At 35.5% G+C, this 576,716-nt stretch overlaps 1 protein-coding gene across 1 annotated transcript; it reads right to left on the bottom strand.

Annotated features, from left to right (window-relative positions):
- Positions 1–144,805: 144,805 nt before the first annotated feature.
- Positions 144,806–542,786, bottom strand: PCDH11X (protocadherin 11 X-linked; the record flags this gene model as incomplete). Its single annotated transcript, XM_079541943.1, has 6 exons — positions 144,806–145,197; positions 271,186–271,384; positions 390,359–390,430; positions 523,910–526,396; positions 528,898–528,945; positions 542,247–542,786. The coding sequence occupies 6 exons, from the start codon at positions 542,784–542,786 to the stop codon at positions 144,806–144,808; spliced, it is 3,738 nt and encodes a 1,245-aa protein (XP_079398069.1).
- Between the last annotated feature and the right edge of the window lie 33,930 nt (positions 542,787–576,716).

The raw sequence follows: 576,716 nt of genomic DNA, 5'->3' as shown, positions 1-576,716 counted from the left end.
CAGTATATGAAGTCAGGTTGTAAGAAAGAAAGGGAGAGACTTTTTAGCTGGGTCAGTTGTGATAGAACAAGTGGAATTGGTTTCAAACTAAAAGATTTAGATTGAATAAGGAAAAAGTCTTTTTACTCTAAGGGTAGTGAACCGCCCAAACATTTTGGCCAGAGAGGAGGTGCATGCCACAACCCTGCAGATATTTGAGGTACAAGCTGGACTGGGCTCTGAGCAACCTGATCTAGCTGCTGGTTTCCATGTTCCCATGCAGGGAGCTGGACTGCAGGACCTTAAAAATCCCTACTTAAATGATTCTATAATTCTGTGGTTCTATCCTACTCCTACACCACAGTTAAGTAACATAACATGATAGAGGGGCCATTAAGAGAAACATAACTCAATTTTTATCAACTATCAATACTAAGAGAAGGCACTGTGCTGGTGTCTTGCCTTCCTTTCTGGACCTCCTACATGAGGGGATGGAGAGCTTTTGTGCCCCAAGGAAAGCTTCCTTAAAGGTCTGCCAGTTCTGTACCGTACTGCTGAATTGTTGATCATAGTGTAATTTAAATTCTGGTGTTCTGGTGAGTGTGTTCCTTTTTTTTGTGAGTACAGTTTCCTAGTACCTGTATGAATTGATATCATTTAAAATTAACAACCAAGTGTAATTCTATAATGTCCAATCACTACACTCATTATTCACTGAAAATCACTTAAAAATTCTTAAGTATGAAGAACAACATCTTTTCTTGAACAGAAGCTTTACATGATGGAAAGCATATCTGTTCAAATTCTCACATGAGAAAAATAGTTCCAACAGCTAAAGGGTCTTCAAAATATTCTTGTGCTAGAATAAAACTCTGTTAGTTTTTTTATGTTTTGGGGTTGGGTTCCTTTGAGATGTTTTAAAATAAAGCCTCATTCCAGATCCATTAACTGCGTCTTTTGAGAAATATGATTGCCCTCCATCAGTCTTATTTGTATATTATTGAAACAATTGCACTTCTTACAGACTTTGATTTTCTTGTTTCCCTTTAACAGTATTGGTGTATTTTTTATGCATGGTCTCAAGGCACAGAGCTTGTCCTCTCCATTTTAGTTCCCTTTTAGGTGTTGTTCAGGAAGTTCTACCTTTAAGACAGGGTCTAATTATTGGATGATGATAACGTATTGGTTAATACAAGAACAATCTGTAAGATACAAGCACATCTTCAATCAGATGACAAACTGATTGAATCACATTTTTATGAATAGAGGTCAGTAAGGATAAAGTAAACACGTACAAATGCAGTTTGTTTCTGAACTTTTTGACTAATGAATTAAGTGGCCTACCACTGAGGGCAAAAAAAAATCAAAATGAAAAACAGCATTACAAATATAGTGGAAAACAGTTAAAAAGTTGCAACAAATACTTGAAATGCAAGATGACAGTTAAAATTTTTAATTTATAGACGCCCCATGTTTTTTTACTGCAGGAAAAATGTACAACAAAATTGCTGTATTTTATATTACCTTAACTACTGAATGCAACATTATTTTCCTTAATAGTTTTAAAATTTAGTTTGGAAATTGATATGCCTGTAGAATACAAAGCTGTTACTAGAGATGCCTTATTTTGTTGATATAAAGTATCTATCTCACATTTATCTAAGAACTGCATGTAGTGGAAAACATACAGTTATGATATTTGGATAATTAGAAAACTTTCTATAATTAAAACAGTAATTTTCTTTTTTTGTATTCTCAGCAGAGTTAAATCACTGTTAATTATAAAATGTATTTGTTTCACTTATGATAAGCTTATTTCAAGCTGAGAATCATTATCTTTTGAGAAAAGGAATTTTACCACTTCTTTAAAAATCATGATCATATTTTAAATAATTATTTCCATAGAACTGCTTAGACTTGATGGATTATCCGTGTTGGCAGGATAACCTTTAAGCCACTGATTCCCAAATTCACTGGATTATAACCCATTATCTACCATCAGTGGTTCTCAGACAATCATGGAGCCTTATCATCAAATTTTTAATTGAAAATGTTCCAACAGGGATAAGATTTGGAGGCCACTCATGGAATACTCAGTAAGGTATTGAAAACATAATTTGGTTACTACTTCTCTAAACTAAGAAGCTTACAAATAAGAAGCTATTTGGCTAACAATGGGTTTACTTGTAGCTTTGGGGCATTTCTGAAGTGATATGCTAAACTGACTCTCTAAAGCAATTAAATTCACTTCTGAAAAAATTAAGACTCACTTTCCAGCTGTCACGGCATAATCAGAACAAAATGCCTATCATGGGAAAACTAACCTCATACCCCTCCTGAGCTTTTCTTCAACTATGTGTTGGCATGTGGCAGGAAAGCAATTTATCGGCATTTATGAAGTTTTATTCAAATTTCTTTTTTTTTTTTTTTTTTTTTTTTTTTTTAATTATTTGAAATAACAATTTGGAAAAAAAAAATTGTGAAAGTGGATTCCAAACTCCACTGTAAAATGTGTACTTTATATATTTCACATATATATGTGAATTTGTCAAGTTACACTGTGACAGACAACATTTGATTGAGTTCTCTCTTCCAAATTTGCATCTTATTTTTTTTTTAATAAAGAGTGATCAGTCAAGGTGACACCATCTGGAAAGAGAGGAGACATTGCCTTTCCTGGGAAGCACTGAACATTGTCTGGGGGGATTATGCCAGACAGGAGACAGGGTCATAGCAGCAAGCTGGACATTCACAAAGGATCTGTGAACTAAGCAAAGCAGGGAACAGATTTTGAGGCCTTGACAACCTTCTAGGTAATCTTCCTTGATCAGCGGGGATTATTAAGGGATTATTATTTCCCACTATTCAAAAAGATTTAGAATAAACAGTAACCCTACAGGATGCAGGAACATACCTGTGCACTTTCTTGAAATGGCTTTTATATTTCTTCCTAAGTTTACTTAGCTACTTTGAATTTTCTCCATAAAAAGAAATATTTCAATTCATTTTCTGATGAAACCTAACTGTCTTTTAGACTTTCTATAAAGAATAATGTCAAGATGAGACCATTCTAGAGTTAAATTACCGTGAGTTATTTTCCTCTTAGGTAAACATCTATTGATAAAATTAATCAAAAAATAAGGGAAGCAAACTCAAAACAATTGGACCTTTTGTGATATAATATTTTATGAATTCTCTAATACTGAAAATTGTGCAGATCTGAAGTTTCACCCAGATTCGGCAAAGAGCACATTATTTCATTTTTTTTTCTAAGCATAGACATGAAGATAGGTGATTGACCTGACACTGCTTTGTTCTTTGGGATAATCTATTGAATTGGTGAAGTGAAAGATGCTCTGAGTTGTAATTCTTTACAACCCTTGATTTGCTTGTTCTAACCTATTTTGCCATTTTATGTTTCTAATTAAGTTTGGGTGTGAAGAATGAGGAGGTTGTGAAGATTACTATGCTTCTTTACATTTGAAAATTAATTTTTGCAAATTGAGAATTGTAAACACCTTTGAGAAGCAATGCTTCCTGTAATGGTAAACAATAAATTCCTACAGTGTTGTTAGGAAATAAATTTGTATCATGAAACTTTAATAAGTCATTCAATATGTTGTGTCCTTAGGCTATTAGTATACCAGGAATCATACCTATGTTCTGGAAAACTGCAATTTGAAAACCTTTTCATGAAATGTAATAATTTTAATCTTATTATGTTTGCTTCTAATAAGCCACAGCTATTTCAATCTTTTCTTCTTATAGGACAGCTCTTCAAAGTGGACAGCTTTTTGTATTATCTGTTTCCTGCCACTGGAAACATTGCATGTTTGTTTATGCAATACTGAAAAGAGAGTTCGATTTTATTAGATATCACACTTTTAAACATATATTGAATATATTTTCAGTATCCTTAAAGGTCGTTCGTTGGGTTAGTTATTATTGAATCAAAGATAAATGCTGGATAGTCTTCTGCCCACAAACCTTTAAGCTATATAGAAAGTATTTATTAGAAAAAAATCTGAAAAGAGAAGACTACATTCCTTTTGCAGAGTTCTGTTAGTGAACTTATTGTGTGTGTACGTGTAGTCACATACAATTATTTATTTGCTAATAGGAATTAATAGATTTAAGAAAGCTTGTGTGAAGTGTTAATTCTTTCAATACTTTGTATGTCAAATGTAAGGTACTAGTTTTTCAGAAGATTTTAGAATGCTCAGACTTAGAAATGACACACTCTTCTTATTTTTTGTACTGCAGTAATTAAGTCCTAGAAATTGCTCACTTGGAATTAAAAGAAAAATGTATATTTCATTTAAATACCCTCTGGTTAAGCTTTCAGAAATCTGTATTACTTGTCTTCCATTCCAGGAAGTATTTCACCTGTTTCAGCCTGTTTCTGAACATTCCTTTGGCTTTTTTGAGGTTAAAATTCTTTGCACAGAAGTTATACTTAAAACAGCTTTAGTATTTTTGTTTATTCCATGGACATTTTTCTTTTCAGAGTAATATAATTTGAAAAAATCCATAAAATATTCTTGGAAAAATAAACAAAAGTATGACAGGCAAAAAGATAGGTATTACTTGATTTTAGCTCTTGAAATAATTGTACGTTCTGAAATTCACTGATGAAGGCAGCAGTGCTCAGCAGTATTTCCCAGCTGTTTCACTAGATTGTGGATCTCCATGATTTTTTGGCATAAAAATTACAAATGCATGCATACTGAATATATGGTTTCTAAACTCAAAGATAAGAAGAAATCCATGGAGAAGGACATTTCTCATTTTTTAGATATGTTCAACTGTTACTTTTCTTAATAGATGTCTCCAGAGGCAAATTATTGACCACTGAGGAGCTCAGAGTCACTTTACAATGAAGTATAGAAAACAAATTACTTCAGCTAAAGGAGAATTTCCTTTCCAAGTAATTGATTAGAATGTTTTTGCAGATCTTCATGCAGAGTAAAAAGAATATTAACCAGTTAGAACTTTCCATTAACTCAACAGTGAATAATATTTTACTCAGTTTTTTTCTCTGTTTTTCACATTTTAAGTTTGACTTTATGGTTGACTTTCAGTTCCTGCTCAGTACTTTCCATTCTGTTGTTGCAGGATCCTGTCACTGACTTAAAACTTGCTCCCATTCCTTGTTCCTCCAAAACTTTGTTAATCCTACTGTAAGAGCAGCAGCAGCAGCAAAACTACATTTCTGTAATTATCATTGTCATGATTAAGACTTCCAGTCTGAAAACGTTTGCTGTAGGAGAGACTAAACCAACTATTCACCTGAAGAATGAATGAAAAAATTGAGATAAAGACTACACTTGCTCACTATTGTGTGACTGATAAGTAAATTAGCTTTGAATTGTAATAAATTAATGCAGTCAATATAATATAAATCAATATAATTGAGTAAAAGATATCTGAAATAATGTGAGAATTTTTAGAAGTAGTAGTCTAAATATCATTTCTTGCTGTTTTGGACTAATTATCTGCTGGTAATGGAATTTTTCCTTTTGTGTTCCTGTTTCTTCCTTCCATACTCAAAGACTATAAGGTCAGTATTTGAGGTTTTATCTGATGAGGTGAAAGTTATTCATGACTGTTCATTCTCCTGTTGCTTACTTGAGTTTTAAAAATACAAAATCAGCATACTGTGAGAAAAATCTTGACTTTCCCTATTAGTAGTACCATGTTCCATATCTAGTTTTTGAGATATAATGTACTCACCCTTAGCTTTAAATAGACCTATTCTTTTATCTACCTGTTGATGATACTCTGCTCTTGGTAAAATTTTAACGTATTTCTTAGGATCACCACTGATGGAGATCCTGTGATTGCTCCAGGTTTCTCCAGTCTTAGGCTTCACTGTTGTGTAAGACAGACTTCCCCTCCCCTGCCAGGCTCAACTGGAATTTTTCTCATTGCAATTTAAACCACAAATGTGAAAAACAGATAATTTTCTTCCTCTTTCCGAGGGCCTCTCAAGTTCTTAAAGAACTGAGTTTTTCTTTTCAGCTTAATAATACCTAACTCTCTATTTTCTAGTACATGATTCTCTTGACCTCCCATCTGCCTCACTGCTCTGCTTCATGCGTCCTTCAGAACACAGTGTCAGAAACTCCTATTTCAATAGAAATTCTATCCATGGTGGGTAAATAAGAATCTCTTTATCTGTCTTGCAAGTATTGTCTACTGTTTGTAGATCTCAGTGTGACATTTGCCTTCTGTAACATCATGACATTGACTCATACTTGGTCACAATCTAAAACAATGCCCACACCCACATTTTTTCTGAAGAACTTCTTTGTAATCTTTGGTTCTTTATTGTGTTTTCCAAACTGATTAGCCCTGCTTCAGTAGCTCCTTCACACACTGAAATTTGCCTTTGTAAATGTGTATGGAGGTGCATGTATAATTACAAAATTATATACTTAGAGTTGATGCATGTTAGTAGGTAGTAGTAGCTCTTGATTTAGACTGGTTCTGGTGATAAAAAAAGATATTTTGAGAAATACTGAGTTTCAGCATCTTGCCCCTTATCCAGATTGACAGTTAACACAACAAAACTTTTAGAGTAAAATGCTCTAATTTAGAGCATTATATTTAGTATACTCTGAAGCTGCATTTTCAGCCTGAATTAAGTAAGCAGGACAGAATCAGAGGCTCCTACATGAGAATCTGATTTTTGATTTTAAAGTGCACCCCCAAAGCAGTTGGATTATTTTGTTTTCATTTCTGTGCACCACATGGAAGGAAAAAAAGATGCAGATATTGATTCAGTTTGTATTTGATTGTACAGATTAAGTTCACAGAAAACAAACTTCTTCCACATGTGCAAGTTGGTAAGTATTGTAAGCAGGGAATATGCTTAAGATATAAACTGCAAAACAAGGATCCTTGTGTAAGGAAAATGGGTTTGAGTCATTAAAATGACTATGTGTTTGCATTTCAGCTTCTGACTTCCACACAGCAGCTCTGCCTGTCTTATACTAACAAGCTGAAATCTTGCACTGGGAGCAAATGCTTATATTGAGTCATATTAACTTATGCAGCTATTCACTATGTAAATTGAGGCAAGTTGCTATGGTAACCCACTGCCTAAAACAGCTATCCTTGCAATCTGAGCAGGCCTGTCTGATGTCGAACCCCATGGTGTTCAGGATCTGCTTTGATCCCAAGAAGCCAGTGTCAGATACGTGGTGAAGAAGATAACAGTACAGAACCGTCCTTGGCTGTGTCTAATCAGTGAGTGCTTCTCCTTTGAGCTCTCAAACCCACAATCTTCTCTTCTTCTCCATGAAAAAAACACCAACCACTCACTTATTTCTTAAGGATTGTTTTTTTCCTTACACTGAAATTAAGGCAAATTATAATTTGTGACTATTAACTGTGACCTTCAGTATTTTGTAATTTGAGAACTCATCATAGTTGTTGTTTTGTTTTTTTTTTTCTAGTGAAGAATTATTTAGTGATTACATTAATTTCTCCATTATTGTCCTTCAGTATTTGTTCAGAAGTCAACTTTCCATTCCTCTTTTTGTGGACTTGTTGTAGTCGTTCACTGCAATAACAGAAGTTGATTTTAATTAATTTGACTAGAAAATACATTATTAACATATTGAGGCAGAGTTAGCAGACTGCAGTAGAAGTCTAATATTACACAAAAGATTCTGGAATGCTTAAAAACACAGCAGTGCTGTTAAAGCACAAATGCTATATCATTCACAGTCTGCTCTTTAATAGGTGCAGTGTTTATAGAACAGCTTAAGAGCTACAATAGCACAAAATATAAAAGATGACAAACTAAAGCAAGGAACCAAACCACCTGATGAATTGATACACGGATTACCTTCATGATACTCATTTTTCTTTCCAGATTGTACGCTTACAGCCTTAGCTACAGAGACAGAGTTTTTGTGTTTTTCATTCAATTTGCAGTATAACCTGGGGGTTGTTTCATTTTCAACCAAACAGCAAAGATTTCTTGTTAACTCATTTACAGACAGACCTGTCTTCGTTTGCAGATTCCTCTCACTCATCATCTGCCTTTTCTGAAATGTGCACATCCCCTTAACGTCTCACTGGACAGCACCTCACAAAGCTTGAAGTGATTTCAACAATCCATTTAATCTTATTGGGAATACATGTTTAGGAAGTTCTTCCTCTGCTGAGGCTAGTTCTTTAAATTTATCAAGGTTCATTCTAAAATGAATATATTCTTTTCTTTTTGTGTTTACATCCTTCTTGTTCTCCCTTTATCCGGGGGAGACTGCTTCAGAATTTCACCCTTCTGGGAGTTATAGACCTGTTTCTTGTTTGTACTCTAAATTTATTATTTGCTTTAATGCTGATGTGACAACACTATCTTGAAGCTTTAACAGCATTTCTTTCTCCCAGCAGTTGCTGTTGCTAATATATTTGTAAATAACCACTGCTCAGTCAAGAAATAAACTTTATTGTGTATTTAAACTGATGCTTAAAGTAATTTTGCAACCCAGAATGCCAACCCTTTTTAGCTTGATTCCCCAGCAACAATTTTGTTTGAGTCCTGCAGCTGTGGGGAAACTAAGAACGTGCTCAGAGGACCCATTCCCTTAAGACAGCAAGAGCTGAATTTCATGTTAGAGATTCTGAGCACAGCATCACTGTTTCTTTTTCCATCTTTTCCTTTTTCTTATCCCACGTCTACTGTAAGCCTTTAGAAACAGTCCAAGAAACAGAGTCAAGACAGAACTAAAATGTATAATAGGAGAAACTTCACAAGAAGATTCATAGAAAAAATTGTGACACTTATAATTTGGGCAAGACAAGATGAAGAGATGTTTTTAGAGAAATCTCAAAATGCATCAAGATACTTACAATTTTTCTGCTGAATTGATGCAAAAAAAAATTTTGCAAATAATTTACTCAATTCATAATATGATGAACCTTAAAATTAATAGATCAAGGCAAAATAATTTTCCATCAATAAATGTCTTTAGTGTGATGAGGCCTTGATTGTACTTATTATACATGCTCCTAGTCTTAAGAGGCTCTCAGAAAAATATTTTTTACTATAAAACTCAGTACAATCTGTCGTAGTAAGTGACTGTTGTCTCAGTCTCCATTGCATTTATTGTTTATCTACTTTCTTGAAGGGATTGAAGTATTACAATTTGCAACATGAAGCTGAACATGGTTGAAGGTTGAACAAGTGGCAAATGCCTCTGGAAACATACAAAGAGTAACCTTTTTCACAACACTTGAAAGAAAGCAGCTATTACTGAAAAAAAAAGATACACTTTAGAACTTTCAGTTTTTATCGGGGGAAAAGGACTCCAATACAGGAAAATTCTCATATCTTGAACTGAAAATAGTGCTTGATCATTCTGGGATAAAATCTTAGCACTAGTTTTATTTCAGTGGATGTAACAGTTTATACATTAAGATGTGGCTTTTTCTTTACCATTAATATATATAATGTTTAAAGAGATACCATTGTTGCTGAACAAGAAATACAAGGTCTTATAGATTAAACTAAATCAAAGGAAATTTTGTCAAATATTTCAATCCCGTGAATTAAATTAGCCTGTTTTCCCTATATTTTCAATGAGATGTAATAATCATAGTCGTATGTCAAAATAAATTAAAATGATTTTGGGTCTGGATTCTAAGTGATAACTGTCTCTTACAGAAAAAAAAAGTGTATAAAATGTATGTACAAATTGTATGTAACAAACTTGACTCAAAACTTGCACAGTCCAGCTTAAAGGTGCTGATTGTACAGATATGGCAGTTTGCTTCTGTCAGTTTGCATCACCAACTGGAATTTGCAGTTAAGCCATTGAAGCGAGTATAGGGAGTGAAGGATGAAGGCATAAAAGTGTTCAGGGGAGAAAAAAGAAAAAGCGAAAAAGAAAAATTGGAGGTAAATGCTGAAAGGCATATTCTTTCCTTGTTGTCCATGCTTACGTATATTAATAGTAAGGTTTTAACTTCAATCTTCTAATTTTCTCTCATTAAAAAATAATAGACTTTATTCTGTATGCTAGACTTCATTTATTTTATGTGGAGGTGATTTAAATACAACTTCTAAAATCAGAAAATTCAATGCAATATGGATATCACAAAGCACAGTCAGCATCCACCATTGTGTGAAATCCTGACCCAGTGAAATCGATGGCAAAATTCCCATTGACTTCAAAGGGGTTGGATTTCATACCCAATCTCCTCTTTCTTTTTTCTTCAGTCTCTGTGCTAAATGGGATCACTTTTCCCAGATGGGCCTTTTAATGCTATGCAGAATGATCATTTCAACTCTCTCTTATGAAATGGTGAAACTCTTGTAAGGAAGATTCTTTTCTGTTTTAGTTTCTTTTTCAGATGTTACTGACTTCCTGCATAATAAGGCTAGAGTAATATTTCCCTCATCGATTGTCTCAGAGGTATTTTTTCTCTTTTTTTTTTCATTTGCAATTTAAGAAATCATGATTTCCAGAAGTTCACATTTCAGTTAAGTATATACCAAACAAATTTTAATAAGAATTACACTCTACAGTGAATGCTTATATCCACACATAGTAAAATTACACAAATAGCTAAACTGCAATGTACTGTAAATTCTCAGTTTATTCATAATCTCAGCTCTGCTAGGTTTTAATCAGATGCCATTCTTACTGTCTTCTATGAGACATAAACTGGAATTATTTCCTTATTTTAAAGCACCTAGTCACTGGCTTTATTTCTGACATTCCATTTAGAAGCTAAATTTCTCACTCTTGATACATTAAGGTCCTTTCCATGAAGAACACCACCATTTGTGTGCACACATTTCATTTTTCTTGAATCAACAGCCAGAAAGATCTATTTGCAGCATATCTAATGTTTTAGTTATAAATCTTACGTTAAAAATAGCTACTGAATTAACTTGAGATATTTATAAGGAAACATAGGTCCCAATGTACAGAGATTTTCTTTGTGTGGTAGCTGAATACTTACAGTTTCATGTCCTGTAAATCACGACAAAGTCCTGCACTAGTAAGATCTCCTTCCTTGATAAGTTCACCAATTTAATAGTTGGAACAAAGACAATGAACATACTGTTTCTGAATCATGGTAAGACTTCATGGCATCCTTCTGGATAAATTATCCAACTGCAACATAAATTTGTTCATCCTGTCTTCCTAATGCAATGAAAGCAGTCTGCTGTGTTTGGGTTTTTTTGCTGTGTTTTTTTTAACATCAAGCCCCTGAAAACATTGACTCAATTTGTACCCTTTGCAACTGTCCAATATGAAAAGTCTGGTTGCTAAATAATCTGGTGAATTCAGGAATGTAACAATACTGCACATAAAACAGTAATGTTTCAGACAAAAATAGATAAATAGTAAATTTCTTTAAAATTATGGTTTATTTATAAGCGTAAGATATAAACATGTTCCTGTAAGCATATCTAAATCTAGTTTATATAACTATTGGGTGCTCTTACTGTCTAAACATATAATCTGAAATTTCAACAGTTGTTTTTATGGTTTATGCTGTGTACACTCTGTCTCCTATTCCAGGTCATTAATCAACACATTTACCTTGATTGGCTCCTGCATGTGATACCTGAGGAATGACACCAGCTGGCCACCAGCTATACTTTGAACTTCCAATCACAGCCTTACTCTTGAGCCAATTTTCCATCCACCATATCAAGCATAAGCCCAATCTGTATCTTACCAATTTGGTTCTAATTATACTGTGAGAAGCAATGTTAGAGGCCTTGCAAAAATCAAATTATGTTAGCGTTACCTGCAGAATCTGTCATCTTTCCATAGCAAGAAATTAGGTTGTCAAGCATATTCTGACTTTGGAAAAGCTTCCAGAGGAATTTGTTCCACAACCTTACTAGGGAAAAAAGGGAAATCTCACAACTTCTAAAGAAAGCTTCATCTATATCCTCTTTTTAATCAGCTGGTTTGTAGCAGACGCCTATCACAGCATCACTTGTACTGTTCTCTTCTTCTCCACCACAAGATCTCCCCTGGCCTATCAGCTGCCCCAGGATGGAGTTGCATGCACTCCATCTGCTTCTCTGCACAGAGCATGACTTTTCCTCACCTTCGTAGCCACCCTTTCCTGAAGAGCCTCTTTTTTCTTTTTCCCAAGTTCAATCTGTGCAGGTAAGATATGATTTTGACTGTTGCACAAGCAAAAATGTGGTCTTTGCACTTCATCTTGAGTGTTGGAATAAGGAATAATACAGGAGACTTCATTTTATTGTGATTTTCTCACTCTGTATCTGTGCCGTCAGCAATCGGAGAGGACTACTTCTTAAGAAATAGTTTCACTTAGAACTGCATGCAAGTGGGAAATAAACACTATAAACCTGGGGCTCATGAAATTTTAGAAAAGCAGTCTTAATGTTTCCTGTGATAGATAAACAGAGTTTGAAGAATGCTCGAGTTTAATTAAAACTTATACCTCCTCTTTATATTTTATTTCTAACACCAGCTACTCTAAAATTGTTGTAGAAGCGGAATCACAGACCTTCTGATGTGAGCTTTTTTTTTTTTTTTTTTTCCTTTTAACAATTCTCTAGAATTAAAAAACAAAAAGGCATCTTCTGGTAAGATAACGGTAAAATGCTATCCCCTATGCTATTTCAGCAGAATTTCAAGATTTTTTGTTTTTGTTTTTGTTCTCAAAAGGTGCCTAATTTGGGGGACAAAAGCTGTATACTTATCACAGCCTGATTAGTAATTGTGATGCTATTGTAACAAGGTATTAAGTAATAAATGAAACAACAGATTTGTAGCATGACATTTTCAAGTTCGGTATGAAAATTGCATTATAGGGAATGGAAGGGATCTTTAAATATTTTGTCCAACTGCTTTTGTTTTGCAAGTAGTAGAAATAATTGCATACATACACTTGTTTCTGCTTGTTGAAACTTCTGAACCTGTACAAAGGGATGTTTTTGTAATCAGGTTAAGTTATGTATGACACAAAGACTGAATGTGAAGTCTAATAACTGTAGTCAGTAATAACATTAGTAAAAGTCTGAGATATTTGCTCAAATATATTTTTGCTTTCACTGAAAAAAAATTAATTGAAATCAACTTACTTAAGTACCTTTTAAAGATCTTTTGGGCCTGTTAGTGCAAAATTACTAGCAATTGTGATAGAAGTGTAAAGTCTGTAAACATAATCATAATAAATGTAATCACAGGTTGCTTTCTAAAATAGCTAAGTCTATTTGATGCTACTGTAATCACTGCTATCTCTCTTTAAAAGTATGTTACGTTTTCTTAGCTAGAAGAAGTCAAACTATAAAAGTTCTTAAGTACAAAAAAATATGTACAGATTTATTGTCTCTCAATTAACATCTCTAGAGAGTATTTGGCATGATGATTAAAGAAAATACTTCTGTACTTGATAAAATTTCAGTATTAGTAAAAGATTCTAAATTTAGATGTAAGTTTCTAGGAATTCAGACTAGCTATATTTCACTAGAATACTATTTATTTCTACTATGCATGTAGGAAAACATTTAAGAATTTGACCTTCCCCTGCCTAACGTGTAAGCATTTACAAATCCATTAAATTAAGGATGTACATTCCAAACTCTGTTGTCCTTTGAGACATTTAATTTCGCTAGCATTTACTTTAATTGGAAATAAAAGGAATTATATCAGTAAACTGGAAACACCAATTAACTTGTCAGGATGAGGAAAAATCTTATTTTCTGATTTCAGTGGGTGAGACTGCTACAGCTCCAAGGCATGGCACAGAGCAAGGGTAGTGTACAGAAAGTAACCTTATAAAACCCATCCTCGTTCAGTGATAGATATGAGTTTAGATTTTGAGAACTCTCATTCTTTTCTTTTTGTAAATTCACTGGTTAAATAAATGAGCTGGCCGTTATCATCTTACCAGTGTAGTGATTTTTTATTTTCTTGCATTGAAAATACCCATGGCATGCCTTAATGAAACATTTAGTCTTTGGGATTGTTGGTAGCTTTAAATTTATTGTTTAAAAAAAAAAAAAGAAAAAAAAGAAAAAAAAAAAAAGAGGTGGTAATTTCAGGTATTGCAATCTCAGATTGCTGTACTAAACTGAATTTAAAATATCTTTTGTTATTTTTTTTCTTCTTTTCCTCCAATTCAGTAAAACATAGGAACAAATAAAGAAATTACTTGTATAATCAAATTCAGATTTTCTTCAGATACTAGTGCACTGCTATTAGGTGTTTTTATCTGTGGTCTAAAGGATAGGATTGTATCATTTAAAATAACATTTGTTTACAATCTAGAAGGGAAACTGCAGTTGTCACTCTATCTGACAGAAACTCTTTGGTGCTTTGCAGAAAACTATTGTGTTATTATTAGAAGTTCATATAAATTTCTCAAATTCATATGAGCATTTCATTTTTCATTTTGAAGTCTATCATGGCCTGAAAATTATGCATAAAACCAACAATGGCTGAAAGGATTAGCAGAGTCAAGTGGAGAAAATGTCTTTTAATGTGCTATATGGATAGACTTGATAGTGTTCCCCAACATTTCCCTCTTGACCAAGTCTATAATCCTCTTCCAAAATTTGACTCAAGTGGAATGCAAGGAGCTTCAACTCTTCATCTGGTATCCTCAGGGAAATTTTTTTTTTTCCTGTTTCATTGTTTCCTTCAAAATAAAGATGAAATGGGGAAGAGGAGGAGGATAAAATATTTCAAAGGTCAAACAAATAAAGTCAAGTGAGTAGTCAATTCTTGTGAGAAGTATTTTGAAGTTAACAAGGAAGTTGGTTTGACAGCTGCAATGATTTCCCTGACATTTTGATAAGCTTTTCACTTACGCGTTAAGTGAATAAATTCTGGCTGACTTCATAACATTCAGAATGTTTGTAGTCTGAACATATTTTGAACAGTGCTATTAATGACTGTTTTTTCTGTTAGCCTTCCAGCAGCCAGCCAAATCATATTCTTTTTTTTTTTTCTTTTTTTTTTTTTTTTGAAGAGTTAAAATTGACATTTAAAATATTTGGATATAATATATTTGTAACAATTTGTATTAGATAATGTATAATCTGTGTTTTGTCACAGAATTTTTAACTTTCATGCCAAATGAAATAGACACATATTTCATTGCTAAATAGCATCAGTGAGATATGCTTCAGGCCATAGTGGTTTCTGAGTAGGACAGAAGCTAGAAAAAAAAAATTACTGTAGTTTTGAGATCATTTTGAAACACAATCTTGCTTAAGGCTTTTATTAAAGCAGATTACCCTACTGCCTATAGTGAACAAAGAAACCTATTCTTATACTACTTTGTACAATTTAATTTGTTAAATATTTACAGGACTTACAGTCTTACTCTGGAGTATTGATTTCTGCTGAATGAAATGACCTTACTACAAAGTATATTCTTTGTTAATGGAACCTTCTTGATATTATTTTCTAATTGAAATATGCATCTTGAGTTATCTATTGATCACATCTTAAAATATTATAAATTATCCTTGCATTCTATTCAAATTTCTCAACATTAATTACATAACATCCAAAATAAATTTTAATTAAACTTCTAAAATAAAATTTTATTCTATTTATTAATGCTTGCATTTGCACTTGGAGAAAGATGTTGTGTAGACAAACTGAAATCCAGTTGGACAACCTGAACTGCATCATGGTGGCCAAGATCCATAATATATGGACTGTATTTCCATTATTTTATTAAGTTCTTCAATTTTGAATCTGGGCTTTTTCCTTTGCTAGAAAAACTTGAAATTAAGAGATGACACAATTAATTTTATTCCAGCAAATCCAGCACACTGAAACATAAAATGCTGGAGGGAAGCATCCATTACATAGCCTGTTTTTCTGGTTACCTTTGATTTTTGTGATTTTTTTTTTTTTAATCTCAGTTCACCCGAGAAGAATCTAGGATTTCTAGAAAGATGCAGATTTTCTGCTGTTAGTTTACTCTGTTGGTTTTTTTTTCACTTTATTTTCCAATAGCTGGTTAATAAATGTCTCTGAAGTTTTGTTTTGGAAAAGAAGAATGTACTCTGAGTTTTATGGTGACAACCTGGTGAAGATAACACATTATTCTTACATAAATTAACCTTTAGGTATTTCTTAATATGCTTAGTCTCTTGTGGGGACTAAAAAAAAAAAAAAGAAGTTATTTTACTAAAACTGTTGATATTTATTCCCTTAAATTGAGCTTAATTACCACATAAATTTTTTGCCTAATGAAGAAACTATTTCTACTTATCTGTGTACATTACTCTCTCTAGCCAATTAATGTCCTGACTCTGGGGCTGTAGTTAAACAAGGGCATTCTGCAGGGTCATCCCCTCATATCACACCAAGGTTTTCTGCCTACGTATATTTTCACCAAGAACACACAGCAACATTGTTAAACAAAAGCTAATTATCAGAGGTGAACAGTGTGTTGACAATAGCAAACCATGTGCTGAAGTCATCGTTTAACAGAAGGAAAATAGGTGGACATCCACCTATTACAAAAATACCAACTAGTCATTATCATACACACTCAGAGTACCACACATTCTCAGATTTCAATGCAAGTATTTGAGTGAAAAGTTAGGAACTTATTTGTCAGTGGCTACTGTAAACCTCATACAGTAAACATTTCAGTTAATAAAAATCTGTGCATGATTAAATAATGCAGTTACAACTTAAGGAAAGGCAAATGGTTTTTCTTTTTTCCTCCTTTCCCTGTTTTTTTTTTTGTTTTTTTTCGGGGGGGGGGGGGGAGGGGCAGGAGGAGGCAAGGTGCCTGAATTCTTAATTCTCTTGTTTGTTCCTGCCTTGCTCTGTCTTAACAATATTTATTTCCTGAGTGGCTGTCAAATCCATATTTAAGTCAGTTCTTCTAAGTGGAATTCTTCAATTACATTTGAACTAAATTTAGTATAGTTATATGCCTCTACTTTTACAGGTAATTCATTCCTCTGATAAGTACCTGTTTAGGCTATGTATCATCTTAAAACATACAATCTACTGCAGAAACATCCAATTGATAAATCAGAAGCTTTCTCACTGGTCCTATGTGACTAAATCATTAAACCTCCTTGTAGAAAATGTACGTGGAAAAAAACTTTATAAGCATAGATGCAAGAAAAAAATAAGAATCAATAATTTTTTTTCATTGTTTTCTCTCTCTCTTTTGAACATTTAAACAGGTCAGGTTTTGGGGATTTTTAGCAGTGCTTCACAGCATAAAGCATTTAATTTTCAGCGCTATTCAGAAGGATGTCTTTGTGACCAAGAAGCACACAGTTTTCTTAGTTATATAGCATTATTGCTGAAGCTACTGAAAGTATCCAAGTTTGAAATGCTTCTTCAATATAAGTTGCATAAAGCAAGAATTTGGTTTACTCTATTGCAAGTTTTTAACCTTGAAAGAAACTGAATAATAACTATTGCAAATGAGGAAGACTTACCTTACTTTCCTATAAAAAGCGAAATCTTGTGTAAGCTAATTTTTAAAAAGTTACATTACTTGATACTGCAATTATAAATAGCTTCCTAAAAATGGCTTGAAGGATATTGTAGGTTTTAATCATTTGAGCACAGGAGGAACTCTACTGTAGTCACCTGGGGCACAAGGAGAAAAATCTCTAGTACAAGGTTCTCTGGTTTTGGTATTGTATACCTAATTGTCTATCTAAATTGCAGTAAGACCTCAAAAGCATAGGTTACACTTATTTTTCCAGTTAATAACATCTGAAGATAACATTTCACTTTCAGCGCTCCACAAAAACAAAACTCAGAGTGAAATATGTCTTTTAAAATGAATGCAGTTAAATGAGATTTTTGCAAAGGGGAAAGTAGTGTGTTTATGATAATGCATGCAAAACAAATCACTTGTGATATAATTGGTACATTCATGAGATGATTTCCATCAAACCATTTGTTACAGTTATTTTAGCCTCGTGTCCTAAGGAAACAATATTTGTGTGATTGTGCACTCTGTCTGGTTTCCCTTGCTCCCTTCAGTAAACGCTGAACATCTTGGCCAATTTCAACCTGATTTAACAATGGGACAGAAGTCCCAAAGATAATTAAGTTCCTAGAAATTTCATGAGAAGTAGTTATGCACGGATTGGCAGGAGAAGGAGGGAGCAGTGCCCTTAGTAGAGCAGACTCTACTAAGAATACTATCATACAAATTCTGATTTTACCCGCTCGATGCCACCAGCAGGCACGCTAGTATATAAAGATTATGGGGCCACAGAAAATATTAATGATGAAGAGAAAGGAAATAATTGTTTTATAGTGTTTTATATGAAGTCAGGGGCAAAAAAAATCTACCAAACAGGCTTTATAATTCTGTCAGGAAATTAAAATGAAATGCATCAAAATTAATGTTTAAGTTAATAATGTAGGTTTATATTCACGCTTGTTAAGAGCAATGAAATAAAGATTTCTCAGAACTCTGAATGTAGAATAAGCAATTACAAGTAAAGGAATGATTAAAAAAGAAATATTTTATTTCTAGTAAGCCTCATTGACAAGTAAAGAATTCTTTTTCTTATTCTCAGTTTAAAAGAAAAAAAAAAAAAGCACAACAAAGAAACCTAAAAAATAGTATAAAACATTGCCATTTTGGTCTATTAAATGTACCATTTGGTCATTCTGTAGAACATACAGTTCTTGACTTTCCATTTTTTCCCAGAAAGAGATGCATTAATAAATATTAATGTCTTTTCATTGGTTAAGCAAGAAAAAGATATGTGACATTTCATAGTCTATTTCAACAAAAGTATTGCAATTTTTTTTTAAAATAAAACGTCTCTGTGAAGTTTCTGATTAAGTGTATATATAGAAGATTTTAAAAAACAACAAGAAAACAAACATACAAAAAAAACCCATTCAATTCAACGTTACATGATCCTCTGTGAAGAGAAAAACTACCCAACTCTATAAATAGCAGTCCGTAAGTTTTTTGACAGTTTTATTTTTAATTTATTCTCTTTGACCTTATGGATTAATGCAGTCTTGCTTCATGTATCCCTTATCCCTTCCTTTCAATTTGTCTGTATTCAGTGCAGGAATTATAAGAGAAAGTTGTATTTGAAGTTAAAAACAAAGCAAAAGAAAAGAAAAAAAAATAGAAACACAAAAAAACATTTGCAAGCCTCTGGCTAACTATTAAAGAACCAGTTGGGATCAAGATTAAAGATAAAAGTGGCAAAAATTACATAAAACTATTCTAAACCTCTAGGCGTTGTGAAAGATAGAGCAGAAAATGTTTATATAGATAAGGGAGCTCTAATGAAAGAACAGAAATTTGATCACTACTGAATTTTATCATGACATTGTCTAGAATAAGAACTGAGGAATGATCAAGAAATATGACAGTCTTCAGCAGATAGGTAGTCTTACAGAGCTGTCTCTTTTATTAATCAGCAAACAATACAGTGGAAAGAGGGAAAAGGGAATTGTGTCATAGTAGCTCAACCAGATATGATAAATTGGATAGAAACTTGGGAGTTTCTTAGGAGTGATTAAACTAGGGCAAAAAGAAATTAAAAAAAAAAAAAACTATGGGAATACTTCAGTAGATAAAATCAGAAATACTTCAGTAATGCAGACTTATACAAATATTGAGTAGAAAAGCAATGTATTTTCTTTAAACATAATCACAAAATAATAAAAATTTAGTGTAGATCAATATCATTTGAATAAAACAATAACTAAAAAATGCCATAGCATTAGGATTTAATCTTTGGCAAAGCCATAAACTTCTAACTTCAGTGCTTGTATAAAACCTTTTAAATAGCAATTTCTTCATGTGATTAAATCTAGTTTTTCACCAGATAATTTCCACAAAAAGAAAACAGGTTTTCTTTGTGACCTATGTAAAATTTTGGAGTCTGGTATTTGGATTCAGGAATCTACAGGAAATTATCTATGTCTGGGGTACATGTGTTTCATGTTAGCAAGTCCTATAAACTATAAAAAAGGAGCTTGCTGCAAAGCATTTAATGAATGATCTGAGTAATTGAAACCATAGTAACTGAGTCCTTTAAAGTACATAGTTATAATTGTAGCTGAAGAAATGTCTAGGAGTGTACTATCTTAAAGTACTGTTGAAATGCAGAAATGCAGTGCATGAACTGTATAGTAACAAAACTTTTGACTAGAACACTTTATAACTTAAAGAAATAATGGAAAATATGTGGTTTCTTGTATTCAATATACAAAAAAAAAAAAACCCAAACCCCAACAAACTAGGAACATTTTTCATTTTTAAATCCTGTCTTACAAATGGAAACATTCTACTCTGGTGTTGTCATCTATTTATATGAACAAAATCATACCTATGTAGAATATTATTCTGGATTTTTAACAAGTTATTGATGAAAGTATTTTACGTTTTTGAAGAAAAACATTAAAATCTAACATATCTTCAAAGCAATTTCTAGAGTTCCATACAGCTTCTCAGGACCAACAGATTTACTTATTTACTACTTCAGGATGCTACTTCTGCTTTGTCTACGTGTTGGACAAACTATGTAAGGTATATATGTACTTCCTTAGTAGGGCAAAATGAGCTCTTCTATGTTCTGAACTACAAAAAAATATATTCTGAACTGTAGTCTTAGCTGTATCCACGGAAACCAGTTGCTTTATGGGAGAATATCTCATTCAATAAGCTTGTGTGCCATAAATGAAAGAAAACTGGATTGAACTAAATCATTATCCTCAAGAAAGCATAAAGGTTACCATAAGGGTCTTTGTTGTTAAAATATATTCAACCATAATAGTCCTTTGTGAGTTTATCTCATCACAGTGCCTTGTGGCTCATCTAGATTGAGCAGGTAAAGTAAGATAAATATATAGTTGGGCTAGAAATCACATTTGTGCAGCATTAAGGAAATGTTGTGTGAGACTTCACCAGCATAGCTGTAGTGGTACTGAGTGAAAGCTCTAAGCAATTCATAATTTAATAATATTAGAAGTTTTTTTTTGTTTCTTTGCGTGAGTGTTGGTTTCTATTTTTTATAGGTAATGGCTCAGCTAAAGAATTCACACATGCAGAGCCTTAGAGTATGACCCTCTTTTGAATACGAAGCAATTACAACATTGAGTAGTTGATATTGATAATAATTTAAAAACATAGGGCACAGAATAAGTAGGAAGATGTTTGAGGATAATTTGAGTACTTTGTGGAGCAGAGTACTCTTCTTTAATTAGCTAGTGATTCTGGCATAAATTGCAAACAGAGTCCAGTGTTTTGTCTGAGATGGAGTGAATTAGGAAATTAGGTGCTAGGGGATCAAGGTTCATTCTTGGTGTAGGTTTGTTTTTTTTTTTTCTTTTTTTGGTTGGTTGGTTGCTTGCTTGCTTACTTGCGGGACTTCAGGGTGTTTTTTTTTATTGAATTTGTTTGGTTTTATTTACTTTTTTTAAAATGGCACAAAAAAAAAAAAAAAAAAAAAAAAAGATCCATTATTATTCCTGCTGATGAAGAGATAATTGGTGTGCCTGCTTCAGATTAGTGGTGACTAGAAATAGCCAGAATTCAATTCTTATTTTTACACTGTTATAGTGGTTGTGGTTACATTTCAGTAACTTTCCTCCTCTGAATGTATCATTGAAATGTAGACACTCAATTTTGTAAAGCTTTACTGTGCACTACTGCTTTGGCTTTCTGCAGCAGTCTCTGCAGACTGCTCTCAAAGAAATTGATAACATTTTAAAGCATGGTGTTTTCGTGCATGAGTTCAGAAAGACCTAACTGTACTGTAAAATGGGATTTCGGAACTCCTTGGCCAAGTCTGTTAGTGAACGTTAGTAAAACTCTTAGGATTCATTTTCAGCGACTGAATAGAGAATAAACTTGATCAGAGAAACTTTTTAGTTTTCAAAACTTTGAAAAGCTGAGGTTGCACAACCTGTCTTGCACTGACCATCCAAGATCATTAGTCACTTCAGAAAACAGAAATCTTGCCTCCACTTGTTTATCTAAGTTGTTGCTACCATCTAGAATAAAGATTTTAAACATTTTAGTGTTTAGAGAATTAATTTTATTCTATTTTTTTTAATTTATGTAGGTTTCTCTGAAAATAATGGCTCCTCTTCCACAGAAACTACAACAGATACAAAGAATACAGTAACACTATTTGATAGGACAAATTTTCAGCTCTAGAACACTCTAGAACAGTTCTTATATCCACTGTTTGATCTCCATAAACGTTCAGCAAGTGCCAATTAATGTCAATGGATGTCATTTATTCTGCATAGAGGAATTGAGTCCCACAACTTTTCTTCATCGCACTTCCATGTCAGGTCAGTCTGTCCCTCTGCTGCCATCTGTCACACAGCAACAAAATACAATAGGGTATTGGTGGGAAGGTTCAACCTTTACTGCCATACTACCAGCATCCGCTTCTGATGTTGTGGGCCAACACAATAACATAGAAGGTATTGCTTTCAGAACAGCCGTTGTATAATTTAAAATGATTTTCAAACACGTTTTCAGAGAATACTCACATTTTATTAAATAAACATATATTTAAACAAGGAAATTATTTTGGCATAATTTTCCTTTGATACTTGGTCTATATTTCAGTTTTAATAGATCAATGCCTCTATTTCAGGCCGGTATTAATGTTCTCACTCTGATGTAGTTTAACTTCTTACGGTTTCTGATGTGGCCACATGTGATGTCTATAAAGGATTCCTTTTGAACATTTTTGTGTCCATTCATTTCAAAGAGAAACACCACTAGCATTTATTTCATCATTTAGAAATTAATATTGACTGAAATCAAGAAAGGTGATTTTAAAAAATACATCAAACATTTGACTTCTCCTTAAATAGTTTTACAGTTTTCACAGAACTCTTTAAGCACGTTATCACTTCAGTGGCTTTTGTCTTCTCTTTTATTATTAACTAAATACTTGTGATTAGTGCTTCTGATTTTTTTGCTGAAATAAAATAATGATTTGATCAGTGTATGAATTAAGTAACTAAAAAGAGCTATTTCTGTTTTAAATTGTAGAAAGCACTTAAATTTAAAATCTACTTTTCATGCAGTAATAAAACAATTTAGGCAGAATTCAAAGATATATGTGTCCTGCCTAATATCTGCAGTCAAATATGTGAATCTATTAGCTGCATTATTCAGTACATTTCAGTATTTGAGTGCTGTGTGACATCTTCACATTATCTGGGGAATTCTTACCACTTCAATTTTTCTTTTTTTCCCAACTAATTAAAATCCTATAAAAAATAAATACACAGAGAAACTGTGGAGTGTCTCTAGCAGCATTTAGACCAGTTTGAGAAGACTTGGATGGTAGAAAACTACAACTTTAAAGTATTTGTACACAGACTTGCAGGTGCTGTATACCTAAAACAGGGAACAAAATGAAACCAAAGCTTTTTGATTGCATTTCTTATGTTCCTAAAAGTATGGGAAGTACTGTCATGATATGTTCAGTTTCATCTCAAGTCATTTATAGCCCTGACATAAGACATAGATCATCAAATTTGTGTTATATAGTTCAATAGTAATTCAATATGTAGTCTGCATTTCATTATAGAAATGACCCATGAGGATGGTAAGTTTGCATAAAGCAACATCAAACACATCCAGGTTTTCTGTTGTTACTTAAATGCAGCTCTGAGTGTTTTGCAAATCTTATCTCAACACTTTTTCCAATTTAGGTATCTATTTAATGCCAAACAGGTATTTCATTGTAAGTGTGGAGCAGCAATGGTGTTGTTGCAGTGCTGCCCCACAGACACGATCATACAGCTCTTGTTTTGTGATCTCTACAACACTTTCTCTTTACATCTCTCCTTTCTTGGCACTGAGCTGGTGCATCAATGAGAGTGAGGACTGCAAAAGGAAAACATAATATTGTAAACGTGCAAGTTATGCTTTGTTACCTGAGTCCAGGAGCAATGTGTTCTCTCTTTGTAGGATGATATGTGACATGCTTACAGAAATAAAAAGGACTGTTTATTGATTGAGAAAAGCAAAAGCAGGAGCTCTGTTGCTAGTGCAACAGAACTGAGAGCTAAGCTGCAGATGGTACAGCTTGCTGATTCAGTCAGCACTGAATCTCCAGTGAAAGAGATGATGCTTTAAACATCAAAGTTAAGAATAACTGCAGTCATTGCACTCTGCTTGAATTGAACCTGATGTTCAATTCACATCTTCCTAACAATACATCTTGGACCAATAATTGTTACAGTTAGAACAGTGGTCTAGAAACACTTCTTGATTTTAAGAACCAAAATGAGAAATTTTTCCAAATATGAGTGTAGTAGTTGCTGTGATATGTTGTCATGGAAATTTCTTTTCCTACTGTGCACTCTTTGCACTCTTTTTAAAAGTCTGTGTGGTTTGTATTGGGAAACTGGGAAACGGAATCAATATCAAAGTTGAATGTACCATTCAGGTTCTATTCCTGGGACTGCTGAAGATTATGGTCAGTGGAGGACCAAAGAGGTAACCTGCAGAAAAGATTCTATCACCTCATACATCTGTGTATTTCATGTTATCATTGTGAATTTTTCCAGTGTTACCACAATAGGAAGGAAGGGAATTTTAAGAGACATTCTCTTCAGATGAAGGCACTACTTCAGTATGTTACATAGGTCAGTGCCTTTTGATAGTAGAGTGATGGACTAAACTTTGCAAGTTTTGCACTAATTGATTTTCATTTCTACTTCTCACCTGACCATACCAATTGGTTGTAATCATAAATTTCACTCTCAAAGTTAATAAACGTAGAATTTAGAAGGAAAAAAAAAAGGGGGGGGAAATCAAGCTTTAAGTATTTCTGAAATCAATGTTAATTGACAGTAGAAAGAAAATTGTTACCATTGTTTGTAATACATTCATTTAATGTATACTGATTTCAGTGTAATTTTTCTGTTGATGTATCTTAAATATATAGTTTTGTCCAAACCTTTTCATTTTAAATGATGGCAAAGACTTAATAAAAGCACTAACTCTCTAAATCTTGGAGAGAGAGATTCTGAGGCCTTCAAGTACAAAATAAGATACTTGATACAGTAGTTTGGGAAAGCAGAAGTTTTTATTACTTCATTTAGCTGTGTATCATAAAACAGTATATCTCACCATAAAACAGAAGATGTCAACCTAAAATACTGAGGAAGGACAACTTAACTGAGCAACTTTCAGTCATGTAGGATTTTGTGACTTTTTTTTCTGTCCTTGTTGCCTTTTGTCTTGTCCACAGGAAAATGATACCTCACGATTATTCGTAACAAAAAATACTGACACAATTAATACTCTTTACATTAAATCCAGTTTCTAAAAGGTAATACATTCTTCATGTGACTTAAATTACCTTACTCAAAGGCAGTTTGAGAAAGAGAAACATGACTTCCCTTATGCTGCCTTACTTCTGTATTCAGTAATGTTCATTTTTATTTCAAGTTTCCTTATAACTTTATGCATGAATGTGAAAGATACTATTAAAGTTCTGAATTCCCACTCCCAAAGAAGAATTATTGAAAGCGATGAAGGATGTATTCTTAAATTATATCCTGAAATACTGAAGGAGTTTAAGAGAGAAGTTAAATTTATTTTTTAATGTCATTTCAAAAAAAAGCACTCTGTTTATCATGAGTCATTTTCTGGTAAGCCCTAAAGTATGGATATTATACTTTAATATCATTTTCTGTAACATTAAATTTGCAATGGGGATAGGCAGTAGGTCTGATTCATCATTTCATTACAGTGTTCAGATTTCCTTGGCTTCAAAGAGTAAACTGGAGTAAGATAAAGGGCAATCTGTTTCTCTTCTCTTATAATTACTATGATTAACTTTTTTTTTTTTCTGGTGGATTTTTTTTGCTGTTGGTTGGTTGATTTTTTTTCGTAATTGCCCTCCAGATTTTGTTGTGTTCAAATTTGAGTGAAATCTTCAATATATCCTTTTGAAATACTGTGGGTTATATTTTTTGTTTTGTATGGTTTTCTTTCTTTTTTTTTTTTTTCCCATTAGAGACCATCCCAAAATAGTATGTATTTGGAGTAAGTGAAGTGCAATTGAAAAGCTTATGATATAACTTCATAAAATATTTTTAAGAAATATGATTTTATGATAAATTAGTCATGACTCATGGAACACTGGATACTTAGTTGAGAGAATGAAGGCTCGAAGAGGCTTAGATATAAAGAATAAAGACACTGTCAGGTGTCCAATGATTCTCTCAAAGTACTGGTTAAGTATCACTTACTCATCATTCATCTAATTTATTGAGAGGTCTGTGATTTAAAGTTAACTACAACTCAGCAGACTCTAATTCTCATTTTCAAGCACATTTTGGTTGATGGTTCTAGGATCACCTTCTTAGAAAGGAGTTGCCGGTACACAGTTCCAAGGTTAACAGTGAATACAAACACTGAACACACTCCTATCTCATTTGTAGTTCACTTCTTCAGAAATACCTAATGGTTAAAGAAGTATATATATTAAAGTTTTAAAGTAACTATTTTAATCAAACAGAAATGCTCACATCTAAAAAGACAAAACTCAGCATCCCAATAGTTATTTTCTATTTTATTCTTCTTGTTATCTTTTGACTTTGGATGGAAAATCCTTTAATATGTCCATACTTTCATTCTAGAAGCTTATTGAGATCAACAAGAATGCTGTGTAAGACTTTCAGAACCTCAGTTTTTGATGTTTGGTTTCCAGAACAGAATCCAAACCCAGTTCAGCTTTTGTCAATGCATGGAAATATTACAAAACTCAGAGTCACAATTTCTACAAAGATAACACAGAGCTGCTTAATCCCAAGGATGCCTTTTTAAATCTTTCTTTTGGGAACTTAAGTATGGTGGATTCAGTGTCCTCTCCACTCTGAAGTTCTTATTGTTAAATAAAGTTTGCTGAGTGGGCCATTCCTGTGCTTTCTCCTCTAGTAACGAAAGGAAAATTCAGACACTAACAAAAGGGAAGAAAAAGAAAAAGAAAAAAGAAAAAAAAAAAAAAAAGAAGAAAAAAAAAAGAAAAAGAAATCTTAATTAGGATTCTTCACTTCAAAATTTTTTCTTCCCTGGTGAGAGCAATTGTGTTCTGGTTCTGGCTGACTGACTTTAATAAACGTTTAGAGACTGCTGTCTTCCAGTCAGTCTATCCTGTAGTCACTGTATAAGCAGCATACAGAAACAACACAGGAGAGTCATCGTGCTGCAGATGCTTATTAAATCAATCTGCAGTTTATAAATTACATACAAGCTCCCCAGATTATCACAGCTCGATCCTCAGGAAACAGTATTAACCAGAGTTTCATGATATTTCATGATACTTCATTCCTTTCCAGTACTTTGTATCCAGAATACACTGAGTATTTTGTGAAGTATACACGAGGATTACTAGAAGTTCAACATTATTTTTAAAAGCATTTTTAAAAATTTTTAAAAGCATTTTTGTTCCCGTTATCAAAAAATAAAAATAAGCAGAAAGTACAGTAATACTGTACAATACAATACAATACAATAATAGCATCAGCCAAGAAGAGCGTTCTCAGAAAAAAAAAATCTCAAAAAACAACAAACCATAATGATAAGAACATGAAAATTACACTTCATCGCTTGACTTCAGCTTCATTCTTGGCATAGCAGAGTTGTGACTAGCTGAGTGATTCCCACATTTCTTATTCACTTGGTATCTTTGTTCTCTAAACAGTGACAGGTGAGAGAAGCATGCTGAGAGAAGGTACTGGCAATACCTATCATATTTACTTTGTGCAAAGTATTTGCACAAAAAGTATCACAATTCTGTGCATGCTATGTCAGATGCATTATACATAGAATCATAGAATCATGCAAATATAGAATTGCTTAGATTGTACAGGTCTTTGAAGATCTTCAAGTTCCAACCCACCAAAAATATAGATATTCTAAGGTACAAAATTTTTTATCTGTTTATTTATATATAAAATATATCCCTATATTAAATTATACATATATGTATTGTATTCTACGCATTTCCCTTGGCATAGTTTTGCTGAAAACTCACGGTTTTCATATCTAGAGAGAATGCCAAGACTAAAGATGATATTTACAATGGACAGGGAATTGTGAACATGGAAATATTTTCTGTATTGAAATTCAAGAACAGATCCAACATAAAACTATGGCCTTCAAAGTATTGTAGTCTAGTGTGTTTTACTATGGTTTGCTGGGTAGCTCATTTGGCTGATAGTGCCAGAATTGTTTTCTTTCATTATAACCTCCTACATATTTTTGTCATCTTGACTAATCAATGCTTTTTGAGTTCTAGAGCTATTTCTTTGTGTGAACTGTTTTCATTATAGATTGTTTTCCTCTATATTCATCTGGATAAAGAAATTAATATTTTCAGAGTAGAACCTTGAAGCTTTTGTGTGTGTATGAATTAATGAAGTAATAGTAGAGACAATTAGATGAATTTAATAAGAGGTATTTAAGATTCAAGATTTGCATTGATGTATTCTTGGCGTTGGCCAAAATTTTTAAACCAGCATTATCACTGCTACAAAAGGAGTCTTACTGTTGAGACACAGTGACTGACTTTCCTTACTTTGTGGGATTTGTTTTATTTGTGTCTTTCAGACTCCAAATCTGGAATCTTCCAGAGTTTATATTAAAAAAATGCTATACAATAATAGCTACCATTATTTCTGCATAGAGTTCACATTCTTTTTCTTACAGAAACTGCCATAGTTCTTTTTAAGCATCCGAAGGCAGAAACTACTTTTGTTTAGAAAGACAACTTAATGGAGTCATACCCTTCATGGACTCCATGCTTGTCTTCTGGGATTGATTTGCTATTTTGAAACAAAAATGGTTACTGTGGGCAATAGCTGCAAGGTACTATATACCACAACTTGCATTTTTATCAGGTGGTTGTCTTATGCATCCCACAGTCCAGTTTTTTCTCTATTTTCTCATAATAGAAGTTTAAGCAGTTAAAACATTTTATGGCAGCAGCTGAGCTCATAAACTGCCTGTTGAATAGGCTGGTAATAGCCCTCGTCTTAGAGAGGGAAATTAATGCACGAAGGTCAAATGATGTGAATAAGGATACAAAGAAAATTTAGAATAGATGGAATGTAAGGATTTCTTGATCTTATTTCTCTTCTTTGTTGAATAGATAAAGAATCTCTTTGTCTCAACTTCTTGATGCAGGAGAAGGCTGCATTATGGAACTATACTAGCTATTTTAATAGCTATATTCCAAAGCTATTAACTAACTGACAGCTCTATATTGGATACAAGTCTCTAGTTACCATTTGGACAGAATAATGTTGTCTGCCAGATAGGCATTCAACAAGTAAGGGAAGCATTCTTTGGATTCATGTGTGTAATTATTTAAGCACTTGAATAACAGTGGCATGTTGATTGGGATTCAAAAGATACATCCTAAGGTTTTAATGATGTGAATGTGTGACATTGTTAAAATCACCCCAGAGAACAAATACTCAAAAGGTTACCCTAAGTTTAGCCTTATTATAATATTCTGATGCTTTCTCATTACTCACAGCTGTAACTTTGTGTGAGGAACTATGTACTGAAATAAACAAAACTTAAGTACCTTAATTTTAACTTTAATTATTTATTATTTTAATGTATTTTTAGTATTACTGAACTCAACTCAATAATCCTACAGCAAAATATGCTTGCCTACTGTTCAGAAAGTGAACCAGGGAAATGGATGAGTCAATATCTTCTGCTTTACCAATAGAATTGCCCTTAACCAAAGTTTCTGAAAATTTTGGATGAGGCATCAGCAGAATATGTAACTATATGTTAAGCAGCACTTCAGTAGACCTACTTAAACCAGGCAGCAGGAATCCCTAGCTAGCCATGTTCCTTTATTTTATTCCCTCTGCCCATACATTTTTTGGTCTTTCAACTGTTGTTATCATTTGGTATCATAGATTCTTATAGTGAATAAAAATTAAACTTTTAAAGGAGATCTTTCCATCTGATCCTTTTCCTGTAAAGCATTTAGAAAAACTGTTTTAAAACCAGTATAGTTTGGAAGAGGTTGGAAGGAATATTTTTGTTCTTCTGTGTACGTAGGAGTATGTGTTTTGTCAAGTATAGATGAAATTTTAATAGGCGCTGCAGATTTTTAAAACAGATCCTAATGCTTCTAAAGGTTTCCACTCATGATCTAGAATGTATGGGTAAATTTATTGCAGATGTTAGGCAAGTTATTGCATTCTTTTCAACAGACACGTGCTAATTTTTCTTTATTATTTTTCCATGTAATCACAGCAGTAGTCAAAATTTGGAATCTGATTTGCTGTAACTGATTATATAAGATTTGTGAGGAGTTTAAAATGGGAGCATGTTGTCTGATATCAGTAAATGTTAGATGAAGTTCCACCTAAAAACTTTTAGGCAAAACTTCCACATATCATCAGGAGGTCAGCAAATACTAAAGCTCTTTATACAGACCTCATTGATTCAACAAGTGTTCTTTACTACCTGCTATTCTAGCTTATCCTGCTGTGCTGATGAATTACGAAACCACAGGAGTTATGGTTATCCTAATTTTCTTCTCCTAGAAATTTAATTTCCTGCCAATGACTATGTGCTGATACACCCACTGTTTTTCCAAAGCTGGGAATAACAGCCAACTGCACTTAATGTATTAATTAATGACCATAATTTTCCACATTCAGGAACTGCGTCTTATTCTTCATTACATTCACATGTATAATTTTTACTGAAAAATGTCAGTCCAACAAATTCAGCAAATTAAAACTGCCATTACTGCTGATATTCTTGTAGTCCTAGAACCTAATTTATCTGAACCTAATTCTACACCTATTTTTTTTTCTCAGAGCTACTGTGCTTAAAAGGAATACTGGAAAAGTAGCTTACAAATATTATTAAGACATTCAGACAAGAGGAAAAATCATATAAAGTTCTTACTCTTTTAATTAGAAGCTGTAACTGTAGGTACATTTCTATGATAAAAAGGAACTGAACACTGCTTGCATCTTTATTTTTGGATATTGTGGGAATTTTTAATAAAGATTGACCCAATTGGGTATTGGCCAAGAATCTGATGATTTAAATATCTCAAAATTTTTTTGAAAAAATGGAATAGGACTCTGATGCAGTCATCTAACAGTAATTTTGTGCTGCTAGTCTGGATAGATTCAGACAAAACTGCTGTAAGTATATTTCCTTTTTTGTTGTTGTTGTTAAAATTTCCATTCTTAAGAGAAAAGGTATTCCCATTCTGAATTCTTTCCCAATGAGAACTTTTAAGCAGTAGAGCGTGCTCTTTAACACAATACATGTTTATTCTGTAGAGATGAAGATTGAAATTTGTTCCTTATTTTATCAGAACACATTTTTTCATTCAATAGGAAATAGAATGTGGCTAAACCAGCTTGCAAAGTGTACTCATCGATATCTCTACTAGCAACATAATCTGAAAAGTAATTCACTTATTGGCACAGTTGACACTCCCTGTTTTATGCACCATTCTGTCAAGCATGATTGGAATCAAACAAGTCAAACAGTCAAATTTACTAATTCTAACAACCAATAGCCTCTGGTTATGCAGTTATCAGAACAGTGCCCTTACTGAGCCCACTGCAATGTGGATCAATGCAATTATCATCCACAGACATATGGCAAGGAGCTTTGAGTATTTTCACATGAACTAAATTGAATGGGACACAAATCATTGACTTATGTCAAGGAAACCAGAGACAGCACCTGAAATACAGCAAATTTCAGAAGGGGCTGACAGGCAGCAAGTGAGGAAAACAGAACTGTGTGTTGTTGATACTGTTCTGGACAAAAATCACTCAACCACAGTGCAGCTTAATATTTGTTCTGTCACCCAGAGCAAGTTAAGTAGCACAGTGCGATCTGCTTCCTGTATGTCTGTTTTGTTTATGTAAGTGTTTTCTTGCTCATTTTCATATTCTTTCCAGAGGGTAAATGCCCTTATTCTATTTAACAAGTAAGTTTGGTTAAATATAATCAGGAATGATATAACTGCTACTGGCAATTTATATGAAAAAATAACAAGATTTTCAATCGTCAGAATACTTTCCACACTCTTGCCAGCCTCAGCAATGTAGATAACACTTTAAGAAGATTGGAAATGCTTTTTTTTTTCTTTTTCAAATATTGACTATCATTTTAAGAAAATGAAGTAACAGTGACTTAAAATTTCCAGTGTTGAAATTAAATGATTTCAGCTCATTAAGCCACATCTGTGGATGACAAGCAAGTGTGGTTCAATTGATTTGGTTCAGCCTGTTTTTTATACAAAAGTTTAGTTGCCTCAGCTAACTTCAAGATCTTTTGGTGCCTAACTGGAAACTAATCTCCTTAAGCTTCCAGTGAAATTCATAGAGAGAGAAAGGTTTCTTCAGATGACAGTTCAGAGTGAGAATTTAACTTTGAATTGCATTCTTCCAGAGAATATCCTACTACTGCTTTTGATTCAATAGTGTGTGACTGGCTTCTTATCTTAATCACTTTAGCTAGGACATTTTCCTAGTGAGTGGTAGTTGTGCTTTTTATAAGTAGTACATTTTAATCTGATTTCATTTTCATCATAATTTTTGGAAATATTGATTAAATAGGCTAGGAATGTGCAAAAGTTAAATTCCCTCAAGAAAAAAATGGAACAAGGCTGAAGAGATATATATTTGTATGCTGCGCTAACTGTATTTGTCACCTTGTCTAAGCAAATCTTTGAAATAGTTTTGTGAGTTTCCTTGAGTGTTACAGATTTATTCAAGTGCACAGTTTCCAAATTTCATATACTTTATTTAATTTCTACAGGTTTCTTTTCAATAGCTAGCTTAATATTGAAAGCCATTTTCCCTTTTGAGAGTAGTGTACAAAGAGTACACAGAAACAAATTTCATCTTGACACAGGATTTAAATAAACTTAATTCAAGTTTTGAGCATTTAGAATCAGTTTAGTGGGAGAGGTAGAGAGAAAAACTCCTAGTAAAAATCAGTGGTTAATTTCTTAACTGCCGATTGCTTTCTACCAATCCAATTCTGCAGGAAAAAATGTGTAACAACAAAAAAAGCAGCTGCTAAAGATTCACTTCAGAGCTTTTTGAGTTTTCTGCCTTTTGCTTCCTTTGCAGTTGACAAAACCTCCTTACTGTTTCAATTATCCCAGGCCAGGGCACTCTCTTTCCATAGACCATTTCCTTCTAAATGCCTTTTGGCTTTTATTCAAGTCTCCATCCGTCACGGCCTCATTCTGAAAAACTTTAAAGAAAGCTCTGATGAAAACTCTGGAGAAACAAGACAGCTTTCAGGCCTGCATATGCTGGCTGGAAAAAGGACAAGTGGAGAAAGAGACTTTTGAGAGTATACAATGACTTTATATTCAGTAGGAAGCTACAAATACTCAGGAACCAAGCTCATTTGGTCTGTCCTTCAACTGACAACAAGAAGATGGCTCAAAATCACTTTTGTGCTTTCATTTTTGATATTTTTCAGAAGCCATTGTAGCCTCCAGTAATAAAACATCCTCAAAGACTGCAGCCTTTCAGTTCAACTTCTAACTAGCCAGAGCAATGTGTTCTCACCATGATCCTGTTAAGTATTCTGGGGAATCAAGTTGGTTTACTGTTTATCTGGCAGTTCTCATCTAGACTGATGAATTTTTTGCAGGGGCCATACTGATGTGTTTTCATTGGCCATATAAAATAAACTCTGCTCCAAAAGTACTGCTTCCTATTGTATTATATTGGCTTGCAGTATCAGAGGCAGATGTTGGTGGAGGTTGAACTTATCCACCAATATTCCATTACATTTTGTTGCCATGCAACAGATGGCAGCAGAGGGGCAGTCTGACCAAAATAAATTGGAGGCATTACTTTCTGAGCAACTTAGGTAAATGCTCCAGTGAAATGAAGATATTATTAGCAAAAACAAATGAGAAGTAAATACCTTCAGGACTTAATAATTTGTGAATTTCAGTTTTGCCTCTCATTCCTGTACCTGGACTTGTATTTGCCATTTTCAGTTGCATTTTTTTCCTAAATGTGTTTTAAGAAACCTGCAGCACAAAAAGAAAGAAAATGAATTTCAGAATACTTTTACACTATGGAAACTCCTGGCTAGAGATTCCATATGAGGACTCCCTTATTACATCTTTTCTACTCTCTTCCTCATCTGAAGAATAATGAATAAACACAGAGAAGAGAAACTGACTTTTAAATTGTATGGTTTATGTAAATAGTTTTTTACACTGAGTAAAGGAAGAGGAAGATTTGTGCAAACTCAATATCATCATGGACACTATATTGTCCCATAGTTTTGGGATGATCTTTTTGGATGAGCATGTCCAAAGATGTCTTCATGTCTGATACAAAGCTTTGAAGAGAAATAGAATTGAAACTATCCTATTTGCCTTAAAGAATTTCAAGCTTACTTTTTTTTTTCCAGTTTCATGAAAGTATTTGTCATTGCCACATGAACATATTTGCCTGATTAGTAAAATGACTGTAATTTTATGTAATTGAACCTTGGATTCATTGGAAAGATCAGTGCACCAGAAATCTCACAGTAATAACATAGAAAACAAAGGATAATTCTGCTCTGTCTTAAATGGCAAGAAGTTACAATGACTGTTAGTGTCTGCCTTCAATGCTATGTAAAGGTATTATAAGGACAGCAGGAAAAAAAAAAAAAGGTCCAGAAAGTGTTCAGATAAAACCAAGTCTTATCTTTTCAGTTGCACAGAGAAAAACAATTTAACAATTGTGAAGCTTCTCTTCCCTCAAGGATCTTGCAGCCTGCTCACTCAAATCCTGCCCTGAGATGCTGTTCTGTTCTCCATTTATTCTCTCTAGTACCACTTAAAAACAGGTGAACATGGACCAGGAAGCAACATGAGCTGAGAACACAAACCTTTTCTAGAAACTGCAGCTGAAAAAAAAGAGAGGGAAGGGAGTTGGGGAGCTCAAGTGCTGAAATGCTCTTGCAGCCTTTTATTCCACTCACATCAAGCTGTATTCTGCATGGATGGGAACAGAAAACAGATTAATGGACAGATGCTACCCTAGTGATTTTCTTTTTCCTAGTCTGGCTCACAACTGGGCAAACATCCTTTTTGTTTTATTTGATTATTTTATTTTATTTTATTTTATTTTATTTTATTTTATTTTATTTCCTTAGTATTTTCATCTTTAGTTTTATTTTGCTTTTGCAGAATGTTGTCTTGTTACTTAAATTGAACTCATTTTTTTTTCTATAAAAATAACTAATTCCAATCTGTTTAATCTCTTTTATTAATCAAATAATTTTGAAGATTTAAGTTAAAAACTGAAATCAAATATTATTTGCAGACATAAGCAAGTAGCTACAGCAAAACTAAGCAAATGCACATGTAATGTAAAGTAAGTCCTGCAGCTATGAATAACATGTTATAAAATTCCAGTATGGGATAAAATGAAAATCATAATATGGGGATAATAACGTATCAAGATTAATATTTTTCTAGGTAAGAAGTGATTGAATTGGAACTTTAAATAGGACTGGTTATTACAATACTGATTCTTAGATTGCTTGTCTATTTTGGTGGAAGATGTTCTTTGAAGCCTTCCTTTCTGTATTTGTTTGATCTGACAGACTTGCAGACCTGGTCAATACTCTCAAAGAGAGTCAGTATCATAATGTCTGTATTTCTCCAGCTACATTTTGATTGAAAGCTCTCATTATGCTCATTAACAAGGTATATTGCAGAATAACTTTAAAATTTTCTCCCTCAGAAAAGATAAATTCAAGCTGCTAGTGGGAAAAATAAAGTACTGGGTTGTTACTGAGTAATTAATTTTTACTGGAGACATATACTCCAGTTGGTGGAGTTACATACAGAATTTTCAGTGAAGTTTTCAAATAATACATTTGTGAGGTAGAAAATGATGAGAAGAGTAAGATACTAATGCAGAGCAAGCTATAATTGCCACTGATAACTGCTCAGTAGCAGCCATGCAAGTGGAGCATATTCCATGCATGAGCCCATCCTCCCTCAGGGCAAAAGTTAGAACTGCATTATCTCTTCCTCCCTTCATCCAGTGCATCTGGTCTTAAGAATGACCTGGAGCACTTAATTAAATGGCCACAATTGAATACTGAAATGCATAGTGGTATACATTTCAAAATGAAGACTACACACTGTACTTACAGAGTTGAAGCTCCTATGCAGAAATACAGTTAGTTAAAAAGATTTTAATGGTCACTGTGAGTAGTCATACTATTGAAATTCATTTCAGAGTTGATTCAAGAAATGCATACCAAAAATGAACAAGCTAAAGAAAGACAGAGCCTCACTAATTATAAGATTCTGCATTTTTTTACCTAACTGTTCTAAAAGTACCACAGTTCAAAAGGAATATCAAAGTAATCAAGCGGGAATAAAGAAAGTTCAGGAAAAACATCCAGAAATTGGAAAATCAAGCCCCTTGTCATAAAGAGTTGTCTTATGAAAGATGAAGTTGAAAGAAGGCTTTCTTTCTCTTCAGAAGTGCGTATATATGGTTGCATTCAGATCGTGTAATGCATAAAAGTTCTTTCTATTCAAAGACCAGTAACACATTAGAAAAATATATTGCTTAAATAGGCTTATGGTTTCGCAGTAGTCTGGCAGAAGATGCAGAAAAGCAACTTATCATTCAGAATTTTTGATGTAGTAGAACAGCTTTTTAATATGTGCAGTATTTAATTCAACTTATCAGAAGAAATCTTCAGCCTATTTGGACTGAGGGATCATGCTATATCTTTCAGGTGGTCTACTGCACATTTCTGGAGCATTTAATGATATTCTTTTTGCCGTAAATGCTCTCATAAAACTTAGCTTGACATAACTGTAACATTTATCAGTCAGTCTCATGCTTCAGAGCTTCGCTTAGTCATTGACCAATCAGAAATTAACACTGGTTTAGCCTTCTGCAAGTCTATTGCTTTACCATAAATTGCTGGATCTTTCTCCCTTCTGTAGCACTGTGTATTGGTTTTTTTTTTTGGTTGGTTGGTTTTTGTTTTCCAGATGAAGATAAGATGATAAGCTGTGGGTTCTGAAAGGTATTAGAATTACTGTTCAACTTGGATCAGAGTACAGCAAGTCTCTCTTCAGCCTTCTCTTTGGTAAGATATATGAATTCCATTCCTTAAATTCTGCAACACAAGGCTCATTTTGGTAATGACTCTTCTTCTTCATTATGTGGTAGGGCTCACCAGCTGGATCATCTGAGTATCTATATCTGATCATTAGGAAGGTTTTGGTTATCAATTGTGTAGTAGGATTTTTTTTTTTTTCTGTTCTCACTGTCAGCATGTTTTGGAGGGCTCTTCTTTTAGGATTCAGAATTTTTTTAGATGTTTGTTAGAAGGAAACCAAATGACAAAGAATGACACAGAATGTACAGTGGTTAACTTCCAAGTTCTAAAGGTCTTGCTGAGAACATTTAGCTAATAACTGTGTTTCAGTTAGGTGCACAGTCTACTTAACTCATATGGAAGTGATCTATAGTCAGTGAATGTACTCTTCAGAGAACAGTTCAGCCCACCTATTTTAGGAAGGAATTATTTATCTTCTAGTAATTGATGATGGAATAAATTGATATTGTAGAATTAGACTACACTCCTTACTTTCAGTTGACTAAAATTAGATGAACTGGATGCCAACAACTTGATAAAAAAGCCTAATAATATGTTTTTTCTAATTGAAATTTCATTAACTTAACATTTATCTACAAACAAGCGATATATAGCCTAAATATATTATTTAGACTACGTGGTTCACTTTTCAAGAATTGCAGTTACTACAATCATATCATTATATTACCAACTGCCACATAATTTTGACCATACAGACAACCATTACAGTAGCCATACGTTTTAAATATAAAAATAAAAATGGGTTTTGTGGGAAACATCATTAATAAACATCATAAATATTTCCTTTATTATATATTTTTTTTCTACAGATTGTATTTTTCTCTTGGTAAGAGTAATGTTTAAGATCAAAACACTGATGACAAATGTGGAAAGTAATTGTACAATGTCTATATTCAGTAAAAAAAAAAAAATTATAATAGACTGTAAGACTGCAATCAAAATACAATCACACGTGCAATCTTTTTTTCTGAAGTGCATGGTTTTGAATGATAAAATATGCTTTAATTCAAATCTTTTTATTTTCTTTATAAACTTCCCTTGCTTTAAAGAATACTAAAGAAATGGCATATATCACTTGTAATCTGCCTTTTGGGCAAAATTATTTTGTTCCAGTAATTGAAGCATTGACCCATCAGCATTCACTGCTATCAGTTGGAAGACCTGACCCTCAAATTTGGTTAGTGAAGGCATGTATGTTTACTTATTTGGGGATTTATCATAAGATATTTAGCTGTGGAAACAAACCCCCAGTAATAGGGAAGTCCTGTGCCTGAACTGTGATTCTTGTAGTACTGGCTGGCTGAGAAATCAGAGTAGAGTCCAAGTAATTTTGTTGTTCTGTTACAGATTTCATTTGGAATTATTAGGCATAAAATTCCAAGTAGCATTACAGGAACAATTATGGAAGTTTAATGTTCATGTACTGCTCTCAGTGTGGTCAGTCACTTATAGAAATAAACCACATTTCAGAAGGAAGAGATATCTAATATCCTGGCAATAAAGTTTGTCTTTTCCTACATTAAGCTGTATGGTTTTGGGGGTAGAAGGAGGAAAGTTTAACCATTTCCTATTTTTAACACAATTCCTAGTTAACTTATGCAGTTAGATTTCTCATTTTAAAATTGATTATTTTGTCATTTTTGTATGTTAAGGTACTAAAATATTTCAGTAAGCTAAGGACGTACATGAAAGTTGCTGTTGCTAAAGGAATTAATGTAGCTTTCACTTCCTTATAGTGATATACCATCTGTGAGCTGCCTAAACATGATGTAAGATATCTCTTGCCAGAGAAGTTAACAATCATCACAACATCAGACAAACTTCTGTCTGTTCCAAAACATTATGGTTTTGCTGCAGCTGCCTAATATTGTTTCCTTAGCTCCTTTTCTGAATTTCTGTACTAAGCATTTACTGCCAAATTGTCACTTGGGTATAACAAACAAGAGGTAAACTGTGACTGTACATTATCACTGTCTGTTAACTGCTTGTTTTCAGGAACCGTAGAGTTACAGGTTGAGTATTCACTTGAGCTTTCCCATCTTTTCAGCTCTCTCCCATCATCAGAGTTAAAATAGCTGTACTCCAACTCCAGGCTTGAACTTCCTGTTTAAAAAAAAAACAAAAAACAAAAAAAACGTGTAAAAGTAACTGCTAGGAAGGAAGAACTAACTTAGTGGATGTCAGAGGTCCCCTGACAGTGCTAAACTTTAATGGAGAATGAGCTGCCTGTATTTTTCCATGCTGAGAGGGCTACCTATTTTGTCTGCTCAGACTGACAGGTCTGAAAATGAATGATTTTTCCTCAGTCATGATGGATACCTTTTCTAGACATATTGTATCATAATGGACAAATAACTTCTCTTAAAGACTTGTCATATAATTTGAAGGGGAAAAAAAATTGTGCCCCAGAGACAGACATTTCTATCTATATCCTCTGGGAATAATGAAACCTTAGAACAGAGTCTAAGGCTAAGAGTTGGTTCAAAATACCATGATGTGATGTGCCCTTATCTTCTTTTACAGATAAGACGGGCAGACTTTCTTGCACAGAAAATCAAAGAGCAGGCTGTAAAATCACAGGAAATACTAATAAAAAACCCCCTACAATTGAAATTTCTCCTTCCCTTTGAAAAATATGTCTTCTACAAATTCTTTTTTTTTCCTCTGCTTTCTCCTTGACAACCAATACTTACCTAAGCTGTACTGACCATAGCTGAATCCCATCTGAATACTGAAAATCTAAACCTTCAAATTTAGTTTCCAATATTTGTGTCATTAGTAAGCCACCTTGAAAAGACAACCATTTGCTGAGTAAGAATAAGAACAGAGAATTGGAGATCACCGAATCCCTTACTCTACCAAGCATAACAGAGGGATACTGAGGACAAAGAGTGCTTTGCAAAGTGCTTTGTTGATCTACCCCCTTCCCTCAAGCCCTTATAAGGTCCTTGGGCTTGTCTTCTAAGCAGCTGATACAGATGTTGTGATCCTTAAAGTATTTGTGAAGACAAAGTGGTGCAAGGTCTAGGACTGCCCCTTTTCTTTCCCTGCCTCCTACGGCCCTTCTGAGTTCCATAGTGTGATGTGCACTTATACTGCAGGGACCCTACAGCCACAAGGCCATTCACTCATGCCTCACAAAGTATTATCTGTGTACTCTCTGATCCTGACATACAAGCTAGGAGACAACTCCAGCTCAACTGAAAAAGATGGTCTGTATTCCCGGGAGAATTTTCCAGGTTTAGGAGGAGTCTGCCCCATGCCACTGGGTGAGATCTGAGCAGCAGGGAAAAAGACGACATTTCCTATAAGACAAGGAGCTGAAAGGCCACAAAGAAGCTTTGGATGTTGCTCGAACTGTTCCTGAAGAAAATTCTGGCACAGAGGAAATGTGAGCAGTTGGCATAGGGTAGACCTGTGTATATTGGAATAATTAGTAATGTCATGATTGTATTTGGAAAATGTGTTCACCTTAGGCCAGAAAACATCATTATAACTCTGTAAAATAGCAGTACTTTTAATTTCCTTCAGCTACAACTGATTAGTTTTTATTATTATCACAAGAGGTTGGCTGGTTGCTATAGAAGTTTCTGTGTTGGTATCAAATCTGTTTTTCCCTTCAGGTCATGTCAATCAGCGTCAAAAAGAAAGAGGAGACTGACTGACTGATCAATGAATATGCATAGATCCAAACAGTAAAGGAGCTCCTGTTGGGCTCAGAGGTACTGTTCTTCTCATCTCTTACCAGAGTTGTTCCTGCATGCTGAAAGTCCCGCTGAGGTAGGATGGGACAGTTACCATTGGATGTGTTTAAAATGCTGCAGTCCTAAACACTTTGATGCTTTTCAAAGAGAATAGACAAACTTAGTAAATTGCTTAAAGAATGCTAAAAGCAGACTAAGAAAAGATATCAAAGAGAAATTAAAAGAAATACATATATATATACATGAAGATTGGCATTTGTCAAATACTATTCCATACATCAAATATTAACCGTAACAAAGGATGTAGCTTGTTTAAAATCTGCATATTAATACAAAGAGAATATTACACTATAAAGTGAGTAATCATTTGGATATATGATACTTGTGCATGACAATCCATCACTATCCTTATTTGCTTTACAAATTGCTACGTGGAACTGATTAACGGTGTTTTGTTCATTAACAAGAGAGTCTTAGTTATTTCTAACATTCTCAAGGTTTCGGATTTGCTTATGAATAGATCCTTGTATTTTCAGAATGCAGTAAGATTGCTGTTTGATGTTTTGCTCACTGGCAATAACAGTCACCCTCTGTGGGCTGTGGATAGAGAGGTGTCTGCAGCTAGGTGAAAGGTTAGCATTTCTATACAGACCGGCACAAAGTTTTGAACCATTATTCAGTTGGCAAATATATTGCAGTATCCTCAAGAAGAGTCAGTTAAAATCACAGAAAGACATTTTAAAATGTGAAAAGATCATACATCACGAGTTTTTGTTGTTTGTTTTGTTGTTGGTGGTGGTTTTTCTTTTAAATTTCATTTAGAAAGTTGCTAAAAATTAAATACTAGGCTTTCAGGTTAAAATATACAGCTAAAAACAAAGTTTCATTTGACTCAAAATAATACCTGATGTTTGTTCTAAGCAAAATAGAAAAAGATTGACCTAGAATTGATTTTTTAAAAAGTAGACTCTCAGCAAGATAAAAACTAATAACATTTTTTTTTCACAGATCCAGTGAAGTACTTCTTGATATTATGTATTAAAATACAAGCTGTATGTCAGATTGTATTACAAAATCCTCATTGCTATTTATGAGGAAAAATACTGTTTACAGACCCAAACCATTTAATGTGTCATTTCACTATATATGATTGTTATTTATTGGAAAAAATGTCTCTGATGAACAGATGTTAATAAAATACATTAGTTCCATTTTATTTTAAGTGTAGAGCAGCCTTCCAGGGTGAGCTAATAATTTGTGTAAGACATGAGTGATCATATCACAGATGCTATATTCTGTTTGATTTGACTCACAAGCTTTTACAGCTTTTCACAGGAAAAAGAAAAGGAAAAAAATTAAATATTATATTGCATGCTTCTCTCACTCACTAATTGGTCAACGTGTCTCTTCAATTCAATGAAATTATTGCCTAACAGGAAAAACTGATTGTGAATGGATTATACAGAACATATTCAAGCCATGGTTACCTATGATGTATAAATCCTTGAATGTATAAATATTCTTAGGGTATATTTTCTACTGGATTAGCTGAGATGCAGGAAAAATAATGCCAGAATTTTCAAATTTTGCTGTCTAGTTGCAGAAACTAAGACTGGGGATGGGTACCTGGAGCACTGCAAGTACATGGTAATAGTGGAACTCAAGTACTTCATTTAAAAGCTATTTGAAGGCCTATAAAACTTAGTACTGTGACTTCAGAAAAGCTCCTAAATTTCAGCTTTTATTGTTGCTTCTTAAATTACAGTGGAATTGCAGTCACAAATTAAATCGTTGACCACAGCCCTCATTAAAAGTCAATATTTATGTAAATTGGTGTATTTGAGGATCTGAGAAAATGAAGCATTTCTCTATATGCAGAAAAATAAATGACTATTTCTATGGCATAAACATCAATATTTTAACAGCACCACTGAGCAAAATACCTGAGGTATAACTTCAATGTCTTATTGTTTGCAAATCCATGAAAACAAATACAATTTTCATCTATTTTTCATTATAAAGCTGAAAAAGAGATTCTTATAAAAGTAAACATGAGTTTTGAGCTTAAATAAATATTTACACAATAAATTCTTCTGAGCTTTTAGTAGCTATAATATTTTAAAAATGCAAACCAATTCTGATGGAGGACAAAAAAACAACTGAATGTGGTTGCTTTGGTAACAAATTGTCCTTCTCTGTGTGTGTGTAGGCATGCATGAATATGAGACAGATATCTCTATATAGTTCATAGCCAGCTGCATATTTGTACATGTCCATTTACATGTGCATCATTTCCTCTCTCACATTCCTTCACATATCACCCGTGGATATATCCCCCATTTTTCCTTTAAACTTTATTAATCATCTTCATAAATGGAATACTTTCCTTGAGTGACATTTTTATGTTAAAATTATACTATATTTGATTTGAAAAGCAACCTAATTAAGGTCGGCTTCCTGTAAGCTATTTAAGTCTTACCTCCCAGTGGAATCACGAAACATTTAGAAAAATAATGAATTGCATCTTATATAATCTTTATTGCTACTTTTTAAAATGAATAGTATATTCAGTTTGGGTTGAAATAACATATCCCTAAGGTACAATTCGTTTCCACAAATTGGATTGGTCCCTCGCATACAAGATTATTAAGCATGAAGAGGAAAGTTATTGGGCTCTCTGTGCCCCCTAGGAATAGTATATTTTCCTTTGCATCTAAGCTTTAAATGTATCCTGGTTCAAGACAAAGCTAGTAAACAGTTAAAAGAATGATGCAATTTCTTGGGCTTACATATTAATTTTCTTTTTTAAAAAAATTCTCTTTTGTTTTGAATTAGCCAAAGTTCATAACTGATAATGTGTAGATAAAACTAAAATCCAAAGAGCAAAGATGCTAAGTGTGACTCAGTACTTTTTAGGTATTGGATATAGTTTTAGTCTTCTTTCTGGTTTTTCCCATCTTCTAGTTGATTAAAAAACTTTATTTGATTTGCTTTTTCAGAGAATGGTTTAGCTATTATTTCTAGAGAAAAAAAAAAAAAGACAATATCAGTAGTAGGATGTGAGGTAAAGCATGTTCAACATAGAGTTACCATTAAATAATTTGAAATTGATAGATCCTCTGGAAAATTATTGAATATGTTAAGTGATGAATAATGGAAAATTATTTGTAATTGACAGAACAAAATGATTTTTCTGAAAATCATTGCCTAAGTCACTCATTCAGTTCTCAGTGTGTTCCCTTTACAATTACATTAAATAATCGTTTGTCATTTTACATGAAGATAGAGGTATACCATTGTTCCAGTGTATTTTAATAGCATGAGAAAAACAAATATTACTGCTAAGAACAACTTCACCCCATGTTAAACTTTAAAAACAAAACTGTATTTAGTATTAACAGCAAAACTAATACATTCAAAAGCAGATCATGCAGTATATCCTGTCATCTCTGACAATTCTGTTGAAGAATGTTTATAGTTGATGTAGTGAAAAGACAATATAGTGGTTTTTAAGTGGGTGGTAACTATATCTAAAAGCCTTATTGAATTGAAACTATAGAAGTAAATAGTTTTGAAACTAACATGAATATGAAAGCAGTATTTCCTTAAATAAAAAAATTCTGGAAATTTTCTTCAGATCTTATTGTAAAATTTCTGTCTTTCTAGTTTTCCCAAGTTTTATCAGCTTGTATTTTGCTGCTACTTAAACTGAATTTGGGTAGCGAGCCGAGCATCTAATCATCTAGTTTTCTCAGTACTCCAAGTAGGTTGTCCCAGCCTTTTTTTTACCAACATAGAATTCTAAAATCCACTGTTCTCTAGCCTTACTTAAAACTAGCTTGAATGACACAAGTGGTAAGAGCTGGGATGATCTAGCATATCTTTGATCTTATTTTGTTGTTGCCTTCCAAGACAGGAAGAAGAAATTTTAAAAGATAAATGAGGTAAAGCTACTATTATAACTTCACTAGAAATTTTATTATCCTAACAGATAAGTTGTAATAGATGCTCATGTTAGTCTTGATTTTTTCTTTTCTTTTCTGAAACAAATTGCGTTCCTGCAAGGGAAAGTATAAACTTACTAAACTTTCTTCAAGGAAAAGATACGTTGAAAGATAGAGAGCTAAAAATGATTTGGGAGCCCAAGGTTCAACTGGTTGCTCTTTTATCTGCTCTGTAGACTTTGAATGAGTCAGCTGGAAGGATGTATTACTCTAACAAAGGTGAAAGTGTGAAGAGATCAAGCTCCCAAAGTTGCCAAGAGAAATGAACTCATCTAGCTAGTGTTTTGGAGAAGAAAACTTATAGCAGTAGTGTAGTTCTTCAACTGACAAACAGAAGAAGAGGAATGTTAAATAATAATAATATTTTGAGGAAAAATACCATCTCCTTGATAGATACAAGCATTATTACCTCCTGGTCTGACTTTATGTATTTCTGTATTTCATACATACTAATACATTTAAATAGGTACTTTGTGTCTATTTAATATATTGAACTCAGCCTGTATTATGTATGCACATATAAAATATACAGCAGGATGAATTGTACCTCTTCCTGTGTGTGAACAAAGATTTGCTTTGCAGAAAAGTTGACACTGTTTTATTTGATGAGGAACAGTAGATTTTGGTTTCAAAAAGGCACATTTGATTAAAAAAATAAAAACAACTCAATGCTCTCTGGAATCTTGTAGCATTCAACCCAGCCACAGCTGGCATTAATTTAAGGTATCTCAGCTTTGCTTCTGAGTTTAGAAGGGAAGCATGGAGGGTCTGTTACTTTGGAGGTTTCTTGGTCTTCAGGGTTCCCAGGAAACCTTCTAAGGTGCAATAGATCAGCAGTGTTTTAAGGCAAGTACTTCTGTATTCTGAAATATTATAATAGCGCTGCTGTGAACTCAATGTGCTTCTGACTCAGCGAGAAGTAGAAACTATCTCCATGACAGAATGTGGGACTTCCAGCTTGATGTTTTTTCATGTGCTGTAAGTAGGTATGTAGAAAGCTTATTCCTTTATAAGAGAGCTTCAGAACCCGGTGCTGAATCTAGAATTTAGAATCTCCTCTAAATTCTTCTTATTTCTCTAAGTCTGAGGTAGTTTTGCTTCAGTACTTCCATCCTAAAGCTACTGAAAGTTCTTCTGCTCTAGATGAGGCTAACTAGGTTATAGATCAAGAGTTCATTTTTCTAAAACGAGGATCCTGAATGCTTGCTGCTTGTTTTCTGGTATGCATGAGCTCATCTCACTCTTTCTGTTTGGCTTGCTTTTGATAAGAAAGCTGTTAGCATCATTTTGCTGGTCTATTTGAATTTTCATGATATGGACCTCGCTTCTAGGCAGAGTTCTTACAAATCATCTCTCTTGCAAATTTCTTGGTTTAGATTTGGGGCATTGAGTTAAGTAAGTAGTCTTATTCCTAAACATGTGGTGCTGGTACAACGTCACTTGCAATTTTATTTGAAGTTCAAGTGCTTGCTCTAATAATGTTTCATTGTTTTTTTCTGTGTTGATTCATCTGTGGTAGGTGCCTGTTTTTCACTGTTGTTGCAGAAATGCTAAGTCGTAGTCTGAAACAGTGATTGAGCGAGCACCTGGTGGGAAGGCAGGGCCAACCCAGTAGAGCTCAGCTGCATGCAGAACACCTGAGTAATTGGAAGGCGTGGAACCAGGGATCTCCCCCCCTTCCCAGACTTCATTTAAGGGTTAGAAGTGGAGGTGAGAGTATCTTGTGGGAGGTCGCTGCCTACTGAAGGTCTTCCTGAGGTAAGCAGTTTTTCCTTTTTTTGTTTCTGTGGCTGCAGCTTTTGGGACTGTTCTCACTTGCTGTAGCCTAGGGTTGTGCTACTTCGCTATTGTTGTTATACTTTCCATTGCTTTTTATAGCATTACAGTTGTCATTAGCTGTTAATTCAACTTCTGTACTGTTGTGTTGTTCCTGCATCTTGGTGCTGTAAAATTGCTGGCTATGTCAACCCAAATCTGGGGTAGTGGGATGTGCAAAGACAACATCTTTGGTATTGTTTGAGAAACATCTTAAAACCATAAATAAACAGAAGGGAAGAGAAATAAACAGATTTTTTTTTTTTTTTTTTTTTTTTTTTTTTTTTTTTTTTTAAGTGAAGCCTTAGAGAAAGTGGAGTGGGGAAACAAAGAATGTGAAGATGGGGGAAGAAAAATGATTTTTGGTCCCTGAATTCTAACTATCAAAATATGAAAAACAAAATGAAACCCCAGTACTGGCTCTGCATGCTAGCCCACTCTTATCTGGTTAGTGATAATGAGAAACAGTTTGGGTCTTCAGTCTGGTTTGGAGACTAGTAGTTATCACTTGCCACCATGCAAGCAATGCTGTTGGGATCATATGACTTTTATGAGATTTCAGCATACAACTGCATTAACTGGTATTATGATTATTCAAGTAGATACTGTGTGTACCTTTCTGAAGTTTCTCAGTTGGTTTGTGTAATGAGTTAATGTAACAGTATTGCTAGCTCAGTCCTTGTTTCCTTTGGACAGATGTTAATGGTTGTGCTTTTCAATATAAACCTAAAACCCAAGAGAGACTCTACATTTCATCTTAGTAGTGTATGAATTTTCTCATGGTTTATTTTACACTAAGGCTAGCAGAACTTATCTATTTAATGGCTTTTTATTATTTTTCACCCTTCGTGCAAATGGCAAATTAAGAATAGTGTGTGTGTGTATGTGTATGTATATATATATAATATATATATAAAATATATATTTTTTATATATAATATATATATTATATATATATTTTAATATGTATAATAACACTCTTCCAAATTTATCAGAATGCCTCTGAACCATCACAACAAGAATTTTGTGTACTCTGTCTTACCTTGGCCTTTAGAGAGGTTGAATCAATGCTCACAAAGGCTGAGCATAGAAATGTTCACCTGCTGTAATGAATAATGTAACCTGAATTTATGGAAATTACAGGGTCCTGGAAATTGAGGGCTGGTGTTTTCTTTAACCAGTTCCACAAATAATCAAGGAATCTGATTAATTTAAATCAGTACTCTAGAGAAGAAAACTCATTCATAAATTGGTTTTGGTTAATAATACCCTCTTATATTTGTCAGAACATTCTTTTGACTCGGTATTTGCAATGTGGGAGAGAAGTTTCAGGTTTTTTGCAACTCTCAAGCTTTTGAAATGATCTGGAGTGGGGGTAAAAAGAAAATGTGGAAGAAAGGTATTAGATAAAAGTATACCCAGGGTTCAGCTCTTGTTATATTCTGGGCTTGTGCCAATTGAACTGAAATAGCATGTTGCTTTCCTAAAAAGATGAGGTTTTGAAACATCTAAGAACTAGATGTTGCAAGAGGCATTAGTTCTTTATTTTCACCTTGTCCTTGGGTGAAGTTTTAAAAGTTGAATGTCATTAGTGCAGGTTTGGGATGTTGTTTTTTCTCCTCTACCAATAGATCTTAAGTGTGGATATGTTTATAAATGTGAGAAACCATTTCAAAGGAAGTCATACACATGTTAAGAAAAGAAACCCTTTCTTAAAGAAAAGATGATGCTACACAATTCACCATGTAATACTTGAAAAAGTCTGTTTGTTTTCTTTTAAAGTATGCATCATGAAATGCAGTGTTATGGGAATAAATGTACCTGAGAGCACTGTTTACTGTCATTTGAAGAAATCTGCTGCCTGTGGCTCACTGTGAAGTTTTGTCACTCTTCCTCACTATTTTTCTTTCTATTCCTGTCCCTAATGATTTCTGCAGGAAACCTGATAGATAAGTACAAAGACTTTTTTTCTGTTATTTTATCCACGTGTCTCACATACTCTCATTGTTTGAGCTTGACTTGCTCACCACTGCTGCTGTCATAAAATCTCAATCTCCCCTTATACTTCAGGTATGTCTCTAGCCTTAAGGATTCATTCTTTCCATTTAGACCAGGTTGATCACAGCAGTGAGCATTTCTTAATTAGTTCTTAGTAAAACCAAATATGTTGCAGTTCTGTATTTTACATTGGTTATATCAGTAACACAATATATTCAAAATCCAACCAAGTCATATGCTGCTTCTGCATATTATACTTTGCAAGAAAGATAATGCATGAACATATTTAGTAATGACAACTTGCTAAGACGAATAAATGGCTGGCTTTTGTTGCAGTCAGCGTGATGTCTGGGGTGATAGAAGAAAAGGAAAAACAACCTGTAATATGTCCAAAGCTCCACTGGCTTTATATTTTAAAAACAGTTGCTAATGGCATAATGATTTTCTTTTAATTAGTAAATATACTGAAGAGATTGTATAAAGTAATGAAGTATAGATTGGTTAAAGCATGTGATCACCTCCAGAAGTGACTCTGGGTGGCAAAATAACTATCACAGATTCTAAAGCACTAGAAAATGGTGAACTTGGGCTTCTTTTTTAGCTGAAAAGTCTTGTGCTATTGATGTGGTTATGTACTTATTAATCTTTTTGCTTATTTGTACATTTGATATTTAAAACTGAAAATGCTCCAATCATTTTGTGAAGTAGAGGCTTTAAGTCAGAAGTGCACAGTAGAGAAGTCTGTCAGCCAGGCAGTTTTTGTGTTGTTTGTTATCGAGTAGGTGGAACAAAGCAAAGCTAATGCAGGGACCAATACTAACGTAAACAAACTTGTCATAAGAACTAACAGTTGTGCTGTAAACTCCTGGAGCAATAAACAGCTTCATTTATCATTATTATTTAACAGCTTAAAAATTTTGCTGACTTAAGAAATTGTGAATTGATTATGTATTTAAAAGTTCGTGTGATTTCTACAGTTGTTACATAATTATCATTCTTATATACAATAATCATATAAATGAGTTCACCAAGACAAGTAGCAAACCAAACTTGAGTTTCTGTTTCATAAAATGGAACAATGAGTCTTGTAGCTGAGAAGTTGAAATCTGCATCTGCAAACTTTCACTGTCGGACTTCTAGTTTGAATATTTATTTATTTTAAAACCTATTTTGAAAGCTCAGCACTCTGTTTTGTTGACTAGAGACTGAAACACACCTGTGTTACTGAGCTGCAAGTAGCAGATTGAACAAGCACTGTGCCTGAGTAATGTGGACAGGGATGATTCCTTAGGCAAATGTAGCACCTAATTCCCCACTGCTCCACCTCCTATCTAGGGCTAGCTACTGCTGAATGAAACGTCTGAATGTCACTTTCCTGTTGTGGTTTCCAACAAATTGTGTTGTTATGAAAATGAAAAGGTTGTGTCATTACGGAGATCCAAGCTTTAAGATTCTTAATTTACCACAGAAAAATTTAAAGATTTAACTTCTTGCCTAAATCTTCCTTTCTCATATGTTCATTGCAGTACCGATTCAAGTAATTAGGTAGTATCTTACTGAATTTTTGTCACGAAGTAAGCATTTTCCTAGAACATGCCAGCAAGTTTCAGCACTAGAGATTTGATTTGTCTTCTGCAGGCTACAACAGGACAGAGGTGGTCAATGACTTTCTGACATCATTAGTCCTAAATTGTGATCAGTGCTTACAAAATTGGTCTGCTTTCTCCAGTTCTTTAGTTTTGGTCCAGAAAACCTGATACTTTGCAGCAGTTGGTGACCGTGTGACACAATAACCTCCAGAGAGGCCTGGTGTTGTCACAGCTGTGGGAAGACAATGACAGCTTAACAGAAAAGCTGTACTCCATTATAATTGATTGAAAGCTTCTAGAAAATAGAAGCTGTGCATATTTCATGCACAAAGTGTAACTTTGGCTGCTCTGAGTATTGTCAAATTTAGTGTACTCAGGAAAAATGCACTTTTCCTTATTGTTACCTTTCTTCCTGTCCAGGAGTAAAACTACTTTACTGAATGATCAACAGATTATAAAAACAGCATTTGATAAGAGCCCATAGTCTCATTTTGTCATCAAATAAACAGTTAAACATATGATTAAATAAACACAATGAGCAATTGCATTTATTTTCTTTTTAAAGTTCAGAGATGAAAGGGAAATTGTGGGATGCAAATAATTAAATGTTGCTTTTCTTTAATACCACATATGAGATTGAATAATTGAAGCTATCAGATCCTTAATTTCCTGTAGAATCTGACATCTTATGGCATGCTATTCCATTCCTCTGCAGTGTAACTTCCTGGCATGATATGGCCACACTTGAACAGTTTTCACCTCTCTTCTGTGTTTTAAGTTTTATAGAATGCCGATTTTTATGTATTTGAAGTAAATGTTCAAAACCCATGCACTAACTATAAAGGCTAGGGACTTGGATATCTCTTCAGAATACTACTGAGCTCAAAGCATTGCAGTCCCGTTATGTCTGAGGATGTCCAGCTGCTGCTTGATACAATTCAAAATGGAATGGAATCCATTTGGATAGGTTAAATTGCATAGGCTACAGGATCTGCACCACCACTGCCAAGAAAAGAAAGCCCATGTGTACTAGGGAAGTGAAGTAACTGTAGAATACAAAAATATCTGATTTTGTGATTTGCCCCTTTTTTTATTTTTTAAACAATTGTCATTTATCCTGACCATTCATTACTTTTAATTTTTATTCTCTACAGTATTTAGCATTTACTGTGCTGTAGTTGAGCTTAATTGCTTTTTTTTAAAAAAAAAATCAACTTCCTGGTTGTGTTATATAATCACATATATTCAGGTGATTCTATATCATGATTCTTATCCTGTATGTAGTCAAGTAGCATGTGTGTATATATAAACAGCTATTGCATAAGATCAGTCTTTCATAGACCTTGCTGGGTGGAGTACAAAGATGAGAGATACGTACAGTCATAAAGAAATTTGGCGCAGACCGCTGACTGATTTCTGCATGGTGTTCAAGAAGTAGCACTTGGATTGAACATAGTTCCAGGAACTCAGATGCAAATCTGTTTGTATCTTGTGCAGAGGGAATGCCCATTGTACATAGTAACTGATAGTCATGGGGGACTTGTATTATGCATTTGGAATGATGCAAGCAAACTCCTACCTTGTCTGGAGAAGTATAGCATTCATAGAGGAAAGTGGTGAAATTGATCTGTGGCAGATTTCTATCAAGGAGAAATAAGTGAAATCTTAATTTACTTCTTACAAAACTGTATATTGCCATTTATTAATAAAGATTGCAAGGTAGCAGGACAACTTCCAGTAGGCTGATGGCATTATACTTGCAATCCTGTTGTGCATTCCGACTTAAATTTTTTTTTGAAAGATGACTTTTAGATATTGCAGACATATACTTGCTTATCTGAAAATGCTATTATTTGTCTTATTGCAAGTCCTGCTTCAATCTACTATATTCATGTGATGAAATGACTGTGGTTTGATGAACAAACAGAAGAAGGGAACAGAACAGACATGAGACAAAGTACATGTGTTGTGAATGTCATTAAGAACAGGTTCTCTTGATTTTCTTAAGAAACAAAATAAAAACTGTAACAGCACTATTGTGAGGGTAAATTATGAAGATAATGCATCTTCATTCATCACAATCTAAAAGAGCTGCAGTGAAAGAAACAAAATCCAAATAACTTAAATGAAAATCAAAATGTTTTTGCAAATCATGAGACTGTGAAGGAAAAAATTACTACAGAGGTAATAAACCAGACTGTTATTGTTTGTGCTGTAAGAGCATTCTCTAATTTCTTGGGCTAACAAACAATCCTATTTAATTACAGAAGCATTCTTCTTGATTAGAGTTGGCTATTCCTTGCTTGTATCCTACTGTGTTTTGTGAATAGATGAGCTAAGTGTTCTTGATCATGTGACACTCTTGGCTGAAAGTTGCTACGTATTTGAATTAGCACCATTCCGAGCTATATAGCATCTCTTTGGCTGAGTCCAGGCTTTCACAATTTGAAAGGGGATAAAAAGGGGGTGGAGGAGGGGGTGATGTTAATGTTAAAGCAGACTTCCTTCTGACAAGGAGTTCCAAGTCTGCTTATGTCTGAACTTGGTTAAAGAGTAAGAAATTATCAATTGATCAATTATATTGCTTTGTGCAGGAATACAAGAGTTTTCTTGAAGCTAGGCACTTCCTAGGAGAACTGTTTAGATGCTTTCCCACTGAAAGTGTATTTTCTTTGGGAAAGTCAAAGGATTCATTTGTAACCGATCAATCCATCAGTTATGTTTGTATTTTGATTGTGAAAGATTGTTCAGGCTCAGAATATTCTCAGTGCCCTAGAAGGAATAACTGAAGAAATATGAGATTTCAGCCTTGTCATCTGGATGGGGTGGCAGTGTATTTTTGGGTCTCTCATTGCTCACAGTGAGATGCCAGCAGTGTCAAGAAGTATGTGCTTGACAGTAGGGTGTCACATTTAATCAAGAAAACAATAGCAGTTAGCAGACAACTGTAATTATTTCGTCCTAAATAATTTTTTCTTAAAATTCAAGAAAATTAATGTGTACTTAGAAAGTGTGGTGAGAAGAGTATTTTCAGTACATTAAAAGAAAAAGAATAGATGCCATATCACGAGATTTTTTTCCTTTTAGAAATATTCCTCTCAGATGAAAAATAGCTGAAGAAGCAATCTGCAAAGCAGGTGAACAATTCACCTGAAAATTCCAGTTTTAATTATAAGTGTGATATGAAGGGTGAAAGAGGAGTCATTTAATAATATTTCAGTTTTCTAGCTCTGCTGATTAGAATTATGTTTAATAGTGTTAATTTATTTTATATCTTCATTTCTTTCTAATTAAAAAAACTTTGTACTTAACGCTACTTCTAGAATTACATTTGTAAGATCTGCAGCAGCTTGGCTCTGCTTTACCACTGTATTTTAAATTCCTAGACTTTGACCAATTTTCAAAACTTCTTGTGCTGTTAGTAGAAATAAGTATATTGTGTATAAAAAAAAAAAAAAATCAACTGTAGGAAAGTCCTTCAAGGTTCTTGAAGGAGAAGTGTACAGACTCATGCTAATTCAGTTTTGTTTCTGTGCTCTGAAACTTGATGCACTAATCAACAGCATACATTTAGTTTGATTCCTGTAAGGTGCTTAGTGACTACACTAAACGCAATGGTAGAATTCCAGAGAACTTGGTGTCTGATTTTTTTTATTTTTTTTTTTATTCTCTCTCTCAAACATTTGAACTTGAATTTCACTGAAAAACATGTTAATGAGTCTTTCCTCTTTCAAGTGCCTGTTTTCTGGTGGTGATGTACTCAAATGTTCATCATACAGCTTACTGTGAATCAGAATCGTGTTGTCGCTTCTTTCTTCTTGAAACAACTGTCACAATTTTACCTGTCTGAGCCTAGATTGGGTTGGCAGCAGTGATACCACACAGAAGCTGAGAAATGTAAGCCAAGAGCCAGGCTAAATGGGCCTGTGAACTTCAGGTACTGCTGAGAACTGTCTGGAGCCTTACAGGTATCAGTGGCGATGTTATTATTGCCTTGTAACCTTAGTGAAATTAGCATCTGGATCTTGAATGGTCAGTGTCTGCTTTTAATAGAGCAAGGATTTACGCCCTTCAGATCTTTTCCTCAATGTTTTATGCTGCTCTTAAGATCAAAATGCTCACCAAGAGGTGTATTGTAAGAATGAAAAGCTGACTATGTATTACCTTCATGCTTTTATTTCTAGACTCTAACAGGAAAGAAAATAGTAGTTAAGGCCATGGGGATTTGAGTCAGGTGAAACGTTAGTGTCTAGAAAAAAGAAAATATTTTGTTCCCTCTGTCATTTGGGGAAAAAAAAATCTAAGGAAAACGCCTTCAGGCTAGAACATTACATTCTTTTCAGTCTCAAACAAGAAGAAAATGAAAAATGGTGAATATAAAAATAAGTGTGAATAAAAATACCGTGTCTACCAAGCTCTTGTTTAAATTAGTGACATGTACTCTCCAAGCAAACTGTAGCAAATGCACACAGCAAGAAAATCCAAAAATGATACAGATGCATTTACATATATGTGTAGCACAGGATTATAAGATGTCTAATACAAAGATGCTTACGATATATTTAAAAATTAAGAGATAAAATATTACGCTTATCCACCTTAGCCACAATCCTATACATTTCTGAGATCTTGTCTCACAAGCTTAATTGCCCTAGTGATGGGTGACTCTCACTAGGCGTTTTGCAGAGGACAAACCCAGGAAACAGCGCATCGGTTGTACAGGGTCTTAATTAGCAAAATACCTCAGCTCCTTGTTAGGGACTGATGTTTACTTCTTGCTGAATATAGTCGTTTTCATGTGTTATTTACAAAATTATCATAGTCTTTTGTCTAAAAGGGCATCATCTTAACCAGTGATTCCAGTGAATTTTTAAAAACTTTAATGAGCTTTTCATTGTTCTCCTTTATTTACCCAAATGTGTACTTCACTTGCTTCCAGGCTGCTTGAGAATTAACTATTGCTTTTGCAGAATTTATTTCTGACTATTTTAAAGTAATTTCCCTTGAACAAACACTAGGAATAAAGATTCTATCCTTGTCTATTTTTTTTCTCTGTCAGATGCTTTCATTTGACTAACCACCTCCTGAAGTTTTAATGCATTTTGACAGTTGTTCTAATTCCAATCTGTAAAAAACAAAACAAACAAACAAAAAAAAACATTATTTCTCTTTGATTGACAACTGAAACTCCGCGGTTCATTGCAGAGCTGCAGGTAATTAGTCAGTCATTACTGCATGCTTCAGAACTTAGTACTATTTTCCGAGCTACCTAGTCACAAGGGCATGATAATAATGTGTCACTTGCCAATGAGTGCAAAATGAAAGCTTTTTGTTTAGCATCATATAAGAAAAAATGAACCTTTACAATATGCTTTGTGTTTTAATTCTGGCTGATCTCTGAAACTGCTATCAAACCGAGCTTTGACCACAGTGGGGGAGCATTTGATTAACTACCAACAAGAAAGAATGCAATGAACAATGAGACATCAAAGATGACAGCTTTCTGACAGTGTTTATTGAGCAGTGATTAATGAGTGACATGAATGAGGAATGTATAACTTTCAGTACATTTAAGAAAGTTAATCAAGTATCATGAGATGAAGTTCAAAAGGGTCATTAATTGGTAAAAATAAAGATCGGCAACTTAATTATAATAAGACTAGAATAAAGATGACACATTCCAGAAAACTTTGATCCTGATTGTTCTAAAAGCAGATCAGGAGCTGCAGGTTGAGGGTAGTCAAGGACTGTGGGCAGGATCAGATCCTATTGGCATATCCCAGCTATCTGTATTGGCCAAAGCATCATGTTGTGACCATCACATGGTTAGAAGCTCCAAACAGTGGTAAAAGTAAAGCTTACCAGTATATGTGCTGCTTCCCTCCTGGCAGCCACTGCATGCTGGTGCTCAGCTCCTGGTGTGCATTCCTCACTAGCAATGGGCTCTGACATAAATGAAAATGTTCTCTGTGTGCAACTCCTTTTTCATGCATATTGAGTGAGTTCCATCCAGCACGCAGGAGTTATGGCCAGTGCTAGGCAGCCTCGCATGCACCTACTTGAATTCACAGTTCTGAATTAGGTTCGTAAGTTTATTTTTTCAAGGAGGGATCAAAGTTAGCAGTTCAAGAGATCAATGTTGAACTGTATAATTTACATAAGCAAAAGGAAGTGCTGGGCACCAAAGTCTTGGAACTGAACTGCATGCATCCATGTTGGGATGAGGCAGGAGCAGTAGTTTTCTCACGAACGGTAGCCACTCGAAACCTCTTGGTTCCCCTTCCAGTAGCACAAAAATGAGGGTGATCATCAGGATTGTAAGAATTCAGATTCAGTTCCCTCTTCTGCCTACAGGGACTGTTACATCTCCCAGAAGAGTTGTAATTAGTGTGCTATGGAGTATTCTGTGGAAGAATGCTCTTGTTCTCTCCTGATGCTATTGCGCTTGGCATTAAACAAATCTTTGCTGGAGAAAAAATGCAAGGGGAAAAGGGAGTGAAGTGGGAGAGGGCATGTGGATATGACTTAAGATAATGTCTGAGAAGTTCAGACTTCTCATTCCAATAAGTACACTATTTTATATCACAGTGCATATTCAGTGGAAGAGGGAATTTATACTTCCCCATTTGAGTGGCTCTCTATTAAATTTTTATTTGAAAATTTTCTTATTTTAAAAAATTTCTGGGAGATTTGCAGAACCTGTTACCGCATTTGCTCACAGCTCTTCTTTTCTGCACAAAGGGTCAGATACTGTCATTGGGAGGAAATATGTCAGTATCCCTGCACAGCTGGACTTAGCAATAAATCCTTTCAGCTGTGGATTGCTAGGTGTCTAGGAGGGAGAGATTTACATGTGTGATCTTGGTGCTTCTGAAGTGAAAGCTTAATATGTGATAAGGCAGATGTTTGGCTGAAGTATTTAGTTAAATTAGGGAGCTTTAAGACAGAGGCTTGCAAAGTGTTCCTGAGTCTTTGCTATATGAAAGCGCTATGTTGCTTTTGTTAACTGGGCTGTGACTACAACTGGGAAATAGCTGCTCCAGTTGACATCAATCCTATTTGTAACTGAGTGTCAATGGTTTATGGGCTGGTTCAGCCCAGTGCCGTGACTGGTGGGATGGAGGGATTACGCAAAATCTGCACTTCTGGAAAAAGGGAACGGGGGGACCCCAAAATAATTAAAAACAGCAGCAACCATCTGAGGAGAAACAAACTGATTTACTAAACATAGTATCGGAATGCAAGATGACACACTATAATACAGTATAATCAGAATTGAAGCTAATAAATGAAATATAATGAGAGAATGTCCGAAAGGTGGATAGGCCTCACCACAACGCTGAGGTGAGATGCACAGTCCAGTTCATCAGCGGGGAGACAGGAGGAGAACCAACAAAGAATAGCAGATGAAAAAGAGCCCAATCGGGTGACCTTACCAGGAGTTCTATCTCCTCTCTGTGCCTGCAAAGTCCCCTAGGGAATATAGTTCTTCTCTTCTGAACGGGTACCCAGGACTTGAGCATTAACAGTTAAACTCCCAGTGCCCCCACATGATGTTATGATGTAGAATACCAAAAATCACAAAACCACAGCACTGAGTGACCTGTATGATAATACCAATGTAGCTACTTAAAGCCACACAGTTGTACTGTTTGGGTTTTCTTTTTCTTCTGTACGAGATTTTTTTTTTTTTTTATCCCACTCAATACTGGCTAATTTTGTTTATATGAATCTACATAGTGAACATAGCAGGAAAATGTTATTGAGAAATAACTTCAGTGAAAATTATTTAACTATACCTGTTGTTTCTGCACGTGATAGCCTGTGTATGTATCATTTTCAGAAACTGCTTATTGCTGCAGTGATAAACAATTTAAAGAACTGCTGTATGTGGACTTGTAGTTCTTTAATAAGACAAAGTGATACCTGAAGCTGCTACTTTTTCTGAGACTTAATATGTAATTTATTAAAACAAAGCTGTCTTGTATCTTTCCTATACAATTAGCTTTGCATGTTTATCAAAACACTTTGGGGCTTGAGAAAGAAATGTCTTTTCTTGAAACTTCTAGCATGTTTCAGTGCTTGTAAGCTCAGGAAATGGCAGGTATAATTTTGTTATGTAAACTGAAGACTTTCAAAGACTGAGACTTCAATCTGAGAAGTCTTTGAGTGTTAGGGAAGACAAGGTCACAGTTGCCAGTGTTATGATCCTATTAGTACAGAGCAGTTAAGCTAATCTGAGCTTTGTTCGGACTAAGTTAACTCCTACGCTTTGGAATGGTGTTGAAAATTCAACAGGCAGCAGTTAAGAGTTGATGTGACCTTAGAACTTCTGCGTGGATTGAAAAGACTTCCTGGTAGTGGCTGATAAATGTGCTTTATTAAGAGCTCTGGGGTCAGATTGCACTTCTGTGTTTTTGAAGAAAATTTGTACAGCAGCTCTAATTGTACTGTTTGTGGCTGAGTATTTCAGAGTACAAAATATGCCCACTCCTATTGATCTGACTGGCTTAATTCTGTCTGGAAATCAAAATCTTGCTGGCCTCGTATATTTCTAGATGTAACTGCACCTAATAACGTTCTCTGTTGGGTGTATGTTCTTTACACCCTCATTATTCCAAAGGAGGATTATCTGGAGTGTTGAAGGAAATGATCTCTGCATATAACTTGTATTTTTTCTAGTCCTGTACCCAAAGGCACATTTAAAATACAAAATAAAAATTCAGTTTTTTGAGCGAACGTGACAAATAAAAGGAAAGTTCCAGTTTCTCTTTTGAAAAAAGAGAACATTTTGACAAATACTCTGGTGTCTTATGGTGGGTGATAATCACTATCTGTGATGGTGTTGTAGAAACCAGATGGGAATGCAAAGCTTTATATTTTGCTATTTTGCACAGTCCATATGTGTGATGCTAAGTGAAATTTGACAGTAGTTACATTATGAAGACAGACTCTTCAGCACTCATCTGGAGTGTAAGAATAGGAAAACTAAACTTAAACGTTCAATCTTGAGAGTAGGTATAACCCTTCCAGTCTTAATATTGCAACTTCCAGGGATTTGTGTTGTGCAGAGTTATCTTTAATTGAAGTTAGTACTTCTCAGTATGTGTGGAATTTACTACCATTGAGTTTTGCTAGCTGTGACTCTCCTTCATATAAAGACTTGCATACAGACACTAGTAAATAGCCTTTGGTGCTGTCTGTTTATCAGACCAAGATAGCCACCATTTTGTCTGTCTGAAAAGGTTACTCTTTTTATTTTTAGGTATCTCTTTCTCCAGGCGCTCACTAGTTCTAGATTCATTCTGCGTGGGCTGTTGAAGGAAACACTTGTCACAGCTGACAGATGCATAATCTCATGACTCAGTTATGACATTAGCATTGCAACATCCACTGCTTTGGTAACAACCATCTATAAGTTGAAATCTTTGGGAAGGTCAGTTTCTCATGCTTATGCTCGTTGAATCCTAAGCCTTGGCACTGTTTCACTGCTGCTTCCTGGCTGTGAGGTGAGCTAGACACTGCACCCCAGGCTCATCAGACTCTGGCTTAGCAGCTTGCTTCTTTGTAATACCATTGTCTCTTTTTTTTCCCCTCAGACTGCAGATCTTTCCATCAATGACTGTTCCTATCACTTGCATCATACCCTAGGCAACAACAGGGGGGGGAAATGGCAAAAAGATCTCATAAGTGAATTCAGAGAACAAATGGATGAACATAAATATTTTTGCTGAGCTTACCCCATCTAAAAAAATAATAAATAAATAAATTCAAATGACACCACTACTTAACACGTGAGTCACATTTGTAAAGATCAGTTATGCTGACATTTGTTATAATCAATAGATTATTAGAATGTAGTAGATATTAAATGCAGTATTAGTGACCCACTGAGCCATGTAATAGTTGTGTCAAGCCCTGGCCACGCTCCCTGCTCCCAGTGCTCATCTCTCTATTGTGCATGAATCCTAGCACTGGGCTCCTTGGCTGATGGGCTGCTCTGCTGGAGCAGCCCTTTAAATATGTTTAATCCTTGTCATGTCTCCGAGGTTCTTGTTGAGCAACAGTAAACTCACTTTCAGACTCCTTTGATTCCATAGCTGTGGCAAAGCAGATCTTTGCTTCAAATTTCTACTTGCATTATTCTCCATAAATCACAGGCAAGGTTGCTGTCTTGCTCCTGTTCGAGACAAACCCATCTATATGACCAGTCTGTTTCTTTGGTGAGCTAACTGGTAGAGGAGTGGGAAGTGTGGTGGTCTGTAACATTGGTGCCCTGCTTGTAGGGCATAGGGTCTTCCTTCAACATTTGGCTCATGGTTGTATGAGAGCGAAGGGTTTCTGGATCTGACAAAAGCAGCCCTTGCCTCATTTTATTGATTCATCTGATATCAGTTCAGGCGATTCCATAAGTCCTGTTCTGATGCTTCATCTAGTGCTTACATTCACATACATACTCAATTCATACTAGTATTAATACTTCTATTACAGGTCTTCTGAAGATCACTTAAGCAATGTGCTGAACTGGCCAAAATAAACTCATTAACATATTAGCACTGATAAATAATTACATTCCAGACTTGAGATGCAACCACTTTTATACATATTGCCCTCCAGAATGCACTAAGAAAGAACTGTGGTATGTGATTCTCCTTACCCAAACTATGTCCTGTAGCATCTATGCTTGTCCTGTCTTACTCATATAGCTGCCATTTCCTAATAAACATTAAGGTCTCAGCAATGTTATGGTAGTAAAAGGTAATGTAGGAGTTCAGCCTTCTGTGTTACTACTTCATTTACCTAAGACATTCTCAAGTTTGCTGCAGTATCTTTAAGGAAGTATGCTAATTTAATCACAAAAATCAATGTTAAATGGGTTTATAAGTCATGCACATTTTGCACAAGTATCTTCTTCCATGAATTTGAATTGTCATGTTAATTCAGCTTTCTCCTAAAGGGCTTTGAGTGATAATCTGATTTTCTCATCTAATTCCATATGTAACAGAAACAGATGATGAACTACTGGCCTGGAGCACAAAATCCTTCAAATGCATAATAGTATTTTATAAGCCTTAAAATATATTGAACTCAATGTTTTATTTTAAAAAATAAATTCCAAATAAATACCTGGAAAAAATGCTGCATAATGAAAAGAGATATGAAGTGATTCCCTTGAGAATAACTTAAAAAGATGACTTTTACCCTTCAACTCATGCTCTGTGCTGATTTCTCTTACTAGGTCTTCATGTGGGTTTTGGTGCCAACAGGTGTCGAGGCTTTAAAATCATAGAATCATGAAGTGGCTTCGGTTGGAAGGATCTCAGAGATCATGTAGTTCCAACCAGGGGTGGAGAACTTGAACTCCTGGCAGCCAGAGCCAGTGCCTCACCACCCTCTCAGTGGAAAAACTTCCCCTTGAAATCTAATACGAATTTTCCCTTCTTCAGTTTAAAACCATTCCCCCTCATCCTAGTTCTGTATCTGTGTGAGAAGTTGTTTTTTCTCCTATTTGTAATCTACTTTTTTTGGAAGGTCATAATGAAATCTACCCAGGGCCTTCTCTTCTCCAGACAATGAAAAATGTTTATAATGATAGGTGGCTGTGCAAATGTCTCCTTTTGTCTTAAGGATCACATTTCTGAGTCAACAGTGGAAGGACATGATTCTCAAAGTTTGTATGGGTCAGTTATTTTATTTTATTTTGACAACATTTAAATAAGAACATTGTTCATGTGCAAAAGTCTTCTTACAACTGACAAAGACTTGCTTAAAAAGACCCAGTGCATCTATTTTTAGATGCCTTCCTCTTAATTGTAACTGAGATACTGTTGCTTTTGAAAAAAATAAATCTAAGTCTACTGCCCTTGGATCTGTCTCCCTTCCTGCCTTCTCTTGGTAGTAAAGAGTTCTATAAATGATTGCTGAATCTGATAATTAGACAAGCCTTCCCCTTGCTGTCCTTCTTTTTCTGCTGTAATGCAGTTTGTCTGTTTACTGGCTTGAGGTCCCTTTCCCCCTGTGAGACTTATCTTTTTTAATGGCAGTCATTTTTAACATGCACAATTTTTCTGTAAGCATGACATTCACTATCTCTATAATAACAATCATTTGGCTTATGATTTAAACCATTACAGCAGTATACCATGCTGTGAGACTCAAATGCTGGCTTCACTTTTACATTGTTTACTTTCCTATCAGCATGTTGACAGTTCATAACTCTTGGCTACTTCCACACTGACTGTAATTTCTGTAAAGCTCTAGTGGAAATACAGAATGTCAGACAATTGTTTTTGAATTACTTGCCTAAGCATGATTTGGTAAGCTCCTGGTAAGATGCTAAACTAGCTAGTCATTCTAATATGGCATGAATTTGACAGTAAAAGCGTGCAATGGGTGTAATATAATTATTTAAAACTTAAGTGCAATAGACAAAGGTTAATTAATGCTTTATACCAAGAAAAATATGAGATGGATATATTAAGTACAAAACTGTTATCTTGTTGTTTATTTATTTTGCTTCCTACTCTGCTATATTCCTTCCCCCAGGACTACTGCTCTATTCAATGAATGCTTCTTGAACCCATGATCCTTTCTGAGATGAACAAAGTAGAATAGCCTCTTTTAATGCTGGTTTTGTTTTGATTAGTGGTAGCTGGTTGACTATGGAATTGAGTATAAACAGACCTTTGATTTTTGCTCCTTCACCCATATGCTGCTCTCCAGTTTTCCATCTAAATATGTATATCTGGCCTAGCCTAGAGTACGCTGCTAGGAAAACTCATTTCAGTGCAAATGGACTCTGGAACCTTAGCGCAAAGAGTGCTTGAATGTGAGTGTATGAGTGGAGTTTTGTCTTTTTTAAGAGGCTTATAATTTGGAGACATGGAACTGAGTTTTGCAGCTGTTTCTCAAGTCATCTCTCTGCCTAAGATCTAAGATTTTCAGCTATGTTTACATTCCTGTCCTATTTCAAAGAAAAGAGCTAAGGAATTTTTTTACCTGGAAGGGAATTATTTTTCGAAGATATCCAACCTGAGGTATACATAGGTTTAATTTCAGCAATGTTTTATGAAGAAGACAGTTTCTGGCCTGCATATTTTAATGTTAATAAGCCTTCATAATAAAATACATACAGTGTTTTGGTCTTGTATATGAAAGTGGGGTATTAGTATAGATGAAAATATATATTAAAGCTGAACATTTCTGTTGCACTTACACTTCACCATGCACTTTTTTTCATTTGTAAACTGGAATTTGTTTCTTTTGTGACAGATCTCTATGTAATTAAAAGGGAAAAAAAAGAATAAGGGAGCATTTTTTTATTATTATTATTTTTTTTTTTTTTAAATCTTAGAGGTGGTTGAACCTACCTGTCATGATCAGTGTGCAGATAGATAGAATTTGGTTTATGGAAAGATTAATTTATTTTATGAAGTCTTATTTTTGAAGTTTTGATACTAATGAGCTTTTGGTCTTATTCTTCCAAGTACTGCTAACTACATATGAGTATTTTTGCTGTACACAAATACAGTGCTATCTAGTCTTACAATTGCACCATAAGTTTGCCTTCTTTACATTTAAGCTTCGGGATTTGTTTGATTATGCCTTTTTAAGAAAATATTTTCTGCGTATAGGGGAAAAAAAAAAAGTGTGGGAAGTTAGAAATATTTGAAAAAATGCCTATTAATAAATATGTCAAACTTCAGGGTGGGAAAGGAAACCTACTGAAGATATCTATCCATGTGATTGCAGCTGTAATGTACTTCTGCTGAACTATGGTTCATAATGAATGGGCATGTACCTCTGACATGAGTTGTGCACCTTCAAGGTAGCATGCCCTTTTTAGATTGCTGGAAGTTAAAATAGTGGAAATTCTTTAGTTTCTCAGTTTTCTTGTTAGTGCTTTCTTGAAGCTGTACAACACAAATTGATAAAATCTTTTAAAGAATATTTTTATAACATTTTATAATTTAGATCATGCTAGTATTGAAATATTTCTAACTTTTCCTTCATGTTTATCTGGTATTCTAGCATCCAAATTTACATTCTTGTTGAAGTGAGTGTGCAGTACAAAAGTGGGAGAGAAACTACTCTTGAAGCATTTTTCTTGTATCTGGTGTTTGCCTTTGTTTCTCTTAAAATTCATGTACATGGAATAATTTTTGCCAGTGCAACTGTTATTAAGTTTGAAAGATGACCAACAGGGAGACAGTGCTCTTATCTGTGGAGCAAAGGTTTACAAAAGTCATTTTGCATATCAAGATTGTCAAATTCTGTCTCTGAAGTGAGAAGTGTACTTGATCACAAAAGGGGAAACAAAGAAAAAAAAAATAGGAAAAGAGAGAAGAGGCATTTGAATCAGGACCATGTCAATATAGTAGAATAGTCTCCTAAACCTCTTGACACCTGTGACAAGAACATCAATAATAGTCATTGTCAACAGTTCAGATTTTCCAGATTTATGTGTCTCAGAATGATTTTCATTTCTATTTTCCCTGGAAAAAGATCAGACCTTAAATTAAACTTGTACATAATGCTTGTTTTCCTTCTCAGAGGTCTTAGTACAAAACAAATTATTTTAATTACCCTTTATCTCTTCTTTTTTTTTGTTGTTGATTGTGAGGGATTTTTGGTTTTATGATTTTTTTGTGTTTTCCTCTGCATATTAATTTATATAATAAGTTTCAAGGAAAAGGGAATGTTCTACTTGTAAGCAAATACAAGTATAAAATAACTGGAATTATGCTTTCCCTTCCTTAGAGATTTGTCAAAGTATCCTTGCTGCTATTCCTTAGCTCACATTTTTTTCAAACCTTACTGGATTTTTTTCTCTACAAATTGAGAAATATTCTAATTTAATAAAAAAAAAAAGAGAAATTTTATATCATCGACACTGAAGACTCTAAAGAATTGAGACCAGATATTAGGTCCAAAGAAAATTCTCATTTTCATATTTTCTGTTTATAGATGTCTTGTATCTAAAGTTCTGTATTAATTTTTTTTTTTGTCATTTCACTTACAAAGTAAATTGCATGTTCTAAGATTCAGCTCTGCAAAGTCACTCTGAGTTACTACTCATCCAACAAAGGAGTTCCGATAACTAAGCAGTTTTATAATTCAAAAAGCCTTTTGGTTCCAATCCTGCAGACCTCTGCAAATATAACTGTGCAAGCAACATTGTAATTAATTACTTAATGCTCTGTAACTTTACTATAGTCGTGATGCAGTTACTTTGAGGAACAGCTTCTCTCAGTATCATGCTTATGTGCTCCAAAATAGGGAATATTTAGTCAAAAATTAATTACAGCACAGAGTAGAAATGGATCTATTACATAATCCCATGAGCTAGCTGACATTTTCTGCTTTCTACTAGATCTACCAGGAATCATCTTTTTTTTTTTTTTATCATAACACCTGTAAAGGCTCAGTTAACAATTCAACTGCTATTAAGACTTGTCGAAGTTATATACTTCTAGCCTGGTAAGAAAAAAGTCTCCTTTAACATCATCATAAATCTGAAACGAGCTTTCAGCAAATCTAGTCTGACCTATTTCTAATGTGAATAGCTGCAAAGTCCGTGTGATCTTCGTTATGGTTGGGAGATATCTGAGCTACTGCGATCACGTTTTTGTGTCCCAGACAAAACCTTCATGTGTAGAAAGACATCTCTACTCAATTATATCAATTACTTGTTAGTTACGTAATAAATAGAAATTACATGATTGAGGCTTTTTTTTTTTTTCCGACATTTTCTTTTAATGGCTATTGATCAACAAATCTCAATTGAAGTTTCATTAATGCAGTGGCTGCAGAGCTCAGACAATTTCTTTCCCTGGTCTTGTGTTGTAAGAGACTCTTCAGGTGGCGAATGTACTCATCATCCTTCTTTTGTCAGTGTTACAGGGACTTCATTACGATGTGCAAGCACTTAAAAGGACAATGCCTACTGAGTGAAAGACTTGCACAGTTTATAAAAGAAGACATCCTACAGTGTTATTATGAGTTGTCAATGCAATTGTACCTCAGGCCATTCCCACAACATATCTAATTCGCTTCTCCTCTAACCCCTTTCATGCTAGAAAATGGTGGAATTGTGCAGTTTTGTCTTTGAAAGTGACATAGAGCCTGGGACAATAGTTTTCTTGCAATATCATACAGCCTATTGAGCTAGACCTACAGAGATTTTTTTTGAAAGAGATAAAATTATGCTGATCATCATATGAGAGAGTTAAGAGATTATCTTCAATCTCAAAAACTAGACTTTGACGTACTTTTTTTTTTCCATTGAAAGATACTCTAAAATCATGCACAAAGTGAACATGAAGGCCACATGAAAGTGCATCATATTTTAAAAAATAGTTCAAATTCAAGGATTCTGTGTGAGCATTTCTAGCACTAGAATACTGGCTGACCCAAATGCACCACAGTGCTTGAATTCTATAAAGGAACTTGCATGCCTCTAGCATTCTAAGGGGCATAATGCTTTAAGTGTGTTTTTGTGTGTGCGAGGAAATTGGAAAGACAATTCTGTTCTCTAATTGGCTTGTAATTAATAGTAAGCTTATGCTTTTTTTCTTAGAGTGAACTGACACTGTTCTTTCTACACTATGCAGCCCTTTCTCATTCCCAGCATGGGCACACGACTTAAACTCATTATTTGGACCATGTGTTAGTGGGAAAGTAGTTACAAGGTGTCTTAGATGATAGAAGGGTACAGCAGAATCCTGCTAGGCAGAAGTGAAAGATGACAGATGCACATATACTGTGAATTTATGTGCAATTCTATTGATCTCCCATGTACACATTGCTAAGTGTAGATTTAGGGTCTGATACTCTTCTTGTTATTACAGTTGTGAGGACATGTAGTCTAGAAAGTCTGGAATTGATTTATTCGTTTTTCCTTCACCTTCTCCAGTTTAAATCTGTAGCTCCTTTGAGTTTCTGAAAATAAAATTACATTCTCCTCTAGGGTCCCTATTGTAAGCATAATATTCTGAGTGTTTTCACCATATTAATATGTAGCTTATAATTGTTAATATTGCCAGTGATTTACTGATGAGCCTCTTAACTTTAAGCAATGCTGTGACTCAATCCCTTTCCCTGTAGTATTAAGAACTAATTTGACAGTTGCTACAGGCAAAGCTGTGAGATGACTCAGATTGTCAAATGTCCTTTGTCCTCACAAATGCAAAATCCTCCAGCCAACTTTCAAATGCAATTCCATTTTATTCTAATTTATTGTTCATTTCTCTTCTTGACATAGCAACTCCCTAACTAGTCTGTACATCATTACTTAAATGCTGGCTCACAAAGGGTATTGTCAATCATTGGCACAGAGCATCAAGCAGAAAGAAATTCTGATCAAACACATTTTGAAAAGTCTGCCACAATAATGGAGAAAAGCTGAATCAAACTTGGGGGGGAAGGGAAGGGCTAAACAAGACTTATTTGTATCAAGCAGATGAGATTATTTTAAATAGGCCTAAGACTCTGAAAATCCTGTGGAATTAATTCATTTCTAGATACTTCTTAGAATGCTTTAAAAAAAAAAAAAAAAAAAAAAAAATGGTGATAATGCAAGTGATGGATAAACTACTAATACCAATGAATACAGCGGAAATGAGCCATCAGACCATTTAGACTTTCCTGGGGCTGCAAAGAACCTTGGAGTTGGCCTGAGAAATTCTAAAAAGAAAATTAGAACTGATTGCTCTTTGGTAAATCTTTCCCAGGTCATCTGTATAATGTACAGAATATTAAATAATGTCATGGTATTTAAAATGGTCATAATTTTTGTATGCATCTTCTTAGCCAAAATCTTGACTTTATTTTAAAATGCTCCCAATGAGAGAATTTTGGTGATTCTTTTATGAATGTTAGATTTTAATGTATTCTAAAGCACAATTCAAACATATAATGGAAAAAAAGTCTCCAACAATTCACACAAAGGAAGTGATCAATTTTACATTCAAAATGTTAAAGAAGAATTTTCATTTTGTGTACGTCAGTGGAAGGAATGAGGTTTTTTCCTTCTAATCTGAGAGGAATTTAACAGTGTATTGCCTTGAACTTTGCCTGATCTCTGCACTACAGCTGTGCACAAATCAATAACACACTTCACTCACAAGAGTTTCTGTCCTTGTCAGCTCAAAATTCTGATCACTGAGGGATGTCACGCTGAAGATGAGCTTTTCACATCTTCTCTTTGGATTTCTTTATCACTTCTGAAGGGGCAGATATTCCAACTGGAAAGAAAATAACAATGGTTGTATAATTCTCTGCCAATCCTACCTCACCCAATTCTGAAAAATAGAGAAATGTTTCTTTATGAACAAGAAAATGCTGCAGTCTCTGAGGAATTTCACAGATAACATGCATGTGAAGACAACCTGATGGGATGAGCAGCAAGAACAGCTGATTTTGGGTTTCCACTGTATTAAAAAGGATTCCTACTCTAGGAAAGGGGGGAAACTGATAATTTAATAACTGATCTGCATAAAGAAACAGTGTAGTATGGATAGTGTTAACTTTCAGTGGAACATCTCTAACTTCTAATTGCTTCCCTGTGAAATCACTTCTTAAGTAGCCTTAAAGAAATTCCCAATGGATTTTTTTATAACAAAAAAACCCACCACACCCTCCATTGTGTGAAACATAAATATTTCTATGATCCACCATTTGGCTTTATAAATAGATTTATTTGCTAAACTGAGAGCTTGAAATAATATCACTGAGCATGGGTAAACAAAATTATGTAAAATATGTGAATATTTTTGAGGTAAGGGTAGTTGTTGCTTAGTTTAATAATTCCTTGGACTACTGTAAGTCCAATGATATTAGCATTAAAACCTGAATTAGTGGCATAACTTACCTTGTGCTTGTGCTCTGTCTACAGAATATATTGAGTAGTTAGGCTTGTTGGTATGTTTAGATGCGATTTTGAAGTACCTTTTTTCCCCATGTGGAGAGACTGAATTGAGTCCTGACTGCAGTTCAGAGATCAGAAGCTAGACTGGTAATAATGATAAGCCTGAAAATAACATGTAATATATATTAACAGTGGGCAAAATTGAGCTGCATCAGCTGAAAAGGGACAAAATGCCAGTGATAAGTGATGTATCAGTCTGGTTTATGTTGGATAAGAAAATTGCTGGTAGGTTTATTCTATTGAAAAATTAAGTAACAATCTGTTTTTTTCTTTTAAAGTATGGATTGCTCTTGAGTAAACAAACCATAAAAGTGATTCAGTGTTTCAGAAGTAGATAACCATTGTTTTATTCTTTTTCCATTTTTGTCTTGGTGATTACATGAAGCACTACTGTGTCATAAACTAAGGTCTTTAAAAGTGAGCTTGAGAGAATAAGAAGAAAAGCCTTAACACGTTTTGTGGGATTGGAAGATTGATTCACTTTTAGTTAATCTTTACTTTATTGTATTGGCAAGGTCAATATTTAAGTCATTCTTTTTTTCATACAATTTTAATAACTGACTGCAGGAAAGATTTTTTTCATTATGCCTCTAGTGAAGAATAAACTGAGACATAGAAGTAAACCTTTCTGTAAAACGATAATCCTTAAGCAGCTATAGTTAGCTTCCAGGCTGGAGAAGTCCATACAAGGAACAATTAATGATTTATAATACCACAAAACACATATTTATTGCTGTATTTATCTTCTGCATTGGCTGATTTCTTTTGTTAGAATGTTTGTTTGTTTTTTCCAACGGGAATCAAAGAGCCATGAGAACCCTTTAAAAAGAAATGAAACTCTTTAAATTGTGATTAAAAACATTCCTGGACTAGATAAGGTTGCAGAATGGTCTCATAAACTGTACTAAGTTACCTAGAAAGCTTCAAAAATGCTGTCTGTGTAGGTAAAAAGCAGTAAGTCAAGCACTTATTGTAGTATACTACTGCTATTAAGTGCATATTTGTACTGGAAATCCTGCAAAAACTTAAATAGTGAAAAAATAACCAGTTTCATAGGCATTACCCACGTTGTCTTTCCTATCATTTGTCATTCTTCCCATTTCCTTTGAGGTTCTTCCTTCTTCAGTCAGAAGACTAAAAATAATCTCACTCAAGAGCCTGAGTGCTGCCCTTCATTACACAGAAACAAAGTCCCATAAAGAACTAAATCACACTTAAAAGAAAAGATTTGGCAAAACTGTTAATTCTGCTAAAGAACAAGACACTCAGCAAATAGACTGAAGCATCACTGCTAGCAAGCAGCTGTATGTACTGTTTGCAGAATAAGGGGATTTATTTAGCATGTGTTCTTTACTTCCTAGAAAAAGAGATAAGACAGCATTTCTGTTAACACCCACTCTTCCCTGTCTTGATTGTAGGTACTCTTTAAAAATAAAAAAAAAAAAAAAATTCCAGACTGATTGACTTTCATCAAGAACTCCCTCTCAGTGTCACAGAAATAGATTTCATTGGTTTTGACAGCTTGGTTTGATGCTAAGCTTGTATCAGAAAACTACCAATAGGAAAAAAGACTGCTGAGTTGAACATAATGGTCATATTTGGGGTTTCTGCTGTGCGTGTCTCTGTGGTGGATGTGATTTCCTCTATTTGGACCCCAAGAAGCTTGTACAGCAGCTCATTTAAAGTTCATGCCTCCAAAAGGAAAATAGTGGAAATATGAAAAGAGAAATGATCAACTGTACTTTTATTTTGAGCAGCTCTCCTACCGGCTGGGAGCTCTGCAGGGGAACAGGAGATGGGAAATCTGAGTTGCCCTTAAAACAGAATTTTTTTTTTTTTTTTTTTTTTTTTTTTTTTGAAACCTAGCGTACATGAAGCACTTTACTATTCTTGCTATCTGTAAATGGCATAAAGACAGCAGATGAAAAATATCACAAAGTGTCCAGCTCTTGTAAAATTTTTTCCTTCTTCAAGTTTCCCATGCTCATGATCTTGTTGTCCTTTCCTATCTGCTTAGCGTTATTTGAACCCCGGGAGTCCATGAATAACTTATCCTTCTTCTGAGAATCTTTTTGTTCCTGAAGCAGTTTGGATCAAGGATGTAATTGAAACAGTACTCTGACAAAGTAGTTTTGTACTGCCCGCTCTGGATGCCTGGTCCCAGACTGTGTGAGCAAATACCTATTTTTGTATAATTTTCCACTCCTTTTTTGTTGTTTAAAATAAATAAATAAATAAAAATCTATAGGAACAGACCATTTCCCATATTTTCCTCTTTGCAGTTGATCAGTAGTATCTCGTAGTGCAAACCTAGAGAAAGAAGTAATCTGTCTCCTTCATGTACGTGGATAGATTATTAATATAAGAATGGAGGAGAGCTGTAGTCTTACAATCTGTTTCTTTTTCCCTAAAGTCTATTTAATGGCAAGTTCAAAGCCATAGCCAACAAATCCTATATATGTATGTAGTCCTTCTGTGCGTGCCATTTGTTTGCTGGTGTTACTATGATGTCTCCTTAGTGTGTGATGCTGACAGGTAACCAACTCCTGGTGGTAGGGGAGCACTGGGAGCATTGAAGCCAGCTGATAAAATCCACTTCTGCCTTCCACTCCTCCCACCGCCATTAAAAATCCTGCTTGGAAAACAGAAGAACAAGAACAAAAACAAAAACTTCAGCAGCAGCATAAACTATGGCTTTTATGAAACTGTAGCAACATCTTAAAACTTCACAATTTATTCATGTCTGTGGGGTAATGCTTATACCAGAGTTTCCTTGCAATTTTTGCTGAAGAAGCAAAACCAAGTTGTACTTTTATCCTGAGCCATGAATTTTTCAGAGTTTAATTCAGGCTTGGAAGGGAACTTCTGTTAAATATAACAGTTCAGTAGGTGATGCGTGCAAACCTGTTCCATAACTCCTTTTTAAGTGTGAATATTTTTTCTCATTGTGTATGCAGATGTCAGTGGACTTCAATTAGTACAGAGACACACAAATGATTACAGAAGAATACTTTCAAAATGCTGCTATTTGATACAAATATCTTGAATTATAAACAGCAAAATTAAGCTTGGTGCTAATTTCTCATGTGTTCCTCCCACTTGGCAAAAATAGAAAATGGCTAGTCAGCTTTCCCTTTGTTTACATAGTTTTGAGTTTTTAATTAACGTAATCTGCTTATTGCAATGTAGCTGCTAATTGCAGCCAGTTGAAGGAGAGGGGTGCAAATTGCTGTGTTTATGTGGCAGAAAGAGGAGCCAAATAATTAGAGAAACAGTTTCCCATATAGAAAATGATAATATTTTCTTTCTTTACATGAAAACGTAAATAAATCTGTGACCAACTGTTCAGACAACATTTAAAAAGCACTGTAGCAAAGCAAAGAACACATTGAAATAGATTCATTTTTCCATCAATTTGCCCAACACATTCTTATTGTTAAAGACAGTGAAGCTTGGATTAAAAAGAATGTAACGCTCAGTTTCTGAGAATTTGGGAGAATGTCCACAAGGCCTCACATTACCACTCTAAAACACAGGTCCAAAGGTGTGGCAGTATTAACTCTGAACTCTCAGTATTTGAGACCATTGCTGGAGTTTCTCTGAGTCCTCTTACAAATGAGTATGAGTGCATGCAAGCACTCCAGGACTGTCTTAGTGTCTTCACTGTTTTTGACTAAAATGGTAACTGTTTAGGTGCTGAGTATTTCTATTTGTTTTCCCCCTAACTGGAACAACGTTAGCTAAGGAAAACCCCAAAACAATGATTCTGGCAAATATTCAGATAATAAGCCTGGCTCTAACCATGCTTTATTAATATATATATATATATATAATATATAATACATATATATAAATACAATTCTAGAGGGAAATATTAAGTTTGAATTTAAAAAAAAAAAAAAAAAAAAAAACATTAATTTTTACTTTTCTGTAAGCCTAGGCAAGAGAATCAAACCTAATTACAGAAATGAATTTCGTCCCAGACATATAATCCGCTGTGAAAAATTTTATTCTACTTCACACTTCTACTGCAGCCAAATATGGTAATGTTTATTAAGTAGTCTAATCTTGTAAAAATAGAATGGAACAAAAATGGATGCTGTTAAGATGACTGGGTTCTCTTCAAATACAGCAAGATTTACTTTATGCTAGAATGAACAATGATTAAGAAGCTTTCACTGTATTATTAGGAATCTCCAATTGCAAAAAGAGAAGCAGCTATGTATTTTGTAAAATGCAATCAAATTCATTTGCAGTAGCAAATTAAATGGATCCACGAGTAAAACTTCCAAATGTTTTATCTGTTGACCTTTACCATACGTTTTAAAGGTTTAGTATTGGTACAACTGTGTGACTTCAGAACCAACCATTCTAATACGTGCCTGATTCTGATTTCATTTACTTCTTAATGAATTACTTATGAACAATGGAAGCAACTCTTGACTTGGCAGTGCTGACAGCTAATTGGAATCATGTCTTAAGCAAAAAGATTTTTCTCACACCCACAATATTTGATAATACGAAGTTTTGAAATGAAAACTAGACTATGTTTATTTCAAATTATCTATTTCAAATTACTGCACCTGAGTCAAGGAGATGGGTGATATGACATTTATTATGAACTGATAAGATTAAATGCTTCCTTGTTTATTGGTAAGAAAGGTGTCTTGTCTTTGAGTATTCCAAAGAATGGCTACGAATTAAATATCAGTATTTTGTTTTCTGTTCCTTCAAAGTGCCTAACAACTCAACACTATTTTTAGAATGCAAATCGTATATTAATGTTCTGTCCTCAGACTTGAAAAAAGATTTCAGTGATCAAATAGGTATGGTGTTCCCAGCACTCAGCCTGAAGCTGGGATCAAAATCCATGTTAGGAATGTATTGAAGAATTTGGAGCCTGTACCTGAGACAGGTCAATAATAGCACATTTACCTGTATGTATGTATGTAACTGTGCGACCTGGTGTAAGGAACCTGCTTTGGCAGGGGGTTGGACTCGATGATCTCTGGAGGTCCCTTCCAACCCCTATAATTCTGTGATTCTGTGATTAAATATATGCCTGTGATATATTAAATGAGGAAGTGTCCCTAAAATAATTTCCTAACTTCTGATCTGACCTTTATGCAAACAGTGTTCAGACACTCAACAAAGCAATATATCAGGGGCGCACATTCGAGCACCAGTTGCATAAAACAGGCTCATCTGAGTTAGAGCTGGCAAAGAGAATGTCTACGTGTTTGGTGTGAGCTGACAAATTCATGAAAGAGAAATCAATCGAAGGTTATTAAATACTAAAACATCTCCTCTGGGTCTGATCTGCAAAGTATTGGTGGCTTTGAGAACAATTACTTTGTGTTTGACCTGTTCCTATTCTCTTCCCTAAGCACGTGCTATTGATTGCCCACAGTTGGACCATGGCGCTCAGGCTGCAGCCTGATGATCTTAAACCTTGCTGGTGTTTTTGTCTGTTACGTGAGAAGGTGTGAGGTCAGCACACATTAATAAATAGTTGAAACTGTTGTGCAGGGCTGATTAAGGAATACAGTTTTAATATGTAGTGTCAATTTTTGAATTTGCATTAAGAAATTGTTGCAAATACTCTCCTCTTTGAGTTTCTATTCCAGAACTTCTTTGGTATTTATTCTCTATTTCTTCTCTTTTTCTGAAAATGAAGTTTGGAACTGTCTCAAAGATAATATTTAGTTGGGTTAGATAATTATTTAGTTTATTTCATACCCTAATAAATTGTTCTTTAATTCAAACTCTGGGATGAAAGCAATCTCAGTTAAAATTATTGCAGGTATATCTTGTAAACAAACTAGCATCTGAAATGGTATGTATTTTTAACATTAACTGTTTACTTAATGGTTTTCCACAGTTTCTTCATACAATTTTAGCATGCAAGGCTACTATATAGGTTACTCAGCTATATTGAAATAAGCTCAAAAAAAAAAAAAACCCTTGACTCCCTCCTTGTTTTTGTTTTATTTTTTTTAAAATACAATTCCAGTCTCTTTTAAGTGAAAATGCTGCAATGAAATGTGTTATCCCTTTTATAGAAATGACAGAGATAGAATACTTACCAAGCAATTTAAGAGACACAACTGAACCTAATCACTCCTGAAATCAAGTGAAGTGAAGAGAAAATTCCTTTTTCCCTCTCCTTCTCTGGTAATGAATGTGAATACTTAGTTTTGGACTCTTTTCACCATTCTGCCTCAATAAATGAGAATAGGCAGGGAATAGATCTTCACACTGCTGTGCTGCCTGCAGCGCTGCCACTCCTTTATCCTCTTCTCCATTTTTCTAGTACATCACCAACTTTTTAAGTGGGTTTTGCAACAGTGGTTATCAATTGGTTCAGTTTTCAGAATAGCTCTTCTGTAACTATGCTGATGAAAGAGTAACCATGAGGAGAAAAAAAAGCTTGTGTTTTCTGTGAATCAATATTCTTGACAGACAGCACAGTCCCTTAAATTCTGCTGCTTTTCTTTTTTTTTTTTTTTTTTTTTCCTGCCTGCAGAAATGGGTTTAAACTTGTTTTTCCCATTCAGCTTTTTGCACAACAAATTGTTGGTACCATCACTGGTGGTGTCCTTCTGGCAGGGTAATTGGCAGCTTAACTATAGACTAGTCAGAGACAGGTAATTTAATCAGAATTGCTTACAGATTTATGGCAGCACAGTCAAATGCTGTATGCAACTGAAGATAAGGAGTATATAGAATATTTGCTGGAGAATTTTGACCAAGGTATGGGCTTAACTACTACTGTTAGTAGCTGTAGCCCTCCTGATTGGTACCCACAAGCAAACAGTGAAATCAAAGATGTGTAATATGATGGTGCAGTACCTGCTTTTAGCAGTTTGCTAATAGGAAGGAAGATAGACTGCGTTTGGTGAATTTAAATAGCAAATGAATCAGCAAATGGAACATTTTTCTTCTTCTTCTTCTTTTTTTTTTTTTTTTTTTGTTTGTTTGTTTGTTTGTTTTAAAACATTCCAAACCAGGGGAACAATTCAGATGCTGTAATAAGATATTCTCAAAAGCTCGTGGGATAAAGGGAATGGCTGCTTGAGAGAGTGGCATCTTTGCAATTCAGATGGCTTCTAATGGTGAATGGGAGAATCCAGAAACACTTACTTGTCTTTGTTTTCACTTCTAACATGTTTTCACAGGAAATAAGCTTTCTAAATAAATATGCCTGATGAAATGTTGAAATGTTCCATTTCATGTGCTATTGGGAACATTATCCCCCTACAGTAGAGTAGCTGAGAAATTGTGATACAACCATGGTGACATGGTTCTTCCCCTCTCCCCCCCCAGCGCCCCATGAAGATTTTTTGTGGAAAGACAAGTTAAAAGTAATAAGATAAAATGTTATTATAGGGCCATTGATCTTCTGTTACCCAAAAGCAGTGAATACAGGTGTCAGAGCTGATGAAGTACTAAGCTATCCCAGGCTATGCAAGGCTCAGTACAAAAGTGAGAACCCGATCTTATCAGATCTTTTCCAACCTTAAGGCGGAGAGGGAGAGAAGCTGTTCTTTAGAATAAATAGGACTATAAAAGCTTTCAGATTCCCAAAAAATAAGACTTGAATAACAACTGCAAGTGCAGACTCCATGAAAATATAAATTCATTTTTTAAAAATTGCTTTCAAGACATTACTTGCCAAGTAATTTAATGGCATCAGATTTTCTTACCTAGTTCAAGTGCTAATACAAAGATTTGGAAATGGAAGTGTTCACACCGGTGATCTATGGAGTTTCCAGCAATGCCACTGAAATGGTTGAGAGATAGCTTCCTATAGATGAAGTGTAACAGTATATGCAGTTTTTTTCTGTGCTGCTCTGTGATAGCAATGGGTTCTTTTCTCACGAAATGTGTTGATCTCTCTTTTTTTTTTTTTTTTTTTTAATTAATCTTTACTCTTTGCTTTCCTTTCTCACATGGGAGGGAAGTAGGAGAAGATCTTTCTGGGTGCCATGGGTCTTTTACTGCAGAGATGCATCATGTCAGTAAAATGCACACCTCTGGGCTATTTTTTTCCTTGTCATGTGATAAGTCTCTTTGAATTAGTGCTTGTCTGTGTTTTTTAAGGAGTTCTAAACGCTTTAGTCTGAAATGTATATACTACTCTTGTGCCACTTTCAACATTGATGTCCTTACCAGGCTTAGGAGCAATCTACTGCCCTAAAGAGTTTGGAAGTACTCTTTAAAATATAGTTTTATTTCTTTGTTTCTTTTACCTATGACTCATTTGGGAATTGACTGAATATTCTCAGAATATACCTTGTTTTCTATCATAGAAGGCTTGTTTGAAAACTTTTCTTTCTGCCAGCTGGTGGGATGACTGGTTACCATTCAGTATAATGTCAATGGAAAAGTGAAAACTATTGGCTTAAATAACTCTTCTCCAGAGCTGTGCTTAGGATTATTCTGTATGTATGTATGTATGTATACACTATTAATGTGCTCATGTGTACTTTCAGTTGAAGGAATTCTGCTTTAGGAAGAAGTGTTGCAATAGAACGTCATAGAGTAATAAAACACAATCTAATCTAATGCTGAAATTTTCCAGGCAACCTACTATAGTGCTAAGGCCTCTGTTCTGTTGCAGGGTATTTTCCACTGTCCCTTGGTGTGTAGCTTCTTGCAAATGAATGGGCCCAACTGCTAGGTTCGACCTGGAGTCCAGGGATGATGGACATGGTTGGAGTGCTCATCAAGTACCAAGCCATTTTTGTCCTCTGGCACTAGAGGTAACCAGGAGTTCTTTCCTTTGTTGGCCCAGAAGGGGGCTGACCTGGGAGCCTCAGAGAAAAGGCCATCTAGGGGATTTCCACCTGAAGTAAAACTGTAATGCAAATGTATGAGACCTTACCTGCTACTTTCTGGTTTTATGCTTCAGGACAACTCTTCTGAGCTTTTTTTTTTTTTTTTTTTTTTTTTCCTGCACCTTTCAGACCTCTGTTATTCTCTCATATCTAGTTTCTCTGATTTCATTCTGCACTTCAACTTGACTAAAAGACATTCTCATAGGTTTTATATTAACTCCAGAAATCTGAATTTTGCATTTATCCACCCATGTCCTTTTCAGATATTAGATTGTTTTAGTTTGTTTTGTTTTTCCCCAGTAAAAATCCATGCTTTCTGGTCAGTGAGATTAAACAAATTGACACAAAATAAAAGCTAATTAAATCATGTGATTATAAATTGTTTATCCTTAGAGGATAGCATATAAAAAATGAAAATGAATTATGTCAAGATGCAGTCTGAATTACAATAAAGTATTGTAGCTTTTGGCTGCCAGTGGCCAGGTACTGACAGAGTCAAGATGCACCTTCATATCCTGCTAGCTGCCTTTGAAGAGCAGTTATGGATTAAGTCTGACAGTACGAAAATAAATGGCAGAGTGCAGCTGAAGCTAAGCATTTATCAAGTCTGTTGTGCTCTATGCAAGGCAAGTCTGATACAATTTAATAAGATAACAGAAAGCTTAACACTTTCTTCAGGTTGTCAAAATATGGATTTATGCTGCGTGCCAATGTTACTACTGTTAACTTGATGAATTTTAAGCTATTTTCGATTCTGAGTTTAGCATCCAGAAGACTATCGTGCAATAGGAATGTTTTTCAGATGCAAAACTGAATACCTGGGATGCTTATGGCAGGAATATTCAAAGTTATGTGTTATTACCATTATAAAATCAAGGGAACTAGAGAAAACATTGGGATAATATGTCTTCTCTCTCATTATATGTTAAATGGCACTTTTCGTTCTCCAAATGTTTTGTTTCAAAATTTAGGAAACAAATCTATGAATGCAGGAATTGAGAGATTCGTAATAAACTATGAGAATATTTCTTTTTTGTTGCCCTTCTGAAATTGGAGATGCTGGACCATCTTTTCTCTGTTCATTAAATTTGACCTGGGCAAATGTGGCGTGTCTTTACCAACAAGGTTACTGTTTTGTCATTTGTTTAATATTCCCACTGATTACCAAAATTGTGACTGAGACAATATCCTTACCCTGTAGTGTTGTTGATTCTTTGTTGAAGAACCTTGTGAAATTTCACAGTGAAGTACATATGAGCCTAACTGCTGCTGGTAGCAGTAAGAGGAAATTTCAAAATTACAAGTGTTTTTTGTCCACCCGTTTAATAAATACTGGAAAAATATCAAGTCATGAGTTAAATTAACCTATTAAACCATGTAGAAGGAATCCCCATGGCCTCTCAATGACTATTAAGCATACTTTTCAAAAGATGTTTTGACCCAAATGGATTGATTTCTTGTGCTAGTCTATGTCCTAGCACATCTTTAACATACACTACAGAACTATCTGTTCTGCAGAGATGGCAAAGACTTTGATGAATGTACTCCAATCAGGACTATTTTTTCTTACTAGCTATCTATTGATTCTTATAATATCAACTTCCAAATGACTCGCATCATTTCTGAGAATTCCTCTCCAGTTTTGAAGGCCCTCTACACAAACAATTCTGTTTCTTCTAGCATTCCTTACGGCTCTTATTACCAGTCATACCAGCCTCAATTCAGGAAGGACATTGCCCTACTCAGGCTAATCAATGAAGGACATGGTCCAAAGCAGTTCTAGGCTCAGGCCTTTGTACTGAGAAGAGTGCAATGGAGTAAGTAGGTGATATATCCAATTTTCTGATACCATATAGAATAGGAGGATATGTTTACATAGAGAACTACTTTTTGTCAGAGAGGAAAGGAATGGCTTTGCCTTGATCTGTTTCAGAGATCAAAGAACAGATTAAAAGGTTTGAAAGCTCTGTTCAGCCATCATTCAGCTGTGTGCTGTGTAACAATGCTGCCATGCTTCCCCCTGCTTCACTGTCAAAGGAGTAGATAGCTTAACTTAGGCTTTTTTTCCTCTTGTGATGACACTGCTTCCCTCACCATTCACATGTTTTTGATAACTCCATGTGTAAAAGCTGACTTAATTTATGTTAGCAAGCGGCTGAGGTTATGAAATATGCTTGAGGATAGATGAAATGAGTGGCAAATAATAGCTGTAGAACTTCCATCTAAGGACTGCCTTCTTAGTGGGGTAAGGACTCTTTTTCTACACTGGGGTTAAAGCAAGAAAGAAAAGGAATAGAGAAGACTTTCAGTGTAGTAAAATTTATGGTTTTTACAGTACAGCTTTTCCTGTACTAGTTTCAGTCTCAGGCAGCAATGATCAGACTGCTGTTAGGAGAGCACCAGAGAAATAACTTGGAAGCTAACATTATACAGAATGGTAATTAGTTGAAGAGATACACAACAGTCATACCTTTAATCTCTTTAAGAATTGGAGCAGCTGAGAAGCTACTCTACATGCAGGCTTTGTACTGTCTTTTCCAATGTACATTTAGTTAATCTGCTCTTTGCTTGACTTATTGGCTTATTGGCCTGCTAAAATGCTAGCCCCTGATTAAAATTAATAGAAGATGAATTTTCAGTGCTATTTCATATAATAAATTGCCCATAATAAAATGTTTAAGTTCTCTTACCACCAACTATTGTGCTGATTGCTTCTTTGGAGTTTGATGTACGAGACATGAGGCTATATTGCTAAAATCTATTTTAATCAAAGGAAATGAAAATTATGCTATTTCTAAATGTAATATTTGATTAAGTTTCAGAAATATTCCTAATTATTGAGAAGCTAGGTCAGATCTTCTACTTTAGCAAAAGTACCAATATGTCTCGCTACTGTGAGAGCAAATGATTTCCTTTTCCTTGTTGCATTTATGCAGATTCTGGACATGTTTATCATTTCATAGTTTCTCTTTTTAATAATAGTGTTCTATATATTAATTTGCATTGCAATGATAGATACTGGAAACCAATGGGATTGATAATAATAAATAAAAAAAAATTCAACATTCTTTCTTTTTGCAGTCATTATACAGTGGGCTGGAAAAAAGCCTCTTCAGAATAGATGCTAATCTTGTTTTCATTTTTTACTGAAGATATTTCTTCAGAAGAATAAGGGTAGTGAAGCACTGGAACAGGTTGCCCAGAGAGGTGGCGGATGGAAATGTTCAAGGTCAGACTGGACGGGGCTCTGAGCAACCCGATCTAGCTGTAGGTGTCCCTGTTCATTGCAGGGGAGTTGCACTAGGTGACCTTTAAAGGTCCCTTCCAACTGAACGATTCTGTGACTCTAAATCTGCAAAATTTGTAAGGAGATGAAAGCTGACAAAAGGTTGAGGGCAATAAGTAGTGAATAATGATATTTCTATAGAAGAAAATTGCACTTTTTGGCATACCTTTGCTGAATGGTTATGGAGACCAAACAGTGACTGTCCATTGCAGTGGAATTGTACTAGTTGACCTTTAGTGGTACCTTCCAACTGAAATGAGCATGGTGAGTCAGTGGGTGGTATTTTTCAGCAGAGGTGGCAGTGAGTCATCTCAGCTGGTGCAGACTTATGCAAGCACAGTATGCAGGTTCTTGTTCTGTGCTGGTGAAAATGCACAGCTAAGAGTGGTGATTGCTGAAAAACAGTTCTTTTTATCATATTTTCCATGGAAATAAATAGGAGGCATTACTTTCTGAGTAATCTATGTACTTCATGTTGGTTTAAGGGATCCCTGAGTTCACTGGGATCGAGGGCTAAATGCTACTGTGAGAATGGAGGAAGTCTACAGTTATAAAGCATAATGAATTAATTACATCTTGTTTTGTTGCTCAGTTGTTATTTTAAAAGCAGAAGCTATTGTGTGAGAGTACTAGGCTCTCTTGTCTGAATTTATTTCTGCAAAGAAACCAGAAAAGGCAAAAGTATCTAATACGTTACTTGATCTAATAAAAAATGGATATGAACAAATTTATGGTAAAAACATGAGAAAAGCTCATGTTGGCAGGAAATGAGTAGGTTAAGAAACAGACTTGGGCCAAGTATGAGTTGGTGGAGCTTTGGTGATGTGCACTTATAACAAATGTTACGAAGCACGTTCACTCATTAAGCGTATGAAATAGAACTTCCACTGTGTTTTCAGGACACAGGTCAGAAACTTGTAATCACCTTGGAGAAGTGAGAAAAGGTTTTAAAAAAAAAAAAAAAAAAAAAAAACCAAAAAGTTAACGAAGGGTGCTGTAATGACAATCCAGTGTTACATCTAAGATGGCAAAGATTGAATACACTATGATGTGTAATTCAGTGTAATATTCAACATTACAAAAGTTGAATGATAAATTGGAACTGCACAGCATGAAATAGGGAACAGTAGCCAACACTGAATGTTAGGAAGGGATCAAATATTGTATGAGATAATTATCCGAACAAGTTTCAGGTGAATATAATACACTGTTCAACTTATTGGGAAGTCAGATAATTTAAAGAGCATGTACTGGAAAAGTGCAGTAACAATGGACTGGCAGTCAGATTTTAAAAAAAAGAACAATATTAGGCTGAACTAGCACCTCACCGTTTTACTGAGCAGTGGCCTATTGTAAGTCACAGATTACAGTGCAGAGAAGAAAAGAAATAGAGATAGTAGGGTTTACAAAAAGCAAATAGTCATTTTGTCTATTAAGTGAGAGTCTAACTCAGTGCAATGTAAGGATAAAATCAATATGCTGTGATTCATAAATGTAAAGGCAATAAAATGGAAATACAAGATGATTTGATGATCACTTCATTTGGAAGACAGTAAGCAGTCTGGTGGTTTTAGCAGCAAAGATGAGATGTATAAAATAACAAAATTCTCAGAACCCTGATCTTTTTGGGGGCCATAACAGAAATTCCTTCTGAAAGGAGAATATGTTAGACAGGTGTATCCTTTTCAGTCCTTGATTTCTCTTTAAATTTACTTATTTTCAGAAGAACTGGGCTATTTATCTTTCCTCCCTAGATTAATGAATCATGAAAAAGAGCGATTGTGATTTCTAGTTCTCACTTAACAGGAATGCCTTAAAACAGAATAGTGCAACTTTCCTTCTCATAATTAAAATCTTGAGGAGGATTTTCTGTGTGCACATTAATTTTTTTTTTTTTTTAATGCTGAAACACAAACCCAACATCAATACTGTGTATATTTCCAGGGATTTTACTTCAGACTGACTCTAATCTGTTCCTCTGGAATAAAATCTCATTAATAGCTGATGCTTCACTGCATGAAGCAAAGAACTGAGCAGGGAAAGATCATCAATCTAGCTAGCTACTTATCTGTATGTACACACACAAACACACGCACACACACACATTGGTTTAAATATATAATGATTAAAGCACATAAATTAATAATGATCTTGAAATAAAGTAAATCAAGAAACGTAGTAAAGACCTTGAGCTACTCAGAATTTTTGAATCCCATGTTTATTCTTTACCTTAAAAGGTTATGATCTTCTCTTTATTCCTTTCCTACAGGGCTGTCACATCTGAATGAGCAGGCTCTAAAGACAACATTCTAAATTACTACAGCAGTTTAAGTTGCAGTAGCATTTATATAGAATTATAAAACTGATGCACTGACTCTTTGGTCTTGCTTCTGATATTTTTAAATAATTATAGCAATTGCTTTCACTGTAGCATACAGTGGCCCTACTCACAGGTTAAGGAACCTGTTGTGCTAGTCACTACAATAATCACAAAGAAAAAGATGTCTGAAGTTGTGTACCAAATACAATTCAGCTGTTGGTATGTGCAGAATTCAAAGCTGATAAATAGCTTAATTCATGTAATGGGTCTATTTTGTATAGACACAATTTCACCTTTTCCAAGTTTACTGTGGGAGTAGTAACAGAGTATTTTTATTTGGAATTAATAGAAAAATAATGAAAGATGCATCTGTTTGTTTTCATTTTCTTGTATTTGTGTGTAGCTTTTTGTTTTCTTCTTTAGGAAGAGATTAAATCTTATGTTGCTCAGCCAAGTGGAAGCCATAGGGCTTGGGCCAGGAGCATATAAGCAAAAAAGTATCTGCATTTCCTTGAAAAAGGCTTTTTGAGAGAAGAAAGACGGGGGGGGAAGGCTGAAATGGCTTTGTATGTGTTTTTATAAAAAGACTTCTGCACTGTGACAAGCAGCGCAAGGCAAAGAACAAATCTGTTTGTCCCTTGCTCTAGTAAACCACTGAACAAGCTGAGATCAGAAGTTAATCAGTGATGGCACTTGATGTATCAGTACTTCATGTGAAATGACGACTTGAAGGAAAGGCCAAATCGGCACGTGACAGGAAGGTTATCTGTGATGTGACAGAAGAGAAATGCTCCTTGCAGAAGCATTTTGGATGGCTGTCAGTAAAGAAATCAGTACTCATAAGATCTGTTGAAGAAAGGTGTTGAGGATGTAAGATTAAAGCTGGACAAAACATATGGATGAAATACGGCCCAATGATCACAGAGATGGGGAAGTCCAAGTCCAACTGGTGTCAAAGTAAGGGACCTCATCAAAGAGTATCCAAGAATGATTCTCCCGAGCCCTACTAGCCCCTGGTCCTCTCTCTGAGAAAGGTAAGTTATAGATTCTTCTGGAAGAGAACTAATATAAAAACAGAAATGACAAGGATGGCAATACTGACCACAGAAATAACCCTTGGATATATTAAAAGGAAATTTGGGACAGGGGAGGTTGACCAATACAGTACAGTTAAGGTATTATTATCTCATTTGGTTTTACGTAAGTCAGACTAACGAATAGAAAGTTGAAAGATCTTTCTCCCATTTCCCTTTCTCATATCATCTCGGTAGAAGCTGTCATTCTAGTTCCTCAAATAATTTCCTGGAAAGAAAAATAACAGGAAACACTAGACTTAACAAAGATAATGTTTCTAAAAGCTAACAGAGAGGAGAAAAAAAAAAAAAAAAAAAAAAAAACCAAGAACAGCAAACCAGAGTTTTACACACACTCTGCAAAGACAGATACTTGCTTCTTGTCATTGTAGGTCATTCTTCAGTGCTTCATCTTGATATGAATAGATCCTTCAAATAGTTAACTTAGCCAAGGGAGGACTCAGATCAATCCTCCTCACTCCAGCCATGCCTCCTTCTAAATCAATAATGGTTGATGAATACCTCTGCCAAGCTCACAACACGGACACAATGGAAACCCTGCTTTTTCAGAAAGTGCCTTTGGAAGCCGTTTGGATAAGAGGTGCTTTACTGCTTCTCTGTAAAATCTCAGCAATGAAGCTGAATTCCTGATGATGCCATTCTGCAGAAGTAGCGCTGTACTGGTAACCTGCACCTTTCTGCTCTTTGAGGATTTTAGCTATTTGAATTTTGGATTCTTTTCCAAATGAATTCAAATGCACACTCTATACAGCTTTCATCTTTAAAAGAAGCTTTTTTTCTTTTCTTTTCTTTTTTTTTCAAGCTAGCTTCTGCTTTCAAAACACATCCAACTTTGTTTCTCAAAAAATCTCTCTCTGATAATTGGAGAAATGACTTGATTATACTTAAGTTGTATAAGCAATGCAAGCTATCTGAATTACAGTTGAGTTGGGGGGGAGGTTCATGTTGTGCAAAAATAAGGAAAAGGTAGAACTTTTTTTTCTAGCAGTTCACATACATAATTGAAATCTCTAAACTGCAGTAAAAGAACTAGACACAGCTTTTACTGAGCATCTTTCTACATGAGCATTATCCATAATTAACAATACTTTACAGGTTACTTATTTTAAAAAAAAAAAAAAAAAAGCAACCAATAATTAATGATAAATATCACTTTTTGAGGGCACGTGTAACTGAAGTTACAAACATACTACTCCAGCATATGCAGTCAGGCTTGGCAGTTGGTTATAAGTACAGATTTAGGGCTAGAAGGATGCATTCTCCTTGAAGCTGTTTGTGCAACCTACTTAGCAGAAGAAAGAGATTTCCTGGAGATTTCTTTTAATTAGCTGGAACAAGCCATTAGTAAAACAAGCAACTAAAACCATAAGTATATAAGCTATTAGTCTTCAAGCATAGTTTATACAAAAATAATAATTAAAAATATATCCTAAAATTCAATAAGGGAGCAGCCAGGTTCAGTAATAACCATTTCTGCATGGACAACAGTGTTTATAAGAGCCTAGGAAGGGAAAAGACAGCAGTCTGTCAGTGAAGATAATGAGCAGAGAGAACAAACTTGATCCATATTAATATGGTTTATGCCCCTTACTTCTTAAGCTCCTGAAAGGCTCCACTTATCCTTGTGGCAATTAGGAGTAATCATCAGTGCCAGTGATGCATTTGTACTAGGTTCTTAATATGAGGAAATGTCCTTTCCAAAAAACTTGAATCAGATGAACTTTAAAGTTTAAAACATGCTGGTGCACTTTGTCTGTTTACTGGAGTAGCCACTTCCCATGAAGTATGATTCAAATATGAACTGTGTGGTGCACTTCCAGGGGCTCACATGCAGGAATAGATCTGTTCCTTCTATTAACTGTAATGAGAATTGCATGATTCATTCTGCTCACACCAGGCTAAAATGTACCCCTGCGGTTCAGTACTATATATATTGACTTGAACGAAGCTTTGTGTAATAAGATTTAAATTGTAATGAGTCATTATGTCAACCTTTTTTGCTGGTATTTTACATAGTGAGTCTACTGCATAGTATGAGGTATGCTACAGGAGAAAATCCTAATAATTATGATAAGATAGCAGTGGGTAGATTAAATAATAACATTTGTTTTTTTAAAGTTTCAACAAAATTTGCCATAGTTATGGTTTTAAAAAGGTTGGGTATTTGTGTGTTTATCACAGATGTTATCACCAGTCCAGAATCCATCACGTTTAGATCTGTGTCCTCCTTTGCTTTTAGTGGAAAAGTTATTTTTGTTTATAGGGGCTCGAGGTGTTGTCCAAGTAGTTCTTCAAGAATGTTTCAACATGCATGCACACTCGCACAGTTTTCTAATAATCCTTTTATCTGCCTGAAGCTGAAATAACTTTCTGGTAAGGAAGTGTTATTGAGAGTTACTTATAAGTAACTAGATGCAGATATTGATTTCATTAAAAAATAAGTACAGTCCCAAAGAGCTTTTGATATATTTTTTTTAATTGGATAACATGTAGAGTATAAACATAAACTTCTTTGCTGAATGGGAGTTGGGGAAGTTATTTTTGTGTTTACTCAAGAGAGTGTTAAAAAACCTCTACCAAAGAACTTTAGCCTGACAGTGACGAAGGAATGGCTATTTTGTGCAAAATTAAGATCTTGCCTTCTTCTAGTGATTACCTATAAAGTTCCTAAAGAAATATGCCCCAGGATTCCATTTAGCACTCAGATTTTAATTGGCAAATCTTTCTGATCTGCTGAAAATGTGACTTCTAAGCTTAGACTATGCCTCCCTAGTGCTGGAAACAACCACTATGATCATGTAGTCCAACCATCAACCCATCACCTCCTTGGAAACTAAACCACGTCCCTCAGACTGTTTGCTTTTTGTCCCTTTAGCGTAAGCTTTTTGAAGAGTGAAGTTAATTCAATGAAACATATATACATGTAGTCAGATAGGTGAGTGTGTGCCTGCATTTGTCCACAGAGCACTGTTCTCTGACTGGTTTCTAAATAGTTCCTATTTAAATGGCCAGTGCAACTATTAACCTCCTTCTATCCTTCTGAACACTTTATGTCTCAGAATCTAGAATCATCAATCAAAACACTTAATACTACAGATGAGGGAAGTGGGAAGATTGACCAGTTGACTGAAGCTTAAAGTTTCTTACAACCTGTCACAGTGGCTTGTATTACTCTAACATTTGCACTCTTGCTTCTTTTATATAGGTTTTTACAAGATAACTACCAGAAGCAGTGAAGTGAAAGCCACAGAACTGGCAGACATCATTGGTGTCTAATAGCTGATGTCCTTCCTCCTTTTCTCCTGTTACATATTCTCTGTGAAATGGTGTCAGTGCACAAGAAGACAATCAAGCCTGCTTTTTATTTTCCCAACCCATCCTTACAGTGTACCTTGTCTCACCTCCCAGCAAACTGGTAAGTATTTTAGGATTGTTTTACTTGTTCTTCTTCACTGGCAGCTCTTCCTGCTCTCGTTAGTACATGAAAAGCTAATTATGTTGAGCAGGTTTGACTTGGCAAGCAACTCAAAAAGTATATGGGAATGTCACGGATTGACCAGATCAATCTATGTCCGTGACAGGGGCGACAGGCCTCTGCCCTCCCCCCCCCACCCCAGTCCCACAAAAATGGGAAGGAAGGAAGGGAGGAAAAGAGTAGCGGCAACAATCTATACTATACTATACTATACTAATCTACTATAATATTGGAATACAAGATAACACAATATATACAATTTAATTGAAATTGAGATTAATAAATCAGACAAGATGAGAGAGAGAGAGAGAGTTCCCGGGACCAAGTCAAACCTGAAAAGCTTGGAACAGCTAGGAAAGCACCCTCCAGCACCCACTGCAAGGCAGCAAGAGAGCGCCCCCCCCCACCCGGAAGGGCCAGATCCCATGACTGCTGTAATGTACAGGGATAGGTACCTGGGACTGGGGCAGTGACACTTTAATGCCCTGTACACTACATGATGTTTTGATGTGGAATACTGAAACCCAAAAACAAAAAACAAAAACAAAAAAAACATAGAACCATGACAGGGAATCTCAGAGAAGCCCAGCACCAGATGTCATTAATTCTAGTCATATTAGGTAAGTGTTTCAATGATGTGCTCTGCTTCTTAACAGAAGAGACACTACAGATTTCTTCCTAAGCCTTGTCATTGTGGTATCAAGGTACATGAAAAATATTCTCATAACTAATTAGAAATCGGTCAGAAATTTAGTGTGAAATTTAGACGAAGAGAGATTAATAGAGTAGAGAATCAAACTCAATCTAGTGGCTCAGTATCTAGCTTGTTATCTTAGTTTAATTTTTTTTATCTGTGTCTTAATTCAGGAGCAGGCAGAGAATGTTGCGTAACTTTAAAGTACTTTAAAGAAGAACAAAAAAACAAAAAGAGCCAAAATGTAGCACTGCAGATTCAACATTTTTTTTTTTTTCCTGATAGGATTATAAATTATTTAAGGTTTCCTCATCTTCAGAATGCCCAGTTGAACACACTGAAATATTCAGAGACTGGAATGTAAAAGATTACACTGATGATTCAGTAATTCTTGCCAACAACAGAAATAAAAATCTTGCCTTTTTCTTAATATTTTAAATACAGAGAATTCATTTTTCTCTTTCAATTTGTGACACTGTACCAACAAACTGTTCAAGATATATCAGTGTTAAATGAAAGGACATAAAAGCATATAGCTGAAATGTAAATGTATGTCAACAGTCCATTTGTATCTTACTTGAAAATGCTTCACCCCCTTTTTATTTTTTACTCTGTTCTTTGCAATTGGAAAAACAATATTGCTTATGTGTGTACTGGCAATTAAGTCTGGCATTCCTTTGGGTTGTTTGCTTTCTTTTTTCCCCTTATTACTAGTTCTTTTCTTGGTGCTCACAGGAGAACTTTGCAAAGCTGAACACACAAGGTTCCTTTTCAACACTATTATTGATTTTCTTTTGTCTTTTAACAGACAGCAACCTGTACCCAACATGAAAAAAAATAACAAGCAGATAGTACTCAAACAGCAAAATCAACATTCTTATTCTTCAGTTAATGACTAATGTGAGCAAGACAAGATCCAGCAACATTCCAACAGAACGGAAGAGAGTCCTTCATTCCCAAAGTATCAATGGTATGGTCAATAGTTAAATCCAATAAATGGTATTTTTTCTCCTTCTTGAACCTGAAAGTTAAGAAATGAGAGCTCTTTTTCTTACCTGAACAGGCTTTTCCATGTACATGAATTACTTAACTGACATTACCTTTCAAAAAGAGCTGCAAATATGTTAAGCCAGGAGGGTAAAGAAAATGAACCTATTCATTAATTAGCATTGTCATATAGTCCAAATATGCACAGTATGGATTTGAAGATGGATCTCCACCTTTTGTGTATAACTTGGCAGATGTACAAGTGACAGTGTATCAGCATTTTGTGTAAACCCTTGTGAAAGTTCTGTCCTTTGTGAGATATGGATTTAGGAGAGCCAACATGTAGATGGACAGGTGGTTAACAGAAAATAGCAGGCTGAAGAGAAGATACACACATGCTAAGAAATAGCGTTTAAATTCTTCTAAGGACTGATGGTCCAGCTGAACCTGCAAAAACCGACAGAACTCCAAATTGTACTGAACTTGTTCAAAGCAGCTGGTACATAGTAGCATCAACAATGGGCTGTATCACATGGATCATATCCAGGAAGGTGGAGGTTGCTGTATTCTGACAAAGACCCTGGTGTAATAGATGCACACCAAAGGGTCTCCCAGCCACTCTCCCCCTTGGCCTCCTATTGCTACTACTCCTACTCCATCCACGTAACTGCAGGTAACCCTATGAGAGCATGTGTGTGTCTGAACTGTAAGAGGATGTATGGTGCGAATTAATTATTATAAAGCTGTGCCTAATAATGAAAGCTTGATTCTATTAATAATATAAATGTATGTGAACTTAAGTAGTAAAAGATGTTTTAATAAAAGGTGTTAAATAATCTGTCTCCCCAGCTTGATCGCCCACCAGAAAAAGTGGTATTTATTATAATGAAATTTCCTTTCTACTTGGAAAAGACAAGAGATAAACCATTGAATGCAGTGTGCTAGGTAGCTGTAGAGAGAACCCTCCCCCCCTTCATCTAAATGTTGAGCAGTAGCTTTATTTCCTGAATATACCCATTCATTATCTTCTACCGGCAAGAAACACCTTACTAAAAAGAAATTGTAAGATCTTTATGAGCCTTCAGTTCATGTTAAGTTTAAAAGGGTCATATTCCTTTGTTTTGACAGTGGAAAGGATTCTGGTTTACTTTTAGATGTTTTTAAACGTTTACTGGAGCCAGAAGGCTGGATCATCAGTAGACATAATGTATTATCATTAACTTCATGAGGCAATTTCTCATGTACAATTTTGCTAGTGCAGACATTCTAGCTTTTAGTTTAATTGAATTTGTTGATAAATCTGTCAGGGCATGCTTTCTATACATGTTCTTTCTACAGGAAAAAAAATACATTTTTACAGAATAAAATTCAGTTCATGAATGAGATTGGAGAAAAAGCTCATTTACAGTTTACTCACATATTTAACTGGTTTCTAATAAGCAGTAGAAATTACTTACATGGGTCCTCTCTTCATTTATAATTTTCCCATTAACATCTGAAAAACAGGCAATGAGAAACAAACCCTATGCTGAGATCACACATTTTAGCAAATGTTTCCTTTAAATATTACCGAATTTGTCATCATTGAAAATGGAATGATTTTCATTTTATCAATGAGGGCAGTAAACAAATGCACTATTGCCTGCAGTGTCTTTGTATTATAATTTCAGTTTCTGCACTTGTCCCCAAGGCCAAGGAGCATGACTTTATTTTGCCAACGTGCTGTGTTTCATCAGGTTGTGTCTCAGTATATACATGTTACTTTAGATCTAAGTAGATGTGACAGAAGGTAACAGACTATACGGTGGTGCTGCAATGTCAGCCTGCACACCAGAAAGATTAGAAAATACAGTGCTGTAAGCACGTTGACTGGAAAGCAGAAAGCAAACATAGCCAAGATCTGTTTTTTTTTTTTTGACATGAAGTCAAATAATTGGAGCACACATGCTCCTTCATTGAAAAAAAAAAAAAAAAAAAACAACAAAAAAAAACCACCACCTTGTTACTGCCATGAGAATAACAGTTTGCTTTTCCTTTTGGTTTGGCAGCAAGTGATTATCACCTTCAATTGAACCGAAGGAGACAGCGAGGCAGACTCAAATACACTGTAGGTACAGGGAAAAGGAAGCAGTGACTATACACAACTGAATGTAACACATTTTATTCCTGTATGCTGTAATAATAATTTTTTTTTCCTTCTCTGAATTTGTGGTTTTGCTGTTGTTTTCCTGCTGAAGAGCACTGTTTGTTTGTATAGGAGAAGCCTACTGCCTTCAGCTGGCCTATTTTTAACAACCTTGCTTATTACACTACTACATTTTGAATCTCCTTGACCATGATGCGAGATGTTCTACTTAAAGCTTTTTTGATGTTATTGCATTGAGAGAATTCACTTCAGCAGCCCTAAAAGCCATTCCAGGAATAAGACTTGATCCTACACTCAATTATCTGTCCACATTCCATCAAACATCTAAAAAGAGGTTAAACAAGATGGAAGGACAACGAGGCCTAGACAGTAAATGTTCTTTGCGCATTGACTTTCTTCTTTCCCCTTAATGCAACAAAAACGCCAGCAAGCATCTTGGCAGTATCAAAACCAACCTCACTTTCATGACTGCCATACTGTTTTACAAACTCAATTGTCAATCATTTTAATTTCACTGTAATTTATATTAAAAAAAAAAAAAAAAAAAATTGAAGAGGAGGACTCATACCTTAAAAGAAGATGCAAGACCAGTGTGATCATGCAGAACAATACTGTCCTTATAAGTTATTAAAACCATTCAGTAGGAGAATGGAAATAAAATTAGGTCATCTGAATTCAAAGTCCTATTTTATTTTCATTGTCATTTGGCTTTTGAGAATCGACAGCCTTATCCAACCATTATAATCATTCTCATAATTACAGAATTTTTGTAAATAAACAACTTTGAAAGTTTTTACCTGGCCTGCTTTTCAGGCTTTTCAAGTAGAAATTTTCAGCAAAATGTCTGTTATTTCGCATCATTCAGTAATGCGAAGAAATACACATTAAGTCACCCTACCTTCTTGTGTTACCAAGTGACATTAAAATGAGCATGAAAGATGAGACGTGACTATGAATTTGGTGACTATGGCCCATCTGTGTACTTAGGACAACTTGTAACAAAACTTCAGCATACTCAAACAAAAATGGAAGATAATCTTTCGATAGCAGTTGTTCAGCTAGGTACGCAACCATGGATTTTTTAGCATGCTAATGGATATGACAGCACAAGAGTCAGGCAGAGAAAGTGTAAATGCCTAAGTGGAAATTCAGTGAACAACGCTAAGGATTAAAGTGCATCAGATCCTTACAGCAAATGACCCAGGCCCACTTTCAGTTACTGGAAAATGCCTCCAGTGCTTTTATGAAGTAGCTCTCTCTCTGAGGTTTCAAGGACAAAATAAAGAGGATTTATTTTTTTCTTCCTTTTTTTTTTAAAAAAAAAAAACAAAACAAAACCAAAACAATGCACTGCAGAATTACTTGATTTTTTAATTACTTCTCCCTGTATCTGAAACACCTTCTAGGAGAAGTCATACACAGTTCTACACTTCACAATGACTCTAGGATTTTTACTTTTAACATCCTGTCATCTGTATAATAGGAGCTTGTTTGTCTTCTCTCCGCTGCTATACAATGGCTTCATTTCATTTTTGAAAAAGTGTAAGAAAATACCCAGGCCTCAAGACAAAAAATGTTCAAAGCTGAGTTTTTGATCATTTAAACATCAATACTTCTGGCTGCACACAAACTATTCAGAATCCTCTCACAGAGTTGGCAGAAAGCAAAGAGACGTTTTTCGTAGTACTGCTAACAATTAAGCCTCTTGTCTCCTAAAGGCAAGCTCATACCTTTGGTTGCTTCCTGTCCCAAACAGATTTGGTCACTGTCAGCCTCAAACAGGAACCAATAATGACTTACATGCATTGATCTCAGTTACGTGGTTGCTAGAATTGTTATTTAAGTTCTTAATGTAAGAACGTAGGTTATAGCGGAGAAAATATAAGCTTCACAGGGGAGAAACAAATAGTAATGTTTTTCTTCTTTAGAAGTAAAGCTCACTTGGTCCAGCCCTTAAATTATAGCAAATAGTTTGTCCAAGACAAAGTTGCTAAGTGACTCAATTTACTGCCTAGCATGCAATACTCAAATCCAAGCCTGTGCAGGACCAATCCTAATCAACATTTTTCCAGGAACAGGTAGCTAATGGTCTAAATGGCAATGGATTGAATCTCCATCCTTACTGAATCAAAGGTTAAGAAATACCTTTGATATTGTACATATTGTACAATCTATTGTACAATAGATTGCAGGTACAATTTTCTCTCTATATAGAAATAATCTCTCCCCCTCTACAAGGAGAGGAGAGCAGATTTCCTCAAACCTCAAAAATCATGTTCAGGCCTTGGAACACAGCCAGGAGAAAGTCTGCACATTTTCATGGAGATTCAATCACTTAACTAATACAAAAGTCAAAGTGTACAGTTTGTTTCTTCTTTCTGGTCACTTTCATCTTTAGAAGACTGTCTATATTCCAACTTTTCAATAATCAGATGTTCTTACACGTTTGGATCTTTACACAGCAAATCAAACTTCTCTTAACTGAAATTTTTGGTGGAGGAAGTTAATTCAGATGAGGCAGGGACAGTCTGAGCTCACAATATTTAATAAATTCCATTCAGTAAGAATTAGGTGCAGGCTTTATCCAGCATTCCAACACTTAATGAAGAAAAGCATTAGCATCAGCAAGGGTGAAGAGAGATAGTCCTAAGAAGATGTGTATTGAGTTCATTCAACAAATACAGAAAAACACAACTATTCCACCTAATACTTCTTTCTCTCCCATAAGCTGTTCCTATTTCTCTACTTCTAAAACAAGGAGCTACAAACTGGAATAAGCTCTGCAATTTCATTATCTAATGTTGCATTTTTGTCCACTGCATGTCACCATACATCCAATCTTGCTTCCACCATTTATTTGGTGACACCATGTAGCAGAAGTCTAATGAGACATCTTCCAAACAATTTTACTCACTTATTCTCTCCTAATGTATCCAAACAGCCTAACTGGAACTCACAGAGGATGTTACAGACATTTTAGTATCATATGTATACTTGGAAGTAAAATTTATACCAATACTGGCAATAAAAAAAGTACCAAGAACTTTGGGTTTAATTTGTTGGCAGAAATAGAAATGAAAAACTGATTACTATCTTTAAAAGCTAATGTTAATTGGCTTATTAGTCGGAGAGTGAGGAAATATTTTTTGCAGCCATCATTTTAAGTGAGAGGACTAAGTTATGCAAAATAACATTGAGAATCAAATAATGAGAAAAATAAAACCCAAGGCCAGTAATGTTGTAGCAGCAGTAATTTAACAGCAAACATATGAACAACGGAACAGTATTCTTTTAATACTGTTTAGCTGCAAAGAATCACTGTTTATCCCTTGAATTAATTTTTTTTTCTTTCTCCAGTTATAACATTCAATAAAGTGTATGAGAAAGCAAACCATTGATTTACTGCTGTCAAGAAGTACTTAGTGTAGCAGTTTAAACAAAGCATGGCTGTCTCCATATATAATTCATGTTTATTATGAATGTAAAGGAGAAGAAAAATGTTACAAGACTACATGTAGGCTCAGCTATGTAAATTCCTGTTGTTTTCTGAATGTAATAAATACAGTGTTTACCTGTGGAAATAATCAAACAAATTTCCTGCACTGAATTGGTACTTTCCAGAAGTCAACGTTAAAAACATTTTCCAAACACTGGCTGCTTCATTCCCAACTAAAGCAAATCATTTGTTCTGTAAAAGCAGTCTGGATTTGCTGCTTTATTCTTAATGTGCTTGATACATATGCATCACAGATCTTCAAATAGATCTAAAAACATGTCCTGGGTTACTTTTTTTTATTTTCTTTTGAGGGATAATACTGATTTAAAGAATGCAGCATAGCTCAATCTTTTTCCCCCTTCTTGAAATCTTGTTCTTGTTTTATTGAGCTATTTGTAATTCAAGTAGCGTTTAGATATAAAAAAGGGCATTCACATGCTGTCACTCTCAAAAACCTAAATGTTGGGTTGAGTTATATTTTGGATTTAGGCTAGTAATATATCAGTGGTTATGTCAAGTAGTCTTTGAAATGCTGAACTTCTGGTTTGCTCGATTTCATTAGCTGATGTTTTCTCTTCTCCCAGCTTTGAGCACCACATTATAGCAATGAGCTTTCTCTCTCTTTTTGTAATGTCTTCAGTGGATACCCCTCTCCTTTTCTCTTATCCTAATAAAAAACAGAAAATCACTTGGGCTTTGTTCCTCAATTACATATTCACCATGTAAACTGTGACATGGGAAAAGTAAAAGTTCTAGGTGCCCATTTCTAATTAAAATACCATTCCAATTACTAACTTGAAATCAGAATCCTACTGTGTAGTGGTTTATTATGAAATGTATCTGAACAAAGCAACAAAGCCCTCCACGCCCTTTTTATTTTTCCTGTCTCTTCAGCAAAATAATAGGCCCAGAACACCAAACTAATCAGAAATAGCATATCAGAGTGAATGAGAGCATGTTTAAGTCCCCTGAAGGCATAATAATGATAGTGCTTGTTAAGGTCACTATTTTCATTTCAAACTACAGCAACAACTCTTTAAAAAAATAAATTCACAACCAAGAACTCAGTATTAGCACAGTGTCACAGCATATTTACAGATGTTATATCATGTCTGAGTACTGAAAATAACCCTGGAGTGAATAGCTTCAATTGCTTAAATACAGGAACTCATTTAGACCATACAGAACAATCAACCAGAAATCATAAATACTCTGGATAACAGAAGCCACCAATCATCATCCAATTACCTGTGTAGATAGGCTGTATGCTTTTAGAGAGAGAGTTGCTGTGTTAATTCTTGTCTGTTTCTTTGCCTGTAAGGTTTTCAAAAAATAATAAATCTGATCTTGAAATAAATAAGGTTTCAACTTTTCTTATACTTTATTATAATTCTTAGCAGATTAGACTTGGTAAGACTCTTAGCATTTTAAATCTTAAAATACAGTCTTCAAATAAGCTTGTCTTTGCTGACCTGTCACCTCTAAGTTATTTGCAGAGAACTTCGATTAAGTAGCATTAACTAAGTCTCTTCCTTAAATGATTTGGAAAAAATGTAACTTTAAATAGGTCATTAAAAAAAAACAAAAAAAAACAAAAAAACAAAAAAAAAAACTTTTTGCACTACTTTCCTCTCTCTTCCCTACAGTGTGCCTTAATAGGTAAAGCCCTGTCTGCATTTGCAAAGGGTTGCAGCCCTTACTGCCAACACAGACAAGGTGTTCAGTTAGACAGGTTCTGTCAGAGACCTCAAAGCTTTCAGTGTGGACCCTCAGCCTATTGGAAGTAACGTATTTTACACGGAAAGTATCTTTCTCACTCCCAACTCCTATAATCTCTGTAAATGTTTGAGTTCTGTACAGCATATTCAGAACTCTCTGCAATCCTATTTCATTAGTGACTGAAGTAGTCTTTTTCAGCTGTCGGTCATGCCAGAGATTTTACCTACCTTTGTTCTTACTTGCCTCTAGGAAAATGCCATTCTATCTAAACAGATTTGTGATTTTCTTTTTTTTTTTTTTGTCGGAACAAACTGAAGTTCTATTTTTGTGTTTTGTAGTTATGATTGAAGTTGTAGTTTAATTATAACACCAACAAAAGTTTTAAATGGCTTATGTTTCTCCAGGCTTATCAATGGTCTATGAAAGAAGCCCCACTGTGTGAAATTAAACTAATCTGCACAAGTGGCCTGGCCAGCCTATGAAGCACATCTCTTGAACCCTTTTTTATATCATGCTAGAGAAAAAGCTTAGGGCAGAGCACTATTTTAATTTCTCACTTTTTTTTTTGACAGAGGCATTTTTTTTTTCTAAACTGCAAGCAAAGTCTGGGCCTTGGTCTTGAGGAGGATTCTGATCATTTTTGTCAAGTCCCTTTCAATAGTCAATTGCCACTAACAGACTTCAACCTCTTCTACAAACAGCAAACAGTCACAGAAGTTTTTAAACCGGTATGTGAAACTAGGCTCTATCTCTGACAAATTGGCAACCTAGTATTGAAAAGCTTTTGTGATAATCAATGGCTCGCATAGTAAGATGTGGAGATTCTGGAACTAAGGGAAGATAGTAATCACGCAGTTTCATTAGAAAATGCATTTATTTTACCTTTGAGAACTGCACATACAGCTAAAAGTTGTGTTATTACGTGGTCGGGATACCACATTGCATACTCTTGGCTGTGCATTGGGAAGTAACCTACAGCAGAAGTGATATGACTGCACATATTTACTTTCCAATGAAAACACCCTTCTTGAAACATTTTCAGCTGACCTTTTCTGGTCCTGTTAACTAGAGAAGGAGTTGTTACCAACATTGGTTTAGATTGAATAATTGCTTAAACATGACATTTAGGATTCTCTCAGAGGTGAGATGAATAAGGCACCTTTTCCCAATCAGTGAGCAATAGCTTACATGTCTTCCCATTCTCCTTATCCTCAGCTGTTTCTAAACACAGCTTGTACATAAGTACCTCTGTAGAGAATGCAGCAAAATTTCAGCCTGTAGGAAGTTTGAGCTGTTAAGAAGATGAGCACAGCACTAATAAAATCTAAACACTTATAGTCAAATCTTGTTTCTGATGCTGCTAAATGGGAACTTACAGCTTAACATAATAGGCAATTTAGCATATAAATGTGCCCCATAAAAGCAGGATGTTGGCAGTGCAAAACTATAAATGTTAACCTTTGGGCAAGCTGTTACAAATGTGCTACAGGCTCTTGCAATTTTAATGAACTTGTTTGTACATACAACATTTTGTACTAAACACTAGGGATAACACACACCCAATGATGAACACCTTCAGAAATGCAGAGTTGTGGGAGTTCATCAAGAAGCACTGGCCTACAACATTAGTCACCTTCTTTTGAAGTGAAAAGCCCTGCCATTCTGAAGCTATATCTTAGTCATCTATTATCAGTCACTTATGTCAGAAGGCAACATTTCCCCTCAGAAGTGTGACTGAGAAACAACGCATAACTCTCCTAACAGCATTAGAGAAGATATATTTGTAGCTCCAAGGGTTTGTAGTCCAAACTTACATCCTAGTTAGGTACAGACATTAACGAATGCCGTTTTCGCAAGTCACTACTTCAGGTAAGTTTCTGGAAAGGCAGAAGACATTGTAAGTGTAGGAAATCAATACTAACTGCAAACTTATATCAAGCTAAAAGCAACTAATGGTTGTGTTGTGATCTAGAAGACACTTGTAACCTTTTGCTGAAGGTAATCTGGGTTTGATGAATCAGTGTCTAAGTATCTCCAAAATCAGATGACCCTGTAGAACAACCAGACCAGTTGCTCTCTTTTGGGAGAAGCATTTGCACACATTTTCCACAAGCTTTACTGCTCGTTAATACATTAAGTACAATTCACCATGATAGCAAATATGTTTTCAGATCAAGCCTCTCATGTCATTTGTCTTTGTAGGCCACTTGATTCTGAAGTATAATTATTTGTAACTATTGTTTCAAGCTAGATGTGAAAAAGATTGATAGGAATGAATACTGTTTCTTTTTCTAACCAAATTCACTGCCAAACTTTTTTGCTTTATGCCCGTGATTGCCTCAGCAAAATATCAAGTTTTCAGTTCAAGTTCACATTGCTTAATAACATGTCTATTGAAACTTGCACTTCTCATAATGCTTTTACCTTCTTGTTCCTTAATGCAAGTACTCACAGAACTGTACTTGCTCTGAGGTTCTTTTCTTTAGTCACCAACCTTATCTGCCAGCAAAGCATGGATCTAGATAATTCATACAGAGCAGCAAAGGTACTTAAGAATTTCTTCTCGCAGTTTTATGAATATATGTATGAATACACACACACACACACACACACACACACACACACACACACACACAGGTAACAATCTGGAAGGAAGGGAGTAAAGTCGTGGACAGTTTGCAATTATGTGGCACAGCCAGTGAGAAAAGCTCCTCCAGCACTATGCTTTAATATGCAGAACAGCATATCCAATTTGGATCCTAGAATATTTATAAGTAAACATTAAGCAGATTTTTTTTTTTTTTTAAACTTTTGCTTGCACTCTCAGAATTACAAATTTATATTTCTCTCAATGTACAGTTCTCCATGATCTCAGGACAATCTTTACACATCTCATTCCCAATCCAGATCTACTAGAAAAAGTGCTGAAGTTATTAAAAAGCTGAATTATTATTATTTTAATTTCACTATAAAGTCACAAGATCATTTCTCCTCATTCAAGCAAGCGAACAGTCATAAATCATCTTCCATACCCACCCATGTAATACTCAAAAAAGAACCTACAATTCAGAAAACCTAACTTTATATTGCTTTAAAAGTATTCACTGGCTGCTTTGTAACAGCTTTGCTTGTAGAGTTCCATTTCTTTGCAGCACCATTGGCCTCAAAGTGAGAAAGCTTGTTTCTCTTGGGAAAAGAACCCATCCACTAGATGGGTTCACTCCAATTTACTTGAGCCAAGACTAGGAGATCTACACTAGCATAAGAATCATAGAACCACTTAGGATGGAGGTGACCTTAAAGATCATCCAGTTCCAACTCCCTGCCATGGGCAGGGCTGCCAACCACTATCAGGCTTCCCAAGGCTCCATCCAACCTGGCCTTGAATGTCTCCGGAATAGGGCACCCAGAACTTTTCTGGGCAACCTGTTCCAGCTCCTCACCATTCTCTGAGTAAAAGATTTCTTCCTTCCCAACATCTAATCTAAGCATCCTCTATTTAGTTTAAAACCATTCCCCCTTGTCTGTTGCAGATACTTAATTTTTAAAATAAATTTAAGTGTTTTCTTCACTTATGGAGCAAGTTATGATTCAAATCCTCTAAGACAAAGGAAAAAAAGGAAGATAAACATTAGGATTACATCCTGCAATGTTGCTTTTTACTATTGGTCTCAATGACAGCACAGAAAGTTGACATACGTTAGATTTAAAAAATAAGCAAGAATGAACTGAAAATACAGCAGTTTCATTTCCTTATATAGTTATAATAGAAATTGCTGTCCTACTAGTTAGCTAAAAATTAGCTTTCTTAGCTGGCTTTCCAACTACATTTTTTCATAGCATGAAGAGTTACCCTGAAGGAAAATCCTTGGGGTTGCTCTTTCTTTTTCAGCTCATTGCCTATTATGATCCCTTGGGGAAGAAAAAAAAAAAAAAAAAAAAAAAAAAAAAAAGCTCAGTAGTACTGTGGCTCCACTTATGGCAAAAGACAGAATCAGGACAGGAGTACATTCTCATTGCTCCCATTAGTCTTGTGGAAGATGCTCAGTGTCAATAGAAGTTGAAGATACAAGACCCTCAGAACCAAGCATACAGACCCCTCAGACAAAACATCATAAGAAATACAGCTTGTAGCTTTACTGCCTCTGACCTTGCTAAGTATGATCAGTATGTCAAATAAAGGGGAAAAAAAAAAAATAATAATAACCCAAGCATTTGCCAGATACTTTTGTTGTTGTTGTTGTTTTTTTTTAAAACATCCCAGTAATAAAAGGAAAAACATTATTTTTCATTTACTGGTTTAGGAAACTCAGCACTTTCTTGCCATATTAAATCTGTAGAAATTGCACTATGATTGTGTGAAGATTTTAGGTGATCTGAAATACAAGTTCACTTTTTGACTCATCTTACTGCAATACCCAAGCTTCATCTATTTCCTTCCTGTGTACCACAGTTCACTTGTGTCTATCATGTTGTTTGCACCTATGTTTTCATACCAAATTTAAGGAAGTCTGTTCGGTAGACTACGCCCTGAATGGCATGCAGCCACTGAGTTGCTGATATGACTTCCTGCATCTGTGATACCATTCTGCCCATCAACTGTATTTCTGAGTTAGATTAAGTATTCACAACATCCAGAATATCACTTCAATCAAGATTCATCACCTTTCAAAGGAGAAACATCACCTGATTGAATTAGGTACATTAAGAACTGAATCTAATGCATACTGCATTAAATCATTCAATGAAATCAACTTTTGTTATAGAATATTGCATTTCTGGATTTATTACCTGGATTGCCTGCATCTTTAAGAAAGCTTATATGCAGTTTCCTTACTGGAATGTTATGTTTAAGAGACATTCATGCCGTTAAATTAAATCAATAAAACTGTGTGGCTTTTCATAAAAGAGTATGTTCTCCTGGATATCATAGAATCGTAGAAAGGCTTAAGTTGTCTTTACCTATCTTAACTTATCTCCAACTCCTTGCCTATGTGGCTGGTTGTTACCCATTAGACCAGGCTGCCCAGGATTACATCCAACCCAGCCTTGACCACCTCCAGGGATGGGGCATCCACAACTTCTCTGGGCAACTTGTACCAGCACATTGATATATTAAGGAACACTGGTTACAAAAGGTAAATTACTTTCCTCCATGCAACTGTTTTACTGCCAAATATATCTCAGCGACTCCTTTCCTAACATAACTAGATATTTTTTCCCCTGAAGAGCTAATAATCTGTTGGCAAGCTTTACTATCTACTGCTTGGTACCATTCAATCAAGTACATTCATTTTACTCATGCAAAAAACCTCTGTGAGACTGAGCTTATCAGAAAAAGAATTTCTGAATGTGTTTAGTTTCACTTTTATGGTCCCATTTCAGTACTAGCATCTGTGTCCAGATATCCCAGAGTAGTGATAAATAGAGCTAAGGGTTGTTTATTACAATATTTGCTATCTTGAATATGTTGCCATCTCATTACAACATGTTTCAGCTTCTGTATGGTCAGGTCTCTTATTTACACTCTATTGGATTTGTGTAGGGAACACTGATATTTAGAGTGGTAGGAAGGAGAGAGAAAGAACATAGTTTCTAATAATTTTTCATATTCTCATGCCAGTTTTAAAATCATAAACTGATATATCAGTATCCAAATTTTCTGATTTTGGCATTGTCAGATGAAAATTGGATAATGATTATTAGTCTGGGTGACCTGCATTTTTGGGAGCTGTCAGCCAACCAGTGCATAACACATAATGAAAACTATGGATTACTTTGCTTTAGATTCTCAAAACAAGTTTGTGAAAACTACAGCAGAATTGCTGTAAGATTTCATAACTTCCAGATAAAAAAGTCCAGCTTACCTTTCTCCCTGCTCTCTATAATAACATTCCACAATTTCTGATATAAAAGAACATAATAAATTTTACCTGTATAGCTCTATACAGTATCTAGCTTTCAGTATTCCGTAGAGAATCAGAACAAACTCTATATGCAATACTTGTTTTAGCTGCATTTTCAATGAACTCTGTAAGGAATCAGTGTTATTATCATATATAACAAGTAATGAAATTACCATTAATTTCAAGAATTCCTTAAATAGATAAAGAAATTATCCTAAAAATAAAGTAAGAGCAAATTTCAGACCTAATGTAAATCAGCTGTTTGAAGTCTGCCTGGCAGCTGACTAAAAGTGGCAAAGAGGTGGTTACCACGGCCTATACTTATGCCTTTCACCTTTGTTGGGTCCTGGATGGATGTGGACAGCACTCTGTGCAAGCGCATAGGGAACAACTGACTCCCTGGCTGTCCTCCCTGCCCACACAGAGGGATGTCAACAGACTGAAAAAATGAACTGACAGAAACCCAACTAAGCTCAACAGAAGCAAGAGCAAATGTCTGCACTCAGGACATTACAACCCCATGCAACTCTGGGGAGGAGTGGCAGAGAATGTATCAACTGACTAGGAAGTCCTTTTGCAGAAAAGGATATTGAGATCCTGATGGAAAGGCTGAAGATGAGACAGGAATATGTTCTTGTAGGGATAAAGACTAACGTTATGCAGTATTTGCAAAAGTATGGCCAATAGGTCAAAAGAAGCACTTCTTTCCTTTTTTTGCAGCATCTTTTGCATCACATCTAGGACACTTTGCCCAGTTCTGGGTACCCAGTACCTTGCCAAGCTTTTTAAAATGAAACATCTAATACTTTTTCAAATACCTATTGAATGTTTCACAGGGAAGATAGAGACAGCACTTTCTCAAAGATGCGCAGAAGGAAGATTGGTGGTGACAAACATAAGCTGTAGCAAAATAAAGTTATGATTAGATAATGTATGAAAAATGAATTCACATTGAATATGTTCAAACATTGGAACGAGGGTGCATTGAGGCTGTGAAATCTCCATTGTTGGAAATACTCAAAACTTGAGAGGAAAAGCTACTGAGCAACTTTGCCAGCTAAGTCATATTTTGAAAGTGGGAGTCAAGATGGTGGCCAAAGATCACTTCCAAGAGGAAATATTCTATATTTCCATGGTTCTAGAATATTGCAGCTAGAGATGATTTAGTTGCTTGTATTCCAGTGTTTATTTTTCCAGGGGGCTTCTGATTTTTCCTGATAAAAATGCCCTTAATACCTAGTTCCAATGCCAGAACAGTTCTTCAAAAGACAGAGGGAGACTGAAATTACTGCATATCACAGATTGCTAAGGAGGATACATCATGGAAAACATTGTGTTTTCCCACACTTCCAGGAGTCTATTCTGTTAAGATCCAAATAAATGTTGTCAGAACAATGAATAAACTGTTCTTCTAGAGTAGGAGAAGCACAGTCTTTCTTCAATATACTAACTCCCTCTCTAAGAAGCAAGAAAGAATTTGCTTTGGTTAAAAAGGCACTCTGTTATATGACTTTCTCTTTTGCAGTATCAGATCTCATGTTTCAGTGGGTGAACTGCCAGTGAGATATATATATTCAAGTCTAAAGTTACGTGTTGTAGCAGAGGGAAAAAAAAAAAAAAAAAAAAAAAAAAAAATCACAGGAAGCAATGACATTGATCTATGGAAGAACAAGTGGGAACTGAACATATCTTCTCAAATCTTTTTCTACTTTTTCTATACTTGGTGGCAATCACGTGCCTTTAACATATGGAATGAATTTTACCCACTGCATGTAAAGTTAACCTTGAATAGTATGTAGATTTTGTAAGTGCCTGATGTAATTATTTAATAAGCAACTTGTACTTTATGACAATTTGGAGATTTTGGTCACAGTATTTTGTCCTCAGTGTCCTATATTTAACATAGATCTCCCACTGAGATACCTCTTCCCTTGTTTTACATTCAAAACAATGGCTGAAATTCCTTTGTGGCCTCCAGAACATAACTTTTGGAACCTCAGGCCACCATCCAAGGCATTTTAGCAATTTTAAAGTGCATAATAAAGAGCTTCAACTTCCTATTGAAGTGACTTGATTTCAGTTTAAGGATTAAAGATTAAACATTGGCTATTTTAAGCATGACACTGAAGCCTGATGACTACAAAAGAAATGGGAGGTTCTGAAGCACCTACTGCTCTATGTAAAACACATGAAATTGTTTTGTGTAAAATACAGGCTGTAGAGCACAGACTGATATGCCTCTTTCAAGGCTCCCTACAGCTGCCCAGCCAAACTAATCTGTCTGTAAAAGGAGTCAAAAACTGAAAAATTGACATGGTACACATGGTATAAATACTAGTGAATTATTATGCACTATGTATATCAAGTGGTTTTCACTTGCAACATTTTATACTTAAACAAGTTTAAAATATTACCAAGCAGTATCTTCATTTATTTCATGCTGATTAGAAGGACAGTGTTTGTGATCTAATTAAGCACTGAAAAATGCAAGTGAAATCTTGCTGTTTTAGGAAAAAAAAAATATATATATATATATTATATATATATATTATATATATTATATATATATTATATATACATTATATATATATAATATATATTATATATATTATATATTATATATATATAATATATATTATATATATAATATATAAATATATATTATATATATAATATATATATAATAATATATATTTTATATATATATATATATATATATATATATATATATATAAAGCTAGGGAAATAAAGCCAACACAAATTGTAATGGTTGACCAGCCCCATCCTGAGTGAAGGTGAACTATGCTGAAAGAGATGCTATGGGGCTGTAAAAGCTAGGAGGGGAAAATCATCCCCAAATGATAGTACTAGTTTACTTTCTTATACTTGATCTGCTTCTTGAACTACTTATCCCTGCCTGAAAATGCCCAGGAGCAGAACAGAAAATGAAGACCTACATAAGTCATTGTCTGTTGTCACCATCTTTCAGTGAGTATTGAAAGATGCATCTACTGCGTCAATGCCACTAAAAGGATTTACTAAGTTAATGCAATAAATTGTAATTATCTTGATTTGAGTGAGTCTTTATCTGTTGCTTTTACATGACAAAAGTGCTGTAAGACTCATTATTTTAAATAAACTAATTTTCTACTCATGGTTGCTATAAGAGTTGTTCTTGAATCAACAGCATGAAAATGAACATTTTATTCACTTCTGCATGGTCAGAAGAGTTCATACTTGGAAGTTCATAGGATCACCGAAGTTGGAAAAGACCTCCAAAATCATCCAGTCCACACATAAACCTAATAACTCAGGCTTTGTCCTGAGCACTCGGGATGTCAGGACTGATGTTGGTCAGGCTCTCTTCAGGGCAGAACTAGAACTACCTGGAGATGAATTTTACTTGGATAGCTGCAACAGTAGTCCTTCTAAAGGCTCACTGGCCACACGTGATTTCTTTAGGCAATGTTTACATGGCACATCCTTTGGTTTTAAGTGCCTAATAGTAACAAGTAGTTTAGCTACTCTTCGCATTACAACAAAAGCATGCTACAAAACTTAAAAAACAAAACAAAACAAAACAAAAAAAGCGCATTAAAAAGTGAATAGAAAGATGAGGAAGAAAGGAGGAAAAAGAAACCCTCACAATCAGCATCATATTCCCTTGGAAAAAGAACTTATGTTCTAATTGAAATGCCATCCAGACTTCCCATAATTACTTATGGACTAATAGTAATTCTTTGATTAGACAGTTAAGATTTCAATAATACCAACAATAAATTACCCTCTTTTCATAGAAAGTATTTTCTTTTAGACCCTAACAAGATCTTGAGCACAGAAAGCACAGTAGTCTCTGTACTGTCCTTACCTTCTAGAGGAAACTATTTCAATAACATAAAACAAACAAAAAGTGTAGAAAAACAAACAAAAAGTGTTTTTCTACCTGCTTGCTCAGCTCCGAGGCTATTAGGAAATCACAACCTTTGCCTGAAAACACTAAATTTAACTGAACAAAAATCATAAGATGTCAGAGAAAAATGCAGATTGACATAAGCACTGCAATGTATGTTTGGATGTTTCTTCCTTGCAGCAATTCATATTCTGCAATCTGAACTAGTCCTCCTCTTTTTCTTAACCCTGTCCTCCAGTAATACCAAGAAATAAAAGCAAAGCATCGGAAATACATGTAAATGCAAGTAATGGAAAAAAAAAAATAATGAGAAAGTTCACTGGAGTAGCAATTTTCAGGTCAATCTTTCTATCACTCACCCTTCCTAATACTTTTCATGCTTAAGTGAAGAAACATTTATAAAAAGTTGGAAAATGGGTTTAGAATGACAAATACTATTTAAAAAAAAAAAAAAAAAAAAAAAAACTATAAAAACTGTAAAATCTTAAACTATTTTTTCCTATTCAAAATTTATTATTATTATTATTAATAATTTATTATGAGTAATTATAAGTAATGGTTATTTGAGGTACTATGTGACATACTGATTAAATCAGGTTTCTGTCAAAAAAAATACAAAATTATTTCAGCTGAATTATTTACTTCTTGTAAAACACTTCTTTCTCTACCATGTAATTTTCAGGATAGATGATAAAAGTTTGGTGCCAACATGTATGCATGCTGCATTATCCACTTTCACAAACAATGCCATGCAATAACTATTGCACACACGTCATGCGTAAGTATCACAGAACTCAAAGGAATTTGCAGATCCAGTGATCCATACAGAAGGAAAAAAAAAAAAAAAAAGAAAAAAGGTATTTCATTCCATCAATCAATAAGCTAAATAGATTTAATGAAACTACTTACAGAGGTTCTTTTTACCATAGGTCAAGCTACATCTGATCTTGATTTCCACTCCTTTAGCAGTCATATGGCATTATAGTTTAACTTGAAAAATTGCACAGAAAAACAGTCTTAAGGCCATAAAAGTTTAATTTAACATGTTAGACAGTAGCCAGATATCCCCATGTTATCAGAATTATTAATATGCTACGTGAAAACATGAACAAAAATCCCTCATTTATTCTGCCTGCACATCAGCAGGATTAACGTCAAAAGCTCTCCAACTTCCTGAATAAAATGTTTCTTGTTTTTGCTATGACAAAGGAGAAAGAAATCTCAGCCTGAACTTTTTCATCTGCAGATTATTTTCTTTTGTGATTTGTATTTTTTGACAGCTCCAGGTAGACCAGAGGTAATACCAGACACCAATCCATGTAAGCAGAAAGGCAGCAGAAAACTACAGATCAGTACAAAATCCTAATCTCTGTGTTCTATTCTCATCTCAGGTTTTCCTTCCTACAGTCTGTGAGTTAAAATGGTGATGCGATTCCATTAAAATAACGCTAGGACATGGGTTAAAGATTTCTCTGACACTGCTGTTACTCTACTGGCGTAGAGACCTGTGCAAATAATCACTCTCAACATGGTCTACAGGTACATGGATGCACATCATCAGGGACTTTGTGCCACAGAATCTCTACCCTGGAGAGGCAAACTAATTCTATTTGTTCTTTCCATAGCAAATAATGAGTTCTTCCTTGTCCTTCAGAAATATGCAAAGGCACTATTAATACAGCTCGCTCTCTGGAGTTTATTAAAAAGCTATTTTATTGAATTAGATCTGAAATCTCTACTTCTGCAGAACTGTCTGGTCCTAATCGTGGCTAAAATCATGAGCTAAAAGTGAGTATCTGGGAAAAAGAAATTGCCAATGCAATTTCAAATTATTCACCCTAGATCAATAATATCAGGTATTTTTGTATTAAGACTTCTTCCCTTTCCAAAGCCACACAATACAGGTAGGAAAAACAGAGGAAATCATAGAGTATTAAAGAAAATTCTTCATTCCTCCAGCCCTACAAACTGTATTCCACAAAAATATTTTCATGCAGGATTAATCCATATCTAGAATAAATCAAATAATTATTTGTGAAGAGTTTTTTCAGATCATTTTGCTCTTCTTCAGAAATTGAATGAAAATGGGAAATAGATATAATTTTAAGTAGTCTTAATGTTTATGTGCTAGGAATTCCCAAATTAATTCACTTTCTCTTGCAAACAATATAATTTTGCTTGTGAATTTAGTAAGTTCAGAAATTTTAATTAGTATCAAACAAGACAAGAGGAAAACTATTTTTTCCACTTTCCTTCTGGACTAAGATTGATCATTTGACTAAAGCACTGTGGAATCTTGTTTTTCTTCTTTTTTAAATTTGTAGTTATTCAGTGTTTCTGAAAATGCTTTACCTTTCCCATAGATGTGTAAATTCTGTTTCTTGAACCACAAGTACAACAGCGTATAATTTTAATTCTTTTTCTTCCTTCACATCTCTGAATAAGACTTTCTAAAGTCGTTCTGAAGTCGTTTCTGAAGTCACATGACCAAGTGTGAAACTTCATCTGAGTATGAAGTCTTTGTATCCTGATCTGAGTTTCCTAGTTAAATTTGTGGCTGCGTGAAGTCCTGGTTATACCCATCACACATTTAGAGATACATTCCTACAAAATAAAGTACCATGGAAGTACTGATGAGTTTGATAGCATACAAGATATGCTCTCCCATATGAAATTGATTTCTGAAACTAACTTGAATAGACAGTACTTTGAAGTACTGTTTTCATTTTATTATATCATTTCTGTTGTATAATGCTTTCTACCCCCAAATATATTGGCTTGTCAATTAAATAATAGTCTACTTAAATTAGAAATCTGAAACAAATCAGTTACATACATTAAATACAAGAGTCTCTATGAAAACTAATTGGATTGTATATGGAATTTATTGACTTGTAATTAGAATATATTGGTTTGTATGTAGCAAATTGTTTACACTGTGTATGCCGTCTGCTGTGATCAGTAATCATCACATTTAAAACAGATGGGACTTCTTTATAGAGCATAATGGGTTTTGTGTGCATTATAGTATACTGTAGCAGTTGACATACTCAAATACATGCATGAAGTTACAGAACTCAAATGTTTTGGGCTTTTTTTTTTCCAGTCTCCAGCCATAGAGACTATGCATTTCAAGAAATAGTCAAGCTATTAGAAATGTTTATTTATGATTCTATTTATTCTATTCTCATACTGTGTCCAAATGAAGGAACTGTATCCCACTAGCTGTTAATGAAATGAAGATTCTCATTAAACTATATGAATTTTACATGAGCATATTTTGCCTTTGACATGTATATTTAATCATACTAATATATCCAAGAAAATCTGATGATTGATAGCACCTGGAAAACTTGTAGCAGCATGCAACACAGTGGAGCATCAAGGTTAGATCCTTATAAACAGATGTCCACTTTTGCCTCAGTAAATCTATGTGCTACACCACGAAGAAATATCTTATGTTTGGGAAATAGCTTATGTTTGGGATTGCAAAAGACCGTTGTCTGTGGAGGTCCAGTTGCTACACATTGACAGTCTGCTTGAAGTCCTAAACAGAGACAGACTGACACTGCAGTAACAGACAGAAGAGACAGAAGCAGCTCCGGAGAGACATGCATAGGAGACATGGGAAATCTGAGCACTGCAGGACATAATCGACTTCAAACTATACTTAGATATGAACTATCGGGAAACACAAGAGAATTACAGATTGAATTGCATCATTTTGGTTGCCTATTATATAGTGTCATATTTTATCAGACTAGAGCAATGCAAATAGCTTTATAATACAAGCGGAGGAAAAAAAGCACTATTTTCACTGTTTGTCTGAGAATAAAGTAAATACCTTTTTGTATTGCTCTTTTTTTCGTATACTTTTACAGCCAGCACAAACAGTTTTGTGTCATTTCCTCTTTCAAAGCTGCTATTCATTTCGAATAAAGTGGCTCTCATTATTGACACAACAATTACAGAAGTATATTAATCATTACGTAACATAGACATTTAATTGAAAAGTTCATGATTATTGAGAAAATGACTCTTTTTATTCTACGCTATTTTGTATATGCCAATGTATATGAAGTTCAATTGACTCCTGAAAAGTTATTTATTTGAGTACAAGGTTTGTAGGTGGCTGATCTCAATTAAGTAGAGTGCCCTCAAACATAAGGTGAAGCACCTGTTGCCCTGTTAAAATAAAACAAATTGATTGTATTCCTATAATAAGAGACTGTATACACACACACACACACACACACACTCTGTAACAAGCTTTTAATGCGAAAGTGCCTATTCCTCAGCAGTGCTTGGGAATATGCGTTTTATGGCTTTCTCTGGTGTATATGGTCTTTTCGGTTTCCCCTTGGGCCTTCATTCTGCTGATCCACTATTCAACATCAAAAGCCTTGTAAAGCTCTCCATGCTTTTCTCCACAATGTACAAGCCTCTTCTCTCCCTGGTCTCTTACTGCCACGTTATCACAATCTTGTAAAATCATCAAAGTAATTCAGATATTGACACTCAGAGAAAGACTTTCTGAGAAAGCTATGTTCTACCAGATTTACCAGAAGCCTTTCTGAGTCAGATCCACAGTACATAGTGCGACTTGAAATTATGAAGTGCTTGCTTTTAATTACAGAAAACATGTACTATACAACATACCTATCAAAAGGTTCACTAACTTTTCATTATATTAGGTTGGCCAGGAGAATCTATAATATTTGGATCAATAGCAAGAAAGAAAGCTGCAAGATTTCACTTTGACAAAAAAGTTTCCCATCCGCAAGAACTATGCCATGACTAGCATATAAAGTCATGCCATAGCAGTCTAGGGGAAAAGGAAAAGGGTATTAAGATGCATTTGCATATGCAGATACCCAAGATCTATGATTGCTTAATTTAGATCATTTTTGTTTTCTTTTTTTCCCCCCCCACTGTTTTTCTGAACAGTGAATTTTACCCAAAGCCATTATGTTTTTAGAGTTTTTAAATGACCTGGGATAGTTTCCAAATTCATGTTAATCTCCAGGAATAGATAACATTAACAGCAGACACTTTCAGACAATACAAGTGATTTTTCATATCTTAGTGGTTTTCCACATTTCAAAAGGCTGCTGAGTTCAAGAACAAAATTGGAAAAGACCACAGACCAACAGAACTTCAAAAGCCAATTGTCCTTGTCAGACCTTAAGCAAAATGCAGCACAATGCATGATAATTAGATTTTAACTTGTTTACTAATGGCTATTTCTACATTTCTTTCCCTAGCTATATTTTCATGTAATCAATAAAAATAACTTCATTCATTTAGTCATTCACTTTAAGTTTAAAATGTAGCTGCTTTTTTTTACCACATAGTGTATGGAAGTACTTTAAAATAAGTTTCTGAATAGAGTTGTGGTTAGTAGAATTGAAAAACAGTCATATGCAACACCTTAGACTCATAGAAGACCACTGAAAATTAGCAAGCTGTTATCTTGCCTAAAATGCTTTTGAGAGTTAAGAACATTTTTAAAACCTTTCTCAGCATGACTTTGTCTCATGTTTCTCACAAGTTCGATTAAAATGGAATTATCCTCATGTTTCCAGAAGCAAAAAGGGACCACACATTTATGTAAATCCTCCAGCTTCAACCTAGCAGGATAGAGGCGATGACAAGTCTTCAAAGGACAATTTTTGTTTGTGTAGGTATCTTCACAAGTCCTGAAGCTTTGGAGAGTTCATTCAGAGAGTTTAGAAGCAAGCATACAGTTGATAACGCAGATACTTAGTATGTAATTAGGTAAATGGAGCTCAAGTGCTTCAGTTAAAGCAGTTCATTCACAGATCTACTTGTGAAAAACAAGGGCAATGAGAAACAAGCAGAGGATGTCCTAGAGCAGTAGGTCACTCTTCAGGCTATAGACATGACAGTTCTCAGGAAAACGAAATAGCTAAGCACACATTCTCCTAAGCAGAAACTTTAAGAGGGATTGAAATTAAAAAGAACAGAGATGGAAGGGATCAGCTGGTTCATCCTGCTGACAATTCAGTAATGTTCCTGTGAGGATTAGCATATTGTTCAGGATGGTGTTAAATATTCCCTGCTAGGAGCTTCCTCTTTGAGACCATTTAAACTAGAACAGATCTTACTATCAGGAAGTAGGCTTGTCTGTTACCTAAATATTCATATTTCTTAATTTTATCCTATTATGTCTGCTTAAGCCATGACACATTCTGCTCTGTCAAATAATGCCTATCCTATTTAACTCCTTCAGATACTGAATATTGCTACAGAGCCTACTAGGGCTGTGTCAAAAAACAGTCTTGTTAAGTGTTCTTCTCGCTCGTGCGTCATGACTGAATTGCCATTCCAACAGAATTGCCATCATATAATATACTCACATATTACAAATGAAATGGAGTATTTGATATTTATCAAATAAAAAGCAACATGGGAGAACAAACTCCAGAGCGAGTTATTTTATGTCAACTGTCTTAACATTTGCTTTAAAAGTTCTCATCAGTCTGCCACAATAAAGCATGAAATAGAAGACATACGTTCCTCTGAAAATATCCCCAAAGGTTCAGACTTGAAGATTCCTGCTGTGGCAGTCTGCCAGTAAGCTCAATTAGAATTTTTGACTGAATTAAGTAGTGCACAATCAGAGCATAGAAAGAAAAAAAAGCACCCTCAAAAAGAATAGCATTCCTGTAGGTGTAACAAAATCTTTTCTTCTCTGCTCAAAATAAGTCTTAAATTACAGTGATGTTATTTGACTTCAGGAGTGCACAGATGTGTTAAGTATTTCATTGGGAATACAGAGTGGTTAGTTGGACAAGCATAAAGCATACATAATTAATTTCAGCCTTGCAGAGCCTCTGCTCTTTAACATGATATTTGTTACTGTAGTAAAAGAAGCTTACTAGGCACCATGTTTAGTTGACAATGTTGAAGGGAATTGTTAAAAAGAAGAAAAATCTGTTCGCATTCCACTCTCAAATTTGCACCTAGTTTCAGACCGTATGTCTGCATTTAGTGTTTTAAAGCAGGCAAAAGAAGAATGGCAGGTTCCTGGAGAGAAATATGTCACTGGTGATAAACAGTCAGTAGAGCAGATAATGCATTGCAGGTCAAAAACTACACCCCTGACAATACTGCACATGCAGGTAATACACTAAATGTCACATTTGAAAGGGGTAATGCTTTTTCTACTGCTACATCCTCAACAAATTGTAGTACATAGCTGAGTTACAAATTGTAGTACCCAGCTGACATGGAAGCATGAAGGATTTTTAGGAGGCAGAAAATGCAATGAGAAACTGAGCAGGATAGACCATTGAAACAACAGCAAAACAAACAAAAACAAACAGCAAAATTAACAGCCCAACTCTCAGGAGTAATATGAACCACACAGTAAATCATCTTAGACTGTAGTCATAATCTATAGAAAAGTAATTGTTCTGTATAGCTCTGTATTAGAAGATTAAGCCCTGTACACATAAAGGCATCAGACATCAGGTTAAAAATTGCATCTTTTAGTCTGGATACATTCTAACCTTCACGAACAGAATTTCTAACTGCACGTTTCCTTCTAATAAATAAAGCTGAATTCATCTATTTTGCTTATAACTCTTAGAAACATATATATAGACGTATCTTTACAGCACTGACATTTAACTCGTTCATTCTTACCATACACAGATGAGCTAAAGATGTTGGGAGATGACAGTATTGGAAAGTCTGCCTAAAATCATGCTGGCATTGCTACTGGGATGCAGTACTGATGCTCCATCCCTGGAAGCTTTCAAGGCCAGGCTGGATGGGGCTTCAGGCAAGTGGAAGATGTCCCTGCCCATGGCAAGGGGCTGGATGTGAACTGTAAGGTCCCTTCCAACCCATGCCATTCTGTGATTCTGTGATTCCAGTCACATACTATTCTCCTGGCTCACGTGTCTTCTCAAACACCATCCTCTTTGAGTACTGAGGAAGATGTAGACTGTAGGCTTAATTTTTTTTAATATAAGACATACTGATAGCCTGAAGTCCCCAGTGAAGCTTCTAGTCTGGGCCAAGCTTTCACAATGCAGAGGTCAACACCTTGAGTATAAACAAGCAGGTATGCATGCAGAAGTAAGCACACAATACATGAAGAAAATGCAGCAGTCTCTAGCACAGAACATAGTGGGAAGGAAAAAAGCACTGATGGTTAAACAGACTCCCTAAAGTCCCAGGGCAGCATAAGAAAACAAATTCTAAAAGAGCTTTCTTTTGCTGTACACAGCATGCAGATCCCAGATAAGCTCCAAAAAAAGCTGTTATATTCAAACTACTTCCAAGTAGGAGTATCTTAAAATGCAGGAACATTTTAAATAGGGGCAAGTGGCCAGTCTGTTTTCTATAATGAGTCACTTCTTGATTGCCTGAAAATGCACCTTTCAGTTTGGGAATCAAAGAAAATTCTGGAATGTTTTTGTATCACACTGTCTTAGCCAGAAGGTGATTCTGCTGGTGACTTATTTGCCCAGTCTTGTGCTCAGGTTCAGAGATCAGCAAACCTGCACCTAATAGAACAGCATGGTAGATGGTCTCCTTTAGCACACTAGAGCTCAGTTAGCATTAATCTTTCCTGTACTGTAAGCAAACAAAAAAAGTAAATTTTGCCGCCCCTCACCCCCCCCCCCCCCCCAAAAAAAAAAATCATACAATTATCTGTGATCCATTTGATTGCTGACTGTAATAGGAATGATTCAGATGTTATGCACACTCTGCAATCCACTATTTTTGGTGGGTTTGGGGTTTTTTTTGTTATTGTTGTTGTTGTTGTTTTTTTTCCCCACACTGCTATTTGCAATATCTTTTAATGACATACAAGACAATTCCCAGGATTCATGCAAATGGTACCGGAAGCTACAAAAAATAAGTAATGATGGACAAACACAATGAAAGCTGGGAGCAAACCTGTAACTTTGGTTCTTCCTATGCTGTGCAACATCTCAAAAGCCCTGTAGCTTCTTGCAATCTGTAACACCATTTAAACTCTAGATTTCTAACTCATGGAATAAGGAGAAAGCATCTAGAAAGAGGGAAGCAACACAGATGATTAATGGAACTACTATGAAACAATATTACATCTACATGTGTAGTCAACCTACATTTACCCAAAAGACTGTAATGAGAAGGCAAATTTGATGAGGTGTATGATAGAGCTTAGTCAGCAGGTCATTAGTGTATGGCATTTATCTTTGCATTCCACTTCAATTACATAAAGAAATCTGCTGCAGCTTAATTCATCAGAAATCACTAAGAAAGTCTTCCAACTGGACAGAAGGACTCGATACAACATGCTGTCTGTACTAGCACTTTCAACCTTTCAATTTTCATGCATTTTCACTATTGGCAAAGAAATCCTCCTAGGCCTGCTCAGCTACACAGTTACAGAAAACTTGCAAAAGCCTGGCATTTCAAATTCAAATATAAAATACATGATATGACAATCCCAGATTAAAGTTGCAAACTGTATACATGACAGCTGTCTGTAACAATTGTCTTGTCAAGTATAGAAATGATGGTTAAATGTCGATGCTAAGACCAGCTATGGAAGCATGCCTTCTGACAGACAGTAAGTTTCATTAGTTCACCTTCTACATCTAATTTTGCCTTAATTTATATAAGATCAGCTGATGTCAAACTCTAGGTGAGAAAAGATCTGAAATCTCATTTTTCTCCCACTCTTAAGAACAATAAATATAATGTGCTATAAGAAATAATATAAAGGAGCCCAACTCTATACTGTTGTGCCATTTCTGCACATCCTGTCATCAGTTATCAAGCAGAGATACACTCATCACTCTGACAAAACTACTCCACACATTGTGAAATAATCCTTGTCAAAAATAGCAACATTTCAATTACAGTTATTAATTTATTTGGGAGGAAGAAAAAGAACCAAGACAGAGTAACAGTAATCACTGCTCTGACTAATCACTTCTAACTCTTCCTCTCTGATTTTGGATGAAATAAAATGACATGATGACATTGCCACCTACATATCTTTCTGAATGACCTAGCGCCTTACCATGCCCTATAGTTTATTTCCAGACAACAGAAAATTAGACAGATAAAGCATCCCTTGAATTGTTTGTAGCATGACGCTAAACCTGTGAAATATCTTTCCTCATTAACATACAGACTGTTTGCTTTGATAGCAACAGCTCATACTGCCACAGAGGAAAAGCTAAGAGGATGGGAAAGATTCAAAACAATCCTAAGTGAAATCTGAAGGATTTTAGCAGGGTTTTTCCTCACTGAAAGGTAAGGAAATTTTGCAAGAAGAGATTTGTCGTGTATCAGGAGAGGGAATGTAACAGCCAGTTTTTCCTCCTGTTTTTTTCCTGTTTATAACCACCGTAGGTAACTCCCCATGAATGCATCGATTTTTACTCTTTATTTTCGTCTGCACAACTCCCAGGATGCAAAAATCCCTTTGCTGAAACTCTGCACTCGGATCTTGTGCTGAAATTGCATCTGTTTGATTTTCCCTTGCACTGGCCAGCATTGATGTTTTTAGCTTTCTGACATACTTTTCAAGCACATTCCGTTTCCCTTTCTCAAAACTGGGATATAAATGTTGTATCACCTCAGCTGTGTGAATATGGCAGACCTTTCCTAGGTCCCTTACCAGCATTACTGAACTATCTCTCGGAGTCCTGGATTGTTGGGTAGTCCTACATCAAGGGTGATTCTCAACACACACAGGAGGGCTGATGTTGTTTTTTTTTGTTTGTTTGTTTTCAGACTACAGATTAAAATTCAAAAATAAACAGAATAAATTGTCTTCACTTAAATGTTACAATAAATCAAGACGATAAATTTCTCAGTTCATTTCTTCTCCCAGCTCCACTACCTGGAAACACTTCTCAACATTTTATATTGAGGTTGATGAGCTACAGGTTAATCACAGAATATTCCAAGTTGGAAAAGATGAGCGCGCGCGCGCGCACACACACACAGCAGTGCGTGTGTTCTTCTTAAACAGTTTTTTGTTCTGGTTGTGGATTCCACCACTTTTTACTAAATAGATGGAACAACATTCCTTTCATGAAAGCAAAATCTTTTTGTCATGAGCCTGTTAAGATGTATCATTTGTCCAAAATACAGGTGTGTAGTTTTGCCTGCGTTTGCCTGTTAGAGTTTATTTCTAAAGGGCAGCAGTGTGCTAACTGCAAAATCTCCTGAGCATTTTTTCCTAGTACAGAAGTACACCTAAAAAGAGCACATGTCTTTAGTACGATTGCTGCACATCAGATGTCATCTGACTTATTTCTTGCACCTACAACATGGCTTTACTTTCACTGCAATACACTTAGCACACAAACTAAAATGAGTAAAAAACTGAAGCCAAGGAGAGCCACTACTAGCAGGACTGCATAAAGATTTTATATTGTGTTCACAAAACATGAAAAACTAATGTGAAATCAGCTTCATCAGTTTGGTAAATAGGAGGATTTTAATGTGTGGTATTTTATACAGGTATAATTGCTCTATTTCTTGTGTCTATTGAGCTATTTGTGTTTCAGCTCAAAGTGGAGTGATCTGTAAAAGCAGTATAAAGATATGTTCAAAGAGAATTTTGCCATTGTCTATGTACTTACTGAATGATTTTTCTTCCAGCACACTGGTAATACTATTACACCCTCAAAATTACAGATGAAACAAGACAGTTATGTAATAGATAGGTGAATAGGAATGAACCAGAAAATACTTATTCCATCAGTCAGCCTCAGATAAAGAATTTCACTATCTTATACAAAACTTTCTCTGATGGCCGCCTTTTTCTCAGAGAGCTCAGAAGATATGTTTGGTTGGGCCATAGGGCTCTATATCCAGTTTGGCACTCATTGTTTTTTTCCACTTGGCCTTGCAGCACCATCATGTGGTCACTCTTAAGGAAATAAGATTATTTGGCCTAATACCACCTGCCTGCCATAAATACAGATTAAATTTGTAAGCAGTTTAGAATAAGGGCAAAGTCTGTTTAGAGGGAAAAATGCAAATAACAGGTGCTAAAAATGAGGAAAAATGCATGTTTCCTCAAGGTCATTTGGTTTCTTCTCTGTTTTAAGTTTAATAGTTAATATTATTTGAGCTTTTTCTCTTTTCTTTGTACATATCACTTGAAGAACAAGAGTCAGGTCTTTGGTTAGGCTTTCTGAACATAAAAACTTCGCTGATCTTCACTTCCTCACAATTTCACCTGTGCAAGTACAATAAAACTATGGTCTTGTCAATTTGGTGTTCAACTTCTAAATATAATCTAATATAATAACATACACATCTTAGGTCACAGATGTTACAATGAGAAATTTTAAATTATACTACCCGAAGTAGCAACGGTCTGTTTTAACTTCTAAGTATTTTCTTCCTCTTAAGTTACAAGATTTGATTGAGACATGGCCCAGAATGCATCTTCCCATGCTGTTTCCTTTCAACTTCTGAGGTTTTCTTACAGCAGTTTGGAAGATCGGTTATAAGAAGTCACACGTATAGGCTACCAGTTAAATCAAAAAAAGGGTGTCTGACATAGTAGGGTGACAGAAACCATCCATTCAATACACTGATTATACTTCCTCACACTTAAAAAAAAAAAAAAAAAAAAAAAAAAAAAAAAAAAAAAAACTCTCTCTCTACATCTTTCTTGTATAAAGCTGGAATATCTACTTCCCTGCACTCAAAAGAAAACTTCAGAAACATTCTGCAGAAATAAAATTCTATTTGTAATAGAGTGCATTTGTCCTCAACTGCAAAATTCATAGGTTAAAATTGATTGGTATCTGATAATACAGTAAGGTAAAAGCAAATAACGTTGCTATCACAGGGTGGTCAACAAATTGTATGAATAGAAGGTAATACAGCGTTGTCATATTTCGTGCTTCTCAAAGCCTGGCTACATCACACTTGGAATTCTTGGGATAGTTAAATGTTATAAGCACATAGTTTGTCATGCCACAGAATCTGAAGCTGGTTCCAGAATTGTTTTGGGTGTTTTACAGACCAAAAAGTTCAGTAAAGGTCTTAAACTAGACAGGATTATTGGTCCTATCACTGTGCTGTGAAATAACATTTTTTTCTGTAATGATTTAAATGCTTCTTGTCCTTTTGCTTAGTATTCACCAAACTATCCACTAATGACTACTTTATGTCCTAATCATGATCTTCATTTATGCCCACTAGGTATGTAACTGTTTACAAAGAGCATCCAGCTACTATAATTCTCTACCAGTTCTATTTTCTCCTCCTAAGAAATATTTATCCTGAGCATTATAACGTTGAACTGGGAGGATTTGCTGCACCTCCGGGATATACTCAGGATATTGACACCTCCTGTGTTCTCCCTTAAGAGATATTACCATATGCCTGGGATTACACAGTCTGACCTAGGAACGCATTATTTTGTGATAAATTCAGCAAACCACTCACTCTTCAATGTTATTGTATCAGAAAAATCTCTTACATTTTGACACAGAACAAAGCAATCTTATTTGATTAAGGAACATCCACATTAACATTCTCAGCTTGTCAAGAATTCTGTTTTAACAGGCAGTCTGTGAGCCTGTACAGTTCATCTAGAAGTGCCCTAGGTGTTAAGGATATGAATATTGCTTAGTATAAAGGAGATAGCAGGTCTCTACCTCTGTGAGTATTAGTACTTGTTCCTTATCTAAGAAGATAGACTGAAGAACTGAGTTGAGTAGAAGTCACAGCAGTGCAGGTGGTGTAAAAGACTATTGGAAAGAGGAAGGTCATGCTTTCAGTGTTCACAAGAGCACAAAAAACATCAGTGAATCACATCACAGTAAAGCAGACTCATGTCAGACAATATGAAAGGCACTGTAAAATTAGAAACAGGTAAATTCTGAAACAGACTGCCAATACAGACAGTTGTAATAGCTTACAAAAAAAAAAAAAAAAAAAAGCATGGTCCTTGTGACTGTTTTGAGCTCTTTCAGACAAACATCATTACATGATTGTTTTTTCTGAATATTCTGTTATTTAATGTCAAAATTTAATGTCAAAAACAGTGGAATGAAGAATAATTCATATTTGTCTCCAGTCTTCAGATAATATAATGCTATAACGTGATAAAAAGTACAGCGATAATTGCAGGGCAGCAAAATCTTTGGCTGCAGCAAATAAGAACAAATCCAAATGCAGCAGCTATGGACACAGGAAAAAAATGAAGAAATACTGCTTACCTTTAGAAGGGCTGCAGCAGATAGGAATTGCCAGCAAGATACCCTCGCCTCCATTGCCAACACTTGAGTGAGGTCTGGGAAGTGGTGGCTCCTGGCTCCACACGTTCCAGTCACTCAGGTGTACTGCATGCACCTGAGCTCCCTTGGATTGGCCCTGCCTTCCCACCAGGTGCTCAATCACTGGTTCAGGCTGTGACTTAGCATTTCTGCTACAGATACCCTTTTGATTTTTTCTTTCATATTTGTCTTCAGACAAAGAATTCCACCATTTTTAACAGATAAGCAAGGGACCTGACTTTGTTTACGTTTTACGCCTCTGAATTCCACAGATAGTCTTCAGCACAGTCACTGGAATAACACTGCTAAACACTTCAGTGATTTTGACAGCTTTCCAGCTATCACTTGCTGTTGCTTTCACAACCGAAGATCAGAGTTGTTATCCATAAAATATGAATGATGTACACAAATTGTAGCCTTCCATAAGCTCTCTGGTTTTCGTGGCTTTTTTAGACAACACATGGTGCAGAGTACCAATGAGGTACGGACTGCTACTTGTCTTCTTTGCTGCTTTACCATTATCCTTGGACTGCAGAAACAGCGGAGGGCTGAACAGCAGAGGGCCACTATCCCAGAGTGAACATGCAAGAAGCATAATGAGAAACCGTAACGACCAAATATGCAAATATTTTTCCTCAATCAGGTTCATTATCTATCCCTCTTTTGCAGAGTTGGACTGTGATAGTCACACTGATCTAGCCTGATAATTGATCATTTCTCCTCACAGTCAAGTGAAAATTAACCCCTCAGGAGTATTGCCGTATCTTGCCATAGTTCATTTAAATATCAGTTTTAAATATAGATCCCCCAGTTTTAAATGGAAGAAACTCTATCGTTTTAATAGGCATCATGGATTATAAAACAATCTCCAACTTAATACAAGACTTTTCAAAAGTAGATAACTGAGATACAAGACATGCCTAATACTAATATCTTCCCTAAAATTTTTAACTTCCTACTACTTTTCAGTTTGAATTCAGAATGTTTCTTGTTTTACTTCTAGTGGTATATAGAGCACCTCTCATTCCTATCCATATTAATAACATATTAATCCTTTCTTTGATTAATCAAAGCCATCAGGAGCTCTTCTGATTTGGAGAGCGTGGAGGGGGAACAAAATAATTTTTTTCATTTATTTAAAAATACTATGAAAATATAGAGTATATGTTTATCTAGAATAAAACGCTTTAATAGTGACTCCCCACAATACAATCTAGATGGACAGATGTAAGGAAATGGATTTGGTACACATTAAAATTTCTACAAGTAGTTATGCAGCTTCGTATGTATGTATGTAACTACAGAAAGGTAGTCACAAGTTTATGTGAAAGAAATGCAAACACAATTATTTGTACTGTTAAAAGAACATATTTTAAATTCACAGTACATACCACTGAACTAGTCCAAGATGACCCTGTGAAGGAAAGGTGTAACATGAGGCACTACCCTGATGGACAGAAATAGTCCTGGATTGACTGATGATCTCCTGTTAACTTCCTGAGAGAGGAAAGGTTTCTTATTTACTTTATGCTGCTGGAAATGCCTACTTAGATATCGTGTGTCATCGTGAACTGAGCTGGTGTGTCTAAGTGCTATTTCAAGGCACTGTTGCATAAGCTAGATATTACACTCAATCATGTTTTGACCACTGCTAACAAGAAAAATCAATAGAAATTCCAAAATATGATTAAAGCATGTCTGCCCAGGAGAATGTATTGATATACTCAAACCAATATAATTATACCATCCTTGAGGTTACCGTAGGTTTTTCACTTGTCTTTGAAATTTATGTTATTTCTTTTTCTTTTGTTTTCTTATTTTTGGCATTTTTGTTACAGTTGAACCACTTCCAAGGATACACTGAAGAACACTAAATCCTAAGATGTGTTCACATCCCAAGTTACATCACTACATCTGTATCACTAAATTTCCTTGCTTGAATACTCCTCATTTTATGTTTAAGCTTATTTAATGTCTTATAGCTTATTGTGCTGTTCATAAGCAAGTTGTATACTTGATAGCAGAGCTGTAGATTCATGTTACAGAAAATGACTACAATTGCTGTCACAGTGAAATATCAGAGTCAAGTCACTAAAGACACTACAGTGTTATGCACTGACGTGCAAGATTTTCTGCGGCACAATGTTCACGTATTCCAAAGCACTGGAATACACTTTGCACTTTACAGAACTGTACTCCTGAATCCTGTAGTAATCAATAAATTGAAACCCACTTCTTTGCTGAAGCTATCTTATTCTGGCTGCAGCTTGATCATACTGGATTCAATACAATATGTATAAATAAATAACTTTAAACTTACAATAGAACACATTTTTCAAAAGCAAATTGTTTAATCTTCCCAGGACTCCAGATGGCACCATCAATTAAAAGCAAACAAACATAATAAAAAACTGTAGGTAAGTTACTGTACATATCTGATAGTTAACTGCAGTTCTTATCATCTTCTTTAAAACTGTTGGAAGAGAATTCCTAACAGGAATAGTAAATAAAGCAAAAATAAAAGTGAAGAGGTCAAGAAGTTCTGATTGATTCTCTTGTTGAAGCTTTCAAAGATGGCTTTTATAACCAGTCACGTTTATATGAATTGCATTCAGCTGTCATTGACTTGTCATTGATTTCATACCAATTTTTTCTCTCATTAATTTTATTGCCTTAGATTTTCTTATTCATTATATGGAAAATATCTCTACAAATGAGAATTCCCAACCTCTTGTTAGAACTATTAAAGCTTGGAGACAATAAGAAATGTCTTCTAACTGTGGAAGACAATTACTCATCTCAATTCAGCAACCCATAGAAAGCCTGATGGGAGAGCCAGGAGCCATGGCACACTCAATAGTTCCATAAGAGGCAACTCCTTGTAACATTTGGTTTCCACCCTATTCCTAGCCAATCAGAGGGGTGTATCAGCACTATCTGCCTTGGCATTAAGGAAGAAATGAATAACATCTTGATTCTTGAGAAGGAAATTCAGGAGGAGTCAGGAGACAGTGAGAATATAATACCTCTAATTTAGAAAAGAAAAATCAAATTTAACACTTAAATGAAGTTGCTAAAGCTAGCCTGGAGGCCAAACCCTCCCACTGTTTTGATCAGTGATCATGTGAGATTAGCTGACAATGAAGCTATGCTGAAAATTAAGATAGGGTAACGGATATTCCATTTGATAATTCCCTGATTACAATAAAGAGACTGGCACAAATATGCATGTATGTACACAGAGTACAAAGATAAAGTGACACTAAAAGGAGTTCAAGAATATTGAATGATTCCTGCCAACGTGAGCCATTCATTGTTCTCCGAGACCTGGAAGATTATCTATTAGACTTCGCTTGTCAGCCTCTCATTGGAAGAGGCATTCACATTGTACCAAAATTAAAAAATAAACAATTAATTGGGGTTTTGCACAAATGAACTATGAAGACAATAAGGATTGACCCTACAAACAAACATTTTTTCTCAATAATTAACCATGACCTAACCTGATATTGCATTTAAGTACATCCACATGAAAGTCTAAACAAAATTTAATGTTAAAAACATTAAACTGAATGTACAACTTTTTTTTTTCATTGTAGAACTAAACAAGCTACAGTCCCAGACTCTACTATACATTTTAGGCAAGACCCATTTTAAACACATTTGTTCTTGAGATCTTTACCAAAATAACAGCGTAAAAAGTTTCAACAAAGCAGAACAGAATTTCAGCTCTTCAGGATGATTCTAAAATCCTTTTACTTATTTATTTATTTATTTATTCATTCATTTTTAGTGTATCACACCAGAACTAAAAACATTTAACTAGTAATTCTGTCTAGGTAAGAATGTTTCAGACTCAGATTTAATGTTAACCAAAGTAACTGGTTACTACATGTCTGAAGAGCTATCTTGCAGTTAGCCTGATATGTGGAATTTATTGTTAAAAAACCTTGGTAAATTCTAGTAAACCAAGTAAATAGCTGTGAAGTAAGCAGTTTATATTTCAAGTTCATTTAATCTCTAAAGAAAGCAGGCTGAATAAATATAAGGTTTTGTTTTTGATTTATACAAAGAAGAATCTCTTTATGTATAAACCCCTGAATTGGCATGTTTACTTTAATTGTAAGTTGTGACAGGAAAGCAAATCTTTGTGACTTTAATCAGAAGTATTAGGGCTTGAAGTCTGAACAACTGTTTACTATTCCACTATCTGATAAAACTTCAGAACCCCAGGGAAACTAATTGAAAGGAAAGACCTGAGACATACACAAGCTACTGCAAATCTAAAACTAGTCAGTCAAGATGGAAATGAGTTTCAGTTTACCAATAAATCTCTATCTGAACAGTGGTGTTACAATTAATGAACATTAACAAATAGAAGAACATGATAACCACTTCAAATCCCTTGATTTGTAAGGCTAAAACCACAATAGAAATAGAAGGAAAACAGGTTTCAGGATAATTTTAGGTTGCAGAATACTACATTTTAAAGAAAAAGAAAGTGTGCCTAACTCTAAGTACTAGTTAAATGAGTAACACCAGTCTGTTAAATTGAGCTTTGATGTATTCAACTTGATTTAAGTGGAATCTTCAAGGCGTTGGGGCATTTAAAGTGTTAGGAAATTAAGATTTATTAGATCCTTATTCAGCAAAATACTTAAGTATCTAATTTAATTCTTCCCTATTCAGCAAAGAACATATTCACTTATTGCCTGACATTATACGTATAAATATATGTATGTATATGTATATGTATATATGTATAATATGTAAATTTATATATATATATAAAAAAGAGGGAATTTTGAAAAAAATGATCCTTAAAGAGAATCAAATTAAATACTGAAGTGGAAGTAAACATATTTATTTTATTCAGACACATTTCAATTTTCTTAGAGTTCTTAAAAATGTTGCAGCACTCCTTACAGTGTATTAAGGAAACCCTTTAAAAATGAAGAATACAGAAGTGATGCTAAACTTTGGTATATTAAGCATGCAAACACTGTTAGCCAACCAAGTAAGAATTCAAAAGAAAAGAGAAAAAAAAAAGCATAAAAATCAATGTTGTTTTTTTTTTTCCACATACATCAACAACAGAAATCTTTCTGAAAAACGTCTGTAAGGTCAATATGAACACTCCAAGAGAAACATTCAGAGAAGATAACACTATTTCTGAGAAGCAGTATTCTTCATATATGGTCCCTGTGGCAGAGACAGAAGAGATACTTGTGCCAGAATCATTCTCCGTGGAGGGCTCAAAGGATCTGACTGAAACTGAAGTGACTACAAAGAGTTTCCTGAATGTTTTGACATTACGAATAGCATCAAGTCACAAGGACTAAGTGGTACTCATCCACAACTTCAAGAGCCAGATTATTCACAGCAGCAAATAATCTTTCATTTAAATCAGTTTGGCATCTGAATATTTGGGCTTGGGGGTGGAATATGGTACCAAATTTTAGAAAGATGACAGGAGAGACATAAGAAATAGTGTCTGAAAGTCTGACATCTGTAGAAATCATTAAAAAAAAAATAATGGACATCTGGATAAAAATAATGTACTTTTAGAGAGTCAACATTGCCTCCTATTAAAGGAAATTGCCCCTCATAAACCTAAAGGAAGTCTCCAACAATGTCACCTCTATGCAGTTAAAGTGATCCAGATGATAAAAGTCTTCAAGTACTTCAAAGAGGCTTTCAACAAAATTTTCCATCAAGTCTTTGAAGGAAACTAAGAAGCCATGGCATAAGAGGGAACGTCACAGATAAATGATTGGTTAAAAGATAGGAAACAAAATGTAGGAGTAAATGATCTGCCCTCATGAAGAAAAGAGGTCACTAATGGCAGTCTGCAGGAATCTGTATTGTGACTACTGAACATTCAAAAGAGAGAAAAGGGAATGAGCACCTATGTGACAGAAGTTCAACAGTATGAAGTCATTCAAGGCACTAAGGACAAAGAGTAACTACAAAGAACTGCAGAAGGACTTCAAGATGGAGCAGCTGGGCACTAAAGCTAGAAAAAACTCAAAGTGGAAAAATACAAAGTGATGCATGTTGGACTATTAGCACTGAGGACAAAGACATTCGTAGTTATTATACATAGTTCCATGAAAATGTTAGCACACCTGCAGTCCAAAAGACAAGGCAAATTTTAACCATTTGTATCAGGAAACAAAGAGAAAGCAGCCCAAGCAAACATGGTAATACACTACTCCCTGACATCTTGAATATTGTGTACAATTCTGGTCCTCTCAAGGAATAAAAATAGACCTTGAAAAGGTTCAGAGCAGAGCATTAAGCATTATTAAATTTATGAAAAGGCTTCCTCATGAGGAATGATCAAATAACTGAAGGCTTTTGAGCCTTCAAGAGAAGACTGAGAGAGGAAACAATACAAGTCTGTAACTGTGATTGGTGTTGAAGTGGCTTTGTATCAATTTGTTCATTGATTGTTTTAAAATTATTTATTTATTTATTTATTTTGTATGAGAACTAGATGGCATCAAGCAGACAACCAGGATTCAGGTTCCAACCTATATCATTCTAATATTAATGCAATATGTCATTAGGATATATAACTCCTTGCTAACGAATATTATTGAATATCATTGATGCCAGAAATGTATCTGGGTTCAGTAAGAGTCTGGATGAACCCACAGAAGAGAAATTCTATATTAATCAGGGATTACGCTTGGTATCCTGGAATCCTAAACAAAGCTCTAGACCTGACACCAATGCAAGAAAGTGTAATAACAAATGGAAAAGACATCCTGTGTTACCAGAGAAACTGATATCCCTTTTTTTCTCTAATAAGAACATCATAAAAATCATTATCCTTTGATAATAATTGTCTCTGTTTTCTGCTAAATACAGAAATATTCAGGGAACTACAACAGGATGAAGAAAAGAGAGTTTCTGTATATCTTGGGGCCTGATAGCAAAGATTAATGAAATAATAAATTTTAAAAAACCACATTCTAATGGCCACTTCTTTTTCCTTATGACAATCCCTTTGCAGAAAGGCTTGACAAAGAAATGTTACCAAATCAATAAAACTGCCCTATAAGCCTCTAACAACACCTGTACTGTGAGTGGGTAGTTGCTTCTGTGAGACTATTATTTACGCTATTTCAAGATCTTTTCTCAGGCAGCAACATATATTGCATGAAATTCATCTCAGGAAAAATATAAAATCCCAGAAGACTCATACTGATCTGAGGCTATGCTTTGTCTTTCCAAAGCTCCTCCACTGAGTCTGTCGCCTTTCTTGTGTGATTTTGAAATTTGATACTACACAGCTCAACTGATGTGCTGACGCTCATAGGAAGAAGATCTTAGTTTATTAAAAGCTCTAATTCTAAATCATGGTATGTATTTACCATGTGGGATGTTCCATCCAAAACAGCATAGGATACAATAGTATACAACACAAAGCGTGCTGTTCTTGATACTTCTTGCTTCCCCACAAGTTAAATAGTAGTGGGCACCAGAAAGATGTTTCTTTTTTTTTTCTTCAACACCTTGGTTTACTTTTCCAGAAATCCAAAGAGGCATAGCAATGTAAGTTAAGCATTGCAATTGTAATAGGAAGATACATCTTCTAGATCTTTTTCAAATAGTACAGACACGTGTATGAAGTTTATATTTTAAATAATGAATGCAAAAAAAGGGCAGTGAACCTGTGGCTATTATGAAAACATTTTAAGAATGAAATCTGAAAAAGAATCACAGAATCACAGAATCACAGAATTGTAGGGGTTGGAAGGGACCTCCAGAGATCATTGAGTCCAACCCCCCTGCCAAAGCAGGTTCCATACACCAGATAAGAAGCTATGGCTAACTACACAGAGTAAGATCTTAACTACTCACATAGCTGTATACATAGCATACTCCTAATTTCCTATTGTATTGGTTAGCTTACCTCCCTCTCTGTAGCTTAGGGATATGAACAAAATGGTTTGCTCTGTTGTCAAACAATTAAAAAATGCAGATTTTAACATGAGAAAAATATACATAAATAAATAAGAAAATGCCTGGCCTCACCAGGGCAGAGCAGAGGGCAAGGACCATCTCTCTATCTGCTGGCTATGCTTTTTTTTAATGCACCCCAGAATACCACTGGCTCACAAGGACACACTGCTGGCTAAAGGCCAATCTGTAGACCACCAGGAGCCCTAGATCCTTCTCCGCAGAGTTTCTCTTTAACAGGTTATCTCCTAACCTGTACTGATGCGTGTAGTTATCATATGGTGATAAATAAATCCTCATTCCTACCTGGAATATCCTGTATTTCAACTTTTTTCCATTTTTTTCTCAATCTCCTCCCTGTGTATTTCCAAGAAGAGTCTGCCCCTGCCCTTTCTGCATCTTCACACAAGGTAGCTGTAAACAGCAACAAGGTCATCCCTTAGCCTTCATTTCCTAATGCTGAAAAAATCAATTTCTCTAACTCTCCTAAAGACAAGAAAAGAGGCCACAGCAGCCAAAGATCAGCCCATAGCCAGTATTAAGTGTCAGCCCTTCAGGGTGATCTTCCTTTTCAGAACGACTTGAATCCTTAACAAGGCTCTGTAAGAGTAATGTGGAGCAGCCCTGATCATAAGGAACAAAAAGAAGTCCAAATCGTAAAAATAACCAGGACAAAGGTGGTCTTATTTTTTCAAAGTTTTCCATAGTAAACTTCAAGTCTGAAAGATGCATTTTCATCCCCACATACTTGGCCAAAACATGCAACTCTGCTCAAGACAGTTCAAGAGGCCTGGGAGGAGACCTTGAGCCTCTCTGCCTCCCCAGTGTGATCTCAGCCGTACTGGGAGCTGAGCTGCTCAGTGGTCACCAGCACTTCAGCAGCCCCTCTGGAAGGCACTTTCCAGCCCTCTGTCATGTGCCTGCAGAGCAGGCTGCTGCTCACTGCTAGAGAGGAGTCCACACCTTGCCACCAAACCAAGCAAGCGGCCAGCAGCAAATGACCAACCTGAAGACATCTCTCACTGAAGAACCACCCATTAGGAATCAGCTAACAATCAGTCACCATTGACAAACTCTACAGACTCCAGAAGTTTCTAGAAGCTTCCAGAAGCAATCAAAAGCAGCAGTGCAGAAAGTCAAGTAGATAAAACAATGGAGTGGCGTTGAATAAGAATTTTATGAGAGCTCATAGCTGGTAAACCCAAAGGTCTGATGAGCTCACTGGGCATACACCTTGGCATAGTATCAGGAAAGTGCTGAAGTAGCAATGCTTTCTCCTGACATTTGGAGATTCAGCTGTTCCTGAGCTGACATTGTTGGTCGGGAATGACATTTAATAACACAGAGAATTTCTCTTCTGGTAATTCACTGTGTCTCCTGAACTGATTAAGCTCTAAGCAGTGCCTGGAAATGCTAGATGTGGACCACATGAAGAGCCACCTCCTTTTGTGTGCCTTGAGTTCTTGCTGGTTTTGGTCTACTTCTTTGATGAGAAATTAATTCCTCTTTGCCTGTTAGAGACCCCTCATAATTTTCTTCTTACTCTACTCATGAGCTTATTGCAATTTAAACTAAATCTTGTTACTGACTGACAGGACCAAATAAACCTATGACTGCAGGATAAATGTGGGCCTTGAAGAGATCTAAGCTGCGCTGGATAAAGCTGTAATGCAGCTATGTCTGCTTCTGAAAAAAGGTTCAAATATTAGGTTTTCTGAGAGTCCTGAGACAATGTCTTCTCATCTGTGCAGGCATTCCAGTCACTCAAGGACCTGAATGGTGCTATGTTTGCTCCTGATAGATGAGCTCTATCATCAGATGTCACTAGTGTTTGAATCTGGAACACCTCATGCTATCCACTGTTGATATGACAGATGTTGAATAAGATGGTGAACAGTATTAGTTCACATGGGACTTGACATATGAGAGCTTTCAGTATTAAAAATAGCTGCCCATCTCAGACCTGTGAGATATGACAGGAAAGAAATGAGTGAAGACAAGATAAAGTCACCCTAATGATTCATGCCATGTTGCGCGGCTTGGTCAGTTATACTTTATGATTGACCGATAAGACAGGAGGCTGAAATATCTTTCCTACGCCCTATCAATGCTTTGTGATCTCTATATTATACTTTAAAAGAAATTGTTTTTTAGAAAGGATTTCTATTAGGTTTTGAATCCCTCCCAAAACCTTCACATAATCAGGATTCACCAAATTCATCCTAGAAGATGGTTCTCTGCCAGGCAGATATTCCTTCTTCCAGGCAGAGCTACTTCTGTATAGCTCCCATATTCAGCCTTTACTAGGGATTCAACAAGCATTTGCTGAATGCTGATCTCAAAATGACTGCATAAGAAGGTACCATTACACTTTGAAAGACTTACCATGCTTGTAATTTTTTTCTGCAGATGTATTTCTGCATAAAAATACGGAGGAAATAAATTGTTTATTTTATCTTCAGCATAATAGTCTGAAAAGAAAACGAGAATGTGTAGGGTACTAACAGCAAGGCAACCAACATACTTCCAAATACTGAAGTTAAGAAGAAAAAGAACTAATCTTCAATGTATATGTTAATTCTAAACAGCTTTTACTAAATAGTGCTTTCATTTTTCAACAACTATTGATACAGCAGGTATGCCTATAAAAATAATTAGGAAAAAATCATACATTTTATACTTCTATGAAAGAAGTCTTAATCATTTAGTATGTAACTCAAGGCCCAACAAAAGTTAATGAAAATCTTTTGGTGGATTTCAATGAGGTTTTGTTCTGATGTCTCAGCTCCTGTAAATTCCAGCCCCAAGCAAAAGTACATGGAGCAAGGACTTAAGATTTAATTGGAATGATCTGTATTTCTTTCAAGGATACATTAAGAAAAATCATCTGGGTAAAGAATGTGCCTAACATTTTTTCTATAGTATTCCACCAATTTAATCATCCATTGCCTGCCATATTTGAAACAAGAAAATATTTTCTCAAATAACTCTCTCAAACTGCAGCCGAAGTTTTATCACAGGTTTGAAATGGAAAGTAATGCTGCTGTTAAAATCTAGCCTTGTTACCACATAAATCTACTGACATTATTGAGGTTGTCCTTCCAATGCATTTCAGCATGTTTTGCTAGATTTATGATGAATACGCATCAGTGGAAAAACAGATTAGATTGAAAGCAAGGTATGACAAATACATTCTCTCTGGCTTTGCTTTGACTGGCTTACACTATAATGAAAATGTACTTTTGTGTATGTATATGGATAAACAGGTATCACTTACCTACCGTTAACTGAAAATATTTTAAATAAAATATACCAAAAAATGCATTTCAACATTATCAAAACCAGGTAGAAAAATGTATTAATACTTGCGTGGTTCTTTCTTACATTTCAGTTAAGCAATATAGAAAGACTTCAATTTTCCAGAGTAAGCGCTGAAGAAAATTTGCATATACTCCAGAAAGAACATGCCTTTCTTCAACATATTGCAGACTTCTTCAATGTTTTGAAATACAAGCAGATAAGACAACTTTATTCCAGAGATGCAGCACATAAAGCAAATGAGAGCACAGGCATATTTGGAGAAATTTTGTTCTTTCAGGACTAAACAAAAGGGGTGAATGTGTAAATCCCATAGCTCCAGCTTGTAGCTTTCCACTTGGGAAAACAGTATCTGAGATGAAAAAATTATCTTTCTTTTTGTCACAAAATACAAACCACATTTGGTTTGAACATATGGTCACTAAATTCAGTGGAAACAACCCATTGATTTCAATCAGAATTGGATCAGTTTTGAGTTCTCAAACTTACTAGTAGATGTGAGCATAAATGTGGCACCTCTGCATAGGATCGTGGATTTAGACATGTCTGCCAAATCTCAGGCTCCCAACTGGATATGCAGTCTTCAAAACACATTTAGAAGAATACAACTTCCGGGTTGATGTTTTCATTAAAAAGTAGCTACATGATCTATATTGTAGCATATGGAAATAAGTCATACTCGGATGTCTACAATATGCTTCTTCAACATTAGCTTTTAGGTTTGCATAATCAAAATTCTAATTTCATAAAGATGACATTAGCTTATCAGCCTCAGTTACGTGAAGTCAGTAACTATGAATATGCCTGGAGTACCATGCTCTTACTTCTCATACTTTGAAAGATAATATTCACGCCTTCTTGATCACTTCTTCCTCTTTCTCCTTTGAAAAGATTTCACTGTTGGCAAAATACTAGGAAACCGCGTACACGTTGAGAGTGCAAAATGAAATTGAGGAGGAATAATTGATTATCCTAAGAATTAAACATTAGATCACAGAAACAGCAAGGAACAAAATCAGAATCTCTTCTGTGTTGCATAACTCTGTTCTTATGAACAGAAATATTTATTTAGAAGGCTATTTCATTACGGTAAATGTATGAAAGTGCAGAAACCTAGCCATGGACCTTTTTGCCCTTCAAGAAGGGTAAAATATTTGCACTGATTAAAAACAAATATAACAGCCCCATTTCCTGTTGTGAAAATTGAGTAGTTAATATTACTAGGGATTCTTTTTGTTATATTGTGAATATTCTCTTCACTATATTCAATTTGAGTACAAGTTGCACTATTTGAGATTCTTTGAATAATTCAGATGCATTCATTTAATCTTGATTAGTGGATCAGGTTCTTCAAAAAGTGAGTATTTATTTTATTTGATGACATGTAGCATTAATAATGTATTACCTTTCTCACAAGCTGCTTTCTAAAGAAAGCAATAAAAATATGCAGGGAGACAAGATTTCTGAATAGATATTAAGGAATCACAAAGCCACTTAAGCTGTCATTTTGAAAATAGCCTATTATAACTGCTATTTCTCAGGGAGGAAAAATACAATCTTGATAATGCAGAAGGGTGAGTAACCTGTGTGGAACAGATGGTTGCAATGCCAGAAAAAAGCAGCATTGACTTCCATACTGTACAAGACAAAGTGGCAGTAGCATTCTATGTCTTCACCGTGATGACTTTGTGTTTGGAGAACAATTTTGTGTACTTTTATGAAATATCTCTGAATTCTGAAAAACTGTGTGAAAATTGAAGTGGACAAAGGCCAAAGAAAATCTCTGGGACCACAAGTAATATTAGTTAGGGCAAATGAAAAACAAATCACAGCTGAAATGTCTGAAGATTTTAAAGCTTGCATTCAAAGGAGAAAAATTGTTAAAAAAACATATGCTTGTGTAGAAACTCTTTTGAAGAGATGCCATATGTCTACAGACATATTAAAGTAGTGGGACATGATCAGTCCCAGTGAGCTGTGAGCATTGTTAATTGACCAGGTGTCCCTGACTGCCTGCCCAAGAAAATGAGAAATGCCCTACCTGGGGAGACCAGAAGTGTGTCTGGATCTGTTGTCACTTCAAGAGACCTACATGATAATTAAATCCAAAGGCAAACTTTGGAAAATTAGGAAAACTCCATTATATTTTCTAGGTTCATTTTTGTCATTGCAGGTAAATGACTGTAGAATACAATAAGAAGAAAAAACTGAGAGAACTTAGAAAAAGAGGTTAACAAAGTCATAGTACCAGGAGTATGTTCCAGGATTTTTAAAATGTTCGTGATACAAAGACTAAAGCTGAGGAGAAAATGTAGAGTAAATGATGTAGAAATACCAAATAAATAAAACAACCCACAATTCCTATTTACACTACTATGCATAATCATATGCAACTGAAATAGCCACTTACTGCTTGCCAACATCCATGCTGCTAATTACCTGTGCACATTTCTAATGTTTGAATGTCCTTCTGAGGTCACCTATTTTGAAGAATTCTACTAAAGATGCTTATTTGTCATAGTCTGAAATCCCCATTGTACCTGCCTCAAACTTTCTGGCTGTGTAAGTTTCTCATAAATTTCTACCAATGGCGTTATTAAAGTTGCTATTACTTTAAGTTGCTTCCAACTACAGCCACCCATGATCTTTTAGAATGTTTCAGGAAATTTCCTGACTTGAAGGCCTTTCTAGAAAGCAGAAAGTTGACAAACCTGGAAAAGACATCCCAATTTTAGCCTTTTAAGCATGTCAGGCAAACTAAGCCAGCTATTAAGTTACAGACATGTGGCAACTTAGTCTTGAAGACAGGGAGAGCATACAATGTTGGCAAAGTCTAGCGTAGAATGAATTAAAAATGGGGAATAAACTATCAAAACCAGTGGTGCACATTGGAGAAAACTTGTGAATGAGGTTGAAATATGCGTAGGACCTACTGAAAACCTGAAAGAATTTACTGGAAAATAGGTTTTATCACTTTTCCTTTTAGAAATGGCACTGCCAGGTTTGTGTGATTGTACAGTGTGGATGATCAAGTTGCAGGAGGTTTTCAAGTAAGAGACCCAGGGATGTCACCAAGGTCAGTCCAGTACGTCCTTCACACTGAAGTGCTAGTTCCCTGCATATAGCCTTCCTTCATGTGACCAGCCAACGCCGAGGACAAGCTGACATAATTGTTTTTTGGTTTGTTGCAGTTAGAGGTTATTCAGATATAAGCATTTAAATAGGTAAACACACACACACACCCCAACAAAACCAAGACACCTCTTCCCAGTTCATAAGAATTTTCTCATGAAGAGACAAATCTATCATTTTTTCTGTACTGTGGCAGTGCTCCTTGCAGCATCTTTTTGCTGTTGATGTTTCTCCTGCATAAAGGGAAACATTATTTAATGTTTTCATTTGGTTTCTCTACGGTACAGGTGCACATGCCTAAGCACAGTTGGCTCCCTGCTAGCTTTCCAAAAGACTTGTCACAGAAAAGAAAGTGACGTGCCAATGCAGCATTTAGCAAAAGAGTGAAGAAAGGGAAGTGAAAACCCAGCAATTGTTCTTACCTTCTTAAATAGATTCTGTTTTGCACTATAGGAGCACACTTCTCTGCATGGCTGGCTCTTGTGCTAGTTAAGCAAAACTTGTCACAGGAAACAAAAATATTTGCCAACTTGGCTTTAATGCAAAACCTATTCTTTGTTCTTTTGCATACATCAAATGTCAGCCTCTCTATACCCCTCTGACAGGAAGCTGGCATGAAAGACAAAACACAACCAGGTGCATCCTGGCAAGCAAAAACTATTCTGAAGAGCTTAGTAGCCCTGTTTGGTGGGAGAAGAGGGGGGCTAGATTTGTTTTGTTTGCCACCAATCAGTCATTCCAATTTTCATACTTAGAATATGGAGTACAACTTTTATGTAAAAATACTAGACCTTAGAAACATCTGAGCTTAGTAATATAAAAGACGTATCATCTTAATTTTCTAACTTGCTTCCTTCATCAACTGAGTACACAGGGATTCTGAAATTCCAGAGTTGAAGGAATAATCCTTGCAGGTACATTTTTCCCAAAATCCAGCTTAGAAATCTATTAAACAAAACACATCCCTACAATCGGGGTGATGTGTCTGTCTCAGTTATTATGCCTAATTATAAGTATTATGAAAAATACATTTTCCCTGTATCTAATAGGCAAATGCATATATTTGTATCTTTGTTTCTATTTAACCTATTGCCTAGATTTACTTTCGTTGCAATTACTGTCATGTACTCTCTTTACTAACATCAAGTGTTCTTCGTACAGGAAGCATTATTAACATTACTGAATTTTCATCACATTTCATGTATCATAGGAAACGTTATATGCAAATTCACCCAAATTTCACAGCATAAATCTCCAATATTAGCATTTTTCTTGGTCTTTTCTGCATATTTTAGTAGCATATTTTGAAAGAATTTCAGACAAGTACATCCAAAACAACAATAGGCTTAAATAACTGCCTTTTGTGAACTGAAATGACAGCTTTTATATAGGAAAATCTGATCTTTTCTGTAATATTCAGTAGCATTACATTAACAAAAATACATTTGTAATTCAATAGGATGAAATCTGATACAAAGCATTTAAAAATCCTAGTAGATCGATTGTGCGTAACCATTGCAAGAGAGCAAATTCAACTAACAAAAAGGCTTTCTTACCACATTTCACTGTGCAAATTTTTTTTATACGGGTATAACTGCGTGATACATTATTTGAAGCATGGAAGCAGCAAATATGACCCTGTATATTATTTTTCTGCCTTTAAAATACTTGTTTAGAATTTCAGAGATTTGTTTTCTTTGCCAGTTTCTGCAGCATAGTTTTTATGAGCCAGTCAGCTCAGACCGTCTAATCTTTTTAGATGCCAAGGTCTTGCATTGTTTCCTATGTTACCAGGCAAGCACAGTGCTAAATGTCTCTGCTGCAATTAAAAACAAACAACTTGTATCTGCCAAGACAAGCAGCTTTGACTTTGTGCACACCTACATAATATAATGAGTATTCTTGGAATATAAACAGTAATTAGTGAGATGCTCAGTGATGGCATCTGACCCATATACATAGAAGAACTTCAAAAGTAAGTAAAATTGAGAGTGTTTATCTGTGTGTCGATCAGTTACATACCTTTATTTTCACATTTAACATTCAAATTTCTATGGTCCATATTTCATTAGAGTAACTGGAAAGCCCTTGCTCTTGCACAGCAATGGGAAGAGACACTTCGTATTCACTAGAAATGAATCTGTAGGCCTACCTGGTGCAAAGGTCCAAATAGGCCTAAGCACATTCTAATTGCGTCAGGGTTTAAAGATGCCAATTCTGTTGAAGTTAACGGATATTTTTGTACAGACCAGTGGATCTTAGAATATTTGTTAGCTAGAAAAGTTGACCATATTATCTACTTGCCTCTTTCTTTATAGCATTTCCTGCTATTCAAAATATTCACCTTTTTTTCTACCACTTACAATCACTACTTTTTTTTTCAGTCTGATTTTAATTTTTCTGATTATCTTCCAGAGAACTATACAACAGTTTATTTAATTCCCCACATCTGTACAATGAAGTTTGTTCTACACAGCAGAGCAGCAGAAACTGTATTTATAGAACAGCTGAAACTCAAAAAAATGTAGGCAAGCTTTTGGGCACAGTCTTATCATCTCCCATAACTAAGCAACAACTTCAAGCTAAATACAGGTTAAGAACAATTTATCTTAGTAAAATAGCTGATTACATCAGTTTAAACTACATATGTAACAGCTGCAGTAGCAGAGAATAACTTCATTTTGGTGCCGTAGAAAATGTATTTTTGATTGCACATCCTACTCATCTGCTCTAAAGCACATCACCACTGTTGGCTTTAAGCTAAGGGGTTGAAGTCTAGTACAGTGCTTCCAGACATCTCATTATTTGTGTCTCTTTCATAGGTGTATTATAGACAATTGTAGACAATTCCTATGAGAGAATAAATGTTTAAGAAGAGGCTGTGTCAGTGTCATAAACAAAAGTTATCCAAAAAGCCTGCACCTTCAGATTTAAACTTCTGAAAAAATAATTACTTAGACCTAAATATGAAGACACATCTCAGATAAGCAATGCATTTATTATTAGAACTTCTGCTTTAAGCCTGAAATTAAGCACCATCAAAACACCTTTATATCACTGAAATAATAAAAATGGAAATATACCACGAGTCTCATTGCAATTATGATTTATTTTCATGCTGGATCGTGAATGCAAGGACAGAAGAAATAGATTACATCTTAGAGAAATACCTGTTATTTGCAAGTAGTGTTACATGCGCCTTCTGAAAGTCCAACTTTCACCACCACACAAAGGAGAAGAGCTGCTTTTTGTTCACTGCAGAAACTAGCTTCTTGCTCATTTTCTTCTTCGACTTGATACTTATCCATCCATTCTAAGGAGGAGCTAGCTGCTATTCAATCCAAATGCAGCTCAATTCTAAAGTCACACCTGAAAGAAACTTGAAGAAAAGGCAAAGAAAGTGCTAAATGATCACACAGTCAGCACATCTCCAATACTGCATGCTACTGGTAAACCCATGTTCTTCTTTAAATAAATCCGTTTGTACATTCTAACAAGCAATTACCTTGCTGGAAGACTTCCTAGAAGGAAGCCTGGGAGTCTGTCTTAAAGGCCCTTGAACATTGTATCAGCCCTTAGTGCTGCAGCACTTTGGTGAAATTGCTGCACCCTATAGAGTTACCCAACAGGTATCTGGGATTTCAGTTATTCTCAGCACGGCCAGAGAAGAGCACCATGTATTCTTATGTGCTCACAGGAAGGAATGCAAACAGATGATTCTCAGGGAACATTACTTCTGCAATCCTGCTGCAGTTTTGCAACACACCAATGCTAAAATTATGCAAATGTTCAGATACTGCTTATTTTTGTCTTGCTCTATTATTCTTAAAACTGGCTTATAATAGCTCTGTGAAATTTGAGTTTCATTGCTTCCTGAGTTTGCCCTTCCAAACCACTACTGCTTAAGAATTTATGATCCAAGCCAGGGATGCCTTCTCTCTAATATGGCGTGGATTTTTTTTTTTTCCAGTTTGTTTTCATTGGTTTTAATTTGTAGGCTGAGCATGTTCTTTTCTTGAAAGAGGTTCAGCAGACAGACAAGAAATCTGTGCTTCCAAAGTCATAATTGCATCAAAGAATAAGATACTACTGCTTGATGTCAAGAGAAGTTCTCTTTTTGAATATTAAATAATACAGAAAATGCATGAAACATTATTTCCTTAGTTTCTCATTTGACTGCTAGTGGACTGTCATTAGATGACAACTATAGTGAGAGGCTCATCCCTTTACCTCAACAACAACATACTAATCGTGCTCTCTCAATCAGAAATAGCTCATTTTCTCACGTTCTAACAATACAAAACCTATAAACATTTCAAACTCCAGCTTGTAATGATTTTCAGTAAGTAAGTGTACCGGAGGCATAGTAGAAGGTAGGAGGTTTGTACAAAAAGAAGCAACCGAGAGACATAAAATATATCTGATAGTAGAAAGCTAGACTGCTGTACACATTGAATTGTGAATATTTCTACTGCCTATCAAAAGTCTGCTGCTCACTTCTGTGAAGCAACTGCAAGGTAATCAACTTTTCCTTCTTCACAGTCTGGGGGTTTACAAATAAATGAGTTATGAGAAGCAGGGAATGAAGGAAGCAGAGATGGAGGAATATTAAAAAAGAAAATTAAATCTGTGTTTCAGAAACTCAAAGAAGACAGTGCAAAGGAGAAAACTGCTTTTGTGGATCTAGTTTATTAATAAACATTGTAATTAACAAGACAACATGCTGTACATAAACCTGAAATAGAATTACTGTAAATTTACTGGACTTTAAAAGCTGCTGGACAATGATATATGGTGTCCAACTGCACAATTTGTAAAGCATGGTTAGGGCTGCTTCAATACACAGACATATACTGCTCACTCTCAGATCCTGTAGTATGCCATAGAGCAGGGATATTTCCCAGAAATACAAACCCAGATATTTACAAGAAACTGTCAGTCTCTTTTCTTCACTAGGGATAACATGTTATACACAATTTCCTACATATACCAAATAAAATCTTTGCCTTCAACTTTGCTCTGTGTCTGCACAAACCGATCCCTCCCTTTTTACTTATCTAATTAAATAATGGTAGTAAACTGCAGTGTAATCATATAATAAATGATTATTTAATAAGGAGTAGCTTCAAAGCTGCAAAAGCAAAACTTGAGCTAGAATTGTTAAGAATAAAATCAAGTGTAAATGATCAAGCTTTCTCAAACTTCATAAGCTTGAATCAAACGACCTTGCACTAATCAACCATTAATGACTTAATTATTTAAGTCAACTATCTCACTCAACCATGCTAGAAGCGGGCATAACAATGATAATATGAGGCTGAAGTGGTTCCTCACTGGATTAGAGTTTGCCCAGAACACAGCAGAGCAATGTATCACTTCTCCCAGGGGGGAAAAAAAACCACCACAAAAACTGAAAACCCGCATATCTGCATACACGGGGTACATAAATACCTGATACCACCTGATACAAAGTGGCTAAAGCCTTCATCCCTATGCCAGACAAAAAAGAAGACCCGGCTGTATTCAGAACCACATAACTAACTTTTCCTCAAACCAAGCTATCACACTAACATTCTTAAGCCCTCAGGTCCTATTAGCATGGGCTCACTGCCATGATAATTAGCTAAATGACATGCATCTGACTGCCTCATAGCCCTGAGAGAGCAGGTGCTCTGTAGCCTCTGTTTGGTCAAGCAGACAGGGCCTAAATATTCTTCCTTTAGAATTAAGTTATACAGCACAGTTTAGCAAAACAAAGAACTGGCTTTTGTTTATTATTTTTTTTAAATTATTTTTACAATGAACAGTTTGACTTCAATTCATCTCCTTTTTTTACACTCGGCTATTTGACATCATCAAAAAATTGTCTTTCTTTCTGCTGCTACCACTTATTTTCTCAATGCAGTAGTTGGAAGTGTAACAAGCATGTACTGAGCTTGGGAAAAAAAAATCTAGGCTAGACTGTGTGACACATTACTTTGAAGGCAAAGGTTTTCCTTTATTGTTACACTGTATGAAACAAATCTAATCATGTAACTACCATTTTACTGCATATTGTATATAGGATCGTTTTCTTCACAAATTCACACAAGTAAGATAAAATAAGTTAAGTGACTAAAAAAATTACACAAAAATATACAGCCTATGCACTAGATAAATTACTTATATATATGGCAAGATGTATAATGAGTCTATAGTAACGTTATTCCTCTGGATACTGACACGACACTTGAACAGACCACAGAAAAAAAATGTTGCCTCCAATGCATAATTTTACATATTAGATATATAATATGCAAAAATGAAAGCAACATTTAACTCCTGATACAGTATGTATTTACAATTAAGTGTTATGTATCTTGATGACAGAATTTTACAATACCATAACACAATTTCCTGGATATGACATTTAACACTTCCTATTATCAGATTCATCTTTACAATTCATCTTGCTTAAGCAGTTGTTCTTGGGGTTTTTATTATTTTTTTGTTCATTTGTTTAGGTGTTTTTTTTCTTTTGTTTGTTTTCTTTTTAGAAATAATTTGCTAAACTTTTTTGTTTTCTTTTGTTCTTCTGCCTCTGAAAAAAATATAATTCTAGTGTCTTTATTTTTTCCTGTGAAAATAGCAAAACTGTAGGAATGGATTGCTTTGCCAATAAATTTCAATTACAATATTCTGTCAGAAAGGACTGTTGAGAGGAAAAAAATGAGTTTTCAAGTGCAGCTGCCAATTCTATATACACACAATATAGCAGACTTGTATAATAAAAACTGAAGTCCACTGCTTACAATAGGAAGTATTATATGCCAGCCTTATTCTAAATTTGCACAATTAATGTGTTTGGTAAGGCTGTGTAAACTACAGATAAGCTTTTTTGTATATTCTGAAAAGGACTGCTGAATTTTTCTAACTATGATGTCTCCAAAGCAAACAACAAATGGCTCTGTATATCTTAGGTGTAAATTAATTTGTCAAATTTTTAGTTGTCCTGGAACTGAAAATGAGCTGTATCAACCGTTGTGTGTCAGTAGCCAAAGGACTGTTTTTTTTTTTCTCCCAGGATTTACATGCAACCAGAAAGCAGTGTGCCACGTCTTTTCTAAACATTATTGAAAATTACATTAACAAAAAAACAAAAAAACAAAAAAACCCAGAAGTACATTGTCAGATAATCTGATGTTTATTAATTAAACCCTACCAGTAGATTAAAAGTGATGCTTTTTTTTTTCTTTTCTTTTTTTTTTTTTTAATTTTGCACATAAAATGTAAATGTGATTTGAATAGATTTACAGTGGGGACAACAATATATAAAGCTACTTATACCTGCTGGGCACAAAATAGAAGCTCTTTTAGCATTCATTGGAAACCCTCAACAACTTGAACTTCTGTAAATTTTACAAGCAGCTTTTTTACAGCATTTTTACACTCCTTTTTTAAATTTCATTTCATTTTTATGTTACACGTAGGCTACAGTATGAAGCTTACATAGAATTCTGTCCATGGGAAATATTCATAAACTTTCAAATTTCCCTCCACACAACTTCAATTGTCTCATCTAATGTAGTAATAAACTAAACAAAATTATGCAGTTTGTTAAGGAAAAAGATCTTGGTATGTACACACTGTAAATGATGATGGCTAAACAGCAACAGAATGCTAAAAGGAAAATGTGGTGTTTTTTCTTTTTTTCATTGAAGAAAGGAATCTCCATTTTAACCACGATAGAATTTACTAGTTTTATTTCTGCTACTATTATACCATCCAGTACACAAAACACTAAAAAAAAAATCCTCATCTTTACAGAGAATCATACTGAGACTTTGTCAAATAATATGATTGGAGTGTGTTTGTAATTATAGTTATCCAGCACTCATTACCTGGATTCCTCTTTCTTTGCTGAGAAATGTCTGTGATTCTCTAATAATAAACTAAGCTACAATGACAACTACTCCTTTATCTTCTAAGTTTGGGGTGAAGTAACTAATATTATCGCTAACCTTTTACTGAACACTTGCAATAGGTGATTGATTATAGCTGTAAAACAAACATATACATCACTATAATATTTTAAACACCAGTAGCTTAAAGCCACAATAAGACATCAGCCAAAAAACTACCCCAGTTTCCTACTGATTTCAGCAGTGCCCATGTAATTTTCAACTAACAGGAACAGTAGCCAAAGCAAGCTCTGCAAGATAAAAAAATAAAAAAAATTAGACTTATAGCCTGAAAAGCATATGCATTATACTGTTGCTTTTATTATTGCAGAAAGGAAAATCTTAAAAAATAAAAATAAAAAAAAATCTTGTAATATTTTTAGATCTATATTGCATCCTGTCCTGTTGTCTATTTCACACAGAAAAGCCTAGTAAGAGCTTTCTATTTCATCTACTGCATTCTTTCAAAGAATAAATACCTGTAGATTCAACCACTGAAAATTAAAATCAAAAGCAGCTGTCATGTCTTTGAGTACATTCTTCTCAATTACATGAAAAGTAAGTTTTGGTAGGAATGTACACCATTCCTTCCAAAGTATGTCTTTTTATATTGTGTAAGGTAACCAAAAAAGAAATTGACCACTTGATCTCTATTGGTAAGCAAATGGAAGGTGAAATCTATGAATACCTTATAAATTATAACAATGAAGACAGAAAAAAATTGGTAAGTTATGTTACTGCAATGTTTCCTAAGCTGTATTAAGAAATTGCTTTCAACAGGGAGGAAGACCTGCTAGCAGATATTTGTACCATATAGACCCATATTAGAAAATAAGCAGGTTTTTAAGGTTTTCTTTTGATTGGCTCTGGATTTTGAGTTTTCTTCCCTATTTTATATATTTTACTAAGAATTGGGGTGAATTTTCTTTAACTAAGTCCTAAGGATTTAGCTTTTCAAGTTAAATTTAGGATTCTATATACATAAATATTCACAAGCCTAACAAATTTGTATGTGCACTAAGAACAGTGTTAGGCTGTGATTATATACAGTAACACCTTAAAGCCTGAAATAGCCGATTTGTCAGATATGCATTTATAGCTGGTGCTCATGGATAAACGTAGTGCTACTCCCAGACACTGCTGCCTGGTGGGACATGGCAAAATTTGCCAGAGGGATGACTTTGACAGGATCTTCGCTGGTGCACTGTCTTTCACAGGTGTTGTAGAACTGGGGCCTGGGCCCACCTTGGCCTTTGTCAGTGTCATCCTTTGGAAGGGGCCTCCCAAGAGTGTGTCGTCCGTCAGACCTGGCTCCTCGGCCCCAGCTTTGCTGGAAGCCAAATGATGGCAAAGGTGTGTTGGATTGTTGATACTGTGTCAAAGAAGGTGGCATCCAGCAGTTGTCAGAATGGCCCAGGATGAGACACTCCTGCGTGCAGGTTTCAGAGGCCTCAGCCAGGGCTTTCTGGAGATTTACTTCAATAGCTGGGAAGACAGAACAAGATAAAAAAAATTACCAAAAGATTTAAACAATGATGTACGTAGAGAATGAAGGTTAAGAAAGCAATCCCAGTTCTAAAACAAAGGATGTATTTTGGAAAGAAAATACCTGCAGTAATACGACTTAAATGAACATACAGATGCTTTCAATTTGGAGGCTCACAGTGGTGACATTGGCAAGCATCAGAAAAAACATTAGCATTTTAAGAACAGATGATAACACCACTACAGCCCAAGTAACTAAAGCCCTTACACAGTCTACGTATAATGATGTTTTTACTTTCTAAAATCGTCCCTTTAGTAATAAAGCTAAAAGCTTTACAATAATCTAGCAATACAATACTTTTTTGCATTCATGAAAAAATAAGATTAAAATCAGATTTTAAAAATATGCTGTTAATGCTGGATATTTTTTTTTTTCTCTGTTTAAGGAAAAAAAACAAATTTAATTTGGATATAGTCAAAGGTGGTACATTGGTTTCAAAGATGCACTCAAGAACTTTAAGAATGAAAGACAGCATTACAGTTATTTTAAAGAGGATTGATTTCTTGATGCATTCAATACTGGAAACCTTGAAAAAATCAAAGGGTAATAGCAAGAAAAGCTGTAACCTCTGTAGTTTACAAGTAATCGAACCAGAGCTCTTGAGTAGATGCAAGGTTTGTGCTCTTGAAAAGGATTACAGAAATGATAATGTGTTCAAAGGCCAACTACTAACTGAGAAACACATAATTTTCAGTACATAAAAAATCTTGATCAATTTCATTTAAATGACTGTGGTTTTACCAGGTAGTATAGATTCAAATTAATGTAATCAAAATTCCAAAAATCATCCCTTGAAATGTTTTTCATATTATATATAATAATAATTTTATATTATCTTACTATGAACAGAGTTAAAATATGTCAGAAGAGAGGAAAAGTCTCCATTCAGATATTTCACTGTGTCTTTTCACAAAACTTCAACACTATTCTTTTTTATGATAAAAGCTATGTATGTATTTTTAATATCTAGCTTCAAGATGATAATCTTTAGAAATGGGTTCTGGCTCGCAACTAGCACAGAAATTATGCTGTTACAAATTACTTATTGCAATATGAGTTCTAAGTAGGAGCCTCTCATCTTTTGAGCTTTGTTTGTAAACAGATGCTTTATTTCTGCTTTAATTTAATGTTCTGTTTTTACTTTGAATGTTGAAATCTGTATAAACTACGAAGCATAAGTACATATTTCCAAATTACATCTAAATACAAATGGATTTAGTTTTTCCTTCAGACATTAAAATACATAATGCTGCTGTCCAACATACAGGATGCATCTTTTTTTAAAGTCTACCACTTATAAGTAGTCAGTTGGTTCTTGCTGTTTCATTAATGTTATATTCTTGATAATTTCTCCTGAAGGACACTGTACATTGCATCTGCCTGTTAGGGAAATTAGTGTTTATAAATGTTGTTTTGCCCTAGTATTAGCATTTCAACATGTCTACTGTCATTTTGTCTCCATATGTCTGAATGTAATCCTGACAAAGCGTTGGCACCTTCCTGCTGAAATACTAATCCAGTTTTGATGGGTAGTGGGATATATAAATATGAAAATAATTCAGTAGAGAAAACAGTTCACTCAAAAAAAGTTACTACTGCTAGATTAGTCTAATCTCTTTGTGTCCTACTATGCGCTATTAGAAAAATAAATCTGAGTATATACAAGCTCTTAAAGCTCTTTAATTATCCAGGTTTCCTTCTCTTCTGATCAAGACAATTCACTGAAATCAGATACATCCTTGACTAAGAGTTGAGTAACCCCTGACTTATGCAGAAACTGATATTTTTGCATTTATTAACAAAACATCTTTGATACTCAATCCCTCAGTGTTCCTTTTATTTCAAGATATCACCTAAAATTCTTTTAATTAATTAAGATGGAAAAATACAGTTATTTGTTTGGAAATAATAATTCTTATGTATTACTAGCTCCACATGGCAAGTAGATACAATACTCGTAGTATTATCTAATGCTCGAATAAAAAAATAAAATTAAACAATTAAAATCAGCATTTGGCAATAAAAACATAACATTTAAGCTTTAGACAAGGCAACTACAGAAATAAAAGATCACTTAAAAAACATTCTTAACACCATCTGGACAGATCAGTACGACAGTAACTTTGTGTCATGAGTTGTCAGACTGCATGCAGACTTGAAACATGCTAGTGTGCAAAGAACAACAATGTTCTCAGGATGCCAGTCTCATTTATTATCTTAATAAAGGATTTGCACATGAGTTTTAGTTTTAGCAAAAATATTACGCAAAGACGCTATCAAATCGTTAGTACAACTCTGGGCACAATCCTATGATATGAGTACAAATTATTTTGGCTTTGAGGTTTGAGTTTAATTATATAACAATCCTGCACTTACAGACTGTTGAGAAGATACATTTTTTTGTAGCAATCATAATCTGTCAGTGTAGGTATTTGCAAAACGTAATCTTGATTGTCAAAATAATTCTATTTTTCATCACTGCTTATAATTAGTATATGCAAAATATACAGTTCTCATTAATTTTGAAGAGTTACTTCCATTTTCTACTGAGCAGCTCTGCAGTGCTGCAAGAGAACAGGAAATAAAAAAAGTATTTAGGACATACAAGTACTTTTCTGTCTGACTCATTTTTTTTCCAACAGTAACAGTCAAGTTTTGTTTATAATGCACTGCACTTAAAAAAAAAAAATATCAACCTCTACTGTAACTTCAAAAGAAGAACATGTTTTATAAAATGAATAGAAGAGTTTTGTTTTGTTTTTAATTTAAAACATCTGCATATAGGCCATAGCATTGCTGCAGCCCTGAGGCAGCTTTTAGGAGATTGGGTATGCTGTAGGAAACCAAATTAACTAAGGGTGTGACCATGAATATATTGTGAGACAGGCAAGGTCCTCACTATTTACATTTAAAGGAATCTTAGAAAATCTCAGCAACTGATCTGTTGCAGTAAGAACTACTAGCAAGGACAATCAGGATGCAAAACAACTTCTATTTGCCGTGAATTAGAAATAAATAAACAAAACCATTATTTTTTAGCAAAATGAAGTAAAAATGACCATTGGAGCATAATTCTGTTTTTCAATGAACCAGCACAAAACATAGGATTTTTTTCTTCATGAATATTCACCAGACATTATTTTTTTTTGCTTGTTCTTCTAGGTCATGAAATGTAGCTTCTTTCAGTCCTTCTAATTCATTCTCCATTCTCCTAAGATATCATTCTTCTTCTTCATTAGCACTTGAAATCTTTCTCACTTGCTTCCCGGCCCTGGCAGTCTATTGCCATTTAACTATACTTTAGTTATAAAAATGTTACTTTTAACAATTCCTGCTTTTTATCAGCAGTAGAGTGTACTGCTAACGGTGCCAACTTACAATACAATGCTGCTGATTTCCAAAATTCTGTTACCAACTTAGAAAGAAAGGAGTCAATGTAACTAACACTGAGCCTGGCTCCCCCTCCTCCATTTGCTGCTCACTTAAAAGGAGGGAGTCAGGCTGGCTCCACAGGGCATCCCAGAGGACAATATGAAGAGGAATGCAAGCACTGCTGGGTGAGAGTCAGGTTCAGTGCTCAACAGGCCGTTTATCCAATGCTGTGTAAATTGACCACTGAATTTGCTGGATGCTACTCTTAAAGCTTCTTTTTGCTTTGCGTCTTTTTATGCAGGCAACTGTTTGTAATAGTTACTTTATGCAAGTCACTGCTAAATGTAGGTGAAAAGAAAAACTTTTGAGCCTTTCTCTCATTCAAAAATGGTAAAATTGGTAATTATTCTTTCAGTCCCATAAGTATTCTGGTAAGAAAAATCTATGGAGTCTGCCTCTAACAATCAAGTTAAAGAAGGTTTCTGCCATTCCTGAGTATTTTCAGAATAGAGAATTTCTGTACTGAAATTGTCTAGTAACATCTTCTCATGTAAGAGAATCATCAACTACGACATACAAGTAATATGAAAGAATTTTTAATTCATCCAACAGATCACACTCATACACAAGTGAATTTACCAGTGTTGTTTGAACTCCATATTATTTTAGGAATGAAGCTGTTATTTAAACTGTCTGCCTCAGAACCAAGAACGTTTTTTTAAAGAAAATGCATGTCAGTTCTTATGAAATGTTTAGATCAGAACTGTCAAATATATCTAAAAGCACAATAGTTAAAAGGCTTTCTTCATTGTTCTGCAGTCTTTATCATTTATAGGTCAAAACACTTTTCAGTAAGAACAATTATTTTCACTTAAAACATTGAGTTTCAACTCAAGTCAGGTAGCTACCCTTCAGTAAAAGCAGTTATAAAAAAATACTACTTCATAGTTTTATGTTTGTTTTTGGTTGTACCTTTCTATGATTACAAAGTCCATGTATGGTATAGATGAAAATACAAATGCTGAGTATTCTTCTTGCATATGAAATAAAGCTAAAGAATTCTATAATGCTTTTTGCACTATCAGTCTACAAAATACATAGAATAATGCTGCACGCTTTGAAGCTTCCAGCTCAATATTGGAAGTTTAAGACTATTCCTCATATAGAATTCTCAAAGGAAGACAAGCTGTTAATATGACTGTGTTACCAGCATTCTCATAATGCTGTGTACATTGCTGTATATAAGACACACTTTCTTTTCTACCCCCATACCCATATGTCCACACCAAACAGGAGGTGTACTACTAAGATAAGATCACAAAATTCATTACTTGCATTATGGAATCATGCAGGCTTAGGTTGGAAGGGACTTTTGAAGATACCTGATCAAAATTACTGCTCAAAGCAGGCTATCTTGATCAAGGTAGATGGTGTTTTTCCAGAAGTTTAGGCCAAACTTTAACAATTGCCTTATTGCCTTACACCTCCCCTGAAAGATTTCTTAACACATTTCAAAAGGGAGCTGCACATTCTTAAAGCTGACCAATCAACAGTGTGATTTTCTGGAGAATCCTTAAAATGCCCCTATCTTTATCCACATTAAATGTAATAATAATCAAAAGGAATTGGTAAATTTTCATTAGCAAAGTATTCATATTCCAGGTTTAGGAGCTTATAAATTATACTTAAAAATTTCAAAAACAATTTCAAAAAAAAAATTAAAAATGGAATATAGATAGAGTGCTGGAATTTAATGCTGAAGTCTTAATGAAAAGCCTGTATTGAATATGATACATTTTGGATGCAAACCATCCAGTGTTGCATTTAAAGCACTCTTGTTTCATAATAAAGCAAGCAACAATTAGCAAGCAATTAAGCAAATTGCCCATAATTATGCCATTGCTGAGCTATTTTTCATATTTTCACAACACAGCACATATATGAATACATGGCTTGCAGTGCCAATGCTATTCTGTCAGCATCCAGAAGTACCTCTCATTTACTGAAGCGTTTCATATTAAACAGCTCCCATTGCACTTTCAGTGCTCTCTGCTCAGCAGGAACTCACCAGAGTGATGAAGATGACAATCTTATACTGCTATTCTCAGCCAATGGCTCCTAAGGAATGGGTTGTGTTCCCTGCTGCACTCTCCCCCTTCCCTTCTACCCCTCCTTCTTTTGCCCATGTGTATGTACTAAAAGTGGTACTCAGTCTAAGCAAGAATTCAAGCATAATATAGGGAAATAATAGCCCAGAATCACCCTGGTGACCAAAAGCTGCCACTTGGGCAACATCATTTAGCAGTCTCTGCTATGTGAAGAGAACTAAAATGACATTAACAATAAGAAAGGAAGGGCAGAATAGTTTGTTAGTATAAACTGGGCTGTTTTAATAAGTTCAAGAGGAAGAAGCTTGAATGTAGAAACCCTAAATAACTGCTGCTATAATACATCTTTTTTAGCTTTTATAATAGAACCCCTTTAGGAGAAGCTTCCTATGAATATTTTATTTCCCATATATATCTTGGACTCAAAAACCTAAATAAATTACTGAAGTTTTAGCCTTTCAACCTTTTTATCCAAAGAACAAGTAGGACACACCACTGCCTTTACTCTTCAGCCTTCCATGCAGGGCTTGCCTCTCTCATATCCCATGTTAAATTACACTCTGTGGAAGGCTGATTCTCCAGACATTCTGAATATGCAATCAAGAGGCATGCTGGAAATAACATATCTCTGTGTGGCCATCTTGTGCTCAATAGAATTGCTAGAATATTCTTCCATTCCAGTCATCACAGTTACACATCCTAACATCCATGTTTTTAATTTGAATTTAATCCTAAAAGCTGTCCTGAGTGAAGCTTTTTATTATAAAATCCCACTGGTGTGAAATGTGGATATTTTGCATCTGGCTTCAACTAGTCTAACAAACATTATTAAAGATGGATAGGGAAAGCTGGTGAAGAAGAAGACAGAGAAGGGAGGATGAATCAGGGCAAAAAGAGAGAACATATGGTAATTCCTGTATAATTAACTACACTTGTGAAGTGAAGTGAATCTTTCCTTCACAAATAATAGCCTTAGAAGAAAAAAAAAACAAAAACGAAGCACATTACTCTTTCATTAAGCTTCTCATTGTTATTCTGACTGGAATTCCAATCTTGTATTAATCAAAACCAAGAAACTGTTTAAAAGCAACAATCTCATAAGAAGTTTGGTTTTCAGTAATTGCTGTTTTCCACAGAAAGATATTTCACTGAAAAAAATAAGCTTCTGAAAAAAAACTGAGCTCCTCAAACACCTGCAACCTCTTTTGCTCAATGCTAATGAACATGCATGTGAGAATATTGCAGAGTGCATGGTATTGACCTCTCTTCTTTCAGCAGCCCAACTGTATTATTGATCTTTAATGTATGGGCCTTGTTTACAGCAAAACAAATATTCTAATTTGCAAAAGACATATGTTTCTTATATTGAGTTATCAATGAGAATTTTAACCATAACTTGTAAAGTATAATGAACATCTAAAATGAATAGCCTAAAATCTAGTCTATTGATTAAAACAGTGAGTAATACAATGTTCTTTATTTAATATTTAATTAACTGCTTTACATTTGTGCTGAAGCTTTTTAATTATTAATACAGAGTTCATTATTTAACACAGAATATAAATTTAAATTTGAATCAATTAGATAAGGTGAAACTACACAGTGAAGAATGTTTTTTCCTGCAGCAATAACCTTCGACCTGGAGACAAAGAGTGAAATCTGTACCTCTTCCCCCACACATACATCTTCAGTGGTATATATCAAGCTTTTCTACTGATGTAAAATTTCTGCAGTAAACCCAATTTCCCGCAAAAATATGCTGGATGAAAAAGAGTTTCAGCAGTGATTTTACAGCTGGCCCCTGGAAGAGAAAACACTTCCAGTACCAGTTTTCTGAAAGACATTTGTAACAGCAAATTTTTCTTCCTCTTGATGTGTCAAACTTCATTTTAAGCCTCTACAGATAAAATTATTGTTTGCGGGAAGGAAAAGAAGAGTCTATTTAAAGTTGTAGATACCCAGCAATTATCATCTTGGAATAACTGTCTCCTAAGTATTGTTTTTATCTTAATGTGGTGGGCTGACCTCAGCCAACAACTAAGTGACACGCAGTGGCTCACTCACTCCAGCAATCCCAGCAGGATTGAGTGCAGTGAAAACCTTATATCATTCTCTGCTTCTCTCATCAAAGCCATTTTTCAGAGTGATCACAAAATGGAAGGCATAGTAATGCTAGTATATCCTCAAGTGTTTGTGGAGAGTCTGAAGCAATAGATACAATACTTATTTCACTAAGTACTCTTTAATATGATGATGTTTCTAAGGCCTTACTGCCCAAAAATATGTGTATTCATATATAAAACTAGTTTAATGCTTTCTTAAATATCCTTAAACATTACTTGAAATATGTGATGCAGAAGTTCTACGAGGATTAGTATACCTCTTATCAACTTCAAGAGATTAGATTGCAAATGTGTTGTAAAAATTAGTTAAAGTGGAAGTCACCCCTTAATGTTATACAAATTGTCTCTTGTTTCCTGATGCTTTTTTGACAATTAACCCCCTTTGGATATTTCCACTAAGAAGTTACATCTAACATTTAACTATCTATGCCAAATAATATTAGAAAAAAGTTCTAAAATAAAACAATTAAAAAGATAAAATCTGGAATAAAAATACCTGCATATTTATTTTCTCTTTATTAGAACCACAGACATGTTTGTTACCTTAGAAAAAGTAAGAACACGTTAAAACAGAAGAGGGGCTGATTGACAGAAAATTCATTTAACCAATACTGGGTAATAGTAGACACTCTGAAGTAGCATTTATGTCTCCTTTTTTGTGATCAAATACTTATCCAAATGCCTCATTAGGAATGCACATGAAGAGCCCTTACCAATTAAACAGATGTGTTTTGCTTAAGTTCATTTATTTATTTAATCAAGAGTCAGTTCAACATGATATGTTCTCTCATTTAATTCAATAAGAAGCTTTTCCATGTGGGTTTGCTGTGGGATTTGGTAGTGTATCAACATTATTTTGAGAGGCACTGAATGGAAAAAGAGAGAGTATTATACAAAGGAAATATGTGCATTGCTATATTTTCTCTTCAAAAAACAGGGGAAAAAAACCCCTATGTTAATGTCATACGAAGAGCTTGAGGTTTTGTTTGTACAGCACTCCTCAAAACGCAGTTTTTTAAGCTCGTAATTTGAAAATGAAATTTATTTAGCAGTCATTTCTGCTGATAATTCGTAACATCTGTTTTTTCTCTTCTTCCAGCCTTTCCAAAGAGATTTCTCCCTTTTTCATTCATACTTCCATTCTTGCATTCATTCACAAACACACACATACATATCTATTTAAGATTCAGAAAAGAAGACAATTATTGTTTACGATACCTGGACTTCAAGTATACAGGGAAGATTACACCATGCTCAGTTTTTTAAGGCCAGGGGGGTGGGGGACAAAGAGAAGTGTGAGAGAGACAAGCAAGGGTACAGAGAAATAGGTCAGTGCTTTTGTGTTGTTTTAAGTTTTTTTGTTTTTACAAATCACTAAATACTTAAAGCATGAAGATTCATAGAGAGAACTAAGAATCACTAAATCTACATAAACTCATTTACTATGGAAACAGCAGAAAATACATTCTTTAAGCTTAGGCTGTGAACACTGCAATCAAAAAAATCAATTACCTTTTGTGGTTCTCTGGCTAGAGAACAAAGATCTATCCTCGGAGACAGGAAAATAGATGAACTTCAAAGAGATAAGGGAATAGAATTTCTAGGTAGAATAGGGTCAGTAGCATTTATTCTTGATAAATGACCTCCATCAAAATATTAGTGTATACTCATACTACTCTAATAATGAATTCTAACACTCATGAATTAAGGAGATCAGGCCAGCAAGTCATCCTCAGCATAGTGTAGGATGATGAAGAGGACAAGAAGTTCCTCTTCAGGTATATTTGAGATAACTCACATGCAGCATCAAGGGATTGGTGTGGGATAAAATAACTACATTTCTGCTTCAGTTTTCAGTATTTACACTCTTAATTCACTTTAATAAGTTTCTTAATGCATTTACCAAACTGGGGCTCTGTTTTCAGAAAGTTCAAAGATCTATTATTTTTAATAGTATTGAATTTACAGTAAAAGTAATCTAGATAGAATTCTAAGCAGTTATACAAAGTAACTGAACAATTGTTTGCAATTGTTCATAGTTCAGACGTATTAACGAAATCTTTATTTTCAAAAGGAATTCATAAAAAAACAGATGCTAAGTAAATCAGTAAGTGGGTTTTTCTTGTGCCATCCTAAGAGACAGGTAATAAAAATGTGTTCTAAAAAATTTTGCTTTCATCAGGCATAAACAAACAGAAATTTGAAGTCAAAGACCAGTAGAGCAGCAAACAAAAGCCCTTACAACATTCTTCAAATATTCTCTGCTTTTATGCTGTGAGCCCAATTGCATTTCAAGAAAACAAAACATTTCCTTTATTAGAAAGCAAAACAAACCATAACAAGGTTTTGTTTTTATTTTGAATATTACTCAGACTGTGAATATTTCTAGATATTTTCACGATGTTCAAATGTAAATACCTATGTAACAGTGCTTATTTGAGTGTTATTAGATACTGCATTTGATTGATCAACAGTATTAAAACTATCTACTTGAGTTCAGTATGCAAGTAAAGCTGGCTGAAGCTTTTCTGGCAAAGCAGTTTTCCATCAAAGTTGTTTTTTCAAGTTCACCTGTTCTGTGACAACATTGATTCAAATGAAATTTTGGGGTACAAAGTATAGGAACTAATAGTTTCCATTTTTCCTCCTTATTTCCATGTGGATTTTTCAAATATGAGAATATCTGCTAGTCCAACATTATGCAGTAAGGACATTATTGAAAGGAAATGTTCTAATTTCACCAAAGCTTTTCCTCAGATTTTTCATTTCACAATGTCATGTTCAGCTTATGATTCTGAAAAACAGCATTACTTCCAGTTAACTGCACCTGCAACACGGCCTTAGCACAATCCACATTCATTTCCATTTTCTAAATTTCCTATGACTCCCTTACCATTACTACAGAAGGACAAGCTTTATGCTCCACCAAATTCTGTTTTGGAGGATTTTCAAGTTTTTATGAATAATTATTTTAGAAATATTTTAAAAATAACTACAGCAGAGTCAGTAAGTCACACCCTTTCATTCCCCTGTACTGACCAGTAGCTTGTCAGATCTCTTGTGCTTATTAAACTCCTTACTCACAATGTACAACCTTGTGCAAAGACAGACAAGAGATGTAAAACTCTGACATTTCATCTCTCCACAGGACAAAAGGATTCCCCTCCTGCAGCTTCTGTCCTCCCCTAGACGACACTCTCCTCCATATGGCTGAAGCCCAGGTGGGTTTGTTTCTTGGAAAACCCTCTGAATTGCAGGCTCCTTGATAGCTAGACAGCATTTTCTAACCAATTTTTCACAGCAGTTTTCTGTCACTACCACTTTGTCAATCTGCCACAGATTGCCCTCTGTGGAACCATGTAGCTACTCATCCCTTCGATAGAGACTCCCAAAAAATGTGAAAGGGCCATGTTTGATTAACAACTTTGTGATTGCTGTAAAAATGAAATTTGAAAGGTAATAATTACACTTGTAATTACTTAGGTCTAAATCTCTTATGTCTTCTGTTCTCCCTCTTTCTGGGCAGCTGGAGCAATGACTCATTAATAATAATAAAGTCATTTAACCCTGCAGGCACATTACAAGGAGAAAGATGTCATTTGTCACCTACACAAATAGAACAATCACTGAAGGATACAGAAAGAACACTATTTCATATTTATTGCAAATGATAAAAGGGACATTTTGCACTCATTCTTACCATGACATCCCAATCTGCTTTTAATTATCAGCAAACATAAGGGAACAGCATACAACATATGAGGGGCTACTAATAATGCATTGTCCTGCGGTGACATTTCCATAATCACTTTAAATCTATCCTATACATATGTACTAGTTAGAGCTTTCTGCTCATGAAATCATACCCCCTAGTAAGGAATGAATTATCCTTTGCAGATTTAGTCACAAAAGCAGCTCTCTCCAAGATCTGAGGGTTTGACAACTGACATATGTATTACTGTTACTTTAAGTGATAATGATTGGCATTCTATTTCACTTATGGTTGAATACAGCTTGACTTATATTTAAGTACATTTGTACATTTGAATTCTTTAAGCCAGTATCTTTAGTTATAGTTTCTACTGGTATTAATTCAGCCAAGGACCTTTGCAAGTTGCTCAGTTTTGCAGTTTTTCAGTATTGCTCTGAACTTCACTACAAGAACTCTGTGTGAAGCATTCTCTATTAGATGATACAAATGCCATTATTCATAGGAAACTCATGTCAGTAACTCAGAATTCATGTATTTTAAAAACAATCACAGATGGGACTGCCTGTCTGTGAACTAAAATTCCGAGAAAGAGATGAGGCTATTCTTCCCCTAAATAATTTGTTCAGATGTGCAACCTTGAAGAAAAACACAAGAAACTTTTACTGTGATATTATTATAAAAACAATTGATAGGAAGTTTCATGTAAATAAAAATCACTACAACCTGAGTTTCAGCTCCTCTAGGAAGAACTACAAATTCTTTTTTGCTTTATGATCAGCACTTATCTGACCATCAGGCATCTGGAAAAAACAGCGAACAAATTTTAACAGTATGAAGTTATAAACTGTTATTGTGAGGGGCAAAAAGGAGGTAAGCAAACCTCCTAAATCTGTTTGTATTTTCCCTAGGTACCACAATAGGCTATATAAAGACATTCTTTAAGAAAGTTAAATAAGTAGTGTTAAAAAATAACGCACATCAGGAAGGAGTAAAATGCACGGAGTAAAATGCATATTTTCACTCAAGATAGTGACAACACAGAAAAGCTTATACATGGAGTGAAATGTTTTGTCAAATTGAAAAATGGAAATAATATTAACACTACAATTTTCACATCAATTTGAGGTAAAATGTTTTGAATTACAGTCATTTTAATCTTGTTTTATAAAGAAAATTACTTCAAATGGGTGATAATTTAAAACAGCATAATCCAAACTCATTGTACTCCAGTCAGGCATAGAAGTGAGAGTGGCTCTGAGCGATTCGGAGCAATCTCTATACAGTAGCTCAGAGCCTCATTCAGAATAAACATTTGAAAGAAATGAAGGGATACTTGACCAGAGTTTCCATCTGATGAATACAGAACCACTTACTGACTGTGATGTTTCCTATTTCCTAACTGGGATTTTTTTGGCACTGCTAGCACCTTCAGAAATTTTGGCATGATTCTGCTGCGGTAATACTTCTCAAAGTTCTCTCTTTAGGTAATCAGTTGTGACCAGTTACTCCAATGAAGAGGAGCTGTTTGGTTTTAAGTTTCTCATATCACTTCACATAAGCCTTTTCCAACTGTTAAGAAATTTTTGGCACATTGAGGACTTCTGTTGGTACGACAGGAATGTGCATTATTTTATCTTTTTCTTTGTTGAAAAAAACTCTCAGAAAATACACTGCTGAGTTTTAATTCTCATTTAGCTTCCATTGAACAAATTCCCGCAGTGGCTTTCAGATTTTCTTTAACATTCTTCTCACTTCTCCAAAGCATTTTATGATTAAAATATAAAAATATCTAATTTTAACAAGGGTGATATGTGAGTAGTTTGTATTTCTGAATCAGGTAATTTTCTCAACAGCTGGACAACTGACGTGTGATGGGAATAATCTAGGTCATATCTGTGTTTAACACAATTTTTTAAAGTAAGAGATTACTCATAATGTTAAAAAAGACAGTTTTAGAGAACAATTATAGCTATGATTATTTGGAAGAATTTAGAGTGAGCAATATCATCCTTGGAAATGTGAATAAGCATCTGCTGACAGGATTTTTTTCAGCCCATTTCGATAGCTGTCAGGACATCCACAAGGATTACTTTAACTGTTGGAGGAAAGTGTTGGTTTTTTTTACTTGCTGTTGATTTTGTTTGTTTTTTTTAGAAATACTTTTGAGCACACCAAGTGTAGGAGTATAAAGTCAGGTATCCAATTCGTCAGGAAAAAATGTCATTATTTAAAAAAAAAACAACTGTTTTATAATTGGAGCACAATGCTGATTAATCTCTAAATTATGCTTTCTTGAACTTAGTTATACAAGTATCTTTCTCTTATCACCACAAGCTGTCTAAATTGAGGATTCTGGAGATCTATTTGTGGAGCTTTGAATTTCAGAGTGTAGGTGTTAAGTTTTCACTCAGCTCTTTTTAATAACAAGATGTCCTAAGATCAGTCAGTAATTTTATTTATATACATTTAATACACCATGGCTTTCTTTACTAAAGTGATTTTCACTCCTATTTGATAAGATTTGATATAAGTCTATGCTAATAAAAATGTAATATATATTTAAAAATGAATTTAAAAGTCAGCATTCTGATTTGTCAAGGAACTTTCCACTTTCCTTAATACCTGAGATTTAATTAGCCATTTCTCTATTGAATTTGGAAGAGGATCCCATAGAAACAAGGGTTAGAAGTGCTCAATTTGTATGAAGTCACTAAAAGGTAGCATTTAGCACTTTTAGAAGTTTAGTTTGTAAATCTGGGATGTAGCAGACATGCGTTAAATAAAATAACATCAGAACAATTCTTGTTAGAAATGGCAGTCCATATACTGCCCTTAAATGTAGTTTATAGAAGCAGATACAAAAAAGCACATGCTTTATGTTTCTTTCTTTTTTTCATAAGCTTTACAGAAAGGATTTTTTAAGTCTAGGGTAAGTGCTGCTCTGGCAGATGTATGTCAAAAGCTCTCAGCATGTTTGGCACACAGATTTCTTTTTAAAAGGGTTCAAACCTGAATTTCAGGAGCTAATGTTACTTAGGCTTCAGTAGAATAATATGACAATCATCTTTTCTACAGCAAGTATGGCTGGCAAGAGAACTTCATGTCTGTATTCCAAATGGTTGCTTTGAAATCTTTCTGTGTTTTTAATTAACCATAGAATACAAAAAGACCTAAATGAAAAGCTACCAGTCAATTGCTGACCAAGTGTTCACTAGACTGTTATTGAATCTCTTCAACTATTTATTCCTTAATTCATCTTTAGTCTCCTAGAGATGTTATTAATATGCTCAAAGTTAACTCATTATCATCTATTGCTTCTACTCAAGCTCATGTTAACAGAATAAATTCATGAAAAATGGTCTGACTTGAAAAGGAAGATTTGGATTCTGACAGAGAATAATTTATCATGGCTGGGTAAAAGCCTCCCACCAACTGGGCTTTATGAATGCTGGGAGATGAAACTGTTCTGCAGAACCTCTGCAGAAAAGGATATTAAAGTCTCAAGGAGAAAACAAACAAACAAAAAATACAACGCAGGCCCTACTGCCAAAAAATGTAGGTTCCTGACATGGATTCTCTTTTATTTTTGCACTCACTCACTGGTCCTTTCTCTCACCTTCTGTACTGCCTTGAGGCAGAAGTAATCATTAAGGCTCTGCTGTCCATTTGCATACCACAGAGCCTGTGACACACAGACAGGCACCATCACACAAGGACAGGAGTGACACTGACAGTGACTTTCAAAGCTGTACAGAAACATTACTGATACTTGAGGGTCACAAATTGTTAATCAATAGATCCATGAAGCAAAAGTCTTCACGGTAATGCTGCATAATGTACCAATATTTTTTAGAAAATTGTTTTGTTGTAATTATCACATATAATGGTAATTAGTATTGAGTAATCTACTGCTCTAAGTTTTATACAATATTTTCTAAACACGGTTTATATGTAGATACATAGAACAGCTGGATATAACAGCATTTATAGCATATCTTAGGTGCTAATAAATTGCTTATTCCCAATGTTGTTTTGGGCGTGTTTTTTTTTTTTTTTTTTTTTTTTTTGCCATTTCCAGTCCATAATATAGTAGAATTCGAAAGCATTGTGATACTATCATGCATATGGAATATGACTTGTGCAAATTTATTTTAAGGCCTGGATACATTTGATTAATCACAATATTTCAGTCAATACACTAGCCAGTGCTGTTTCACCTAGCTACTGTTCTTACTCTCTGCTGTAGCAAAGGGGGAATTTTCCCTCACCTGTGCTAGAAGCTGCTGTATACTGGACATGGACATTTCCCTACAGAGTTGTTACTCCATTTATCTATCACTTTATAGACTTATACTCTAATTCTCTATGAATCGGAGCCACTTTTCTGTTTCTTGTCTTGTCATAGTATGAGTAATTATGCAACTTCAGGACTTGAGGAACTTAATTTCCCTAGGGAAGGGAAAACAATAAAACCAAAAAGCTAGCAGCAAATACATCAGACTTGCTCAAGAAATACGAAACTTACCAGGCCTAGATGTTTTACAGATTATCTTAAATGTGTATTATGATAACTATTTGCAAATGGGAGTAAATTTGTATATCAGTGTATATATGTAAGTTTATCTGTCTGATTCAATCAGAACACACATCCTAGTTCTCTTCCCCCTTCTTTATGCTGCATTCCAAAATCAAATGGAATTGTGATTTCAAATTCACTGCTATAACATTTTGGCATTCCTATTTAGATTGAAGATATATACTTATTATATTAATGCTGTCAATCTGAAAAAAATCAGTGGGGTGAATATGTACCAGTCAAGTGTCTGACTGGTACATGATGGCATGCTGAAGAACTACTACTGAAAAGGAGTTAACGTTTTTCCCTATGAAGCACCAAAAAGTTAGGAAGTGCGAATTCTGCAGTATTAATTCAACTCCCTTGTGTAAATACATTTTGATGAAAATTTTAATTAAATTATCATAAACTATTTTTGTCAGAGGACCCTTGGGCCCAATTCAGACAGTAAATAGTTATTCGATATTTCTCTTTATCTACTTTAATCAGCATGTGGCCATACACCTTTTTAATTAACACTTTCAAAGCCTGGTCATGAATGTAGATTTCATTTTTTATTTTGTTTTCACAGCACAACCAAAATTTTCATGAACACGAAAGACATTCCACTTGGAGTATTTGTTTTACTGAGGCTCTTTGATGTGAGGAAGCTGAGGCATAAAGAAAATCCATGTCTCTCTTTGGCTCAGGGCTTCAGAGCTGACTTCAGATGGGGTCTCAAGGACATTGTAGGAGAGGAGAATCACCTCCACCATCCTACTGGCCACACTTCATTCTATGCAGCCCAGGACACATATGGCTTTCTGGCCTGCAAGTGCACACTGCCAGCTCTTATACGATTGTTCATCCATCAGTGCCTTCAAATCTTCCACAAGGCTGTTATCAATCCATTCATCCAACAGTCTATACTGGTGTTTGGGATTGCCTAGAATCTGGTGTGGTTTGTGTAGTCTCAAACATGTTCAGGACCCTCTGGATGCACCCACTTTTTAGCAAAAAAAATTAGTTCTCTCTCTACCAAAGTGCTGTGTTACACATATTTTAAAGAATCTTGCAGCATAAAAGAGTATGGTTCCCTTTTGTATACATTTAAGAAACCACTGTGTTTTTTTCTACCAGATTCAATAGTACAACCATCAAAACTTATTTTTGCCAACAACCTTCTCCTAGAACATTGTGAATTTATTGACTTACTCTAAAATAACAATTGTAAATAAAATTTATATTTTAAAACTCATTGAAAGCAAGAAAGCAATGTTTCTGACATTGCTTGAGACATTTAGTTAAGAACAGATTAAATGCACCAGTTTCAAGATCTGAATTTTGTGAAGCTTACAAATTCCACTCCATTCCAAATATCTGAAGTAATTCTAATTTTTCTTCAGTAAGTCTATTCACACAAAGTTAACCATGTGTATGACAATACTATATTCAAGTGGTGAAATCTGTATTGTAACCCTGAATTTTCTGGGGCAAAGTCTTCCAGGGTCAAAACTCTGAGTTTTGTGCATCTGAAAGCAAAGAATGGCCTCTTTTCCTATTTAAGATCTGCTTGAAATGCTACTTGAATTATTCACAGCTGTTGTTTTATTTTTCCTCCTGCTTAAAGTAGACGTATTAATGATTTATCTTCCATCATCATTAGTAACGACAATATATATATGTATATATATAATTGACTCTAATTTGATAAATTGTAATTCTTAATAATATATAAAGCTTTTATCATTTCTCTATGTAATTTAAAATTAGATTTTGCCTCATGCAATTAAAATTACACATGTATCTTCAGTGCTCAAAACTATGGTGTTATATTTACTGATTAGTATTTTATTTTGAAACATTTTTGGTGTATATTTCTGACATGAGCTGTAAACTTTCCTTCTTAACTGCTACAGACAGGATACAGTTTCTGTACAATGAAGTTAATAACTTCTGTCCTCAGTGAACAATACAGATACAAGCACAGATAATGTGAAGGAAAAATTTCAGAACGAAAGTTAAAATTTTTGAGCGCTGAAAGTCTGTTCTCCCCTTCAAGTTGCAATGCAATCATCATCTGTGTAAATCTTATAAATTGTTATCATACAGATGGCAGAAAGTTCAGAAATGATTCAGAAGAGCTGTGTACAGTTATATACAGGGGTCTATTCAACAGACAGCACAATATGCTCATTTTAATTAGTTAAACTCAAGTCAGCTCAGGCATAACTAACTTTACGGCAATGGCACCAGGGAGCTCAGTTACAACTGTGCAGCTTTTCTGTGGAAACACTTGAACTACATCCATGTTACTGCAACTTGCACCTGCATATGCTATGATTACTGTGCTGCAGTTACAGAGGAATTAAGAAACACATATAAACAGGTTAAAATTTGCTGACTTGTACAGATTATATCAATGTAATTATATAACAGTGTATAAATAGAGTTGAGGACAACCACAAAGGATGAGGGAGAAGAAAAGGCATCTAACTTATTCTGTAACATAAAAGCTTCTTCACATTGGCTCCTACACATATATCAACTTGAAGATTAAAAGCTCTGAACAGCTATATTCCTGTAATCCAAAAAAAGAACAAAAATAACAGGACCATCTTTCCTTCCATGAAATAACAACAACAAAAAAGTAAAGTGGGGAATGCAATAACTCTAGCAGGGCTCTGGTCTATCAAGTTTCAATGCTAGACTTGTCATTATAAGGTTTCTCTTTCAGAAGCAACAATTTGCTGGCCAGGTCTGTTCAGAAAACCATTTTCTAATTTGAGCCTCAAGTATCCACTAGAAACGTTTTTTGCCCAAAGATTTTCAGATACAGTTGTGCTTCCAATTCCACTAATTCACAGCAAGCATCTTGAATGTAAGTCTCTCTTCTTCCAGGAGGAAAAGGAAAAAAAACAACACAATAACCTTCTACAGAACCTTCTGAACACAGCAAAGATAACTTTTACTGATCCTGCTGACCAGCCCAGAATTGTAATGCACACATGTAGATATGCCCAAGAAAAAATAACTACTAAAAAAAAATTTCACGTTTATATTACAATCAAAGCTAGTAAGAATGGTATTCCAGTCAAACAATAGAACAAGAAACTCTTGAAATAGAGTATATCTGATGTAGCCTAGGAGTACAAGTAAATGGGATTTATACATTAAGGGAAAATTAACTGGTAATAACTGCCTTCCAGGTTGTCACTGACACTATGTATCAAAATCAAATATATAAATATATATCAAAATAGGATCATATGACAACCTTGACGTATGAAACAATATGACTTTTTACTTTCTTCTCCTAAATATATACTTTTTGTCACTCACCAGTCATGCATTGTTCATTACAGACTCCATTTTTTCTGACTTAGTTTAAATACAGCTCATCCTATTTACTGTGTTCGCTTCTCCATCAAAAAGACAAATACAAAAAAGCACAGAGCACCTAAAATGCAGCTGGCATGATGCAAAATTTCATTAGCTTCCCCAAAGCCAAGACATGATCATTTTATTTCCTCCCCTTCATAACAAAGTTAGGCGATACTTTAGGAAATCTTTATTATACTCTCAATAGTCAAGCTCTTAAGAGCCTGCTAAAACATTACCATGCTAAATAGTATGCCATTACCATAACATCACATTAAATCTATTACATTAGCGTGTTATTTCCATGCAAAATGACCAATAAAAAATTACTGATCATGGCAAATGGCTGGTAAAATACATCTTCTTAGATGACATACTTGATTTCTAGGTCAGCCAGGTGTGCCCTCCCTCTCATATAAGACATTGGAAAAAACAACAGAAGTCATTCATTACATCTGAAGAATCCAAACTACTTTTAAATTTCTAAAATTTCATCAAAATCTCAGATTCTGAAACATAGTTGCATTTCAGTATTTCTGTACATGAGTCCCAGTGACAGCTCATGCCAAGCGTTCTGTGGAGTTTCTGCCATAAAGCGTGGTGAATTGCTCACAAATCTCGTTGAGAATTAAAAAAAAGGTGAAAAGAAAAAATATTCTTCAAATCACCATTTTGAAATTGGAATGTATTCTCCTTATTACAGACAGTTAATTCTTTTAAGGAATATGCATCATGTTATCAAATTTTGAGAAGCATTGCTGGTGATGATTCAGGAAGAATGAATAAAATAATAAAAATATACCTATAGGAAATGATAGGGATTTTTCTCTTGACTATAATGTAATATTGCTATGGTAAGTAAGCCTATGTTGCAGGGGAAAAAATCTTCAGGCATTTGGAAGTCTATTTTAAATGAAGACTTTTCAGAGTAGCTTTCATAAATCCAATAATTGATAAAGAATTGCTTTAATTTTATTTATCAATTTTGTTTCTAAAGAAATAAAATGGTATTTCAACAAGTGATTGAGTACAGAATATATAGCAACTACAAACAGTTAATTTGCTGCAAATAAAATATGTTGTGCTTTTATGATTTTTGATTGGTCATTCCACATCATAACATCATGCCGTGCACTGGGAGTTAAAGAGTTAACGCTGCTGTTCTGTGGATGGTCGATAGTTCTGGTTACCTGGTCTCAGAGAAGAATGAACTATAACTCCTAGAAGACTTCATTTTTCTGTTTCCGTGTTGTTTCCAGAGGGCAAGATAAAACTGACTGGGAGTCATGAGACTGCACTCCTTGCTCTCTGTGCTCCCTGGCTGTCTCAACGATAGCATTAGAGTAAGAACTTTGGTTTCAGAAACATTCTCTCTCTCATTTTATTTGATTTATTAGCTTCAATTCCTTTCCCAGGGTATGGGTCCGTGGGTCCCTTTGCCCCTTTGTCACAGAACTAGGCCAAGCCAGGCCGAACCATGACAGAAGGAAAAGATTTCAGTTCACAAAGGACTAAATATTTATCTAACATCGTTTCTTCATCTTTCTCTTTCTTTCATACCTCTCTTTCTTTCCTCTGCCTCTTTTTTTCCATTATGCCCTATGCAGAGGTGGGCTCTTCTGTTTAGTCTGTAGCCAATTACAGCTTCTCAGGTGCAGTTTTTCATCACAAGGGAATTTGGTAATCTTACACTGATTAATTAAACTAGGGTCTCAAGGCAAACTGCTAAAACTCCTACATTCACAGCTTGCATATCTAATCCAGATAACAGGATAAACGAGGAGACTGCCAAAGTACACGTAGAAATGAAAACAAAAACACCCTGTATTCATTCTTCTTTGTAGAGTTCCTAAACAAAGAATAAGTTGTACTATTGGGTAGAAAATCTAATCTGCATTTAAATAGAATTTTTCCAAATAATAAACAAAAGCCTGAAGCAACATTTTTACAGCAAGTCTTGCTGCTAGTTCACAGCCTAATCCTTCTATCTCTATCTGTAATTCTTTCTACCCTTGTATATTCATTTTCTTACCAGTTTATCAAGGCATCTTGGCAGTTGAGTTCACAGGAACAATAGTAACTTTGCCTTTCCTCAGTTTTTTTCAAAACTGAACCTAAAACTGTTAGAACTTTGGCTGTTCAGCAACTCAAGGCAAAGAGGTAGAATCTCCTTTATAAAACGAAGGAGAAATGATTAACCTAAAGAGTGAGAAGCATGGGCTACATTTTCATACTCTGGCTATGACTTTGCTTCTTCTTGAGGCTGTAGAAAAGAACCTACATGAAGAAATGAAAAACAGCTGCAGTGTAGTATTCCCCAAAATGAGAAATTTAAGTCTCAAATAGGAGGATATTGAACACTAGAAAATACTTTTAAAAATATTTTGAAGTAGGAAGAATTATTTTTTTAGATTCTGCCTTCTTACACCAGCAGAGTATATTATTCTGTTTAAAGGCAATAGATCTGATTTTACTTCTGAGTACCCACCTCACCTACTGCTTTGTCTTTGAAAATAATGTTTATGCATTTCAGTGCAGAAACTAAAAGATGGCCTGAAAAAAGACCTCTGTCCTAAATGAGAAAGCTATTATTGAGTGAGAAGATGCCTCAAAGAAAAAGACTGAAGGACTGAATTAGCATACTAGATGAGATTTACCGAATTCTCGGCTAGCAAGAAAGCTAGTGCCAGATGAGCAAAAACTAATTTAATTCAGACTGCTTTACTTTAATAAATGCCACTTCTAATTAGACAAATGCATGCTTTTTTCTTTTTTTTTTTTTTTTTCTACCCGAGTCCCACTTTATTCCTAATATTGACAGGCAATCAGCACATTATCCTACAAAATATTTTCTCATTCTGCAGCCCAACAAATCTGACCTATAACTACTGGATTATTAGATGCGTTTGAAATGGGTTCATTCTTTACAGGGCAACGCAGACCTGTCTGTCTTTGAACCGACAGTTTGCAGTGCCAGGCAGGCACTGTAATAATTTTGTTTACAGGCCTCAGCAATGTACTTTTTTTTTTTTTTTTTCCTGAAAACAGAGTTATAACCCAATTTGTGATTTTTATTTACTTTTTTATATCAAGAAAGAGATAACTAAGGAATCAGTTCTCCTCCAGTTTGTCTGTAGCATTTATTCACATTCAGGAAATTAAAACAAGATTATTAAGGATCCCTTAAAAGGCTTGATAAGCTTCTTTAGTAATCAGGAAAAACAAACTAACAATTACTCTCTCAAGGAAACATTCTCCTTATGAACTAAAGCAGTGTGACAATCAGTCTTTCTTTTATTTAAAGCAGAAAACATTTGGTCTTCAAGGTAGGAGATGGTCACTGAGTAAATTGTTCAGCTGAAGACAAAGTGGTTCTATGAAGAAAAGTCTGGATGAGAGAAAAAAGACTTTCCACTTTACAATTCATGATAGCAAGTTCAAGAAAGAAAAACATACATATATATATATATATATATATAAAATTCATTCATTATTTATGAATAAATAAAGTATTTATTGCAGAGCGAATAATAATAATATACTTTTCATCATCACAAGTGCTGTGTATCCAGAGACACAAAATATATCAGGAATATTTTAACTACGGCTGGAGGCTTAATGTCTCACCATTCCACTGAAAAGGCTTCTAGTTTCTGGCCTACTTATAAAGAATACTTAAGTTCCCCGAATTATAATCTGCTAGAAAACAAATTCGTCTGTGTAATGTTTCTTTGAATTATGTTTCCTGTAAGTATTTTGTTTTTTGTTTTTTGTTTTTGTTTTTTTCTGAAAAAAAAAAAAAAATTATGTTGTCAGAGGTTTTCCTTTAGGAGCCATACAATACAAATAATTACATTCATAAAGTCAATTAGAAGTCAAAAGTAAATAAGTGTTGAACTGCAGTAATTAGACCATGCAATATAAATGATTAATCCATTATAGTTCACAGCAAAGGTAAGATGCTGATCCTGCATGTACAGTGGCACTAACAGAGAATGGATTTAAAAAACCCTTCTAATTAGATGGAATTAAGAGGTCAACTCTCTTAACTGGAAGGAAAGTAGAATTCATACATAAGAGCTCTGACTGCTGCACCCTGAGCAGCTGGAGGAAAAGGACACTGCTGCTGAACACGTAGTGCCAGCACTCCCCATCCTTAGGGAGCTGAACATGCTGGTTTCTTACTAAGTTACTGATGGCCCACCCCAATGGATGAGATGGAAACAAAAAGGTAAGTATTGGTCCAGTAGCCACTCCAAAAAACAAGGTACTTTGCAGTATTTCTTAGAATAGTTATTAGCAAACTTGCACCTCCCTGTCATGAAATTAAGTTTCACCATGAGAAACTGGAGCAGTTGAGATAGATTGAAAGATAATGGGAGAGCATTTTGGAGCCAGGTGACAGAACGAAAGATTGAGTTGTATTAAGCAGTGCCAACCCCAGTACCACAGACACAACCAAATTATCAGAGTACCTCCAAGTTAGCATTATCCTCAGTGGGAAAAACATAATCAGAATAATCAGAATTTTGGCCTTAAAGCATTTTCTTTATTTTGAGGAACCACTAAGACTTTACCAGCCACCTCTGAACACAGACTTTTTTAAAATTCTGTTTGTTGTTAACATAAATCACACTTCTCCTACAATCTTCCTAGTACACATGTGGATACCATAGCAACTATCACAATGTACGAATCCTACGCTCATAAAACACACAACTGAGTGATGAAAGGATTGCTATCTGTAAATCCAGAGATCTGCAATCACCTCATAGTCATGGCTTAATAGTACAAGTAATTATATAATAGCTTTTATTTTCTTTCTTTTTTTTTTTTTTTTAAATAGAAATCCAGAAATTACAGAACAATCACATATTGCTTTTCCTATGTAACTATGTAAAGATCAGCATCACGGCTCTCTTAAAAAGCTGAGTAGTTAATTATATTACCTTCAATGTTAGTGAATAACTGTCAGAAAATAGACTTAAAACTCAGATTCTGTTTTAATTTATATTATTTATGGGCACAAGTGAGGTTTTCAGGTCAATTCGTATAAAATAACTTGGATTGTGAATGCTAAAATAGCAGTAGATTTAAAATAGATGTAGATTTAAGTAGAACAGATGCTTAAAAATGAAGAATTGCTTGAAAACAAACCAAGCAATCTGATGATCAGAGAAAACACAAGGATGGGGTAGGAACACAAGACCAAGGTGCAAAGAAGAACAAGGCCAAGATCCTGCAAGCTAAGGTCCAAGACACTAAACCATCTCTCAGTACTAAGCCATTGCAGACCCATCTCACATCGTGAGTCACACAAAGAGAATACTTCAGAAGATTTTGTAATCAATTAAAGCTTCTTTTCCAAAACATGTATGTCTGGTTTCTGTCAGAAAGTCTGGCGTCTGAGAGAAAGTATATAGAACAAATCATGTTCAGAACTGTTCTTGTTTTGCCCTGAATTGCCTTTTCTCAATATCTACACTAATTAAAGAATGTTCAGAAGTATAGGTTTTCCTCAGCCTTTTTACTATGGGCAGGAATTTGCTTCTGTGTTACAGGTCTGCAGAGGTATTATTCAGGTAATTGAAAAGAAGGCTAGATATTTGTGAACAACAATGGGAAACCAGCCTAACCATTTGATCTGTGCTTCCCCAATGGTCGCTATTACACAGCATAGTTTGTTATTGTATTCAATTCTTCCAGAAATATCAGGGAAAAAAGGAGCTATATTTTTGTTCATTTTAACTAAAGTTAGAGTTTCTCTAAGCATTCATGTGCTTAGATCTGCATTCTATAGAAATCAACAATTCCTGAATAGCTGAGGCCCTTGAAGAAGAATCCCTTGGCCATCTATTCCATTTATAAATTCCCAGATGGAGCAGTTTCACAACGCTCCACTGAACTCCAAACTTTAAGTTACAAAATTTAAAAGAGAACTGCATAGACAATGTTATTATGTAATCCAGTTGATATCTGCTTAATTAAGACTAGCTCTTTATTCTTATAATTTGCACAAATAGATTAGGAGCAACTTTCTCCTTAATTTTGTATTTTTGTTGTTGTTGTTTTTCAGTAGGGGCTACTCTTCTACAGTATTTAGCTAGAAATGAACTAAAAAATACACAAGAATATCTCCATAGTATGACTGTACTGATTACATAAAGACGTAGATGGAAATATTTTCCTAAGTGGCAAAATTGCATCTGAAATACCTGAAAGCACAGAATTTCACTTTGATTCTTGCTTTTGGAAAACAGGTGAGTCTTTTAAACTCATATTTTCCTGTTTGAAAGGCTTTTGTTTTTTTGAGTGTTACACATTTACTTGTTTAGCTCAGATGATACAAGCACCAACTTTGCAAATGGCTGCTCACATATATGTGTGATACTTCAGCTGTAAATCTACTGTGCACTCACTTACAAGCCAATGGCAATTAAAGACACAATAGCTAATGTAATAGCATTTTATAATTGCAGGGCCACGAGTCATGACAGTGATCAAGAATCAAATTAAAGTTTTTACTAGAGTGTCCGTGACAGCTGCCATTCATCAAAATATAACAACGGTAATAAAGTAAATACATGATCTATCCTAAATGATGAGAGCTTTGAGGAGAACCTATGTTAGACTGCTGCCAGCTACCTGTGCCATGCCCTGGTATGCTCTTCCTCCACCCATGACAGCCACATACATAACATACAGCAGCCCTGATAAAGCAGTCAGCCTTCCTGTTTTTTGCTGAGCCATGCTCTTACAAAAAATAGTAGCATAAAGTACCAATACAGTAAAATGCAAAGAAACAAATCAGCATCCATCATAAAGAGTTACATGGGATTAACCTGACATGTCAGAGGAACAGTTACTGTATTAACCAGCAAATGCAGTGATTGGTGATTACCATCACACTATAGGGAATCGCTGCTGTGCTATTTTCTTAGAAAAGCACTAACAACCCTGGACTAAATTGAAACTGGTGTTGGAAATGCTAACTCAGATAGATCTTGCATGAACTAGCCATACAAAATAAAGAAATTGAATTTTTTTCTTATGTGAGTGATTGTGGCAAAGTCATGTGTCATTGTCTTTAATCCCTCCAATTGGACAAAACAGAATACACCATTTTACTTGCTCTGTATCTGAGAGACTTGTTAAGAAATAAAAATAAAAACAACAGTATGACAGTATGTTCTGTTGTCCCCTGAAAATAAATGAACATTTTAAGAAAACAACTTTGAGAGCTACCATTAACATGAAATGTTGTTAGTAACAAGGTGTTGGAAAGGTATTATACACACACACACACGTACATATATATATATATATTTCTTTTCTATTCTATATAACTTCAGTTTTCAGGAAGCCTGAGAAATTTGGAAACCCCAGAGTAATAATGCTTGGATGACTGAGAATATATTAAGGCGATCTCAAACCTTGCTTGACATAAAATGTCTAAAAAATGGTTCAAAACACTAAAAAATGGTTAATCTGTTACTGAAAGAAAAACATATCCTGATAGATGTTTCACAGATGACTACATTTATATGAGAAAATATATGGCCCTCAAGAGAAACAGATTACCACCTGAGAAAACGTAATCTGATGGATGGTCCTAAGAATGGATGCATTAGAAAATTAAGGAAAACACAAACCCTTTGAAGGAATTAACCCTTTACAATAATGGTGCTACTTAAAATGGAGAATCAAAATTGACCATAAATATAGACATGTGACCACAGATAAATCACATACAACAAAACTTGTTCAGCTGTACAGATACCCTTTTTCTTTAGCATTGAGATAAGAAAAATTAATCATTTTGATAGCCTATATTGCACTGCTTCTTTATATAAAAAGTACTGTCTTCTCATCGTTACAAGGAACTACATCTTAGGATCTGGCTTAAGGGTAATTTTGTTGTCTGATTGGTCCAGTTATATACCTTAGAGGACTGGCTGTTGAGACTTAGTGCAACCACAGTGCAAACACTAATGAAAATATGAGCTGTTTTCATTCAAGTAATAACTTGTATTAAATATCAGAAGACATTCTGCTGTGCCAGAGTATGCCAAATGTAATAAACAACTAGGCGCCATGCCCCCAGAAAAATGTAAGCAATATGATAACCACTAATGAAGGCAGAATGAAAGGTTAAGTGAAAAATAACGAATCAATGGAACTGCCAGACATTCAATAGAAATCCCAGTTTCTCCTCTCAATACACTTCTGATGAAATTTGTCTAAAGTCTCAGATCACTTATAGATTACACTCCCTGCTTTTTGAGTTGTAGAGTTTGGGCATTTTGAAAAGATCCAAGTGAGTTCTAATTAACACTATAACATGAACAGCAAATTCATGTTTGGCCTGAACTTTAAGACACTCATTGCAATCTCCTTGAAGACATGACATTGTAAGAACCCCTCACAAATTAGCTCATATAATGGAAAATAAAATTGACTTTACCCTTTAGTAAGACAGAGTTCACAGTCTTCAGGTTCTGAAAGTAGAAATTTGAGCTGAAAAGACACCAAATTGTTTTAACATTTAACCAATTTGGATCAGACAGAATGAAATCTACGGTCACAATGAACTAAGCAAAGTATAAGGGAAACTTAATTGTCCGATTTTGTTCTACTGAAAAATAGGTTTCTGGAAAAGCAGTCAATACATTGAGGAAATGATCTGTCACAATCATGGCAGAATTGTGACAGCAGTATTGCAATTTATGAATGACTACTTGTCTCTTCTCCATATACCAAATCAAAGGCTGGTGGATGGAGCATTCCAGGCCTGTATATGAGTTTGCCAGCTTGTGCAGTGGATCCTTAAAAGATAAAATATCATTTATATTTACCATTCTGAAAGTTTGGGCATCTACATGTTAGGACAACTAAATTAAGTATATAGCTTTAGCATGGCTAAAGTTTGATGGGGATCCCTTTCATTTTTTTGGACTGATATTAAAAATAGTAAATATTGCCCTTCCTTGCAAAGAGCACTCCAAGAAACACTACCAGAGGATGAGAATAATTTTGATAGATGCAGGACACACTTTGTCTTTGCCTTGATTTTATTTTTCCTGCCTAGGAATCTCTTTAATGAAGAATGGAAAGAGGTGCTCCTGAACTAAAAGTTTCTTAAAATGTTATTTGACACAGATGCACAAACACAAGAACCCATGCAATGGAAGTCCATTTGCCACTTTATGTACTTAGCTAGCAAGAAAATATGTCCCAGCTTTTAAACCAAATTCCAGTTCAACTGACCTACACTTCTACTTGTGAAGAGATAAAGTGGATGGGAAAAGGTAATAATTCCAACCTGACAAAAATTTTCAAGACAATAATAAATTTCAAAACATTATTTTTTCTTCGGGTTGATAAAAATACTATTTCTGAGAAGGCAGAAAATAAATGTATTTCTGCTTATTGATCTATTCAATCTGATGACAATAGGTTCAGGAATTCTTACTACTGTGACCTGGCAACCAGTTATGTGATATGAAAGGTAATGGTAAATCCCATGTTAAATGGTAAATCCCAATGTTAATAAGAATGTGTAAGAGAAGCTCCATGCTCAGTAGCATATGTTCCCAGCAGAACCATCTGAGTTTCTGCTTCAAGAAAATGAAAAAAAAAAACAACCTTCTGCATCAGCGGGAGGCACTTGAAAAAGAATTTCCAACACAAAAGGTGTAATAACAGTAACATAAAGTAACATCTAGCCTATGATGGACATGCTGCAAATTAGATAGTACCTTAATAAGCAGGGAGAATATATTTTTTGCAGATGAAAAATAATTTGGAAGAAACGGAAACTGTTTCTTCTGTATGTGGTAGGCTTAATATTTAAGTGACTATTACTCTACTCCAGAAATTTGTTCTGCTGTGTGTTCTACTGAATTAGATCAAGAATAAATTTGGGTGAAGTTAAAGTGCCAGTTCCATCAGTGAGAGCGGAATAGAGATCACACTCCAGTCAGAGGAATAAAAAGAATGATTAAATGAGTTCTATGTGCTTTTTGTAGGACATAGGGCTGGAGGCTCTTTTATACAAATCTAGAGTTCAAAGCTATCTCCTAGGAGTACATTAAAAATAAAATAGCACCAAAAGAAGATTGGAGAGGGCAGAATTTTTACCCTGAATATTTCTACTTTCTGTGTAAATTATGGATAACCCTTATCAGCTGTACTTAAGCCCACTTTTCTTCCAAAAGCTCAACAGTGGCAGCCAGGAATGTGGTGATAGTCCAGGTTCTTTAAGAATTAAAGATAGAGCATAAAAACACCAAAGTGACAAGAAGACAATCTTAAAAGTACAGCAATTGTAGGGAAAATCTCTATACAGAAAAGCCATTTACACCATATACTGAAAAAAAGACAACACAAAGATACTAAACTGTACTTTCTAATCTCGTAACAATTGATATTTGTAAATTTCCAGACACCAGTACTTACTGTTGCTGTATCCAACCCAATACTATGTGTGTGCATTATATTATATATTTTTATATCTAAGAGAAGATGTCACCATGGCTCCGTATTGGAGAACTAGACTTGTGGAAAGTTAAGCCTACTGCCTTAAGTTTTTGGGCCTGTGAGTCACTTACATAATGTTTAACATAGGAAGGGGCAGCAATATGAAACAAGGGTTTACGTTGCATTTGCAGCTCAGATCACCAACCATGAAACAGAGCTGAGAGTCTCATGAAACATGAGTTGTAAAATCCTTCCAAGAAGAAAGCTGTACCATCTCGTACTTCCTGTTAGCTTTAGCCATGCTCCTACCCATAGGAAAAAAAAAAAGCAACATAAGGAACACTTCATTTTTTCATACCTTCCTTATTTTATTTCTAGTTGTAAAAGATGATCTTTCTGCACAGAGATCCTGTGCAGAATTCTTGCAATTTTTTTTTTTTTCCCCATCCTGATCTTTGTATATAATAACCTCTGTGCAAAAGAACCCCATTTATAGAAGCAAAGCTGGTGATTTCCTTTCAGATCATTTGATGCATTTTTACAGCATCTGAGTAAGATTGCACACAAAATAAATAGAGGAGATATGTTGCAATATTAAGATATATACTCTTGAACAATAATATAACATCAAAATCTGCTACGTTTTTAGAAATAATTTATGGTGGGGAAGTAATCTAACTAGGGATATACATACATTTGTGTGTGTGTGTGTGCGTGTGTGAAACGAGTGGGAAGAGGATAGAGTACAGAACAATGTACAGGCTTGAAGGAGAGTACTTGCATCTGTTTCATTTGTCACTTTTTTTTTTTTTTTAACTTTACGAACTTGAAGGTAATTTCCAAAAGAATTTTCTCCCTTACAAGTTAAATACTTTTTCTCCTCCTCCTGTTCCACTGCCGTTAACAAAAAGGAGCTCATAAATCAAACTTTAATCAAGCTGAAAATCCCAATTTTCTTTCTTCACTTCCCTAGGGGGTCAGAGCATTTTGCAGAATCTTTTATTTTCCGAACTTATCCACTTCAGAACTTCTGTTTGCTACTTGCTTTCTCTCCTAGTAAAATTACTTTCATTTAGGATTACTACCCTCCTCCTCTTCCTGACATTGCATTTGCTTCTTCAGCCTCTTGTGATGGAAACTATTTAAAGCCTTGGAACTTAATTGGAAGAAACATGACTGTAAGGGATTAGCAAACCCTCAATTTAATATATAGAATTATGCTTATGCAGCTACAGAGAGATTCATCTGCTGTTTCTCTGATTTTTCTTGTGTTTTCCTAGCTTTACACTTCAAATCTTCATAAATCAATACAGAGTAGACAAATGACATGGGTACAGGACATTATCACAAACTACTCATGTTGTTGACAGTGATTATGCTGAATTAACTTCCTAAACTTTCCAGCAATAGATGCAAATTTAATTCCTCTGAAACTCCTTCTCACGGTACATTTCTGAAAAACAACAGCCTGATGCAAAGTTTACCTGCACCAGCACATTTAGTATATTTTGAATCAATTCCTGGATTAATTTATCCTGGAATGAAGCATGATATATTTTCAAGATTATAAACATGCAAACTGATGTGCTAACAGAAGACAAGACACTGATTTGAAGCAGACATGTTCTGCCTTAAAATTTTGAATGGATTATAAATGTATTGTTTCTTATTACTGTTTTAAAATATAGCTTGAAATGTACTTGAGGCACCACAAGGCCTTTTAAAGGCTTTTTTATGAATAGAATAGGGGCAAGAATGAATAAAAACGAGTGTTTGGATTGCATGATAAGAAACTCAACCAGAAAATGCATGTTTCCAATGAGATTCCACTATGAGATTTCCAGAATGACTAAAGATTGTCTTTAAGGTGATAAGCCAAGTTTTATATTGTAGTTCAGGGAATCGCTTCCCAAGAATGGACAGAATTACGCCTGTGGCATTTAGTAAAATCAATGTTGAAGGACAAGAAAACCCCATAGCTAACCCTGAAAATCTGTGTCTCTTGCTTCTTTTTTGTTACCTAGCTGTTTTCTTTTATTATATGACAGGGATAGCTCTGAGCTATAAAATGTGAATAAAAAGGAAAACTTTTTCACACAATGAAACTTCCCACTTCAATCTGTAGTAAACTCAGACATTCCAGTTACAGAATTTAATTTCTTTTCAACTTACCTCATTACTCAACAACAACAAAGACAAAAAAGGAGAGAAAAATCCTACCAGTAAAATGAAAGCTTTAAATGGCACATGCCTCCCTTATCCCTTAAACAAGAAGCCAAAATTAAAGTTCTAAGCAAAGCAATCAAGTTGATATATCTGCCAAACACTTAGCTGAGTTCCAAGGACATATTTTTATGGCAAAGAATCCATGACACAAAGCTCAAGATTGACTTTCCTGTCATATGGAAGGGGGAATGTCTGGATCCTCATGGCCAAACAAAGGAATTAATACTTTGGGAAGTGGCGTGGCAATGGTTTGCTTTGAGTCACATTAAAATGATACAACTGCACAGAAGATTTATGTGAGCATCAAAGTAGAATAGAAGCAATACACATAAATCAGCACCAAAATATACTCAAGTACTCGGGAGTGAGTATGAAGCATTTTAAAAGTGATATATTACAGCCTACTCTGTTTCTTCTATTTCTATAGGTCAGAAGTCTCTCCAGGTAGCTGGTGTTTTCTAATGATTTCAATGAACTGTTAAATATTTTTTGATTTTGCTGACTACCACTTTTTTGTTGACGATTAATAATACTTCAGTGTTTTTCTGCACATAACTAGAAGACAATGATTGTCACAAAAGCTTCCAGTGTGTTAGCCCTTTCAACATCTGAACAGTGAATGACAAATAAAAGCCTATTGTAAGGTCACGATCTACATTTTTTACAATACAACTAGATTGTTTTATAAGAAAAATTTCTTCTGCTGTACAAAAGTCATTATAATACATTTAGATGGAAAGTCTTTACACCTGATTTTAGTGGGCTTAATGATCTGATTTGCTTAGTAATATGAACAAAAACCATTTAACTCATTTATGCATTTTCATTTCTGGATTTTGTTTCATTGTTCAAATAGACTTTCAATAAAGTAACTTGAACTGTGACAAATAACAGATTAATTCTTCGAGGAACTACTATTAATTCAGCATTGAATGTCATGAGTTTACCCTCCTCCAGAAGTATTAACTGCTTTTATAAAATTTTGTTAAACCCTTAATGAGACTTTGTATAAAATTAATTCTCAGAGTAATTATCCATAATAAGTAGCTGACTGCCTCTGCTTCAACTTAAAATGTTGAGTGTGCTGCATTTTAGGTGTATCTAGCTACCTAGTCTGCCTGTGAACAAGACTGTACAATTGAAATATGATTCAATGGACTGTGTAGATAGTATACTCCATCACTTTCAAAAGTACAGGTAAGAGAATAGGGATTTGCATGAATGTGCTGATGCTTTGAAGAAATGGGGGACTACTCTAACGTGTCCTTCACACAGCAGATGGTATGTGAAATCTGTTTCATGGTTGGTAAGCCTTGTAAAGGCTTGTAAAGATTTGTTCCCTGCTGCTTTAGCCAGAAAATGAAGATATATACCTACACCAAAAACATTAAGAAAAAAATCAATTGTAATGGTATAATCTCATAAAACAATGCAGGTTTTTCATAAACTAAAAGAAATACTCATTAGTTTCAGTTAAATCATGGCTTTGACAGACTAAGAAATTTTGCACCCCAAAATGAAAAAGCTATGCTTGTATTTCTCTGAAGCCACACTTTCCAACTACAAAAATAAATCAATTAACTTAAGTAGGAACAGATATTTACAACTTTCAAAAGGATTTAAAACATACACTGCCATAGCACTTCATAGGAACATCAGGACAAGTTCACTTGATCATAATGTGCACATCATACTCATGCCTCAGACAGAGAAGAAATCTAGATGAATATCTAATTTTAAAAAGAATCTTCTGCCATTAATGGCAGTGTCAAGTACTAGATAAATTGTTAACCACTGTTTAAATATTACTGAAATTTAATTATAAAATATATTTTCATGTTTGTAATTTCTAAATGTAAAGCCCTAGTCTAATTCAGACACATTCAGTGAAAGCCAAGAGGCTGTATCAGACTTGATGAATGCAGTAAAAACAAAGCAATCTTTACAAAATAGTGTCTCAAGGGTTGTAATGTATAAAGCAATGGGAATGTTCATATTATACCTTACTATAAGGACATTGAAACAACATACTATATGGAAGTTGTTTTTATTAAATATAGCACAGTAGAACCTTGAGGCAATCCTATTTAATGCTTTGCCATCTTCTAAATTGTTTACTTATTCCTACTCTATTTTTGGTATCTTATCAAGTTTCTAATCCAAAGCAATAATTTACGTGACAATTCATGACAACTTCTTTTCTATTAATCTGTCAGAGGCTTTAATCTTTTAGTGCAGCAAGGAATTATTCCAATACGTTCTAGCTTATCTATTATTCAATCAACAAGCCAAGGAAATTCTAAAGAATCAGGAAGTAAAATGTGCTCATACAGAAGCTATACTAACAATTCAGGTTTTCAGAATTATTTTCAAAGTAACTGGAGGTTTCAGATTATTCTGAAACACTTTCTCGGAAAGTTTTCCAATTTTTAATGATCCCCAAATCATTTCTAGCATTAAGAAAGAAAAAAAGAAAGCTGCTATCTTTTTCCTTCTATCATTCTTTATTTAGATGCAAACTACCCACTTTTGTGAGCTTGCTCATGTTATATGCACCCTCAAAATTCATTGATCATTTATGATTAGGTATAACTTATGCTTTTTCGGGTTCTTGCTCAATTTCTAATGGCAGTAAAATAATGAAAGTAAATCTTAATCTTTCACAATCATGATTCTCAACTAAGCTTTCTATCTTCTGATATTTTGACATCTTCTGATTCTTTCACAATCTTCATATTACCAATTCATTCAGTACATTGTTTTCCATTTCCTTCTCATAATTTGTCCAGTTGTTCCACGTTCTTACTCTAGCTTTTATGATTTTCTATTCACATAATTAATTTCCCACTTCCTATTTGAAAAATTTATGTCAGTCTCTACCACCAAAATCTTTGAATTAACCAATATAATATTTTTTAAAAACATAACAATAATAAATAATGACTATTTTTTTTCCCAAGAAATCTAAATACAACGTGCACATTTTACTGCGTATCTAATGATGTTAATATTATACACAGAATACCTGATGAAGTATACTGAGGAACGAGTTCTTGTTCCAGTTCATAGCTTCCATACCTTCCATAGTAAATGGCTTGCGAAGACTCACAAAAGGAAAGGTTTTCACATTCTCTTCTGCTGTACACAGACCTCCTTAAGCTCACTGAAAAGACTCACAAGCAAGCTTTTACACAACTGAACTACTGCTGCAGCTGACCGAAAACAGGGGAAGTGATAGACCAGACTTATTGCATAACAAAGTACAGAAATAAAATTGGCAGGCATTGACCTTACTATCTTCTAAATTCAGTCGCGCCTAATTTCAACCTATTGTTGCAATTGTATCTATTGCTATTCAGAGCAGTTATTAAGAACTTGTTAACAACTTTATAAATATTTCGGAATACTGTGGTACTGTGGAAGATCCTTGAAATGTTTGCCATAATTTAAGGATGTTGGTCATACAAAATAACCTGTGTACTAACTACGCCATTTACATTGCGACTCAGCTCAGATTTTAAAAGGGGTTATCAATACCCTACTACCACGCATATCATACACATTTGTAATAATTCTCCTGAAATTTTAAAAAATTACTTCTGAAATTATGGAACACTTCGAAAGATTTTTATCTACTGATTACTACACTACTGATCACTACACTACTCATCACGTACTATCAGCTGGTTTCCAAAAATATCACATATGGTCTAAATCAGATCATCTAAATCCCATACAGTACTTCCTTATATATCTCTATAACCTTATACATCTTTTACATATCTTTACCTACACAAAAGCAGCTATTAGGGAACAAAATATTCAGATTCTGCAATTCTCTAAAAGTTTTCTTCAGATAAAAACACTACACAAAAGACTGACTTAACAAAGCGTGCTACCCTCATAATGACAAGGAGAAAAAAATAAAATAAAATAAAATACAATACAATACAATACAATACAATACAATAAAATAAAGGAAAAGAAAATAACGAGACAAAATTTTACTGATTTTAGGAAAAAGTCATTTGTCTCTCATTAGTGACTTTTCTCGTCCTTGACCTTATTTTCTTAAGAGATGGGATTTACTAACCATCTCAGCTTTTATCATACAAGATTTCTAAGAGCTACATTCTGGAAATTGGGTTTGTGTATCATGGCAGGTCTGGCATGTGAGGAAATCAGCTACATGCTGGATTTTTTCCCCATTCCTATCCAAAAATACACAGCACAATTTCCATCCCATCATTTCAGCTAAGAAGAGAATCTGACAATTTATTACAGTCCTCCTGTGCCAGATAATAGTCCAATTGATGGTATGTGACAGAGCAGCTTAACTTCAAGAGCAAGCGCTTCTTCATATAACTGCTGTCATTTTTGCTTTTCTCAACTTCACCTCAGTAACTTTTTTTGTTGCTGTTGTTGCATTCTTTTTTTTTTTCCCCACTGTTTGAATTTTGATATGTCTCATTTCCTCAGGAGGTTGCCAAGAAAGTGAATAAAAAAATAAGTTGATGTAAAATACTCTGTTTACAGAGCATCATTTTCCACCTAATGTATGTACAAGGAAGAACAGAGTGCAGATATTTGACATAGGTCTGGTCTCTGCACATGAATGCCTAAAGTGTTCACTTGGAAAAGTATCTAATGCTACAGATCTGACTATACTATCTATTCAGAGGAGCCTTTTTAATTTAGGCTGAGTGCTGGGGTCAGACTGCTACTGAAATAAAATTGCTCATGTAAAACTATCTTGGTTGAGTTACACTGCAGTTACAGCTAAGTATTTACAGTACAGAAATGTGCTACTTTAAATAAGGTGGAAAGGGCAAACAGGAGCAAGAAGTTTTGAAAGTTTTATGCCAATTTTTTACAAGGGAATTTCAGTACATTCTGCACTTCAGTTCAAGGTCTTGACAGTTTACAAAATTCCTAGTCATTTGTAAGTACTGCCTATTATTTTAAGATTATAACGCAAGAATAAGAGACATAATTACCTCTTCTCTTTACAATCTTTCCAGTCTTAATGTCATATTAACATTACAAGATATCAGTAAAATGCAATGTCTAAAAGAAATCATAAATGTAACTTGAATTTCTAACATTCATAAATCAACCAGCCAAAGGAAAAATACTACATAAGTAATTTGAAAATACAAGACCCAAACGACTTCAAATCAATCTTTACAATTTCACAAATTTGTCTTCTCTTTAGACAAGCTTCCCTGTATTGGTTTAAAGAACTTGTGTTGAAAATGATGAATTAACAGGGGTCCATCCTGTACTCTTGCACATCACGACACTGATTAAGTAGATAACTAAAAGGATTCAACTTACACAGCAATGGATGCAATAACATCAGTGAAATCTGCCTGAGAAGAACTGTATTTACGCCTATTTCCACATACTCATATATTTATTCATATCTGCATTTAAATTTGGAAATAGCTACAAATAAGCAAGAAACCTATATACATACATAACATGTTCACATGTATGCATGTATACAAATATCGAAGATAACTAATTATCTGTAATACGAGTATTTTAATATTCAACATTTCGTAATTTAAATGTGTTCGTATGTGTACATGCTAATGTGAATCCATACATGAGAAAAACTTCTCTCTCTCTTCTTCTGTAGTTACAAAGATGCACATGCATACATTTCAAGGTCAAAGAACTCTCCCTTAGAACCACCTTAACCTCACTATATGAGGACATTGCCACTGTATGAAGACATTGCCAACGGGTCATGATAAAAGATCATCTGCCTCAGCATCGTGGCTCCAGCAATGGCCAAATAGATGACTTTGCTGTACCAACCTGCTGTAATTGAAGAATCAGGAGCTGTCTGAAGCTCTGGAGGAGTGGTGTTCATGAGAACTGAAAACTCCAAACGAGTGTTCATATTCATTTACTATTCTCACAGCATTCTGCATATACTCCCACCCGCACACAGTGTTTTATATTCATAATTGCTAATACTTACAGGTTTTTCCCTCTAGTAAAAATTCTGCCTGCCTCAACTGTCAAAGAAGTCAGTGAGAACACAACTGATATATTATAACTGATTTTAATTTATCCATTTCTAAAATAAAGGTAATACAAACAATTAATTGTAGGATATAAAGTGCTCAATCCTTGTCATATCAAGCCTGTACTTAGCTGGAGACTCTACAAACAGGGTGAGTTTTGTTAATGCATATAGTCAGGCTTTTAACATACTAAAGGTATCTACTTTTCAAATGGACCGAATTGTTTGTACTGATGCTTAAACAGCTTAAACATCCATCATTAGAACAGATGTGAATGAAACACAAGTTAATTAATCCCTGTCAAGGTTATAAGATTGCTCAGAACAGTTTTAGAGCTTTTTCTTTCTTTTTTTTTTTTTTTTTTTAAATAAACTCTTAAACAGGAAAAAAAAGGTTAGACTTGTTCGCTGAATTCTTCATAAAGTATCAAAACAGCCTGTATGTTGGAATCCTGTGTTATTGAATCATACTTAAATCCATTATTACATCATACCATATCATGCCATTTTTGCATATTTGAAAGAAGCAACAAAAGCACATCTTCAGAACACTTACAACTGGAAGCATTTTTATTTTAGAGCTATTTATTTTCTTATAATATTTCCTAGTCGCAAATCTTTCCAAACACATGCATTTAAATAATCCAGCTGTAATTTACTAACAGTAGCAACACAAAATAAAACAACAATCTGATTGTACTATGGAGATACATCTTGACTCCTCTTCTGTTCCTATCTCTTCTCTGCCACTCACAAAGAAAGGCCTGGGATAACTGCTAGACTAGACAGAAGTGGTCAATACTTAGTACACACTCAGATGCTGGAAAAGAAAAGGTGAGCATTGTGCATTTTAATTAACTCTGCATTATAAGCATCTTCAATGAAAGGGATTTTTAAGGTTTTTGTCAAATTTTGTATTTCTACACCACTCAAAGACATGGACATAATGTTTCATTGTTAAACAAATGTGATTGTGGTTCATATTTTATCAGATTAATACACAATTTAATACACTATAAAGAACAGCGACAAAATCTAATCATTAGTATTTTTATTGAATCTGAGCTACTAAGTCTACTGTAAAATTAAAATCTTTTTAGCCTTGGCTACTAGAGCCTGAGATTTCAATCCAGTATCTACTGAAAGTCAGTGGAAGGGCTTTTGGTGCATTACATGAGGAAAGGGAAAAGCACAAAGCTTACCAGATCAATTAAGTCACATTGCAAATTGTGTACAGCTGGATGAGAGAAGAGTAATTCTGTCAATGTGAATCACCCTTAGACCTTGCCCTGAGGTTTCTGCTCAGCATATGCACATGCTATCTCATTTACAAAATTTCTTTTGAAACAGAAACAATAAATATTCCGCTAGATGAAACCTGGGGCTTTGATCCACTGACTACTATATGAGGTATTAAGGCAGAAGGTGCCATCGCTCCCCCTGCCTAACTCAGCTTTCCAAACTGTCTTTCAGAACCACTCTCAAGCACCGTCTACATGCTTCACAGTGCCCTGCTATAAAAATATATACACAGCTCTCTGTGATTATGCTGAATAAACTATTAATACACTTTACTTCTTAAATTAATTCTTTAACAAGTTTCAGGCTCCAAGAATTACTTTGAGCATCCACTGATGATACTGAGGCAGATGGATGACAAACTTGTGATAGCAGGCCTCATACTATCCTAGCCTTATCAGCACCACGTGGGACTTCTGTGAAAATCTTCATGACCACTTCCAGGAATGAAACAGTTCTGTGATTCTGACCTAGAGTACATCCCTGAAAAAGCCTTCCTTAAAGTCCTATAATGAGATCCTAGAGACTATAAAACAGTAAGGATCAGGCAAGCAATCCACCAACTGAATTTGCACAATAGGAGCTGCTTAACATTTATTTTAAAAATTCTAAGCCAGGATGGTCACAGTTAGGAACCATTAGCTACCAGACAGTACTACAGGCAAATGAGCCTGTAAACTTTGTGTTCCACATGTACTGTGAAGCTGGCCTCTTTTAGAAACTATGTAGTGTTTTGTGTTATTTATATATATATATAAATATATATAAATATTATATATATATAAAATATAATATATATATATTATATATATATGTATATATATATATATTATATATATATACTTATTCTTTCATAAAGAAGAGCAGTAAAGCAGAGGGAAGGAGTATATGCACACAAGCATGCACAGTTCAGTGAGCAATGAATCCAGTTAATAAAGTAAAATAATGTCACTTCTAGGAACAAAACAGGATCCTACTTCATCACTTAGGTAACCATAATACTGCAATTCTTCAAGTATGTACTCCTTAAACATAGTATTTTCACCAGAAGTACCAGCCCTGTTTATGACATTATCTAATTGTCAGAGGCACACTGACCTTCATTAACAGTAACAATGCTTCTAAAGAGCTGTAAAATGCTGGTATTTGGGGAATAACTTCAAACATCTGTTTATTCCACTCTCAAACCTTTTCCAATCCAAACAAGGGCATTTTTTACTCTAACCACTGAAGATGTGAAACAAAGAAAATCCAAAATGTTTAGCAGATTATAATATAATCTCTAGAGTATTATCTGGTGCCCCTTTTAATTACAGTAGCACAGATTACTTGGTGTTAACAGCTCCTTCTCGTTTTCATTACCATTATTAGTGAATATTCACTGTGGCTAAAGCTTGACTGAAATTCTCAAGCCATCACAGTCCTTCCTCAGATCAGGGAGCAACCCTCCATCTCCCAAGGCAGTCAGATGATCAAAAACCGGTAAGGCGACAAGTTTCACTCCTAGAACTCCTTCACTGAAGCGTCAGAGGAATGGCCAGCACAGATCAAAGCAGTCATCCATCTAATCCCAAATCCTGTCTTGAACAGTGATACTGTACAGGAAAAAGAACCAAACTCTTAATTTAGGAGACAAATCTACTGCTTAAAAAACGTCCTTTCTACCACATGCACCACAAGACCATTTATGCAAGAAAATACGAAGATTTGTAATGCTTTCTATACTCTTCACATGCTTTTAAATACTAATCATTTCAAAGTAGCACATTATCTTACTCTTATTAATGTTCAGTCCAAGATGCCATATGGCAATGTGTGATGCAGATTAATCATTAGCCCCAAAGGAAAAACAGCATTTCTGTGTTGGTTTTTGACAGGCCAGCTTTCCATTGGTGCCATTCCTTCTTAGAACATGAAGAATTTAAAAACTTCAAAACTATCCTTTCCACATCTTCCATGATTCAGTATCACAGCTTTATCACATCTCTTAAAAAATTATCTCCTCTTTATTAGGGGAGCTCAAATGACAACAATGGAGACTCAACTGGGTTGCTGAAAAATTAACAGGGGATTGTTTTTTGAGGATGTGTTAAACATTAGGAAAAAGAATCAATGCTTCATAATGTTAAGAGATGGCAGGGACATAAAGAAAAAGAACATGAAAGCTGTATTTGGAGTAGACCACCAAATAGCTGGAAAGCTGTCCAAATTTGAAGAAGAGTTCAGTTGTACCGTCCACATGACCTTACTATTATTTATTACTTCTCCCATATAATAAATATTCACCTCAAAATTCCTTGATGAGTTTCAGAAGGATTTTGAAGTGCTCAAATACAAATTCAAGCAGGAACACCTAAGTGCGATTATAAGGATAAAGAAATGAGTCCTGTAGTATTGTAGTGACTGAGAACTTCACTCTAAAAGTGAAAATAAAAGAAACTTAGAAAAGATGGAAAGATGAACAGTGCCTTCTTTCCCCTTCTTTTTCTAATGAGGGAAAATTACAGTGACTGAAAGGAAAAACTGCAGGTTTCTGGAAACATCCTTGCTTCTTATCTATTTATTGTGTAAGCCCTTTGGCATCATAGCTAATGCTATGTTTTTGTACAGTGCCTACTATGTCTGAGAGGCTATTATTAATAATATATAATCCAGCTAGACTTGCAAATGTTTTTTTATTACTTTTTACATTTATTATAACTGCTCAGGCAAGTTTGACAGTTGAAAATAGTCACTAAAATGGTATCTCAACTTACAAGCATACAAACAGGTCAGTGCACGTCGTAACTTAACATTTTAAGTTAGACTTCCTAAATTAGGAAAGTTGGTTAATTAATATACCAACTCTCAATTAATTCACGACAACTTTGAACTTTCATTAAGAAGTTTATATCTAAACTAAGGTTAGGTGTGGGATTTGCTTTTTGGCTGTGACATGAATCAATAAATGCTTGATTTTCTCATCACTGGTGACAGGTGACTTGGGTCATGTCATAATTAAGGGCAGTGTTAACACCTGTGTGGGAGACAAATTTCAGTAAAGTCCATAGGTGCACCCTTAGAGACACAGTCATGCTCAAAGAATTTAATTAAGACTTATGCCAGATATCACAGGTGGTTTGGAGGACTGAAATGCCATAGGCAAGACTGGAAAATCACCTGAGGAACTGCTTTTAAAATGCAAATTCATCACATGAAGACAATGTAGGATTGATTGGTCACATTCATGTACCTTGTGGCAGAATGACAAGTCATTTGCTAGAAACACAGTTCCATTCACAGTGCCCATAGTGTATACTGTCAACTGGTTAAAAACACCTAATATTGGTATTTTAGGGGAAGTATGAACAAACAGATAATTAATATCAAAACAGAGCAAAGCATTTGGCTTTCCTATGTCCTCATGGACTTAAGCAACAGCCAAACTCACTGCTGTAGGAATTCATTGCTACATATGCCATATCTTGAAAGCCAAATGGACTTTCACAGTCCTGTTTCCATTGGAGTTCCCTCACCCTAAAGGAGAATTCCCTATTAACATGGAATAGCTTTTAGGTTCGTCACTTCCCCTAAGTACTCTGTAGCATGACTGGGCTGATGGCTCACATCTTGACTGTCCTCATTAGTAATTAATTGTTCACTAAGTAAATGGTCACTGTTACCCTTTACCCCGATGAAAGAAACAATGTAAGAAGTCTATATAAATGCTAAGGTATATTTTCATATTAGCCCTCATAACTATTTTTACTATAGGCAAGAACAGATGTATGGTATACATCTGTTTCCTCACAGTATAACCAGCCGTATGGATCTGCGTAGAGTACATCACACTGCTTAAGGTATATTCTGCCTGTGCTTTTTTCTTTTCACTATTACATGTTTATATATTCTGTACATTATCTGAGTAAAGAAAGTATGCATTACTGCAGTTTTGCTCTGCAAAAGTCACTGCAGAAAACAAGTCTGACTACATACTCTTGTCAGTTTTTCTTTACAGAAAAGTGTTAGGTGCATTGCTTATACAAGTACAACAACAACCACATCAAATAAACTTCATTTTTCACAGAAAAAACTGACAGTGACACTTAAAATGGGGACGGATCTTCAAATCAATGGAAAACAGCTCAGATACAAAACCAGGATAGAACACAATAGCTAGATCAGGGCAAAATAAAGTCTCACTTTTTAATAAACAATAGAACAGGATTTTACAACTTAGCTATTTATAGGCAAGGGTATAATCACTATATTTCTCAAATCAACTCATGATTCATATTCATCATATTTAAATACATTGCTTTAAAAAGGAGGTTGAATATCCTTAAACTTCAGGTGCAAAATTTCTCATGGTTTGCCTCTGGAACATACAACCCATATATCCAATGAATTAAGGACAAATGCTCATATTTGAATTTTTAATTTTGTGGAGCAAAGAAATGAGGGTTTGATAAGGACCATAAAAATAATTTCTGCCATATTCACATCTTTACCTTAATTCCTGGAAAATAAGTGGGGAAATGCATACATTCACAGACACTGAAGAAAGGGAAACTTCAGATTTTCATTGTCCTGTATGGGATCCAGAAAGCTAAGAATCCTAAATGCAAATTAATACAAATAATACTGGTTCCCCACAACACGTTGTTTTGATGGCATAAAATAAAATTAGCTTTTCATGAAAATGAAATTTGGAGTTGAAATATTAAGTTTATGAGTTTCAGAACATTCGGCAGGTTATGTATTATACGGTAAAAACTGGAACATTTTAACTAAGAATTTCTATCTCTGTTTCCAAAGAAAACACAACAGCACAAGAATGTACCCTTATCTTGTTTGCTCACAACCAAATTGAAACAATGAGGCACTTACCAAAGCGTGAACATCCCTCATTTATCTGGATAGAATGTTAGCATCCAAATGCAATTTGCACAGATTAAGTGCTAATAGGTGTATGGATAGTTTGTACACAACAAAAATTAGCTTCTACCACATTATACAATACTGCTAATTTAGGATTACTGAAAAAACAACTACACTAAAGTATAGGTAACTACACAATTTTCAAAATAAATATGAAATGCAAGACAGTATGCATTTCAGTTTCGTGACACAGTTCGTTTCTGAAAAGCTGACACAGGATGTAATTATACACTACATTTTCATCAAAACGGGTTTAACACACCCAGCCCAGACAATCATTCTTCTCACTCACTTTACTGGCCCTCCAAACTGGCCCAGTACATCTATTTGCAGGTCTTCGCTATAAATCAAATTGAAAACAGCAGTTGAAAAGATTTTGAGGGTTGGGATTATAGAGAGGTGTTTGTTTACTCACCTAGAACATTTTTAGGGTTCACAAGTGGATGCATCAGTACAAATGGGGTAGAGGAGGCTGTAGGAGTGAGAAGGGCAGGCAGAACTAGGGAAATAGGGCAGGACCTTCTCAAACCAGATCTACAGCTAAAGAAAATATGTTGTGTGCCTTGGGGCTGCAAGAACAGCGATGGTCTAGAGTGGAAAATGTATGAGGGGAAGCATGAAGTTACACCAGGGGAGGCTCAGAGAATTTGATTTCAGACAGTTTGACTGAGAGAAACAAGACAAAAAGGCAACTCTCAGTGAACATTATGATTCCACAAAAGAGACTTGACTTACTTGCTTTATAAACTAGGCTTAGAAATAAACAAGCTATCTTTCAGTGTTTAGCTCTTCTGTGGTGAGTTTCCTTTCCCCATGAAGTTAGGGAAGTTGTGAGACACTCCTTTCCTTATAAAGACAAATAGTAAATAGTCATACAGCATGGCTTTAGCCACAGCTTTGTATGTCACAATCATAAACGAAATTATAAATAAAGGAAATGTGGTAGAACTAATCTTTCCGAACTACAGCATTAATTATTTGACACATATAGTTAGCATTTAGTTAATCTGTAGGAACTTGCAATAAAAAATTGTAGAGGTAAATAAGGAACTTGATAAGGTTATTGACTTTAGGTTATTGATTAAGGTTATTGCTGCCTATAAGATAAAGGTACTTAGCAAAAGGAAAAAAAAGCAACTGGGCTGGAGGCTTTTTATCTAATGTTAATGACTTCCCTTTAAAAAAACAAACAAACAAGCAAAAAAAAAAATCAGGAGGTGCTGGTGGGGTTTTCTTGTAACAGGAAGTTGGAAGTCATCACCTTGAAGGGCAGTAGAATATCAACCATGATGATGACCAAGATGACCTTGAGGATGATGATAGAATGAAATTTCAGACTATTAAATTTTAAGTGTACTAATAACAGGAAATGGTAGCCCAGGGGGTAGTTCATAGGAAATGTTACAAGATAAAAATATCCTTTGAATATTAATTGAACACGGAATGACTGTGTCCCAAAATTCTTCCACACTAGCAATTCCCATTATTCCTCCTTTTAACTCTTTTAAATACCTCAATCTTCCCATCTCTGTTTAGAGATATCCCTTTTTTCTTTACATTACGTATATCTAAAGATTTACAAAGGTGTTTCTGCAAGAAGACCTGGAAGAAAATGGGTTTCTGCAGAAGTGCTTCAGCTACTCCTCTTTCTAAGCATCCCTAGTTATCATAACTGTGAAAAAATATATATGTATATTGCATTTCTCTAATAATATTTTTGGTAACTTTCTGTAGATATGAGGAAAAACCCAAGCTCTATGTCAGTACATTAAGGTCACATCTAGGTTTTCTAGAATTCTTGTAACCAACAGTGAAAGAGAGATGTTAAAATGTCATGGGCATAGAGATGAATGGCCAAATGATGAATGGCAAAACCTCTCATCAAGAATGGACTAAAGGATGCTTGCTCTTTTGCTTACTAAAATGAATTCCAAAGTGCAATTGTAATTTATTTCCAAACAATAAAGATCAAAAGATTAGAAGTCATTAAAAGAAAAATTTTAGTAAACTTCCATGAAAATTAGAAAACTTAAGAACTGTTACAGGAATTTGATAGCTTCAAGCAGTCCTGAGGGTAATTTTTAAATGAGAGCTTGACATAAAAGACATTATGTGATATGGTTGCCAGAGACAGAAGCTGAATTTGTATTCAGTTGTATTCTATGGTCATTTGGTAATCTGCCTGTGCCTAAAATGAGACATACTTAAATTACAGGAATCTGTCTTGAAATATAAGAATAGTCACATGAGACATTTAAAATATGAAAATATTCAAATAGGTTTTAGTCAGAGAAAAGCCTAGATCCATGTGTGACTAATTTTACCTAAATAACATTATATTGCTATTGTTTTATGAGAAGTGCATTTCCTTCAGTTGTATGTACTTTTTGTGCACAAAGATGCAAACATACATGTGTATATCTACATATTTTGTATACATATATTTGGAAAATAACTACAGAGATTTCTGTAATTTAGGGCCCACTGATGCCGTTAACAAAAAGTGTTTGTTACTGTAACTATGAACATGAAATAAAACAATAGCAGTACTTCAGTGAACTATCAGTTAGGATGACTTATCAAAGCTATGATATTTTTGCCAAGAGTTGAAGGCCTGTAAACATTTCTAGTGAAACCCTGTACTATATCTCACAGTTTGAAAATTCACTCTACAAAAAATACTTGAGCCACATTTTTTTAAATACACAAAAGCTGATTATTTAAAAAATAAGCCACTTTTTTTAAATTAAAAGTTAAAGAAGAGATTTTTATTATTGTTCTGCACTGCTCACTGGAAATGGATGTAGGGGAAAACCCTATGTTTGTGATTTTGTGATCAGCAGTTCTAGCCAAAGGATAGGTACTCTACACTTCAGAACAACCTCAGCCTCTGAGGTACTTGTCACTTACATAACCAGAATCTAATTTTGTGTGCAAAGCGCATCTTAAAAGTGAATAAAGTAACTAGTACAGTATTAGGAGTTTTAACTCATAATTATGGAAATGGGAGTGGTACCACATAAAGCGGTATAAAACTCTTCTTAATTTATATCTGCTTAAACTCCATTTTGAAACAAATATACATAGCAAAAATCATTTTTTATCCTCTGAGTATAAGTTATGCTATGCAATAGCACAGGCAATACTCTAATTTGCTAAAACAAATCTTTGAAGCATTTACTGTCTGATGGTGGCATCTCACAGATCTTTTTGGACTCGTATTCTGGAATCGCCATGCAAGTGAAATGTAACATATCACACACATCAGGATTTGCTTCTTTGAAAACATCCAAGATATTATAAACCACACTGCATTTATTAAATAGTCAGTTTAAATGCTATAAAGCAACTCAAACAGTACATTTTTACTCGCAGGCTGACTTCAGCAAGCTCAGCCCACACAGCTGCAGCCCACCACTGGGTACCAACCCAGATGTGTGCATCAACACCTCGCAAGGCCCACTCACAAATCACAGAATCATAGAATCACTGAAGTTGGAAAAGACCACTGAGATAACCAACCCCAACTCCAGCCCACTCCCACTATGCCCATAACCACAACCCTCAGTGCCATATCTCCATGGCTCTTGAACACCTCCAGGAACCTCATTCCATCACCTCATTGTGCAGCCAGCGCAATGCACTGCAACTCTTTCTGAGAAGAAGCTTTTCCTAATATCCAAACTGCAAGGAATCATTAATTCACAGCACATGTGTGATTTTCTACCATGCTCCCCCAGTATCTGGTTTTACTACCTTGCTCATAAAAGCAGGATACAAAGACTAGGACCTGACATGGAGGTTAGGAGTTCCTACCCAGGTGCTGCTCTCCCAGGGAGAGGCAGTACTGCAGTGTTGGATGTGAGATTTGTTTTGCGTTTTCTCAGTCACATCCCCTTTCTCTAAGAAGAACCTGGCTCAGGAGCAACTCTCAGGAGTGAAGGAGAGCTGCTCTGCACTTCAGAGCAACTGGAAGCTCTCCAGAGAGGGGCAGGATGAGGTCCAGGCTTGCCTGCTCTTTGCTTATATCTAGGCCTGCCCCGAGGCTAACCTGTGTTCCTACAGCTCAGTCAGGTTCGTGCATGAGGATTTTTTTTTCTTTTAAACTAAAAAGCTGCCAGGGAATTCTAAAATAAGTTTTAATGCAACTAATATATACAGTTCTAAAACTTCACAATGTTATTTGTTTTTAAGTGGCTAGGGTGAGTTCATTAAGCCTTAGACTAGGTGCTTACCGTGCTTTAAGAACAAACTAGTACAGAAAAGAATTGGAAAGCTAATTATGTATGTTTCCATAAAGAAAAATCCTTTAAACAAAGCTTAATGCTCAAATGGTTGGTTTCATACTGTTGATGTGTATTTCAAGAATTCCTTTCTGTGCAAACAATAAATATTTATTTCTTTAGATAGCTTGTCAGTATATATTGGTTTGTGATATTTAGGGTAAAACATCAACACAAACCTCAATATATCAGGTCCCCTGTGTTTTAACCCATTTAGTGCATACGATTCTATCACAGTAAGTCTGTACATGGAAAATATGCACAATTTTTTTTCTGCTTGATAAGACTACACTTCAGGGATCCTAGTGTATTCAAACAGTTATGCATGCCCCACAGGGTATTTTACTTTTTCCTCCTATTTCTGGATCCCCATTTATTTTTGTTTTTAACAGAATTTAAAATTAAAATTTTTTTTAGAACAGATAAAACACTCAAGTGCTCACTGATGCTTTTAGGAAAATCCCTCTTTTGAATGCAAAAGCTGTTGCAGTTCATGCTATCCATAGCAGATCATACAGGAAAGTCTAACAAGCTTCTGTTGAAGCAGCGAGCTTTTTTATTATTATTCCAGTCAGTCAACTGACAGCAGCTCCAACTCAGAAATCCTTTAAACTGCACTTCAGAAATCACCATCACAATTGCTACTAATTGGCACTTTTGTTGGCAGCCTCAGGAAAAGAAAGCAGCCAATGACTGAATGGGCCACGCTTGTCAGAAATCTTTTCACCAGAACAGGGTGAAAGCACATTCCTGTAGTAGTGTTTTTGTATTGAAAAAATTTACATATATATATGCCCATAACGCACAATATCGCTGCTTTACCTGATTTGTAGCTAGGGAACATTACCCTTGGAACTAGCAATCTGAAGTGTTTCCAGGATCTTAAGAATCATTAGGAAAGGTTCTTGGTTATTTGTGTTTGTTTGTTTGGTTTTGTTCTTTGTTTTCGTGTTTTTTTTTTAAAGCTAACATTAAAGCATCTAACTTTAGGAAGATCAGTTCTTAGCTCATGTTAAGGCAAAAGCTTATTCACAGGTGTGAAACCTGCAGAAATGATGTAAATTGCCTAAATGACTTTCCCATTGATTCTTTGATAAAGTGGCTTTCCTAATGTGTGGCAATTAAAGGATTGTGGTATTCTTTTCTTGAAAGGTACATTATTGCATGTCAGCCAAATACAAAGATTTAGGTTTGTGCATTACTTGGAAGTCCTATTGCACAGCTGGATACTTACAATACTCCTCTGTAACTACTGAATTGCTGACATTGTTGGGTTCACTAAGCATATAATTAGTATAAGTAAAATCAACCTGTCCACTAAGTTTAAGAAACACAGAAGTTATTACACTTATTTCACATACTAATGGACAAAGCTAATTTTCCTATTTTGAGCAAGTCTGTTTTTTACTGAAAGCTCCTTGCTGTCAGACATCTTCATGCAATAAGACTACTGTGTGGCCTACTGCTTAGAATTAAAGTCAGGCTGAATGCTTAAAATTATTTGTTGTTTTCCCAAATGGCGGCTTAATAAGACTAAAGTCTGTACATTTCGAACTTCATCTTATGCTGAATGTTATGCTGAATAGGTAGCAATTGCAGATCGAACACACATTGGTTTGTCATTAAAAAAAAAAAGAAAAAAAAAAAAAAAAGACATCTTAAGCCTCTATGAAGCATCTGGCAGAACAGTAAACTACTGATCCTGTCAGTGCACAAAACAGGAAAGCAGGAAACAACATGCACTTGCATCTTCCAGTCAAGACCTGTGAAATAGGTCTGCTGGGCTGTACAGAGACTGCAGAAACCCCAAACAGAAGAACTTGTTGCTACCAGACATGTTCTTAAAGCATTTCCCCTACTACGTAAGAGAATAGGCACTGTCAATTGGTTTTCCATTGTGACAGCCAAGAAATACCATACATAATCAACCCAGCACTATCTAAAGATGAATATTAATTTACTTCTGCAACAATGATGGTAGAAACGAAATTCTTAAATAAAAAGCAGAACTTCACTTTAGCTGCTCAAAGAGCATACCAGCCTGAGCTAGAAACTCACTCTGTGAGCACAGCTAGCAATACTGTTCAAAAAAATAAACAAAAGAATAATGAAACCAACCAACCAACTAAACAAACAAACAAAAAAACCCAAAATATAATCTGTGTTTGAGGTTAATTATAGTTTAGTTACTTCTAGTTACTAAAGGTTAAAATGTTCATGCAGTATATGCTATATAGTGTGCAAATATTACAAGATAAAACAGTTGTGTGCCAATTTAGTATAATACAGCAAAGAATTATTTTCTGGACTGGAAAAAGAAACTTTAAAACACTTTTTTTCCTTACAATGAAAGCAGTTCCTGGCAGCACTAAACATTTTTTCTACATACTGTTTTATTTATTGTTCTGTCAAGCTAAGAACATTCAAAGCACTTCAGCACTAAATATATTCAACTTATCAAAAATCATGTACAGAATAAGATGTGTCAGAATAAAATTAACAAGATTTTTTTTAGTGTAAGTCGTAACAAACAGGGCTTTATATTTGGTGCAATGTAATTTTTGCTGTAAAGCCGAAGCTTAGCCTTTAAAATAAACTACAGATTTAAAAAGTGAAATGCTGTTTTTATGAAGAGGAATTTAGAAACAATGTTATGCATATAATTTTAATTAATGAAAATTACTGCAATACAGTAATTATGAGACAAACATTTGATTGACTCCTGATATTCAAGTGGAAAATGAGTAATGTTGTTTTGGAAAAAAAAAGACGTAGTCGCTCAACGTGTTAGTCAAGTGCAGTCAGAATGGGGAGTATCAAAATTAACACCCAAAAGCTTCTTGTTTAATAAATCCCTACAATTTCAATTCAACTGAAAAAGCAGAAATGAATTAGCTATGAAATATTAACAGTTTTCTCCAAATTCCTAAAGGAAGTTCCCAAAGGAAGACGACTTTGTAGCATGACTCTTGGTGCACAAGTTGAGATTTCTGTGGGTAAAATGTAAAACTTACCCAAGAGAGGAAGGGCATTAAAACATACTGGTTTTGCTTTCCTAGAGTGATCAGGCAGCAATAGAGAGGCAAAGTGTACCTGATTATACTTGATTTGCACAAATATCAGCTATTACAAGATACTTCTGAGAGTCTCATTTGCTACCTATTTTCTGGAGTAAGAAGTAGTAATAATTGCAAATTTAGTTTTAGTAGTGGCACTGTAGGAGAATTCAGGACTCTTGCCTCACAGATTTTTCCAGAAGCTTGTTATGTAGTAATTTCAGATGAGCAAGAAAAAAATATTTCTTTATTCTGATGGTTAAAATGCTAGAGTGAAAAGTATGAGATTTTCATATATCAGATGACCTGAAATAAGCTGAAATTTTGATCATATAATGTCAGACTGTAACTCTCATGTACATTAACTTTCCATAGCCTTTCTCTGTTCTGAGAACTGTTGTTATCTCTAACATTGCTTATACAGGTCTAAAAACACTGAATTGCCTTGCACTACCAAGATGCATTTCAAGAAGGACAATGCTACACTTGATCTGAATGCCCAATTTGCAGTGCAAAGAGAAGAAATCAACCACTTGTTCTCGACACATATTTTCAATGAGCTTGTTATTTGCTTTGCTCAGTGTTTGTGCAAGAAAAATTGCTCATTGGAAAGTAAAGTAGAAAAGGACAAAGAAAAGCATTTTTAGCTTAATTTTAATTTGTACATGCTGGGTAAACAGCATGCATTTTCTTGTAAAAATTGTGTTGAAATTGGAGCCATTGAGCTAGGGAGTGTTCAGTCTCAGTTTTGCTTGTTTAACTAGTTCTTGATTTCTATGCAAGTGAATCTAATGTAGTATGGCTTGGGGATGTTTCTTACTGTATTTCATTACAGCTGCAGAGAATTTAAAGCAATTAGCTTTTCGTGTTTCTTTCTGTTTCTTTTTGTATAGTGTTCCCTATCATGGGACTACTCTTATTATCTCATATGTTAAAGCTCATCAAATTTGTATCCTTGTTTGCCAGGCAAAAATCAGCTATAAGCCATACAAGCTGAGTTTTACTTATGTACTCTGCTGATTTTACAATATGCTTCTCTTCAAAGATCAGCTCGTAGATTACTGGTGTGCCTCAGGGCTTAAGGCAGATGCTTTCAGTTTTGGTTAGTTCATATGAATTTGGACACCAAACACTTCTTAATGTAAGTGTCCTTTCTCATTGTAATTGAGACTTTTACACTCTTCAGATGTATATTAGGATATGGATTCTAGTTACAATTCTGAAAGACCAGTTGCACAATAATTGTTTTCTTTTGCACCAGTGGAGGTTGCTTTTTTTTTTTTTTTTTTTTTTTGGATTTGTAAAAAGTCCTTCTAGATCCTGATTGCCCCTTTATTTTGTGACATTTCTGATAATCACTCAATTTTAAATATACTCAAATGTGCTCACAAGTTCCAGAATCTGAGGTAAGCATTTAATTGCTTTGAAATGAACTACCAAAACCTCTAGCAAGGTTTTCTCAGCATGAATGAGATCTTTTAATTCTTCTTAGACCTGCAAACTAGAGTAGGGAATCCTACTTTCTATTTAAAATACTCAAAGTGGTAAGAAATGGCTGTTTCATTAGTTACAAAAGTGCTGCCACTGTGCTGCAATAATGTCCCAACAATGCAATGCTTATTTGAATGTTTTAAGCTTGAGATTATGCAAGGTTCCAATTCAACCAGGCTTTGAGAGCCTGGATTTCTGTTTATTTTCTATTCATAATGAGGACCATAAGAAAAGGTCTTTCAAACTCAAAAGCCAAGTTTGATTAGAACACATCTGGAGCTATTAACTTCTAAAATAGTTCAAAATCAGGATGAGACAATAAAACCAAAAGATTTATAAGCAGGATGCCCTCTTTGTCATCATGTTTTAACAGGACATTGAAAATGCTTTCATTTCAGACTTGCTCTCAGTCTAGCAATTCTGACATTGTTACAAACTTCATTCGTTCTGCTCTAAGTCCCTAAGATGTTTCTGTCTGCTGCATCCAAGGCCTCCACATCTGTCTGTATGTCAGCTCACTGCTGGTTGCCTCTCACTGTCAGTCTTTTCTCTCCTTCATGCATTAGAAAACCTGAGAGTTTGATCAGTTGACCTCTTCAATTAGGAGGAGATATGGAAGACTTACTCCTCTCTACCCTTCTTGCTACATGACCTAGTTTGCAGTCAAGAGATCCATACAAACAGCAGCATATAACCACACCTTTTTAAAACAAGATTGCAAAATAAAATGCGAACAAATAAAAAAACACTTCACAAGGTAAGTCCAGCTTGTGCACAATGGGAAAATGATCAAAAAAATCCCTGGTAGAAAAACAAATTAGTGTGAAAATGTATTTTGTTAAAACCAGGACATTAACCTCTAAAAAAGAAAAAAGTGGGGAAAGCCTCAGACAACCAAGGATCTGAAATTTTGCAGTAGATCTATCTTTAGGTACCACATGCAAGATGAAACAACTGCTGGCCACATTATGAATACCAAACTGGTTGACAGTTATTCTGAAAATGACAGTGGGGCTTAAAAAATAGTAAAAAATATTAATTTTGTTCTACAATGCACTACAACTCCAACTCTAGCTGTGCTTGTGGCACTCCAACACCAGGTAGTTGGCTTTATACATAAAGGACACAAACACAGTATCATAAGCTCTGGGAAGGAACATGACAGTATACAATCAAATACATTTACAGAGATGTATCTTTTCAAACAATTTAATAGTTCACACACAGCCTTGGTGTTGAAGAGTGGTTCTTGAACATCATTCTTATTTTTTGCCACTTTCTGGAAACAAAAACACATAGGCAATAAACCTAGCATTTGATGAAAAAGTATGAGTAGACTAGTTGTAAGCAGTTTCTATTTAAACCATGTTAAAGACATGACAATAGCAGCATGAGAAATGTCTTTAGAATTGATAATTCCATGCTATTCAATTTTTGATCCATCTGCAGCAGTTAACAATGAGCAAGTTAAGTATGATGCTCTTTTTTGTTACAGACTTCTTTTTTCTAGCAGAAATAGGTTAACTCCCATTTATCTGAATGCGCTGCAGACAAATGAATCCTACAGTAGAATCCTACTACCCCAAGGCTTCTGAATGGAAGATAAATACAATCTCACCATCCAAGCAGAAAAGAAACAACTAGTAACTAGTCCTAGTTTCTGGTGGTTTTGTTTTCTCCTGCCAATGGTAGTGTGTGGGAATGCAGATCTTTCTTACTGCAGAGGCAACCATAGCAGTCAGGACCCTAACACAACTTTGCTGATGTAGCAGTTGCAGAAGGCACAGTTGTCTGAAGCTCTGCCATAAACAAGACAGTATGGGCACAACTACTTCTCTGCTTGTTCTCTTAGTGTTTAGAATGGACTCTGTTACGTTCTTCTTTTCTGAAGATTCAAGTTCCTCCCAAAAAAGTTGAAAGTAGGACATTTTCTTACATCTTCTCTATTTCCTCAAAACTGTCATACAGTTAATGCTGAAAGGTTTTTTTTCTTTTTTTTTTTTTTTTTCTTTTTTTTTCTTTTTTTTTTTCCGGGAATACAGTTCTTTACATCTAAACCTCTGTTCTGCATTTTGACAGTAAGCTTGAATCTGGTAATCTAATAGAAGAAAAAAGCAGTCTCAGCAGATGTGCTCCAACTTTGTGTTCGACCATATTAAGAATTAATACTTAGTCTTTCCGTACAACCCAGCTTTAATAAAGCTACCTAAATCCTCTTGGCTGCTGCTTTGGCAAGGCAGCATCAATCACAGTGCTCAACTTTTGTATTTGTTAATTCAATAGGCAGCCTGACAAGGCTTTTAGATCTGCATTTATGGGATAATGAGGCTTTTTACATAGTTTCAATTTTTGCTATGGTGACAGAAAAAAAAAAAAAGCATTTTTGAAAACGATGGATTTTAAGAATATTTTCCTAATAAATGCTTCCTGCATATTGAATACTCTTGATTGGGCTAACCATTTCAACTTTCTTTCAAAATGTTTAGTAGAACTTCAGGAACCTGAGGCAGGGAATATGCTCCAGTTCTGTAACTTCACTGGCTGCTTTTATGAAAGAAGTCTTAAATTATCGTTAGAGCGAATCTAAAGCATTTCAAAATTGGAGAACAGGCTTTTTGTGTCTTTTTCTTGTATTTTATGCAGCTTCTGCTTCTCTGGAGTAATACTGCTACCCATTTTGGCAGTTTCACTTACATTTTAATATTTTAAGAGCACAAATATGCATGTTTAGCCGAATGTTTGTGCATCTGAGTGGAAATTTAGGAGACTGTTTAGTGTTTATCTGGTTAAACACACCACCTCCACAAAGAATTTTGTCTGAGATCTGCCTGCACACAGCTCTTTGTTAAACTTCACAGTGCAGCAGAGCAGCTTGTCTGTACATTGGCCAGCTCCAGCTCACTCACAGGACAAATGTTAACTTACAGATCTTTTTGATACAAGTTATAAGAGAGAAAGAACACTGCTGTGCTCTGAGCAATTCTGCAATAGATTAATGAACTGATACATAAGAGAAGTGATTGTTGGAAGCGACAATACACTCTGGTAGATACAGACAGGTTTAACAAATTCTGACTTGACCACCTTATGCTGTTGATAACTGACACAATAAAATTTAAGTAGAACTTGTCATGTGACTACTTCTTTTGCCTCTGCAACCAGATGATGTTTGGGACTGCATAGAATTCTTTAAACACATACCCAAAAATGCCAAGGGTTAGGAACTGTTAAACTACAATGGAAACAGAGACTGTATTAGTATACAGCCTCATACCTTGTTCTTGATATTTCTCCTCACCCTGCTTGCAGACACCTTGTCTCTGTAACCTGATAATTTAGTTGTTTCAAGCTCTGCATCTTTTGACATTTACCAAGGTCCTTCATTGATTTATCTTAGTTAAGTACATTCCTATGTTGACAGCTCTTGATGGTTTACTCTTATCTGCCCAAATGTAGCTGTACAAGACAATCACTCTCAATCTTCTAGGAAAGAAATTACCACAAATCAAAGCCCTTAGGTAACTAAATAGAAAACTCAGTGGGCAAACTTTGCAAAAAGAATCAACTGTTATCTTTTTAAAGTAGGTTTTCCTTAGTTTTTCCTCTATTTTTGAACTACCCCGAAGAGAGCTCTGAATGGAATTATTATCCAGTAAGAATCAGTTGTGTTACTAGCTCTGTTTATGAGGTTAACTTGTGGGAAAACATACATAAACAGAATCTGGCACCTTGCTGTTTAAGAGCCATACTTGCTAGTTGCTCAAGTCCGTGAATGGCAATGCTAATGTTGTTAGGGAGTTAACTCTCCTATAATACCCAGGTGAATGTAGATGCCTGTTCACATTAAAACCCATTTCTCATGCAATATGCAATGTTGCTCAAAATGTGAGTTTGTCTCCTGCTGCTGCTGAGCCATCCCTTCACTTCTCTAGCCCAGGGGCATGCTGGTTTCTATTCATAAAAGCTTCACATCAGTGTCCCACTGCTGCCTAATTGCAGCTAGGAATTCAAAAGAGCAGCACCCTGTTTTTTTCTAATGGGTTGTGGTTAGAAATTCCCATGCATAATATACTGTGGCAGGATATCAGACTCCTGTCACATAACAAAATTCTAGTCGGCCATTTGAGTTGTAATTGTGTTAACAGCAAACTGGCTGTTTCTGAATTCTTTTTCCCCAGTAACAATTTGTAAAACTATCACAGAGTTTTCAAAGTAGAAAAACATCATTTTCACTAAGTGTGCCTATATTTTCTCCTGCTCTGGCAGTATTGTTGTCTTTGCCATTTCTAAGCCTCGTATAATTCAGTGAGTTACTCAGTCCTGCACTCTCACCACCACTGCAGGTCAGAGATGGTGACAGTTTTGCAGTCTTGAAAGACCTCGCTGATCTCGCAAGCCCTGTAATGACAGTAGATTTAGACAATTATCAGCATTTTTAACTCCAGTCACTATGGGGTTTGTGACTCAACCATAAAAATAATCATGTAGTGCTAAAAACATGACACGAGCTCTAACTTGTACTGCTATTAATATTGGGTTATGCATTTTAAAAGGAAGTCAACAAAATATTTTTTTTTGTCGTAACTGCATGCCAAAGAACAAATCACTGCTGAAGCTATTATTATTATACTGTTTCATTATCAGATCTGTTTCCAAAGGTGTTCGACAAGATGAAGCAATATGAAAGATAGCTAGTTATTTTATCACAGTGGTTTGTTGTGTATATATGCCTACAAGCACAATGAAGCCTTGATTCTCCTTGCATTACATATATTTGTTAAAGGGGAAAAAAAAAAAAAAACACCCAAAAATCCAAGAAACAGACTACTTAAAAACAAACCCTATACTTTGAACTTAATTTTGTAATCATTAGATATCCCAAATAAGCTGATTGAAAAAAGGCATAATATCAGCCTAACTAGTAGCTTTATAAACATGAAAGATGATGTAAGAGTTGATGATTACATAGATAATAAAACCATTTATGACTTTCTGTATTGTAATAACAATGTCTCATTATAACTGAATAAATTAATGTGAACAAAGAATAAAAGTTTTTGTAACATCAGTGAGCAGAAACCACTGTCCTTGTTAAAAAGGTAATGTAATTAGATCCAAAACAGAGTTATTGATATATTTATCACAGACTCTACATTAAAAGTCTGATTAAAATATAAAAGTTAATCTGATTTTTTTAACAATTTTAACAGAATCACAGAGACTCCTCAGGAGTATACATGACCAACATGACCACTAATGACTTACTGTTCATGTTCTGGAAAGCTACTACTTTGAGACCCCTCTTCTGCTTATCACCAATTGTTTGATTTTAGCCAAAGAATATTAGACTTCTTATATATAGCAGGAAAATCTAACATAACTGACATCCATGCATAATTTTATGTACATGTATGCTGTAATTCACTAAGACAAAGGTCTTGTTATATCTGGCAGTCTTGAGGGCTGGTTAGCTACATTTAGAATACATTTAGAATTCTTTACAGAATTCTAAATTTACAGAATTCTGTATAGAATTCTTTATAGAATTCTGTCTAGAATTAATACATTTAGAAATACTAAACCTCAAGTTTTTAACTGTAGTTTACATTGTTCATCTGCAGCTGCCAAGAAATTGTGTTTTGGATTTCTGTTGCCAAATTTCAAGAGGTAAATAAACAATTCATGGGATAAAAAATCTGGTTTCTTGCAATTTAAAGAATGTTGAACATTAGCAACAAAACAAGCTTAATCAATTAACTGGTTGATAGATATTTAGGGAAACGTGATAATATCTATCACTGAGATCTATGAATGAAAATATCTAGATTTCACTAAGCATGCACCTAAGCATTGTTATTCCCACAGATCGGAAGAGGAAGGTTAGAGGGACAACAAAACCAACTAGAGGTTTTTCTTTACATCTCTAAATGACAGATTTATAGAATCTACAGCATTAATTGCTTTCATGCCTATTTTTACTTTCATTCTTACTTTCACACTGAATATGAATGTATGTATTTATCCATTCTATATGCACAATTACTTTTAGTATGAATAGTTTTCATCTGATACCAAGTGCAGAATCTTAATACAATCATCCATTTCTAAAATATAAACCTTATTATATAAAACAATCCCTTTCATTTTTGCATTTTGAATGCAATGCTAATTTCACATTCATATCAATTTCAAAGGAATACTTAATCAAAATAAAGGATTAAATGGAACCAGCCAGTATAAAATATATAACACAAGAGTAAAAAATAAAAATAAAATTAAGAAGCAAAAAATAATTTCAAGTCAGATCCTTTAAGAGATATAAAATGTCATATTTAATTTTTTATCCGTCTAGACTGGAGAGGGACTGCTGAATTATCCATGAAAGTGAAATAACTTTTGATAATTTCACAGCAATGCTGCTCAACATTATCCAAAAGAGCAGAGCCACTCCATCATTAACTATCTTATATACAACATCTACTATTAAATACAAATAAACAGTGAACTTTCCAAATTACAATATTCTAATTCTTAATCACTAGAAAATGAAATGTCCATACAGTTGCCAACAACACAAAAGTCACTTTATTTTTTTACTCTATTAGATTTTTTTTTTTTCCAAATATTCAGACCAGTTGTGACACAACTTTAAATGATTTTACCCTGCAAGCAAGGTATCAGTGAGAGCACTTCCATAAAATGGCTAAGGCTGGCAGGACCTTCTCTGGAGACCATCATGTCTTACCCTCTGCTCAGAGGAGGGCCAAGTAGAGCAGGCTGCTCAGAGTTGAGTCCTATTAGGATCTGAGTGTCTCTACGGATTTCATTTTGCAATATAGAGAAATTGTAAACCATTGAGATAAAGGATGTATGTGCTTATGTGCTTTCTTTCTCTGGCATGCTCTGTGTGTAAGGCTCCCATAAACCATGCAGTCTTTATTTAATAAAAAGTCAGAGAAGGAAGTAGAAAAAAGTTGCATTCACTGATGTAGATAACTAAGACCTCCCATGTTACAGAACTATTGCAAATAAAACAGTTTCTTTGTTTTATTCAGTATTAATATTAATCAGCTTTTGAAAATGAACTTCTTCTAAACTTTATTCTGCCTAATCAATTGCTGAATTCTTTTCCTCATATTCAATTCTTAAGTGACTGTTCTTTAAAAAGCAAATAAGATCTCACTCATTCAAAATCTTCTGAAAGATTTTCTTCTGGTTTTGTTCATCTCAAATGCTCACATTTTAGCCATGGTGATGGCTACTCTCATGCTGAAATTGCAAACACTTATGTAAAATTCCTGTCCATCAACTTTAAACAAGACATGTCTGTTACAACCTCAGAATGCAAAAAAAAATCTGTCTACTGTTTCTAGCTATCAATCTTTTGCTGTCTTAGACCCTACACTGATGATATTTTCTCCTTTGTTTTTACTGAGGCATTTTTATGACTTGTCTTGGTGGTAACTATGGTGACAGTAATGTCAATGAAGAGTAGAACAGGTGAAATAGAAATGATGAGACCTCAAAACCTATATAGTCCTTGGTATGTTAATTTGTATTTATCAATTAATCCAGTTACAGTTCTGTGTTCAAAAAATACTTGAACCTAACAGGCAGCCATCAGCTTTTTTGCAACATTGAAAATGAAATCATGATTGGATTATCAAAAAAAAAAAAAAAAAAGCAAAAAAAAAAAAAAAGCATCAGTCATACTAAGCACCCATCTGGAAATTAAATGTCAAAGATAAATGCAAGAGAAGGGAAAAAATCAAATCAGAAAGGCAGTGCACTTACAGGAAGACACAGACTGTTCTGAACAAAATTACCAAAGAAATATTTGCTGAATGTCAAACACTTGTTTTGGTGCGGTTTTTTTTTCAGAGTTTGCCCACCTTAGTATGTTCTAAAAAGATAATCTTTTTTGTAAACTCACAAACAGCTATTTCTCTGATACTTTTCAGAGGTTCATCTTGTGCAGCTATCATTAACAGCTGATAGAAAGGGCCACAGTATGAAACACAGAACTTCTTACAACTTCATGACACATAGCAAATCACCAGATATATATGGTAAATACTTGCAAGCCCTGAGATAGTTAGTTCCGAAGTAATAGGGAGAACTATACTCAATTTGCTTTAAACTTCAAGTAAAAGTATGAGTTCTTTATGGCTCATTGTACTGGATTCATTTGAATAGACTATTTCAGTTAGTGTTGCAGCTATCAAAAGTGTTCATAATTATACATGTGGAGATATTCAAACTTCTGTTAGAAGAAATCGCCAGAGTCAACACATGGCATAAAACCTGAGCTGTAAGGAGGCTGCTGAAGGAGAAGTTCTGGCAGGTCGCCTATGATAACTGAGGAGTTAGCAGCTGCTCCTGCAATGCTTCCCCTGGATGTTAACACACACAAAGGAGCTGGGGGAAGAATGGTGAGAACAGCTGGTGGCTCCATAGATTCTCACACCCACAGCAGTCGAGAAAAGGGAATGTCTGCGTGCATCTTCAGTACTGCAGTGTGAAGTCTAAAAACTGAACTTAATCTAGCAGCAAAGTTCATCGGAACTTGCTCTCAGGCACGTTTTGCTGCTCGGAGTGCACAGGCATAGGTTTTTATTTTGATGGAGGGTATCCACTCTTAGGGCCACTTTTCATTTGTCTCAAGAGCAAAGCTACATTCAAAAATTCAATTCAAATTCACATTCAGCAACCTACTTATAACTGTTGCTGGATGTAGAGTCCACTTCAGTCAGTTTTTACATCAGAATTAGGGACTAATGAGAAATACATAGTTATGAAAACCATAAATATGCCTTAGAAATTAATTCATTATTGTTGTCCTGTTTTCGTTATACACTTGGTCTTGACAGGATGAATGGTGCTGCTAAAAGCACTGCAATAGGTTTCATGATATCTTCCTAAATCTGCAAGCATGAGCAAGGTGGATGTTTCACTGAATATTACCACATATGAACATCAAAGGATATAACCCAATGACAAACTTGAACACTTCCTTGTTTAGACCAGGTGCTCATTAATGAGTGATTCAGACATATGTCAGATTCGGACTTCCGGGAAATAATCATTTAATCAAGTATATACAACAAGTTTCACTGTTTCACACACATTCAATCACTTTGTACCCTATTGATTTGCCCCTCTGTACAGCACTAAGCCACTTCTTTTTTGTCCCAAGAATTTTTCTCTTGAGGGAGTTTCCGCAATATTGAATGCCCCATGGCAGCTATGAATCAAATATAAGCTAGCTTAGTTAGCCTTGATTTAGTCTGGCCCCTTTTTCCATGCAGCAGGAAATACGCTGTACTTTGCAAATTGGATTTTGGTAAATCAGTTAATTTAAAAGAAAAAAATACAAACTTGAAGAACATATGGCTAACAACTCTGAAAAAACAAACAGTAAAAACAGTAAGGATATTCAGTTTCTCTAGAACTTCTAGGAAAATGATTATTTGTGTTGCAGTACAAAGGTAGGGTTCAGATTGTTATTAGTGTTAGTAACAAGGTAAGACAGTAAAGGAATTTGCTAATTAATTAGCAGAAAATATCCTGAGATAGCCATTAGGGAGTAATCTGTACGAAAGCATTAACATAATCAATTATCAGGGATGCATTCTTAATTAAGTTTAAGCAATGAGAATGGTTTATTCTGTTAGGCTAGTATTGAATTATTTGTAAATAAAACTGTGGGTAGAAACAGCAATATAAAATTCATATGAAAAATCCACTCTAACTTAAATTTAATGCTATATTTACTTTAAATTTGGCATTTTATGACCTTTAACCTTAATTGAACTAAATGATATAATTAACAAACACACTGCTGCCCAGCAGAAAAGTACTTTAAAACAAATGTATTTATCATGCTAAATTCCAGCATTCATCAGCATCCATATGATGGTCTAGGTTCACAAAGAGTGCCCTGTCATAAATAACATCACTGAGTATGACATTTTAATTTTATTAAAGTTTCACTATTCTCAAAGTCTATTTCCAGGAAAATAAATTTTCTGAACTAAGAATTAACTAGTTTCAAAGATTTTTAGGAATACAATTGAGCAGCTAATGCAAGGAGTAACCTATATCACTCCTTGAAATATTGGCTTCAGTAGCAATATTATGGGACACCTATTACTTTATCAGACCATTTCACACAGCTTACCCTTTTCAGGTTGTGGTGAAGATAGTCTTTCCTGAGGCAGACAGAAATACTTAGTACTTTTGTCATTCTACTGAGAAGAACAACAAGATTTTTTCTTGGATTTACTATGTAAAGATCAAGAATAATTTACTTAGAAGCAGTGTTGTGCTGCTTTCCCAATGCCCTTTCAATTTAAGCTCTAGATGCCCTCCAGAGGTTCTTTAAATTTCTAGAAGCATGCGTTTCTGTGCTTCTAGGATCATATTTGGAATATTTCCTCCCATACTGGAGAAGTTTAACAAGCTGGTAAAAAACAAATACAATGTTGTGAGAGTAAACCTATTGACAGTGGTACCAGCTTGTTAGTGAATAAGCATAAATGAAAGCATGAAAGAATTTTCTACAAATGTGAGCAGTAGAGCCACGTCATCTTGGAGAACAAGGAGAATGAAATTTTAAAATCAGTTTTGTAACTGTTACCACATATCCAATGACAGATATGGAGATTACTTTTCATATACAGCGTGACTGGTATGCAAGTAAGCTGCTAGTGTGCACTGCTTTCTTCTATGGAAGCATCCTAAAATTGAAAAATGACTCATGCCTCAGGGATTATTTATGCTACAGTACAACTGAAATAACTGAATAGGAACACCTTACTGTCAAGGCAGTTACTATTGGGCCAAATCAAACTATATAAATGTAAGATTTTCTTACTCTGAAATACTCTTGTCTGTTATGATCACAGAGTACTAATATGATAAAACACATCAGTGAGCCACTTTAAAGTGAAAATACACTCTGGGCCCACACCTCTTTCCTTCTTCTTGTCTCATGGTTGAGACCTTGCTTGCTGGGTGAGAACTTCTTAATATTGATTTCTCTGCCTCTGTGAGAAAAACTCTTAAAATATGTATTGGTCTCTAGTTCTGTCAGCATGGCACAACTATAAAACATCTTCTGCATACAAATTTGTAGCTGTCATCACAGTTTTGGCATAGCGATATTTAGGTACCTTTATGTGCCACTTAGATTTGTGATGCATGTGACATGCAAACATTCTGTGCAAACACAATCAATTTGACATGTTCAACACCAGGTCTACTTTGCATTCACAACATGTCTGCATGAAAAGATGTACTTTCTCATCAAATCTGATGCTAAGCAGGTGTGTTCTGGAGATTCCTTTACTCCAAAGTCTTCAGGCCCTGAGCAGAGATCATATGAACCCAGAATATACTGGACATGAGGCTACAATCTACCCTCATTGTCATGTGTCTTACGGGGACACCAGAAATGAAGATTTTAGTAATCCAGGTTGGATGCCTTTTTCAGCAAGGTGGCAAGGTACTATTTCTTTTTTCACTTAATTCATGAGGAGGCAGACTGAGCATTGGATATGATTAGAACCCACTTTCATTTTAGCCTTTAGTTGTCTATTCATTCATTAGTGTCTATTTGGCTTATATCTGACAAGCTGAAGAACACAACTTATCAAAAGTGATTGAAATACATGAAACAGTTTTAATAAATTCAGCCTTAGGTTCTTTTTCTCTGACATTGCTTTTCAGTATATCTTATATTAAGAAACTTATTTAATAGTGGCCCTCAATAGCTTAGAAATACATAATTACATGTTAATTATGAATTGACTTACTCATTGCAGCCAAAGGCATCTATCCTAAGAGTATGCTTTGTTAACTTTCCAAGGAAATAGGATCCAGATATATTACCACAGCTGAAGCATCTAGTGACGGAGTCATTTTTTGAAATGCCTTTGATTGAACTGCATTCCTACAGCAGGTATGCAAGAGTGCACGCTGAATGCATTCTCAAAGTGACCCTGTCAGACTTATAGTGACTGTATCTTCTCTCTGAACTTTTGATAAAATGCTCATGATTACATGCTGATTTTGTCAGAAACGCCATCCAGGCATGAACAGCGTATCTAGCGGCAGCAAGGTCATGATACAGCAACTTTGCATCCCACAAAATAACCTACCATTAAGAACTCATTTTTACCAATTTATAGCCAAAGCTCCTGTGGAATGCACCTACAGATGTTTTCCTTTTATACATAGCTTAGCAGGTGATCTGGTATCCACTGAATTCTAGTAACTCAAAAAAAGTGCAAAGAAATGCTATTTGTATACAGCCTGTGTTGGAAAAGGATTTGGATAGCACATACAGTAGGGAAACGACATTTTCCAGGCATTGTTGATAGTTCCATTTCTCAAGCCTCTAGCATTTTAACTATTCGTATTATCACTGACTGCCATTTATCTTATAAAAATCAAAATGGTGGCAAAACAAATTCCATACATTTTTACCACTTAAATGCACTTATTTGTTGGAATGCAAATACTTTCTATTAAAAGGGTATCATCTGGTATGCTTCAGTTCAAATTTGATATTCAGTGTTAAGCCTAACTGTTCTTTTTTCAGTTTGTTTTTCAATCTCTTCTGCTTTTTGAATAGTATTAGGAGCATTTTGTGTATCTGAACTGTGAAGAACCAGTTCTGGTTGTGTAGATTCTCACTGATTCTGCATACCTGTAGTAAATCACTGTATTTTCCCTCTGACCACATTTGAAGATGTTCCCTATAAAAATTCCAATAAATTTATTATTTGGAATAGGACTTCCTTTGTTGTTTGTGGTGTGCAGAGGTTGTTCTCTGTGTGCAGAGGTTTTTGTGAGGTTTTTGGTGTGTGTAGTTGTTTTTGCTTGTGTGCTTTCCCAAGCTGTAAGTCCTCTCTTCTTTTTTTTTTCATAGCATTGTCATGATCTGTTACCCAATTCATTGTTCTTTCATAAAAATATAGTTATACAAAATCATTGAGATTATTTGATATAGATGTCAAGAAGCACATAACGTACTATTTGCTGAACATATTGTAGTCCTGACCTGTTTAAAAACAGCAAAACATGATGAAAAATACCTCATTTATTGGTTTGTTCATAGATTTGAATCTAAACAATGCCAGAAAATTCACAGTCTACTGGAGAACCTGTCCCTTATGATTGGAGCACAAATGAAAACTGTTACATAGATTGTTTCCTGATTAGGTTTCCAGGTTTTCTTTTTTGAATGTGCCAAAACAACTGGAAGTTTCTGTAACCCTACTGAATGCTAAAACCCAGAGTTTGCATTTAAACCATATACCTCAAGGCTCTGTCTCACAGTCCTATTGCACAGTTTTCCCCATTTCTCCCTGTTAAATCCTCATAGGAAAAAAGTTGTATAGAACGCTATAGAAATTAGTAAAGACAAAAAAAGACACTTAAAAATGCCAACATTTTCTGTAAGCTCAAATTTTCATCCTCTTTCACTATTTGTCTCTTGGTTCTGCTTCCCAAATTTTCTGCAGTCTAGTCGTTTCTCCCTGACACTTCCACAGTTTATCTGACAAAGCATTAGAGGGTAAAGGCTTTTAATGAGATCTCTTCACCTGTGCTGTATATTATTTGAATATTCTTCCCTTTCCCCAAGGAAGAAGTGGTGTTATCTTACAGGTTGTCTTTTTGTTTACTATTGAGTCTCTCCTGCATAACAACAGGCAAGAGAGTACAGTAGCAAAAGAAGTACTTATACCATTATTGAGATTTAATACTGCATTTACAGTACTATTGGCATTTTAGAAACAGGGTACAAAAGTGTTTGCTAAAAATAGAAGCAAAATAATTAGGTAGTAAAAGCACTGTCACTATGCTTTGATCATTGCACAGAACCTCTTGCATACTGAAGGAGTTGTTGATAAAGCAGCCTTGTGTAACTGTTTGGTAGAATTGGTATGGTTTGGCAGATGTTCAGTGTTTAGCTGTGTAATGTGAATAAGCTTCTAACAGACGAGTTTTCTTGACACAACTTTTATGAAATTCTTAAGAAACCAGTTTTGACCGAGTCTTTGAGATCCGAGGAAATATTTAATATAAACTGAGCTTTTTTAAAGTCTTACCCCTTGGCCCTCCTGTCTTCTCAGAGACGAATAATTGGTTAAAACGATTTATTTCAGAACTTCACAAGCCTGCCACAATATACAGTGTAAATCACATCATTCTTTTTACCGTACATCTCCTTTTCTGTGGTACCTAAGCTGAGAGAAAACTTTTCAGTGTACTCTGAGGATCACAGATGGACAGAACGATTATATTTGTCATGACAGGACAGATTTGTTATAAATGCAAATCCTTCAAGGCCTATTACTGAATTAGAAATGTATTTTATGTAACATGGTGTTTGATGTACTAAAATATGACATGGGCGACAACATCAGTAGTGGAACCAACCAAAGTATTTTAAAATAGCTGCTTAATAATTCCAGAAGTGTGTCCTGACATGTGTCTTCTAGCACTGTCAAGGAATCTTTATGCCATTTCTTAGCCACCTCCAGCACTGACTTAAAGTCAGAAAGCTCTAACACTACTGCAGCTGTCAGCCTCATATTTCTACAACAAGGTCAGTCTTGAGCTTTCTCAACCTTGAGGCCTTCCAAGGGAAAAGCATCTGATCTTTAAATCTCTAGTAACCTCTAGCTTATTGCAGATTTGAGACTAATTGAGACAAACATATACTTTGCTTTCAAGTTGAGATTCCTACTGATCTTAACAACTGTGAAAGATGACAGTTTGGAAATTGGTTTACAGATTCTTCTAAGAGTTGGTCTCCTTTCATCCCTTGGTTTGAATTACTGATGCTATTGCTCCTTCATATGGTATGTATTTACTTTTACTGTGTGAAGTTTTAGCCTGGTGGCATGGACAATGACAAATGAAAAAAAACAACAGTCATTTCACACTTCTGCACTAGTGAGAGCTGATCTATCTCTGACATGCACCAAAATGTAGGCTTATTTATTTATTTTTTTAAAAATCAACAGTGCTTTTAGCAACAGTGTTTAAGCCGTCAGTCTTAACCTGTTGTGGGCCTACTTGCTCAACAGTGACCTTATAATGGTGCTTCATGTTGTGCATAGTAGGAAATTCATAGCATCCTTTGATGATGTGTAAAGTGTGAACTAACAATAGATGTCATTCTACAGCAATGTCTCAGAAAACAGCATCCATTCTAATTGTCCAACCCCTGTGTTCACTCACTTTTTGAGACTTTATGGTGAGTTGGAGAATATTCACAACTTCTTGTAGGGGCTGCTGAACAATGTCACTGCACACAAGTATGTTTTAAGATATTCTATATATTCATTAAAAAAAAAAAAACAACACCAAAACACATTTACTGTACAGGCAGTTTTTGTATATTTACATAGTTTAAGAACAAAAGTATTTTTGACACATTTTTCCACTGCTTATTTGTTGGTTGGATCTTACCCCAAGAAGTTTCAAATTAAAGAGATACTTGAATGGCACAGTTTGTAACAGTGTCTTCCAAACACAGTGATTTGATCAGTATTGACTTACAGTGCAATTTATTCAATGAAAAGACTCTAAGGAAAAGAAGGTTGTTTCAGGAATGGAATGAAGTATTGACCTAATGCAACCTCGTTTAGAAAAACTAGCAATATGAGAATTGAAATTGTACATCTGGAGGCAAGAAGAAAAGTTTCTGGTGCCTCTACAATTTACATATTCTCCCAAGCAGTGATATAAAATAAAGCCTGAACTGCTTCTGCAAAGCAAGCCTTCTGGCTATGTGTAAATTTCTGCACAAAATTCTGGTAGCAGATCCTGAGCTGACTTCAGACAGTAATTTACATCCGCAGATGATCTAGCTCTGTTTGTGGGTTTTTTTTTTTTTTTTTTTTTTGTTTTTTTTGTTTGGTTTTTGTTTTTTATGTTGCAGTGAGATAGAAAGCTCTGGAACCACATTTCAGATGACTGGCTTATGAAAATGATTTCCCACATGGCTCACAGACCACAGGAAGATCGCTGCATGATCGCATTTTAGCCTATGCTGCAACTTTTCAGAAGTAGAAATAGTGATTATTTTTGACCCATGGGAGTAAGAAGAACTCATTTTCCTCTCTAAAATGTAAATCATTGCAGATGCAAAATAAGAAAAAAAAAACACAAAACAACAAATCACCATCAAGAACACAAAAACACAAATAAGGCATGCTCTCTTTACTAAGCATGATAGTAATATCATAACAATTTCCCCAGTGACAACCTCATAACAATCCACTTATCCTTCTGACCTGAGTTATGGTGCAGGCTAACATTCAGTTCCTCTGGCATACTAAAATCTTATACAAAACAAGATCAGGAGAGAATCGAGAAGTTCTGTCTTGTAAGAAATTTCTTAGCATTGTCAGCACACACATTTCAAGATTATTTTTTTAATAAATGTCAAAATATTTTCCACAAATATTTTGGCACTTTTGAAGGCAGCATGTGTTGTTTCATTTGAATTCAGCTCACTGTTTTGATATTGTTTGATATTAAAGAGCATTTCTGACAGGTACACTACTTCCTAAGAGCTACAGAAAACTCAGTATCCCTTGTGCAGACTTACCTCCCATTGTGGCATCCTCTCACCTAAGGAGCAGAAATATTTTTGCATAGTTTCATTTTAGGCTTTCAAACATACTCTGCAGTTTGCCTTTTAGAGACTCATCTTGTTTTGAGGGAAACTGTAGTCCTCCTGTTGCCTGCTCAGAGAAAATATGACCTGAAGTGCAGCTTGACACAGCAGCTGAGAGAAGCAGGCTAGTAGACCAGCAGCTCTGCATTCTTGACAACTGATTAAAAAGCGTTTCAAGTTCAAATTAAATTGCATCACTGATATGAAAATCATATTTTTCTTATTTTATTGGTGTAAAAATTCAGATTTTCAGCATAAAAGCCTTTTCTTATTTCCATTTTACAGCAGCTTAATTTTTCCTTAATGAAACTTTGCCTTTAGAAAATCCTCAGAATAAATCAAATGGAAAATCCAAGAAGAAATACATGTGCTACATCGTGCCAGTCTGAAGGGACACCTGTTTATATTCCTACGGTACTCTCTTGATTCTGTAAATTTAATGAGAAGTGGCCATTTGCAACACTGGTACATATTCTTAAATTAGAAAAGATTAACCAAATTCACACATGGAATAATGGTTTCTACTTCCAAGTTTATTCTGACTTGGTGCTGAGCCATCAATCATTTCATCATGTGGAAAGTCTGGAACAGAAAACACACATATATACAGACAGACACAGCTATTAAAAGCTCTGATTTACCTAACCCAATCATAAAATAAAAGTTAGTACTTTTCAAACAATGACTGATTCTGCAGTAACAATCTGTACTGAATGGCAAAACAAATATCACTGCTGCAGATAAGCAGATGTGTCTTCTCTTGGAAAAGAGACAACATTGGAGCCCATCATTTCTTTCTGTTCTTCTATTTGTGTGCTTTGTTAAGGACTGAGTATCTTCTTTTTTTTTTTTTTTTTTTTTTTTTTTTTAATTTTCCCTTTTCGTTTTCTTTTCACTATGAAATAGTTAAAAGACATACATTTCACCACTGAACAGTAACTGGCCATTCGCAATCTGAATCTCCCCCTAAAAATCTCTCATAGCCAACTTTAGTCCTATAACTAACTGATCCAAACTTAAGGCTGGTGAACAGGTTGGATCAGAAAGAGCCGTGTCATTGAGAGTCACTTCACCTACCCTACCTCAAGGCTCTCTTCCCTGAGCTCCCTCCTAGCCCACATGCCCCTGCATTTGACTCCCTACTCCATGCTCCTGCCACAGCAAAGATCTTATTGGAAGAGAATTTTGAAGAGAAAGTGAATTCTGAAGAAGCAGAATGTTCAAAGTATCTATTTTGTCTGATTGCACTTATAATCAAAGTATTTCCTTTATTGTTCTTGTTACTCCTCCAGATCATATAGTGAATCTTCAGCACTAAAGGATGGGCTTTTCCTGCTGTTTTCATTTCTAAATCAGTATTAGTTGTAAGAGAAGATAATTGGTAAGTTTTTTATCTAAAATTCAATGAAAAGTAAATTATTGGATATTTTCTATCTGAGGTTGCATGAAAAATAGAATACTTGATATTATTGATTCATGAGTTCTATCACAGACTCTGAGAAAAATATTATTAAATCATGTATGGACAATAATAAAAACGATGAATTGATGTTTAAGGGCACTCTTGCTGAAAAGTTGAATTACTGTAATGCAATGATCCTACACTTCAGAGTTAGCTTTATGAATATGTATTGCAAAGCTGTTTTCTTTTTCTAACTTTATATAAAAAGTCTCATATGCAAATTCCCACTGCAGAGAATCTCTAATGAGCCCTGAGTATACTTCTAAATTATAGTCTCTTTTATTATGGACTAACCTTAGAACATTTTTACTTAGTGTTCAAGAACAAAATTTACTGTCCTGAAGGTCAAATCATGTTAAAAACAGCATGCTTGGAACATGCAATGCCATAGTGATTCTGTATCCAATAGAATTTACGATACTTCTAAGTAGTGTCGAGCCTCTCAGATTACCCACAAAACACCACTGCTCTAATAATGTTACTGAAAACCAGAGGATTGCACTAAGTTGTTCTTGTTAAAACAGCTTAATCCATTCAACAACAGAAGTTCATGTTTTACAAGCCATTTAATTCCTCCCCATCATTAAGAGTTTTGGAAACATTTTGTTTATACAGTGAGGTTTTGATGTATGATATTGCATGATATTCCATGGTAGTTTTTCAAGGACATCTGCTGGATTTTGCGGAACAATTCTCAAAGGTATTGCTGAAAAATATCCATGCTCCAGCAGTTTCAAGCAATTTTTAAAATTTTGGGTTTTTATTCATGGAGTGAAAGTATTTGTTGTTGTTGCTCCTTTTTAACAGTCACTGTAAAATGCAATGCAATTAGCTGGACTGATTTACTATAAATAGTGTAGAACAATGGTATTTTTTTTTTCTACTCTCCTGTTTTTGCTTATGTGATAGAACATCTCTTCTATATATAAATTAAAACACACACACACACACACACACACACACATATATATATATATATATATATATATATATATATATATATAAATGTAGAGCTGCAACTACTGGATAAAATAATTATGGTGCCTCCAGGTAGTTGTGGAGATATTAGGCCTATAGCTAGGCCTAATTTATAAGTGAAGTCAAGGCCTAATTTATAAGTGAAGTCAAGTTTAGCTTGTCCGCAGCTCAGGATAAAGTAAGTTTATTGTCTGTAACCCTGTTTTGTTGCTGTGGATAATAAATTTAAAACAAAGCTGCTGCCAAACCTAAAAAATAAAAGGAAACAATTTCACTCTGAACATTCTTCCTTTCCAGTACTGAGACAGTACGTATATGGCTCTACTACAGCTATATTATTACAGTACCATAATTGGTATTGTAATTGCACATGACGTGGTGCAAAATGTCATTTTCTGAAGTGACAACCTTGTTCTTTCAAGTTACCACATTGAGGAGAAAAAAAATAAACAATATGTTTAATAATGTAGGATTCAAAAATAAGATAAATACATTGAGCCAAGAATTTTTTTTTCTTTCTTTTTTTTTTAGTTTATGTCAGTAGAAATGTACATAAAAGCAAATTAACTTACAGATTTATAGCTATTATAGTCCCTGCACACCTGACCGGTTATACAGAAACTGAGGAGAATCACTCAGTATGAGTACATATATACTCACATATACTAGTATATTGCTACTGAGCTTACACTTTCAGATACTGTCTTGGATCTTTCGTGGCTTAGAAGAATTTTAAGTATTTTCTTGGGGATTTTTAAGTGGCTGCAAATGTTAATGGTTGACATCATGTTAAATTTTAACCACTTTAGGTAAATAAGCCTTTTCCACAAGTTTTCAATGTTTTTTTTTCTAAATCATTACTTAAACTTTACTAGTTTATTTGAATCACAGAATCACTATGGTTGAAAAAGACTTCTGAGATCATTTAGTCCAACCATTCACATACTACTAATGTTGCCCATTAAACCACGTTCCTTAATACGACATCTAAACATTTCTTGAACATTTCCAGGGATCGTGACACAAGCACCTCTCTGGGCTGCCCATTCCAAACCTGACTGCTCTTTAGAGAAGAAGATAAAACAATATGATTTCAGGAAACAAAAAAGTAAACTAATTTATAACGTTACCATTTGTATTATTACAAAAATAGAAACCCTATACGTTGAAGCAAAACAAAAAAAGTGGTGTGCTCTTTAAGAACAAAACAAAATAAAACAGATGGGAGACAGATGCAGACAGATTACTTAACAGAATGGAATAAGAAAACATGAGGAATGACAAGATATCAAAAAAGTGCATGGCTGACTGTTAAAGGCATCTGATCACTCATATAAGATGGGAATGACTAAAAATGTGTGATTAAAAGTTTAGTAACAGTAGTTTCAATTAAGTGCAGAAGATGGAGTGAGACAGAGGAAAAGAGTTCCAGACAACCTTAATGAGAATACTGAATATAACAAAGAGAATAGAGAGAATGGAAGAAGTGTTTTAGGTCTTTTTTTTTTTTTTTTTAGGGCTGAGATGTTTAACATCTTATCATGTTTTTATTTTCAAGGAAAATAAAGAAAATGAAAGATAAAAACAGAGCAAAAAGTATAAGAGAATGTGATAGGATTAGTAGGATAGGAAATAGATGAGAAACTTGTGCTTCTTTGTAATGAAGGATGTTTGTGATGGAGAAAAGAATGTCAAAACAACACGAAGGCATACATAAACACCTCATTTTTTCAGTTTTATTTTCAGAAGAAAGTGACAAGATATTATGCAGAGATGTAAAAAATTTGATGGAAGCAAGAAGGAGAAGAAGGAAGCACAGATTTGAAAGAAGTTTAAAACAAGTCCAAAAAATGTAGGATGCAATATACATGAAGAGGCTGATGGCAGTATTGAATGCATCCACTGAAAAGGAGAAACAACATGCCTCAAAGAAAAAAGTGCTCAATGAAGTAGGAAAGAAAAGCTATTTTGAAAGAGAGAACTCATGAAGTAGGGGCACAGATTAAATGAAAATGTGAACAAGGAAATACACAGCTCAAAAGAAATTGGTGATAAACCTGCATGCTGAAACATCCAGAATGAAGGCAGAATATCACAGGGAGAAAAACAGAGAACCAGGTGGAAATCTGCTGCTGCTAATGGGAAGAGCTGATTGAAGAGCAAATGTCAGTAAGTTAGAGCAAGAAAAATAGAAGCTGTCTGCAGCATCACTCTGGGAAAGAGAAACCATGGGAAGAGAAAAAAAAAAAAAAAAAAAAAAAAAACAACTTTTAGAAAAGACAGTATTTCAAATGGAGTGTAAATAGAACCTGTTCGATACCTACTTGTCATGGTTCGGCCTGGTTCAGCCTGGTTTTCCATTTAAACTTAAGAACAGATCACTGGTTATTTCACTGGCTATTTTATTTTAGAGACTATTCAGAAATATGTTTGGGCAGACCATAGTAAAGAAAAAGATTCCGGAGGTTGAAAGTTACAGGTTGTGAAGGAATTTTCTTATAAATTTGAATTTTACTCCTTTTTGATAAAGAGGTCTTTAAAAGTTTTTAGGGAAACAGACCAAAGGATTAACCCCACTTTTTGCATATATTTCTATCCTACCTACACTTGCTACAGAACTAATTAATTGCATATTAAGTGCAGTGTTATGAAAGCACTGTGCAATTAAATGTTAATTCAGTCTGAAAGGAATATAGGACAAAATGTTTTTATTTTTCTTTTATATGTGCTTTCTTTTTAGTGATCACTGTGATCTATTTTCTGTGCAAATAAGTTTGCATACTGCAAGTGATCATGAATAAGTGCCTTGTTGTTTGTACGTGGCATGAAGGTAAAAGATAGGATAAAGGATAAAATTCTCAATCTGATAATATCAGATAATATAACTAGTAAGTACACTTGAGGTACAACTTGATGCACTGCTGATCCAATATCTGAGCAGAAAGCCAGAAATTTCGAAGGGCCTCCTTCTGTGTTTCTCAGAACATTTAATCATTTAGATTATGTCATCACTGCAGATTTGCCTGAGATCTGTATCAGAACTTACCTGTCTCAAAACATCTTACAGTGGAAGTGATTTAAATCCACCAGCTAAAGCAGCGGAAGATTTACAAGTTATTACGTAGGCAAATGCTTTCATTTAGATCAGAACCTACTTTCTACAATGAGGATTCAGGATAAATCATGAGGGCTAACAGTCTTCAAAAGTTGATGGTTTCACTAAAATTTACATAACTAGCTCTCAATATTTAATTAAAAAAAACAAAGTTAACAAAATTGGATATATGCGATCAGATGATAAAGGAATGTGATTTCAATGAGTTGGTGAGCAAACTGCACATTTTTCTGAATGCAGATGCTTACAAGTCTTACAAGTCTTGAAGATGTTCTTAAAATTACAGTGTTTTGCACTACGCTTTCAGTTATGGAAATAAAGCAGCATTTGGGGTACTCATTTTTTTTCTTTAGAAAAGTAAATCTGATAAAATGCTGTAATACTACTCAGAAAGTGAGCATGGTTAGACAAAGTTGAGAAGCATTTCCCAGAAGAAAGAAGCAATCTATAAGAAAGTGATTCTGTGCTCTCATTCTGGACAGAGTTGCCAGAACTACTCCTATTCATCTACATTACTACCTTAGAGATAGCCTTGCTTGCAGGAATTTACCAGTGTTGCCATCCTCAAGAAGGTTAATTGGAATTAACTAAAATAGATGAACTTTGAAGTGAATTAATTACATTATCCTAAGCCCTGGTGCAGATATTCCTATTTAAAATTAAAATGATCTTAATTTAGTTTAGCTTATTTCTCTCTTAAACTAAAGATAAAATGAATTAAGATAATTTCAAAACTCATTTGCATTAATTTTCCTGTATATACATGTGTAAACAAGCACCAAGATCCTAAAACCTCATTTAGTTTCATTAAGCATATCAACAATGTATCAGAACTGGAAGACTGGTTTTCAAACACAAGTTCTTCACATTGACATCATGTAGGATGATCGCAATCTATGAGCTTTGTAAATTTTTAAAAGTCTTTCTGTAAAAGCAGAAATTTCTTTAACAGAAGAATTTTCTACACAATGGTACTTGTAAGAGGGGGAGAGCAAATGGCAAATTATAAACATCCTGATTTACACATATTTCATCTTTGAAAATGAAGACAGGAGTTTGCAGAAGTATTTCACACACAAAAAAACCCACATCCTCTGATTACCATGCTTCTTTAAAATCGATGAGCCTAAAACACATGGGAAAATATGGAATTCTGCACCTCAGAAGATAAAATAATTTTTGAGCAGCCCTGATAAATGATGGCAGACTATTCATTGAGATTATTCAGAAAACAGAAGATGAGTAAGAAATTTTAATGAAACCTATGTACATAACTAAGGAATTCTGAGTAAAACACTGGATATGTGGTAAAAAAGAAGTCTGAATGCACTGTCAAAGGCAGTTTAACTCGTATTATTGCAAAACAAACAATAGTCTAACAACTGTAACAAAAATACTTAAGAAAACTAATGAGAATGTTGCTTCTAGTAGAAATTTTTTTTTTTTCTTTATCATAGTAGAGTAATACATAAACTGGCAAAAATATATTCATGAGAGAGCTGTTGAAATGCTTCCTGTGTGAGAAAATGGTCCAGAGGAAACAAGAGATTTTTATACAATTAGCAAATTAACTCTTAGTGAATAACACTATTAAAGGAGCAGTGCATTGCATTCCCAGAATCATAGTACAGTAATTAGAAGGATTTTCATCAATAAAATACAAATTGCACTGTATCACTCTAATGACTATATCTTATTAATTATAGATAGAAAAAGCATCAGAGGAGATGCATTTCACGTTATTAGATAAAAATAATTTTTCTTAAAAGAAACAATATTTCTTAAAGTTTTGCTATATTAGGTATATCTTAGATCACAGTTTTAAACAATCACCTTCAAAATGTTATTTTCTTATGGTTTTCTGACTGTCCCATGACCCGTGCAAAGATACAGCTTCCTGAACACTTCCATGATGAAGCAGTATAATTGTGGTAACATTGTAAACAAGGATGAAGTGTTGTAAGGGACAGGAATCAGGACAAACCAGGACTGCTTCTAAATCTACTTCAAGTATTCTATGTGTATCTAAACACACAATCTCGTAGGTACCTATCTCCTTTCCTCAATTTTTCAGCTGTATTTGGTTGTCTTTGTTATACATAAAACTAAAAAGAGATGTGATAAAGTTTCATGCTGTTGAATAAGATTTTTATTATTGTTAGACCATAAGATTTTTAAAAAGAAAAAACAACAAAGAAAAAAACAAAACAAAACAAAAAACCCCCCAGCTTTTCAAAGATAGGCTCAGCACAGCGCTCAGTTGCTCTGTCAAAGAATGGGAGAATGCCTGAAAAACCCCACAGTCCTTACGTGACAAATGAATTTGTTAAAAATAGTGGAGGAAGATCAGTCAGGAGTTAAAAGACAGATTTGAAAAGAATCAGAATGCAAAGTTTTCTTTTAGATCTCTGTCAGGCTCGAAGTTTTCTCAGTTATGTTTTGCATCTTATAACTACACACAATTTATAATGTAGTTTTCAACTGCTGTTATTCCTCCTCATCTCAGGCTCACAGCTTTGGCAAAGCATGTGCTGCCTTTTCACCATAATCAGAGCACTGAGAGAAGAAAGAATAACATTAGTTCATATTGCTGCTGGTCTGACTGCAATTATAAGACAGAACTATGACTAGTTTGTGTTCATTAAATAGGAAGGTCACAGGTATCTTTGAACTGACACTCATTCTTTGTGTGCAAACATATTCTCTTTCATGTTCTTACCTCAGAAGGTGGCTTTTAACTAAACTTTCAAAAAAAAAAAAAAAAAAAAAAAAAGAATTGGCAGTACATGCTTCTTCTTTCATAATATCTAATATAATTTTTTTTTTGAGACTTCTTAAAATATTTTAAAGGAAACATTTAAAAAGTCAACTCATTAGGAAACAAATTTATAGTAAAAACTTCTATAACTGAGGGCAATAACAAAAACCTCTCTGAAAATCTTCTCCAGACAATAAACAATGTCTTTGAGCTTGGCACTTTTCAAAGTGACTAATGATGACTTTCTCAAAAAGTTATTTTCTAGATGTACTCAATTCAAGGAAACGTTTCCAAAAAGAGGAAAGCATTCTAAATTCAATTTATGGTAAGTTATAACATTTTATGTCCCGAGATGCATTAGAAAGGTAAAAAGCATTTTTTGAAAGTCCTGTCACTTTTCCTATCATTTCCTCTATTTGTAACAGCAAAAGTTGAGTTTGCTTCTGAACCATACAATAACTGTGAATGAGCAGAATCTCCAGTAAAGATAGCATGTAAACTGCATGCTCATGAGATGCAGTTAATGGACATCTCTGTTAGCTTATATGAGGCAAGTAGCAGACATATAAGTAAATTCCAATTCAGGCTACAATGCTGAGTGGAGCCTACCTTTGATTGTTCTGGAACATCATTCACAGTAAGATCTATGCAATATTAACCAACAATCACATAGCTCAACAGTAAGTACATGTTGCTTATTCTAGCCTGCATAAATGCACAGCAATGCAAGACACTGAGATTACACTATGTAAACATTAAAAAAAACAAAAAATCATTAACCTGCAGGTCAGGTGTGCAGCACCAACATGTTAAATTAGAAGCACTACAGTAAGTGAAATAGTCTTTCTTTTACAATTCCATCTAAGGTACATTTGTGGGATACTTGCTGCACCCAAGGTATTTGTGCAATATCTGAAGGACCTCTTACATCAGAAAGATGCAAGGTTAAATTGCCATTTTAAAGCAGAGTGCTTGGGCACATCCCGATTGCCTGTAAGTGCTCCAGATTCTTTATAAGTCTGCTTCTGTTTTCTTTCATTTTCATTTTCTATTGCTCATGTTTCCCCTTTATAGAATAACTGAATATTGATTCTTTATTTCCATCATTGCTGCCCATTCAGGTGGAGAACAGACAGACAAGTGTTGAACTTATTCTTATCTGAACTTCCTGGTTCAGAACTACTCAGCCAGGAATACAAATTACACATCCACGGCGATCCTGTAAATTATATCACTCTAATGCACCTCACGCCTCAGCAGACTCACACTTTTTGATAGCATAATATGCAGAACCAGAGAAGCACTTTAAATATACCCATTTCTAATTCAGTAAAGACAGAAAAAGAAGAAATGTTTTTTGTAAGACTGTCTCTTCTGCATCTCATGCTGAAAGTATTTCTAGAAAGAGAATAGAATTTTGCTCTTTTAAAAATGAGTTATGTGATGATTACCTCAAGGAATATTAAGAGAAACATGAGGATAATTCCATCAAGGCTTTTAAAAATCCTGTATGTAATTTGTCTTTCTTTTCAGAGAGTTAAGAATCTAAATTGCAATAGCAGAAACAACCATTTATCTGCCATTGTTCATTCCCAGGAGTTATTCATAAGCCCCACATTAGTTTTCAGAAGGAGCTAACTACCTCAACTTTTATTCCAAACATGTACTGTCTGCACTGTTCATTGCCTGGTCATACGCAATTTACTCTTTTATGCATTCTCATCTCATTTTTGCTTTCTTATTTAAATGCAGTATTATTTATTGTGATGTAAAAAGAAAACAGCCTCAATCCAAGGTGATTGCTAAGACAAAGCAAGAGCTAAGTAGCTTTTGCCATTGCCCTCATAATGTCATTATCAACCTGCTTGTGCTTACCATCGGGAGAGTCCAAAGTGGTTCATTTTTTCCAGATCTTTATTTCCAAGATAGTTCTCAACCACTTTGTAGTTACTGAGAAGCCAATAGTCCAAAAAGATATGGGAAATGAAGAGTCATAAGCACACTATAGCAGTGTTTGATAGAATCAAATCATAGAAACACAGATATTGACACAATGGATTTTAATTGCTATCATTGCCTCTTTTTGCACTTTCTATTTCTTACAAGCTTTAAAATGTACTTGAAGATAACATGAATTATGGTATTCACTGTCTTCCATAAGCTGCAGAAATGTGCAACCTTTGATCAATCAGTAGGAATCATGTGTGCACTCATGATGCCACTAATTTCAGACAGGGGATTGTTAAGATTGAAAAAGTCAAGGACTCAGAGAGATGATATGTCTCAGTTAAGCTTGTCTTTGCAACCTTTGAGGGCTTTCTATGTCTGCAGCATGATGCAGTTTTTGATCCTAATGTCTTTATTGCCAAGTATTCATTTAACTCGTTCATTTTGTTGGTGTGTCTTCATTAGTGAATGACTAATTTCTTTTTATTGCACACGTCAGGCTCAGCTCTCAGGACGGACCTGTTCACCTCTTCTCGGGAGAAACATTCATCTCTCTACTACCTCTTCAATAACATTCATCACTGAGGTATCTGACTTCACTAATATTAATGTATCTACTTGGGCAGAGTTTTTGTGAGATGAAATATGTGACAGACTAGAACTATGGAAATTAATGTGAAGAGAAATAAGATTAAAGGTACCCTCAAAATTCTGATTATCAGACTGAGGCAGTTAGAACCTGTTAGTTCAGAGTACTTATATCACTAATAAACAATATACTTTCCATTTAAACTCTTAAAAAAAAAAAAGGTAGAACAAGTTTACACTTACATAGGCTTTAAGAAGTTTGCCAGAATAGTTGCTTGCTGTTTTTGATTTCTCAGTACTCCATTTTTGCATTTCTGCATGCATGACAGCTGTTCTACTCATTTCTTGAAAGCCCTATTTCTATTTTATTTCCTTCAGGAAAGCATTTTACATTATCTTAAGGAGAATGATACATAAACTGTGTTCACTTTGGAGTACAAACAGGCATTGCTATAGATACTCCACCTAATTGTGAGATTATATGGATCGAGTCTTTTTCTGTATCTATAACTATTTCCCATTAAGCTATCTAATGATCCTAGGATATTGGTGAGTTCTAACTATTTTTTAATAATGGTTATTATGACTCATCCATCCACCCTACTTTACTTTTCAGTGCCCCATGGAAAACATAGGAAGCCTTTTAGTAACATATCCTAATATATCATAGCAATTTAACTCCTAATAGATTTTATTATTGCTTTTAATTCTTTTTTTTTTTTTTTTTTCCCCAAGGATATTGATTTTGGGAGTACAGTATTCTTGCAATTAGATACAACTAGTTTTTCAGTATGTAATCATTTTTGTTTTGTAACTTTTGCTGGAGACAAACTGCCTTAATATAACCTCAGATCTCTCTGGCTTGTACAGATGTTGAAATAACAAGAACATTAATATGATACACAAGTGAGTGAATACAAAACAAGACTGTATCTACAATACTTTAGAGAAATGGCTCTATTGTCTGACTTGTCAACACATTAAAACCTAAAACTACTCTATACCTATACACACACAGCTCTTAAAAAGCAGTTAGGTGAAGCAGACAAAGGTAACATAGCTTTTCACTGGGTAACAAGAAATGCCTTTGTGGTTGTTTTTTTTTTTGAAGAGTTCTTGTGAACAGCCTACTAAGAAATAAAGAAGGCATCTTCATGGCAGTCTCAGCCATCCATTTCTCAGCAAGCACATACTCCAGCCTCAGCAGAAGTATTCTGTAGAGAACATATTTTATGGTCTGCTTCCTTGTGAAAATTTACATAAAACCAGCAAGCTTCTTTGGTTAGAAGGCAGTGCTTTACAGGGCTAGATCACTGTTTGTTCTATCAATAGTACTTGCTTAAGCATTACACTGTGAACTGTTTCTCCTTTATTAACAATTTTGCTGCTGTTCTTCATATATTAAGCAGAAAGTGAAGCAGAAAGGTGGCATTAAACCTTGACTAGAAATGTTATTCTAATATCATCACAAAAAATATTTACTATTCACAGGAGGAGAATAAGTATCGATGTTTAGTTCTTTTTGAAACATGAAGTATTAAGTACGACATGGAGTTTTGTCAGTATCTTTTTTCACAATTAATGCTGAATTATATATATATGTAAACCAGTCAAAATGTCTGCTTTGTTATTATAACCTTTGTTACCCACTCACAGCCTTTAGTTTTTAATCCCAAGTTACCTTGTACTTTTGGGGTACTTAGAGTAAGAAATAGTCATTTTTTCTCAGATAGCAGCAGGGTGGTACAAGTCCTTTTATTTATATCTTTTCCAGTGCAATACTAAATGACAGATTATTGCCAGAGATTATAAGAAACTAAGCAAAGATCCTGCTTAGCGCTCTGGAGTAGAAATAGTCATTTCTCATTATTCTATCAAAATTCAAATAGGATTTGAATGACTGAGAACCTCAAGTACAACTTGAGGATGGAGATGTCATGCTTTAAACACTTTCAATGTGCACACCAGCACTGTAGTCAATACTGCCTCAATATCTTTCTTGAGCAACAGGAGAAATTACCCTAAAACCCTTCATATTTTTTAAGTAATTATTATCTTAAGTGATTTAGATTAGTACAGTTTTTGAGAAAGCACCAGAAAATTTGATTTATAAGAGTTATTCAAATAAACTCCAAACACTTTTGGAACCACACAGAAATCACTGTGCCACTGATCACCAAGAGCTGTCATGAAGTCATCTAAAAAATCTGTAGGAACAAATTTAGGAATTAGCCTTTCTGTTTTTGTCTTTCTAGTCACAAGACCTCACATTTTTTTTCTGCATGTATATCTTCTTTTGTTGTTAAGAGAAAGATTGGCTTATAGTGTTTATAATGAAGACACCAAGCACATAGCATCCTTCCTCAGAAACAACAAGCTTCTGCACCAGCATGGGTATCTGAAATACACAGAAGTATAAAACTGTCCAAGACCATTATTGATTTTAACATGTATAAAGCAACTCAAGCATTAGACAGCAGACATTGCTAGTCATAAAGATTACAAGGCATCGCTGTATCTTCAGCAAACACATAATGCTTCTGTTAATGCAGCAGATTATTCACTTTGGAATCAGAGTCCTGGAAGTGTCCTTGCTGTCTGCTTCTACATACTTCAGTTGCAATCACAATAAGAAGGGTAAGGCTGCTGCTACGTATCGCAGTGTAATGCCATCTTAAGCAAATACCCGAATAGCCATCTTGCTGGTGACTTTGTAATTGCAGCTGAAAATCTATCCTATCTGGGAGCCTTCAGAACTTTTTGTAGCCTTATTACACACTAGAGCCAAACAAACTCCATGGCACTGTGCTAATGCAAAGTAACCCAAAAAAGCTTAACTGACTGTATCACCGTCAGTTTATAGGAACAAACAATAGCAAACAAATATCAACAAAAACACTCAGAACTGTAATGGCCTTATTTTAAATCACACACTGTACTGGGATTAGAAAATAATTTTTCTTCTTTTAGGTAAAGAGATTATCATTCTACGAATTATTCTCAGCAGAATATAAGAGATGAGAAAATGATCTAAAACTTTTCCTGATAGAGCTAAACTCATGACTAGGCCTAACAGGCTCATTATAATGATCAACAAATTTTGCCTTGGTAGATCTAGAAAGAGAATTGCTATTAAGATAACATTATTTACAGCTGATTTTCAATATACAAAATTGTGTTGCTGCCTATACTATCACACAACTAAAGGTGAAATAATCCCTTTGTATTTCAATGCAAAGAAAATTCATTTTAAAAATGACTTAAGGGTAGTTTATATACAATTTGGGCATTTTAAAAACATCTCACCTGAGCAAAAAGATAACTGGGCAAATTTGGTTAACGGATTGGGCTACCTATAAGAGGGGTAACAGTGCTCCCAGTACCCAAGCCAACATGCTCAATGCTTTCTCATATGGAGGTGTTCTTTAAGCTGGTGTGCTCTGAGGGAATGATCAACCTACTGGCATCTGAGTGTCCAAATTGTAGGTTTCACTTAGAATTATGTTTGAAATCTAAGGGATGTTTATAAGTGCTGACTGAATGTAGTAGACCGACTCACCACAAGCACTGATGCAATACTTGAACTTTTAGGAATTTCACTACATGCAAATGATTGAATCAGTCTCCATACAGTTAGAGAGGAGGAGTTAGAAATTGTTTATGAACTGTATGACAATTCATAGCCCAGAAAAATTAACACAGATAGCAGATAGCTGTTTGAACAAGAGCCTCTACAAATTGTTTTCTTGTTCTATGGCTGAGTAAGCAGCCACATCAAAGTTCGCTTTAGTTTACCACTGCAGTGATTTGAAATGAAATTGGAACTTGTTATAGGAATTACTGAAGTATAAGATCGTACTCTCTGGGTGGGTTTTCCCCAGAAACCTGCAATGCTGATTACAAAACTCAATTACGAGCATTTTTAATTTTCAGATGTTTATCACAGTTTTATAATTTGTTATCATAAAAAATATTATTTTACAAGTTCATATTTACCTACATTTAACAAATGAACAAATAAAAAAAATAAGAAAACAATAGGTTAGGTCCATTAGGATTTTCATTTAGTTTCAACAGAGTACTAAAATGTATTCAGTTTATATAAACTGAATTATTCAATGATGGGTCACAAAACAAAATGTATAAATAGAAAAGGGTTTTTTGAGAATGGTTTTGCAATGTTTGTTCACACAGACTGTTTTAGAATTTATTCTGTTTATTGCAAAGTGCTACTAAAGCACAATAACTGACGCTCACTTCTTTTGTTGAAAGTATCATCTAAATCAAATCCTTAGCATGCTATATTGTCTACTGTCTCTTCAAATGAATAAAAAAATGCACTCATTTACTTATAAATATCATCCACATGAAAAAAAAAAGAACATGTTGATCAGGTCTTGAAACTTAACAATAATATTTTTATTTGAAACCAACCGTGCTATTGAAAAACATCAGTTTCCAGTAGCATGTAAAGCACTTTGTAGCTAATACTTAAGTTTATGGTGAAAATACCATAAAGATGAGTTGTTCACAGAAATAAATAAAAATACATAGATATATTAATGAATAGTTCTTTTGTTTAAAGAAAAAATACACATCCATGAAGAAGGCATTTCAAATAAAGTAAACAGCCTAATAATAGGTTATTTATATTGACTCTTTAATTGTAGAGCTACCATAGTCATTACATGTCATTTTGGTCAATCAAAATGATATGAAAAGTCTTGTGAATAAGGAACCAGAATATGGTAAGAATAATTTATCGCCATTTCCTGTCCATCACAGATATTCTAGGGGATAAAAATGTTTTATTAAGTCTTTTTCTGCCTGAGTTTCCACCTTTAAAACAGAATCCAGTGACGGCCTACAGAAGAAGCTTTACAGAGATGAACTGAACAGTGTTGATGAAGTACTTAGATAATGTCAGGAAAAAGGTCAAGAAGAAAATTTATCAAGCTTTTCTTTGAGTGTTTCTTTGAACAAGCTAATTCGCTGCACTATGAATACAAGAAAAAACACTGATACAATGTTACAAAGCATTTCCTCATTTTATGCTAGATTGGTGGCTCTGAAATCTGCATATTCATCTTCCTAAAAGATGAAAATAAAACATAGCAGTTGAGAAACCACAGTAAAATGTGTTTACAATTGAGATTGAAAAGAAAAAATCAGAGAGAAAATTTCCCTCTCACTGGAAAGGAGCAGTGGGCACGGAGCAAATTCAGAAAATGGTAATGTTGTTTTTACCATTTGGTGTTACTTGTTGTACAACAGTAAAATGCAAAAAGTAAGGACAGAAATTTAGTATTTCTCCCCATGTATCCTAGAGCAAACAATAGCTGCTGAACCATATCTACTTCAACTCAGATACCTAAATCTCATTAGCTAATATCCCATTGTTAATTGTACTCAGTCACATCCCTACAGATCAGAAAGTTTTATAAGGTATATTGTGTGATATATTCTGTGACTTATATTCTGCAGAAATAAAGTACACAAAACAAAAGCATTGATTTCCCTAGCATAACAATAAAAAAGTATCTGAGAGAAATTTGCATATAAAGGACAATGAAACGTCAAGTTTTTAAGTTCAGCTTTCTACTTTAATATAAATAACAGTGACTTTAATCTGCATTTACAGATACTCCACTCTGTTACTAATTAACCAACCACTTTCCTCATGAGTAGGCACAACACATGAAAGCAACTAGAAACATGGTTTGATTTTCGATTTCTCATGTAGTCACATTGAATAATATCTATACTATCATGCATTCAGTTCTGATCCATGCCATATGTCCTGTCAGAGAATAGACTACTTGATCTAAAGAAAAGCCATCCCTATCCTTTTCCACTTGTTTTAAAAACTTTTTTTTTACTATACTCAAAATATAAGTAGTAGCAGCCATTTCACTGATTGCATTCAGTTGTCAAAACCAAAACATCTCCAGAAGACTGAAGATTTTGACACTTAGGAAACAAAACCTTCCCTTAACATAATTTCAAACCGCATTTCTTTCAATTAAAAAAAAAAATAATCTTGAAAACTCAACAACAAATTACGGGATTGCATCCACAAGTATTATTTTAATTCGACTCTAGCTTTTGCTTTTAAAAACAAATTTTCAGAATTTTTATTTAGCTATGTATAAGTTATTTGAACACCTCAAATCCTTTTCTGTCATGGCTTAACTGGTCTTGAAAAATATGAGCTACTGTGACAAATGAACAACTCCTCAGAATATATGACAGCACATGTATAAGGGATGATGCATATTTCAGTATGAAATGTTAATTGAAAACTACAAGTTCCAGGAGTTTTGGACACTGGGTTTTGTGAGGAATGTTTAAAATTGTATGTTTAATATGTTAAAAAGTATTAAATATTTTAAACATATAAAAGCATAATAGTACTTGACTGTTAAGAGTAATAAGACACTTCAGAATAAAAGCTGATTAAAAATTAGCCCTCCTTAAACATGAAAACAAACAAGTGATAAATAATCATCAACTCATGTGACTGGAAGTTGTAATTACAGAGGCCAAGTTCATCTTTCACATCAACCATGTCACATGCACCTATATCTTCCATGTACGTATCTTGTTCATTAAATGTACATGTCGAGTTCTGTTTCCACTGTAAGAGAGTAGCTTATTTCATTGTATAAGAGGCAAACCATTATTGCAGATTAAGAATTAACAGTAAATCTGCAGTGAATCATAAGCTGATGCAGCGCTTTTGCTAAGGTCTTAAGAAAATTCTAGTTTGTTGCCAGCTACTTTGTTGCTTTACTATTTTGTTTTGGAGGCATTCTCTCTTGGTTTGTAGAAGGCTTTTACAACACATAAGATATGTCAGGCAGAAGTTATATACATTTGCCTTAAAAACAGGGTCAAAAGGCAACACCCTTTTAAGAAATGTTAAAAAAAAAAAAGCAAAAAAATATACACAAATGCAAAATGCATTACTTCGGGCATGAAGTGGCTTACCTTCCGTTAAATAAATTGGGCTGGTTAGAGCAACAATATTCTGGAGTTACTTATGAGGTGAAGGTTATTTCTTTGTAGCAAAAAAAGTTCTGTAAGCATTGTGGAGATTTTCAGAAAGAAGAAAACAGATAAATTCTGAGAAATTATGTTTCTGATTATGGGAATCTAATATCAGTGTTCTTAGCGATACACATCACTATGAAGATGAATCACTAAGTTAGCATAAACAGGCCAATCCCCTAACAATATACTAAACATTACAATAAAGAATGTGGCTTCGATGTACCAGCCAGGAACTGGAAAAGGCTCAACATTATTATTAAAGAGATGGGAAAAATGTAATCAGAAAGGGTTAAGTATAAAACAGATTTTTGTTTATTTTAAATGGTCAGTGCAGTACACGAAGATTTCTAGGATAAGGAGTCAAAACAGTAAATTGTTTGGCTAAAATTAGGCTGCTTTGGAGTTAAAAATGGAATTTTTTCAAGGTTTCTGAGTTACCAGTTGAAGAATGTCGGTGAGGTTCTTTTGCCTCCAGTGTCCTCTTAGTCACTACAATCATTGCATTTGAGAGATCATCTCCCTTGGGAACTTATTATGCAGGAAATAAGGTTGTTAATTTATAGGGCACTTTACACTTGCTACACTTGTAGACTCTACTACCATACTGTCAGAGTTTGCTCTTCCTTTTCAAAACCCAGTAACAGTAAACATAGAGAATATATGTGGGGAAGTAGCATGGATCACTAAATGTGATGTAGCTTCCCCATTATAGGTACCCCTTTCAAATACAAAGTTATTTATGCAGAAAGCACAGTAAATTTCAATCTTCATGTGTGAGAGCACTTACTATAGAATCCCTTGCTCAAATTTCCTTATCCTGGGAGCCCCCATTAACCATTGTAATATGATTAACCACTGTAATATGATTAACCACAGATAATATGATTAGATTTCACTCTACTGTAGATGTCAGAATTGTTCCTCTTTATAATAAAGAATTAAAGGAAATATAGTTCAGTACAGAAGTAAACATAAGCATAAACAATAAGAATAATTGCAAAATATGAAAATAGTGCCTTTTGAGCTACATTAAGTTGTGCTTCAGTGTCTTAGAAAACACTGCATGCCTACTACAGTGCCATCCCCATTAACTTTGCATATGACTTGTTCCTACAATTAATAGTAACAGTGCTAAAAAAACAGAAGTTTTAAGAGCTCAAGCATGAAATGTGATCTTCGTTGCAATTACTGTGTGTTCTGAAGTTTTGCATTATACTGCTGCTGGAAGCTACAACATTTGGTTTTTATTCTTTTCAGTGGAAAGTTGAGCACTTGCAAATGTTATAACTTAGCAGATTTTTGTGGTCTTATACAAAAGCAAAGGCTGAAGCTAGAAATTGAAGGAAGAGATTTGTTAGATAAAAATTAGTAGTTACTTTGCCCTGGACAGAAAAGAGAATTTTACATAGAGTTCCTATGAGAACTTCAGCTTGTATGCTGTTTTATAGACCATAACATAGCCTGAATAAGCCTCTGAATCTTGTATTCCTTGCTCTGCCTCAATTTATTTTTTTTATTAAACTATTAGCTTGCAAATGTGTTATGGGAATGTGGAAAAAAAAAAAAGAAGTAATAGTAGGAGATCCAAAACCAAGCGTTTCTTTCATTTATGGCTGCTGAGAAAACAAACTAAATAAATAAAAGAACAGGAAATGTAGCAAGTTTTACAAGAATAAATGGAAAATATCTGAAACAGTCACCCCCAAAATTCAAAATTCAACATTAATACTTGGAATCCTTCCTAAAGCTCTCTTTATTAAATGTAAATACACACAAATGGAATAATGCACTGTTCTTTAGAATCTGTAGCAAGTGACTGTGCTGTGATATCAGAGCTGGGGAGTCACATTTTTTTCATCAACTATCTGGAAAAGTAAAATTTTCCATGCTGTTAATAATGATTCAAACTTGCACAAAAAACCAGAAAGGCACAGAAATAGAAAAACCAAAGTAATGCCACATTAGCACTCCTCAATCTATATGACTTTATGACTTTAATAGTGCTATCTGACCTTAAAGTGTTGTTTTTTTTTTTCAAACATTTCAATATGCTCTATCCATTTGAAAATAGAAATGATAACCTTTTGCACTGTGAAGTATCTACATGAGCTGAATTATTTGAGGGTAGTTCAGCTCATCACATTATTTGTGGCATTTCTTAAAGCAGGATGTGAATATATTCAGCTGAAGGCTTTCCAATACAATTTGCAAGGAGTTATGAAAATTGGATGTATTTTTCCTTTTATAATATACACTACATCACTTCTCCAAAGCCACTGCCATTCTTTAATGAATATTTCTGATTATTTATAACAGAGTAAGGGTCAAGGAGCATTAGAAACTGAATGCAGGCAGAACAGAGCTGCCTCCCAGGATACAATGCTAGCAGGCAAAGTCTGAGATTTCTTTCACTCTGTTGTTAGTGACCTCAGTCCTGACCCATCTGTAAATGTGAGAGGTAAATATGTCTGCTTCCAGCACAGACCAAGGCCTTTGACAACCATATACCGGGCAGTTGTACGTGACTGAATATGTCCATCAGCTTGTTGAGCATGGTTTATACTGCAGTCCACAAACATGTCTACAGACATCTTCTGACTATATTTTTCCTACCATGCCCCAAAAACTGATGGAGATTTTTCTTTGTTACTTTATGTTAGTGATCTCACTTACCAAATAATTATCAATGATATTTCAAAATTGGTTAAAACATGCAATATAAATTATAAGCAATTTTAGCAGTAGTTTTTTAATAACATATCTACTATGTAAATTGCATATGTTATAGATTAGCTAATTCCGAAGTAATGGGATAAGTGCAGCAATTATCCATTTCTCAATATGATGAGGTATCTGTGTATCTGCAAGAAATTGTTATCTCAAGACCACTTGCAAAGCAAAATTAAATAGAATTGGAAGGTGAATTGGAAAAGGACTAAGCCAAAAAAGGAGTCGTTAATAAAAGAAACTGAGATGTCAACTGTTGAATGTACATAGATGTACACACCGAGATACAGCGCTATATACTCCACACACAAATATAAACTTTTCTACTGAAGTCTATATGAAAGAATTCCCCGTCCAGGCTAGAAATAAGACAAAAGCATTAAGATGATATAATACTTTTTAAAAGTGTGATTGGTGGGCAGAAGTATAATCATTTATTCTAATTCATGTAGTTAGTAATATCATATTCTAGTATTAAATGGATTCATCCAAATTTATGAATATAATCAAAACTGCAAAATGTAAAGGCTATTATCTTATATAGTCTTGTTCTTTTCTACCCATGATCACCTTGCAAGTCCTAATGTACTAATTCTCCATCTGCAATTCTATTGCACTGGTAATTTTCAGAATATCACCATGTCACCTTTGGAGCTCAACAAAGGTTTACCTGGGTTACCTCATTCAAGTGAAATAAAAAAACAAACAAACATATAAACAAAAGAAACAACAAAACCAAAGAATTAAATAAATCATTTCTGTAGATTATTTCTTTTGCTACTAAGATACTTCCTCCCATTACGTAACATTTTTAAGACGAGCAAAATTTCCACTGACAAAAAGGTTAAGTCAGTACTTTGGAGGAAACAGTTTTATTTAAAGCATTTGAAAAAAAAAAATCGGTTTTCTTTGTAGAGATACACAACTGTCAGATATCATACTGAGCCTTCTATATTCCAGACAATATAATTTTAAAATTATAGGCTCTGAAATCAGTCAGAAAATGTTCTAAAAACACCAAGTAGTCAAAACACAGGACTGAAATTAGCTCTACAAAGAAAAAGCAAATAAAAACTATTCCCTAATGGCAGACTTCAAAAACACCTAATGGAACACATTTTCTTAAATAACCCACTGGACACTCCAGTTTACTGCAAAATAGAATGTGCTGCATTTACCCTTTGAGTCCATATAGTGATATTAATTAAAGTTGGAAATATACTATTTATTTCTGTAGTCCCATCTTCCTTCCAGTCCAGACAGTGGCTACAGAACTTAGAAGTCTCTTGGCAAACTGACACACACAAAAAAAATGATTGTTCGTTATCTACAACATTCTATTTTGTTCAATTTTGGCACCTCTAGAACTAGAAAGCTTCACTTATACTTGGATGTTCAAACAGACAATCAGTTCTTCATGAGCATTTGTCTTTAAATTATTTGACTATTTCAAAATTAGTGCATTGTTGTATTAGATATATGAAAATCATAATTAATGCTGCAAGCATAGTGCACAAGGAAAAGATGTGACTCAGATCATGGGAGTCTTTAGAGATTTATCATAATTATGAGATACTGTGAGTTATGAAGTATTGGGAACTAAATCCATAAAATACATGGGTTTTGCCCCGAGCATTTTTAATGGGTTAAAAGACATTTCACAGACAAAAGCAATTAGAGAGTATGTTTGGAAATGGGTAATACCATCTTGATGTGGCTCTGAAGATGCCAGAGGGTTCAATTTGAATCTTTCTGATGTTTCAAATTTTAGTTAATGATAAATCTTTTTCTGCAGGAGCTTTTCATCTACGTATATCAGGCAGCAAAATTATGTCTGTGTCCTTCTCCAACACCTCCCTTCTCCATTTCCCTCATTCTTTCTAAGCATTATGGATAGTTACTACAATTAGGAAATATAGGATAAGAATATATAGAATATAGGAAATATAATTTTAAAATATTAGTAATAAATACATCAATGAAGTTATATCAATAACTGCAACTAGGTCAACAGATTAAAGTAGAATTAGCATATTCAACATTACCGAGATGCCCTTCAAGATGTGGTCTTGGACAGCACACCAGTAACGTCAAGTAAAATCCTTACAAAATCATGGGAACTTCAGGTTATATGGAGCAGTCTAATATCTCACTATTGCTCATAGAATCACAGAATGGTTTGGAAGAGACCTTACAGCTTATAATGTTCCAACCCCCCCAGCATAGGTAGGAACACGATCCACTAGACTAAACTCCCTAAGGCCCCATTCAATCTGCCCTTAAATATTCCAGGGATGGGGCATCCATAGCTTTTCTGGACAGCTGTTCCAGTGCCTCACTATCCTCACAATGCAGAATGTTTCCCTGATATCTTATGTAAATCTACCATCTTTTAGTTTAAAACTATTTCCCTTTGTAATGAATGGCTTCACCCTCAGCTTTTCTGCAGGCTTCCTCTAGGTAAAGGAACGAGGCTACAAGGCCTCCCTGCAGCCTTCTGTTCTCCAGGGTGAAAAACTCCAACTCCCTCAGACTGTCTTACTAGGAGAGGTTTTCCATAGCCATCAAAGCATTCTCATGGCCTCCTCTGGACTTGCTCTAATAGATCCATGTCCGTTTGGGGGCTCCAGACCTAAATATGGTACTTCAGGTGAAGTCTCACAAGAGCAGAGTAGAGAGGGAGAATCACCTCACTTAACCTGCCTTTGATGTAGACCAGCACACAGCTGACAATAACTGATCATTATTGCAATAACTCGTTAGTTTTCCATATGAAAATAGAGTTGAAGATTTGAACCTTTTATTGTAAAAGGAGATTAAAAAATCCTCTTTAATACAGTAAAATCATTATTTCTTAATTTTTTTTCCAGACATCATTTCTTTATTTGGATGACAACTATTGATAGTCCAGTTGCTCTTTCAAAAAAAGATCCAGCAGAACATGCTATTGAATCTCTTTTACATCAAATTACAGAAAAACAAAAATATAAAGTTGGAATACACAATGAAGAGTAAATTCCCAACTCTGGTTGCCATTGCTTAAGACCTTCTTTGAGTTGTATTTTAACTCTCTTTTTTTTAAGAATCCCAAAACAACTGATTATGGTAAAAAAAACATCTTAACTTCTTAGTGCAGGCTGTATGAAAGAAGATCTCTAAGATGAAGCATAAGGCAAAAAGGCAAATTCATACTGGACAGTCATGGTGAATTAATTCTGTGCTAAGGTGTAGACAATGAACAGATCACAGAGAAAGCAAAGACTGTACATATTTGTACATAGACATCTCTTTCAGCTACTGAAAAATGAGTTCTGTACAATTCTGTACTCAGGTCTTGACTTACTACACGTTAGGCCTATCCGGGTAAAAAGCAACCTATTCAAAAAAAGCAAGAAATCTTTGTGAAGAGGATTTATCTGAAAATCTAAGGCTGAGAAAAATAATTTGAAGAGAGAAAATGTTATTGTCAATGAAAATGTCAGTACTAGGCCCAACCAAGATTTTCAAATACTCACTTTCCTTCCAGAATTAGATAGTTTGCACAGTGAAGAGCAAGTAACATTTTGGATTCTATCTTAAAAAAAAAAAAAAAAAAAGCAAAAAAAAAAAAGCAAATGAGTATTGTAGAGAAAAAGGCGACTTCATACTTCAGGATATTGTACCAAATCAAAAAGAATACCTTCTTTGTAAAAAAAAAGAATAAAATTAGCACGTGTAGTGATTATTTCTTCTATTGCTGCTTTACAAATCTTTGCATATTAAATGATTTTTGCCTATCAGGCCATTCATTGCCAACAAATTATTAAATGAATTATGACTGCAAGTGAATTAGAAAATGACATGCAGGACCTTGTTTCTACATGGATTTTACAGGTATTTTCATCAGTAGCTTTGCACAGTACTGTCTTTAGTTTAATGTTCAAGTATACAAATATAATTTACTGAGCTATCATTTTTTGGTAAACTGCACTTTGCAGACAGCACAGAGTGATTGGATGACTCTCAGGGTGGATAATAGCATGAATAATTCATTAGACTAACTGAAGTTGTTGTATTCAAGGTTAATCATAGAATGACTTATAGTGGAGGTGACCTTAAAGATCATTTAGTTCCAACCCCCTGCCATGAGCAGGGGTGCCAGCCACTACACCAGGCTGCCCAGGATCTCATCCAAAATGGCCTTGAATGCTTCCATACCTGGGGCATCCACAACCACTCTGAGCAACCTGTTCCATTCATCACACCACCCTCCGAGTAAAAACTTTCTTCCTCACATCTAGCCTAAATCTCCTCTCTTTTAGTTTAAAGTCTTTCTCCCTTGTCCTGTTGCTATCAGACCACGGAAAAAATTGTTCTCCCTCTTGTTTGTAAGCTCCCTTCAAGCACTGGAAAACTGCAATGATGTTTCCCCAGCACCTTCTCTTCTCTAAGCTAAATAAGTCCAGCGCCCTTAATCTTCCCTCATAGGAAAGTTGTTCCATCCCTTTGACCACCTTCATAACCTTCTGATAAAACTTTTGGAACTGTTCCAACAGCTCCACATCCCTCCTGTGGACCAGATTTGGACACAGTATTACAGATGGGTTCTCACAAGAGCCAAGCAGAGAGGAACAACCACCTCCCTCTCCTGCTTGCCCTTCCTCTTCTGATGCAGCCCAGAATACTGTTGGCATTCTGGGCTGCAAGAGCACATTTTTGGTTCATGTTCAGCTTTTTGTTGATTTGGACCCTCAAATCCTTCTCAGCAGATCTGCTCTCAGCAACTTCTTCTCCCAGGTCTATACTTATATCCAGGATTGCTTCGACCCAACTGCAACACATGACCTGCTGGAGAGCAGCTCTGCAGAGAGGGACCTGGGTGTCCTGGTGGACAACAGATTGGCCATGAGCCAGCAGTGTGCCCTTGTAGCCAAGAAGGCCAATGGCATCCTGGGGTACATTAAAAACAGTATGGTCCGTAGGTCAAGGGAGGTGATCCTTTCCCTCTACTCTGCTCTAGAGAGGCCAAAAAAGACAGGGATTTCCTTGAAAGAGTCTAACGATGGCCCATGAAGACGATAAAGGGCCTGGAGCATCTCTCTTATGAGGAAAGGCTGAGTGACCTGGGTCTGTTCAGCCTTGAGAAAAGAAAACTGAGAGGGGTTCTGATCAATGTCTCTAAATATCTAAGATGTGGCAGACAAAAGAACGAGGCCAGACTCTTGTCAGTGGTGTGGCAATAGGACAAGGGGAAACAGCCACGAACTGGACCATAGGAAATTCCACACAAATGTGCATAAGAACTTGTTCTCGGTAGGAGTGATGAAGCATTTGAATGAGCTGCCCCAGGGGGGTTGTGGAGTCTCCTTCTTTGGAGATATTCAAGACCAACCTGGATGTCTACCTGTGCAACCTGGTCTAGAGAGCCTGCTTTGGCAGGGGGATTGGACTAGACGATCTCTAGAGGTCCCTTCCAGCCCCAACAATTCTGTGATTCTGTGATTGTTAAACCAGATTAGATTCTCAGATTCTCATGCACCCACTTTCCAAGCATGTACACATCCTTCTGGATGGTGTACCTCCCTTCTGCTGCGTCAACTGCACCACACATGAATATGGCATGGAAACATATCAAAGGCATTGCACAAATCTAGGTAGACAACATCAGTTGTCCTTCGTTTGTCCACTGATGCTTCCACTCCATCACAGAAGGCCACCAGATTGGTTAGGCATGATCTGCCCTTGGCAAAGCCATGCTGGCTGTTTCAAATCACCTCTACATTTAGCATGTGCCTTAGCATCACTTTCAGGAGGACATGCTCCACATTCTTTCCAGGCATAGATGTGAAGTTCACCAGCCTGCGGTTCCCCAGATCTTCCTTTCTTGAAAATGGGAATTGATGCTCTTCTTTGTCTAGTCAATTGGGACTTCGCCTGACAACCAGGATTTTTCAAATATGATGGAGAGCAGCCTGACAACCACAACAGCCAGCTCCTTCAGAATCCTAGGACACATATAATCTGGCCCCATAGCTTGTTCATAGTTAGCCTCAGGCTTGCTCTACTCTTACACTGAGAGGAATTTTGCTCCCTTGGTCCCTGCCTAGAAGTTCAGGGACACAAGAGGCATGAGAAGCCTGACTGGCTGTGAAGACTGAGGCAAAGAACTCATTAAGTATCCCAGACTTCTCCATGTCTGAGAAAGCCATCTTTCTCTTTTCATTTATCAGAAGGGGTATGCTCTCCTTTGTCTGTCTCTTCTGCCAGTGTATCTAAATAATCTCTTGTTGTTTTTCACATTCCTCACCAAATTTAATTCCACCTTCGCCCTGGTTTTTCTGACGCCATCCCTGCACATCTGGACAGCATCCCTATATTCTTCCCAGGCCACCCACTTCTGTTTGCACTCTTCATTTTTTTTTTCCCCTAAACAACTAAACAAGTGATTTCATTTATTAAGGACTGTAAAAAAAAAGCAAAATTAAGGGACAATGTCTAAATTGGTTATGATATTATGTATGGTTAACGAAACTAACAAAAGTAAAGTTGTGTGCTATTTAGTAAAAAACGCAAACTGTAGCATTCAGATTATCCTCTGGCAAACTGAGGGGGGAGAGGAGAGGGGAAAAACATGAATACACACATAAAAACCTCTGAGAAACAAAGCTATGGAAATGAGTCAAGTTGTTTGGCTTATGGTTGATTTAATTAAAAGCAGCAGTCAGACAGCTAACTACACCTAACTAAACAGCTTTACTGTGTCCCCTATGCCAAGTCCTTCTGCATGGCAAAACCAAATTCCGCAGAATACGAAGTCCTTTCTGATAAGAGCAGCTTTTACCTCTGCTAATAACTCCCTGATCAAAATCCTGTTGAACCCAGGATGAAACAAGAACTTTGTTGATCATGCTGAAAAGATTCAGCACCTTAAAGAGGGATATCTTGGCCTCTGCAAGTGATGTTACAATGCAGATCATTTGGAAGGGAGTATTTCCACAGAAACAGAGACAAAAACTCACTTAAAAGTTCAAGGGATGCTGGACACCAGCTACCTTAGATTCTCTTATTCTTTAGAAATTAGAGCACATGTTAAATAATCTCTTGTGTATGTAAGTAATGGGGCTTAATCCCTATTACTTCATTGACTACAAAGGCCTTCTCACATGCACAGTAACATGAATGATGACTCCTGATGTAAGGTAAGGCTTTGGAAATATGCTCTACTTCAATATGGATACTCTGTCTAATCACACTGAAAGAACAAAAATAACTTGAAAGCATCATTGAATGTTTATCTATTATTAATGTACTGCAGGTAATAAACTATTGTGGAAAACCATTTCAGTTTGCTTGCATTCTACCAATATATTTCAAGGATTTACTGTTAGTGATGTTTGTTTTCTACCATGGCAGTGGTTCTGTTCATTTAGCTGATTGCCATCTCTCTTCTTTTTTCCTTCAGCACATGATAACAATTTATTAATTTGTCTACAGATGACATCTACTCACAGCATAAAGCAGAAAGCTACACCAAAGAAAACAGTGATACAATTGCTTAAAAAGGCCTAATTGTCAGCTACCAGGTACTGTCATCATTGAAATAAATTAACTGTATTTCTGTTCTGCTGATGAAATAATAGTCCACGCTACAAAAGCTGTAATCATAAAGCAAAACTGCACTCCAAAGGAAGTGTCACTTAACAAGCCTGGGAAACTGAAAACAGAACCAATCCCATACTACTCTATACTCACAAAACAAAAATTGAATTCCCTGAGAGGAATTGTAACAAGACCATGTGATTTCCAAACATTAGCGAAGGTATAGGACACGTGGGGTTTTCACAGAGTTCAGGTGAAAATAAAAAGCTATATGCAGATTTGTTACTATGGGAGATAATTAATGAGCTCTCTAACTCCTGCTAACAAAATCAGGAACTCTTCCCTTCCAACATAGGTATGCACACATTCTTTTCCCGCAAAGCATGCGTACGGTATGAATACTGTAGAAAGTTTTGAAAAATCTGACTTGAAATTACAGTCACAAGTTCTCGAATTCCAGCAAGAAGACAAAAGTAACAGCTTTTTTATTTTCCCTCTTTTTTTTTTCTTCCCATCTTGAAACTCAAATAAAGTAATGACAAAAGATTAATTTAAATCCTTAAATATATGTCTAACACACCAACATTTCATGGGCACAAAAACCATTAAAATAGACAGTAGGCACACATCTCTAGGCTGGAATTCAGAGAACTTACCTAGAATTACAATACAGCTAATTGCCAGTTCTGAATGAATAAGAGCATTTTCTCATTCCAAAAAAGCAGGAATGTATACCCATATTTTCCACGTTATTTCAAGACCATATTAATTTTAAGTATTAGGAGTTAGAGTGCAGCATTATGAGCCTGTGAGCACATTGGAGAAAAATTCAGAGTGATTTAAGAGGAAATGCAATATATAGGAAGTAAAAATCAAAGATAGAAAATGGCAACCTTTAATTATTAAAGGGTTTCCTTTTTTTCCTTAAGCATAATATACACAGATCAATTTTTAGCTCAGTCCCTCAAGAATATTTTCCTTCTCTACCCAACATCACCCAAGAGCTTCATGTTTGCCTAGCGGGGATTATAATTTATTTTCCTGCAAAAGTTGATCTAAAAGACTATCTCCTCTTCAACTGAAGTTTTATATGATGGTGAAAAATCTTTCGATTTTCAGTTTAAATTAATTAATTTTAATTAATTTAATTAATTGAATCATCCTAATTAGGAAGATTAGCCTATGGTACTGGGACTTCCTAAATTAACAATTCAAAAATATGTTCAAAGTTGCACAACGTGAAATTTAAGTTTACAGCCATATAAATGGCCAATATTATTTTCTATTTGTATGTACAATTTAACATATCTAATCTGATTACTTTTGGCTAATACCAAAAGTTGTTAATTTTCCTTTTTAAGAAGTTAACGTAATTGACATTTTTGTTTATAAAGACAATAATAAATACTTCATTTGAAAGTAAGATTGTTTTGTCATTTGAAAAAGAGTTTGTATGCTCCAATAAACATTTCTATGTTTAGTCAGATTAATAACTCCCATGACTGCTTAAAGGTCATTAACATTGATATTTAAAAGTCATAAAGAACATGCATTTTGTGGGAGATTTCTGGAGGGGAAAAAGACAGGCAGCAACTACCAAAATGAACAGGAAGCTACCAAAAGCACACCAAAAAAATACCTAAGCCCAAAAGAAACTGAGCAAATTAAGATTCATAGGATAATACTGGCTGTGGGTCCCTGGCAAGCCATATAGCTCTCAACTCCAATTTCCACTGTCACATTTACTACTCGGATAGCACAGTAAATGATTTTCTAATGCTGGCAGTAATACTGTGTCGAGCGAACACTTGCAGTTGGACAGTAAGTTCAGTCAGTCACAATTATCTATTGCCAAAATTCAGGAAAATATTCTCTGTGGCTGTTATTCCAAAAGCATTTCTAACCATTTCAGATGAGTGGGTTTGCCGATCTTTTAACTGAATTTTTATGAAAAGCATCTTTTCCTCCTGTAAATTTTATATATGTCACTTTATTTTTTTAATTATTATTTTGCTCTCAGACATCGGTGACAGCACATAGCAGTCTCTCCAGGAAGTTTACAAAGGCTGAGATGCTACTGCTGGATTTCTGTTTCAGAATAATGAGAATGAATGACATCAAACAAAAGATTGGGAAAATGAAAAATGTCAGCAAAGCTTTGAAAACTACATTTGAAGATTTCTTTCTACTTTTGTGTGTGTGGACTACTCTGAGGACATTCACCTTATTACTACTTGTGGGAATTGGGGGTTTGATCTTCAAATCTCCATACCTTCTATATTATCTTTTAAAAATTCTACTAGTGAGAGTAGATTTGCAGAGGTGTGGCTTTTTAATTAATTGTTTAATATTTGCCTCTAAAACAAAACTTTTCTTCATGAAACAAAAGAAATTCATTTTTTCTCACAACTTTCTCACAACTGCTAGAAAAATCCAACTAGTAAATAGGGCAAGAGAAATCATACAAAACTCCTTAAAAACCTTTTCTTATGTTACTTTGATGTAAACATCATTTGTGTTTGGCTACCTAGAAAATTATTTAATTGTAATTATCAGCTATGATGAATTTAAGTTTAATTAAGTTTAAAAATATTATCACAAAGAAAATACTTGAGAAATGTATTTACTGAACTCTCAAATTCATTTCTGAAAATTATTATTATTTCCATTGCTTGATTGCCCTACTACAAGAAACTACCAGCCATTTTTCCCACTAGGCATCACACATTTTCATACTCTCATGACTCATTTATCAGACAACCTCTTCACATTACAAACTGGATACATATTTTTACTGCCTCTTAAAATAAAATGAAAGCATATCAGACTATTTTTAACTACCTATGCAAAAACAGGTTTTGTTTGCTTGTTTGTTATTTCTAATTTGAGACATGGAAAACAAGACATCTGAGTATGGAACACAACCAAGGGCAAACAGAAATCATGATTTTCTCTTCCCTATCTTGAAAAAGAGACATTATTTCAAGTTATTATTCGTATTGATGAAAACCTTGTGGGAGGCTTTGCCACTTGTGTACAGACTGAGAACACAGGAAGATGTCCACCATATTTTCTAGTACAAAATCCAACTTCTGAGCCACGTATTCTCCGTATTATGTCAAGGTAAGTGGGCTAAATGAGCATTTACAATAAAGTAAATGCACAGTGTAAAACCTTAGGTACTGGGGAAGTTTTCATACCCTCTGTAATTCAAACCCATCCTTATTTATAAACATTGATCAGATATGAAGACTGTGGTCTAAATAAAGTTCTCAAAGATGCTGATAGGATGTCATCCTACATATTTTTGTAGTCTAGTTTATCTTTTCAAAAATAAATGATTTTGCACTTCCTTGCTTAATCCTGCTGAAAACCCTTTCATTGTCACATTAGGCAGGATTTACAAACATTTATAATATGACAAGACTACACATTCCTTCATTACTGCTTTTTAGCTATCAGGAAGGCCTGTCACAGCCTTGCCAGGTTTTCAGATAGTGTAATTCATTTGGCATGTATAGTCTGTTCTATCAGAAGGCACAATGTTTACTTCTCTATTAGATTAAACAATTACTAGAAAATAAATACATATTTTTAGTATTTTGAAAATGGAATGGAAGTATTTCACTCTATCATTTCTATCAACATATTAATATTCTCTTCGGTATTAATTATTATATATATCTAATACAAACAGTATCTGTAGAAGCAAGTTGTAAGTTACCATTTCTCCCAAGATGAACGATTATTCAGTTAGATTCATACGGCAATAGTATGTACTTTTTTTATATCTTCCATTATTTCACTTATTAATGTTTCCTAATATTAAAAAAAAAAAAAAAACACAAACAAAATCATTTCCCTGAAATCCTTCAATCATAAACATTTCTTACAATTATTCTGTATTTTCAGAGAAAGCAGAATGAAAATCCAAAAACGCACACAATGTTTGAAGGATCACTTTCACTCTTCACATGAGACATACACATAGCATCTCTTGGACTTACTGCATAACAGTATTTCCATATGAATATATGAAATCTCTGCAAGGAGTATGTGTTATTCATAAGCACATAACTTATAACATTCTGCAGAGATACTGATAAAGTTTTCAAACTGAGGGTTTTCTAATCTCAGTCTCTGTTTCCTTTTCTTCTATTTTCTTGGATCTTACAGAATCATGTCTTTCTCCATAGATGTTTGTGTTTTTTTTTCCAGATAGGCAACCCCAAACATGTATTTTCCAAAAGTAGGCAAGACCTGAGTCTGTGACTGTGTTGCTACTGGAGAAAGCCAGATTGAGTTGGCATCATCTGCATCAAGGTGGACTGCTATTCACTGCTGGTAGCATATATATACTATGAAACACACTGAAAGTCTTGCTTTCTATTACAATTTTGCAAAATACTTCATTTTTAAAACAATTCAAGCTCTATATGCTCTGTATTTATATATATGTAAATATAAAATTAAGTACATGTATTTAATTAATTAAATTTATATTTAAATTGATAACACGTTCTAAAGAGAGTGAGAAACAACCACTAGCACCCTTGGTCCCCCCCACGTAAAGCTGAATAAAAATCAGAAGAGATGAGAAGTTTCTGTATTTCCTTATCTTTAATCTACCTGTTGTTCTCTGCTAGAAAAGCATATTTAATCAAACCTAAGAAGACTATTATGTTTTGTTAAATGGAGACGTTAAATTCAGTAGCTACACTCTGAAATATCCTGCAGTGGACTGGTAAGACAGCTAGTGAGTTTATTACTAGCATCAGAAAATCTTTATTTTTCCTCTTCTATTTTTTTTCCTGGTATTATTAGAGAGTTGATACATTTTTAACAAACTTTGTTTAAAGCAAACAAACAATCAAACAAACAACATTTCCTTTCTTGGTTTTTGCCTTGTGGTATTTCCATTGAGCAATGTAGTTAAAACATCACCATTTTCTGCGAGAAGTTCACTAACAGACTGAATGTGGTGGGGTCAAGAGTCATCCAAAACACAAATTTTCTGATTTTTTTTAATCAATAACTGAACATCTTTTCTTGTGCTGAAAGTATAACACCATGTTATTAGATTGGCAAAAGAAAACTTATGTGCACAAAGTGTATATAATAGATGTTTGCAATACACGTACTTTCAGCACTTCCATCTTTTCAGTACAATTTCAAGTGAAACATGAATTTCTTACAAGTAAAGCATTGAGATTACATTCATTATTAACCAATCTTTCTACAAACTTTTCAGTATTTATAACACAGGTGTTTCATTGTTGCAACGTTTGATTATTATCTTATGAGTAGTCTTAAAAGTTACACAATTCAAATGTATTTTTTAAAAGATATAACACATCAGAAATAATGTCTTCTTTTTTTCAATATGAAGTTATTTATATAGTGGTAAAGATCTGTTAATGACAGCATGATCAAAACCCAGAGGACTATGGATAATATTCTTTCAATCCTACAGTGGATTGGTAATCTTCATCCCCCATGACTACATGCAGAAGTCTTATCTCATTAAATCAGGCCAACCTAACAAAGGAGAATACACAAACAGGTGTTTTCTCAGGTGTTTTTAAAGAACTCATAATAAAATATCTACTCATGAAGTACATTACTTTTTCATCAATGATGCCATGAATGTCAGTATCAATACTATGTCTGGGAAAGAACCCAGCCATTATGGCCATCATTCATTAGAGGGATTTTAGAAATCAGAGCGTGCTCAGAATTACTGTGTTACAGATTTCCATCTGGATTCTTTAACAGTATCTGGTATAAGAAAAACAATAGCACGGAGTAACTAGCACCAAGTTTTCTTTTAATGTTGATAATGAAGATAAAATCAATACTACCTTATACTGGCAGATATACTGCCATACAGCTTGTTACTCTATTCATAGAAATCCCAGTTTGAAGTTGAGGAGATTTTTTTGAGAGTGCCTATTTTAATAATTTTCACACAAATGGAAAAAAAAAAAAATAAAAAGCCATAGGACAACTTAGGTTAACGAAAGGAATTTATATACCTATGCTCTTCTTTCAAAGACCGAATGCTTTTGTGACCAGAGAAAGCTGTGAAACTAGATTGCCAAGCATTAAAAATTTCAGTCATTTTTGTAACAAAGGAAGAATAAACAATGTATCTGTTTCAGGAAATGCACTGTTAAAATTCTACTAATTAATGGGGAGAGAATATTGCTAATTCCAAAGAATATCAAAAAAAGCAGACTCTGCAAGCTGATACCATCTCAGGTGCTCACTAAGCCCCTGCAGCCCCCCCAGAGAGCATCTCTGTCTGTACTCTGCTCCTGCAAAGCCAAACCATGGCACAAACTCATCATAACCCCTACCAGTGCCCTCTCCATGCTTTTGTGGAGCGAAGCATGCATGCTTGAGACACTTTATTAATTTTAGCAGAATTCTTGATGAGGAAGCGCAAGATAATTATAGGGTCCTACAATGAGTCTGCAGAAGTATGCATGCCTGTGACAGGCTGGCATTACTGATAAGTTTTCTGAATATCCAATCTCTACATTATGCGAAGTGTTATAATTGTATTTGCATAGCTCCTGTACAGTCCTGGATAAGAGCTTTTACAAGATTACTTTCCCATTTGTATATATAAAAGTAATGTAGCAACTGTACTGTTGAAAACAGTGCACTTACAAAGATTTAGCAAAGTTCTTTACTAAACACATACAGTTATTACAATTCAGCATAATATAAGTCATTTACAGAATGTGTTTTTATAAAGGGCTTTGGGAAGTAGGATATCAGGTCTGTTAAAAAAAAAAAAGTTTAATTATAATTAAATGTCTTCAGTGTCTTAGATTTTTTTTCAGACTGGATTTCAATCATCACTTCAATTAAATTCAGTGACAAAATCTAGTGCAATCATCCATTTGTATTTACCCTTTTTTATGACTGTTTATACTGGGAAAATTAAGTCTCAAAAAGAAGCTTGAAAACGTGACTCTGATATTTGTTCTGTAAGATATTATCTGTGGACAAAGCTTTACTTATCTCCAGGTCTCCTCTGTTCCTCTGATTGCAATCTCATTTCACTTGTCCTTGGGATCTCATGTCTGCTATGACCTCCAGATTGTTAAATATTCAGCAGAAAGTTTATGGACTTTCCCATAACCTTGATTAAAAACCTATGGGGAAGCTGAATGCTGAAAAAACCTTTTATTTGAAAAGTAACTCGAGTACACTGTGCTGATTTCTGTTTCACTAATAGTATTTACAATCAGCAGTCATTGGCAAGGAATCGAAGCCAGAGGAAAAAAATGATGATTCTATCTTACCTCTTTAATAATTACCGTATTATCATGCTGATATAGTGGAGGCTCATTTAACTAAGCCAAATATGTGAAGCAAAATAGAGATGGAGTGGAAAATTCAAAGAGAGATGCACACAGAAAGAATATTTGCAGAAATACAAAATTTTATGCCTCTGTCCACCTTATGGGAGGAATATTATCAGTATTTTTAGATGTGAATTTCTGTGGTCTTGGGTGACTCTGTCTCCTAACACAAAGATGTTTTGCAGTACTGCTCCCTTTGTCAGTCCAGGTCTGTCTGCTGGCTTGCCTTACATCTCTTTCCACAGTTCAAGTCCTGCAACAACTCTGACTTCAACCATGGTTATTGTGAGAGAAGTACTACAAGAAAACAAGCAGATATCCCTTTTTTGTAGGGTCTTTTTAGCATTTACCCATCACTGTTGGGCACTGAGTATTTAAGCAGTACAGGAGACAGATAAACTCCTTCTCACGTTTAGTTTGTCATTGTATCTGCTCCGATTCCTCGTCTTTTTTTTCCTCTTTCAGTCATGGACAGAGATTTTTCCTTCTATAAATGTCAGGTGATTAAAGACCCATGAGGTAATATTATACTTAACTATTATATCCTTTCTACTTTAGGCTTCAAAATAATTTGATCTGAGTGATTCTATTTTTGATCAAGACACACTCACTAACTGAAAGATATGTCAACTTTTATTGGGTCTTTTCTGTTATATCAGTAATTTTCTTCATCAGCACTTTTGGAAATTATCTCAATACATGAGGAAAAGATAGTATAAAAGGCAAGTGATGTCCAAAACTTAAGCATGTATTTAAGCGTTAAGTAGACCGGCTGCAGAGGATGCTGTACTGTCCAACACAATTCTCAGTCATACACAGATTTGTCACATGGAAGTAGGAAGACATATAAAGCATACAGTAGAACAAAAATTAAGACAACCTTTCCAAAACAAAAACCATAACAATTAATATGTCAATCAGTCTTTTCACTCATGAAAGCATTTTGCTGCTATTAATCATTGTTTTATATTTAATTCTCCCTCAATTATATAATAACTGGAGAATGAGTGAGATAGATACAAATTCTAACTCTGTTCAAGGCTAAAATGGAAATAAGACATAATACTTGCCTCAGGAAGTTCTGACTCTTCATCATACCTAATTATCACAGATAGTAATACTTGCAAGAAACTATAATAAAATAGAACATAGATGTTTTTCATTATTGCCATCTTATATTAAATTACTCTTGAACTGAAGTGACTTTATAAAGTTATTTTTGTTATATACAATTGCAAACATGTATGCAGTTTTTATCTAACTATAATCATACTAACAGCATCATTTTCTGAATGGATTACCCATGTGTTGCATTGATTGGGATCCTTGAATAAGATGCAAACCACTGAAGAGGTTTAAACAGCTATATTCTTTCTAAAGTACTCTTTAATTAATGTTGTCTAGAGTACTAATTATGAAAGCTCATAAAGCCCAAAGCCTGAAAACACTTATGCACCTACTTAACTTTGCTCACTCAGAGTAGACTCACTGAATTCTTGGAACAGTTCAGAGCATGTAATTTAACTACAGAATGCACACAGACTGTTGCAGGTTAAAAGCCAAACAGTGAACACCATTTTGCACACTTAAATCAATGAAGGACTTTAAAGCATAAAGGCTCTTCCATTAGAATATCTGTCTTTCTCCAAAAATATGTGGAATTGCTCCCTAATAATCTCTTTGATAAAATATTAAATTAAGCAAAACTAAAATGCTGAATTAAGCAAAACTAAGCCATGACTAAGTGGGATATGAAATAAGTATCTATATATGCACATGTCCAATTTTGTTCACTTCATGAAGGCAGATAAATCTACACAAATGTGCACATAGACAAGCATAGACAAAAAAAAAAAGGAGAACTTAGACTATAATTCAGCTTCTATTCTGATGTCAGTGGAAAACCCCTAACTTTAAAAAAATAGAAAACTAATATTTCTAGTTCATTTATTTTTACTGCAGAAACTCCACATTTACTTTGCTAAACAAATTTCCATTTATGTAAATAAGAAATGTAAACAGAGAATTTTTAAAAGCACAGATTACCAGGACTCCTTTTTATAAGCACTCTTTCTTAAGTTACTACACTTTATTTTAAAGAAAAAAAAGCCTAACTCAAGAGATGACATAGGGCACTAGATGCCACAATTTTATTTCACTGATATATTCCATCTTCCTCATATTTTTATCATTTATTTCTAATTTTTGGCCTGGTTGCGTATGTGCTGGTTGTCCAAACAGCTGGCAAATATTAAACATATTTTCTTGTCCCAGCTATTGGCAGGTCAAGCAGTGACTCTGAAGGAAGTGGTTGGCCGAGAGGGCATACAGGTCCCTTTTGTAAGCTTGTTAGAAATACATAGCTAAATTCCATCACCTGTCCAAGAACCATTCCTCTGCGCAGCAAAACCAGACAGTGATCCCAAAGATCACGACTGCCAATTATGCTAGTGTGTCAACTGGAGCATTTACAGCTTTGTCTGTTGTGCTCCCCAGTTCTCTTTGTTAGGATCAAAAAAGTGCTGAGGAGCAAGAGGAACACTAGTCTTTATTCAGACCAATTTTGAAATAAGATACAATGATTGCATGGTAGAAAGTATTCATTAAAGATAAGATAAACATTAAGAGGCCACTCAAACTGCACTGTCTATCATATGACTGAATAAGCAAGATTTGTTGTAGAAAAAGATTGGAGTCAAAGATCAAGTAAGTATCATATAGTATATGCAAACAATACCAAACTAAGATCATAGATATATCTATACATATATATAGGTGTTAATTCTCATTTCACTCTTTTGTGTATGTTTGGTTTGGAAATCTTAAACAGCTCTACGTGTAAATTATGGCCATAGTGACAACAGTGGTGTAATTCAGTCTTCACGTGGAACTCCTACAAATCCTGTTTTCGTTAAATGAACAGCTACAGAACAAAAGGCTAAACAAAACATTTACAATAAGTCAAAAAGTAACATTTTTCATTTAGATATATAAAAGCACACTAAAAGAGGGGCATCTGACTCAGCAGAGAATTTGTCTATGATTCACTGTGTTGTTTATGGAACTATGCCATTAGCAAAAAGGAGTCACTGGTTCAGACTGGTACATTCCTTTCCCTGCCTTACATTATTTATGCCAACTGCCTTAATGCAAGACTTGAAGTTCTCCAATAGAAATCTTTTGCAGCTAGTAAAAAACTCATAGGTTTAAACTAGCATATGATAGTTGCATTAAATTATATGTGGATTTGAATCTTTCCCACGATAAAGAACACTTAGCCTCAACTTTGGCTTTAATGATGGAGCATTTTCACTAACAGAAGACCATATAATCTGTGTAACAGCAATAAGAAATCCCAGGAAATAGCAGAACGACATACACTTTACTACATATGCCATAGAATTTCTAGATCAGCTGGTTTGTTCCATACTGCTTTGGGGAAAGGCTAGGGGATAAAGCCACTCTGTCAACAGCAAGTGTTAAGTATCACATAGTGCACGATTTAAACCTACAGATGCAGATAAATTATCTCTGCTATCACTGGGGAGACATCAAGAAGAAAGAAGTTGCTGCAAGATGAAAGAAGTAACTTTGAAATTCAACACCCAATTGTATGTGCAACATTTGGAATGGAGTATAAAATTATGAAAGAAGTTCATCCTACTGCCATATACTTTCTTATCCATGTGATCCTCTGGACCAGAATTTGAATCTCCAAGAAAAAGACAGGTTTTTTTGTTGTTGTTGTTTTTGTTGTTGTTTTTTTACTGCAAGCTTTGACTTGCAGTCATGACTCAACTATAGTAAGTTTCTCAGTGTATAGTGAATAAGTAAGAATACTCCAAGAATTTCCTAAAAAGTTAATCTTCTAGTGTGTAAACAGAGCATTGAATTGTTCCTAGTGACATTCTACCCCCAATGGGGTAGGGCAGAAGCTTGTGACATTAGCAACAAGTAAGACTTTCTCCACTTACATATTCTTCTGGAGAGGCCCTGTGGAGGGCTGGAGAGCCTTGACAAGTTAAGTACGGACACTTTCTCTGCTGCCTGTCACCCCGTTACATCTGAGCTGAATCCAGATTAATACAATGATAAATCAGAGAAATATTGTGGCATTATGAATCAGCTTTATAACACCTGATGCTGAAGATGGTAAGACCATCCTTGAATAACTAGACTGCAAGTAGAAATTTCCACTCCAATTGCAATCTGGCTTTGTACATACATCCCATAGTACTAACGCTCAGACAAGAAATAGAAAACTCTAAAGTGAGTTTTCCAGCACAGTACAGGTATTAAAAATGCACCATCAGGTCCTTCAGTAAAGAGAAGGACAAAAAAAATTGAACCACAAAAATTTCCCTACATGTCCACATACTCATGCAGAATTAATGCTCCTTTTAGTTAAACATGTTTGTCCTCCAAATTCTAAATAGCAGTGCAATTCTAGACAGGATTGAAAACACATTTCATGACTTGCTTGGTACAGTACTATCAGATAAGGCATATGAAAGGCATTACTGCTACTATGTAAGGATCATTGAGTCTTAGCTCATCTCACACTAAGATGATGCATGTTTGCAATCCATTTCTGTAGTTGCTTTACCAAGTGTAATAGCGGCTAGGGAACTGAGAGAATACGAATGAGATGCTATCATTTGATCTACAGCATTTCCTTAAAATTCCAAATCCTGCTACAAGAGCTCTCATGCATACTTAAAACTGCCATTGTTCAATAATTACTCATTATAAATGAGCACAGGCTAAAGCCTGACATACTGTTCAGTTTTCTGAGCACATACAAGTTTCAATGTTAAAACGGAAATATAATATACTTCAAAACAATTTCAGTGATCAAATGAGCTGGATTTAAATCTAGGAATGGTTTGTTTTTCTGATGACAAAAAAAACCCCTCTTTGTAGCTCCTAGTGACTTGCAGAATCACAACGTAAAAGGTTATTTGAAATTTACATTAATACATCTCCTCAGAGTTAAAGAATACAGACCCTTGAAGAAACTGGTCCATATGAGACTGCATGTTAACTAGATATTTCTTTGATTTGATATCATGCCTGTAAGTAATGTGTGCTGCATTACCATCAAATGGTATCTGCTTTGAAAACTACCTTGATAGTTATACTCCATTTTCCAGAGGGAAACCGGAGTTATGCTCATCTTTCAGAAGCCCATGACAGGTAGTTAGTAACATATTCAGAAGTCTGAAGTAAAGCATACTAATATCCCTTGGAAATACAGTCTAGGATCAGTGTTGAGCTGCTGTAATTTAGTATGTTGTAGATGATAAGCTCAACCCTCAAGTTTGTCAGTTAGTCACAATCCCAACCTCTCACATTTAAGAGCTACAAATTCTCAAAATACCAGTGAATTTAAGACAGGCAATCTCCAAAATGAGTCACTGCTAAAGGCTTAGTTATATATAAGTATACACACACTTCGAATTCATAACATGCCGTGGTTGCTACCGGAAAAGCCACAAAGATATTACTGTCTTTTAGTCTAATAATAATCACCTAAAAGTGTTCACCTTACAAACACATGAAACCTCTTTTGTGTCCTATCAAAATTTTTCTTCTGCTGTGTCTCCTCCTGCAAATATAGCAAATTTTTAGACGTGGCTGTTAGCAATGGTCTTTTGTCTACTGCTTTAAGTACTAAAAAAAAAAAAAAGTAATCTCCACAAGTCCAAATAGTCTAACTTGTTTGCATTTTATTCATAGTGATTTATGCAGTGATTTATGCAGATCTATCACTTTATTCATTCCACTTCATAATGAAGTTTGGCCTTGGTTGTGCCTCTTACATGTGCCTTGAGTTACTGAACTTAGATCTTAACATTTGAAATTGCACAGTAATTGTAATGATTTATGGACTGACAGTTCTTGTTATTATTCACAGTTTCATTGATTTGAAGCCAGAACATCTGCCCTACAGGTCTTTGTCATATATAACTTCAATCCTGATCAACTATATTAACCCCAAAATTAGACTAGAAAAATACATCCCTCAAAAGCCCAAATAGATTGCAACGGACAGAGCAACAATAACTAGAATCACACCAGTACCTGAGACCCACTCGGTGATAGATGATTATTTAGATAAGATATGCCCAAAAGAGCCAGGATGACAAACCTGGGCTTTGCTGAAAGGTAATTCTATAAAGTATGACTAGGAAAATCTATATTACAACCCTATCACTTGATGTTGAACATGTGAACAAGCTGAAGCAGACGAAAATAAAAAAATAGAGAAAACTTGCACTAGCTCTGTTGAAATTTTCAGAGCTTTTCTTTTCTCAGCCATTCATCTGTTGGCTCTATTTAACCAAGGCTGCAAATTGTCCAGTTCAGTCAGGGTTGCTCAACGTTTTTCCAAACTAACCAAGTACAATCAATGCAACATTACTATTATGTGTTATACATCCTAGACATCAAACTAGAATTATTTTCTCACCAAATAAACCAGAAGGTCTTTCAGTTCAAGATTCTCAAACAGTAATCTACAAATACATTTTACAACTAATGCATTTTCTGACATGAACAGAAGGTAAATAAATTTCTGGCACAATGGGAATGAAAACACAAGTTCAACCAAGGACTCGCAAGCAAGTTTTCATATTCTCACAAAATACGAATGATAAGTGGCATCCCACTTGTTAACTGAAGTTCTCTTCTGGAAAAAAGAACTTGTGGAAACACAACTGCAAAGTTTGTTCTTTATCTTACTGATTTTAGAATGAAGTCTGCTAAACACAATGCTGTGCTTTCTTACGGATAGCTTTACATACTTACACTCTCAGACTTCCTATTTTTCATTTCTCTCTTCCGAATTTGAAGTTATTTCTTGTACAATATCAAGAGTCAGACAGACTATGAGCAGCCCAAAGATAAGCTCTGAACAGAAATGACTCACTGTGCAACTGTACAGTGCTGTAGCATAAACACTCCTCACAGCAAGAGCTGTGTTTATACAGACACTCTTAAAAACGTGGCTTTACATAGCAAACACAACACACAAATGCTATGAAGTTAACTGGTGGTACAGAAAGTGGTATGAAATCATTATTTATATATTTACCAAAAAAGAGTTGTGTAAACATTTGTAGGTGCGGGATATTTTAAAAAATAACGTGTGAGCCCATCCCAAGCACAAGGAACAGCCTCTAGGAAATCAAGGACAGAGAAGAGAATATAGCCATAAATACTGCCTCACTCAATGGGAGCCAAAAAGGAAGCTATCTGGACTTTAAAACAAAAAAGGAATTAAGAGAGTAAAGTGAGTCAGTAGTTTTAAAGTACTTTCAAGATCAAGATCAGAATGTGAACTCATGCTTAGTTTCGGAAGGTAGTCATGAACATAACGAAAGGTTGAAAATATGCCCAGTCTAACAGATATGAATGCCACTGAAGAAGCTGGACATTCTCACTGCACGTTAACTGCACTGCATTTGAGAAAAATAATTTAGTAAAAAACTGTCACAAATATATATATAAAAGAGTACTTTTTAATTTGCTAGTCCTTTTCTACATTATTATTTTTACCAGCATAGGTATATTTGAGAAGCTAAAATTTTGCCAGATTTTTCCAATCGTATCAGAGATCTGCCAAACTTTCTCAATAAAATGCAATTGTCACCCACAGAATTCTTATTTAGAAGTCTTATTTAGAAATGTACACATTGACATCAGATTTTCAATTTTTTTAATGCTGTATTAATAGATTTTATTTTTAAAAACATATTGTTCTTCCTTTGAAGTAGCCTATATTGAAGGAGAAATGCCATCTTTAATCTTGAGATACCTGCTCCTGTTGGATTGTGTTCTAGCCTTATTATTTAAAAGCAATTATTTGTATTTAACATCTTACCTCAGCATGCTACACGGTTATGGATTAGAGTGCATTTACTAGGAGAAAAGGACAGAGTGGCTGTGAATTAGAAACGCTGGCTGATTGGGTCACCATTTCCCTTCTAGCTTCTGGGCCAGAAAAGTCTCTTTGTGAATCCCCCTTTCCTTATTTCAAAGGATAAACATTTATGTGCTTATTTTAAAATTACGCTGCAGTAGCTGAAGAAGGGTTAGCAGAGGATGTTTGATCCAGTTTCTCTCATTCACTGTAAATACTAAGATACAGTTACAGTATATGCTTAGAGTGCAATCAATTTTTAAGGCATAAACATAATACTGTACTATATATTCTGGAGCTTCATCCGTGTTCCAGGTAAGAGAACAATCTTTCTGTCTACCAGTGCAGGAAGTTGTCTGCTTCTGGTTTCTAAATTCATGGATCAGGCCACCTGTAATTCAGCTTGCCAATCATTTGACTAAAAAGCCAAGATCTTTTCTGACATACAGTCTATTCTAACCAAATAACCTAGAAAACTACTTAGGTAATGCCAGTTCCAGTTGAATAATACAGTGGATAATCTGTGTCTACACGTCAGTGGCAATCACATGCCCTGTCTGCAATGCTGCCTGCGTACAAAGGACCAGGCTGGGGCAGGCAAACCCCTCAGGCTGCATGCCTGGTGCCCTCCTGAAATGGGCAATGATTATAAGACCACCTTGGGAAAAAAATTTAAAAATAAACAACAGCATGAACATCACAACAACATTCTTATTTGGAGTCAGCATTTCTTTAACAATTCTCAGACAACATTAAGATGGTGAGGGTAGAGTCGGTAGCATTAAAATACACCACAACCACACCACGATGCTATAGAAAAAGATTATGGGAGAAATGGCAGCTCTGTCAGAGAATTAAACACTTCTTTTTATCATGGTCATAAATAAAGACTGAACCAATCCACATTTCACAGACTTGTTAAGTCTTAAATAGAATGAGCAGCTACCATTTCTTTTAAATTCACTCTGAAATTGTTACTGGATAAAGCATTCCATCAAATAGCTGTGCAGCACAGCTGTTTATCAGATTCCTATTTTTACTTGACTTTTGACTGTGACTATGTATAGGAGTTTCTTCAGCCAGTAAAGCACTTTCTAACAAGAAATATTAATGTACCGTTATATATAGCGTCCTCACTCCTTATTCAGCAAGGATAGCTGTTATACAAAACAGAAAACATCTGCTTAACAGTGGGATAATTTCTCTTCAACCCGCCAGATTAGAAATAGAAAGTTAATGGCAGAGGTTAATGAAGATTGTACCAAGGAGGATTGAGTTTCTGCAAGTACGTTTCAGAAGCAAAACAAACCCCTAGAATTCAGCATTTATAAAAACATAAAAAAAAACTAGTTAAAAGTTTCTATTAAGAAATCTCTACTGACTACACTGTTATCTTAGGCTTTGTAATTCCTGTAAGTATAACGATTCACTCCTAACTCAGGAGCTTGAATCAGATTAGGGCATTTACTTGTTTTCCCTGTTCCCAGATATCTTGCTTTTCTTGGGATTTCTGCCAGTATTGTCAAGCAGTGTAGTTGATTTTTGTGTTGGTGCACTGAATTATCATGATGTGGACAGCTGTCTCCTTGGCAATTTTATGCAACGTGAATCTCTTTTCTCCCTTTGCTTTCAACTGCTTTGGCTCTGTGAGAAGATCTCTGATTGCAAGATGCCTGTCACAGCATGCTCTCTATGAGAAACAAACACTACTCTGAAATGCTCCTTAAAGGCCTCACTGTATTTGCCTCATCTTAGCTCAAAGATAGAAAATCTCCTGCTGCTTGCAGCGAGATTTTGTGAGTTGGCTTTCTTGTTACAAAGGCAGACACTTTCACATAAACCAAGTGCACTCATTAAGTTTATTGGGCAGTTAAGTGTTAATGTTAGAGCCCTCCTAACTATTATAATAGCTGATTCCAGTAGAAAAGTAAGTCATAGTAATGTCAGAGCTCTTTCCTTAGTCCTTTCTTTTATTGTGCCAGTTACAGGATGACAGAATATCATTTCTGAAGCTGTGACACAAATCTGGCAACCCACTCCATTCTGACACAAATTAAGGGCCAGAAATCACACAATGATTCTGACACAAATTCCCTCCACAGAAATGCCCTCACTCTATCAAACAATCAGAAGAGTATAGGAAAATAAAAAAGGGAAAACAAAAAAAGAGAAAAGAACTGTCCTTTTCCAGCTCCAGAACACTTCACAGCATTGCACTTCTGAAATCAGTCTGTAGATTAGTAGAGTCATATAAAAGCATAACAATGAATTGAAGAGAAAGTGCCTTAGTTAGATTTTTGGGAAAACGCTATCTTGCAATTACGAATTCTCAAACAGAAAACTAGATATTTTGATATGCAACCTGATATCCAACTGTTCCTCTCCTTTAGAACATACAAATCATAATTTAATCAGCTAAACTAATTATCATACAACTCAGATTCCACACAGAGACATATCTAAATGCCTTTCCATTCACAGGACTCAGCAAAGAATTGTAAAGGATGAGCTTTATTTGCAGATCTCTGGCACGGATCTTTTTCACAATGATGTGAATACATTCCAGTATGGAGGCAGGTCAGAGTGATGATATGCTGACAGTCAGTGGGGCCTGTGGAAAGAGATGCTTGCAATCTTCCCAAAAAAGAGAATTAACAAGCTAATTTTAAAGACAGATGTATAGGAGCTCCACCCCCAACAGAATATGTAATCAGTGATATTTGATTCCCAGTGAAAAAAATTAGCATGTGAATAAAGAGGAGCTTTCATATCAATTGTATTATGATAAAAACAGTTTTTGCTTTCATAGTTTTCAAAGTGCTTTCTCTCACCAACCCAATCTCCCTTTACTGCCACTGTTTTTCTTCATGTGTAACACTACTGAAGAGTGGCAGAGGTGTTCTTTCATTTTCCAAGCTGTTCTTCAGTGTGTGATTGGTATGAGACTCAAGTACAGTCTTTTCCTTCGTAAGAGAAACGTTTGCTTTCTGTTAAAGTATTAGGTGAGTGAGGGATGGATTTTATAACATTTCATCCCAAAGAGGACACATCTTCTGGGACATTTTTGGACCGTCAATCAAGATAACCAGACAAAAGAACAACTATTGAAACAGTGCCATTGTTCTTCCTGATATGTCAAGGAAGCAGAGTTTTTCTGCGTAAGAGGAATTCAAGCACAGTAGACAAGGCAGAATTAGATCCAAATCCTTAAATGTGGAAGAAGCATTTCAAATGGATCACTTGTTGTTTCCAAGGACTATCTAGAGGGGATTTTAATTTGAGGACCTAAGGCTTTAAGCAGAGCTTTAAAATGTTTCTGAAGAAGCATTGCAGCACTGCTGTTTGAAAGCAGGACATGTCAGAAAAAAAAATTAAAAGCACAAAGCAGAAAAAGAGGGAAGATGCTGTGAGCTGCTGTTCTATCTCAGTATCACATCTAAATCGCTTGATTTAGGCTGCAACAGTTAAGATCGCAGACAAGTAACACAAATAACACAATTTTTAAATAAAATCAGCAAATCAGCGTTAGTAATGTGCACAGATTCAGGTGAACATTTGCCAGACACTTTACATGGTAAGGTTAAACCAACTTCCTACTGCAAGAATCAGAGAAACAGCTGATCTGACAGACAGGTGACTGCATATCAAACCAGCATGATGCTGGCCCACCATGGCACTGCACAGCACTGTTAGTGCATGCTAACATCTCCATGTTCAGAGAACACTCCTGCCTGTCCACAACATGATGAGTTACCCAATCCACACCATTAGTAACAGTGTGATTAGGTTTAGGGGATCTAGTACGAAACAAGCTACCTACCTAATTTCACAGGATGAAATAAGAAAAAAAAAATTGATATGCATTTAGAAGTGTTGCTAGTATAGCATATGTTGTTTGTATAGATCAGCACCACTTATATTATGAAAGTATTAGAGATCATTTTTACTGCAACTATACCATAAAAAAAAATAAAAAAAAAAATCAGTGTAGCAGCTGCATTGTGCTCGGAGCCACACAAATACGTAGCAAAAGCGCTGCCTGTAATACAGCGAGTTTACATGGATATGTACAAATAACCAAGAGAGCATGCAAGCAGGATGAAAGTTATGAAAAGAACATGTGAGAGATCAGCATCTGGCTGAAATTATTTTGAAATCGAGAATATACACAGCTCCAAAACCAACTGTGAACAATTAGAATGTCACTTGGTTTCATAATATAAGTATAGAATAACATTTTATTCTGAGTAAAACAATCCATTAAAAAAAAAATCTTGCAAAATCACTCAAAAATTGTCACCATAAATATTTGGTTTATGTCTCTCCAGCTTAACTCAGACATTTATTTCATCTTTCAGAATGTGTATAATAATAGTGGCCAGGAGACTTCAAGAAAAATTGGCATTATCACACCAGGATCAACAGTATGTAGACTGCCAACAGCCCTATGTTCCCTCGATGCAGGGCTTGCACAAGTACTTCTCTTGACCTTAACGTAGAAAGGTTAAGGTTTACTAAGCAACCAGAAAATAAAAGCATGACAATGCAGATTAGATAACTTCAAAAAATACGAAAACAGCAGTTTGTTAAAAACATGCTGCTTTTCCAGCAGGCAAAAAGATCTTTGAAGAGTAAAGGCAAATTATCTCACTCAGTCAGCAATGAGAGTATACCTGAGCTTTTTGAAACAAAATTCTAACTGTTTTTAGTTTGTAACCAAAATTCCACTTAGAGAAAATATATCAATGGATGTTCATCCAGGACCACATCTCTATACAATGACAACAATCACTAGATTGACTGAATTGATTAGATTTGTCTCAGCAAATACTGCAACTTCAAGAGTACAGTCAATTGCAAATCTTCTTTCTTTCTCTTAATTTTTAAGGCACATTAGTAGTTGTAATCAAGTAATAAAATAACATACTTCAAACACAATTATAAATGTGCATTTTTTTCCATATGGTTTAAGTAATTTAAAGTGAAAAAAAAAGGATTTTTTATTTTTCTATTTTTAAAACAAGAACTAAACACTAACAAATGTCTTAACACTTCATATAGCCAAATGCTCCTCTTGGTGCTACTGATCACTTTAAACTGAAAAAAAAAAGAAAGGAAATCAGATTGCATCACTGTAGTGTCAAAAAAAAAAAAAAAAAAAAAGCAGCAGTGAAAGTATCAGACAAAATAAGACTGACAGAAAGACCTGAAATGAATTGTCTCATGTAACTGAGAAACACAGATGTCATATTAAGCTTATTTTACTGTATGGGTGGCCCAGGAAAAATTGGAAGTAAAGGCAAGCTTATCAAAAGAAGACCACTTCTTCCCTCTGATGGAGCACTCACTCGAGCTGGGTGACATGGAAGTCCCTGTGACTGTTGTTGTCACTTGGCACTTGTGCCAGGTCTTCACTTGTCATTTTCAAACACAGTGGACAAGATAAGGGATTGCTTTGCTCACAGAGATCTGCTTCTCTGTGATAAACTTCTATCTCATCCATAACTAGATTTAAGATAGGTAGGATACACTCATCTTCAAAGCTGTCACCAGAAGGGAACTCTATCAATGGCTTCAGCTTTCATACATTACAGATAAACTTTCCATTTTAATCAGTGCCCTTTGTGACTTTTCAAGCTATCATAACCATCAAACGCCTAATATACTCCCAGATACAGGGTGCTCCAAATTAGATTCCACTTACCCAGTCAAGCTTCAGGGCCTCTATTTACTGCAAATGTGACAGCTAATCAGATTTAAGAAGAGTTTGAAAAAGTAGAGGGAAGAAATTTCCCTACCCACCTCTGTCCTGCCAGGCTGCCTGCCACAGCAATGTATTTTAAAACTTTTATAAACCTCAAACAGAAAAAAATATATAGGCTTACCCATTACCATGTCAGCTTGAGTGATAACATAAATATGTATTATAGAATGTCTGCCACTACATCACTATTTACAGATGTCAGAGTTCATTTATTATTAAAATAGAAAAAACAAAAAACCAACAGTACAAAACCAAATGTTTTAAAGTCTTCTTTATTATTTCACAAGAAATGACTGATTTCTAAACTGTAAGGTGGAGCTATTCTTTCTAATCCTTTTATGCTGACTTCTATCATAAATGCTATTAGATGCCATTCACAAACACAACATTACTGCCTGGACTACTTCTTCCCAGTGTGTAGTGTAAAAAATCAACAGTGCTGGTGAGGCCATAAAGAGAACAACTGCATGATTCTGCATGAAAGAAAACACCACATCCAGGAAAACGTGCATTTTATCTTCCTTATCTTCCCAAAGTAGAAAACGTATATTAAGGTTTTCTTCATAGTCAGATATCAATAAAACATCCATAACTATTTTTGAAGAAAATTTATATAGAGTGCTCCTTATTTACTGGAATGAAAAGATTTTTTTTTTAAAAAAAAAATCACTATCTGTATTTATAGTGCTGTTGTCCTCTGTGTGTTAGTTAGAGCTGCAGGATATTTTGCAATTGTAATTTTTATTTCATTCACTTTGTCCATTTCCTCCCCTTTGCGCTAGCTGCTTTAATGATACTTAAGTCAGGCACTCTGGGATCAAATTACCAAATTGTAGAATTATTTCTGAATATGCAGTCTCTATGTACAAGTAAAAGTCCACTTGCAAAAATCACTCACCTGTATTGCTGTAAATTCACTACTACAATGTGACCTTGTCCCCCCCCTCCCATCTCCAGTCATCAGAAAAATCAAGAATCTCATAACAGTTTGTTCTACAGAAATTTTTAGAATCACAGAATCACTAAGGTGATTCAACCACCTCCCTGGACAACCACCTCCCTGGACAGCCCATTCCAGTGCCGGACTGCTCTTTTAGAGAAGAAACTTTTCTTAATGCTCAATCTCCCCTGGAGCCAACTTGATGTCATTCCCTTTATTCTATCATGAGTTACACAGAAGAAGGTGACCCCCATCTCGTCACACTTCCTTTCAGGTAGCTGTTGAGAGTGGTAAATTCTCCACTGAGACTCCTCTTCTCCAGGCTAAATAATCCCAATTCCCTTAGCTGCTCCTCCACAAGTCCTGGAGACTTGTGTTACAGACCTCTCACCAGCTTCATTGTCCTTCACTGGACATGCTCCAGGGCCTCAATGTCTTTCTTGTAGTGAGGGGCCAAAAACTGTACACAGTACTCAAGGTGCAGCCTCACCAGTGCCAAATAAAGGGGATGATCACATCCTTGCTTCTGCTGGCAATACTACTTCTGATACATGTCAGGATGCCATTGGCATTCTTGGCCACCTGGGCACAATGCTGGCTCATGTTCAATTGACCAAAATTCAATTCATGTTCAATTGACCAAAAAGTCCAGATCCATTTCCTCCACACAGTCTTCCAGTCACTCTGCCCCAAGCCTGTAGTGTTGCATGGGGTTGTTGTAGCCACAGTGCAGGACTTGGCACTTGGTCTTGTTGAACTTCATCCCATTGGCCTCAGCACAATGATCCAGACCCCTCTGCAAGGCCTTCCTACCCCCAGGCATATTAACACTTCCTACCAGCTTGGTGTCATCTGCAAACTTACTAAAGGTGCACTCAGTATCCTCATCCAGGTCATCAATAAATCTATTGAATGAGACAGGTTCTAATAGCAAACGCTGGCAAACACCGCATGTGATCAGGTGTTGGCTTACTTCATTATGTGCGATTATGATTAGATAGAGATTTTATGAACAAACTGCCAAAACATCTGGAAAATATACACAGTTGTCAGCCTCAGACATTTAGTACCTTCAAAGATATGCCAAAATTATATGAAGGTGCACTTCACTTTAAAATGTAAATGCTGAGTACATCCTGATTTTGATCTCTGCTCATTTCCCATCTTTTAAATCAAATGCTCACCAGATGACTACCCTGTTGGCTGACATGCACCTGATTCATGGTGGTGTTCTCAGGAGGTCATCAGAAAGGTAGGCATTTCAAAAGAGTGGTGCAGAGAATTAGTCAGCCACTACATACTCCCATCTACATACAAGCTAATTTGATTAAAGGTAGAGGATCAAACTCTGTTGCCTCAGAATGATTAATTACCTCAGCACTTTCAGAATTAATTATTAGTACACAGCCACAGGGATAGGAAAACCCAATATAGCATAAGTAGAGGCACCCAGCAGGCAGATTTACTACACTGGGATCTATTTTAGCCCAGAATTTATTATCCTTAACTAATGACAGTGTCTTACTATTTTTCTCAAATTACAGTTAAGTGCTACACTGAGTTTACAGTTTAGCAGTGATGGAATTAAAATACTCTTAGATTTCATCCTTACTGTGAAATGAAAAGCACATGAAAGCAACAAAAAAAAAAAAACACCCAAACTAACATAAAATTATGTCAGTTTTTAAGCAGGGAACAAAATGCTTAAAATGCTGAAACTTTTTTTTTTTTTTCCTTGTGTCTCAGGACAAGATCCCAAGTCCAACTGCCAGAGCAAAGTTACTCATGATGCTCAAAGAGCATATTTCAGCAACTTCAGTGTTTCTGATTATCAGACAAGTCAGTATAGCCAAAAACGCTGCCATTTTCACCAGGGATAGAAAGCTTCCTATCATCAGCTGTCTGCCAGCAGCAGCGCTGGCCCCATCTTCATAACAACATCAAGGAGATTTACTGGATCATGCACATCATTATGAAGGCTAACTTCCCACAGGGCCACCAGCTTGGCTCAAACAGCCTGTGTGGTCACCAGCAGCACACTGTGGTTTGCAGCCAGGAGCTGGAAGCAGAGTAGAGCTGAACTGAGATGGCCAACATTTGCTGACAACTTCTATACTGTGAACAAAGAAAAGAGAACCTCCTGGATAACAGGATACATTTGCTGCAGTTACACAGGGCATTCTGTTTGCTCCTCTCATAAATTTATCAAGCTCCTGTTTGAATCCACTTAGTGTTCTCTTTCTCTGTTTTTCTACTTACTGTTCTCAAATATGAAATCTCAAAATGTCTGACCTATCCTGGCTTACTGACAGTGCCATTTGTCCATAGAGCAAACAGGTACTTTACTCTGCCACCACAATCTCTCTTTCCCCATTCTCTATTATTTGAGAACAGTCCTGGTTCTCAGCCACATTTTACTCTGCCGTTTAAACAAACTAACATTAATTTCTTTTTCTGTGTCTAGATGTTCCACTCCCTTGTTACTAGTAAATCATTCTTTATACCTGTTTCTCAAGTAAGTTCTCCTTTATTCAACTTGGAAAGGAATTCTGTTTATTATACTCCAGTTGTGGTATCATCATTGCCTTGGTTGGTTTTATTTTTTGTTTTTTACTCTTGCTTTCTTTTTGTTGTATTAGGAATAAATTGGGATTTTTTTTCACAGTGCATTTGGTACTGGCGATTTGAAGGTTATCTTTGTCATACCCTGTTGTTTTTCTCTTTATCATTTTCAGCTGGAGATTTATATACTAGTTACATACACCAGTTCCTATGAGAAAGACTTTCAACTACTAGTCTTCATCCCACTGCTATTACTCCAAATCCTTAGCAAAAGCCAGTTCTTATATCATATATGCCTCCTTCTCCAAATTTTTAGTGATGCTTGGCTTTGAAATAGTAGAATATTTCATTGATATGTTCCTAGCTTTTAATGACAATTTCATTAACAAGGAATGAACATTTTTCAAATCTTGCATTAATATGTCTTTCCCTTAATTACTAATGCTCTACCTTAATGTCATAAAAATAGTTATTAGGTCTCAAATCTATATAGATTAAATCTACATTTGTTCCAATATGGAAAGGGTAAGTGAAATTAGATAACAGAGCTAATCTAGAGCTAAACTGGGAGATTTATGATACCATTTAGTCTCTTCTGTTTATGCATGGCTTGATTTCTTTCTTGCAAACATGTTCAAATGGAGAAGCCATATCATGTCACCACTTGCTCAGGAGCACAGATTTTTCTTGAAGCATTGTCTCTTGGAATTCCAGAAAAATCAGTACAACACTATCAGTTTTGACACCCTGGTAGAAATATAATCTCTCCACCATATGAAGGCACTGAATCTGCTTTGAACTTTTAGTTCCATTATCATAATTCTTCATCAGCCGCTCACTGCAACAAAAATCACCTCACCTCATCAACCTCTACAAAAATTAAAGCAAGGTAAAATGCTTCTTGTATTTTGGAGGAAAAAAAACTATGTCATCTTTAATAATCAACATACATTTCTGCTGCAGTCCTCATTTGTATGTGGCTAAATAACCATAGATTACCACTGCTAAGAATTAAGACTGATTCTCTTGAACTTTGTTGATGATTTAAAGCCAGGATAAGCTTTGTCCCAGCTTTTCATTCAGCCTTGTTTGCTGGCCACATGTAAGGTCCCATGTAGCAAATGTGACTGAAGAACTGATCTGCTTAAAAAATATTTTTTTCTGCACAAAATCAAGTTGAATTCAGTCTAATTCTTCTATCCAGTTTGCCAAGCAGGTATACACATGCTTTGGCTACCACAAGAGAAGGTGCATCAGTTTATCTTTTGACCATTCCCTCCATAGCTCTACATCAGGTCAGAATTGTTTTCATTTTTTCCACTACTGACTAAATTTGCCACACACGCATTGATGAATGAAAGAAACCTTAGTCTGAACAATTTCACAGACTGGTACACAAAATACCGCTAATGCTCTTACCTTGTAAAAGTATGTCAATTTTCAGTAGTGTACAGAATATAAATATGTCATAGGCCTTCCTTTTATCTTTTGGTTAAATTTATGAAAGCAGATAAGAGATAACCATTTATACATCCATGTTTTTCTGCCACTTGTTGCTGCCATTAATATAAGCAAGAAACACAAAAAAAAAGGACTAAAAACTACACTTCACATACTGTAAGCATCATGTTATATAGTGGCAATTAAATTGATACAAAAAGATGCAAGTTAGAAAGGCAAAAAAATCTTCATGAAAAAGAAATGCTAATTAAACTGTGATTTCAAGTCTGAAACTAAGCTATCAGATAATTAGACAGGTGATTAAACTTTCTTCAGTTTTCACACTTGAAGAGATACCAGGTGCCTGTACAGTGATGTGTCAGTGAGATTCAGATGTATTGGTTTTAGGCCAATGATTTAGAAGAGTTGCGAACCCTATTTCTCCTGAAATTGCAACACAATGGCAAATCCAAAACCCAAGCCTCTTCTTATATAGTCAGACAGGATCCACACTCCTCTGCTAACAATTCCCACGCACCCCACTCTATGCATGAGATGACCCAAATGCTGATTCTATGTATGTTCTACATATCAGAAATAAGAGTTACAAAGAATAAAAGGAAGAAGGAGCTGGAAAGGAAGTTTAGATCATGTGCATGCATAGAAAAGACATCAAACAATACATATGTGAAACTTGCTTTCTTCTGGGATATATATGTAGCCTCTTAGACTTTCATTTTGTGAAAAATACATCTTGACTGACTAGAACATTCTTATGGGTATATTACATCCTCAAATATGCGAGCACAAACAGAAGCAAATAAACTTCACAACTTCTGCTTGTTCTTGTCAGTTGTCTCTCAACTCAGAAAAAAATATTCTGGCATTACTTCAGGAATCATAATTTTGCAAAGTTTTTAAAGTCTTAACATTAGGATCTGCAATTAATAGTTACTGAACTAGAAGTAAAACAGAGAGGTCATCGTTCATGCAGACAAATCCCTCAGATTCTGGTCTCAAGTAGCACACAACAAGGACAGCAGCATGATTTCCAAAAGCCAGGATGACTTTGTCAGAGGCAACTCTGAGTCAGAGGTAATGCTCTCTGTTGGATGTTGTGTTTGCCACTGCTGAGATACACTTCACAGAGCTATTTCAACCTCACTGGACTTACTAATTCATCCTTCAAAATATAATAAAGCAGATGTAATACACGTTTTGGGTCAAGTTTTGCCCAGAACAGATGTATTTCCAAATCACTTACTAGGTCTCTAACAAGGCCTTAGAGGCTTCCATACTTACAGGTGTCTTTTCATCAACAGCATAGTTCAATTTAATCTAGATAAAGAGCCCCTGGATAATTAGCAGTTGCCCGAACTGCACTAGAGTTTCTATTAGGTCAAGTCGGAGAAAGCAACACTGGTCTCTGACTAGTCTCTCGCAAACCCTGATTTTTTCTGTTTTCCATGTCACAAAAAGCCTGTGATAACAGCTGAATTAAGTCATATAGCAGAGTTCTTTGAGATATTTACCACATACCACAGTCGCTCTCAAAAGAGAAATCAAAAAACCCTTATTTCTAAATAAGTGTAGTAGTAAGTAGTGCCATCCAGAAGTTCTTCCTTCTGGAAGTGAACTAGTGTGTGCAGAAATGTTGGATATGAAACCATAGAAGACAGCATAAACTCTCTCACAACAGTGTTTTCAATGGCAAAGGCAACAGTGTTAACATCTTCAGAAAGTGCCTATGTGTACAGCATCTCAGATTTACAGAAATACCAGGCAATCTATAAACTCTTTACAGCTCAAAACCGTTTCTTTTCAAGTGGGCAAACTTACTCTGCATTGTTAGAAATACAGGCCTTTCTGGCTATGTTCAGATCAACATTCAGTTTTGATCAGTGCCTAAAAAGGAAGCCCTCTTCTGCTATTCAAGTGATTTAATGAGCAACATGACTAGAGTTTGTCACTTACTGGACTCAGGGTCTGAGTTTCCGTCTCCTTCTGTCCGGCTGTTGGGTGATGCTTGCTCATAGTACTCCTCCTGCGGGAAGCCGAGGGGCAGCGGGTGCGATGTGCTGGCACCACTGCTGGGCTCATGGTCTCCAAGTCCACTGTCACTGCAGCTTTCCTGGGAGCCATCTGGTAGGTGAAACGTGACACGGCGCTGAGGCTACGAGGAAGGAAGAAAATTATATGGTTTCCGCTACAGTATCAATAATTGCTTAATGCAACCAATTTAGGAAATGTATTATTTCAGTTATCTGCTGAAGACGCATTATCTACAGTTCTGCACAATTTCAGGCTTTTGTGAACAGGCAGCCTGCTTCACCTGACAGCACTGTATTTTTTTTCCTACTTTTCTAAAAAGTAAGCCCTGATGCAAAATGAAAGACACCAAACACTAAGGAGATTCTGTCAGACTTCACAAGTCTTTGGATGCCTTTTGTATATTGACTTGGAGATTTCAATCAGTTTTTGAGGCTCAATTTATTTCACCGCTCAGTTTTCTAGTTTTCAGAAAACATTTTCTTTAGGCCCAAAAGCGTGAAGCAGCTTTTAATGGGAAAGAAATGTGACACACTTCTAATGTTGTTGTATTCTTCCAAGCCAGAGAAAGAACAAACAATAACATGTCTTATGTATTGAAAACAATTTTAATAGATTTTACACATCCATTAAATTAATGAATTGAAAGCAGATTCCACTACTCTGCTTCAGACATTTCATTACAACCCCTTTGATTTCCATTATACCATAGATCTGCATCACAACAGTAAAAGACTGGAAGCTGGGAAACAGAGGAAGGAGCACAGATAATGACTTGAAGGAAGGGCCAAGAGAGTTAAGACTTAACGCATCAGGCACAGGACAACATTTTCATTCTTACTAAAATGTAAATCTACCACTGTATTGAAAGAAAATGCAGAAGCAAAAAATAACCAAATCCGCTAGGAGTATCTTGAAAACTCGCAATGTTAACATTAAAAAAGAAAACCACAAAAATAACTGAACAGCAATCTGAAATGCTCTTAATAAAAACTTTATTTCAAAGACAAATAATCAAAATTCCATCTGAAAGGGAATGCAAAACTGTCCAATTCCAGAATTGCTGAAGTATTAAAATAGTATTTTTCATGCTATGATAAAAAAAAAAAATACACTACCCTGAGGTACTTGGTCACTTGTAGGTCACAGAGTTGAATGCAATGAAGTATACGAAATTTTTGCTACAAAATTCCTCTTTTTCTTCAAAATGTCTTGCACTGTGGCAATACTATGTATGCCACACGACAGCTGCTGCACAGCACAGCCAAGATCAACTTCACTTATGTAATTCCTGACAGATGCGAGTCAAAACTGTTCTTAGAAGTTACCAATAAGAAATTCACTGCTTTCCCAGAAAACTGGTTTGAGTGCTTCACCATTACTAATAGATAGGTTTTCTTCTAATGTCAAATCTGACTCTTTCCTGTTACAAAATAAATCACTGCTTCTGTCTCATTCATCATGCTCTGCTTATCCCCACTCATCTTTCTGGTATTTGGCACATTAGTCTATTTCAGATCATATTATTTCAGTCTGTACTGTGTTTTCTGATATTTCTTACTGCTCTCCCTTACACACATACTCACACGATTCCTTGTGTACCGCTTAAAACTTGCTACAGAGATTCAGTGGATCTCTTCAAAGCGCAGAGAAGAGATGAAGGATTATTTCACATCTCCACCAGGTTCCACTGCCTTTGTCTTTTAAGAGTACATTTTCCTTGCCAACTGGTAACTCTGTCCTAAGTAAGGGTGAGGGCTCGGGTTAAGGTCCAGCTCCATCTCTAATGGTCTTTTGCCAATTGTCTCCTTTCTTGTGTACCACTGATTAATGCAGTGTAGATCAGCACTTTGCATTCATTCTTTCTGGCATTGTGTTCTTTCAGATGATTTCTCTGTCAATCATGTACACTGTATGTTCCAGTCTTGCTTTCTGAAGCAGTTCTGTACACTTACCAAATTTCTAGTGCTAGATTTTTCCTCATTTGGCAGCTGAGGGAACCTGGAACAGATCAAGCCAAGAAATCTGGAAACCTGAGCACAGAACAATTCTTCATTGCACAGGATGAAAAGGGGTGGGAAGATCACACCGGGGCCCATAGAAGTATCAGAATCCACTCAAAATAAATTGGTGTCATCAGAATAATAATATTTAACTCTTTGGAAATAACTAATTAATATATAGCTTATGAAAGTTTATAACTCATACGATTTATAAGAAAAGAATAACATGCTATTCTACTTCTTAACTGGCAACTGCCTCTCAGAGCCCTATTCACACCAGCAATCTCCTCCTACTAAAAAAACTAAAGTTTTGTGGAGTTGATACAGGAAAAAGATCCCTGCAATGATACAGATTTACTCCTGCACAAAACTGCACCTGCCCTTACATACATGCAAGTCCATTGCATTACATCAGTTCCATTGCATGTGAAACTGATCATACAGTTGCTTTTGCCTTAGATGAATCTGCTGTTCACCATACCTACGAGAAATCCAAATGTCTCTAAAATTACCACAAAAACCTACAGAACTGTAAATACTTAGTTGTATAAATTGAGATGTCAGTTGTAAGAAAGATGAAAAGCAAATGATGCAAAATTAACCAGAATGAGCCAAAAGCTCACCACGTACGATTTGACAGTGTCCCTGCTTCTGTCTCACCTGACAACACGAAGACAGGGCAGAGCACTTCTGAAAAATTTATCAAGATGAAAAGAACATTTGTTTCTCTACTTAAGTGTTGCTATACTCTTAATTCATGCCGACATCAGACAATGATCTGGAACAAGTCATTCTAATAAAACTTTGCCAAAAGCTGGGACTTATCTTCTGTCACATTTATTTTGGAAATTTTCTCCTTGAGGCATTAAAATTTCAATTGATAAGATTATAAAATATCCTCAGCCTCCAGCTGCTTTTCTATTTATTTCTAAAGGGAGTTAACACCAATAGCAATAGAATAATGAGGATTATGGTTTATTTTATTTCTTTGAATGATAGTTCTCTATTTTTTTTCCAAAAGGGACAAATGCGAGCAAAACCTTTATGTATTCTTACTGCATTTTAAAAATGCTGAGAAACTTGTAATACTATCTGACCAACTAGTTAAAAAGAGGAAAAAAAATAAGAAAAAGTATCCAGAATTATATGGTACATTAAACAGTATTAAATTATCTTTATTGTTCTGAGCACAAAATTCTGGTTCCAGGGATGTTATGAACCCAGTCACAAGTTCTGTCAGAAGTCTCATATGGCATCCCAAAATGAAATGCATTTAGTAAAAGCAGCCTGTGTCTGGAGGGATCAAATTATCTCAGAAAACCTCAAACCTTTTACTCTCATTATTGAAATTTATATGAAGACTGATCAAAGCCCCAAAACTATTATGTGTTCAATCTTTCACTACAATAATTAGGCTGTGGCAGAGGGAAGAATAAAAGATGAGTAAATAGCTTTGGATACTCTGAAGGGATGATTTCTGGAATTATACACCAGGGGTTAGCCAATTTATAATCAAAAACTGAAAAAAGGTAATAGAAAAAGCAGCAGATATCAACTGAAGAACATTAAACTATTAACCTTATTATCTTCATTCATTGAAGCAAATTAATATCCTTTTAAAAGGAGATAATAAAGAAAAAAATACTGTTTAGTTTATGTTGAATTAATTATATTATTTTTGATGATAATTCTAATTTAAAATAGAATTCTTTTTTAGGAGATGTTCTAAGGTAGCATGAAAACAAAAGGATTACTTCAACGTTTTTCTCCACTAATATGCAGCCAGTTATATACAAGTACTCAATTTTTTTTTTATATTAGAATCTATTTTTGCTATTAGTATTCATTTTCTCTATTACTTAGATCTTTTAAATGCTAGGAAAGTAGAAAATGGAAAACTTCAAGTAATCTGACAACTGCCTTCAGTTATGACCACAACTTCTTATAGTTCTTAAATAAAATTCCTCATCAAAAGGAAACTTCCAGCTCAAATCTTTATACACTATTGCATTTTGTTCCATAACTGCTATATTTTGTTCATATGCTTTAACAGAGTTACACCAATGCTCTCATCTTCCAATTGCAGAAGAGAGGCCATTCAACACTCATTAAAACCAATAATTGATGAAGAAAATGTTACAAACCTGGAACTTCACAAACTTCTGACAGAACCTCAATGTGTATTTACTTTCAGAATCTAATCCTCCTTTTACCTAATACGTTTTCCAGTAACATTTAACATTTTTTATTTTTATTTTATTTTTTTTGCTTCTCAACATAACAAAGAACTGAAATAACAAATAAAACTGAAAATAACATTTAAAGCTTGTCAAACATTTTATTTTGCTTTTGAAAGGCAGTTATTGTATGCTAACTAGATGTCAAAATGAAAGCTGAAAGCATGCTTTTTAAAGTATAATACATGTCAGTCTTCAGTTTGACATGTGATTAAATAAGAATTACACACAAAAGTAACATTAAAGCCGGGCTGTTGCTAAGGCTGAGGATTGGGGAAGTCTAAATTCTGATTTTTATCTATTTATTTATTTTTGTATGTTCTTCACTTTCCAGGTTATCACCTTTGATATTGTTATATCACATTTCTAATAGAAAAAGCCATATCAGTTACAATAACATAACAGATTACGTAGAAATATTTCTGTAACATTTCATATCACTTCTGACTGCTGACCCAACAGCATAGATCTCCCAGAGATATTGATCAGATGTTACTAAAATCATGAATTTGTTTTAAAAGCAATAGTATTGCTTACCTCCTACTTTCATGTTTTCATTGGAATAGAGCAGAATTTATACATTCATGCATGCACGTAGCACTCTAGCTCTATCTTCATTCTGTTAATTTCAGTTGTGCTTCAGATAAGTGTATTTTATCTATAGGTATAGATTTATGGAATAATAAATGATGTTCAAATGAATTACTCGCTTTGGCACAATGCAAAAGTAGGCAGTCAAGGCTAAGCCACTAAGTTCAAGCAGAATGGGTTATTAAAGCTTTAGAGACCTAGAAGAAATCTCAAGAACTTGATTCAATTTCCATGCATGATTTTCTTCTATTCAGGTTTTCATTTAGAGATCAAAACTTTGTACAGCAATAGACATGCATAGAACTTCAAGTGAATGTTTATGATGGCCTGTGAAGAAGCTTGAAAACGTGCCCTCATCGTTTCTAACCAATAAATGGAGCTATTTTTAAACAGTGTTTCTCTGAAAAAGGAATTTATATCTAACTTCGGTTCTTCTTTTAGTTGAAAGTATACTGAAATCAGGAGAAAAACAGATACACATACAAACTAAGGCATGCTGAAGCACTGTCATTAAATATTCTACAACAAGTAGTTGTCCATCACTTCAGCTGTACTTCATTCTAAAAATAAATCCAGGTTCTGCAGAATTTGTACCTGCAGTATTGCTGGATGAGAATATTACCAAGAAGTTTATATGTGATACAGACCTGATGCACAATATTCACATACATATTTGTAGAAGATGAATTTGCTCTGCAACAGTTTAAATAAAATATATAAAGAGAAAGGAAGAAAGAAGAAAAGAGGAAAAAAAAAAAAGGTAAAAGTACATTAGCAGAGAGCAAGCAGCAATATAGGTTTTGGAACCTCAGGAGGTTGAGACATATCTAGAATAAAGAGAAAGAAAGACATCCTCAACTTGTTCTGGAAAACAGCCACATATTTTTGATTCCGGAGGTTTTTAAACTACATTTCCAACAATTTTGACATCTTTCACAGTAGCCTTCAAAAGCCATGGGGACCCCTGTCACTCCTGGTCTCCAGGAGCAGCCAGTTTTTGCTGCACCCTGACACAGTAAAACAGCAGGCTTTCTGACACATATCTCTAACAAGACTCAACACAGAAGTTCTCAAGAAAGCAATGGACCTTTTCTAAATGGAGAAGAAAACAAATGCTTTGGCATATCTGGGCTAGATTGCTTCTCTAGAAGTAATGCTTTGAACATGGCACATTTTCCCTTTTTATCAACATTGCTACAATCTTCCTATGGTACAAGAACACGTAGCACTTCAGAGTGTTTTACTGACTGGAAAGTTATCTCAGCATGTTTATTACATTAGTATTTGTTATAGCAGTATGTCTATGATGTTTCATACCACTTACTTTATCAGCTAGAATGGAAAAGAAAAATAGTTCAAGTGGAAAGATAAAATTAGTGTATCATATATATTTTGTAGGTGTCGAAACAAACATGTTGCTCTTCCAGGAGAAAAAGAATGACAAGAAAGATACCCTTTCACTCCAAATGGGCTCTCAGAAAAATCAAGACTTACTAAGACAGAAGCGAAATCACTCTTTCTTCCGCTCTTTGCATCGATATTTCCTTGCAACACTTATCTTTGTGTCCTTCAGCAAATACCCATCAGCCACCTAGCTTGCTGGTTGTTATAAATGTATAGTGTTTTTGTCATCTGAGGTAACGCAAAGTATATTCTGATGGCAGTTATATTTAGCCCATCTTTGGGTGAAATAGTTAATGAAGAGGCAGGAAAATATAAAGAACATCTGCAGGCTGCAGTTGTTTTGTACTCTGGCATTTACGAATGGGAACTTTTATCAGCATTACACTCATTAAAATCCAGTGGTCCAGGATAATCTGTCCTGAATCAAGAAGTGATACCACTGAGAATAATTCAAGAATGGTTTTCAAGATCAAAATGTGCATCCTGAAAATCCAATTGCAAGATGAAAGTTTTACTCCTAATATAAGAAGTTATTCCATACGTTGACATAAAGCAAAGCCTACCAGTCAAAAATTCATTTGTTTCAGTATTATCATTGTAAGCAGGATAGATGCTATGGAATATATGCCAGAGTGAACACTTTGTTACTCTAAATGTCTAAAATACTTATTTTAATCTGAAGTTGTTTTAAGGAAAAGCATTACATTTTAATTGATTAAAGCCAGAAATCTCCCATTTCTATGGTTAAATGATCAGGTTGGAAATGAATAAATTTTTAAATTGTTTACAGTAGAATATATGAAATATTCAAAATTACTAAAATGAATTGAGCTACATTCTATTAACATTCTTAAATGGATGTCTGAAATATGAATTTGTAAATGAATAAACTGTTATAAACTTAAAGTGCTGCATTGTATCACTGATTCTATTCTTTGCTCCTACAGAGCCATGTCTCTGCAATTGTCCTTTCAGGTAATCAGAATAAATAACTGTCTTTCAGCATTCACCACTTGCACGGTTTCAGCAAAACAAAATATCCAGCCATTAGCCTTCCCCTGTTTCTTGAATCTTCCTCGTTCATTTCTACATTCACTGCAGCCATTCTTCGTGACTATTAAGATTACTCATCCTTCTTCAGGCAGCAAAATACACAATGCAGCATATGTTACTCTGCAGAAAGAAATAATGCAGCTCTGGGCAGGGAGAAGAGAGAGGTTCTGGCTGTAACCTGAGGAAAACCCTTTCTGCAGTGTTCACCCTCAGCCCAAGAGCATGCACCCCACCTGTACCTGTGGCTGCTATGCCTATAGCTGCTCCTGCTCAGCATCAGCCCTGCCTTCAGGCAAAACGTTTGTCATCTTAAAACACAACCGTAGCTGTGGAAAGCAGCTGTATCTCTGGGCTTGGTTTTGTGAGGTTCAGGTCTGCCACCACAGACCTGGTTTAGTAATGCTCAGAGCTCTGGGTTCCTTTGATAGAAGATATTCTTACTGGCATGAGTAAGAAAACACAAACTAAAGCCATAGTAATCTGTAAGAAAACAGAAGTGATTCAAGTCCAGAGAAATAAACTAAAGCAAAAAACATAACACTCCAAGTGGAAGTGGTAGAGTGCATGCACACAAGGACCGTGCAGCTGAGGTGCATGGCCAACGCCAGACTTTCCTCACAGGCCTGCTGCGCAGAGCAGCAGCAACTGAGCGCACCGCTGTTTTACTTCAGAGCAAGCTAGTTCCAACCATTTACTATATAATAACAAATAACATTACTGGCATACTCATAAATCACACAATCCTAAGGAACGACGTCCAAAGAACTGAGAAATGGAGAAGGGTCCAGAGCAGAAGGACAAGGGCACAGCAGTGAATGCCATTTCTAGCAACTTCTTGAATGAATGCAATGGCTACTATTTGCTCGTATGACACAACAAAAGATTAATACTTCTACCATCTTTACTTCAAAATTATTCACATGTCATGTAAATCTTAGTAAGATCAAAGGTAAATAATCAGAGGTAAATAAATGCCCTACTCAACTTGCTAGACTTGGAGTACCAACCTTAACCAGTCCATGATTCTGCAATGCTGTGAAAATACTCTCCACACAAGCCACACAGAACACATAGCTAATAAACCTACAATACTCTAAGAACTCTTACAGCATGGAGACAATCAAGAATGGTGAATGCCTGCTCTAGGAGACCTAAAAAAGTAGTGATTCTTCCTTGTAAAATAAAGTTCTTTAAAAACAGATGTAAGGCTTTGGGCCTACACTATATTCTTACTGCTTAGGAGAAGGAAGCGAGATTGCTGAGAACAAAAAAGCACCTTTGAAAGAAACCAGCAAGAAAAGAGGACTTTTGGGGGGAAAACTATTAGCATTAATATCAGCAGGGCTTACGTAAAACTCATGTGGGCAACTGGTGAACGCAGGGGGCACGGGCATTTTCCACACACATGCTCCACGCACGTGCAGACAAACTCCTGTATCAGTAACACTACTGATTACCCATGTGACTGCCTTGCTAGCTCACCCTGAAGCTATTACTATGCAAGAATTTGTCTGAATAAAGAAGTCATATTAATTCTACTCTAAGGTATTTCTTATTTTCATTGGCATACAGCATGGCGTGCTTTGCACAAAACAAAGTTGCACTTCACACATTTTCTCGGCAAAGTGTTTAAAAACAAATTTGCAGCACTAGTTATGTTTCTTTGCCTACTATTTTTAATGAATTTGACATCTGGTCTTTTTTTGTCAATACAGGTGGCATATTGCAATCAGAAGAAAGCTACTGTGTAAATACCCTGATCTGCAACTCACCCACTAAATGAGTAAGCAATGGAAAAAATCCATAGCATGCAATTAGTGCTATCCTTTTGAATTTTCCTTTACTTCACTGAAGTCATTAATAACTTTTAGTAGGTAAAATTGAAGCTAGGAACCCTCCTACACCTTAGGTATATTATATTCTACCCTTGCACAAAATAAATTCTTTTGATGTACTGGAAATCTTATTAATAGATCCACCAGAAAATAAGCATGTAAGCTGGCAGAGGCAATTGCAAGAGGTAAAATGAATGTAAATGACAGATGAAAGAAAATTTCCATTCCATTCAGATCAATATAAACAAACGTGCTGCAACAACCACAGCACAAAGTGAATTCATCATACTTGTTTTTTTGGATTATTTGTCCTGTTCCAAATGCACCCTCTTGTGTTCCTGAGCTATGTTCTTCCTTCACGCAATTAACACTACATTAAGATGCACTCCTGCAGGGTCTTTTTTTCCTTATGTAGCTGAATTGAAGTTTTCCAGAACACTCAGATATGGGGTTGGGAGGATGGGAAGGGAGGTATAGAGAATAGCTTTCTGCTTCTCTGTACTGCGATTCAGAAAGCCTGTAATTGCAGCACTTAATAACTAAATACTTAAGCCAGAATTAATTACCCAGCTATTATGGCAGAAGTATGGATCATATATTGGGTATGATGGAGAGAATGTGTGATAGAAGATTTTATTGTACTCCCTGCATGCAGTAGGTGTGCAAGGTACTTAAACTATTTGAAGCAATAGGCTTCTCTACTTGGATTCTTCTCAGTATGATCACCAGCTATCTACAAAATCAGCCTTGCTCATTTCATACCTTTTATTGTTGCCTAATTAAACACTTTCAGGACACTCCATTTACCAGGGATTAATCATCACTATAAAATAAACTTTACTTTCTTTAAAGTCACATTGATGCTTGATTAAAAAAAAAAAAAAAAAAAAAAAAAAAAGGAACATAAATGCTTGTTGTTAAACAACTTCCACTGAAGCAGATTTTGAAATGTACAGCCAGAAAGCCAGAAGTCAAGGACTTTCATCAAGGTGAATTCCTCTGTCACTTGGCAGGTTTACATGGTACAGAGAAATCAAAAATATCTGTAACTACTGTTAAAGCTATTTGTTCACATTATTTAAACAAAGGTGGAGAAATAATATATGTAATGTATAACACATCTAAGCATTTCAACATATATAACAAACAAACAAACAAAAAATGAATAAAAAATAAAAAACCCAACCCAGATAAACATGGCAATCATAAGGGGGAATTCAAAACCCCAGGAGATGAAGCTTCACTCAAAAAACTTGATTCAGGCCTTTATGCAAAATATTAACTACAGTTAACTTTGATTTTATTCACTATATTAAAAACGAAAACCAAAAAACCAATTCCCAACCCCAAAAGGTAATGCCTATCTAAGATTAAGCAGAATAATTTCACAAGGTGGAGGCAGTTTCTTTGACTGAATAAACTTTGGCAGCATTGCTTTGGATTCACAGTAGTTTATCAGGAAATCAGAAATGCTGAAACACAACTTTTGCTCTAAGTTCAAAAGCCTTGTGCTGTGAAGACGTCAGTAGCTGAAGCACATGCAGGCATATATTTACTGGAAAAAGTGTACAATCATATCTCAAAATAACACAATCAGAATTGAGCATAGGTTTCAGCCAGGGTTCACATAGGAAGGTGGCAAGATACTAAGTGCCATCACTAGCATTACAACTGAAGTGATCAAGTCCCTTTCAGCTATGTAGAGTCGCCCTTTAGACTTTAATGTTTTTATGAAATAAACAAATCATCATTCATGACTAATACCAAGAGATCCTCATGATAGAGATCACACAACCATGCAAGAAACTTCCTTAAGCTGGGGAGCTATAATTTCCTCTCACGTTATATGCCCTTGCATTGGCTCAATCTAAACCCAGCCAACAAATTCACTTTCTGTAATTGTTTACAACCCTGCCTCAAAAGATAAGCCCCATTTTCTCCACAGTTAAAGACTATAAATCCACTCTCGGTAGAGACTGCAGTCAAATTCCCCACTGAGTCCCTAGGGACTCATAGTAGAAAGAAGACAAACAACAGCTACAAGAAGATGACTTTCTAGCTCCAATCAATAATTTGCTTGTCGCTCCACAAGCACATCGCTGTATCAGCATAACTTTGCAAAGTTCCTTATCAGTGATGCACTCTGCACTTACTGGGTAGACATTAAGCATTTTTGCATCCCATGAGTTTTGCGTTTCAGTAAATCACCCTCTCTCAGTGATACAAATATACAATAACCGCCACAGACTGACAATATAAGTTAGAAATTTGAAAAACCGTCTATAGTGTAATAGCACTTTGCAGATATATATCATCCTTTACTCCAATGGGCTTCAGGAAAATGAATTCAGTTTTAAAATAACAGAACAGAAAAGATAGTTATTAAACAGTTTTCAAATCAACAAACCAAAGCACAAACAGCAATGCCCTCTTGATTCTTGAGATTGAAGGTTAAAGTTAAGTTCAATGGCAGAAACAAGAAATGAAATAAGGAATCATGGATACTGCTATGCAAGATATAATTACATTTTATGTTTTCCATCTACTATGCCTCCACAGAGGAAAAGCTTTCTTTTCTCAAACAATATATTTAAAAAAAAAAAAAAAAAGTATTTACCTGATGTAAAACATGACAATATACTGCTGTACTGCCTAGAGAACTATGGATGCATGTTTTATAAGAATAATTCACATGAAGCCTTTCTTAAAAATTTATAAGAGCCACAGAATTCTCCACAAATTCAGAAATTCACAATAGAACTGCTTTCTGATCAGCCTGGCCAATATGTACAGGTATTCACTGAAGTGAGTGCTAATGCAGTCTGTTTCAGTGGAGCTATACAAATTAAAAATAAATAAATAAATAAATAAATGCTATTAGCAATACCTGCTAACCAAAACCTCTGTGAACAAGTGAGAGAGCAGCAATGACTGCTCAAGACTGGAAGTCTGGTGACTGCAGAAGATGCATCCTGCCAAATATCCCATCTGTGAATAACAGACCAGTTCATTAATAGGAGTGCTCCAATTAGAGCCAACAAACTCAAAGCTAGGAAAGGACTGCTTTGACAAGTGAAGTTCCTGTTAAAAGCTCTATGGTTCATGAAGTTTAAGATTGAGCTATTATAATTATCTGATATCTCTTGAAAATATGGCTAGCTTTTGTGTTGAAGCTGCACCTGCCAACAGTGCTCCAGGCAGCATGTGCCACTCATTCCAGAACTGCCAGAGCACTGAGGAGAGCTCTGAGCACAGAGAATGAACTCTGTCTCATATGACATCTCAGCAGTATACTGAAGAATTTAAATTAGAAACTTGGTGTTCTTTTCACTGTTTAGCCTTACAGTCTGCTCACTCAGGCATTATAAAGTGCTTCTAGGCAGTACCATACACCCCAGATAGAAGCTTTAGCTAGGTGTAGCAGTTTATCTCCCTCCAAATAACTACTGGGTGAAATAAATGGTAAAAGTTTGAATAAGATCCCTACTGATAAACTAAGACATGAAAGATACACAAGAGAGCTAAACCTTGAGTTTTTAGGTGCTGTCACCAACAAAACTAGATACCCTCAGAGGAAAAGCAGGTGCTGTTTTGAACAGTACATTTCCCTTCACAAAGGAAACATTAGTAGACAAATATTCAGTGATTTTCCTATATCAGTCTTACAATTCAAAACTGACACAATTTGTACCAAAAATCAGAAGAAAAAACATGCTATGGAAAGTGACCACAATATTTTTTTTTCAGTATTAAATGAATGCTAAAATATTTCAGTGTTACTCATTTTGGAAACCCAGGCAGAAAACAAAAACAAAAAAAACTACAGAGCTCCAGGCCCTCTGCAACAGTGTTTCATCTAATTTTAAGGTTCTGGGAGCAGAGCTGCATTCAGCAGGAGGTCAGAGGAGAAGCGACAATTAAGCATTGGGCATGTAGCTTTTTTTTTTTTTCCTTTTTATTTAAGTTCACCAGAATGAAATCACGCAAAAGAAAATTGTCTGACCGTACAACGATACATCCAAACTGACTAAACAACAATACTGAACTTCTGAATGAAACTGAAACAAAACTCAGGACCAAGAAATTCTGAAAATCTAAAGCGCAAAGCATATTTCATCCTGTCTTAATTCCATTCAAGTGAATTAAAAGCAGACAAGCAAATAAATATTTGCTTAAATATTCTAAATCCACATTACTCTATTTGTACGGTATTCTGTCATCAGAAAAAAATTCCAAAGGTTGTTACTCTTCAACTCACTACTAATGCTCATCTCTTTGAAGCAGGCTCCCAGCCACTGACAGCTAAGCACAGAGCTACAGCATAACTGTGCCATTAGTTCTTTAGTCATATATAAACCCAGTAAATCTCTACAGACAGATCACACAATATCTTTCAACACTGGAATTGTGGCTATAATCTGGCATATAGAGCACTATTTGCTACGTAAGCACACTCACTCACCCTAGGGTATTTTGTAAGGAAGATTGATTCTTCCATACACAATAAAAATGCTAAGATGCTGAAGTACTGTTATCATAAAACAGCAGCTAGAAGGCTGGAGTTCCAGCAGTACACCAGGAGGGCAGAACACCCCTGATGTGTCACACAGGAGATCCTTGGTTCCTTTGTTTACAAGACCTGGATTACACCTGGAGATATTTTGAAGTTGCTACTTCAAAACCAAACATATTTCTCTACCTCTCCCAGGAGGAAGAAGGTGTGAAGCAAGGTGACTGCAGGCCAAGAACAACTGTAGCAAAAGAAAATATATGTCATTCCTAAACAATGTGTACATATTTACCTCTTACTGGTCAGGTGATGTTTGGCGATGTTTGGCAAGAAAACAAGTGACAAAATAAAAATAGGGAGAGGATAACACAACTTTACCTTATACCTTTAAGTTGCACAAGTTCAAATATTTGTCCTCCCTGATTTGATGATATCTAGTAACACTGTAGTGCATGCTTATGAATAAAAGTATTTTAGACGTTGCTTGTCTACTGTATTTGTACTTTATACCTATATAATTTTCCTGTCAAAACCAGTAAACTGTGGAACAGGCTATGTATGCCTAGGTAGATAAATCATGGTATGCTTTACAATAAGTAATGAAAAAAATAATACTGAATAGAGGAAATGTATACTGGATGACTATAAAAAAAATCCAGCTTTTGAAATAAACAACAAGTTACCTTCTCTTCAAAGAAAGGAAAGCTTTTAAAAACGACCGAAAGAAGAATGAGTTATTGGTCTACTGCCCAGCCATATATCTTAAATTAAGAATTTTCATTATGTAATCTCCTTAATATTTGAAGAGCTGGGCTGACATTTGTAGGTGCTAATGAGAGGTCAGCAGTAATTCTGCAAATAATAATTTGTAACTGAACTGTCGCCTCTCTTTTGCATTCATTATTATATAGTATAACTCAAAAGCACAGTGAACAAAGGATAACTAATTTCAGATACTGCTTAAATAGATAATTTAACCTTAGAGCAGCATCAAGTATTACACTCTAAAGTCAAGCACAAAACTTCACATACTGACCTCTGCAAAAGCAAAGCTGGTGTGACAACTCAACTTGCACAACAAGCACAAAAACAGCATCAGGAAGACCTATGCTAACTCAGGAAGACAGACAGATGAATGTTTTAGGTATAGGCTCACAACTTAACCTGCCTGTCCTACCCTCCCCCCCAAAAAAGGCTTATTATTCATTTGGTTCCATTAATGCAATCACATAGCATTACTGTAAGCATACAGGCAGAGCAATGCAGTAACAGCCTGCTTTTGTTCCATATCCTCCTCACACGGACATTATTCCATGAGATCTGACATTTTCAGAATCTCTGAACCAAACTAATCTACCATAAAAAAATCCTTGATATCTTGGACAAATACATGAGAACCTGTCACATATGAAACAAACAAACAAACAAAGGTATAACAAGAACTATTTTCTTACCCTTTTTCTCATTATTTGCTTGTTTTCTTCTCAGTACCAACAACAACAACAAAAAAACAAAAACAAAATTACAAAAACCCACAGTAACAGTCTCAAACAGGAAAATTGATATAAAGTCTTAGATTGTACAGTTCATGAAACAGGATACTGTGGTTATTTAAGTTGTGCTCAAGACACTACCAAATCAACACTCCCTTTGTTTGTTAAGACTTGAGGAACAAGCCCACTTCATGGCCTTCTGGTATATTTAAGATTCTTTTAAGCATCCGAAAAGATTAACTGATTACTGAATACCTACATGACACAAAGTATGTGTTCTGGAAAAGATATATACACATTAGAGACCATCCACAGATTCCAAAACTGAGTAAGATTCATCAGGAAAGCAATTTTATGTATTATTTGATTAGCAATCAAAGAAGAGAATGAAAAAATGGATGTTGAAAATCATAGGACAAGTGAGCATCATTACTTGGAATGCTTATTACAAATTTCTGTGAGCTTGTGGTTTTTTTTTTTTTTTTTTTTTTTTTTTTTCTTTCCTCTCTCTCTCTCTCTCTCCTTTTTTTCCCCTCTCGGTGTGCTCAGTACTCAGCATCTCTGCCAGACACAGCCCTATTCCCTCTGCCTGAAATTCAGAATCTAAAAAACTCCAGGGGAATATAGACAAGCTTATATTTTATCCTCACTATTTGTTAAGGGGGAAATCAAACATTTTCCAGTATCCAGATATCTCACAGAACTTTTTAGGTACCTTTCAGGAGTCATTCACAGATAAAAAATAAGCATAGTCCCAGACTATGGATGACACAAGTGTACAAAATCTAGGTAGAAATTCGGGTAGAAGGAACTGTGAGAGCAACAAGTTTGCAAACAGGTAACTGTGAAAAAGGCAGTTATAAGTTTTATTTCACTGTGATGAAAGAGAAAAGTGAAAGGTTTAGTTTACATTTACGTTCACAGAAAATAAACTTGCTGGTAACTCAGACTTCTTCTTGGTTATGTAGCCCTATAGCCCAGTAAATGTAGTGCTGCCTCTGCTTGAAACAGGTCACAGGCTGCTGCCCTGCAGCACAGACCTCAGGTGTTCTCAGGCTCTGTCTGGTCTTTTCTTGGCCATGCAGAGATGTGTTTTTCTTCTTAGCTTACTTTGCTTCCAGCAGCAAGCAACAGAAAAAGCAGACAATTGTTTCTGTACTTCTGGTATAGTGAACTATCTATTGTTTTTTTTTTTTTTTTTTTTTTTTTTTTTTTTTATATCCACATATAAATATAAACCATGAAACTAATAGACAGCAATAACATGCTGCTACTCTAGTTAAAGTGATCTACAACCGTAGATAAAACACAGCATCGGAGAATATAGGCATAGGATTACAGTAATGTCCCTAAAGTACAGGCATATGATGATACAGGAGGCTAAAGAGCTGAGAGAAAAGAAAAAAAAAAAAAAAAAAAAAAGACAGTGAATTCACTGCTGGGAAATGGGTCTAACCAGTTCTAGGGTTAACAAAGAGAAGGAAGATCAAGACAAGATCTAAGACACGTAGAAAGCGCCATATATTATCAATTTATATGCAAACAATCCTATAAGAGCAAGGTGCAGAACAACCAGCTGTGCAGAAAGACGACTCCAGCTGGAGTGGAAGGCAAGGAATAAGAAACCACTGACATCAACATCACACACTTCTGGAAAAGGACTTGAATACTCACATGTGACATATTATCATCTCCCTCTAGAGCAAGCCATCCAGAGGAGAGACAGCCAAAACGTAACTTAGCACCTGAGATAGGGGAAGGTACTAGAAAGCTTGCACATATAAACTTTATCAGTATATAACTTGAGTTATAATTGGAAGTATCAGTGTAACTGGATGAATAATAGTTCTTTTGGACAATTAGAACTTCAATTACACTAAGAAAATGCTTGGTTTGGCACAGAAACTCGGGGTTTTTTTTTTTGCGTGCCACAGGATTTGAACTACAAATTCACTGGAGAAGTCAAGCAACCTGCTTTGCAATTCAGATGCAATACTGGTAACTGTTACAGCATACACGACTATGCCTGTATAGCAAATCAGGAGAGATGCTTACTCACTTGAGAGGTTATAAAATCTGTGACCAAACCCTACATCAATTCTGTTTTCAGAAAATAGAATGGAGAGATGGAATTGAGAAACTTGAAAAGAACGTTATTGATCTCATTCCTCACAAAGCTAATTAGCGCTGTTCCTTCTTCCTAAATAGCTTGTTCTTAGCCTGCTTTCCAGATTAACTAAAACATCATGTATTTTGAAATGATAATATGCAATTCTAAATGACTGTTTAGCTTCAGAAAGAAAAAAAATGTGAATGTAATAAGAAAATACACTAGCATCTCACTACAATGAATAAGGATGCAAATATTTAAAAAAGCAAAGAATAGAGGTAATTGAGCTGATACTTGTACAGACATAATTATATTTCATACGTCAAGACCTTAACACTGATTAATTATTCATCTCTCATTTTCAAAGGTGGGCTCAATAGCTCACTCAAAAATGCAATGGCTTTCTTAGAGTTCCTAAGCAAAATTTTTGTGGCTTACTCTGCAGAAAAGCCACACAAAATTTTGAAAATCAATAGTGTAATTAAGGTGAGATGAAAAGCAGCTCGCATTGACGATGAAAATAAACTCTGAGTTCTTAACACAGATACCTCAGAAAACTGGAAAAATTTCCTTTTCAAACTCTTTTTATGAATATTAATTTGGATTGCTGATAGTCAAAACTTCTGGCAAACAGTTCACTGAAGTTCAAATCATATCTTCATTTGTTAGAAGCTGCTCCAAAAGCAATACCTCCAAATCTAGTACGTGGCCAAAAAATTATAATGAGCTGTGATGAAAAAGGGAGTTAAGCCCTTAATCAATATCCTTTCAAGCCATCCTGACAGACTGGAGCTAAAGAGGTGGTACAACTAATGAGATGAAACTCCAGCAGAGAAAGAGTTCCACGACCAAAGCACTGTGCAGCAATCAAGGGGGAATCATTTCAACCTTTTAAGCTATAGGGAAGACCTCATCAGAGCAATCTTGAGTTCATTTCTTTTTTGTTTCTGTAATAAGAACAGAGACATCCATGTCTAGGGTTTTCATTACATTCTACTTCTACACTACTTAACCTAATACCAAGAAAGTTGAAAAACTACTTGAAAACTTCATTTGCTTTGTGAAAATTGGTAGCTTCTGCAGGACTGATGCAGATATAATTACAGGGTACAGGATATAGGAAGAACAAAACTTGTCTTCATTCCCAATTAATACCCTTAATTAATTAATTAATAATTAACACACACAAACCACACCAGCTCAGCATGCCTTCATTGTGCCATGTCTTCCTTAGATGACTGAAAAATGGAGTGGGATGTGATTTGGTGTTCTGTCAAGAACTCCAAACTTCCAGCATGTATTAATATTTAAGGCAGACAGGCATCATCTCAAAACCAGACTTTCTTACAATGGTCTTTTTTTATTTTTGAGCTAAAGTGAGAAGGAAATACAAATTATAATGAAACGGCTGATAGAAAGTTGAAACCCAGAAACATAATTGGATATCCATTCTTCACCTATCATTTCTTTTAATAGCAACACAAACACTGGAGCACTGTAAGAGATGCCACTTTTCCGGCATTGTAAGCAGGATCCACAAGGAAAACTCCCTTCACACCTGTGAACATTATTCTTTTCTTCCCCTACCCCCCCCACTTTTAACAAAAGGTCACCATAAGAGAAGATGAATCAAAATTAAATATTTTCCCCATTAATTACAGGACTGAAATGTGACTGAAATGCTTAATATCCTGTCGTACAAGGACCAGCACCTTAGTAATACTCCTATGCCTGGAGGCAAATTCAGTAACAATGTGAATGAAATGTCTGCATATCTTCTGTAACATTATATGAGCACAAGTCTAAGTGCTACACCAAGTCAGAGTCAACATGATGATGGAACAACTGTGCCATCTTTTCAAATACTTTTACTCACTAGTAGCCCTGAACACAAAAGTTTGGAGGTTGAATTTATTTCCATGCAAATGAAAATAAGAATTCTGGATATAATCTTACTTATGGTACAGAATCTTCACTGCGTTCTTCCTCTTCGCAGATCTATTTTGCCTGGAAGGTAGGAAATTTGGAACACTTAACTAAGTGGGCAATCAGACATTTCTAGTAATGACAACAACTGAGCATCTGAGCAATTCACAAGCTGACATTTGTCTGCAGGAAATACTTAACAGGTAATTCAGAATCAGAAAATTGTAATGATGAAAGCTTGCAAATGAGCAGAAAAAGACACAAAATTTGTCAAGTAGATTTGCTCATTAAGCTGAGTTCTGCTAGGTTTACTTTGGAATGTTCTTTTCGTTGATGTATGCCAATGCATGACTTTCTGTCTTTGCAGGTGCTCACTATAGCTTGGTTTTTGTTTCAGCTGTTTGTTGTCTGAGTAATTTCACTTCATTGGTTGTGTGAGGCAGTGAAAAAGTAAACTGTTTTTTGGGAAACAGTCTGATATGTGTTGAAAGATGACTCTGCGATTCCACAGGCTCTGTCTCACAGCAATGCACGCTGCACTTCTCCTCTTATTTCCACCCACTTGCTTTGGTACAAGTGGTTACTAAGAAAGCAGACACCAAGTCAGTCCATATAGTGACAGCAAAACACAGTGATCTCAAAGAAGATATATTTTGGGAAGATAAAGTATTACAGGATTACAAGTTAAAACTCAGATATGCTTTGTTTCTGTGGAACCTAATCCAAAGGTTTAGCCAGGGACTTCAGGATGGAGAACAACACAAACATATCGCTCACCAATCAGGGATCTTCTTACCTTTCTATAACAGTATTTAAAATCCTTTTCTTAACAAACATTAGAAAACACTCTGTTAGTACTCTGAATAGAAAAAAGTATGCTTTGTTGCAGCTACTTGGTAAACAATTATAAGAAGAGTGAATAGCATTTGAAAAAAAATATATTCGATTGCAAACACTTTTACAAGGGAAAAAAACCTTTGTATTCACCTCAAAATAGCTGCTACTTTTTCAAAACAGCATTCCATAAACATTTCTGTAATAATACATTTTACTACAGAAACCTATAATTAATAAACTAACATCTGAGAGAAGTAGAAAGATATTACTACTGATTTTTTTTTTTTTATGTCATCGCTTTTAAATTTGCTGTCAGGATGCATTTCCATAAGTGTAATCAATATTGTAAAACAAATCCTCAATATTCCTCCATGGAATTAGTTTGGAAGGTGGACATTCATATGAGAATGTCCTTCTCATTCTTAAGTTTGTTCTCACTAGTTAGAGGGCTCAGAATGGTGGTCACAGTCAAAAAAGTCTTTCATTTCCTCCAGAGCTTGCTCGTTTTGCCATACAGCACAGTAGTTCCTACATAAGGCCTAAAATTTAGGAGCAGACTCAAGTGGACTGCCTTTATCTATTTATTTATAACTAAAGTGAATGCTGTACTTGATCCATGAAAACATCTGAAATAAGCACAGGTCAAATTTTGCTATAAACTAAGCTATTTTCTTTAAGGACATAGATATAGAATAAAAATAGATCAAAGTACAGCTAAGCAGCAAAAGACAGAATGGAATCCATGCCAAATGCCATTCAACGAAGTATGCCTGCACAACAATAATGCAAGCTATGCAAATAAAAAGAGAATGGTAGAGGCTCCCCAATAAGAAATAATAACACTGAGAACATGTAAGACCAATGCTTTATGCTTTTTCACTTCCCAGCTGAGCAGGTTCTTGTTGCACTTCTTGTCATTGTAGCTCGTTAGTATCCCTGTTAAACAGGAAATTAATTTGAGCTATGACAACAGCACCTATAATTGTACTGTTATAATTTCTTTCACTATAATTTCAGTCAAACAGAAGCATTGAATCCTAAGAAGACAATGCTCAGAATGAGCAGCATCAAATATATTCAGTGAATAACCTCACATGAATAGTTAGACAATTATGCTTGAATGAGAAATGAACACTGAAAAACAATAGTTTATCTACAAAATGATGGGTTTAAACATAATCAAAGCACTGGAACCATCCAGTTCTTCAGTGATTCAAGTCCCTTAAGGTCATAAGCAATCACATTATACACAAGCAGTAGAGAGGGAGCAGCAGTACATCTATTTCAAGTCATCACATAGATGAGACTACTGGACACTGGGATATGTTCAATAACCAATTCTAAGGATGCATGAAAGAAACTCAGAAAAATGCCAAGAAGTGTCAAACTGGTGTGTCAGAGTGAGATGAGGAAGGGATCAGAGATTTCAAACCAGAAGTGCACCCCACCTTAGGTAACGCAGCGATGGAGCTAAGACTTGAGTAAACACAAGGTCTTAATCTGGAAGGGAGACTGATAGTGACCGCATGAGGGTGTAACTTGGCTTCCCAAATATTGGGAGCAAATTTTTTAACAAGTTAAATTAATATCAAGAAAGGAGTACTTTGTACTACATTTACTACTGCTGCTCCACTAATAGATGTCTAGCACTGCCAGTGCAACAATAAATTAATGCATAAAAGCCTCAAGTACATTTTGGAACCAAGGCAGGTGGACAAACAGCATCAATGGTGACTACACAACAGAGAACTTCACCAGAATAAAACAAAGCAGCAATGTAGGGAAACACAAACCTCACTGCAAGCAATATGATTGATGAGCCATCATGATGGACACAGAGTCAATTTTTTAAGACTGGATGCTCTTACTCACTGCTCTGACTAAAAGCAGAGAACTGAATATATTGTCCTGATCAACTCAGATAATGAGCTCAATTGCAGAAATACAGAAAAGCCTATGTCCAGCACAACCCAAATTATTCCCATGTCCTGTATCAGATGAAGTGTGTGACACAGCAGAGTATTTTAACATTGCTTAGTATTTACTGAAAACATACTCATCTGGGTTATCAGCAATTACGGTAAAAGTAAACAGTCAATCCAACTTTCAAAAGAAAAAAAAAAAGAAATCTTAATAAATTACATACATTCAAGGTCAGTGATGCTTGAATTGTCTGAAATCTGAATTTTTTCACAGACACTATGGAAAATTACTGAAGGCTTATTTTAATACTTTGGATGTCAGCATTTCCAAGAATGTCAGAATGACAGCTGTAGAGAAAGAAACGTATTTATGCCTGTAGTCTCAGGGGAGTTACTGTGATAAGGGTAAAGGCATGCAGTAGTAAATTTCAATTGTACCAGAAGTATTCAGCTGACTCATCACACTACATTCTCTTATTACAAGGGGGAATAAACCAGAAACTGAACAAAACAGTTGAAATACACAACATACTGGGATATACTTAATGAAACCTCCAGACCTCTGACTGAAAAGCAGACGGCTGCCTCTAGACTTCAATAAAAGGCAACTAGCAGAAAAATGAGGAAATTTACAGCACTTAATGTAAGAACTTCGGTCTGAGACTGGACTACTCATGCTTATATCTCTCTATATATCCATATAAATATAAAAAGCAATAGTATTGTCTGCATAAGAGGTGAATTTCATTACATTGTTAAAACCAGTAGCTAGTTCCTTCATTTTAATGACTGAAGAATGTGATGATTAAATTAACCACAGTAGTTTGGAATGCAAACACGGACAGATCTGAATAGTATGACATATTCCTACCTTCTGACATACATTGGCAAAAATGACCAGAAGTAACTCTACAATGTGGTTTGACTGAAAAATGCATAGCTTAGGGTTATTGGAGGGGAGAAGGTTAGTTGGTTTTGTTATCAGTGGTGGTTTTTTACTTTCCTACAAATCTACAAACAAATCTGCTGGACACAGTTTGGCACTGGTAAGCTATTAGAAAAGTGCACATAAAATGAAGATAAAAATAGTTTTTTTCGCCCTAGGCATAAAACAGTGCCCTTGAATTATGTGTTACAATCAATTTCTAAGCTTACACTATAGATAACATCTTTCAGTGATGTCTCATCAAACAAATTAGATCTGACCAGTGAAATACTGTAAATTAGCTGGAATTGATGAAAATATTAACGCACTTGCTTTACTGAGCCTGTAGCTCCTGAAGTATTAACTCCCTTGGAAACCAATAGCTACTTTACCCTAAGCAGGGATTTCTGACCCATGGACAGCAGAATCTGTGTGGGGATTTACTGCTTAGAAATATTAGTATTCCATATTAAGCAAATGATCTAACTAAAAATCCAGATTAGTAAGAATGCCACTTTTCCTTATTAGACAACACAACAAAACCAGTATTTCTGGAAAAGAAAAGAATCCCAGCACAGATACAAAAATCATTTGACAGAGTAAAAACTTAATGGGCGGCATCTGTTTGGTATCTCTTAGTTGGACATCACAGAATGAATAGTTTCTAAAACCTTCAATAGTCAACTTTAAAAGTTTGGTTTGAACCTCATTTACTTTGAGGTTGTGTAATCAGTGAGTACACAGATGCTATAATTAAGAAACACTCTTATTTAGGTGTGTTAGGAGGAAATTTAGGCTAAACAGGTTATCACACTAAAGAAAAATGGATGGAAAGCTTAACCTTGTCCCAGGCTCAATGAGAAGACTCCAAGAGGAGCCATCTCCAAAGGAGATCCTTCCCTAGTGGTAGTCAGCTGTTAAATGGGGTCTAAGAGAGGTAGAGCCAGGCTCCAGCCTTCCAGTAGCACAGGAGAATTGTCTTCACCTGTGCTCTCAGGGATGACTCATTGCTTGTCTCAGGTGGTCAATCAGAGGTTCAGGCCTTGATTCAGCAGTTTCCATTCACAGGTGAAAACAAGCTTTAGTTCAGAACTAAACTTTCAATACTAATATCACTATGCCTCTCTTATGTATTTTTTAATAAAGCTGCCTTTGACATACTGCAAATGAGAAGAACAGAGATTCGGGCTTTATACAAGCACTTAAAACCTTGTTTGTTTGTTTGCTTTAATTATGTGTTTAAAGAGACATTCCCATACATATTTTCACAAAACCGAATCTGTCCCTGTGAGATGCATGGGCATTGCAAGTGGATGACATTTAGAAAAATTACATCAAAACTTGTAGAGGAACCAAAATATTGCAATTTCATTCTGTACATCTAATTTCATGTACTCCCTTCTATATATTGGCTTTCATTTACATGAATGTCAGAATTGCCACTGATAAAAAGTTCTGTCTCTGCTATTCCAACAATTTGGGATACCTGAATAGTGAAACAGGATGAGCTTTAGAAAACGGAGTAGCCTCCTTTGGGCATACATATTGTACCACTGTCATACAAAGACACCAGAATGTTAACAACTACCTGTAGAATAGAATAAGCCATATATATACCAAAAATAATTTGGAAAAATATAACTTGATAAAGGATTTGCAATAAATCAGTACTTAATTTAGGTGAATCCAAACTAAACAAGTCACAAGAGATCTTCCTTCAATTTGAATAAGTAAAAAAAAAAAAAAAAAATTCAAAGGGAAAATGATTAATCCATACTCCATATTGATATTGGCATAAAACATTTAAACACCATTAATGGCATTTCTCTCCCCACTCCCCCCCAAAAAAGCGAATGAAAAAAAATTATAGAGCATCTATTTAGATTATCTGCCAGGGATTATTTCCCTCATGGATTGCAATGTGGCTGCTTGCTAGCAGTAGTAACAGAAAAATATCTCAAGATATTTTTACAGCATAGAAAGGTGAAGTTGGAGAAGTGGAGGCTTTGTGATCTTCTGACCCTTTGCTTTTCATACTGAGCAGAAAGACTCTGCTCCTGCCTAGAGCACATAGCAGATCTGCCATCTATACCATCCAACCATGTAAGACAGTAGAACTTTCCTTAATGCTCTGCTAGGATACTTGTAAACAAGGTCAGCAAACCCACTGGTGCTTTGGTTTCTCTTAAGACAAGCTGAGTGTCTGAGATTTAGACATTCTTGAGGACTAAGCAGAGAATAACAACGACAGGTTATGTCTGCACAGACACTCGGGTGTCAGATTATTGCACTGGAGAGCTTGACAACATATCTACAAATACTTCTCAAGGCAAATATTCCTATCTCCACAATCATACAGTCACTATCTGCTTTAATTTCTTGAAAGAATTAAATTTAATTAATTTAATAATATTATATATTATTATTATATATAATATTATTATATATATTATATATATTATATTATATATTATTATATATTATATATATTATATATATTATATAATATATATAATATAATATATACAAATAAATAATTAATAATCAAGTAATTAATTTAATTACTTGAAAGTAATAAATAGAACTTCACATATATTATCATGTGGTACACACCATTGAGCAGCATCTCCAATTGTTTATGCTACAAGAGCTGATGGCAAACATGCCAGATCTCTACCCTACACAACATCTGAAGGAGGCTTTAATGCAGAACAACCCAATTTCTTTTTATGGAATGTATTGGCAGTGCCTCAGACCTCAGAGCAAACAAGCAGCCTGTAATTTGCTGATGCAGTAATGAGGCAACCAGAAAGATCCTTACAGATTAGCAAGTAATCAAGGAGTTTCACTGTATGCTAAATGCTTCACTGTTGGCAAATGTGGAAACATAATAAACATGGTGCTTCATGCTTCCCTTACTAACATAAGCTTTTTAATCAAAGCTGAAGAAACACATTGTGCAAAATGCTGAAACACAGGACAGCATTTTAAAAAGTCTCAGTGCCAATTGATGAATTGAACACTGCACCTGTTAGTAACTACAGAGTAGGAGAAACTACTACCTTATGCTTTTAACTCTCAGTAAGCAGGTTTGTGACACTGGTCTTTCCATTATTAGGCCAAGGGTTAGTATGAAATCATGCAAGCAGATGTTTCTTTTTATTGATCTCCTGAAAAAAAAAAAAAAAAAAAAAAAAAACCCTAAAGGAAATAGAGAAGCCAAATCTGCACTGTTATCCCACCTGACCTCCAGAAGCCAAAGAACTTTATATATGAGGCTTTTCTGTGCTCAAGACAAATTTCAGATCTCAAGATGTGTAAGAACTCAACTGATAGATGCATTTATGCCCTAAACTGTACAAACACACTGAGAAGCCAGATTTTGGCTACAGTTTCCCTGTACAAATCAGTGAAAAGGCATTCAGACTTCAGTACAGCTAGTGGTAAATTTGAAAACTGTATTTCAAGGCTTTTTTATATTCTGTAATCAAGTTTTTGAAAGCATTTTGCATGAATAGAACGAAGACAAAGTTATGTGTCAATTAAGCTAAAATTTTTGTTCAGTGTTCCAATTGAGAAGAAAAGTAACTTTTGCAATAGATTTTAAATATATTTGCAAAGCAAAAAGCAGAAAATTCTACCTTTTCTATTTCAAACTGCTCAAAAGTTTGAAAAACTCTCTTATTTATATATTTATTTTAATATTTATTCAATCTTGGTATATTCTTCCAGGAAAACACTTAGGATGCAAAGGTATCACATTTATTCACCAAGATTTCCACATAATAGGACTATATATAGAATATGCAGTGTGGGCCCACCATTCCCAAACTGTCAAACCTCCAAATCTCCAAAGCATAGCCAGTAGATACTCAGCAATTTGGATATGCTCAAAGCCTGTGGGATTTATTGTGAAAGCAGAGATTACCACACAGCACTTACAGAGCCGATCCAATCATTTTATTGGTCACTGCTAAAAGAACCAGTTTTTCTGAGTGTGCCTGAACCATTATCAGGGCCAGCCACATGTCAGGCAGCCCTCTGATAAGTATTTAGGAGCAAATAAATTCGGCACGTCTATGGCAAAAAGAGGCACGAGTATGCAGTAATTCAAAGCTGTTTGTAAAAAATACATGCTTACTTGATGTGACCTGAAAACACAGAAAATGATGATCAGAATTAGCTGATTATTACATCAGTGGTCACCTAATTTTCTTCTCAGACAAGATGGGCTATTCACGATGCTCACTTTCAGATATATAAAAATTTAAAGGAGATATCACAGAGATTTCTTCCATGCATTTGGGTAAATCGTTGACCATGTTGAGCTTGTCTAAAAAGTAGAAATGGTCAAAATATTTTGCAACTTGAATTTTAAAGATAGAAATTTACATTATTTCCTTATAAATAAAATTGTATTAGTTAACTGTTTCACCGAATTTAGAGGAATTCACCGAAAGAAAGTATTTAGGGATTTCCTGGCGATGCACAACACTTACCTTAGTCTTGTTCACCTTTGACAAGCTACCTTGAACTGGGAAACTACATTTTGAAATAGAAAAGTGAAAGGCATGTAAAAATATTAGTACATATCCCATTGATGTCCATATCTAGAAGCTTATGGAGAGAAGCATATGCTAAATTAGACTCATAATCAGAAGCTAGGGAATTTTTGGGAAATGTCTGCCAAATGTAGGCATTGATCTCACAATTCCTTCACAGCCTTAACTCAATGTACCTGCAAAGAATAAGTTTCCATGTTCTAGAAAACTATAAAATGTAACTTCCAAATTATTTTGTTCAAGTAAATTAAATAATTAAGTTCCAAAAGTAAGCATACAGAAATCAGTGAATTAAGGACACTATTGGTGCTTTAGTTTGTTCACTGTCACAGATACACCATGAGGCTGTCCTTAATTAAGAACATGGTCACATAGGATCTTTCCCGCTCTATAGACAGTTCTCATACACAGTGAGAATGTACACCCATTCTCCTGCCATCCCTTACTCTTCCATGCTTAATATATGATGATAAATATACAGGGATTCCCCAGAATCCTCTGGGCATCAAGTATCATTGCATCTGGAACTTCACACCATGAACCTGATTCATACTCTCCAAGGCAGAATAATACATAATTACATTATAATGCATATGCATAATAGTATTGACAGCTTCACTGACACTGCATTTCTAGTACTTTTTGATTTTTCATTAACTTTGTGATTTATTTCCCTTTTCTGTAATTTCCTAGCTTAAATCAACTTTAATCTCATTCATATCACCGAAAAAATTACAAATCTCAAACCCTTTCATTTGTTGCATTACACTTGGGTTTAGTGACCCAATCAAATCAGAAATGGACTGAAATACAAGGTGTGCTTCATCTCATTAGGAACAATGAGACACAAACACAGTCTGAATAAATCATCCCTAAATTCCTTCATTTCCCATCCTCTCCAGTCAATTGTCTTTCAGATCTAAACATTGTTTAAAACCCTGCAATTTGCATATACAATTGCTTCAGGAATGAGACGTCTTTACTCAAAAACACAAAGGATCCTACTCTCTCAAGAATGACTAAGATGCATTCCTGTTCCATCTCACATTATCCTCCAACACACTGCTACTGGGGCAATTTTTTCTAGTGAATCCCTTTATGTTTCTGAATTTAGAGGAATTCCAGCAGATGTGTCAAGAATAATGTTATATTCATGTTAAAAATGAACTTTTTAACAAATATTGATAATATCTTCCATAGAGTCTATACGTATTCTCATTAACTTGGGCAGACAGATTGGTTATAAAACCTTCTGACTTGTAATCTGAAGTCAGAACAAATGCAAAACTGTCTTCATTTTTTCAGCTACTTCTGCCAATCTGAGGAAAATAGTAGAAAGACAATCAGTACAATGGAGGTTAAAGCCAATCTTGTAAAGTCAAGATTATTTTACGTTCTGAATAGAGAAGTATCTGATTAGGCATTATTGTTTTCTATAGTCTGCAGAACAATAGAACTGTGATCACTGTAAATAAATATTTTGCTTTGTATGTTCTTTAAAAGCTGCAAATCAACTGGCAGGCTTACTTTTCCCCTCTGAATTGTGAAATGTTCTGTATAGGTTCAAAGCTTCAAACAATCAAAGGCAAAAATGCAGAGATGAGTGCCAATTTCCCATGCCTGTTACTAAGCAAATATTTTATGACAAAACAGAAAATAATCAAGGTGGTTGAAGAGAACAAGGAAGCATTTTAATAATATGGTAAAAGGACAGAATATAAAGTATATAAGAAAATTTACACCACTGCCCCCACACACACATACACATATATTTTGAATATCCCAATGGAAGTCTTTACAAGATTACCTTTCTGTAACTGAAATAAGCAAGAGACAGTCAGAGCCTGTTTCTTTGTACTCATGAGAACAATTTATCATGATCTAACAGAATACTAATACAAAAAATATGAGCAGACCTGATATTATGACTTCCAAACTGCAAATAACTGAAAGGAAAAAGACATGGACAGAGTCCAATACTTCACAGCTTGACAGACTGGGATGCAAAGTAAAGCTGAGTTGTAAAGCACTTGGTTAATTATGAGAGGAGAAGGAAATGGCATTTTTGTTTGTTTGTTTGTTTAAATGTTGTCTTAGCTTTTAATATATAAACATTTAGAAAATACTATTACTGTCTGCTTCCCCTTTGTTTCAGTTTACTTATGCACTTCTGAAAAGAATTTCCATGCTGTAAGCAAAACGTTAATGGACACGCTAATACAAATTATACAGATGGGTGAGCTAAGGATTTATTAGAAACTCCAACTGTTAAATTTCCTTTGAGGTGTACAGATTCAGCACATCCGCACTATAAACTCAGAGGTGAAGTGATAAATTTTGTAAATTGAAAACATAAGACACACTGAGCTCCCAGTTATTTAAAAGGCTGCTCAAGGGATTTAGGGCAGCAATTGATTAGTTTATGCAAGAAAGTTAGATGTCATGGTTACCTAGGATAATAGGAAATCCAATTGTGCTCCAGGATTTTGCTCTGTCATAGCTGAAACTCACACCTTTACCGTGTGAGTGTACCAGCAGAGAACTGTCCAGAACTTCTTGTTCCTCTTCACACTCAACTGCTTCATTCCAATATAAACTGTATTTGCTATAGCTTTGATGCTATCAAAATTTTGAATTCTCCTTGAGATCCATAATAAGATGCTTTGTTGATCATAAACAGAAAACATAAAAGAATATTATTAATGTAATTATCAAACTTATCAGGAATGTAAAAAGAAAAAAAAAACCACCAACAACAAAACAACTCTTCAATAAAACCTACTTAAAAAGATTAAAGATTTCCAAGAGACTCAGAGACATTTATGTGTTTTGATCTGAAAAGAAAGGTAAAACAATACTAACGACAGCAAATCACAGCACATACCAACTTCTCAGTCTCTAAAGAGAGAGTATCGAATGAAATAGAGAAACTGGCATACAAAGGTAACTCCTGAAATCTAGGACAAAACTATGTACATACATTTGACTTCTTTTTTATTGTAAACTGTGCTCAACGAACAGGACAGTTGTGCTTTGTGGCTTGTTAGGACTAAGAATTAGTGCCAGCCTTGTTTCCAGCCAAAAAGGTTTCCAAGGAAAGAAATGTCAAGAAGAATAAAGTTTTGAGGATGAAAAATGAAATTCAAGTCCAGAAAGTAGAGGGGAAGGACTAAGAAGAGAACTGGGCCTGAAAAAGAAAACAAACAAAGAAAATACTACCATAGGCAAAAAGTGGAGCCAGCACTCCAAAAACAGGAAGCTACTGGAGAAAACAAAAGGAAATGAGGAAAAGGAAGGGGAAATGTGAAATGGAAGGGGAAAGGGAACACCAGGAGTAAGGATCAGGGGAAGAAAAATGGGATCTTAGCTGCCAAAACATTCACCAAAACCAAATCTTGCCCTCATCTGCTTATTTATATCAGCCTTAGAAGACTCGGAATTAAATTCCCTGTTTGAGTAAATAACCAAGTTTCCATATTTTTCAAATGGTTGCAGGTATTCCAACATACCTAATGTTAACAAAGACATTGACCAATTGAAGTATAATGTCATGTCATTATTTCTGATAGTGAAGGATTTTAAAAAGCTGCATCTGGAGAATAAGAAACTATTTATAAGCAATTCATGTCATCTTTTGTATTAAATATAGTATTAAATCAAACTGCATGAATATGCAATGCAATATATTTTTCCATCACTTCTGAAATTCCTTAATAGGTAATTTCTGTGAAAGAATTATTTTATTCATTACTTATTAAATAATATTCACCAATTATTACCAGAAAAAATGTGAAAGTGTTAGCTATTAAAAAATTTATCTTTCTTTGAAGGATATTCCTTATGTAAAAGGGCACAGTAAGAAAAAAAGCTACAAAGCTGATTAAAGCTCCACGCACGCATACAAAGGTACACAGAGGAAAAAAAGACACTCATCTTCTAAAATGATTTTATTCTATATTCCAGAAATATCAAAACTTCCTTCAAGCTTATTAATTTGCAGGTGGAAAAATTTTACCTCATTTTATGCCAAGTCTCCATGTGTACAAAGCATCCAAATGCACATACACACACTTAACCTAAAGGTAGACTGCATTTAAATCCTTTTTATTTTAAGCTGGGGTGTGAAGTTATGTTTCTGAACATAATTCCACAGAGCAATAAAGGAAAAGCTATTGCTCTTATTACTATAATTAAACTATCATGACTGCCAACAATATTTTTTTCCATTTTTATATAGCCCGTAAAGGTTAAAAAGAAGAACAGAATCTTGTTTTATAGGTAGAGGAAAGCTTTAAAGCTATAATTTATTCAAATAAATCATTTAGGTAAATATACACATGGCAGAAATAGATTTAGAAGACAGAGTAGAGATGAAATTAAAATTAAAGCAGTACAGAAATGAAGTTGTTTCTTATACAGAGCTCAAAGGAATTGTGCAGTCAAACTTTATGTAGGTAATATGCTTTTATTTACAATCCTTTCCTTTGTGCCTTATAAGCACTACTTGCTGCACCACTGCTCTTAATCACTTTGGTCAATGATTTGCTTGGCTTCTCAGGCTGTACGTTCTGCCAGAAAGGAAAAAGAACTTGCAAAATCCACTCTGAGTAAAAGCCATGAAATATTTTCACATAGTAACATCAATCTGGCCTCAATGAGTCTTTTATTATGTTTAGATATGTGATACAAGGGATTATTTTGTCAGGAATTAGGAGTGAAGAGAGGCTGAATTTGGAGGAGAACAGGAGAAAGGCAAACTGCATGAAAGAAGGATCATGGTGCAACGTTAGAGGAATCTCATCTGAAAATGACTTAGGATTCTGTTATCACAAGGTTTAAGTAGTTTAAACTTTGTGGTATAAGATAAAGCATAGATGTTTTGCTCCAACATGAATCTCCATCTGGGCTGTTCTCTGACATTAAACAGACATTTCTATTTTACAGGAGACTATGACTGCCTGATAAGAGAGACATGACCTTTCCTTTTCCTCTCTCTTTTCCTCAACAAAAATGGTCTACTTCAAAATGTCATGGAAGTGTAAGGACTTAATCTGAAACGTGTCACGGTACCAATAGATACACTGCCAATACAGTATCTTTTTTTCCCCATTTTTAACATGTGATAAATAGCAAATCAACCTTTGCTTTCCTAATTAAATAAGCTCTTGAGTTTACCCTCCATAAAAGTACAGAATGTAAATAAGAATATTAGATAAACTGTAGATTTACATTTTTTTTAGGTTTTCAAAACAAGTTTAACTATCTATGACCATCCTACCAGCTCTAGAGTATGCATGCAATAAGCTATTTTATTTGAAAAAGCATCGTGTTTTAGATGAAATGACTCAACTAGGAAGACTGTGATTTTTTTACTATATGTTTTGCACTCATGTTTTATCAAAAAAGTAGCAAATGCTTCTTGACTGCGGCTCTGAAATCCTTTACAATTTAACAGAGGAGTAGACAGCAATCAGAACTAATACTCATCAGTTCAGAATGAATACTACAGTCTATTAGTTCTTCCCAGAATGAGATTCTAAAGGCAGGTACTTGCTGCTGACTGAATAGCAGGGCGCTTATAGACATATGAACCAGTCCAGTTTGCAGACTGGAAGTGAAGGAAAAAAATCACAGCATGTCCAGTCCCATGAACTTCTCTATATAAAACCTTTTTTCTTCCATGTCTTATATTATAAAAAAGGTGCATTCCCTCTAATCTAAGCCTTATAACTAGACAGAACTGGAATATATTAAACTTGTTTGTTTATCATCTCAATGACAGCCTGTACTTTGCTGAGTTCCTATTTATGCAGTCAAATTTAAAGAATTTTACTTCAACCCTCCACATGCATGGTCTGGAAAGATCCTTCTGCATTTTCTCATGACTTTGAAATACTTTCTTCTTTAGGATAGAAGTAATTTAAATTCATTTTGGGGAGAAAGTGGACATATAAAGATGTATAAAGGACAGATAATTCATTTGATTTTCTAGTTGGATTTTCTTTTGGAAATGGTACTATTAAGAAAAGTAGAATTCTTCACTTTCATTTCCCAGTAAGTCTTGATTAAAATATAGCTATAATAGAAGTATTTTAATTGGCTTCAAATGATGTAGAAATGTGGCATTATTACAGGTACTACCTGTTCAAGATGGATCAATGCATTATCTAAAATGTTAAGAGCGTAAGTTATAGTGAAGACTCAATCTTGCAATAAGTGTAATGTCCTCTGCTTCAACTCAGGCAGTCCTATCTTCCAATGACTTTAAAAAAGGTTGAGAGAGCTCAGTACTTTCTAAGATTGCATCTCAAATGTACATAATCGACCACAAATTTGTGAAGTTGTGGAGTTCAAGGACATGACTACTTAATCTCACACGTCACACATCAACTTTTTAACACCCCTTTTCTCATTAACTTGCAAACTCTTCAGCTTAATTCTTAATGCAAGCAATTCAATAACATCAGAGAAACATATAAAGAAAATTCTGTATTTCATAGCCTAATTTAATCCTCTTCTTTTCGAATTTCTTTTGAAACTGTTCAAAGCTTGGACATGGAACTGAGACTCTTAGGTATTGCTCTAACTTTTAGTGGAAGCAATACATAATCCTTAATACACAATACATAATACAAAAACCCTTCGAACAAGCAGCTTTACACCTCATTTTAAGATGCAAGACAGCAGAGACCATGACATAATGCCTAACTATGCTATAACGAACTAGAAATTAACAACTCGTATTGAGCAGGCTGTCAATGACTTGTGAACAGTCAAGTGACAACTGATTTCTGAAGCTTTCCTGATGCAATGCTGTACCAGGCTACTTCATAGGTGAAGCTTTCAGGCATGCAGCACATTGATATAATAGCACAGAATGTGGGAAAATACATGGAAAAGCATTGCAGACCAGTAAAACATTGTTATGCAGTGGAAGGCATCCAACTTTTAAAAAAGCCTGGTTTATTTATGTGCCATCCTGCAAATTCAGTTACAGTATTGAAAATCAGCTACAGCTTTTCTACTTAAAAGTGCTTGTACTCATTTTAGTATAGACTTCTTTCTGTTGCTATGCTTAAATTATTCCATTAAACATAGCAGCACAGTGACAATCTTCTATAGTTGCAAATTCTGCGCAGTGTTATCCTACCATGGACTGGTCAGACTAACAGAGTATGGAACTCATCTTCTCCAAGACATTTACCATTAACTTTGTGAAAAATATTAACAAAGAAGAGGTAGCTATCTCTATCTACTTACTTGACATGCAGATTTCAGTTATTATTATACTTTGTCAGGTTTACATGGTCTGGAAAGTGTGTAAAGAAAGATCTATGGGAATTATTGTTGAATGCTAACATATTGCCTTTGAAAAGATCACAGTCTATTTTTGTACAAGGAATTATGAGTCAATTTCTTCCTTCTTCCCACAATATTTTGAAATCTAATCAAGGACTACAATCATTTCTTTTAATTAGTAATGTAAGATTAGGAGAAGAGGGAATTTACAACAGTGGCTTACTGTTTTGTTGTTGCTGTTATGTTTGTTTTTCAGTCATTTTGGAAAACAACATAAAGGATATCATGTTGGATAAAATGTGTATTTAAAAAACCTATGACATCATCCCTATGAGCTCAGATAAAATCTGAAGCTCTGCAAGCAGTCTCCTCAGTTTCATACACTCTTCCTGGCCCTACTGCCCTATGCCAGCTTGAAATAGATTTTGTTATAAAGACTTATTAGCAAAAAAAAAGAGATAAGCATGCTAACGAAGCTGTCATTGTATGTGTTATAAACTAAGCTTGTAATGGGATTATTCTTTGGAAAATTCGTTAAAGAAATGAAGTTTGTGGTGCAGCAAGCTTGGAGGAAAATTAATGAATTCACAGATGTTCACCTTAATGAACAACAGATTGAGAATATATTATTAAATTCAAAAGGAAAACTTTGCATATGTTGTCAAAATTAGGTTTTGATCTTTACAAGCGTTGTGCTCATGTGAATAATCAATTAATAATTGATTAAAGGCTTCCTCAAAATTTATCATGTCTGTACACTTTATTATTTATTTAATTTCTCATGAGAACTCAATAGATCAACGTGTGAATGGTTTCCTCCTGGGTACCTTAATATATAGTATGTATCCCTGCTTGAAAAAGTTCCATTAGATTGGTTAAGAAGTTGTCATACTATCATAGCTAAGCAGTAATAACCTTCGTAACACAAGAACCTTTTTTCAGAGAGATTTTTTCATTTTCTCCATGCTTATGCTAAGCAGCAGATGCACCAGCAATCATTCTTTCAGCATGATAGACAGAGGTATTGGGTTACTGCAACAGAGACAAGGTTAATGTGGGTCGCTCGCCTTACAGAATGGAAGGTGGGGAAGCTGGCAGAGAAGCATGGCCTGCTCCCATCTCTCACATAAAGCCCAGGCTTCAATCCGTTTGCTCCTGGTAAAAGGCCATCTAACTGGTAAGTTAGAAAATGTGAAAGTAGTGCCATGTATAGGTGCATTTTACGGCTGTGTAATTTAAGGAATGAAAGCAAGGTGCAAATCAGCTCTACATTGCTGCTTTGCATTTAATCCTCAAATAATTTGAAATTCAAAGGTGAAAGAAAACCTGTAACAAAAAAGAAGAAAATCTTCTCATGTCAATATTTCTCCATAAACTGCAGTCTGGACTTTGGGCCAGTCTTGTAAGCAATGCCATATTAAATTAACAGCGACAAACATCATGGAGCTTAACGAGCTCCCTGTGGATGGTGGTGAGGCACTCGCTGGATCCTTCCTGCTGACAGCGTGCAATGCCTCAGACAATAACAACTTGTGCTATTTCAGTGGATTAGCTATTCATATCAGCATTCTGAGCATTCAGCCATGCAGGACACCAAGACATGATGAGCAAACATTTTACACTAAATAATTAAATCTTTGTTACAACAAGAAATGATATCTCTTATGTGGCTTTTGCTCTGGCCTACAAAGTGAGCATGGTATTTACTATTGATCATAAAAGAAGAAATCAGAGAACAAAAGTCAGTTCTCTGTTTTTCATCAATAATGGGGTAGTGAAATGATGGTGAAAAAGAGACATAAACAGTTTTGCACCTATATGTTTATGTTACTTTTCTGAGGTTTGTTTCATACTAGTTACCACAACATATATATGATTCTTAGAACTAAACCTTCCTGGATGGAGTCTGGCTTTGATGCCTACAGGTATTAATGCACAGCAATTACATATAATAAATGCATTGACATTTCTTTCTATACATTCTGTATATGTAATGTTCAACAATAATATGAAAGCTCAGAACAAATACATTAGGAGTTTTTTAAGTCTATCCAAAATTAGCTCACATTCATGTACCTTGTTGCCAATAACTGGGTGCACAAACAAACAAGAATGCAGCCTAAATGCTGTTTTATAACTGGATCAGATACCAGAAGTCGTTGCAGTAAACAAACAAATCAAAGTTAATGACAGATAAAACTACAGTAGACCACATGGAAGAAAGTACCTGAACTGCTACAAAAATGTAGGCAAATTACAAAGGAAATTCTATATTCAAAGCTACAAAAAAGTCACAAGAAAAATTCTTCTAAAATATTCTTCAATTTCTTTTGACAGTCACACTGTGAAATAGTGATAATTTACTCACAAGATTTAACACTGTAAATACTAAGCAGGTCCAGCATGGAGCAAAGTGCAAGGGAAATGGCAGAGGAACCTGTACATATGCAAAATCCTGCTCTGAGTAGCTGGCCATCCACTGCAATGTAGTTGAAGATGACACAGACTGAGACCACCACTGTAGCACTTCAACACATTTAACTCAGTAGCAGGGGCTTAAATCAAATCAGCAGCAAATTGTACTGGGACAACTAGGAAATGACTTTCACTAGCAGCCTGTCCAAACCTCCTCCTAGAGGATGCTGCTCTGCAGCCCCACTGCAAGATCACTGAGGAGCCTCTGCTAATGCAGCTCACAGGCCAGTGGCTTAAAGGAAGCAGTTCTGCTTTTTTTACCCAGCTAGTCTCCAAGAGAGATGCTTGAGTGCCTGCAACTTCTGCAGGGGTGTCACTTTCACAAAAGGCATTCAGCTGCCTCTGGTTAAGGCTGAGAGAGAAATGCTCACATTATTCACTTTACAGATGCTGGAGTTCATTATCTCTCCTAGCCAAATGTGGTAAATTTTAAATGAATCCTTTCAAAGGATTCCAAAACTAAAAAATGTGGAGTAATCTTACTTTTCTTGGCAAAATCTTTGCTATTATAGAATTAATTATGGATTGTCAACAATAATCTATGAGGAAAAGTTGTGAGATAATGTTTCAGATTTACAATTCTGTATGTAATAGCAAGCTGTAACAGTAAAGTGAATTCATGCCACTGTAAAACCAGCTAAAAGTCTCCACACAAAATCAAAGCCATTTTGCCAAGACTTAAATAGCACAGCTTATTTTCCAAGGGATAATGAAAATAAAAATTCTTCTCTATACCTGTACTCCTTCATTCAAATTCCAAATTTTTCAAAAGTTAATATAAGTCTAAAATGATTTCCAGGGTTACTTTAGATGAGCTGGTTTTTAATGCCAATACTTTAACTTAGAGCTGTAGAAGCTATTCCAGAACATATAACAAATGTATTCCTCACATATCGAGTCATTAAAAAAAAAAAAAAATTCAAGATAAGGGCACAATTTAAGAAAGTATTCATCTTTAAAATAATAATTTCAAACCTGGTGAGAAAAGGCTATCTTGTTCAGATGCAAATACACCAAAACCCAGACAAATGGAAAATGAAATAATGTACTTTGAGAGGGCTGATAACTGAGCTTGTAACAAAGCATTATTTTTCACCTGGCTTTGGCAGACTAAAAACTATGTTAGACAAATTCAAATACATAGTAACTTGCATTGGAAAATACCCAGATACTCCACAAGATGCAAGAAGATCACTGAGATAAACCGTTTTCATCTGCCTACATTTGAAAAAAGTTTACAAGAGTTCATAGAATCACAGAACGTTCTGAGTTGGAACGCACCCACAAGGATCATCGAGTCCAACTTGTGGTTCCATGCAGGTCTGCTTAAAAATTAAACCACTTAAAGTGCATACAGAAACTGGTCACTCGAGACAGTTGTTTAATGGTTTTATTAATTCTATTTGTTTATTGCAAGTCCTCAACCAAACTGAGTATTAATGCTATTTTCTGCAAGTCGTTCTAACAAAGTTAATCCTCAGATGTGTAGCAAATGAAAAGATGTGCAAATGAGAATTGGGTTACCTCTCACTTTGTTAGCAGGCTTATACATCTAAGCATCTTCCTCTACTTGTTTAGACTGAAAAGGATCTAATTCTGAAACAAAATGCTACTGCAATGCAAAAGCAGTTTACTGCTTTACTGAAACAAAAGAAGTAATTGTAACTATGTAAAAGTGTAAATTCACACTATGTAAATATAATCTTTTACTATGAAAGCGAGTGTTTTCTGAAATAATTGTGATCATAAAGACAACATTGGAATGCTGAAGAAATGCAGTAAAGCAAGTAGACGAAAATTAAAGCTTTTTAACAGAAGAGACACTTTTCTATAGAAAGTCATATTTGCCAGAGATATCACTCTCATGCAACTATTCCTGTTATCTTTTGCCATTTTAAAACTACTTTCAGGCATAAGAATAAAAAGAATAAAGATGTTGAGTACTGAACAGTTGAGTCTAAACAATAAACTCAAGCAAGACATTATCTTCTATTGAGGGACCTGCTGAGATTATGTGATATAGTACCTGGATTTTATTTATTTTTCCTGTGAAACGGATGATTGAAGTCAGCAAATAATTTACACAATAGCCAGCTTTTGGAAGCTGAGTCGGGAGAAAATTACTCTGATGTTTTATATTTTTCACACGAATGCCTCTATTCATGTTATGAATTTGAATAAAAAAAAAAGTAGCATTGAAATGAAGATCATATTTCCTTTAACTCCCAAGAATTCCAAACAATAAAGTTATTAATAAAATCAAATCAGTCAATATTTTTCTATTTTTGTAATCACTGTTTACATGGGTAGATAGAACAACTGTTTACATGGGTTGGTAGGGCCAGGACAAGGGGGAATGGTTTTAAACAGAGATAGGGGAGATTTAGGTTAGATATTAGGAGGAAGTGTTTCACTCAGAGGATGGTAACGCACTGGAACAGGTTGCCCAAGGCAGTTGTGGATGCCCCATCCCTGGAGGCATTCAAGGCCAGGCTGGATGTGACTCTGGGCAGCCTGGTCTGGTGGTTGGCAACCCTGCACATAGCAGGGGGGTTGAAACTAGATGATCTTTGAACTCCTTTTCAACCCAGGCCATGCTGTGATTCCACAGTTCTTCTTTTAAATACCTCTTTTTTTTTTCTTCCTTTTTTTTCCCCTTAAATCTGAAAAATAGATGAATTATGGCATTTTATCCCACTGTCTGTATGTGTTAGTACTTCTTTCCTACCCAGAGTATTGTTACTGGAAGTCAGAGAGGAATGTAGAGACATACAGGGACATGAAAGCACTTTATATGTTTGCCAAGATTATAATTTGTTGTATACCTAACATTCAAGACAAGAAATGCAATGTGCTTGCAAACACTGTTTTTCTTGAAGAAAATACGACTGATATTTATATCCCTAGAAGACAGCTTTCACCTGTTTACATATAGTCTATTTGAAAAACAAATATCAGAACAGACTGCAGATGGAAAGTAAACGGATTGTCCTGATAGTTAATTACAATAAATAAATAAATACATACATACATGCATACATTAATCTATTTATATTTGTCCCCGATTTCAGTGGTAAAGATTAAAAATCAGCAGACTGTAAGTAACACACAGTTTTGAATCTGTCATGAAATTTACATTAGTTACTAGAGAATTCACTGGTTTGGTAGATTGTAAATGAGGCACCTTAGCATTGCCCAGTTCACTCTCACTATCTTGCTTGGAGGAGCAGTTTGTACCATGCTCGTGGAGAAAGTCCCCTTCTCAGTAATTCAAAACCATTACCCCTGCCAGATTTTAGTAAAACTACATGATTACAGTTCCTAGACTAGAAGAAAAACTAGAAGAATAATCCGTCTTCTAAAATGATTAAGTTTCTCCTGTCCCCCATTTTTTTTTAAAGTGTCCAACATCTAAATTACAGGCAAGATTATGTCTTCTAAACTTACAAGCATAAAATAATAAGATGAACAAATGAAAGTGTTTATTTTACACTTGCCAAATTGCTCTCGTCTAATTCGAATGCAAAGTTCTCATTATCTTAGATATACCTTTGCTGGCCAATGTTTTGTCAATCCAATCAGGTTTTCATAACAATACAATTCTTATGCTTGAGAGCATCCACAGGCAATAATCAACTTGTTGTAATGCAGGAAGGTCCAAATGAGACAAGTCTACATTCTGGAAAGATCTTTAAGTGTCACCTGTCTTTTATTCTAAAACAGATGTTTGTTTCTCCTTAACTTGAAATACTGATACGCATAAGTGTTTATAAGAAAGCAGCAATGTATAGTAAATAGTTAAATAAAGTTAAATAAATAGTATAGTAAAAAATATAGTAAATTATAGTATCTTTGGATCGCATCAAAAACATATTAAAAAGTTCCTTTTTTAAAACTAAAAAAAAATTAGAAAAACAATGCATCAATCATTTTATGACTCAAATTCTTGCCAAACTTGCAAGAATTATGCATGTTATTATTACCACAGAATTTTTTCTTACCTACATTTATGAATAGAGTAGAAATTATGTGGCATTATGTGGCATGATTTCTCTGACTCAAAGACATTATCCAATAATAGAAAATTACAGCCAAAGTTCCATTTTCCACCTTTCTCTTTCAGATGCATGTGATACGTGACCAATGCAAAACTTGTTTTGCTGTGTTCACGTGCCTCTTCGTTTACAAACTTACTCTGTGAAATCTGTTCACATCTTTCGAAGTCTCAGAAATACAAGCCCTAGACACAGATTTATTCAGTTATTAAGTAACATTGGGAAACCTTGATGGCAATATAAAGCATTTTAGGACATGCTGCAGCAGGGTGCATACATGCTTTGTACAGCAGTCCAGTGTGCAGTCAGCAGACTGCAACATCACAGATGAGAAATGAGAAATTTTGAGGGCAATTGAGCACAATGAATTTTCACAGTGGATCAACACAAAGTCATTTAGAATGGCTATTTCTGAAGCACTGATACAATGAACACATTTACAGTGTTCAATGGCCCTAAAAATTCACCCTTTCACCTGTGGCATAGCTACTGCTGTGAGTTCTTAGTTATTTTTTTTATATTTATATGCAGTATGTGTAGCTGTACATACATACACGTGTGCATACCTTGAATGTACTAATCAACCTGTTGGCACACTATAAAAGAAAACATGTATCAGAAGAGAAAAACATCACTGAATTTTAGAACCATTCCACCTGGTAAGGGCAACTGATGTCTCAAGAATGCAAAATAACCCCACCAAATCTAGCTTCAGAACTCAGATTATCTTAAAGAAATTGAAACCATTATCTTCCCCCGACCTTTTCTTGCAGGAGAAAGAATCATGGCATCATAGGGTGGTTTGAGTTGGAAAGGATCTTTAAGATCACTTAGTTCCAACCCCCCCCGTTCTAGGCAGGAACACCTCCCACTAGACCAGGTTGCTCACAGCCCCATCCAGTCTGGCCTTGAACACTTCCAGGGAAGAGGCATCCACAATCTCTCTGGGCAAAAGGGATAAACTGAAGAGCAGGATCACCATCACCTGACTGTCCTCAGTTTTGAAATAAAAGTGTGACTATGGGAGGGAGAATTACAAAACACTGTCTTCGAGTTTCTTACAGTTTGCCTATCACAGTTTCCAGAACAGCATACACATACTCACTGATAGATTCTTATTTTTCTTTTGGATTTTTATACCTGAAGTTGAGGTGCTAAATAACAAATATCACATCTACCGCTTTTACCAACCAGCTATTCCAACTGAGCCATTTGTTAGTATAGGGTGTTTTAAGGACATTGTCTTTGCATTAAACTCTTGCTGTGGTTAATAGCTAATTATTATATCCCCAGGCATGGCAGCTAACAAAAAGTGACACATTCCAGTTTTGTTTCAGCACAGTCTCCATGCTTCCCTCCTCAGAAATTAACTATGTTAAAGAAACCATCTCGTTTCTTTTTTCTGTAACCAATGATGGTTATTTCTGAAATAACAGTGCATGTTTTATTAACAAGGTTTTTCCCCTTGCTTTGACTGCAGAATGGGTTTGCCACATACTCCATGCTTTTAAGATCAGTTAATTTTTACTTGTGTAACAGAATGCTGTCAGTGCACTGTACCTTTCACAGAACTTGGCAATTCAGTATGTAAGGAAGGTCACCATTTAGAGACAGAAATTGCAGAATTTTGGCACATCTCTGCCATTTGAAGTAAACAACTTGCTACCTTATGCAGATGCTTAACAGCAACCACAGGAGTTTCTTTTTCAGCAACACACTGAAGAATGGACTGAAGTGTAATAGTGCTGTCCCAACATTTTTACTGAACTTTGTTTATATTAGAGAACTCAGAAGTTTATAGAAGCCACTTCATGCTTTCCATAAAAAAATAAAATAAAATCATTTATTTACAAAGACAAGTCATATTATACAGTACAAGCAGTTCTTAAAAAATAATAAACTTTGTGCCACATAAGGCAGCAAATGGCAATCACCTGCAAGTTTTAAGAGCAGGTGAATCCTCATTATTCTAACATTCTTTCCCTTCTGACTTCCCCAGTCATCAGAAGGTTGTTGATGTGTCAAATTGTAATGACATGAATGTGTGACACCAAAAGGTAACATCTGGTAACAAGGTTATTTTGGTAAAAAAAAAATAACTAAAGGAGCTAAAAAAGGGAAATTTATCTTGATAGCTACATGCTTGCACTGCCTCTCCTTACTCTATGATATACATCTCTGGTCTTCAGAACACAAAATACTAATAAATCCTGCTTTGTTGTTTGGTCTTTTGAAGAAGTGTTGTGATCCATGAATAGTGACAGTGAATAATAATTCTGTAACACTACTTTTCTACAGTCCTTTTCATGAGGGGTGCTATCTAAAACCCTTTCCTTATAGAGGTTTTCTATTAGTAGAATCAGGAACAAAGCAATAAGTAAACCTACTAAATCTTGCTTCAGTTCACAAGGCCGTTGCAATTGCTGCCAAAGGTATCTGAGGTATCACTGAGGTATCTCCTTATCTGCACAAGCCAGTTTATAAAGTCACTGAAGACTCTCAAAACCCAGAGTGTTTTCAGGACATTGATAGGTATTCACTCACTGCGTCCTTGTACATTTAATAGCCTGATGCAAGTCCTCAGTGCCAAGATGGAAATTAATCTGTGTGAATCTCAGAGATAGGCAAACACAGGCTGTCAGAACCAATTGCAGTTAGGAATGGGAAAGCAGAACTTCATCCGCAAAGCTGTTAGCTTTTTGACTTTGCAGTTCGACGGTTGAAATATGATAGAGAGCAGAGTTGAGGAAATACCAAGTGCATAGATTACCATGCTATCATTTGCAGCAAATGCAACACTCATTTCCACTGTCACCCCATTACTACAAGGATAAGTCAAAAGAGTTTATTTCTTGAGTTTCTCTGAGGGAGTTCTGAGATCTCAACAACCTTTATGAGGCTTTTTCTGGCTTTTTTTCTCTCATCCAAATGCTTTTTTCCACAATGGTAAATATTAGTCAATTTGTATGAATATCTGCAGGAACAAACAGTAAAAAGAATCCTCAGATGTAAAGTCCTTTTATTTTCCCCTTAACTACTTTTGTAGATGCTGAATACATTTCTGAAGAGGTTGAGAAGAAAAAAATCAGTCAGTCATTTTGGTTGGAAACAACCTCTGGAGCTCAGCTAGTCCAACCCCCTGCTCAGACCACGTCCTCCTAGAACAGGTTGTCTCATGCAATGCTCAGTTGGATTCTAATTGTCTCCAAGGATTGGGATTCCAGCATCTCTGGGAAATTGGTCTGACTGTTTGAACACACCCATAGTGAAAATAATTCCCCTGTAATCTAACTGAATTTCCTATTTTGTAACCTGTTTCTCTTGCCTTTCATTCTATGACTGTGCATCTTTGAGAAAAGACTCCATCTTTTCTTCATCCTCTTATCAGAAAACTGCAGTTTGCAACAAAACATTCACCTCCTCTTCTCCAAGCAAAACAAATCCAATTGTCTCAGCCTCACAAGACAAGTACATCAACTCACTGCCTATCTTAGTGGCCTCTGCTCAACTCCCTTCAGTACGTCAGTGTCTAAGAGCCCAAGCCTGGAAACAACACATCAAACATGTCTGATGTGCTGAATGGAGGGGAATAATAATTTCTTTGGATCTACTAACTGCACTCTTGCTAATACAGCGCACTATGTATTTGTATTGCTATATATGTAGCATTTTGGCATTGAAAATCCCTTTTCCGTCCACAGGATTCTCTAAGTCAAGAAAAACAAAACAAAAAAAGACAAACACATGCAAGTCCAAATCATGTTGTTTCTAGAGTTCAGGTTCTGGAAACTTCCATTGTAAATGTTAGTATATTAAAATAGTGTTCTCCCAGGAAGAGCTGACAGAGGAAGAAATCTGAGAACACAATAGAATGCACTGTGCAATGCTCTTCACAGCTCACTCCAATTAGCAACCAAAGGCATAACCTCAATAAATTCTTAGTAAGTCTACAAATGCTTAAACTACAGATGTTCACAGACCATTAATATCTAACCTCCAGAACACTGTATCTGATAGTGTATGAACTTTGCAGAGTCAAACACAACATTTTCTGTACTCAACAGAGACAGAAAAAACAAGTACTTCAGATATTGTGGCAAAAACAGTGAAAACACAGATCAGTTTAGGTGCCAAGATTCTAACAACCTAGACCAAATTTCTTTTAATATTTAATTATATTCTATTATATAAACTATTACAGGGCTGCTGCTCTGAAACATTTACTTGAAATTAATGCTCTAATTCCCAATTTCACTGAACTCACTTTTTTTGCAGTTGCCCAGAAAAAAGGATCAAAAGCTTTATAAGTCCTTTCTCCATAGAGTGAAAAACTGTTGTAAAACAGCTGCTCCAGTATCAGCCCAGTCAACTTAATGAAAGTAATATGAAAAAGAAGAGAAGATTTGTGATTCTCTGCAGACTCGTCTCTTCTTCCTAAGAGTGACCCATCAGAAAGAAAGGGGTAAAGTGGCCCTGTTGATTATGATCACTCTCAGGAGATTCTTTGTACTTCCCTACAAGACCTCAAGAAGCTCCAGAACTGGCCACCAGAGTCATTCGATTGCAATTGGAATGCAATTTTACCATTAACTTATCTTTTCATCAGATTAATGATTATTTAAAATAAGTATTTTTTAGGGAAAAAAGAATTGTTACAGTTTTCACTGGGTTTATAAAAAATTGTTTACAAGTAAGAACAAACAACTATTCCTTCTCTGCTTCATCACTGTGTACTTCAGCTGCACATTTTGTCATACCATGTTTCAGGTTTTGTCTGCTTTTTAGTGGCTTTCTTAACAAAATCCTTACAAAACAAAAAACAAACAAACAAAAAAAAGCAAAACAAAACCACCCACACAACCAAAAACAAACAAACAAAAAACAAACAAACAAAACAGACTATAACCTTATGAAGCTTAAATCAGCTAGAGAAACAAAACTGAAAATGAAAGTTGCACTGTGTTTTACTATTGTAAGCATTACTTGGTATGTTAAAGTTACTTTTCTCTGTAGAAGCTCTAATCAAACTGCAGGTTGGTCATCAAGAACAGGTAAGACAGCAATTTCAGTTGCTGACTTCACTCAATTCTTCACATTAAAAGCTATCTGCAAAATCTTCAGATACAAACAATGCACAGCACGAGACTTATGCACCTCAATGGAGCGAAGTCCATGAAAGCAAGTAGATGCTAGGAAACAAAAATACAACAATACTTTATTGCAGCTAGCAGCTTTTCTATTTATTCATGCAGGACTCTTTTCCTCTTTCTGAGGCTGTAACAGCAATAGTACCCACCTGTCCTCCTCTGCACCTTTTACACTTATCTTACACACAGGGGAAACGGGAAAGCTCAGCAGTTTGAGCGCCAGTGAGGGAGCGACATACAAAAACTGAACTATTTTTTATATTGCTATAAAAGCAGAAGACAATATAAAAGCAGTGCAGTGCCAGCTAAAAGGGTGTAGTTGACAGGTATATGGATTGAAAATATGCTGGCAATTAGAAGCGTTGGCTGAAAAAAAAAAAAAAAAAAAAAAAAAAAAAGCAAACATATACAACTTTCAAACTATGCTGCTGTCTACACATTTCAGCAGACTTTGAGCTCTGGCATTAGCCAGCAACTGGCAAGAAAGGAGAATTGGTACTGGAAAGGCCCTCATTTCTCACATGTCTGCTAACAGCGTGTGGTGGTGCTGAATGGGGGCAAACACCTCCTACTGGAGGGAGTTGATCTTGAGCAGCAGGTACCAGAGGAAGGATTAAGGGCTGGTAAGGAAGGCAGCATGCATGGACATCAACCCTTCTGTGGTACCAAAGCATTCTTTATGAGAAGAGCTTTTGCTCTCCTTGGGCAAAGTACTCAAGCGCCAGCTGCAGTGCTGTGTTCCTGCTGGATCCCTCCAGCAGCCCATAGGCCAGAGCCTGGATGCATTCCTGCAGATGTCTGCTCACAGGCACAAATGAGGAGGAGCTGCAGGCCCAGCCTGTCCCTAAGCACCTGCAGGTAGAAGCTCTGATGGAGTATATCAATAGTTTTCGTTGCAAAACTTTCTTATTTTTCAATATTTTTCCAAACAGGCAGGCAGGGGTTTGAATGTGGCTTTGGAGGCTTCCAAGGCCAAGAAAACAGCTGATTCAGTCAGGATCTCGGGGGCATTCTGTTCATTGTGAGGTTGAGGTTTTATTTCCTCCTCTGGTAATTTGTCAAACATACTGTTATAAAGAGCTACAGAATCAAAAAATGTCAGACAAATACAGAAAAGCTTTGAAACCTTTTGTGATAACGCAGAAGTAACAAGTACAGTTACAACAGCTGCATGCACAACTGTGTTTCCAAGGCAACAATTCACAATCCTTACAGTTATAAAAAATCCTATACACAATGGGGGAGTTGTGAAATTAGGGAGAATCCAGCTAAAATAGAATACAGAAAAATAGACTAAAACAGAGAAGCCACAGGAACACTGAAATTATGAAACTCATGCTGTTTCTAACAGTTGGAGCCTGACAGAGCCTTGGCTGTGTTTTGGTGAATTCTTGGCCTCCAGATCTGTCACACAGGTTCTCCTTTGTCCCTTAGGTTGCAGACTGCCCATTCACTGGGGTCACAGGAAAAAAAAACTATTAGCCAAAAATTGGCAGAGGTTTTACTGCCACTCCATTTACTTGCAGAGTAAAGGCACAATCCTGCCCATGTTATTTTCTGGCTTAAGCAAGCATGTAGCCTATTAGCAAAGCAGCGCACTGTGACAAGCAAATTCTTCAAAACCCCTTCAAATATGGAGAAAAATATCCATTACTTTCCTTTTAGTATTACTGTAATGCTTATGCAACAGTAAAATGTTAAACCTTAGGATTTAAAAAGCAATGTCCGTTAACGTGCTAAATTCTTCAAAAACAACTGCCAAGTTCGCATACAGAACTTCTTCAGCTTTTGAAAAGCTGCAGCTGTCCAATCTGCACCACCTGACCAGCGAGGGAACCTGGGACATGCACTGAAAGCTGCCCGTGAGATTCCTAACACAGACTTGGACTAGTTTCTAGTTATGTGCTTAGCTGCAGTTACGGGATAAGCCAGTTTTGTAGCAGAGCCCCACTTGTAAGTAGCGTGGGTGTCTCATAGATGCACTGGACTATATTTTATGTAACCAGGTATGTTTGTGTGTAAATTGTAATCAGAGAAAAATAAAACATGTTAAAAACATAATTAAACACCATTGGTTTGGAAGATGTAAACTGAAATTTTAACACTTACAGGATTTAGTGATTGCTATCAGTGTACACTAAAGACTTTCATCTTTGGTTTTCGCTTACTTTCACTTATATTCATTTTTACATTTCTTTAAATGCAGCCAAGGGGGCCTGATGGCTGTCTAGGCCGTCAGGGAGCTCTTCAGGTTGGTTAGCACCTTGGCTCTGGGCAAAGTTTGACTGATGCATTCTGCAGTGCGTGGAACCGAAACTTGTGGAAGCACAGGGATGGCCATCCAACTGCCTTCGAACTCTGCACAACTTCCAGGTCTTTCTTCCTGTCTCAGGAAAAAGGAACTGCTATTGGTGCTAGTGAGATGGGCTCAGACATGAGAACAGGCTGAATGGTATTTGCAGACCCTGTGCTATTTCTATATTATTAGTCTCACTGCGTTTCCTCAGCTCACATATTGGTAGAATGTTTTGGCAATTCCTCACAATAAATCTGGTATTTAAAATGTGCATTTAAAATAAACAGCTACATTGAAAGGTTTAAGACATTTTAATGCATATATAGTGACCAAATTTCAAATTACAAAAGTCTATATTTTCTGTAGATGTTTTCTCCAGCAGCATATCAAGAATAAAAATGTTGCAGTCTATATGGTAGCTGATACATTTAGTAAGAATTTCTACATTTGCAGTCAACTGGCATTTATCTTCTCTCAAAAGTATTTGAATTTGCCATGTGAGGATTAGCGAGGTGCAAAATCAAGTTAGAGAATTTAGCAGCTATTTCATTACCAACACTAGTAGTTGGTGCTCTGAGGAAAATATCTTGGACAGGTAATCAGGCACTGAAGAGATTTACATAACAGTCTCCTCTGTTGTGTGAATCCAGAAGAATATGACTGAAAACAACAGTTATTTTGCAGTTATGGAGAAATAAAGGCACATCTTTGCCAAGTGCTTCCGTAGAACCATTGGCCCTGTTTCTGTGTCATTGATTCAGCTGTTTCTTGAATACCTTCACTTCTTATCCTCTGAATTCAGGACATTAGCTCTCTTATGCCTTAACGGTAGGTGGAAGAATACAAATATTTGATCTGAATATGATTTGCATTTATTACATGTAGCCAAGCTCCCAGCTAAATCTTAACACTCCCTTTCCTTCAGAGCATCACTTCCCACTGTTCACTAGGGCTCAGGACACACAGACACTGCAACTTGATGATCATGCAGCACATTTCCCCTACTAAGTAGCATTTCCTATAGAGGTGCTGATCAAAGACTAAGTGACAGACTCCATACCCTAATGCCATTTCCTTCTTTCATCAAGTTGGTATAAATAAGAGATGACTACAAACATCCCTTCAGACACACCTGGGGAATTTTTAGATCATGATCATTGTTTTTCTTCTTTGTTATTTATGTTAGTAAAAACAGGTTTTGATTGCAAGGTAAACTCTACAAAGACAGCTTTAGATTGACTAATGTGAGCTCTGATCTCTTCCATACCTTTTTTTCTGTTAACGTTTATTTTCACTTTAACAATGGTATCGGAGACACAAGGATGATTCATGATTTCAAGAATCATGGAAGGGGTACAACTCAGGCCAATGTTGCAGCCTACAGAAGCATTCATATTTTGACGGTTAAAAACCTTGAGGGAGATTCTCACTGCTGTATATATTAAATATACTTATTTCAGAGAGAAAGCAGAAAAGTAGCACAATGTACATATGCTCTTCTGAAAAGAACCAATTTTCACTAGCTAATTAAGTGGCTAGTGAATTTTAATGCTTTGGAAAGCATTAATCAGTCACTTCTATTAAAATATTGAAGATAGTACACGCTATGTCATAACCCCTATACATTCAGTGATACAAAAGCCTATAAAAAGTAATATGAATATAGCAGTAATGGAATTATTTTCACAGTCTTTGCTGTACTGTTTTCTCATACCTTAGTTAAAAATGGAGCTAAGCTGGAGATTCCAGGTTGAGCTTGTTTCACTGTCAGTGTCTTTCCCCCCTCCACACATTACTCCTGTATTTCTACAGAACCCAGAGCTGAGACTGGGTGGATTTTTCTACCCACACTGAAGGTGGTGAAAGAGAAAAATCCAATAACACCAATGACAGATGGATTGGATCCAGTCTTATCATGAAATATTGGCATTCAAGAAAACATAAACGGACTGAAAAGCACCACCTCCCTTTAGGTAGGAAAAAAATTTGCCTTTTCTACTGAAAGTATTGTTAACAGTTGAAGACAAGGGGAAATACCAATAGCTTCTTAGAGATTCAAAGCAGCAGGTATGTAACAATGCTTTTGTCTCTGATGATGAAGCTAATTGTTCTCTACTTTCTAAAATGCCTCTGTCTCCTATAGATTTTCCATACATTATTTTTCAGCCACTCTGGACAATGTGAAGCTTTCTTAGAGTTACAATCAATAAATGAAAATATAAAAGTCTTTATTTACACAACCAGACAGGGGCTCTAATGCAGTCCTTGTAGCACAATACATCACCGTACTATAACTTTCCTTAGGGTTTATTCTCTCCCTTACACAACTGCAAATGTGTTTAAATCAGACCAAACACCTGGAGACTTTACAGCTGTATTTTTCTATCCTAAGCAAGTAGATGTTGCTCTACCTGTCATATACTCAGTTCACACAACAGTGAGAAACAGTTTCAAAGTATCAGAGAGGAAAGCAAGTCTCTGGCAAATCTTCCAGTCTGTGTGATACAATAGTTTGTGCTGACATCTATCCCTTCCTATTTATCAAAGAGTAAAGAAAGAACACATATCTAATTGCCTGTATCCTTCAAAACAAAGGAATCCACTTTGCTCTAAATAAATAAATATGAGTAACATTAACCATCTGAAAAATTTTAGAATGAAATAGTCCTAAGCCTTTCCAACAGCAGCAGAACCAGGTGCTAAACACATTGTTTTCACAATTCAGACACATGATATATTTATCTGTATAGTAGGTTCCCCTTTTTCTCTTCACAGCTGCAGCAGCAACTGCAAGTGCAATGAATATTGACACAACATAAGAACTAATAACTTTTTCCTCGTGCTGCTTTTAAATATTGTATAGATATGCAGATATTCTTGAACAAAATTTTCACCAACATGAATGGTAAGGCTGCAAACAAGAGATGGCTGAAATGTCAAACATGAAGTGTCCACAACAATAAAGACAGACTCTCAGAATAAAAATAATACATGAGACATACATGAGAGAGAGAGAGAAGAGAGAGATTACAGAGAATTGAAGATAAAAATCTGTTCTTTCAGCATTTGAAAAGAAAATACTTCATAGATATTTAGGTACCTGACTTCTTTGGGAAAAATTCCATGCATATCCACAAGGGTCAAGCAAACGTGACATTATTTCTCAACGGGTGACTTTAATAACTTTCAGACACACACATAACACAAGATTGGCACTGGCACACTTAAGCAGAACTTACTCTGAGCATGCTTCCTTTCCTTTTTCTTGTTCATTAATACGCACCTATTTGTATCTTGCCTTTTTTTTTTTGTCAATCAGTGTCACGGTTTTAACAATAGACTACTGCAGGGGTAATACCTGTTCAATCTAGCACCCACTAGCACCCACTCTCTACCACTTGTAAAATATGCAATATATGCAGGAGGATCAATTCCTCTTCCAGAAGTACCCTAACAACATTGTCAGACATGGTGTTAAAATAAACATGACAAAGGCAAAACAGCTTAAAAAAGTACAAATCATTCATATCCTTTGCATAACAGAATTTTGCGGAGCTATTCTGAGCTGCTGAAAGCTTTGAGCACCTGGGCCTTACCTGGTGAGCACAGACCTCCCATTCATGTGACCATGGCTGCCCTTTGTTACTGTGACCTTCCATGTAATTGAACCTTTAAGACAATAGTCATTCCAATGGCAGCTATGATCAAACAGTCCTATAGTAAATTTTCCTAATGTGAGCCTTTGTCTCCTTTTCTGAAATTCTGCCAGCGCTGCACCTCAAAGATTTCAATTATCTTCCTGTCAGCAGCATTTCTTTCTCATGATTCACATTCTGGCTACTGAAAAAATAAATTGCAATTTTTACCAGTCAAGCCTTGTACAACTCATGTTTCCCAATTGTTATGCTCGAGAATTTTAAGAACTCACAATAACTGATGTATTTATCTGACATGCAGCACAAAACAGTCAGTATTGTAGAGAAGCCTAGGTTGGATCATAAATAACTGTATTAATCCACCTCTTCTGCAGCTCAATGTTTTTTATATCTTTCATCGCATTTTCATTAACAAAATCTAGATTTTTTTTAAAATATTCTCAAAGAGATTTTTTTTTAAATTATTTTTTGTAATATTTCAGTTGCTTCCAAGTTGGTGATTGTAGGAAGACAGTTTTGTTGTAAAAGCTAAAATCTGTTACACATTTTTTATCAATGATAAGTTGATTAAAATTGACTATGCCATCACATATTTAGGCATATTTTTAGACACACGCCATCAACATACATAGTCATGGGGGAAATAATACGAAATAATATTTCTGAGCAGTCACTGAAGCAATCGCCAGTTGCTCATGCGATTCCATGTATCTTCCAGTAGTTTGACAAGACAGTATCCCTATAAACAAAACAAATGTTTTTAATGCCCAAAGACAATTTCCTCTTGTTAATCTGTTGCAGCTTCTGGTCTATAACTCTTGTCATCTTGTGCAACTTGTGGATCATCTTGTTTTCAGTACTTTGACAAAAAGCACAGTTACTGTCTTCCAGCAGCCTTCTCTCCTGTTTGTGGCTGCTGGTGGTTGATTCATCAACACAAATTCCATTTCCTAAGGGCATTTTCTCCATTGGATTCCATGTGACCCTAGGAATGAAGAGCTACTTGCAACTCTATAGGAATTGAGAATTTTCAGAAATATAGATCCACCTGATTGTGACTTGCAAAGGTAATTTTGAATATGATTCTTGTAGGATTCAATGAGGCTCATAAAATTTACATGAGGGTTTAAATTTCTAGTCAACTGTACAAATTTCAAGCTCCCAAGCTTCCTGGTTCCAATTCTAGTCAATCAAAAACTTTTATGAAAACAGAATTATATATGCCCATACATATTTATAGACTTTGGCAGCAGACAAGTAAAATTCACAACTTAGATGATATGTTTCTAATAACTATGAATCTTAGGACAAGACACTATTCTCAATTGTTCTAATGTTATATATGAAATTACTGAACTAATCAAATGCATAAATTACCCATAAATCCTATGCTAAGCATACGTCTTTGGGAAAGTTAAGAAAATTGATGTGAAAAACAGAAGGGTATAACTGTAGTCTAAAATTATAAGTAGACCAAAAGCCCATTGCAAATATAACTCACTGGATTAAAGAGACAGACAAAAGTTCAATTTCAAATTTTACAGTTTATAGTTTTTTCTATACCTAATAGCTGAATTTGTGTTAAAAATGCATTCCAGTAATTCAACTGAGTTTGTCTAAATACCTAGCAAAGTACACAATAGATGGAGTTGTAATGATTATTTTTTCCTAATTATTCTATACATGAGAATAAAAAGAGGAAAGTGCTCTAGAACATAATCATGGAAATCTACCAACAAGTCTAATGAAATTGTAAGTCATCTTTTGAGTCTACAGGGATTAAAAAATGTAAAGCTTTCGAATGTCCTCCAGCCAAGGAAATGAACCTCAGATATGCCACACTACTCTGTGCACCTCAAGTCTACTAATTTCTGTTAAGACAGCTATTTTAGTTCCAGCAGCACATTAGTTCTATGACTCTTCCTTGTCCTAACTCAAAACTGAGCTTAAGTTTAATGTTCTTTTTTTCAGAGAGCTGTGTCTCTACACATTTTTTAACCTTTTTAAAAATCATTATTATAATTAACCTTTTTAGAACTCTCTAAATTTCTTTCTGCCATTTTTCAAACTAAGATTTTATTTTCTCTTCTGTTTTAAATTAAAGATAGCTGTATAATGCAGTCCTTAAACATTTATCTATAATCTGTATATTCCCATGCAGACAAAAACATTCTGAATTACATTATTTCAGGAATGTAATTTCAACTGTTTGCATGTTCTCATGTAAACAGACTTCACATTGGCTTCAAAATTGTCTGAATAATTTTGTGTAGCACGTATTTACCTTCCTTTGACACTATCTCCATTTCTTCCATAATCAGTTTGATTACTTATTTTGAGATACAAATTTTTCACCGTTTCATTTCATACTGCTATTATCAGCAAATTTTCTTTAGAAACAAAATCATGCTGTCTGCACTGAGATCTGGAAGATCTCACTGCTAATTGCTGCATTATTAATTGCTAAGTCAACTAGTGGCAACAGGGAATGCAACTGCTATCTCTGGAGGGGCAAATGGATTTTCAGGGCAGTGTCTTCTTTATCAGCTGCTTTTTTCACTTCCTTTCTTTCTTCCTGGGAATGAAGCCTGTGTTGTTTCCTTGAAAACATGTAAGCAGTGATAGAATACAAAGAAACTCTGTGCAATGGACTCTGCACTCTAAGAGAAGCACACTTTAATTTGATTATGTCACTAGAATTGCTTAGTAATGACTATTGAAGGCACAGAAGAAGAATGCTACAGCTATAATTATACTACCTGACAGACCAACAAATTAAGTACTAGATACCTCCAAATTTACCAACCTTCCCCTTTCCTGTCTTTCTACTGATGCATATTTAAAATGCTTCACCCAGATTCATGCGTGTGTAGCGTGACAATTGATTGGCAGGAGGTGATTTGTTTTCCTGAATGATGCCGGTATGATCTTCACTCACAGTCTTTTATTGATCCTTGAAACAAATATCATCCTGTACTAGTTTCATTAGGCAGGCTCTCTCTTGTTAATTACCGCTCACTCAAATCTTTTGGTGTTTCATTAAGGTGAACAAATTGGTAGAATTAAATAAACAATCCATGTCAGCCTGCCACTGTTGTTCTCTCATTCCTAGTCTTTAATTCCCCAGAATGCCAATAAGGAAAGGGATTTTTTCCCTCCTTTTTTTTTTTTTTTTTTTTTTTTTTTAAGCATTTCTGACATCAAATCACAACAAAGTGCTGCAATGCACCATAAGAATTGACTAAATCAAGTTGGAAAATAGTCTGAAAGACTTGGCTGACTACACTGCAAATCCTTTTGGACTTTAGGGAGAGTTCTTCTACCTAACGCAGAAACATGCAGTATCATCAGCTTCTCTGCAATGGATCAAAATTGTTCTTTTTCTCTGTTTACAAGGATGAAAGGGAAAAACAGCAAAGATGATTTGTATGGAGGTTTCCAAAATGAGTTACACTAAATTGCTTTGATAAAAAACACTTAAAAACTGCTTCTATGGGGGAATAAAAAAATATATAAAGTCTAAATAAATGTACTGTACAAATAAACATTTCTCTCTCAATCAGGAAATTTGAAAGAAAGAAAAAAGTATAATGCTACTCATTCCTGATGCTGTATGCAACTGATTTTGGAAGGCTGCATAACACAAGACATTGGAATTAGAGAACATTCTCTGTAGTTCAGAGTATCTAATATAAGCTCAGATTCAAGATGATTAAGAGCAGTCAGGGCACTTTTAACTAATGAATCCTTTACTCTATGTGTTCTCAGGTTTCTGGAAAGGTCTGAATCTCCCTAAGCATATTTAGCAGCTTTATCAGTATTAATGTAATGATTCCTACACCTCTTTTCACTGTGCTGTCATCCAGTCACTAACAGATTTCCTTATGACCTGCAATGAACTGCTAGGAAAATATAAAGAAGCAGAATTCAGAGGAAGCTGCTATTTTTCAGAATCTTCTAAAAAGCAAAAAGATCTGAAAGTAATTCAGCTGCTGCTTCAGTGTCTTTTTTTCCCCTTCTTCTCACTCTGAACAAGCTTGCCTTCCCCAGGACACAAGTGCTGTGGAAAGAAACCGCAAGACCATCAAGAGCTAAGCTGCAATAAATAACAGACCAGGAGTAGATCTATGTCCACAGTGGATCATAGACCACAGTCTATGTCATACTTACACTAAAGAAAGTGAAAGGCAATAATCTTAAGACATAAAACAGGTAGATTTTTGACATCTCAAGCACATACCTTCAACCAATGCCTTTGATTTAGGGGTTAGAGGAGGGGAGTGCTGAACTTAAGCTTTCAGGAGACATCTGCCAATTTTCAGAAGGATAAAACATGCTCAAAAATTAAATTGATGAGGGTCACTGTTTATTAGTAGAAAGCAGTAAGAATTAACAGTAATAGTAACATATATTTAAATGGACTGGAGACCAAAGGAATGTATATACAGTGTGAAGTTGAAAACACTGATTTGCAATCCTCCCTTCCTCCTCTATCCCCTTTTCACTCCCCTTTCTCTTCAGTTTTCTGCCGTCTTCTCGTCTTTATCTGAAAGGGACCTATCAGCTATTATGTGGCTGACTGGTAGTGATGAGACTGCCAAAATGTGACAGCCTTATCTACAGCACAGCCTTGCAAATTGCCAACCATTGATCCAGCAGTCTGTGCCAGCTGATCAGTGTAAAGCTGTTTTGATTTCTTTTCTTCTGGGAAAGAAATGAACTTCTCTGCCAGCAGCGACTATCCTGCCAGAGCTATTCCCCAGTCAAACAAAGGGCCTGAAAATTAGAATTTAGTTAGATGAATTTAAATGACATCCCTTTCTCCTCACTTTATTTCTGCAATATTATGGATGTTGTATCCCATTCCAAAATGTGAAGAAAAACAATACAATTGATTATAATAATTTCTCTTCAGGCTTTATGTACATAAACATCTTTCAGGTAGTTTAGAATTGCCAGATCCTTACAACCTTACATCACAAGAGTTTTTCAAAGTGGTCTTTCTCTGTTATTACAATCACATTTCACAACTGAAGAAATTTCAGCTAGTTGTATCCCATTGTGCAAAGGATTAATATTTTGCTTAGTTTCTTCTCTCCAAATGATGTCCTTGTTGGATTATTTGTAAAAGTGTATTTATTTTACCATTTGCAAAGTAAAAAGAAAAATAACAAAACCTAAGTAGGCAATCTCATATTTCTGTTCTTTCATCTACATTCGGGAGCCTATGTACATTTGTCCCTCAGTCTATAAACGATGCCAGCTTTACTGAAATAAAGAGCAGATGTACTCTTCAACACAAAGAGCAGGCTAGATATGCCCCCAAAAGATCAGCAGTATCTTTCTCTTTTCTTTTTCTTCTTTGTTTTTTTTTTGTTTGTTTGTTTTTTGTTTTTTGGCTTGATTTGGTCCAAGGGGGACATTTTGTAGCTTTTCTCTGTTTAATGCTGCAATCCAAACAGCCTCTTGATGGATCACGGATAAGTTTTTATTTGTTTGTTGCTTTTAAAATTAAACAGACACATTGCTAAATACAAAAATAGCCGAAGGGTTGGCAGAGAACTTGGTGACATTGAAATCTTGAAGATTTGACTCTTGATTTAATATACAGCAGGATTAAGTAAAAAAAAAAAAAATCTTCACACCAAATTCCTTCTCTACATTGACAGATTTGTTGTCCTTACACTTTTCTGTATCCTTTCTGCTTCATCCTTCAGAAATTCTTAATTTTGTCTCACCATTTCATTCCCTAACTATTTCTCAGTTCAGCTAAACTTCCTGGGAGGCATGCTTTCATTGGATTTAATTCTACCTCTGCAGACACTTCCAGCTCATTTTCTATTTTCTTCCACATTCCTGAAATATTTCCTGAAACTATTAATTGACTTCATTGTAATACTTTAAGTCAGAATATTTATCAACCTACACGGGATGTTGCAAAATTAGCAGCACACGCATCAAACCTTCCCTACATTCCTGAGTCAAGGTTGAGTGCATTGGAAAACCGGCCCCTTTCTGGTTGCAAAAGATTTGTTGCCCCTTCACCCGAAACAAAGTATTTTATATTGATGGACATCTTCTGGCTCCAGGCAAGTCTAAATCTGTTATTGCCAGCTCCAAAAGCTCACATCAGAAAGGAACTCACACCTTTCATTACATCAGAGAAAGATGTAAAATATGCATCATGGCAGCTGAACTCTTCAAAAGAAACTGGGTTTGTCACACTTTATAACAGTTCTTTCCGACTATTGTGTTACCTTTAAAGAACTCCAGTCTATGGGATAAATCAAAGGGGACACAGGCACTCAGGAGTCCGCAGGCAACCGTTCAGCAACATTAGCACAGCCCTCTGCAAATACAAAGCACTTTGCAAGCCCTAAAGAATATTAAAATGCTTTCTATCTTAATTCATCTATATAGACTGAAGTCATATTTCCCTCTAGTCTTTCTGGGAATGAAATTGAATTCCTCTTCTATATGTTACTCATGATTCCCCCTATGAGCTTTAAGGTTTAATCATGCACACAAAAACACAAAGATTCTATACCAATAAAAACATTTGAAGAATGAAAAGTTATGCAGAAAAACAATGAATTACTGTAAGATTAATGTAATTAAACAGCAAACATAAGATAATTCATACTGTTAGCACGGGAAGGCACAGGAAGGCATAACTCTACTTCCCTCCAATTTCCTTCAGTAGAAAGCAAAGGCTGTAAAATCTGCTGTAACTTATCAAGGAATATTCAATATTCTGCTTGACCAGAATGTAATGATATATGGAAAAATAGCATTCAGATCTAAATAAAGCACTTGCACTTAATAGCTTGGAAAGATTTAAAGTACCTGAGTAGCTGAAGCTAAATATCTAGCTAAACAAAACTGTATTTAAGTGCTAATTTAAAACAATTCTACTGATTTTTTAATCTTAGTATGTTCATCTGGATATCAGAGAAGCATGAGTTTAAAGTTTCATGGAAATGCCAAATTCAAAATCATTTCAACACTAATGCTAATTTCTCATAAGGATTTATTTGCAGATATGCTGGGATTTAACAGCAGCCTATCTTTGAGGGCTCAGGAATCAGAGTCAATTGCAATTATGACTAACAGTTCTCTCCCATTACCTTTTCACTACTACTTGCACAGGTCTCAGCCATACAAAGAGAAAAAAAAAAGAAGAAAAAAAGGACCAGTCAACCTTAAAACTCGTATAAAAAAAGTCACTGCTTGGCTTCAAGCAATTTGCCAAATGAAAGACTCAGTCAAAACCAACAGCAGAAAGAGAGAGCAGCAACAGAATCCAAGCCAATGTTCCACAAGCTGAGGGTCTAACAGCCTATTGACAAGGCAGGCAATTCCAATTAAGAGCAAATTACATAAACAGATGCTTGTGCAGTTCTGAACTCAAGACTGTGTTCATAAACTCACTATTTAAAAAATAAAAATTTGTTGAAAGTCTGGGCCAGGAACTTACAAAAATGATACTGTGGAATTGAAATATGTCATTGAATGCTTCTTAGTTATCTAGAAAGCCTTGGAAAGCTTTATTAAACCAGTTATTTAACAAAATAACAAAAGAATTAGAAAATATTTTTTTCTGTTTCTGCAAAATCCATTCTTCTGATTAGGATCAATGCACATGCACACTCTCTCTGAATTCACACACAAACCTCCACAAACATCTATGCACATGTATAGAAGTCCACAGGTATTGTCCATAGTTTTTAATTAGTTTAACACTGGCAAATCTTTCCCTACACCACCATTCCATCCATGGATTCCTAATTAAGCTGTGGAAATAAGGATAACTATAGAGGCTCTCCGGCGTGCTCGCAGTGCAGAACTGTGCAAGAACAGAGCTTCTCTCTGTTACGTATTTCTGTGAATAGGACAGAGAAGATAAGTGTACTGGGGTCAGGACTCTGGACTTCTCATAAAACTATTAGTGAATTCTTCAGGCTACAAACAAGTAAGAGAAAGGATCTACAGCAGCTCAAAGATGCACAGGGTTCTGTGTAGGCTGGAGAAATCTGTACTGCTCAAAGTGTAAAATGTTGGTTTATTTTTACTTTTATAGGTTTCTAGGAAGCAGGTGAATTGTTAGAGGGATCTGACCTCTGTTAGCTAGCGCCCATTCCTAACCCTCATTACCGACAGGACCACAAAGCCTGCCAAAGTGCTGCTAGACCACTAACAGTGCTGCCACAAACTAAGACAGTGCTGATTTAACTGTGCCATTGAACTAGGCTCTTGTAAGCTGTTACTCTGGCGGCTAAAAAACTAAAGAAAGACTTCCACATTTCAGAAAGATTAATGTACCACTTGTGCTTAAAACAGTCATGGTGTGGTCTCTGCTGAGAAAGGTCTACTTCAGATATAAATCTAATTATTGCACACTCATTCAGATACTGTTTTCAAACAAAGTTGAATAAGTTATTTCAAGCTTTCCTTCCTCTTGAAGGGTTCCTGCCATACCCACTTCAGCTCTCCAGCTAGCTTCTCCCAGCATTCTGCATTTACAATCTCCTGTCAGAAGCCAACAATGTCTCTGCTGGTCTATTAAGACCACGTGGTGGTTTTCATTTTGTTCCTCCACACATTTTCATGAACTCTCACTATGAAGTGACGCATTTTCACAGCACTCCTTACTAATTAGTTTACACCCTGAAGCAGGAAGATTAAGAATCTTAGTAAACAATATCTTTTGTAATTAATAATTTTATTTACATGCTGTAAATCCTTTCCAAATCTAAGTTATTTAATCAATGAAGTTATGCTGTGTTAAATGTTACATTTCAGAATATAGTTTTGATTTTTCTTCCTTCTGGTATTTGAGATATGAACAAAGTGCACTAATGAGATACGAGCCAAAGCCACTTCTGCAAAATTAAAACCATATCCATCATTTCTGTCTAGCCCCTTGAAAACAGAAGTCAACCTGGAAAAGCCAGACGATCCACAATGTGTGTGACAGAATCTGAACTTGGTGCTCAGAGAATCTGCTGTAAGTTCGCATCATCTTGTTTTGTTACAAGTTTACCCAGCAGTAACACACACTCTACAAAAAAAAAAAAATTAAGTAGCGTAAAAAGCAGTACCTGAAAAACACAGCAATGACCGAGTTCGACAAAGCTTTACCAGAGTGAGATACTGTAAATTACTCATCAGGAAGAAAGAATGACATTGGCAACACTCACAAACACATCTAGATTTTTATTTTAGTTGCCACAGATTTTTTAGAGCTGTGCCAAATCTGTAATCATTCCCAGTATTGTTTACTTGTATACAAATTGTGGATCTTAATAGATCCAGATCCACAACTCTTTAATTATATACCTGGCACATATCAATAACGGGGAGGCAAACAAATATTGAAATTACTGCTGAGTTTGACAGTATAATGTACACACAGGATTTGTTCCTATCTTTGTCTTTGGAATATGTTGAGCTTTCAGAATTTCTTCTTAGTTATTCATGTGGTTGCATCTGTTCCCCTCCTGAGTAAATCACAACCATTCACCTTCTAGTTAGAAGATTTCTGCAGAGGAATGTTTGTTGATTTTCATGAACAATTCCATAAGATTCATGCACGATAGAAAATTTAATTCTTTGAAGAGCCCGGAATCAAGCACTTACATTAATAATACCTTCTTGGCTGTAATTCAAAATGTCATTTATGACAAATATCCAAATCCCCTTGATATTAAAAGGTAATATCTTACTGAGGTGAGCCGCAGATGTAAAGGCGGTCTACGACTAATTTATGAGATGGTAATGGCGCTGTTTCTTGACACTAGATGAGAAAGAGAAAAGGTTGGAGAATGACTGAGAAACATCCCTAAAACCAGAGGTACAACAAATGGGATTGTAGAGTACATTCAACAGTACCGCACGTCCAAAGTCAAATTGCCTTCTTTGTGTACTTGCTTAAATGGTACACAATTCAAAATAACTCTGAGGGCAGACAATATTAAAAGAATATAAATTCAGATCTGATATTGAATACATTCCCCAGAGAAACAGCATTTTGAATTTCAGAACAACAATCCCCTTTTTATTCAATGGTTTCATAAGCCACTATTAAATAAAGGTAATTATTTGCTATAGCAACTATAATAATATGTAATTTATATATAGTTTTGAGCTGTGACAATCAGTCCATTTCATTAAGGAGTACAGTCAATGTACGATGAAAATATCTGTACTCTCAAGCAAAAAGAAATGTGTTTGACAAGAATGAGAGATGGCTATTTGTCCCTATTTTACAAAAACACTCATCTGTTTTTCTGTAAATCAGAGTTTCATTCTGTACTTGATTACATTAAGATAGATCAAAGCACTTAGTTCAGTATGAAAATACAAGGTCAGTAATTGAGATGATTGTCATTTAGCTTAAAAACAACCAAACTAAAAGGTAGTTTACACAGAGACATTTAAAACTGTATGCTCAAAAAACATCCGTTATTATGTTTCCGTTATTATGTTTCAGCCATGGACATTAGCACGCAAAAAACCTTACATTTATCCATTACTTTTATCACTAGTGTCAAAGCTAGAAAAAGAATTTGGAAAATAAAAAAGTTTTGACATTAAATTCAGATCTTTTCTACTGAGGTTCATATATGCCTGATTTTTCTTACTCCGTCGGAGCCTTTTAAGAAGGAAACCTCTTTTATCATAAATGGGCTGGAAAACTTGATCCAGACGCTCTTTTTTTTCTACATTTTTTCTGTAGTTACACAAATCTGATTCTCTTCTGGCACTGGGCTGCAGCAATATGGAAAGCTGCTGCCTCAGTGCCAAAACACATCACATACCTTGAACATTGCAAGCCTGAGATGAACGTTTGAGTTCCCCACAAGAATCCACTGATGGAAAATTAATAAAAAGTTGCAGTCCAAGGAATCTTAATTCCAGCCAAGAATTTAGCTGGGTATTGCATTATTCTAAAATAATTATTGTATTATACTAGAATACTTCAATCACTCAATCACTGGAATACTGTTAGCTTGAGTTTGATAAAGTCTATTGATGGTCTGCAAAACATAACCAGTCAGGCCATTAAGGATATCTGACACAATAACTCAAATCAAATAATGAGTAACAAAATAACTCAAAAGGTGAAATGTTTTCAAAGGGAGCATGTTTGTTAACGACTGCACTTGTAATTTTATTTTTGCATATCCACAGTTAGCAAGCTATAATAATGGTGACATTTCCTGAAGTCATTAGATCGGTCTGAAAGGAAATGTCTTCCTAAAGAATCATGCATTTATACTAGTCATTGTACTATAAGGGAGTTAAATTATTTAAATGTGATTACAAACACAAGCAAGGCACTGAAGCCATGTACCAATATTACAAGCTGGCGTGGTAACAATACATAATGTATTTCTATGAGGTGTGTTGTGAATGCTAACAATTTTTTTCTTGTATATGGAGGAATTTTTGAACATACCTGTTTGGGCTCAAAGAATTCACCTCTTTTAATTTCTTTCTGTGATACTTCTACACATTTCTTGTATAAATCCAGCTACAGTGTGCCCACTAGATGATCAGGCTTGATTTAAAGAAAAAAAAAGCAGAACAAAACAAAACAGAAAGAGCAAAAACAACACCAAAAACTAATAGTTCACCTCTGCAGAGGGAACTGAATGACAGCTGGTAGACAGAGAATCCCAGAAATACTTTCACACGTCCCCACCTCAAATAAGTAAATTTTATTTCACATACAAAACCATAGTGCTGACGCAGCACAATTGTTGCCATAATCATAATATGTCCATTTGACTTCAAATCTGTGGTATTATATCCCATTGAAAACAGATGCACTTTTCTTATGAGTGCACAGTTTAGTATTGAAAAAGCAGTTTGACAAAGGGTATTCAAAGTCTGTTTAGAAAAGTGAACAAAAAGCCACTGGGCTGACTTTTACTAGACTTCAGCTAGTAAGTCAAATTTGGGAGTTTGAGGGTAAGTGCTAGAAGGCAAGAGAGATGCTACAATAAAAATGAACAACAGAAAATGACAACATAGTGTAAATAAGTACTGTGATCCCCTGTGTGTACTGCAATCAGCTTTCCCTGTGTGTACTGAGTCTGAGTGACCAAATCAAAACCCACACAGAGCTCTGCTTCTGGAGAGATGTGATTATATGATACTCAGAGATTTAAGAGACTGCAGAAGGATTCAGTATATGAACCTTAATCAAACAAAGCAGAAAGGCAAATGTAAAAAAACCTCCCTAAAATATTCAATGCAAATTTTATGATTTCCAATACAATCTTATGATCCCCAAACAAATGAGACTGGAAATGTTGGATAAAAAGTTCCCAACTTTACCAAAAGAATATGCACCTCTTTTTAACTTATTTTTTAAGGATTTCTGACATTACCAGATGAGATAGGCTATATACTTCATGTAGCACAGTACTAATTAAGAATTCCAGCACAAAAATCTGGCAGAGTATCTGTGAAAACACCCCAAAGAAGAAATAAAACAAATATTTCTCCTCACATTATTTCTTTTTTGCTCATTTTCTAAGACAGTATCTTCCTTGAAGGATAGTTAGCTATGATTCTTCTTATCTGAAGCAAAAAATAAGTACACCAGAAGTGTCTCTCCAGAAGGTCTACAAGGGTATCCTAAAGAAGCAATACTGCCATCAAGTTTATGATCAGAACGTTACTTCTCCCTAAAGTGCCCTCCTACACAGGCTCAGGACCGCAGTAGAGCCAGCAGCCAGTTTCCACCATAGGGTGCCAGTTCTTGATGGCATGATGATCTATGTATCCTGTTCCACATTGTATTAAGTTCACAGCTTCAGAAAAAAAGTAAAATGAAGGATTTCTAAAAAAGAAAAGTCCTTGCCCACTCTAGATATGCCAGTTTCGTGTCTTCTCTTTCCAAAGCCAGCAGATGTCATTGTCTCCTAATCTTCTTTTTCTTATCAGGAGTGATTATATTTAAATTGAAAGCTCTCATTCATAAGCAGAGAGTCAAGTCATCCGGGCACATTTACGTTAGCTAGAAAAGAGGAAAATTGGATGATTTGCCACTTCAGCTCTTTCCAGAGGATTCCAGCTGCCTAGGAAGTCTCAGTACACACAGACTGCTGTGTAGGGTCTCTACTCACACCTATGGCAGTGCTAAAGCTCTTATTTGTTTGTCATACTGTACCTTCTGGCTTCAAGTCCTCACTTGTATGGGTAACACAAGAACTTCTTCCCTATTAGGAACATCTCCTAGTGGAAGAAGCAAAGCACCAGCACCTTTAATGATAAGCATCCCTAATGCTTTATAAGTATTACAATGATTTGGTTCCAAAGATGAGTCCAATATAAAAAATCTGTATATGGCTTTTAGCAGTCTTCCTCAAGTGACGATAATGAGACCAAAGAACGTAAAAATGAGGAAATGTAGTTTTAATCTTTTCAGGTAAGAACTCTCCATCCACTTGCAGAACCAATGAATGCAAATAGAGGCATGCATAGTCTCATGTTGAAACAAGAAAAATGAAATGGAAACGAAAATAAAGTAATTGCAAATACAGAAAAGTAATTTTTTAAAGTACAAGTTCTACTTCTCAAACAAGGACTAATCTGACATTTTTTCACCCATTGAGTCTGACTTGGTCCTCTTCAGATCATGGATTTTTATTTGCCAAATTTTTTTTAAACTACTCTTTCAGGCTCAGAATTCTGCTTACAAAAGTGAAGTGCGTTTGATTTTCTTTTCATCATTAATATGTTCCTATTTCATTTACTGAAATTACATCAATGTTGGTTTTATTTCCTGACTGAAATATAATCATACTCTCACTCACTAACAGCAGACAGTGCCACATTGCTGAAGTTGCTACCACAAAAAGTCAGTTTCACTAATTTACCAGCAACAATGCAGTTTTGATTGGAAGTCAAAAAGCTGTAAAACTCTGAATCATGACTCATGTACCTGCTTTATAATTTTGTCATATTTAATACAAATGATTCTTCAGACTTCAATCACACTATGAACGTCTTCTACAGAAATTAGTTCCATAATAAAAATATACTCTTCTGTGACTAATGAACATAGAAGAATTTTGCTCATTACCATGATTATCATCATTTTAAGGACTTTATTAATATAGTTACGTTCTATTGCTCTCATAGGAGTTAACAGTCTAGCAGCTGTTGCTCATGTTTATAGAGTATACAGAATTAATATTTTGAAAGTGGTATCAGACTTAAAAAAATCACCTCCGTGGAACATACTTCTACTTGTCTATGCAATGAACTACATGATATGGAATCTACCTTGTTAAATTAATATTGGTATGATTTTGCTAGAAATAAAATCAAATCCCACATTAGTTTTTGTGATGGAGATTAGAAAAAACCACCAAAATCATAGAATCATAGACTCATAAAATGGCCTGGGTTGAAAAGGACCACAATGACATCTAGTTTCAACTACCCTGCCATGTGCACGTTGCCAACCACTTGACCATGAATCAACTGAGCCAACCAAACCAAATAAAAGCCCCACCAATGAATTAGAAATTCCAGATAATAACCCAGAGTTTTTTTTACTAAACAGAGGTATTTGGTTGTAAATGCATTAAAATGCATTTTAAATCATAGAAGATGGAGACTACAGCTCTATTTAAATTTCACAATTACAGAACAGTTACAGTACAATAGTTAAAATAAATGAGAAATTCAGCTCTGTACAGGGAAGTCATGTAGGTCACCTCAAAATGCATCATCTCTTAATATGTCTCTTAAAATGGATTGCAAGCAGTATGCATGACTTTCTCTGGACAAAAATAAATTGGCAGACGCCACAATTCATATCAAAAAAATGTTTTAAATTGTTTCCCTGTTCATAGATGTTTCCACACAAAATGTTTATGTCTCAAATAGACTTTGATAGCATTTTTATAACAGTTGCTCAAAAAGCCAGACACAGGTGCCAAAACCAAATAACAGATGAGTTCATGAGGTTAAATGATCATTTTCCTGTCCATTATTTGACAGAGCACTTATAGATACTTAAACTGTTGCTATTACAGTGCATCCAAGTAATTTTTTGTTAATAAGTCATCCCGTTAATTTGTTTCCTCAGCTGTACTATTATGAATGCTACATGAAGTAAGTATGATATTTCTATCTCAGACACTTATTCATTTCGAAATTTTTGTTGTAGTGTTTTTTCAGAAAATGTGTGCATGCGTGAGTGTAGTTCTTTCCTATAGACAACAGCAACATGGAAGTAATACAAGCAAAATTTATTGCAAACCAAACAATGTTTTAATTTCTATTTAGATTAAAACAAAATTCTGACTTTGCTTTAGCTATTTTTCCACTGCATATTTACATGGTTCAAACAACACTTGAAACAGACTAACTCATGTTTTCTGGTTGATCCTACTTCAACCTTAAGATAGCTCCAAGCTGCTGCCTTTTATTCAATGATATCAAAAAACCTATGATGATACAATATTATATTTAATTCCTACATATTACACATTACACATTAGCATCCATCTGTTTTCTGTTATCTAAGCCACATTTTCATGCTCTAACATCGTTTAGTTCCCTATCTCACTATGGAGCCTTTCTGCCATGGTATCAACCTAATAATAATAGAATAATAGAATGTATGCGTCCTTGTGTATTGTTTAATGACATAAAAGAAAGAACCTATAAAATAATGAGATTTTAAGAAGTTAAAAGTCACATTAGACTGAGATTATCTGTGGTTTTAAATACATATTTAGGAGAAAGATCATTAACTTAATAAAAAGTTTGGCAGAAAGACTGAAAAGATTTACATTACTGAAGAGGTATCAGATGCAAGAGAATTCCGAAGAATTACTTAAAAACATATCAGCTACAGATAATCCAATTTCACATTTAAGAAAATAGTTTGTACTACAGACCAAAAGTAATACCCTTCTCCTCCCGCTGTGAAGATCAGGGAAGACTACATATTCTATAATTACCCAGAAGTAATAATTTAGCACTTTTGTCTTTAAGCATCCTTCAGTTAATCAGAGTACAATGCACTGAGAAGAACTAGTCTACCAATGATGCAAATACTTCTACGTCAGAAACAGTGCACATTAATATAATTATTCTTTCCATATATACAGTTATGGATATTTACAGACATATAGACTACAGTCTCTGATTCATGTTAAATGACTTTATAATGCGGATATCCAAGGTATATGAAGAATCCAAAGTTAATTAAAAATAGGTATAATCTTTTTCTGTGCAGCAGTTTCATTAGAACTTGCAATTCAGAGAACTAAAACATTTCTGATGCACTAAAATAGCAGGTACAAAACTATTTGCTGTGCAGTTCTAGATGAAGGTGTAGCTGCACCTGAAGTAAAACTGTTCTGTCAATAATACGCTAGTGTTTGCTGCAGTCAAAGAAGGGCTTAAAAAGCAAGCATAGTTTAATGCCAATATAGCCCTGGGTTTTAAATTCTAACATTTTACAATGATGAAAACAACATTTGAATGTCAAAGTATTGTATTGGGAATAAGACTATAAAACATTCTGAAAGCTAATACATGTACTGTTATTTAAAAATCTGCTTACACACATAGGTGTCTTCACATGTGCGTGTTCATGTTCAGTAAAATGTATAATGTCCCTTTGTCTCTAAAATGTCGTCATCATGTTTTGCTTTTTTTCTCTCCATCCTGATCTAAATTCTCCTTAATACTGTAATGTGAGTTGGTAATTCCACAAACAGAAGAAAATCATAATGTTCTGCTAGCATATGATGAACAGAAAAATAAATTAATACGTATTTTGTTGTATGCTTAAGATACTTAACTGGAAAGTCTTAAAGAAAGCTGTAGTATTCTTACTTTTCCAATTTTTAAATAGATAAAGAAAAAAAAAAACCCAAAAACATAGGTAGGTTAATCTGTCTTTCACTGAAGAGTCAGAATACACACATCAGCAAAGATGCTTGAAATCAACTTGCATTCTTTCTCAAAAATAGCATTAGTTTGCAAGGGCTATAAGAAATGCCATACACATTGTTTCCTATTTAAATAATTTTAAAAAGCACATACTGCACATAGACTTAGACCAAGAATTTTCAGTTTTTGTAGTTTTGTTTTCTTTCACATTGCCAGGGTACTGGAATGCAATCACAGTACTGTTCTGTAGCTGGCTGCTGCTGCACATGTTCAGGGAAATCTGTCTACCAGGAACAATTAATTCCAAAGAGGCCGTGATGTATACTGATGTGCATTTATCTCAAAGGAAAACAATTTCCTGTACTGCTCTCCAACTAACTGAAGAGTAGACAAGTGGGCAGATTTCATTCGAAATATGGGATAAACCTCACTGCTGAGGAGCATTTATTTTGGTATCTCCACAAAACCATTCGTCACAGCAGGAGAGGTGCTAACCCCATTGTGTTAGAAAATAATTTGATTCATGGCACTTGATATGGAATCATCCTGAAGCGACAAATCAAGCTCTAGGCACTGCATCAAAAGCTGTAAAAGGCGAAAAATGCATTTGGAAGCACAGATTCCATCTTGGTGGGTGGTAGTATGAAACAGGTCCCAGAGTAAAGGTATGGTGATTCAGGTGAGAGGCAGCATGTTAACTGAGCGACTCCATGCTTTTGACACCAGCCTTTCAACTTAGATGTCTTTATTTCAGAAGAGATAGCTAGAAGTCCTCTCAAAATGAAGGCTGAGGATTACTGGAAGTGGCAGGACAACAATGCCTGCTCACTGTGATAGTGATCTGCCATTAGCACCTTCTCTCTTCTGCAGAGAACTCTCTCCACACCACACATTGACCTTCAGCTAAGAAGCAACTAACTAGTTTAATTATCCCAAACATTTCAAGCTACTAATGCAAATGGATTTGTGCAAATCACAACTCAGCATACAAACACAATCTTTCCCTCAGGTTCTTCCACATCCCTTGCTGCTCCCTCTTGGACGATTCATGACATTCTTATAAACAACGCTGCTCCTCAGAGACATTCTTTGACCACACAGCACATTGTAACCCACATCTTGAATCATGGTCTTATAAGGGAGTAAATAATATCCCTCTGATGGGCAGGTTCTGTTGTTGTTGTTGTTTTCATAATTGTATAAACTCTTTTGTTTGCTGAAATAGGTGTCTTATAGTTGCTAGAAATTCATTTCTCCCTAAAATGTCTCATCTAACACTGTGGTGTGAACAATCACAGACAAGGGTTCTTGGGATTCAATTGTTCTTGAAGACAAAAGTCAGCTGACTTCATGCATCATTTTGATGAAGATCAGGCTACACATGATGCCTTGTCCTCAAGGACGGAATCATTTTCTGGACAACAAAAAAACTACAACAGACTCAGTGTGAAAGACACATTCATTGATCTGGATTCAGGTGATAAATCCATTTTAACATCTAATAAGTTGAGCACTTGGTTTAGACTGTAATGGATTCTTTTATACTCTGTCTTCTTTGATCCCAAGTATCCTCTAGCTACTAACCTTGAAGGTAGCACATAGATTAAATTCAGAATAATATTCTTAGATAAGTTGCTGTTAGCAATCGAGTTATCTTTTGACACTTAGGTCTTTGAATTCCTTCAGTCTTCAATGACAGCTTGGTGATAAACTTCCCTCTCAGCCATAACATCCCCCTGATGCACCTTATTTTCCCATTTGCTTTTATGTTTAACAAAATGTCATACAGATATAAACAAATATGAATATATTGCATCAAATATTACTCTCAGTAGCATTTTCTTAACAGACAATGACACAGACAAGAGATATATTTGTTCCTTAAGAAAATACAAGAAAATGTCGAATCAACTTGTTCCTGTTTAAGCTTAGACCCCTAAGCAGAACAGAATGTATATTGAGCTTCCTCTTCTCCCTGTATTTCCAGTTCTAAAATAACTCGTATTGGTTCGTATTCTAACCATCCAAAAAGTTAAATTTTGGAAGGGTTAACCCATTGTGTCTTCCATTTTAAGTTGTTGTTTTCTTCCAGTAATACCCTTCTGATGAGAAAGGTTAAAGAATCAGGGAACTTTCCCTGAATTTGGTAGAGGACTTCACAGAAAGCACTTGAGATCCCCATTAATTAAGGGAACTGCCACAGAAAAGTTTTATGCTGCCTCCACATCAACTAGCTGACCCCAAGAATGTTGTTAAGCTGTCTAAACTCCATATAAACTATAATGATAAAAGACTCATTTAAGTCACAAATTCCATCTTTCTTTTTTTTTTTTTTTTCCCCTTAAAAATGGGAAGAAAAAAGCACATTACAATTTTGGGTGTATTGAGAAGAATCACAGTCCGTATTCAGTAGGTTATAAAGGACGCACACAACAGACAGTATGGTATGTGAAGCAGTGTAATGAGGGTGCAGAATTCCTGGTTGGTTCTTTGATGTTAAGAATAACACCACGAAATATATATGCATATTTCAATTGTAACAAAATCTTTCTCTGTCAGGAAAGAGCAAACATCAATAATCAAGACACTACATAGATCACTGTATAGTAAATATTTTCTTTGAATGAATCTTTCAAGCCTACGTCAAAGATTTTTATGTAGCATAGACTCCTATACAAAATAAACTATTTCAACAGGCCATTTATTAAACTGGGTCAATAATCCTATTTATTGTTTACTGTTTCTCAACCTCTCTCAAGAAGAGAGTTTGTAAGTGGTGGTCTTAGTGTTCAGCAAACACACTCATTCACACCACATACCTACAAGCACACTAGAAAAAAAATATATTCTCTGGTAACACAATTGTTGTAACCAAGTGTTTTCCTTCTTAGTGTTATGTTCACATTCATACACCCAGAAAAACAGTATGTTTTTGTTACAGTGCATAGTATACAAGGATATGCATTCTCCATTCACAGACAAATTTAGCAGCTTCTTAAGAAAGACCATAATTCCTCATATTCTACTCTGCAACCTTTTCAACCAAAGCCATTCTATGATTCTGTGATTTTATATATAATATATACAAGGTACTGTTTGGCAGTATTTTACAGTCGTTAAGACACAAGAAAATTGAGGTGATGAGTTGGCCTTTTTCTTAGGCCATACAGCGTACCAAGACACAGCCAAATACTGTGTAAGTATTCAAACATTCAAAAAGGATCTTGATCAAGATGCTTCTTGGAAAGTTAATGTACCCTTTCTGAAATTTAAAGACATAACTAAAATCTCTCAATCCTCTTTCAGAAGTTATATGGATATACATAAAACTTCAGCTGTTGATGTGCTATTCTACCCAAAGATTTAAAATTTAAATGACTGCTTGTGCCCAGTGTCCAGGTAGCTAGATTTCAATAAAGCATTAGGGCTGCTATTGTCAATGTAATCACCATCATGTAAAATTTATTAGAGCATTATACTTCTAACAAGATGTACTGGTGTACATTTTCATCCACTGAAACTGGAACTCTGTTTGATGTTTCAGGGGAAGCCAATAAATAAAAGAAATGTCTGCTTGCAGGAAAAAATTTAAAGGATTTCAATTATTTGCTCTTAAAAACTAAGCTAGAAAGTATTCAAACTACAAAGTGAAATATTAATATAAGATTAATATATGACACCCAAATCCATAATATACACCTATATGAGGTGGTCTAGCAGCATTTCAACAGTCACACAATTTGCATGTTAGAAATTGCTAAGACAGGCAGAATGTAATGCCTGATGAGAGCTGACAGCCCAGGGATTAACAAGAACAGAGACAAGTAATTCCACTCATGGGTTTTACCTACAACTGACACAGGTAGAAGTATTTAATGAATTATTCCAAAGAGATGAGAAGAGTGACAGAGTACTCCACCTGTCTCACATCAGCTCAGGTACCTTTTGATAGCTATTCTCACCTGTTAGCATTCTGAATAAATCCTAGATGGGATTGCTCAGTTACTTCCATAGAACTGGGAATTAGTTTCAAGCACGTGAAATGCGTGCTGACTTCAGAAGGTACAATCTTCATACTGAATATGGATAGAAAGCCATACACTAACAATAGTTTGTACTGCATCATTAAATTTCTTTCTGAAGACAATGGAGAAACAATTAAGCAATTTGCTCAAGAATACATCACATTACTCCTACAAGGAGTCCGAGCACTCTGACTTGCTAGTATTATGCTTTCCTTAGAGGATTACCCTTTCATTCCCTTGGCTATGTCAGTGCATTATTGAATATTCATTGTGTGATTCACGGGACTACAGCATTTTAGAGTTTGCCTCTGGATCAGAGATAAAATTTCTGAATAGAGCTTTGTAGCTTGGAGTGTTTAGCTTTCCTGTAACATCATTACTGAGCTAGCTATGCACATCCTAGGACATCAATTCCAGATATCCTGCCAAAGATCAGATGAGATCCAAAGGGCTACATTCATTAGCTGCCAAAAGAATGCTGGGGGGAAGAAATAGAAAATTGCCTACATCTGTGACAGTGAAAAAAAAAAAGAAACACAATGATGTTAAATATGAAAATATAAGCAAATATTTATACAAGTTAAGAATGAGTGTAGCAAACCAAATTTTATTTTCAAAACACAGATAAGCTTGCTGAGTATTAGAGAGAACAGACTTTCAAACAGTCTTACATAAACACTAAAGGAATGCTGTCATTCAACATTTAGGTAATATTTTCATATGTGGGTTTTTTTGTGCTGTATTATCTTAGCATTCTCCCAGGAAGAATACGAACTGCTTTTCTTAATTGTTCCATTATAGTATCTGAGCTTTCTGTACTATCTACAGATGGAGCTGTATATTTACAGAGCTGGTTTTGTACAAACAGTTCAATCAGTGTAACATAAGAATTAATCATCATACTTGTATGACTGATTTCCTGTAAATGCTAGGGAGGAGAACAGGGACTTGTAAGAAGACCCCTTTCAGCCCCCCCAGACGCTGTGTTTTTCAACATCTTAAGACACTTGGGCCTCGCAAGGAGCAGAAAACATTATATCTTTTTACTAGTAAGTATCCACCTACATATCTTAAATGTAGTATGAAAGGATCTGGGGGCATAAACCTGTTTCCTGGCATTGATCTTACTTATTTTCATTGTTCATGTTATAAACACAAATTCCCTTTTTAAAGCATTCTTACTCTAAAGATGCTTTCTTTTACAGCTTCCATCTGAAAGGAAGTATTTGATTATTGTTTGCAAGTGTATATTGCTCATCTAGCAGCTGTTCAGTCTATACTGCTAAGTGAATATCAACATAGATGGATCTATGCTGTTAGTATTTTTGAAGGAGTAGTGATTACACCTTTAATGGCTGTACATTAAAGCAACATACATTAAAACCTTTGAGGTGTAAATTATTAAAAATACACAAATCTAATGTTTTCATCTCCTTGTTCTGCATACCTTTGTAAGGTTAATCTGAGTCATGTAACACCATCAAAAATATAATTCCTGGAACTGGTAATAGAAGAACATTACTGATAAATGAAAAGCAAAGAAGCCAATTCCATTTTCTATACTTTGTCACAAACACACTGTTAACTAGTATTATTTTGCTGAACTACCACTTGAGATTTTAAATATATCTATGAAATCTAAAGGCAATCATTTTTAGAAAGGACAGTTTTACACATTGCCTTTTAGACAATTTGAATTTCCTTTCTCCAAAGTTAATTTAACTTTTAAACTTCTCAAATGGGGCTTTAAAAGCCATGTGTAACACTGAGAGTTACAGAAAAGCACAGAAGATATAGTTTAAATTGTTTCTTAATTGAAGAATTTAATTCATACAGCAGGTCCATTGGCACTTTAGAAAGTAATAAAACTAGTTTGAAAGAAAATATAGGCGACAACACAGTAAGAACTCACAAAAGTGTGTTTGGTTAATGGTTTTTACATAACTTGAAGAACTGATTAACATATTTGTAAAATAATTAGTAATTTGTTTTTATTACAAAACAATTTATTAATGTTAAAAAGTAAATTGTTTTTTGAGCACTAAAATACTAAAACATATAGAAGCAATTATAAAATATTTATCTGCATTATACTAGAAGCAAGAAGGCACCTTCTATCCCAAAACAAATTCAACGATTTAGAAGACCATTTCTTATCATTTCAGTTTGAACCGAATCACAGAAGCCTGCCTACCCTTGGAATTGAAGCAGATGTAGTTTCACAGTTCCATTCCTCCTTGCAAGTTCTTTTTGAGCCCTGCATTGACAGTAGCTTACTCTCTCTCCTGCCAGAACTGATTGGTTCTGACCAGACAAGCAAGCAAGTACAAAGAGACAGGGATTTATTTTCATATTCAGCATAACCACACACATCAGTAAGGGTAACTCCTTTATTAGGACTGCATACGGATACAGGAGCCATGTAAAGCATCACTGATTTCCTTCAGAGCTCTTTCCAAAACACTGGAAAGTAATTTAAGGATAGAAAAACTGCGAGGGATATTTCAGCTGCTGCATCCATAAACTAAAATAAAGAGGGACTACTGAAACTGGCTCTAAGAGCCTGAAATGGCAGCCAGTGTTACACAAACACCAGGCATCTTGGGGTATTTCTCAGAAAAAGATGCAGCTGAAAGGCCCTTCACAACTGCTGTGTCTCCTCCCTTCCCCTCACACCTAGTTACCTCACTTGAGAGTATTAGCTCAGTAAATTTCTCCAGTACAGAAAGAGGATGTAACAGGGAGCCTTGATAACCACAAAAGTCTATATAATTACGATCTAACTTCCTATTTTACAAATCATCTTTGACAATCCTTAATAGCTACTTAGCAGAATAACAGCATAAATATTACTTTTATAAATAGGAATGATCTATTTAATACCTTTTCCTTTATTAAGGTATTTAATATAATTATAGAGGAAATAAATTTCCCTAATTTGAAGCCAGCCGTGCAGCCTGTGCACTGAAAAATCTGACTTCTCTTGTTCTGCCACCACAACGCTGGGTCTGAGGGATCTGCTCCGCTGACCACCAGCTACTGCCCAGCCTCCAGCTGAGGAGAACAGAGGTGCCGAGCCCAAAGAGCAAACGAGAGCAGTGCTCTCAAGGCACAGAGCGACAGAATCACAGAATGGCCAGCGTTGGAAGGGACCTCAAGGATCCTGAATCTTCAACCCCCCTGCCACAGGCAGGGCCACCAACTTCCCTATTTAATACTAGACCAGGAGAAACTGTCAAAAACTGAAGGAGATCAGTACAGGAAATAGTGTCTGGTTGCTATATAGAGATATGAAGTGGCTAGCTGGCTACTTCAGGATGAAAAGGTACAGTGTGATGCTTGCAGGCAAACAGGGAAGTTGGCGTTGGAACATATGTTCTCCCAAACCCTCCATCGGTTCCGCACACCTTCATGTCGGTCTGAACACACCGACTGTGTGGTGACAGCTGCTTTAAAGGCAACTGGCCAGGGGCAGGCAGCGACTTTTACATTGCCAGCTCCCAAGCTCCTATTTCAGTTACCTGCCTGCCTCGACGGATGGAAACCACTTTGTAACTTCACCTCAGGCAAGCACGCAGCAGTACGTAATGTGCTCCGCCGAGAATCCCCATCAGTTCAGTTCCTGCCACCTCTCGTTTAGCACTTTGGTGAACACACTCCTTTACAAGGCCGGCCATTTGCTCAGGGCCTCAGGGCGATTTAATTTTAGACATTAGTAAGGAAAAAATGCCGCCACATTGAGCAGAAGCCTTTCCACCTTAGGATCTATAGGGCAGTTTAACTACAAGAACTGATTTCTGCTTGTAGGAATTTCATCTCTTTGAAACAGCTAAACAAAGAAAAAGAGTCTCTGAGGGACAAAACCTCTACCTATAAATATATTCCAGACAGAGCCTGAATTATCTACTTCTATTTACATATGCATGCACAGATTCATTCCTTGGGTGTTTTGTACAGAGGCAGCAAAACAACTCATCATCTATGCATGGGTAGTATACAGAGTTGACAAAAGCACAGTGAATATGTGCTTATTTGCCTGGTATTCATTGCTCTCTTCTCTAATGCCCTTGCTCTGAGAAAATTGAAACTTGTATTAATTAAGAAAAGTTCATTAGTTCAACAGATTCATTAACCTTTTTTGGGAAAAGTACACTCAGGACCAAATTAATCAGCATTCTGAAATCAAGTCACAATTTATCTCCCTGTGCAGTAATTTTTAAAAATATTTTTCAATACAGACGTGCATCATTTTGAGAGTATTTTTCTTTACTCTAAATCTGTAATGGTCAGCTGTCATATAAAAATACATTATTTTATCATATTAAAGCAAAAGACCGATATAAGAAACCACCTGGGATTTCAAATGTTTTCAGACTTTATTAATTTGGAAGCATTAGGCTGTGCCCTCTGCTGACTCCAGCAGTGCCTGCCGAAGAAGTTGTCTTTCCACCAAATTAGCCCGGTCCCCACTGATAAACCCCCTTCAGATCTGCGCCTTCCTTAATCACTGTCAGCCAGATGAGTTCATTTATTTTAAGCTCAGGTTTTGACTACTGGGTCTCTACCAAACATCTTCATTTTACTTGCAAGGGCACACCTGAGGCTGTGATAATGTCAGGCACATTTTGATCTGGTTCTTTTTGTCTATAGATAACTCCAAGAGAGCTGAAGCAAGGTGAGCTGGTCAGGCTGGGAATTACTGATGTTGCCTAACAGTTTCTGGGTTATGCCTTCTTTATATTTGTTTATAAAGACATCACCAGATGTTAACAGTTCCATTTGATCTCTTATGGCCATGTCCACTTAGCCCATTACTGAAAAAATGTGAAAAGTAGATTGCTTTGTATTAAGATCTTAGTGACATTTTACTTGAAATTTTCTCTCAGTTCCCCAGTTAAGGAACATGTGCTAGTGACATGCTATTTGTCACGGATTTGAAAAACTGCCTATACTGTAAAACCTTTGTTCTTCATAAAAAAAATAAGGGCAACAGCCTGTGGACCTATTCAAGACAAAATTAATTTAGGACTGATCAAGTCTTTTCAGTGGCAGTGTCAACGCAGATATTCTAGCTACCCTTACAGCAAAGGCCAACCTCATCACCATTTTATCATATTTGTTTCAGAATCCCTCTCATTACCTTATAGCTCCTAGTCACTAATTTTTTGACATGGTTATACTGAAAATTAACATCAGTGTAGTTCACTTTATCACAGTGTGTTACATTTTAATATAAGAATATTTCAAAGTGATATTGCCAGCTGTAAGTAGTTTCCAAACAGCAGGAAATACATTATTGGTGGGAAAATAAAGACAGGCTGAAAATTGCTTACAAGATGAGTATCAGACATTAGTATTTTAAAATACTTCTTTCACAGAAATCAACATTTCTATATGAAGCAAAAGCATTTCAGGAAAAAAATTCTCATCTTCATCGATATTCAGCTAACGCTTTATTTTCTTTTTCTAATGAGTTTCATCTTGAAAAGCTTCTATACCTTTTGCACGATCCCAGTTTCAGAAGAAAATCTCCTTTTCAAACAAAGAGAAAATCATAACTGCCTGATCAGCATAAGAAATAACAGAATGCTATTCATATACATACTGTTTACTCCCATCTAAAGGCCAGAAACTTAAGAGAGTGCTGGAGAGACTAACTGGAATCTTCAGTTACAAATATATACTTCTCCATATCTTTGATAAATTCTGATGCAGTACAAAGATTACAAACACATTATTTTAAATGTTAGGGGGCAGTTACTATTTAGTATCTATTATTAGATTTTATACAGAAGACCAGTCCTTATGTCTTTGAAATTTTACATAGCTGTCACGGAGTTGACCAGATCAATCTATGTCCGTGACAGGGGCGACAGGCCTCTGCCCTCCCCCCCCACCCCAGTCCCACAAAAATGGGAAGGAAGGAAGGGAGGAAAAGAGCAGCGGCAACAATCTATGGAGGAAAACCTATTTTACTATAATATTGGAATACAAAATAACACAATATATACAATTTAATTGAAATTGAGATGAATAAATCAGAGAGAGAGAGAGTTCCCGGGACCGATTCAAACCTGAAAAGCTTGGAACGGCTAGGAAAGCACCCTCCAGCACCCACTGCAAGGCAGCAAGAGAGCGCCCCCCCCACCCGGAAGGGCCAGATCCCGTGACTGCTGTAATGTACAGGGATAGGTACCTGGGATTGGGGCAGTGACACTTTAATGCCCCGTACACTGCATGATGTTTTGATGTGGAATACTGAAACCAAAAAACAAAAAACAAAAACAAACAAAAAAAACCATAGAACCATGACATTCCACCCCTTATTCTACATCGTTACATCATGCTTAAAATATATATACATATATACAAACAAACAAAAAATGATTAAAATGCATTAGTCACACATGGCTATATATATATACACATGGAATTACTGACTGCACTCCCCCGGCATCAAGTTTCCTTGTGGTACACATTGGACATCCCCATTCTTCTGCATTACCCACCAAGTGGATCCTGGTCCCTGGGCAAAAACTGTACCACGGAGAGGTTTGCCCTTTCCAGAAGCTGGAAGAACCCAAACTGCCTTTCCTAACATGTTCTTTACATGTACAACAGGGACTTTATCTCCCTCTACGGTATGTAGGGAACTGGATTGGTTAGGACCATCACGATTGATAGATCCTCTGGTATTGACTAACCAGGTAGCTTCTGCCAAATGCTTCTCCCAGTGCTTAAATGTTCCGCCACCCAGTGCTTTTAGCATCGTTTTAAACAATCCATTGTATCGTTCTATTTTACCAGAGGCTGGTGCATGATAGGGAATATGGTAAATCCACTCAATGCCATGATCTTTGGCCCAAGTATTTACAAGAGAATTTTTGAAATGAGTCCCATTATCTGACTCAATTCTTTCTGGGGTGCCATGTCGTCACAGGACTTGTTTCTCGAGACCCAGTATGGTGTTTCGGGCGGTTGCATGGGGTACTGCATATGTTTCGAGCCACCCAGTGGTTGCCTCCACCATAGTAAGCACATAATGCTTACCATTGCGAGATCGTGGCAAGGTGATATAATCAACCTGCCATGCCTCCCCATATTTGTACTTTTGCCATCGCCCTTCTTCCCAGAGAGGTTTCATCCTCTTGGCTTGTTTGATGATGGCACATGTTTCACAGTTATGAATAACCTGTGCAATGGCATCCATAGTTAAGTCCACCCCTCGGTCTCTAGCCCATTTGTATGTTGCATCTCTCCCTTGATGACCTGAGGTCTCATGGGCCCATCGAGCTAGAAATAATTCACCCTTGTTCTGCCACTCCAGGTCTATTTGAGCCACCTCAATTTTGGCAGCTCGGTCTACCTGATGGTTGTTTTGCTGTTCTTCAGTAGCCCGACTCTTGGGCACATGAGCATCTACATGGCGCACCTTTACAACTATAGTCTTTGTTCGGGCAGCAATGTCTTTCCACAGTTCAGCAGCCCAAATAGGTTTACCCCTTCTTTGCCAGTTATTTTGCTCCCACTGCTGTAACCACCCCCATAAGGCATTTGCTACCATCCATGAGTCAGTGTAGAGATAGAGCATTGGCCACCTCTCCCGTTCAGCGACATCTAAGGCCAGCTGGACGGCCTTTACCTCTGCAAATTGGCTTGATTCACCTTCCCCTTCAGTGGCCTCTGCAACTTGTCGTGTGGGGCTCCACACAGCAGATTTCCATCTGCGATGCTTTCCCACAATACGACATGATCCATCTGTGAACAGGGCATATTTCTTTTCATTCTCTGGTAGTTCATTGTATGGTGGGGCCTCTTTAGCACGAGCTACTTCTTCTCCTGGTGGTGTTCCAAACTTTTTACCTTCAGGCCAGTCCATGATGACCTCTAGGATTCCTGGACGGCTGAGGTTCCCCATCCGTGCTCGTTGTGTAATCAGTGCAATCCACTTGCTCCAAGTGGCATCAGTAGCATGATGGGTGGAGGGAACCTTTCCTTTAAACATCCAGTTCAACACTGGCAGTCGAGGTGCCAGAAGGAGCTGTGTTTCAGTACCGACTACTTCAGAAGCAGCCCGAACCCCCTCATATGCAGCTAAGATCTCCTTCTCAGTTGGAGTGTAGCCCTCTTCCGACCCCCTGTACGCCCGACTCCAGAATCCCAGGGGTCGGCCTCGGGTCTCTCCTGAGGCTCTTTGCCACAAACTCCAAGTGGGACCGTTCTCTCCAGCAGCAGTGTAGAGGATGTTCTTTATACCCTGTCCCGTCCGTACTGGCCCTAGGGCCATGGCACGGGCTATCTCCTGTTTAATCTGTTCAAAAGCCTGCTGCTGCTCAGGGCCCCATGTAAACTCATTTCTCATTCGCGTCACATAATAAAGGGGGCTTACAACGAGGCTGTAGTTTGGAACGTGCATTCTCCAAAAGCCCACTGCACCCAGAAAAGATTGTGTCTCTCTTTTGCTAATGGGTGGAGACATAGCAGTGATTTTGTCGATCACATCTGTCGGGATGTGACGACGGCCATCTTGCCACTTTATACCTAGGAACTGAATCTCCTGGGCAGGTCCTTTCACTTTGCTTCGCTTAATAGCAAAACCAGCACTCAGAAGAATTTGGATTATTCGCTCTCCTTTCGTGAAGACTTCTTCTGCTGTATCGCCCCACACAATGATGTCATCAATGTACTGCAGGTGCTCAGGAGCACTGCCCTGTTCCAATACAGTTTGGATCAACCCATGGCAAATGGTCGGGCTGTGTTTCCACCCCTGGGGCAAACGGTTCCAGGTATACTGAACGCCCCTCCATGTGAAAGCAAACTGTGGCTTACATTCTTTGGCCAAAGGGATGGAAAAGAAGGCATTAGCAATGTCAATGGTGGCATACCATTTGGCTGCTTTTGACTCCAGTTCATACTGGAGTATTTCATGTGCAGCGTAACTCAAAGGCAGTTATCTAATCAGATGAATTACTGAGAGACAAAATACTGTGTCGTGTCTACACACATGGAAATAAAGGCGTAGTAAGAAGCAACACTATGTCTTTACAAGAGTATGATGAAGAGCAAAAGTCAAAGCACAGTGATAAAATTCCCAGTCTATGCAGGCTGGAAATCCAAGGACCTACGTGACTCTTTGTTGTTACAAGTTGTGAAATCGTTCACCTATACCAGTGACCTTCCTAAGACTAGTGACCCAGCACTGAATGTCACCAATGCAACCAAGTCATGCTGCTAACTGAACACAGATCTCACATCTTCCTACTCTTGCCCTTTTTGCTTATGAATCTATAGAGCAATCTGTGCCAACTTCATTCTGTTTCCCTTAGGGAAGTCAAACTGTATTCTGTGTGCTCTCTTTTAATAGAAATATTGGATACCACATCCCCAGAGAACCTTGAAAACTTGCAGTTGAATGAAAAGAATACACTTGACCACATACCTCAAACTGATGGAGATACACTTCAAGCCAGTAATATAAATAAAATATTAATTCTAAGGTAATGGAAAAAGTGCCTTCCTAACTTTTTCTTCAATTTAAAAAAAATATCTTGTGACTTTCTTAGCTCAAGAGAAAAATTCAAGCAAGTTCTGAATCTTCATAAAAGCAACAAACTCTTTCAGCAAAAATAAAGATGCAAAATCTTCTCAAATCCTAAAAGGCATCTGGACATTTACCTCTCTGCTGAAAACAGTTAAACGTAAGAGTCAAATGATTCTGAAAATATGCCTGAAATATGGATTCTTATGTATTCAAATGAAGACTGCATGCACCCTTACAAAGATAGACAAAGAGCTTGAAGTTTAATTAATGAATATATTCAAAACATAAAAAGCTATGAAATACAGTTCACGTCAATGACAAGATACACACATATACACTCATCTCCATGCAAATTTTACTAGTCATCACTTAGGAGTGTTTTGCTGAAACTCATGATTTATTTTAGTGCTGTTACAGACGTAAAGCTGATTTCACTGAGGTCATGCTCCAAAAAAAAAAAAAAAAAGGCACAACATAGCAGTAAGCCAGTATAACAAAGTATTAAATCAATACGGTGTCTCACATTAGCTAATAAATTAAAAGTGTGCTATCAGACCATCTGCTGGGAGTGAAGCATGATGAGCCGCAGTGATCACACTGACTGACATCCTTGTTTGAACATCTCGTCTGCCTTAGTTCACCTTCTTGGCTTCAATAATACTTTACTTGTAATGCATATTTACAACACTGCTGCAGGCCGGTGGGTAAGAGGAAAGTTCAACCTTTTCCTCTCATAATCCTTTGCACTTAGCCTAACAGAGTCTCCAGTGAATGCCAAAGATAAACAAAGTTTCATGTGCAAATGATTGCACTAAGCTACTAATTTTATAAATATAAATTGATGGTTTGATACACTTCAGAGTTTCTGCACACCCATCCTAAGCCATTTTTAAATCACTGAAGAACTGTTTTTAATATGTTTTGCAAGATGATAAAACTGTCATCTGAAACAGACCAAGCAGGTTTTATGCTTGGGAGAAAAACTGCAATCCTTAGGATTCCCCTAAGAAACACCCTTTTATACCAAAGAAGTTTGTCAACCATTTGCATTTATTTACACATGCCCTCTGTTCACTGGCATACAGAGTTACAGATTAATTCACATTGTGATCTTTTGTGCTGCATACTGTGTATTTATGTTCTCAAGAAATGCTGTTTATTGTTATCATCAGAATGCTGTAACATTTTACTTAACAATACCAGCTAGTTAAGCCTAACAAGAAAACTCCACTGTATCTGCAGTTTCCTGTAGAGATATAATATCATTCTACCCTTCCTTGAACTGCGCTATTCCTAAATGTAAGGAAATTGAAAATGAAAGCACGGAGGGTCCTTACGTCAAGTATCTAAAGTAAGGCTCGGTAAGGTCTCCATCTGAGTAGCTTTTGATGGTATTTTAATTTATTTATTTATTTTTTTAAATTTTTTTTTTTAAAATTTTTTAAATATTTGAATTTTGAAAATCTACAGAAAGAATTACTAGGGGATTAAAAAAAAGTTGTTTGAACTCATCATAATAGTGGCTTAAAAAACAAAATATAGAACAGAAATGATGGTTTCAGATCAGTCTGATTCGCCAAAAATAAACATGCTTCAGATGCTTCAAGTGTGGCTCAATGCTGTAGCATGGTGCTCTGTAATACAAATCTGCAAACAAACGCAGGAAAATTTGAGTGAAAAGACCCTGCCCTTGCTGCTTGGCTATGGGACAGAGATATAGTGCAGCTCAAGTCCATCTGTGTGGGAACAGAATCGGATCTCTGCCCGTCAACAACTCCAAGCTCTTCACCTTCAGTTTCACGGGTACTTGACATACACTTTCACCATGGAAATGTTTTGGTACAAGGTGCTCAGATTCAGATACACAATTGTTCTACCTGAACAGACCTTACATATAAAACACTTCAAAGCAGAATAGCAGTGGTTAGCAATGAGTATGAGAGGTGCTTCCTCTGATACTTGAATTTCAAAATATTAACAAAAGAATCTTAGTGAGACTACTAATAAGCTACCGTGCCTCGTTTGTTCCACAATGAGTAAAAAACACCACCAAGCTGAACAAACCAAAAAGCCTAAGAAGGAAACAACACTGAGATACCTTTTCACTTCTAACCCTGAAATTAAGTCCTTAACTGTTCAGAAAATAACAATGGAAATACAACACAGAATTGCACAGAGCAACAAGGAAAATCTGGTAGAGGCTGGCAGTAAAAACAAAATTTACAATCCATAACATGCCCATGTCTTGACATAAGAATTACTTTTATTGAAATGGTTATATATTCTCCAACATAATTTGAAGCCAAGTTCTACAGATGGCATCTATAATGAAAACAAACCCTGTAAGACAACTTCAACAATAGAGCGAAGTACCATGAGGGAAAAATGAAAAAGCAAACATTTATTGCTAAAAATCATTAAACATTTCATGCGCAATGCTGCAGAGCTGATATCATACACAAACATCGTACACGTATTTGCAAATATATGCCGTTAGCCAAAAATTGAAACAAATGGAAAGGTTTCCTCAGATAGTATGTAGCTAAGTTCAAGGTGAATTTAAAGCCATAAGTTACAGGAGGCAAAAAAAGTGCCAACAAAATTTACTGAAAGAACAAATTAAATATGCTGAAAAACTGAGAAAGCTCTGAAGTTAATTTAAATGTAAGATACAGAGTACAAAAACATACTCTGTTTAAACAAAAACTCCACGTAAAAAGTAATTATTATTCTTCTACCCTTTGTTAAGAAAAGTTTGAGGGATTTAAAGGATTGATGTAAAGTTGAATAAAGTTTCCTCACAGAATTTATATGAAAAGCCTTACATGCTAATTTTGCAACAAGACTTAAGATAGTGGTTTTATGGAATCTAGTTAAATCATCCGTAATTGTTTTCAAGGCACAAGTCTTAAAGCAAAGTATTCTCACACAAAAAATAAAGAACAACATACAGATCTTTGGAGAGTCTTAAATATATCAAATAAACTGTACATTGTACCATTTTCTAAACCAAGATTCCTGTGTCTGGAAAGACAGAGTGAAAGAATAATAATGAAGGACATAAAAGGACGCTATGCAAGAGCGTGTGAATATTCCCTGTTGGTATATTCTTCCATATTTTGATTTTACATAGATTCTGTTTCACCACTTCTTTTACTGTTATTATTTTTTTATTTTTATTACTTATTCATTTTATCAATATCAAGTGAAAATGAATACATTCAGCTGATGGCAGAGGGATTTCCTTTTGCCCTCTTTTTTTTTTTTTTTTTTTCATTCTTTCCATTTCCATTATCATAAGATTTCAATCTGCAGTAGATGTCATGATCTGGAGCATATATTTGTCATTAATGAATCACAGCCTTTCACAATCTGGGTGAAACGAGTCATCATTATGACACCTTTTTGCTACACTGTATTATATGATAACAGGATCCCAAATGCCTATACTTGTCATAATACGGCTGCTGCTGGTATTCTCAGTCCTTACAAGCAGGGCACAAATAAGGAAGTTCTATTATTTGTAGTCCTCATGGATGAGAACACAAGAAGTCTTTCCTCATAACCCACAGAATAGTAGAAATTGGCTGCCCTGAGATATCCCATCTCAATGCACCCCCAAAAAACCACATACACAAACATTCACTACAGTACAGAGAAACTTCATTCTAGAATAGTTCTGAAGTATGTTAATCTGCAATATTCTCATCTGAATTTGTGGCATCTCACTATTTTACTACTTATAATGCATATATAAAAATTGTGCAAGTATGAAGGAAAGAATGAAGAAAATAATAATAGAAGAGGGAAGAAATCAGTTATTCAAAACAGCTCTTTTCATTTCTTTACTGTTCACGCTCTGCTTCTCAATGTGATCAGCAAAGTGAGATCACTGCTTTGAGATTTGTTTTATACAAAATTATGAATTATTTATATATCAAAATACAATAACAGAGTTCACATATATAAAAAATCATAGTCATGAATGTTAATTGAGGATGATAAATAAAGTCCACACCGTCAGGTACTACTCAATATAAGTGCTTAGTAACAAAAAATGCTATATGCCATTTCAATTCCATTCTGACAAACTGGGACTGCATCCAAACATGTACAGACAAAATTTGTGGCAAACTTTAGACAAAAGATTATAAAGTTTAACTATTCAAACATAAAAGATGGCAATTTGGTAGCAAGTGTGAAGATGATGATTATTTTCAATCCTAAACTACTTGCTGTAGTTAGTTCCTCCTGTGCAGCAAAGTGCTATCAACACTGTGAAAAAGGAGACAAAAAAGTATTTGTAAAAAAGTATTATATAAGCCTTTCAGGAACTTGCAGCACTGTCAAAAATTTAGCAAACAGTAATAGTAATAGTTAGCGAAGACTTTAAAAAGTAATGTCTTTTCTGTAAATATTTCATCTCAGTATTTCTGTTCCTCATGTTCTGTTTCCATGCTGTTATATAAATTCATATTACTTTATTCATTTGGTCTGTGCTGAGACTTCCATTGTTTATACTATCACTTAAAATGAGCACACTGTCCCAGAGTGTACTCTTCTCAGACTACTAATTTTGAACTCCACTTAGAATTCTCAAAATTCTGTGTGCAATCACTTTATGATGAATAGCAAGAATGCAAAATACCTTTTTTAGCTAGTGAAGCAAAAAAACCTTTTCAGTCAACATCAACATTCCTTCACATTTATAATATTTCCTTACATTACTGCTGTGTAGCTCAACGTAACATAACTGACAGATTTCAAACCTCATAAAGAAAGGAAAAAAGGAGTACAATAACAGCAATCGAGGTTTAAATTTATGATCTTCAAATTATTTCCATTGCTACATACAGTATGCATGTTTTTAAAAGGTTACACGGAGGAAAGGTGACTTTCCTCTACGTAATAACAAAGTCACATAACTCAGTCTGTTAGTATTACACCACCAAATCGCTTTGCAGTTCAGTTCCTTTGCTCCTGAAAGATTATCGATTTTCCCTCTATTGTTAAGAATTTTTATGGAAAAATGAGCTAATGCCACATGAACTCCAATTCACCTGAATTTAAAAGTCTCCATTCTTCAAACCTGTTCCTCTCTCCACACTGCCAAGCAATGACTTCTTTGCGTACAAATTCTCATGGAAAACTATCTATCTCCAAACTCTCCTTTCAGTGCAAGCATAATTGAAGGAGAAGGAATATGGTTTTACACATGAGAAGCGAAAAGGTCTTAAAACCCATCCAGGAGAAGCAGGGATGTAAGTGAGCCCCACAAGAGGTATAGCCCCTTTTAACTCTACTGAACTTAGATTCTGTTAGTTTAGACTAAGCAAATAAAGCTTCCTTAGTTGCATCAAATCCTCACTTTGAGTCATATGCTTCACCAAACAGTGCAGGAAGCAACACCAACTGAGCTGAACGACTCAGATCTGATAGTGATGAAGCAAATAACCAAGGCAAATAGTTCACTGCCTCACTGAGTTAAATGAAGACGACAACAAACATCATGAAGGAAACCAAAACTTGTTTCAGACAAACTTTGAGTTGAAAAGGAAGATAAGTTCACTAAGAAAATTACAATCCGATTATTTGCAAATCTCTATTTCAATAGAAAAGCATTTCATTGGGCTGGTTCATCTCAGTTTACTTCCTACACTTGTTTTAGATAGCTGCTACGAACAGGAAGCCATCCACTCTTTAGTACAATGGTGCAATTTAGAAAGTGTACAGCTCTAATACTGCCTTGAAATGAGCAATTTGATCCAAGCAGTATTTTATGTACATAGAAAGTAGTTATATTGTTCTACAAGATGAATTACCCCATGTATGATTATGCTTCAAAATTCAAATCAGCTTCCAGAATTCATTTGCCATTAATAATACTTTCAATAATCTTGCCACCAGAGAGGTCTTAGCTGAATTTTTCTGTGTGTGAGGCAGGCTGCTTTACATCCTGGTACTTGCAATGACTAGGTGATATCCTATGAATACACTAACTAGGAAAGACTTACAAAATCTTGTACTATTTGTGCCTTAGAAGGTTTAATTTGCAAATACTTTAAAACCTATGTTTGTTTTTAGGAAATTATTTGTGTTTGACTAAAACAAAGAAATGCAGAGATTTACCATCTCAAGCACTCATGATTGATAAAAGTGTTGATAATTCTATATCATATATATGGTAACATATTTCCATGTTTCTGACATGCTACTTTTGCCATTTGTATCCCATTTATACCAGCCTCCTTGTGATGTCAAATTATTATTCCAGTTGCTTCAGTTACATCATTTCAGTATCTAGCATGCAGATACCTGTAGCTTATCTCTACATAAAGATTTTAGAAAATTCTTCATTTTTCTATGCATGGAGTCTTTATTCTTTGAATGCTGCTTGCACATTGGTGGCTTCATTTAATTCCGATAACAGAGAGAAAGTGAACCTGAAGAATATCTCCAGAGGATTTATATGAAATATGATCTTCCCAGCTGGAGGTCTGAAATACACAGCATACAATACATTCACTATTTTCAGTAGCCTGACATACTTGCTTTTCATTCTAGAGCAAAGTTTCTATTTGGTTATACAAAATCAGATATGCAAACTCTCTTCCAGTTTACCATTGTATCACACATTGGTTCAAACTTCATTTTTTTGATGAAAAAATAAATAAACATATCCTTAATTTCAATAACTTTTTTTCCAGGGAGGAGGCTGGGGTGTGGGCTCATGATCCAGCAACTGGGATGCCAAATCACCACACAGAGATCAAACTATAACAAACCATCTGGCTTTGAATATACTCCTGCAGTCAGGTTAAGTTTATTAAAAGCTTTAAACATTTATAAATCACCAGGGAAACATGACTTTAATACCTAGCATTTAAAGTCATATCACTGGTGTAATAGAGAGGTTCCTTCCTGTTACCTCCCGGGATCAGACGATGAACTCCTTTATCATCTTCATTCTAATTGTAGCCTATCTTAAAGTGATTAGATCTATTGTTAGAGCAGGCCTTGTCAGCAGCTAGGACAGTGATTAATAGAAATTTCTCTTTAATTTCTTAGGATGTAAAAGTCTAAAGTCACAGTTGAGCCCTGGACCCCAATTATTAGGTGATTAATGAAATTATAATTGCTACCCTTTGGTTCACGTTCATCACTAGGTTTACTATTAATCATTAGGTTGAAAGCACAAGAGAAAGGAAAATAATTTACAAGTGGTATGCTATGGGTATATGGGAGAAGCACAAATGGGTCAGGAAGATGTTCTCCAATGCACCAGGTTACAACAAATGTGTATTACCAACAACTCAGCTGTAGTGACAGCTCAAATGAAGGCTGAACTTACTAGTAGGAATCACTTTTCTGCCCAATGATAACCTCAGGTACCACCTTACTCTGCACATGAGAGATAAACAAAGACTGTTTGGCCAAGAAGGTAGAAAAATTTGTTTGTAGCTAATCAGTCAATTAATGTAATGATCAAACCCAAAAAAGAGAATTCTTTTCTGGGTATTAAGATTTTTTCATCTAAAAAGAAATGCAGTACTAAAACCATATCCATAGTTCATGCATGTCTGCTTGCAGCCAGTCTTGCATGGTAGACATGTTTCCCCTACAGCACGCATCCAGCCCACACCAGCCATGTTTTTTGCACCATGTTTTCCAGCATTTCCCAAAGACAGCTCAAAGTGGTCTATGTGGTTCCAACAGGAAGTTGAGTTATTAATTATATTATATAATTTATTATTATAAATGAGTAGGAGTTAAATGAGTAATTATCTTGTCTATAAAATACACAGTTGTTAAAAAAATAGTAATTCGAACTGCTTTAGCCCTGTAGCATTAATGTAAGGAAAGGTCAGATCCAAGATGGTTTTCCCCTTCTTGACTGATGGTTTCTCAGGTTTTACAGAAAGAATAATTTGTTTCTCCCAGATCAAAATCCTGTGCAAACAAAGGAGAGGAAATGGGACTGAAGATAACGACTGAGGACCCTCTATCTCCTTTGACACAAAATCTTTAATATGTAAGGGCTCAACTGCCACACCCCCCCACACAGACTGCAGGAGGAGAAATGAGGCTGCTCTGGTTGCACCCAGCCCTGTTCAATCCTCTGCCCTAGACAGAACCCCCAGAGGAAGGAGCAAAGCTGCAGCCCTTCCTCCTGAACAGCCTCTGCTCATCAGCGCCGCAATACATATTCATACACCACAGCTAGAAGGTGTAATGTAAATGACTATTTACTTTGCAATGATCTATATCAGGTGAAAAATCACTGTAATTTAAATCTCATTTGTTTATATAATAAAAGATTTGTTTATAGCAAACTTGATGCTTTATCTCAGCTACTTGAAATTTCATTAAATAACAAATCACTTGTAAGACCATGTCTCACTAATTCAGAAAAAGCAAGTCTGCCACGTATACCCTCTCTGTATTAACATCCAAAGCATATAAACTACTTACTGTGTCTACCTGCAGAAAGTAATGATTTCTAAGATCAGCCATTTTTTAATATATCTGAAATTCCAACTGCATGTACCTTTTTTCAGTGTCAATTTAAGCAAATAACTCTCAACTTTCATCCTGTGAGTTGGGCAGGGTGGTGAAAATAATGCTCGTTAATTTTCATATTAAGTTGCAGTCTCCAAGGGAAAATAAAAAGACCTTAACCGATCTTTGATGTAATTCATCTGAGCATATGCCAAAGTGTGCCAAATTGTGTAAGAGAGGATAATAAATAACTACAGTGCATGACAGAGTGGGAATAAAGCACCGCAGAGTTGTACTGCACTGCTCAGTCAGACAGTTGGGTCAGTTAATGCATGAGCTCAAGGCTGGAATATCAATCTTGTCAGCTGTCGGGACATCCAGCACGTGCACCCCTAGGGACTCACAGTTCCTCAGCTGGGTGAGGATGAAAACAAAAACATCTCAGAAATTTACAGAAATAAGCAATACTATCAGTCATCTTACCCCATTTATTCTGTATAAACCAGGAGTAAATTCTATTCATGTTACTAACACCATTTCCTAAATACTATTACAAAGTCTGATCAGGAATTTAAATCCTAACATCCATTATTTCTATCTGGAAGCTAACTAACATGACTATAAATTGGGTTATAAATTTGGTACCTAAAAATTTGGCATCTTTTTGACAGTGGACCCCTCCTCCTGCAAATTATAAAAAAGTTGCCTTTCATCATTTTGCAATCTGATAACTAAATACCGAGTAGATGCTAAAATGATTTTGTCTTTTTAATCCTTGAGTTTTGTTAAAAAACTGACAAGCTTTTTTTATTCTTCATTCTGATTTCCACAGGATAACAAAATATCTTGTTCCTTTTTTTCCACAGTTGCGGCTTAATAGTAATTTCACAGTAAAGTAATACAGCATCAGCTAAATGCTAGGAAAGATTTTAAAGTCATTTTAAGCTAGTGATCACTCATTTCTATTGTTGAGATGACATTTTTTTCTGCTAATATTTAGCTCAATGATGCAGCATTTTGAAGAATTTCTTTTCTAGTAAAGTCCACAAATATTCTTGCTCTTGAAATGATGCTATTACTGCTTAATGTGCTAAGTAACATATTAAACAGGAATCTCTCAAAGACAAGTATATATACTTCAGTCATATAAACATTTCACATACATCACATAGATATGCTGTACTCTTTATCTCTCTCACACGCACAGAGCAATTTTACTTGTTTGATATTGAGAGGGAAAATCACTTTGATTTAGTTCACAAGAATAGCAGAACTTTCTCACAGATTTCATATGATGTAATTTAATCTTAACAAGTAGAATTTATTTTGCATAGGTTAAACACATATGTAAAAACAAGAATCGAAGATCATCTCAGAATACGCCTCTCTGGATTCCTTAAAAAATTGGTAATTGTCTGTATCATGAGAAGTCACTAGTTGGAGAACACATTTGTGGCCACTGGCTCAGTCTAAATGCAACATGGTATGGTTGGTGCAACGGATACATAACGTAAGCTAGCTAGCTAACTAGATATGTAAGTGGATGTGCCATAGAAAGATGTACTTAAAAAGAAGCCCAAATTCAATAACTTCTTGAATAGATTAACTCTAGGGAAACAGCAGCTTTCTAAATAATACAGCACATGTTATAAAGGGTCACATTTATAATGGCTTTAACAGACCCAGGAGGGAAACTACAGCAGTTGTCTTTGATCTATTGGCCTATATTAAACAGTGATGTGCTGGAGCACTGGGAAATGTCCTAATTTATTCCTGGAAAATATGTGCACGTATTGTGAGATGGAACATTCTTTATACTGCACCAGTCTATTATATGGGAAGGATTAAAAAAAAGAAGTAAAATGAAACAGAGAAGTACATCATTCATCCAAAATTGAACAAAATAGATGGCTAAATTGCTGAGAAGCAATTCTGATTGAACATCTTTGCATCAAGATATTCGCTTCATTTTCTCCAACAAAATGCTTCTATTTCACCTCAGAAGCAAAGTAAAAACAAGTGAATAATAAGTGGCTAACTTCAGATCACAGATATTACAAGTAAAAATAAGAATTGATAACAGATAATAAAATATGTGAAGCTACAGGTAAATAATAGAACATCTGGATTAGAAAACTTGAATTTGGGAGCTGGAGATTCAAGAGAAGGAGCATGAAAACATGAACACTGCAAATTTCACTATGACCTGCGAAGAAATTCTAAAGCACAACAGTAGACACTTCATAGTCTTATATTCAATGGTGGTGTTCACAACTTCCTGAATTTTAGAGAAAGTTACAATTATATCAGACCTATTCAATCTACCCCTAAAATTCCAACCACATCTGAAACGGTTAAGAGTTTTGTAGCAGGAGTAGAAAAGGAAGCCACAAAAGAAAGACCCTCTCCAAACACTGGCAAAGAGGTACAGCTCTGCTCTCAAGCACTAGCCTTTTATTTAGAGCACTAATACAACACAAAAGAAAAAAAAATAAATCCTTTTCCTTTGCTTATTTTGAAATTGAGTTTTCCTTCTTCTTCTATATGCTCATATAGCACTCTTGCATTAGCCTATACTACACAATTCTTTCTGTAATAGGAAAAGTTGCACATCTGTTTCTAATCAGAACTTCATACCATTCCAACAATCGAGGCAGTTTGCGTTTATATCATCACTTTTTTTTCTTATTATTATTCATAAGAAAGGAGTGTGAGCATTTGTTGCTGGCCAGAGTAGCTGTGGACATGAATAACAGTCTAACAGCCTCCCTCTGCATACAAAAAGGGTATCCCTTGGTTCCAGATGAAATTCTAATCAGAGTTCCCTCACAACACAGATATTGTAGGTGTGCTATGCTAGTCATTTCTGTTATTACAAACGACCTTTCAGGAATTGAAAAAATTGCAGCTTGTCAGTTGAGACTTGTAATCGTTATCCATTCAGCCAAAGGATTTAACAGGACTGCTTGTAAAGGGAGAAAAAATAGATTCCCTTCTCACTCATCTCAGAAAGACACAAGTGGTCTAAATTAACAATTACGTTAGACATCAAAGGAGATTTCTAATAACACTGTATTAGAATGGAAGTTAGTATATTCTGATGGGAACCTAATAACCACCATCAACTGTAGCCTTACGAGAATACGTACAACAGTTTGATCACAATAGAATCAGCTGTGATTTTTCTCTCCCTCCTGAACTGCTGTCCTACAAATGCCTAGTGAATCTCTCCGCTTGGGTTACATTTGCATTGGTTGTGCATTTAGTGCAGTGAATTTGACCATGCTGAGGGTTCAAGGGGCACATCAAATAACACAAAAAGTTACATACCCTAAAGCAAGTAGAAAGCACAAGATAAATTTACAATAGAAAGAAAAACTCTGTAACCTAACAGGATTTTCACTGCCTGGTGCTGTTACTGCAGTCTTGAATGGTAAGTTACTTTAATATTAATTCCTTATGATTACTGTAAATTGCTCCTTAAAACGTAGCAAGTGAGAAAGATGGTTTAAACTTCCAGATCTTTAGTTACTTACACATGTAACCAGTGTAACATACCTGCTATTGTTTTCACATGAAACGGGAACTTACAGTGACAAATCCAACATGTAAATTACACTTCTAACACTTTCAAAATATTTAACAGGCTTTCTAGATGACAACCTACATTAAAAATAAATGTTCAGAAAGAATTCACAGTACAAAAAGATAACTATGCAACAAGCTGTGAAAAAAAAAAATAAGATATATGTATCTCAGTTCACTAGATTATTTCTAAATTTTCAAAACTTACAATTCTCCATAGAGAGCCTCAGCCATTACAGCTGAACGGAGCAGCCTTTTTTCCCTGCTCTCTCCTGTGCCACTCCTGCTGCTACAACCAAAGCACCGCTGTCAGAGCAAGTTGAAATCACACTGCCCACTTACTCATAAAATCAGAGCTACCTCTTCTTCACATGAAGCACTTCATACTCTAGTAAGCATTACAAAAAGTATGAAGTGCTCCACAAAGAATGGCCATGTAATAAAAGTATAATTGAAATGGCTCTGCTGCTGCCTCATTTCATCACTCACGCTGGCCTCTGCTTGTTAAATTTTAAGATCTCTTGGGAAACCAGTGCATAATATAACTACACTCCAGAGTGTCAAAACAACCAGAGCAATGATTTATCTTATGCATTACATCAAGGGACTATTTTAAAGTAAAGATTTTACCAGTAAAACAAACTCTTAAACTTTCACATTTCCCGTAATTTAAAGAAGGTGGTGTAAAAATTTCTGCGGAACTTAAGGAACCTGTGGGGTTTCTATTGCTGTCTTTGCCTTCTGGAAACTTCTGAGCAGCAAATGTCTCCTTATTCTTTTTGAGTGTCCAAACTCACTGTAAGAGGACAATATAATGCAGCATTTTCGAAAGAAAGTTACTATAAGAAAGAGTACTCATGTTAACAAAAAAATATCAGATAAACACAATTCAAATAAACACAAAATCTAATAAAGTGATCTAAAATAAAGATTTTCTAAGTAATCTAGTAAATTATCCTAGGTTCCATTCAGCACACAGGGCTTGCAAATATGACATAAAATAGACTGCTATCACTCGCTTAGGTGACACAAGTAGCACTTGAAAAATTCCTTCTAGCTTCACACCCCACTGCAGCAGAAAAGGTCATCAGAGAATTGTTTCTTGAAATTTGTTTCTAAGGAAAACTAATACATGCACAGCAGCAGAGCAATTTCTTCATTTTGCATTTATTTTACTGTAAAGTCTTCCACATCCATACAATGTTACCTATAGGAAACAGCATATAAAATGAATTTTGTCTGGGCTTAATTAGCAGTTATACATTCAGTTCCTTCCACTCCATAGAGAAGCCTTGATTGCTATGTAATAATGCCTATAAATCAGTAATAGGCCATCTAACACACAATATTACTTTTTCCTTTCTGTTCCAATATCTTATGGCAACTATGGAAGATTTGTAATTTCTAGTATGCTTTTCTTCTCAGGCAATTTCTTCTTTGTATTAGGAAAGAGTAGCTAACATTTAGTAAGATAGTTAGCTACCCCTACAGAGGAATATTCAGAAGAATGCAATGTAATTATGTAATGTAATGATTTTAAGCAAGTAATCTTTCTCCACCTACTGTCCCCTGTAACAGCTGACTGAAATATCAGAAAAGGCTAAGAAGTGACCAAAGGCTGCTTTCCTTCAGCATTCTAGACCTGACATTTCGTTCAGTCAGTTTGACACAACTGTGTGTAAGAAATAACGTATGCATCACATCTTATAACTCTGAGAAAAAGAGTAATAGAACACAAATTACAAGGGAGATTCAATTATCTTCTTGAAAAAATCAGCAATGCTAGTAGCTGATGAGATTTTTTTATTTTTAGTTTTAGTGTAACTTCCTTGTAGATCTACGAAACTAAACCTTCAAGTTATGACTACTATTCATCACTCAGTATTCCTCCACTTACTCTGCACAAACTGGCATAACAAAGAAGTGAATTTCCTAGCCATTAATAAGACAAGAGGGCAGCAGGATGTCACCATTAAATCTGATTACTAGCTCCCCTTCATTGTCTCACAGTTTTGGTAATTGGTGCTCAGGCCTCAGAAACTGACCGAATCACAAAATACCAAAGTCAGATCAATGCATATGCAAGAGAAGTCCCGTGACTGTCCGCACAGTGTTAGCACATTTTATCTATTCCCCCTAATTTCTACATAAATTTGATCTAAATCTTGCAGTCTAAAGTATATTAAAGAAGTAGAAATCAATGGAAGCTTTGTTATTTTAAGAAAGCAATTCTAACTAGTCTGAAACATTGCCTCCTTAAGACTTCAGTTTGCATTTTCATGCAATTCTGTGGTGAATTCTTTGGCTGTAGAAGAAAAACGAATGATTTGTGTGGGTTTTCTGTGTAATGTTCTCTACAGAAAGTAATGAATACGCTTTTTTGACCTTCACTTTGCATAACCAGCATTGCTCGTTATTTGACTAAAAAGAAAAAAAAGAGATCTTTGCAGAATCTAAACTTTTTCTGAACTCTGCAGTTGTCAGGTAGATAGACTGTAATGATCAAGATCTCAAGGTCAAAAATATAAAGAACCAAGTAAAACAGTAATTTCATGCTGTGAAACAGTCTCTGAGAATACTGGCCCCTGACATATAATGCTATGAAAGAAAACAATGAACTTTCATTTTTGATTTAAAGAGTGTAAGTTTACTCAAAGGTGCTTTGCTATCCCCCAAAGTTTTAGAGCAGTATAACCTGCCTTTACCACTTGTCAACATTTAATAGCCTACACCCCAATGATTGATTTTGTTCAATTGTGTTTTTTTTTTCCTCCTCAACTCAGGTATTTAGCTTTTAGCTGCAGCAGGTTGACAATGCATCTATCATACCCAAACAATCTTATTCAGAAGCATTTATTTTCTAAAGCTATATTTGCTTCATCTTCTGCTATATAGGTTGGGTTTTTGTTCCCTCTCAAGGAACACAAGTTTACCTTGCTTCTGCTTACAGTATGACCAATCCTGTTTTGTGCCTCCTCCTCATTCTGAGTATTTCTCTATATCACCACTCCTGCTTCCAGTGCCTTGTAAGCGATCTTGGTTTGCATGCAGAATGATCACCACACAAGGAGCATATAAGAGTTTCAGCAGTCACTAAAAAACATTTAAAATATTCCTATGCTCACTTCATTTGAAAATATGATGTCTCCTCCAGCAAGACGCTACTTAAGCAGAACGGGAGTTTTACTGTATAAAAAAGAGGCTGTTATATTTCCCAGCAACTTAAATTACACCCTCTGATAATTCTGATTCGAGTGCAATCAAAATATTATTTTAAATGTATTGTGTCACTGCCATTCCAAGGTTTCTAAAGAAAAGCTATATGACAGAAAGAAGCTTATTAAGGGCAACTTCTACTATAGCTAAAATATATCCCTTAAGCCCTAAAGTCTGCTGTTGTGAGGCGTGACGTAATTCAGTAAAACATACAGTCTCTTAAGCTGGTATCAATGTCAAAAGGCTTCACAAACCTATGGGACTGATGTAAAAGAAAACAGTAATTTTGGGGTCTGCTCTGATCTTCAGCTATCTCTAATTGTGGAAATACAAAAGTGGGAGAGTAAGTCTGCCCAGGAACAAGGCAGAAAAAAAGGGGGAAATCTAACAGCAGTTCTGCTTCAGGAAAACAGTTTTAGGCAGTGTTTTTAAGGTGCTTCTTAAAGTGAAGTCCCACCTTCTTTTTACAAAGATAATTTTATGAACTGCCTTTCAGCTTACTGCTGTCTGGAAGTTTGGCGAAGACAGGAGCCATAAGAAATTACTTGAGAAGCATGAGTTAAATAATGCCTGGTTGCAGAAACCAAAATCTATCAGAGTCTGAGCACTATTTTGCAAGATATCTGCATAACCAGCAGGGTGAAGAGGTGATTCTCTCCCTCTGCTCTTCTTTAGTCAGATCCCACCTGGAGCAGCTCCGGGGCCCCAGCACAGGAAGAAGGAGGAGCTGTTGGAGTGGGCGCAGGGGAGGCCATTAGGATGCTCAGAGGGCAGCACCTCTCCCATGAGGACAATCTGTAAGAACTGCGGGTTACTCAGCCTGGAGAAAAGAAAGCTTTGGGGAGACCTTCTGGTACTTAAAGGGGACCTGCAGGAAAGCTGGAGAGGGACTTTGTCAGGGAGTGTAGTGATAGGACACGGGATAACAGCTTTAAACTAGAACGTGAGATTTAGATTGGACATTAGGGAGAAATTCTTTACTCAGAGCGTGGTGATGCCCTGGCACAGACTGCCTAGAGAAGCTGTGGATATCTAATCCCTGGAAGTGCTGAAGGCCAGGATGGTGCTTTTGGCCAGCTGACCTAGTGGGATGTTTCCCTGCCCATATCAGGGAGGTTAGAACAAACAAATAAATATTCTAGGGATATATGAAGAGCAACAAGTTCATATGTAATGAAAGACTTCAATAATTACCCATCTCCAAGCTCTTTCTTTTTTTTTCCTAGGTATTTCTAGCATGATTTATTTCATATAAATATTGCTTTATATTACAACTGAGAGCCAAAAATCTCTTTTTCTTATTCAACAAAGATGCTATAAAAAACTTCATAGAAAAGTTGCCTAAGCAGAGTGCAGTTGTCAAGCATGATTGGCTTACTTTACAATGGTTAGCAAGAATTATTCATTCCTTCTACAAGGAAAACAGTATTTTTCCATTAAGTGAACTCTTGTATAATACAGCAGCATATCTCTGCTTCTTAGAGTATGTGCAGTGCTTGCTATCCATGTTTCCAACTGAGTTGTTTACTTTCTCTCAAATCCTCAACTTGGCAGAGCTTGTGAACAGACTGCAGCTCTGACGAGCAGAGTTCCACATTTATGAAAGAAAGAAGCAATTCTGAAGGAAGCACATCTGAAAGAAGCAAGATAAAATAGTGATGGCACACTTATTTTTATTTTATCAAGTTGTTGTGAAACTGCCAAGCCTAGAAGCCTATCATTACAGCAATGTTCTGAAAAATAAATAAATAAAGCAACCTGGCCCCTCTTGTTTTCCCTCTTTAGAAGAAAGCTAAGATATTTCTTGAGTTGCAACAAAGTAAATCCTGAAATGGAGAAAATGGATTACAAAGCATCATTACTTTTGTCTGCACAAAGATCTGTGTTTGACATAGAAAACAATTAAAGAAAAAAGAGATCTGAATTCAGAAGGACCAAGAGCTTTGTTCTCAACCAGACCAGACTGCTTTGTCCCATCATTTCATATGCAAGCTGATGAAGACAAAAGTAAAGTCAGCGGATACAAATCATAAGTATCTATTTTGAATAATAGAAGTTGTATAGATATTGACAAATGATCAACAGCATTCAAAAATGAAATCCAGAAGGAGAATACCACAACTCACACATGCAGAAATGACAAGATAAAGCAAAGGAAAAAACATGAGTATAGACAAGGAAGAACTTTCTCATTCATCTTTGAACAGATGTACACTGTAGAATAAAACTACAGCAATCTGGAGAGTAAATTCCAAGCAAAAATAACAAATTTAAGTGCAGAATATTATCAGATAAACAATCCAGTGCTAAAAATATCCCCAAATTGCAGATACTTATGGAAATGTTAGTACTTCAGTTTTAAGAAGATACAGCCCTGAAAACCTAAAGTGTAGAACAATAAAAGAATCTCGGCCCACATAGTAATAGTGGGCACCTCAAGAAAGAAGGTTTCCACAAGTCATGGCATCATGACAAATAAGGTACAATTTCTCCTTTGCTTTGTAGCTTACACTGTACATACTGCTATCATATAGTGAAATTTATCACATTACCAAGTACTCTGTCACTAGTGAAAATTTATGGATTTAAAAACAAAACAGTAGAATATGCATCTTTTCAGGGATGATGGATTCTACTACAAACACCGATGGCTGTCACAATGTTTGAAACATTAATTCCTTTCTGTGTCTGATCTACTCCTACAATGTATTTAGAATTAGAAAAAAACAGTATAATACACAATAAATATATTTACTATCCTTATGTGGTATTTGGGACAGCACAGAGGCACTTCAAAATAAATTCAAAACAGAAAATTGTTGTTGTCATCATTTTCAGACTATAGTTTTGGTCTACAGCACCAGAATCTAATAGCTGGAATGTGACATGCTTTTCTAAGCATTTCTTTAACCTAGCTTCATAAATAAACCAATTAAAATTAACTAGTAACATTCCTATACATAGTAAGGAAGGTTGTGTGAGCCTTGCAAATAACAGTTCACATATGAAAACAATGATATGTACTGAAAAGCTACCTCCAGACAACAAAGCAGAGTGCATGGCTCCTAAATGGAATACAACATATGGCCAGGAGAATTTAGTTACCTTATAACAGTGTGAAAAACATGTTGTTCAGATGCAAGTTATATTTAATGGGAAATACCTCTTCTCAAAGCAAATGTTATTAGTATATTCAAAATAAAATTTGCATTTCTATTATCAATGTTATCCATGTATACCCAAAGTATCTCCCTGATTACTGTCTTCTTTATGGAGTTTTCAGATTTTATACTATTTTTTTATCTTGTAAATAACTATGGATTTTGAATTGCTAAGAAAAATTTGAAGATTCTACTTAAGTAAAACCTCATGAAAAGCTATAAATTATATTGGTATGCAGCTCATTCCATTATTTAGGAAAAAATATGACTGCAATGATAGATGATGGAATTAATTTTTTGCATGCATCTCCTGGTTGGTTACTAAATAAAAATATTTTAGTTTCTAAGAGAAGACAAGTACTTGTACAAAAACTTGTGATGCTAGAAGACAGAGGTGGGCTGAGACAGATTGACAGAAATGGCTTGAAATCATCTTCCAGCGGCCACCAGAGCAATCTCCCCTTCCAGATGAAAGTCTTCCTGAGTGTGTATTACAGCTACTCATTTTGATGGCCTGCATGAAAATCAGTAGTTGCTGCTGAGGTGCAATGCAATAACACGATACAGATGAAAGAAAGATGGGAGAAGGTCTTATTTCTTAAATTCTGAGAGGATACACATCCTCTGTGCACATTGCACAGGCACTTGGCTGTAGATCAGGGGGTGCCTGTAAGGCAGCCATGTGGTCAGGCCAGACTCTGCACTCCCAGCACAGCATCAGAATCTGCAGCCCAAAGCAATCAGAACAGGCAAAATCTCCATAATGTTGTTTTTTATTCAATCCTCTCCCTACTTTGCAGTCCCCTGCAGATCAAGACAACCAATAAAAACTTAACATGAGCTTTTAAGAAGTTGTCCAGGCTCTGCAGCACAGGATGTTGGGAAGACGCATGCAAAATTCACCTGACACTTTGCTTTCTGCAAGCCTACAAGGCCTGGCCTGAGGAGCAGAGGCCCAGCCTGAGGAACTGAGATGGGTGACAACGACTACCTGCAAGGCTGGGCTGGGTGAGGAGCTCAGCACAGGTACAGTGCTTGCCTGCTCCCAGTGGGCTCCTGTCTCCTCGCCAGAATTAATGCACAAACTATACTAATTTATACAATTTACAATTAAGCTACTGTAAATGCTGAATACAATGTGATAATCTTCCCTTATATAACTCGTTATTTATTGAATTCTTTCTCAAAGGCAGATGGAGAGAGCAGTGGTGTTAATCTCATTTGGGTTTTCAATGGATACGTAATATCCATTACTGGATTGCCACCGGCGAACCAAGTTGGAGTGTATCTGCTTTATACACAATAATTCTCAGCCAAAAAATTAATCAGTCCATAAAACATCCTTCAAGAAAAACAACTGATTTTGTAGCCGAGAAAATGACTGCGAGGGGAAGTGACCTGGCAACAGCAATCAGGAGAGGCACAGACTACACAAGGGATGCACGACAATAATAATATAAGTTAACGGACTGAAGAAATACCTTATTTCATCTCACAAAATTCAGTTAAACACCAGTTTCCAGCACTGAAGATGCACGAACTACAGTTTGATCTATGTACAGAGAGGGCCCTCACTGAGTTTGTGAATAATTGTCGATATTTGCATTTTAAATAAATGCTCGCATCGGGTTTTGTTCTTTTTCCATTATCATAAATAGAAAATGTTCAGCATTACAGGTAAGGACCAGTGTGCATCACATCAGAGGGTGGTGATGCACTGGAACAAGTTGTCCAAGGAGGCTGTGGATGCCCCATCCCTGCAGGCTTTCAAGGCCAGGCTGGATGTGGCTCTGGGCAGCCTGGTCTGCTGGTTGGTGACCTGCACATAGCAGGGGACTGCAACTGGATGAGCATTGTGGTCCTTTTCAACCTAGGCCATTCTATGACATGACACATCTAGTACCTCATGTGACAAGATTTTATGGCAGTCTGTGTTTTCTCTCCTGGAAAATAAAATTTGCATAGCTAATGCATCAGGAGGGAAGGCTTAAAATTCTTACTAAACCTAGTAAAAAACAATAAATCATAATTAAAAAAAAAAAGCCACCTCCAAGAAAACGTGGTTAAGTTTCTCAAAACCACAGAGAGAGAAAAACCTCAGGAAGCTGACAGTTAAAAGCCCAACAAGTCCAAAGTCATTCCCTTATGCACTCAGCCAAGCAAAGGTCCTCTCTGATGCCAATTTTAAGGTTTAAAACATAACACAAGAATGCTGTTATTATGTTCATGCTTTCCTAAAGCTTTTCAGTCCTCTATTCTGAGATGCACCAGGATGCATCAGCAGCAGCAATCAGAGGGATGTTTTTGTTCCTGAGCACAACTCAGCCTTGTGGTACCACTGACTGCTCTGTGAGGGACACTGAACCGGACACCGGAAAAACTGACACCTCTGTGAATATGCCCAGTTTATGTTTTCTGTTTTAAGATTTATGCATGTTGAACACAGCTCAGAGCATGTAAGTTACAGTCCAATGCAACTTAGTGATTCTCTTAACGCTTTCGCCTGCATAATGGGGCCGTCTCTGCTTTCTTGTCAAAAAGGAGAGATGCCAGAAAAAATACTGTGGGAAGGAAAGCCGTTCTGACAGTCCCAATAGATAACTAAGCACCTTGAAGATCTCATCTACATTTTCTGAAAGCTGCTCTGAGGTGATTTACTTAAGCACTGACAGGGCGTTCCAGCATCTTACAAGATGAAGGAGTAGCTGTCTACCCACCCTTTTTAAACACCTTCACTGGATATTTCACTACTGAGTGCCCCATCTCATCCACCTCAGCATACAGCAAAGGAGAATAAATCAGCTGCCTGTTATAAGCAGTCTTCTCCCCTCCTACGGATCCAGTGAGAAGCAGGTTGGCAGCATGCTTTCTGGGTTACCTGTTTTCATGCACAGTGACTGCACTTGTGGGTAATGCTCTGCAGCTGAGCTCCCTTCCCTTGTTAACAACTCTTTCCCCATTTCCACCGCTGTTCAAGTCTGTAACAACAATTCAGACATGTGACAAGCAAGAGGAAGGAAAAGATTTAGCAGTGTGAGCCAAAGAAACTAGATACAGAACATTGCTGCTGCAGTGGGTGAAAAAGGAAAAGATGTTCTTCAGTGTCTGAGTGAATGAGTTTAAAAAGATTTAAATATTTAAAAGTAGTAAGGACCTGAAACCTTCATTATCCCTCACTTTTCGACCCAGCAGTTTTGACATTTGGGAACTGAAAGTACATGGAACAGTCTGACACAGACAAACATGCAAGTGTCTGTCCACAGAGATACAAACCATGAAGTGACAGGCTTTCTGCTTTTACAGATCTGAACATCTGAAAATACAACAAGGCAAGTATGGAAACTGTCTTTTGAGTTCTCATTTATTTTAATTAACTCATAAGAGAACAGCAGCTTAGATCAAACCAAGAGTTTTTAATCACAGAATCGTACTCTGATGTGGAAAGCAGACAGATAAACTTAAAAATGAAACGGGAATTTTTTCTGCCTCGATAATGGTGTCCCCTGCTGAAATCAATGCAAATCCAGTGCTTGCAAGGCTCTGTATCTTCTGTGTTTTTTTTTTCTTATTTTCTCTGAGAGACTTTCTAGCTACATCAGCTACTAACCTCCAACATTCAAATGCTATAGCAAAAAAAGTAGATCTTGAAAAAACTTATGCATATACATATATTCATACTTACATATATATAAATTGTTTAAGTATATACACAGAAAGCACATCAAATTAATCCTACTATATTAATTAAAAAGAGAATTATTGTTGCCCAGGTTATCTAAGCAACACTGCTCCATGGCAGAGGAAGAGCTTATTTAGATTTTGAATAGTTCTTCAAATAAATTAGATTTTATTTGCATTTGCATTCATCTCTAAATTAATCTTCACAAAATACAATGGCAAATTTTGCCATCTTCTTAGTTTTGATTTGTAATAGCATACAAAAAATACAAAGCTCCACAATATTTATATCGCCTATCACGCTTTGAGGCACCACTTTAAGGAAATCTATTCTTCTTTATTTATTGTCACCAAAAAAAAGGTTTTCAACCTTCAAGAAATCAAAAAAATTCAAAAGCTCACTCTTTTCCAAGACATACTTCTCTCACTAGCTCTCAGAAATACATAAATCTTGGACAGTTTTCCAGATAAACTTCAGTGGCCCTTCAGCTATGGGGTAACCAATGCAATCAACAATCTCCTGGGTCTCTTGCAAAGAAACAATATACAAATCAAGAACACTAAGAAGTATTCTTTTATTTATAATTCTAGAAATAACTGCATTTTTTACTTTTGATAAACATTTTAAAAATATATCAGCTTATTACATTTGCAATTGAATAGCCCTAGTGGCCTAATTCAACCACACATCATTATATTGATACAGTATTTTATATATGGTATATTGGTATTCTTCTATTCCAGTCAGGGAAAATGCTCACTAGACAAGAAATAGTTACTGCTCATTTCCAATTAATGAACTTCCTTTTAGAACTACAGCCTGATTTCTGGATGCATTGTTTCCATAGAATGTCAGGAATACTACACACAACATAGCCTAGAGTCACAGCTAAAATGAAATAGCATTGTTAGCTGCAAGAAGTTAGCTTTGTACTTTTGGGTAGCCAGGTATTGCACCAGCCCATACCAGAAAGATTCAATGTTTATTAGGATACCCTCTATAATTACTTTTAAATTGCAAAAATGAGTGTGTTTTTCTCTCAAGTTTCATAATAAAAGACTATTTCAACCCTATCGGAACTCAAGTCAGATCAAAACAACTGGCTGCTATCAGTTAGCTTCTAGTTTGTGAAGCCTCCATTTTAAGAGACAAAAAAGCAGGTCTGTAGTGCTCGAAAACAGCTTTGTGGGCAATTCTAATTGCATTTAGAAGACTAACACTTTCTGCACTGATCTTCCTCTCTCTCTTTTTTAATTACTGTCTTTTGTGTCAGAATCAAGGATTATAATTGAAGTTCCATTCAAACAAAAAAAAATGTAGTCGAGGCATATGTAAATTTATTAAGGCATCAAATAAAACGGGATTATTTTAAGCATACAGCTCCTAAATACTAAGTATAGCTTGGGTATAGCTAGGCTGTGTAGATATATTTAGGTGACTAATTTGTATCTAGGCTAAAGACACCGAGTCAGAAATAAGCTTTACTTTAATTTTGATTTTTTGCTGATTTAAAATCCTAAAAGCTGAAGCTGTGAGCCAAGCAAACAGCACACCAGGATGTTATGGAGAATAATTCTGTTCCCACAAACTGTGGGAGAAAATAGGCATAGAATTCTCATTGGTTGCTTCTCTTCAAATATCTAACCACAATAGTTAATATTTCTCCCTATGTAAAATGCTCTGTTGTTTATAAAGAAGTAGAAAAACTTTTGATTTAGTTTTGACAGTCTCTTTGAAGAGGAGCACAAGATGTCATACTGGAAAAAACTCTGCTCGGTAAAATGAGGATCTAAGTAACCAAAACTGTACGCCTCGGAAGTGCAGCGGTGCGTATGGTCAGACTGCGGTGGTTATGGAAAACTCTTCCATCCTAGGACTCCCTTCCCCCCCAGCAGGAATTGTAGCATCGTGCATGGCCAGCTCTCTGTGAGACAAACCTTATCTTACAGAGGATGCTTGGAGACCTCTCTCTCGAAGTCTCTTTTCTGCATATTGAAAGGGAAAGCTTGGCTGCAAATGGGAGTACAAAGCTGGGAAAAGAATAAAAAATAATGCACATAGCTCTGCTGGCAGTTGCAGGGCATTTAGAGTGAACGAGAATTACATGACTTGATTTACTTCACAAAAACTGATTAGTAAAACCCCCTGTGGATTTCTTAACTATACTGTGGAGGGATATAAGATTAGTGTAGCAATTCCCATCATCAAACGTATTTACTGTTAAAATATTGGATTAGTGATGTTGTTATCCACTGTTCCGAGATTATAAAGTGATTCTTTAAAATTGAGCAGAAAAATACTGCACTCTATCATTTGTAATTAGATTTCAGTCTGAGGGGTTTTTGCCTTTCCACAAGAAGTAATTGTTTCAAAAAAGAAACAAAAAAGGAAAAAAAAAAAAAGAATGTGCACTGCACACCAAGAGAGATAAAGCAAAACTAGAAAGCCAGAGTTGCAACTCATTTTCCCCCTTTGCTTTTGAGAGACAAATGTTTCCCTGAGCCTGTACCTTATTGCTCCTGCTGGTCACACTCACTGCTGCGGTAAGACACCAGGTGGTAATAAAGCCATGTTGGTGCTGGATGGTGCTTATTTACGAGGCACGTGTGGATGTATGCTACCTGAGACTGACAGATCTCTAATCCCCGGATATTCATCCTTCCCTGAGAACTCCTGGGGGAACTATAAACCTTCATGGATTGCATTTTCATGCAGCACTGTGGAAAAGGAAGAGCATGAGCAACGAGGACAAAAGCGTTCATTAAGGTAATTACACTACATTCAGGCCAAGAAAATTAATGCAACTTCACCCTCGCTTTTTACTAAGAGCAACTGGAGCTGTTAGAATTAGTAAAGAAAAGCTCCAGCATTAGTAACACTGTCTTCTCATATTGCACTGTGTGAAACACCTCCTGGAATCACTTGCAGACATTACCTAGATGCAGAACAGAGAGTCATGAAAGAATCTAACAACAACAACAACAACAAAGTTTACATCAAAATACTCTGCTACTAAACAGTTTTAAGCCAGGTAATCTTAATCATTGCTCTTTTTCTTTATTTTGGTAAATCCGTATTCTCTATTTCTAGTTTTATCCAATTAGTAATTTGTCAGCATAAAACTGCTTCTGAATTTGAATAATCCCAATCACTATATTCTTTAGCTTTGCCATACAAAATTCAGATTTTAAAATAGTATCTGCAAAGTTCAAAAACTTAAACCTCACAGATTGGTTTGATGTTAAATTGCCCTTTGTATAACTGCCATAATTATAGAGGCTATAAGCAGGTATTCTCAACTGCAGTAGCTGTAAACAGCCTTGGCAGTGTTTATCAGCTAAATGTTTAATCAGACAAAGTGGCAAAAATATAACCAGAGGAATACATGGTACTTAGCATTTAAATAAAGCTTGTAAACCAATGACAAGTCTATTTGGTCAACTACTAGCACACATTCTTTACATGCAAAGGGTTTGTCCTACATTTATTACAATGAATTTTGCACTTTTCAGGTAGGGACATCAGTTTCCACTCACTGAGTTCACAGAAAAAGATGCAGAAAAACAAAAGTTAAAGGGCATGGCCTTGAAAAAGAACTGCCATTTCGGCAATGACACATTGCTCTAAGAATTTATTAAAAAAAAAAAAAAAGAAGAAACCAAACCCAAAACATAAGCAAACAAAAAACCCCTACCCTAAAGAAGTCAATCTGACAAAGCACCATAGTTCTTCATTTCGAAGAACAATTGAGCAGTTCAGTTCCAAATTTTTTTCAACTAAGCAGCTACATCTGAGGTGAATCCTTGAGCAAATAAAGAAAAACAACCATGACAGAGCATGAAACACGCAGCCTTCCCTCCTTCCACGCAGAAAGCACTGTGTTTGTTTCTGTCAGACTCTGGACTCTGCGTGAAATTGTCCAACCACTAATATGGATCAGCTTCTCACCTCTTGGTATTAGGGGACAGATCTGGTGCTTTCTGCTTCACTGACTGTTTGGCCCCGAACACCGAAGCTGTGCTCTCAGCTATGTTTTTTTCACTTACTCTGTTGATAAAATGTATCCCACAGCAACTCTGAACATAGAAAATGCAGTAAATAGCCCAAGAAAATGTAATGATTTTTTACTGTTATTATTAAGTAGACAAAAGTAGTGAGTCCTTCCCCTGGGGGGGGCGGGGGGAGGAAGAAATAAAAATCAAAAAATTTTCATGTAAATAATACCGTCTTGTAAATAGGAGTTGGTTTTACTCACGACTCATTCTGGTGGCTTTTAAATATATTCCTCCTCCTTTTAGAGCTGGGAACCATTTGCTTTATGAGTACCATTTGGAACATTTGCCTGTCGCTCATAAAATAGACAAAGCTTTTATTCATGCCATGAATTTTTACTCACTTTATACAAAATATCTAAGGAGGGATTTGCAAGGGCCAGAATTACATCCGTGAAAGAATTAACAACTAATTTAATTTTGTGCAACAATAATGGCTCCAGCAGTTTTTGATTTTGTTGATTACATTTCTTCTCTCCATGAAACACAAAGGCATATGGGTGTTAGCTTCTGTCATGGTTTTATGATTTTTGGTCATCAGTATTCCACACCATAACATCATGTAATGCACTGGGGGTGGGGTTTGATATCTGCCGAATGTTCGTCCGACGGAGAAGAACTGCATTTCCCCAGGAGGCTTTGCGGTCAGCAAGGGGATATAACTCCATGCAAGGTCACCTGATCCTTCTTCTTCGCCTGCGCTTCGCTGTCTGCGCTTCGCTATCTGCGCTTCGCTGCCTGCGCTTCGCCATCTGCACTTTGCCGTCTGTACTTCAGTCACTCAACTGGACTGCACTTCTCACCCCAGCATTGTGGTGAGGTCTATACAATTCAAACAGATTCTCTCTCTCTCTCTCATTGTATTTTACTAATACTATATTTAGTAAAATCATTTGTTCCACCTCAGATTAGTGCTGTTGTTTTCAAGTATTTTGGGGTCCCCTGCTTCCCCTTTCCCAGAGGCGCGGATCCGCAGATCCCTCCGCCCTGCTGGTCACGGAACTGGGCCGGACCAGCCCATAAACCGTTGACATTTTTGGTGGAGAATGCGGGCAACAGTTGCTTTCTAGCTGTTTAGACTCTCTGCTCTCGGAGAGTTCCGTTGGGAAAGCTTATCTGTTTTACCACTACTCTCTGAAAACGTGACCTTGAGAACTCCAGGCGGACTGCCAGTATCGTAGGATATTTGTAAACTCTGAGCTTTACTATCTTGCCTCTGTAAAAAAAGGAAAAAAAAAAAAAAAAAAAAAAAAATGCTTTCTGTAGTGAAACTGACTCTTAAAGGGCTGCACGCTGCTGCCTCTTCTTTCCTAATGCTCAAAACATACTGGGCATTAATTAAGCTGGCCACCTTGCTCTATGGAGCAATCGGCATATACAATCAATTGAAAACATGGGTGGAAATATGGACCTGGCACGTTCGTACAATGTGGCTTACAATTCCGGAGACAGCTGTCAATTTTACAGGACTGGGATTTTTTAAGGTTTCCAGTCTCACCTTTCAGCCTGTAATGCAGTTTTTGAATGAACACCTAGTCGCATTACTAATCTCCCTGAATGTATTGCTCATCATTTCGCTCAGTATTAGTATTTATTATATTTTGAGCATGTCCTCCCCAAAACCAGAGAATACTGAGTGGCAGGGAGTGTGGAGAGGTCTGGGAAAGACTTTAGACAGATGGAAATCTTCAGTCTCATGGAACTTTACTCCAGAACACCTGAAAGACCCCGAGAGTCTAAACAGCTATTTAAGGCAGGAATGTTGCGGCTTGGGCAGTTCTGAGGAGGCACATATGATTTGGGGCCTGGCTAATGCTTATCGGGCCTTATTCAATACTATCCTGGAGAGAGAGAGAGCTTCTGAAATTGAAAGGGAGAGTCTCAGGGAAAAAGTTCAAAATGAGCGAGAGAGTCTCCTGCTCCAGAGGAAAAACCTCCGATCTGAGAGAGATGCCCTCCGAATTGAGAGAGACTCCCTGCAATCCAAGCTCGACAATCTTCAATCTCAACAACGCACCCTCCAATCTGAGCTAGATACTGTCATAATCGAACGAAACAAGCTCCAAGCTGAACTGGAGGATGAGAGCATTGGAACTGACCAACCTGATCAACCACAGGAGGCACCACAATCGATGTCAGTTGCCCCTGTAAGAGGACGGAAAACAAAGCGAATCTCGACTCAGTTAGAAGAGAAAAAAGAGGAGGAAAGAGGTCCAGAGGAGTGGCTCCGAGGGCCAAGAGAAGCACCTCTGAGTCCAGGGGAGGGGCCCTCAGTAAGACCACGGTCACCAACACCTACAAGGGCAAGAAGTCCTGGAAGAGCAAGAGGTGAGCAAGATATTGTTACCTTTGTTGATCGATCTCTGAAAATGAATGAAATTCGAAGTCTGAGAAAAGACTTCTCACGCCACCCAAATGAGCCTATTGCTACTTGGTTACTTCGATGCTGGGACAATGGGGCCAACAGTGTGTGGCTAGATAGTAGAGAAGCTCGCCAACTGGGTGGCATTGCTAGGGACTCAGCCATTGACAGAGGTATTAGTACATGCCAGAACCAGGCCTTCACCCTCTGGAAGCGGATGTTGTTAGCTGTAAAAGAAAGATACCCCTTCAAAGACGATCTGATGCCTGAGAAGAAGAAATGGGCTGATATGGAAGAAGGCATCCGTTATTTGAGAGAATGTGCTGTGGTGGAAACACTACATAGCCCCGATTTCATTCCTGATGAGCCAGACCAAGAGCATGATCCCGAGAGAGCCAGGTGTACACCAAACATGTGGCGTACATTCACAAAGACTGCACCAGAAAGGTACGCCAGTACATTTGCAGCTATGTATGGCAGAGGGGAAAGAAGACCCCTTATAAATGAGTTGCTTAATAAACTTCAAGACTTTGAGTTACATTTAAGCCCTCTACGAGCTTGTGTTTCAGCCATTGAAAAAGTAGCTGAAAAGCTGGACAGAATGGAGAACAAACAAGAAGATATAATAGGTAAACTATCAATCGTGCCTGATGCCGATGAATACATGGTGGTAACAGATACATCCAATGAGGAACAGAATTCCCAAAACAGCCTACTTGAGGGGCTAATCAACTTGATTTCCTCCCAGTCAGTGTCATCCAACGTCTCAGCTATCAAAAGAAGACGTCCTCCTGCTCGAACAAGTGACAACAGTAAGACCACGTCACGTTTTGCCTTGTGGCATTACCTACGCAACCATGGAGAAGATATGAAGAAGTGGCATAAGCAACCTACTCCAGCACTTCAAGCACGGGTAAAAGAATTACAAGACAAATCAACCACCAAGGTGAACTTCTCCAGAAAGGTGATTGCTCCAGTTGCTGCAGACAACGGAGGTAACAAATAGAGGGGCCCTGCCCCCAGCCAGGGGGGGGAAAGGGATAATAGAGTTTATTGGACTGTGTGGATTAGATGGCCTGGCACATCAGAATCACTAAAATATAGGGCCCTGGTGGATACTGGTGCACAGTGCACTCTAATGCCCTCGAGTCACCAAGGGACAGAATCAATTTATATTCATGGGGTGACAGGAGGTTCCCAAGAACTGACTATGTTGGAGGCCGAAATCAGCCTCACTGGTAGAGACTGGCAAAAGCACCCTATTGTGACTGGCCCAGAGGCTCCATGTATACTTGGTATTGATTACCTCAGAAGGGGATATTTTAAGGATCCCAAAGGGTATCAATGGGCCTTTGGAATAGCTGCTGTAGACACAGGTGTTAAGCAGTTATCTGTTTTGCCTGGCCTATCAGAAGATCCATCTGTTGTGGGGTTGCTACAAGTGGAAGAGCAACAGGTACCGATAGCTACAAAAACGGTGCACAGACGGCAGTATCGCACCAACAGGGATTCCTTGCTCCCCATTCAGAAGTTAATTCATCAATTAGAGAATCAGGGAGTGATCAGCAAAACTCACTCGCCTTTTAACAGCCCCATATGGCCAGTGCGTAAAGCCAGTGGAGAATGGAGGCTGACGGTGGACTACCGTGGCCTGAATGAAGTTACACCCTCATTGAGTGCTGCTGTGCCAGATATGTTAGAACTCCAATACGAACTGGAGTCAAAAGCAGCTAAGTGGTATGCCACCATTGACATTGCTAACGCCTTTTTCTCCATTCCTTTGGCCAAAGAATGTAGGCCACAGTTTGCTTTCACATGGAGGGGCATTCAGTATACCTGGAACCGTTTGCCCCAGGGGTGGAAACATAGTCCAACCATTTGCCATGGGTTGATCCAAGCTGCACTGGAACAGGGAGGTGCTCCTGAGCACTTACAGTACATTGATGACATCATTGTGTGGGGCAACACAGCAAAGGAAGTTTTTGAGAAAGGAGAGCAAATAATCCAGATCCTTCTCCGTGCTGGTTTTGCTATTAAGCGAAGCAAAGTGAAAGGACCTGCCCAGGAGATTCAGTTCCTAGGCATAAAGTGGCAAGATGGCCGTCGTCACATCCCGACAGATGTGATCAACAAAATCACTGCCATGTCTCCCCCCACTAATAAGAAAGAGACACAATCGTTTCTGGGTGTAGTGGGTTTTTGGAGAATGCATGTTCCAAACTACAGCCTCATTGTAAGCCCACTTTATCAGGTGACACGGAAGAAGAATGATTTTGTGTGGGGTCCTGAGCAGCAGCAGGCTTTTGAGCAGATTAAACAAGAGATAGCCCGTGCTGTGGCCCTGGGGCCAGTACGGATGGAACAGGATGTGAAGAACATCCTCTACACTGCTGCTGGAGAGAAAGGCCCCACTTGGAGTTTGTGGCAAAGAGCCTTAGGAGAGACCCGAGGCCGACCCTTGGGATTCTGGAGTCGAGCCTACAGGGGGTCGGAGGAGGGCTACACTCCAACTGAAAAGGAGATCTTAGCTGCGTATGAAGGGGTTCGGGCTGCTTCCGAAGTAGTCGGTACTGAAACACAGCTCCTTCTGGCACCTCGACTGCCAGTGCTGAACTGGATGTTCAAGGGAAAGGTTCCTTCCACCCATCATGCTACTGATGCCACTTGGAGTAAGTGGGTTGCACTGATTACACAACGAGCACGGATGGGGAACCTCAGCCGTCCAGGAATCCTAGAAGTCATCATGGACTGGCCTGAAGGTAAAAAGTTTGGAACACCACCAGCAGAAGATGTATCTCGTGCTAAAGAAGCCCCACCATACAATGAATTACCAGAGAATGAAAAGAAATATGCCCTGTTCACAGATGGATCGTGTCGTATTGTGGGAAAGCATCGCAGATGGAAATCTGCTGTGTGGAGCCCCACACGACAAGTTGCAGAGGCCACCGAAGGGAAAGGAGAATCAAGCCAATTTGCAGAGGTAAAGGCTGTCCAACTGGCCTTAGATGTCGCTGAACGGGAGAGGTGGCCAATGCTCTATCTCTACACTGATTCATGGATGGTAGCAAATGCTTTATGGGGGTGGTTACAGCAGTGGGAGCAAAATAATTGGCAAAGAAAGGGCAAGCCTATTTGGGCTGCTGACCTATGGAAAGATATTGCTACCCGAACAAAAAATATGGTTATAAAGGTGCGTCATGTAGATGCTCATGTGCCCAAGAGTAGAGCTACAGAAGATCAGCGAAATAACCATCAGGTAGACCAAGCTGCCAGAATTGAGGTGGCTCAAATAGACCTGGACTGGCAGAACAAGGGTGAGTTATTTTTAGCTCGGTGGGCCCATGAGACCTCAGGTCATCAAGGGAGAGACGCAACATACAAATGGGCCAGAGACCGAGGGGTGGACTTAACTATGGATGCCATTGTACAAATCATTCATGACTGTGATACATGCGCCACAATTAAACAAGCTAAGAGGATGAAACCTCTCTGGGAGGAAGGGCGATGGCAAAAGTACAAATATGGGGAGGCATGGCAGGTTGATTATATCACTTTGCCACGATCTCGCAATGGTAAGCATTATGTGCTCACCATGGTGGAGGCAACAACCGGGTGGCTCGAAACATATGCAGTACCCCATGCTACCGCCCGAAACACCATATTAGGTCTGGAGAGGCAAATCCTGTGGCGACATGGCACCCCGGAAAGAATTGAGTCAGATAATGGGACTCATTTTAAAAATTCACTTGTGGATACTTGGGCCAGAGAACATGGCATCGAGTGGATTTATCATATCCCCTATCATGCACCAGCCTCTGGTAAGATCGAACGCTACAACGGGTTGTTAAAAACCATGTTGAAAGCAATGGGTGGCGGAACATTTAAACACTGGGAGAAGCATTTGGCAGAAGCCACCTGGCTGGTTAACACCAGAGGATCAATCAGTCGAGATGGTCCTACCCAATCCAGCTCCCTACATATTGTAGAGGGAGATAAGGTCCCTGTAGTACATGTAAAGAACATGTTAGGAAAAGCAGTTTGGGTTTTTCCTGCTTCTGGGAAGGGCAAACCTCTTCGCGGAACTGTCTTTGCCCAGGGACCTGGGTCCACCTGGTGGGTGATGCAGAAAAACGGGGATGTTCAGTGTGTACCACAAGGGAATTTGATGTTGGGGGAGTGCAGTCTGTAATCCCATGTGTTAAGCATGATGTAGTGATGTAGAATAAGGGGTGGAATGTCATGGTTTTATGATTTTTGGTCATCAGTATTCCACACCATAACATCATGTAATGCACTGGGGGTGGGGTTTGATATCTGCCGAATGTTCGTCCGACGGAGAAGAACTGCATTTCCCCAGGAGGCTTTGCGGTCAGCAAGGGGATATAACTCCATGCAAGGTCACCTGATCCTTCTTCTTCGCCTGCGCTTCGCTGTCTGCGCTTCGCTATCTGCGCTTCGCTGCCTGCGCTTCGCCATCTGCACTTTGCCGTCTGTACTTCAGTCACTCAACTGGACTGCACTTCTCACCCCAGCATTGTGGTGAGGTCTATACAATTCAAACAGATTCTCTCTCTCTCTCTCATTGTATTTTACTAATACTATATTTAGTAAAATCATTTGTTCCACCTCAGATTAGTGCTGTTGTTTTCAAGTATTTTGGGGTCCCCTGCTTCCCCTTTCCCAGAGGCGCGGATCCGCAGATCCCTCCGCCCTGCTGGTCACGGAACTGGGCCGGACCAGCCCATAAACCGTTGACAGCTTCTTTGTGCATACTTTTTTAAAAGGCAGGATTTTTTTTTCCAAAAATGAACAGGAATGACACAAGCAGTTCACGTTTTAATCCACGTACCTATTAAGCAGAGCAGTGGCAAACACAGTTTTCAGAAGTGATCATGTAACACAGTGAAAGAACATGGAAAAACAAATATTGTTTTTTGCACTGCTACAGTCCAACAGAATATTTCTTCACCAACACAGGCAGCAGTTGCACAACCCACTGGAGAACAGGCTGCAAAAGATCACCTCTCTCACCCACATTCATGCACCAAACTACAGCACACCGTGATCATTGCATCACACTGCTTCCAACATCCTCACAGCTCAGAAACTCAGCTTCTCCCTTGAGTGCCAACAAGCTGAAATTCAGCCCCAACATCAGGATCTTTGCCTCCCTGCAGCACTTTGTGCAAGCAAGGGAGCAGGAGGAATCTGCTATCCTTCCATAACGATTCATTAGTTGTTCAGCAGTAACTGCTTTAACAAAACACTTTCCTCAATATTTTCGTGCCTGCACATAAGAAGCTACTGCCTATTAGCAACTATAGACCATTGCAAGCTCCTGCGGTCCTGTGCATAAACATTATTGATTGCAGACACAGATCAATGCACTCCTAATGATTGTGATTAGCAACTGTCTGGATAGAGGCGCTTGGAGTCTTGGCCATGGAATTTTGGCTATGCAGTACCTAGAAACAGGTTGGGTGCATGCTGTATGTAGGCACAGTAACAACTTCCATAGTAAGGAAGTAGTAGAGGAGAGTAACATTTGAGGGATTTCCCTGCAGTACAAAGTTTTTGTGACTGCACATAATAGCCTTCTTTCTGCATGGAGAGAGGCACAAATACCTCGTGTGATTACAGTGAAGAACTTACCTTTAATGAACTACCAGCAATGCTACCAAATTGGAAACAGCTGTACAGATCATCCCACAAAAGCCTGCACAGTTAGCATCACAATTAATTTTAAAGCAAACATACTAAAGCATGAACAAAATAAGCAATAGTAAAGACGCATGGTTCTTTCTATTTCCAAATCCCTACACTGTTTGTCACATGCTTTTGGAGTCAACAAGCCTCTAAAACAAGCCTAAGCTCTAGATCATGTATCTTTATAAATTATGGAAGAAATGGACCTGAGGCTGTTGATCGACTCTTGGCTACGCTGCCATGAGCCACCAGTAAGCCCAAGTGGCCAAGAAGCCCAAGGGCATCCTGGCTTGTAGCAGGAACAGTGCTGCCAGCAGGAGCAGGAGGTAATCTTTCTCCTGTACTCTGCTCTGGTGAGTAGAGTACATCTGGAGTATTACGTCCAGTTTTAGGTCCCTCCCTACAGTATAGATGTCAAAGCCGTGGAGCATATCCAGAGAGGGCAAGGAGGCTGGTGAGGGATCTTATAAGGAACTGTGATTGTTCAGTCTGCAGAAGAGAAGGGGAGATAAGAGAAGATCTTATCACTCTCTACAACTGCATGAAGGGAGGTTGTGGTGAGGTGGCGGTTGGCGTCTTCTCCTGCATAACTAGTGATAGCATGAGAGTGAACAGCCTCAAGTTGTGCCAAGGGAAGTTCAGGCTGGATATCAGGAAAAATTTATTCTCCTGAAGAGTGGCGAGGCATTGGAATGGACTGCCCAGGGAGGTGGTTGAGTCACCATTTCTGGAGGTGTTACAGAAATGTTTAGATGTTGTACTAAGGGACATTCCTTACTGGGGAAATACTGGTGGTAGGTGGACTGTTGGACAGGATGATCTTGAAGGTTTTCTCCAACCTTGGTGATTCTATGATTCCTAAGTTTTTAAAAATAAACAAGAGAATTTTTGTTTGGGTAGATTGCTTACAGCCTAAAAATACAAGGCAGAGCCTGCTCTAGACTACAGTAATGCTGTAATTACAGAGCAAAGGTTTCTACCTCTTCCTGGTTCTCTCAATCTCTGCCAGTAAATTCTCAACTTCGACATTACACATATAGATTCACTGCTACCTTTAGCAACAAGTGAGCACTGCAGAGTCGAGGAAGGTTCTTGTGTCAAGAAGAAGCACTGTACCAAACAAATTACAAACCTGCTGCTGAAGGAAAAAATGCCCCCACATCCATAAAAGCAGCAGCTCTCTTCCCCTGGGAATTTAGAAGCAATCTGGTTTTCCAGGTGGGGCCTTCCAGCTCCCCACTTCATCTCTACCCCTGCTCCATCTCCTTCTCTTTTAGGACCCAAAGCTTTTCCCAGAACAACATCTGGTTTCATCTGCACAATGAACTGTCTCTTGCCTTCCCTCCCATCACTCAGAAGCCACATATTTCAAAATGTAGTACAGTGCACTGATACACAGGAAATAAACAGCAAAAATGCATCTGAACTTCCGCATGTCAGAAATTTACAATGATTTGCTACAGAAAACACAGAAATGCAAGACCAAAAAATCCAAACCCCTCTGTGTAAAGAAACATAAGTACTGCACATTAATCTCTCCTTTTCTTTATCTTTTTTGTGTAATTAAGTATTGCTTCCTTTTCAGAGAAATCCTATTACACAATAGGCTGAACCTCAAACCTTCCTTTCAAAATAACACTCCACAAATTCCATTTCTATGCCAGAAGACGCTTACAGTTTCTTGACACTCCATTCAGAAAGTGGTTTGGCTTCGTAAGGTTTTGCAGTCTTTCAAGCATGTCAGGAACACAAGCTGAAGGAAAGATAATTGTGGCATTTCTACACTAGAAAAAAGCTGAATCAGATCCTGAGAGTTTAACTAAAAAACACTAGCAATCATCCAGATAGCCAAACAACAAAACAAATCATTTTGACATATGATGGTAAGAACCACAGAGCTACCCTAAAAGCAATGTTTCTTTAGAGCCTTAGATTGATTCTATTAAGACTGAGAAAAACCACCATTAGAAAAAAAGCATTATGAGAAAAATCATTCCACCCTACCTGTGGCTGAGTCCATGGCTCCAGCGTTGATTCTTTTAAAGGAGTTTGTGGCCTTCCCATTTCTTTTGTGTGCTTTAAGGAGAGAAAAGTATGAAAGTATGCTTCAGGTTATACGTGCAACCACTCTATCAGTATTCAGCATTAATTTCCCTTGAGGGAATAAAACAATACTCATGCACAAAATTCATACAAAATAATCAAAATATATGATGACTGCATGCATTTAGAGTAGACTGCAGGTTGGATATTTTTGCTGCCAAGTAATCTAGCTTTCATAGAGTGGCTTTAACCTTCCAGGTATGGGGGTGCACACCTCCATCTGTGTGTGCAAGTGAAAAACCTCAAACAAAAGCCTGAAATTATTTGCCATCACAGTGAGGTCCAGCAGCAGAATTTACAAGAGAATCACTTGTGTTCTCCAGCTTTTCACTACCCTGGAATTTTTCAAGATTGACTGCCTCAAAGCAAGTGTCTGTGTAATCAAACAGATTAAAATAGTCTTTAGAGAATTAGATTTGTTGACCCTTCACACTTTCGCTTCCATTTTTTAATATTATTGAAACATGCTGCAAATAATTGTTATTTTCTGTAATTGTTCTGCTTCAGAAATAAATACATGAGAGTAGTAAGCACTGGGACTAAGTACTGAATAGGATGTCAGCTCCTTTTAATTTTCTCCATATGAATTTCCAAAGGAAGAAGCTCTGCTGCAGAGATACAAACAAGTCTCCTTCATTTTTTTCTGCCTAATTCCTTTAGGTTGTAAAATGAAAACAATGGTTTTGACAAAACAGATCTTCTGTTGATATATGCTGTATTTAGGTGCCAGAATCTTCCTCTTTCTGAAATACAGTACCTCTATCATGTTACTCTTTGGACAAGGCCTTTGAACAATATGCAATATAAATATCATCTTATCTGGATATCATATTAGAGAGATCTAAATGCCAGTGAAGACTGCAAAGACTGTCAAAGTGGAAGTCATATGCCATTGGATTTTCTGTCATATGCAGTAAAATATTATCTCTTGAAATAAAACAATTTTTTGAAATACAGAACTTGTGAACAACTTCAGTTAGCACGGAACATTCACAAGGCTCATTTCAAAAAAACACCTTATTAAATGGAAATTTTGTTTTGGCAGGTTAGATTGCCTGTAATAATAGATTACAGACAATCATTTGTACCATTTTTGTTGCTATATTTTGGGGTGGCAACTGAATATGATTCATTCTTGAAATAGAACAATAAATGCATTTCAAAAGAAAAAAGAAATAACCACAGATACAGTGAACGCTAAAAAGAGTTAAAATGAATGCATCTGGAAAGGGAAGGCTGTGTTTTCCATATGTTCAAAAGCAACTGTATTCTACCTTGTAATCTTTCTTTAAATGTAGTAATCAAGCATCAAAAGGACCCAAACACATACTGAAAATTATTAAACATACTAATTGTGGTACTAAGATACCATAATAACTCCATATGGGATAACCTGTCAGGAAGTGACATTAAAAATCTGAGTATTTCTTTACAAGTAGTTTTCCTTTGAATTTCACATCATTTTTTTTTTATACAACATTGATCCAATTAGTGTTACAGAGCAGAGGAAAAGCAAAAAGGAAAAACAATGTGTATGAGATCATAAAGCATAAAGGATACAAAAGTACATTTGGGTGAGATAGCACTCAAAACTTTGGAGCATCATTTTAAAACAACACTCTGCCTTTCAGGTATGATGACTGAGTCACATCTTAATGCTGAGCTTCCCATTGACTAGCATCTTGGGTTACTCATTTGCTAGCTACTGCTCCCACTACCCAGAAACCATGAGTACCTTTCCCCCTCCAAAGGGGAGCATCAGTGACATAACACTAAGAGAGTGACACACAGAGCAGATCTTGGGGCAACTACTAGTTATTCTGCATGCTGTAACACATGGGAGAAAGCTTAAAAAAAGTACTGAAGAACCTAGACGTCACTGACTTTTTTTTTTTTAATTGCAGAATAAAAAAGACACACAACATCTCTGTGAGCTGTGACTGCACGCAAGGTAGCTCTCAAATACCAGCACTTGGACTGCTTACAAGCAGCACATCTGCTGCAACTTCAAACTCAGCATGTTACAAAACTAAGATTGTGCAAATAACTGTTCTGAACCAGCAATTGTACTTCTAGTCTATATGCTGCCTACTTACAGCACGCTGAGATACACTTATCCACAAGTTCTCTATTCCTTTTTTATTTTTTTTATTTTTATTTTTTATTTTTAAGAGAAGAGGAACGTGGTAATGATAGACAATACTCCTGTGAGCATCTTTCTTCCAACATAGATAAAAAGCTCTTTACTAAAGGCAGGGAGCTTTTGGAAGACTTTATCCCCCCATTTTGCTTGGAGCATCATCCTACAAGTTTCTGCAGTTTGTACAATTTCTCTAAAGAAACAATAGGAATATGCCCACAGTCTTTTGTTTACGTTCTCTCTACTTCCTCAATTTGACATTTAAGTTTCGCATATAGAAGAAAATTGTAGTCATAATGAGATAAAGATGGAATGATTTCAACCTGGATACTATATTATGGTTTCAGCAGTGCCATTAGAGCTCCCTTAGCTCTTGTACATGCACAGATTAGATTCTTTACAGCAGGCAGGTGAGACTTCTAGAATAAATGAGGTTCCCTCCATTTCTGATGAAATGCCTGTCAGTTCTGGTACAGCCAACAACCCCACAAGCACAGGGCGTTTCTGGACAACTGATTCAGTTCCCACTGTTCTGTCTTATACAGCTGTTCTGGTGCAGGCAGCAGTCAAAGCAGAAAAAACACCGAGCTTTTACTGACTTTAAAAGTTTCTTTTATCTTGGAGATCCCAGTGGAAAATGCACTATTCCTAGCAGCTATTCCCCAAGCCCGGGCAATCCTGCCTACCCACAGAAAGTCCAGCTTTCAGATAATTTCTCATTTAAGAAGTGACATCCATCATCTTCTGCCCGACCCCCTAGAAAGTACCCTGAACTACTATGTCAGCAATCAATAAAGTCCAGCACAAAGGTTTGAAATACTGAAATTACTGGGAGTAAAGCATTTTGCTGATATTTGGAATTTTCTGTCTAGTGTAACAGCAAAACAAAACTTTAGTATTTAATCAAAGTAGTCATCAATTTTTTTTAGGCAAAAATGAAATTCATCATGAAAATTTCCTGTTGCTTATTAGGTGCAATGAGTTAATAAACATATAAGTACTTATGACAGTTTGGCAGGTAGTATCCACACTTCCAAAATCTACAAGAGAAAATAAATTGTAAAATGGATTCTAAGAGTTATGAAAGTCATCATTTTTAAGTCAGGTTTCATTTTTATCTTTAAGTTGCCACACTGCTATCTCCATTCTGAAATATAAGGGGGAAATCCCTTGTGCAATTGAGACTATTCAAACTAATCTTACCACAGTTGCATATGCAGAGATCTCCCTTCTGAGAGCATCCTGTCCCAACACTACTCAGCTCCAGGTAGTTCAGGTTAGGCTGATCCATAACAAAATACTGCTCATCTGCTCAGCCTATTTCCTGAGCAGGCCAGCTCTCTGCCCTAAGACTGCTCCCTGTGACTTGGAGAGGCAGGTCAGGAAGAGGAGATATGGCTGACTGAGGAAGAGGAATACCCATTCCCTGTGACCCTGTCTGACAGCTACCTGTCAAGCTCTCCCTTTTGCCTCTCTCTCCACAGTGCATTACAGCCAACAGAGCAAGCTGCCCACTTGCACTGGCATCAGTGCTGGGAGCTGTTGGAGGCTGGTGGCTGCCCACACTCATCTTCTGCTGAGCCACAGTGCTGGCTCTTGGCTTCCTCTGGCCGGGCTCCCGAGCTCTAGCAGCCTTTAATGCAGAACTCATACTCTGAAACCGTGGGAAAGTTCCTCCCTTTTTGTGAAATTATGTTCAACTGGTTGGCCTGAGCTTCATGAGCTGGGCTATTAAAGTAATCATAAAAATATACAGTAACTTGACCCATGGGTACGACCAATTTTTCAATGACTATCACTTTTCCAGACCACAAAGGCAATTTGTTCTGGCCCTTAAGCTCTCTGTTCCAGTACTAAATACTGGATTTGTTCAGCTAGGAGTCATCGCCTTTTCATCCCACCTCCCTATTGGCGGGTTTTTGCTTTTCCTCAAAGGAAATCAAGATTTATTAAAGTTAAGAAGAAGAGAAAAAGTTACGATGTGACAATTTTGTTTTATGTATTTTGATTTCTGGAAAAGCCCTAAAATTAGCTAGAAGGATATTACCACCAATAATACTAATGGTTATTGATTGCTGTGAGAAGCAAAAGCAGACTGAAATCCAAAGATAATATGATGCATTTTTCTCTGGTGCCTTACAAAATTGCTATGGCAGCATTAAGATTGTCTGACTCGAAAGTGTTCCACTCCACACTATACAAGAAGGAGAAAAAAAAGAAAAAGGACTTTATTGAATTGTCTTTCAAGCCAAAATACTGTATTGCTTAAAGTGAGATTTAGGAAACAAACAGCAAAAGACATTCTGTAAGCAGTATATTAGTACGAAGACTGGCCAGGATTGCATCTGTTTGTTTGGGTCTGCTTTTGTCTTTTACACTTATTTTTAAACAGCCAAAAATTACACTTTTTAGACCTGCAGCATTTATTGTTCTTGTATCCCATGCTATAATTACAAAATCATGTGTACTAATTTCACTGTCCAGAGAGAACATCTTTATCATCACACTGAGCCAGAGAATCTCTATAGCCTGAGAAAGAGATTATCTCCATGAACAATGCCTCCTTCTTGCCTGTAAGTTGATTTCAGGTAATTGGATTCCTGCAGTCTGCTTCTGCAATCCCTCAGGTGAAAGGTGATCACTTTTAGTGAAAAAAGGTTAATTTTATGTAACAGACTGCTGGGGAAAAAGAAAAAAAAAAAAAAAAAGAAAGATTTTTTTCCATACCTCCAAGCTTTAGATAAATATGAAAATAAATCTGTATAAAGTAAGTTTTCCTATGGGAAAGCCATTAGGATAGCTGAAATCAAGATGTTAGAAGAGATTCATATGGGAACGCTTTTGTTTTCTATTTGAGAAACACATCAGGTCTGCCTTTTGCCAAAGAACAAAAAGACAATTTAGAGCTCACAGATTAAACCCTTTGTGGAGTTGTCAGTAGGGAACCCACAGTCTAGACCCCTGAAATGTGATTTAGGAACGATGACAACAACTGGCTATCCATGCCAAACAGCCACCTGGCATCACCATTTACACAATACTGCTTTGGCTGCAGCAACCACAACTCCCTTGCTGGAAATACCAGAATGCCTTGTGATGTTGCAGCATGTCCTCCAGTGATTCCTTGGCCTCAACTGCAACAATTTAACCCAGCAAGTCTGTAATGGTTCTGCCAACAGGCAGCTTTATCTTGCAATTACCTCTTCAAAGATGCAATAAATCACTTAGTGCATATACAGTCAGGCAGCAATTATAAGGGCAGGATTTCCAGAGGTGCTGCGCAGCCTCCATCATTTAGAGCTGTTACACTACTGCTCTAGAAGAAGCGGCTCCTCCTGCACTTCTGACCTCCTTTTGCTGAAAGGTGCCCTCAGGCACAGCGGGTGTCTGGTGGGAGTTGGGGGACGGGAGACCAGGGCCAGCTGTGGGGATGGGGGGGAGGAGTGGTGCAGCTACTAGGAGAGCTCAGAGGTTTAACAAAGCCTGACATGAGATTTGCCAGATGGTTCTGTATCGGATTGTAAAACTTTAAACTAATCTTCATTTAAGAGTTTTAAGAGCTGTATCCCTCTTATAAAGCCTCTTGCTCTTTTGCCTGGTTGATTCGGGTAAATTATAGATCAGACTTTAGAAAACTGCTTCCATGAGCAGCGGCTCCTTAAATCTCAGCTAAACTGAGCAAGAAGATTACATGTTATTATGATGTAGCACAGCAGGATTTTTGTACAGCAAACATAATGATGTAGAGAAGGATAAAACTATCATTCTGCACAAGGAGGTCATCCATACAAGAACAATGCTTTTTATACAGCTAGCAAATCCATACATGGGGAATTTTCACATGGCAAATTCCTTTTCTTAGTGGCTCTGTCAAGAAACCCAACCATAAGCCAAAGCCAGATCTATATTTCAACATCTTACAGGAAAGAAGATGTCATTGGGGAGAAATTATTCCAAACATTACTAGAAAAAGTATCTATTTCAAGGGCAATTTTAGGGTAAATGCATCCTTATTGGTTTTATGCAAGGAGAAAGGATTTCCTCTGAATCCCCTGTGAAATGTCAGATACTGTATGTGGTATTAAAAATTAAAATGCTCACTAATCTTACAAGTGCACATATATACTTCTAATTGTAAGTCAAATACACTCCATATGGAAGAGAACAAAGCAATGTCAGAACAGTAAGGGGTAGAAAATCTTTCTACCTGCTGTCAGTATTTGTAACATTACACACTATCTTCACGATTGTACTGCTACAAATGGGAGAGAGAATTTAGATATTTTAGGCACTAGGTGCTGACAAAGTTGAAGTGAGAAGAAATAAAAGTATTTGGTGACGACTGACAGAAAAACTTCAATAATCAAGAGAATGAAACCATCGTGTTCAAAAACTTGACGCAGTAATGTCATTACACTTGTGACCTAACAATCCTACGAACAGCTGATACAAATATTTCAGTCTGTTCTGAATCTGCAGCCTATTGAATTTGCTCTCATTTTCATTTTCTGTACATGATTTTGAATGCAAAAGAGCAAAGTCAAATAACTTCCCCTTTCTCTCCCTTTTTAATTGAAGCATTATTTCCTGCACATGAACGCTTTTGACTTAAAAGCAATCAGGTGTGATATTCACAGCTCTGGGCTTTTCAAAATGTCGCACATAGGAATTATTTGGATTTATTCTAAAGCTCTCAGTAAGAACATCAGCATTCTGCAATGCCTAAGAAAACTTCCTATCTGTATTATGCTACTCAAGACTTCATTTTTCAACTGAATTTATTACATTTAAGTAACAATTAGACATTGTTTCACATGTTTTATCTTGCTCTTCTTCGCTAACATTCTAAAACAACCTTCCACAGTATCAGAAAAATTAAGAATTTCTTAATTGCTGCAATTCCTGCTGACTGTAAGAACAAATGTATTCTCACAAATTCAGATAATCCTAACAGAGTAAAGTTACTTCAAATTTTTATCAACATGAAACAGTTTTTTAGATCGCACATGTAAAAATCTCAGTGGAAATAGCTGATAAAATATGCTCACACTGCATGTTTTGACTTGAAAGTATTTACATATATAAAACTAACATGACATTATATGTTAAGGTATTCTGTCATCAAGTGAAATGTGAAAAAAAAAGCGTAGTATCAAACAACTTGTTTTAGCTGCCTGGTCTCTACTTAGCTTTTAAAGAGTAAATATAAATGTACACAAGTCTGTTTCCTGACTCAGATAAAAAACATCATGTTAAAAATGTAATACATAGTAGCAAGAGTACGGATTTTTATGTTAGTGCATATTTTTTCCAGACATTTCCTGTGATATCCTTTGGAAAAAGAGTTTCTCTTTCTGTGGGTTACCCAGAAAATACAGCATAACCTCTGCCAGCATCCACCTTGTCCAAATGTTGTTTTTTTTTTTTCCTTGGGCCTGTCATCCTCTTGATCTATGCTGTGACTAAGTTGAACATTACAGAAATCCAGCTTCTTATAGCAAATATTTGCAATTTAAATTGCTTTCTCTCTCAACATTAAGTCTGAATTGGATAAAGGTGTTAAATGCTAAGACTTCCTAGGTTTTTTACTTTACTAATCAAGCAAACTAAAATTACATTATCACAGGCAGCCAGGACTGGCTAGGGCCTAGCGGGTGGAGAAGGGCCTGAATGAGAATCTCACATGCCAATTACAGCCACAGAGAATAGCTGACAAACTTCTGCACTTTAAGCTTTGAAGTGTGGCAGAACTAAGGAAGATGTGCCACCTTAAATTAGATTTTTCCAGAAAGTTGATAAATAGGCTTACTCATGAAGAACAGCAGGACTAATCTGCAATTCTCTTGACATTAGAGACAACATGATCTATAGAAGCCTTGTTGGATCATCAGCTTTTTTCATTTGATGTCATCCTATTTATATTCCTTATCCCCAGCTGCGACTATTTGTCTTTAAAAAGTGTTTGATTTTTCTAGTGCCTATTGTAGTTCTTAGTATATGAAGTAAAATAAGCAGACTTCAGACTTCAGGTAGCAAAGTATTTATGGTGTGTCTGTTCTGGGCAAAATGTCTCAAGAAATATATATATATACGTACATATAGATGTATGTGTCTGTGTGTGTGTTTGGAATTTTTTTCTCTTATCTAGTCTGTGTAAATTATTCAGCGTGTTTCCTAACCTGGGACCCAGAATTCGGATTGAATATACACAGTGTAACTTTTAAAACAGAGAGGAGAAGGGAAAATCATATAGGAGTCACCAAGGCTAAGTACAGGCAATATACATCCATCTTCTTCTCCAGCAGATAGATGCAAGGTGGATCCATCACCCTGCTGAAGTCAGGAATGCCTGCAGGCTATACCAGCAGAAAAAGTATATACCAGTCTTTTTGTAAGCATAAACTTCTGTAATCACATTCTCCTGTCCTTTGTTATTTAGTTGGGAGTTTGAAATCTCAATATTATGATAGTAAAATCAATTTAAAGTTCTATTACACTCTTGTCAACCAAAATAAACCGGTGCCTGTCTGCCTCTGTAGCTCCTTCCCCTGGACAACTATGCACATCAGCTTTCCATTAAGATAAGCACCAGGAAAATACTTACTTATTTACTTCTTCCAATGGCAAGTCTACTATCCACAGACACAAACCTTACCCTCACCCTATATCAGGAATGCCTCCAAAAGTTACAAGAAAGAAACTATTTTGATATTATTCACTTAGCAGTGCTAATAGTGTTTGCTGTCAAGGTAATAAACATTCTACTTCAGGAAGGATTCTAAAATTTTAACTTTTTTTTTTTTTCAGCCAAACATAATAAAGAATGACAGTATGAAATTACTTCTCTTGCTGACCTATATAATTCTGTCTGCTACACTGTCCTCCTGGAAGGAGGGAAAGAAGCCCATGGCATGATGCCACCAGAACTTCCCTGATATTTAAGTGCCTCTGTATTTATGGTAGATCTTTTGGTGGCTAGAGTGAAAAGCAGGAAGGCTGAGAAGCACTGTGGTGCATCTGCTATATCCTGACCATACTCAGATCAGAAATCTGCTCTGAGGCGAGGCAGACAGCAAAGACAGAGCCCAGCTCCTCCCACCTGCACCCAGCACAAGAGTGGCACCAGCTGCCCACGCTGCTGCAAAATGGGATTGCTATTCTGATTGAAGACAGTTAACTAGAGCTTAGAAGATAATACAGTGAACACAAGTAGAAATAAAAGCCGTGCTCTCCATAGTTTTTTAAATGAGGTGAGAATGGAGAATGCAGAAGGATCAGGTTAGATTTGAGTCTTTTAGATAATGGGCAAGGCAGGAACAGTATTTCAGAAATACTGAAGAACACTACAGATGGGTGCTAGGGTGGTGTTAAGGATGTCTGAACTTAATTCTGTGAGGTGTCTTCACTTAACTTTCTGAATGCCTCCTACAGTGTTGTACCTAGGTCTGAGTACATTCTCACCTTCTAGTTTAAAGTTTAACTCTGACACATACAGTTTCTCAAATAATTTTCCTGATGCTTTCCATGTTTCATCGTTTAATTTCTGTTATTCACGAATTACTGGAGGAAAAATAGTTTTTCCCCTTCGGGCAGGGCAGGTGGAAAAGAAAAAAGAAATTCCAAAACACTCCACATGAAATGAAATGTTCCATAATTATAGGATTAACTTAGTTTATGCACGTCCCTTTCTGCTAATAAGCCTTGTTCTTGAAAAATTTTTGAACACAGACCTTCTGTATTAGCACGTAAAGAATTGTTATTAATATCACTCCTCTGAAAGCATCATCATCCTTTTTTAAAAAGTGCCAAAAAGTCATTTCTAAAGCAGCAGACAACCTATCTCCCTCAATTTTGCCTAGATGAGAGACAAAGATCTTTGATAAGATTGGGAAGAAAACTTGTCACAAAGTAACAAAGCACTGCAAGCAGATTTCATAATACAGAATACTAGAATTTGACAAAAGACACCTTTCAAACAGGTACATATTCACACATGCTTGCTCTGTCTTTAACACACCTCAGAGTTCCAGAACCATTCAAAAAATCAAACATTTTGGGTGTGCTACGTGAAATTGTAATATATTCTTGTCAAGCACTTTGATAAAATAGATTACTATATTGCAGAGGATATTCTTACTAGACAACACACTGCATAAGTCCTGCTCTTTTCTGAAAACTCCACATAGTTTTAGAAGACAGTGCAAAACCATGTTTTTTGTTATTTTTTAGAAAGATATACATCACAAAGGATTAAGAAAAACACTATCAGAGAAGCTACTATTTTGTACACCGAGCTCTTACACACTAAAGTAAGAGGCAGATTGATTATTAAGGGGCACTGCTTTAATTCTTTCACAGAATGTATTCCAGGAATAACTATTTCTAAAAGCTCAATTTATTAAGATAAGAATCATTAGAGCACCATTCTGATGGAATCTGAGGGATTTTCTTATCTCATTTAACAGAAGAGATTTGCAAATAAGCATTTGGAAAGGCAAAAACATAGGAAATTATCATCACTAGATTTCTGAAGTCTTTACACTGAATTGCTGTTTGTCTTACACCAAGGCCACTTTCAGTAAAATAATATATGGCAGTGAAATCAGACACAGTAGCCACTTTTATTAATGTATTATGAAATGCATATATGCACTTTATCTATACACAGCAGATTGAGAATAACTTCATTTATAAAAGACAATTTTCTAAAAGCAAGTCTTCTGTGATCTTCTGTAATACACATTATTTATGTGTTTCAGAAATATACATTCAGTTATCTCATGATTATTGTGGTAGACTTGTTGGCGTAAGTTCAAAATCCTAACTATAAGAAACACTCTCACATGACAGTGCTCCTTAGACCTTTTCAGGTCACCACTGTTCAGATTCTAGCACCCTATGTAGTGTAACTAAAATGAGAGATCTGAACTCACTCAATGTGACTTCTATAGGAACAATTCTAGTGTGAGGCTTACCACAAAAAAACAAAACAAACAGAAAAGATCTTAGTCTAAAGTTTTTTATTTTCACAGAATATTTGATTGTGCAAATGCAATTACAGTTTATTCTGTGTAAATTAAAACACTATCGACCAGAAAAACCAAATAAAGATGATTTAAATGGTCTTTTTCTGAAGTAGGGAAATAAAAATCTCTTCCTCCCTCAATACTTCAAATATTTCTGTTATTCCCACTGTACTTAAGTAAAGATACAACACCACTATTACAAGAATGCAAAGCTATTACTATCTGTATACACAGAGATAGGCAGCTTCGCTTGCCAAAGTAAAATATATCCTTCTTTTCTTTATTATTCTAAACTTATCTCAAAGGGAGCAGTAAGAAGGAAAGAAGATGTCACATAAAACTTGTTGACTGAACCAAATAGAATTTTCCAGGTAAGAATACGCAGTACATACAGGCTGACTATACTAATGCAGCAACTTCTCCTTCCTCCTCTATATAGTTGAGAACAAATGCTGCATTTCAGTATTAGCGAAGCGGAAGTCAGAAAGCAAACATCAAACTTTTCACGTCCTTCAAAATGTTTTGTGCTCAATTCTGGTGCAGCAGTACTGAGCAACTCTGGCTGCTCAGTACACCCAGCCAGACTGACACTGGTCAGCCCACAGAGTCTGTTCTGACAACATCTTGAAACAATCATCCATTTCTCTTTCTTCAGCAAATAATAATTTCAAATAAACATGAAAAGAAGAAAAACAAAAATGCCACTTCTGCTCATTCACTGGATGCTAAGAGACACTGCAGATTAAAATACTAGAGAACTGAAAAGCCCCCAGTGATGAATATTTTTTAAAGGGGGAGTGAAAAGACATTTGTTCTCATTTTTAGACAAACACTGATTATACAAAGAAAATTTACCCGCTGGAAATATGTAAATCACAGATAAAATAATTAATAAAAATTATAAATGACATACAAAGAAAATAACAAAAGAGTTCTTTCAAACAAAGATGCTTTTGATATATAGCAAAATGAGGAGGTGTCATGCAACTGATGTTAGACAAAAGACATATGGGCAGGGATGGAGGAAGACGCGTGGAGTGCTGAATATCAAATTAAAAAAAATACAAAACTGTTTCCTATGTATGATAAATAAAAGTCCTGGAACAACAGACCTAATCCTCCATTGTCCTGAATCCTCTGAGTGAGAAATTTTATATGACCTTTCTTCACTGTGAATGAGTACGAAATTTGGACAGTATTTTATCTTTAGCTTTATAAAACAGCAATGCTGGATTTTTGTGGGTTTATTTTTGCAATGACAGATACATGTTAAATGCACAGTCTTGTGGTCAGTCACAGGCATGGTTCCCAACTGACTGAAAGTTAAGTAAAAATAACAGGAAGTAAAAACAACCCAAAATGAGAACACCGTATTAAAATTAATACATTGTTCAGAAGATTAAGTTTTAGAGAAATTATCAGTTTTAAACCTTGGGAATTTATTTTAAAAATTGTTCCTTATAACAATCAGATTATGCTTTCATCCTTTCTAATAAAATATAGCGAGCTTATTAATGACTATTCAGCATTTATCTTTTTTTTTATCATCAGTAACTGTCAGTTCATGCACTTTCCTGCAGTGATACAGTGGTGCCAAAGGCTTTATGCCATGTGACAGCAATTTCTCAGTTTGTTTAAGTAACAGAACGCTCTGTGCCGACAGATCAACAAAAGATACATTAAATCCTCAGCAGACACATTTGTCCACTATTACCTGCCAGAGGACTACTGCTTGTGTTGTTCAGTGTTCCGAAACAGTCCTTTCAAGAACTGAAAAAAGCTACATATTTTCAAGCTACTCAAATAGACTGAAGAAAGTCACAAAAAACTGTAATATCGGCTTACTTCCAGCTGAAGTGCCAGCCCCATCCCTGCAGTTGAAAAACTGAAGTTAGTAACAGTTTCTCTGAGCGGATTAGGAAAAAAAACAAAAAGAGGACAAACAGGCATAATGTAAGGAGCAATCTCAGCTAAATTGTAGATGGTAAAGCCATACAATTAGCTCATCATTTGTTACTCAAATAATAGATGATAACAACGTACCAATTAAACTTGAACAAAAGTTTAAGACTATAAATGAAGCCTTCCTCTATAGAGAGAAAATAAGATATACAGTAGGGATATCTGCAACTTATTTTTAAGTTAGCTTGCTTTCCAACTTATCCACCTTCTTTCATATTCCAGCTGTTTTTTAGGTTGTCACACATAGGGTTGTTGCTCTCCTTCCACAGACAGTAACTACAAGGCAACAAACAAGTGCGTCCTCACAAATCTCTGATTACTGGGAGAACTGGGGACTGAGAAAGAAACAGAAACACATTAGAAATAAACAGAACAAGTCAGGGAAAGAGGAAAGAGGAAAGAGGAAAGAGTAAAGAAATTTGGGACTTCAGAATTTTGTTTCATGGAAATTTTCAAAGAACTATGCTATATTATATACTTTTAGACTCGTTAAATAATCTCAAAGATTAATAGCAATAGACATAAAATGGCAAAGTATCATGCACTCTTATTACGTGACCCACCCCTATCACCAGAGACACAGAAAACTTAGAATCTAGAATAACTCTAGAATAAAACACTGGAGAAAATAATACAGAATACTGACACTTCCCATCAAAATATAGCTATAAATGCATCAACTACTACAAAATTACAAGATTTACGGTAAAAAAATCCACTGTGAAAATCATTTTTCCACTTCCTTGTTTCCAAGACTTTCCTATATTTATCTCTGACTTTAAAGAAATATTCTACCAGAGCAGAAAACTCCAATGATTCATTTTAAGAAAACCAGTTTGTTTCAGGAAAATGTAGTGTGGAAGAATCTCATCGTGAAAAGCTAAAATGACTATGAAGAAAATTACGCAGCTCAAGTAAATAGTTAAATAGTCATCTTACAAAACTTAATAATATATCACAACCAGAACTTAGACTCACTTTAAAAAATTGTGATACCTGTCTCCCATTTACAAATCTCAATTTGACTTTTGTTTTCCTTCTATTGTCATCCTTCTGAAGCTTTATTAAAATATCTCTCATTCGTTAAACTTCTTCAAACATTTTTCTGTCAATAATTGACCTCTTTCGTTTTCCTCTATCATAAATTCCCCACCATGACAGCACATTCTTGGCTGCCTTGAAATTAGCATTTAATTCTTCATTCCTTCCATTCAGTTCAGAATGGATATACACCGTTTTACTTCGGGGCATCACTTAACCTGGTCCTCCCCAGTCGCAGTTCCAGCAGACCCTCCCACAAACTTCTCACTTCAGTAACTTGATTTGCTGCCTCCTCTAACTGTCCTTCCCATCAAATCAATTCTTTGACTCCTCCGGTTTTTCTGAAGGTTTATCTCTTGACTGCAAGAGAAAAACTGGAATCATCCTTCTATTTTTCTGCAATTCTCTGTGTCACTGGAGAAAGATTCACTGCACATTATCATTGGATATTAAGCATTTGCCATCACATTTGAGTTCAGAGAACCAGTGAGCCAGTCAGCACTCCCAGACTTAGCGTCCATCAGTGCTAGAAGATGCAGGAGCACTGCAAATACACTCCACTAATAAAAACACTCGCTTCAACTGCTAAGGATTCTCCACACTATCACACACACAAAAACGCATGAAAGAATTTCTCTTAGGATAATGTCTTTACAGCTTTGCTTTCTGGGAATACTTCTTTTGCTTTCAATTTTCAGACATCCTGGAGGAAATTAATAACTCACTTCCATGTATGACATTTTTCTATCTAGGAAAGAACAACACATTAAATAGATTGGTGAAGAAGGAAGAAAATGGATAAAGATGAGGTAAACAAACCACTCCTACAGAAGTACTCAAGCAAATGGCATTTTTCATCTTCCAAGTTAAAAAGAAAGAAAAAAAGAAAAGAAAGTCATGCTGTAGCAGGCTGTACTGATACACACAGGTATGTATTTGCAGATCAAGTAAATTCCATGGGGACTGCTCGCAAAACAGTAGTTTTAAGGGCAGAGATCTAATTAATATATTGGATTTTAAGGGAATAAGACAAGATACCTTGTTTAATCTATGGTTAGAGTGCCGAGCACATCACCAGCAAGACCATGGATTTGACAACATGACATTTAAGAGTAGCAATATTCAGTGCTGCAACAACACAGACAAAATAGACACAATCACCAGAGTGCAGTGTAGAACCTCCTCTTCCAGCACCTCTAAGCCTTTCTAAGTTGTGGGAGTGAGATCTTTATAAGTGATAATTCCACCCTCTGGCACTTCTCACACATTTTTCATAAGTAACTCGCATTTGCCCCTGTTAGCTCTGATGTGCTTTACAGTTTTAGCAACACAATGTTTTTCCTGTTTCTGCAGATTTGCATTTGTCCACACACGTTTGATATAAGCTGGCAAACCATAGCTTGTCTCCAGAGTGAAACAACCCCCTGAACAACATGAGCTCTCTTGCTGACAAGCAGGCAATGCCAAGGTGTCACTGTGTGTGCGCTCTGATGACTTAATTTCAGTACCTACAAATCAGAGCTCTGAGGACAGAAGCTGCCCATTTCATGGTTCTCATCCCAGCCCACTTCAAAATCATGACAGATCACAAGACCGTAGCACCAGCAAAACCTCTACTTTATATTATACCAACAAATTTTTTCAAATCACACTTCACATAAAAGGCTATTACCTGGGAATAAGAGGGTTAAGGAAGCAAGCAATATGTACAAAGAATATTCGTCTTAGAGCAGAATTACTGTCTTAGAGCAGAGTGTTTCAAACTTTCAAGCACAACACGTCAGCAGTCTCTAAACATATATAGAGAACAGATTTCATAACCACATATGCAGTTCCTAATGCAGTGGTCTGTAAAACGTGCAAAATATTTTCTTTTGTTAGTAAAAACATACTAACGTATACTAGATAAATTCATAACCTGGAATATTCCTGAAAGCTTAGTTAAATTAACTTTATTTGAGAGTTCAAAGGAATGTTAGATCTATAACCATAAAGGACACACAGTAATTCACCTAGAAAGTAAATGTTTTAAGCAGTATCAAAATATTTATATCAATTTACTAGAAAAACAGAAGTGCTTGGTACAGAAGCACAGTTAGGAAATTGTAACTTGTCATACAAGACAGAAAAGAACAGGAAGAAATGGAAAATTTGTGAATTTCATAAGCCAGTTTAAAATCTAAGTAAACTTTTTCCAAGAGGCATGTTCAAGGACCTTTTCAGTTAGTTACACACTTTGGTAAATGGAGCTTCAGCAATAATAAAAATTATTTTTTATCACGACTATTTTCTCTTCATGGAAAAAATTGTAAGGTAGCCATGGGAGATACACTGCCCTGCATTTTCCAGTGCATTGTGCCAGCTGGTTTCCAATCCTGGGCTGTATTTCTGACTTTCACGGAAATCAAGCACAGGGGTAAGGAGAGCAAGACATTGGTTAGAATCATTTTAACATGGAGAACTATTTCTTTGGTTTGTTGTTGTTGTAGTATTTTTGTCTGCTTTTTTTAAAAAGAGTGTTTCAGGGATTTTAAAAGAAAAATAAATAAATGTTGTGGGCCATTAAGGTCAGCTCCCTAATGCACAGTAAGCACTCACTGGAAGAAAAAGGTTTTCAGAGGTTCAGCATGCACTCTTCTGCTTGTAGATGTCAACAGGTCCTTTCCAATCAAGCCCTTGACATTCGTAAGGCATCCCTTTTGTTATCACCCTGCACAGCTGCCAACACACAGAGATGGCCTTGGCTTCAGAATCTGGAGATCTGCTAAGTCATAGTTTATATACATAAACACATAGAGGCACTTGTGCTTAGATTTCCCTCATTTAAAGATGACTATTTATAGTTACCACCCCATGATAAAAAGCATGGGTGAGGGAGAGTCTTCCAGACTTTTCTAGTAAGGTTGTACAAAGGCTTTTATTATTATTATTATTAAGATTCCTATCCGTGAAGAATAATCCTGTGACATTCCATACCCATAAATATCATGTTATTATGGAAAAACAGGAACATATGTCCATTTTCTTGGAACACACTCTGTGGTATCTAGCAGAAAATTGCATAGAAGCTATCAGCAAGAGACTTCCCCTATTCAGAATAAATTTGATTGCCAAAAATTGGTATGCGTAGGAATGTCCCACCGTATGAATCAGCATAATTTGTCTGTACTTCATAACAATTGTGGTCAGAAAGCAATTCTTTCAACCTAGCTGAAATCCATCTAAATTCCCTAGTCTCCACTTTTGTTAATGTTGGAATAAAACCAAAGCTTAGATCCCCCCTTCCAAGGAACTCTAAAAGCTTGTCTTTTGTGCCCTCTATGTTTATGAAGAATCAAAGGACCATAGATGTCTGTGCAAGGGTTTATTTACATTATGTTAACTGTCACCAGCCTTCAGCATGCCATAAAATATTAACAGCCTATTTTCCTAGGGGAAATAATACAACGCGTAGTGTGCTGCATATCAACTTACAGGTATTTTATCATTTTTTATAGTTAGTGTATGAATAAAAACATGAGTCACAATTAACACTTATCTCACTTTCGTACTCTTTGGATATATGTATATATATCTGTTGAGATAGTGCAGTGCAGTATCACTGAAAAGTAAATAAGCAAATCAAAATAATTTACTAAAATATGTATGCATACAATAGCCACTTCATTTCTTTCAATTATGCAACCGTTGTGAACTTTAACAGCTTTCAAAGTAACTAGTTTTGATGGTGTGTTGTTGGGTTTTTTTGGAGGAGACCTTTTTCAATCAAAGAGTCCTTTCTGGTCTCTCAAAAGTATTTTAAAGCATTGTAGGTACAATTTAATTGCAGAAATCACTAACTATAAAAATCCATTAGGGCTGATGTGGCACTATCAGCCCTTGTGGGAGTAACTGTATTTTAAGAAGGGATGAAAAGCTTTCTGTGACTTCGTGTTTTCTAGTTTGTTTACTTTTTTTTTTTTCTCAGACATTACAGTTGCAATTGTTTGCTTTTTTTTAAAGACATGTTCAAATACTTTCAGATTTTCTCTTTTCTAAGCTGACAAACTTCTTCACCATTTCAAGTACAAAACCACAAACGGGACCTCGAATGAACATATTAATTACTTAACTAAACTTTACTCTAAGAATTGAACGTAAAATGTTTATTATTTCACTTGTTCCTCTATGCATTTAGTTATCTGTAAGTAACATCTGGATTTCCACTATCAGAAAAACATTGCTTTTTGCTGTTAGGTGGGGGTCAGCATCTTGAAAAGACTGTACTTCTAGTTACACAGATACACAATTACAACAGTGTGAAACACTTAACATCCACATACATAAGCTGTAATTTATAGCCTAAACTGAAATAATTACAACAGTGAATACTGTTATATGTACTTTGTTCTTTTGATGTAAGGAATGTGGGCTCCACTCACAACTACTGACTAGATACCCAAGAATATGCTCATCCCAAACTCCAAAATACACCAAAGAACAGCACCCTCCAGCAGGGCACAAATGCACAGAAGAATAAACAAAGATGCTGGCACCATACCTCATCCCTTTCTACAAAAGCTCTCACCAGGGATGGCTCCAGGCACCCCCCCGATCACCACAGAGCTTCTCTCGCCATCACTGCTTCCCTGCAGGCATTTCATTCCAGGTGGCAGAAAATGTAATGCCAGATTTTTCCCCAGAGACCCAGAGCTGTATTTCAGCCAACCCATGAATCAGACACAGGAGAATTCACAACACAACTGAATTATAAAGCAACAATCTCCTGGATCTTTGGATAGAGTAACCAGTGAGATACAGCCTTCTGAAATTCTACTGGAGAGAATACGTGATTACTAAGAACACATGATTACTAAGCCAGTACAACAGTTCTACCCTGAAAACTTTCAAGGCAACTGGAAACCTACAGAAAGCACTTTTAGCGAGTGCCAGAATGAATTACTCCAGTAAATACATTCCAGAAGTTGGAAGACAAAAATGTGAACTCCTCTTTTGTCTTGAAAGCTTTGTCTTATACCCTCTTCCTCTCCACTGCTCACGTCTCCAAAACACAAAGACTTCATAGACTTAGAAGCACAATGCTGTGGAAGTGACTGACTCAGCCTGGTTTCCTTACATGTCTGCTTTTATGTGAAATCTCTTTTTCATCTTTCTTTTCTCTTTACGCACTTTGGCTACAGAGCTCATTCATCCTTGTAGACAAATAATGTGTGCTTCTCTTCTAAACACAGGAATATTTCTTTGGAAAAAAAGCAGAGATCAAATTAGAGCAATATGAGTGTGTGCATACAACTATTTTAATTTAAACAGATTATTAAATAATAGAAAAAGGCAGCTTTTTTTTTTTTTTTTTTTTTTTTTCCAGGTAATTTGATATGAATATTTTTAACTACGGGGTCAACAGGTATTCTAAATGTGAAGTAGAGATTTCTGCTAATGTTCTTATATATCACCATGCAGAAAACTTCAAGTATCAACATGAGGAAAGACAAGCACGAACTTGCATATGATCTGTAGATCAAGTAACACTGTCACAGAAGCTGACTTTGCTATTTCTTGAAAGAAAATTGTCATTCCAAAACTTAGTAAGCGTTTTGAATATTACTTAAATTTGAGCTTTAGATATTTTATGCTCAGTCAGAGCAAAATGAATGCACCTGCAATATTAACTGGCCAGTCCTGATAAATCTACTGATTTCTTTGGGGTTCCTTCCGGGTAGATGAATTTTTTTGAAGAACAAATATGCTTGGCAATATTTTATAGCCCTTCTGAATTTGTTTAATTAATTATTCAAAGCACAAAGGCTATGGAAATTTCAGATAATCAAATAATTCTTACTCTGTGTAAAGACTACTATCCTGTTTTTTGCAATGAGAAAAAGAAAAATTGAGAGATTAAATGAGTTGTCCAAGGTGGTACATTGAGTAATAAACAGAAACAGGCTTAATGGAAGGAGCAGTTTCTAGCATCAAAACCTAGAGCTAGTTTAGCAGACTGAAAAATACGCAAGATGAAAGATACGATGGCCCTTCTGCAGAGTGTCAGGAACACATCGTTTCAGACAATAAGTAACATTGCAACAAGTCCTAATGACTCCTCTTAAGACAACAAAGCCAGCTATCGCACAATGCCAGCTATTGGAACAGTAGGATGAAACTGTGCAGTTCATTCCCATCAATTATTTTATTCATTTACTAGAGCACACGCTTTAGCACTGAGATGTGCCTGAAAACATGTGAAGCAAGTACAGATGATAACTTTAATTAGCAAGAACCATTACTTGATTTTTATGCCAGTTTTAGATATTACAGACACAAAAGTTAAATATTTACACCATATATTACCTTATTTTCTAATTCAAGAGAAAATAACTTCAAAAATTGCAGTTATATTCTTTTGACACAAACAATTATTTAATCTGCTGAAGATCACTTGATTTCACCAAAGTAGTAAGAAGTTAGGCAAAAACCTCTTCTCTCTCTGAAGTATAAAATACAGACCAAGCTAGAAAGAAGCAAATAGGATCAAGCTAAGGAAATGTAATGAGGTACTCATCTTGGAAGTGTTAATCCAATCAGGAAAAAAAAAAAAAAAAAAAAAAAAAAAAAAAAAAAAAGTGGAAGTCTCTTAATGAAAAAAAAAAAAAGATCTAAATTAGAAGGTTAGAAACTCTCAAGTATTTGTGAAGAGATGCTTAATCTTAGAAGAGTGTTTTCCACAGTTCAATATCTCTTTGTGTAGCATACACACTTTCAGAATGGTCATCCTCTATTCTGAAGACCATTTTTAAGTGTTACTAAAGTTTCCAACACTTGCAATGCTTTTTGATGTGTTTTGTTGTGCTGTGGGTTTTTTTTTCCTCTTCTTTTTGCTTTTGATTATTCTGTGACAGATTTCCCAAACTCTCAATCATTTTGCAGTGTCTACAATAGCAAGTCTAGCTTTTGCTTAGATTAAGAAAAAGTTAGAAGAATAATAGTTCATTAATATCTCCTTTAAATAATGCTAAAGTTATTTTTAAAAGTGTACTTCCTCTAATGGAATAGATGACTTCTTTGCCTCTGTGACTTTCTTTCCAAACTGCAGATACTTTATATGAAACATAGCTCCGAGGCTGTCAATTGAGCTTGAAAGTTAATGTTCCTGTAAATCACCAACTGCCAAAACGAGTTACACCATTTACCTTGTGACTGTTTTTTGAAAGTTATCATCAAAGTATTTAGCTAATCGCTCTGCAGACTGTTTATATGGCCAGCAGCCACAGACATATACAGCCTCGACAACAGAACTGCATGCTCACTGGATAAGCGACGTTATGGTAAGTCATTAGTGTGCTATAGCAGTGACGGATTTCAAAATTGAAACTGCCATGAATCATGTCATTAACTTAAGATTCTCTCTCCATACTAACATATCTTGAGGCAGAAGAGCCAGAGCAACAGTACAGCTTTCAAAGTCTTTCCACAGAACTCAAGAGGTGAAATACAGGGGTTTTGTTCTTTAAATTCACAGGTTAGGCAAACAATTTTTGCAACCATCAATCTTTATTTCTTTATATATTGGCTTATTTTTACATCCTTCCCTCAACCTACTTAAAAATGATAACCAGAGCACAGCCTTAACATTTTACAGTGGGAGAAAATGCTTAGAGTTCAATAAGCAGCTCGGATGCAACTCTATGGCTGAGGGCAAACAATGTGCAACATGCGCAGCAAAAGATAAGAAAAGACCAGCCAGATCATTCTTGACACTTAAGTTGATAACATTTCAACTGAGCGTAATATTTCAAAGTAACAATTGGAAGAGCTAGAGCTTAAACCACAATATCAAGACAGAGGAGAAAGATCAAATCCCAGAAGAGACTGGAGTCTGCTGTGGAGTGAAATCTGCATTGGGAAGTGGTCCTGGGCCCACATTGGATATTTGCCTTGTGTGTGTTTTAGCAGTTTCTGTCTTGCTCTAGTCCAGCCTCACTGTTAAGTGACTTTAAACCAAAGCACAGAAAGGGTCCTCTTAAGTGAAGGGCAGAGTTTCAACTAAAAGTAAATCCAGTTTGTATACTTCAAAACCATTTCACAAAGTGAAGGTCAGTAGATTAATTAGAGACCACTTTATCCCAACAAAAATGCTAACTTAACCTTCCACATTTAGAAAACTGGCAAATTCAGGATCATCGGCCTAATTTATTTTAGCTAATAACTCCTGATTTACAGTAAACTGACCTTTAATCTAAGATCAGTTAAAGTCATCTGGTTGCAGTTTTGGAATTACTGGTTTTAGAAAAGCAGTCTCAGAAAGTAAACTGGAAAGAGGAACAAAACCATTGTCAAGCTGGGAGAAAATAACGCACTGACAGAAAGTAGTTCATGAAAGAAGGGATTGAGCTGCTGCAGACAACTGGGAAAAAAAATCCACCTCATTTACATTTCATTAGGAAATAAATTTTGCCTAATATTGCATTTTAAAATTATATCCTCTTTCTTTTCATCTTTAAATCAGTGGAAGTCCCCTGTGTCATTACAAAGCTATAAACAGCACTTCAGCAATGATTATATGCCAGCATTGTCATTTTTCCTCATGCCTATTAAAGGACAAATTTCTACTCAGACTGCGAGATGACTGTAATGTTTCAAGCCAGCAAGGATTAGTAAAAACAGTACATAAATGCCACAATAGTGCCAGCAACTGAATATGAGGAGAGAAAGAGGCAGGTATGTAGTAGGCAACTGCAACACAGATAAGGATTTTAAGTGACAGGGAACTGATTACTTTAATGTTCATAATAATACGACCTGCCACCAGAATAAAGAATAGAGTCATCAGTTTACTACCAGTGGTGACATCTCTTGTTGTCATTCAGCAAACTAATTGCCTCTTTTGTCAGGTACGAATTTCTTTTAGCAGAGATGTTAAAGACAATGGGGCCTGGCCAAGAAGATGCTCTGATTTCTAAAGGCTTCTGTTTATTAAAGTTCCTTTTCAAGTTTGTTTATCATTTATGCTGATGTCTGAGGAGTTATTGGGTACTTGCTTTTCAGAGCACAACATAGAAATAAGACAGAAAGCATTATGAAGCAATTTGCCAGCCTGTATATAATAACCTAAAGCATGTATCTATTTCTTCTTTAGAGAACAGGAAGCATTTAATCATTTCTGAAAGACCCACTTATCAAACTGAATTACTTGAAGCATCTCCCTATAAATCACAATGAAAAAGTGTTTTATGTTTCCAGAATTGAAGCTGCTATTGAATGAGTGGAAATGTTAGCAAATATACAGGTTCCATTATGCAGAATTTTGCAAACTTCCCTAGCTTTGCAATGCTTCCTTTGTGAATCAACTCTTTGCTGAGTAACATTACTCAGTCCAAAAATGTGGTACGCACATAATTCTTCTTAACTCTAACAGCCTGTGTTCAGAAGATGTGTACAGTTCTGCAAAGAGTGTCTCTACCTTCTAGAGTTTTTGTAGGCATTCAAGAAAGCACTTTGTGGGATCAATCCTGAATGATCAGGCTGAATATAATTATACATAGTCATCACGATTTACTTATTTTGCACTATCAGCCTATGCATCACAATATCTGCCAGTAAATAGGAATTGTATCAGACTGAAAAGGCTTTACTTAAAACAGCTGATGTACTCATGAAAAACAGACTTTATTTGAGACTTGCATTTGCTAAAAAAATATTTCTCAAGAATTCAACACTTACCTCAGCATAGCACTGGAGCCTACCTCATATAGCACAACAGCTCTGCACTGCTATCAAATACACTAATATTTGGCTTTTCTCACACAAAAACCGATATGGCATCTTTACAAAGCATTGTACATAGGTACCACATATGCAATTGTTTGAAAAAAAAAAAAAAAAAAAGAAAAAAGAAAGATCATGCACAGAACTCCTATTAGACTGAGTATTTGTAACTTTGCATACATAAGTTTCAGACCTAAGAAAAAGTGCCTTTCCAGAAGATAAGAGTTCAGAAGGCAAGGTGGCTGAGCACATTAGTGGTTACCCCTTCTATTCACAATGCTTATGTGCCGTTACCAGTAATGACAGTTAACTGGGAGATCAGAACTACGATGTGAGCCACTACTCAGTCACTTAAAAGCGGTAAGAATACCTGTAGCAATGCATCATATCTATCCAATAATACTCTGTGATATTGTAACACTGCAGCAGCACATATGAGCACACAGTAGAACAGATTACACATTGCCAGTCAATGTGTCACAAAAGCACAAATGTCTAACTCACTGCAGTTGTGTTTACCTTCTCATTTTCTGTTATAATTCACAAGCTAATAATGTATTCTGCATTTTTAAAGTCATGGAAATCTACCAGAGGAAACTAAGCAGTGTTTCTCGTGCTTTTGTTTCCCTGTGAAGAAGGATGTATTTTAACTTTTAGTGTCTGTTTTATGTTAGCATCTATCTACTGGTGTTTTGGAGAGTTAAATTTAGGTTGAATTATTTGAGAAATATATGTTTTATCACAAAAATGTCATCCATTTGCCACTTGTGTATATGTTCAAAATAAACTTGTTATGACTTGACGCTAATGAGGTATTATCCCAAATAAGGGCTAACATGGCAGCTCTTATAGGCTCCCTTAGGAATATTACTGCCTTAGTACTAAAAAAAGCCCTCCGTTTTTAATAAATTGCCCATGAAATACATCAAATTATGACACAGGTTTCCAGGAACTTAAATCACCAGTGATTTACCACTTGTTAGTAGTTACTAGCATAACACAGTTTCGTCTGTGTTTACACAGCATTTACCGAAACACGGTACAAAAATAGTTAACAACTTTTGTTTTCACTATTTCCAAACACACATGCAGCGTATTTTATTCTTTCTGCTGTCACTTTACACTTTACTGAACTTCCTTCACAGCTTAAGCCATTTCCAAGCACTACTTGATCAGAAGGCTTCAAATGTAAAAAAAAAAAAAAAAACAATTTGTCAGCATACACAATGTGCCCTAATCTAGACACAGTTAATGTGAGAGGGAAAGGTTGTTTTGCTTCCATTCTTATCTCAAAGGATAGACAGCATAGTAGCTGTGACAAATCTATGAGATGCTTTCAATAGGAGGAGTATTTAGGAATCATTTTCTCTGGACAGGGATGTTTTTGATGCAATTAAAAGAGACAATTCCTCTCCATTTTCACACACTCATATTATGACTACAATGAGCATGATGATACTGATATTATGAGAACAAGTAAATATTTTTCTGGTTTCATCACTGTTGATCAAGCTCCTCTCCAGTGCCCACAGCAGTATCCAGCCCTGGTTGGAGTATCCACTTGCATGTTGGGCTACTCACTCTGTGCTATGAGATGTCCAGTGCCAAACAAAGCCTGCATTCTGTCACTTGTTCATCAAGAATATTTAAACACTCCAATTTAAAAATATCAAGATGGTAGTTTTGACTACCTCAGATCCTACTGAAGAATAATGAGTTCCAATATTGGAACAGCTTCTGTCTTTCCTGCTCACGTGCCTTATAGCACCAATCATCCTTGTGATTTCAAATGGATTACTTGTTTACATGAAGTTAGAAACATAACTTCACTAGATACCTTTGCAAAGCTTCTGAGCACAGTGCGAGTTATTTTTATCGAGGCCCAGCTAAGCTATGTGTGCATAAAGCTTCACATATGACGTTTTGTAGCCTTAGAAATTGAAGCCTCTCTATATTCTTCTCTGTACATTTTATTATATTTCAACACAGAAATACTTTAACATTCTGATAATATGTATAAAATATGTATAAGTGTCCTTATGACATTCCAGTCACCAATGCACAAGAAGTCTTTTCCTGCCTTAACTATAATTAATCATCATTATCAGTATCCCCCCAGGACACAGACATTTTTATCATTAAAAATTTGGTATTTTAAGACATTAAAAAAAAAAAAAAAGACAAATTGGTTGATGAAAACACAGGAACTGGTGTGAATGAAGCAGGTTTATAACAGGAACACTGATTAAGTTCTTGAATAGGGAGTAATTATGATCAAACAAAATGCTAAAAGCAGTTTCTCCTTAGCAGATACGCTAGATGTTACAAAAAAAAAAAAAAAAAAAAAAAAAAAAAAAAAAAAAAAAAAAAAAAAAAAAATCCTACTTAACTAATGAGGTTTGAAATGTTCTAAATTATTTATAGAAGTCAAACACTTATTGCCTCTCATAGGGTATTCATTACAGATATTAAAGTCCCCAGAAATAATAGATGTGAGGACACTCAAATAAGAGCCAGGAAGTATTTTGAAAGCCCAACCAGAAAGTGCTGCATTTAGTATACTAAAGAATACTGGTATAAGAGACGTGTGTAAGTGTACAACTAATATAAGTACATAAATGAATGCACTAGCAAAATAATAAAAGCAATTTGCCCTGTATTACATTCACATGCAACTACATAAACAGAATAATGTACTCTGCCTGTACATGCATGAACATTTTAGCCTTTAGCCCGTGTTTTTTTCAAGACAAAATTAATGCAGCAATATTCTGACATAGGCGATAATGTAACCCAAGGGCGATTTATTTGTGGTGTAGAATGAATATTAAAAACACTGTGAAACGCCTTGGAAATCGGTAAGAGTTTACATTATAGCTGTGAACTACATAGCTTAGAAGACAAAAATGATACTTTTCTTTCTTCCACTGAACAAGGCATCTGACAATTGTTTTGCTCACACACTCAACAGTATGTTGCTGTACTGAATGATGCAAGTACAGCAGCATTCTCAAGGGTTAAAACTGTTAAACAACTTACTGGACTTGTTAACATCAAGGAATATTAAATACAAAGTCATATTTCTATAGCGCGAGAGTACAATGCTTAGCATAATAATTTATATGAGTTTTGCATGACTCTAAAGGGAAGACCTAATTAAAGAGCATGCATTTAATAGACTATTTTTATCTGCCCCTATATCAACATTTAATTAATAACATTCTTCAGCCAGCACTTAAATTTTGTTACTGTTCTTCAAGGTGTAAGGAATTCCACAGTTCAACAAATTCCATATTCTGCCCCTCCTCAAAGATAATTACATTTATATCATACAGGCGTAACAAGAAAAAATCTGTACTGATTTACATAATGTGGATACTGCAATAGCTATCACATTGATCAAAGTCTTCAAAGAAATAGATAATGTCTGATTCAAAAAAAAAAAAAAAAAAAAGAAAAGAAAAAAACAAGAAAACACAACAACACTAAAGGCGTACTTCATCAGCTCCAAAAACTTCTAATTTCTACTTGGGAAGTCTTTAGCTCTTGTAGCAAGAACTGTGTAATTTAAGGTATAAAGATCTAAGTATCAAAACCAAGGTTGCCTCTGAGTTACAAATGTGGTGCTGCTGCGTATAAGCACTGACAGAACACCTGCCCATGAATTCCCTGGGTGGCTAAAGAACTCCCAGGCCATTTATACAAAATGATGATTCCCAGTATCAACCCAGAACTTCTCAGTGCAACACACCTTTCTCTTGTACCAAAGAAAACTGCTGCTAAATAAAACAGCAAAGATAATTGCTACTGAAAAGAAAGCCAAGATTTAGAAATCTGCTTTGTAGAATTATAATAAATTTTAACCAAAATAAACTTACTCAAAACTTGTCTAAAGCATTTTAGTTCTCTATTTCAGTAGTGTACACTTTGATTGATAAAAAGCAAATCTAAGATTGGGAAGAACTGTGACAATTTTATTTTAGGTAAGTAAACAATCCAAATGCCACAATATCCAAAGCAAAACACTGTAAGGGGGGGAAAGAGAATCCCAAACTCTAATGATGGTTTTTAGCTTTCCCTAAATTGTCTGAGACATTTTCAGCATTCAAAGCATTCATGAACTGTTCATGAAGCGTAACAGAAGCTACATAAGCAAACATAAATCTGCTATAATGTTTAACAACCTTGGGGAAAAATCACTTATTCTGCTTGAGATTCTTAAGGTACAATGATTTAAAGAGCCAACGAGCAGATAATACTAAGATAAATAGCACAAGTTGCTACTACTGTACTACTAAAGTATTAAAGAAATAAAAAAATGATTGATCATTCAATTTTTTAATATACACTTTTGGAGAACATTCCCTAGCTGTGGCTGCCTGTTTCTCACTCTTCCATTACTACAGTCAACTAGCCCTCCCCAAGACCTGCACAGCTAACTCACTTGTGAAGTCCCAACACTAGAGATTCCTGACTTTTCCTGGTTGCAAACATTCTGCAGTTACAATCACAGAACTGTTTTCTCTTCAAAAGCTACAGGTACTGAACATGCTAGAGTTTTCAGAAAACAATCTTGCCAACAGACAAGGTTGTAGGGGAAAAAGAAAAATCTCCTTTCATATTTGAGTTTACTCAACAAGTATATTAGTGATTTCAATATTACAAAATCTAGAAACAAATAAGAAAAAAAAAAGTTAAATACAACATGTTGAGTGAAAGAAAACATTTAACAATTAGATTCTGTATTGATCTTAGATGTTATATTATTCAAAAAAAAAAAAAACAACAAAAAAACATCAGCCTCCCCATCTCCTGCAGCGCTTCTTGCCCTAGACAAATGCTTGTTATTCTCTGTATGGGAACTACTGAGTCACAGCCTGAACCTCTGATTGATCACTTGAGGTGAGCCATGAGTCAGCCAGAGGAGCACAGGTGAAGGCAATTCAGCTGTACTGCCAGAAGAGGTGGAGCCTGGCTCCACCCCTCCTAGACCTATTTAAGAGCTGGCTGCCAGTGGGGAAAGATCTTGTCTAGAGATCCCTCCTTGTGGTGTTTTGTGGTGAGCCCAACTAAGGGTAAGCCTTCTATTTATTCTCTTTTGTTATCATAATCTACTTCACCTAACTCTCTTGTTTATTTTGTGATTGTAACATCTTAATATTCATTGATTATACATTCTCCATCTTTCTTTTTTAGGTTTTTAAACTTGTTGCATTCTTGTTAGCTTAAATAGTACTTCTCTCACTCACAAAACCACAACACTTGCACAGATATGTAACAATACCACTTTGTTATGGATTTACCTGTCAACTGGGGAAGAACAACATACCATGGGAGGTATCCTATGTTGGAGCAAGGACAGAGAGAGACCATGAAGGAAAGGCAGAGATGAAGCATCATGGAGTGACTGCAGCCTCCACTCCTTTGTGCTGCTTCTGGGGGAGAGGATAGAAGGGGGAGGATGGGGGCAAAGGTGATTTAAGTTGGCTTTTACTACTCTAGCCTTTTACTAATAGGCAACAAATTGTATGCAGATTATATTGTCTCCCTGTGTTGAGTGTATTTTGCTCATGACTGTAACTGGAATCTCCCTTTCTTTGTTTAAGCCCTTGAGTCCTTTTTCATCATATTTTCTTCCCCGTTCCTTTGAGAAGGGGGAAGGAGAAAGTGGTGTGGAGGAGTTCAGATGTGCATCAGTGTGAGACTGCCACACATCTTTTTACCACTATTCATTCTTAGCTGAGAGTAATCCCTTCACCTTAATAGTCCAGGTAACTTATGACACTCACCTTTCCTTTCTCTTTCCAGCCTCGTTCCCTCAACTGACAACCTTCCGTCATTCTGTCAGTCTGGGTAACGCACTGCATCCTGTCTTGTGACTGATCATTGAAGCACTAGAAGCCCTGTCTTCTGAGATTATTAAGTTGGCAATTTAGCAGATGCCTTTAGCAATCAAGCCTCAAGAGTTCTGCAGATGAGATGAAGTACAAGAAGACACTAGCTCCTGAAAAGGCAGAATTAAGAAAGCATTTCCAGCTTCCTTTGGAGCATTTGTATTTTTGACAATGAAACTTGTCACAGAAATTTTTTCATAGAAACACATATGATGACTGAGAAGCATTTGGTATTCGGAGCATGAAGTAAAACAGGCACTTATGTTTGCCATGCAGCATGGGAAAGACTAACAGCTACAAAGAAACTGAGGGTTTGTTTATTGGTGCTGGGTACGAAAGCACAGAAATCACAGCAAAACCCTAGAAGTAATGCTCTGACATCCTCTTGCAAAAGATGCTTTGTGAAACGTCTCAGGACATCCAGGCCCAACAGAATACTCAACATGCTACCTAAAAAAGACACCAATCTTTACACCTACAAAGGCATACTGTCAGATGCAGACTACACAATAGCCTACAACTTCTTTCCAAGTTCTATTTCCAAGTCTGGATGTGAAGGCCTGAGTGACAGTATAAATACAGTAAATCAGCTGCAATATTCACACGTAGACAGCTTTTTATCTGATCTAATGTCATACTTATACTGGTGTCCTTACAATGGTCCCAGTATGGACACCATGCCCTCGAACCAAGAAAATACAGAAGGATGTCATGCCCAACTATATAGCAGCATTAGGATTGCTGAAGTAGTACATGACATTTTATATTTAACATGAATGACTGTAGCCATGGCAAAATGAAAATATATTTGCTCAAAGAAGTAAGATTTATCATAACAAAAAGATTTTCAACTCATTAAAACCAGAAACCCTCTGACCTTCCAGTCAACTACAGACTAGGGACATTCTGTTTCTGAACTATGCAAATGGCAATACAAAAATCAGGAATTTTTATTATCCTTTTCCATATGCATAAACCGCACATTCCCATTTTAAAATTAAATTATACATGGCCTTCTAATTTTGAGTGACTGTTGCTAGCTGAGTTTTATTTTTTAATATGTAGCACCTGCATTTGTCATAATGAAATTAAGCATTCCCTTGGAAATCAGATAGGTAGAATGTTTCTGTTTCTCTTTTAGACAAGGAGAAGACCTGCCTCCAAGTTAGTATCTTTGATGTTGACTTTTCATCAGTAATAGAGAACTTGGTTTAAAAATTAAAAACCCAAACATCAAAATGCATGAAAAAGCTGTTAGATGTATGTAACAAAGTATAAGAGTACAAACTAACTGGATTCTAGGACCGCATCTGCTCCTTAGGACCTGATGAAAAAAAACCCACAAACTTATTCAAAAATGAAAGCATAATAATCTTTGTGAACTTTCAGCTGTTATGGTTAAGACTGGCTACTATCAAAGAAAACAAATGTCTGGGTTCAGATGTAGGCTTAGCTCTTCCAGCTCTAATCAAATCTCCATTCAGAAAAGCTATCCTATTCTAGATGGGAATTAAATGGAATAACTCCCTGGTTTTTATAGACTAGCAGTTTTAAAGTGACTGGTATCTGACTGGGCTGCAAGATACTGCTCTGCTGTACAATGAAAGGAGAAGATTTCTGTGGCATGTCTGGTGAAACAGCAAGCACGTTGCTTCCTTACACCATAATATACATAGCTGAACTGAGCCTAGCCTGAAATGAAATATTATCAGGAACTAATATGAAATTTGTGTGCCTATTCCAGAAAACAATTTACGTTAAGGAGGCAGGATTCTGCTCATATTTTCAACTCTACTTAGGCCTCAAGGTAACACCCCTTTTCAACTGTTCTGAATGCTGTTAAGTATGGCAAAAATGTATGAGAAGCTTTTTTTTTTCTCTCCCTGGATGAAATATATGAATGCCAGTTGTGATCACAACAGGACTGGTATATTTGAAACAACTATGCTCTCAAGAGAGACTTGGAATCCATGTGCAAGAAAATGCAATGAGCATTGGAATGAGCAACAGGGACAGGAGATATTAGAACCAGGTTTAGCTTGGCTTAACACCAAAGTAAGATTTCTGGCAAAGCCATAAATTGGCTGCTACATTAAAACCACTGTTTTTGTACAAGCTTGATTTCTACTGCATATTGCCAGTAACCACTGACAGAAAGAAAAAAAGAAAAATATAGAAGAAAGTAAAACGCACAATGAAGTAGACACATATCTAGCAGGGAAAATGCAGAGTGACACATGAGATTGGCTAGATGCACAGGAAATGCTCAGAAAGAATGGGGGCAAAAAAAAAACAAAAAACAACGGAGGCTTCTCTAGCTCTGTGAGCATATTTAAAGTGCTTGTAGAGTGCTCTGTTTAAGATACTAAGAGCATTTAATGTGCTAACTCTAAGCTCCGCATTGTGAAGAAATGAATGAGAACAAAGAAAAAGCAACAACAGTTGGACAAAGCAACTGAGAGTGACACAATGCATTATATCTGTCCTGCAAGACACCAGCAGAACCTCCAGAGTTTTAAGATACCACAAATCTACACTCAGCATAATTTAAGAAAACAAACCACGGATAACCACTAGCTCTGCAGAACATTATTAGCTCATTATTAGCCTCCTTACATATCTTCTGAAATCTGCAAACGATATTCTGCAGTTACCAGGGAAGCTCCTTTCACACCGTGGGTGTGAGCAGAGGTCAGGAGGGATGGCTAGAGGAACACTCTATTAGATGAATCCCCTGCTCTGCTCAGCGCAGCTCCCTCCCTCTCCCACGAGCACTCACCTTCTCAACTAGCTGTGCTGGTACACAGTGCTTCTGGATTGATTTTTACCATCTGCAATTTCATACCAGCAAAGTGATCTTATGACCCCCTTTCATATTTATGAATCACTTCATGCATTTCTTGGGTGAAACACAAACTATTTAACATTGGAAAGCAAGCTACATAACTGTTCACAAAATAAAATCAAGGAGGTCATATCCAATTAATAGTATGTGGGGGATCTACTGAAAGTAGAAGGTACTGTAATTTTCTTGTTTTAGTGCGAATGTACTCAGTAATGAGAGCAGTGTAGGCAAAGTGTCTAGCTTTAACTTTTAGGGACACACAGCTGAATCCAGAAACACTTCTGATGAAACTACACATATAAGCAGAAATTTATGTCAATGTACAAACACGTTCATACAGTGAAACACTAAGATGTCCATTTTCATAAACCAGAAAATTCAGTGTAAACGCAGATCCTTAAGAAGGTAATGCCTTAAGGGTATGTGTAGTGAAGTTTTCCAAGTTTTGTAAATTATAAAGCTGTTGCAAAATAATGAACTAAGAAAAAATGCACAACATTAATCAACAAAAACCTTGAATATAAATTATTATTAAGATTGACTTCAAGACATTGAAAAAGAGCGCATACTGTTATACAGGTAGAAACTCAACATTAAGTCTTATTCTGGTTTTTGTTATTCTGTAGTATGGAACGGTAATGCGCACATGTTTTCTTACATTTCTTTGACAAATTTGTATGTATTTTAATAAAGTTTAGAGGAAAAAAGGCTTTTATGAAATTGCTGATTATCTCCACAAAAGTAGCAGGATGTTTAACACCTAAGCTTTCCTACCTCAGTAAGCAGATGTTTACTATCAGCCCTGTTTTCTTCTTGCACGTTTTGTTTGACATGGGAGAATTGGCAGGACTTCTGCTAGAAGTCCTGAGAACAATGCAGCTCTTGCAGTTCCAGGCCTGCTAACTGCTGCTGTCTGACTTATGGCTCCTTGCTCAAACAACATGGAAACTTGGATAAATATAATAAGATCTAAAACTCCCACACAACAATAAAATAAATACAGTTCTAGATCAGTCTCGGCAGCATTTGTTAAGTGATTCTAGAAGCTTAATATCAGCACACAAAAATCTCCCCTAATTTTAAACACAGTTTTCCATAAGGAAAGTGATAAATCCTTCCTTAAGTTGTGAATAATGTACTCACCGTTTACCTGAAATATCAGAACTTGCTCTTATTAAACTATGGCATAATCTGAACGATGTTTAGCTTCTGTTTGATTTGAATGTGATTTATGTGCATGTCAACTTCTCCAATATGACTGACATAGGCAAAGACAAATCTAGGAGGAACTGAAGAATTTATTGAAATGCTCAAATCACACTGACTTCCAAAGCCAGAAGGGTTGGGGGGAAGTAAACAGAACAACTATTGTTTATAAAATCTGAAAGGATAAAGTTAAGAAAACAATTACAAAAATACAGTATTTAATTGAAACATTAGAATTTTCCACATTGCAATACTTAAGCAGAGCAGAGAAATAAAATCTATCCTGCTGACAACTGGATACAGTACGTGTGTAAATTGTTCTGGAACATTTGACTGTGTATTTTGAAGTTATAGCCCCCAAACATTACACATGCGGACAATTTAATTAGTTCGGAGTAAAGAATTGTCTTTGAATATGGCTGACAGATTCATTTTTGGTCTATTAACACACCATCCTTCAGCTCAGATGAGGCCTTGATATTATCTTACCTTATAAAAATAATGAAAAAAAGCTTAGGGAAGAAAAACTAAAGTACCTTGTCTAAGTTTGACAATCCAGTGCTCTGTTAAGCCACAGCTTGACAGAAGAAAAATGCATTCTCTGGTTCGTAAGAGCTACGATGCTCATTGGTACTGCGTTTAAATGCAATACATTGAATTTTAAAAGATGTTTTGCAGACATTTTTGCTGCATTTTGTTGCAGGCAGGAAAAATGTGCTAAAACTCCCAGTTTCCAAAGAACTGCGTGACCAGACACACAAGCAAGTACCCCCACATGTTTTATCAGTCGATAAGGACTGACAGTGATTTCAACCTGCCGTGTTGTTTCATGCTCGGATAACCATCCATTTGGCCTTGAGCCAGTGCCCCAGTTCAGTAAACCATTCCATTCAAATTATTAGCAGTGCTTTGTCTATTTGAATTTAATGGTGGCTTTTAATTTCGTGCAGGATTTCTGCTTATTAGGGATAAAACTTACCCTAGGCTTAAAGTATTCATCGACAGAGCGGAACAGTGACAGGGCACATCACAGCAACAGGCATTTCTATGTCAGCTCATTCCAGAGATACAGTAATAAGATCGTCAATTTAAAATAAAATGCAGATGTAAAAATGCAGATGTAAAAATGAACAAACTCAAGTAAATCTTGACAACATACAAGTTAATGAAGACAAAGTAACCACTAAAGTCAACTACAGTATTTTAATAACTGATTTTTCACTAAATTCACAGATAGACCATAAAGTAAATATAAATTAAGGTATGGGATACAATGACATATCAAAATGCTCTTAAGTTTGCTTCCCATTTAAGTCCTGGAATCACACAAGACAGCTTTCCCTGCACTAAGAGAACAAAAAAAAACCCTCTCTTGGTGCAGACTGGCCAACCCATATTATTTTTTTGCAAAAACAGAGAAATAATTCTCCACAGCTATTGTGCTCTCATAAATTTCTTGAATAATTAAGTGAATTTTCTCGTAAAACAAACCTTTATGTATTTATTACTTGAGCTGATTACTTAAATATACATCCTCAGATTACTGATGACGCACAGTTGTATGCCACTCCAGAAAGTAATCTGGAAAATGAGTGGCAATCTCAGACTTTCTCAGTTCATGCTGGTGACCTGTCAGAATATTAAGGATGAATGAGGAGCTGTTTATCACAAGAAATCTCATATTTTCATCCCTGAGGAGAAGCTCTGAAGAGAAGTGGATAACCTTTGCATTTTAAAATTCTATACTTGATGAGTAGAAAAAGAGAAAAGAACTGACAGCAAAGGCAAATCGAGGCCTGTAGACTACAAAGAACAATAAACAGCTTTAGAAGTGCTCTGGGATTGAAGCTGGGAGTTTGGGTCATTTTAAAATATGAGGACAGATATTGGTGACACATTTCATTTATTTAGCTTTTGAGATGAATACTCGTGTGACATATTTATTTGATAGTCTTCCTCAGGATTTGAATCAAATTGTTCTTTTCCATACAATGAAAGGACTGAATTTTACCACTGGCCCAGTGTTTCTGCAGTGCTTTTAGTGAGTCTAATCCTTGGAATTCTGTGTTTTTTAAGTCGGTTAAAAGTTTTTAAGCTAAGTTTGTATGCAGACACTTAATCAACACATATGATACAAGCAGTGTATCATGTAGCACAATGGACTATCCAAAAAGCACTATAAAATCTGAAAGCAAGTCTGACTTAATTCCTGATAGTCTACTTGGCAAAACAATGCACAAGGTTAAAGAAAAGAAAGGAGATTTATGTTTCTGATGTGATTATATCAAGTGTTTGAAAAAGAAAAGATATTGTGCTGAAGCTAATTGGGAGAAAAGGAAATTATTCTAAAAATTTCGTATCAACAGAAAAAATGTTATATTTATTTAAATTAATTTAAATGTTCATGACCAGATGAAAGCAAATAATTAAAAACATATTGTTTAACGAGGTTATTTATTTGAGAAGCAGGTGCTTAGCATTCATTAAAAACAAACAGGAAAAATAAAGTAAAAGTAAAACTTGGGCCATCCACTAGCATGGAGTCACAGTGACAGTTTTAACCTGCTTTGATTGAAATCTTTCCTTTGCATCTCCCCTGTGAGAAGTGAAACAACCTTCTAACAAACTCTCTTAAACCTTCTAACAAACTGAACCTCTGACAACTTCTCTGCTGGACCCTGACCTGATGCAGGTCAAGAAAATTACAGTAATTCTTCTCTCTGGATGATTTTCTGTTCTCTAGATGATAGCTGTTCAGAATGAATGGAACAAACAGCTATCTTTTCAAAGTCCATCATCTGCCAAGAATTACCATGTCCTGGATTCTGAAATGCCCCAGCAAAATCTTAAAATCTTTTTATTTAAATTAGCTGCTACTAGTATTTCTATGTCCTTTAATACAGGCCAGCAATACATGCATGCTACGTGCATTAAACCTGTTACTGCAGCTTTGGCCCCCTTCTTACCAATTAACCTTCAATTGGCTGGAGACTTCAGCACAAGTAACTTTTACACCATATTAAGTCCTCAGACAAACCTTGCCAAAGTTCACTTTGCCCATGAGAAATGTAAGGGAAGACCTAGGAACAGGACTGGCCAGTAACAACCAGAGGAAAAAAAAAAGAGTGGGCTTTTTATGTGTGTTTTTCTTGTTTGTTTAAAGAAAAGGAACTATTGAGGAAAAACTGAAATGCAGAACTCACCCTGCTAAATGCACTGTAACCTCTCTCACCAGCTGGGCTTTACAGGAACAAGGAATAGCTTTAAAGCATAGGATCACAATGAAGCTAAGACCAACAGTAAGGATTTTCCATGAATTTAACTCAGTTACAAGCTAGCAAAGTTACAAAAGTTCTGACATTTTCTCCTTAACTCCTTCAGCTTCCAGTTCGTAGTCAGGCTCCATCAAGAACTGCAGTTTTCTTTCTGGGTAATACAAATCTCACCCTGCCACTCCAAAAAAAAAGAAAAAAATACAAGTCTTTGATTAAGAAATGAAAAAAGCTGAAGAAACAGCTCAAGCCTGAGGTTTGCCCAATATTCAATACTCATCTAACAAATGAGTTAGTAATATGTACAAACCTAGTCCCTACTTCCATAATTCAGTATTAAGAAACTTAATATGTAAGCAAAACTGGTTAGAAATCTCCATCAAAATTAAATGTTGAGAAGTCTGTGAAACCAAGAAACATTAATAAAATCAGCTTCCCTAGGGATAAAAGTAAAAACTCAGCAAATATCAGAAAAAAAAAAACCTACATCTATTGTATTCATAAAACACAAACTTATCTCTAACATAAAAGTAGCCAAGTCAATAGACTAAATAAAGCAAGCAAACAGAAAAACACACTTTACTGGGAATTCCTACAGGTACCCATTTGTCACCCAACCTTTGACTTTCTGCTTCAAAATGCCAATGTCTAATTTTAGCAGTGCTGCTTTGTCGCACTGTACTCAAACAGCTGAACACATCTAATGCATCTATAACAACAGCTGTAGAATCCATAAACTACACAAAACAAAATACTTAAAGCCTCAATCTTACAACAGCTCTTAAGCATCACAGAGGTAGCAATTCCAAGAAACTAATGCAACATACAATACTCGCTTGTACATTAGGTTTCTATAAGGAGCTCTTGAAAAATAGCTGTGCAGGTTTTACATCACGACAGTGCTTCTAAACTATCAGAAAACCTCTTCTGAAGTATCTCTCATGGCTTCAGGGAAGTGGCTCGCTACTGAATTTATATGGGCTCCCAAGACTGACTTTTAGAAAAGCAAACTAACACCAAAAGCCTACTACCTAACATAATGAATGACTAAAATTTTTACTAGAATCAAGCACAGCTGAACCAACTGGTAAGCTTCTGGGTCACAAACCATTTGACTTGCAGCAGTTCCTCCTAGAAGAAGGACATCTCAAGTCTCAAGGACTTCAGCCATGCTTGAGAAACTCACAGCAAGCAGTACAAACTGTTCACATTATAGAGCAATACCATTTAAAAAAAAACCTCTCACCAGAGTTGTAAGCTACAGGCAAGACCAGTAGCACTTAAAACCTAAGAAAGTTAATGCAAAACACTCAACAGAATATTTTTTGTTAGAGTTGTGCTATTCATGACATGAATCATTCAAAATTGCAGGGAAAATATGCCCAGCCTCCCTTCCCTACGTAGCAGTAAATATAACACAAACATGACTTTTGGTAGAAAGGAAATCATTGGCCAGATAGGAAAGATTCAGGATATACCTCTGGGAGCACAGTTCTAACTCCTGCAGAAGACTAGGCTTTGCTATTATAGCACGTTATCAAATTCTATCCATAAATTAGAATAATTTCTTGTTTGTGTAGGACCATACATACAGTTCTCATCTACTTTTTTAGATAGGGTTTACATCTTCTCTATTGGTATAAAAATCCACGAATACTATCTGATATACAAAGAGGATTTCCCACAGTATTTATTTGCAAAAGTGCAAAAATCTGACCCGTCAGAAATAATTGACTGAAATTTACTGTGCACCTCACAAACAGCCTGCAAGAATGGGCTTTCAAAACTGTAGAACAACAGAGAAAAAGCTTAACAGATGATGCTTTCACACAGCAATTCATACTGTAAGTTCTTTGCTGCTGTGACACACAGTATGTTAATTTCTGGTGTCATGCTTAAGAGAGTCCTCAGACATTCCTTTCAAGAAGTCAAATATTAGTTTCATACACAATTTCAATTATTCAGTTAAAATTGAATAAATAGACAAGCAGTCATGAAACCGCTTTAAATATTTAGAATTGCATTTTATGTGCATCTTTCTTCGTCTTCTCTTAAAGCAAGTACTGTTTACTGAAACAGACTTCATTAACAAGAGTCTCCAACTGTGTCACATAAAGAAACTGCACAGAAACTGCTGCACTGCTTTAAGATGCCTGTCCAGTTCATTCGTATCTGCAGCAGCACATTGCAGTCAGAGATGTAGGGATATTCACAGGCAGACCATGTGAATAACTCCCAGAGAAGCACTACAACTTCCTTCATACGTACTGGAATCTAGCACATCATCTGATGTGCTTCTGCGGTAGGACGGATAACTATCCACCTGATCTGACAGATAATACATGGAATCAAACAGGGAAACAATCAGCAAATGCATTACACAAATGCTTGCAGCTGCCAAACCCTATTTTTGTTCATCTCATGAAGGAAGTCCCAAAGACATATTTTCTTTGGCTTTGGGGTCTTTACGGTTGTTTTGTTATTGTTTTTGGTTTTTAATCTTTGCAAAACTCCATTATGCTTCCCCATTTTCTACGTACTTGACATTCTTGCTAGAATGTCCCCAGTTTCTTTCTTTGATATCTGCTTTTGTCTGCAAGGAAAATTTGTTGATAGGTGCACACAAATTATTATTTATTTAGAAATCACTATTTCTAAATAAAATACATCTCAAGTTACAGATCAGTCTCTGATAAACCACTTATTTCTCTTTTATTTCCTCTGAGACTTGCTTCATTGCTTTCCACTGATTTTGGATTTTGTTCTCCTATTTGGATATACCAGGAATACCAAAGATCTGGAACAGGGGAAGGGTAGAAGAAGAAAAGCTGTCTTTTATTAGATAATGATATTATTTCCTAGAAAAATTGATGTGTGTCTTCAGTCATAACTAAATTAATATCAATATATACCACAGCATAAAAATGTTGACAAAGGTCAAGCTTTTAAATAGTATAGAAGCAATCAAATCTCATCAAGCAGATGTTCACACATTCATGAAAATCAACCACTCTGACTCCAGCAAATGAACATTTTGTAAGCGTACAAAATCCCAACGTGTGTTGAGGGAAACAATATGGCAAAGTTCCTTTAAACGTATTAGATGTAAACACATTATGATTTCTGAAACTATCACTGGAAAATAGAATTGTTTTATTATAAGTTATCTCACAAGCACATGCGTTCCATTGGCTGCTAGAGCTAATGATATTGTGTTAGGCAGGCAGCAGAGCTATTCAAGCCCCTGAATCTGATCTTTGAGAAAAAACAAATATTTTTCAGTAGGAATAACAAGGTGTTTTAAGCAGATTATTCTCACATACACACAAAAAAACACAGTCTTACTCTTTCTTTTTTTTTTTTTTTTTTTTCTCCTGCTTTTCAAAGCAGATGTCATACTTAACAAACATAGACCAAAACAAGATGACACCATTTCCCTGTTACAAACAACCCAGCTTAGATTAATCACTGCTCTTGTAAGCATGAGAACTTCTCTTGTCTATTTCTTCCAGCAGCTCACTGGAAGGTCCAACAGTATGGAATGCTTCTACTGGAACCTCCACATCTGCAATTTTGCATGGACAAATTAAAGTGACATTTAGTTAGACGCATAAAGATCAGCTCACACAAGCATTCTGAACTACAGAATACCCTGGTACTATTGCAATTACAGTACAAATAAATAACAAGATTCCTTTTGTGATATCAACTGTCTAGATGGATAATGTTTTCCACATAAGTTGGTTACCTGAAGCCTTTATTCAATAGCACTACTCGCTTGATTAATATATCAATATAAGCTTCAGTTTTATAAGAATCATTTTAACAAGAGAATTAAAGCAATATATAGTCACTTTGAAAACAGGAGGAAGTCTTTGCAGATTTTGTTACTCTTTTGTGAGTAAACCTACATGAGGAGATGGAACAGCTCTTTCTAAAAGTGTAATCTCATTGACTCTATTGGTACAGCTGACAGTTCAGTACATAACAGTAGGAAATAATTACCACACATCCAACAGACTCCCATGACCTTTAATGCTTTAGCACTGTAGCTGTCAGTTCAATTGAGTTTAGCTACTTAAAAGAGTTAATTAACATTCCAATAAAGTATATCCATCTTCATGCATCCCAGCTGTACCATACAGGTGTTTGCATCTTGTAATAAATAAATGAAAGAGAGTCAATAACTACATGCTACCCAGAATGCCTTGAATGGTAAGTCTAGTCACTTCAGAGCATTCCTATGCATTCCAAGGTGTTAGCAACAAACTATTTCCACATCCCAAATCTCCTCCCAGTCTATTTGATCTTTTTGGAGCAACAGCCAATGTGTTGGGCTGACAATTGTTAGTCAATGCCAACTTTGATATGCTTCTACTATTTCAATTTTCCAGTTGATTTTCTGCAGCTGCCTGCTCAGAGAAGCTTAGCAGGGGCAGTCAGGTCACAAGACAACAAGAAGTTGCCACCTATTTTTGTGAAAACTAGGTAAATTCACTGAAAGTTAGAGATTAATACAGGTGCCAAAAATTTAAGCTGTAATTACATACAACAGAGAGGCTCTTAAATACTATTTCTTTTTGGAAATATTATATGAGAAAGACAGAAAACTATTACTTCACTTGACTCCAGTGAGGCTTCAGGTAGAACAGCATTTGCTCATTGTACTTTGAAGCCAGAGGAAAAAAAAAGTTCAGAATGCAGAGATCATTTACAGAAGGCTAAGACTGAGCATTAGATATGGTAGAATATTTGTCCTTAGGTTACAGTATTGTGTCAGGAGTGTTTAAGTTTTTCACCAAAGACTGATGACCTATTTGATCGTCTGCCTTTTATGACGAATTCTATCAATTCAACATTATCTACAATAGTCTTGACAGTATTGTTTATTCTTACTGAACTTCAGAAGATCCTAAAGGATCACTCCTATCAAGTTAAAGCACTCATTCAAAATTTGCATCAAGCACTGCAGAATAATACTTCATTTCTCTTTATGCAAAGCCCCATAATAATAAAAGCTTATAAAGATTAGTGAAGGTTTTTTTCATTGTTGAATTTTGGAAGTGATGCAGTATAAGGCACATGCTGAAATGAAAACAGGCATGCTTAATACTGAGAAAGAAATTTGTTGATTCTTTTTTAGGAAAGGTTTCTTGGCTTTGCAGAGCAAAGATAGCAACACCGCACAAAATGCCTCTGTTGTGAAGCACAGGCCATGATGCTCAGCAGTTCTTTTCAGCTCCTTCACAGTGATCCTTTAGTCAGAAAGTAGCTTCCTGGATCAGCTTCTACAGGTGAGTAATTCCCTCCTTGCTGCATAGGAAGGTTAAACTGTAGCTTTAGGATACCAGAATAGAGATTTTAAGCATTCACAAAGTGAGTTATGTATTGCTTAAGTTATTAATGGGATCTAGTCCTGCAAAACTGTTATATCCTCACAAACATTCTTCATTTTAATAAATATATATACAAGGCAATTGAAGTGTTGAATTATTTGTAATGGGAAAAATGTCTTGCTCTCCCACAGCCCCCCAAAAGAATAGCAATATATCTTGTGCCAACACAGGAGAGCCTTTAAACTACAGGAAAGATTAGCATCTCTCTCCTGAGATAGACGGCCTCATCACAACCAATTTGTCATAATGATAGTCTAATTAAATGCATTATTCTTCAGCAAAGAAGTGAACGCTTGACATGCTTGAGTTAAACATACAAGTCTTCCCCTCTTCTTCAATCTATACCTTTTCTTGTAATGGCAGGCCCTCAGGGAAGGCTGTGGGCCTTCATTTACAATGAAATCAGTGAATATAAGAGTAATTTTTTTAAACCATTTTCTGTAATGGTTGGATGAATAAACCCCATGTGTTCAACAGGAATCATGCTTCAGGGTAAACACTGAAGTTAGCTTTGACTGGTTCTTTTAATCAAAACAAATTCTGTTATTCTAAATCAAGCAAAATGAAAGAGCCAATGCCTCAAGGTAAATTTATAATAAAGCCACGAGATGTCAAGTTGACCTGAAAGGTAGAAGCAGTTATCTGGCTATTGTCTTCAGTAAACACAAGATGTAATGTACAATTTTTCATCAAAGTCACAAAAAGGACAGTTCTTATCCTGAGCAGCATTTGAATCAATTGGGGAGCAATTCCATTTAATTTTTGAGTATTTTGTAATAATCTACAGGAATACAGTTACAGGCCTGCAGAATTTTCATGTGTGCTCCGCAGATTGACAGAAAATCAAGATGCTGTTACACAGAAAATGTGCAGGCTTATGTACTAAGTCTTCTTGTGATAAAATCTGGACAATATTATCTTTTCCAGCATTTCACTGTTTGAAACACAGAGTAGGGCAGAAAGGACCTTTTAATACTTCACACTTTATATTGGGTTAGTTAACATTCTTTTTTTTTTCGCCCTTAGGTTAGTCGTACTACACAAGATTTTTGGTACTACTATGAATTCCTTTCTATTTCCAACCACAGTGAAGCATGAGACCTTGGATCCATTTATTTTATTCTGGAATTAGGATTGAGAAAATTCTCAGGAAGAATTCATAAATCATCTCACTAGTGCAATGCAACACTACTCCATCTGTTCTGTTTCACGTATTATCACTTTTTCTTGGACAAAATATCACACAGGTATTTTTTTTTTACTACAGATACCAGTCACCATTTCTAGGTACTCAACATACAACATACTAAACAAGCCTTCTTGCTCAGTGTTTACAGCACTCAGAGTTGTGATCTCTCACTGGTGATGGGTTGTAATTATATGCCTTGTTAAAATCATGGAGAGTAAGCACTGGGGACTAAGTCAATATGCCTTCCTTTAGAGGGAAAACAGAAAAATGTTCTTTCTTCTATAAGTTACCAGTGGGAATCCTAAATCCAAGAGATGATCAACTGACCTCCCAGAATTGGTCATTCATTTTTGAAGGCAGCCATTGCACATTTGTCTTCACAAATCACTGCTCATAAAATGATCACCTAACTATTAGAGGAGGTAAAAGAAGCAACCTGACTCACTTAATTGAACTTCCAGTTACACTATCCAATTGTTTTTTTCTTATTCTCGTTTGAACAATTTTGTTCATTTTTATGCAACAAAGGATTACAATGCCATTATGCAACATACCAGACTACTTAAAACCCTCTACAAACTTTGAGAATAAAAACTGAAAAAGTTTATTTTTTAGTTTAAAAGTTTTTAATGACAAATGTCTTGAGCTGGCATAAAAAGTAATTGAAGTATTCATTAGATGAGACTATCTCTCAGCATCAAACAGTAAATATCAGAATTCTGTGGGTTCAACACCAGAACTCAGGACGTGCCAGAGCATAATTTCTTATCCAGGCTTGGTAGAGCCTTGATTTCATTCAAAACTTGTCCCAGTCAAGCTACTTTTTTTTTTTCTTTTTTGTATATTTAACATTAATAAGGGAGGAATACTAAATGTGGATGTGTATCAGTTTTGTAAAAAACAGAAAACAGCAAATAAACATATTCTTAATAGGAGCTCATTCCTAGAAGGTGCTACATCACTTTTTCCTCAAACTCAGAAGGAAATCAAACATGCAGTTAAATTGAAATCCCTGTTTCACAAATCACACGCTTAACTGTAAGCACACACTTACTTGCTTTATTGCACTGGGTCCAGACTGCTCAGCATTTTGCTGAAGCAAACCCTGTTGTCCTATTACTACAGAACAGCTGAAGACCTTCAACATTACAAGCTTAATCAATTTGAAAGAAAATAGAAAATTCAAAGCTAAATAACGAGAGGGGAAAAAAAAAAAAAAAAAAAAAAAGGAAAACCATTTCCAAATTGCTTATAATCTGTACACAGAGGCCTAAATCTGCTCAAACTATATACTCATTTTCTAACTCACAAAGATCATGTTTTGGCCTCTGTGCTAAAATGAGAATCCCACCAGCCAACACATTTTTCTTAACAGAATAGTCTATAGTTAATGTCCAAGGCAGTGAGTTCTTCTTCAGCATACTATATTTGTACCTCTGCCTGCCAAGTCTCTGCACTGTCAGCATTTAACTCATTATTTGTCAGTTCCATGGAGAAATATAGAGCCTTCCCAACCCAGTTTAAAACCAGTTCCAATTCTCAAGCAATTTTTAGACTCAGACTTTTCACTCCCAATGTGCGTACGGCCTTTTAGTACAGATAAAACATCAAAAAAGGAACAGACAACTCTGTGTCTCTTGCTGGCACATCTTCCCCATATGTACCATAAAAAGCACATCATAGATTCTGCAGATTAAGTCTTCACACAGAAGTATATGATTATTAAAAAATAATTTGTGTTTAAACCAAATGCACTGCAGCATTTATTAGAAGAGCAAAAATTTCAATAAACCTCATGTGTGAGAAGCTTAACCTACCTTACTGGCTAAAACATTAATTCATCATGAATTCCTGGTTAAAACTCAAAGCTGGAATATATAACCATGACCAAATTAAAAGTGGGGGTGGGGGAACAGTAGGCATCTTCATAAACCAATCACCAGAATTTATAAAACATCTAAAATCTATATGATGGGATTACACACTTTTCATTATATGACATTGTTCTCTGATTTATAAATGTAGGATTTTGAGTGGCTTTACAAGAAAAAAAATTGAAAATGAAGTCAGACAGATGTTCACTCTGAGCTTCATTTTCAGCAAAACCAGAAATCATGAGCATTTTTCTGTTACTTCATCAGTGAGATCTGCACATTCGTACAAACTCAGACGGAAGCAGTGAGCTATACATGATAATCTGAAAGAGATGAGAGTCATAGCACTGTCTATAGGGAAGCCTAGTGAAAAGCAAACAAGAAACAGAAAAACAAACAAGAAATTTGTATGAAGGAGGAAACAAGAAAATTAACACAGTTTTATAAATTTCAAGATGTCTGTTATTCATTAATTCTCTCTGCTTTCAAGTAATTACTCGACTTTATTGGAAAACTGGCTTAGATGAAAAAGAGAAATGCCACAATATTTTCCTATCCCTTAATTATGAATCTACAACGGTTAAACAAGGCACACAGATACTACACCTTACTTACTGATGGATTTCAGAACTTCGAGGAACAGGGCCATTTCCTTAGGATTGCTTCAGATACCACAGAAATTAAGGGAATTGTGTAGCAACTTCTTAGCATTTGCAAGTCCATCTACATGCAATCCGTGGACAAAGGAATGCTTTACAGCAGAGCTTTGATACCCTGCGTAAATTGCCACATCTTCCCTGCCAGCAGTGGTGCAAAGATGGATTACACAAAGTGAAACTCCGCAGATTAAAGCACAAGAAAATTGTAGCTTGGTAGAATATAACTGAAAGCCGGGCTGAACCATACTGTTCTTGCAGATTTACTGTGAGTCTCAAAATACCCCCAAAACTGCAGGCTTTGAGCCCTGCAACTGCTGAAAACAATACTGGCTGTCCACGATAATTACAAGTCACTGGCTAATGGTGCTACCTAAACACACACCATACTACATGGAGAGATGGAGATATAGGTGATTAGTTAAGGTCTATCCCACACAAAAATTAGCACTCCTTAGTATGAACAGTGTTATTTCATCAGTTTAAAACATTCCTGTCTGCAACAGACATGCCACATTAACAAAGGTTAAAGTGAAAGGGACCCCATTTTGCTAGGTTACAGCAGAATTAATTAATGTGCTTAATCACATAGATGCTATTTGGCAATAGCATAAAGCTTCTCTTCTACAGGGATGGTATCAAACATACTGGCAGACTGGTAGCTCTTAAATAAATGCCAAACAATAGCAATAACTGCATGCTTCTGTCAGAGCTCATGGTTTATAAGACTTCTTTTGAGAGTCAAACTCTGTACAGTAACTCTTTTATTTTCTTACATGCACTATTAATCATCTCTTGGCATGAGAGAGAAAGCAGGAAGAACTGTATTGACAGCAACTGTAAAATCAAAAGCACACCAAAAACACAGGAATAAAAGAAAAAACATGCACAATATTTATTTACTTAGTTATAATAAAATCAGAGCCTAAAATCTTGTACCCTGTCTTAAATAAAAATATTACTTTCTTAAAAATGAACCTTACACTTTATCTCTTTAACTAAGAGCTTAAAAAAGGCAGAAGTATTTTGGGGATTAAGTATAAAGCAGAATCTAAGAGTATTTTCAAAGAGAATTGTAGAATGTCTTTCCCATAGCACAAAGCATCTCAGTGCAAATGGACTATTTGCCAAATAAGCAGTCAAGTTCATCGAGCAACAATTCCCATAATTATCTTGCTAATTTCCCATGATGTTTACTGCAGTTACACTGAAAGTGCAGCTACTGATATTCTAATTAGACTGATTTTCAGAGGCCACAGTTTCTCTGATCTTTGTTTTTTCTTGAATTCATTGAAATTTTCATAGCACACTTCTTAAAATCACAGTTTCAGAGCCATAAAGAACAGCTCACAAGAATAAAACAGTTAATATTCCATTGCAGATTAGGCTAAACCAGGAAGATTTATTTGGAATCACAACCCAGTATATCCAGCCATTTAACCCAGAACATCTTCTAAGTTTTTACAAACCCTTAATCGCCATTTTGACGAGATGCCTACACTTTCAGATTTATCCTAAGCTGAAGGAAGCAAATATCCCTCTTGTCTTCCACACACTCTCACCAGTGTGTCTGCTTGGAAATTCCACATTCACTGATGCCAGAGCCCCTATACAAAATACTCCCACAAATTCTCCTTCCTCTTTTTCAGCATTATTTCTGTAAAGACAGATGGAATAGCAGGTACCCTATCTCTGAGTGCCCTGTACAGCAGGCAGAGAAATGAGGATTCTTTTCAGAAAAAAATCCACATGATCATTCTAGATACAACTCCAAAAACTGCCTTTAGATTGAAAATATGTATAAGTAAATTTAGAATCCTGTTTTTTCTGAAAACTTCTGTATGAAACAGCAAAGATGCAGCCAGTAATAACTAACACTTTCTAAATGCTTCTTCTGCTAGGCTACTTCCTGCAGAAGAGATGAATTGGAAATTAAGAAAAATTACATCTGCTCTTTTGTCCATTACAGCAATTAAGTAGCATTATTTTTTAGAAAAGAGATATAATATTGTTTACAAGAAGGTAAAATACAAGCAGCAGAAACAAAAAGTAGCATACTTGATTGCCTGAGACAGCATATAACCCCTTTATCTGACATACACTGCAAAATTATGTTCCATTTAAGATGAGACAAATGCCTTCTGATTTCTGAAAATCTCATACTGTGAACATGTAACTTGAGAGTTCAGAGTGGCAATTTCATGCCTTATCAACATGTAATTTTGATCTAAAATAATGTAAAAAAATCACTTTTCTCACTTTTCCAGCACACATAGAAGTTTAATAAGCTAGATGTTGTAGACCAGTATCTTCCAATTTGAGGGGAATAAAATTTTTCATGACACATATTACACAATTTACACAAGAATGGTAACAACAGCATATATGACTAGCTATAGATACGCTAGGAAGAAAAAGATGCATTATTTTTAGAAGTCAGAAGGAATGCATGATTGCACTGTTTAAACCATTACCCTGTTCTAGAACTTGCAAGCCAAGAATGCAACTCCAGCCACTTCAAAAGCACTGATCTCCAAGGAATCATTTCAGTGACTTGTTGAAGAGCTCTTAAGATGGAGTGATGCCTCAGGTAGTTTCTTTCTCCAAGCACAGTTATTATGCTTAATACCAAAATGAACACACAAGTTCTGCTGGTGCCTGGCTTCTACCAATACCATATGGATTGAGAAGAAACAGGAGAGTGAAGTTGGGCCATCATCACTACTCGTGGTTTCATATGACCCTGCTGGAATAAGCTGGTTCTGAAGTTGGCTGTTTTATGGAAATCACTTGCCAGAGTTATCCTTTTTCAGAAGCATAATTTGTATCAGAGCTGGCATGCAGCAGCCATTTGGAATGCTATTTCCAATCAAAACTCTACCAAATTCTTCATCTGCTAATGGGGGACATATTCTTTGTAACTAATTATCTGCTGCTTTTCAGCCATGCTCCTCTTTGAAACTAATTATAAAACTTCCCTGGTTTTTAAGAACTAAAAAATTACTTCCAGAACTTTAGTGATTCATAATAGAGGTGCAGTACTTAAAGGAGGATACAGAAAAATACCATGTAACCACAACACTCTCAAATACTGAAGAACTTCATGGTATATTGGAAGTCCAAGGGATTCAGCATAAATTCCTCCTAAATTGTTCAGATAAATCTGATGCTAGCTTATCCTGTGCTACTGCATATTTAATTCTTTTCTATTTCTTTTTTTTTCTTTTTTTTTTTTTCTTTTTTTTTTTCTCTCTCAAGGTTTGCAAAAGTGCAGAGAAATCTACCTTTTTCTAATGCTGTTTATAAAAGTCACCAGTAACTAATAAGATGAACTTACAGTCAAGGTATTAGCCTTTTGAGTCATTTCAAGTTTGAATAAATTTAAGCTTCAAGAGGCATTACAACAAATCCCACCAAATATGAATGCTTAGGCCAACTAATTCTGTGTACTGTAAGACAGATTGAATAATTTGCCAACAGAAGTTATATAAGTTATTTAAACAATTTATATCTAATGGCCACGCAGCAGACTACAACCTTAAAATGTGGAACAATATCCTATCTTTAGTGTATCACCCCTCAGAAAAAAGATCAGTTTTGAGTATTTTGAAACGCCTTCAGAAATACTAAAAGAAATATCATTGTTCCTTAGCCAATAATAGTGGAGATAAATTTGGTTAAATCGTATGCGAAAGCTGTCATAAATATTATTTCAGAATCATATTTTGATAAATCTAAATGAAAATACTTCAAAAATATAGCTGACAAAATAAAATTTAAGATCATCAAAATTAGAGCAAAAATTATCTTCATTCATTGCTGTGTGACAAACAAGCTACTACCCAAATGTAATTTATGTACAAAAAAGCAGCTGAACATACTACTGGGAAATTAAAGAAAAAAGAAATAAAAAGGTGTGTTTCTCTACTATGAGCTAACTAAGTTATCTACTACTTAGAATCATAAAGTCATAATAGATTTAATATCTCTACTGCATGATGAGACAAATGAGGTCGGGTCAAGCTAAGGTAAGAAAGAAGAGTCAGTGTAGCTTCCTGATACAACTTGGTCTTTGTTCCACTTAGAACATTAAGTGAGATAAAAATCATGAGTCCTTTATCTCGCTGTAAAAGTTCTAAGACTTTTTCACACTGTAGGAGCAGAGGAGTAAAAATTTACTCATGAGATGAGGTGGTTCAGTTGCACCAGTTTTTTCAACACTAAGAAAATAAACCTTTTCCTCAAGTATTTCATTAAGCCTCTGACCTAATGAAGACAGAAATGTTACTACTTAGAGTAACAGATACTGATAGAGACTCTTTTCTCCATGCAGTATTTGTTAGTATGAGTTAATTTTCTTCGTCTGTTCTTTCTTTCTGTTATTAATTATGCCTTTCCTAAGGAACCCTTCTGGTAGAACAAGTACTTCGAAAGCATCCCAACAATTTGCTATCCTTTTTGTTAGGAATTTCAGCACATCAAGACTACACTTCAGAGATGATTATTTGAAGTGGTGCCACCAAAGATGTACAATTCCCTAACTATCAATACAACAAGTTTTGTCCTGTCTAACTACAGAATATTTTTTCAACACAATTCTGTTCTGTATTTAACACCTTCAAAAGCAAATGCTGAAAATGTACAGAAATCACATTATTCTGAATAATTATTTTAAAGAATGCTGCAAGTCTTATGCTTAGCAATCAAATTCTATGCAGGAATGGAGCGGCTTAGACATATACTATAGGAAACAGGTATCAAGCGTTCAACTACCCTTCTAATCATTTACTATAGGCTTCTCCATCTGAGATAAACAATAAGCCTCGAAAAAAAATACTTGTTTAAAGTGATAAAATTCTGTGTTTCAGTTACTAAATGCAGCACCAGCACTGATCAGGCACCAAATACTCTGTGCAGTCATACACCTTTTCAGAATACAAGCTACCATGCTGACATCAACACTATAAGCTGACCAGGTGAATTTTTAGGGAACAAACAAAGAGCAGATAGATCTCTCACCTTCCTCGCTCCTCAGGAATCACAGTGAGCACTGATTTAGGGACAGTCTTTTGAAGGTGTCACTTTTTTATCAGGAGTCTGGGGATAACATCAATGCTCATTACAGAGTAAAAGTGCCAGATGTATACCTGGGTTGAACTCACAGACAGAAAATAAAGGGGGTATATAAAGTAGGTAAGGAGAAATCTTGATAATTAAAATTATCAGACTCAGTGAAAGAAGTTTGAAGAACAAAATAGACTAAAACAAAATGCACAAAGAAAATGTATGCTCCCTTACTTATCAGAAATCAATGTTATTTTTCAGTGATATGCCTCCTATATTTGGAATGCAAGCTGAAATAATCTCTATCAAGTTATGTGAATCATAGTTAAACTTATTTATTAAGGAACACAAAACCAGCAGGAATTATTTCAGATCATCACACTGGCCCGAATATGCACATGATGTAGACTCATTTATACCCATACATCTGTACAGTACCATTCACATACACTAGTAGTTGATCACTGAGGACTTCCATTTGAACACGTGTCCCTACAGACAAAGACCAACCTCTGGTAACTATTTAATAGCTAAAGTTACATATTACTTTAGCCAATAAATAAATTCTTCTTTTACAGAGATATTATCACTGAACTTATCATTAGAACAACTCTGAATTAATACTGGAAACTTAAATACATAACCATTTCAAAGCATCTGAGTTCATTATTTTTCTGCTGATTGACTTAAGAGGACTTCTTATTCACTGGTGAAATTGAAAAACGTATCAGTTTAATCTGTTTGTTGTTAAATTAATAAATGCATTCCTTACTGAATGAATCCATCTCCAGCAAACATTACAAGATAATATTACAAAATATATTCCTTGCAGGAGAACTAGATATTTTAGTAAGCCTCTTCACAAACTCCATAACAACAAAATGGAAGGCAGAATTTTTGCCATTTGGGCATCTTTATTTTGCCAAAAGGTTCTGGTCATTACAATTAATATTTTTTAGGCTTTGAATTCTTCACACACACCATATTTTTTTCCTATTCCTACTTTACCTGGTGTTTTGTGTTTTTTTTTTTCAGTGATGGCATCTGCTGCTAAAAAGTACATTACACATGGAGTGTAGTGTTGCAACCAGTATTTCCCTAGTTACAGAACAGAAGAGGTCCATTAAAGCCTTCATAATTTCAATCTGATGAAAGTCTAAGCAGATAACACTTCAATATAATTGAAACTATATGGTCTGTTACCATCAATAAATCAGCTAACAATCTGTGCTGAAAGATCACTCATATTAGTATTTCTCCTATAGTTGAAGCTTCTGAAAGTATCTTGAATTAAAAAAAAAAAAAAAAAAAAAAAAAAAAACCTCAGCAATTTTCAGCAATAATCAGAAGAAAATGTTAAAATTCTACTTCTTGGGTGCAAGTAGTGAAAGGCAGCTCTGTAAAATCAATTAAGAAATGCTTTCTCATTCACCATTCAGAAACAATGACTTATTCCCAAAAAGCACTGCCATGAGGGCATGAAAACCACAGTTTTGAAAGGAATAATTATGAAATACTATACCAATTTAAGTATAATGACATAAAAAAAGATCAACAGACAAAACCTCACCTAAACTTAAAATGGCACTAAAAAACTCCAGGATATCTGACAAACGCCTTCCTGACAGTATGATCATCATCCACTGAATATTTTTCCAACCCAATCTTCAGATAGAAAAGAGGCTGACAGCTCTCTCATGTTTTGCTCAGCCATTTTTTTCAATAAATGTCTTCATATAACAAGTACAGCCTGGTCAAAATTAATAACGTCTTCTCTTCTAATGTAAGTAAAACCAAAATTTTTCAATCATTTCCTGTAAGAAGAGAATACTTCAACTTCTGAGAAATTTTTTACCTAAATAAGTGTATATGCATATATCTGTACACCTTAGTGTGTTCAGTTTACTTATTAAAACTGTCTGAAAAAAAACATAAAGAATTAATAACCCTAATAATAAAAGAGATGATTTATTTATTCTTTCACTTTGTAGCAGAGCCTGCAGTTTAGGATAGCTTTTTTAAATTCCAGTCAAGAACTAACTGTTCTTGTCAAAAGTGTAGGAAAATAAGTAAATGCTTTTTTTTGCCAAGACAATTTCTCATTGTACTTATAATACGCAAAAATATGAGGAAGATTCTCTTTTAAAAAAGTTATAATTTTGTGGGAGACAAGTTCTGGCCAAAAAAAAAAAAAAAAAAGAATGAATCTCCTTTAAAAGGGCAGAAGGAAACAAAGACAGCAGAAACTTTGATGAAAACTCATCCACTGAAAATGCAGTACTAATCAGGTCTAAAAATATAAAGTTACCAAAAATGTTCTGCATAAACTAGGTGAGAATTTCAAATAAGTATGGTACAAGGAATGAAAGAGTAAGAACCCTAGAAGGGCTGCTTGAATTTAATTTGTATGGCTTTGATGAGAAACTTATCAGCAGACCGGTAATAATTCTATTTCACTCTAAGGATATTTGTTTGCAAACTGACAGGAAAAAAAAAAAAAAAAAAGGAGATGAATATGGATTTGTCAGACCACTTTTTATTGATATTTCTCTCTGAAAAATATCCTTATCTGCTGAGCAAGGACTGTTGACTTAAGCATTTTGGGGAAAAAAAATGATTAAAAGAAAATTAATCTATTAAGTGATTCAAAACCATCTCAGATTGTATGTTTGTACTCAGAATTCAAGTGGCACATCTTCCAAATCTATGGAGACTCATCTCTAATAAAATACTACAGATAAAAATAACATAAAATGAAAGCACAGAAACGTTTCTTCATCTTCTAGTTTAATATTTAGAAAACCACACTCTTAAATGGTGGATAAAAATCTTCAGAAGCGAAGAATTTCACTCCAACTTCACAAAACAGATCTAATGATCAGTTGTTTAAAATGACATTTTAGAATTCTTTTTCAAATGACAGTACTAAGAGTAATGTAGTCAAATTGGAAAGTCAAAATGTTTGATATCAGACCTCCTACGAAAAATTTTATAGAATGAGTTACCTGCGATCTCAGGTAAAGAAATAACAAAAACATGATTCTTCAACAAGCCCTTTTGAGCTTCCTAACCAATCAACATTCACTAGCATTTCTCATCATTTTCTATGAAAATGTAATTACAAAATTGTCAGTTGTTCTGATAAACTTTACTCCGTTAATGAGCCTGATTATTTCCTCTGTACAGATGGGAAGAATATTACCACATGGGCTGTAAGCTGTTATTAACACATTCCCAGTGACTGTTGTTATTTTCTGACTCACCTGTCAGAGCTCATCTGTAAATCTCATACAATTTACACAGACAAAATGAAATCAGCAACTTCCCTTTGTTAAGTGTCTTGTGCTTTAAACTATATTCATAACTAAGTCCATTCAAATTAATCTGTTATAAAGTAATTTTAAATTGTACAAAGGAAGAATATAATAAGCATCTGATTCTTCACCATTTTGTTTATTTGCACTTCCAAATGGAATAGGTGAGTCCTGAGATCAATCTATTTAAAAGGAAATACAATGTACTTCTATCGCAGACATGCCACTATAGACTTAATCAGCCGAAAGTCCAAGTAGTTGCATAAATGCATAATAGAACTCAAGAAACTAAGTTTTGAGATCAATTCACAGTATTGATTTGTCAAAAAATAATAATAAAAAAAAGGATCAAAAATGTTTCGGGAATTCTTTGTTTCATTATATCTAGTTATCTCATATTTCTTAACCACAGATTCACCTATTCTCATTTTAGTCTGTCAAAAATACAATGGAGAAAGATGGGTGACCAATAAGCACAGGCTAAGACATCTACTGCAGTGGAATTACTATGACTTAGTTTCTTTACATATCGAGAACAAAATATATCTAAACAAATTGTATTTGCTGAATTGAAATGCTTCAGCCAGTCTGAAAACAAACTGTAGAAGCAGTAATTTAACCTTTCACCTCAAGTCAGAACTAAATTGAACTGAAATTCAGAAATTGGTGCTATTATCCTCAGTCATAATATATCCTAGTATATTCTGACCAATAAATATTAGGCAGAAGTATGAACTACATGACATGATGCTTGATACTGAACAATAGAGGTGCTAGGCCAAAACAAAACAAATGGAGCTTGTGGATAGATGCTATACAGATAAATCAGATATTGTATCCTAGAGGAAAAGGATATTATAGAGAAATAACTGCTGTTTCATCATTTGGAAGGGAAAATATTCTGTGTGTTAGATTAGAAATTTAACTCCTGAAACTCTGGTCCAGCAAACAACATTAACCTTGCAAACACTAACTAAAGAAGCTTTTACACAAGTACACTTACATTCTTTACTACAGTGAGCCAATTCAGTCAATCCAAAAGTTTCTTCTGAGTAAAAAATTCAAATTCACTGAACCACTCCGTGCCTGACCTGTGCCTGACCTGTGCCTGACCACTGCCTGACCTGAGACTGAATTCATTGCAATGCACAATGTTTGCACAGACATTTACATTTAGTGTACAAAGAGTGTGAAAACTTTTGGCATATCCATCTGTTAAGGAGCTCTCAGAGTTGACACACAGTAAAGAGTACAGAGTACTTACTAGTAATACACTGGTAAGAGCATTCTTACGTTACTGCCTTACCAAATAGTACAAGTGCCTATCACAACCTTTAAAGGCACAGAACTCTTTACTTACAGCTGCACCTCACTCAAGTAACTCATTCCCAAGACCTCTTGAAGCCTGTGATAACCTTGCCCAGTTGAAGTCTAAGAGCAACCAGCTCATGATTAGTTTCTCAATTTCTTGTGCCCAGATGACAGCTTAAATTTACAGATACTGCAAATAAACATTAATTTCAGAGAGCTCCAGAATAATCTACAATACCAGCTCATCTCACAGAACCATCAAGGAGGCTTTGTGCATCCAGAAATCAGTATCCTATTGCTGATTATCTCACTTTTGGAATGTCTGTACATGAATGGAAGAAATAAAGATATTTATCAAACACAAGACACTTATGAACTGAAGGAGAAAAGGACTGAAAGGATAACCAAACAAAAATGAAGACACCAATTTCCCTGATTTGATATTCCCTAACTTTTGTCACCCATGTACACACACACAGTGTCTTATAAGTTCTGGCAATGTTTTTTCTTTTTTTCATACAAAAGTTTAAATTTGCATTCTGAAGTAGTGATAGCATATATTTATGTCACAATTCCACTTATCTATGAGATACTTATCTTGCTGTTTCTCAGAAATAAGCTTCAGCATCATCAGATTGCAAAAGAGCAGCCACAAAAGCTGGGATTATGCTACCTGGCATATTCCCTACAATTCCTTTGTCACAGCAATTCTAAAGATCTGAACATTATCTGAAAAAGCCGAGATGATGTTTGACAAGTAAAGTGGGATTCAAAACTATAAGAGATGCCAAACAATCAAGTATCTAGAGGCTAGTCTTGGAACAATTTCTTTTTGATATTTTCTCAACCTCTTATAAGGAAACTGCCTTTGATAATTCGGATGACTGGCTCAAAACCTTACGAAATCAAAGTCAGGTTTCACAACATCAAATTTTAATTTAGGCAGAAATGCCTCCCTCAGAGTTGAAATGCTCTTGGTTACATGGTTAGCCTTAATCTTGAATGTTCCCTTGATTCAACATATTATTTCATCTTGACCTTTTGCTGAGAGATAAAAATAAAAGCTGACAATTATAATTATGTACAACTGATGATAAAAGTAGACTCTAACAGTCTACTCTACATTAAAAACATTCCACCCATTTTGACCAATTTGCTTTCTGCAACTTGAAAGGTGAAGGAAAGATTAAAAATTAACATAGTAAAGCAAAGTATCTCAACTGTCACACTCCAAACTAGACTTTAAAAAAAAAAAAAAAAAAAAAGATAACATGCTTCTAAAACATGTTTTCATTGTTTCTCTCTGAGTAAGGCAAATGTTTATAATGTTCTGCTTCATGAGGACATAAAGGGGAGAATTTTTGCTAACTTCAGCACTGCAACAGGCTATTCATGTTTATATAGAAGACCACAATATCTGTATTGTTTCGGAGAGAGAGAAAAATGTGACAACAGACAGACCTGACAAGAGAAGACAAGAAGTCTGAGAAGTAGTCTATGCTGGAAGCTGAATATTGAGGTTAAAATGGGTGCATCTGCAATCAGAAAGATGCTGCTTCAAATACCTTTCTGCCTTTGCTAAAGCACTTTTTAACAATTCCTTGTTGTTACTTTGTTGGCTGTTTTGTTTTGTTTTGATTTGATTCTTAACAATTGAATTTCAGTTTTAAAGATGTAGAAATATCTAAGCCACTTGATATACCATGGGACAGTGATGAGGATCAGTAAAGCCTTGCTGTTCATGTTAATAAGATAGTAATGCAATTTACTTGAGTACTGATCAATGCTAAGCAGTCAGAGAAGTTCATGTATTATGTATTTGTAAAGAATCTGTGCTTTTTAGTGGAAAGTCACAAGGTTAAACAACTGGTAGACAGTGGATCCCTTGAGCCCAATTTCTGTTACAGTGCTTCCTATCCACATAATGAAGAAACAATAGCAAAATAAAGCATTGTTTGGAACACATAATGAACTGCTCTCATAAACTTCAACCTTCAAAAGTCATTATATTTTACAGTTTGATACAGCAGACAATTACTGGTCTTCCATTTGGCTGGCTACATCAAGCCATGTACACTATTTTTTACCATGTCTCAGTAATTATTGATAGAACAATCTTCATGGATTGCTCTCTTAATGCCAGTGCATTAGCAATTGAAACTGTTTGTTACATACATACTTCCTGTCAGGTATACTGCAGTGCTATAAAATCTGCCTCTACTTTATCATGGTTAAGAATTACTTTAGGAAATATCCAAAATACAAAACATTCAAATTTTTTCTTCTTCCTGGCACTGTTTTCTGTGGTTCAATTCTTTTGCTACAAATAATCCTGTGCTACTAATACCAAACAATGCCTTATAGTTTACGGTGATTCACAAGAAAGTATTGTTTGATTCTTAACTAAAATAAGAGCCTTTCTTACTAAAAATAAAAACATTTCTGCTTTTTCTATACAGCATTTTGCTGGAAGTTACTTGTAAGAACATTCTTAAATGATAAGATCAATAGGAAATAGTAATAATTAATACTGAAATTCAATTGATAAAAACATGCATTTACTACTGTTTTCATGGCACATAGAGGAATTCATTATGGTAACAAATGGCTCCTCTTGAAGTTAAAGGACAGGTATGTTGATCATCATACTTCAAAACTTTTTTTTGAACCTGAAACAAGCTGCCCAGCATTTATGGGATCACCATGCTCAGAAGCATTTTTAAATGACTGGAAAAGTTCCCGAGTAATCTAATGAAACATCAAAGTTTGCTCAGCTTTGAGTGGAGTCTGAACTACAAGATATCCAAAGATTCTTCATTGCCTCGATCCTTCTGTAGCTCTTTGATGATAACTGGATAAGTGGTTTATTAAACTCTTCACTAACAATTCTATTCATATGAAGAAAACCAATGAAAAACAGTTTAAGAGCAGCTCTACAAGGAATCAGCCCCTAAAAAAACCCCTCAAAATTACGAATACTAACAACAGCTTCTAGAACAGAAAGATGGAGTTTGTATGATGCCATAAAACACTTACCAAGATCTTTAGAGGCACTAAGGCCACTATTTATATGTCAACATTTCTTGCAAAGGTTACTTAACATCTCCTTAGATTAGTATGTTGTTCAGAATCAAATTAAAATTTATGATTGGAAATTTGAATAATTTATAGTTATCATGTTAGGGTAATTCAGAGTTTCAATTCAGTGGAATGAATATGTACCTCAAGATCAAATACATAATATATAGATATGGAATTAATTGCATCTAGAAAGAAAGACAAGAAACAGAGTTACACGAAGAGGAAAGAAGTGTGTGTTTTTCTGAACATAGCCAAGTTTTTCACAGGGTAAGGAGAAAACACTTCAAGAATGGGTCACAAATGAAGAATAACCAAATGGTCACAAAATACTTCATCCTTCTATTTTGAAGTTTATAAGAAATGAAAAAGTGATAAGAGGGCCTTACAATATATACACGGCTATTTCCTAGAATTCTTTGCAGAACTCCTGTTTTTGAACAATAGCTGAAAATCAAAATATGGAGCTGCAGTAACTTTTTAATAAAGAACTTCTATAGGAGCCAAAAAAAAAAAAAAATCAGATTAAATACAGTTTTGGCCCTCTTTTCATATATTTTTTTATTGCATATGTATGCCAGACAATCATTTAAAACCTTTGTCCCAAAGATAACAGAAGTATAGACTGACAAAGCGTAGATTGATGCCTCCTCCTTCCGAGGATATGCAGAATGGTATTCTTTTTACATTCATTTCATTTTTTAAAATCCAAAATAGTATATTTCTCCTATCAGTTCTGGCAATAACTGTCTTAATAGTTGCTAAGGTGGTAGGAAAAGTGATTCCACTTGACATTTTTAAATGTTTTCCCTCTTTGCTTTGTTTTGCCATGTTTTGCTTTTTTAATTTTACTTTATCTAACTTTCAAACATGTTAAAACTAAAAATGAAATAGGAATGATGCTCAAAGTACTAAGAACTAGCAATTTTCTCTCTGCATCATTTTTTATAATTTTAATAACCAAAAAACTGATGCCTTTTTGAAGCTCAGCTATAAAAGATTTGATAGTTTAGTTGCTTTGTTTGTTATATAGCATTGATTTCAGGCTTCAAACGCCAATACAAACAAATTTGCATCCCAATTAGCTGGCATTTATCGGTTTGTTTCCTGGGGCAGTACACTACCCACACAGCACACACCAGTTAAACTATCTGAAAGCAGCAATATGCATTTTTAAGTAATTAACTTGAAGGAAAAAAACCCACAACATATAGCAATGTTACAGTCTTAATCTTCCACTGATTTCTTGTGTGCCAAATAGAACCTGGTCCTGATTTTAAATTTTAATTTTCCTAATAAAGAGATCGATAGGGAGAACAAAAAATAAAATAAAATATATAAAGCAACAATGTAATCTGCAGGAAAGAAGAGACTTGCAATTTAAGTAAGCATTTTGACTAGAATAGAATATAGGATAACTTGTTTTTTGATGGCTGAAAATATTGATTATCGATTACCTTGATGATCAGTTAAAAGGAGAAAAGGCAAATATGACTGCACTTTTAACTGTCAAAACAAAGAGCATTTGGAAACCAGAACTCAGGTAGCCAAAAAACACTGCATCTCTATGCTTTGAAGTAGCACAAGGCAGGGGCAGTTGCTCTTAAATCTCAGGTAATTATCTAAAGACTCTTCCCCTTCTTTTCTCTTCCCTTGAGCTAAAACAATAAAAACTTTTAAATGCATACGTAAATAAATAATTTAACTAAATCACTTTGATCACCAGAAACTGTTAGTTAACATTAGAATGTTTCAACTGAGAGAGATTCAGAGAGATTAATTTGTCTTCCACTGTGCACAACAGCTACTCAAAATCCTCTAAAGACCAGGCTGTGTTGTAATGAAGCATATTTACAGCTTTCTCTATATTTTATTTAGCAAGAAAATAGTCTGGCATTTTCAAACTAAAGGAATTTTCTTCTTTTCGTGGACATGTTTCCAAACAGAGAACATTACTCTACGCTGCTGTAAAGCAGTGCACTCTGTTCACAAGCCAAAAATCACTTGAGAAATTGTCTTGGGTCCTAAGATTTTTGTATTCCATTTTATTATGCATGGACATTATATTTTCTGTCAAACAACACACTTAGATTCTGAAGACCATCATGATATCTTGCTGACCACAAGCATTATTATCATTTTGTTTTCCAGAGACACATCTAAGCTAAATTTTCTCACTAAAAGACACTTCTTCCATACCTGAAAATCTCATTAATAAATGGCTATGAAATTTCTAAGAGGATACACATCACTATTTTTTAAATACTTCAGAGTAAAGTGTTAATGACTGTTAAGTATTATTCAGGTTTCCATAACCTCTTCATACACATAATACCCTTTGGTGGACAGCTTGATTTTGAGCAGGAAAACCTTAACATTAACCTTAACCTTGGTCAAAAGTAAATTGAAAACAAAAGTAGCTTATGCAATATCCAAAAGTAGACATTACTGGTGCTCATAGTGCAGAGAAAAAAAAAAAAACAACTTTCAAACTAGGACTTATCTCTAAGGCCTCTCTCTTCCTCTATCCAGCTGACTTACTTATTATAGATGATTTCCTGATAAAATCTCCTCAGAGATTCTGACTTCCTCAGGTTTCTTTAGCTAGAGAAGCCTATTTCAAAGCGGAGCATGTTTGCTTTTATAGATAATCTCCATTTTGAGTTCCTCACTGAGAGGAACAGATTTAACACATTCCTCCCATCCAAGGACGTTATCTTACCTCAGATATGTTTATTTCTCATTTATTTACATAAATTATGAAACAATTATGAAATGTATCAAAATTTTACGTATCTTATTACTTCACTGAGATGTAAAGACTGTTTTCCTTGACCAGGCAAGCTTTCTTTACACGAATGACCAGTAAGAAGTTACATAGTAAGATCTCCTCTACTCATCCGATAAACAAAAACCTGCAGATAGACAGAATCTGCAAGTAACTGATAGCAAAAAACTGTGTGTATCTACTACACTTCAATTTTTAATCAATCCACACATAGAATCCTTTATAAAAACTCTAACAAAGATTAAGTACATTTTATGCCATGTGGCTTACTGAAACTAGATATGGAAATGAGAATTCACTTTAAAGACTCAGTTTCAGAATATGACTCTCTTCGAGGAGACAGTAATATCATCAGAAACCTTCAGTGAAAATACACACTTTCATGTCTTTAAAGTCAACAGATACCATCAACTCAGAGATGCAACTCCCTGCATCCCTTCCAAAATCTAAATCTCCAGTCTACTGTGACAATGTAAAAAGGTATCAGAGGTTTTAGGCTATCTATGTACAGTCATGTTATCCCACTATTTCATATGAATTTTTAATACTTTTCTTTTAAAAAGTAGACATTTATGTGATATTTGGATTTTTAGAACTACAAAATTGCACATTCTACAAATATTGACCAGAAGCTGTTTTTTCAGTCTTCTTGTCAAGGTCACTTCTTTCACACAGTACATGGACTAATGCATGAGTGATGAAGTATCTTAGCATAATTCCTACAGAGTAATGTACAGCCTTAAGAATTATTCCTTGTTTTTTGGAAATGACTAGCAGTCTTGTGGACAGAACTAAAGGCAGCGTGGCACTGCTTTCATTCAAGTATTTTACAAACTCCTGACTTCCTATTTTAGCCTAACAAGTTTCTATTCCCCAGGATGTAACTATAGAAAGTGGAAGAAGCTCATGAATTGAAGATATAACAATTGTGATTTTTATAATTAAGGATAAAATTTTAAACATGGTTCTGATTCAAAGGAAAAAGAAAATGAAGAACAGGCTAAAAAGATTTTTCAGAGGTAAGACTTTCATAAGTCTTTACACTAGTGTACAGTAAATGTATTCTGAAGATGTATTATGTATTAGGTTTCAAATATGGAACTCTATTTATAATTATCTCATTAAAAAGGGGTTTTTAGATATACAATATCCAACCAGTAGCAGGTTAAGATCTATTCCTATTACTATCACAAAAATAGGTTTTAAAAATAAAATAACTGGTCACAATGACTTTTTGAGGCATTAAAAGCTAAGCAGAAAATAAGCAAAAACTTGACAATGTGCTGTTATGTGAAATAGCAATTCAATTAAATTAAGGTGAGAAAACAACATTTACATTTTTGGCCATGCTGTATACTTAAGATATCAGATAGCTTTATGCTTCCAGAAGTGAGAAATACAGTAAGAAATGTTCTGGGTTTTTTTTGTTTTTTTGTTTTTTTTTTCTTTACTTCATATACTGAGCTTTGCTACTTTAAACTAGAAACAGCACTGCAGTGGATAACTTCTATTTCTTTAATCTGCATTCTGAAAAATCACATATAGTGAAAAAATGTTATAGAACATAATTTTTATTGTAAAAAAAAAATCAAATTACATAAAGGAACCTGAATATCTGAATATCAAAGGCATCTAAGTATCAAAGGGTACTCAGAAAGGAAATTCCAAACCTCGAGCATTCATGTTTATCTGGATGTGAGACAGCCCTGTTTAACAGCACAGTTCTGAGCCTGTGCTCTTGTGTTTTGCTATGGGGAAGGTCTAGAGCCTGGAAGCTCAAAGAAGGTGGTAGAGAAACTCCTGTCTTTTGAATAAGCAAAAGCTGAAGAGTTTCAATAGATGATAGTTGAAGTGCTTCTGCTCCTACAAAACTGTAAGCGGCTCATAAACTTTACCAAGATTAATTTAGGTTGGAAAAATATGAAGAGGAAAATGAATTAATTCCTTTCCTCAAAAGACCCAACTTTGATCCCTAAAATCTTTCAGTAAGTTTAAATTAACTACAAGCAATTGCTATTCACCAATGCAGTCTTTTCTTTACCCTCCAAACCTCACTTACAGCTTTGATCTCATTCTTACAAAGCTAATTTCATTCTGCTTAAATATTACAGATTGCTTTGATAAAGTCTGTGCTTCACAATTTTACAGGTTTGTCTTCCATAGTCATGCTCAATAAAGCTGCTCACTTAAAGATACATACTAAATGTGGAATCTATAGGTCATTTTATCTGTGAAGACACTCTACTCCTAAAAAATAAAGGTTTACTGATTAATTTATTACATTTGTAAGTATACAAAGACAAAAAATTACGTCAGAAAAAGGAAAATTTGCTAGGCTGACATTAAATACCTCCAATGAGAAAGCTGTAATTTATACACTGCAATTTTTATTTATTTTTACAATTCTATATTTTTTAAAAAATTACAAATCAACTTTTAGGAAAGAGACAGCTGAAATGCAAATATATAGTTGTCCATTTCTTCCAACAACCAACTGCTCTCCAAGTGAAAGACAAAATTTAACACAGAAACTGAGTGGTGCTTTTCGGTTACCTGACAGCTGCTTTTCAGAGCCAAGTGCATGATGGTGTTGGGAGAGAACACAATTTTTTTGTTGTTCATTTTGTCATCCTTACCATGCTAGTGTGAAGTCATGGAGCTACATTATGACAGAGGGTTTCACAGAATGTAGACTGAAAATATGAAAAGCACATAAAATAAAATGCTACATATAAAAAAAAGTTTACCTTATTCCAAACCAGTTCATTGGCCTTTCACCAGCCCATTTGTGGTTTTTTTTCATTTCAGAACTATGATAGACAATATTGGTAATACATCTGAGATAACTTTGACTATATTCCAACAGGCAGTGAAAGTAACTGTCTCTCTGAAGAAGGGATTTTGGGACAAAACAGGACTCCTAACTTCTGAAACAAAGGGAGAAAACAATTTCACGTTATTGATTTCAATGACAAAACATCCGTTGACATCAGGAAGCATGACAGCCTCCTCAAGTGAAAAGAACAAGACTGCAAGTTTGATAATAGAATCTGCATTTTGTGATCTTCATTATTCACTGTTTTTTAACTGCAACTGAGAAAGGGAGATTTTTTCTCTTGAAGAATTGAAACTTCTCATGTTATCACTTAGGAATGATGAGTGTGATGAAGGGGATGGTAGCTCACACAAGCTAAAAACCTGATCCAATCTCTCTTCAATAAAGCAGTTCTTCCAAAATGAAGACAAATGTTTGAATGCAATGCAGATGCATCACAACATCACAAATGAAAAAAAAAAAAAAAGGAAAAGAAAAAACTTAGATACGTTTAGACAGTAGCAGCTGTCTAAATAATTTAAGACTACCTTGATTATCTCACAAACTGCTACTATGATTAAAGTACACAGAAATTCTACCCTACTGAATGCAGTACAGGAGTTCGTGTTACAGAGATTTTATTAATAGTGTTTAGCAAACAAGTTCTAACATCTCAGTTAGAGTACAATCAGATATTCTTCCAGAAAAATCTTCAGAATATCATACATGAGAAGCGTAGCATTGCCAGTACCTCTTCAAAATGTAATTTAAAGCTGGAATATTTCTTGAAAGCAGTATCTGAAGGTATTCATGGAAATATCTACCACATGTTTAATTTTCTGTTTCATTTCTCAAGTGTGCCAACAGGTAGTGAAACTATAAAAATAATTGATTCTTGAGCCCTGAGAAGTATTTTCTGTCTGTGTATAAAGCATTCAAGTTGATGAGCTGATGTCTTAGAGACCCCATGAAAGCAAGGAATAAAGCACTCCGTAAGTTTTTTGGCCTGAGCTTTTCAATCGAATGAGTTATAGTAGAAATTTCGATAATATTGCCATCAAAGAACATTGTAAGGATTTTATTCCCTTCTTCGAACATGTGAACAAAAGGAAAAGAGCAATTTTACTTGCACACATAGCTATACTGGATCCTTTCAATTTGTACTTGGACTCAGTTTTTTTCTGCTCCAGATTGTAACAAATTTCCAGGTGAGATTGTAAGCTTATCTGGAAACACTTCCCAACTACTTATAGATTTCATAACGTAAAAAGGAAAAAAAAAAAAAAAAAAAAGAAGAAGAAACATTTCACATTTTTACAGTCCATAAACTGCATTGTGCTATTTTCCTAGGTACATACTGGCTCTTTGGGATTATGGTATGTTTTACCTCAAATCAACGGTAAAGCCAGATCATGGTGTTATACTGAAGATACCCTTAAGTATGTGCAAAATCATTAAAGTAAGATCTTCTTCCAGCAGTCACAGTAAGTTTGGATTAAATGATAGCTCTTCATTAATGGAGAACTTCAAATACAGATGAGCTCTTTCTGATGTTCCTCCACCAACTCATGACAGATTTTGACATAAATTTGGCTTAAAATAATAGAAGTTATTTTTCATTCCATTTTGAATTCTGTTATGCTAAATATCTCTGTGATAAAAAAAATCCTGTATTTCTCATTTCATTTATTATTAGAACTTCTCAAATATGTTATCAAGCACCTCTTCATATCAGTATAACATCAGTGTAAACGTGTAGACTTACGACTCGCAATAACCACGCAATATTCAGCAAGGCTGTAAGTAGAAGGCACTTAGACCTATGAATATAGGTCTGCACCTACACAGCAGAAAGACAAACAAGAGTTTGAAAAAAAAATCTAGATAGTAAGTCACTGGAAAATACTAACTCTCATAAGATCCTATAGCCACTCATAGCCACCGTTTCTGAACTACAGTTATTGTTAGTGTATTTAGGTTAAGCCTCCTCCAATAAAGAAAACAAATAGAAGATAAACTACTGATGTTCTATTAAATATATAGTGAACCCTATCTAGTGATTCAAGAGATTGGCACAAAATACTCGCCTGAAAAATGTGTCTAATTATAAGGATTACAAAAATTTCACAAAGATCTACATGACATCAATGGTAAGGACTGCTCACATCTCTTTCCTTCAGTGCCACACATTGAGTACCATCGCAGTTACAAAAAGAGCTAGATGGTTAAATCATTGACACTTGAGAAAACTTCCCAATTTCTGCAGCCAGATGACAGCTGAATGTTGCAGGGAGTAGGCAAGGCTTGCTATCTGGATTTTTAATTTTTATTTTCTAAGGCCCACACTCTGTCCTCACAATATTGTCTTTTCATTTTCTTACTATGAGAAGGTTCTCTTTCCACTTAAATATGGACTACTAGTAAAGACAGTGTGGTCTGAAGTTCTTTTGCATTCTTTTGAACACTGCTGCCCAACTCAGAAAACTTTGCCTTTTGACTTTATGCCAAAGAATGGATGATGTGACCAAAGATCTAATCAGGTTCAGCATATGCCTGCCTAAGGGAAAATAAATACATTTCAGAATCCAACTCCAGATTAATGAAAAGGGAAAATAAATAAAATAAGACTGAACAGAAATTGAATAAAACATAGCATATTGTGTATAGGAAATAATAACATTCTCTAATGTCAAAAAGGCTTTTGGCTTTTTAACTGCAAAACTGTATAAGGAAACACACACAAAATTATTATTGCTTGGATATGCTTATTGCTTTATATGCATTCAAAACTGATTATGTTAGTTAATCTTAAATATCTTCTTTTTTAGGTTTGTCACAGTTTTAATGCTAAATAACTGCCTCAGTGGGCAGTGCCTCATTTATTCATTTATCACCAAGTTTTCAGTGTCAAAGATCAACGAAGATCTTTACTCTGAGAGCAACTGCTGGTAAGAAAGCTTTATCTGCCCAACAAGCACATTTTGCAATACTAAAGTCTTTAACTTCTCAGAAATTCTGTTGAAGGAGATAATATAGAGTACAACAAAGAAAACATTCCAAGATCTAGGAAATTCTGGATGTATAAAGTACCTTCATACTGCAGCAAGGTACTTATTCTCATGCAGAACACAGGTAACTGGCAAATCTACAGCCGGTCAGGCACATTACAAAAGCATCAGGATGTCACAGGAATAAATCACCTGCATTCTGCTTGAGCAAGAGGCATCTGCTCTCTTTGAGCATCCAACGGGCCAGGGAAGAGCACACAACTGAGAGAATCCAATTCCAGGTTAAGTGAGTTCCAGGCTGTCTTGTTGTCTAAGGAGTGAGCCGTGAGCTGGATGAACAGATCAGGAAGAGCACTCTTTCCAGATCACCACTTCTATTGTCACCACAGGCAAATGCATCTCTAAAAAGGAGCTAAAAATTAGTAACCAGCTGGTGTATTAAGATTAGACACTTCAATAACATCAAAGGACATTAGGAAAGGAAAAGGCTGCAGGTAAGACTGTACCCATGGACCTGATATATGCTATGTATCAACAGTTGGGAAAATTTCCTCAGAGACTGGAACTGTCTTCAAGGCTTTCTTCTAACTGGGAGAGGTGTCACATTCCAGCTCAAAACTGGACTCTGCATTCTATCACTTCTCTAAGAGCCATATCCTGTGACTGATGTTCTCACAGCTATACTTAGTATTTGAATGAAGGGTATCAGCCTCCCCACCTTTATTCCTTACACCTAAAAAACAAGAAGATATACTTCTGAAGCCAAATCAGCATAAGGCAAATGGATTTTTTTTTAGTACTCTGAAGTGGCTCCTTTACTTATTCACCCCACATACATTTACCCACCTGCTGCTCTCACTACAATCTCACTGGTATCTGCTTCGCTTTCAATATTGAGTTCCTTTAAAATAAGCTAAATTGGGAACCATTTGATGTCTCCCAATTTAGCTATTTCTAACAGGAACATCATCCTGAAAGAAGCCTAGCCACCCGGGAAACTCTGTCAAATGCAGCAGACATCAAAGAGAAAATGCTGCCTGCCATCCTCTACTCAGCTCAGCAAGAAGTATTCACCCACCCAGGCTTCTTCTGGCCATTCTAGCATCAGAAATCTAAAAGAAAAACAAAACAAATGCAGAACATTTTCCTGCACTCTGCACATATTTCTGCAAAGCCAATAGCCCCTGGGTTACTAGGGAAGCTCTGCTGGAGACAACAAATGATGCCTCTGCCATGCAGCAGTTATTTCAGCAAGGGTCATGATTTCACCACAGAGATTCTTTACGCTGAAACTTCTTTTCTATGTTAATCTGACACACACGCAAACATCTACCCACATCTAACTATCCAGTACATTCAGAAGTAAGCACTGCTGTGGTTATTGAAGAGTTTTTAAATGCAAATATATATGGAAGTGAGTACATGCAGCCAGGGTAACTGAAATAAATGCAGGTATCTCAATTCCCTCCCACATTTCCCCAAATATACTGCATTTTCATCTACACTGTTTTGCCATTTTCGTGCTCTACTTTCAGGCAGTAAATAGACTGTCTTAACATTTTACTGATTAGTATTCATACCTCCATGAAACCATGCTTGCAGTTTCAGCAGTCCAGACTGTCCTCATTATCTGAAGCAGCAATGGCCCCTACTAATCCTGTCCAGAAGTTTGTATAGATTCATGCTAATCTCAGAGTCATAATCTTATAGAAGTTTGTGGCTGACATGAGTAAAACCCACGACTTCAAAAAAGAAGAATACTGAACAAAGCGTTTGTAAGAAGCTGCAGGAAGAACATGAGATAAGGATGCTAGACATCAGTGTACAGGAAAGATAAAGTGATTAAAGGAAGGGTACTCAGGAGTAATAATTTTATTTTTATTTTTTTCCCATTCAGTGGTAATTCCAGGTGGTCTCTCAGATTTCTTGGCATGACAGACCTCACATTGCTACCACTGCTACTTGCAATTCCCATTTGGTTATTTATCGGTTAAACTGTCAAAAGACATACAAAAAAATTCTTTAGCAAAACCAGGTGGTTTCAGACCCAGTGCATGAAATAAATGGTCTCTCTTACACTGCAGTATCTAAGCATCACACCTTGGAAAACTGCAGTAGCTGCAAAGATTATTTGAATGGTAAAAGGGAGAATTATTCAACTATTCCTTCTTTGGTAATAACCTCAGTGTATACGTACATGCAGAATGAAGAAATGTCATTTGAATAAAACAACCAAAAAAAATTCATTACTATTTAATTGCAATAGTGCCTCCAAATGCCAGAAAAACACACCAAACCAAGTTTTCTTTCTGGAAAAAATACTAGACCTGTCAAAAATAGAGTTGATGTCAGGGTTCTGAAGCTGTGGACAAAATGACAGTAGAGCAATAAAGGGAATCTAATAAAAGATTAATGAGATATACTCCACATATTCATAAATATGCTTGAAATTGGGAATAAGGAAATGTTAAAGAAAATAGACAGGAACAACAGTGGAGATAAAGGAGTGCTTCTGAGACTTCTAATCAGATCCTATGATCCTGTGAAAAATGAGTGAGATGCAGAATTTTATGAAAAGAAAATGCAGAAACTACTTCAACAGACAAAGCAGAGAATGGGAATACACTGAATTTGTGTATTTATCCTCACATACTCACAAGCTACAATGTTACACAATACTTGAGGTACTCACTGTATTTGTTTTGAACTAAACTAATTCAAGGCAGCTCTATATCCACTATTTTAAAACTATCAACATTTTCATCTGTACAGAAAGCACCAGTCCAAATATGCAATCAATCATACATTTTCATATACCTGCCAACCAGCTAAGCAGGCATCCCCACCTGCCAGGTAATACAGCTGTCAGTTATATCTGTTGATTTCTAAAAGCAAATTCTGTCCTGGAACAATGATAACGACTACGTGACTACGTTCTTCTCTTCCCCCTTGATTTCTCATTACATTGATTTATATGGTGTGCCACAACCATGTAGTGTAGCATGCTACACATTACCTAAGAGCAATGCCAACACTTACATGCTCAGTTTACATTTAAACATGTTGCTGACCTGCTGGCATGCAGCTCTCTCAGCATGAAGATTACTCAGAAAGAGAAGAGAGTGAATACTGGGCTGTCACAGGCTGGGCTTTCCACAGGAATCGACTCTTCTTTACAACTCTCATTGCTGGTCACATGAAAAAGGAGGTGCACAGGACATCTTTGTCCTCTTTTTCCTATGCCTGCTTCAACTACCAGTGAATGCCTTAAGAATTCTACAGGCATGCCTCTAAAGGTCTGTATAGTAGGAAAAGTATTTTTTCCTAAACTTACTTGCTTTGAATAATATACATAGGATATTTGTGTATCTCTGCAAGCAGCTTGGAAACATCCTCTATTCAATTCCTGCAATTATTATGGGAATACGTATGCTGCTTTCAACTCTGGAGACAAACTCCATTAAATGACTCACAAACTTCATTGACCACTGTGCCAAACACGGACTTTCCCAAACACCGTGTTGACATTTTTCAGAGGCTCTCCTGTTTGTCTGATCAAACTGCACCATGGCAGAGGCTCGGGCTGACGCAGCAAACTGCACTGACAGTGGAGTGCTAACAACTCAAACAGCAGGAGGCAGAGTGAGCACAACAGGGTGGAACAATCTGAGGTTACTGTGCACCTGGTGGTGCTTGCAGATAAAACATAATGTATCCTGTTTCTCAGAAAATACGCTCTTCAGCTACATCTCACCAACTGATTTAATAAAAAGACAGATGGACCGTCACCACTGGTATCATTACTTATAAAAATGTAGCCTGCAGATGAAAAGACGTAGTAGATGTAGAAAAGATGTTCTATAACCAGACAACACATTTTCACACATACACAAACACATAACCTTTAGCCTTACAGAACAAGAGCAGCTTAACTAACAAGCAGAACGTATACTGCCATAATTCACTTTTACAACAGAACTCAGAACGAGAATCTTGTATCTTCAGCTTTATGACTTGGATCTATGAAACTGCTACGATACAAGGAAATAACCTGAATGTATCCTGAATTTATGGATATAAGAAGAAGAAAAATAAACAAAACACATTTAATTCAAACATTATTTCCCCACTTAACTGAAAAATCATTTAAATTTAAATTTAGGCCAAGCTTTTTCTGGTTGGTTGGTTTGTGAAGATAACAGCAAGGATTCTGCTAAGTTGGAACAACTCACTCGATTTTTTAAAAGGCTTTTTTTTTTTTTTTTTTTTTTTTTTTTTTGAGTCCTTAACCATAAAATGTTTGTCACTCTAAAGAGTTACTTCAGTAATTATCAGATCAGCCTAAATGTGGAAATGTAAAGGGATGATTCACAAGACAAAATATAAAGCAACAAGAAATGATGCTAAGAATAGAGGCTGGTATAAGATGCATCATAGTCGCTGGCTTGTCAGTCTAGATGACACTAGGCTAGAAATAAAAGAATTAAGGAATTGAAAGGAAGATAGGCTATCTTTAAAAGTCCTTACCTCTAGTAGCCTATTCTAAATATTTTTTATAACAACTTTCTAGGTCAAAAGTCTTAATCTGAAAACAAGTAATGCCAGTTCTGATCAATTAAATTACAAAAACCACCTTTACAGTGTCAATGTGAAGGAAACAGAAATATTGCTGTATTTCCAGTTCAGGTGCCTACAGACCTAGACTCTACTGAAGATTTTTTATTTGTTGCCATTGTTTTTCTTCACATGAAAATGGCCTTGGCTGTAAACTTAAACCTCAATTTGAAAAAGAAGAAATACCACATTTGCTGCTGTCTTGCATTTCATAGTGTTTTATTTATGGATATTTTTCTTACCTCAAAAGTTTAATGGAATTTTTACTGTGACTTTATAGCTGTGTGATTTATAATACATCAAACAAGCCAAATCAATCAGCAAAGGCTTAAAAATCAGCACAGGTTGACATGGCCTCTTTAAAACAAATCATTACAGCTGTTAGAACTCAAACATACATAACAAGGATTGACCACTGATGTGAGTTATTTTTAAATCTCATAAGAAGAAATGCTGTCCTTTGTATATAAGTAGTTAAATTTCTAATAAAACTGTCTGCAGAAACACAGAACAAAACATATTTCTTCTTCTTAAAGCTCTTTAGATGCTGTTCTTTTAAAGAAGACCTATATTCTCTTTATATATACCTATATATATACCTATATTCTCACTGATATGAAAAGTTAAAACAACTTTTTAATTGGCACTCTTCTGTCATTAAGCTTTAGAAGTTGTTATCCCTATTATGCTACAAATACGGTCACATATTCTTTAAACACTCTTTTAAAATCAGAAGATGTCTTTTCTATTACTTAAATATCTAAATTACAGACAATGCAAGGCAGTGTAACAGAACAATTTGAGCTCAGACTTTCAAGCTAATGCTTAAAGAAGTCACATACATACAAAGAGTTCGTAAAAAAGAAAGGAGATGGTAATACTCCTGCTGATGTCTGCAAGATGAACAAGCCCATTGATCTTCCTGCATTTTGCAACCCCTTTCAGCCAGTAGTTTCCATGCCGCATGGTGTTAGGCACTAGAAACATAATAAAGCACAAGGTACTGTTCCAGATTTGAATGAGCAGCTGCACAAAGACTGGATGACTGCAGAGCTGCACTTGGCCTGGTGGAAACCCTGATACACTGATACTTTTTGACCAGATTCTACAAAAGCTGGAGAGTCTGAAGTCTGGAATCAGTGAGTGAGTAGTGTTTTTTTAGTAGTCAGAGTTGGCTAAGTCTGTAGGACTACTAAGGAAAACAGGAAGCTCTTTTATCTTCTTAAGGACACCTCAGCAAAAAGTCATCTCTGAAATACAGGAGACCATTAGGCACTTTTAACAGAAAGAAAAAACAATAAATAATGTTGTATTTGAAGAGTTTTCTACAGGAGTTAATGAGTGCAAGATGCACAATCACAGGGACGTATTAAACCCATGTCGATTTTACAATTGACAGAATTATGAATCTTAATTTTAATTATGAATGTTAATTTTATGTTATAATTCTGAAATAAACTTTTTCTAGTTTGAATCACATTTCTATCATTATCAATTCAATCACTCAATCAAAATGGCTCATTTGAATAACCTCCATAATTGTCATGGTTATTTTACTTACACCTCTGCAAGAGCTCCAAACACCACCTAAATTCACCTTAAAAACCACAATAAGTCAGAGAAAGAACAAATCTTTTTCTGTATCCACTCCATTCAGTACAACAGATCCATTTTTAAACTCATTGCAAGTAATAAAAGCTGCATCATTTCTTCGCAAAGATTCTTCCTTCCACTCTCAGCAAAACATGAACTTGTAGCACAGAAAAACCATTAAGGTTGAAATAAAATTTCAACATATTTCTGCATCTTTCTTTACACTATCATTCCAAGCAATTAGTAAATTGATGGTTAAGGCTGTTCCCCAATTACCTGGATAGTCAGAGAATTACACCACCACTTGGACACAGTTCATAATAGCTTACACTAAAAAGTAAAGGTAGATTTATGTTTTGTTATACTTGAGTTTGATCTGTGTTCATTCCTACTCTGTACAGATACAGCACAACAACTGAGACTGTATCTGCATGGAGTATAGACATTTTCTTTCTAGCATTCTTTCCATAATTACAGTTTGATTTTATGTATTTTACTCTGTACATCTGAATGTACCAAAACTGCCTTCTGGTAGCATTCTTGTTGATTTGTGGTTCCTGTTGGATTTTCACACTCTATCTACCCAAAGATGAGCAAATGTTCCTGCACGTGTATTTTCTCAGAGCTGGTGTTTATTTCTGAAAAAAGAAGTTGCTGATGAATAATAATAGAATGTATATAGAAAGAGAATAGCACATTTCTGGAATAAGTACCAGAATATATGGTGGTATCACTAGGGTACTAGATAGAGAGCAACATGAACATCCTTTCAAATTCAGAAATTTCCTTGTTCCTACACAGTCAGACACAACACAGTGTATTGCTGCCTGACCATTCCCCTAAAATTCATGTTACCATCATTATTTTCTATCAGGCACAAGTCAGAAGCCATATCAATAGAAAATGATCCTGGTATTCTTTCAGTGTCAACTAGAAATGATGAAGAACTGTAATTAATCAGTTATAAAAATCAGAGTAAGATGAAACATAATGCGTTCAGTAAATATCCACCACTTCACACCCAGTTCAACTCACCTCCTTCTAACACGTTCTGAGTTACCACAGTCTGCTTTGATTCATGGCATTGATTTTTATTCCAGGATGTTAATAGATTTCACTATGCACACATACTTTAAAGACTTCACTATGGATTTAATAGATTTTGTTGTGTTGTCATTTTCAAGGAAGCTCTTTTCAGAAGTGCTTACAGTCCAGGTAAGAAAATACAGAACATCCATGTTGCCTCAATTTTTAGATTTCACTCATCATATTCTCCTCCATGCTTTTAGAATGAATTTTCTTTTAAATCACAGAATCACAGAATCACAGAATCACAGAACTGTAGGGGTTGGAAGGGACCTCCAGAGATCATCAAGTCCAACCCCCCTGCCAAAGCAGGTTCCCTACACCAGGTCGCACAGGTAGGCGTCCAGGCAGGTCTTGAACATCTCCAGAGAAGGAGACTCCACCACCTCCCTGGGCAGCCTGTTCCAGTGCTCCGTCACCCTCACTGTAAAGAAGTTCTTGCGCATGTTTGTGCGGAACTTCCTATGCTCCAGTTTCTGGCCATTTCCCCTTGTCCTGTCTCCACTCACCACTGAAAAGAGTCCAGCCTCGCCATTCTGCCCCCCACACCTTAGATATTTATAGACCTGGATCAGGTCCCCTCTCAGTCTCCTTTTCTCAAGGCTGAACAGACCCAGTTCACTCAGCCTTTCCTCATAGGAGAGATGCTCCAGGCCCTTCACCATCTTTGTGGCCCTCCGCTGGACTCTTTCCAAGAGATCCCTGTCTTTTTTGTACTGGGGAGCCCAGAACTGGACGCAGTACTCCAGATGAGGTCTTACCAGGGCAGAGTAGAGGGGGAGGATCACCTCCTTTGACCTGCTGGCCAAATAATTTTGCGTGGTTTCCCTAAGCTGACTTACCAAATTCTGACCTGGAAATAATATTCAATGAGTATAACACACAGTTTAATCAATGATTCCTTAGATATATAAAGCAGGAAGAGAAGTAAATTATTGATGTCTATAAAAAGAGAAAATGAAACAGCACTCAGAGGAATACTGCTAGCATACTTTACAGCACAGAATTTAGTCATGATTACCTAATCCATTTTTTGTATCTGGTCACATTTGGAGGAAATTTCATAAAAGAATCCACGCTTATGGGACTTTCACCACTGAGACACTAGAGACGGAATCTTCTTATTATAAAGATACTCTATCATTAATGAGGTAGCACTTGAGCAGTGTCAAAATAATAATCAAGGTCTTGTATGAATTTTTAAGGATCTTTAAGTTCAGCCTTGTCAGAAAGGAAGGTGTACATATCTGTTATATCTGTTAGATGATTTACTAATCTATTTGTTAGCTAAGAATCTGGTATATAAAACTGCTAAGTGTCAGAAGTGGTCATCAGCTCTTCAGACTGAATGCGTCTGACTAAGAAACAAAACTGACTTATTCCTCTAATATTTTATACGCTTTAGTTGTGAATTAATCTATAAAAGTGAATCAAGTTCAGGAAGGATAAGCAGTTAGTTAATCCATTTCTGTTTCATCAGTTGTTTCTAGCTCCTGGATCTGAATTGCTTTGTTCTTTCCTAGTGGGCAGAGGGCTATGGTTCCTTCATCCACAGATTAGGTTTGTTGGTACAGTGAGATTACTGCTATAATAGCAACACAACCTTCAGAATCCCATGCCTCCCATCCTTTCAGAACCCCATGCTGGACCCACATTTTGGGTCCAAATGAGAAATAAAATATGCTTTATACATTTGACTACAAGTCTCCAGAGATCTACAATTTAGTGACTGTTTTATATTTACGACTTGCATCTGTCATATTACGTGTCTGTGTAGGTTTAGATCAAAGAAGTATCAACCAGCCAACTGTAAATAAATGTATTTATAAATTTGGCCAGAATTGGTACTTAAAATAAAATCTATTTATTGTTACAAGATTTAAAACTCAAGCAACTAGACTACTCATGCCCATCAAACATTATCAAGTCTTTCAGAAAGTATCAGAAAACATACAAAGTCTTTGTATTTCAACACTCAGTTTAGTAGCGATAGAGGAAGTAAATATCACATCTTTTGAAATATTCAGATGCTTCAGATGCCTACTAAAAAGGCAGGTATATTATTTCAGTGTTGAAAGTAGATTTCTTATCTTGAAAGGAGGGTGATGTTGAGACAATAAACTGTTTAAAAATAAATCCGTTTCTGACAATCCACAAAACAATGGAAAATGTATTCATCTTCATTTGGTTTACTTAGAGGAAGCAAAACTTTAATAGACAACACAATCATCAGAATTACTTTGTCACAATTCCAGAGAGGGTTAGCTAATTCTTTTCAAGTCCATTTCATTAGTCAGAAAAAAAAAAAAAAAGGAGTCAAATCCTGATTTAATAAGTGGTGGATTTGAATAAATTACTCTAGTTCTACGTTCATTGAACTTTAAATGAATTGTTCCACAACTTATTGCCAAGCAACTGGAATGTATCGTTAGGAAGTTCAGCTACATACTTCTATTAAATTGGTAGGATAAATAGTTTACTAAGAATTCCAGGCTTGAAAAATGAAGGCTTAAAAAAGCATAGTTTTTCTAACTAATTCCATCAATCACCTACAAATAGAAACTAATAATAAACTGATAGTTTCATTAGGTCTGAAAGTATTTCCATTTCTGATAATGTGCTTACCCAGGATGCTGATGATGTTTTAAGAATTTTGAAATTTTAGAAAATTATTTGCACACTGAGACAACTATAAGATTGTCAACCTTTCTTATAAATGCATATATGTATATAAATGCATTACATATTAATATATCAATTAGATAATACAGATTTGTATCTAAATAATAACATCTGAGAACAGAGAAGTCATAGCTTCTTTTGGGAAATTCATTAATGTATCTCAGGTTTATTATCTAGGATCTACTGCCCACTATAGCATAAACAAGAGACATCATTTTGCCCTGAGAATGTCTGTGGAAATGAAGATGACATAATCCCCAAGAATTCCAGATATTAAAAAAGGGTTCTGCTGAAATAAGGGTTTTGTGCTTTTTTTTTTTTTTTTTTTTTTTTTTTTTTTTAATGAGACTCTATTGGAAATTTTTCATTTTATTATGTTTTGGGGAACAATTTTCCTAACTCTCCAGATAGAAACAACATTTAGGCACATCCAAGCTGTACATCCATTAAATGATTATAATCTTATTTACTGAATTTCCCCAAAATACTATTTACTCAAATTGATGTAATTAGGAGAAAACAGACTTACATCTAATTGCTGAATGCAAAGAAATTTACACTAAAGTAAGTACAACTAAAACCTTCTCAAAGGTGCTTACATATAACTGAGAAAGAGGAGCATGGCCCTTCAAACTTTCAGTCAGACTATATAATACATACTTAAACTAACCGTCTGAGAAAGAAACAGAAAGCAACTGCTGGGTATTTGTTGATAGTGTTCTACTGCTTTTCTTCTCTTAAACATTACTCAATAAAAAAATCAAAGCCGATCATCTTTGAAAGAGAACTTACTGGATTAATCATCTTTGTCTGAGTGATTTTTTACCTTTGTGAAAAATCCTACTCTACATGGTGTTGTTTTCCTGAAGACTGTGATAGTTTTTAATAAAAACAGTGTATTATTAATATTATGCATAAGTGATATATATGTAGCATCATATTCTTTCCCTGCTTCTCTGCTATCTTCTAAGTATTCTCTAGGCTTTCCAAAAGACAAAAAAAAAAAAAAAAAAAAAAAAAAAAAAATCAGAAAAATCTTCTCGCTTTGCATTCATAGCTTCCATGAATGTTGACAAGATACAGATGTATGCACAACAGTGTGAACAAGTGCTACTGGTTTTTGTTTTGTTTTTTTAAATGATGGCACCTACAGAGCCATTTAAAGTAATACAGTTGAGCAAATTCAAAAACAAAGATGTGTATTAATTAGCCTTTTGCAAAACTGGCTGCTTATACCCAAGTCTCAAAACAAACTTTTTCTATTGATAATGATTAAAGGAGGACTGAGTCCTTGACATAAAAACATTTTGAATAGTATGTTAGGAAATAAAAATCCTACATATAAGAATAAAAATAAAATTGAAATTGAATCAGTTATTTTAACTCTGGATTTCAAAAAGTTAAACATTTAAAGTCATTCCACATTACTTTTGGTAGCTACAAGATTACAGAGGGGTAAAAAGTTCAAACACAATCCACTGGTCCCACTCCACTCTGCAAAAATAGCCAATTTTGAGCTATTATGAGAAAATAACTTTCATTAAGCTTTCATCATTTGTAGTCTACTACATACCGTCTCAGCTTTCTAAAATATCAACACCTAAAAGTATCATCATTCTTCATTATGTTGGAGGGAAAAAAAAAAGATCAAATGGAAATGAAGAACCATCACTTTCCTTTTGGATAAGCTCACAAGGCTAAGTATAATGCCACAGCAGATGAGGATCTAATGGTTTACAACTTACACTTATTCTAAATATTTATAATAATAAAAGCTAGCACACACTTGCAATCAAATATATACAATTTTTACATGTATCTCTCTCCTGTTCATATGGACCATATTGAGCTGTCATTTTATTCTGGTCAAGGACTGCAAGATCATTTATTACCCAGAAATAGCTAGGAAATATGTATGAAGAAGCTTTGTATATTACTGTATGACAGAAATACCTTTCTTTTTTTTTCTTTTCACAATTGTTTAGACTCTGATTTACATGCAGGTATAACTAAATGCGATTTCTATAAAACCTCCATCTTGTAGGCTCCAATGCTCATTTAATATTCACTGAATCATTGAAAACTGCAAGAAAATTTATTAATGAAAACCAAAAATCAGTGATAGCTTAACAGTATGAAATGAATCACAGTGGTTAAGCAGCTGATTCACAAACACAGGAATGTTAAATGAAGTAGCGGATGAAAATAGGCCATTTTGAACAGAAACAACAGCTGTCAAGTTAAGCAGCTCCTTCTTATGAGTCACTCCTTGTCATCAACTTTTTGCACAGTCCCTGACCTTTTGAAACAGGAGTAGGGATTCTCCAATAAAGACAACCACAGATTAAAAATCTTCCAAGAATTTTTTTAACAAATACTGATAAACTGCTATGAATTACGCAGATTTATAAGAAACTCTCCCCAGACACAGCTCCCTGAAAAACATGGCTTCGTGGAACATTTTCAACAAGAAATTCACTACTGATCTTTAACGCATGTTGATCAAGGAAATAAAACTTAAGATATTAACAATGTTTCTGATAATTTCAGATTTCCAAATTTTTCAAACTCTATGCCTATTTAGAAAAAAGATTATGACATTTCCATCTCCATTTCATAAACCAAAGAAAATGTTTAAATACTCACTGAAGTGTCAATCCAGGCTGATCTGTCCAGAAAATTTATTTCCTAGACCTGTTGCATTTCGTTTATCCTGGAGATGTAACTCTCAACCCAGGGTTCAGCTGCCTGTGATCCAAGGCTTAGCTTTGAAGCAGAATAGCTGTATGACCCTGGCTGCGGTTACTGAGAAAGGTGGTAAGTTACTAGAAAGAAAGTGTGAAAAAATAGGCTAGAGCCAAGAAAAGAATAGTGAAGAGTGAGGTGCTAGTAGCTACTGGCTCGAGGATTTAAGAGGAAAAACGCTGATTTAAAAAGCTATAAAATCTGGAAAGCCCAGGAGTGGAGGAAAGCAGGATGAAGGGGTAAAAGACCTGAAAACTGGCAGCTCTATCCATTGGCTTGTCCCAGGGAGTATGGATAGCCAGCCTTCCCCATCTGGGGGATAGCTGTAAGGTTGTCCAACATAATTCATTCACTTAGATTCTCTTTCTCTCTTTGGTGTTAAAAAAAGTTGAGAAAAATTTCACAGGTGCTAATTGTAGCTGAACTAGATTCCAGCAAAGGTGAGAAGATAGAAACTAGATTTGCATATGCAGAAACTTTTTAGCCTAGATAAGAAGATATATTAAAAGAAGATAGATTTTAGAGATAAACTGCTTCACAACAGCAAAATTTTAAAAAAGGAGAAAAATCTCAAGAAGATCCACAAACTTGGTACCGTCTAAAGCTTCCATTACTGCCGACCTCTTATATCAAATTCAAGAACCATTATTCATTTTCTTCAACATGCAAGCAAAATGAGCAGTTAAAGGACCTCTGCTGTTATCATCCACTGTCTGAATATCCATACAGAGACTATCTAAATGCATAGATTATAGATAAAGAATGCTTATTTATATCTAAAAATTACCTGCATTTTTCTCCAGCAGATAGGATGCTGAACCTCACCTCCTCATTTCAAACTAATTTATGAGTCTTTGTGCACTAGCATAATTTCTCTGTTCTCTGTTCAGATACAGCAGTTTATGCCAGTGACATGTGTTTTAATTACTAGTCACAAAAAAGCTACTAAGCATATGCCACCAAAACCATGCTTTGATCTGATTTCCTAAATCACGATTACTTCTTCAGTCAGCGACGCTCAGCACATTCGAACCTTCTGTGAGTGCAGATTTTGTTGCATCAGGGTCAACTGTTACAGTCTTTAAAGGCACTGTGAAGTCCAGCGAACTCCATGAAAATTACAGTGGAGTTAATGAAAAGTTTCGAGATGTAGCACTAATGCTCAGAGCAAGAATCTTCTTGAGATTCAGAAATATCTGCCACAAAATTGCTACTTATGGATGAAAACGTGACAGAACAAGACAACTCTTAGTGATTCATCCTATAAAATTTAGAATATGAAATGGCTTTCTGAAGCTTTAATAGGCTAAAGATAGTGGCTTCAAAAGCTTTTCCAACAGGGAATGACTGAAAGGAACCACTTGTTAAGTGAATCCAAAGAATTCCTCTGCTAATAGTAAATAGGAGAAATTGGCTTCTTTTAAACAAGAAAAAAAAAACACCCAGAACACACAAAATAAAAACCAGAACACACAAAATAAACAAAGCATCTGCACTGAACTTGCTGTTAAAAAACTCCTTTCTTTATGATAATTTAAGAGATAGTAAGCAGAATGAAAGCAATGTTAAAAACTGTAGTCTTGAAGTAATCATTCATCTGATTTATATTGATATGGATTAAATTTGTATACTGTTGGGAGTTCTGGAAGTTGCATAACATTAAATTAGTATTCATTACGCACATGGCAGAGGAAAAAAAAATGTACCAGGAAAGGAAAAAGAGTGCAGTGCTGTGTGGGAAGTAATGCCAGAGCTTAACTATAACTGGGAATTTTAATCTTTCTCAACCTTCCAGATGCTAACTTCACTTGAAGCCTTTCAGGTCTTGTTTTGGAAACCAATGACTAGCTGCTCTATATCCTTTTCTCATTTGACTTGAAGGTTTAGAGCTCTATCACATCCCATCTCCCACCCAAGTGTCCTTTTTCCTCTTTGAGGAGTTCTGCATCTTGCAGCCACCCCTCAGAGAGAAGCATCTCCAATGATCTCTGGTCATTCTCTCCGCTTGCCAGCAACCTCTCATTCTACTGCGCTTTTCACATCTATGGAAACAACAGCAACAAGCACCTCAGGCTGTTTTTTTTCAAGTTAGAGCTGTTTTAGAATGATGTGTAATTAGCAAAGCAGCACTTTCATGTAATCTAGTTTTGCTGAGCAGAGTGAGTGCAAATTCATGCAGTTACTTTACAGAAATAACAATCTTGAATACCTTGTCCAGTATTTTCTCCATCCCTATTCCATTCTTACCCAGTATTTGGATGCTTCTTTACAGACGGATGTGCTCATCATGGAACACAACTACAAGGTGCCTCCTTTTATCCCAGAAACTCTTTTGGGGGATGCAGAGCTAGGCCTTCAGCAATGTTCAGCAAATAACTCGCCCTGTGATGAAAGAACTTACTGCTTTGCTGACTTTTCCTCACATTCCTCTTAACTGTCTAACACACACAGAACTGATACTTCACAGACACATTATTTAATATGTGGCATAATTAATCTCAGTGGTCTCCTTCTTCATCTGCTTGTTTTTATGTCATAAGGTTATGAGACCTCTTTTTCTTCACCACTTCCTTACTTTCTCCAAGACAGAGATGACAAATCTTTCATAGGCTTATTCTTATTCATAGGCTTATTCATATTCTTCCTTACAGTGTGCCCTAATAGAACACCACTGACACAGAATGTCCTGTCACAATTTGGATATACAGTGACTGTTTAATGAGTATCTTCACTATTTTAGAAATTGTGTTCTGGACTCATTTTAAGACAAACTGATAGCATTCAGTATTTTTCAGGTGCTTTAACTCTTTGGGCTTCAGAACACTCTAACACATCAGTTACTATGGATACTGTAAAGCCAGCAATTTTCAACAGGTTCATCCTCAGAACTTGATCCTTTTGTTGTGTCCAGCAAAAAGAGCATACACCTTTATTTAGGAGTTTTTTGTATTTTAAAAAAGTATATTAATTACTAAAATTTGTTAACAGATGAATTTGATCAAATGCAATCTTATCACTGATCACTTGAACAAATAATCAGCTTCACACTCCTGCCTGCTTGAATTATTGATTTTTTTCTATCAAGCCAAATGGAAGTCCTGGTGATGCATATAATTACCACAGCTAATGCTATTATTGCATGTGAACTGATTGTAGTAATCAGGAAAGTATGTGTTTGTATTAAAAAGAAAAATAAATTGCCTTGTAGCTTTTAAGGAACAAAAATAACAAAAAGATAAAAAAAATAAGAATTTTTAAGTATTAAAACATGTCACATATATGATATATATGATGACCTCACAAGAAGTTCTAAAATTTAAATTGACAGTTCTGTATGGAAGATAAATACAATCTACCAGTTATAACAGACTTCAAATGTCTTTTAAATAACCTAGATAACTTCAAGTTCCCTTTCTTCATCTGTTTTCTCCCATCATAGTTATAAATCCTCTTTGGTTTATTTCCAGATTAATTTTTTGTTTTCTTTTAAACAAAAATCTCACCATCTGCAACACTCATCTCCAAAAAGGAAACTAAATATGTTTGTGAAAGCAGGATTACTTGTGAAGATTTGGGGAGGAATTGAATACATACATACAATTAGGGAGGGATATATTTACCTGTCCCAGAAAATAAATTTATAAATTGATTTCATCTTCTTGTTTATTGAACTCAACTCTATTTTTAACTGGGGAGATTAAAAACTGATTTTGAGCATCACAGAAACTAGCAGATTAAAAAGAAACCCACAGGGAAACAGGAAGAGCAGGAATTCTACTTGTACCTGGTTCTGCTTTAAAAAAAGATATCTCAAATCACTAGGGTGGTGGCTATGAAAGAAAATGAAACAGCATGGAAAGAAGGGGAAAATATTTTTCCCCTTACATTTATTTTCATATAAAAGTTAAGGAACAACTTGTGTCAAGCCTATTTAAATTGTTAGCCTGAAAAATATCACAGTTGAGAAGATGAGCCAAAGCTCATTCCCCTTCACTCTCTGAAGAATCTCTAAGTTTAGTCACAGAAAGGTGACAAGTACAGCAGCAGGAAAGTATCCAGCAAGATAAGAAGGAGTTGGCAAAGAAGGCAGAAGGAACTGCCCATTTGCACAAGCATCCTAAGGATCACACCACACACTTATAAATCCTGATTTGAGCATCCACATGTAAGCTCAAGAATACATAAGGTTTCTTTTCAGGAAAATAATACTGAGAATGTAGGGAGGAAACCGTGCAGAAGGCTGCAACACACTTTCTGCAAAGACCCACAAATAAGAATTTAAGTAGCGTGTATTGTATTTGTATACATTTCTGATGTCTATTCCCTACTATGAATTTGAGTTTTCATTCACTGATATTTTTCACCCTGTAACAGAGATAAAAGTATACCGGCAAATTAGGAAACCTAAGAAAACTTGATTAGATAGGGGTGCCAAGAAATGAAACTTGCCATTAGCATTCAGAAACACTGCACAATGGGATGTCGGCTAGAAGAATATGATAGATAGATAGGTAGAACTTGCTTTGGCTATTGAAGTCTTGGAACTGAAGGATAGTGCTGTTCAAAGAAATACAAGACAAATCACTAGGAAAGGTATATCAATGAGATTTAATCCAGATGACCATAAATCTGATTTACTTCAAAATTCTACCAGATTTGTGCACAGAAACAAGATTTTATAAAAATATAAAAATATAAATATTAGCAGACTCCTAAATGACATTATGAAGAAGACAAATTTACATGTTTGATATTCAGACATATTAAGGCCTTAAATATCTCCAACACATCTGATCAAAATAATCTAGAAATAATGAAGGTTTGTCTGACATACATTCACCTCCTAAATTCATCAAATGAAATTTCAGAAAACCAGAAAAAGACACTTAAAAAAATAATACATCAAGTCTTGAAGACAAATTATTCGCTTAAGGTTAGGTAACTTACTTTAGAGAAGAAACAGCTGTATTATCGTTAGGACAAAATTCTCACGATCGTATGGTCACCTGTATAAAATATTCAGCTACCTCAACTTTAATGAACATTTTATCTTCCTGACTAAATTCATTACCTGCAGAACTGACAAGTCTTCCCCATATGACCTCTTGGTCTTGCACTTCAAAGCTTTGCTCACCAGGTAAAGAACTGAAAGCCAAATGACATTTTTTGTCCAAGTGCTCTCTTCCAATCTCTTCTGTTCTCAGTTTACTGACTACCTCCTTTAAAATCAGAAGTTACATGTCCTTCCCAACTTCACAAGTGCCCAAGACTAAGTCAGTTAGCCTAATTGAATTATTTTGGTGTTTTTTTTTTTCTGAAGAATGTTAAGCTGTAAGCCTTTATTTTGCTATTGTAACCTCGGGCTATAGTAAATGAATTCACTGGTACCTTTGAAGGGAGAGATGAAGTAAAATTCCCCAAGTGCAAAATCAAACAGAAAAGAAAACCTCTTCTGGTTTGCTTGAAATATACATCTTGTCCTGCTGTTCCTTTAATGTTTTCTTTTATGATAAGAATCAGTGAAGGGCAGGTAAAGGGTTTTTCTCGCCCCCAAAAGTACCAGTTTATTATAAAAGTGTATTGACGACTGTAGACCATCAGAACTCAGATTAATCCACTTGTTTACGTCAGATCAATGCTCTTATTTACGTGTCAGATCACACAAGAGGAGGTTCTATTTTTTGGCTTCCCATACTCTTATAACATTTTAGCACATTTTTGTGCATCACCATTAAGCCAGAGCCTCCTGTGGTTAGTTTGTTGACACAAGATACTTTTTCTCTTGAGCTATGCATTCTGGCTTGCATTCAGTTGAAACTAATGAAGAATGATTTCTAAGTTGCCAACGCATCATTACTGAGATGAACACTTTAAAACAAACCAGGTCTCTGCACTTAGTCATTCATTTCACAGCCCCAGACTCTTCCACAACTTAAACTGTCTTGACACATGGAAATATTTGCAAATGCCCACAGGCTTCAAAAGAGCTCCTCCCCAGATTACAGTAAATCTCAGGCAAAGAAACAGCTTTTTCTAATTGTAGCCACTTTTCAGTCAACACGAAACACCCTAAGTTCTCACATCCCCCCACAATCCACATGGCAAAAACAAGAATGGGCACACCTTTAGGTTATAATGAGAGACATTACAAGCTAACAGGTGGAGTTCACTAATTAAGAAACACATACCTGAAAACTCAGGACCAGAATTTAAAGTCATCTTCTAAGTAAGAGAACTCCTTTTGTGCTTCAGTTACAAAAACGTGTTAGATTTTACCCTATTTTCACTGTTCATAGAAACAGAGAGTGTATCTCTACTCTGTAATGAGAGGACAAGTTCTCAGCTGAAAGCTTATGGAAGAGAACACTGTGAACAAAAACACCTTCTCCATAGAAGATCTTATATAATTTTAAAATATTGTATCGATGTCCTGTATCTCCCAGTAAGCTCGTCAGAGATTGGCCTCCAAAAAAAATGAGGGAGAGAAGAGAGGTCAAGGTACCCAACCCCAGAGATTTGCAGTGCAGATTTCAAAAGATTGATGGTTGCATCTGTAACTCCAAAAACAAAAAACAAAAACAAAACAAACAAACAAACACTAAAACCCTTCTCTTTACATAACAGAAATACTAAAAAAAAAAAAAAAAAAAAAAGCATCTATGTTAAAGAAAAAAACTGATTGTACAGTCTTCTCCAACATTTAACTACTATATCTATAAAAGTATCAAATTGATTTTTCTTTTGCACGTTTTATGGCAAAGTTCAGAAAATTCCCATACTAATTTGAGCTCAGTATCTGACAACACATTTCAAAGACAATGTAGTTTGAGTATATTTGATGAGCTATAAAATACAGTAGTGTTCAGCATGAAGTATTTTTTCTAATTTTATAATTAAAAATTGCTTTTTTTTAAGCAATTTGCATTGTTCGACACCAGAATGATAGAACATCCTGAGCCAGATAGAACCCACAAGGATCATCAAGTCAACCAGCTAAACAAGACAGACTGGTAATAACAAAGGATTTCTGTAACTTATTTTAGTTAGTTTTGGTGCAACCATTTAAAGATAACTAATACAAAAAATATATATAATTCCTGGTTAACATAGCTTAATATAATTCATATAATAATATAATCTAATTCATATAATTTTCAATGCTATTTTTCCTTGACTAAAGCTTTTAGAAAGATCTTGACATTTCCATAAATAAATAGGCTATTTACAGAAACTGATAGTTTTCTGTCAATCCCCAAATAACAGGGCCAATCTCTCAGATACTTGCTGAGATGAGAGTTGTTAAATACTATGCGTGAGTCATCTAAAAATACAGATATTCACATAGGAAGAACTGCTGCTTTGTAGAGTGAGAGAAGTATCAATAATTAATAAGTATGTATTACTTTAATTACTTTAAACTGTACTGTATTATGAAGACTGTCATATTTTTAGAGCTTTTGGATTTTAGAGTTTGTACCAGTGTATTCTGAAAAACAAAATCTCATTTAAATCACTAGTAAAGATATTATTCACAGCTTTTTGTTTAGTTTACATTAACAATTCTCAGACAAAACTCTTGCCGCCTCTAGCTACAAACAGCCACATCTCACTTCTACTAGCAGACAAGTTGATGGGAAACTCACATTACAACATATACTTCAAAATGTTATAGAGCCAGCCTTCAGGCTTTCAGCCCCCTGAGCTCAATTTGGTATTGCCTTCAACAAAATTTGAATCAGTGGTGTTTTTTTATATATTTGTATATAAACACTAACTAGCAAAAAATCCTGGATTAGCCTCCCATATGCTAAAAAAAAATAAAAAAAATTAAAAAAAAAAAAAAACAAACCCAAAACCAACAACACTGTATTTGCTAAATACTTTTAACTTATTTGCAAAATAATGGATTTGGTAGGGATACACATCTGGGAGGTTCAGTAGTAGATAAAATAGAGCTCCAAGTAGCTCTGCTGTCTTACAAAGAGAAATTCCTTCTTTTTGCTTTCCCAATAACCCTCACTTTGCTTTCTCCATTCCTGCCCAAGATATACCAGCTCATTTCAGAAGGAGATAAGTTGCACTGAAGACTCAGGCTAGAGCTGTTGTTAGCTGTGCCTATCCTTTGGAGAGCTAAGAGTATGAGAATTATTTGATCTGGGAAAGGAGCAAGATAAATACACTTTTTATAGGAAACAGCGCCCAAGTACTCCTAGGAATTGAAATATTAAGATGAAAGCAACTTGCAGGGTACTAACGAAGGGTAGCTAAAAATTCATCTGTTTTCCAAAATTACTCTTTTAGACAAGCATGAGTGTCATCTTTTATATTTGCAGAAAGCTTTCTTTCCATTCATGCATTTATTTGGGAAAGAGTCTAATGTTAACATAAAGCAGCATTCCTGAATGTTACACAAACTCCAGAATAAAAAATCATCAAATCTTTCATTTCTTTCATTAGTCAGTGTTGAGTATAACCACACATGCACACAAAATCACTGTATGTATAAAAATTTGTGTAGAATTACCTTCCATGCCATCTCATCAGTGCATACTGTGGTTTGACTCTGTGTATGCCAATCACAAGGAAGGAACTGACTTGGATTTTATGTCCATTCAGTTTTTCAGATTCTTAACAGGGTAGTGAAGGGACATCCCAAAAGCATAGTTCCTCAGAAGACAAACACAGCTTGCATTTTTCTTCATGGTGATGTAATATACCTCAAGGTTGATGAATCCTAACACACGTTTTGATACAAGCAACAGCCTTCAGACAGAAGAAAGAAATGTGTGTTTGAACAGTCTGTGAGAAGAAAGAGCTATTAAAAACAAAGATTTTTTCCTTACTCTGTGTATTGTGAAAGACTTCTGCAGAGAACCAACAGGATGTGCTTTAATTGACCACTTTCTATAAATTCAGACCTCAGAATAATAAGTCTGTTTTACTTTATGTGAAAAATCGATCACAAATATCACAGAATGGTTTGGGTTGGAAGGGACCTTTAAGATCTAGTTCCAACCCCCCTGCTATAGGAAGGGGGGGTATAGAACAAATTGCTCAAAGCTCCACCCAGCGTGGCATTGAATGTCTCAAGGGAAGAGGCATCCACAAAATCCAAGATTTTCCCCTCTGGTCTGTCAATGGTTTATGGGCTGCTTTGGCCCAGTTCCGTGAGCAAGCAAGATAACACACTATAATACAATATTGTTAGAATTGAAGCTAATAAATCAAATAAAATGAGTGTCCGAAAGCTAAAGGCCTTGCTCTAATGTGAGGTGAGGCGATATAGGGAGCTCACACACTGCTGAGATCAAAAAGGAAGGTCAAGTGACCTACAAATAGAATTTATCTTTTCCCTCTGAGCAGAAATGTTAGAAATTCTAGACAAAATGAAGCTTTATTACATGTTCTAGCAAAAAGAAATTGATGGGTGCTAAACATACCTTACATTACATACATATATAGTCCAAAGTGCCCAGAGCCCAAAATGCTCTATGAGTGAAGGCAACCTTTTATTCTTTATTCAAGGCTGGTTCCCTGACTTAAAGCACTGAGTAAGCACTGTCTCTTGCTCAAACACAGGTAAAACAATCATGCCACAGGCAATCAGCTTTGGAAAACAAAAAGTTGAAGGAGGAGCTTTCTTTCATTACAGAATATTTTCAGTTATCAAACACTATTGCAGACAATCACAGGCTGCAGATATCTACTGTTCTGAAAGCTTGGAAGGAAGCTTGTCTTTGTACACAAGTTGAAAAAAAACAAAGTGATTCCTTACGAGACCATCAGCTCTCTCTCACACAGAGCTGAAATGAAGAAGAGTTCTGGACGGGTGAACACATACAGCAGTCGTGAATGGAGTGCAGAGCTGACCTACCAAAAACTTGTGCGCATTCTTCAGTTTGTTTTTGTATTGATATTTTAGCTATCTTGTAACAAAAAAAACCCCACCTTTTTCTCTTTTTCTCTTCTTTTCTTTCATTTTCAATAAAAACAAACCATTGAAAGTAAATTAACGAAGTACCAAATGGCAAAGCAGATTGGATTGTTTCTACCAAATGGCATTTCAAACAATCTAATTAGTTGACAAAATGGACCAACGTACACTGAAATTAAGTACGTAATTAAGTGTTGTGTATCACAGAGTGGAGAGGCATCAGTTGTACAAGACTATAGCGCATGATACTTAGCATTTAGCTCTGTAGCAAGTCATCTGTCCTGAGGGAAGAATAAAATGAATCAGTAGAAGATGACTTTTTCATACTGAAGCATCTTCATTTTCATTCTGATTTTATGACAAGTCAGAAAACCTGTTAAGTATTAATAATAACTATCAGGAAAATATATGCCTGTCTTTGATGCTACCAACACTTACCCACTTACAACAAAATCTGGTTTTAAGATTTGAATATTTCCTACACTCCTAAACCCATTTCCTAAACTCAAAAACTTGTATAATAAAACAAACCAGCAAGCAAACAAAAAAATCATTATTTGTATAAATTGACTTGAACTGTAGATATCAAGATTGCAAAAGAATAACATACTTGATTTAGCAAGAAGCAGCTCAAAGCATAAATTTATCATCAATCTACTCTTTTTCAACTTTTTCAGAATTCAAAGTCACATCCCAGGCAGAATTATTCACACACCCGCATATATGTGCATAAATAACCACAAAAGAAAGGAGAAAAGAAAGCATCTTACACCATGAGATACTAATGCCATTAAATCTTCAGTGTGCTTCTTGAATATTTCCTTTTCCCGTTATTGCGCATATCTGAATCCAAATGGATCCAAGCAAAAGAATAGCTTACATGTTTTGAAGAGTACACTATAATCAATGGCTGATCTCGTTTGTAATTTAGAATATAGTGAAAATGGCACCAAGGATTCAAAGACACCGAAAACTCCCAACATCTCTAAATAAAATTAAACTCACTTGAGCAGTAGTTTTCTTCCTGTGCTCTCAGGGAAGTACTTCCATTACTCTATCAGAATCTTGGAATCCTTGGAGTTGGAAGGAACCTTTAAAGGTCATCTACACCAATTTCCTATTGTTATCAATGTATCTACTAATTCAGACATTGCAATACAATATGCCAACACACAAATCAAATTTGTTTTCCTAATGCATTCAGTATGGGAAATAGGTATCATAATTGGGCTTCTGTATTTATATCTCAATCACTGCTATGCTTAGATTAAATTTTAATAAAAATACATGTGTGCTTATATACATCTGTAACTTTTTATGTATAACAAATGCTAGCAAATAAAACGTTTCTTAGATTTGTGCAAGACTCTACTTCTTTGCTGCCAACTTGGTGACAGCTCGTATTGTTTTATTCCATGACAACAATTTGCAAAGCACAATATTCAGACAATATTTTTCAGCAACAAGAAGAAAAAGCTTCTTGAAAAAGTCTTACTTTTTTCCTTATTTTCTTTATTTTTGTGTGACAACTTGCATCTAAAACATGTTTTGTGTGTAACCCCCTTTACATATTTTTAGTATTTTTTTGAAACTATTTTCATTTAAAGATACATTGCATTTAAAGTAAGTTTCTACATTAGCTGCTACTGTGACGTGGCTGTAGAGATTCTATTCTCCAAAAGCTAAGAAAATTTGAAGATCAGAAAGTTGAGTATTCAAGCATACCCACTATTAAATTCTAATAGTTTCAGGAAGCCAATTTTCCAGTTAGGTTTAAGCAAAATAATGCAATTATTAGTAAGCAAACTATGAAAAGAATAATAATTTAATAATTCAATATTCATCTCAGACATAAATATCCATTGATAAAACAGTGCCTTAAAACAGAGTAATGCAGCTCACAGTTTCGTAGGAAAACAAGCAAATTTAACTTAAGAGTTCAGCTATACTTATTCTTTTATAAGAGATGCATCAGCATTCATTACTTTCTTCATGCACACTTTGTCCAAACGGCAGATTTTGCATGTAATTTGTTGTATTGCTATCGCCATACTCCACCAATCTCAACTTCTATGTTTTCTTCCTCTTTTTTAAAGAAAAAATACTGCGAAAAGGAGGTCAACTACTAACTATTGCTGAAGCAGCTGAACAGGTCCCTTTTATACCTAAGAACCCACTAAAGCAATGCCCCTCAGTATTGAAGAAGAAATTTTTAAAAAAACCCTATTCTGTGAACTGGGGTACAATGAGTACAAGATTTAATTCTCAATTACATGTTTGTTTGTTCTTAAGTTGTCCTTCTTCATGTATATACTTACGTGACCTGGTCTAAGCAAAGTTTCCAAACTGATAAATTCGCAGCATACCCAAATTCTCCCATTCTGAAGAGTTTCTTTTCATTGTGGAAGACCTAAGAAGCATGTGAAAGAATGTGGGAGCAAGCTAATAATGTTTGCTGAAATTAATATTTGCAGGAAAAACTGAACTAGCTTATCAAAACTACTAACCAATCATAGCTTTGACTGGAAGCTAGAATAGTCTGATTGCCATTTAACAATAAATCTTCTCTTACATATGCATTATTGTATTTCCTCTCTGCCAATTAAACCTTCCAAATTAATTTAAAATTTATGTACATGGTAGAATGAATCAGCTGATGCTATATTTCAGTTTAAGTTTCTAAGTGTCACCATACTTCCTCAAACAAGGTTTTGGACTTTAAAAGCCTTAGTTTTCAAGGATTATAAAATGAAACTGAAATTAATCACAATTTGTAAAACAGAGCATCTTATATTATTTTCCTTTACCATCTGGCTGTTCTTGTTGTTTTGGTTTTTGGGTTTTTTTTTTTTTTTTTTTTTCTTCAACCAACCTGCCAAAGATTAATTCTCCTTGAGGCAGTATAACTTGAAGCTGATTACACCAGCAGCAAAGAAGTGCTCTATGGATATACACTACAAGCATACTACAGCCTTATTTCAAAACAGTGATATATATGAAAAATGGAAAGTGAAAACCATTTCTCTAACAAATGGTGTTTCAATAGCTTTAATAGCAAAAGCAATACAAAATCTTTGCAAAAGATGGGTATAGTATTCAGTACATTAAAATGCTGGTACTCAGGCTCACTGCTGTTGCTACAAGCATTACGTTCTCAGCTGAATTTCATAGTTTTACAGAGTACATTACTTTCTCCAGCCATTTTAAAAGGTCTCTGAACCCTGAAAAATGAAGGACTGCTTGTTTGTTAAAGAGAACTATTGAAAATCTTCTGCACATACTGCCAGATATGGCACATTCTTTTACATATCAAGGGGATATAAAAAATAAAAATTAGCTTGTGGTACATTGATTTTTATCAAGAAAAATAAAGTCTAGATGGCTGTTCTTACTGCCGTGGACTGCAGTAATGGGCACCCCAGGACAGGTGGAGCTCTGAGCACTCACTGTGAGTGGCTTGTGCACCCAGGTCTCAAGCAATGAACAAGAGGCAAACTCCAGCACGATGGGACAAGTTATTTTGTTCCAGCCAATCACTGACTGATTAATCCTCACTTAGGGAGAAGCAATACCGTTTTCTTCATCTTCATTTTCTTTTGTTTTCCCCTTTCTTTTAAACCTTGTGTTTGAAGCAAGGGCTTCAGTAAAACTTCTCACAGAATTTTGTGCAGTACAGGGGCTTTAGAAAAGAATAACAAACAACAAGATGTGATAAAAAGCTTTAAAAAAAAAAAACTTAGCAAAGAATCATTTTTCAATAGATTCCATGCATTATATTCTGGACAGAACTACTTTATTCATTTATTGCCACATCTAAATTAATAGCTTCATCAGAAATAAAATTAATCTGAACTTAGCAAGTGAAGGACAAACAACATTATTTCTCCTCCCAGTTACAAAGGGGGTTACAAAGCTCACATCTGTCTGGTGCTTACAGCAGCTTACAGCCAGGTTATCAACTTGCATGCTACATGAATTACAGCTCTCTGAACAAGAAGGGGATTTCAGAGAACAAAACTATTTAATTATGATCAGGTGAGAAAGACTGTCTAGTCAGAAACAGTACTGCTAACATTTCCAGAATGCCTTATATAATTAACAAGCCCAAAAAGTCTTTCATTACAACTTAGAGATTACTCCAAAACTACCTCCACAGACTCTTCCTTTTCTATTTATGTTACAATCAAAGAAGCTAAGATTTTTTTTTTTTTTTAAGGTTTAATTCTAGACATAGCATGATGGTTTGCAGGTTTACAATGCAAATAAACTTCAGATTACAAAAAGAATTAGAAATCACTACCTGCTGATCTTCAAATGAGATTACACAAATGTTTTAAGCACATGCCATGGTGGTAATATAGAACCGGACAACTCCAAGCACAAGTAAGATGCATGAGCAATCTGGATGCTTGCAGAGGGATAAACAAACTCTTACAGAATGTTATGAATGATACATCTTGTTATAAAATAAGAAAAAAGGAATGGCTATACTAGAAAACAACCCATGCTTTATTCTCCCATACATGAAATTCGATCAAACATGTAAAACGTGATAATTGATGAATAAACAACATAGTATTTGAGCTACTTAAGATTTTTCTACAACACATAGAAACATGAACAAATACTCACTAAATTAAAGCAAGCATGGTGATTCAAGCATAGAAAATAGCACATAGTAAAAAAAAAATACCCTCAGTTTCTCTACAATGCCTTAGAGAAATTGATAAGCAATTTTGAAAAGCATTGCAGAGACACAGATTCAGGTAGATGTGATAAGTATTGGACACAAAGCTCTGAATTGGCATAAAACAACTTCAAGAACATCAGCAGAAGTTTGTCTCCAACTCAAGCATTTTATTTCTGTGCACGGACATGAGAGGGTCTCACCAATCCGGAGTTACTGAGATCATGTGTATTTAATAGCAACAGCGAACACAAGTCATAAATAAATGTTCCTTTCAAATCCTCTACAATCTATTAAGGAGTGCAATATTTAAACTTTGCAGGATTGATTTTTGTTGTTGTCAAGTTTTTTTTGTGTGTGTGTTTTATTTAAAAGCTTTACTCTCAGTTTTCAATCTTACTGTGAGTAGATACACTGCATCTTCTGCGTGACTTTCACTTCTGTGATTTATCTGGCTTTGGAAAAAATGTGATGAATAAAGCCAACAGCTTTGATCTTTATTTTAAAAGTAAGGAGCTTAAAAAACTCATAAAAATATAATCCAAAATGGTTGCACCAAATAAAACAAAAATCGTACGTATCTTTTTCAGTGCTTCAGCACATCCAGCATTGACACAGATAAAAGTATAAGATTGCACTAAAAAAAAAAAAAAATACAAGGAAACAACTGTGGGCATTGCAACTACAAGGACTTAACAGCTCTTCCTTTAGTAATGCCACATATTACTATACTGTTATTTGTGATGCTTGCAGTTTGTCTTCAGTGCTAACTGATGAAGAGATAATTCTGAAAATAAAATAAAACATAGTAAATATCTGCTTGTTCCTTTTTATTTTATTTTTTTATCCTGATCAACTGCTTCAACTGGATGCTTTGTTTGAAAATGCACCTTTTTTTTCCATTTTATTTAGTACACCAACAATAGTGGCCTTGGCATACGGGAAACATTGCTAGGATCTTGAAGTGGGTCTTTTTACAGTAAGGAAATGGGCTGCCCAACATGGGGGGAAAATGTGGCATAGCTAGTGTTGATTAATAGTCAGCAGTATCTTAATTCCAGGGTGTCCGTCAGTCTCTCTTGAAAATTAATGGTATTATAACAAAGCATTCTAAGAAGCTGGGCTAGTAGCAACGAGTACATTTGCAAACTACTTTTGGCCAAATGATGAGATGAAAAAGTAAGAAAAACATGTATTTGTTTCTTGAAAAAGCCAACCAATAAGCAGTGAAAGAATCTACAGGTCTGCATCTCCTCAGATAATGTTTTGCCTTTCCTAAAAGGCCAGACAAGCTCATAATTTAATTAAAGAAAATGAAAGAACATATTTGCACAAGAAAATCGATGAGATGAGCTGTTAGAAGAAATAAGCTATTGCATTTGAACCGAAACTATAGACAGGAGAGTAAACAAAGTTTACTAAACATTACCACAAATAGAAGCTAAAGTTACTTTTAGTAACACTTTTTGAAAGTGTACTTCTCTAGATAACTGTGTCAAATATTGCCAGTCAAAATTCACATTAAAAACAAGACTGTTTGCCTATAATTATTCTATCTTAAGAAGGCTTATTTTATTTTGCTATTTTCCCTTTCAAAGTCTGTGGAAGATGAATGCAAAACAAGATCACTAGAACTTCCATAAATTGCCTCTTCCTCATACTCTCAAACTGAACTATATTCATCAAAAGCAGACAATTTCTCATTTATTGTATAAAGAATCCACTTTGCACATTTAACATATCCCTCTATGACCATACTAACATTAGTACTTATGCACAGATCCAGTGGGCAAATTACACCTTAGCCTGGACACATTTATGTCCCAAATTGACCCAGAAAATTAGGTTGAGAATGATCAAGTCCTACCATTAACTTAATTTACTTGATAACAGGGAGAAAATCTCATCCTAATGAGAAAAACTCTAATAGAAATATACCTCTCTCCATTCAGAGAAAGAAGAAAAAAAAATAAAACCCATGGAGTTTAATAGATATTAGAGTTATTTCTGTGATCCTCTTATCTCTTAGCCTGCAGATGGATGGACCATTTAATGAAAAACAACAGTCTCCCTCATATCAACAGCCCAAAGAGCAACCAATTTCTTAACAAGGAAATAACTGAAACACTTCAGAAGTGCTCTGATCACGTTATGCGTTGTTTCCAATTGAAGCCTTATAAAATGCTCCCAACTGTATTAAAATGAGCTCTCCACTCCTTAAACATATTTCTTCATTAACTAACTTGTTGAAATTCAGTTTACTGGTTAACATGCACAAAATCATTATTATAGTAGCATAAGTCAAAGCTATATTAATGAAATACTCAAGTCACAATTCAATAATTCTTAGACAAGTCTCAAATAATCACAAGATCACAAATACACCTCCTGCTATTTCTCATTTTCTGCATGAGTTTCTAACCACACTTAATAAAAATTAGACAATCTCATCAAAATAGGTTTCTTGTCATTTGAATCAGATTGCCACTATTCCAATAAAAAACTTCTGCAAACTAAGATACAGAACATGATTTGATTTTACATAGTACGACATGCAAGTCTTAGTTATCACAGAAATATTCTAAATGAAAAAAAAAAACTTCAAACACATCCACATTAATTTCAATTTAATTTCATTATTTCTTCTGTTAGTTTTTCTGATTATTACTTTTTTAAACTTAATATGCTAGGTTACCATTCCAGGAAGTTTCTTTTTCACATAGGCATTAATGTTTTAAATGAATGTAAACAATCATTTCTCTAAATTAATTCTAAATGAGTAGTGTTCATATGATTCTTGTAAGTAAGCCTTGTTTTGCCTGTAACTTTATAATTTAATCTGCTTGTTGCTTCTGTGCTTTGACATATCTTTCAATTTGACAAAAGCTATTACTTCCCCCATCTCCATCACCTCTGTAAACTCTGATGTTGTTCAGCCCATTATATTTTACATCAAATTTCAGTCTTTCATTTATTTTTACTCTTTTTGCTTTGTTAAGAGTCAAACATATCTTGCATTCAATATTACACAACCCCCCCCCCCCCCCCCCCCAACATACCATCTACTTTCAAGTCTGAAGAGGAGACAACTAGACTGATTGGTACTATGGTAGTTAATTTATTTGCAGCTGAACAAGAGATGTACAAAAAAATCCAGATTATGTTGAGGTATTAACAACTGTATGATAAATATGACAGAAGATGTTTTAAATCATAAACTTAAACTTCCTGCTCTTATACTTGCTGCATGAAAACCACTCGTTCTGTAATGTATACATATGTGATATTCGGCCTGTCAGAAACCTGGTTAACATGTGGAAGCATAAATATACATTAAAAATGTGAAGTGTAAAGTAAAGAGTGTGGTATCTCCTATCCTTCTTGGGCATAAGTGTTAATTAATCCTTTCAAGAGCTGCAGAAAAGAAATACATCTTATTCTGAGAACACCTTTAGATATCTACTGTTCCCTTCTCGTTTGTGGGTCTGCAATGCAAGCAAGCAGAGGGCATTCACATATTGAAGCATCTAGAGGTTAATCTGAGACTCAAATGTAACCAAGCCAAGCAGCTGAACATATGCTTCAGGCCAAGTATTCAAGGGCCAGCAGAATTTTTTTATAGTTTCAATATAAATAAAATAATAAATATAAATAATAAATAATATATATATATATATAATAATATAAATAATAAATAATAATAATAAATATAAATATAAAATATAGTTTCAATAAAAATCCTATTGCTATGGGAATTCATTCCACTATACGTACATAGCTACATAAATAGCAAGAGAAAGTCTTACTAACATTACAAGTTGCTTCAACTATTTTTTAACTAAAAGTGCACATTACTTCTTTAAGATAAAAATCCTTGTTTTCTTTGAGTACTGCAGTGAGGTTTCCAGTGTCAGGCTAATAATCATGACGCTTATCCACTAAGCATTCTCAGCTTGTTCGTTTCTGCTTTCTGATTACTCTCCAGCCAGTTAAATTCTACAGCTTTTCAAATGGCATTAATCAGGAATTAAAAGCTACCACCAGCTTTGCTACATACAGATTCCTGCCCAATGGTTAGAAAGGATTTTCAAAATAGGCAGTTCTTGGCCTTTCCTGATTATCCACAGACAAGCTCATAATCCAGTCCTTAGTATTTAAGAAATCAAGCAGTGAAATAAACAATGTTGATTATAATCTATTGCTCTTTTTTTTTTTTTTTTTTTTTTTAAATCAAGAAATAAAACATAAAACTTGAGCATTCTAATCTTGAGACATCTGTGAGATTGTTTTTGTTGTTGCTGCTTGTTTTTAGTTCACCAGCAGAGTAGATCTGGGGGAAGATGAAAACAAAGGCCAGGAATCCAATAAGAACTGCCTTTTAATGGTATTCAGTTATAATGACCGGTACATTTTATGTCTAACAGTGACAAAGAAACATTTATAATAAGAATTATAATAGTTATAACAAAGTTATAATAAACCAGAGTAAAATTAAGACAGTTATTGAAGAGAATTTGCAGTTTTAAAACAGTGGATTTCAGTGAGAGGGAAGGGGAAGCACTTAGTATGGAGACTGGATCTCCTTTTTAGATGTTCAGGTGAGAAAGCTCAGTTTAAGTCTCTTAAGACTGGTTCTTAAGGCTATCCCATAACCATCAGAAAAAAGATCACAGACTAACAGAAATTGTCATGTAATGGAGTATTTGAATTGGAATATAGTAGAGTATCCATTTTCCATTTACATTTTCAACTAACACAGTGTTTGTTTCAAGGGGAAAAGATCTAAAAGCTACATGTTTTCCAAAGCATAGCCTTTGAAATAGAAAGAAATAAGATTAAAAAAAGAAAGCAAATATAGTGATGAAGGAACTCTGGACTGTGGAGAAGAAATCTAGATATCATGATTGGGAATGAAGCATCCAGAATATACAAAAAGGACAGAATAATAATTGCTTATTTTTAATTCAGATTTCACATACTAGTTGTATATTTATTCAGTACAAATGACTATTGCTTCTTTTAGGACAAACACATCTGGCCTGACTGTCCACTGCTTCCAGCTTTCTCTGTGCCTGCTTATACCTACTTGAAGTGTGCAAAATGTTTCTAAACACTACCACACAGCAGAATTTGAACACATTTGAGCGCAACTAAACACAGGTGTAAATGTTTCAGCACAGTAAAAGGACAGACTAAAATTTGACTTTCATAAGCTTGCAGGAACGGTGATGTGCTACATCCTATTTGCCACTTTCCTACATTCCAAGCATGGAATGGAACTGTGGAAATTTTCTTTATTAGTTGGAACAACATTTCCATGTAGACATAACTGAGTTTTTCTGTACTTAAAAAAGGAAAAAGCTGTTACATCTAGCAGCAGCAAAATTTAATGGCAAGTCAGTAAAGTTGTACTGTTTAAACTGGTATATATTGAATGCAGTATACATACACACTGAGACTTCCACAGACGTACACAGAAGTAAGACTCTTTTCAGAAGACAGATATTAAGAACAGCTGAAAACTGTTCCTCAAATACAGCCAAAGCACTCGGCTTTATAAAGGTATAGTTCCCCTATAGAATGTAATGCTTTATTTATACTAATACCCTTATGTACAACAGCTAGTCACATTTATATGTCTAAAATTAACACAGCGACTCTCAAAAGCTGTACAATTTTTTAGAAGACAGGTATTTTTAAATAATTTTTTTCAAATCTATTGTCTTCTATAGGATCACCCTGCTATTGTCAAAATTTGGACAGCATCTGAGTAGCACCATTTACTTTGGGCTTTTGCCTTGGAAAAAGGAAGAACATTCTATAGTTTCAAAAAATACTAAAGAAGAAGTTACTTAAAAATCCTGACTACAAAGACAACAAGTGCCTGAGGAGATATGAAGAGATGAGCTACCTTCATATAAAAACTGTACTCATCAATTATAGTAGTGCCCCTTCAAAATGGCACATCTGCTGCACAAGTTTTAATGATCCTCTTTCTAAAGAGGAAGATCATTTCCCCCCACCTTAGATCTGAAACAATAATCATCCCCAGTCTTGGATTTTATCTTGCAAGGAAAGATGCAGGCACCAGAAAAGTTTAGAAGATTCAAGTACAATATGAGCACCAGGTGAGAAGCAGGCACTTTAGAGATACTGTAACCTGAAGAGAATCAAAGAAAAGTCTCAAAAATATCATGTTGAGATTGCATACAAATTATATATATATATATATATACATACATATATATATATATACATATATATATATATATATATATATATATACACACACACTTAAGAAACCATTATCTTACAGAGCTGTCAGTGAGCCTTTAATAATGTGGCATAGCAAGTGAGCAATCAGGGGATGAAACCAGAAGCCATAGGAATACAAATGGAGATGACAACTCGTGGATAAATAAGGTATGCAACATTGGAAGGACTTGCCTCAGGGCATAACAAAACCCATGACAAAAACAAGGTTGCATGGACAGCTTAATTGTGTTTCATGAAGGCATTACTTATGCTATCAGAAAGCTGTGTCCAAACAGTGGAGGTAGAAATGAAACTCTTGAAAATTTCTCGTCTTGAGGAATTGCAAGAAATAATAGGAACTTATTCTGTAATATGAACTCTAGCTATTGTGAAGGGTCACACTTGCTTTATAACAACCAGATAGCATGAGTAGGCTTGTCTTTTGACTGTATGCCTAAGACTAGAACAACAACAAAAAACACTAGTTCCATCATTCCGTCATTTCACATTAGAATAGGAAGAGCTGATCCTTCTAGGAACTTGTATTGCTACATACATAAGTACTTTCCTCCCCCCACTCCCCAACCTCCCCTTGAAGGGAAAGTAATAGCTTGTGTCTGAGTTAATACTCCACTGTTTCAGTTTAATCTATTATCCTATCTTCAAGGATGACAAATTTGGATGCAGCCCAGCAACATACAGTGATAGTCAAGGCTACAAAAAAAAAAAAAAAAGAAAAAATCAGAAGCATAATTCTGACCATTACATTTCAACTAGATGTCTATAGGAGATACTGGATGTAGAGTACAAACGTAGAATTGAGAATCATAGGTACTGTGATGGCCTTTAAATTCATCATATTGAGACATATTATCTTCAGAGAGACAGAAAAGGAAGTGACAAAAATGCACTGAAAGTGTAGTGGAGGATGAAAGAGGAGATGATGTTCAGCTGGATGACACAATAAAGGAATGATCACAGAATCAGAAGAAGAGAAAGAGTAGGTGAGGAAAGTCATGACAGCACTGCAAAGGTTTCGAAACTGTAATTTCAAATCTGTAAAACAGCAGCTGTAATTTCAGATACTCACTAAGTAACTCAGTGGTGGAATATCAGCCAACTCTTAACTCCTTTGTTTCTTCTTGCTGGAAGAGAATCTTAAAATATCTGCCTTATTACTAGTTCATATCTGTGTAACGTAAACTTTGTGAATTGCACTAGACAAAACCAACATTCAAATGGATGGTCCTGAATCTTTTTTTCACATTTCTTCACTTGCTTAAACTTCACACTGGAAGAAAATATCTCAATTCTATCAACATTGACAAATTGTGTGTAGATGGTAAGCAGATATACAACACCAAGAACAAAGAGCAGTATCTCCTCTAAAATGAGAATGAATGCAGAGCAATTCAGAATTCTTCACACATATGACCCAGCCAGGAACCCTGACTGACTGATGAAGCAGGAAAATCTTCTGGTAGCCTAGAAGAGAGTAAAACTGGCTTACATTAAATAAAATGATTGCCTGAAAAGTTTTACTGACAATCGTAGATGCCTCAACAAAGGAGTATGAGCTGTTCCCAGAACTACAAGTAGTTTTAAAATGATGATCACTGATAACTGGCAGAATGGAAGAGAAAGCAGTAAAGAAATAAAAAGATAACAAGAAATATTTGAAACCACTACTTGTATTCTCTTTTGTTCCCATGTGCTCTCAGATCACAAAAGGTGAATGTGATATTGAACCCAAATGTATTGCTTTGTTTGGCCTCTGCTATGCACTCATTATTGCAGGAAGCTTAGTTTCACAGAAGAATACCAATGATATTCTACTGTTACCCTTTGCCTCATGAGAGCATGATTCTCCTCTTCTTTACCCTAATCTCTAGATTTTTAGAAGAACTTCTGAATTTGAGTAGCAAAAACATAAGAACGAAGTAATCTTTCCTAGGTTTGCATACAAAAAAATCCCTTTTAAGTTAGGTTTTTAAGTTCTTCCATTGTAAATAAAGTATATGAAGTATATTACTTGTTACATGAGAAATTACAAGTATGAGTTATTTAGTGTATCAGACTCCATTGCAACTCTAGAGAAATTGCCTCAAGTACAATACAGTGTATCCTGCTTCATACACCATTGAACAGAACATCTATAAATCGCCCTAGAACTCAGTGAACTGCATAGGGCTCACTGACATTGTTCCTGAGCTGTGGTTACTCCTAATGCTCTGCTAATCGTTCTGTGCTCTAACATGCTCTGAAGGAAAATCCGTATGTTCCCACAAAGTCAAAGAGAAATCCCACTAATGAAATTAAGTGAAATGAATATAATGTATTTTTGTCAATGCAAGTCCCCTAAGCTAAACTTCTGAGTGTGAAGCACATGCATTATTCAAAAGAAAAGCTTTAATTAGTGTTTCTTCAAAATTACTCTGAGAAAGGACTAAAGGAATCAAAATATTCCATCAAGATTGCTGAAAGTGTGGCTAAGTAAATCTAAAATAAGCTAGCATCACTGTATTGATGTTCTTGAAATCTACCTGAAAGCTAAGTGAAGACAAGTGACAGTAAATCAAGTTCTTTTCACAGAATATTCAAGTTCTTTCCTATGACGTACATGATAGCAATTATAATCAGAGTCTGGCATTAATTTCTTCCTACACCATTTTTAATAGCATTACCCGATTCTAAGAATACTGAATGTAGAATGGACAACATTTTAAACAGCAGTAACTCAAAGCCCGGAGTGGGAAAAAGTGATTAGTTTATTTTAAATAAAACTGTGCAGAAAGAAATGCAAATATCTCACATTTGCAGATATTGATTTCAACCAGCCAGACATTTGACTATAATCGCTTTAACAGATCATTGTCTGCAGCTTGTAAGCTTGAATCAACGTACATCCCTCTTCTACTAAAAGATCCAAAAGGATATTGATTCACACATCGTCTCTTAAATTGAGATAATCTTTTTGAGATTTCAAACTTAATTTGCTGATTGCCTCTAACTGACATGAGTTCAACGCTGTCATGAGATGAGTCAAAATGTCCTTGACAGTTCTGACACTTTAAATAGTTTTGCACTGACTGATTCACTGGCAACGGACTCATTATCAGTAGTGCCATGTGGAACTTGGATGACTTGCTTCTGACCTAGGTAGTTTTCATCTGCTTCTGAGCAGTGGATTGCTGGGCACCCCTACTGAGTTTCAAAGTAATTTTCACTTTTTTTATTTCCTAATTGTATGCTTTTTATTTCCTATCAGTCTCCTTGTGGCACTCCTTTGTGCTGCAGCCAGCAGGTGACACCCTGTACATGATTCCCTAGAGAGAATCATTGTCACTCCTAACTACTTATCCAGTGTCTGCCTAGCATTGTTTCACTTCCAACTGCTATTTAATGTCCTCCATCTCATGCTCCACAGAGAAGACCAATTATTATACAAACAAAGTAAAATAGAAGTATTAAGTGTCTGATTTAGTTTTATAAACCAGACTCTGAGCTCCAATGCAAGACACATAGCTAGACTGCTGAGCTGTGTACCTGATGCCATGCTCCATGCTTCCTCCTACCACCTTTACTCCCTAGAAGTCATAAGCACTGAGCTCATTAATTTGTGTTAGCTAATCAGCATAATGGCTATATTGGTCATTCATAATCTGTGCTATTACCATCGTTCAGTATACCGTGATTCTACACTTTTTCAACTATTTCAGCTCTGGAGGTGACACTCACATGAATTATTCATTGTCTGTGTGCATGATAACCCCATTTAATCTTTTATTTGTTTGTACTATTGCTAGCTTCTTAATCTTCAGTCCACTATATTTCTTATAAATTCTCAGAAGACTACATCTTATATTACACTGACAAAAAAACAGATTCTCCTTGTAGAATTTTTCACGTAGTTTCCAACAATATATTTTACACTTTTTTGAGCATGACAGAGTTAGACAAAAGAGTGCCTTCAGGAAAACTGCAAGAGAACATAATTCTTATTAACAGTGTTTCCTCTTTCAGATGACCTTACACATCATTGGTCTTCTTTAAACATAAAATAAAGTAGCAATACAGCAACTGCACAGCTTATCATTGAAAACTTTTTCAAAATATATGCTTAATCATAATGAACCCTGTTCAGAACTTCTTACTCATAACCTCACCCAAGTCACACTTCCCTGAGAACTTTGCCTGAAGGAGTACAGGGTAAACCAAGGTGATTATTGGGACCTGTTACTGTGGAAATGCAAGAAAACTTAATATTGTACATCCTTAAAATAACTTTTAAATGCAGATTGTGCTGAGACACAATGTTCTTGAGGAAATTACTTGAAAAGTTAAGAAAGAAACACTAAACCACAGCTTAAGTGAGAATTTTAAGTGAAGCACAATAGCACTGAAGAAAATCCGCAAGAGGGATTCTGATTCTTGTTCTCTGGAACAACAGTGCCAGACAAGCATTTGGAATCTTCATGCTGTAAACTAAGCTCCATTCATTCTCTGAGCAGCACCAACATGATTGGTAGGAAAGCAGTGAGTGAATTCCCAATGGAATACACAAACAGTGTTAGCATGTTTGTGCATATTGATTCATGATATCAAAATATTTCTCCCTGGAATGCTGTAAGACATAGGCATACACTTACATTCTTAACTAGGGATGCCTCTGCAATCATTATGGCAAGATATATTCATAGAATGCAGGCAGATAAACAAAATGCAATTCAAAATAAAACTGATACATAAACTAGCTTTGAAAATATATGGTCAGTTCCTCTGCTCAATCAAGTCTTGGTTAAATGATTCATTCTGACAGTAAAACTAGCAGTTGATTTCCAATTTCAGTAAGATCATTAAAACATCATTAGGTTATTCTTAACCTTAGTACAGTCACTTCACTTACAGTTTTCCAGCCATCAGCTGCTAAGTTCCAACTATATTTTCTAGACTGCAGATGATCAAGTACGTTACTCGGTTCTCAAAGTAGTTAAATAATACTGATATTCAGTAATTTTTTACTGACACCATGCAAAATGGTGTGTACATTTACAGAACTCACACGCACATTAGTGTTTTGAAACATGCCAGATGATTTCTCTGCAAATAGAGACATAAAACAAAATACACTGTTGTATATAAACTACAAATATTAGATGGTAGCTATTGTGTTTCATCTCTAAGATGGTGTATTAAGATTAACAAAGCTTTAAAACCTCACATGAAATTATGCAAGGACTGCTGGCCAAGTAATGGATATGCACTTTCCATCACATATCCCTAGAAAGCAGACTTATAACTGAAGCAATTAGTTACACAGTACAGCTATTGTTTTGAAGACTATCTGGTGGTAAGGAATTTATCAGTTTTCTTTTATCAGCCTACCTGTAACATTAAGGACCAGGCCTCAGCTACACTGTTCGCTAAGACACAGAGATGTGCTCCCTTAACTCAAGTGTGTGTATGCCTAACCTGAATGTGAGTCACTTGTTCATTGAGCACAACTGAACTATTCTTTTATTTGCAGCTGAAATAAAAACTGATCTAGAGGTTTCTCACTTGAGTGGTTGAGACACATTTTTCTGGGTTAGCAGAATACAAGGCCAGTCTAAGAGACGTTCCTGATCCTGTAATCACCATGTAATGTCGCTACACTGCTACTCACTGTGAATTAAAATAACTGTTCAGCTGTGTTAATTTATGCTGGTGGATTGTTTCAGTACATCATTCAAATTGTGCATTCCCTGCATTCTGCTCAATGCAGAGAAAAAAAAAAAAATGAGGTAACCATCATGCACGTGGATCTAACAACTACATTTTGTCAAATGTCTTTAGGAACTGCCACAACCACACTGCCTATTCTAAATGTCATCAATTACATGGTGTGCACTTGCACTTACTTTATATACCTTAAGCATGTCTTGGGGTACTTGATTCTGTGTGACTACTTGTACAGAAAAGCACAAAGAAAAACTTTTTTTCCCTACTTATAATTAAGGTTGTGTACAGCTGCAGTTTTTGTGAATTATAAAGCCTTAAAATGCTATTGCATAGATACTATCAAAGTTATCAGAACAGGAGTGGATGAACTTCATGAAATAAAAGCAAAGATGAAGATTAATCTATTCAGCGCCGTGTACTTATTATAAAGATGTGGACAGTATCCATTCATCATCTTTATTTTGTAAGCAGGTAGATAAAACCAGAACCTGAAGAACATCACTCAGCTGAGATTGAACTTCTTAGATTTATCTTAATTATGAAAATTTGACAGATAATATCTGACAGCGAGTGCAAATAAGTCTGGAAATCTAAGACAGACTTGTCTTAATGAAGATTCAGACTTTCATCTGGAACCTTTCAAATGGCCAAATTTTGTATTTCTGTTTCACAGGAATTTCTATTACATATAGGAAAATGGGAAAGATACTCAGATCCCATCTTTTTTTGGTTGTCATTTCATTCTAAATAATGGCAGATTTCAATACATACCAAGCTTCAACATCTGTGGGAAAAAAAAAATGGAACTTACATTTAACACAGTCAACAGGTTTTTAAAAATTTGTTATTTAAGATTAGCATATCTCAAAATTCTGCTGCTTCTTTTAATAAATTTATTGCAGTTCTTTAAGCCATAAAATTAAAAGCCATACTTCCTTTGTCTGATGACTTTTTCCAGTCTGTTCAACAAAGGAACTTCTGCCTACATCAAAGGAATGTTTTACAGTGCACACCTTTTACAGTTCCTTGATCATTGTTCCCAAACTAGAAATAAGTATGATATTCAATTGCTTTATAGTTCAATGATATTTTACATATCAAGTTACTACATTCGTATTTATACACCATTGTCTACAGTTTCACAGGTGGAAAATGGTTTTTAATGTCCACATATTGTCAAATCAGCATTTCAATTTCTTTTGAATTACTTTTGTTACAGCAGAATGAATGAATAACCAAGGCATACCAATATCTACATATGCATATTAACTTCTTCATTTTGAGCATTTAAGGATACCAGTTTTACCATTTTTACTAAACTCAAGCTACTTTATTGTCTATAATCTATAAAGTACTGGATTGGATTTACTCCTTACAGCACTGTTTTGACTAAAAAAAAAAAAAAAAAAAAAAAAGAACTAGGCTATATTAAATCCTTACTGTGAATATGAAGGACAGTTAGTAGAATAAGAATTGAGCAGCTACCAGCCAGACAACAAGAAATTATACATTTGATCCTTTTAAGGAAACTGGGAGAAAAACATAATTAACCACTAAAGGATTAAAAGTATGGAGTTCAGTAAAGCTTAAAAATTTCAGAAAATATCTGTGCGATTGGAATCTCACATTGACCAATGACGCCAAGCAAAGCTACTAGCAACATCATTTTCCTGACGCTTTCCTAATTTGGAGAAACTGGGAAATTAAGGTATACATTTCACATGGTTTCACTGATAAAGCTTGCTTTTGTGCAGTTAGTGTGCATGAGAACTTGCAGTTCTAAGGAAAAAAAACTAGCATGGCAAAACAACAACAAAAAAACCCCACCAAACTAAGAAAACAATACCGTCACTTAATTCCGAGTGAAATTAGACCAGGCCAGTAATATGCCTCAGCATATGGTTGACCTCATCCACCTTCCACTGTGGTGAAAGTAATATGGTCTTTTACTGCAGTTTTACCTCAGGACAGCTTCTATAAATAAGTTAATTCAAGCAAGCATCATTTAATACTGAAGAGGAGGTCTTAGATTTGGTTTCTAGATGTCTGTTTTGAAGGGCATAGAAACAGTTTCATACGCTCGGTGCGTAAATCCTTTATCGGGATTTATTTGAACGTTAGCCTAACAGTTTTAAATAAGCCCTTTCTAGTTCAAGCCAGGTGAATGTAATAATATAGATTTCAGGATTCTCAAGTTCTTACTATGCATTTAGATGCAGACAGGCATAATGTGGAAATGGGGGATTACAGATTTATGAGAAGCAAAACATAAGGAAAGCACTGTAACAGAAAAACTTCAAACTTCATATACTCCACTTAGCTGGGAAGAATTTCAGGATGCATTTAACAAAAACTTTTAAAGATCATACAGTTATTAATGAATTATGCTAATAAGTCCAAATATGATAAAGTAGATTTCAACACTACTTTTTTTTTCTCTAAATCCAATTGTCAAGTGATAATTAACAAAGCTTCCTTCAACTTAAAATCTTTCTGTTGGACACCTAAGGATGCTCTTTCTTAAATGATGCAGTTCATTTAAATAATAGGTAAAATGGGTAACAAGTCCCCCACTATATAAAACTAGCTAATTTAACAAGAGGAATTATCGTAAAATCATCTTCAAAAGGCCTGCAGTGCCTTTTGAAGTACCCTTGATACATAATACAGCTAAGGGAGACTGAAGGCTATTAAGCCTCACCAGGTTTCCAAATGGTGAGTTGTTAAGATATCTGGACTAGGAAAACATATGACTGTACTTTAACAGACTGCAGGGAAATACACTGATTTAAAAAAAAAAAAAAATATATATATATATATATATATATATATATATATATATATATATATATACGGCTAGGCTCTTCTGTGAACAGGTTGGTGATCTTTACACGATAGAAAGCACAGCAATGACAGCAGAGTAGCAAAGTCCTAGGCTACAGCAAGTAAGGATTTGCTCAAATGCAACAGCTAAAGACACAGAAATAAAGGAAAGAAGCTGCTTAGGCCTCAGGCACACAGAGATCTCCAGAAAGACTCCCTTGCCTCCACTGCCAACCCTTCAATGGTGGAGCCAGGATCCACCCCTTTTGGTCACTCAGGTGCACTGCATGCACCTGAGCTCCCCTGGATTGACCCTGCATTGCTCTCAGGTGCTCAATCACCATTTCAAGCCATGACTTAGCCTTTCTGCTAGAGATCATTCATGAGAAAGTATCTGGTGTTAGGGTTGAACAAATAGTTCCACAAATGAACACCACTCTATTGGTTTATTTAGCACATTACAGATAAACTGATTAGTCATTTCTAGTTTCTTTTTAATTACTGTCTGATTCTGGCATGTCCTTAGATTTAAGATTGCAAAATGTAAAGAGACGTAGGACAGGGTGCATTCTTCAGCAATGCAGTGCACAAGTTCTCTTCATAAACAGATCGAGAAATCTCATCTTACGTTTAACATCTCTATCATCCAAATTATCTAAATCTTGTTCCCACATTTTTCAGTATATAAAATAATAGGCAATACCTTGAATGAACCCCTGTTATTTTTGTTTGTTAGAATAACGTTTCTTTTTAGGTAAGTTTAAAATTTACCACAAAATGCCCATTAGAAAGACAGTTGGTGAGGGTGACCAGCAGAATTTAGCATCACACTGATCATCTGTCTGTACAATTCAAATCCGTATACATTGTAACTTGCACTACCAAAATGGAAGTCATTTTTTTCCTCCTTCTACTGCTTCTTAGTAATCTCTCCATTATGAAAAAAAGCAGATAGTCATTTCTATGCTGACAATTCCTTCCCTCTTCAAATAGCAAGGTCCATCGTCTCACTCTCCTATCAAGCTAGAGACGTCTTGCTTAATCTTAGTTTCATCCAGTTTAATCTGTTACTAAAAAAGATATCCAGTAAATAAATGTAAGTAGCAGTAAATACATAAACAGAAGGCTTTTCTGTTCTCTATTCTTGAAAGCTTAAATCCCAATTATTCTTACTTATTTTACCAGAGGTGTTTCTAAACAACCAGTGGGATAAATATACAGACAATCTCTCTGATTACTCGAAACTGAAGTAATTTCTGCTTCCAATTTCAGAATTAGAGTTTAATTTTATGTCTAAGTTAATGTAATGCTGCTTTATACAGACACATATAGAATTATCTGATTTGATATAATGTCATAAATGATACATGTAATTCTCAGTGTACTCCACACCAGATCGGCACATGGCTAAAAGGATGGATCTCTAAACTGCAGAGAACACTGAAGAAGAAGTAATTATTTTAAAATTAAATCAATGTGATATTAGATGAAAGACTGACAGTAATGGAGTCATATGTAATTCTCGCCATTTCAATGACACCTGCATTCACAGTTAACCTCCTTGCTTCATATTGCCCTACTTTGTTAATGATAACCTGAAAGGAAAATGGATAGATAGAATTTTGTGAAGCTCTGTGCGTTGACCTTACACTGCTACCCCAGATGGTTATGCTTCTTTAGTGAAAGCAGAATTATTAGCCTGCACAGCTTTCAAAAGCCTGTCTTAAGCACGTACAGGAGAGCAATTTTCTGAAGAATAGGAATGATCTCATACTCTACCTGTGACACTCAGCAGTTTCATCTACTAAGCAAGTGTACTTTCCTCTAATTCACTGTAAAGTATGAATACTCATTCCCTATGATAATCAAGTGACAGTACTTTGAGTCTCTGAACGCAGATATGACCTAAACGCAGATCATGACCATAGATCCTGAACTTTAATAATTCACTTATCAAAATAGTTTCACTACTAGTTTTGTACACTTGCCATTTGTTATTTGGTATTTGAGATCACACAAAGATGCTTTGTTTCATACAAAACTCCAAATAAGTCCTTTCCTATCAAGTAATAGCAACCTTTCATCACTGAACAAAGAAATAAAATATAACATGAAAGTGTTGTGAAGGACAGATGATTCTAAACTTTTAACCCATAAAAATATGTAGCTCATATTAATACTGCAAAATAGGATGGAAGAAAAGAGTAGCAGAGATTATCAAACCGATTTCAAAGCATGTGAAAAAAAAAAAAAAAAAAAAAACCCACACAGAAAAATAGAAAAAAAAAACACCAGAAGGGAGCAGGGGCAGAAATATCCATGCAGTTACTCATATACATGTCAAAGAATCCGCATCCATACTTAACGAAAGAAAAATGCAAATATTGAAAATTAACCCATATTAATACGATTTTTAAAAAGATTTTTTATTACATTTCAACTCACTTTATAAAGTGAGAACCCAATTGCCCCATTTAGTGCTAAAGAGCCACAGATTGCCTGAATGAAGAATGAAGAAAATTGCATGAGACTGCACCACACTTTTAAAGGTTGGGAAGACACCTTATGCTCCGGTAACATTTGCTCTTATTTCAAAGCTCTTTTTCTCTTGAAGTTTCATGCCCTTATAGTTTTCTTTTTACTGTGCAAAATTATGAACACATATAATGCAATACAATGCATGGTATTGTAAGGAGTACCATTTTACTTTTTCATTATTATATATATTTTCTTGACTTTTATTGTATGAATAAAAGTTAAGTTATTTCTATCAACAAACAGAAAGCAAAAGAGATGGAGCATCAAATAAAAATGGTGCTTATTGATTTTCCATTAAAATCAATGTAAGATATGGCCTTGATGAAATCAAAATTAACATATAATGAACAGTAATGGAAGTTCATTTTTTACTTTTAATTACCTTAACAGAAACCAGGTTACAACACAGTTTTACTTTTTTTCTATTTCTTATATCACACATGTAAAGGTCCAAGAAAACTCTCCAGTCTGAAAATACACCACAGTGTATCAGCAGCTTTATCATGGCACTGCAGCACATGTAAATGCTTACACGATGGGAGCCATACTTATGCTGAAAAGATCATTCAGCTGTCAGATGCTAATTAGACTTTGAAATCCTTGTGGGCATCACAATAAAAGTGTTAATTAATGTGACATGGGATGGCAGCTTCTGAGCTTTGGGATGTATATCTCTGGAAACAGTGAAAGAATATTAAGACTTCTTTGATAAAAGGCAGAATTGTATTACAGTGGAGATTAATTTCAGTTTCCCCACATCATGAGGTTTCTTTCACCCTGAACAGTATTTCTTCCAAACGAGTGACAAAATAAAAAACTGCTTAACACACATCAAAATTCCTGGACTTTACCAAAAGCTGTGTAAAGTAATAAGTTCATTTCGCTTCAAAGGTTCTTGTGATGTTTTAGGACTTTCTAGAATTTAAATAAAGTAATTATGATAAAATCCTTCTTCTTCACAGCGTTTACTCTGTGTCTTCCTATTACTCTATTTCCTATTACTCTATTTCCAGCTTCTAGTCCTACACTTTCACATAAAGTTTAAATTTGCTGCAGTTTCCAAAGGTTGGTGGGAGAAGGAAATGGGATACAGAATTTTATCTAAATTATGTCTTATCTCACAATTATTATACCAGTAAATTATTAATCTTAGTCCAGTTTTTCCATAAGCAGTCTTGGTGGCATTGTCTAAAAGTAATGTGAACTCTTTATAGCTATAAACATCTTTTAGACTTAGATAGTAGTATTTACACAGTAAAACACCTAACATTTCCTGAAAACAAGCTGAACTTTCCCCAGAATGTTCTGCTGCAAGTTACTAAAAGCAGTATAGGGAAAAAAAAACCCTCAAAAAGATTTTGACTGACTTCACTCTTGCAATGTGACATGAACTTTATCTTGTAATGATGTGTTGCCAGAGAAACTCACAAAACTGCCCAATGATTCATTGACTGAATTTCATAGTGATGACTGTCAGAAATCAGAGTGAATGACATTTTTGCAAAGGTTAAATGCCATCAAAAGAAACAAAAACATGCATGTTGACACCTGTGAACTTTGCAATCAAGTAAGTGATTACACTATCAATGCAAGCTGAGCACAACAGGTCTCACTTTCTACTAAGACATGTTTTTTGGATTACTGGAATGGACTGGGATCCATTGCAGACTATCTGATGGCAGTATGGAGGTGTGTGCTGATCTACTAAATACGTGTTCTCCAAAATCCTTCTTCTTTGCTTTTGATTTGTAAATATCCTGACAAATTAAACGCTTAAATAACAAACATAATGAAAATACTGTGACTAATATCAGCTTATGGCAAAAAAACAGAGGAAGTGAACCAGACTGATGGAAATAAGCATACAAAAGTAGAGTAATGAAGACAAAATATTTAAAAATTAACAAATATCAGTGTTATAATCTAGCATACAAAATATTTGTTATTTAAGTATGAGCAAAATTATTGTATAATTTAATTTCTGTTCACATATATGTAGTAAATTTTAGTAATGTTATAAGCAACTTCTAAAAAAACATATAGTAATAGTGGAATAATCAGCCTACAATTACATTAAATGGAAATGAAAATTTCTGAGTAAAATACTTCTATTCACATTAGAAACTTCTTTTTGCTTATCCACTTGATTATCCACTATTTGCTTATCCACAATTGATTATCCACTATTGATTGCTTCCGCTGTTTCTACCAGTCAGTATGTATGCCTCTAGCACCAAAAGTCATAGCTCCTAAAAATACTCAGCTTTTTGAGCCCTACATTTTAAAAATCATTTTTGTGTTAAATTTCAGAAATCATCCTACCCCTCTTTAGCTATCTGAAAATGAAGTGCACATACAATTTCCTCCTACAATATATGGAGAAAAGTGTTAACGAGAGTGACTCATTTCAGCTTTTTCTAGGTATGACACAGCTACAGTTGGTGATTTTCTAGGTGTGTCTCTCTTCCTTCACTTCAAACCTAAATCCTTCAGACGTATTTCTGTTACTTCTAGAGCCATTCAGAAGAAAAAGTACTATCGCTTGGAAGAAATCACAATGAAATTCTGATGTATTTCTTCACCACCAACCATTATGTAATACTAAGTGAATGATACAGCTCCAAGCTCTACTTATTCTATTCTTATTCTCCCTTTCTTAAGCTTGTGCCTCAGCTCACTGAAATCCAGTACCTAGGCATGACACAACCTATTTTCTGATCCAGCGTGTCAGTCAATCTGTTCTTATTTGCAGAACAGAATTAAGCAACTCAAAGACAGTAAAAAGAAACAGAAAACATTACCTCATACTTTATCATATTTTTCCCACAGAAAGATTCAGAACATTCACTTGTATAAGGCTAAGGACATCACAATGTCCATTGCTTTGGTGAAGTCTTATCGAGATCTGAATATGATCTATTCCCTTTGCATACTGCTGTGTGAAGGCTTTCCCACCTTTATAATTTTGCAAACTAGAACTCATACAAGAGAACTCCACTCATCCTCAAAAACATTATTAGCACTGAAATTCAATTTTATTTTATTATCTGTTAGGCATTTACTTAAATTGTTGTCCATCTATTTTAAGATACCTTCTCAAAAAACTGTCACTATATGCCCTATTTATTCACCTTTCCTTCTAACTATATTCTTCTCACTTACAGCCTGTGTACTGCTTCCCTGTATGGTTCTGCAGTTTGCACTTGCCACTTTAATTCAGAGGTTATTGGTTGATCCAGCTGTAAACATTTAAGCTGGATCAACTGGTCTCTTCCTTTTAAAAACCAAATTACTATCAAGCTTCTCTGACCTTTTTTTGTTTGTTTTCTTTCAATCTCCAACCACAATATGGCCAAGGCAAAAACAATTACAAAAAGAAAATCCATACAAAGCCTAAAACCACATACAAATCATGGAATGGAAACAGCACAAGACAATCTTCCAAAATCCCCATGGAAGATTACAATACATTTACTTGCAAATTCCCACCACGCAGTACTTTCTTTGACCAGTAGTGGAACATACTGTTTCAGCTTCCCACACCCAGTCTTGAATAACACCCTTAATGAAGTATCAGACGTACTGTACTGCTAGATAAAAGCAGAAATAAACAGAGAATAATTAAACACTTATCAAAAAGCTAATAACCCTTGTCTTCTATCTTCAAATAAAATAAGGATGGCCTTGAACTATTATATGAAATACGACAACTTTTGGTGCATTACATCCAATCTGATTTCTTCTCCCATGGAACTTAATACTATGGAGGTGCATAAATTATAAATGACTTCTTAGATCCTTTTTCCTCTGGAAACAATATACAGAATAAATATTTATACTGAAACTAGACCAAATATTACAGCATTCCTTAGGAATAAAGGCTTGTAAAGATTTACCCATAAGATTCAGACATCTATTGGTAAATTCAGATTTATTAATAGAATATTCTGTATTTGAATATAGAAGAACATCTTCTAATTTTGATTTATTGGATGAGATGAGAACTGACTGAATTGAAGGCTCACGTTTCAGCACACATAATACTAAATTAAATACTTTCATTAAATAAAGATTTACATTCTTGATTTGCAGGCTTTAAACCTGTCTGATGGAAAATAAAGAATAAATGACATTTTTCATCAGGATTTTATCTTGACAAAAAGTCTTTCTTGCAGATATATTTGATATTCATTATGTTCTTGTAACAGCCTCTGCATCTCAAATGTTATCAAACCCTGGCAGAATCTTTTCATCTTAATAAGGCAAAAGCAGACTTTGTGTTCTCAACCCTATTTTGTTCTGATTATCAAGAGGAAGGGTTTGATTGACACAGGAAGAGAAAAAAAAACAGTTCTGATTAAACCCAAGAGTTTTTATTTGGGCCAGCTTCACAAGGAGAAAAGGTTATCTATCTGTTATGACAGGACAGATTTTTTTCTGGACATTATTTTTTATATAGATGATAAGACTATTATTTTCATCAGTAAGTCAAGGCAGACCTCAAGTAAGCTACGCATTTGTAGCTTTGGTGAATACTTTCAATTTATCATCACCCAGACAGTGTCTTTTACTTCATTTTCAAAGGGCTTACCAGAAGACAAACAGTTGACACATTTGGACTTGTTTGGTTTTTTGCACTTTTGTATTTTGAAATTTGTACTTAAGTAACTAAGCTTCGGCTGTGACACTAATCTCTTTACATATATACTTTTGGATATCCATAGTACACTGTTGACTACTAGCTTATTTTCTATGTTGTTAAAGGGGGAAAACAATAAATTAAACATTTGTTTATAACAGAGAGTAAATACCTTATAAATATACAGCTAGAAACTAAGACAATATTGAGGCAGGCTCAATATCATTATTTGACTGATAAAAAACCCACTAAATCAAGCTGGCTGTCCACTGTAGAAAAATTCCTCTGAGGATCTCAGATGCTACGAAGTGGTGTGTAGATTTCTCCATTCATTTCCACCCATGCTATGATCATCCTTTCATCTAGTACAGAACATACTGCACTGTAACCATGCTGGACTAACTAGCCAAGGAAATGTAAGGAGAATTTAGAACCAGAATTTAAAAAAAAAAAAAGAAAAGAAAAAAAGTTTTCTTTAGTCAGCTTTGTACTTTTTCCTTTCCTAATATGTCTAAAATAATTTTAAAATCCAATATTTTTCTCTTTTTAATATAAATATGCTTATCCCTGTGGCTTTTTATGACAGAGTGAAGCACGTTAACTTTCTCTGCAGAATTCTCTTATTTGTTGCTGAGAATGAACAAATTCTTAGAATATTCAATATGTAAAAATAGATTGTACATGTTGCTATTGCTTGTGGTGCATTTCACACAAGTAGTAAACGTTCTCGGAAAACAAAACTTCAAAAGAGCTCATTTTAATGGTAAAATTTTACATTCTCTCATCTATCTCAAGAAGAATGATGTTCTTCACAACTAAGATTACTACAGTTCACTCTGTGAAATTCCACAGTTATCATACCCTCATGTGAATTTAATAAAGCTTAGCCTTAGCTGCTCTTGAATAGCAGCCAAGCATTTGATTTGTTCTATTTCATTTTATTCTTCTGTATGCATCTTGTTACCATCTGGAATCATAAAAACAAACAGTTCAAGCACCTAATGTGTTAAAAGGGGGCAATGACTTAATGAAATATTTCCTTCTAGTTCCCTCAAACACTCATTTTTTCTTTCATATCCATTTCAGAATTCACATTGTCATTTACTAATTCCAGAAGGACTTTCTGTAAGAGGATTTTCAGGACAGATGTTGGAACCCTTACACAACTGAGCACGTGCTGTCTTATCCATGTTTAGAGTTTCAAAGCCAAAATACTGTAACTAATAAACCATTCTTGGTAGCTGATTGAGAGCATGTAATTGCACCATTGTGTGTCTCATGTACAGAACATATCAAAAGAATATTTCTCCCTCCAATTAAGTTTTCTTTTTCCAATTGTTTTTCAAATTGAATGCACTAGTCTATCTGCTTTTAACATTCAACTTTCATGATAAGTTTCTGAAAAGGTTTGATCCACTTTTTTATGAGCAAAGAAATGATGTTACGTCAATTTACCAATGTTCACATTAGTAGAACCAGATGGAATTCAAGTGAAAACTTTCAATATTTTTATAAATTAAACATAAAAGTCGATGAGTGACACAAGCAAGCAAAAAATGTTTCACTGGACTGTATTCTGAAAATGCATATGAATAGATATATTTCAAATATAAGTAAATTGAATTTATTTGGCATTTATCCATAAAAACAGGTGAGATTCCGAGTTCTACTAAAACATCTACATGTACTTGATGGTACAGAAACACTAAGAATTTGAACTGACATAGAAATATATTACTTTTAGAGAATTCTGGAAGAGACTTAGGGTCGTGGCAGCTGTTCTTAGTTTTATATTTTTGTCCTTTTACCTGAAGCATATATGTAGCTGAAAAATACATGAAATTTGAAGCCCAAAAGAGAAAATATCCCTTTGGATGTCAGAAAATGGAAAATTTGTATTAAAGAAAATTTGTATTATCAGTAAATGATAATACAAATAAAACAATCATGTTAGTGGAAAAACTTAAACATTTCAAGTATGTATTTTTGTAAAATGGGATGCTACGTTCTTTTGGGATAATTTTACGCTATGCTAAGTTCCAATATGAGGTAAAACTCCAAAAGAGTCATAGTATTTGAGTCTTTGATACTAAATACTGCTTCCCGAAGAAGTAGAACCTCAGAAATAGGATGAACAGGAAAAAGTACTCCCTTGAAAACAATGGCAAGGAGCCAAATTTGCAAAAATAGAATTTACTGCATTAATATAAAATTTGTGTGTGTACATACTAATAGAGACTATATTACCACTACTGGGTAATGACAAAATGTGTCATCATAATACGAAGAGTGGTAACATAATACAACATGACTGCATCTCACTGCATGAGAAAGACATGAAGATGAAAAAGATGGAAGACAAGTTTGGTGAAGCACTATGAGAAAGTTGAAGATGGCTCAAGATCCAAAAGTGAAGAGAATGGTAGAGCTACTGACAAAAGTCAGATTGTGAGTAAGGAACCAACTTATTTTGCATTTTCTTGACGTGAAGTCATTTTGTTTTCTCATTCAGAAAGAAGCATTTGAGGCTGGAAGGAATTAAGAAAGAAAGGTCACCTGAATATGTGAGGGCTTCATTAGAGCTGAAGTGAAATTTTAATCTTATCCCACTACGACGTTTTCAACCATGAAACCAGGGAGAGCAAGCTCTCAGTTTCACAACAGAAGACTCAAAGTACGGTTGAGCATGTACAGTTTCTGGGATACAACACACATCTTTGTCAAAGGAAAAAATAGAGATATAATTCAAAGAAAATGAATGATTGTGATCAGCTTTAATGACTTCTCACGTTCAAAACAGACTTTGATGGATTGTCTCCAATGGCCCTGAAAAAGTTTCACAGGTACTCAAGTACTTCGTATCTATCTCTAAAATAGCTGCATGCTTTTTCAATAGAACTTAAACACAGCAAGAGAAATTCCAATTAAGATAAGGAAACATTTTTTTGCCATGAGAAGTAGTCAAATAGGAACCAGTGTTTCAGAAAGGTTTAGGAATCTCCACCCTTACTATTAGTCAAGGATAGACTGTATGAGGTCCAGAGCCGACTAGTCAATATTTGAGCAAGAAATATCTTAGAAAACTTTCTGACATAAAAATTAGACATGCAAAATTACCAGAAAGGTAATTTTGTACTTGCTTTTGTGTGTCTGTATACAAGCTTCTATAGCTCTATAATGTGTAAAATAGGAGTTAATAGCGTAAATATTTTCTGTGAGGAATAAAACTCACAGAAACTATTTATCTTACTTCAGTGTGTCTTATGGGACATACCTCTGAAAAGTATTAGATATTTGTATTTGGAAGATTAGCCTAATGTATTTTGAGGGAGGAAAGTAGAGTTTTCCCGTAGGATTTCTCATAAAACCATTGTTCCCACTCGATTCTAAAAATATTATAGGTCTAGCTGACTCTGCATGAACTGTAAGACAGTAAATACAGCAATGCCAATTACTGCTGATAATAACAGTCTCAGACATACCTTTACAAGCAGCAGCAACTCTCAGCTGCAGCTCTTTCTGAGTTTTGAGTATAGCATGAGTTGGGAAAGAGATTTCTCCTTTAAATTGCAGTGGTTCAGGATTCTAACTTCGAAATCAATAGCAATCAAAATCTCAGCCGGTTGTAGAAATCATTACCTCCTTTCTGCTAAGCTTGAGAACATAACCCAATATTTTTCTCTTCTCTTGAAGATTTGTTTACAAATATACTTATTCTAGATTGAAAGACATTTTCACAGCTTCAGTTTGATCCACTGATATACTGTATCTGTTGAATCCCCGAAACAGATGCTTTTGAAACAGAAGATAGAAAATGCTTACGCTTTTATAGTATACGTTCTAAATACGCATACTTATACATTCATACAACTGGTTAAGAATATGTTTTTCCTTTTAAAAAATACATTTAGAGAAGTGAAATGTAAAAAAGACAGAAGACAGTTGCAAGGGTCAGTATTATTATTACAGTCTATTTCTTTCATATATTTATTCTACATATTAACTATAACGCAGGTAAGTTTAAAAATGGAAGAAAGGTAAGTCATACAACAATTTCTTCTGTACTATCATTAACAATTAAATAGTTTCATCCAGTTAAATTAACAGTGAAATCTGTACTATACCACATTCAAGTCTAAGTTGTATCACTTTTCCACTTTCAGTTTGAAATACATTAATTTTCCAAGGGTGGGAAAAACATTCCTAAAAATCAATAAAAATTTGTCATGTAATACAGTTAAGATGTCTTACTTTCCAATCACGTGGTAAGCCTGACACAAACCAAACGTTAGAATCATGTGTGAACATAAATCCAAGTCTTCACATACAAGTTAGAAGGCAATGTTCCACAGATAGAATTTGTGATCCTTGCTATTTGGTGAGAATAAGATTTTCTTTCCCTGAATTGCTTTCTTCCCCATAAAGTATGTCCAAGTAGTAGAAATATTCAGGAAAATGCATCTTCTAGTCATTCAAGTACTTTAAAAGTTCGAAGTGTGAAGTACGCCTGTTTGTTGCTCATTTGCTTATCTGAAATATATGTGCACTCTAGCGTCATCTGTCCTTGTCTTGCTGGAAGAAGGTTGGAGAGAAAGAAAGGAGGAAGCAACGATGGATCAGCCTATCAATGATTTAGGTAAGGATCTAAGAAAAGTACGCTTGTTGAGTGTTTCAGAGTGAAGTTGTCTACATGCCTGAAACTTATTTGTGATTTACGCACCCAGATAAAAGGGGAATTTTTGAACTGTCAGACACTAAAAAGGAAGAAATATTTTTGAAGAAAGATGTTAGATTCAAGTTTCACGTCAAACTCTGGTGATCAGATCATTAACAAAGACAGACAACATCACAGCCTAGTACATAAGCCAAGGTAAGTTCATCCATTTGACAACCAAGAACATCTCATAGGAGAAAAAGATGAAAAACATAAAAAAGACGGAATTCAGTTGATAACTCTGAGGTGCTCTTCAGTAATGGGAAATCAAACCTCAAATCTGTGATAATCATCATTTAGCTTTTATTGGAAATAAGCTGACTGAGCTTTAATGAACAACTTCAATTTAAAAAAAAATAAATAATAAATACAAATGAATAAAGGTTGTTTAAAAGGTTGTTGAAGCCAGAAATACTCCCGGAAAATTCATGGTAACACAATTACTTTATATCCATCTATATTAATTTAAATAACTGAATTTGATTTACATATGTCTCTTCATTAAATATGCAGAGGCAGATTTTTACATTGGAGAAAATACAGAAGCATCATTTTCATGATATTTTCAGTGGCAAGATTTAAGAGAGCCTATGCAACAGAAAAATGTATTAATTCAGAATACCAAGAGAGATTTTCCACAACACATTCCAGTAAACTTAGTACTGGAATGAGTGAAATACTTGAAGAAAGAGAACAGAAACTGAAAACTGTATTTATCATATTGTATCATAACCTCGAAGTTAAACAAGAGTCATTTTCTAATACAGTTAGAACACAGTACACTCTCAAAGAAGAAGGGAAGACCAACTTCAAAATAATGTGTAAAGTGAAATCCTAGTGCTTGACTATCTTTCATTGCAGGATATACTGTGTACTGGGACAGGCATATAGCTACGGTTTTTTTTAATGTAATATATTGCCTGTAAACTGCGTTAACTGAACATAAGATATATGTGTATTCATTCATCCTCATGCTCTCTTTACATACACATGCACAGAGAATACATACATACACAGACATATATATATGTAAAGACATACTATATATCTCTCTATAAACACTATATAAACACTCACACATATATGTAAACATTCTTAGAGGATGTGCAGTTCTTGGAAAGTCCCGCTTAAAGCACATGTAGTTGAAGAAAATGAAGACAGAATGTATGTACTGGTAAGGAATATGCTTGCCAGTAATCTGTGTGGTAAATTTAGTTTAATAATTATAGACTCCAACCACTGTAAAAAAAAACACTGGTATATATATAGAATTGACAGTGCGTGCACTGCCAAAAAAGATCGAAGGTGTGTTTAAAAACAGTGCTTCTTCAAAAGACATATAAATATAAACTTTAAACAAAATTTATTTTAGAAATAGATGATTAAGACATAAAAGAAACAGTGCTTGATAATTCAATATGAAATCAAAAATATATGCTCAAAAAGTCTTGTTAAAAAGATTTTACAAATAATACTTAACATCAGGCTATGCCATAAATATTCACACTACGATAAAAGAGGAAATCACTAAAAATCTGTAACAACAATAACAACAACAAAACCAAACTGCTTTACAGTTTATGTTAAAAAAATAATTCTGTTTACATCACAAACTGTTTCATTTTTGACAGTATCCTACTGCCATTTAGCAGTATTCAATGAGATTCAGAAGGATATAGAGATATCCTCCAAAGTCCAATGTACTTTCTGATATGACAGGCAGCTTTCATACAAACTGTAGATTGTGTGCCATAGTTTTTCTTCAAAGATTCTTGTTTGACATTAGATTGTTTGAGATCAAGTGGCACTGAGCTTTGGTAGACACATATTCATATGAAATCCAGGCATTGACAGTATGACACGGGATGCAAAATGGCAAATATGAGAGCCATCTTTGGCTGCTGGCACTGCAGATCTAAAAGATGTGAAGCAACTAATGCACACTGTAAAACTACCAACAAATAAAGAACTGTTCTTTACGCTAAGCCAGACACTGCACTGTAAATAACCCAAAACAAACTCTAGAACTTCTATAGGCACAGATTTTTCTGCATTGGTGACAAGGACAATGATGTGCACCAAACAAAAGCATAAATCTCTAAATAAGTTTACTGAGATCATAGTGAGTAGTAATAATTATGGTCTAAATCACAAGAAAATAACATAGAAAGTGTGACTGCTATTTCCAAGAAAAATATAATGAATTTTCGATTTTGAAAGCAGCATTTTGACAAGTCAGTAATTCTTGCTCTTCATTTTCCCTCACTTCCATGCAGTCAGAAAAATCATTTACTTAGGTGAAAGCACAAGAAAGAAATTATATTAAACACTGAAGTAGGCCTGGTTTTGATTCACGATTCTAATATTCATTAAAAAATCTAAATATTGAATTTTTTGACTGATCTCCACTTATCCATTACCTTTTTTAAAAATGTAGAAATTAATATTCAGCACATATATATTTGGTAAGTACACATCAGGCTTTCATGAGACTTTCATGAATGCACTTAATCATCAGAAGGAAATAAGCTCTCTGACAAGTCTTAGGCCTATGAAACCACTCTTTAAAAAGTGATATTTAGATATAAGAAAACAAAAATGGCAACAGAAAAACATATGAAACTGAATTACTTAAGAGGTTGCTGGTTTTTCCAATAGTGCATTTGAAGAGTTACCATATTTGGCTGACCTAGCTCACAAGAGAACTAGAAGAGGGATTATCGATTTAAACCAATAATCCAACCAATTGATGAGCCTCTGTTTCATACGTGTGTCTCTTCTAAGGTTAAAAATCAGACTAGATTCTTCTAGAATAGAATGATATGACCAATGAAATACCAGGAAAATGACAGATCTTCAGCCTGGCTAAAAGAAAAAGAAACAAAAGTCTCCTGAGAAATATTTTTCTCACAAACAATCAACATTCATCTCAAGAAACTGCAAGCACAAGTTATCAAAGGTTCTTTTCATACTCATTGTAAAAAGTAGGCACTTGTAGAGAGCATGCAGCCCTCTAGCATGTAGATGAACCAAGTACAGTACCTCAGCTCAGTATTCATCAATTAAAAGAAAAAAAAATCTCAAGATAAGCATTCCTATTATTTGGTGCTTTTCCTCCTAACCAAACATGAATTTTACATGTACAAGGTTTCTCATCAAGGAAATCAAACCTAACTGCTGTAAGAACAGAAATCCAAAGATTCAATGAAAAAACAAAACATAGTAAATAAGTCTGTGAAATCCTACTATCTTGAACAACTCTACTAGGCCAAAAGTTAATTACTCTTAACAAATATCCTTGCATGCTTCCCATCACCCAACTATGAGGCACCTAAGCAAACAACTGTAATAGCAATAGGCAGTACCCATCTTTAGTTATGCTAAACAATACTTCTTGAATAACCTTTTTACTATGTCTGGAATGGAGTATAAAACCAAAGCAACTGGCTAAGTTGTGGCATTGAATCAATAAATATCGTTACTATATGTCTAACCACTGAATGTGTAGTTTAATTTGAATCATAAATGCTGCAAGGGTATGGTATGGTAATAGGAACAGCAAAACTGTCTTACAGATACATAAACATCTTTCCAAGAAAATCATCTCAGTATAGGAAGGAAATTTTTCCTGTAACAGTCATATCTATAATTATGCAATACAATATGCTAAATTACAATACGTACTTCATTATTAATAGAATTTATTTTACAGATCAAATAGCCAAATACACAATTTTGAAAGAGCCAGATAGCAATGTGGAGAATACTATAGGCAACAGTTATGGTAGACATTCTGCAGTCTAAGAACTGAGGCAATGTGAATATTAAGTACAAGCCTATAAATATCTTTACATCAAACATACAGGAAGGTGTAAGAATGTCATGTTGTAGTCTAATTGATCAATCATTAATAACTTTCTCTTTAAGTATATATATGGTATACATCCGAGTTAGAAGTGTTATTCATTTTATTCTAGCAAACTAATATTACATGTCTTCACATAAGTGCAGAAAACAGGGTTCTTTATACTCCTTTGCTTCCTAAGAGATTTTCTATTGCATGTGAAATACTAATATTATAGATGATACATATTAAGCGTTATTCCCTAAAATATATAGAAACTTACAACCAGGCTGCAAACCAAGCAATGATACTCAAACTGCATTTGTTAAATGAGTCATACTAAATTAAAAAAAACATTACATAAACAAATTGAAATTAAAATAAGAAAGGTAATAATAATAATAATTTGGAGAGAAACAAAAAACAGAAGGCCATATTTTCCCCTATGTGCTAGGTTACAGTGCAAAATTCTAGGTTCCAACAAATATTTATCATTTCCTATTTTATCACAGTGAAAAGCAAGACACTGGATCTGTGATTTAAAAAAATAATTAAAAAAGAAAGTATTTCAAAAGATTAGGTGTATGGCACCTGTTATGCGTTATCTAGATTTCAGCAAGCAAAATGCAAATTAGATTCTGTTTTAGGAAGTGAATATTTTTGAGTTATTTAAAACGTGATCATTTATTACAAAATTTTGTGGGTAAGAAAGTATTCATTGTTCACAACTAATATTGTGCCTATGAAATGATAAAGCAGTGATTTGATCAATTCCATTTATGAACCACAGCAGCAATATTATCATTAAAAATATTATGGAATAGATATAAATAACACTTGATTCTTAATACATGTAACAATGCTATATTGTGACAACAATTTTTTTTCTTTTTAATGCAGGGAGTATAAAGAACTTTACATTCTCCTTTCAGTGTATGAATAAAATTTATTGCTCCCTTTTATTATACTTATATAATCAAAACTTCTACTTGTTCAACTAAAATAAATAAGGAAAAAATCTGGGACAAGAAGTTGGTTACAAGCAAAATTAGAAAACAATAGATTTATCATAATCGCCAACTGCGATGAATGATGGGTCACATTACTTTTTTCTTAGCAAAACTACATTATAGAACACTGTAGCACAACGTACTAAAATTTCGTTGTCTTTTCATTTTAAAAAATTCTTGCCCTTGATACCTTTCAGTAGGGCAGCTTGAACAGTTCATCATCACTTCCAAACCCCTCTGGAGATCAGACGATAAATTTCTTCGGCAATCAGAGAGAGGACAAAGGGCTTTCTCGTGCTATTTCCTTGTTTTCATGTTTGCTGGCTTAACATCATTGTGTACACGTACGACTTCAGTATATAACATCAGATGCGATGGCGTTCAGAGCTGGCAAACAGAGAAACAGCATGAGAAAAGCCCTTTCCTACATCATTTTCCCCATATATTGTAAAGTTTGCTTCCAACTTTCAACCATGTCAACCACATAGTTTGAGAAGTACCAAACTACTGCATTTCTATGTAACCAACCACCTTTGGTGAGTGTGTGTGTTTGCAGGGCCTTATATACACAGAAAGACCTGCACACATCTACATACACACACAACAGAAGTGTTAAAATGGGAGACACAAAAATGGCTTCTATGTATGTTATTCTAGGTTTTTAATACTTTTTTTCTTTATCAGCTCAAAACTCCAAGTGATGTATCAAGCATACAGCTATCAGAAAACTACCACACTACCTAAAATACATTCTACAGGGCTTTAGTAGACTTCATTCAAGAGCATAGTTCCTAAGAGCATAACATATTTTGAAGTTATTTTGCTTCCTGAAGTTATACTTATTATCAGCAGAGTTAGAGTCTTGAAAATTCACTGGAATAAAGCCATTCAGATCAATTATTTCAAGGAAAAAAACCCACTATCAATAGCAGTCACCAAGACACAAGCCACTCACTGGTCAGGAAATTGCTATCAACTGAAGATCATTGAGTGTAATACCTTCTGTGAGAAAATAGGAAAAGAAATAAGTGTGAAAATTAAACTAAAGATAAATCAGATTTCATTGTTGACAAATGGTTGGTAGCCATTAGTTTCTATTAAAAAAAAAGAAAAAAAAGAAAAAAAAAAAGGAATTGAGAAGAAAGGAGTAAACATTTCAGCTTCACCACGCATGAAGGTGAAACATGCTTCATGTTTAGGGAAAATCATATGTATTTATACTGCTACTATCCCAAAACAAGCTGCTATTGCATAGAGAGTTGAGAATCATTGTAGCCTGAAAAACAATCACCAAAGGTTAATGCTGGAACATTGCCTACCAACTTCAGGACAAACTCAGTCAAATAAGTTTTACTGGGATAAATAACAAAAAACAAGAACAAAAACAAAACAAAACAAACAAACAAACAAAAAAACCCCAACCTTTGTTTTCTCCAAAGCACTTTTTACTGCTCAAGAAAAATGGAGATGCTATACTGAGGGACATGCTTTAGTGGGGAAATACTGTGGTAGGTAGACAGGTGGACAGGGTTATTTCAGAGGTCTTTTCCAACCTTGGTAATTTGGTGATTTTATGATTCTACTTAAAAGTCACATTTAAAATTGTTCTCGTTTTTTTTCCTAAAAGACAAGTGAATTTATTTTTTGTTTTTTTTTTTATTTTTTTTACTTGTGCTTGGTATTTGTTTTCTACCATGAAGTGCAGAGTATCAATTCCAGACTTCCTTCCCCATGTTTTTTCAGTAAAGAACACATCTATGAAATAAAAATTGACTTTTCCTTCCACAAAGAATTCCACAGAGGAAAAACATTTCATTGACCGGTTTTGCTTTAGTAGTACTACATATCTAATTAACTGCTCACTAACATAAGAGTCTGCAAATTTCACTTATCCTTCAGTAACATCTTTTTCTCCAGATACAAATTTCAGTTCTTACTGAAATGTTCATACACAGAATCATACCAGAATTACCAGCTAAATTACCAGCTAAAAAATTAAGAGAAAATAACAAGAATAGTCAGAGTTGTAGTAATCACTTCTGAGACAGCTTTTGGGAAGGGTTATACCAACAGCTATTTGTCTGACATTTGGAGTTTCTTGAGTGTAATTCACTCTGTATTTGTCAATGCAAAACACAGCATTACCTATACACCCTTTCACACATCAGAAGCCTATTGATAATTACAGGATACTGGATTAAACTCACTACTCTCACTTATTACCTCATATTACCTAAATCATGCATCTAAAGATCTGCATATCACATGAGTTTTCAGAGCTTCTTGTTTCAGGAAAGTGCAATATTCTTTTAATTTGCATTCTAAGCACACTGCTCTCATACTGAGTGGAAAACAGTAATGGCATTTCACATTTCAAATCAGAAACAGAAAACCATATGTATCATAACTGTAAGCCTGGGTAAGCAGTTGGTAGTAAGAAAGTAGCCCCCAAAAAGGCAACACACCATAAATAAGGTCTACTTTCTAATATAAAATTAATGTCTATCTCTGATTACTTTCCAACAAACAAGTTCACAGTTCAGATCACAGTGCTATTTGAAATCTCCATTCATACACACAGGTACATTCACACATGATAGAATTCTTGCAAATAAATGAATTAATGAAGCTTTACAGTAGTAAATATGAGAAAATCAATCTTCATACCTGTTTATTCCCACCATTTTTTTCTGAAGATGGCATAGTGTACTAACAGTGGAAATGTTAACATATGGATGGGAGTCCACTGCAAAGCAGGCATAACCACCACCAAGCACAGAAACAGAGCATGATTATACATTTGTCATTCAAACAGTATGTTTATATATATATTCAAAAAGTTCAGAGAATGACTACATATTCCAGCTGTACCAGCTGAAGAAGTGAACTGAAACTAAACCAAGTCCTGCCATCGCTGCTTTCATGCAGTCATACTTTTTCACTAACAAAAGGCCAGAAAAAGTGATAATAAAAAAGTTAATGGTACCCTTCCTTAGTCAACAGCTGTTTATTTTAGGATATTTATACTGTTCCTATAGTGTGCAGTACGGTTTTTTCAAATGAACGAATGTCACAAGAAGTATTAACTGAAAGAAAGAGACAAGGAGGAGGAGATGTGAAGTTTTAATCAATCTTTGCAGCAGTAGTTTCTCAGAACCCAGCTGCCAGAGGTAACACTGTATACTATAACTATGAATGTTTTGATTAAATATGTTGATCCCTCGACAGGCATTCGAATTGTCTGAATGTTGTTTGAAACACCTGAGCAAAGATTCCAGATTTTAAATATTGTGTTACATATTATATGAATAATGCATTGAAAAAAAACATCGTTTTCAACTTTCCAATGCAAATGAAAAAAAGATTTTTGAAAGTATATATTTCATACAGCCTTCTCTCACTAAGGTGAATGTCAAAAGTAATTGAATTTTTACAAAGCTTGTGGACAGACAAGCTGTAAATGTGTATATGTTTCTCTCCAAAAAAATACATTCTTCTGAAGACAATGAAAGTTACCTTGATTTTATATACCTTACTTTAAAAAAAAAAAAAACAAAAAAAAACCCCCAAACATATAATGAACAAGAAGCCCCTTCACAGTTTAGCATATGATAGAACCTCCTTAATACATCTATCTACAGCATCCCAAAGGAAAGCACGCTATTCTGAAGGTACCAGTTTACTCTCACTAGTATTAGCTCCTAACATGTGACTTCAAAATAATATTAATATCTCTTTCTATTACCCTTTCCCACACAGAAGAATCAGAGGAGCTTACTGTCTCTCCTTGTTTGCATTATATTAGCACCACACGTTTCCCTCTTCAGCTTCCCGCAGTCAACAATCCAATGCGTCCTCAGTTGCTTCTGATTCCTTTCCCACAAAACTTTGAGCTTTGCTACTCCAGTATTTATTAGCCCACATAGCCCACATAGACATTCTTTGGGCTTTTTAGTAGAAAATCCTTTACGTTCTGGATGTCATGGGGAAATTGTTTACAGAGAGAGTGGTGAGGTACTGGAACAGCTGCCCAGAGAGGTTGTGGATGCCCCGTCCCTGAAAGTTTTCAAGGCCAGATTGGATGGGGCCCTGGGCAGCCTGGTCTGGTATTAAGTGAGGAGGTTGGTGGCCCTGCATGTGGCCGGGGGGTTGGAGATTCACGATCCTTGAGGTTCCTTCCAACCCTGTGATTCTCTTTTGCAATTTTTTTGAGTACAACTGTTAAAATGACTTTGTCATTTTGTACATCGCTTCTGCAAATTTAACATAAGATTATTTTTTTTTAATTTAAAGACAATTGATATCATTCTGATTTAAAGCTTCAAAAAATCCCATAACTTTTTATCTTTAAATCAGTAATTCAAATGTCTTGCATAGACAAAGCTAAGAGCTATTGAGATGTGAGGCTTGTTAATATCAATAACTAATTGAAAATGAAAATAAATAAACTCACAGCAAGCATAATCTTTAGTTTTCTCCTTCAGAGAGATTTTGGCTTGTAACAGGGAAGTATTACAGTAATGACTGCAGTAGAATAATGTTTTTCACACTATTTTCTTATTTTCATTTCTTATTTTCATTTCTCAAACTAGCACATCTGCCTTTTTAACTGAAATTATCCCACTTCTCCTTGCTGTCCTGCATTTTCTGAAAATTCAGAGCGCACAACATGAAGGTATCACTAACCACAAAGATCCCACCTGTCTATAAGGTTGGTGAATTGAGGGCAACATGACATCTGAAAGACTGAGTAGAGTTTCTTTTGTTTCATCTCTTTACTGGCTAAGAGTGACAACTCTAAGTCAGCCTGTCCTGAGTGTACCTTCATAGGAGATAAAACCACACAGACTATAATTATACAAAAAAACAGGTTATGAGTAAGACCCGTTTTTACAAAAAATACTGAGACTAAAGAAATATAGTTTGTTTTGCTTATCATAAAACACAATGCTGTAATTACAATCCAACACAAAGGATTAAACTCAAATGGCTTCTCTTGCCCAACTTATGTAAATAAATGCATTAATATTTTATTACTCATTTAAATAAAATGAAATTAAGTAACGGTTAAAGGCAAATGTTGTTTTCCAACTAGTGGAAAGGGCCAGTGTCAGAGAGGAGTTGCAATTTCTCCAATAATGTGGTCACTTTTCTGTATGAAAAAATTAACCTTTTACGCACCATACTAATACAATTTCTGGTACAGTTATATCAGGTAATGAGTATATGAAAATAAACAAACAAAAAAGCAGTTCTATTTTTCTCTCAACGACAGGAAGCCCCTGTGAATGACTTTTTAGGTATAGTTAAAAGATTTTTTCCCAAAAGACTTTTGTAGAAGAAGTCCATTCTACTTTAAATGTCCCTTCTGATGGAAGAAATAAGTTCATAAAAATCTGGAGTGTCATGAGCTTACCTTCTTTTTTAGTAGAATTAGTGCGTTACAAAGTCTGCTTTTGAGCAGACAGTGGAAGAATCTTTTTGGCTTGGAGGAGGTATACTGGAGTCCCTGTACTCAACTGAAAAATCACTTAGATCAGGCCTACAGAGCACTTAGATCAGGCCTACTGAGATGCTGAAAACAGCACCATCCACCTCACCATAAGGAAAAATATAACAGACGAACAAACTAGCAAGAACCTTTTCTAATGCCCAACTTAAATTAACACATTTAAATACCTTTGATAAAAAATATTCAAATCTGAAAAAGTACACATTTCCTACTGCTGTCATAAAAATAAGAAATTCTATTATTTTTTCCTCAACTTAACTGTTAGTGGAACTCAAAACTCCATTTTGTAATACACAGCTACATGGGTTATCACAGAAATCTGTGCTGTTAAGGGGGAAAAAATTAAGTAGAACAAGCAGGCCATCATGCAGTTTTCATGTACATTTTGTTATCAATGTTGCTCACAAAACAAAGCTCACAGAAAATTTAAAACCTCAACTGAACAAAAAGTCTAACAGACTAAGTCTTGCTGAGGATTTGTTCCCAAAAAATAATACTAAAATGTAACATCAATGATATAATAAGCTCTTCTGAAATATTTAATAATTGATTCTTTTAAACTTTGACTAGAAAACTGTTTTCACTGAAACCATTGTGATATTCTTAAATAAAACAGACAAGTAGACAAAATTTATTGCTTACGAAACCTTCAAAAATATATATAGAAATTATATTTGATTTTCAGTTACTTGCAGCCTTTCTGTAGTGTCCTGTAGATTCTTATTTTTAATTTTAAGCTAAGAAGTCTTTAGACATTATGCTGTACTGAATTTTTGAGAAGTTAGTATCTGGTTTACCAAGCATAGGAGCAAAAATGTGAGAACAATTATACCAATGTTTCTTATTTTCCTACAGCTTTGCCTACTGACACTGCCATTCTACTCAAGTAGTCTGCTACTTTGGAAAATGGCACTGAATCTCTCCGATGAAAATCCTTGCCTGCTTTTAGTGACTTTGAAGTAAAGCTATGCCCAAATGATGGCTGCAATTCCAGACACCATTAATATTAAGAACCACTTATGAGGTCCTGTAAAGCTTTATTGTTTTCCACCTGGCCTAGATTGCTTCAACTCTTGAGCACACAATACTACAGAGGACAGTACCATAAACCCTCTTTTTTTCACACAGCTGCACAGCGTACAGAGGTAATGCAGGAAGTGCCATACTGCCATCTGCAGTCCAGAATACCCACCAGTGTAATAATTCACAGCTCTATTTCCTTGCAGCATTTTAATTTTTTTCTTAACACTGAAGAATCTCAAATTGTTTACCTTTTTTTTATGCTTCTATCAAACATGACTTTTCGTAACTTTTAATCCTTGTGGAAAAATTTATTTTGCAGTGCTTAGAATTAGAGCTAAATTAATGGAAAAGAAAGAAGCAAAGGAGAAAGAGAAAACCTTAAAATTTCCATTACCTGTCTGGTGTGAATGGGGCCTGGGGTCTTGAAGCCTCCTTGACAGCTGCATTCAGAAACACTGTAAGGATCCGAGCTGCTTGATGAGCACTTGGAGAGTGAATCACAGCCCACCACAAAGGTGTTATCCAGAGGCAGTTCCTGAATGACATGGTGCTTCTTGGGGGGTACAGGAGTCTCAGGTTTAATTTGAAAGGTTGGCTGTGGAGAAGCAGACTTGTAGTGCTTTGCTAAATCTGGGCTATCAGGCTTAAATGTGGTTGGTGTAGTGGCCCAGTTATATTTTCCCATAGTCTGTTCTTCTAGTTCTACAGGAATGTCTAAAGTGCCATTTATGTGCTCATGGCCAGGATCATCAGGCTTAGATTCTTCAATAGTCACAAAATTGAGGAGAAGACTTTTTGGAGAGCGTTTCTTCTTCTTCTTCTTCTTCTTGATCTGCCTATTCTCTTGGTTTGGGGAAACCCACTCACCACTCTGCTTATTTTTCTGGACAACTTTGTGCCTGGGAGTCTGGCGGCACCGTACTAAGGCAGTAACAAAAATTACCAGAATAACTGTCATTGTGCCTGCAATAATCGCAATTATGATCTTGACATAATCATTGGTTTGTGGGGTTATCTCACCATCCCCAATGTTCTGGCCAACTGGAGTTTCCATATTCCTGCGCACTAGCTCTTGTATGTAGGAACTATTGGTGACCGTCTCATTCACAAACAAATGCACAAGAGCTATAGTATAAAGAGACTCTGGCTGTCCTAGGTCATTGACTTTTATCACCAGTCTGTGCAAGCCATGATCTGATGTGATTACCTTCTCTTTCAATGTAATATTGCCTGTTAACTGGTCAATTGCAAACAAGCCCCTTGAATTCCCTCCTATAATGCTGTAACGGAGCTCTGCATTCATTCCTGTGTCATTATCAACTGCAAAGACTTTAGTAACAACAGAACCTGGACTGGATGATGTTGGAACCAACTCATATGAATAATTTGATGAAGGAATTACAAAAACAGGCCTGTTGTCATTTACATCAACAACATTGATCGTCACTTTGGCTGTTGAGGAACGCTGCAGTCTTCCTCCATCCACCGCTTTCACCTGAAAAGTGTATGACCCCTGCTGTTCTCTATCAAAAGTAATATTAGGTCTTATTACACCAGTAAGTGGATCGATAATGAAATTATCTCGACCATTTAATATAGACAGAGTGACTGCAGCATTCTCTCCAGAATCAGCATCTGTTACTGTGATAAGCCCTACTGTGCCATACATGGGTAAGTTTTCTGGAACATAGAAATTATATTCATTGTGTGTGAAAGCAGGGCTGTTATCATTCTGGTCCAGGACTGACACTGTCACAGTAGCATTGGTCTGCAAGGGTGGCATCCCATTATCCTTAGCCAGTACAGTGAAGGAGTACCTGTCTTGTTTTTCTCTATCCAGCTTTCTCACTGCTGTCAGAATGCCTGTGCGGCGGTCAAGATTGAAAATAGGGGGTGCATCAGAACCTAGAATATAGCTGATCTCAGCATTGCGCCCACTGTCGGCATCTGTAGCACTTATCTTGGTTAGCTGAGTACCAGGAGCATTGTTTTCAGGGATGGAAAGACCTATGATAGGCTGTGTGAAAACTGGGGCATTGTCATTTTCATCTTTAATTTTGATCAAGAGCATTGCAGATTGGTTTAAGGGAGGTTTACCTGAATCTGAAGCTACTATTTTAATAGCATATTCCCGTGTGGATTCATAATCTAGAAATGTAGCTGTCTCCAGAAGAAACTGATTATCAAACACTGGCTTTAGTCTAAAAGGGACATCATGATCTGTAAAACAAGTAACTTTTCCATTCAGATCAGCGTCCTTGTCCATTACTGTTATCAATGCAATTTTTGTATTAAGTGGAGCTTTCTCAGACAAGAGCACTGTCCCATTCACTGGATTGATGATGTACCTTGTGTCAATTGATGGGACATTGTCATTAATATCTGTGACATTAACAGTCACTGTTGCTCTCGATGGAGTCGAACTGCCATCACTTGCCAAAACAGTTAGTTTGTGTACTGGAGATTCTTCCCTGTCTAGTGGCTCTCTTATGGTGATGAGACCAGTGGCATTATCAATGGCAAACAGCTTTTTGGCCAAGCTGGAGATCTGATTGCTGAAATAGAAGTGGATTTGTGCATTTGAGCCCAGGTCTGCATCAGTGGCATGGAGCTGAGAAACAGAGGTGCCCACTGGAGCATTTTCTGGAATACTGACTTCAATGTCATCCTCTTTAAAGACTGGACGATTATCATTCACATCAGTCACTGTGACTTGCAGGATTGCAGTGCTAGATCTTGGAGGACTTCCACCATCTTCAACTTTAATTTTCATCACATAGGTATCTTTCTGCTCTCTATCCAGGATCTGCTGGACAATCAGTTGAGGCCACTTATCTCCCTCAGGTGTCTCAATTATATCAAGACCAAATACATTCTGACCCTACAAGACACAGAAAGAAGATACTTTAGCATAGTAGTACATTTAAGCAGAGAATCATCTCAATGTTCTGAAATTATCACAAAATATATAAGCATTATACAGGAATTGACACTTTTTATGTTTACTCCTCGTTTGCAATATTTAATTTTGCTCTAAGCCACCCAAGGACCTTAAAAAAAGCTTCACAACATACATGGAAATGAACTTATACTTCAGAATAACAGGTTATGAGGTTTTTTTTTGTTTTTTTTGGGGGGGGGGCACAAATCACATTGTGATTTGTTTGCTGGTTTCTTGGTGCTGCGTTTGCTCTTTAAACCAACTGCTCTCCTCCTAAAGAAAAGAGAAAATCCTTGGACAGATGTGATTTGCTTTCTATACTGTACCAGTGAGTGTGGAGAAGAGCAATGTAGCCAAAGTTCAAAGTGTCCAAATGTAAGGTAATATGCATGCACTAAAGGACTTAAACAAATCTTCAATTTGAAGGAAAACAAGAAAGTTAAAGGGACTGCCTCATGGAACAACTCCGGACATGATCTGAAGCCATCATAATTAAAAAAAACAAAAATAAATCGTTTACTATACAGCCATAACAGTTTATTAGAAATACATAAAAAACACCTGAAAATTATTCCATTATTCCTCATTATTTGCTTTATATTTATCTTCTTTTTTCACTTGGATTGTTTTGTTTTTTTTTTCATAAAAAAAAAAATATCACAGAACTGTGACATTCACTTTGAAAATAATTACTTCTTTTCACAGGGATTGTTGAACACCTAACACTCCTGTAATGGAAAAGAAATACTATATATATTTGACAAACATGGCTTCCTTCAGAAGCCTTGCGCTGAAAAGAGCATGCTAAAATAAATACAATAAAACAAAACAAATTCTGTATAAGAAAGGACTGTTTTGTTTAAGTGTTTTGCCACTCAGAATTCAACATAAACAAACATTTCTTTCATGGAAAAGAACTATCCATCCCCATTTCAAACATAACTGAGCAACTTGCACAGTATTTGTGACATTATATTGCAACCAGGGGCAGTCTAAAGTGAAGTGGAGCACATTCTGAAACAATAAATAAGAGCACAGCTTTTACTTATTCAGTAGAAGACACGAAAATATTAGTTTTAAAAGAAATGTCTTCTCAAATAGCAATTATACATTTATCTCTCTATTGAGAGAAAGTGTGGGTTTCCTATTCATCTTCAATCAGCCTAGCAGTTAGTTGTAATAAATTGCATAACTACTAAGAAATAATGAATTATATATGTTTTAATATAGAATTCCAGGAAAAAAAAAAAAAAAAAAATGTAACAAGCTGGTGGAGGGGGGCGGACATATCAGCTATCTTTTACTTCTTTATTTGTACACAAATTGACAGATGGGCAGTAATTATTCTATCATTGTATCTCACAACTACAACAAAAAATACTCATAGACTTTCAATAGGTTCAATTATACAAATGAATACACATCTCTGCATTTCTTCAACTATCAAGTCAAAAGCAATTCTTCATTATACCATAAAATTAATAGATTTGATTCTCCATAACTACCATAAACTAATGGAGAAACAGAAAAGAATGCAAAGAACAATTCCAGGTCAATTATTACCATTTGAGTAATTTTTATGAAAAAAAAAGAAAAAAAAAAAAAAAAGGTTACTTAAGAAAATTTCTTGCTGTTCATTAGAGGATCATGCATCTTTTAAACTACTAAAATAAAGGGATTTTTTTTTTAATTTTTTTTTTCCTAACTTAATTCACATTGGGATAGAGTTCAATACAGCCATATGCCACATTTTATCAAATAAATTTTCTGAGAGAGTGCTCCCATTCCAAACATTCCCAAAATGATGACATATTCAAGTAGCGCATTTTGAAGATTACAAATATATAATTCTCTCCCTCGTGAGAAAAGAAACTAAGAGTTAAAAAGAGAAACAGGAAAAAAAAAACCTTCAGTGCAAATTTTTTACTGTTGAAGCAAATGGATCTATCATCACCAAAACCTCAGTGAAATCAAAATTTCCTACAATAAGATTGGTTTTGGACTGAACCTCAATCATCTCATTATCCCAGTGATCTGAAGGTTTCACCCACGCTAGAGTACTGCTATAAATCTTCAGAAGTGGTATAATAGGTAATTAACACTTACGTAGTACCTTTCACCATTAAATTAATTTTAGAAATAACCTGTTAGTTTTTTTTCCATGGCTGTATCAGAGACTGAAAAATAAAACGCTGAATTTTCAATCTAAAAAGACAGTTTAAATGATGTAATCTAATTACTTCAAGCAGAACAAGGTTTCAGAGCCAACATCAACTTTAAGAAGCTCCGAGTTCTGATCACAATATTATTTACCAGTGGTTTAAGCAACTTGTAACCTTATTGGATTTTCATAACATCCTTTTCAGTTGATTCATGCCTAAGGTAATATTTGAAATGATGAAACTGGTATACTTGCTGAACACTCCTTGCCATATATTTACCTGATCATTTGTAATTGATCCAAATGTCCTTTTCGGAGCTGTTTTGGGCTGTCATGTAAAATAAAAAATTAGAGAGTTTTAAAACAATTGTAACATTTAGGTAAGTTAATAAATACATAATCAATTAAACATAGATATCTAATGTGATAACCTAGAAAAGTCAAAGTATTACAAACAGGACTGCATGTAGCAAGGTGTACATAGTACATAGTCTACAGCTAACTTGCCTCTAGACATGCACAAGGCACTATTACACTCTCTCATCATAATATGTGATTGAATTCATTAGTTGTTGCCTACATTTGCTTTGTAATGACTGTTTTTTGTTTGTTTTTGCTCTGAATGTTCAAATCGACAGTAGAAAAAAACTCGGAAGTTATACACCAATCTAAACTAAAATCTGTGTAGTCATAAACCTAACATGCTTCACCCATACACAGAAGATAAGGACACGATGTATTACCAACATCTACATAATAATTCACTATTTTTCAGCTTCCAATAACAAAAGTGGCTCTACAAAAGCTGGTCTGAAAGTGACAGACACTTCTACCAAATTACTAATCATTTCATTTCAACTAAACAAAAACAAAATTCAAAGCCCTTTTCTTTTAGAAACACTCCTTCCAAAAGAAGGAAAGTTAACAGCTGCCAGTAAGGCAATTAGGTAAGTAAGCCTGCCTCTTAACCTTCTCCATAACAATTTTTGAGACATTCACATGCATCCTATTAGACAGGAAGCTGATACAAAACCTGAAGGACAGTTAAAGGGATATCATATTTATGTCTGAGATATGCTATAAATTCCCTGTCCTCCAATACGCACTTTGTACTTCAAGTAAACACTATATTTATATCTCTAGATATAAAAACAAGGAAAAAACAGGAGTTGTTAGGCATTAATATATTTAGTAAGATAATTTTTATGTTCACGTTACATGTGTGTGAGAATTACAGATTTGCTCCAAAAATCTAAGAACTAAGCGAAAGAAATGACTGTATTTTAGCCATGTAATTCCCTAACACATCACTGTGTTTTTGGATGTAACAAGTAACAGTTCTGAACCAGCTCCTAAATCACAACCTCATCTTGTTTGACAGCCAAACAAGACACCTTAGGCTCATAATCCCGCATTTTAGAGCTCTCAGATGAATGCTGACTGGGTGTTGGAGCAGTGTGAATCCGTAATGCCCTCCTATTCACTACCTGCACTAAAACCATATCAGTACTCTCAGGCAGAAGGGGATTCAAACTGACAGCCACTTGTATACAAGAAAATAGAAACAACTGAGATATTTCTGAAAATTACCCTAAAGCAGAGATTGCCCAGGATCCTCAGCTTCTAGTACTTTTAGTTCAAATTTATCATGATGGACATTTATAGATTTGGCTCATGACAAGTGGAAAAAATAAAATTAAATAGAAAAAAAAACCTTTGAAAAAACTCATCCTTTTTACATTATTCTGAGAAAGTAACAGTGGAGCTAGCAAATAGAACTGTAAAAATATATGACGAAACACAAGTGCAAGATGCCCCTTCTCTACATACTGGAAGATAATAAATTACACTGCAATTTCAGATTAATAAATCAGAGACAGCTGCTCAGAAGTAGTACCAGAGTACTGAAAGTAGTTCCACAGAGACTAAATTCTGATACTCATTAAATAGAAATCTGTTGATTATGTTCATCAGGGAATGCTGGGCATAAACCAAAAATGTATTTTTTGGTGCTGGATTTCATCAGAAAGCCAACTTGTCTTCTTCCTCCTCTAGTATTACTGATTCCCATTTGTGTGACTCAGTAGAACAGCAGCAAAAGAAAAAAATGAAAATACTGTGTTACAGTATGGTAGCAATCCCATTTTGAGACCCACCTCTGAAACCCTGTAATACTTGTGTGCACTGAAAATTTCACATTATAAGCCACCATGACTTTTGACTAAGAGTTATATTCCTAAAAATGCATTCTCTGCAAGTTGTTTGGAATAAAAAAATCTTTAAAATGTATCTGATACACACATTTACAAGTATTCATACTCAACATGGTACTACAGACAGAAATTATTATTCTATTTATTTCCTACCTTCAATGCAGCTCAATAAAACTGCACAGAAAGAGAAATAATTTATTATTTTATTACAGCAATACAAAGACTTCTATCAACTGCATGTATGAACATGTAAGCAAAGTCAAAGATACTGAAAGAAGACAAAACTCTCTAAAAAGACAGAATAACATCTAGGACTGAGTCAATTATTTCACAGAAATGTGAAGGACCACTCACTACAACAAAGTCATTTTCAGTTGTTATAAGGATTAGATTAGTATCTCAAAATCTTAAGGTCACACAATAAAACTAGTTGCTGGATATGTCATGCATTCTACCTACAGATTTTTTATTCTACTTCCACCCTCAATTAACTTTACTGTTACTGTAAGAAGAGGCACACATGGACATATAAAAAAACCCCACTGTAAACTGGAAAATTAAATGAAATCAGCTTTGAAATTCAGTATTATGGCTTTTAACAAATCAGCAAAACCTAGACTAATTTACCAAAAGCAAGAATGATAGCTGGAATGCAGAGCTTCCATGATGGTTAAGCAGCATTAAAGTTATTCCTTATTATGCTCTTAAGCACGATCTGATTAGTTTTAACAGCTGCCCAGCAGGAAAAGCCAACCAATCGTTCCACAGCAATATACATATTAACGTACTTCTTTGCATTCAGTTTTCATCCATTTCAGGGGCAGGTGCACACTGCACTACAGTTAGAGCTGGCACCTTTTGATTTGAAAGTGATATCAAATATTCAAAATGAAAACAATGTCAGAAAATCCTGATAATCACAATATAACTTAATACCTTAAAACCTTTTCTGATAAATAAACTTATTCCACTAATACATAACAGGCAGCAAATTGGTTTTGAGGTTCCATGGGAAACAGGATGGAGAGGAAAACTGAAAATACTGATTTGTTTGTACTTTAGAATGTGCTACAACAAATAGTATTTAAAGATGCATAATGGAAATGAGGATAATATTATACAGCTAGGGTTAAAATGGAGTGGAAAACCTCAAAGAGAGTCATATAATATTCCATTCTTAAAAACATAGAACATCTTGACTCAAAAAAAAGAAAAAAGAAAAGAAAATAAAGACAATATGCTTGATAAGGCAGAGAGAAAAAAAATTACAATAATTTGACTTTGGAACATCAGCAATAACCATGGCAATAATACACATCACATTAATAGAGACAGCAATTATAGCACAGTGTGATAAAAATGTATTTCAACACTGACAGCTGATGATTCAGAATTTTTTCCTTTCACCAATGTTTCTTTTTTGTTTCCTTAAAATTGTCTGAAATGCTCTTTGCTACACGTCCCAGCATCAAAAGCTCTACAGGACTTCAGTGTTCAGACCTATTATATTTCTGGGCTAGGGAATATAAATTACTTTGCAATAAACCTTTCTTTCGGGAATAAAAATAACCATACTAATGCAGTCAAGTGCCACAATCTACAGTTGACAGTGCATTTAAAAGTATTCTTTGATATTTATAAGTTTATAATTTTGGACTTAGCATTTTTCTTCCCTGTGTTTCCTCCTGAAAAGAAGAAAAACATTCATTCTGTGTATTTAGAGTAACAACTACAGGAATTATTTTATTCTCTATCACTATCAATCAAAGATCTGAAAGCTAAAACTAAAAATCAAGAACATTATAATTGTATAAGCTTCTTTAATATTTGAATTATCTAATTAATGACATCTAAATCTAGGAGAAACTGTAATTCCCTCTACCATATTCAAAACATATCTTAAAAACAGGAAATCTTTATCACCCCAAAAACAGAGCTTATGGAAAAATGATTTGGGGCAAAAGAAAAAACTCACAGGCATAGAGAAGACACTAGCCATGAAGTAACTCAGAATTTTTAATAATAGATTTGGAATATTACTAGGATTCATATGAACCCCGTTGGAAAAATAATTCAAGCTTTCTCAAGACAGATATCCAAATTTTGCAGAAACTTTTTATTGCTGCATCCACAATAAATAAAAGGAGCAGAAAATAATATTCACAATGTTATTCTGAAACTAAAATTAGAATGGATTGAGAACTTGCAGATTCCTTGCAGCAATACAAGCGTGATTAGTCACTTCCCATCAAAATTTGTGAGAACAATTTTTAACTCGGTCAAAAAATAATGGTATTCAAGTGAAATTGTTCCTGATGGAGACAGCTGTTGCTTGCTTTAGTAATAAGGTTCTTATTTAGCAACAATGAGTTTAGTCACAAACATCTGAAGTATGAAAAATACAAAAAAAAATAAAAACAACCGCTGCTGGATACACTGGTGAAGAGTAACACATCAAACAGAAAATCAAAGTTAGTATCACCATCTCAATCTAGAACACTTTAGATTTTTAGATAATAGTAGAAACTATGGGTATAGCACGTCCTAAGTGCACTGTTTGCAACCTTCCAGAATAAAAGATGTTCAAAATATAAATTCCTAGAAATAAATATATTGCCTAAGCCGCAGACACTTCCTGTTCTACATACAAGAAGTTCCCTGAATCACAGAATCCTCAAAGATGAAAAGAACCTCTGACAGACATCAAGTCCAACTCCCCTACAATGAACAGAGACACCACAGCTAGATTAGGTTGCCCAGCCTTGCCTTGGAAGTCTCCAGGGATGGGGCATCAACCACATCTCTGATGTAACCTGTTCCAGTGCCCCACCACTCCCACTGTAAAAGATTTTTCCCTTCTGTCCAATCTAAATCTACCCTCTTTGAGCATGAAACCATTTCCCCATGCTTTATCACCACAAATTCTGCTAAAGAGTTGTCCCTGTTACCTTCCTGTAGCTCCCCTTTAGATACTCAAAGGCTGCTATCTTGGAGCCTTCTCTCAGCCTCAGCTCTCTCAGCCCATCCTTGTAGGAGAGGTGTTCCATTCCATGGACCACTTTTGTGGCCCTTCTCTGGATGTTTACCTGGGCTCACTGCTCAAGTCTGTGCAGATGGCATCCTATTCCTCTGGTGTGTCAACTGAATCCAACAGCTTGAGGTCATCAATAAACCTGATGAGGGAGCACTTGACCCCAATGTTGATGTCACTGATTAAGATATTAAAGAGTACTGGCCCCAGCACCGACCCCTGTGAGACATCACTTGTCAATGATCTCCATCCAGACATTGAGTCACTGACCACCACTTTCTGGACTCAATCCTGCATCCAGTTCTTCATTCACTGAACAGTCCACTCATCAAATCCATGTTTCCAATCAATAGCTGTTCCCTTGTCCACTGATGCAGTAACACCATCACAGAAGGCCACTAGGTTGGTCAAATAGAATTTGCCCTTAGTGAAGCCACGCTAGCTCTCCTGTATCACCTCCCTGTCTTCCATGTGCCTTAGCATGGCTTCCAGGAGGATCTGTTCCATGCTCTTCCCCAGCACAGAGGTGAAACTGACAGGTCAGTAGTTCCCACCGTCACCCTATTTACCTTTTTAAAAAATGGGTTGATAGCAGGACAAGGGAAAAGAGTTTTAAGTTGAAAGAGGGAAGATTTAGATTGGATATTAGGGGGAAGTTCTTCACAGAGAGAGTGGTGAGGTGCTGGAATGGGCTGCCCAGGAAGACTGTGGATGCCCTGTCCTGGAGGTGTCCAAGGCCAGGTTGGATGGGGCCCTGGGCAGCCTGGTCTTGTATTAAATGTGGAGTTTGGCAGCCCTGCCAGCAGCACAGTGTTTGGAGCTTGATGATCCTTCAGGTCCCTTCTGACCCAAGCCATTCTATGATTCTTCACTTACACTTAGAGGGCCCCTATCCCCTCCTGCCACACCAAATGTACGAGGGCTGTGTGGCAAGCAGTTATCAGGGAAGACTGAGGCAAAAAAAGTTAAGTACCTCAGCCTTCTTATTGTCTCTTGTTACCAGTCTGCCTCTGTCTCTTATTAGGAGGAGTATGTCCTCCTGGACTTTCCTTTTCTGGTTGAAGTACCCATACAAGCCTTTCTTGTTCTTTCTGGCATCCCTAGCCAAGTACAGTTCAAGTTGGGCCTTGGCTTTCCTGACCTCATCCCTACAAAACCTCACAGCTTCCTTACACTCTTCTCATGGTACCTGTCCCTGTTTCCACTGTCTGTGCATTTTCTTCTTGCCCTTCAGTTTGACCAGCAGGTTCCAGTTCAGCCACACTGGTTTCTTGCCTTCCTTTCCTGACTTGCTATACCCAGGGATGGAGAGCTCTTACACCCTGAAAAAAGTCTCCTTAAAGATCTGTCAGCTCCACTAGCTCCACACACCCTTGCTCATGAGGACTGTCTCCCAGGGTGTTCTGTTAACTAACCCCCTGAAAACCTGGAAGTTAGCTTTCCTGAAGTTTGACTTTCTAATTTTACTGTTCAGTCATCACATGTTCCTCTGGAAGGAGGTAACTTGTAACAGAAGAGGTAACTTGTTACACATATTTCTCAGCTAGCAGATGTGAGGATAGACAATAACTGGAAACCTGCAGGCCACACCTGATCCCTTGAATGGCTGCAAAATCAAGGCATGTCCTGCTACCTAAAGGTCTATTTCATTAGAAATGTAGATTCAGTAGCTCCAAAATAAGATAGAAAGCTATCAGCTAAACTTTACAACTGCTTAATACATTGTACCTGGAGTAGTGTTTATCTGTTTAAGGAATTACTAGTAAACATTTTTTGTTGTTGTTTCTACTTCTATGTGATTTACCATTGAGAAAACTACAAATAATTCTTAAATTGTCAATTTGCCCATACAAGTGAAAGTGAGGTTTTTATTCGATGTCTTTTGGAAGAGCTTAACAAAGTGTTTATCCCTAAGTGTGTTTCCTGTGCAGTTGGATTCAAAGGACTATGTAAGGATATCCCAAGTCAATTATGCTCAGAAAGCATCACCACATCTGTATTAACATACTGATCTGTCTGGACATCAGCAAATGATAATATTCACATAAGATGGATGAACTGAAGATCTCCATTTGACAGATTTGTGCCTTCTAGCTTGAGTCTATCATCTTACCCACAAAGAGACATGCTAAGTTATATATTATTGTTTCATGACAGCTAGTGTGAAAATCAGAGCCTTGAATGCAAAAAGATACACCAACTTGTCCCTCACCCTAACTCACTGAACTTACTGTGCCTGGAAGCAAGACTTTCTCCTCCAGTCTTCAGTCAACCCCTGAAAGGAATGTCAGGATAATGGAACCTGACAGTTTTACAGTAATGATGCCATAAACCACCCTAAAGGAGCCTTGTATCAACCAACAAGAAACAATTACCTTGACTCTTGACTCACTGGATTCAAACTACCATCGGTCATTAGCAGAGTTCTATCTACTTAGAGACAATAATTCACAACTGTAAGAATGTAAATCAGATTATTTTCCCCCTTAAAAATAAATCAGTGACTATTTAAAAAAAAAGTTCATAGATGACCACTTACCTGCCAAGATCTCTCTGAACAAATTACTATTGAGCAATATTTGTATTCTACCACAAACCTTTTCACAATGAAATATACTTTAATACTTCATATAATAAGAAAAATTGACAAATTGAGGGTTTTGTAGGAAGGCAAACATTGAATTATATAATAAAATAGTGACAATACGGTTTTGATGGAAAGTTAAAGTTAAAATATTTTGAAGAAAGGGAGCTATATAGAGGGAAGACAACAAATCTATTATTGTGTGAAATTTGCTTACATAGCTGAAGTTAAGCAATGGGAATACAGCGAGAATAAAAATACGTTTTGCTAGATTTCCAAGAGTAAGGACAAACAGGAAGGATAAGAATTCTATCTATTTATAATACAAATTTCTCCAATCTTCCTATGATTATTAATAGAAAATAAGATCAAATGAAAGTTATTTCTCCCTTTCATATATTTGAAGAGGAGCTTTTTGAGACTTTAGGATGTCACTTAACAATCTTAAACATGCCTCAAGTTTCCACATCTCATTTTATAGCTAACTTCAGCTCATGTCATGTCATCCACCCACTCAAAACTTTTCACCTAAGCTGAAAGCTGCATAAACTCTCTATTCTGTTTGAACTATTTCTCATTATTTCAGAATATTTTATATCTCGTAAGGAAACTTAACAGGAAAACTCTGCACAATTTGTGTTAAAGTGTACGAGAATTGCTCCAAAAGTAATACCTCTGGTTTTATTATGTTGGCCCAGGATGCCAGAGGACGGTGTTGGATGGCAGTAGAGGTTGAGTCTTCCAGGCAATATTCAGGCTATGCAAAAGATGCCAGCAGAGGGGCAGTCTGACAGAATGGCATCTGATGTGGATCAGTGTATGAAGTACAGGTAAAACTGAATTCATCTATACAGAAGTAATTGCCCCCATTGACATTCATTGATACCTGCTGAATATTTATGAAGACCAAACAGTGGATGTGAGCATCCACATCACAGTGGATGGAAAGTTTCAGCAGCAGAAAAAGCTACATGAAAGATAAGCCACATTCCAGACAGCCAAGCACAACTCTCACAACACAAAATGAAGAGCATTTTGATCAACTCATCCACATGAATCAACTACTGGCACTGACAGAGTTTTATAGCAAGACTTTTTATATTAAATGGTGTTATTGTGCTCTTTATATCTGTTGTGGTTTCTATGGAAATAAAGAGGAGGCATTACTTCTAGGACTTACACGGCTTTACAATGGTAATGACCTATGTGGACTAAATGAAGCTACACTGTAACATCAAAGAAATACATAGATCCATAGCTGCAACAGAGAAAGTGCAAGATGTTTCAATTTTGACCTATTCCTTATAAGTACTGCAGACTTCAAAAGAATTACTCTGCATCCTTTAAAATACAGACCCAGTGTCCTAGCAAACCTTTCTCTGCTGAAGGGCAGCTAAAAGTTACCTTAGAAAGGCAACACATCCAACTCTCCATATTTATTAAATTACAGGCACTAGAGGGTGACTTTAGAGCTTGGCAGGATTGCACCTCTAGAGCAAAAAATTTCCTAAATCTACTTTAGAGCCCCCTAAATCTATTATCTTTCCCACCTTTGCTGGCACATGAAGTAAGAGAGAAAAAAAAGCAGTGTTCCCCAAATACATGAAGTATAATGCATAAGAGCTATTAAAGTGATAATGGAAGCTAACTTGTCCTGCAATGTTACACTTAATAAAGTCCCTATGTTAACTCAATTAAGGGACTGTGAAGTAAGAAAAACAAATCAGGAGCACAAAGACAGGAGGTTTAAGCAGCTGATGATTGGGTCAATGCAGACATTCTGGTGAACACCTATGCTGAGATCTTTCCAAGTGGATGAGCATCCACAGCCTCTGTTTGTGTCATCATGCAACTTGTTTGCAGGGTGCTTCCTTCCCTTCTGTCTAACGTACTCAACTACTAAGATCATACTGGTATCACACTAAAAAGCAAGCAGGTCATAGGGAATTTCCATTTTCCCACCTTCAGCATCAGTCTTTTTGCTATCAAATTTGTAATTCTGTCTATGATATGATTTTCAATACTGATTTCATAAACCTAACTATTCCATTCTAATTTAACTGCAAATCTAGTCACACTTTGTAATTTTAACTGCCTTCCTTGCTTTCATTTTACATAAAATATATCTTCTTACATTCCCAATTTTCACAGACAAGCAGTGATGTTAGTTACTTGATCCCAAACTCCTGCAAGGCTCAGAAAAGAAACTAGTTTCAAGAGAAGTCTAGAAATCTGATGAAGATTTGTAATCTCCATCTTCCATAAGTCAAGGAATTGATAAATTGTATCAGAAAGCAGGGAAAAGCTTAGACTGAAAGACATTGCAAGAGATGATTTACAGTACCAAGAGGTAACTCTCCCCATCAGAGGCAAGACTGACGTGTTGTGAGACTGAGTAAGAATCTATTTTGTCAGATTACAGATGTATGAACTGACAGCTACAAAGAGATTATTATATAAATCTAGAAGGAATCCACCAGCTGCTTCTGATGATAGGTAAATACAGGAATAATATTCTGACAAGTAAGAGTAATGGAACTATAGCAGTAACACCAGCCTAATTTCCCCCAAACTGACACAGATTAAACAAGCAACAAACTATCAGAACAAAGGATTAGCTCACATTAGAAAATGCTCTGCTCCTGTAAGAGCAGAGCTCTGCTTTCACTCTAGTCCATTGCTAATTGCACGTTGTAAATACATACCGTGTAGTTTATGTGGTTGTGCTGGTTGACAAGAAATGCTAAGGAGTCAATAATAGGATTTAATTTAAGCAGGCACAGATATGAATCCATTTGGAAGAACAAAGCTGACTCTCCACAACAGTGTTCTGAGATCCTGTTTAAAAAACTGCTCTGAAACAGCTCTCATTTTTAACAGTCAAGAGAATAACAAAATGCTTCACATGGCAATCCTCAAAGCTAAAGCACAGGCCTGTGTAAATTCCAAGTCTACTGATCAGGTTATACTAAATGTTAGCTTGCCTTGAACTCAAACATGTGCTGTAATCAACAACAGTATGCATGCATTTTTAACACACTGATGGTATTACTAGACACAACACGTAAACATTTTATATACATTTGTGAGCAGCCTGACCACCCGAAGAAGCAAAGACCCGTGGACCATGTAGTTGCTCAGGGAGGCAACCACGTGATGCAAGAAGAATAAAATATGCACTGTCAACTCCCACTTTATGCTCAACTAAGACAAAAATCACTGCTTTCTTATCTGGCCATTTCCCTCCCTGAACTGCTTCACCATCTGTCGTAGCTTTCTTCTCCATCACCTCCTACTATCAATGTTATGCCATCCTTCCTCCCTCACTATACTTAAGGCAGTTGTTCACTGTAAATAATTTTCTTTTAAAAATTATTTTTAATTAAGTTCACCCTCCCTTGCCTTGTCCACAGTAAACACTACAGAGCATCTGCTATTTGAACACTTCATGTTATCCTATCCACAGTTTGGGCACTGCAGTAGAGCATCATGAACATTTATAGCTCTATGCACAATTTCTTTGGCTAACAGCAAGGTGTACCGCATGACTGTTTCCTGAAATCTTCTTTATTGTGGCAAAAAAGAAAGCTTCATGCATTGTTACAATATCACTATTTTTAGGTCATTCAGTATTTGTAAACTTCAACTCGAATAACTTGGTCAGTTGCTAGAACTATCACACTGCTATCACATCTTCAAAAATGTTGCAACTGCTTTTCTAAATAAGAAAACAATTCAAAAGGAATCCTACAGACCATATTTGGGTTTTCTTACAAACACTGAGATGAAAACTAAAAACACTGTTTTCCTTAGAATTTTCCTAGGAGCCTGTCCTCCGTATGACTCCTGAATAGGACAGGAACAAATGCAGAGGTTATCAACAACTGTTACCTTCTCAGAGTTCACAGTTTTCAGACAGTATATTGTTCAATCACAGACACCTGGAAAGGTCAGAGCTTCTCATACCATGAATCAGTTACAAAAAAAGACTCCTTCTATTCAGATGTTTTGAGAAAATGCAGGAAGGAAAAAATATGCAAATGCTAATTTGAGTGGTAATTTAAATTGTACAAAACTGTGAGCGTTCCATTAGACAAATCAAACCCTGTGTTACAAAACTTGCTAGTAAGTCTGAACCCAAAACAAAAGAATAACATTTTAAGATGTTCTGTTTTCTTTTTAGAAAGAGGTAGGAGTTTCAAATAAAGTGAGTCACCTAATTAAATGACTTTGTAATTCATTAATCATCTGATTTGCAAAAAACTGAATACAACAATTAAATGCAACCTTTATCCCATACAGGAAACACTGTAACATTTGATTATTTGAAATAAAGTACAGAGTTGCTGAAAATGTGCGAACGACCTCTAAGCTACACAGATGAGTTTGTAGTTAACAGCTTGGTGTCTTTAGAAAATTGTTATGTGAGAAATCTCTTTACCTTTTCTGAGAAATAGGCCTGGCTCTGTACAGACAGTAGAGCATTTTAGCTAAAATTTTTTACAAGTGAAATGCAACTAAAGAGATTTCCCTTCATTGAACAGCTTGTTAATTTGCCATTACTTTCTCTAAAGTATGTAGCAACATATTCACTCTGCTGCTGCATGCATATTAAAGCTTCAGCTTTTGTGCTTCCGTGAAGTGACATGATATGCATACCTAATCACCTCCCACCTCCACGCTCACTGCCCTGCCTTCACATCCACTGCTTACCCCAAATCCCCACAACACTGTTACATTACCCCTGCTAAATTCATCCTGTGCATTTGTATGTGCTGTCACATTTCTGTATGCTGCTTAAATAGTGAAGGAAAATATTAACACATCAGAAGACATTAGTAACTTCACAGCATACCCCCAGCAAGAGGCACAGAGTAATGTATGAGATGCATTTTGGAAGAAAATGCAAGCAAAATCATTTTGTGTTCATTCTCCCTGCTAACACTGTTAACCCGTGGAAAAAAATTGTCATGCACCTCTTCCCTTCCCCATTCATCTCCCTTATCTTCCACAGTGAACGATGGATCTTTGTTTATATGCTCTGTCCTGCCTGCTCAACAGCATCTTTCATTTCTACCACTTCCTTCTCCTTCTTTTTTGATCACTTTTGATACTAACACTGTAAAAACTACCAGGAATTGAGTAGAATAATACATTGATGCTACTATTCCATACAGTGTCTGTCTGATGAAAACTGTTTTGGCGATATACAGATACTTTCCAAGCTACGTGAAATCTCTGTCTTATTTAAAGACAGTAAAACCATAACTCGAAAATTACCTGAAAAGAAAGCACACAAGAGAAAAATGTAATTAACGCATAGACAGAACAGCTATTACAGAACAGAATAGCCTGTCTTACTATTTCATGGCTTCTCTATAAGAGAGCACATTACTTAATCTCCTGGGCTAAGCACTACTGCTCAAATATAACAGTCATGCAACAGGGAGGCACAAACCCACTGCAACATATTGTTATATTATTATATTGGTGGTGATGAGAGCACATCCTTGATGGTGCAAGAAGATTATCAGCCAAAGCTGTACAAATAATTTGAATGTCAGTGGACTGTTAAGGAAGACGTGTGTGTTTCACTTACACAGGCGCACACACACAAGCAGCTTTCTCCAAGAAGATGAACTACAATGCTCTGAGGTGTATAGGATAAGATTTCTAAAGCTATCTGCAGTGTACCACTACCACAATTCACAGTTTCATATTTCTAATGATTTGATGAGAACTGACAATAGTTGCGGATCAGCAAAGACAAACAACAACACATTAGAAGAGAAGAGACTCACCTTAAGTAGTTCATAATGCTGAATACCATTCACACCAATGTCTGGATCAATGGCAGATGGAACAGAATAGCGAGAATTAATCGCTGTGTTTTCAGGGATAGAGATGTTAATAACTGTAGATGGGAAGAGGGGGGCATTGTCATTTATATCCTCTATTAGGAATCTGATCTTGACCAGTCTGAAGACTTCATCAGGCAAAACGGCAACCTCCACCTCATAAAAGCAGCGATTCTCACTAAAGATGCCAGAGCACAGCTTCTCTCGGTCTATGCGGTTTGCAGTTGTAAATATCTCACCAGTGTTCTCTTCCACTCGTACTAGCGGTACATCCCCAGTCTTATACACAAGCTTGAACTGTAGTGGCGAGGAAAGGGGGACATCTGGATCCAGTGTTAAATTAAGATCCTTGAGCAAATTGCCAATGAGGACATTTTCAGGCAGTTCTTCCCGCACTGTGTAGTTCTTCTCCTGCGCTCCAGATTGAAATACAATACAGGCTAATAAGACTGCCAAGAGGTAGGTTCCAGACAGCAAGTCCATTTCCAAATTGACTAATGAAGGTTCATGCAGAACACCAGGAGTAGCTGAAAAAAAAGGAAAAGACAAAAAATTTTAAGAATATACAGAATATTGTGGTTTGTAAGTGGTGAAGGCATGAAAGGACTGCCTTTCCCATAGCAAACAAGCTGCAGTGATTGAAAACCCATCTAATAAAATGGTATTTGACTCAACAGTCCTTCAGAAAACTCATAAAATGTCTTGCATGTATTTTTACTTACAACTACTTACTTAACTCGAGGAAAGAATCCTGGAACTGAACCAGAGTTAACAAGCACAAATAACAACAAAGACAAAGAATTATTTCTATATCCAGCTTCAGACTTTTTCTTTCTTTCTGAAGAAAATTCTTTCCCTTGAACCCCCTGCCATCTGTCCTCAATTTTTGTCTCCAATAAAAGTATATGCAAGGAATTTGGAAGCAACCATCTGCCGGGAAGAGGAGCTTTTTATACCTTCTGCTTTGAGGTGGGAAACTAAGAACATGCCTTTACCTTGCCTCCCAGTTTTGGGCTGACAAAGTTATATATTTGTTGGCCAAATTTATTTGCTCTTGTTTTTAATAAAGGAACTTAAACTAGCAAGAAAAACTAGCAGATAGTGCAGAGTTCTTCAGGCTGAAGACTTTCCAGCAAACAAATCGTAATACAGCACTCTCCAAGGAGAGAAGGTTTGATTTGGTCTTTGAAAAATAAACTGCTACTCAATTCAGTCAAATTTATGTTTGTTACCAAAACCCATGACAAGAGTGGACAAATTCCAACATAAAATAAGGAGAAGAGCAAAACACTGAAACTCTTCAATCTAGCACTAAAGCTAAAACATTTTTCCTAGCAGCAAGCATAAACTTGTAGCGGCCTCAGCTATCCAATAGCTCACCAAGCCAGCAAGCAATCTCTACCTCGGATTCTTGCCATTAATCTCCAATACAGTGGGATGTATTGTCCTTTCTTTGATTAAAAAAAAAAAAAAAAAAAAAAAAAAGAGAGAGAGAGAGAGAGAGAGAGAGAGAGAGAGAGAGAGAGAGACTGTGCAGGAAGGACTTCCCCTCTGAATTTAATGTATCTTTTGGAGAATCAATTGAAAGAAATTTAATGTAACTCTAAATCTGGTGAAGTCTACTTATACATGAGCAAAGCACTCTGAGACACCAACACCTTTAAAGTGAAACACAGGTTTGATTAGGGTTGAGTAAAAGAACACTATGTACTTTACATTCTAATTTCTGAATAACCATATTTTCTCCCTTCAAGATCATTAGCAATTGAACTAAATTTACTGAAGAATGGAATGACTTATAGGTATATACAAATAAATACCTTCAGCTGACAACATTTAGAGAAAAACGCTGTTTAGTTCCACACATAGAATATGCTGCTTTGCCTAATCTTTACACCAATCTGCCTTCACAGAATGCAGGATAATCTTGAATACTATTTAAGTAAGATAACTTTCAAGAGTTCTGTCTGAATTTATTTTCATAGTTAATGAATTTTCAGATCCTACCAGCTCAGTGCCTTTTTCAAATATAGCTTTATTTGCCTATTTACATTATTTTCACTGCTTAGGTTAAAACCATTAACTTTTTCCCTCTCTTTTCTGCTGTTATTCTCTACTCTCCCTGTCATAGTACAAAGTGATTTACAACTGAGGGTCAAGCTGCATTGGTTTAACGAATTCCTAAAGCCAGTATTTATCTTCACCCTTTAGTTACTGCCGTTCAGCAGTATCACTTCCAAAGCAATTTAAATTAAAACATTTGACTTGGCAGTGAAACAGATTAGGAACACAAATTTAATTATTCCATTTCAACTCTGCAACCTGCTTTTCAGTGGGAGTAAGTAGCAGATAAAGAAAGCAACTTCTAACATTCCAAGGTGTTATCTTTCTACATCAACATGATTTAACTGCAAAGCATTTTCTGGCTTTGTGATTACACTTAAGGAGCAACACGTAAGAAAAATCCAATTCTGCAAGGCCTCACTTATGAAAAAAGTCATTACCAACAAGAGTTATTCAATTAACCTGAACAAGATTACAGACATGGGTGAAAACTGGATATGCAATTTACGTGGCACAGGTACTGCATTACCTGCAGTATTCAGTAGTTCCACATCAGGCATAACACAACACTAAAAACGTATTCAAGAATGAAGAAACAACATACTATAAACAGCCATTCTATAAATCCATTACAATATTGCTCATTTACATATGTAAATGAGCAAGTCATCAGCAGATACTGGTTATCATTGACAGTAACACTACGGTAGCAGCATGAATTTAATGAAAGAATTGTTGTCAAACCGCACAAATATACCAAGCTAGTTAAAATAGTTCTAAGCTACGTTTGCTGTATTTGTCCCCAACTCTCTAACAAACATCACACCTGCTAAAGGAATTGCACACGTATACTCGAGCTGCAAAAGGACCTTGTTTCAGAAATCTACTTTTTGGTATACATGATTGTTTAAAAAAGAAATAAATTTACTTTGTTTTCACACAAAACAACAACAAAAACCTGTATGGGATACTGAGTTACAGATACGGAGCTGCAAGAGACTGTAATACGTAAGTAGGTTAGTCAGGAAACTGTGAAGTGGAACTTCCACTCCTTACATTACAACATATATTTTTCCCCACTGTATCTAAGGATACAAATGTTGAATCATGCCATTAAAGCTATTTTTGTTTTGGAAGAAATATAGTAAAATACTGAAACAGGAGGGCACTATTACTGTAACCATGACATAAATAGTAATGTTACTGTGTTTGTAATTCCCATACATTTTCCTGAAAAAACAAAATGGTAAAGACATGAAGTACACAGTGTTAAAGAGTTAAAACTCCTAGAAAAAAAAAAAAAAAAACGAAACAAAACAAAAACTGCCTGGCCTTAAGACACGAACATATATATATACACACACACACACACACACACACACACACACACACATATACATATAAAACCTCATAATTCATAATTCTTAAAGTTTTGGAGAATGTACTACATTTTAATACTTTTTACCTGTCTTTCTAATCAGTTCTAGGAACAGTTTTGGACCCTTAAGAACTGTTCTACAGTTACAGCCCTTTAAAGTGGCAAAAAAAGATTAGTCAAGTTTTCAGTTTAGACAAATGATGGAACATCTTATGCCATGGGAAGAGTGTTGTTCTTTAAGCAACCTATTTATATAGTCATAGCTGTATGTTGCCTGTCATTTATGTCATAGCACTGATGGGAATACTATGGCAACAGCAATGCAAAGAGAGGAGCAGGAGGTATTTGCTATCAACCAAGCACATTTCTGAAAGACCTTTAAAAAAAAAAAATCAAAGTACTTCCAAAATTCTTAAATCTTAGAAGAAAAGGAAGGCAAAAGGAATTACAAATGGAGACAACAGAGCCACATAAAATGGGACATTAAGAGAAACTGTCAAAAAAGAGCATGTGAATGGTAACAGATGGTGGAAAAAGACATGAACTCAGAAAGACAGGCAAGATAAAAATACAAAAAGGAAAAAAAAAGGAACAGAGCAGAAAGTCAGTGACAGTACGTGTGGGGAAACAGGTTCTCCTGATGACTGAAATATAGAGGCCAAGCAGAGTAGTCCAACTCTGAAGCACTTTCTGTAAGCTCCAACATCTACACTTCCAAGGTGAAAAAATAAGAAATAGAACTGAAAGAGGTAATGCTTAAAAACTGTTTAGCAGGAGCTAACCTTGAGCTTTCCAAGCTATTTTCCTAGCTTTTAAAAGAATTCACTGTTGTCTCTGTATGCTGAATTCTGATGGAAAGCAGGAGGGGAAAAAACAATTACTAATCTACTCTAACATCTGAGCATCTATGTTCATAAATACAGCTGCTAGGCTGTTGTTGTTTTGTTCAATACACTAAATATTCATGTCATAATATAAATATTATTATAGCAGCCATCAAATCATACCTTGAGAAGTAATGAGAATATAAATATTACAGCTACCTCATGGAGTAAGACTTGAAGGTAGAACTAAACTCAACCTTTACACACAAGACTCTACCTGCTCCCTTCCAGTAAGGATTCCCAAAGCTTAATATAGGACTGGAATAATGGATGTTGCTGAGAAAAATCACAGATCGGTAGCAAACGCAGCAAACAGGCTGTAAAGGCAGCACTATTTCTTGATATCTAGGGTCAGATTTGATGAATAAATACAATCTGATGAAACCTTGTAGCAACTACAAGTTTGAAGATAAATGCACCACAGATTGCTTTAGGAACATTACACTGAAATCCAAAACTCCTACAGTACCTAAATATTGAAAAATTATTATATTCACATTAATCACATAGACAAACTGCGTTAGTATATCACTTGTTTTCAATATAACATTCCTTTCATTTGCTTCTAATCAACTTGGGACCCCTTAAATAGGCTCAATTAAATGGCTTTGTTAAAACAGTTTGTGCTCAAAGCACAACACCTGTAACACCAACTCTCTTTCAGACAGTTCCATGATTATAACGCTGTTTAACTAAAGGCTGAGCAATTTGTAAGTATTCCAGTTCACAAAGGCTCCCTCTGAATAAAAAAGTTCCACGCTGGTCAGTTTTTGAATCCTGTTTGATGTTGGTATGGATTACAACTTTATTTGGTAAACCTCAGCTGCTGGATTGCTAGGAATGCTATTTTTGCCATAAGTCACCAATATAACTGATTAGGTAACACTTACCTTCCTCATCACACATATCATGCTGTGTTTAAAAAACTCACTGATTTTTATGACAGGTAGCAGCCCTTATTTTATTTCTTATCATCTTTGATGACAAGAAAAAAATAACATAAAGCTTTAGCCTGACAAGAATTCCCCTCTTCTTTATAATGCCAAGATAATGATAAACAAACGGTAACAAACATCCTTAACTTTCTTTCATGCTCTGAACTGAAAGAGAAATTATTTTCCAGCCCTTACTATTTACCCACGTAATACACTCCCCACACAATACATTTTGTGATCATATTCAAAGAGTGAGACCTACCTCACAGAGAAACAGACAGTTTGTTATATTCTCAGGGCTTTCCAATTCATTCCCTCATATGATTTTACTCTAAACCCGCTATGGGACTGATTTATTCTTTGATCTATCTTTTATTAGTGTGATGGTACTGACTTCAGTGAGGTTACTTTAATTTGATTCTTATCCAGTGATGAACTGGAAATTTGTCTCACCAAGCAAAATACACAGCCACTGAAGGCAACAAAAGAATTAAATGAGCATAAACCACAACTTGCTTACTGTCCTATGGACAGTTTTCACTGTTTAAAAAACAGTATTTGTCTTTTTTTCCCCCCCATTTATTTTACTTTTTACCCCTCCACCCCCACCGTTATAGGAAGTTAGAAACACTCTTTCCTTAAATAAAGTTGAGGAGAAAAAGGCAGATTCCTGCAGCTCCATGAGGAAGCTGCCCAGGTGTGTAAAAGTAGAAATTCATAGATTCCTACCGAAACAGAATTCTATGTTCCTGATACTAATCTGCAACTAAAAGCAAGAGTGCTTATTACAACTTGTCTCAAGATGCTGGAAACAGCAGGCAGAACTACAAACACAACAGGCAATAATCACGCCGCATGGACAAACTGTACTCAATCACATTGGTATCTGGCATAAACAGTAATTTCTTCTAATTGTTCCAAATGAATCCCTGTAAAGCTGTTTTACTAAAATGGCAACCACGGACCACATTTGGGAGAATGCATGTACCAACTACTCAGCAAAGACTTTCAAAATATCCTTTAATTTCAAACCTGTGAGAGTAAGAAGTACGAAGTTTATTCATATACCATCAGCATTAGGAAGCAGCTGCTCCTGATGTTAGCATCAGAAAATGTTTTGATCTAGAGCTGAACAGAAAGCTAATGGTAGAGGACAGAAATAGTGGAAAAGATCTCCCTGATGGTAAGTATGGATAACTTTATCTTAAACATATCAGTGTCTCTATCTAAGAAAACAAATAAACGTATAAAGGTCTGAGTGCCACAACTCCCATGCCAACACAACGCTCTACAAGTTAGAGTATGTATGTATATATATTCACTAAAACTCATTTACTTGCAAAAAAACCCCAAGTTATCAATAGCATGATACACAATGTCACTGCTTTTTTTATTTGCATTTCAACACAAGAACACCTCTTCACATTAAGTGAAATCTGCATTAGAGTTGTTCCTTGAGAATCTTTTTGTGACTCAAATCTCAAAATTAGATGTCTACTAAAGCAAGCAAAAGCATCATCCATGAGCCAGTAACAAAAGCACATGCTATCACAATAAGAAATTACACAGACATGTGATTGCTGGATGTATTTCAACTTCAAGCATGTTTTATTTATTCAAAAAGGAAAGTAAATCTGATTTTAGTCATTTGTGTCAAATCCTTCGAAATAGTGACTGTCAAGATCACCTGTTTCATACATAATGCATTCTGCCCTATCGACTTACTGCCAGTTAATAACTTTCATTATTGCATAGTAGGAAAATACACTTCACAGTATCTACAAACAATTCAAGCATTTCTAAATAAAGACAGGAATACTGCTTACAGCTGAATGCTGTACTTTCTATTACCTACTCACAGCAAATACAACTCCGATGAGAGAGCCCAGGCACGCACATAATGACATTTCTTCATTGTAGACTAGCAGAAAACAGCCTCTTTCTTACCTCAACACCTTTCAGTTCAAGACATTGAAGTGACCTGGCTGCATTAACATAAACCTCTCAAAAGATCCACTTTTTGGATGTTTTGTGAAAACACTGTTCCAAACACTTTAGAAATAAATACACATATACATATGCCTCCTTTTCTTTCAGTAAAGAGCTGTTGTTCAAAAAGAAAAACTACTTATGTTCTGAAATTCTTGCTAAATTCAAGATATATGAAATTTTGCAACAGCTGAACCATTTCTGAAAAGAAATGAAAATGTAAATGCTCTCCTGGGCAGCAGTACTCATGTATTAAATTTCGATTAAAATCAGAGCCTAACCTTTTTTCTACAAATTACTTTTTCAATTGGTTAAACTTTCATATTTCCATCAGTTACTCTCTCATGATACATTCCCAAAAGCATAAGCTTCCTGTGAAGTCACTCTCAGATTTTTTAATGTGTTCTTAGAGTATTCCCACAAGCCAAAAAGGAAAAGACTGCTGAACTTTCTACATATTGCCTGCTCAGCAAGTAATCAGTGTGCTATCAGGATAGAAGACCAGTATACTGCATTAAGAAAGCATTCATAAAATAAATTGTAATATTTGTTTATTCCAGTTCCCATCAAACCGTCTAAAAATGGACACTTCCATTTCTGATGCTGATAGGCTCAGGAATGACCACATTCCAACATACAATCTTCATATATTTACACAGTCTTCATTAAAATAATTCATTACTCAAAATTATAATTAACAAGTAACTAAGAATCGAAGACCTTCTGCTTATTTTCTTATTTCCCAGTAAAACAGAAGAAAATGGTTTAGGTAGTTTTAAATTCACTTGAAAAGAACTTCACAAGAAGCAAAATGGCTCCTATGCAACCACTGCCTTTAAGCAGAAGTTTACGCAATACAGAAAGAAAGCAAACTTTAATGTTGCCTCAGATCCTGCAGAATCACTTCGGTCACAAGAACACATTCCTCACTGACTGGCCGCACAGCTACCAGTTCTCATAAGGGATTTTTTGGTCCTTTTTACAGATTGCTTAAATGGAAATGAGATTCAAACTAGAAGGCACCGGTCAAGAGTTGAAAACACAAAGGAGGTTTTCCATAGTTCAGTGTATAATTCTCACCAATTAACAGCCAAATCAGCATTTTTGTCCGAATCTGCCATGCGGATACAGCACAAAAGAATAAATATTTATAAATAATAAATGTAAACATAAGCCTAGAAGCTGTAAGAATACCAGGCACAAATTGCACAGCAGAAGAAACAGACTCTGAAGTTACGGGTGGGCACAGCAGCTTGTTCACTACTTCCCCAGCAGCAATAAAACATGGCAGGGCAAAAGGCAGAAGATTCAGAGAGAACACGTGAGCACGGGTTTTGCAAGGATAAACCAACCGCCTGCCGACAAGAACCTAAGTCAGAACCACGGACCTTTCACAGGAGAGAAAGCAAAACAGAAGCGTTAGGCAGGCGCTTCTCGCTCGCCGTCCAGGTCGGCTCCTTGCCGCCCTGAACTCAGCAGGCTCCGCGCTCACCGCTCCGCCAGGCTGAGGGCGGGCAGCGGCGTCACGGGGACAGCCGCCTCAGCGCCCGCCTTTGGGAACGATTCGCCTTCGAGAACGTTCGCCGGGGGCCTCAAGCTTCCCTCTGCGCGCCGCACCTGGCGGCCGAATCGGCCCGCTCAGCCCCGTTACTGTCTGCTGAGAGCGTGGGAGTAAAGCAGGTACGACTACAGCAGCGCTAATGTAAAACACTGAGGCACCGCTTGCCTGCAGTGGAGCAAAGCTGTTCGGTTGAACTGGTGCATGTTTGTGCACCATTTTTTGTACACAGCTGATGAAGAAAGCTAGGCTAGAGGGCTTTGAAAGTTGTTACATGAATAAGTGCTTACACTGTGGCCCTCTACGCATTCTGGCCCAAGTAGCCTGAGTTCCATAGCATCCACGGCGTAAATTGTTCTGTGCTCCCTTTCCCAGAGCTCCTTCAGCACGATGGTTTTGGTGCAGACTTTCAAGAAATAATCTCCATGTTTAGAGTCTGTGAAGCACTCTGGGGATCTTTCAAGATGAGAGGTGCTAAATGCACAGAAGGGGTCAGCGATAGCGGCTGCAGCGCTGTGCAGTTTGAGAAAAACCTATGAGGAGAAAATGAACCACCCTTCTACTAATAACTGCAGAAAATAGAAGTATCTAAAAGGAAATGAAAAGCTGCTTGTAATGAGAGCGTCTGAGTTTGAGCTGAGTTTGTTAGAGTTAACAGGATTAAGGTCAAGCCTCACGTATTCCTATCTTACGTTATCAACAACACACATTTGTCTCTCATGCTCTTCCACCAATCACATTAAATAATGCCATTACTTCCATCTGGCACAACTCTGTAGCTATTTGTTCTTCCTGGTCTAAGGAGGAATTCTCTCCTTGCTGTACCTTTGTACCATACAGCAACCTTTACTTCAACACATTGATTCCACAACTGTAATCAAAGCCAGCAGTAACTGTAATGGCTATTTTATACTCCGATTGCTGCAAAATTGTGTTTTCTTAATGTTTGATGTAGCTTTTAATCAGAAAAGGCATTGGAAAATATGCAGGAATTGCAACAAAGTTTTGTTTAATACTTCATATATTAACAGCGTAGGACTGAACTGTTAATGACTCAGTATTACCATATGCATGACTAATAAAGATATGCCAACTTTTGACAGGTGAATTAGTATAAATTTTTGAGAATTGTTTCTTTTATTAGTAAAATGTATAATGCATTTTTGTTACATAAGAAAAAAAGTCTAAAATTATGTAGTTTCTATAGATACAATTAAAAAATATTTTCCCGTTATTAAAGTAAAAATAAAAAAAAAAGCAAACACCACTATAATCCTCTCACTCTCCTGGGAAAATACTTTCTAGTGCATAGCTCCTCTCAACCTGACAGAGACCCAAACTGCTCTAGAGATTGCAGACACACGGATTACTTCTCAAAGCACTGAAATTCTGTGCCAGGAGCACTAGAATAAAGTGGTTCTGGAAAGGGGATTGAAAACTAGATTGGAAGTGCCACTAGTGGAAGTGGCAGAGTGTAGCACTTTAGACATGGAAGAAGGCAGATGCCAAAAACACTTGGACTACTTGTCCTAAAAATACTCAGGAAAAAGTCACAGGATGGAACATTATTATAAAAATACCTATAAAATCTATTGTAGTAATTTGATGTGCTGGGCTTGATTCCCTATTTTAAGTTTTCTTTTAACCTGCATAGTCAATGTACTATAAAAAGTGGCAGAGAGTTTCCTGTTGATTCAGATTTCCTAAATCGATTCAAATCCACTGAAATGAGTGGCTTCTTCTGCAAGATTTACAAAATGTGCCAGAACTGTAGCTTTGGAAATGGAATGGGTTATCTTAAATGTAATGTGAGAGAGCCCACACATCTCAGCAACAGAACTTTATGAAATATTTACATATTGTTATGCGTCTGCATTGAATACTTCATTTTACATTCTAATACAAATGTTAGGCCAGATCTGAACAAGCTATACATTCAACTATAGCCTGCCATGGTAAACCAGATGCTTAACAAAGTCTCAAAAAATATATATATAAATAAAAAATAGAGTTTTTGCCAAGTTCTGTAAGTTTTTGAAGACACTGAGGCTCCTTCCTGTGAAATTGTACTGAAGCAATGGAAATTGTGCTAGTTGCATTTTGTCACTCCCTTCTCACTGAGAATTGTCAACAATTACAATGAAATAAAAGTTTTTTGAATGTGTACAAAGATACACATGTTCATTGGCTCGGTGTCGCCAATCTACTACCAATGATCACAGAATCACAGAATTTAGACACAAGTGATGGTCGTGCCAGTGCTCCACAAACACGTGTGAAAAAGCTGGTTCTGCATATAAACAAAGTTACTTCAACCCTTGAATAAAGCTTATTTTTTGAATGTGTAAAAAACAAACAAACAAACAAACCCGAAACCCCCAAAAACACATACTGGCCAATTAGCTGAAGCAATCACAACACATAAAATCTTCAAATAACATGGGATTGTATTAAATGCTGGTATCATCAGTAAGTTTCATCCTGCTTCTCATTATGATAACACTCACTGTTTCACAAAAAATGACCAAATACTTTTCAGTTATTTCTGGAGATTAGATGTTTTTATTAGAGTTGTAATATCGATGTCATGAAAACACAGCAGATACATTATTCCTTTTCATCAGCTAATTATGCCTCCAAATCTAAGACCTACCAAGAAAACTGATGTTTTTCTTCATACTGAGAAGCGGTTGTGAATGACTTAAGTAAGATCAACACAAATGACATAAGGACATAATTATATGTTGCTTCACAAGGGATAAGAACAATGCCAAGATTTACTGCTCCATCAATTTGTGGTGATGGAATTAGAAATATTGATTTGTGATTAAGTGAAAAGAGAAAATCATATTTTAAATCTTTAACCCCAACAGTGCTTATGTAACTGTCAGTCAGATCTAATGACTTCCAGCAAAATTACAGGTGCTCAGAATTTTCAGAATTCAAACCCAGAGTGTTTAGTAAAGAAAATTTGCTGTTATGTTACCAAAATCTATCAGGGTTACAATGTTGTACCAGCTTTGATATGTATTAAATGCACTACAGCAAATTTCCCAGAGAAGAGTTCAGCTACAGGGATTGAAAGTATTATGGTATTATTGTATTTAAAAGTAGCCACAGTTTCTGTAACAACATAATTATTAGGACTAAAACATCAGATGGCTTAACAAGACTGCTGGAATACTTTGCTGGAATTTAATGACTTTAGTCCCATTTACCCGGCAAAGTATTACGATGTATTTTGAACATTCTCAAACCTGAGACTATTAAAAAGAGTGATGTATTGTCTTACATCTCCATGGGATGTGCAGCCCTAGTTGTCCAACACAACTCTGCTGTATTTTACATGACTCTGCACATGACACCTATTTTCTTGTAACTAGAGGTGATGGTTTCCTAGAGGCAGCGTAATGTCTCACAGTAATGTGTTTCTATGCATCAGTAGAAGTATGCATATCATCTATTTGCTGACTACTGCCAATACAGCATTAGTGAGGAGATTTATTTATTTATTTGGTTGTATGCCACATATCACTTTTTTTTTTTTCTTTTTCTGACAGCTTGAGGAGATATATTATCCCTCAGTGCACAGTGGATGAATGCTGCATTGTTTCAAATGGAAAATCATTCTCTGTAATCCAAGGAATACTGCCAAGTCTGATTTTTTCAAATCAGTTCAAGAGGTTTATGTTCAGACTTGGCTGGAATACGGAGGCATACAATTTTTGATCAAATCACACAAATACAAATACTTGTAGTTCTGCTGTCAGCATGCAATGCTTTCTTGTTACAGAAGAAATGAGAACTCTTCATGAAACATAATGTGTCAAGCATGCTTTACCAAAGATTTGCTGGTGTGTTCTACTTTTACTCTGATTAATACAAAAATCACCTTGAAATCCACTTATTTTGTCCTAGAAAAATACATTCAGTCACCAGAATTGTTTAAATTCATATGATTTCAAGAAGATTTCAGGAGAAAAATGAAACAAGTAACTATGCTGCTCACACGGTTTCCTTTCTTATACTATTAGACATCAATGCATGGGCTGTCTGTTATTTGTTAGTTTTATCACAGAGACGTTAGGAGAATGCAGTTAAAAAAAAATATGATGAATTTCCAAGCTGATGACCAAAATAGTGCTGTCTGGAATGCAGATTATGCTCAGATGTATGCTTTTAACATGCTCTCTGGAAAACAGTAAGAGCTTTGCAATCTCCTTGACTACTAATAACTTAGAATTCCATCAGAGATAGATAAAAAAATCATTAGAAAAACAGCTATTTCATTAATCTTGTATTTGACTTGAAAAGAAAGATATGAATAAATATATTGAAATAAAATTGTAGTTAAGTTTTTCACCATTCTGTTGAGCAAAGCAGCTATTCTTGTTTATCGGTAGCTTGTCACCAATACGTTTATTTCATAAAATTTTAAATAAAGAAAAATATACCATTTGTTGTTTAATTTTAAAATGCCTAAAAGCTGGCCATTTCAAGTCAGTATCTTTACTGATACTAGTGAGAGTCACCACATATGAAAATGTTCAAATTGCTTAAGAGTTGATCATGTTTTATTCCAGCACAGGACTCGGGTTGCAAGAGTTAAGGAGTACTGGTAACTTCTCTCCTTCAGTTGCTGAAATATATATATATACATATATATATATGTATAAAGGTGATGTGAGATGTTGCACTGTGTACTCTGTTTAATTTTCTTTTGTTGTTGATGTTGTTTTGTACATTGCTACTTTGGCATCAGATAGAGTATATGTGAACAACTGTTAGTTTTTACATCTGCTGTTCAGAAATCATAAATAATACTGACCCTTTTTAAGTTTCTGAGCATAATTAAGTAACCCAAGCAGGTTCCTAAGACAAATGTTACCACTACGTTGTGTTTTCCACAGGAGAGGCAAGAGCTTTTGCTTTGAGAATGAACACATCAGTATCGTTTCTGTTTGTGGGCAACTTCAACCTTTTGTGGTAGTAGGGAGGAAAAAGTCACATGTAGGTGATATCTCAGTGATGTCAGCACTGGTAAGACACTGCAGGGTGAGAGAAGAATATTTTCAATGCAAATATGAATGACATACAGAAATGAACTAAATATTAATTATCTGCAAGAGAAGAGCAAAATAAACATGCACTAAGTTGTGTTTAGGCAGGTTGTACTGTCATTAGATTCTCATCATACGTTACTTTGCATATGATTATTTAAATGCAGCATCCTCCCTTGGAAATGAAAGATGCATTTTTATTTATTCATTTTCATCCAGAGCTTTTGCAAATTGTCTTTGTGTAGGCCTATATTATTATGTTTTAGCAAGCAGGCCACCTAGTGCCTAACAATAACAAGTACTCTATAATGATCTTAAAAGTTCTACAAGAACAGTTCACTTGTTTGACTGGATTTCAAAATAATTTTATCCCGTTACAAATCTGCAAAAATAGGAGATTTTTTTTCTGTAGAGTGGGATTTTGACAATTTCCTGCAAAGTTTTTGAATATGAGATACCCAGCTTTTTCTTGTTAAGAAAAAACAGTTACTTTTCTTTAAAAGCTTGTTTTGTAAGTAATTAAACTGCTTGCATGATTTCTACATTTTTCTGAAAAAATAAATGCCAGTCTTTTTCTGCAACTTGGATTTTCTAATAGTCCCAGACCGGTAAATTCTCATTTCATCTAGTAGATTGAAGAACAGTGTAGATTTTTAATAGTGTGAATTTGGTATATCTGATATTAGCATTGCAAGGGCTATTTCCTCTTAATTTCATTTGTGTCTGTATTTTAGAGTTCAGTTGAGCTTCTTCTAAAATAGTTGGCAAGGTTTCTGTAAACATCAAGAGATGCAGTGCTTATTAAGCTTTCCATTTCATCTTGGTGATATACTGCTTTCTTGTACATTGGAGTGAAAATTTAATCATCTCAAGAAGAAGCCAATAGTCCCTCAAAGTAAAAAAGACTACTCCATTTCTCTACTCAATTATAAATTACCCTTCGTGCTTTCCTTGGTACAGTGAGACTTGTGGTAAGGCTATGTTCAAAGTTATAAGAAAATACTGAACATTACCTTGTTACTCAAATTCTATTAACTAATTTTCAAATGCTCTAATTGGATATGTCAGTGTAAAAGTAAGTGAAACCGGAAATGATTTAATCAGAATCAGCCCCCCTAAGCTTTAGCAGGACTCAGGTTCCCACGGCACTGGGAAATACATACCAGTGCTGGATAGCTCATCCAGTGCTCTTGAAGTTCAGGTCAAGTACTGTTTCAAAATCATACTTACTTTGGAAGCATAATACTCTGAATCTTCTCTTTCTGGTTCAATTTGTAAACTTACTTCAGGCATATCTTTGTGTATATATGTGTATGTGTGTGTGGGCTCAAGAAGCTGACAAATTTTACTTTTTCCAGTCTTGAGCAATCAACTGTGGAGCTGAATCCAGGAAGTGAAACTATCAGTAATGGTTGCAGGGGTGGCTGCGTTATCAATGCAGCCCATCCTTTTCTGCCTAGCAGTTTTCCTTCCTTAAGAGTGACAACTGTTAAAGAACTTCCTTGATTTAACTATATATGTCTGAAGTAGAGGACCTGTGACTGTGTTGTCGCTGTGACATCCCTTGGGTGATGGGTTCTCTCATTTATCGGAGTGCTTGTGCGCATTGACAAGTACGATGCCTGCCCAAAATGACAATACTACATAGTACAACTGTATCCAGCCTCCTAGATTGCTGCATGCACCAGAACAGTGTGCTAACTCAGGCTTTTTCACCAGTGGCCTTTCCCTGGAAATCTTAAGCTTCTTTCTTTCTTTCTTTCTTTCTTTCTTCCTTTCTTCCTTTCTTCCTTTCTTCCTTTCTTTCTTCCTTTCTTCCTTTCTTTCTTCCTTTCTTCCTTCCTTCCTTCCTTTCCTTCTTTCCTTCTTTCCTTCTTTCCTTCTTTCCTTCTTTCCTTCTTTCCTTCCTTCCTTCCTTCCTTCCTTTCTTTTTTCTGATAGGGAGGGAAGGGTCTTCAAGAGAGTCAAGTCATGCATAACAAGGCTTGTCCTATTACCAGGCTAATCTATAAGGCTCAGTCTTTATTCTTTCTATCCTCAGCATAAGACCAGATTAGAAATAGCAACAAAAGGTTTTGGTTTTCTGATGAGTTAAGTAAGCTGGAGGGAGAATGGAACGGGCAGTTGTAGTTTCAACATTGGCATCTAGTCTAAGCTTAAGTATTGTATGCTGCTCAAGCAGTGCAGAAGTGACAGCATATCTATGTATCAAATCTAGTCCGGGAGGAGAAACACTGGTGTTGTTTGCAAAGTGGTTAATTATTTATACTTCTTCTATTTAAGGAAACGGCCAATAGTATTAGCCACGCAAGCCTCTGTACACTAATGTAATTAGTCTTATGCATTTTAAGACCAGATAGAATGGTATTAGAGAGAATGGAGGACTATTTTAATTGGATGATGGCAAAATCCCTCTAAGTACTATGGCTGCCTCCTGTATTCAAAATCCTCTAACAAGTTAACAGATTCCAATTGTTTTCTGAAGTAACAGTATTTCTATCTAAATTATATTAAATGTGTCAGCTCATTTCTCAAGTAAAAAATGATAAAAGCATATTCAACTTCTGCAAAGCTGATCACTTTAAGGAAAAAAATAAGATAATTAAAAGCTGTTACAACTGACAATACAACACTGCAGCTTTAAACTTCTCCACTAATTACAGCTGGTAACTTTTAATAGTAACAGTGAGTCAGATTTGACATTACAATAGAGTCCCAGCCTCTTCCTGGGGAGAAAGACTCTTGGAAAATACAATTGCAAGGTGAATATACCTAGCCAGGACCACTGCAAGTTTTGAAAAAACAGCAACCACTTTCATTTCTACTCTTTCTGAGAAATCTAGATTAGTTCCCCTTTGAATGCAGTCTTTAACTAGGTCGAATGTTACAAGGGGGAGCTGATACTCTGGCAATATTGAGGGCTCCTCAAGAAGACCTTCTTCTATGGGGAATTTCTGAAGCAAGAATTGGGCTGATAAATAGCTTTATACCGTTCCTGTTCTTTTTAAGTATTTGCATGACAAGACACAGGAAAAGCATTCTGAAGCAAACTATGCTTCTTGATCTGGTATTAATTAACCTTTTCTTAGTTTAGTATTGAACTTCTACAGAAGCCAGAAAAATTCTGAAACTGCTATAGCTTAAAAACAGTGGATGTTTTTTCCTCCAAGAATAGTCCATAGTGTCTTTAACAGAGATTAAAGGAGGAGCAAAAATGAAAATTAAAGCCAGGTAGGCTTTTACTGAGCTGTATAACAGGAGTTGTTCCCTGGTCTCTCAGTCGGCCAAACTGAAGACTGGGCCAGTGTGTTTCTTCATAAAGCTTGTGAAATTGGTATTTCTTTCTAAAGAAGCAGAATACAGAAGTGAAAAGGTCTGAATTCCTCACCACCACAAACTGGTGAAGATTCTCATGATGGTCATTTTGTCTTTTTTTAAATTAATCGTAGATTTAAAATCTTAAGGCTACACATCTCCATATTTTAAGGACACTTACTGACCGTCATGTGAAATTAGAGGAGTGTGTTTTAGGAGCATGTATGATAGTCATTAATCCAAAGTTCTTTTTAAACCAAATCACTTCTAGTGATTTTTATCTGTCACTGGGAATTTGCTTGCATGAAGTAGTTCTATGAGATTGGATTGGTAGTTCAGTGCACAGAAATCTGAAGATATCTTAAGAAAATATTATTCCCTGCTTCTACTATGCTTAAATGAATGCCAAAGTCATTTTATGATCAATGCAGTGGAAAAACAAAACAAAACAAAAGTCAGTGTTTTAGGCTTGCCAAATTAATGGATAATTCTTTGTAGGCTTTATGCCTTATTGTGTCTGTTTCTCAGATCAAGAAAATTCTCTTACTGAGGAAATTTTTCAGCCTAAAGATAAAAGCCAACATACATGTATGGAAGAACTATTTCTTCAGGCTTTGATTTACTACAAATCTAAAAATAAAAAAGAGCATAGGCACATAATAGCTGGGTTTTCAATGTCAAAAGCATGTTCTTATTTGTGGTATTGCATAATTCCCAAAGAGTCTATTTTGAAAGGGTGAAAGAAACAGTGAGGAAAAAATGAGGTGTTGACTTACCGTTCCTTAACAGAGATCTTCCTTAAGATCCACCTACTTGTAAATTTCACACTTCTGTCACTATATAGCTAGTAAGACTGATGAGCCACCATCCTGTTCATACATAGGACATCAAGACATCAGTTAGGTATCCCATGGCATTCAGGGATCCACAGCAAGGCAGATTTTGTGCAGCTGTCTTGCAACATTCCTGCTTACTTAATAATTATTTCAAAAGATATGGACACTGTGGAGTGAACTATGTAGAGCAATTAAAATGGACCCATATGTTGTTGCTATCTGCTATGAATTTTCAGAGAACTTAAATGCAAGGAATGTGAAACCATTTTAAGGCAATGCTTGTCTGAATATAACCTGTGTAGCCTTGCTTATCTCACTGTCTTATCAGGCAATATTTAACTATCTTGATTGTATGACATTCACTCTGAAGTGATCATGGGAAGGAAAAACATTCTTAGTATAATTTCAGGTCTCATCTGGTTTTAAAAGTAATTAAAGAGAAGGATTTCCTTCCATTTAAAGTATCCCAAGAGTAGAATTTAGTGGAAAAAACTTTGAAGAGCAAATGAGGAAAGTTCTAAAATAAAAACACTCAAGGGATCGTATCTCAGACACAAATATTTTTTTTAAACTTACAGGTGCTCATAATTACTTGTAAGGCAGAAAACTAATTACAGTAGTCTTCAGGGAGTTTAAACATGGTAAATACTGAGTTAAATAAGCCTAAGTTTTTGAAAGTTATTTGTATACATTTCTTATTCAGTTGTCACTGGTATGTAAATGTGTTTTTTTTTCCATTTCATTTTTAAAAACAAATATCTTTTTATGTTACAAAAGGACAATAATTATGAGAAATAGACCTCAGTTCTTCTAAATTGCCTGCTTTTCAGTGTTTAAAAAACTCTTCTTCTTATGAACAGAGAATATCTCTGTGCTTCTTAAATGAATCTGTGAAATCTTGTTTTTATCAGCTACAAAAGCTGGTATATCCTATGTTATCAGTATATATTTAAGCCACGGCAGAACTTTTTTTCTTTAATGTGAGTTAGTGTGTTCTTATACTGAGATAAATAATAATTAATGAAATATTTTTCTGATATAACTATGTAAAATTGCCATTATACTAGAACACAACATATGATGAAAAAAAAAAAAAGACTGGCTTAAAAGACTGAAGTTAAACATTGAGAAAAAAAAAAAAAAAATTAATAAGGATTCTACATATATCCAAGCTACTGTTGTCTTTTATATGCAATGTGTTTAATTGTTGTTGAGACAGAAATTACCACAACCCCAAGGAAAATGTGCATAAGCTACAAGCCATATGTTTGTCTCTTTAGCTATGTTGGCAAAATACAGAGCAGAGATACAAGACATCAGTTTTATTGTATATTCCATTTCTAGTGGATTACTACAGCACGTCTGAATTCATCAATAAGTTGTAGAATTAATCAGAATAAATTAGAATTAAGTATGCTTTTTGTTCAGTAAACTATGACTTCTCAGTACTGTAGTGTATCATAGATGGTTTCTAGTTGCATGTCAGTCAGACAGGATGCTAGGAGCTTTTAATAACTCCTTTTGTACTGACATTAGTAGAACAGAAATTAAAATAAATACTTTACATTACAGAAAAGTATGGCCCACTTCTTTCAATTTCCTACTTGACTTTTAAATGAAAGTATTTTAAATAACACGAATGAAAGCCCACCTTATAAAGCTAATGTTACACAGATGTAATTAATTTCAAAGAGCAGTACAGCCCTGTACTATATTCTTCTGATGTGTATTGATGTTCCATTGACTTGGGTAAGATTCCCATTGGTGTTGTTCAGTTGGAGTCAATGCTGATTTTGGTGTGCTGAGTGAGAGATTCACTGTTACAGCATTCCAGGTCTTTGACATAAACCATTTCTAATATTTTGGCATTATAAATATTATTCTCTAAATGCTAGATTTGATGACACTGGATAACTCTACTTTCCTGGGCCCAGTATATGTGTTACATTGTTTTAAAACACAGCACCTATGTGAAATCCTGTGAGTGAACAGTCACAGATCTTTTTAGTTATCAACTTTTTTTTGGTACAGCTAAGAAATTGGTTAGCTCTATCTCTAATATTTTTGGGTTATGCACTTACCACTTACATCTAGATTCATTTGAATTTGTAACAAATTGTCTCTTTATTAAATCCAGGAAGATCCCCTTGACAAATCCTTATGTGGTCAAGTGGTAGTTAATTAGCAGACAATAGCTACACCTTTCTGAATTTGGTAAAGGTGTGGCTAGTAACACAAGAATGTTAATTAAAAGACAGATTACTGCATGTTCTTTGATTGATTTGACGTTCTCAGTTTCTCTGAAAAGTTAACCTTTTTTCCATTTTTCTTTTGTAAGTAAGGTCACTCTGACTTTTAAAATACACTATTTCAGCAATGGTGGTTAAGCAGAAGGATCATATCCAGCTCTTCTACAGTGTGGACAGCTGACCTTCTTAGAACTAGGTTCACTAAATATGTGAGTTGCTCTTTCAAAAGATGGATGTATTATTGGGCTTGTGCTTAGCCCATGAGGAAATAATGTAAGAATATTGCCACAGAATCATAGAATTGTAGAACCATTTGAATTGGAACAGAACCCTAAAGGTCATCTAGTTCAACTTCCCTGCAATGATCAGATTGCTCAGGCCCCATCCAGCTTGAATGTCTCCAGCAATGGGGCATCCACCACCTCTCCAGACAGACCTGTTCCAGTGCCTCGCCATTTTGTAATAAACTTTTTCCTTATATCCAATCTAAATCTCCCTCTTTTAGTTTGAAACCATTTCCCCTTGTCCTATCACAACAGATCATGTGAGAGTCTGTCCCCTTCTTCCTTATATTCCCTCTTTAGATTCTGACTCTTCAGTGTATTTGTGGCTGAACCAGAGACTGTGGCACAGAATTATCAGGCACAGCAGGTGGACAAACAAGGCCAGGGATGCTACATTCAGTGGGAACTTTTCTATAGTGCCGTTGAAATCACATTACCTTGTCAACATTCAGTTAAGGCATGGAGGTCAAAGGAAGACAAGTAGTGTAGTATAGACACTGGACTTAAAAGTGGCAGACTTCAACTTAGGTGGGAAGCTCTTTCAGGTGGGTGAGATCCTGTGTGAGGCAGCTCTGAAAAGAAGAGGGTCTCAAGAGAGCTGGCAGACTTCTAAGGGCAACCTGCAAGAAGAAGAACGCTCCATTCTAATAAGCCAGGAAAATGAGCAGACACAGCAGGAGACATGCTTGGTTTCAGAGGGAATACATGTCTGAACTCCAGTACAAAAATGACATACACAGGATATGAAAGTGGAGACAGACATCAAAGGAGACATAGAAAAGACCTCACCTTTCTACCTCTGTCTTTATGGAAAAGGTCTTTGTGCCTAAAGACAGGCTTCAAGGACGAAAAGAACTACTGGCAGGAGGACAGAGCAAGGCCCTATACTGAGGTACACGGTAGAAGAACAAGAAACAGCCATAAACTGAAACAGGAAAAGTTCTGACTGAATATTAAGGCAAATAGATACAAGTATCACTCAGGATAATGAAGCACTGGAGCAGGTTGCCAGGGATGATGTGGAATCTGTCTGTGGATGTTTTCAAGGCCTGCCTGGATAAAGCCTGGAACATCCAGTTCTGAATTCATTGCTGACATGTCTCTGAGCAAGTGAATATTGGTCTAGAGACTCCCAAGGTTCCTTCCACTGTGAATTATTCTACGATTCTATAAAAATTTAATCGCAAGGATAAGGTACAGGTGTAAATATGAGCTTGATGTGTAGGTAGAAGTACTTTCATTTCTTTAATCTTGTGCCAGGATAAAGGTAAAAAAAACAACCTTCCCTGCTATCACATTTGTGTCTAGTCAAAGAACCCGTGTCAGTTTTTTTAATATCAGCCAGAGATTATCAAAGACAAAAACTTGCTGAGCATTCTGCACAACTGAAAAAGCAAAAACTGCTTCTCAGAACTATTTTAAATAATTCTTAGCTCTACAAGACTTATTGGGCATATTTTTCCTTTCTGCTAATGAAAATTATTTGAACCATGAAAATAGGTTCATCTTTAATTTGAAATACTGATTCAAGGGGAAAAAAAAGTATTATGGATTTATTAAACTAGTCAGAATACCTTGAAAACTGGAAAATTTCCTAGCAAATGGAAAAAAATATTTCTCCCATGCTGTAAGTAGCTCTTATTACCATAGTTAAGCACTCCATTTTCTGTTCAGTTCAAAAACAGTGCTTCACTGTTATAACTATACATTTTCAGCAAGAAAAACAATTCATGCTTATCATCCAGTAAGTTAAAATAACAGTCTCTGTAAAAAACAAAAAAAAAATCTACTTGCTCCATAATCAGAACAAATTACCTTACGTAGTATTCCAGATTTTGAAATGTCTGATTCAAAGCTAGAATCTACATAACTGCTCTAAATGAATTTCTGCTAGCTGTGATGGCAGTGTGTGTCAGGTCTCTAGCCTGGTTACTAGTGTTATGAGGAATATTTATATGACAAACAGAATGAAAATGTCCAGCTGTTACAGCTGTGCAGCTTAAAAACTGCTGTGCTTATAGTTAGAAAGCTAGAGGAGATTGTTAGGTCCACCTGATTCCTTTCACTGCCATATCATAATAATCACTTCAGGAAATGATATTTGTGTACTGTGCATCTGCAGACGTTAAAGTTTGTCCACTGAGAAATGACAAAATTATTCTACAGATAAACTGTAATGAAGAGGAATAAGTCTTCTGCCTTTATAGATGGAATTAAACATTCAGGCTTCTCAAATCAGGAGCAATGTTCTAAGCAGAGATAAATTCAGATTTATCTTTCAAGATGTATTTGCGCAGTCATTAACATATTATATACAGTTTTCTTGTATAAATGATTTACAATCCTGCTGTTTCTCATAAACAAGTATGCTACTTAATTTAGTTTGTTATAAGGTTAAATATGGTGGGTAATGAAACCGATTCATGTTTCTGTCTACGTACAATTCCAAGGAAGACAAAAAGAAAATTCATGATTTCAACTTTATGACTGCAAACTTTTAAAATGGGCATGATAAATAAAGGATGCCATATCATTGAAGTTAGAAGTACTTCAGAAATTTTCCTTGTACTACAGCATGAGAGAGAGAAAATATTCTGAACTTATCTGAAATTATAGCCAGTAGGTGGTTGTGCTTTAACTTTAAAAAACATGCCTGAACTTTATGACTTTCTTTCTTTATCTTCCAGCAAGGTTTATTTTTGGTTCCTTTCCAAGTGAAAAAATGGACTATGAGATTCTCTTCAGGTTTAAAATAATTAGTAAACCCTTAGAATACTCATTATAAATAGATCAAAGCTTCAGCCCAACCTCAATACAAAGGCAAGCCTTTTAGATCAAACTTGAACTACCACCCATCCCACATATGTCCTGCTGATATCTTACTTTTGGTTCTGTTTAATTATTAACACCAAAATACTGAATAATTCACTATTTAAAGAAAAATACTAAGAAACTTCATTTACACAACTTTTACACCAATTCTATTTTCTCCTATTTTTTTCTTCTTAATCTGGAGTGGTTTTTGCTGCATATTTAATGGCCCAATCCTTCATTTATAGTCTAAAAGAAGTCAAGAAAGTACAAGCAGGAGACATTAATCAGAAGATGAAAATAATGATGTTCTAATGAACAAACTCTCCACCAACAAGTAGATACAATTCTTGACAACACCCCTCGATGCTCAGTTGCCTGAGAAATTTTGGATTAAGGTATTCTGATGTGTCACAAAAGAAAGATAAAAGTATCCCTGGGTGTCACTGTCATCTACACTATCCTGGTGGATCTGCGCAGTAATCTAAAAGGAAGCTGTGCTATGAATCTGAACTCTGGAGAGAACCTAAGAGCTTTCTAGATATCAGAAAGTTCTCTTCTTGCAAATCTGTTGCTTGAATGGAAGTAGTAAAAACTGTGTAGAAAAGGTTTGTTAAACAATTTCAGAACACATTGAAGCTGAATACGGTACAAAAAATCCTGAAATAGCAAAATATCTTTATGTCTGTTCTTTTAAAATGTGAACAACACGAAGTCAGAAACATGACATTTAATGGAAGTTAACTTCAACTTATAAAAAATAATATCCTAAAGGTGGTTTATTAGTCAGTTGACAACTGATGTGGATTGCACATTCCTTCATGGTCTCTTTGCAATGAGCATTTCAATATTCACACAGGTACACTCACCCTGGCTGATGTTTGCCTTGTATGCTTAGTACTCATAGCTCAGAGAAATATCTTTGATACTAAAGTAGCAAGTGCTTTTATACGAAGGAAAATCTAAATCTGCAGATTTATGAGTTAGCATTTTCAATTTGGAAAGGCGTGTGTAATTTAAGAAAAGGGTCAAAACTTTAAGATCTTTTTTTTCCTCTTGTTTTTTAATCTACTACCACAACTTGAAAATCATTACATAAATATAAAGATCTAAGTATCACCTGATTTTTTTAAAAAACACCTTTATTTTTTCCTTTCCAATTTACTAAGAATGTAATAGGACAGAATTATGAAATTCATAGCAACTCTTCTCATGCCAGGACCAGAAATAAAGTTTATAAAGTATCTATTTTTATTTCATTCCAGTTATTCAGGAATAAATATATTTATTACACCCACTTTATATTCCTAGATTCTTCTCATGAGGGTTGTGTATTTACCCTCAGCAATCAATCCTGATTAGAACTTTTCAGTTCTCCAGAGTCTTAATTTTAAAGCTCCAATTACTTTCATTTCCAAAGGATTTATTTAACCCCACTGTTATTTATGTCAGAGAGAATATTCTCAATACTGAGAATCATGACTATGAAAAGAAAATAAATAAATGGAATAAAAATGTTTTTAAAATAAATCCTATGTCATAGAATTCAATTCTCCTAAACAACAACTGCAAAAAAGTAAATACTTTTTCAGATGTAACTTTCTTCTTCATTAACATTTTTTGTCATTGCTGGAAAATTTGTCTTGAGAGTTATTCTACAGGACTCAAAATTCAAGCAGCATGAAGAGGAAAACATGCAGGACACAACAGTTTCCCCTAATTCTCCCAGATAAAATACAGCCATTCAAAGTTCAGAACTGCAATCTCAATAAGTGTAGCTCAGTATTCTTCCAGTTTTGTTCCTTCTGCACTTGCTTCAGTTCACCATATAGATTTAAACAGCTGCGCAGTGTATAGCACACAGTGTATTACTGTATAGCAGCTCAGACTAAATAAGCAGATCTTTCTTTGGGTTTTTCATCCCCTGCAGAATAAGACGCCTCTATTAATTCAAATCGCCTGGTATATCTGGCAAAATGAGGCACCAAATGTTTACCACAGGTTAGAGAGCCGCATTAAAAACATAAAATATTCCATGCTTCTACCTTAGAAACAGAAAATGAAATGAGGTTGTGGTACATTTTGAAACGAGGTGAGTTGAAGCTGCAGCATATTTTAATTTAGATGAGAGTGAAGATTTTTGTATATTGCTTGCACTGATGCACCTGAAACCATACTCAGATTGACTGATAGTTCTAACAGGTGTAACTCCTCAAACTTAAGAGTAGCCTTTAAAGAAACAAACTCATTATCTAAACGGTTACATTTTATTTAGGAAGCATGATGCTAATTTTAGTTACTCACAGAGCTAATACTTATGCAATTAATCTAATTTGCACAACATTCAGATGCATTCGCATTCTTATTAAAGGCAGTAATCCCACTAAAAACAGTAAAACATTAAAAATTATTCAGCAGTTGAAGCAGAAGTCAAACAAAAAGTATTTCCTTAGAGACATGAATTACTCATGGAATCTCATCCAACTCTAGCTTTCAGTCCAGCTTCATGCAAGTCTTTCAGTCGATTTGAACACACAAGGGTGTAGTTGCACATGCCTATCTCATTAGCATTAACTGATGATGGAAAAGCAAGATAGCAAGATACAGTTTTCTTATTTCTCATGAAACCTTGGGAATTCAATCACTTTCACAGGATGTAATTCTGCCAGTAATTGTGATGGAAATTCCATGAAAAAAACTAAATAAAAATATCAAATTCTAAGAATATAGATAAATACATTTTGGGTTAAAATGTATCATTTCCTATTCTGTGTGCATTCGAATAGCATGGCTAAGTATAAACTGACAAGGAATCTAAGGATTATTTGTTAGTGGCAAATAAAAGGATATTCACCTGACATATGGGCAGCGCTATAGAGCGAGAGGCTTCCAAGTTCTGTTAAACTAACAAATGTGATTTTTCTTCTCTTTGATTTGCTTTGTAAAGAATACAAGATCATAACTTAACTTATTGGATTCTTCGCTTACTGAAACTGAATTACACACTGGTTGCCACTTCTGCTACTCATAAATGGTCTGTCACATAATCCACTTCTAGGTCCTCACTACTCAGTGCTGAGCATTCAGCATTCGGCGCTTTGCATTACATAATTTTAGTGACAGAGCTTTACAATTCACTGCAGTCATACATTCAAGGAATAGTTCATTCTAAACTTCAGGTAATGGGCTTTTGGAAGTTAATCTTATACAAATTATCACTACAGACAATATAATTTCATATTTCCTCAGGATGTAAGTTCATTTAAGTCAGCGTAAGTGCAGAGTTGTCAAAAGAAGGACATAGAGGATATGTCTGTTCACATCAAACTATATTTTCAGAGTACCAAAATTGTATGTAAAGAGAAGAGCTCAATTGGGGATGCTGGGCAAGATGATATGGAAACATTTTTATGAACAAAAACACATTATTTGAGAAATGACAGAGTTTGGTGTAAAAATAAATAAATAAATGCAAACCCATTAACTGTAATGCAATTATCTTCCAAAGTTCCCTAAAGAAAAGGATAGTCCATGTTCCCACTAGTTATTCCCTTATGTATCTGCTTTTCCAAAGTGATATGTTTTCTGGAAAGCTCTAATAGTTTAACTGATTTTGTAGCAAGGGCCAAGTCTTTCACTGATGTAAGAGAGGCGTTAAGCCTTTGGAATTATAATAATATAGGATATCTGAGACATTAGACCCTTCTTATTGTCATGCCTGTCTATGCAAAGCTACCATAAACGAAATGCCTCTACAAAAGTCCATTTTCCCATCCAGAACACTACAAATTACACTGCTATGAGGAAACATATTCAGGTGATAGGAACAAACTCTGAAAAAAAAAAAGATAAACAGAAGAAGAATCATTTGCTCTATCAATTTTGGTTTCTAATAGCAATGAAGAGGACTGCAGTGCAGGGCTTCCTAGCAATTAATAGCTAGATGAGCTCTCTTGATTACTGCAAACTATCAGCTTCTTTCAGTGTGTCATTAATCCCCCCAAACTTTACATTAATTGCTATTGCTTAAGCTATACTCATTTTGACTGAATGCCATATTGTGCCATGTTATTCAGTGCCCACAGGTAGTCATGTGTGACTTAAGATTCTGGCTTTTCACAGTTTTCTGCCATTATCTCCCACTGCATTTCACCAATTGTTGTTGTCCTTCCATTGAACAAGCAGTTTGAAGAGGGAGAATTCTTTCTCACCCTTGAAAATGACCCCAAAATAAATCAAAACAGGAACCTATCAATATAGGCACTTAAATCATAAACTTAGTTTCAGCTATATGGGAACCACACAGGGATTTAAAAGATTGAAATTAGTGCAGGTGCACTTGCATGTAGCATCACAAATCAACAGCAACTCTGTGTTCATATTTCACACTCACATTATCTTCTAGAAACAGTTCGCCTCACAAGAAATGCGCAGTGTAGTTAATGTCAAGTATGTCAGCTGTGAATTCCTGCATCTGAGAGTTTAAATTTGATATAACAAAAGGACACGTCTCCATGGGATTTTGATGGAATTTTGAAATTTGTCAGTTCTTTGCTAGCAAGAGAAATGTTTATATTAATCTACTTAGGAAGGAAAAAATAAACAATGGAAGTTCTAAAGCATGTAATAAAGGGATTCTGTTCATCAAATTTTAACCCCTTCCCACTTTTTTTAGTAAGATATAAATAATCTGTATGCACAAATACAAAAAGGACTACATGATATGGTATTTGCAGTAGCAAAGTCCAAGTCTGCTAAGACCCACAAACTCAATTCTGTCTTCACATACTCATTACAGGAGTGAGAATACGTGTGATAAATAATCCTCTTAGAACTCTCAAAGAATTTTAAGAGTCGTACTCAATCTGCACATCATTTAATGAGCATATTGGTCTATGAAGGAGGAGGATAGGCATGGGACCAGGCTTGGAAGATAATTATTTTGACATGATCAGCTGAATTTTATCACTATGGCTATATGTTTGATTTTGAACATTTTTACATTTATCATCAGTATTTGCATTTTATATTATGTTCTAAAGCTATTTGGAGCTTACACTAAGATTATTGCAATTTGTGTAAGATACACACTACGATTTCCCAAATGGTAAATATTTATGGGACAGATTAGAATTGTGCTCTACAATTTGGTAACACAAATCCTTTTATATTTTTAACTTCAATAAAAGATTGTTGATTAAAGTTCACAAAGCTTTAATCTTCAGATAAGTAGGTTTATTCAGATACATATGCAAGATATGTAACAACTCGTATGCTGCTGATAAGAACTGGATTCTACAGTAACCTACATCTACAGTGAGGCCTAGAAAAGAAACTCATTATCACGAAAGGGAAGCTGAAACCCAAATGTCATTCATGTGAAAAACAAAAGCATTGAAAAAAATTGTTAGAAGTACCAATGATTAAGATAAACCAATGTAGAATAACAGGGTATTTTCTTCCTTTGGACTTGTTTTCTTCTAAATTATCATTTAATATCATATCCCACAATAAAATTAAGTTCAGCAACCTTGCAAGCAAACAGCATTCTGCTTGGTGTCCCATGGTGACTCCGTGGCAAGTCACAGAGCAGCTCATGATGCAAGAGTCCTTTGAAAGGGCTCTGGACTAATCTCCTGCACAGGTATTTGTCAGCTGGGCTCCAACCAGATGTTTCTCAGGCTGTGGGCAGTTGGACCTTGAATACCTCCAAGGACAGAGATTCTGCAGGGTTGCTGGGCAACCTGCTTCACTGCCTCTATTAGGAAAGTGGTATAAATCAATAGCAAACTTACGTTAAAATTTGAGTACCATTTAGAAAATTCTTCTTTTTTTAGGTCAGACTCATTGACTCTGTTACACATGCTTGAGAACCATGACCTGTAGTTCACTCTAGGAACTCTAGTAGCTGAAAACAGTGATCGCCAAAGAAAAATGTGTTAGTGATTACACATAGGTGACACTTACGCAATCATTATACTGGCTGTCGTGTTGAACAATAATCTGTATGTGTTTAATATGCAGACACCTTATAAATAGCTAATAAATGATTAAACAAAATTGCTGTTTTCATAATGAATTAGTACAAGATCTGTTGTACATAATATTTGGAATATTTAAATAGTTTAACATACTCCATTTATACTCCGTTCTGCAGCTGACTGTTACAACACAAATTCACCACTGAAGTATTTTTTTTACTTGTTTCTATGTTTTTACAATATGCCAAATCTTGCATAAATTATTTTAAAAAATAATTTTAATTGTCAGGGTCAATCCACATGCCAGTTCAGAAAAACAAAACAAAACAAAACAAAACAAAATAAACTGCTTGAATTGTTTCCATCTTTGGGCAGAATGGGATGGAGCAGAAAGAGGCGCGTGACTGCAGCACAGCTGAATATAAACTGCAAGGGCTGAGAATTTGGTCAAGACAAAATTTCTTTCTCCAGCTCTCATTTTGGGAAGCTAAATGTCATTCTTTCTAAATCTGGTCTTTACATCATTTATCCTCTTCCCAAGTTTCCGGCATGCTGTATTTGCCCATGAGACACTTTCATCACGTACAAATTCTGTTCTGTATTTCCAGTAACTCTCCCACAAATTTCAAAAGCCTATAAATTATAATGTGTTCAGTGCTGCAGACCAATGTTGCAAACACTTGAAGGGTAAAGAGAAATTCCAAATGCAACAAAATCATTGTTTTCCAATGTGAAGGATCTTTCCTAAAGCATCTGTGTGATTTAGGCTCTGAAGATTTTAAAACCTTGCACTCAACATCTCTCCTTCCATGAAAAGGATGTTCTGGAAGATGGTAATCAAAATCCTTTTTCCATATTTCATGTTGAATCTGTGAGCAAAACACATATATCTATACTCTGCTGCAATCAATCTGTCAGAATCCACACGGAACACAAGATGCTGTATACTATGGAAGTGTAGGTCATTTGCTGTCTGAAAAAACACATGAAGATAAATGAAACAACACTGGTCTTTATCAGGTTAGGTAGTATTTATGTCTTAGTGATAATTGACACAATAATCAGAAGTGTACCATTAAAGAAAAAGGGAAGAATAAACTGTCTCTTCTGACATAAAGTTAAATTCTTTATGAACAGCTCTGCAGCTATCTAAGAAGTATATCTGGCAGTCCAAGTCAGTCCCTGCATAAAGTGATAGTTTATAATCTATTCAGTTGGCAACACAGCAGTTTCTAATGAAAACAAATGCATAGACAAATAGCAGTTTAGCAGCTCTATGGATGACAGCATGTATATAGTTCATGTTCTCTTTCAAGGTGCACTGAACCATAGCAACTATACATTACTTTACATTGATGCATTTTCCAACATAAACTGTCACCACTCTGGTTCTTCAAGCATTATTGTAGTGAGACGAGTCTACTTCAGGTTGAGTTGACTTTAGGACAGTTTATACCCAGATCCCTCCTTCTGCAGTTTTATAACATTTTGCCTGAAAATAAGGGCAGTGAATTCTGTTCTTGCCTCACCAGATTTTCACATCAGCTACAGGACACCATTTATTTGATAGTCTCCTTGCTACTTCTTAAATAAATGCAAACAAAAAATACAAAAGTATTCAATGAGATAAATATTAATTAAACTGTACATTTCTGCTATATTTAAAAAAAGCCCTTTTTATTGTATTACCATGCACTTCCTTTACATAAATGAAATTGAATGGGTGTAAGTTAGGGTAACCTTTCCTGAAGATCTTTTAACAGCAGTATCCACATCCTGTAAAATTGCCAACAGGTCATTTAGCTATTAAACAAGCCTTTGATGCCTTTGATCCTAAGGCACATTGGTGACATTGGGTCATACTCTGTGGACTACAAGCCTCTCAAGGAGAATTTTTACCAGAATTATTTCTCCCTTAGAATCTCATACACAACAAATAGATCTTCTGTGCCCTTCACACACCTCTTCTTTTTAGTAAAAACTCAATACTTTATAATAATGCTGTTTTCGCCAAAGCATAGGACACATCTAATACCAGAGCTAACTGTAACAACAGCTTCGCCCAAAAGTAGCACCACAGAGGAGAACTAACCTGGCAGTCACTTTCACAGTTCTGCCATTCAGTTTGAAGCTATTCTACAGCTCATTTTTGCCAGTTAAGTATTCTGCATTAGAGCCATCAATGTTTTCGTCAGCATCTTAGCATTTTCCTTCAACACTGGGTGCTTTTCCTTGAGAATTTAATGTTTTGCCTTGTTTCTTGCTGTCTGATAGCTTAGCAAAGTGTATCAGGGTTTTGTATATTTTTTCTCAGTATTTGCATGTCTTGCCTCAAAGCTTCTCTTTATTATGAAGATTCAATGTCATAGTTTCCTTGAAAACTTATGCTTCATCTTGGCACTTTGCCTTGGTATTGCAGCACATTAATTTCAGTTCTTTGGTGTTCAGACCATGTATATCTTCTGCCCTGTCTTTATGAAATTTTCAGGTAGGACTTTGCTCTAACTCTTTCTTTTTATAGTTGGTTCATTTCAGCTCTAAATTTTCCAGACTTAAGGCAGGGTCCAGCATATCCCAGACAGTGGCCTATCATGGTGTTCCTGAGTAATGCAATGTACTGTCTCACTTTTTTTTTTCCTGAACTAATCCTTTTCCCACCTAAAATGGGCAAGATCTAATTACTGACTGAGCATCAGCTCCTGACACAGAACATTAAGCAGTAAGTTCTGCTCTGTTTGTTTTCTTTTTCTTATTCTGACACATCACAATCTCCTACAAAGAGAATTATCATGGGAACTTCGTTACTGCTGGTTAGGTAGTCTGTTAGATTGGTCACTCTTATAGTACTATTATTACTACTATTACTATTCTGTGGCTACTTCTACTATTCTCATTCTTTTTTCAAATCAAATTATGCGATGGTTTTCTACACCTTCAGGTATAAAACACTAATAGTTTGAAAATCAAGCTTCAATTCTTTTCCCAGTACACAAAAGTTTAATGGTTTTTTTAATGCTCAGTGTTGGTGCTTGCTTTTGAAAAGAAATGATCAGGGAGAACTAACTATGTGTGTGTATATATATCTATGCACATATATAGTACACTAACTATTCCTGGATCAGTGTCAAGTTCATATTGATTGTTTAATGACAGGAATATACTAATAAGGAGACATTTACCAATCTTTTTTCCAAAGTTGGCCACTTCAGTGAGCAAAACATCCAAAAGCTAACACATCAGAGCATCTCAGAAGAGAGCAAACAGCTCTTAAGCACTGAAACTATCTTGTTTCACTTAATGCGCTATGCAGATTTTGTGTGTTTGAAAAACAGATCCTGCAACTTTGAATGATATGTAATAGAAAAGACCTGCTTTTTATGTCAGCAAAACTTAGCAGACATCAATCGAGATGAGCACATTTATGCTGCTGTAAAAAGTCTTATGCATATGAATGTTTGCACATATAAATATATTCAGCACCCTTAACGCTGAATTTAATTTTGTAGAAAAATAAATTACTCTACAATTGGATTCCTTAGTATATATAGTTCTGTAAGGGACAGCAGCAGTTTTGGGCTGTGGTTTTCTCCCATCTCAGTTCAATGATTGTCATACTGGTCAGAAAGATGAAAGAATTTCATCAAAACTGTAAGACTTCATCACTGCCCATCTAAATTTTAAAACTTATGCTTCTGTAAGTGCTGTACAAAAGAAGCAGGAGAAAAAGAAGAAAAGAAATTTTAAAAAAAGCAATACATTCTTATTAGAGTCCTCACTGTGTCCTAAAAACAGCGGGGTTTTGAGATAATGGCAACATGCAGCTATTTACAACTTGTTAACCTTAACACTATGTTCTGAGAGCCAAACTGTCTGTGCACTAGCTGGCATTTTTCCTAAAATACTTGCAAGCCTTTGTAAAGGAAACAGTCACAGGGCTTCAAATAACTTTTTAGTACCTACTGCCTTCATAACAAGAAATGTTATGTTGCTTCTAGGGCCTATACTCACAGGAAAGAAGGAGTCAGTGTGAGACAAACAGGCAGAGAAAGGTAGGGGATAGTGGGTACATGAGAATCAGCAAAATGCTTTTTGTCATATAATAAAAAGAAACATGAGCATTTAACAAGTTGCAACAGTGACACTGCTTTTTAAGATACACCCAAAGACAAAGCCACTAGAAAACACATGATCATTAATCATCTTTTAGTAACTTTCTACATCACAAAAATAGTTCTACATGCATGAGCACGTTCCTTTACATTTTGTGATATTTCAGTCTCAAGCCAGAACAGACTTGATGTCCTTATTCTTGTCCTGGTTTACATTCACTGTCACACATTTAAAAATGCCATGACTGGCAGTCTGCTCAAGAGGATTCTACACATGGGTATTTCCAGTCAGAGATGAATTTTGCTGGGAAAGCTTCACGAAGAAGCCTTCTCAAAACCCATAAGCCCAGTGTGTAACTTAGACCAAGGATATAAGTAATGACTTCCATAACAACAGCATGTTCATGCATACATAAAAGAAACACGCATGATTTTAATACAGAAAGATAAAGGCACTTACAGATATCTTGAAAAATGAGAAAGAAAAAAGTTGCAGGCAATCTTTACAAAATACTGAGAAATGTGTACTAAGAGAAGCTTCCATCGTCCTGCTGTTGTCGTGTTTTTATTTTGGACTCTGGAATATTTCCCATATGACAAAAAGCCCAGATTCACATCATGCACAGAGCATTGTGAATGGCTGTGTCAGCTGCAATACACACTATTCATAATGATGAGGCACTGTGAATACAGCAGTTTTTCATGCATATTATTTGCAAAGGGTGTGACCTCTCCAAAAGCTGAATGAATGCAAAACTACCGTCGTTATGTTCAACAGATGCAGTTAGAACACAGTTCATGTTTTGTTGTTATCCAAGTTTTCACTACATTTGTGCTCCATTCAAGAGTTACACTAACAAAACAAAACTAAAGCCAAAATTCACCCAAACAACAAACAAATTGGCTTTTTCATGGCAATAAAATGTTTACGTGCATCTTGGATGACCAATCTGAAAGTCT

Source organism: Tetrao urogallus (assembly GCF_951394365.1).
Source record: "Tetrao urogallus genome assembly, chromosome: 13".
Lineage (NCBI taxonomy): Eukaryota > Metazoa > Chordata > Aves > Galliformes > Phasianidae > Tetrao > Tetrao urogallus.
This window is presented reverse-complemented; position numbering and strand designations above follow the sequence as displayed.